Genomic DNA, 494,396 nt, shown 5'->3' with positions numbered 1-494,396 from the left:
TCCATTCTGATTTGGTAAAAGCAAAGGACAAATATCCACGTAATTTGTTAACATCACAAGACAGAAAACAATTGTTTTCAGCCATTAAAAAGAGAAAACAGGGGGGGAAATCTTTATTTTTGGGATGCTGGACCTAGAGTTCTTCCTAGAAAAGTGACTGAAAGAATAAACGGATTATCAATTAGTCTCAGTTGATCAACTGATTGATTTACAGTTGCTACATCCAAGTTAGATGGATGAGCTCAGTGGCGACTCCAGAGTCTGCTGGGGACCTCAACAAAAATCACAGTGGGCCCCTCCAACCAGCCTCCCATCGCAGTTATAATATTACTGGGTCATGTCACCGACGGCAGAGCTGGGCACATAGGCTGCTCTGCCGTCTAAGTTAATTGATGTTAAACTTCAGCATACACAAAAGAAGTCGAGTTAAGCCACAGTAAGATACTTTAGTCAAGTCTCTCCCACATTTAGGATCAGATGTGCAGCGTTTGGTTATTTGGTGTTAATCATTATTATCTACGCCACTCACCTCTGTCTCACTTTTTTTTATCCTCTTCCTGTTTATTTTCTTTCTTTTCTCACTTCCAGGATGACTCTTCTTCATTTTTATTGGAGTGGCTAACTCAGTGTAAATGAGAGATTAAAGACACAGGTACACATCTACAACACGATAAAAGCTGCATCAGCAAACCATTTTCTCAGCTGTAATTGCATTTGGAGATTAGTTAAAAAATACCTGTACAGTACATGTGCTGTAGAACTGTTTATATAAACAAATACAAAGATTCTTAAAGGACTCAGCTCACTTGCACAAACACGCGCACATGCAGGCCTATAATCAATATTTGAATCATATCTAATTTTTCTATTTCTTGAGAGACTGGTCTCTCTCGGGAACTCTGATATTAAATTATTACTCCACTGTGAAGCTCTTTATAGCATCTTTCAGCCTATTATTTGTACTCTCTGGCCTTAATCATGCTGTTTTGGTTCAGTCACACTGTTATTTCCAGCTTCCAGTATCTGATTTCACCAAAGAAAGACATTAACTCACATAGTCTGTGCCTTTCTGATTTAGCATAGTTTCAGTTCACACTGGAAACTACCAGTTTCTCTGGCTATTCTGATAATGCTTACATAAATGTCAGACACTTCTAGCTGTATGAATGCAAAATCCATCTACCATGTTGCCACTCTGCTTTCTGTCTGAGCCATGGTGTTGCCCTCTTTGTTTTGATTCACAAACACGGGCTTATCTTGGGAAATCTCTTATTGTCATTCACTGCACTGGATTATTTTTTAATCCAGATGTTTAGAAAGGTCTTTGGAGACTTTGAAGACACCCTCAGAACAGCTGTAAATTGATTCAAACATGTTAAATAGCTATCCCCAGTCTCAATATATGAAACTGAGTCCTCACGAGTTCAGAGAGTTCAGAGACAGAAAGTCCGGATGTATTATAATGTTGCTCTAAAATTGTGTTCACAGATTGTTATCCAGCAAGCCCACTGTTGTTAACTAAAATCGTTGCTGTAATAAACCTTTTTTTTTTAATATGTAGACTGTATATAATCATGGTGATTTAAGTGGTGAATAACTCTTTGTTTATGATCCTAAATTAAGTGAATTATAATTATATGAAGGTCAGGTTTTAAATATTAATGTCTCCAATTTCACATATAAAATACGCATGATTATAGCGAAATTCTGGGGAGTCTCTGAATCACTACCAGATTTTTGCCTGTGAGATGACCCACCGCTACAGTTTGACTGACAGATATTAATCTTCATATGTACAGAATGTAACACAAAAAGAGCTCATGAAGGTTTCCCGAAGTGAATAATTTCGACACAGATGTTTGTATGCCCAAATGCAAACATTATTAGACACACAGAAGCACGCACATACACAAATACACATAGGTCTGTGCCACAAGCAACTGAAAGAATACGACTAATCTCCAGTTTGAAATCAAACTGACAATGAAAGACAATCTTTCCTCTCCAGAGTAATGCCCAGTAGCAAAAGCATTAAGGATGGCTGATTGGATAAAACCATGACTAATAACTCTGCTCCTGATCCAAGGATGGATATCCAAAGGGGGCACAGAGGCGGCCAGTGGTTGTGTTGTAAACTGAATGCTTTTTTTTGTGTGTACTTCTTCTTTGTAAGGTATCTGGCAGTAATCCCTGACTTATTGCTTTTTTACAAGTTGGCTAGTTAGTTCCCAGTTCAACCATAATGGACTGTAAATTTACCTGCTCGATTATATTTCAGATATTAGTGGAAACATCTGTTTTTTCTTTGAACACCCTACAAGGCCTGACAGGATTTGGATCAGTGGCATGTGTACCATCCTACCTATGGACTAAAGCCAATTAAATGGCCACTTGGCTGTGTGTTTGTCATGTCACTGTGGTTTAATAGGTGAATGTATGACTATGTGAAAACAAAGACAATGTGAGGAGAGAATGAGCATCTCCACCCACCACTGTCCTAAACCAACCATCTCCACAGTCACCAGAGTGATACATCCACATTGCATTGCCTTATTATCTCTATAGAAAAGAAGGTATGATGAGCAACTTTTTACAGTTGATTTTGATGCCAAATAAAATTGCATTTGTTAAAAATAATAAAAATAATATTCAAATAATAATATTTTTTTGTTGTATCTATCAAATTCTAGTTATTATAGTTTTACACCAATGACCTGTCAAAAAAGTTAGTCCTACTGCACAACATGCCCCGATGTAGAGGGATAATGAGCACAAGGATGGGGTAAATTGAGCCCTCTAGGGGTTAAACAGTCATGGCATAATTTTGCATTTTGTTAATGCCTTTAAGTAATGAAAGTAATCAAAGGCAAAATACACCCTTTCAAAAATACCATATATCATGTAATACCATATGTTTGCATCCTGCTGTTCGATATAATATCTATATTTTCATGTATGTATAATTTCATAACTTTTATGTCATGGAATCTTAAAATGTTCTCCTATGTCTATTATATACACTTCATTGGGGAATTATTACTGCATAGTGTCTGAATATTGCATATGTACAGCATTATTTATTAAAATAATGCTGCAGCTGGATAGTGTGATGGTAAAACTACACACCTCTGGAGCGGGAGTCGCAAGTTTGATTTCCACCCAGTATCCAGTAAGGGTCCTGGCCTGACCTATATATACTTTATGTACGTGTATGCTGTTGTTTGTAAATCAATTTTCCCAAACATTTTTTAGTGCTGTAGCACTGGAATATGTTGTCGTGCATATCTGTGAATAAGTGTCGATCAAACAGTGACACTTCCTGCAATGCTGTTTTTTCTGTAAAGACAAAACTACTCATAAGGAAATAATAATGCAAGAAATTATTATTTTCCTATTTTTGTATGAATAATAAAACCAAGAGCAGCTATAATAAAGAGTGATGCAGACCTAGATTTTTTTTGCTATAGTAAAAAGAGAGAAACATGTTAGACACTGTCCAGCAGCTTTATTGTGGTACATTATTTTCTTATTCAATAAAGGTTTTCCCGAAACACTTAAGAGATACAAAGACCATGTTTAATTTTTTTACAGTCTGTTACAATAAAGAATTTGTTTGAATAAGAAAGATAATGATGTTAAGCAAAGCATTACCATTCTTTTCTCTTTTTTCCTTCTTTTTTGACAATGGCAATTCAGAAAAATGAATAGCTTTCACAATCCATTTGCCATTCTTGATGTGCTTTTTTTGGTTGATTTGCTAGTGGAGAAATTTAAACAGAAACCAACCATGCAGTTTGTAACAAGATGAAGTTTGTGACTGGCTCTTTTCAGCATTTTAACCCATACAAAATCGTGACACACTGCTGGCAAAGCGAGTGAAACTTGGGATTGTTTTTGCTTTGTCTTGGCCTCCTTGTGTGTACTGAAGCCAGTGAGTAGAGTACGGTATACAGTGACTGTTTTGGAGGAGGGAGAAAGCTGTTCGTCCATCAGCTGCCAAGCTCTGCAGCGAGCTTGATCAGATCAGTCCGCTCCCTCATTCACAATCTGTTTTATGTAACAATCTCTGTATACAGTACTGCGTCTAGGAATAACATATACCAAACTGTCTTTCAGAAAGCCTTGTCTCCAGGTGTGTTTGTGTCTTTCACAGCTGCTTAACATACAGGCATCCTGAAGTTGGTTAAATAATACACTTTTTCTAATGTGCTGCATTCAAAGACGATGGAAGATAAAAGAGGTTGGGACATTAAAAAGGACCTATTAAGCCTTCTTTTCTTTTTTTCTTAAATATAATATTTACTTTTGCAATAGAGGTACCGGCTAGATATAGTCGGGCTCACCTCTACACATGGCTTGGGCTCTGGAACCAGTCTCCTGGAGAGGGGCTGGACTCTGTCTCAGTCTGGAGTTGCCCCTGGTGAGAGGCGGCGGGCTGGGGTGGGTATCCTAATATCCCCTCGGCTTGCTGCCGGTACGTTGGGGTTTTTCCCGGTGGACGAGAGGGTTTGTTCCCTGCGCCTTAGGGTCGGGGAACGGGTCCTGACTGTCATCTGCGCTTATGCGCCAAGTGGCAGTTCAGAGTACCCAGCCTTCTTAGAGTCCCTGGGGGGGGGTGCTGGAGGGTGCTCCACCTGGAGACTCTGTTGTCCTGCTGGGAGACTTCAATGCTCACGTGGGTAACGACAGCGAGACCTGGAGGGGCGTGATTGGGAGGAACGGCCTCCCTGATCTGAACCCGAGCGGTGCTCTGTTATTGGACTTCTGTGCTAATCACAGTTTGGCCATAACGAATACCCTGTTCGAACATAAGAGTGTCCATAAGTGCACGTGGCACCAGGACGCTCTAGGCCGTAGGTCGATGATCGATTTTGTAATCGTATCAGCAGACCTGCGACCATATGTTCTGGACACTCGGGTAAAGAGAGGGGCTGAGCTGTCAACTGATCACCACCTGGTGGTGAGTTGGATCAGGTGGCGGGGGAAGACGCTGGACAGACCTGGTGCACCTAAACGCGTAGTGAGGGTGTGCTGGGAACGTCTAGCAGAGGCCCCAGTCCGCGAGATCTTCAACGCACACCTCCGGCAGAGCTTCAACAGCATTCCGAGGGAGACTGGGGACATTGAGTCCGAATGGACCATGTTCAGCGTCTCCATTGCCGAAGCTGCTGCATTGAGCTGCGGCCGCAAGGTGGTTGGTGCCTGCTGTGGTGGTAATCCCCGAACCAAATGGTGGACACCAGAGGTGAAGGGAGCCACCAGGCTGAAGAAGGAGTCCTATCGGGCTTGGTTAGCCTGTGGGACCCCGGAGGCAGCCGACGGGTATCGACAGGCCAAGCGGAATGCGGCTCGGGCAGTGGCTGAAGCAAAAACTCGGGTGTGGGAGGAGTTCGGAGAGGCCATGGAAAAAGACTTTCGGACTGCCTCGAAGAGATTCTGGCAAACCGTCAGACGTCTCAGGAGGGGAAAGCGGTGCTCTACCTGCACTGTGTATAGTGCTGGCGGAGCGCTGCTGACGTCAACTGAGAAAATTGTCAGGCGGTGGAAGGAATACTTCGAGGACCTCCTTAATCCCACTGACACGTCTTCCGAGGAGGAAGCAGAGTCTGGGGATGAGGGGAATGACCCGCCAATTTCCGGGGGCGAGGTCACTGAGGCAGTTAAACAACTCCTTGGTGGCAGAGCCCCTGGTGTTGATGAGGTCCGCCCCGAGTTCCTGAAGGCTCTGGACGTTGTAGGGCTGTCCTGGTTGACACGCCTCTGCAATGTTGCGTGGAGATCAGGGGCAGTACCTGTGGACTGGCAGACCGGGGTGGTGGTCCCCATCTTTAAGAAAGGGGACCGGAGGGTGTGTTCCAACTACAGGGGGATCACACTCCTCAGCCTCCCTGGGAAAGTCTATGCCAGGGTGCTGGAAAGGAGAGTTCATCCGTTAGTCGAACCTCGGATACAGGAGGAACAATGCGGTTTTCGTCCTGGTCGCGGAACACTGGACCAGCTCTTTATCCTCTCCAGGATACTTGAGGGTGCATGGGAGTTTGCCCAACCAGTCTACATGTGTTTTGTGGACTTGGAGAAGGCATTCGACCGTGTCCCTCGGGGTGTCCTGTGGGAGGTGTTGCGGGAATATGGGGTGTCTGGCCCATTGCTACGGGCCATTCGATCCCTATACAACCGTTGCAAGAGCTTGGTTCGCATTGCCGGCAATAAGTCGGACTCGTTCCTGGTGGGTGATGGGCTCCGCCAGGGCTGCCCTTTGTCTCCGGTTCTGTTCATAATTTTTATGGACAGGATTTCTAGGCGCAGCCAAGTGGCGGAGGGCTTTCGCTTTGGTGGCCTCAGAATCTCATCTCTGATTTTTGCAGATGATGTGGTTCTGTTGGCTTCATCGGGTGAGGGCCTCCAGCTCGCACTGGAACGGTTCGCAGCCGAGTGCGAAGCAGCGGGAATGAGGATCAGCACCTCCAAATCTGAGGCCATGGTTCTCAGCCGGAAAAGGGTGGAGTGCCCACTCCGGGTCGGGGATGAGTTCCTGCCCCAAGTGGAGGAGTTCAAGTATCTCGGGGTCTTGTTCGCGAGTGATGGGAGAAGGGAGCCGGAGATCGACAGACGGATTGGGGCTGCAGCTGCAGTAATGCGGACGCTGCACCGGTCCGTCGTGGTGAAGAGGGAGCTGAGTGTAAAAGCGAAGCTCTCAATTTACCGGTCGATCTACGTCCCTACCCTCACCTATGGCCACGAGCTGTGGGTAGTGACCGAAAGAACGAGATCGCGGATACAAGCGGCAGAAATGAGCTTCCTCCGAAGGGTGGCTGGCCTCTCCCTTAGAGATAGGGTGAGAAGTTCGGCCATCCGGGAGGGGCTCAGAGTAGAGCAGCTGCTGCTCCACATCGAAAGGAGCCAGCTGAGGTGGTTCGGGCATCTGACAAGGATGCCCCCTGGGCGCCTCCTGGGTGAGGTGTTCCAGGCATGTCCCACCGGGAGGAGGCCCCGGGGCAGACCCAGGACACGCTGGAGAGATTATATCTCTCGGCTGGCCTGGGAACGCCTTGGTATTCCCCCGGATAAGCTGGAGGAGGTGGCTGGGGAGAGGGAGGTCTGGGCCTCTTTGCTTAGGCTGCTGCCCCCGCGACCCGGCCCCGGACAAAGCGGATGAAGATGGATGGATGGACTTTTGCAATAGTAAATGTTTATAAACAGAATATATAAACAAGTCAATTGTGAGGCTTTCCTCAATGTCCAGTTTCAGACACCTTTTTCTACATCTAGATCTGTGCAGTGTCACTAAGATATCCATGGCATGGTCATAATGGATTGCATTTATATAGCGCTTTTCTAGACACTCAAAGCACTTTACAATTCCACTATTCATTCACTCTCACATTCACAAACCACTGTTGTAGGGTTTCCCAAGGTCACAACGACCAGGACAGACAGGGGATCAAATCGGCAACCTTCCGGTTACAAGATGAACTTCCCAACCCCCTGAACCACGGTCGCCCCACGGTCATGTCAAGCCCACAGCCCTGGCTGTGAGCACAGATGCTCCACTTACTTACTTTTCAAAGCTTCTGTTTGCTAGCAGCAACCAGGCTCTCTGCACTGAATTATTTTTATTTACTTACAATTCAGTTTTATTTATATAGCACCAAATCACAACAACAGTCGCCTCAAGGTGCTTTGAGAACAAACCAACAATCAAATGACCCCCTATGAGCAAGCACTTTGGCCACAGTGGGAAGGAAAAACTCCCTTTTAACAGGAAGAAACCTCCAGCAGAACCAGGCTCAGGGAGAGGCGGGGCCATCTGCTGCAACCCGTTGGGGTGAGAGAAGGAAGACAGGATAGAAGACATGCTGTGGAAGAGAGACAGGGATTACAAACAAGTATGATTCAATGCAGAGAGGTCTATTAACACATAGTGAGTGAAAAAGGTGACTGAAAAGGACAAACCCAATGCATCATGGTACTCCACCAGCAGCCTATGTCTATTGCAGCATAACTAAGGGAGGATTCAGGGTCACCTGGTCCAGCCCTAACTATATGCTTTAGCAAAAAGGAAAGTTTTAAGCCTAATCTTAAAACTAGAGATAGTGTCTGTCTCCCGAATCCAAACTGGAAGCTGGTTCCACAGAAGAGGGGCCTGAAAACTGAAGGCTCTCCCTCCCATTCTACTTTCAAATACTCTAGGAACAACAAGTAAGCCTGCAGTGTGAGAGCGAAGTGCTCTAATAGGGTGATATGGTACTACAAGGTCATTAAGATAAGATGGGGCCTGATTATTTAAGACCTTGAATGTGAGGAGCAGGATTTTGAATTCAATTCTGGATTTAACAGGAAGCCAATGAAGGGAAGCCAAAACAGGAGAAATATGCTCTCTCTTTCTAGTCCCTGCCAGTACTCGTGCTGCAGCATTTTGGATTAACTGAAGGCTTTTCATGGAGTTTTAGGACTTCCTGATAATAATAAATTAAAGTAGTCCAGCATAGAAGTAATAAATGCATGAACTAGTTTTTCAGCGTCACTCTGAGACAGGATATTTCTAATTTTAGAGATGTTGTGCAAATGGAAGAACGCAGTCTTACATATTTGTTTAATATGTGCACTGAAGGACATGTCCTGGTCAAAAATGACTCCAAGGTTCCTCACAGTGTTACTGGAGGCCAAGGTGATGTCATCCAGAGTCAGAATCTGCTTAGATACCATATTTCTAAGATTTTCAGGGCCGAATACAATAACCTCAGTTTTATCTGAATTAAGAAGCAGAAAGTTAGCGGCCATCCAGGTCTTTATGTCTTTAAGACATTCCTGCAGTTTAACTCATTGGTGTGTGTTATCTGGCTTCATAGATAGATAGAGCTGGGTGTCATCAGCATAGCAGTGAAAATGTACACTATGTCTTCTGATGATACTGCCTAAGGGAAGCATGTATAATGTAAACAGAATTGGTTTATTAATTATTAATTATTATTATTAATCGCTGGAACTCTTCCACAGCATGTCTTTTGTTCTGTCTTCCTCTCCTCACCCCGACCGGTCGCGGTAGACGACTGCCCCTCCCTGAAGGTGGTTCTGCTGGAGTCCTCCTGTTAAAAGGGAGTTTTTCCTTGTCACCAAAGTGCTTGCTCATAGGGGGGTCGTCTGATTGTTGCCATTTTCTCCTGTTGTATTGTTATAGGGTCTACCTTACAATATAAAGGGCCTTGAGTTGTTGTCATTTGGCACTGTATAAATTGAATTGAACTGAATTGAATTGAATTGAATTGAATTGAATTGAATTGAATTGAATTGAATTGAATTGAATTGAACTGAATCATGCAAAGCTTTTATAGTGGAGTCCACAGGTCTGAATCCCATTACTAATAAAACAAAGGTAGCTGATGTCCATGCGTAAGATCTATGTTTTTAGCAGCCATCAGAGTTTTATATTAACTGGGACATCATAGACAACTGTACTCTTAATGCTCAAAAAGATACAAATGAACTGGAGAAGCATAAAGAAGTAAAATACAATATCTTTAACTGATCTGCACATTTTGTTTATTTAATTTTAAATGCATTTAAAGTAGAACAACAAACATTTCACCACATAAAAATTTGTTTGTCATTCTTTTCTTTTTTTCTTTGTTGTACTCACCTAAAAGCCATAGTCTGTCTTAAGTTTCAATAGTACAGTGTGCGTTTCCCTGAATGTACAGAATCCACAGATCATGCCCAGTGGCATGCATAGCTGGGCTCTTCCTGTGGAGGACTGGCATTAAAATGCAGACTGCTCCTCATGCTCGTGCCCCCAAGATATCACGCCAATTATTTGTCTCAGCAGGGGCAACCTATTTGCGGAAGACTGTCTTAAAATAAAAGTGGGAAGTCACAGCTGTTCTACATCCTTTCTGTTTCCTGACTGGACAGTTTACATGGTCACATGTCACCTCTTGCTGTGACCCTGCAGGGCCATCTAACTTTGGCTGTGGAAAGGTAGTGACGTTGCAGTCACCATACAAGCTCAGGCTTTTGGATCCGTTCACACCCCTGCAGAGAGAATTCAGCCCCACTGTGCAACCCCGCATCTCCAGTTTAGTGAGTTAACAGATCTGTACAACGCGCCTACGGCTCTGTCAAAAAATGAATGCCTTGATCACACAGTCACACCGTGTGCGTCAGATGTCACAAATCAAAAATGGAAAGACAGGTGTCCTCGCTTTATCAGTTAAATCATGGTATCATATTCAAAAGACGCCAGGTTTGTCTCCACTGTTTTTGTTTTCCTTCTCTTTTCAAGACCTTTAATTTTTATAACAACAACATTCACTTGCTAATTAGGTGACTAATTGGATACTCGCCTCTCTGGCTTCGAGTGTGTCATCAGGTTTCACACTGTAATCCAGATAATTTGCTTTAATATGTGCAGACAATTTACAGCTGAAGAGAATAAATTGGATTTAGTCTCCCTTTTTATCGCTGTAAACGATCACTTTCCACCGTAAAAGATTGCACTGGCATTCCATATTTGCAGTTGCTAAAAGTCGAAGGCGTACTACTGACATATGCCACACCACTAAAACACACGCCATTTTAAAAAAGATTAATCCAGGTATGAATATCAGAGAAAGGTAATCTAACATTCAGATCATTAAACACAAAGGCAAAGATAGTCTGGATCGCTCGCAGGCAGTGGGATGTCAGGGGCCACTGACGAGAGGATGCCGGGTGGGCGAGTGGCATTTCATCATACAATTCATGTACAATAATCAATGAACACTCACCAGTGGAGGGAAGAGGGACAAGAGAGTGAGAGTGCCAGTGGGCATGTCAGATAAAAGCACTGAAGGAGACACACTGTGTACAATGGGAGGATGCACTGAATTTGATGGGGGTACCACAGAGAAAAGTGAGAGAAGTATAAAAGAGCACAAACTGTGGGAAAGATGCAGAGATTAAAGTAAGCAGATGATTATGTAAGCAATTGTTCGACGGGGGAGACACACATGAAAGGCCAGGGAGACCATGTGCTGATTGGAAAGGCTGAAGAGCTCGCACCTCCTCTCCTCTGTATAATCCGGCTCTCAGTGATTGTGCTTCAGATCAAAGAGACAGGCATTTTTACACTAATTAAACACATTTTTGTCCTCACACAAAAACAGTTGTTTTATGTCTTTCACTTAATGGGTTTTTAAGTTACCCTTTACCTTCCCTTTAGGAAAAGCCAAACAGTGTTAATGTGTTCTGCAGGGGTTATTGCCTACATCAGATGTTTAACTCGCAGCCAGCGTGTCGTAATCTCTGGATAGGAGTAAATCTGGTCAGCCATGGTTCTAATTTAAAAACACCACCAGCCTTGTAAGCCTGCCACCATTCAGACAGCACTACAGATGGCTTCTTAAAGCGAGAGCAAACATCTACTGCCTGGATTCATTTTTGAAATTAAAAAAAAACAGGAAACGTTGAGACAAACTGTTTTTTAGAGTAGCAGAGCTCCACTGCATCGAGCGTGGGGGCAATCTATCGACAGCAGAGCGATTTTGAACCTAATAAACTGAGCCAGACATGATTCATGACTCATGCACGTAAACACAAAGGTGTAAGCCACACTGTGTGGGACATCAGAGAATTGGATTTATTAAAGATTTACAAATGAGGAGAATAGAAAGTTGGTTACAGACAATAGCGAGCTATTCTGTCCATTGACTAATTGTATTGTGGGTGCTCTGATGTGCACCAGATTAATGAACATGTGGTGAGTGAGTTCAGGCAGAATACTCTGTCAACCAGACCATGAACACATGGTTATAGGGTTATACTGTTCCATTGTATCTATCTCTTTTGCTTTCCAGCCATATATAGCACTCTGCTTTAATAAGAATCACAACTGCGAGGATTTAACTGTACAGCAGTGCCTTTGATTGTATTCTTTTTAATTCAAAACAAACACTAGCAGACAATTAAGATGCTTGTTTATCCCATCAATCATCTCAACCAAATAACAGACTTGCAGAAAACAAGGCAATCCATCGTGAAGCAGAAAGTCATCAATCATATTCTGCGTATAGAAAAAAATATATATGAATGACTGGGGTTCATTATTTTCAGGTCAAGAGGTCAGGCTTTCAAGTCTTCACATTTCATGACGTTTTGGTTTTTATTTGTTCTGCTTATGTATGCATGACAACAGAAAAAGAAAATATGCGGTGTATCAGCCAAATCCACTGTGACAGGTTTTCAAACATCATCAGAGGTAAAAGGATAGATATGTATAAACACCAGACTGATACGCCGAAGAATACATATATATTCCCAGATTGTTAAAGACACTTAATGATCTGTCACAGCAAATACAAATCACACTATTTATTAGCAGTCTTCTCTTCATAATAAGAAATTTATAGAAATACTGCAGCTGGAGTCAAGTAGTGAGACATTCACTGCAGTAATATAAATTATTAGTTGATATGTTTATAATTCAGCAACTAAAACATGCAGTTTCTAGCTCCTCTTTTAAATTTAGAGTGCTGACTCATTTCGCAAAGGAATTTTGCTCATTTTATATCTCTAACTGGGCAAAATGCCTTTTTCACATGGCTAATTTTAGTGCTTCTCGTTTTTAGGTGGTACAGTCACGACACCTCGGTCAACTCATCGAGCTATGAATGAGTATTTTTTGAGCAATGGCAGAATGGATGCAGGACTTTGAAGAGAACCGCCACCAGCTACGTTCACAGTGTTATTGTGCCATCTGTTGGATTTACAGACAACTGCGAAGAGTCTTTCAAAACCTCCCGTGGGTCTGTCTCCATAAGTCACTATTTAGAATACACACATTACAGTTAGTTTGCACTGGCCAGGTGTTGACAACATCTGCCTCAACTGAGCCAATAAAGACAAATGAAGGCCAGCAGACACAATACAGAAAATATTTATGTGAATGAGAGGGAGACAGGTGCAGGTTAGATAGTAGGTCGATGAGTTTAAATATCTGGGGTCTTCTGTCCAAAACAATGCACAGTGCACAAGAGAGGTGCAGAAGAGAGCGGGTGGAGCCGGTGAAGACAAGATTCAGGGATGATAGCAGCAAGAGTTTACAGGATGGTACTGTATCGCTGGAAATGGTGGTGCTGACAAAAAGACATTTAAATCAGCTGTGTTGGTTCAAGGACACATCTAAAACCTGCAGGGACACCGGCCCTCGAGGCCTGGAGTTGCCCACCCCTGGGTTAGACATCACCTTTTCCTCTGGTTTGGTTTTTTTTTTTTCATCAGATTTGATGAAAATGAGCTGCGATGTAAACATGCCACAGTAACCTCTTCTGTAAAGGAAATATTTGCCATTTATATCACTGCGCAGATCAATAAAGATAAAAAACCATGTAATTATGTGATGTGGCCTTCAAACTCACAATTTCTCAGTCCAGCTGAATCCCTGCTGGAGATTTTGGATCTCCCATAGCTCTCTGCCTTGATCATCAAAATCCCAAACACTAAAATATTTTGTGGAAGAATGTTGTTCACACCTTCAGAAGAGAGACTTTGAGAACCAGTCCTACAGCATTCTGACGAAGTTTCAACAAGTACAGTAGTGGTCAAATTCCTTACTAAGAATGACAACCAGGGATTGCAAATAAGTATGTGGTTAAATTACCTGGTTAATTTGGTTTCATTTGACAGTTGGTGTGACAGAGGAGGATGTTAGGGATAGGGATAAGGTTGCAGGAGATGATCCACTGTGGCGATCTCACTAAAGGGAGAGACGAAGCAAAGAGGAAGGAGAAAATGAATCCTATATTGTTGTCATTATTACATTTAGTAGGACTAGTAGTATTTCAACCTCTGTGACAAGGGAAATTACCAAATATGGGATAAATAAATTACCAGTAATTACCATATTAGCAAAGATATTACCAGTATCTTCTACTACTACAGTTTTTAGTTTTTATTTATGTTTTTTTTTTCAGTATTATTTTTGCTTTTGGTTATTAATTTATAGATATTTTGGCAGAAACAATATGAACTTATTTGTGAATGAGAAATGTACACATTGTGAATGTATACAAATAAATAAATAAATGGTATTTGTTGCGTTTGGGAAAATATGTAGTATAAAAGAATTTTTTGCTTTTTTCGTTTTATTTAGTTATATTTTTGTTTTGTACTGTACGGAGTGAATATCACGTCAATGGGCGGGGCTGACCTAGTTGAGGGGGCGGGGCATTAAAGGGGTCAGAGTTGAACGCGTTTTGTCTTTTGTGCGAAGCAGAGGAGGAGAGTGGAGTCCGATCGAAAAGCGGCGTCGCTTCCCTCTTCCCCAGATCCTTTTAAAACTCCCTCCCGAACCTCTCCCCTTCTACCCTTGCCACCCTACCCACCCCCTGAACACACTTCCAGGGACGGTTCCGGTAAGTCTTCCAGCTTTGTGTATATGTGTGTTTTTCCCCTAGGAGTGAAGGACAGGGATAACTCGGTGCGGTTCGTAGGCCGCGGGATCCGACTAGTTGCTGAATGCTAACGCTAGCGTGCTGGATGGAAAATCACTGATTTGTATTTTTAGCTTGATGGTGGAGCAGGAGTTAGCTTCGAAATGCTATATATTTTTTAAGATAGAATGGTTAAATCTGTTAGCACTCAATCTGTACATGTAGCTAAAAGCGAGTGTTTTGAGTGGAAAAATGTTTTGGTGCAGCTAACTTCCTCTTACCCTCGTTTGCGTGACTAGCTGGGATGCTCATTTCAAACAGGATTTGATGCCATAACGTCACGCTGTTAGCTTTCTCTTGCTAGCTTGGTTGTGAAGTTTATTTAAAGCTACGGTGATTTTTTAAATGATTGTTTTGAGCAGCTTGTGTTGACTACAAGAGTTAAAGAGATGTCGCCACCGCTGTAGAATGCCAGAAAATAGACACGACCGCCGAGAGACAGTGGGTCATTGTGCACAGTGAATGAGTGGACTCGGGCCAGTCTAATGTCAATTACCGAACTGAAACGTCTTTCTTTCGACGTGGCTGGAAAACGGCGTTAAAGTCTACAAGATGTGCACTGCCCGCATCACTTCACTGATTTGCATTGACAGCAGATGGCCTCACACTTTCCACCAACTACGCTTGTCTCTGACTGTTAATTTTTCCACTCTGTTGCAGACGTTCAGCCAGTGACCAAAGACTCACTTTGTTGGCCAGTGTTGAGAGCGCGTGCGAGTGTGTGTTGGATTCAGCTGCAGCAATGGACTCCAGTTTGGTTGAAGGAGGACTTAATGTCACCTTAACCATCAGGCTTCTCATGCATGGGAAGGTGAGTGTGACTGCATGCAACTATGGATAGACTGAAAAGATATCAAAAGCTGTTATCAAACCCCTTATTGATTGCAGATCAGTTTTTGGTGTGTTGGGTGAAAAAGTAGGTCAGCACAGGTTTTTGGGATTATTGTAACTATTTATATGGCTGTAAAGGCTTGCATGTGATTCAGGTGTGCAAAAACCCCAACATTCCAGCACTGATATAAGGTTTAGATTCTATAAGGATCTTAAAGTCTGCATTTATTCCTTAAAATTAATCTAGCTGTAGTAAAAAAAAGAAAACCGCAAAGTATTGTTTTAACACAAACTTTTGTTGTCATCTTCTGTAGGAGGTTGGAAGCATTATTGGCAAGGTAAGCTGGTTTTACTGCCAGAACGATGCTAACTGTGGCATGTCCCTTGGTGTGTTTTGTAAATATTGTTTTGTATTCTTTATCTACAGAAAGGAGAGTCTGTTAAAAAGATGAGAGAGGAGGTAAGTCTGTCTTTTTCCAACAATCAGGAAAGAACATGTCAACATTTACTGTGACGCATGCATCATATGACAACAAAGCAACTGATTCAATTTTTTTTTTTCCCTGTCTCTTTGCAGAGTGGTGCACGTATCAACATCTCAGAGGGGAACTGCCCAGAGAGGATCATAACTCTCGCGGGACCTACCACCTCTATCTTTAAAGCCTTTTCCATGATCATAGAGAAACTGGAGGAGGTTAGAATTGTTTGTTGTATCTTACGTTAAAGACGTAGCGGCTATACAAGTGCCACTTTCTAAAGCCTCCTGTTGTATCCGCTTCCCCTACAGGACATCAGCACTTCGATGACTAACAGTACAGCCACCAGCAAACCACCAGTCACCATGCGCCTCGTTGTACCCGCCAGCCAGTGCGGCTCACTCATTGGTAAAGGTGGCTGCAAGATCAAAGAAATCAGAGAGGTTTGTCTGCTGTATTTTAGTCTTGTATGAATTTCAGATCCTGTTGTGGGTTTTGTTTGTTGTTGTTGTTTTCCCCTGATCGGTGTTGTAATTCTTGCTGTGACTTTGTAGTCTGCAGGAGCTCAGGTACAAGTAGCAGGGGACATGTTACCCAACTCAACAGAACGTGCCATCACCGTTGCAGGGACTCCACAGTCCATTATTGAGTGTGTCAAGCAGATCTGCATTGTCATGCTTGAGGTACAAACATTGTTTAATGTAATCCTGATTTTTATGATTTTGTAAATGGGCTCTGGACACTGATACTTTACGTAGTTATTGATAGTTAAAGGTGAATATTTCTGTTTTTCTAGTCTCCACCAAAAGGAGTGACCATCCCATACAGACCCAAACCCTCAGGGTCTCCTGTCATCTTTGCAGGTGGTCAGGTAAAGTAATAAAAGTACTTTTTTTTTTTTTTCTTTTCTTCTTTTTTTAAACACTTTTATTTTAACAGAGTTTAGTTATGGAAATGCTATTCTAGTAGCATGCCTGGCATTGCTCCTTGTAGCAAGAACAGAGGACTGATGGATATTGGAGTGCACCATGTCACACTGCCACACCCTCCTAAGTGCTATTCTCTCCTTGCAGGCTTACGCTGTCCAAGGGCAGCACGCCATTCCACAGCCTGATGTAAGTGAGGGGCCCTCTGTAAGTGATCCAATATATTTGCAACTTCGGTCCGGGGAAGCCATACCACCTTTTTATTTCATCCCTCTTGACTTTTTTTTTTTTTTTTTTTTTCCCTGCTGCCCTTCCCACAGCCACCACTGCTTGAGATGCACATCCATTTAACAGTTCCAAAGATTATAGATTCAAATCCTAACATAAATATCTTAAAGCAAAATCATTGATCCCATTTTTCATTTCACAATTTCATGATTTCCACTCATTATCACAACCACCACTTACACAAGGGAAAGAACATTTCAGTCTTAAAGTTTATTTTCAGTGTTTCTTAACACATCCTTGTCTGTCTGTGCTCTACGTATCTTTCTTTTTTTGTTTCAACAGCTCACCAAACTTCACCAGCTGGCCATGCAGCAGAGCCCCTTCCCCATTGCACACAGCAACCAGGGCTTCCAGGGTAGGTGTACTTCCTGTGAGGAGGAATTTGATTGCTGTCTGTTTCTGTTAATCCATGCAATCAACTCACTCTTGTGTTCTTTCAGCTGGGATGGATGCCTCTGCACAAACTGGCTCTCATGAGCTGACCATTCCAAACGATGTAAGTCAAAATTAATGTGACTTTAATTTTTTTTTCTTAACAGAGAAACTTGCTGATTTTCTGAGTAGCTCATTTTGTTTGAATTGGCAACCTTTTATTTTTATTTATTTTATTGCAGTGAAAGTATTGACATAGTGTCACGTAATTCTTCTTCCCCAGCTCATTGGCTGTATCATCGGCCGTCAGGGCGCAAAGATCAATGAGATCCGTCAGATGTCAGGGGCTCAGATCAAGATTGCCAACCCTGTGGAGGGCTCAACTGACAGACAGGTCACCATTACTGGCTCCCACGCCAGTATCAGCCTGGCTGAGTACCTGATCAATGCCCGGTAAGAAAATAGCCACAGGCTAGAGCAAAATGGAAAGAAGATGGCGCTCTCTCGCTGTCTGTTTTTAAATTCTGACATTGTGCAGCTGGTCAGTTTTGAAACACATAAATGGAGATTGAGTTTTCCTACCATTTGTCCACTTGACCAACTAGTATCAATCAGAAGCAATGGATTCCTCACATAAGAGGAAAGACGAGGAGTGCTTCTCGTTTAATTAGGTTACCGAAGATTTATTAGAATTGGACTACTGGCAGTTTTTAACAGTCACTTCATTACTACAGCTCTCGTAATAATTTCATTACCCCCTCTTCCAGCTGTGACACTGTCCCACTAGAATCTAGGGCTGACAGAACGGGCCAAAAACACAGGATTTTACCATTCGAACAGCTGTTTGTCCATTATGTGCACAAACCAATGAGATATAAGTGTATGTAGTCTAAAATGTACAAACAAACAAAATCTGTAGCAGAGTTGGGTTGATCACTGCCATCACTACCACACAGTTATTGATGGATTCGCTTTTGCCTGACCAACATTTTATTTGCAGCCAGTGTGGCTCCTGTTTATTATGTTTTCAAAGAACATTGTGACATAACATAGTTTACCTCAGTTTATCAGCCAATAACGGTCCAATTATCCTGCTGTAATTGGTAAACTAAAATCATTTTTCGCACCCCCAATTCTCCAGCAGCAGTGTATTTGAATTCTGCAGCTAAGCTTGCTGTACAGATGCAGGGTGATTTCTTTTTTTTTTTTTTTTTTTTTTTTTTAAAGTAAGAAGTGGGGTCACACAGTTCATTATCAGGACATATAGCACATCAGTTTGCTGGAAGCAGGTGTTGATTTCCTGATAGATGGGCAGTTTGATAATCAAGTGTATTCTGTGGAAAAATCTCATCCTGCTTAACTCAAACTGCCAGTCAAAAGACCTTCTGTAAAACGATAGCAGAAATCGTCCATCTTCACTCACTCAGATTGTCCACAAGTCTGAGACTTTTTTTTTTATTAGTTTTCAGATACAGCAACATGTGTTACTGATAATCTAACTTGTTTGTTTTAAACAGTGTTGGATTTTTCTGTTGTCTGCTCAGGCTGTCATCTGAAGCTACTGGACTCGCAGCCAACTGACATGGAGATCTTCATCAGCACCTAACGTAACCCCTCCCCCTACTTTTTACCAAGAGGTCCCTTATTGAACTTAATGCAAAAACCAAGTACTATAAACTCACTGTTTTCTCCTCTGCTTTGGTTAGACACCTACTCAGTTGTAATTACACCATTATCATGATATTGGTATTTTATTTATTTATTATGTTTTTAAATTCCCTTTGCATATAGTTTTTAAGGACTCCTTCTGTTGTATTTTTCCCTCTTATTTTGCTGTATATCTGTATGATCTTCTTGATATACTGTAGGTAAAATTTTAGAAAAATCTGAAAAGGCATAAATAATGTTTTTCTTATGTCAGATTTTTCTTAGAAAATGTAAAAATGAAGAAAAAAAACACACAATAACATTATAGATGGACTGTTCTTTCCCTTCCTTTTAAATATCTATTTATTTTTATTTAATACACAGCTCCTCGAATGAGTAGAATTTGTTGGTATTTGCCATCTTCTGTTTGAGGCTGTACTTCCTGAATGAGGCATTGTGGGTTTAACGGGTCTCACTGGGTCTAAGTGATCTTCAGCTGAAGGTGTATGCAGGGAAAACCTTTTAGTCCGAAGGTAATTTACCCCTTGTCTAGTGCGGGTTCAGATGAGAATTTTTTAAGCTACATCATGTCTCACCTCTAATTTGCTGAGTAATTATTTTGTGTCATTCCTGTATTTCCATCCGTTTTATTTCTTGAACCAGAGGCCTGCACTACGAAGCGGGATTTGTGGTTAGCGTCATAACGCCAGGTAATCTTGGGATCTGAAGGTTACACAGTAGTTCAGTTCCTTAATGGGACACATTGCAGTGATAACTTGGACCACACACATGCATGAGGTAACAGATCAGCATATATAAAAGCATCAACTGGTCAATCGGTTTTGAGTAATTAACTGGTTTTAGAAGATACCTTTGGGTAGACTGGATCTTATGAGGTAAGGGGTGTTCTGAGACGGTCTAACCTCAGTAGCGTTTTCTGACGAGTACAGCGCACATACAGGTTTGAATTATGTTTTTCTGTTTGTGCTTTACATGCTTCCAAGGCTTGTTGATGCCACCAGGTTTGCAGCTTGAAACAAAAATGCTAAAATGTCTCATTTGCCATAAGATGACGTCTGAGGAACACATCAGTTTATTGGAATAAACATTTGTAATGATAGATCTACTCGTGCCTTAATGATAGGGCAGTGATATTAATGAGCCTATCTTACTCATTTACACAAAGCTTTTACCGGCTTTGGCTGCAGAAACTCACATATTTGTTTGGGGATTATAGTTAAGAATTTTGTGGCTCATTGCTATATTCAGAAAAAGCTTTGACTTACCACATTGATATCGTGGCATGATGTCTGTTATAGTCGGACAGTAAGAAGGCATCGTAGGTATGCTGAACCTGCTTCGTAGTGCAGACCCTGGGATTTTGAGCATTGTTGTGTATTGGATTCTGATAAGGGTGGGTGGGCTTTGGTTATGAGGAGTGGGCTTAAATAAGAGGAAAATATATTCTTTTCTCTTAAATTACTAAGACCATGGTGGTGATGATAATAACATTGAAATATTTGTTTTAAATAGAGAAATATTTTTTTTAACTGCAGGGAGGGGGAATGCTGCAAGGGGCAAAACTACAAGACATATTGGTCTTTAAGTATATTATGCTGAGGTATTAAATTATGATTAATTAGAAGGAGAATTATAGAATTAACACTAGTTTCCTGCTATCTTTTTTGCCTGGGTCAGATTTTATTTTTTATTATTCTTTGCAGGATGAAGAAACTCACGTTTTTGTGCACGTTTTCGAAATATTGTAGATCTGGGTGCAATTAAATTGTTGAAGAAATGAAATGCAGAAATAAAAGATGTGAAATGCTTAAACAGTCCTTTTGTTCTTCTTTTTCCTTTTTGGTACCATCTCATGGGGATTGAGACTTTTTTTAAAATACAAGGCAATCAAAGGGAAAAGGGGTGGATCGGGGGGGGGGGACTTCTGCCTGAAGTCTAGAACCCATGGGCATTACCAAATAATGTGTCATGCCTTGAGAGGCCTTTATTACAGCCACCTTCAGTTGACCCATGTTTGTGGGTGTTTTTACTTTTGAGTCATTGCACAAAGTATACCGTGCTGTGTTCTGAGCAAAGAGTGGAGCCCTGTATGCTACAGAATTCATCCTGCTACTTCTGTCAGCAGTCACATTATTAATAACCGCTGGTGACCCGGTTCCACTGGGAGCCATTCATGTCATTGCCATAACACTGTCTCCACCTGTTTCTCTTCCCATCATTCTGGTGCAAGTTGGTTTCATTTCAGACTTTTTTGTTTTGGGTTTTTTGTTTTTTTTGTTTTTTTTTTCCCATCCAAAAGTGTTTGCTCTTTTAGAAGTTTTCTGGCTAAATCTAATCTGGCCTTGCTGTTTTTGAGTATAACAAATGCTTTGCACCTTAATGCGATCTCTTGATTTTAGGCCTTAATAAATGCCCAATTTTCTTTCTTTCAAGACAATTTTTTTTTTTTTTTTTTTTCTTGACCAAATATTTGATTTGATTTGACGACTGCTAAAGTTTGTGCCCATTCTTCTTTTTTTAGTTTTGTTTTCTTTCAGCCCGTTGATGGTCTTCTTCCCATGCACTGAAATAAAAGACTGCATGAAAATACTGGTCAGTGCTTCCCCTCAGCCTCCCAAGTAGAAGCACCTATGGTATCTGTTTCAAAATGCTAGGTGACATCCTTCTTGAGTTATCACATTTGCAAAATTTCTTCACCTTGATGTTGAGGTCAATACTTTTGTTAAACCCCTCGAGTCTATACTACATTATGATATAAAATGCACTGTGGTGTACAGAGGCGAGCAAGCGAATTTGTCATAAATTAACACGGGCACACTTTGGACATGCTCAAAGAGATTGAAAAGTCATTTATTTCTTGTTGAGCAGTCTTTGATGCAACGACAGCACAAACTGTAGCTATAGCATGACCTGTCTTTTAAAACAAACATCACACCCAGCTTTGTTTTTTGTAACCAATACATTATTTATTGTTGCTCATAATATTTTGCTTTTGATATAATTCCTATGTTACAAGTACAATGTGCAATGCTGTATAAAAACAAAACATTTCTATTCAAACTCCAAAGGATACTTACTGTTCTACTAGTAACCATCACAGAGAAGTGCTCTATTCTTTATCTGGGTACTTCTGCAGTAATCTTAAAGGGTAAAAGGAACAGATGAGGTTTTTATGAAGCCTGCCAACATCCTGAACAACCGGAGGCCTTTTGGTTCATTACTGCATGGTACTCCACCGATTTCACAAATCAGTCTATTTAGGTTTCGTGGATGAGAGCTGCTGCTTTTCGGTTTTCTGCTGCATTTACACATCAAGCAACAAATCAAATTGCTTTCTCTTACAAGTCAAAGATTCACTGGAACCAAATGTCCTGGGTTCGAGTTAGGTGGGGGCTCTCTTTAAAGAGGCAAAAAAAAAAAGTCACATCTGTAAGGGTCACAAATATATTTACCAGTATTTGAAACAATAATATTAAATTTTTGATGTGATAAGTCCTATTTATTTTCCTTTATATCTATGCATAATATAATCTCTTGTGCACTTTGCCACCAAACCTCCATGGGGTATAGTACAGTATTGTGCAAACTATGCCTGATGAAACAACGCTAAACAAAGATGAACTAGTTTGAAAGAAGCTACCGTGTGTAATGGATGATTTATTTATTTTTAAGTGCGCTGCTTTGTGAGCCAGCATGTTGGACCGCCTAATGAATAGTGAGATCTGTCACACAGAACATGCACACATCGGGCTACTATTTGTAGTTTATTTAGTGATCCAACATTAGCTACTTTAGAAGCACTACAAAGCTGAGATTTTTGCCCGTTTTGAACGCCACAAATATCAGCATTTTTTTTTAATTACATATGCAGGCGCTGTAACTGGATTTTGCTCAGTCGTTTGACACACTGGAGTCCTTCGTGACTCTTCATGATGCCGCTTATCGAATGAAAAGAAACTTAGGAGAAATAACAGAAGAGGAAAGCAAATCATATAGCTACTCAAATAAACGGACACTTTATTAAAGTAATAAAGCTAATTATTAGAAACTAAAAACAAGTGAATGATTGATATTTTTAGGGGGTATTTTTTTTCTTTAGTTCTTTCTGATTTACACAGATATGATCCTGTATCATAGATGATTGTCTTGCAACATATTAAGTATTGCAGAATGTTTCACGATACAACTGGTATCATGATTGTATCTTACGGTAATATACTGTGCGATCCCCACCTCTGGTGCTAAACCATGCAGTCACACCAACAGGCTTAAATCAAACTCTTTATGACTCCACATTAGGTCAACCGTCAGGAGTTTTCCATGCATGTCTGCACATATAAGATTTATTCAGTATGACCTGAATGCAGAATCCTATACTTAAACAAGACACTACCTCAAGGGCGCGCTTTTAGTTAGAATCAAAGAAAACTATCACACGTAGTCATTCTAATTCTGGTTCAGCAAGTCATGTGAACACAGAAGAAGAAATACCTGCAGAAGGCCAGAAAACTCATTTCAAAGGTATCAGCTGCTAACAAGAACACCTAGCTCTCTGGCCAACTGTTATGTTGCCAAAGGTGGAATATAAGCCTTTAACAACTGAGAAGTAGAAATAGAAAATGATTCGTCTGAACTAATTACATTTTAAAACTAGTCCGACTCCATTCATTGCGCTACAGTTTGGTGTTAAAACAGTGGATTTCTTCTGCACTTAACTGCTGAAATGGTTAAAAGCAGACATTGCTAGCACCACTAATGTCATAAAATGGTATAGCAGTAATATGTTGCCAGTTTATTAAGAACAAATAGCTAAAACAAATGCAGTCTTATGCAACAGTCCTGCAATAAATGCTACCTTACTGGAGGTTAGAATGTTGAGTTTATATTAAAACTGTTTTAGGGAGGGTCTGATTCAACTGGTTGTGTCAGTTTGTGGCGACGGTACCTCCAAAACGCTTCTACATAATTTTATACACCCCGGCTAAATGACAAGCACAACTTTAGTGAAATATAGTTTACCCACACCACAAACAAATTACATTCTCCACAATGATATTCCACTTGAATCCACAGCCTTTGAAAACAGTTTCAACAAAAACCCCATAAAGTGCTGCAAGGAAGTCTTTGCAAGAATTTTAGCTCGATGTACTAAATAAGCTGGTTAACTGAGTATATACAATAGCAGAGGTGCATTTCGAGTGAACCAAAAGACCTCCCACCCCATCAAAAATTTTTAGAAACTCTATAAAAACCTCGAGTGTGTCATATGTGTATTTGAAACTCAGTAGTAGGAGGGTTTAAAAAATAAATAAAATTTTAGCTACTGAGAACCCAAATTATGCATCATGATCGATCAATATGAGTATTTTCATTCCATTTTTGACTCTTTTTTTTTTTTTTTTTTTTTTTAGTGATAACATTTATTAACAAAAGAGAAAAAAACTCAATTAATACTTTCAGGATTAAAAAAGTGTAAACTTTCACAAAATATAAAACGGACACATTCGAACCATAAATTATAAACATGTAGTCATGCATTTTGTTCACAGGGCTGCATACTGTTAAGTCTTACATTTTTATCTTACAAATAAAATAAAGTTAGATATTTCTCATGTGGTATGTCATGGATATTTACATTTATTATTCATTAGTATTTAATGCATTAGTGTGTGGAGTACCATGGAGGATGCTCCCAGAGTGAAGGTTAGAGTGTTTAAAGGACTAAGAGTGTGGTATCTTCTTGTGCGTGCGTGTGCATCTGTGGAAGGGTTTTTGCAAACTGGAACTATCCTGCCTGAAAGAAAAAAAATATCAAACCCTACTGAACCTAAATGATATTTATCTGATGTCACAAGCTGCCAAAATATCTGAAGTCAGGATATGACAAATGTCCTATGTCATCTGGTGCAGGTTTGCCAGCCAACAAACTTATGAGACACCATAAGTCAACTTGTCATAGTCTGAGTGGTGTAGTAGGTGTGATCCCTCATGACAACAGTAATGTACTGCACTGACAGACCGGTGTACGCCTGTGATGGTTGCTCACTGTAGAGTAGCTGGATCTTTCCTAGTGTCCAGTGATCTATGGAGGTCCTGTATGGGGAGCCTGTGGAGACCCCTGATAAGGTTGAGAAGGCGGCGCCCACGCTCCGGCACTGGGAGGACGGCTGAGCTCACCACTACCTGACTGATCCAGCTCAGCACTATCGCAGTCAGAATCATCGCACAAGGCTCGACTCTAAAAAAAGAGCAGGAAGAGGAAAAAAGTGTGCGATACATGACCAGCAGCAGACATGAGCATAAACCTAATTTCAGTGTCAATGATCCAAAAATGGAAGCGTGAAATAAAAGATGGGAACCCGGAATTTGGAGTGTAATTTTAGCAGTGGTGGGAGACCCTGTATTTAGACAGTTTCATTTTGTGTGTTTGTTTTATTTAACTAGATCATTATGATGAAAAAGTTGATCGCACATTTAGTGCTAAGTGATGAGACTGGTTGCCTTGCTTTCACTGCCACTGGGTGTGACATTTTCCTGCAAAATCAAAGCTTGATTGAAGAACTAAAGGAGAAAGAGGATGGCACTTTGTTTGTATGTGAAATGGTTGACACTTAAATAACCTGAACAGGCATAAAATATCAACCACACAATTGAAAAGAGGCAAACAAGGCCAAGAAGAATGAAGTGAAAGTAAAACAATTAGAGCCTTCCAGGGATGAGATTTAGTTGTTGCCACTAACACAAGCAGGTGTTTTAAAATGCATCCATTCATCCATCAAGGTATTCAACTGCAACTTTAAATAAAATGATCAATGGTGAAAAGTAAAAAATAACTGTATTACATGGTAAGATATCATTGGTGTAGTTGGGTAAAGTGAGAGAGTTTCTCTTCGTCTGATACAATCTGACAGTTGTGTTCATTGTGTTCAACAGGTCTATCCTCAGGGTCACCACATTAAACTGAAGGTTCATAACATAATTAAAGAGAATCTATAATGCTCATTTCTGGCTCTTGTCTCTATTAGAGTGGCTTTGAATTAACTCCAGTTCCCCTCACCTTCTAACTTTTTTTTTGGCAGTCTGTATTGCGCAAAAAGTAAAATATAACCCTGAACTGTATCAGGGTAGTCTAACATGAAATAAGATAAAATGCATATAGTCAAGTACAGGTTTTGAGTCGTACTTTTCACCAGTGGCTACACTCGTCTAAGGAGAAGACCAAAGCTGACACATGCGGTCCTCTGTGCAGCTTCTTTACCTCATTAGGATTCTGCCCGGCATCCAGCTGAGCCTTGGACTGGCCCAGAGCTCCGTCTCTCTCTGACAGGCCATCAGAAGCCTGGGCAGGGTCGGTGTTGTCCACAGGGATTTCCGACCCCTGAGAGAGGAGGTCGTCGCTGCGGTCATCCAACCTGTCGTCGGTGTTAGTGCTGACAACATCGGGAGTACCGCTGTGAGAGTGGTCAGTTGTGTGGCCCTCTTCACCGTCCGATACAGACAGATTTTCTGAACTGAATGTAGACACCGACTGGCACTTGGTAATGCTGGTCGGGCGTCTGGAGCGATTAAGAAGGAACAAAACAAACAAACAAAAAAAGAATCTCTGATTCTGGTAAAGATTGACATAAATTTGCTCTCTGAATAAAACAGCAACTTGTTAAAGAGGGAAGATGGCTGGAGGGAATTTTCAAGTAATGAAGGACAGTTACTCACCGTCTCCGTGGTAACTCAACCTCACTGTCAACTTCACCCTCCTCCTCTTCTGATGACACTCCACGCCTCTGTAGTCAGAAACATGAAAAATGCACAAGTGAAAACGATCACCAAGGGGACAGTGAGGAGTAAGGAGCGGTATCCTGCACCGTACCTGTTTGCGTGTGATAGCTGCCCTGTACAGAATGGCTGAAGGTGTGAGGTGCTGACTCCCGATTCCACCTGATGCTCCCCGGGGCAGCCTCACAACACCTGCTCCCTCCTCTTTATCTTCCCCATCGTGAGGAAGGCGTGGAGATCCCAGAGAGCCCCGTCCTGCTGCTGCCCCCCTCCCACACGGTGAGTCCGGGCTGCTGGAGAACGGGAATGATGCGGCATCCTCGCTGGGAGTGTCACTGCGTGGGGGGGTTTCTGTGAGATCATCCAGACCGGCCGCCCCTCCCTCTGACCCCCCTAAACCTGCAGAGGCACTAAGGCTCCCTCCTCTCTCCAGCCCACCCACAGAGGGCTCCCCTTTTCCTTGGCTGTCTGCCTCTAGCGTGGTGCAGATGAGGTCAGGGCTGGAGGAGGATAGCTGCCTCTGTTGCTGCTCGTGACTGAGGCCCCGCAGGGCTGCGGAAGGCTCCAGGAGCTGCTTCGAGGTGTTAGTGGTAGAACTGTTAACTTGGGCAGTTGTGTCCCGGTTAGGGGAGGATTGATTGGCTTTAAGTCCAGCCAGGTCCCCACTGCTGCCCTTACCGGGCTTACGATGGCGGGTCTTTACCCTCCGAGACCGGCTGGGAGAAGTGGAGCTCCTGTTAGGGCAGGCTGGAATAGTGACTTGCATTACGGAGGAGTCCATTTTGGGAATGATTACCTCAGACTTAAGAATGTCTGGCCTGAAAGAGTGGGAAGGATTAGTCAAAAACTACAATCCACAAGGCTGATGAATATTCACTGATTTATTCCAGTTTCACCCAATAAAATGAAATCTCACACCTCTTTCCCGAGGGAAGTTTTTGTGGGACGTTTCTCTTCTTGATGAGTTTGTCCATGGAATTTGACGAGCTGCTCTGTCTGGAACTATGGTGCTTGAACAATCCCGGATACTTCTTATCCAAAGACTGTTCTCTCCTAGAAAGAAAATGCCACCAAAGTGTAAATGCACTAAGGCTTATTTGCAAATGGTGCTCGCATTTCAAAAACATATACTGTGGTTTCATGAATTTATTTGCACCTCTGCAACTCTTTCTCTTTCAGCTCCAGCTGCAGCATGACAGCACTGAGCTCCATGTAAAGGTTGTTAGCCCTCTCCAGTTTTCTCTCATAATGCTCACGAATATCCAGAGCATGCCTGAGAAGAAAAGAAGCTGCTGATGTCACTGTGCATCCGCATGAGAGAATCTAAAAGCTCTACAATAGATGTGAACGCAAGACACTTATTTCATTCACAGGGGCAGACTAAGGACTGACAGCGAGAAATAGGACAGAGGGGAAGCGGCCTCTTGCATGTCAGCTAACATAGTAAAATATCAGTATCTTTAGCCTGCTAATTGTAAAGCCTTGATTTTGCATGAAACTATTTTAACAGTAAAAAGCAAACCTGAGCTCCTCTCGGCGTCGGTTGATCAGCTCCTCATCGAGTCGGTGGAGACAAGTGCCATCAGATTTAATCTTCTCAAAGTGCTGCTTCACCTCTTCCCTCCATTCAGCCTGATGAGAGTACATTTCTGTTAACCAGCTCTGTCTCCTCAGAGGTGACTTCAAAAATCAGGTCTCTTTTGTACATTTAATGTCTGATTGCTTTGCAAGCACATGTAGTTGTGTCCCTTTGTCTACGTCTATGCAGATGGGCTACAAATTAAAAGAAAAATCCAAACCCTTGATGCCTACAGCAGGGATTTGATGGTTCTGCTATGCTATGCATGGGCATTTTGGTGGCATGGTGAAACATTTATATCGTGACAGACGTGGTCTCTTACAGCATCACAATGAGGGGCTACCAGTGTGGTAGACAAGCCTCTCCAACCACCATCATCAAAACACCGAATGAGAGAATATCTTTGGCAGAATAGTGCTCTATCAGTCTAAAACAGTTCAAGAGACTTGGAGACAGACACTCAGCTTTTAAAGGGATTAAAACTTTCTTTTTTGAAAAAGCTTATAGTTAAGACTTGATTATGTGACCCTGAACAGTTTCTTAGTTAACACCTCTATAGGCTTAAGCTGCTGGGGGACGTCCCATGATCCATTTCTTTTCATTTCACTCTCCTCTTTGCACTCATGATGTGTTTATAATCTGCTACTGCATCTCACCAACCTCAATTATTTCTCCCACAGTTTGTGTTTAATCTTTGGTCTCTTTCTACCCTCTCCTTTTTTTTTTTCCTATTCTCTTTACCTTCACCCAACAAACTGGCCAAGGTAGATGATTGCCCCTCACTGTGCCTGGTTCTGTCTAAGGTCTCTTCCTGTCAAAAGGGAGTTCTTCCCTCCCACCGTCACAAGTGCTTGGTCATAGGGTTGTTGAGATTTTCTCTCTAATATTGCAGCATCTTTAACTTACAACATCAAGCACTTTGATGAGACTGCTTTTGTACAGTGGCACTATATAAATACAACTGAATTTTATTTAACTGAGAATCAATGTTAAGATGCATTAAAGCAGTTCTGGTGGATTATAATGGCTCACCACCTTACTAAGGCACTTTATATTGGTTTTTCATTTAACTGCTCACACCTCTGTATATATATGTGTATCTTAAAATGTAATTAATTTTTTAAAGTCCTTCCATTCAGCTGAAAATTACCTGAGACTTGAAGTATGTTTCTTGAGGAGTCGACAGTACATCGGCTGACGCTATATCCAGATGAAGAAGGATCTGGCGGAAAGAAGGTCTATTTCTGGGCTTACAGTTCCTGCAAATCCAAGATGGGAAAACACAGCTGTGCACATTTACAATGCACTGTAAAATCAATAAAATCCTTAAACCACAGACTTACAGCTCCCTGTACAACTACTTTCAACCCTCGCCTCTACTATTCTCATCTGTCCTCTCCTCCCTGCTGTGCTCATTTTTTTTTTTCATTCCAACTGCCCATTTCCAGACGCTGCTCACCAGCACTGTCTGAGGAGGATCTTGAAGCCATCTGGACAGCTCTCCGGTATGGGGAGCTGAAGGCTGTTGTTTCCCACACCCCAGATGATTGCAGATGAGTCGACGTCTTTATAAGGAATCTCTCCTGTAAGCATTTCCCAGAGCACCACTCCAAAGGACCTTTAAGAGGAGTTAAGCTTTATTTATTCAAGAAATCTCACTGAGGTCAAAATATCTTAACGAAAAGATAAAATGCATGCATACGAATCACAACAAGGCATTTTAAACAAGCTTCAAACATATCTCAACTATTAATTCACAATACCAACAAGCTATCTGCATATTTTCTTTAGTGTAGTATTTTAAAGATAATTGTTAAATCGATGTAATCGATGAAGAAGCACAACTTTTTCTAGCCTATAGGAAAAAAAGTGTGAATGTTAACCAGACTTACCAGATGTCCACCTTTTCTGAAACCGGCTCATTCCGAATAACTTCAGGAGCCATCCAGGCTACAGTGCCGGCAAACGACATCTTGGTGCTCTTGTCACTGAGCTCCTTTGAAGTCCCGAAGTCAGAGATCTTCACCAGGTCATCATGTGTGATCAGCATGCTGGAAAGGTGAGATTACATAATAAACAATTTAAGCTCTAGTATCAAAGAAACTGTCAGTACACCAGCTGTGCTTCTGAGTCTTACTTGGGGGACTTGAGGTCTCTGTGGATGATTTTGTGGAGGTGTAGGTAGTTCATGCCACCTGCAATGCCCATGGACCAGTCAACCAGGAGGGAAGGTGTGATTTTACGGCCCGCCCTCAGCACCTCATACAGCTGCCCTTGAGCACAATATTCCATCAAGATACAGTAACAGGGAGCCTGGGTGCATACACCCCTGAAAGGGAAGTGCAATCAGAGTTAAATAACTGGGAGATATATATCCTAATATATATAATAAAAAAAAGGATGTAGCTTCCTCACTTGAAAGTAATAATGTTGGGATGCTTGAGTTTGCGGAGATGTTTGATCTCAGTCTCTTTGATGTCCCGCACTTTCTTCACAGCCACCTCTTCTCCGTGGAACTTGCCAAGGAAGACGGCCCCCTGTGCACCGCTGCCCACCCACTGCAGGTCAGAGATTTCCTCAAATGGAACCTCCCAGGACTCTAAACTCAGACCAACAAGTAAACAATGTGAACCTCATCAAGTATGCAACTGCAGAAAAGTTATTCACAATACCAAAGACACTGCAGCAGATGATTTCCACCCATCATAATGGCAAAGCAACCTACTCTCAGCTTGGACAGAGAGATTGTTTTGTTTTGTTTTGTTTTGTTTTGGGGGGTGGGGGGGGGGGGGGGGGGGGTGGTGCATCCATGCTACACATTAGAATAAACTGGCAGGACACAGTTACATCATACAAAGTGCCTGCTATGGTCAAACAAGTGGGATATTGACAACATATCCACTAGGCCATTGCATTTGTATCCAGAGATAAGGAGAAAAATAGGGGGAAAGCACTTGTAGTCTAATCTGCCTGTCATCCGTCACGCTGACTTTACTTAAACGACTGTGAAAGCACGGTCACTAAAGATGGACGAGCTTGACAGAATAAAAGAGACAGCTGGATCAATTCTTCATGAGGTCCACTGAAGTGTTTAGATCTCTTGAGAGCTGCAGCAGCAGCAGTGGAGCCAGATGCACATGATGCTCCCACCTGACCAGCTGTGAGATCTCAGTTTAGCTGATGACTGTGGGTGAGCCTGGCTGACAGACTCGAGCACAGTCGTGCTGCCAGCAGGACAAAGTGGCAGTCAGGGAGCGCAGGAAATAATGGAGTTCTGGGTTTGCAAAATACAAAAGTACATTTATAAGTGCTGTTCTTAAGTACAGTTTGAGGTACTCATGCTTGAGTATTTCTATTTTCTGCCACTTTACCCTTTCGCTCCACTAGATTTCCCGGGCTAAAATATATCTTTTTTTTTTCCTGCACCACATTTAACTAACAACAGCCATAGTTACTGTTAAGGACCTGACACAGAAACTTATGAAAAGGCTATGTAATCCACTGTTTAAGGATAACACGGCAACTACCAACCTGTTTGTCTCATCATGTTTTATTAAAGCAGATGAGGCCCAGGACAAATTATCCAATGTTTTACAAGAAAACAAAAAGTAAGAAGCAAAATTAATACTAATAACAGCTCTGCTTCTGGTGGTTCATTCCTCCACCACTGTCAAGTTGAGGCTTAAACTATTCATTTTCTGTGGTGAATCGCCATGTTTAACATGCATAGTGGAAGAACAGAGAGCATAGACACAGTGGCGCCTTATCTGCACATACCTTCATGATTATGTTTGTGTTCAGTGGAGTAGGCCTTTCCAATCATGGTCCAGACTGGTTTCAGGCAGCCAAACAGTCCCTCCAAAAAACCTCCACTTCCTGATTGTAGGCGAATGTTCTCCGACTGGCTCCGAACAGCACCAGCCTCCGGACTGTGGCCCGCCTCGGCCCCGCCGCCACACTGGCAGGCCTCATGTTCATTTAGTTTTAGCACGCTGTTGTCAAAGTGGGCTGAGGGTCCATCACTGGGAGTGGGGCTGCTTCCACCGGGCACTCCCTGTCCGCCGGTGTCAATGGACAATACGTTACGAAGGACACACTGTGTGGGGGTCAGGTCAGTTTCAGGGGTGCAGGCAGGGGTGTCTCCATCGAGTCTTCGATAGGGAGGTTCTGAGATGGGGGTACTGAAGCCTGACAGGGAGGGGGAAGGGGCACGGGGCTCATGGATACAGGTCCCACTCATCAGGGGTTTCCCCAACACAGCAGGTCAGGGTGGATGGAGGATGGACAGATGAGAAGAAAGCCTGGAGGAGAAGATTTGTGATAAGAAGTGAATTAGAACAAATGTTGATGTATAGGTTCGTTTCAGCACTGGACAGCTCCAGACTTAAACCATACACTGGCATTATGAAGCTGTTCAGCGCTGAATTAAAGGCTAACTTGGCACCCGGCTTCCATTACAAGCGATACAAAACACCAAAACAGAGAGAGTCGTGTTGTGAGTTGGGCAGCGAGCCAGTCTCCCAGTCTATCCACAGCCACTCCAGTCCCACAACTAAATTCTGTCTGAATCATGTAGTAGAGCCTCATCTCTGTGTCTGTGAATGGGAAAACCAGCCGGCCCAGTGGAGCCATCACCCAGAGTGGAAACTGGCTTTATGAATGAATCGACCACAGGCTGTTGTACAGTCCACAGCCATGACTGTCCCCTGTGCTTTAATTGTTCCTCTGAGCAGCACCAGGGTCTGACAGGATGCAAGCGAAGCAGCTGGTATATGCTGCCCATCATTTGCTGAGTGAAGAAGAGCATTGTGTGTGATGAAGAATATGACGAATTGCATAACCACCTCCGCGTGTGCATGTGTACGTACGTACGTGCGTGCATGTATGTGTATGTTAGAGAGGGAGAGAGGGGGAAAGAGTGGGAGCCAGAGAGAGGAACCACATGTACCCAATTCATGTATCCTACACCAGCTCCGTGTCTTGTACTGCACCACTGCACAAGAAGAGCCACAACGGCTGGGCGAAATGAGAGCGTAAAAGACGGGCAATAAACAACCACCAGGCCTGTGCGAAGGAGTAGTGCACACACACACACACGCACGCACGCACACACACACGCAGGAAGATCAATCTTTAAATAACCAAGGATGTGATGATGACACTCAGCAGCATCATAGCCGACGTGCATGAATAGCAAGCCCGATGCCTACTATGCTCCATGCCAAGTCAAACTGCCGCAGTACATGTACATTTACTCTGCGCTGGTACCAACGCGAGTATTTCGTAATGTGAGCTTTCTCTTTGCACAAATATGATTTTGTAGCATTCATCGACGATGATTCGCTTCTTGGCAGCATCACTTCAGTGGTGCAGTGTGAGCGGCATGAACGCTACCCCACCAAGCAACGGATTCCTGCCTAAACGTACCTGATATCACATTTATTAAGCATTTAACCGGGTAGTATGACATTCCCATACCTTTCTGCCTGGTTGATGTCGCGTTGTCAAGTGAAGGGGTGGGCTCGGCTTTCTATTTGCCGGCGATAATGAGCAGATCGTTATTTTTTATTCGGTCCGGGATGTCTCTAGTATTTCCAGCGCCGATATCCACGAGTTTCACGTTACTGGGATAGATCCCAGCGGGTAAATTGTGTTATCAATAACCGGGGACCCATGCAACGTGAGGCGCGCTGGGTTTTTTGGGGGGGAGGGAGCTGTCTCCTTCCCAGTGCTGAATTGACGTCACGGAAATGCGTGTTACGCCGCAAGGGGGCGCTGCCACCTCCTCCCTCTGCAAACACATAGACACCAACGGAACTAAGCGCAGTTTTTATCTATCATTCCCAAAATATATAATTATGCACGCACGCCATTCACTGATTTCTGTGCTTGAGTTTGAACCGGAAGAAGGTCCTGTATGAGCAGCATCGAGCCAGGCTGCTGCTGCTGATGTGTCTTTGAGCAAGACCAGTCCAGGAACTCTGGATTGCCCCAGACCGTACGCCCTGATTCATTTATTGTTTTGTTTTTGTTCATAAACTGTGCTCTGTTTGGTGAAAACCTCTCCTGACAAACTATATGAGTCCTGTATTGTAGCTATCTCCAGAGCTGTCAAACTCGCGGCCCGAGGGCCACATCTGGCCCACCAAACGGCGTAATTCGGCCCACTGGATGGCGCAAAGTGTTAACATTAATTAATTACTCCAGTGTTTTTAATTAAATGCGCTATTATTATTATTATTATTATTATTATTATTATTATTATTATTATTATTATTATTATTACAGGAGTGAAAATGTCTGGAAAAAACTGTGTGTGAATGCTTTGTGCCTTTTCCTTGTGATCAGTACACTGCAATGCACATGCAGTTACAGTAGATTAAATAAATGTGGAAAAAAGAACAGAGATACTGTTGAATTTTACTTTGCCTAAAGAACTTTGGGCATTTTATATATTTTGTAAGTGAATTATTGAATAAATTAGAAAAGTACCTTACCAAGAAGTACTACCTTCTGTTCTCTGGCATTTTTTATGATGACTGGATTGAGGAGTGTCTTTCACTTGAGTTTATGCTTGTTTATTTTGATGTTTGTTTTTGTTTTGTAATCTCTATATAGGCTCCATGGCTCAGGTAAACGCCTTGAAATGATACTTCTTTAAATACGCCATTTTTGTTAAGATCAAGTAGTGAATTTGACACTCCCGACCTAAATAAATTGTACTTGTTTGCCTGTGTATGGTTCCAGTGTCGCTTTCTGTCCTGAAGAGGGCAGTGCGACATTTTTTCCCAGTTTGTGCACTGCAGGAAAAATTGTACTGTTTGTCCCTCCGTGTTGCCGTAGCTTACGCGGCGGGATTGACTTGAAGGAGCGTCACAACAAACTAGCATGTACTTTGACTTTGTTTTTGAAACAACGAATGAGAATTGACAGCACTATACAAAACACACTACGAGGTAAGGACCACTAAATACAAACGAGGCTCTTGCCAAAGCATTATAAGATTACAAACTAGTTAACTTTCTTCAGCTGGTGATGTTAGCTAGCTTCCCACGCTCTAAAAGCTACAGCGTCCACTACTTCTGTGTCTGCCTTTACCTGACGAATCCACTGTGTTTTTGCAGGGTCCGGTGGAATAATTTCTCCGTGTAGAAGATGTGCTCTCTGGCTCTTTTCCCCCCTCCGTTGCCCTACGGACAGACCACTGTGTGCGAGTCCAACAACGAGTTGCTGTCGGGGAGCAGCACTGAAGACCAGCTGAAGCAGGTCCGACTCAAACCTACAGACTTATCAGTCTCAGCTAAGACAGACAGTCATGTTTCCAGTGGGGTAACTTATTAAGCGTCATTTTGTAGTCTTAATTATTATTTGTTTTTTGTAATTGCTTTTTCAATTCAGTTTAGTTTGTTAGTTTTACGGCAGGATTTGCCCCTTTCAATTAATGGTAAACATTTAAGAGTTAGGGTTTGTTTGTTTTTTTTGGGTTTTTTTGGTTCAGCATTACCATATAATTTTACCATATAACTTATGACATTCAAGATTTAAGACGTTCAAGACAGACTGATTCCTTGTAAGTCTTGTAAGTTAATATCAGTCTTAAATAGTTTGCTTTTTCCCAAGTAGATTTTACTCTAATTTTCATTATAATAAACCTTAGTATTGGTGCTCCCTGAAGTTGCAAGTAAGTAGAGGTAGTGAAAGTTTAAATACCTGGTAAAGCAATAGGAAGTGCACAAATGAGGTGACGTGCAGGCTCCTTCAACTCCTTCAAAATCAGTAGTTAAATCAGCCCCAACTACTGATTTTGAAGGATAGCAGCAAGAGTGAAAGGGAAGAAATACCAGATCTGAGAGCTGTTGTGATGTATAGTTTGGAGATGGAAAAGAATAAAGAAAAATTCCTTTCCCATAAAATAAAGTGTTTAACAGCATTTTAGCTCAGGCTTGTAGGCATTTGTGTGGGTTAATTGCGTTTTTGTTGTTATTCATCCTCATTTTGAACCACAGGAGTGTACTGTGTACAGATTTTCTTTGTGTTATTAAGCAGTGTAAAATCAATGGTTATCAGCTTACTCTTAATTCCGACTTTCTGTTTCTGTTCTGTGTGTACTCACAAAAAAGGAGTGGTTGCTTCAGTCTTCATCAAAATATACAATTTAAGTGCCCCATACTTCAGAGGCACCAGATGTAAAGAGAAATAGAAATCTATAAAAACAATATAACAACAAAGCAAACACAGGTGGTGCAAATAAGGCAAAAGAGCAACTCTGGCTCTAATCATTAATCTTATGAATTCATAAGTTAATATATAAATTTAGCTTCTTTGTGTTCACACAAAAGAGCTTCATTGTATTTTAATTAAATTATAATCCCTTCAGTGTGCTCAGCTCTGACACAGTCCCATAGTCTATTAAAGGAGATGTATCAATCACTTACGCTTTTAGGCAGATCAAAATGAAATTAATTTTCCTGATTTAGGTTTCTTAGTTATAACTAACCTGCAAATACATTTATTAATTTATTAATTTATTTTTTCATCTTCAACTCAATGCGTGCAGTACAATGGACTGCCTTACTGACAGACTTTATCTAGTAGTATAACCAAAGTAAGCTACACTGATTGATTGATTGATTGATTGGTAATTTATTTCAAGCATGTAAACAATAGACAGGTACATTTAGAAAAGAAAATAAGAGAGAGAGAAAAAAAAACTAACACTCAACAAGTTACATGTATGTGCAGAAGTGATGTGAATTAACCGATACACAAAGGCTACTGCCATCAGGATATCTCATTCACATTAAAGGTTTTTAAATGTGATTTAAAAACCTCACTTGTTGGGGTCAGGCTGATGTAGAGAGGCAGCTCATTCCTAAATGTCCATTATGTTGTTGTATTTTCTGCAGGACTTTAGTCCTCCTAGTCTGTCTTTCCCTCGAGAGTCTCTGAAACTTCACAGCCGCACAGAAAACAGCAGCAAGGCAGCTTTCCTGGACCACTCGGAAACCCTGTGGATGAGGAGTGCAGCAGCATGGTACGTAGCCAACATATAGACCACCTGATAACAAAGCCGTGCAATCATTTACCAGCTGTTTAAGTACACCTGTGTTAAATGTAAACTTATATATAAACTTAAAGCCTAACAATCCTGCAATAAATTGCACCTTCATGAAGGTTGTACTTTTCAAGTTCTGTTGAAAGTGTGTTGCCTTTGTAGCCCTGCTAAACTGCTGCCAATACTGTTTCTTTTTTTTAGTGTACGCTCATTGATATCAATGGATTGGGCAAAATAAAAATAAAAATCACCAATCAGTGTATTGCTGTACAGCTCATTTAAAATGAAAACATTAGCGTGCAAATATATCGTGTAGTTCAGCGTTCCCCAACCCCTGGGTCACGGACCGGTACCTGTCCATGAGTTGTTTGGTTCCGGGCCGCGAGAGTTGAGGCTTGGGTGTGAAATTTATGGTTTTGGGGATTTTTATCGTTAACTCAGTTTCCCTGGGTCTTTTGTTGTAGTTTTGTGTCTTATTTTGAAAGAAATATTTACACGTTACCATAGCGACCAGAGAGCATTAAATGGCAGAGAGGAGGATGTTACTCTCAATGTTGTCGGCGCATTTCAGGAGGACGCTGCTAATAAAGTTACACAATTACACAGTGAGTTCGTGTTTATTATTATATTTACAAAATATCACAGTTTTTGTCTTGGTTGTATCATTTTATTTTGTTGTTTTTATCCGCGACACCAAAGGCCGGTCCGTGAAAATACTGTCTGACATTAAACCGGTCTGTGGTGTAAAAAGGTTGGGGACCGCTGTTGTAGTTGAATCGCCACAGCAGCTAAATTTCAGGTCTAAGTTGATCTTTGTGGCACAACTTTAAACCAAAGGGTTTGTGGTGTGCTCGCTCTTCTCCTCTGGTTACATGCAGTTGTTTTGATAGCAATAAGTAAAATCCCAAATAACTCTGAAACAGTCAGTGCAGCAGCAAGAAATCAGAGCAACTAAACAAATAGTCTAACCTGATGTCTTCTCCAAGCTTTAGAAACAAAAGGGGGCTTCCTTAAAAACAACACATGTACTACACAATATACAGGATGTATCAAAAATCATCTGATTTCAGCGTGCTTTAAATGCACAGCCATTCACCAGTAATGATCAAAATATGTATTCTTAGAAAGAGAGGATTTCACGTGGTTGCCCATAGGTAACGTAACAGCAGTGGTGGCTGCAGTGACTCCAGACATGCAGAAGTATGGGAAGAGTTTGATTATCATATGGATATGTGCCGTGTGTCTTTCGTATGCAAAACTTTATAATCACCCATGTTTTTTTTTTCTTTTAAATTTACCACAAACTATAGCCTTTTAAATTAGATTGTTTAATTCTTTCTTTATTGACACCGTAAAATATTTCTTGATATTTATTTATTTATTTATTTAACAGACATCCCATTAAATAAAGATACATTTATTGGGCAATAATAAAGACTGTAATTCATTCTTCACCTCTCCTTATCAACGCAGCCTCTCATCCTCAGGATGTTTTTAAAACCTTCCTGCTTCAAGGGCACAGGAAGGATTTCTGTTCGCAGCTGTTCAATTAAATTGCTCTGGACAAAATTCTCAACCAAATTAATTCGGTAGCTTTTAATCACTGTGTTTTTCAGAGTAATCAGTTATGTTTAACCTTTAGCAAACAGCAATCTGCGAACGTGCTGTCAGTCAGTTATAAAACAGCCACGAATTAGTAAACAGGACATCTCTACAGCTTAAACAGAAGGCAGCAGCTGCACCTCATAGTCATGCAAAGCATCTCAATCTGCCTGAAAAGTCGCACCTTATTTCTTACTTGATACAGAGCAGCTGATAAAAGTGTTTCAGGAACGATTTTATCACGTTGTACTGAGTGTATGACAGACAAAGAAAATGTGTTGATCTTGTCCGTGTGTTCCAGGAGGGATGGCGGTTTGACAGGGTTACTGAATGAAATTACCAACTCCCACCCACACGGTACGTGATGCCCCAAAATCTCGTGTTTTGCTTTAGCACATACATCCCTAAACCTGCACACACAGTAATGCGCAAACACGGTGACTCTCCTGTTATCTGCGATTTTGCAGTGCCCAAATGGTTGTCGATGAGTTCTGGTTGTATCCTGGCATTGCTCCGATGGGTCTCTTCTTTTCACGGCTCCCTGTTTCCTCATCTCACAGTAAGTTCTCTCTGCTCGTTAATTATCTTCCACTTGATTATCAGTCGCTTTTGGGTTCAGATTTAAGTGTTTTTATTTAATTATATTTTAATAGTTGAGCAGTGAAGACATGATTGCTGAATTTTCACAAGTGCTGAACTGGTAAGCACCAACTTGGTGAACTGTTCATTTTTCTCATAGTTAAAGCATTCAGTTATGTTTTTTTTATTGTTTATTAATAATTTTTTGTTTTAATAAACAAATGTAAAGCTACAAGACCTGGCTGACTTATTCACTTTTTATGGTAAATGTGTCATTCTGAAAAAAAAAACCGATGTCATCTTAATAAATATTTAGAATTTTTTTTTTCTCTCTAAAAATGTTAATTCAAATCCTGATATTCAACCTTCTTTACCAGGTCGGACTGTGTGGTGCGAGCCTTTGCCTGGCATCCACATACAGATAAATTTGCTGTGGCCCTGTTAGATGACTCTATCAAGATCTACAACCCCAAAAGGTACCGAAACTAGATCTGAGGAAAGCACGCTGGTACCAAAATGTTCCTGCTTTCTTTGCAACTTGCTTTCATTATTTTGTTCGAGATCAAAGAGTAACACAATCTTCAAATGCGTCGTGTCAGGTTTATCAGCTTTAAAACCTTTTTACAGCATTAGATCATACTTGTCTTCTGCCAGCTCATAGATAAGGTCTCAGGTGGTAAACGAAAGTCTAAATGCTTTTAGTTGTTTCTTGGATTTTAATATTCTCTATACACACACACAAAGATGAAAATATTTGTCAATCAAAGCTCTACAGGGAAAAATGAAATCTTAAACTGTGTCAACCTCATCGAGCCATGTTCGGTTTGTTCTCTGAGTCATTCTGTGAGATTATTCTCATTGCTTTGTCTCCTTTTGTTCTCCCTCAGTGCCACAACTCCCACACTGAAGCACCGACTACAGAGGAACGTTGCAGTAGTGCAGTGGAAGCCGCTGTGTGCGTCTGCCCTCGCAGTCGGGTGTCAGAACTGTTTACTGGTTTGGCATGTGGACCCTTGCTCACTGTCAACCAGGTATGTAAATTCAGGTCATGTACGAAACATTGAATTCAGGTCTCTTAAAAAATGCCAGAAAAGCAAGTTTTACATTTAATGCGGTGCTGAATTTTTTGGTAGTTAGCTAGCAAAACATTTGTTTTGTTTTTTTCCCTACAGCTGTTGGAAGGCACTTATAAAATTAAAAGTGGTATTGTTGTGATATGTTGTGACATAGCAATACTGCTACCTGTAATAGGAGGCTGGCTCATTAAGTGTTAAAAGAGTTTTAGTAAAAACTTAAATCACAGATTACTCAGGTGCTTTGTTCTGGCAAAAAAAAAAAAAAAGGATTTCAGTAAGAATGAAATGGTGGTTTTGGAGCCGTACATTATAATCTATATTAGTACATTAAATTAAATCTCTTAAATTACATTTTTGACTATTAGAGTTTCAGTGTTGCGGTTTTGGACTTAAGACCGTCCATTGTACATTTGCCTTCCTGTGTAATATTAAAGTCGCCCTTTTTTTAATAGTGTTCATTTTTACCTTGAATTAAGCACCTTCACTGTTTCCTTATCGGAGCTGTATTTGCTCTCTAATATACCCCATTACTCTTCCTGTCATCTCGTTTCAGGCCTTCAGCTGGGTGTGCTCATGTTTTGTCTCATCCCGGTCACGCTCCTGTCACTTCCATCGCTTGGTCTCCCAGCGGATCTCTCCTTCTCTCTGCCTCGCCCATGGACACGGCAATGATGGTAACGAGGCTGCAACTTCATCTCTGAACTGCAGACGGTGATTCGCAAAATGACTAAAATTCACCTCAAATGCATCTTTCAGGTGTGGGACGTGGCTGCAGAAAGCTGCGTACCACTTCAGCGTGTTGGCGGCGGTGGGGTTACTTTCCTGTCCTGGTCTCCTGACGGTAGCCATGTCCTAGCTTCTACACCTTCAGCCCTGTTCAGGTGCGAAACAAAACTTAAGAGCTCAGAAGTTTTACACATCTCTCATTCGCTGATTCGGAGCTGCTGTAGTACATCTGCTGTGTTATAATAGAGGCCTGTTCATCCTAATGAATATTTATGAGCATGTGGGGGATTAGCAACATATGTTGGAGTTTAGCGTGTGTTAATACAAGATTATAAAAGGACAAAAGCTTTAAAATAAAAAATCTCTTCCCAGGGTTTGGGAGACCAGAATGTGGACCTGTGAGCGCTGGCCGTGTATAAAAGGGCGCTGCCAGGTGAAACATTGTCATCATGTTTGATGTTTAAATAGGTGACGCATTTCTTTAATACAACATGTTTTATAGGCATTATTGTCTGTTTTGGTTAGTCTGGTTGTTGGAGTCCAGATGGGAGTCGACTTCTCTTCACTGTGCAGGGCGAGACGGTCATCTATGCTCTGACCTTCACTAACACACCAGGTTACCTTAACTGTTGGCATTAATGAGATACTTCTTACAACTTTTGAAACTTGACAGCTTACTTTATGGAGTTTTTAAAATATCTGTTCTTATTATTCAGCAGCCGTGCCTTCAGGCACATCAAAAGGGCCGCATGCAGCAGTTGTGGTGGCTGACCTGTCAGAGACGACTTTTAACACACCAGATGGAGACATCGTGTAAGAACTCTGAAAAAAAGTGGCTAATTGGCTATCTGTCAGTCTAACTACATGAAAACGAGTACATTGATCTTCCTGAAAGACCCAAAAAGAACAGTGAAAATTAGCACGCAGGAAGAATCCAGCAGGAAAATGACTGAGCTCAAAACCTTAGTGTAGCTTTATACTTTATTGGTATTTTAAATGTAAAAAATAATGCTCATTTACTGCCTTTTTACTTAAGTTCTCACCATAAATGTAGCTCTGTGGTCAGGTACAATCTTTGGTACTTCTTCTGCTACCATAGTTCAATTCTGCAGTATATTAAATTCATAGTTTTAGTTATTAATTACCTTTTGCATGCAAAACAAGTGATCAGCTTATAAAACATGATCCATTTTTTACAGATTACATTCCTCAGCAGTATTCCAAGGAGTAAAAATCCACTACGTACTTTGTTATATGCATCCATAGAAATGATTTGGTGCAGCAATGACAAACGGCACTCTCCATAATATATATATTTTTTAATAGTTCAAGTACACTGTGTTCCCTCTGTAATTCCCTTTTTACTTAAATACAGCCTCTACATATTTCTACTGGGAAGTGACCCAAGCAGTTTAATGTTGGTCACCTCATGTCTAATTTGTTTGCCAGTGTTGGTGGAGAGATCCAGTCCTTAGCCTGGGATCCGAGGGGAGAGAGGCTTGCAGTGCTTCTTAAAGGTATCACCTCGTTTCTCTTCACCCTCATGGACTTTGTTAGCGTTTAAGTAACTCATCTCAGCCTTATTTTTTCCTCTCAGGTGATCCACGGGCAGCCGACCGGTCTCCAATCATTGCTGTGTTCAAGACAAGAGTCAGCCCCATCTTTGAGCTTTTGCCGTGGTTTGTATATTTATTCATGTCGTACTTGCATAGCTTTATTACAGCTCACACTAATGTGTTTCTCTGTGAAACTGCTGTACTTCCTGTCTGCATGTGTTTGATTTGTTTTTCTTGTTCAGCGGTTTTGTTCAAGGGGAGCCAGGAGCCGAACCGAGACTGATGCAGTTCCACCCAAATTTCCGACACGGAGCTCTGCTCACTGTGGTCAGTCTTAAAATATTAAATTCCTGTTTTAGTTCCTTTATGCTGTTTTCATCCTTTATTTTTTAATCTCCACCTTAATCATGTCAGCCTTAGGGAATCCTAAGGTCCCTGAAAGTCAAAGCATCAAAATCCATTTCCTCAAAAAAAAATCAATCAAGTTCATTAAAATATAATTTATTGATGCTGGTTATCTGAGTCCAGGTATTTGATGTTACTGTTGATGTTTTCTCTCTTTGTTCTCAGTGCTGGTCCAGTGGAAGAATTACCCATGTGCCTTTCTATTTCCTGAGTGCCAGCATCCCGCGTTTGGGCCCCAGCGGCAGTCCGACACTGCCTCATGTCCAGGAAAGGCCCGCCGACTTTGCCAATCAGTCTCTCTTTACAGAGCTCATTTCCTGACTGCCCTCCACCCACCATCACACGGTCACTCATCATGTTTTGTTGTGGATTGTTAATAAATATGTTGAAAGTGCTAAATAAACACACGCTTGCTGCATTATTTCTCAAATATTTGTTAAAAGCTGAGGTTAAAGGTGATCTATGATGTGATCTATGACTTTGTGAAGACAATACTTCAAACTAAGATCTTCAAATTGATGCTATAGAGGTGTGTATTAAAGATCTCAGACAAGTATAAATCATATGGTCAAGGTTAGATCTTGTCAACATGATAACTCGAGAAAAATGTCACTCAGGATTTTGAATTGACACCATAGATGAATCTCTCCTCAAAATTTTGTGCCCTTAATTTCAAGGTCCGAGTTCAGGTTTTCTAAACATCCTGTGAATGCGATGTTCGAGAAAGATGTCACCTCAGATTTTCTAATTGATTCCACAGTCTCATTTGCTAGGAGGCCGATGGGCAGGACTGGTAGCTGCCAGCCAGTTTAATGATGTCACTGACAGAAGATCTCTTCTGTGGTCATCTCAGGCTTCAGTCACACAGGCTTGAATAGCAGTCACTATTAAATGTATGGTGGTAGCTGGCTGACACTGGGTGAAATCAGTTGCAAAGAGGTTTCTGTAATGGGCAGCAGAAAATTGAAACACTTTTTCAAGTCCAGTGTAAAATAAGAAAATTAGAGTTGTGAAATATTATAATTGACATTCAGTTGTGCAAATTTCTTGTAAATAAACAGGTCCGACCACACTCATGCTTATAAAGTCTAAGATGTGTCTTAAAACAGAAGATATGATCTGAAATCCACTTTAGATGTTTGTTGTTTTTGTTTTTTTATTCTCGGCTGCTTTTTCCTCACCCTCCTACACAATTAGCTCTTACACTGAGACCATGCTATTTGTGGAACAGGCCAGACTGACTTGATTTACGGACAAATTTCTTGAGAAAGCCAGTTACTCTTGGTGGTTAAATCCTAGCACCTGAATATGCTAAATTCAGGACAAATCACAATATTATTAAGCTTGTCCTTACACTCAGCCGCATACTTACTGTGATGTGTATTCCCATCTCATTTTTGGTCTTAAATTGTATTTAAAGCAGCAAAAAAAATTACTTTCAACTCACAGTTTTGGATTTTTAATGACAAATGAAATCCTAACAACTCTAAATGGTAAATGAATGGTTTTATTGTGTAAAATCAGGTCTCGTCTGCTCTTTTAGGAACTCTAAACTATATTTTTTCTGAGGCAGTGATGCAGCTCGCAATGTGCCACTACCTCACAATATATCACCACCCCGAAACAAATACAGTACTTTTGTTCCTTCGTGTTATGAGATTTGCTCATGCGAAAACGCGCACACACACGCACACAGACAAAAAGTTTAAAAAGGAAAAATAACATTTGAGCACACGTGACTGGCTCTGCTAAAAGAAGAAATCCATCCCCTGCGCCATTTGTGTTTTTATTCGAAACTCAACTGAATAAAATAAACGCCATCCTCAGTTCGGTTTTCCTTTTATTATTCAATTTACATCAATTTGAGGTGTAGCAAAATAAAAACAAAAATGATCATGGTCATTATAAAAAAAATTTTTTTAATGTACACACCCTTTACACACACAGAGACAACCCACCCTGGCTGCTTCTGAGGGGCTGCTGTTGGAGGTCCACATTCAGCTGTGGAGGTGTGGACACCACAGGAGGCCTCCGAGCTCGCCTGTCTCTCCTGTCTTTACCTGACTGCACCCCTCCCTCAGGGTGGAGTGTGAGTGTGTGGTGTGAAGCTAGTGGGAGGGTCAGAGATGCGACTGGTGATTTCAAGCTCTAGATCTAAGTCATTAGTGTCGGGGGGGTGAATGAAGGTAGAAGAAAGCCACAAATTGAGCTCTTTCTCTCATACTGATAACAAAACAGACAGAATGTGTGTTTAAGTATAGAGACACTGACCCAAATGCAACGCTGCGATCTAGGAATACAAGGACTGAAATTACTTTACACAAACAACATAACACCTGTCCAGTCCAGGTTTTCACTTAAAGGCCACCTATTATGCTTTTCCTTATTTTCTGTTATATCTGTCACTGTTACAGTGATGGATCTTCGTTTTTGTTTTTTTGTTATCGTCTCAGGCGCAGGAGTCGTCATAGCACCTTCCGAATACAGAGCAACCCAAAACAAAGATGGCGGTTCAAGCTCTAGATCCATCTGAAAGCTAAAGGTTTGGTCAGCTCAGATTTGAATTCAACATTTTCACTTTGTTTGTCAGTGTGAGGTAGCTTTGAACAATCTGGATGACTACAATAAGAAAAAAAAAAAAGCAAAGCAAATTCTTCTTCAAAATAAATTTCTTTTTTTTTCTTGGGTCGTGGTGGTCGGGGTGGGGGGGTTACAAACTGGGCCTTCTTGTGATGGCCAGTCAAGGGGTACAGGACACTGGAAACATACATCCCAAATGTAACCTCACTTTCCCAAAAGTGTTGGTGCGCATCTAGACACATGTACACACATAATGTGGAAATATATATAAAACCATCTGGTTGTTTATAAACACAGACTTTTACAACAATGGAACCAAGGATTTATAATACACAGTAAAAGCTTCTGCTCCCGCTCACGATGGACGGGCCTGGAGCTCACACTTTCACCTACTGAGATTTTTATTTTTTTATTGGTCTACACGGATTCAAAATGCAATATTTGTGTGTCAGGAGAGAAACAGGGAGGGAGGTGGAGTAGGACTGCGACAGAGGTTGTAGTGGAAAAGGGGGCTTGGCTTACTTACAGAGAAAACCCGTCCAGTCCTACCTCAGCTCTTCCTATTCAGGTTAAACAATAAATAAGTGACATCAAGCCATGTTTCTGTTCATAACTTGTTCGCTCTGTGCCTCTTCCTCTTGGCTCTGACTCATTCCTGTCAACAGCGGGCCATGGGAAACATGACTGGATCTCAGGAAGCGGGTTGACAGAGAGTGCTGGTGTGGTGTACAGATATTGCCGGTGCCCTTCAGTGCTAACATCCAAGGAGTACACCTTGGAGAGCACTTTGTAGTGAGAGAAAAAAACGATCAATTTTCTTTTATAATTTCCAGTCTTCTTTATTGTGGGCATGTGTGTAATGTTTCATGGTTTAGTTTATTTATTTCCTGTTTTATGGGGGGCCATCGTGAAACTCCGCTTTAGATAAAGCAGACAGGGCCTACATCCACTCCGAACTCCTGATCTGCTCCTCCGATGTCCAAAGGAGCAATGTCCGTGATTGGCAGACGGGAGGTTTTCTGTGTTTTATACTCAAAGACAGTCTTGCCCCACTGGCCTGTATGTGTCTGTTGAGTGAGACCAAAGGAATGTGTTACAGTTCAGCCTTACTGCATAGTAAAATTTCTAACATGATTTGAATTAACAGTTATTTTCTCAGTCCTTTTCCCACACTCACCTTGCAGCCATCCTCCAACACATTGTAAGTGAACCGACTGTTGCCCTCTGCACGGATCTCCACCTCATTGTAACCCTGTAGCAGCAGAGCCTTCTTCAGGTTGCCGGTGGCCTGGTCCAGGTAGGCAATGCTGTTCTTGCAGTGGTAAGTGACGTTCTGGGATGCTTCATTGGACAGAAGCCTCAAGAAGGTCAGCTGGACGCTGGCAGCGACGCCAGCAATGCCATCCTGAGCGTAGTTGAACTGTGGAATCAGACAACAGGTGGGAGAGTTAGCAGCTTGTACATTAGACTCTTTAAGAGGAGTTTGATGTTCACTAATGATGTATGTGTGCACTCACATGGAATCCTCCATTCATTGTCTCTCCGAACCAGACGTGTTTGCGTTCCTTGCTCTTGCTCGTCCACCAGTTCTTCTTTGGTACCTTGGCGATGCTTGGATAGACACAGGTCTCTCCGGTCTCCATGTTACAGAAGACCTTGATGGCATCAGCCGTGCTGCCAATGTTAGGATCAACCCAGTACTCACCTGAGAAAATGAGACAGTTGAGTTAATGAGGAGAATCCTAATCACTAAATGTAAGATTTAGCCTGTTCAACTGCTCATATCTGAAGAAGAAAAGTTAATTATCATAAAGAAGAGTGATGCAGCAGGATTTTAAAGCCAGGCTTATGACATTTTCAGGAGCAATGCTGTAATATGAATGGTCCATCAAAGAGTATACATAAAAAGTATGAAAAGCAGATTTGCTCCCGTCTTGGTGTGAAGGATTTATCAAGGTCTGCTGCTTCTTGTCCCTATTCAGGCAGAACAAGTTGTCCTGACACACTAAGCCATTAGTGTCACTAATGATTTGGGCGGGTGCAGTGGGGGGTGAACTGAAGGTAAAAGAAAGCCACAAATTGAGCTCTTTCTCTCATACTGATAACAAAACATACAGAATGTGTGTTTGAGTATAGAGACACCGACCCAAATGCAGCGCTGCGATCTAGGAATACAAGGACTGAAAGGATTTTACACGAACAGCATAACACCTGTTCATGCAGTCTGGGTTTTCACTTAAAGGCCACCCTATTATGCTTTTCCTTATTTTCTGTTATATCTGTCATTGTTACAGTTGTGGATCATTTCCCGTGGTTTTTTGTTATCATCTCAGGCACACAGCTCTAGCTGAAGGCCCAGAAGCCCTACTTACCTGTTTGCCAGGGGCAGCCAATGACAAGAACAGTGGTTTAAAGGAAGAGGAAGGAAAGGAAAACAGCTTGTTTCAGATATGGATGGACTGAGAGGCTCAGTATAAAATAAAAAACAATGATTTTAAATTGAGAATCGTGCAAAGTTACTCTACTTTAGCCAAATAATAAAAATATGGAGTCGCAATCAGGGATCCTATACTGTATGATACATGATATATGGTCAGACCTTAGTGTCTGGTTTTCTTACCGCTCTTCCACTCAGGATGGCACAGTTTGAGGTCTCTGCAGGTGCGAGCGGGATTCTTCTGTGAGCCGTCAGGGCTTCGCAGGTTATCAATCTGGTTGATGATGGACTTTAGTGTTGAATCGACCTCAATGTCATGCTGCCTCACAGAGCTGGATGCCTCATCGGCCCTCATGTACCTGAGAGGATCGGGGCCCTTCTCCACCTGACCCAGGCCAGCAAAAGCAGACATGTCGATGCCAGGGCCAGGTGGCCCGGGAGGACCAGGTGGTCCGGGATTACCAGGAGGACCCTGGAAGAAGGCAAAAGCAAGAAATGAGACCTGACTGAAATAGAATAGCATACAGACTCATTTGGTTGTAGATTATTATTCTCGTGACATGTTACATACAGCAGGACCAGATTCTCCAGAGCGTCCACGTGGTCCAGGAGGTCCAATGGGGCCGGGCTGTCCATTAGTTCCATCTTTGCCAGCAGGTCCGGCTGGTCCAGGGGGTCCCTACAGAACGAGAGGATGAAAAGCAGTTTCATTAAGTGAGCTTGGGCTTTTTTTTTCAAAGTGTAAAACTTTGTTATTTCTTCAGATCCACAGTGAAGTCTGGATAAGAGAATCTGATAAAGGAAATCAAATGCACCAGCAGTTTCTCTCTATTACCCTCAGACCCTTTGCCTTATTATGCATGAAGAATATTTGTATGGTGACATTTCCCTTCATTTTTCTTATCATGCTCAGTGCTTAGCTTATCAAGAACAGAGATTGAAGCCCATTTCGGATCTCAGTGGGAGTGGGTTTCACAAATCACAGTCCCCCCTGTCTGTCTGCCACTTTTCCTCACAGAGAGTAATTACAAAATGCCTCAGCTGCCCATCTTATCACAGCGGTGGGTAATTAAAGCACACGGCCTTTCCTGTCCCCATCTTCTTCTAGGTGATTGGAGAATTACAAAAATGCTAACCTGTGCCCTTCATTACCATCATATAGTTTCTGTGTTAAAGGTGCAGGATGGAAATATAGTTTTTCATCTCTTCTGCTTCGTTTGCTCACCTTAGCGCCGCTTGGTCCTGCAGGTCCGGCAGGTCCAGAATCTCCAGAGGGGCCCTATTGGGACAAAGATGATAACAGATCAGGAGAAAGACGGAAAGCGGCACCGAATGGATGAACTATTAGATGTGTATTAAAGTGCTTACAGGGGGTCCGGAAAGACCCTGCAGACCAGTGAAGCCACGGTGTCCCTTCTGCCCCCTCTCTCCAGCCTCTCCAGCTTCTCCTTTGTCTCCACGTGGTCCTTGAGGTCCCTGAAGTAAAGATTCACCTTTTAACATTCATGGATTTGTACATGTGGCAGTTTTAATCAAATAAAATCAGAAACTAAAAAAAAAACAAAACTTAATGATAAAATACATTTTGATTTAATGATACTTACAGCCGTTCCTCTAGCTCCAGCTGGTCCTGGGGGTCCTGCAGGTCCTTGAGTACCCTAAAAAGGAAATAATAGGTGTGGGTGCCATTTAAAATTACATTGAGCTTGGGGTTCTTACGTTGTTTTGTGATACTTACAGCATCTCCTCTGTCTCCCTGCTTGCCCAGGGGTCCTACAGGGCCAGGGGGACCAGGGCGGCCAGGAGCTCCGGGAGCGCCAGCAGGACCGGTGTTACCTCGCTCTCCCTGCAAATGAATGGAAGGTGTTGATGCAGGTTAAAAACAATTTATGTTAACGAGCATTGAAAAGTCTTTTAAACAATGAGTTGCTGAATTGATTTAGTGTATTTCAGTGAGGATGACGTCCATTACCTTGAGTCCAGGAGATCCATCCCTACCAGGGGGTCCATCTGATCCAGGGGTACCCTGAGAAATAAAAGCATGTTTTTTGTTATTTAACGTGCATTGATTTGATAGATGAAGATGACTGTATTATTTCCTGCATTGTAAATATTGCTATTTTGTTGTTATTGAAGTTCAGTTCCTGACCTCTCTACCAGGCTCCCCAGAAGGTCCACTAAGTCCAGGAGGCCCAACTGGTCCAGGAGGTCCGCGGTCACCAGCAGAACCAGTAGCACCCTGTTTACCAGGCTCTCCCTACACACACAGGATATATTTTTATCTTTCAATCTAGCATTTGACATTGAAGGCCCAAAATAATCCTCTGACTTTGAAAATCAACTATGTTATCAGAAAGCTCACACTTTATTTGAATGTACTGCAAATAACAAGGTTTTATCTTTGACAAGTTTAAGACAAGTCTTAAATAAAACCAACCATAGCTGTAATTCTGGAAAAATGTACATCCAGATTTACAAAATTAGACCAGCGTCAGTTTTTCACACAGTTTACGTGAAGGATAAACATAGCTAAACGTTTTGTGTGCAAGCCAAAGCACTCACAGAAGGTCCAGGAAGACCAGCGAAGCCTCTCTCTCCACGCTGCCCAGGCAAACCAACAATACCACGGGAGCCAGCCAAACCCTGGGGACCCGAGGGCCCTTCAGTACCCTATAGAGTCAAGACAGAGATGACTGAGTCATGAAATACAGTCAATATCTGGCAAATATTGCAGGTGATTCAGACTGGATGTTGGCTTCAGTGTCGGGTACTTATGGTTTCCTGTGAAGTGCAAAAATAAACTCACAGGCTTCCCTTCCTCTCCAGGCTCTCCTTTCTCTCCCTGTAGGCCTGGTGGTCCGCGAAGCCCAGCATCTCCTGGTCTTCCTGAAGGGCCGGCATCACCACGAACACCCTTTGGTCCATCTTTACCAGCGGGGCCAGGAGGACCAACAGGGCCAGGGTTACCCTTTGAAAAGACAGAATTTCACTGAGTAAGAGCAAAAATACACATAATCTACAAACAAAAAGAGACTAATTTCTTTGTGCAGCTTATTATTGACAAAATACCTACATTAGGACCAGGAAGTCCAACTCTGCCAGCAGCACCAGGGAAACCTGTGGTACCCTGTCAAGGAGAAAGAGATCAATAAACATGAATTTGTCCTGGCCCACTGACCTGTTCTAATATGGTAATCCTAAATTTGAATTTTTCTAAAATGTTAAGATTTATTGGTTGAGAACATTCTCCTAATTCTTATGATGTATTAAGTATTTGATAGTAAACATTTAACAGGAGCTTCCATTTCATTTCCATTGCCAAAGTTTTATAAAATCAACCACCAAACCACCCAGTTTGCCTTCGGTCGTTATAATGAGCAAACTGAATTTGGGTGTGGTTCTGAAATGGGATGCCACGGCTGCAACAAACCAGTCTGTGAAATTTCTTCTGTTCTAGATATTCCACAATTAACTGTGGTTAAGTGGTATTATTGTAAAAATAGAAAGATTTAGGAACAGCAACTAAGCCATCAAACTGCAGACCATGAAAAGTTGCAGGCACATGGTGTGTACAAGTCACCATTACTCTGCTGATTGAATAATTTGTTCTAAACTTCATCTTGCATTAAAATCAGCACGAAAACTGTCTCCTGGGAGCTTCATGGCATTTATTTCCATGGCAGTATATATATGTAATGTATTGGCGGCAGACAGATGAAAAGTTAACGTAAAAAATAGATATTAGATGTAGGCATTGTATCTGAGTAGAATTCAGTTCATCACAGACCAACAAAACAGCTCAAGTGGACTCTGGGATTGGTTCTTTGGGATGCTGCTGAAAGGGCATAACAATATCCATTTGAGTGACTTCCCTTCATTTCATGTTTTGATGGCATGGTTGGTGATCAGGCAAGTTCAATTTAAAGGAACCCAAAGACCAAAAACCATGCCACCATCATCAACCATAACAGGGAGTCACAAACTTATTTTTGTTTAGTTTTTTGTAGGTTTTTTTTTATTTGTGTTTTTGATTGATTGATTGATTGATTGATTGATTGATTGATTGATTGATTGATTGATTGATTGATTGAGGGTCTAAATGTAATAGTAAACAGAGAAATGGCTGAGCCATATTTCCCTTCAGAGGAAATGTCATGCTTCATTTTCAGAGGCAGGCAGCAGTGGTGCAGTGGTATAGGTGGTACAAGTATACGCAGAACAAGCCTTGCATGGTCTATCTGTACCTGTGTTGGTTTTCTCTGGGCACTCAAACTGCCCACCTCCCACAGTCCAAAAATGTGCCTTTTAGGTTAACTGGTGATTCTACATTGGCTGTAGGTCACTGTGAGTATAATTGAAGGTCTGTCTTGCTGTTTTTGCCCAGTGACAGCTGGGATAGACCCCATAGGTTCAGAAGATGGATGGATGGATGGATGGATGGATGGATAGATGGGTGGATGGATGGATGGATGGGTGGCTTTTCAGAGTCCTCTGTAAAGTCCAGTGTGTTTTGCAAATACTCTTCATTTAACTTGATTTAGTTCTTATACAAACTGGATATTTACTTGATGGAGTCTATACGCTCATCTCAACACTGAATAGGAATTATGTTTATGGCCTGGATATCAAAGACATTTGCACATCTCTGTTGGTAGTTAGAAAGTTTTTCACGTAAAACCGATTGATTTCTTAAACTTTATCATTAGGCCAAAAAATAGTTTTTTTTTTAATCACTTTTAAATTTAAGGCTGCAGTTTTTGTTTTATAATCTTCTATTGATCTGATGTTTATTCACAGCAGGCAGCAGCTGCAGCAGCCCCCAAAATTGTCTCACCAGAGAGAAGATTATAGGAAACAAACAAAGAAGCCTATTTGATCTGTTTGACAGAAATGTTTAAAATCAAACTGTGCTCTCACACAGCAATCTGGCCCTCAGGCTCACGCTTTAGACTGCACAAAGATAAAGAGTAACTGCTATAAATATTCATATGTTCCCAGCAAACTCTGATTGTTAATAAAAACTTCTTAAGAATATTTTAGAGTTCAAAATTTTCCATCTTAGGAAGTTTCAATCACAACTTACTAGACTTTTTTTTCAATTTGCTTTGTTTTGTGTTTGTCTTATTATTATATGTGTATCTGTTGCTACGGGATGTTACTAAAGATCTAACTGAACTTATCTAAAATGTGTCTTTTTTGTGTCCAAGATGGCATGTAGAGAAAACTAATTTTGTCAGGTTGATTTTTTTTTCAATATTGATAGCATTGAAAACCTTTGAATGATTGATTTATGATTGAAAAGCCAAGTTAAAACCTTGGGAGCTTTAATGATTTCATATTTTTTTAAGTTTTACTTCTTGTTTATGACCCCAAAAAAACCCAAATGTGCCACATACACATACACACACACACACACACACATATATATAAATATATATGCACTGTATGACATGTAGGAGTTACTTACAGGAGGTCCCTGAGCGCCACGTGCTCCTTTAGCTCCAGATACACCGGTAGGTCCCTGAAAAAGGGGAATGATCATGTTTATGTCACAGTAGAATAACTTTTAAAAAAGTGACAAAAGTGACAAATGGAAACTACCATACAAGCACTGACTAAAAGTATTTCACATGCAATGTTTTTCTGTTTGGCCCAGTCACATATATAGGCTTCATAAATTGCTACTCCGTCATGAAAACTTACCCTGCTCTAAAATAGTGTAAAAGTGTTTGTGCAACACTGTGCAATGTATTTCTTTCACTATGTAATTCGATTCGACAGATAGTAGATACATAGTAACAAGTTCCATGACTTAATTTTTGGTTTAAATACCTACCACAGGTCCAGGAGCACCAGATGGTCCCTGAGGTCCATGAGAACCAGACTCTCCTTTCTGTCCACGCTCACCAAGCTCTCCCTTAGCACCAGGCTGACCATCAGCACCCTAAATATATTCATCAGAAAAAGATAGAAGCTGAACATCAATAAATGTTTTTTTTAAATTCCATATGTAAAGAATGAATTATGGGGACTCTACTTACAGGAGGTCCAGCAAAACCAGCAGGCCCAGGAGGACCAACCTCACCACGGTCACCCTGTGAGCACAAGAAGGATGATGCTTAGTTATTCTGATGTGCAATCCTGCATCCTGATCCACCCATTATCTTATTATAATGATGGTAATTATTATAATAATAGGGCGACCGTGGCTCAGGGGGTTGGTAATCGCATCTGTAACCGGAAGGTCGCCGGTTCGATCCCTGGGCTCTCTGTCCTGGTCGTTGTGTCCCTGGGCAAGACACTTTACCCTACTTGCCTACTGGTGTTGGCCAGAGGGGCCGATGGCGCGATATGGCAGCCTCGCTTCTGTCAGTCTGCCCCAGGGCAGCTGTGGCTACAACTGTAGCTTGCCTCCACCAGTGTGTAAATGTGAGAGTGAATGAATAGTGGTATTGTAAAGCGCTTTGGGTGCCTTGAAAAGCGCTATATAAATCCAATCCATCATTATTATTATTGGTGCTCTTCTCTAGAAGAGTAGAATTTTTATTGAGAAAGAGCTCTAATATTATAAACCCAGGCCTCTGTATCAGACCTGATCAGTCTGATGTATACTTGTTCTGTGCTACTGATACTGATACTTAAACTCAAGAAAAAGTACTTACAGGAGCACCACGAGCACCACTAACACCAACAGGCCCAGTAGGTCCAGTCTCACCCTGGATAAAAGAGAAACTATCATTCAAACAACTAAAATGGTTAATAATACAATATAAATTCTAATTTAAACCACTGTTTATTCACATAACAAAGCAAAGGATTATTCTTACCTTGGCACCATTGGGTCCAGCTGGGCCAGGAGGACCAATAGGACCAGTCAAACCCTAAGAAAGAGGAGAGAGGAGGAAACACATTAGAACATAGTGTAGGTGTCACTGAATGTTACACTTGTTTGATGAATGATTTACAGGGTTTAAACTGTAAAGATGTATCAAACATAAGAAGAGATCAAAGATATTTTTGAACTCACTCTAGCACCATCCTTTCCAGGAGCACCCTCAGTTCCTTTTCCACCATTGTCACCCTGTGGGCAAAAAGATAAGCTTTGTTTTAATCATACAGAACAGAATGCAATATTTACAGTGCAGTATTTTTTTTACACTACTTTATGCACTACTACTGTAAGCTACATTTTAACTTAGAGAGCAATTCACAAAGTGAAAATAAAGAATCTATCACTCACTCTGTCTCCCTTGGGTCCTGTGATACCAGCAGCTCCTCTCTCTCCTGGCATACCTTGCAGGCCTGGGGGTCCCTGGGTTCCAGGAGAGCCAGCTGGTCCAATAGCTCCCTGATAAAAGCAAGATGGACCACAATTAGGAGAGCACTTGTCAATCCAAATCTTTCATCTTTCCTCTCTATTTGATGATGTTATGAAAAAAAAAAATTAAATAAAACTTTCCAAGCTCCTTAGATTAAAAAACATCTGGAAAAGTCTCAGTCGTTCAAATTATATTGTGCTGCAGAAAACAAGTTGACCAAGGCTGCAGATGTTAAACATTTCCACCTGAAATTCAACAGACTTGATTTTTAATATTTTTTTTTATTTAATTCTTCTTATTTCATGTAGAGAAAAGTTGATGTTTTGAGAAAAGTGCTTACTGTGTTACTTGCTGAGAGTTAGATAAGAAAACGTATAATGTGATACCATCACACCAAGACTGGAAAATATGGAGGAACAGACGGTGTTAGTACGTTCAAAGGTAAGAAAATCTGCACGTCAGCACATTCAAATTTGACTAATCAGGAGATCATATCTCTTTTGTTTAGCTGAGTAGAAACTGTGACGTAAAAGTGACACATCCTGGTTTGATGTGGGTTGTGACAAAGCTTTTGTCAGTCTAGTTGGTGCTATGAGGCTGTCAGGCAAATAGTAGAGACTAGACAGGTGACAGCAATGACATTATGTTGTTCTGGAGTCACAACCTTAAATGTAGTCAGCACAGATTTGTGTGGGGTTTTTTTTTAACCTGAACATTGACTATGGGCATGAATAATAAAAATATCAGCAGATGATGTTATTGTGGGTATTCATCTGCATCTGAGAAGAGCAGTTAAGAATCTTGAACCTGCAACCAGAAATTAGTCTGAGTCATCCACTGACCTTGGGTCCATCGCTGCCTGGTGTTCCAGGAAGTCCACGAGGTCCCTGAAGACCCTGGGTTCCTGCACCACCTCTCTCACCAGGGAAACCACGTTCGCCCTGTAATAAGACAGAGCGATATTGGATAAGAAGAGAAGCAAAGCATATAAGGAATAGCTCAGCAAAGACAAAACAAAAAGATTACATGTATGAAACCAACAGCAAACTTTAGTTCTATGTACACATATGATACACATAATTAGTGGAAACTCACTCTGGGTCCAACAGCACCAGGAGCTCCACCCTCTCCAGGAAGACCCTGCAGAAAGGACAAACTATATCATTTTTTGTTTGTTTGTTTTTTTGTTTTAACACTTAAAACCTGACAACAGAACGAGTTTTACGTGTTCACGTTAAAATTTAAAAATGCTACGTAATTAAAGATGATGCTGCCAGGATGCCAGGTCTTTCTTGGAAATGACATTTTAATCTCAATTAGATTTTTACCTCGATAAATAAAGGACCAATGATCACATAGACCACTCTGGTTTTTAAATAAAGAGAATATTTATCCATGAAAAAGTTGTTACAGCAGCCACTTAACTGTAAAAACTGAATTATACACTATAAAAACAGCCTAAATAAAACATTACAATACTTAATAAAACAAATTAACAACATCTGTTTTTCGAGTGTTTTGGCATTTAATAAGCCATTTTGTGTTATTTTAGCAGAAAGTTTCCCATTGAATGTATTTTGCATGTAGGCAGCGTCACATGTACTGTAGAATACACTGTTGTTGACATGTTTGTCAGAAAACAGAGAAGTGCAGGTGCAACAAATTATTTGGATAGAGTAAAACCTCACCGGCTCTCCAGATTTTCCAGCTTCTCCCGGGGCACCAGATGGTCCAGGTAGACCCTGCCCATAATAGCAAAATAGTTATTGAAATGCCATCAGTAAGCATGGACTAGAATATTATCTGTAAGTTTTTTATAATACATGATTCTGAGGTGTCTTTGAAAGATGTGATGTCGAAATCCATAAAAGGTGATCCTTCTTTAGCTTAAATACTTGCTGAAACTCATAATTACTAAAGCTTCTAATGTTTAAGGCACGGACATTGTGCACATGTTTAGGTTTTACCAAAAGTCATATAAATGGCCTGTATTTATATAGCGCTTTACTAGTCCCTAAGGACCCCAAAGCGCTTTACATATCCAGTCATCCACCCATTCACACACACAGGTGATGGCAGCTACATTGTAGCCACAGCCACCCTGGGGCGCACTGACAGAGGCGAGGCTGCCGGACACTGGCGCCACCGGGCCCTCTGACCACCACCAGTAGGCAACGGGTGAAGTGTCTTGCCCAAGGACACAACGACCGAGACTGTCCGAGCCGGGGCTCGAACCGGCAACCTTCCGATTACAAGGCGAACTCCTAACTCTTGAGCCACGATCGCCCCATATGATGGGATGGGTCAGAAAATTATCTCACCTGGAAGCCAGGAGGTCCAGGAGATCCTTGTTCTCCTCTCTCTCCAGCAGGTCCCTAAGATGATAAACGCAAACACATTTGATCAATCAAACATAAAAGTCTGTTTGCTGGCTATAAAAGTGTCTCAAAACATGTTATTATACAGAATACTTACAGCAGGCCCATTAGGGCCAGCAGGACCAGTCTCTCCATCTTTTCCGGGCAGACCCTAATTAAGAGCACTTTAGTTAGGAAAAAGGACCTAGAGAGAGAAATTAATGATGGTTAAGCACTTATGGAGAGCTATACTTACTCTCAGACCTGGGCGACCCACCAGTCCCTTCTCTCCAGGCTTTCCAGGCTCACCCTGTCAAAGAGAAATCATACACTATAAACTGTAGGAAGTTTCTTTAGCACTGGGGATCAAAGGGATAAGAACAGCATCATAAGATGTGGAAGTGCCGCTTGTCTGTTGTTATAGAAACCTTCAGACTCTTACATTGGCTCCCTTTGGTCCAGGGAATCCCATCACTCCTGGCTGACCACGGGCTCCCTGAGGACCAGGTGGGCCAGGGCGGCCATCATCACCAGGGGTACCCTGTCAAAATTACGGATAAACACTGTAAATCAGAAGGTATTAGCCTGGAAGCTAAAACCTGGATGTTATTATGATTTTACTCTGAGGATTATTGCACCAGCCATGAAAAATTCTTCTTAAGTCTAAACAGGCAGCAGAAGGTTGTAAGCATTTTGCTCTGTTTAATCTTTATGATTTCCATAAAGCAACAATGAAACTGTAGATCATGGTGTTAGTAACCCTACTGAAGGCAAAGCTTGTATTTTTTAGAACAGGATCAGCTGCTCTATTATTTTAATTTCAAATTTCATGGAAGTAAATCTATAAATCACATTCAATGTAATTGTAATTAATATTGTACTTACAGCAGGTCCAACTTTGCCTTGAGGACCAGCATCTCCAGGACGACCAGTAAGACCCTGCGTGAAAGGCACAAGCAACAGAGACTGTCAGCTCCATTCAAATCAAAATCAAATCAGTCATAAAAAACCTGCCACAGTAAACATCCTACAAAAACCATAAAAATGTGCAACACTGCATAAAGTTGCAAGACTCACTCTGGCTCCAGGGAGACCAGACTCTCCTGTGCGTCCAGGTTCTCCAGTAGCGCCTTTAGCCCCAGAAGCACCAGGAACACCACGGTCTCCAGGGACACCCTGAAGAAGAAAAGACCAAAGGTGTAAACTTTAAATATGTTATAGAAAAATCACTTGTTGTAGTATCTTTCTCATGCAGCACTGTCATGCTGTGGTATCACTGAGATAAAATGATTATAACTTTTCAAAAGATCTCATTTTGCAGGCACCAACCTTTGCACCAGCAAGACCATCCTGTCCAGGGAAACCGCGGTTTCCAGGGGCTCCCTGGGAGGAATCACAGAAATCAAGATATATTTGATTAGACTGTGAATACAGTAACCATGTTTACCCTTGTTTTTAGTCAGATGTGACCAGTAACATGTAATGCATGTCCTGATCACTTACTCTCTCTCCGGGAGGTCCAATTGGTCCAGCGCCCCCAGGCTCTCCCCTGGCACCTCTCTTTCCTTCTTCCCCTGGAGGGCCAGGGGGACCTAGAGGACCAATAGGGCCCTGGAAAAGATAAAGATATTTCAGTGAATCTACTCTAGGGAGTAATTCCACATAAAATTTTTATGTGGTCATGTATATTTATGATCACAAAAAACTGAAACTCACAAGCTCTCCCTTCGGTCCAGCTTCACCTTTGAATCCAGGAAGACCTGGGTCTCCCTGAACAACACAAGAAAAGAAGGCAGCCACAATAATAAATAATCACAACATTACAAAATATTTAAATTTAGCATAACTTCAGACTATCTCAGCTGACTTACAGCCTGTCCTTTGGGCCCTAGAGGTCCTGTTGCTCCCTGAGGTCCAGGTGGGCCACGGGGGCCGGGGAATCCAGGAGCACCAGCAATACCAGGAGCACCCTTCATTGAAAGGAATAATCAAATATCAGAATGAAGAGAAATATTTATTGAATAAAATTTAACCTAAAGAAAGGCATCAAAACCACTAACAAAAGTGTAAACCTACAGCAGATCCTTTAGCTCCGGGAATACCATCAGTACCAGGGTTACCCTGCATAGAACAAGAAGCATTATATTAACAACAACCTGATCAACCAATGAAAATGAATCAAAATCAAAGTCTGAATGTTTATGAACAGTGAAGGCAAACAAACCGATGCTCCAGCAGGTCCGGGCGATCCTGGGGTACCAGCCTCTCCACGTGGCCCCTGGGATCCTTCAGGGCCACGGCCGCCAGTAGGACCAGCTTCTCCCTAAAAAAGGCACAACAAATTTATCATTAACATAGTAAAACTGTATTGGTTGTAGATTTCTTTGAGCTGTGTATTGGTGCCTCCCTGCCATAGAGCTGAATATAATACTGTTGTTTCATTGTCTATGAGAGTTATTCAAAATAAGTCAACTAAATTTAAAAAGAATTTGAAGGCCAGTTTATCTTCTTTAGCAAAAAGAGAAGTTTGACATAGTTGTATATTTGTCTATGAAAAAATAACAATAACTAAACATACAGTGTTGTGGAAAACTGGAATTTAGTGTCCTACAACCAGAGTGAACAAAGACTGATGTAGTGGCTCTTGTAAGTCTTTTTTTCTGTTTTATTTTAATACACAAGCTCTTCAACAGCAAATGTTTCCTGGATGATATGTTCTGTAAAAACCTTTGCTCCTGGGGATCCTGGAAAACCAGGAGCTCCAGCAGGACCCACTGGTCCCTGTAGAGAAATAAAAAAAGAATCATCAGATCAAAGGCAACAGATTAAAGAAAAATCAACAGCACGAAATGGCCACATAGCGGTGACTATGATACATACAGGTGGACCGGCAGGGCCAGGCAAGCCATCATTTCCTCGGGCACCCTAAGGATAGCAAAGACAGGTCAATTTAGTTTGGTTCATCACAGTGTTATGATCTAATAAAAGATTCAAAACCATAATAAATAGCAAATGAGAAATAAATTCCTGTTGAATAGCCTTAAGCAGCTGCGGAAATGTTACTTACTGCGGCTCCAGCAGCTCCAGGACGTCCTCTCTCACCAGGCAGACCACGTGGACCCTATAAAAGAATGATTTATATATAAATATCTTCATTATTTATTTTATTGCTGGAGCCTAATATGCTATGCAAATTTACTGATGTTGTCAGAAAGTTCAGAGCATCGCAGACTAGAAAAAGCGATGGTGGCAACTCACCATGGGTCCAGGGGCACCGTTCTCTCCAGGAGCACCAGCCTCACCCTGAAAGGAACAAAATTACCATGAGTAAGCACAAAATAGCAGAAGTAAGCTGAAAAAGTGTTATTTCTGGAAAACCCACACTGTCACAAAAGATGACCTTACCTTAGCTCCTGCTGCACCAGTCTCTCCTTTAGCTCCATCTAAACCAGGGTGACCCTACAAAGAAAGCTCATAATCAGGATTCAGACATCAGTCAGTCACCACATGCAATCAATGAGCAGCCAGAGTTTTGTGAAACATGTGACTGAACTGAAACACTCACTCTGTGTCCTTTGATGCCAGGAAGTCCAGGAGTTCCAGGGAATCCACGAGCTCCCTGAAATAAAAACAATCATGCAGCAATAGATTAAAGTTTTTTTTTGATTTAAGTATGAAGTAAAAAATATTTGAATAATTATTATTTGCTCACCTGAGGCCCTGCCGGTCCACGCTCACCAGGTTTGCCAGGTTTGCCAGATTCACCCTAAAAACCAGCAGCAAAATTCAGGATTACATGCTGAAGCGTTGTAGCTGCAAGATAAGATGTAGCTGCAATGGCCCTTCACTGTTCTGTGTTTGAAGGCTGTGTATTGTGAAGTCACCATGTTCGTTGGTAATTTTTGGAGATACACAGTGCCCCCTGGTGGCACATGGAGTGTATAACTGAAGTACATTATGGAGGTGGGGATAGGTTGTGAAAAATAACTAAGTATGAAGTAAATGAAGATTTTAAAAAATGTGATTTTTACATGGAAAACAAAACTGTTTTTTTCCAAATAAAAATGTGGTCTGACCGTCTAAGAAGGTCATATATGTATATGTCTATATCTATCTATCTATCTATCTATCTATCTATCTATCTATCTACATATATATATATATATATATATATATATATATATATATATATATATATATATATATATATATATATATATAAAAATCTGCATGTATTTTAAGAGTTTTGAATTTTGCTATGAATATGACTTACATCACTTCCTGGTTTTCCAGAAGGTCCAGGTGGTCCACGAGGTCCCATAGGTCCCTGTATCAACGCAAAGCAAGAGCATTAATACTGACAATCAACATATAAAGACAAAAATTCATATGTTATGTAAAATATGTCTCTGCCTTAAAATGCCATTAAGGCCATCAATTTGGTATTAAATTTTGAGCAAATAATAGAGATCTTTTTTTTTCTTTTTTTTTACAATGAACAATCATGACATTTATAATCAGTATTGTTTTTGACAGTGTATGTGTTGTTGGCAAACCCCAAGATTTACACCTCATATGCAGCTCAGCTCGTTTGTAAGGCATACAGATCCATTCTGGGATTGATACTGATACTTACAGCAGGACCGGGCTCTCCAGCCTCTCCGGGGGACCCTTGGAAACCTTGTGGCCCCTATTGTAACAGATGATAATGCAAAGCATTAGAAATGTGTTCAAATAAGCTATTTGATTATAAAACCCAATCATATAATGATTTGGGCTGTGATCAGAGTACTTACAGGAGCTCCGCTAGGCCCAGGAGGACCCCGTGGACCCATAGGACCCTACAAAAGAAACACAACAAATACAGAGAACATCAGTCTGGCATCATTTATTTTAACAAGTAGTGGAACAAATTTACCAAATGAATACAGGTGTCCTGAGTAAATAAAGGTTTCACCAGTTACACATTAACCATTCAGAACTAGTAAGAGTAAAGTCAAATTTAAACCTTGTCCCAGCTAAGAAAAATATTTGAGGTTAAAGACTGGTATCCAGTTCAAAACCTTTCATAGAAAGATTTCATTATTTTATGTGATGTGTCCACTGAGGCAAATTCATTCCCACATGCTATTTTTATAATCTATTTCTATTTGTGTGCAGATTCAGCATTCAGTTCAGAAAGCAGGATTTTAAAAGGTTATAGTAAGGCTCTCTGTTGGGATGAAATTATTGAGGCACAAGGTGGCAGCACTGCAGCAATCTGAGTGAGGTATTGGTTATTTTTCAGTAATTATTTTCAGCAGTGATTTGCAGACCAGATGAATATTTGCAACAAAAAATTTTCACGTTTTTTCTCACGATGAAACTGTAAACATACAGTACAGTCACCCTGTTAGATGCACCCAGCGATACATACCATTGGTCCCTGCATCACACCCATTTGAGCTCCTCCAGCCTTCTCATCAAAACCCTGAGCCATCTGAGCAGCAAAGTTCTGTAAACACACAAAATAGACCAAGAGTCAGTTTATCTGCCTAAGCAAAGTGAGCCACAAATAGTAATGTGAATGGTACATCTGTGCCATGAATGGGGGTTTACACCTGTTACCGTCACTCTATTTTTCACTCATCTTGCTTCAAAAACAGGTGTCAGTGTGCCCACCTGTTTGTTTGTCTGTTCACCTCTTTGTGACTTTTACCTCTTTTTTCCTCTTTCTACTTTCATGCATTATAAATTGTGTGGCCTGTTTTGCGCTCTTGTAACAAGTTAAGTGCAGCCAAATAGAAGCTTCATAAAAGATTTACACATTAACAATAAAGTGTTGCAAAAAAGCAGCTATTGCTCAAATTTTGCATATGCCATATTTTACAGTCCTTATTCTCACCCCTCCAAGTCCTGGAGGTCCAGGTGGGCCAGGTGGGCCGGGGTTTCCGGGGGTTCCAGGCTCACCATCTCTTCCTCGAGGTCCAGGATTTCCCTACACAAATGAGAGTAGGGAAGGAAAAGGAGTTACCAAAATAAGCAATAAAGCAGATTTTACAAAAACTGTCATCTGTGTGACTTCATCCACCTGCTGCATCCAAATAAATAAAGATTTTACATGAGTAGTAATAAGATAAGTGCAAACTCTACAGGCCATTCTCCTAGTTCTGATAATGCTGCTTCACCCAGTATCTAAGGACCCAGTGCTGAAAGATTGGTAAAAGGGATTTTTTTTGCACACATTTTGTTGTTTCTTACCTTATCACCTTTAGCGCCAGCTTCTCCTCGTAGTCCCTGCTCACCTGGGGGGCCCTACAGAAACAAACATAAAAGCCTCAGTAGCATTCACAAAACTGCTGAACGTCCTATTCAGAAGAAAGGTCACGTTGTTGTGAAGCATATAAATATGGAGAACATAGCCAAATCTTTGATATTTACCATAGGGCCTGGTGGTCCTCTTGGTCCTACAACCTACAGAGAGACAAAAATGTTTTTGAGGCTGTTTTCATAACTGACTCTACATTGGTGTCGTAACCGGTGATTTTGTACTAGTTTGAACTTCCTAAAATTAGAAAACATTCCAGCTTCGTAGGAGGTGAACATTAAAAGGATTTGATTTGACAGGACAAGTTTTTGTATGACCACCACCTCCTTTAACCTCTAATTTGGCTGGTTTTTTTCTTCTGACATGTGCACTTGGAGGAAAGTTGCTGAGAAGATCTAAGAGGATTTGATTGGGTTCATTATGTCCCAGGAATGCAGGATTTTTCCTCATTTAATAGAAAGTCAGAAACATTCACAGTTTCTCAGAGTTTCTCACTCATGAGAAACATTAGAAACTTTGCCACATTTTTTAAGGGAAAACACATTGAAAATACAAGCAAAAGTGGGTTATAAAAGATAGAACCAGTGATAAAAACGTGATTTTCTTTTAGGCTGAACATAATGAACATAGATGGACAGTTGATCAGATATTTAAATCCTGTAATTCCATTCAAATAGAAGTGAACAAAAGATGCCCAAAATGTTTGTTTGGTCAGGTAGAATTATCTAAGAGGAACTGTTAGAACAATTATTTAAAGCTTTATTTAGCAGTTTTATATCCGTGAGCGTCCATACTTACATCTGCAATGTCTCCTGGTTCTCCTTTCTGGCCCTGAATGATAAAAGAATCAAACTGTATGAGTCGTCTGACAGTTCACTGCACCACAACTACAAAGGAAATATAATTTCTGTGCATAAGTTGCTGGAGATCACTGACTCACCTTAGCACCAATTGTTTCTGATGATGCAGAAGGAGGAACAAGAGGAAAGAAAGAGCATTATTAAAAGTTATACCTTGAAGTGAGATTTCAAACATATGATTGATTTAAAAGCTACTCTGTGATTCTTAGAAAGGAGACCTGTAAGGAAATCCAAAGATGCTGAAGTGATCAAATAACATTTACCAAACCCAAACGCATAAAACCCATCCAGATTATATTACTGATGCAAGAGATGAAGCAGAAACAAGCTCAGACTAAGAAATGAAGGTTTAGACTCAATCATGCAAAATGTAAATAATAGAAAAAAAAGTGAGCTTATTTAATAAAGAAGGGCAACTGCTGTTAGTGTGTTTGTTTTAAGATGTATATCTTACATTGTATTGTCAAATTTTGTATTTTTTTTTTTATAGCAAATTTGTAACCAATCTGGAAAGGACCTTAAACATTAGAGCCCAAGAGGCCCATTACATTCCCAAACTTTTTAGCAAAAGAAGAAGCAATTCTACAAAATCATAAATATTCTGTCTTTCAACATCTTGATCACAATATGAATTTAACAGCAGATTTTTGAAGACAGTGCTGGAGTACAGCAGCTGCTCACAAAAACTTGAAACTTTGAGGAAACACATATTTACAGTCATTTTGACATGAAAGGTTGGAAAGACCTTCAAGAGACTATTGAAATTTGTAGAAAGCCTCAAAATGGGTCAAATGAATCATTGAGTTCTTGCACAATATGAGGACTTCATCTCAGCTTTGTGTTAAATTGAGCAGAAGTGTCTCTGCTGGTTTAAGTGTGGATCAGAAAGCACATGACAGGATTCAAATCCCACATGAAAAGACTTTCACTGGGACTGCAAAAAATCCTGATCATGTTGCTTATCTAGTTTCTATAAAACCATCTAAAAAAAAAAGTCACTGTGGAACAGGGAACATTGGCTGGCAACTGATTTCTTTTTCTTTTTAGAAATGTCAAAATTTATAAAAAATAGAAATTATAAAACTAGAAATTGTAGCTGCTCTTGGCCACAAATCAGTAACCACTCTAGTCCTGATCAGGCAGACTATTTGGATCCAGTGGCAGTTCCCCATTCAAAAGTGTTAGCCAGGAAAGAGATGAGTGCAAGCTAAAAGAGTAATTTATTTATGGGTATGTGAATAAATAAATTACAACCAAAGGGGGCACTGGTATCAGCAGGGCAGATGGGACAGCACTCTCCAGATGGGATGATAGGGTTGGCACACTCTTTGATCTCCTCGCAGATTATCTCATCACACAGAACTGCTCCGCTGTCACACACACAGATACGACACGGCTCTGGCTTCCACACATCCTTATCATTATACAGCTGGCCATCCTGGATGCAACCCCCTGACTCCTCTGTGGTGGCCAGCAGGGGTCAGGTGGCAAAGCAGAAATAGGAGCAATAAGAGGGTTCAAGAGAGAATTAGACAGGGGGAGGTAACAGCATTTGAACAATGTTGTGAGTTGGCATAATAGATGTTTAAAAAAAATAATTGGTTTAAGACAAGGATAAGAGGATGTTAGGGATCGAGGGGCAAGGCAAGGAAGTGGGAGGAGTAACAGCAGAAGAGGAGGGATTATTGAGTATAGGCGTAGATGGAAGAAGCAAAAAAAAAAAGTTATTTGGTTGCAAACAAAAACTCTGAACACTGTAACACTGGGTGGTTGACCATTAAAAAAATGTCAAAACTGGATTAAAAAATATGTGCTTTAGTGATTTAAAAAAAAGTGGAGTGAGAAGACTTGCTCCTTTGTTACAGATGAACAAGTGCTGATTTGACCCCAAAACACACTGTTGTAAATCAGTAGCTGTGGAGCACAACAGTAATTCACGAGTTTTCAATTTAACACACAATGTATGTAAAGAAATGCCTCTAAGTTATCGTAATAGCAGCGTAAAGTGCAATGTAAACACAAACCACAGTTAGCCGTTATGTTTGAAGCCCTGATTGAGGCATTTCACATCACTGGCTGAGCATATTTAACCTGCAGGCCTGCTCTGCTGCTCGAATGAATGACCCTCTCTTATAGGGACAGCATGCCCAATTGACACGCTGCTGCTTTAAGTAAACAGAGGGTCCTTCTACATTTCTCCATCTGGATCCCATAGTTATGTTAAGCGCCAGGGCAAACACGCTGGGGAATTAAGAATGGGTGATTTGTTTCGATCATGCAGCTTATACAGCTTAGAACTGGGCCTACTAACTCCTGCTATCTGTGTTTTAGGTCTATTTGTCAAAGTGATACTTATATATATGTATATATATAGCATATATATGTAACATGAATGTTTAAGTCAGGATTGATTAGTCTGGCTACTTGCTAATGAAACCTCCTGAACTAAATTGTAAAAAATGAAACTTTGGAATTAAAGCAAAAGCTATTAAAACAAGAAGATGTCGAAATAAAAACAGTTACAGTGAAATTTGTCTTGCTATAAATACACCTATATGTCCATCATCTGTTGACTCCTTGCTGTGCACACTGTCCTGCTACCCTTTGAGCCTGCTAGTCTGGGGTCAGGCACTGTCTGGCACTGTCACTTAACATAGTGGAAAAAAATCTTAGACTGCTCCGGCCAAAATCTGTGGGGAAGGTTTATTTCTACAAGTCCTTAAGAAAAAGTAAACTTAGTTTTTTATTTGCTAAGTGTTGTTACCAAAGTGTTTCTGCTCAATACTAGAAAAAAAACAGCTGCTAGATGCTGTATTATTAGCTTTTCTTTTTCTTAATTTTTTTGCTAAAAACTTTCACTACAAAGTAATCAAACAGAGCATGAAAGGCTGAGTTGTAGGACCCAGGTGAGGACAAACAGGCACTTGTTCACCTGGTCCTCCATCCCACACAGATGCACCTTGTCAACCTTACCTATCTACTGAAAAAAAATCTATTAACTTCGTTGGGGAGATATTTTACAAGCAGACAGCATCAATAACATTTAATTACTGCTTTGAAAAAATTGTCTAAAAAGTGTACATAGAAACAGAAACATGTATCCACAGTTCTTTTTGTGAAAACAGACAACTTTCATTGGATTTTCTAGATCTACAAAGATAGAAACAGAAAAGACTGGTGATGGAATCAGAATTACAATTCAATTATAAATAAGGAAGTGCAAAAGAAAAATACTGCAACTTACGGTCATCCTCTTCCTGACATCTGACCACGGATAGTAAAACAACTTGGGATGCTACAAGTAGCAGAACAGTCCTTGAGTCCACAAAGCTGAACATGTCTAAAAATTAGACATGCAAGAGCTTGGGTGAGAAATAAAGGGATGGAGGAGACCAGGCTTTCAGTCAGTGGTATGTTAAGTGTGTTCCCGGAGACTTATGGCACCATGCAGTCAAACCCTCCAAAATCTAAGTGGAATCCACCACGGGGCCCCAGCTGGCACTCTGCACCCACTGTGTCAGTGCAGGCACCGCGGTTTTATGTCACTGTGCCTTGTATGGATCTTCGTATATTCCAAAGTACCAGTCCTTCCCCCAGACCCCCTGTCAGGCTGTAACCTGAACCTCATCTCCCTCCCCACAATCCAGCACCGACGACTCTCCCTGGGACTTTTTTTTTTTTAAACTCAAGCCCTCCTTCTTCCCTTGCCCTGGCCTGGCCTGGCTAGGAGACGCACCTACACTTTCACATTACAAAGGAGGCTGCATGAAGCAGAGCACAGGTCAGTCACATGCCACTGTGTCAGGGCATTATGAAATGCCTGTTTTAGAGTGACTCATATTTCTGTCTTGTGAACAAACTTAAAGAAAGTATCAATTAATATCAGGATATACACCAAAAATGTTTTAATAGGAACATATATGATGATGTTGGTCACATGGGAAATGACTACACACAAACTATAGCATTTTCTTCAGACGATTCTTCAACTGAATTAAACAGATCAAAAGGGGGGAGGGGGGTCTCATTTTGATGGTTAAGGGGGTTGCAAACATCCTGGTACATATCAACAATACAGCAATCCCTTCTTCAAAAAATTTATTTTTATTCACACAAAAAAACATATTTTTTAATGCACAGGCTCTGCATGTGCATTGGTGACTGATTGATGCCCTGTGGTTGTTTTTATTTGGATCATAAGATTTTTGGAGAGGAGGTAAATAGAGAGTTGATTCATTCAGCACGTAAGGTGCAATCAAAAAGTTCTGGGAATAATCCCATAAAGTCATGAAGCGTTCCACATTGAATTTTCTCTGGTCATATTGTTGTGATTTAGTGAGCACTTTGACAGTAACGTTTCACCAGACTGCTGTATTTATTTGAAAAATATATACAATACAACATATACAATATTAGAAATGCATCTAACCTTTGCAAAAGAGAACAGAATACATGTTTTTGTTTTCTGAGTAATGAACCGCTACTTGCAGTTAAACTCTCAGTTTATGGCAACTCAATAGTGGGTCAGCGGGGTTGTTTGGGTCAGTTTAGCATTTTGGATTATGGATTAAACTGCAGACTTTAGACAACCTTTAAGTGTTGAGCTGACCAATCAGCAGCTATGTCACGCTCTCATTACAGTCAGACATTCTGAGAGGCTTCTCTCTTCGGACAAAGACAAGTAACAAGTGGCTATCCAGTTAAATGGATAATTCTTCTGGCCTTTGAGTTAAGGCAAAAGGTTCTGCAATCAAGAGTTAGCTGATCTTGAGGCAACAGTTCATGCAAAAATCCAATATATACCAGATTTACAGCATCTCCTGTGAAGCTGAAATAAAATAGGAGATCTGCATGATCTTTACTATATCTCTCTGGTGGATAGACCCAGATTAGTGAGCTTGAAAAGGAGTCTGTCATGAGCAAAGGACCAGTAATTCCAGGGTCATGACCTTCTAGAGAGCCCCACTTCATTCCACACAGAGAAAAGAAAGATCTGAAACTGACTTCTTACCTGGACCTGTGTGAGCAGTGAGCAATTTTGTATATTGGAATTGCACTCGAGGAAGAAAATTGATGCAGCAGAAGTATTCACAGAAGCATTCATTGTACTATAAAGTTTGATTTTCATAGTACAGCTGATACCTAGGAAAACAGATGCTTGTTTAAAATGATTTTTAAAATGTAGTCATCAAGTTTAACAGGACAGGACAAACCAGCAATAAAGCTAATGAGTCCAACAACAAAAACATTTCAGGAATTTAACGGTCCAGCTGAACCAATAATCACCAGTCTTTAACACAAGAAGGAGTACACAGTGCCACTCTGCACTAACTCTATCCACTGTGGTGTCAAGTCAATGTTGCTGTGTCACACAGAGAAAGATGTGGTGAAGCTTCATTGGTTACTTGGAAAATAACTCTGAGTCTTTTATATTACATCTTCTAAATAACCCTCAAATCATAATCATAGACAACAAACTCCAGTGATAAAACTATAAATATCAAGTGTTTATGCAATGCCAGGAGAAGCAACACTGGTGGTTTAGAGAAATTACTGCCACCATTTACAGCATCCAACAAGTGCTGAGTATGTATAACCTCCAAACACGAATGCAGAAGAGAGCTGTGTAGCAATCATTTGACATTCATCAGTGTTGCATTGATATAGCTCTCTTTAAACTCATGTTACAGGAATAGCGCTGATTTCCAGCACAATTTCAGTTACAGATCTGTTTCAAAGTACAGCAGGAATACTGAGCCCAGTTCAGCCCTACACATGCCTTTTCTCTGGTGCTCTGACTGTATATAGCCTCCTGCCGTCTCCCAGCCCACACAATAGGCCTCTGTGTGCACGGCCCGCGGAATGCTGCGAGATGGCAGGGCAGTGGGATAGCTACATGGTGAGGATGGGGGTTGGAGGGTGAGGAAGGGTGTGGGTGCTCGGAGGATGAAAACTGGGAGGGGTTGGTTTTGGGGTAGGGGAAAGGGAAGGGGAAGAGATGGTAAGGAAGGCGGAAGGTGGTGGTGATGGGGGGCTGATCTTTCAGTACTGTACGGGTGCACTGAGGCTCCTGGGGTCTAGAGGGTGTCTAGGTTTCGGCACAGTGACCGTAAGAGAGGGGGTGGATGTAGCCCTGTGTACAGGCAAAGTGGTGATAATTAGCACCCACCTAGGGCAGAAGAGAGTATGAACAGGCCCTATTCACAACATATCTTGTCCCTCATTTGGTTGTGAAGAACACATAAGATAGTAGTGGCTGCAAGAAACTCCGCTTTAATGTTTCTGCCATTGTTGAGACTAAAGGATGCCAAATTTCAATGAGGAGGAAAAACATATGCAGCAAAAATTCAGTTGTCCTACAGGGCTATAACGCTCATTACATACCTGATTTTGTCTCGTTGGGGTGGAATGTGTAGCTTTACCGGTGCCACAGAAAGGGTCATGTTTCTACTAACAAAGATTTGCTGTGCACTGGCCACTTTGGGTCAATTAAGATCCAACCTGTCAGCCTCAGACTTGACTCAGTTTTTAATAGTTCAAGTTCTTCTTTGTAGCTGACCAGTTGTGTGCTTATGCACCAACTCTTGAATACTGAGATGTTCACATCCCCAGTGTGCATTATAATTTACCAGTGCACTTCATAAAGACCTTAATGTATAGCATTTAAGCTTACATGTGAGTTAAAGTTACCACATTAATCTTTATCTTGTTTTTACTTCATCTGAGACTTACAGACAGGGTTTTAGTCTGTGCACACTGAACCAGCGTTTCAACCTTTGTCATGAGTTAGTAGAGAGAATAAGAAATTCAATCAGAAATTTTAGAGAGGAATGAGGAATTTCTGCAATTCATGAAATCTGTAAAAATGTCTATAGAAACTGCAATACGTCCCCACAAATCACTGGAGTCTAACATCTAGGCCAGTGGTATCAAACCTGCAACTTTTTTACCCGTCGTTAATGGTTCCCTTTGATATTGACAAAAAACTAGATGACTGAAAATTGCGGTCTTATTTTTGTTGAACCTCATTAGTGGTGGTTAGCATAGAAGGACAGACCTACATGGCTCATATCAAGCCCCTCCAGCTGTGTACTATTAATCTAAATAAATGAATAAAGTCATTAAGAATTGAACATGAACAAACTTGGCCTTGTTTTACCGCTGGCTTACTGATATGCCAGATTGGCTGCTGGACTTTGGTTGAAGTCAAACGTTCCTATCTCTTGTTTACTTTTTGCTATATTCAAAGCTAGTAAGCTACTAATAATTTTATTTCATATCAGTATAGACATCCATTAAAGTGATTCATTTGTACATTGAACTAGTGACAAATGAACATATGGACATATGAACTTCTGTATGTTGCTATAGTAATTCAATTTAATTTAATTTATATAGGGCCACTTCACAACAACAGTCACCTCAAAGCACTTTGTATTTAAAGGTAAAGGCCCTATGATAATACAGGGAAACCCCAACAAACAGACGATCCCTGTGAGCAAGCACTTTGTGACTGTAGGAAGGAAAACTCCCTTTCTCCAGGAAGAAAGCTCCAGCAGAACGAGGCTTTGGTAGAGGCAGCCATCAGCCACAACCTGAGGGTGAGGAGAGGAAGACAGGACAAAGGTAGACTGTGGAAAAGAGCCAGAGTTTAATAATAACAGTGAGTGAAAATATGTAAGTGAAGAAGAAACGGTCAATGCATCAGGGAGGGTACAGTGTCATAATAAGCTTTGTCAAAAAGTATGCTTATTATTAAAGGTTAGAGCTCAAGGTGAACAGTTATAGTTACAGATTTAAAAGACAGGCTCTGATTTGTTCAAGTCTGATTGAATAATGCTGTAATCAAACATCATACCCATACTGGACTTTTAGTAATCTCTTCTTAATGTGATGCGGCCAATAAGCTAACAGGAGGCTGAATTAAATAAAATCCTCACTTTGCATTACTATTCCAACAGCGTAGCTTGATAAGGACACAAACCCCAGAGAAACACAAAAAAGGAATTTCAAATTAAAAGGATAGTCAGTTTTAATTATAGCCACCAGATACATCTGATCAAGCCTCAGTTAAACATAAGCTGGTAGTTTTTGTACAGACCAAAGACTGCGATTGATTTTGGTCACCACAGAGAGAAAGAATATTACAATGAAAGAAAAAAAAACAGTTTCAACTTAGATATCTTTTTAATGAGTATTATGCTCACTACAACATCCCGGGGTGTTACTGCTGCCACTTTGGGGGCAATATTATGACAGACAGACGAGCAACAGATATGACAAGACATCCTATGATACTGGATTGGATGGTTAGGATAAGTCTCCAGGAAATGAATGTATTATAATTCAGTTTTATGCCCTCTATGTGTGTGTGTGTGTGTGTGTGTGTGTGTGTGTGTGTGTGTGTGTGTGTGTGTGTGTGTGTGTGTGTGTGTGTGTGTGTGTGTGTCGCTATGTGGGTAAGACTCAATTTAGAGAAGAGATGGAATTCCTTACACCCTGGGTGGCACAGGGATAATGGCCCTTATCCTTTCATTTGAGAGATGCATTAAACGATGCATTAAATCTCTACAAGGTTTCAATAGTTTCTAATGAGGAGCTTTATTTCACAATGTGCTATACCTATTTAATACCTCTTCCTAATATCATATTATTGCCATGCAGGCGGTGTAGGAGGCTTTGAGTTTAACAGGAACTGGAAATGGATTAAATTAAGGCGTTTTACATCCTTTGTTTCTGGGGTAATATCCGAACAAGAGTGGTGTGTGGTAGCATGAGTAAAATGTGTTTCAGGGCTTGGACGGTTTTGAGTGATTCAGGAAAATAAGCATGCCCCAATCCAGTGAAAATGGCAGTGTAATTGGTAATGTGGTGAGGACAGGCTGATAATGAAGATTTCCCAGGGCTTTAAATTAGCCTTGAACTAATAGATATCTCCTACCCTGTTAATTACCACACTTTTTTGTATGAACTACCTCTACACAATTCACTTTGACGAAACAGCTATAACCAACATCTTTCTCTAGCTCTTTCTATGTTCTTATATAGCAGCCTTTATTCTATATTTGTTGTTTTGATCCAGAGTATCCTAACAATTGTTCCAATCACATTTCACCTTTTTTCCTCCCTAAGGTACTTAAAAACGTCTGTCCAAAGTGGCCTCTATTGCAAGGCTTTAGCCAGACCTCCAGATTACTAAGATGGAATCAAAGCTCCAGAGCCGGTAAGTTTCTTTTCCTGTGTGAGGTGGAGGGGGAAAGAGGTTAAGTTTGTGCAGGCTTGGTGAGTGCAGTGAGGGGGGTTTTCTCACACAACACGGAGGATGAAGGGACAAAGGTGGCATTCATTGGCCCAGGAATGGAAAACATTTTCTGCTGAAAACAGAGAAGCTACAACCGGCAGAGGTAGCACAGAGGGACCATGGGTTAGCATATACTTCTTTAGAGAACTGATATGGCTGGAAATGCGAAGGAGAAGGCCATTCCTAGCAAGGCCTTGTTTATTTGGTAATAAAGATAATATCTTGTCCCTTTAGTCTACAATTAAAGTGTTACTGCACAGTTTGAAAGCGTGAGAAAGACTGTATTTCAATGATTTGATTGCCTTAATAATAAATAGATAAATATGAATAGATAAAAATAGAAAATATACATATTTTCATGTGATGTCTGCAATTCGGAAGAATCCTCCACTACGATGAGAAATAGTTTTACTAAGGAGTAAAAGTTTTGGTGATACTCTTCAGTGAACATCTCACATAGCAGCTGAGATCAAAGACAGGAAGCCAAGTCCAAAACTCAAAAAAATAAGAAGGGATCTTTTTTAAGTGTCTTTGAAGCACCAGGAAACATGCTGAGAAACCCTCTGGAGAGGAAAGATCTCACTGTGATGTGTACTCAGTAAAACTACAGAGTTAGAGAGGGGAAACTGACCTGAGTTGAAGGTCCTGGAGTGAGTACGCCACCTAGCGGACAGGACCGTAAGATTTCAGTCCATGAGCGTGGGAAACTCACCAGGTGGTGTCACTATGTCACAACACTAGAAAATACCGTAGCGACAACCTGACTGCAACCTTACAGGAAGTATGTAGGAGACAAACACAACACAGTTGGTCATTTACATCAGTCCATATTTACATATCATGACTAATAGAAGAGCCAGTTGTCCTACTGACGCATTTATAATGAAACACTGCCTATATTCTTCATATAAAATGTGGAAAACACTGTTATTGTTGTTGTTGTTGTTAAACACTATCATCACCAACATTATTATTAGTAATAATAAAAACAAAAATAACAGTTTAATAGGAGAAATATATGTAAGATTTTGCATAAACAATCAAATATGAATTCAATATTAGGCATTGGATATTGGATGTGTTATTCATGCAGTAAGAAACAAACCATTTTAGATTGTTTTCTGTAAGTTATTTATATATATATATATATATATGCCTAAAAACGAAAGCAAAGCTTGTTTATGAGCTCATTTCAGGTTTTAACTCCATTTAATCTCAATTTATAAATATTTTTGGATGGTCAATGGAGGGGGAAAATATAAATCCCTGAAAAGTATAGAGAATATATCTTTTTCTCTTTTTTTCTTTTGTTTAAATGGAAGTGATTTAACTTTGGCCGAAATTACATCAGTTTCATGTCGATAGGTACTGGTTGTTGACCCCACCATGCTGCCGGTGTCACAGCCCCGCCCCGGAGCAACAGCCTCTACTTGATCCCGTCTGTAAGACAGCTGCTGCTATTAAAGCTCCGAGGACCAAGGAGCGCAGGTCACAGATATCTCTCAAGATCAGCTACTGGAGGAAAGAAAAAAAAAAACTACTTTGAATTATTAAACGCTGAGCCCTACTTATCACAATGCATTGCCTGAAAAGTCTGAGGACAGCTAACCCGGGAATCCTGCAGCTATTTAAAAATGCAGGGATCTTTGCTAGAGTTGGAGCTGACAGCATGGTTTTGTCCAGGACTCAGCAACCTGTTCTTCTCCCCTGCTGGGCAGCAGCATCACCCCACACCCACAGAGCCTATCATCACCAGCAGGGCCCTGATGTGGACCAAGGACACACCAAGTAGGTCACAGAAGACTGTCATCATTAATTAGTCAAAAAATCATTCAGTACTTTTATTTTTACTACAGTACTCTCACAATAAGAGTAATAATTCTACTAGCATTAGCTGCTTAAGTCCCCCTCATTATTCAAGCTTGTAGTAACAGGTGGCCACACTAACTAAAGTAAAATTTGTCAGAAAAGTTTCTTATTTTGTGGTAAATAGTCTTACCTTTTATGTAAAGCTGGGAAGATTCACCAATGAAGTCTGTAAGATGTAAAACTGCAGCTTGCAGGCAGCTAATGTTTGCTAATAGCTGGAAAAAAAATGTTGGTTTGCTTTTGTCCAGAGGTTAATAAAAGCAATTAAACACATGCATGGAAAGCAAACTTTGACAAAACAGTTGTAATACTAACAATACGGCAGTGTGCCAGGTCAAGAAACAATATAACATCTGCTTCCCACAAAACTACACTGAAGGCTATTTTGAAACTTTTGTCGGTGTGGTTACTACATCAGGAGGCTTTAATGCAGGCTAACTGAGACTGGGGTTCCTATTTGACATGACCCGTATCCTAAACTAAAATTATACATTTTTAAACAATAAAAGCTAAACTGAAATGAGCAAACCCAATACATTAAAAAAAAAAAAAAATGTAAAAAAATACATATAAAGCTAGGCTACCATAACACATATTGTGTTTAATTAGCAGGCCATCACTCTGCCTGGTCCCCTTTTTCCTCTTTATGCTGTTCACATTTTCACTGTTTCAAATTTTTAAATATGTTGATTTGATGCTTTTCACTTACCTTCGGTGATTTAAGTAAGGAATGTATAGCGAGTAACTAAATATCTCTAATTTGGGCTCCTGGTCAAACAAAACAAGAATCTCTGTGTATACAAAAAAGTAATTTGTAGATTAAATAATAAGTATTTGCTAGTGATAAAAGTTACTCAATTGAGAAATATGGCATAATTGAGGCACTGAATTCATATTATTTGATATAACAGTATTTTTTATTTAATTGGCACCAAATTACTTGCCAGACTTAAAGCAGTTAATTTCCTTCTTTATTCTGCTAATTGCCTAAACACAGACACATTAAAAGTGCAGTGATTAACACTATATTAAAGTGCATATTCTGTAAATCTCAAGTGATCACTATTATGTATATAATTACAGCAGGAAAGATGCAAAAATTGCTGTAAAAAGGAGTGACACCATTATCAATCTTAAAATGACTATGGTGCTGTTACTTTGGGTTCTTTGGAAACTGATTCAGTCACCCTTGCTAACTCTATAACACTTCATGACAAGCAGGTTAATTGTTTTGCCCTTCTTATAGATGAAAATTGATAAGTTCAATTATATTTTAAAATATCTGTCTGCATATTAATTGTATGCAACACTCCAAAAACTACACTGTATATTTTATGTAGATTTTTTAAAAAATATACATGTAGTTAAGCCTTCTCTAAAACAAAGTTTATGTTAGGATCAAAGTAGATCACTGGAAAAATGCCAGTATTTACACTAGCTTTATGTTGACATAAACTTTGACTCATTGCTCAAGTTCTGACATTGAAGCTTGTCCACATTTAAACATCAAAACCTATTGCGTGTGTGTTTTTTGTTTTTATAGAAGCAGGTTGATGTCCAGCATGGAGGACCTGCTTTTCTACACCATCACTGATGGCAAAGAGATGATCCCTCTCTCCCAGTTCATCTCTGTACGTCAGCAGCACATTTACACTTCCTCTGTCACACTGAGCACTGTTTTGGCTTTTCATGGCCCATGTGAACATACACAAACACACTCGACTACACCGTTGACTTTAACCAAATCACCCTTGGCAGTGCCATGTTATCCCACAACAGGAATCCAGAGTATCTCCACCTGACTGAGGAGTCCAGTTTAAAAAGTGTCTAGGGACTTTCTTATGCAATAGGACTATATATAGTAGCTGTGGCACTAAGGACCAAAGTAATTAGAATCAGAGAGCAATATTAATTGTTCACATTAATTTTTAATTATTATTTTGCCTTTAATTACAACAGGACTTTACAGTTGAGATGTTGTACTGGTCGATTTAATAATATTAGTAGATTAAAGGAATTTAATTTAGGAACCAGCACCTACTATTTCCTTACTTAATCTTAGGAGCATTATGAGGTTCCTGTCAGATACATGAGGTCCCACTAAGCTCACACATTCAAAAAAGTCATGCTTCTATGAACAGATATGAACCTTTTCATATCTTAAAAGTCTCACAAGAGCTCAGGTTACTGAGAAGTAGAACATAGACTTAGAGCATAGAACATAAACTCGGAGTCTTTTTCCCTTTTCTCCTGTGATGGGACATGTTATACAGACAGCTGGTGACTGCGGTGTCTATGACGACTCAGTCTTTTTAAAACAGAACGTACATTAAGAAGGAGAGACGTGTGTCAACACAGGTGACAGCACAAATGACTTGGTGTGTTTGTAGAGGTTACTGGAGCGGAGATGGAACGGGAAAGTGGTACTCGGTGTCCCTGCAATGGAAATAACAACTGCAAAACACATTGACCCTCAGGGTGTCATAAAACACTGGAAACCTAAAGCAGGTGATCTAAAAAAGGCAGAGTCAGGACTTTGAGTGCAGTCAAATAGTTACATTTGCTTAGAAAGGTTTCTAAGTGAGTAAAGTGACCCAGAAGTATATGCATGGCAGCCATAATTAGAGATGTTTGAAATTTCTAAATACTAAAAAAGCTACTTTGGTTCTTCCTTTACTTCCTTCTTTAGCAAAGGATACACTGGGCCATCATTTGTGAATGAAAAGGAGATAATTGTGTGTGATGATGAACAGCTTGTAAAAATTAATTATAAGTGTGTTTTCCACTGACCCAATTTTTTCTTCTTTTTTATTTTTTATTTTCAACAAGCTGTTAAATGCACAACTGAACGTCATGTTGCTGTTAAAAAAACAATCTGCTTCATTTAAAAGCTGTTGCCTTTCGCTAACATATATTTATAAAAAGTTCTGTCTGTTGTGCTCACAAACCCAACCCTCAAACAGTCAACTGAAGGGCTCGACTCTAAAATAGACTCAGGAACACTACAACAGTCTAATTTCAGCACTTCCTGCAAGAGCATGTTTGGAGCCACGTGCTTGCTTACAGAATTACTTACCAGTCAAAAGGTGTCTCACTGGTCAGGAGGGTTGTACACATGGTGTCCCCAAAATAGACCCACATACAGCGGCTGTCACTGTGACTTGCGAGAGGGATTCCAGTGATCTGGTCTATGCCTGTATTTCCGCCTCTCTCCCTTGTGGCAACACCTGAAGCTTTGCAGCTCTTTCACTGTACATGTCCTTGACACATGTTTAATATTCTTACATAAAAAGCTTTTTCAGTGTGTGAAAGAATATGTCAGTAGGTCACTCCCTTCTTTTCTCCCTTGTGCTTCTTATTTCCCTTCTCTGCAGGCTTTAAGAAAAACAGGCTTGTTAACATCTGACCCTCGGCTACGCGATTGTGTCCATCAGATGCGACAATCCACCCGTGACTCCATTGGGATAGTCATGATGGATAAGAAACTTTTCAGAAGGTGAAAAACATTGTGTATGGTGATGTAATAATAATGGATTGCATTTATATAGTGCTTTTCGAGACCCTCGAAGCACTTTACAATTCCACTATTCATTCACTCACTGGTGGCAAGCTACAGTTGTAGCCACAGCTGCCCTGGGGCAGACTGACAGAAGCGAGGCTGCCATCGGCCCCTCTGGCCGTCACCAGTAGGCGACGACCGAGACTGTCCAAGCTGGGGCTCGAACTGGCAACCTTCTGATTACAAGACAAACTGCCAACTCTTGAGCAACGATCGCCAAACTGATTTCGTTTGGGGACACAGTTGCTGAATACTTGAAAACTAGTCAGAAGACCTTGAGTGAAATATATTTAATTATAATCTTTCAAATAAAGATTGAGTAAATGGGAGGAAAATGATGAAGTTTGGTTGAGTTTTCACATGAGTGTTTGTTAGTGATCTGTGATCAGTGCTATTTGAGTCCAAGGGCCTGACAGAGACGGGCGTTTTATGGCCGACAGCTGCAGCTAACAAAATTCACGTGCATGCATGCCAGCCAAAGCAGTGGAGTGTGTTGGAAGACAGGGGGTCTCTGGGGCTGTTAATGAAAGGGCATCATTCTGGTTTGGCTCCAGACTGTGGCAATTACATTAGCAGGCCCAACAGATCCGTAAGTGCTATGCAGGCTGCTGACCAGACATATCATTTCATAGCAGACTTGTGTAATTCACTCGCTCTCTTCCTTTGGCCTGGAACAGCACAGGGTTAAATAGTCTGACTATCTCTGTTAAAATTAATTGGTCATTTCTGATTTTCTGTGCTTGTTTTCTAAAATTTGTGAGGTCATCTGTTCCTGAAGAACACTCAAGAGCATACTATAAATATGCTACTAGAAACGGAGAGAGCTAGCTTTTATTTTTTTTAAAGATATGACCCGTATGAATAATGGAAGCTCTCTCCACTCTCTTTTCCTGGTGTCCCAAACCTCACGTTAGCATCGTCTTGGATTAGTGAGGCCTCTGGGCCCAGATATTTTAGTTCAGAGCTGTGACAGAATGTGCATACCTTTCCTTGAGAGCATACTGCATTGCTGAGCAGTTAACACACACAGCAATGGAAATCTATAATAACTACTGGATGAGTTGGTATGGGCAGGTTTGTTTACCCTTTTAGCTAAATGTCAGTTGGCCTGAAACAGGTTACTTTGAAGCCTGCGTGTTGAAGATTTCAATTATTGATTGATGTTTTAGTTATATAAACAATTTTTCAGGCACCACCTTTCTCAATAACTTCAGGATTTTCCGCTTGGATCAAAGAAGCTAAAGAAAATGTCTGGACTCCTTTTCTTTGAAAAAAGCCAAAGGTTTATCTTGTAAAGCCAAGTGTATCATTTTTTTGAGACTTTTACATCATCAATGAGTTTTTCTTTTCTGCAATAAAACAAAATTGCAAAAAAAGCCAAACGTAACAAATATTATACTCATTTGATGAACTAAAATATATGCAAATTAATGTTATTTAAGTTTCAATAAATGCTTTATTTCATGGTTCAGGTTTTTAAGGGTTTAAGGTTGGACGCTCATATTACAGAGGAGTGTTTTGACTAATTCTCAAAAACGGTTATGTAGTAATACAACTACATATAACTCAGAGTAAACTACTTAATATAACTTTTAGCTTAAAGGTGCAATCAGCCATTCTGATGTATAAGCCATTCAGTTTATACAGTACTGTGCAAAAAGTCTTGAGTCAGTCCAATCGTTAACCTTTTTCAGAGGAATTGTTTCTTTGCCATTTGACTTATAAATCATGCAAGGCTCAAGTAATGAACTAGTGTTGAGTGTACACATAACAACCCATAATAAATAAAGATTTTACTGTTACTAGCAGCAAAAGCTAATCGTTTCTTCATATTTCTTTAGATTAATCCTTGAAAAATGCTAATGATAACAGTTTGATTGGCCTAAGATAGTGTTTTTGCACCAACTAGGTGATTCCCAAAGACTTTTTGTAGAAAATATAAGCATGTACAGTGCATAGTGTGCTCTTAAAAAATTTTTTTAAGGGAACTGGAAATATGGAGTACAAAAGAAGAAGTAGGAGGCATGAAAAACTATCTGCAAAAGATGAACCGTATCTGAAATTCATGTCCTTAAGAAATGGGAGAGAAATCCAACAAAGACCTGATACGAGACATGATGGATGGATCTGGACCTTCAGTTGATCCATCTGCTGTTCACTGAAGCTGCCGTGAAGAAACATTCTTAAGAAAGGTGCATTTGTAGTTCAAATCACTGTCATGGGAAGGTCATTAGAAAACTACAAAAGTGAATGGTGTGTTTCAAAACACAGCAGAGTCTCTGTCATGGCTGAAAACACCACTGGCTGAAATGAGATTGCATTTCAGCCAGTGGTGTTGAGGATCTTGAAAACTGATTTAATTATGAACTCAGAAAAGTCACATTGTGATGCAATACTATCTACAAAGTGTCTCACGGGCAACAGCTTCATAACAACATTCCCCAAAACACCGTCAGTGCAGTAAAAGCATACCTGAATATGAAACACAATAAAACGCTATTAGTCACAGGTTGGCCAAGAAGACTGGATAACTATTTCTGAAGACTACTTAAAGAAGTTAAAGCAAAAGCTTGCCTCAGAGAGTTCAGGCTATGTGAAAGAATAGACCGATAGCTACTTTATTGATCCTTACAAGGGAAGTTGTTGTCTTACAGTAACAGGTTAAGAATGAAAAATAGTGCAGTCTACAATTTGCCTTGCTGACATTGAAAAGGAGGTGATTTCTTCCAGACCTCTCCACAAAGTTCCTCACCAGCTTCCTGCACTCAAGCTACTGCTTAATACACGCAAGGTGCTGATCTCAAATATTGGCTTTCAAGCTTATTTAGAATTGCAGAAACTCTGTTTTTTGCCTTACGTGCTGTACCTTGATTTGTTTGCAAGTTTCAGTAAAATCCTGCACATATTTTTCCCTTTTTTTTTTCTTTTTTTTTTTTTTCTTTTTTAAGCAAAATGCCAAGACATGAGTGAAAGCTCAATACCTTTGCACAGTATTATATGGCTCCATTTGAGGACCTGCTAGCTGTACAGCTCTTTGTTTGATTAATCGTCCTGAGAGTCACTCTGAAACAATATCCTAGACCAAGACCGCAGTCATCAAAAACCTCACAAAGCTCCACCTCTCCACCAAATTTCATTAAATTTAACTTAGTACTTTAATCACGTAGCTCGTCTCGACTTGGCTTAGCGAAGTACCCAAGAGGCCCTGTAATTGTTAATTGTTTATGATTGGTGTTTGCTGTTCAGCGTTTTCTGTTGTCTTACGTGTGAAGCTGAGGTGTAGTTGCTTGCCTGTCTCACATCACAAAGAATACGTCTGATATTAATAATCCAAGTAAGCCAATATTTCCCACAATTTCTGCTGTAACTTAACACAGCAGAGGCAAAGGGATTTTATTTGTTTATGAAAACATCTCAGTCTCCATTACACTTTATTACATGGGATAAAAGTCCTGTTTTATCACACTGGTGTGAATAATAAAATTTATTAAATCCATTAGTCTGGTTCAGTTGTGGGAATTGTACATGCTGCATTTCTGTCACATTGACACGGCTCCCTGGCACAGAACCATCTTTGCATTAATATATATAATGTCTTTTAACTGTAAAGGGTCATAATGTCTGCCATGAAAACACTGATCGGTACCTGGATTTACTCACTGAAAGGCTTTTATTTGGCTCCTCCTATTGAAGGGTGGTTTTATGGGCAGTGTTTTTGCTACAAAGTAGCTTCAGTGACAGTTAGGAATATCAAAATTTACTAATTAAAGCGCGCCTTTTAAGGGTTTCTTGACCTCATTGTAATTGTGTCCTTTCGTAGGTGTGTGGGCAACAACATCATGCTGCTGACTAAGGCTTTCAGAAAAAAATTTATCATCCCAGACTTTGAAAAGTTTGTCCACCAAATTGATACAATGTACGACAGTGCGCATCAGCAGGAGGGGGGACAGGTAAGTGCCAGACCAACACGCGTATTGATTTTAGCGTGTGCGTCATCATTTTTTAGCTCACTCACATGTTTCTTGTCTTTATGCAGGTGGCTGACTACATTCCACAGTTGGCTAAGTTCAGCCCTGACCTGTGGGGTGTATCTCTGTGCACAATCGACGGACAGAGGTGCAGTATCAGTTCCACTTGTTCTACGTCTTTCCATTCGCTAAACCTCCACCGTGTGTACTGCCTCACTAACACGCCTCCATTTTTATTTTATTTTTTATTTTATTTTATTTTTTTCTCCATTACATCCTCATGTCATGCAGACACTCTGTGGGTGACACCAAGGTTCCCTTCTGTCTGCAGTCATGTGTGAAGCCTCTGGAGTACGCCATCGCTGTGCACGAGTTTGGCAGTGAGCACGTTCACCAGTTTGTGGGCAAAGAGCCAAGTGGTCTCAAGTTCAACAAACTGTCCCTAAATGAGGAAGGCAAGTGATTTGCGTAAAGAACCCCATTTATGCTCCCTGCGATAATAACATGAGTCAGAGTTTACAAGAACATCTGTCCCTCCATTTTTTCAAATGTCCAGACACTGCTGCACATATTATTCTGCCCGACCCAGCGATCAGCACGTGCGTGGTCTCTGTGAGGACATTATGTGGATGGGAACAACATTACTACGCAATTTCAGAATTGAAAACAAACAGTTATCTGTGTATTTAGCTGCAGTTAGAGGGTTTGATGGTTATTCCCACCTATTTCCAGTTAAGAACCACAGTTAACCTAATGTCCCAACAGAGTACCCAGAGTCAACCCACACAGGCTGTGTATTTTTTTGTTTGTTTTTATTTTGCTTATTATCTTTTTTCCATCACATTAAAGGAATGCCAAAAACATCCTGGAAATATTCTCTGAATGCAGAGAATATTTGCATTTTTAATGTTTCCATGTAATATTATGAATGAACATTTTCAAAGCATTATATTTATTATGTATATTGCAGTCAGAAATGCATTAAACTTCTAACCTAGAAATATTCCTTGAACATCCAATCGGAAACATCATTAGAGCTTGTAGGTATAACATTTACAAATGTTGTATGAAATTTTCCTGCCAGCTGGGTTACAATTAAAGTACCTGCTCATCTCTAAAGCCAATTGGATTTTACTGCATGTCTTCAGTTCATTAGCCGTCGCTGCATCCTAAGCCCCCAAGATGAAATTTATTCTCCAGTCTCAGCAGTCTCAGTTTATTATTCTTGTGGTTAGGGGGAAAAATCAGTGATAACTTGCTCTCATTTCTTGTGCAGATAAACCACACAACCCCATGGTGAATGCTGGAGCTATTGTCATCAGTTCTTTAATTAAGGTAAAATCTAAGCCCTGAATACATTGATGTGATAATAGATGCTTACTGAATGCACATGTCTGTGTTTAAGAATATGCACATAAAATAACTACGTAGTTGTCGGTCATTATATGAGGTTGTTGGGGCAAAACAGAGGAGTCTCTTAGGAGGCAGCTGGACATGACCAAAAATAGGCTTTCCATTTTTAAACCCAGTCCTTATTAAATGTTTTCCCTTGAATTAGTACAGTGCAGCATAGTGTTCTGTAGCCTCTCCAGAGATTCACAGTTCAAAGGGGTAATCACCTGTTTAAAAGTCTGTACAAAGCAGGAGTGAAATAGGTTTTGCAAAAGATTTTTTCATAATGTATGGTTTCACTTGGGTTTTAGCTGCCGGCTCAACACGAGCTTGAAGTTGCCAAAAAAATAACTCTTTCAAAAAAATAGACAAACTCTTTTTTTATTCCTGTAGCCAGTGCATGAGTAGGGACGAGCCCTGTATGGTTTGCAATCTTATAAAATTTGCAGTCATTATGAAACCTGATTGTGCCACAGTTTGCAATCTGTGTGTGACCTAAGCAAGCAAATCCCTTTAGTGGTACTTTGGACGGTAGAATATTCAATATAAAGACAATTGTGAGCTAAATGTTGTGAACTAGTTTAGAAAATTGCTTTTTTCATGGGTATGAAGCGCTAAAGAAATACACAGCTGAAAGCCACAGATTGCTGGTTTCTTAAAGGTCAAACTATTGGTGATGTAATGTTATTTACAATGCAAAGTTCTAGAAAGCAACACTTTTATACCAAATAGGTTGAAGTTTACTGAACAAACTCCCTCCTCATGGATAACGTCAGCAACAGCCATGACATCCTTATCTATTGGCTGAGATTATATGCCCCCCATAGTGACTTATCTGTGATCTTTGCCTTTACTCCAAAACATACAGTCATATATGGTCGTAGAGGCTTTGCTTGTGTTGGTTTTTGAAGTCTGACAGCTGACTCTTATCATATGTGGGCCAAGTGCAGCTGCAAGGGAGGGGAATCGGTCTGGGGCGGACAACATGGCGTGTGCATGCTTGTGGCCAATTGTGGCCCCCAGAACTGAAGGTGTGTTAGCCAGCCTCACAGCTCAGTGTGTTTAGAGGGGGCAATACTTGTGTCAACATAGTTTATTCAGTGTTTCTGCATATAGTTTATATTTACACTGAGGAGATTATATACTTAAAAAGCATTTATTTTAGACACAGAAAAGGAAATTAAAGGCTAAAACTACAAAGTATATAGAAGATGCAACATTTGTGCAAATTCGGGCGTGCATAAATATTGCTAAGGTTTACATATCAAAGTTTAACATCAAACATCTGTATGTTTTGGTCAAAAATAATTTTTCATATTAGGTAGCACACCAGAGATAAATTCCCTTGAAAGACATAAAGCCTACTCTTTTAGTGGTCATGAGATTTAGTCCTCAGGTCTTTCCTTGAACTCAGTGATGTCTGCTATCATCCTTAACCTTTCGAGATAAGGCCATTAAATATGAATGTAGCGCCATCCCCTTTTGGTACCTCTACAACACGGTAATGATCATCTGCTGGTCCATGAAATTCAAGCACAACCATAAGCAGCCCTCACGTCACAGCGAGCACATTGCCACGAGGGCTGACACGCTCAAACACACCATGTGCACATCAGATATTGACACACACCCAAGATCAAAAGTATGCTTCAGTGTCAAAGCACTCAAACACTGCCATCTGTAGGGACTTACTGACTCTATTGAGCTGGCAACAGAAAGTTATTTTTCCTCTTCTCTTCTTACAGCCTCATTCAAATAAGGCTGAGAGGTTTGACTATGTAAGTAAATGTTTTATTTTTAGAAATTTTTATATCTAGTCCCTTTTTGGTATTTGTTCTTCCTGCTCAATGGTCTCTAAAAGTGATGTTACTGCAGGTGATGGAGTTCTTGAAAAGCATGGCTGGTACAGAGTATGTGGGCTTCAGCAATGCAACGTGAGTGGCCTGCTGCAAGAAATGTAAAAACTATTGTCATTTTGTGCCCTGAATGATGGTTTTCATATCGCTGTGTGCCGGCAGTTTCCAGTCAGAGAGGGAGACTGGTGACAGGAATTTTGCCATTGGGTATTACCTCAAAGAGAAAAAGGTGCGTTTATTATTTTTGGTGTTTTGCATACAATATTAATTACTTCAGGGGTTATTGAATTGAGGTTTTAAATTTAATTGAATAGTATATGCTGACTCTAATCTTATTCCTTGCAGTGCTTTCCTGAAAATGCAGATATGATTGCAGCTCTTGACTTTTACTTTCAGGTGAGATTGTCCTTTAAAGTTGTTGGAAACAATATTTTAGCATGTGTATGCTAGCAGAGCAGCTCCCTGTCAGTTGGTCCAACAATTTGATCCAGATTAAACACAACTGGATGGCGGCACCAGTCATGAATCTTTTTACCCCTTGTTCAAGTTTCCAATTGTCCAATAATCTATGACACTTTGCAAGTATTTAAATAAGTATCACTCCCACTAACCTCAGCTTTAATATTAATGTTTAGCTAAGTAAGCAGTGTAATTAGAAACCTCATGATTATTATAGGTCGATAATTTGCTGGACAGTGAAACTTCTTTTTCTAGGGCAAATCTACACTCTGCTACAGTTCACTGCCTCTGTTCATCACATCACAGTGAATTTTAAATCAAACTATCAATATGTGATTGAAGTACATACTTCCAGCTTTACTTCAAGGGGTTTTACAACAATTTTCCGTTAACTGTTAAGGTACTACAGACATTTTTATCAAAGCATGCTCTGTAGCGTTGAGATGATTGACTTGGCTACTGAAGATTATCCCATTTCTTTACGTTAAGAAACGTTTTGTTTGATTATGTAGCATTTTTGGGGGTCATTATCGATTTGCTCTATGTAGTGCTGTCATGCTGTTTTGCAGCATTTGGCTGAATCAGAACATAGCCCTCTACGCTTTTGCAGAATTTTGCAGGCTTGAGTGTTAGTTTTTTTTTTTTTTGTTTTTTTTGGCAAAGTTTAGCCTTCCTGTTCTTGAGTGTCTCTTGGTTATAGACTTTGATTATGATATTCCTACCTCCTGCAAAATGTTTTTCTCCTGGTTAGATATTGTTAGTTGTCAATGTCATACTTTGCCTCTCCGAAACATGAAATGGGCATGCATGCAGAAGTTGCATTACCAGCAGGGGCAGATAATATATTTAAAGCCAAGAAGTCTGTAGTGAACCAAAAAAACCTATAAAGTACATTTCAGGGTCCTTAATGGTCAGAAACGATTAAGCTAGTTTCTTCTTTCGTCCTTCCTTCTGTCAGATTTTTTTATTTGGCCACTTCTAAAGTTTTGCCATCTCTGTGATAGGTTAATTTTGCTTTTTCAGCCAAATGATGGCCTCCCTCACTTGACAAGTCTGCAGCTCTCATATTTAAAATATCAGTAAAAAGCCATGAAATACCCATTCAACACTCACCCGACCCTGAAACTTGTCAGTGAATTGTTCAGTTGCTTTTAAGCTATTGAAAATCAGAGCCTATATATAAAAAAATTGTATTTACTAAAGAGTTATTGCAAGATTCTTGTAAAAAAAAACCTTGAATTAAAGCTGAAGTTTGGTTTAAAATCCACTGTGGTGGTACACAGAGGCAAAACTACAGAAATTGTGTTTTTGACCAACAAATGACGGATCTAACTGTACCTGCTAAGCATCAGCGAAACATTAGCATTTAGCTAAAAAATAAAATAAAACACCCTCATCTCTTACTGTCGATAGATTCGTCATAATAAGATCAAATTTTAATGTGCACCATGAAAAGTCAATCATGGCGACCAGAATTAACACCTGAAATTTACATGATTTAGCTAATTGATCTTTTTCTGTTATAGTTTACGGACTCATCTCTTAGCAGTCTTTACACACAATCTTTTCTGCATCAAGAAACTGACATAGTTGGCGACCAGCTGATCAAGAAAGTGAAGGGTTAAACACTAAAACTACTATAGAGCAAAATATTTCCCTCACAAGTTTCCACGTTGCAAAAGAAATCTGTAATGTAAGAATAATACAGTAAGAACAATATAGTCCAATTCTGTGAGTATTTAATCTTTTTTTTTTTTTCTCTTAAACTCCAGCTGTGCTCCATAGAGGTAACCTGCGAGTCAGGAAGCGTCATGGCTGCCACGCTGGCAAATGGGGGTATTTGTCCAATCACAGGCGACCGCGTGCTGAGTGCCGAGGCAGTGCGCAACACCCTAAGTCTCATGCATTCGTGCGGCATGTATGACTTTTCTGGACAGTTTGCCTTCCATGTGAGTCCCTGTACTGGAGGAAGAAAATTGATTTTTTTTTTTTTTAATCATAGAGTACTAATCATGAGATGTTTGCATCGAGATTTCAGATGTTTTGTTGGTTGTCCTTGTCTAGGTGGGCTTGCCGGCTAAATCTGGCGTTTCAGGTGCTGTACTGCTGGTGGTCCCCAATGTCATGGGTATGATGTGTTGGTCCCCACCATTAGATCGTCTTGGAAACAGTGTTCGTGGCATTCACTTCTGTCAGGTATGCTTCTTAAACATAATGACAGTTTTTTTTTTTTTTTAAGTCTTAAATATTTACATTTTGTAACAGAAGCTAAATGTTCATGTCTTCTTTGTGTTTTTATGATAAAAAGTTAAAGATCAAATTCACCACATGTTATGTATGTCATATTAATTAATGTCTTTTATTTGTTGATTCATCAGGATCTCGTGTCTTGCTTTAACTTCCACAATTACGACAACCTGAGGCATTTCACTAAGAAACACGACCCGAGGAGACGATTAGATGACGATGATGATCCAGTGAGTTTAGTGCAACAAGTGTAGCCAGTGCTTTCTTTTCAGGTGACTGACTAACTAAGGGTGTTTTCACACCGATAGTTTGCTTCCTCTGGTCTGGGGTCAGAGGATGAGTTTGTAAACTTTCCCATTTGGTTACTTCACAAAACTCACAGCGAACAAGCCAAATATGGACTTTCAGTCCTCTTATATTAGCCTAATGTATCTGTGGAAGGCGCAACAAAAGTAAATACAGGAAAGAGCTGACAAAAGTGGTTATCTGACCAAATATAAATAAAGCATCACACATCATCACATATTTGGAAGCAGTCAGTTGCCAACTTCTTAGTTTTGGTCTGCACCATGTTCACATCTGCACAAACAAACTGCACCGAAGAGAGAGGGAGAGAGAGAGAGAACCAGAGTTCAATGTAAGCAGTCTAAACAGCAGAGGGCAAGCCAAGTTTATTTATATAGCACAATTCAACAACAAGGTAATTCAAAGTGCTTTACAGAGACATTAAAAAACAAACAATAAAAAGCATGATTTAAAATTGATTTAAAAAAGCAGTAGATAAAATCAGTAGTTAAAATATAAGTTTTGAAATTTAAGCTTAAAAGTGTGGATTTGGTGCTTTATTCAAATGCAGCTGAGAACAGGTGAGTCTTCAACCTGGATTTAAATAAACTGAGTGTTTCAGCTGATCTGAGGCTTTCTGGGAGTTTGTTCCAGATATAAGGAGCATAAAAGCTGAATGCAGCTTCTCCGTGTCTGGTTCTGACTCTGGGAACTGATAAAAGACCGGATCCAGATGACCTGAGGGATCTGGAAGGTTCATACTGGGTCAGGAGGTCACTGATGTATTTTGGTCCTAAACCATTCAGAGCTTTATAGGCCAGCATCAGAACTTTAAAGTCTATCCTCTGACGGACAGGCAGCCAGTGTAAAGACCTCAGAGCTGGACTGATGTGGTCCACTTTTTTGGTCTTAGTGAGGACTCGAGCAGCAGAGTTCTGAATGAGCTGTAGTTGTCTGACTGATTTTTTTTTTTATTTATTTTTTTTTTTTAGGTAGACCTGTAAAGATGCTGTTACAGTAATCAAGCCTGCTAAAGATGAATGCATGGACTAGTTTTTCCAGGTCCTGTTGAGACATCAGATCTTTTATCCTTGATATAATCTTGAGGTGATAGTAAGCTGATTTTGTTATTGTCTTAATGTGTTTTTCTAAGTTTAGGTCTGCATCCATCACTACACCCAAATTTCTCACCTGGTTTGTGGTTTTTAGATGTATAGATTGAAGTTCGCTGGTGACCTGTAATCGTTTTTCTTTGGCACCAAAGACTATTACTTCAGATTTGTTTTTGTTTAGCTGGAGAAAATTGTGACATAACCAGTCATTAATTTCCTCAATGCATTTACCAAGAGCCTGTACAGGGCCTCGGTCTCCTGGTGACATTGTGATATATATTTGTGTGTCATCTGCATAGCTGTGGTAGTTTATTTTGTTGTTCTTTATAATCTGTACCAGTGGGAGCATGTAAATGTTAAACAGAAGGGGTCCCAAGATGGAACCTTGGGGAACTCCACATGTGATACTTGTCTGCACAGATGTGAAGTTACCTATTGATGCAAAGTATTTCCTGTTTTTTAAGTATGTTTTGAACCAGTTTAGTACAGTTCCTGAAAGACCTGCCCAGTTCTCCAGTCGTTTGAGTAATATGTTGTGGTCAACTGTATCAAATGCTGCACTGAGATCCAGCAAAACTAAGACTGACATTTTTCCACTGTCTGTATTCAGACATATTTGGTCAGAGCGGTTTCAGTGCTGTGGTTCTGTCTAAAACCTGACTGGAAGGCATCATAGCAGTTATTCAGGTCTGACTCCAAAGTCTTTGAGACCTTTTTGAAAAAACTTGTTGGCAGGACATCTAAACGGCAAGAGGAGGTGTTCAGTTGACCTAAGATGTCCTCCAGGTCTTTGCTGTTAATAGGGTGAAACTGTTTGATGGTGTTTAAACAGTTTTTCAGTGGACACAGTACATATCCTGAATTTGCTGTTGATGTACCAATTGCTTGTCTAATCTTTTGGATTTTGTCTGTGAAGAATTTGGCGAAGTCATTGCAGGCCATGGTCGAATGGAGTTTAGCTGCCACTGACACAGGAGGGTTTGTTAGCCTGTCAACTGTAGAAAATAAGACCCGAGCATTATGACTGGTTTTGGTGATGATGTCAGAGAAGTAGGAACATGAATTACTAACAATATACTGGAGCCCTGTTATGCTCATTATCAAGGTTCATATTTGTAACCTTGGTCTCAAATAGAGTCCAAGGTTACAAGGATGAGGATAAATAGTTCTTATTTATCCACTCCATTAAACAAACAGATTTATCTCCCTTACCCGTCTCTTTAAATAAGCTTTCTTCTGATTGGCTGCTCTCAAAAACAGAAGGTTTGGACAGCAAGATCTGTGATTGTTTAAAGGTTTGATTGTTTAGCCTCCTAGGACCTGGCATCCACATATGTGGACATCACATTTTGGGTTATTTAGACCAAAATACTCAATTTTGCTCTACAAGGGCCTGATATCCACTTACGAGGACATTATACTGTTACTGTTCTATCGAAATTTTATATGAATATCCTCATATGTGGATCTCATTTTTCTTAGAAACAAAGATTAGGTAAAGAAAAATCTGGCAATTCTTTGGGACCTGATGAACGTAAAAACAATCAGCCCAAATATCAAAGAGAAATTAAAAATGCATGCCATGGAAGAGTTCGGGTCTTAGGAGGTTAAAGGTGTTTAGAATGTACTCGTTTAACACTGTTAAAGCTGTGAGGTTTCTAACTACAACTCACTGCATGAAATACTAATTTGTGTAAACACTTTATACCACACATAGGATGTGGTATTTGCGTAATCACACTCTTTCTGTATCGCTTCACATCACCTACAATGGACCAGTTTAAGTATTTAGCTGCCCGAGTTTTTCTCCTGTCTCCATTATTGTTGCGACCTTGTACACTTTTGATGAGTTGCATGATCTTGACTGTGACTGACTGGAACTGTTCTCAACCATCTGTGTTTGAGATGACATAATTAAGGACTCCCTTTCTTTGAGCCTAAAGGAGACAAAATGCATCTGAAACTAAGATTCTAGAGCAATCTGAAGGCTGAGCTTTAACATTATACAGATTGCCTTAATAGGCAATACTTTGGCCATGTTTAGTATGAGCATCCAAAACAAAGCAGATACAACCACTCTCACAGTGTTTGTTGTTTGATCCATTAGAACAAGTCAGTGGTAAACCTGATGTTCGCAGCATACAATGGTGACGTCTCTGCTCTAAGAAGGTAAGTAAAACCTGGATATAATCGTTTTTTAGTTTTTACCAGAAACACATACACAACACAAACTGTTGTATGATGCATTCTTACATAAGCAGATTTTTGGGCATCAATGCAAATGCATTTTCCTTATAATGTGGCACCATTTAAAAGGAAACAACAGTGTCACATTGTTACAACAAAGAAATAATCACTTTTTGTGCTAAGTTTTCTTGTTGTCATACTAAATAAATACATTTTAACATACTGTATGTTAGAGGTGGGAATCACCATACATCCCACGATACGATATTATCACAATACTTAACGCACTATACGATATTATTGCGATTGTTTTTTTTGTTTTTTTTGTTTTGTTTTTAAATATCTTTGTTTATCTGCTGGCTGTAACAGACCTTTATGAGGCGGTATCAGTCTTCTTACCTAATTCTCCATAAAGAAAGGGAAAAAACATTAAAGAGCATGTTAGCTGCCATATAAATGTGATTTCATCATGTAACTGTTTCTCACATACCATGGTTTCTGACAGTTGTCCTTCACTGGAGTTACAATAACCTTTTCGTGTGCGTCTTATCTCGCCTTCCCGTGTCCTTGTTATCCCCCCAGGTTTGCCCTTTCGGCTGTGAACATGGAGCAGAGGGACTACGACTCTCGCACAGTGCTCCACATCGCTGCTGCAGAAGGTGACACTTTTCATTATTATTTCTTTCATTGTTGGAAAATCCTGGCTTCAACATTCAAAGAAGTCTAAATTGACTACAGCATGTTTAGTCTTCTGTTCTTTGGGCTCTGACGTTGGGCTTGCTGCATTTTTTTTTTCCTCTCTTTTCAGGTCAAGTGGAAGCTATAATCTTTCTAACCGAGATATGTAAAGTGAATCCTCACATGAAGGACAGGTAGGAATTTAAATTGTCCTCTCCTTCATTTGAAAGCGATAACACTAACTTTAAAAAAACATTTATGTCCATTTTGTGCCCTGTTACTTGTTAGATGGGGGAATACACCTCTAGATGACGCCATGCAGTTTGGCCATGGAGTTGTTGTTTCGCTTCTGCAAGAGTACCAGCGTGTGTACGATGACTCACTGAGCAACACAGATGAGCAGAAAGCCGCATTTGATACGCTGAAGAGCATTGTTTAAATCTACTAGGGATCATGAGAGCTTGCAATGAAAATTAGTCTTTTTTTATTATGTAGCTGAGAGGAATGAAAGAGAAGTGAGACTGAGAGCAGTGATGAATGAATTAGTTCAACTTAAATGTGGTAGAAATGTTACGTGAGCATTGTCTCAGACTGTGAAAAGCTGTATCTCTTTGCAGACAGAAGGTTTGTATCAGAAAAGCGCTATACAAACAAGCAATGTCAGGCTTGTGTGGAGAAAAATTACATTGATTTATATTGTGATTTGGACTGCGTTGAAACTTTAATGCTTTTTTTATGCTCAGCTTCCGATAGATAAATGAGATGTAAATATCTAAAGTGCTTATTTATTTTTAACACGGTGAGATGTTGTATCATCTGCCTTATTAGTGAGTAATTTAATCATAATAATAGGTTTATGCTTCTACTGAAATGACTGTAAATATGCCTAAAGCTGCTTTAATAATTATTCTACCTTGACAGGATATGATTCATAGTCATGGCAAAAAGAAGGGACATCCTCTTTAAATTATAAGGTTTTAATATCTTGTAGATAATTTCTGGAGTAGGACCACACCTCTATACAAACCCCTTCTAGTTCTGTCTTTATATGACCCCTACCCCTACACTACAAGCTGTTTGTTCTTGATTTTGTCTCCCAGCCTTCCTCTCTTTTTCAGTTCATGCCCTCCTCATTTTTACCTTGGCATCTGCCCTGCTGCCAGTCCCATCTGAGGCCTTCCCCAAACCACAGTCTCAATTCATATTCACACCATCTGCCATTATCAACTTGAAATGCTGTAAAACCTAAATGTGATGTGGTTCCAGCTAGTGAAAGGACGTTATAAAAAAAACTAAACAAAAAATCCAAAAGCTGTGTGTGGAAAAACTAAGTAGAGCCTCTCTGCAGCCATAGGAATTAAGGGGGTAAATGGCAGCCAAGCGCTGCTAAGTGCACTTAATTAACTGATGATCAGCAAGTTTGACCACCTTTTGTAAAAGCAGATGTTTAGATAGTTTGCAGGTGTGAAGCATTCAGGTGTGTTAACACAGTGCCAAGACTCTACAGGCCTCAGTTAGACAGTACAATTAGAAAATGACAGAAAATGTCTTGGAAAGGTTTCTAGGAGAAAGCTTCTTCTCCCTAAAAAGACCTTGTCAGCACAACTTCAGTTTGCAAAATTTAATCTGAACAACCCACAAATGTCCTTTGAGCACAACAGCAAAATGGAGATATTCGGTCCAAAAGCAAAGAGCTGTGTTTGGCAAAAAACCAAACACAGCATACCAGCACAAACCTCATACTAGCTTTTAAGCTGGATAATGTAGGGGTGATGATTTGTTAGTTTAGTAGTCAGAGGATCTGGGCATCCTGCAGTCATTGAGTCGACCATAAACTCCTCTGTATACCAAAGTGTTCCGATTCAAGTGTAAGGCCGTCAGTCTGACGGCTAAATGTCAGGTCACAAAACTGAAAAAAACAGAAAAGAATGAAGATGTTGCAATGATCCAAAGTCCAGAACTTAACACTGGTGTTCCAGCAGTTTCCAGTTCATGGCAGACTTGGTGGTTCCTGCATTCTTCCTGATCATCCTAACTAATTTCCCTTTATTTAAATGTGACAGTTTGGATCTTCTTCCTACCATTTGCAAAGTGGTGACACATCCAAATAACCTGTACTTGTGTACAGTTTGAACTTATGATCTTAGAAACTGCAGTTCTTTAGAAATGGCTCCAGATACCTTCCCAGTTTCTGTAAATCTGTATTTCTCCTTCTTACATCTTCACTGGGCTCTTTGGACTTTACCATTGTTCTGAGTATTGGTCAGTTCAATGAGTGCTGTCAAATAGACTGTATATCAATGACCAATCATGATCACTAAGGAGAAGTTAATAGGCCTTATGAAGTCAAGACACTGTAGTACATTAAGCAGTATATTTGACCCTGTGTGGATTAGAAATAATCCAAAATAACTTCAACTCGTGAATCCAGTTTTTGGATTTTAAAGTCATTAAAGATTTGTGCTGTATAGTTATTCCACCCTGAAAAAGAACAGTTGGAAGAAATCATTCATGCTCACAATGAGTGTTATGTAAACATCTGACCATAACTGTTCAAAAAAACCATACAACTGACGGGGGCTGTAATTTCTTTTTACCATGACTGTAGTTAATGTCTGAAACACTAAAAGTACCGTTTCAGTCAGTTTCATATCAGACTCCTGTATGTTCAAATTAGTCTTTATAGGAAACATGAGTAACCTATTTTTTTTTTCCCTATTTTCCTGTGTACATGACCATGCAGTAATTTCTGATCATCTTTGTGCAGTTGTTTTGATTTCTTTCTCAGCCACAAGATGTTCAGAAAAGGTTTTGACATGCCACACTGTTCAAGTTTCTGCTGAAGTACGTCAGGCGGATTGTCCATGTTTCTCAAAACCAGGATGTTGATTATATGTGAAACATATAAAACGGGTATTAATGCCCATGAGAAACACTCTTCTTTGTCAAGGCTTCAGTTTACTCTGCTGATGGACTGTGATGTGATTTTGTTTTTCTTTTTTGCAGTTTGAAAAACACTTCTCATTGGATATTCTTGTCAAACAAATATCTGAATGTGTCAGGTGCTGGGAACAGTGTACATTTGGGCTGACACAATATGTGAATGTGAATATAAGCTGTGCACATATGAACGCAAACTTGTGTTTTATCAGTATGCAGACCTGTGATGATTTCACTGCGCTTCATTTGCAACGTGAACTGTTTTCACACACATGAAGTCTGGAAAATGTTGGGATGATGTCCAGTTTCCTTTCTCAAATGCCGCATTCAACAGGAGAAAGTTCATGTCCTGACAGTTCTCACTTCTGGAAATATTCTGGTTTAAGTGAGGGTGCTTCCTGCACAGTCTCCTCATTCTAAAGAGGGATTGAATGACGAGCGTGACTGTGTTGTTGCTGAAAAGTTCATGTGTGAAAACTGCTTTACCTGCAATGAAAAAGCAGTTTCCTGATTTGTATTAAAGCCTTAAGGTCACTGTAAATGACAAACTGTTGTAAATAAAAGAATGTAGAGGCAGCATCAGTGAAGTTATTTTATTAAATTTGAGTGTGAACATGAGCTTGAAAAATGCTTTGTGTTGACTTAAGTTTGCAAAGGTGGGTAATGCCAGCACATTCAATGTAAAAAACAAAACAAAAACTTGGCAGCTGATGTTCCTCTCAGAGGTAGCACATGAGGTACACTTATAATTGCCTGAGGCTTGATGACATACAGAGTACTGGATGGTTAGAAAACATCTGGACCACACACACACACACACACACACACACACAAATTAAGGTAGACATGATGCATAAAGATATTGCTTTCTTTTCTCCACTTATTAAAGATACTGTTCTCATAAGTACTGCCATGGTAACAAGCCTAGCCTGCTACTTTTCCCCGACCTTTACAACGATCACGCCATCCAGCTTCACATTAGGCCTTCGGGCTCCTCCAGACCCGAGTGTGTGAGCAGCTCCCCATCCCAAAGTCCAAACGCCGGACACAGGGGGGCCTTGAACTGACCCCTAACAGTGTGAATGATCCTGGGCTGCTCCACGTCAACCAGCCCCAGGAAACCCCCTTCATAGTCAAGAAGGATCCCAACACGGTCTGGCTTGCCCACCAGTGTCACGGGAACTATCTTATTGCTGGTCATGGCAAACCACTTCCGCTGAGCATAACCAAACACCCAGGAGGAGCTGTTGGTGCCCACGCAGTCGTCTCTGGACATCGCCGCCTCGGCCACGCCCAGACGAAATTCTTGAGACTTTTTCACCGTCACCTCCCAGTAGTGTCGTCCGCTGCTGATCTTCTTGTCGCCGAACACGACAGCCCAGTCCCGGAAACGCTCGGGGTCATCTTGGACCTGGCTGGGGTCAAGGCCCATCATGCGATAGATGACGCCTGTGTCTTTCTTGAAGAGGTCCAGACTGCTGTGGGCTGTTCGCTCGTCGAGCCTGAACTGCAGACCTAGAGATAAAGACAACAGGAATGTATCTTTACATGACTCAAGTTTGATATCAGTTTAGTGGAAGGAAAAAAAAAAAAGTCTCTTCCATCTGTGATTTGCCTGCCTGTGAAAAAAGAAAGCAAAAGAGCATGGGCTACAAGAAAAGTTCTAAGTAAGAGAGACGTGAATCCTTTAAAAAAGTTGACCTTCTTCTCCTTTCTTTCATATCAATAAAGAAACCTGGACGCTTTGCATACCAGCTTTTCTAATACTGTTGAATTCGATTCTCAGAAGATGCTGTGATCCGGACTATTAATTATCACTTTATTGTGGTTACACTGAGATTTGAGGGGGGGGGGCAGATGTGCAAGCAGTCCCAACTCATAAATAATATTTAAATCAATTCTGGGACACTGATAGCGCGGGCCAACAGTATTTGCGCGCGCACACACACACACACACACACACACACACACACACACACACACACACACACACACACACACACACACTCTCCACTGAGAAGTGATTAAATAAGTTGACAGCTTTAAAAATATATGGCTTCAGTTACTAGGTGCTGTACGTCTCTTTTGCAAATGCATGTGCATCACTGAAGGCAGGCCAGTTCAGTACCCGGGATCTTCTATTATAAAGACATGCTGTTTTAATAGGTGCAGAATGTGGTTTAACATTATCTTGCTGAAATATACGAGACCTAAGAAGAGACGTCACCGGATTGGAACATACTTGGCTCTAAGAACCTGTATATACCTATGGTGGCATTCCACCTGTGCAAGTTGTCAGATCCATATACACTTAAAGCAGCTTAATACCATCGGAGTTGCAGGCATTTGAACTGAGCATTGATGAAAAGTCAGACGGTCCCTCTTCTCCTTAGATCAAAGGATGTTATGTCCATGTTTTCCTAAACGAACTTCAAATTTCAATTCAGGTGATCACAGAACAGTTTTCCACTTTGACTCGGTCCATTTTAAAGTAGCTTTCAGTGAAAACAGCAGCATTCCTGGTGCACGTTCACATATAGCTTTTTCTTTACAGACCTTTATCCTGAATTTGTGATGGCACAGTGAACTGTGTTCACAGTGATTTCCATGCCTGTTTTTTTTTTTTTTTGCTGCCTTAGGGCCTGAAGATCACAGGCACCCAATACAGAATTTGAGCTTTGTCCCTTGCACACAAAGATTTCACCAGTTTCTTTAAATCTTTTGATATTATACACTGTAGATGATAAGATATTCAAAGTCTTTGCAATTTTATGTCGAATAACATTATCCTGAATTGTTCCACAACGTGTAGATTGATTTGTTTTGCAGACTGGTGAACCTCTACACATTTTTACTCCTGAGAAACTGCCCTCTCCAAGATGCCCTTAATGAACACTTACTTTCTTAGTCTTTTCTTATGTGTTCACCTACTCACCCACTGAGCCAAAGTGGCACCCCTTGTGCCAACTTTTTTGAGATACGTTGCTCGCATCAACTTCAAAGTGAGCTAATATTTATTCATTAAAAAACCCCAAACACATTTGATATGTTTTCTCTTTTCTATTAGGAATAAAATACAGGTTTATGAGATTTGAAAATCATTCATTCTGCATTTAGACATCTTCTAAACTTGCCAACAATTATCAGTGCATTACTTGGCAACTCGAAATGTTAAAAACCCTGATTTTTCTCCCAGGTTTAAGCCCATCGGTCTGTTGTACATTATCGTACAATTACTAACCTGACTACAGTAGATCTTAGTATGCACAGGTGCTCAAGTGTTTTCTGAATGCAATGGACATTAGAAAAGTAATAAAACTGCTCATTTAAAGGTACATTTCCTCAGAAAAACATTTGAAGGCAGGAGTTTAATGCACCTATTTTCGGACAGTACTTGTTTCGCTGCTTTTTATTTCAGTTTAAACTTCTATTACTTCAACACTGTGCACACATACTATGGTCTATGTTTATTAAAATTTTAGTCCCAATGGGCGTGAATTTCAAGGTACAAAGACAGCTACGGCTCCGTGTGAAAACATCAGTCAGGCGTATCCGCACAGCTTTCTTTGTTTTTTTGTTTTTGCTTTAAATATAAATTTATTCGGATTTTATGACCACTTACAGCCCTTACTACTACAGAAAAGGTAGGCCATAACGGAGAATCCACACTAACAAACATAACCCGTTAGCTGTCAGGTTACGCCTGTTGAGACACTGACCTCTGAGGGGGCGGGCTCAAAAGCTAACCTTTATTTAACCACTACATTAACTCACTGCTGGCCGTGGATGTGGAGATGAAGCAGGTCCTCGCTGGCAGGTTGACAGCCCGTCTGTGTCCGGCTGACAGGGAGGAAACAGTGCGTCCTGCCAGGCGACAGACACGAGCCGCACTCACGGGCATCGCCATGTTTTCGCTGCGGCTGCTGCTGTTCACGTTTTAGCTCCTTTTGCTCATCAAATGTAGCAGCTGCGCGCTCTGCCGCCCCCTGCAGGCCTGGAGAGTAGCACCGACACCCGCGTGGCCAAAACATTGATCAGTACCACGGACAGCAGCCTGCCTATTATCAATTATCCTTACATAATTGATGCATTATATATTATTTATTCTATCCATAATAAATAATACATACAGTAATATAAACATCATGCAATAAAGCATTTAACAGAAGGGAGCAACACTTTTGGAATATTTTAGTAATATTAGATTCACAACAATACATTTTCAATATTAATTATTAGTTTAACCTTTAAACAGCCTAGTAGGTGATTTATGGCCCTAGCTGTATTTTTTCTATGAGCAGTTGTGATGTATATAAGAGCAAACATGTTTTCTTCCATGCATTTTTCAATCTACTTTTACAGGATTTAGCCCACTGCGTGGCATGGATAATACATGTATGTATTTCAGTATTACTGAATTATTATTAGTATTATTGAATGTGTGCATGAATGGTTGTTGGTCACTCTGGGAGTGGCTCAGCAACAGCCTAGCTGGGACAGGATACAGCCTTTGCAACGACATGGATGGATGGACGGGTGTTTCTATATACAGTACCGACCACAAGGTCTATTAAACCTGACACGACTTCAGTGAAGAGCTAGTACAAAATACATTTTATGCAAACATTATTACAATACAGCACACAAATTGACACATAGGGACAGTGTGCATCTGATTGTTGGGGTTTCTCTGTATTGTTGTAGGGTCTTTACCTTACAATATTCAGTGCCTTCAGGCAACTTTGGTTGTGATTTGGTGCTATATAAATGCAACTGAATTTAATTGAATTGCACAAAAAGAGAGGTGAAGCCAGGGTGGAGGAGGTAGAGATGTGTGTCGGGGGTGATTTGTGACAGAAGGATAGCAACAAGAGGAAAAGGGAAGGTTTACAAGATGGTAGTGAGAGCTGCTAGGAATTGTGTTTTGGAGACAGTGTCACTAATAAAAAGACAGGAGGTGGATACTCCGATCATATATCAGTAATTATTATTATTATTTATTTGATGTGACCAAGATGGACCGGACTAGAATCAGAGGGAGTATCACAGGGACACCTCAGGTTGAGCAGTTTGGAGACAAAGTTAAAGAGACTAGGGTGAGATGGTTTGGACAACTGCAGAGGAGGGACGGTGTTCATGGATGTAGTGAAGGAGGATATGCAGATGGTACTGCCAGGAGCTCCATGTTGGTAAATAGTGAATTCTTTATTCACTCCCATTTTCCACTTCCACAGCTTAAAAGTAATCATACCAGTTACCATATTGGAATCACCCTGTAATATAAATATGTAATAATGAGCTCTTAATATACAGCATAAATAATATGAGATTGTATTGTGAAATATAACGTCTCTCAAATGCCAACTTCAGTTTCTGGTGGCAGCTGAATTTGTTTAAAGAATAGTAAATGGAGGAAAAATATCCTCTGTACAACATCGGCTTCAAACCAGGCAGTGAATCAGTACATGAAATATTCAGATCCTTTATGTAAGTAAAAAGACCACTACAAGAGTGTAAACTATGCTACTCAAAAAAAATAAAAATAAGGGAACACTTGACCATCACAGTGTAACACAAGGCCAGATAAACTTCAGGGAAGTATAAAGCACTGTGCATCAATTTCAGCTACATTGCTGCAAATGGAAGTGACAACAGGTGCACTGCAGAGGCAACAAAAGGCAATCCCCCCAAAAGGGAATGCTTTTGAACAGAACATTGGTCTCTTCTTATCCCTCCTGACTGATTTTTCTTTAGCCTTGCCTTTTGCTAGTTCCCTTGTCACTTCAGGTTGCATTAGACCTGCAGCTTAGTCAGGTTTCACAGCTCCTCCAGAGTGGCCACTCCGGTAAGATCAAAGGAGGGGGTTTATGCATCTACACCAATGACAGCTGGTGCAAAAACACAAAGACTGTAGACAGCCACTGTTCCCCGGATTTGGAATACTTGACTGTGAAGTGCAGACCCGTCTACATACCTCGCGAGTTTACTGTTGTCATGGTAACGGCCGTGTATGTACCACCCGATGCTAATGCTAACTCTGCCATGGAGGAGCTGCACAAGACAATAAGCAACCAGCAGAACTCCCATCCAAACGCAGTGCACATTATAGCTGGGGACTTCAACCATGCTGATTTAAGGTCAGTATTCCCCAGATTTGAACAGCATATTAAATGTGCAACGAGGGGGAAAAACACATTGGATAAAGCCTACAGCAACATCCAAAAAGGCTACAGAGCAACCCCTCTACCACATCTAGGTTTGTCAGACCACATGTCCATGCTGTTGATCCCTGCATACACTCCCATTAGGAGAAGAGCCCCCCCAGTCACAAAAACTGTGAAAACCTGGCCAGAAGGTGCATCACATCAGCTGCAGGACTGTTTTGAAAACACAGACTGGAGCGTGTTCGAACATCAGGACCTTGAAGAGCACACAACATCAGTGCTCTCATATATTAACTTCTGTGTCAACAGTGTCACTGTGGACAAACGTCTCCGGGTGTATCCCAACCAGAAACCCTGGATGACTAAAGAGGTCCAGGTCCTGCTGAAGCAACGTGACGCCGCTTTTAGATCCGGTGATGGTATGCAGTACAGTGCAGCCAGATCTCAGTTGAAAAGAGGCATCAGAGAGGCCAAGGCAGCGTACAAGAGAAGGATCGAAGACCACTTCACCACCAACAACTCACGACAGGTATGGCAGGGAGTTCAGCACTTAACCAACTACAAACCTGGCAATACCACGTTGACTGAGGGTAACGCGGAGCTTGCAGAGGAGCTGAACCACTTCTTCGCACGCTTTGAGGTGAAGGGACCAGAGGCAGCAGCAGCAAAAACATCGGACAGCAGCAGCCCAAGCCTCATAGTGCAGGAATATGAGGTGAGGCGCACACTGAGGGCAGTGAACCCCAGGAAGGCCACCGGACCAGATGGGGTAACCGCAAAGGTCCTAAAAGAGTGTGCAGACCAGCTGGCTGGGGTCTTCACTAAGATCTTCAACACTTCACTGTCCCAGTCCTGCATCCCGCCGTGCCTAAAGTCAGCCACAATTGTCCCACTGCCAAAGCGTACTAACATTAGCAGCCTCAACGACTACCGACCAGTTGCTCTAACACCTGTTATAATGAAGTGCTTTGAGAAACTGGTCCGACGTCACATCATGTCCTGCCTGCCACCCACACTCGACCCGCTCCAGTTTGCATACAGAGCTAACAGATCAACTGAAGATGCCATTGCTACAACGCTCCACACCACCATCTCTCACCTGGAAGTGCAGGGCCGTTACGCCAGGCTGCTCTTTGTTGACTTTAGCTCTGCTTTCAATACGATACTCCCGGACAGACTAATAGATAAACTGCTGGAAATTGGACTTCCTTCCACCACCTGCCGCTGGATCAGAGACTTCCTCTCAGACCGTGTACAGAGAGTTAGAGTGGGGCCTCATCTTTCCTCAGCCCTCAGCCTCAACACCGGCTCTCCACAAGGCTGTGTACTGAGTCCCCTACTGTACACTCTGTACACACATGACTGTGTTAGTTCCCACCCAGACAACACAGTCATCAAGTTTGCAGATGATACCACTGTGGTGGGGCTCATCTCAGGGGGAGATGAGACTGCATACAGAGCTGAAGTTCAGAGGCTGTCAGATTGGTGTGCAGACAACAACCTGGACCTCAATACCACCAAAACAAAAGAACTGGTAGTTGACTTCAGAAGGAGGAAGTCCGAGCTGCAGCCTGTCAGCATCAACGGGGAGTGCGTGGAAAGGGTCTCCAGTTTCAAGTTTCTGGGTGTGCACATAGACACAGACCTCCAATGGAGCTCTAACACCTCTGCGGTCTTAAAGAAGGCCCAACAGCGTCTCCACTTTCTGAGAATCCTCAGAAAAATGGACCTGAAGAAGGAGCTGCTGACCGTCTTCTACCGCTGCTCCATTGAAAGTGTGCTGACATATTGCATCGGTGTGTGGTTCTCCAGCTGCAGCACAGCACACAGAAAGGCACTCCAGAGGGTCATCAACATGGCCCAAAAAATCATTGGACATCCTCTTCCCTCCCTGAAGGACCTGTACAGCACTCGCTGTCTCAAGAGGGCACGCAGCATCCTACGGGACTGCACACACCCAGGACACCGGGTGTTTAAGCTGCTGCCGTCTGGCAGGAGGTTCAGGCTGCTGAGGTCCCGAACAAATAGACTCAAGGACAGCTTTTACAACAGGGCAATAGCCCTGATCAATGTAAATAGCTGACTTGACTGGATACCTCCCTGGACTTTTTAGGGGGAGGTAACAATGTTTAAAATGATAATAATAATATTTATATTTATAACAAGGTGCAATAATAATTAATGTGCAATAATAACAGTGTGCAATACACATACACTTATTCTTCTTTTTTATACTAAGTTAATATACTGTGTTGTGTTGTTTGTTACGTTGTGATGTGTCATATCGTGTCGTGTTGTGTTATATGTAGTGCCGACGTAGGACAGTTTTTCCAATTTCATTGTACTACTGTACTATGTATGACTGTGCAATGACAATAAAGAGTTATCTTATCTTATCTTATATGTGTTGTTGCAATAAGGTTTGCTGTGTCTCTCAGCACAGTCTCAAGAGTGTGGAGGAGATGCCAGAAGACAGACTGCTACATGAGTGAGTGGAAGAGAGCCATAGAAGGGCTTCAGCCCAGGAGCGGGACCTGTATCTGCTCCACTGCACGAGGAGGAAGAGGAAGATCACTGCCAGAGCAGTAGAATCAGACTCAGTGAGCATGACATGAGAGTCCAATGTCCTTTGATGGGACCTGTGCTCATAAACCAGTGGCATGCAGCTCAGTCAGCAGGTCTGCCACTGGCACTGCACTGTTCTCTTCAGAAATGACAGCAGGTTCACACTGAGCACGTGTGACAGACATGAGAGAGTCTGGAGATGCTGTGGTGAACAATATGCTGCCAACAGCATCATCTTTGTGATATACTGTGACGAGTTCCTTTCATGTTTTTGAGCATTGAGCTTGTTTAGAAGTGAAGGTCCTTCATGACTTTTACTAATGATTTTTTTTAATCATAATTACCTGGCAGCCCATTCAGTTTTTAATTACTGTGAAGAAAATCTGAAATTTTCTGTTAGTTCAGAGAAAATATCCCTCTTTTAATATTTTACAATGGAACCACTGTAAAAACAAACAAACCCAAAAACAAACAAAAAACAACAACAACAACAACTGAAATTTCTAAAGTAAGCATTAACAAACAGGGTCCTTTCTGTTTTTTAATGGTTTATAATGGTTTATCTTTTACTTACTTACTCTGGTGTAGCTTGCCAGGCTATGAGAAGACTGTAAAACTAACCAAAATATAGCTACGAGTGGAAAATGTATTCCTTTCTCTTATTTAAATTATTTTCTAAAGCCATCCAGTGGGCCAAATTGAAGCCTTTAGTGGGCCTTTCCTAGCCCCTGGGCCACATGTTTGACACTCCCTGTAGTAGGAAGCTAAGCTAGTTCATATATAGTTTTATGAGGCACCAGATGAGAGTTTGATTTACAAAGGAGGAGACAAAATTCAAAAGTAACAATCACTAAAGCAAATAAACCTTATAATTAAATATATTTGATTAGAAAAAAATATGGATATAAAGCAGAAAATTGGAAATACTCAAGTACCCATTTAAAGTAAAATACTTACAGTTCTTATTCTTGAGTAGTACAGTACAGTCCATGAATAAAACATTCAGTTTCTTTCCACCATATGACTGTACGTAAGAGAGACATCATGCAGTCATGACTGTAAACATGTGGAAAAGGCTTTGCTTGAATCACATAAAAATGTCTATATATATATATTTAATTCAATACACATTCTGCAACACATATAGCTGTTTATGTAGCATTTGAGATAAGAACTGCTCCAAGGCACAGTGCTGAATGTTACAGGACATTTCTCCTTTGTGTGCTGAAATTATTTTCTTTGAATTTGACTTTAAATTACAGAGGGTGAGTGAAGTCATCTGCTATGTGAGAGTCTGTCCTCTTTAAAAATGCAATAACGTACATGGCGTTAACTATCACCTTCTAGGTTGATATTATAAAGGTGGAAATCATGAATATCTTTGCAGATTCAAATCACTTTGTTCCTTTAACTTCAAAGATTCACTGATTATGCAGTTCCCTCCCCTTTTTTCTCCCAAACTTTTTCTTCTTTTAGAGTTCAAAGGAACTTCAGTACACATAAGGAATCACTTCCCTTAAGCTGGAAGATGTAGCTCTTACTCCTATAACAAAAAACAGTCAAAGCACCCAAATAGTTTCTGTTTAACAGGAAATAATGTTCTCTGAAAACCTTCTGCCAAATTGGCTGTTCACTATTCTCTCATTCATTTGGATTTTGCCTGACAAATATAGGTCCGGTATTTACTTTCTTTCAGCTCAGCTTGAATACGTAAATGTCTTGCTCTTTTGATCTGACATTTGATTCTAAACAATTACAGTGGGAAGTTTACAACTTTTTCTTTTAACTCCCATTCTGTGGGAAAAGTTAGGTTGTACTGTATTGTGTAGACTCACAGCTTAGAGCATCCATTTTAGCTAGCAGCTGATCAGTTCTTAATACAACGCAAGTGTGCTAGAAACAAAGCTAGAAGAAAACAAAAAACACAGACAGACAGACAGATGGATGCTGCCATAATATCGCAATAGAATTTTTTTCATCCAAATGACTCATTTTGTCAGTTTTACTATTATACACCTTTCAGGTTTTCCAAATGGGCTTATTGTGTAAGAAGCTAATTAGTCCAAATTGTCTTCACCAATCAGGCAAAATGTTACAATCCCTGACAGGTGCTAATAATAACTCTGATTATCTCTCTGCAATGGCACCTGCCATGGAGAGGCATGTATTGAGTAGCAGGTGAACACTCAGTTCTTGAAGTTAATGCTCTGCAAAAAGGTAAAATGAGCAAATGTAAGAATCTGTGAAGTGCTGACAAACAAGGGACAAACTGTGACTGCTGGATGACTCGGCCAGAGAGTTTCCAAAAAAGCATGTTTTGCGTGAATGGGTGGATGACTGGATATGTAAAGCGCTTTGGGGTCCTTAGGGACTAGTAAAGCGCTATATAAATACAGGCCATTTACCATGTTTTGGGGATTTTGAGTGTTCTCGCATGTATGCACCAGTTCGAACCAAAGTCCTTCAAAAAGGACTTTTAACAATGTGTCTGGTGGGAGGCATGCAAGTGGTCCAAGATGAGACAGTGATTGAACCAGTGGCATGGGAGTTTTAATCAGGAGTCATGTCACTCCTGAGTTAGCTTGTTCTAGAAAAAGTGAGAAAATAAGGATTTGTTTTGGTTCTTAGCAAAATAGTCATTCGGGTAATACTAGCAGTACAACATAATACTTTTGTGTTTCAAACACATTCATGGATGGAGCCTGATCAGCGCTCGGTGTATGGCTTATTTAGTGAGTCAAAAATATACAGTTGCAGTACACATTTAAAAGTTTACAGTTTTACAACTGTTTATTTCGGTCCTGCTATCTTGGATTGCTAACTTGGGGTACTTTGGTCTGCTGCAACTTTCTGATTTGCAAGTCCAAGTTGAGGGGGCGTTCTTCTTCTTCTTCTTCCCTCATTTAAACAGGTAATCTTATGTGAACAAAAAAACATACAAAAATTGAGTCAGCCACATAAACCAACACATATTACAACGCACTTACTGCATCTCCCTTAGATAAAACAAAGGGGGTTGAAAAAAGTTGCTTTTTTCGGTTGCTCTAGCTGGTTAAGTATTTAGAAACGTGTTAGTTTAACTCAGCAACGTAAAGTAAAATAAAATAAAATTCCTAGACACAAAAACAAGTTTTGTCCGTTACTTTGTCTAAGAGCCAGGACAAAATAAAAATGAAAACGCACAGTTAAGTCAGTCACTGACTTAAATATATGCCAAGTAGCTGTTCTTATATGCCCAGTGAATCACCAAAGCCTCATTTAAGCCCCGAGGCAAGTTTGTATATTTTAAGGATGGTGATATGCTTTGATCATTTTAGACCAAAGTTAACAATCTGTATAAATGACTTGCTCAATATTCTATTGAATCCCTGAAATATCGATAGGGTGTAAATCACTGATTCAATTATATTTTTAAATAAATATATCCCAAGATAACAAATCCACTTTAATCTGCACAGTCTCTGAAATCCCACCTCTCGCTCTTTTTTTTTTTTTTTCTTCCTCCCGGCTGCCAGCTTGTGTAGTGCTGACATATAAAAAACAACTGGAGTAACTAACTCGCAGGTGAACAGCAGAGCTTCAGTCCACTGCTGCTTGCAGATAGACATAAATGAGCGCGCGGGGGGAGGAAACCTCACGACTCACCACAACAACCAACCGTCTGACTCCTAAACAGGTTTTCAGATTCCTGAGTAGGGTATAAAAAAAAAAAAATCTCCGGGTCTGACCTGAAAATCTGCGGACTGACTGTAAGGGGCATGCGTGCAGCGCAGCTACAGAGGAACTCTTTATGAACGGGCTGAAGTGCCAAGAAGGATTTCCATTTCTCCCACAGCTCCGGCTTTCTTCTCACTGTCGCGCAGGAACGACGCGTGCTTCACTGGACTTATAATCGACCAGCGAATTTCCAGGCTGATGAAGCACTTTGTCAGCCCTTATATTGTTCTTTGCTTTTCTGCAGCCCAGCGAGAAACCTGCAAAACATCATTGTAGCGCAGCGGTGATGGACATTCGCTTTGGCGTCTCGGTTATGCACGCATTGGAGTCATTGTGCTTTTTTTCAAAGGCGCTACTTCTGCACACATCTCTCGCTCGCCTGACTTTCTTTAAAGCTTAAAATGTTTTGTCGGTGTGTATGAGCGATGGCGTCCGAACCGCACCAGGTGACGGAGAGGTTATCTGCACGTTTGGACCTGTTCGCGTGGATAATGAGAATTTATGCCACAGGTGAATGAATATTTTCTGTTTTGAAGCCGCTTTCTGACTCTGGCATACAACTCGAGAGGGCTGCACGGTGAACAATGGATCTCAAAGTGGAAACCGAAGAAATGGAGTCAAATCAACCTCCACCCATAGAAGTTTTTGCGCACAGCTCGACCCTGCACGGAATCTCTCACATCTTCACGTACGAGCGGTTCTGCGTCAAACGCTGCCTGTGGCTCGTGTTTTTCTTGGGCTCTCTGACCTTCTTGCTGTACGTGTGCGTGGACCGGATCCACTTCTACCTCGAGTACCCTCACGTCACCAAACTAGATGAGGTCACGACCCCGATCATGACGTTCCCCGCCGTCACTTTCTGCAACCTGAACGCTTTCCGCTTCAGCCGCGTGACGCGCAACGACCTGTACCACGCAGGGGAGCTGCTGGCCCTTCTCAACCAAAGGTAGCTGTTAAAGAAAAGTTAATAGAGAGCGCTCCGAATTTAATTTCCAACTCTGCCTCCGCTACAGGAGAATTACTGCATTTAATATTGCCCTTTTAGCTGGGCATTTAAAACGCCCCATATTTTACACCCCACTGCACCAGTGGTTAGCACCGATGCCTCATAAAAAGAAATTCCTGGGTTCGAACTCCGGAAGGGTGGAGTTTGGGTACTTTGACTTCCTCCCACACAAACGAGTACAAATGTGCAAAAACATGCACGCTAGGTTAATTGTGTGAATATGAGCTGTGCTGCCTAGTGACCTGTCCAGGGTGTAGCTCACTATGACACTATGTCCTATGACAGCTGGGATAGGCACCAACCACCCAACAGGCGTACCTGCTTTTCACCCTATGATAGTTAGTAAAGTAATTCACACTTTCAAAGTTTAGATAAAACATTTAATGTTTTTATCAAACGTTGTTCCAGATTAATTAGCAAATTGTCTTTTAATATTCTGTTTTTTGTCCATTTAGACATATTTTTAGAATAAATCATACATACTTCTAGGTGATATTTTCAATACAGGAATGTAACAGAGTGGTTGTATTTTGCAGCATTGTTACTGAAAACTGGCAGAAGTCTAAGAAAGACGAAAAATAAATTCCCTCCCACCTGATGAGCATGGCATATGCACTAAAATAAGTTTACACTGACTTTTGGCTTCACTTGGGATTCCAAACCTGCTTTCCTGTGGAAAGAACTCTACTTAACCCACTATGCCACTATGTCTTACCACTTTCTACTACTCTATGACCTCTGTGGTCAAATTCTTGCATTACAGGCTAGAGAAGGTGCAGTAGTCTAGTTACTTCTTAGATCACTTAAACTACAATGTGCTGAAAGGTTAATCTGGATTTTCTTTTAAAGTCCAGTGGCCCCACCTTCAAAGCATACCCCAGTTTTAAGCATAGGATTGAGTTCTTCATCCCCCACTGGAAGTTTGCACTCCTTTATCCAGCAAGCCCTAATAGTTCATACCTTGTTGAGTGATTCAGGGCTTGGAGAGAGCATGCTTGGCAGGCTTGAATTAACTAAGGCGTACTAATCAGAAAACTCCAGCCGCCTTGTTGGTGCAGCTGAAGGCTCTGGGTAATGGAGCTGGAAGCAGCATCGTACTGTACAGCATGCACAGGAGGAAAAGATGTGGAAAGTCTGCTTCCTTTGATTGCAAGTGAAATGGCAGACGCTGTGGGTATTTTTTTTTATTTATTTATTTTTTTTTGTCGTTCACATACTTACATCCTTCATGTCAGTGAAACCTCACCAAAAATTCTCCTCCTGCACATTAAATCTACTCAGTAGATTTTAAATGTTATATTACGTGGAGGTGTTCAGAATGAATGCTGATTATGATCACGCACAGGGCTGTTGAAGAGGCAGGCAAAAACAAGAGGCTGCGTTAATCCTTGCTTAAGACGCTGTTTTATTGCTTTCCCTGTGGTGTTGTAATATTTTTTTTTCTTCCAAATGTCAACAGAGGTAGCAATAATGCAACAATTAGCAAGATTTTGACATTCACTACAATCAGGGCTTGAGAGCATTTCAGGAGAGTTTGGACCGTTGTTTCACCCGAGTCATCAAAAACACGAAAGTGTCCTCAGATTATGCCAGGCTTGAACATGTTGTCTGTTAAAGAGATCAAGGAGAAGACTCAGCATCTGGTGGGTTTACTTTAACATGGAGATGGAGACAATTTCTATTCTAAATCTTTAACAGAAATTGAAGTTGAAGAGTAAAATTAGCTTTGTTTTCCTGTGAGGCTGGTGTGGCTGATGATCAACACTTGCCATCTGGATTTTTCTACATCAATTCATCTCCTAATCCCTTTGAATTTTTTGTCAAAGTTGGCCACCAAATCAGAAAGGGGTTGAATTTCCTTCTAAGTTTCTTTCCTTGTGTACTTCAACTCTTACACTCTGAAGTAGGTTTAGTGCTCATTATCCTGCCTCCCTTGGCAAGGTAGAGAGGCGATGCAACAACACACTTAGCTGTTATACCCCAGCCAGAAATGAAAGTGCTCGTGGCATGAAATCCATTTAAGATCATTCTCCACCTACTTCCCATGTTTGGAGTCACTGGTCTGGGAAATGTCTTGTGGCATGATATTTAAGCTGTGCACATACTGAAGTGTCACTCTCTGCTGATCCTGTCGGCTTGTACTTCTGGGATTTTATCTCATAAGTGCCTTCTTGGCAGGTTTGTCCACAGTACAAACAGCAGGGAGTCAATGCCTCTCCTCAATTAAGTTCACTTTCAATCAAACAAAAGCGCTCCCTGCCCCATCCTAATAAGGTTAGGCTCTTCTTAATGTCTAAAATCTATGAACTTATTTTTAAACCAGAATGAAGCTAGTTGTTATTGATCTGTTGTTTTGATGATTTCACTTAGTTGGATGCCCTTTTGCCTTCCGCAAAATGAAAAGAAAAGCATTTACTGCACCCTGTTTTTATAAGAAATTTTAATAGCTTGGCATAATTGCACATTACCGACTCCATTCTTAAAGTAAGCAGCCACTGGATCTCATTCTTATTCATGTTGCACATAAAACACATGGTGTGTATTAATTGTATTTGCCACAATAAAAGACCATATTCACAGTACATTCATATGAGAAATTTCTAAAAAAATCCTTTCATTTGAAGCAGCGTTTGAGGTGGGGTGAGATGGGGGGCTGGAGTAGTCTGCTCTTTGGTGAGTCCATTAAAATGGTGACATTTTTAATAATAGCTCAGTGGGAGATCACAGCAAGGCTGGAGAGCGGCTGCATTTACAGCTATTCTACTCACTTTTAATACAAGGCAGCGTGGTCAGATTTTTGTGAGCTCCATTAAATGAAAGTAAATTTCCCAGTGCTACCGATAATGCTGCGTATGATGTGGGTTGTCTGGCTCCCCACTACGTTACACATAGGCCTTTATAGTTAAGAGTCTGTCAGGAGAAACAGACGAAACCAACAGAAATGTAACTGAATGCCAAGCTATCAGTGAGGCAGAGCTATGTTAAACATCATACATGATATTACAGATGAGAAACTCATTAATATGGGTATTAAATGCTAAAACACAGACCTAATTAGGCTTTTTGATTTTTTTTTCTGTTTAATATACTATCTTCTGCTTTTAATGTTCCCAGTGTCTCCTGTTTCCCTGTCTTTGCCTCTCTCTTTCTTGTTTCTATGCTCGTACCTTAGTTTAACATTTATCATTTATTTATTTATCACTTCCTTGCCTGCATCTTCGCTTTCTGCCTGATTGTTTCAGCCTGTGTCTTGCCTTCTGCTGTCTGATTTCCTTCCCCTGTGACTGTCTGTCCTGGTTTGATTGTTTACTGTACTTTTCCTTGGCATCCTGTGAAGGTCCCCACCATTAGCAACTATACAGATATCAATTGTGGCCACTCTAGGGTTGGTTAGTGGATGCTACTTTATTAATATTCCAAGATGGCTACAATAACTATGCAAACTTTTTGATGTTAAGCTTGTTAGCTAGCTGACATTTGCTAACTTAACTAAAATGTGTATTTGATATAATTGAACGAAGTGCACAGACAAAGATTCAGAAGGTAAACGGACAATCTGATAAAAGGACAAAACTATGCACTCACTGGCCACTTCATTAGATACACCCGTTCAATGTTAATCAGCAGATTACATGGCGTCAACTCGTTGCATTTAGGCATGTAGACATAGTCAAAATGACTTGCTAAAGCGGGCAAGAAACGTGAGTTAAAAGTTCAAAAGTGGCGTTGTTGGTGGTGCCACACAAGCTAGCCTGGGTTTTTGAGAAGCTGTGGGGGGGGGGGGGGGGTTCCAACAGAAGCATCTTCAGGTTTTACAGAGAATGGTCCCCTCCCAAAAAAGTATAAAATATCCATTGAATGGGAATGCTTTGGGAGAAAATGAATTCCTAATGCCAGAGATTAGTGGAGACTAGTCAAAATGTTTCCAGCTGTTAGGAAGGCAACAGTAACTCAAATAACCACTATTCAGAAGAGTATCTCTGCGAGTACATTAAGTCAAACCTTGAAAGATATGGGCTACAGTAGCAGCAGATTACACTGGGTGTTACTAATGTCAGACAGAAACGGGAAATGGAGGCGACAGTTCACCTGTGCTCTGTTGTGGTCTGATGAGTCTCGAGTTCTGCTGGAACATTCAGATGGTAGAGTCAGCATGAAAGCATGGCTCCATCCTGCCTTGTACCAGTGGTTCTTGGTGGTGTGCCCCTTAGTGGCAGTTGATCATTGTTCAAATGCTTCAGCCTACAGTGACTGTGTGATTCCATCTTGTCAACATGGATCAAAATCTCAGAATTTTTCCTGCACCTTGCTGAATCTGTGCCATAATAATTTAAGGCACTTTTTAAGACAAAAAAAGAGTGCACCCTGGTACCAGCAAGGTGTAGCTAATGAATTGGCTGGTGTGTATGTGTGTATGCACACTTAGAGGGCTGATTTCAGAAAGAGACACAATTAAGGTGAGCCAGAGGGCTCAGGAGCAAAAGCATGGAGATACACAGAACGAGACTTCAAAGTAAAACCGGAAATAACAAATAGCTTACACTGATGGGGAAGCACAGAAGGAAGGAGAAAATTCAGCAAAAGGACAGCAAACCAGCACATATAACAGGGACCATGACTGTATTTGAGTATGTTCATGAACTGCTAGCTGGAGAATGCTCTCTGGGATGTGGGTGCACATGTTTCTTTGCTAATGTCCATAATCTAAGTAACAAAACTAAGTTTTGTTGATTGATGAAACAAAAATGAGCTTCTGTCAAAATGATAGAAAGAGCACCATGTGAAGCAAAAAGCCATCACGTTTCCCACCATAATGTCTCATCTTTCAAACATGGTGGTAATTCTGTTATGGCTTCCTCTACCAGCTGAACTGTGACCCAGAAATATATTAATGATTCCATTGTTCTGAAAAATTCCCTTTTTTTTTTTTCACCATACCTCTGCCATGGATTTAAAAGATTTAGTTACTTTTACTTCTGAAGGAGACAGTCAGCTTAAAAATTCACATGAAAGTTTAACCAAATGTTCTGACAGGCAACATAATCCAGTCAACATAAGGTTGGTTCAAATTGAAATACCATGCAGCCTGGAACTGTTGCAGTGAAGGGACTACTGGGTTAATGGCCTTGTACAGCTCCTGTCTCAACTTTATAATGCACTGTAATATAAAATAAAGCTTTACACTTTGGTAGTCCTTGTCATCTGAGAGGTGGAAAATGCCACAGAAAAACCATCTTGTACATTTTTATCGTCTGGTTTCTGCACCTTATGATTCATTGTGCAGTATTATTTTTAGGTTGAGGAGAGTAAAGGTTCACTGGTGTAGACGCTCATAAATTTTCTTGGAAGTGTACAAAAGCACCTTTACAAAGTCTATGATAAGGGAGTGATTGTTAACTGCTGGGATGTGCTGCTCAAGCAAGCGGCTGAGTCCATACCAAACTACGAGACATGAAATTTGCAATTGCTGAAACATTTCTATGAACTCTCCTTCTCTATCTGATTTCAAAGGTATGAGATCAGAGACATGCACCTGGTGGAGGAGAGCGTTCTGGAGAGTCTCAAGGTCAAAGCCGACTTCCACAACTTTAAACCGCGACCCTTCAACATGCGGGAATTCTACGACCGTACCGGCCACGATATCAGTGACATGCTGCTCTCCTGCCACTTCCACGGCACCGAGTGCAGAGCAGAGGACTTCAAAGTGGTAAGTCATTGCTCCAGAAGATTTGATCAGAAGATTATTAAAGGATTACGCTCTAGTCACATTGTTTCTATAATTGCTAGTTTGCAACAACCGAGCTGTAATTATAGCTGGGAATTTTTCTGAAACCTCTCATATATCTGACAGAATAACTGTCTGCAGAGCCGTGAACAAACATTGATGTTTTATGTCAGTCCAGGCTTTTTTGAAGCTGAAATTTAATTGATAGAGTGCTTTATTAAACAGGCTGTGACAAAACAGAGATAAAAATTACTGTGTTAAACTTTAAAAAAAACAATTTCCTCAGTGCATTTTGATGGGCATGCCTGCTGACCCAAGTGGTTCCCATACTGAGTCATCAGCAGTTCTGCACACTCATCCATACATGCATATTACAGTATGCAGTGCACTACACTCAGTGTCAACAAATTTCACAACTTTTAATGGTAACTGTGCATGGGATGATCACTCACTTTTGCACTTCTTTATATTTTGTCAGGAAAATGTGAAATGAAACATGTGCAAGCAATTCTAACAAGCTTAGAAGGCTTTCGTTGGTATGAACACCTTTACTTTTCAACACAGCCTGAAGTCTCTTAGGCAAGCTTTCATGTAATTTCTTTAAGTAGTCTTCAGGAATATTCTCTAGGCTTCTTGAAGGACATTTAAAGCCTTTCTTTGGATGTTGGCTGCCTTTTGTTTTGTTTTCTGTCAAGATGATAATGCTGAGGTCTGAGCTCTGAAGAGGCCAGTCCATCACTGATGGTGTGTGTGTTTGTGCTTTATTTCTATCCAGGTATGCCTTTACTGCATTGGTAGTGTGTTTGGTATTAAAGCTGTAAGTGTTACCTGAAGTGCTGGTATAGCTCAGCAGGGGTCCAGATGTGATTTCAACCTGGGCTGTTTCCTCTCTGTTGTTTCCCACACTCTCTTCCTCCTTTCCTGTCTACTCTAATCTGCTACTGAAAAATAATAAAGGGGGGAAAAAAAACACTTAAAATTGGTCGATACATTAAAAAAGAAGAAGAAGGAGAAGCTGTTGCCAATCAGATGTTTTCCAGATTGTATTGCATGGTGGATCAAAATTGGCTGGTACTTTCTTCTGTTCCCAATTCCATCAATTTTGAAAAAAATCCCCAACACTCCTTGCTGAAATGCAACGGCAAACCATAACAGAGCCTCCACCGTGTTTTACAGATAGCTGAAGACACCCACTGTTGTACCTCCCTCCTGAACAACTCCTCCTCCTCTTTGCTATCTTTGGCTTTTTTTTTTCTTTTTTTTTTCTTTTTGGACAGTCAACTAAACAAATGGGAACAAATTGTGTTTTCTGCAACAGGCTGCAACACTGGCTCATCCCTTGAGTTATGTGCTTTTTTGGGATTTAATGTTTTATACTGTTTTGACAGAGCCCCTATTTTGTTTCTCCTATATTAAAGTACAGAGGATGCGGTGTCAAGCATTAGCTGTCTTTCTTTTATGGCTCCAGTTGTTATGTTGGCAAATGACCAGACTGATAAAAGTCGCCAACCAGGGACTGAGATCATGACGCGGAGTTGTGTTGGCTGCGCTCGAATCCCAGATGGGAATGAGCAACAGCTGAAGTCAGCACCTCGGATAGTTAATTGCTATGTAGCCAATGAAACTAAATTGAAATTGCAAACCATTAATCATATCTGCACACACAGATACTGAACCAATCAAATGCAACATTGACAGTCAGAACAAACACCTTGTGGTAAATCCAGTGTAAAGCCATCGTTACAGAGATCAACATGAAAATAAAGCTTTTGATAAAATAACCAGCTTTATACTGTAAGATTTAGATCAATTCTAAAATATATATATTTTAAAGCATATATGTGGCAAAATTTGCCACAGTACGTGTTGTTGTATGGGCATGTACGCCATTTCTTTTAATCCCAAGTGCACGCAGATGTTTAAAACCCCCATTTTCACTTCTGTGAGTCTTCCGTGTCTTCTAACAAGTTCTTGTTAAAGTAAATGATCAAGCATTGTTTTGAGCTTTTTAGTTATTTCGCTTGAATCCCTTCAGCTTTTAAAAAAAAAAATGTTCGCGTCTACCTTTTTAAAATAAAAATGGTTTTTAGTGTTTTTAATTTTATCCTTTAAACAATGAAAGGGAGGCATTGTTTGAAAATGTGTTGTATATTTTTACCCCAGGAAGACTAGATGTGCTTTGTGTTTATAGCTAAAGGGGATCCTAATAAATAAAACAAACCAGTAAACAATGTGCACAGATGTCCTTGTGGAGAATGGATGTGAAATAATGCACTGGAGCTGGCAAAATTTGTTTAAGCAGTCCACTGACATTATATATGTCTGCCTGACTGACTGGAAAAGTACGTTTCCCCTGCAGCACAGGAGCAGAGCTGCCCGACTGTAATGTCTCTGCTATAAAACCTTCTGCTGACGCCGGCCCACCCAAACGCTGTAGCCAGAAGTCACTGGCAGCAGACATGGTTTTTAATTTGGAGCTGAACATTGATCATTCGAAACGGCGAGCTCGCTGAGTAGATTGGATTAAGTTCAGTTGTAGTTGTTTTCCTAACAAGATTTCCGTTTACTTTCTGTGAGCATCTCTGTTACTATCTGGCAGATATTATTCACGGGAGCACGAGTCGTCAAAGAGTTTTTACCTTGATCTAACCAGCAGATTTGAGGAAGAACAAGCGTGCATGTGCAGTCCGAAGAGATTAAAGGAGGAATATAATGACATGCATTCATCCACAATGACACCAGAGAGGAGCTCTTAAAGCTGCCGCTTAGTGTAGCAGCTGCACTGGAGTAGCTTTGAAGTGATATTTCTGCTTATGGGCAATTTTGCCATTTTTCCTGCTAAACCAATAAAAGCAAAGCAACTGGGTGCCTTTTTTTGAGTCTCCACATGTAGTTGGAAGCAGCACTACTAGAGTGTCTTTTTTTAAAAAACAGACATGCCTGGTAGCAAGTCGCAGCAGCTCTGATCTATTTTCATCTCCCCTCTTTTCTTTCAACAATCTTCAAATTTAAAAAAACAAAACCTCTTAGATCTCTGCATGGTCAGAGCAGTCACAGCTCTCCTTGCTTGCATTAGAGTAGTTAGTAGATCTTCTAAAGCAAGCTTCTGGGTTGTTTCTCACTCCAGACTTAAAACAAAAAGAGCTTGTACCTTTAAGATTGTGGCTGCTAAACCTCTGATTTCATATTTCATTTTCCACACCCACACTATTTGTATTGTGCATCAAGTCTAGTTTATTGATATAGCCCAAATGACAAATTGCCTTAATTAAAGGACTTTACATGCAGCATATGACAACCGATATTTTAGCTCCTCACTTTGGTGTCTGTTTCTTTTTTTTATTGAGACACTTTGAGTAGTGTCCTTCCTATTTCAATAAATTTTATTGCTTTGGGGGTTTTTTTTGGTTTGGTTGTTGTTGTTTTTTTTTTTACCTTTTTATAGTGGTGAGATTTAAAGGGACAGGTGTGTTAAGGAAATAAGAAGTCTCTTTGTCATGCTGTGCAATCAAGCTTGGAATTAAATGTGGCTTAATTATACTGGTATTATAAATAGTTGTTCAAAGAGGTCACACTTAAAGGCACACTCACAATAGTCCTTTCACACTTTTCTACAGTAGGGGTCAAATAAATGATTTTATGAATATGTATTGGTTTGTGGTGCAGTGGTGAGTGCTCCCCACTCATAGGTGAGAGGTTCTGGATTTAGATCTGAGGTGTGTGTAGTGTGTGTTATTCTCCCTACACATGTGTGGGTTTGCTCCAGTTTACAGTCCAAAGACCTGTCTGTTAGGTCAACTAGTGACTGTCAATGGGCCGTGGGCGTGCATGATTGTCTCTCTGCGTTAGCTTGCTGATGGTCTGGTGACCTGACCAGTGTGTAGACCAACTCTTGCTCAAAACAGCCTTTTGCAGCCCTTTGCAAGCCTAGCTTGATAAGCAACAAATGGAAAATGGATGTTTAATACTGTCAAAGGAGCTTGCAAAGAAAAGCGTCTGGACTTCTTTAAGTTGCTTGATGACGTTTCACCTCTCATCCGAGAAGCTTCTTCAGTTCTAGGGTCAAATGGTGGGGAGTCCCAGATTTAAACCTAGTGGGAGTATCCCCCCCAAAGAGGGACAAAGGGACCCCCTGATGATCCTCTAATCGCCTGAGCCAAGGTGTGAAAATGGGTGTGGGTCCCAATCAGCCAGAGTTTCGGGTGAGCTCATTGTGAAACCTGGCCCCACCAGGTGGGGACTCCCCACCACTTGACCTTAGAACTGAAGACGCTTCTTGGATGCGAGGTGAAACGTCTTCAAGCAACTTAAAGAAGTCCAGACGCTTTTCTTTGCAAGCTCCTTTGACTACGATGACCTGGATGACTGAGAACCTTCACAGACGATGTTTAATACTCTTGTAATGAGGAGTCGCATATTTGTAGCTTAATCGCTGCTACTTATGCTAAGACACACAGTTGTATGCTAGATGACGAAAATGTGATTAATGAGGAACTTCAGTGAACATCATTCAATTCATTAAATTGTAGGGCTGAGTTGTTAGTGGGAAACGTTTCTCCTCAATCCAACACAGTAAATTGTGTGAAGAGAGAGAAATTCTCTTTGAATACCTAAAGAGATGAGCTATTTGAGCTTACAGGTGCAGCCTTAAGTTAACTTGCATGAAAAAATCTAAACTATAATATATATATGTGTTCCTAGGGCATTCAAATCAGGACTATGAAATAACAGCTGAGGGGCAGCGCACTAATGCAGACAGAGTTTAAAAAAAAAACATTAAGAGGGTGAAATTACTTAGTTTATTATTTTATTATAATGCCCATTTCCTCTGTATTAGGTCCATCAGTTCAACAACAGTTACATTCTCCACACTGCTGCTGTTCTCCATTTAACATAAATTATATTTTCATATTCTTAGTCCCCTGATTTAAAGCTTCTATTGTTTTTTCACATTAAAAGGAAGCCTGCAAGACTGTTAATATGAAACTTTCCTTGATGGAAACTGGCATTATACCGAATTTAATGAGACAACAATGACTTTATATTAACTGGAGAACTGGAAAAAAATGAAGACTTAAGGTCTTTTTCTCTTTCAAATGAAAACCTGACTTCTACCTCATTATTACTGCAGAGCGCTAATTATTTCTGCACATATACAGAATATTTAAATAGCAATTTACATGCTACACAAATTGTATTAGTATTTTGATGTGCTATATCCTTTCTAAAGCCAGTGCTTCATTTCCTTAATCTTTTATCTCTGTTGTATTCTGTTGTTTTAATTAATTCTTTATCTGTTTCCTGGACTCTTTAGACTGTTTCTTTTGCTCTGCATGACAGTAATTTCCTCTCTAAACAGTGATTTCTCCCTCCTTTAAAAATGCTTTGAGGGGGATGTCATTTTGGGCTCTGTATTTTTATTCTTAAGCCCTGACAGAGAAGCTTTGCATGGTTCTCAGTTCAAAATGATCTTTAATGTCAGATCTTGTTCATGGGCATAAGTTTGTGCTGAACATTGGTGTTGTCAAGATCTCTGTCTAAATAAATAAATGAATAAATCTGGGTAAATTCCCAGATGATTAAACATGCAACTATTTTGCTGGTGATGAGTAAAGAAAATCAACAGCCTGTTTATGCAAGATAATTCATAATTTTATTGGCGGGTTATATTGGCTAGGTCTGATTATCGGGGGGGGGGGGGGGGGCATAACCCCCCTGTAAATTACGCCCCTGATCTTTCTACATACCCTCAGTTTATACTCTTTTCTGGCTCCCTTTCCCCTTTTTAAGCAGATGACTGTAACTTTCGTCGTACAGCAAGATTCAGAGATGATTTTATTAGCTATATTCCCTCCATATGACATTATACAGAGTGACCAGAAAGGGGGGGGGGACATTTCATACAGTTGTCTGTAACCTGACGTCATTGATGATAAGGTTTATTTGCTTGCATTATTATGTCAGACTTTGGCAGTATTTAATCTGAACATCTACTGTTGTAATATTGTGTGCAAAGTGCTTATATTAACGATCTAAAATATTTGCTGTCTTGTTTTTATGGCATCTGTCAAAAACTTGTTTCTGTATGCACATTTTTATACTTCTACTATATTTTTATAATTTGAGCCGGCACACAGGACTTCACTGAGAAATCAAAAGTTAATCAAGCACAACATTCAACCACTAAAACATTTTTTTTTTTTTTGCTTTTCAATAATGCAAGTAAATAACTAATTTGGCATTTTAATTAAAAATACTAATGTTACTAATGTGCTGAATTATGAATGATTTTGGTAATTACCAGTACTGTTAGGGCATCTATGGCATAAACATTACATTGGGTGCTGGTCTAATAATGTATGAATGGCAAAAAAACAAACAAAAACAAGACAAGAATAAGAAGTTCCCTTTGGCATTAATGTACGTATGCGTGTGAAACCTGTTGACTTTTTATAGGTTTAGGTTGAGGCCACCTGGAAACAAATCTTCATATATAGTTATATATAGTCAATATAAATTATTGAAAAAATAAACTTATTTGAATTCTGAGGGGTTTTTTTTATTTTATTTATTTTATTATTATCAGGTCATTATTAAAAAGTCATTTGATCCTTGCCATGTCTTTAACTTAGGTAAATACAATCTTAAATGTCATATGTCATATCATTAATTGTTTAAGAAAAACATAATGCAAAATCCTGTGAAAAACTTAAGAATAACCTCACTGCTTCCATAGGAATTAAGGGGATAAGTAACGCCTAAGTGCTGCTAATCAAATGCATTGGATTAATCGATCACCTCTATAAAAGAAGACGTTTTGATGGTCTGGTTCATTCAGCTGTATGTTAACATGATGCCAAGGTGGAAGGACATCAGCAGCGCAATTCTGGCTGCCCACTGATCTGGGAGGTCATTTCCAAACAATTTGAAGTCCATCACTCTTGGGTGATTTTTTTTTTTTTTTTTTCCCAACAAATGGAAAACATTCAGTCTTCCTGGGAGTGGCTGTCCCAGCAAATTCAACTCAAGGTCAGATCAGGTAATGCTTAGGAAAACTGCAAAACAAAACAAAAATAAACAGCTACTTCTCAGACATTACAGGGCTCAGTTAGCATTTAAAATTTTAAAGTTCATGTCATTATAATTAGAACAATTTTGGTTTGTTTGGAGGGTTTGCCAAGTAAAAGCTTTTTCTTGGATGGCCACAAAGGACATTCTTTACAAAAAAATCAGTAATTAACTTCAGAACAAGGGTTAAACCTCCTAAAGAGAAAAATGAGCAGATTTCTTTTTTAATTTAAATATTCTGCTGTAAGACAAGTTTCCCCACTTTTTCCCCCATTTGGTCAAAAAGCAAACAAAGCATATCAGCACATAACATCTGTTCATATAACTGCTGAGCACGATGAGCACGAGGGGTGATGATTTACCTGAACACACTGCAGTCACTGCGTCAATCCAGAGTTAAAAGTGGGGCCATCTGACCAACAAGTAAAGTTTGGTTAAAATTAGGTCATGCGGCAGGATAACGATCCAAAGCACAGCAGCAAATCTACAAAAGAATGGCTGAAAAAGAAAAGAATCAAGGTGCTACAATGACCCAGTCAAAGTCCAGACTTCAACCTGACTGAGCTGCTGTGGCGGGACATTAACAGAGCTGTGTATAGATGAAAGCTTGCAAACTTCAATGAACTAAAGCAACATTGTAAAGAGTGGGCCAAACCTCCACAACAGTGATGTGCAAGAGTGATAACGCCATACAAAAAACAATTATTGCAAGTTATTGCTGCTAAAGGTCCTGAATCATGACATTTACTTCTGTATTTTGGCACCATTTATCTACAGTAGTCTTCAAAAGTCTTGAACTTCCCCTCATTTCTTTATCTTTTGCAAGAAAAATGGCAAATGGTTTGAACACTCTTAAATTATGTAACCATACCAGGAAATGCTGCATAAAAGGCCACAACATAAACACAGCACAGTATATGTCATGTGTTGTTGTTGTTGTTCTTAGGTCGAATTTAAATAATTTTAGACTCTGCTAAGGACCAGATGTTTTTTTTTTTTGTTTTGTTTTTTTATATGATGTCCTGTTAAGTAATAATCTTTACCCCTTGAAAGCCTGCTAGGAGTAACCCTAGAAGCTCTTTTCTGAACTGAGTGATTTCTGTCATATTTCAGACCTGCTTATAGAGCAAAATGACTGGGTGTGCATCAGGAGTTTGTGAGGGTGGTCTCTTGGAAAAACTCTGAAACTATTCTGATGGTCATCAAACTACATCTTCGTTGATATTTACCGAGGTGTCAAAACTTGCCGTTAAAGATACACGGGAGGTTGTCAAACATTGACTTTATGGGGGAAAGAGTGTGTGCTTCCTGAACTTTTTCTACCTAGCCACTATATAATCTATATATGGTGGCTAAAGAAGTTTCTTCACACTGTAATTTCAAAGTGTATTCTGGCTGTTTCAAGGTAGTAATTGTCACACATTACAGGAGGAAAGAAAGAGCTGTAAATAATCATTTTTATGGCTCAGTTCTATCTAGGTGTGTCATTTTCAGGGTCTAGCTGATTTACTGGACGCTTGAAAAGAAACGAGTCACACTTCTTGTTAGTAGAACCTACGCTTGATTTTTTTTTTTTCGCAAGTAGAAATACTCATTAAAGATGACATTCTGCTAAGATTACATGGTCTGAGATCACCTTTCAACCTACCTTCAAGTTGCACACAGAAACATAACAAGGTTGGTAATGAGTTTTTTCTCTCCACAATAGGACATATTTATTCCACCCAACCAAACAGCCCCTTGAACTGAAAGGTGAAGATTGCAGTTGTGTTGTGGTGCTTTAATGACACAGCCGATGTTGGCCGAGCTGCTTGCCCTTCTCTTTAACCCAAACATTGAATTGAATCATGATTTTCTTTTTCTTTTTTTTTCCTTCGTAGAATTCAAAACTGCTTTCTGGTTGCAAGCACATGCTCCCAAACATTTGATTAGTTCTGCCTCAACAATTCATTTCAGCACTGGAATATGAAATGTGTGCACATGAATCATGTAAATAGTTGTTTCGTGTCACCCCGTTTCTGGCTCTGTAGTTCTGAGTCTAATACACGTTCAGACATCTTATTGACCTTTATGTGTTTTTCTTCTAATTTGTGGGGGATGGATAATTTATGTAGTAGTTAATATCTGCTGCACATGTGCCTAAGACTGTTACTCAGACAGCCCCCACATCCTCTCTACTGTGTCTACTGTGATAGGGCAATTTCTCCACTCTTTGAAGAGCAGAACGCTGCTCAGGAAATTACATCTGGCCAGAACATAGTGGCAGCAGAGAGGTGTTTCCCCTGGAGAGGTTTAAGGCCTTTATTTCTCTCCTCTCCACTTCCTTTTGTTATCTACATCACCGCGTAGCTCCAGAAAACTGGAAAATACACTTCCTTTGAAGACTGTCTTTGATGCATTGCGTTGTTAATCTTTTCATTGTTTCATTGCAACATACTTGATGAATAAGGAAAGAGATATATCCCAACAGACTGTTCTTTGTAAAAAGATCAAACACAGAAAAGAGGCTGATAAACTATTCCAAGCTGTTTGTGACACGAATACAGACTGAAAACTCGACTGAACTGACAGGATCACTTCTCTCTCTTTTTTTCTTTTTTTTTTAAAGAAATATTTTTATTCCATATAATGTGGAAAACGAAAGAACTATTCTGCACTTGTAAGATACCTCAAGGGTAGATTTTTCCAAATGATGGTGCATGCGGAGAGCTGACAATACGTTATCGTTTTCTGTTGAGTCGTGCCAGCTTATTTCTCCATATTTTTGCAGAAGATATTTCCTCTGCTGTTGAGTTTCAGTGTATTAAAGAGAAGCTCCCAAAAGAGAATTATATGTTTGAAATGTTCTCATAAAAAATCTTAAACGTGTTTGTATTGGCTTGAAAATAAGACTCAGTTTGACAGAAGACTTTTGAGTTTAATTAAAAGTTGATGTCCGAGTCTTTATTCTACCTATCGAAGTGTCAAAGAAAAAGCAAATGCACTTATTTGTTGTTTTGTAAACATTTGCATGAGAAGCTGATGTGCCTTAGCACTACTGCTTACTGTCCTTAGATGGTTCAGGTCTTAGCACATTTTAAATTTGTAATTACATGGAATCTGTTGGTGATGATACATCGATTAAATGTGATAAGCTGTAGAAAATTGTAAATCTGTTGCCATCTACATACAAAATTCGCATTAAACAGAAATTTAGTAACTTCTTACTTTCAGAATCCAGACAGAACCTCAAAGATTTGGTACAGAAATTAAGAAATTTTACCACAAATGGTAACATAGTTGCTGCAGGATGGTGACTGACCTGCAAAATGGCATATGCACTCAGCAACCTTTCATTTATATAGGAATATAACCAGAATACAACCGGTTGAGGTGATTCCATGATTGCACCACTGGAGTAATTCGGTAAATACGAAAAAATAAAATTATTATTTTATTTTATTTATTTTACTCTGGTGTGAATGTGGGCCATTCACCGTCTCACCAAATGACTTCAGTTCTATTGATTTACTGTATTATGTTTGTGTGTTGAAAAATTGGACAGCTGGAGCAACAAAATTTCTCTTAATTAAATGGAAACCAGGCTGTGAGACTCTCCTGTCTGCAAACAAAAATGCACCGATGCAAATTAGTTCCTACCTAGAATCGAGGGCACTAAAAATTTCAACCAATGTGATAAATCCTGGTGTAAGATGAGGGCCTGGTTTTACCCAACATATTAAGGCTGTAACTAAATCAGCCTTTTGGTATTTTAGAAATTTAGAGTGAGTGAGAGTGTCAGAGCAAACCGCAGAGAAACGTATTCATCCTTTCATCTCCTGTAGAGTTGACTAACTACAGCCGCTCTTCTACAGTGTAGACGCTACATTTCATTCCGAATGGTGCAGCTGGGATTTTAAGAAAAACTGGCTAAAGGGAAAACATCGTTCCAATTCTCTGCTCCCTGCACTGGTTTCCTGTAAGATATAGAATTTACTTCAAATTAATACTTATTGTCTATAAGTTACAAAATGGTTTGGCAGTAAATATTTCTCTGACATGTTTAATGAACATAAACATGACAGGTCTTTGTGATCTGCAGGAAGTGGTTAGCTGGTGGTATTCTGAAGCTGAACAGGGTGAAATGGCATTTAGCTGCTATGCTGCACACTGTTTAAAGCAATGATCTGTGACGGTGCTGTTTGAAAAAGAGAGATTGTGTTGGTTAGTGAGCTTTGGAGGTGCTTGATGGCAGATTTTATTTTATTTTTTTTATTATTTTTGTGCTAAGCTAACAGCCCACTGGCTGTAGCTGTATAAGACAAGTGTCCTTTCAAATGTTCAAAATCCCCAAAATGTCAGACATTTGCCTAAAGACATTTAACTGATTGCAGCTTTAAAGCAAGAAAAGCATAATGGATGACATTTTTCCTGTAATGTCGTGCCAGTATTTATTGCAGCGTTATCGAAAGCACCCAGCGCTCCCCCTCTGCTCCTTAACAGTTGAAGAGAATGATCACTGCTAATTGGACTCTGAGGTATTTCTATAGTAGAGAGCAAACTGGGCTTATTTAAGAACCCACTCAGCAATGAACTCCAGTAAAGGAGAACAGAGTGAGTCTCACTCTGATGAGCGTTTCCCTTGGCCTGATGCTTGGCCCTTTTTTGTTTGTCAAAGTCAGGCTTTGACAGCTCTACCCGGGGAATAGATGTGTGTTTGCAAGCTCCCAGCACACTGCTATCGTGACAGTTGTGTTATAATTTCAGTACTCTGATCGCTGCTGTCATGTCTCAAGAAGGCAACATGCATTTGTAGATTTCGCTGACAAAATGTAAGACAAGCTGTGCCTCGGAGAAGAGAAGCGAGAGCCTGGTGGTATGAGAATAACAGTGTTTTATATATTTCATCATTTGCAAGCTGTGCAGCTGTAGATGTCATGAGAAAGCCTGTTTAAGAAGAAGTCATATACAAGTCTAAGGTCTGTGCATGCTTTAGTATACTTGCTATAAATTCTGCATATCCTAATTAAATATCCCAAAGCATTGTGGTTTTAGAGCTGTCACTTCACACATCTGCAGAATATGTAAAATAACTTTGGTCAAAATAAATACCTAGAGAACGTAAACCAGTAACTGTTTGGAAGGGCGATGTAAAATAACTGGAATACTTTAGGGGGGAAAAGCTGTTAAATAAAGCCTCTGCGGAGTTTTCAGTTCTGCACTGTTTTCCTCTCTGTATTCATTGGTCTGCAGGGTTGCAGTTGAACACATTTGTTGTGTTTTCACATCTTATTTCTCTTTTGACTGCTGTAAAACCTGTGGTGATGGTCTTAAGCCCCAGGATGAACTCTCCAAAAGCAACCCTCAGGGTGACAATGAGCTCAGATTTCTCTGACAACTGCAGCCGTGCTGGGAGCTGGAAAAGAACCAGACTCTGGAATGGGGGCAGCCAATCTTTCCCTTGGCAGGAATATACTTAGGCTTGCATTTCCTCAGGGTTTGTGGCCCGAAGCGACAGATGTGGAGCACAGCCACCACCCACACCGCCCAGCGGCTTGTGGGTCAGCACAGCTGCTCTTCGCAGCCTGACTCGTGAACCTGCCACATGCTCTGGTGCTGAGTTTGCAAAGTTATGTCATATCTCAGTCACAGTGTTTACCCCCTCCCCCCCCCTTCACTTCTTAGAGAGTTTCTGCATTCCTCCTTCATCTCAACCCTTCACATTACACTCCATGAGGTTTGATGTGCATTCCTCACATCAAACCTCATGGGCATGACGGTGTTCATTATGTTTTCATGACATGTTCTCGCCTCTTCTTACTATCTCCCTTTGCCTGCCTCACTCTTGTGCCCCTATCCTTTGTTCTCTTTGCTCCCATGACATTCCCCTTTGACTCCTCAATCTCTCTACTAGTGGTGAATTGGATTAAAAAACAACAACAAAAAAAATCATCTGAACACACTTACTGAGGATTAAATTAATATTTGCAGCACATTGCTGAACGAGGGCTATTTAGTGCTGACCATGTCCAAAGAGTGATTGAGGCCCAGCGTAACCACATTATCCAGATCGGCAGGTAAATGCTCAGGGCTCATAATGGGGAGTAATCCTGTACACAAAAGCCATCTGTCAGCAGTGAAAGTGCCCAACACAGCAGGAGAGCTCAAGTGCAGCTTTATTACACACTTTAAAACGCAAATTTAATAAACATTCATCTTCCATGCATCCCTGCAGATTACCTTCATATATGACAAGGCATACAACTTAAAGCCGAGTGTCATCCTGCTTGCACCACTTAAATTATAATGTTGGATCTCAAATATGGTGAAAAACTCATTAGTCTTTCCCCCCCAAAAGAATACTTTTGTGTGAATATTAGGACCTAACACATGGATAACAGCTGGTGGTACTAATTCACCAGTTGGCTGCACCACTGCTGTAAAATTTTGGCAACATGAGATATAATTATGAGCTCCAGTCAGACCTCAAACAGGGGAAAAACTAATGGAAATCTTGCATTTACGTTTTAATTTTGTTCCACTTTTGAGATTTTGTTCCACCCAGTGCTGCAATCTGATGTTTTAGTATCCCACAGTTGTCTCTCTAAGGCAGGTGACATTTAAGCCATTTCCACTGTACTCTCTATTTTGTTTTTGTTTCCTGCAGTAGTCTTTTTTTTTCTGCCCATTTCTATCTAATAATTCATTTCTTTTTTTTTCTTTTTTTTTTTTTTCCTGCAGAAAAATCTTTTTTTGTTTCATGCCATCTGAGAATCAATCCTCCCGAAACAAGTTGAGGCTGGTGCTTTTGTAGGACAAGTAAGGAGGGAGTGTGAAGGAAGTACAGGTAAAATGAGATGTAAGAATAGAAGGAGGCGTGCAGTTTGGTGACAAGGGAATGAGCATAACAAATGAGTTTTTGCTGCACAGAAAAATGTATAATCGGGGATCACGAGCTTTAGATATCCCAGTCATTCTTTACGATGTCTTGCTTTAACTGTAACAGTGCAATTAAGGATCAGTAATCTTACATTTTTATTTTAAAACCATATCTTTTTCCTGTGTTGTTATAGTGAAAGGTTGACACGTCTCAACGACTCCGGCTTGTTTCGAGATGGATCAGTAATGCTGCCTAAGCACGCTCTATTTATCTGAGACTGAGAGGGGGAAATGCTTTTTAAGAAGACATTTTGGACTGAGGAAGAAGGCGGTAAAGAAAAGAAGAAGGGGGGAAAAAGAGCACAGTGGGGCTGAAAATAGCCCAGGTTGGCGGCTACCCTGCTCTGCACATGGTTTATTTATCCTGTGGGTTAGTGCAGGTGACTTAAGGGCCAAGCTGTGTGTGGGCAGGAGGCAAGCTGGCAAAGGGCTAGCAGTGACTCAAGCTGCTGGATGGAGTTTAGGAGGAGGAGACTGAGAAGGAACGGCAGAGTTCGGGTTGCTCTCTCGACTGACCCCATATTACGCTAATTGTCTCTCCAGTGGCTTCTTTTAGATGTGACAGACCGGCTTGATAGCCAAGCTTAAAAAGTATCCAAGTACATGTATTTAGTTACTTAAGTATCACTCTTCTTTTTCAGTCATAGTTCTTCCCAGAAATGAATATTTCTGACAGTTACTTTCAGTTAAGGAGAAACTTGAAATTGAAAGCAAAGTTGTTGCATGTCAAACCAGTTGTTCTAAAAAGGGGTTTTTGGGTTGTGACACCTACAAAAATGTAGCGTCTAGTTGGGGATGCTTGTCACATTTCATATGTTCCCGAGTAGTTCCACCAAAGAGACATCTTCCCTCTAAACATCTCACCTCAAATTCTGTTATTTAGAAGAGAGGGAGGTTTTGTTTCACTAAAAGCTTTAACAAAATCTCAAAAATAAATGTGCTTTTGCATTCTAAGATATGGCTTTTACTTTTGTTCTCTCTGATTAGTCATATAACAAATTAAATCTACAGTAATGCTCGAAAAATGTTTGGACGGTGACACACTCTTTTGGCTTTGTTCTTAGCCACAATAGATATGAAATAAAAGAATCAAGATTCAATTGAAAGTGTATGCTTTTAGCTTAAATTCAAAAGGTTGAAGAAAAATACATGAACCTTTAAAGAATTAGAGCCATTTATATGCACATACCTCTTTCTTTGCTTTTGTTTTTAAAGAAGTTTGAGAGTAATTCAGTAATTGGACAGTTCACTCAGAAAGCTGCTGTGATGGCAGGTGTGTGTGGCCACAGATAGGTCTTACATTTAGTTTACTTCCTTTGCCTGAGTAGTCCCTACACCGGTGTGAATAGTACACATAGACTGTAAATAGACAATGGGCATCATGACATCACCTATTCGTTTTTGAACTTATAATTTTGAGGCCTCAACATTTTTGTTTTTGTCAATCACCAAAAAGAAAACACAAACTTCTTAGACACTCTGTACCACACAGTGAGACATATTAATGATGAGGTAATTCTATTAAAAATGCCCAGAAAGGCACCAACACTGCAAACATCAAGTGCTGGAGTTCAATAACCTGCATTAAATGTGGTGAAGCTTTGCGAACTGTTAGGATGCCGTCCTGTCTTTCAAAACAAGGGAAGAAAATTCAATTCAATTCATTTTTTTTAATATAGCACCAAATCACAAAAACAGTTGCCTCAAGGCACTTTATATTGTAAGGTAAAGACCTGACAATAATACAAAGAAGAAATTTGTAGCTGAGAAAAAAAACCCAACAATCATATCATCCCTTATGAGCAACCGTTTTGGTGATAGTGAAGGGAAAACCTCCCTTCTAACAGAACCAGGTTCAGGAAGAGGTGGCTATCTGCCGTGACCAGTTAGGGGTGAGGGGAGGAAGACACGACAAAGAAAGATAATGGCAATAAAGACCAAATATTAAATTTCCTTACAGAAGATGGGCATTTTTAGTGGGCAAATTTAGAGATTGACCTGCTGTTGAGACAAGGCTGCAATAGCAATTGGTGGAACTGTAGTTTTGGTACTTCTTTGTTAGCTGAATTTTAGACCTTGGTAGTAGGTTGGTAGGGGGTTGAAATTGTCTAAAATCAGTAATAGGACCATTATGATGTGCAGGCAGTTAATTTTATCCCACTGAAGTTTTGGTAAAATTAAGAGAAAGTTGCAAAGCCAGACTGAATCACAATCAAGAGATGTTTTCATTTGATCTAACGATGTAGCCATGAAAACATGACATATTGTTTTCTAATATTTCACTCTGTTTGAATGTCATATTGCTTCAATGAAGCGCAGTAACAAGCAGTATATTTGACACATTGCTCAGCGGAGTGGATAAAATGAAGCCACGTAACAGGAGCATGGGGGGGAAAACTGAACATTTTTGTAGTTAAAGTAGGTTATCCAGTCAGATGCACAAGCACACACACAAACAGCAATTCCCAATAATCCTTCATTGTCAGACAACATGCACCGTAAACACAGCAGATTGATTGCAGACAAGCTCTAAACCTGTAAACAATCAAATAATCCTTCCACCGTACAAACAGACCTGACAGAGACACAAACACAGAGTTTGGAGAAGAGAGGCGTGAGCTGTGTTTTCAACTCGCCTCAAATTGTCTTTTAGAAGAGCCTCCTTTTAAGTTGTGTGTCTGTGTGAACTTAAATATTGGCCGTTTCTGAGTTCACGTGCAAAATTTGTGTGCAAACAGACTGCGTCACTGTGTGTAACGAGGTCAGAGAAATGGATGCAGGGCAGGACAAAGTGAGAAAAGACAGATGGGAGCAGTTGTAGTGACAGGTGAGGATGTAGACTGTAGTCACTGTAGGTGTGATCCATGGCGCACAAACAAACTCTCTCTGAACGAGGCAAGGACAAATGGATGAAAGAAAGGGGAGTGAAGGGAAAAAAAGCCCGAGGCATGTTACGCAGAACAAAAATGAGGTTTATAATGAGGAGATTTTGAACAAGGAAGGCTCTCTTTGCATGTCTTACACTGACGCCGCTGTAATGAGTCATTTATTCTGACATGCAGAAAGATCCTGCCCAGATTTACAGCGCCCATATTAAAGGTTTTTTATTCCTGCAAGTAAAGAAGGAGATATTAATTACTAGCCAGTAAGCTCAAGGTGCAAATATGTAGCACAAACATACACAAATACAAAAACCTACACTTAGATAACATGCTGTTGCTGGAGGCAGTGGCATTACCAACAGCAGCAAGGACTAGAAGAGCAGCCTCCTGGGAGAACAGCCGAGAGACTGATTAGTATTTCCTGGATGTGCCTTTGCACTTTTATATCAGTCTTAGAATGGCATTTCCACTGCAATTACTGAGCTAATCAGTTAACCAGCGATGGCTCTGTCTTGGCCTGCAGCCTGAGTTTAGGCAACATTTCTTTCTGTTTTTTTTTTTTTTCTTTTTTATTGTGTCCGTGGAAAATGGGGGCATGTATGTGGAAATAAGTTCATTAGCTGGCATGATGTGTGCGTTTGTGTGCTGCCAGTGAAGCTGGTGTGTTTGTGGTGTGGATTGTTGATTTGTTGAGACCTTGGCACCTCTTTCTTGAAATATTATCATTATGACATTTTGTTTCTGCCGCACAGAATACAATGCAGACTGACAGCAGAGTGGGGAGATGGATAGAATAGCATTTACAGGGTGATGGGGAGGAGGAAAAGAGAAAAGAGAGAGGACAGAATGGCTGGGCAGAGTGCCCAATAAAGATAAATAACTTCTGAAATTCATTTATTAGCTCATTCTTTTAATTTTTATTAAAGGTGAATTTATTCTCTTTTTCTGTAAGTGCAGCAAGATCCAAAGTGTAAATGGTAAAAATGTAGGGAAAAATCTTACTAACTTTTACTAACTGTTCATTTGTTTCAGTTAAAATAATTCCTTTCCTCCATGAATTACTACCTTATTGTGGTGGAGGGGTTTGTGTGTCCCAGGGATCCCTAGGGCTAAGTTGTCAAGCCCCCTGGTAGGGTCTCCCATGGCAAACTGGTCCCGGGTGAGGGACCAGACAAAAAGCAACGAATGTGAAATTTAGAGAACAGTTCAACACACCAGGGATAGTGTTTCTGTGGCACTGCCCTGGAGTTAGTCCTGGGGAGGGTGCCCAAGGGCAAGTGTTTGGTGGCCGGGCCTTATTCCACGGGGCCTGCCCGGGCACAGCCCAAAGAGCGAACATGGGCCCACCATCCTGTAAGCCCACCACCTGCAGGAGGTGTCGTAGGGGTCGGCGAATGAGATGAAAAAGGAGTGGTGCTGCAGCTGCAGTGATGCAGACGCTGTACCAGTCCATCATAGTAAAGAGAGGTGATCCTAAAAGTGAAGCTCTCAATTTGCCGGTCAATCTACGTCCCTACCTTCACCTATGGTCACGGGCTTTGGGTAGTGACCAAAAGAAGATTTTGGATAAAAGTGGCAGAAATTATATAGAGATTATATCTCTAGGCTGGCCTGGGAACACCTTGGTCTTACTGGGACAAGCTGGAGGAAGTGGCCAGGGAGAGAAAAGTGTGGGCTTCTCTTTTCTAGCCCTCAATAAGTAGAAGAAAATGGATGGATAGCAAACATAAAATGTAGAACTAGGATGAGTAATGGCAACATTTACTAATAAGTCATGCATTATTCGAATTAAATACATTTCTCAGTAATGTGCACTTATGTTTTTATAATGTTACAGTAACACTATGGGAAACAGTGGTTGGAGACCACAGTATGACCAAAATTATCGCGACCGTGTGCAGAGAACTTGTAATCTCGATACCTTCACATTGTTGCCTCGAAGATGGGAAACAAGTTTGCAACTGCTCGCTCTGGGTTGCTGTTTTCAAACCTGTTTGCGTTGTGGAGATCACAGGGGGACAGATAATGATTTATTTATTTAATGCCTTATTCAGACACAAAAAGGAGACTAATCAGATTGCCTGAGTCGTTAAGATGAGTAACCGGGGATGGCAGTGTTGTTCATTAGATTTCAAACATATCTGGACATTTTTCACCTGCCTCCCACACACAGTCAGCAAATATGATCCTGAATTGTTCGCTTTATATAATGAAAAGAAATTAAACCTATCAGTCATGCTGCTATGCACTGACGTTGGGTAAACCCGGCATTACCGCTTAGTGAGTGATGTTCTGACAATGAGCCTGGATTGGGTATATCAGTCACTGCAGTGTGTGGCAACATTCAGGAGTGAAAGGTATATCTGAAAAAGTAAATAGACTCATTTGTTGTTGTTTACTCTCCGCTGGTCATTGTTTGTCTGTGCTCTGATAAGTGGAGCTGAGCTGAAGTGGAAGCTGTGGCTGAGTTGTCAGGCGCGCTGTCTCCCGCTTTCCCCGTGTCCTCCAATTGACAGGGACACACCTGGTAAAGTAGGAGCAGCAACTTAATATGCTCCTCCAGTCGTCTGTGTCCGCTGCCTGCAGATGCTGCTGTCTGTGCCTGAGCCCCCCGCTGGTCCAGCTTCTCTCCCAACTCTCCACCTCAATTATACTTCTGGGCTCAATTAAAGCAATAAAGTGTGTGTACAGTCGGGACAGCAGAAAACAAGGTTGATGGAACAGCCTGTCTCACTGCTTCACAACCTCAGGTCATAATTCTTGATCTGACGTCTCACATGACTCAGTTTCTGCCCTTAAATCTTGAGATTTATTTTTTTTTAACTTCGCAGCCCAGTGATGAAGAGTTTGTCTTCAGAAGCATGCAGCTGATGAGTTTACTCTTTCCAAAGTTACCTAAAATTAGTCTGTAGCGAGATGACATCATGTCTGTGCCATTGCATAAGATTCAGCGCCGTGCAGAAATGTTCCTGGACTCTTATCCTAAGACCTGTCATCATCCTGTACAGCAGTTATTATCAGATGCTGAAACTGTTTGTTGTTTCAATTTGGTGCGTTCATATGTTTAGATTTATTTTCAGTAATATATGCAAAAATAACAGATGCTGGCCTGACCCTCTGCAGCAAATCAGGGTTAAGTGTCTCACCCGAGGGCAAGCAAGTGCTTTCAAGTAATTGAGCTAGGGATTGAGTGAAAAAAGTAGCACACTTATAGGTATTAATCTCTTCCTTTTGCGATTTAAAAGTTTCTTTTTCATAGCTGTAAACTCTGGGGTCGAATGCTGTTAAACCCTTTTATTTGCAAAGGGGATGATTGGTAACAATAAGGAAGAAAAAGCTGAACTGTTGAACTACTGAAGGCCCAGTATATAATAAAAAAAATTAATGTGAATCTTGCGAATTATGCAAAGCTGAATTGGTCAAAGTGTAAAAATGTGGAAATTAGCATAATTTGAATGAGGTTTGGAATGGGGAACAGAAACGGTAAAATCTGATTTGAGTCCTCTACAGGTGCAGCCGAATTAAATGAGCTACTGGCTATTTTTTTTTCCCCCTTTGGCAGCAGAAACAAACACTACAAACTGACACACTGTTGAACTTGTTAGCAGACGCATTCCAGCAGATAAAGAGCAACATCATCATTCATTTGGACTTGTTGTGTTGTGCTTCTGGCCACTTGATAGATGTGCTTAATGCAATGTCTGACTTGTTAGCTGCTGAATGCTTCACTTTTGCTTTGTTATTGAGTGCTGGGCTTGGATTTTTACAGTTTTTCAAAGTTTTGTTTTGTTTTGGGTTTTTTTTGGGGGGGGGTTTAAGCGGCCATAACTCTGTGAAAGATTGAGAGTAAACCGAAGCAGTAAAGTTGGGAGGTGAAAGCGGTCAAGGGAAACTGCAAAAGCTCAAGTGAGAACTTCAAGTACTGTAATTGTTAATTCAAAATTATTTAAAAAATTAGCTTATAAAGCAAAGCATTTCTTAGAGAAATGATGTGTTGAGTTTGTAAAAAAGGTTAATTAAAACAGTAAATAACTAAAGGCAATAACCTACTTATGGAACGCCACTGAGCAATCAGAGCTTTTGTCTTTATACTTGGAAATTAGTTTTGGCCTGATGGTCCTACTCATTATAAGTCTATTGTTGCTTGGCACCGCGGGAGTGATTGGGTGCATGCATGTGTATGTGTGTGTCTTTAAAGAGTTATCAGCGCCCTGCGTTATCACCTCTGACACCTTATTAAGGACAGTGTTGTTTTAATTATACGCTGATATAGGCGAGGGGAGATAATTTTGAGTGGCACTCATTATGTGTTCTATTAGCATTTGAAGACAGACAAATGAGTTCCACTTTGTGGAAGTGGGCTGCGCCGGTTCAGATACGGAAAAGGGAGGAAGAATGCATAATGAATAGCTGAGGGTGACTGAGAATCACATAGACCAAGAGAAGAAAGACGAAGAGAGAGGAAGCCGGTGTAAAATCCCACCTTGAGATTATGTTTGTATAATTAAGACGCCAATTTGTCACTTGCAACCTTAGCACAGCGATGCACTTGGAGGTCAGCAGGCTTTTTCTTGACGGTTCCAGCTTACTGTCACACTCACATACCTTACTAGGAGCCTTTGTTAATGTGATTAACACCTACAGTATGCTTTTCTTCAATCCAGAGTATTTCCTGTGGCACAAAAAACATGTTCTATTAGTTTTCTTCATAAAAAGTCTCCGGCAGGAGCTGCCTCAGTATATCATGTCTTCCCATACTTAAAACCACTGTTCCGATTCAGGTCTCAAGGCTGTCTTACTCTTATACTCCTCGGGTAAATACTGAACTTGGGAAGCCTTCCTTTAAAACTTTGTTAATGAAATCAAATGCAGGCAGTTTTTAAAACCTTATTATCTCAGCCCACTGGCTCATCTTCTAGCTTGAGAGATTTGTTTTGTAGATGTATGCTTATTTTGGTTTGATTACACGCGTGGGCACACGAGGCAAAGGTCTGAATTTCTTCAAATGAGGTTTATGTGATGTTAGGAGCCTGCTTTGGCTAACATCTTACCCTCAATGTCTGCAACCTGAGCCCATGTTTTAAACTTTTAAGCCTGACCTGTTTCAAGTAAAAGAGAGGGGGTCAGTTTGCACAAACGAATCAATCACGTCTTAATATTCCACGTGGAAAGGGAGAAAAATTCAGTCTGGTTGTACCTTCATGTTTGTGAGTCTAACAGCTAGATCAAAGTTAAGAGGCTGCTGAGTGAAATGTCAGCCGAAAGGTCTCTGCACTTTCACACAGTCCTGAAAGGATGCAAAATCGCATGTTTAGCTTTCTCATAGATGTGTTCACCAATGCCTGCAAATCCATGTAAGCCCATGCAAGAGAATGGAATTATTTTGGATAATCAGGCTTCTTAAGATTGCTGTGTAGGTGTATGCAGAATCTGTTTGACATTTCTTTCACTTCACTGTTAGCATTGTTATGCCTTTTGGGGTGGAACAAATCACAGCTTTGAGCCCATAAGGTCTGAAATTTTACGTGCAAATGTGCAGGCACACTGGATCTTGCTCTTATTTTACATTTCTAAGGTGAGAAATGTGGTCTCTGTTACTAGCTGAACCAGTTGAATTTAACTGAACTTGATATTCAGCCGGTTTGAATGAAGGGCGGGGGGGTCTGACATCTTATTCAGGAATTATTGATTGTTTAGCCTGTTTTATAGAGCTTTTTAATGGCAATCAAATGGCTCATTTACATCTTTGGTTAGCTATGACACAGAGTTTATGTCTACAGTCCTGCCCATGCTATTTCTGTCACCTTTGCTTATTGCCATATCATGTAAATCAGTTGTGCCCTGACTGCACCTTTTGAATGCTGTGATCTGTCTTGTGTTTGCATAATTGGCTGACTTTCTTGTTAGCTGCTTTGCACCTTTGTGTTTGGGTGGCACAAATTACATCGTTATCCACTGTCTGAGCTCCGTTTTGCCACACCAGAGTGCCGTTACGCAGTAGCAAGGACGGTAGATGAAAGAAGTAGATGTGATGAAAAACCTCTGACAGTTAGACAGCAGCAGGTGGTGGAGAGTCAGGATAAACTTAACTGGCAGTGAAAGCTATGTATAAATATGTTTTCCTTCATGCAGTGGGTGGTGCTTGAGTGCAATTGCCATGTGAACAAGTGAACACCTGTGTGGGAGACTGGGATCTGTGACTGAGAAAAACACAAAAGATTTAAATTAAGGTCCAGCAGTCCACTTTCTATATCAGCTTATTCTTATTCAGGGTCGCAGAAGGGACAGGACCTATATCCCAGCATGCACTTGGACCTGCTGTGGAGAAACACTGAGCCACCAGAACATTAATGTATTACTGAGGGCATATACCGTCAAAGAAACATTCAGCAGTAGTTGAAAAATTGAACAAGATATGCACTTCTTTTTTTTACTGATGTCCTCCTTGTCCTGAAAACCACCAGACGGACCTGCTCAGAGTTCAACTGTACCCACACACCAAAGATGCAGTGCACTGCTGCTCTCAGACACTCAGAGAATGTCAATGTGTTAAAAGTGAAAAGCAGTTTAGGAAATGCAGTATGTATGACTCAGAAAACCAGCCGTGGCTATGCTGAGGGGAATAGTTTATAGGCAGCCAGGGCTATAAAACTACTGATGGACATCAAGTTATACGTTTCTGAAATTTCCTCCTCCTTTAGCCTCAAGTGCACTCATCCCGTTCTCAGCAGGCTGAGTTAGTGCCACACCGGCTGGGTGAAAGTAATCAGAGTGAATCAGGGTGTGTGTGTGGTACAACAAAACTCTGGGTTTTCTGTTCCAGAGAAAGAGATGAATTTAACTATGAGTCAGTTACCGAGGTAACAGGCTTTATGAATGTAACCAGCTAGCTGGCAGGTTTTGTTGCACAAATTCAAAGTTACACTCGGACTCATCTCCTCGAATGCTTTTATAATTAATCAGTCATTAATGTAAGGACAGAGACAGCAGTCATGGATTTATTATCTGCTTAGAAGAAAATATATAGGCCACATCTTTCTAATGCTGTGGCTCTGGATAGTAATGCAGCTGTCAGGATGTCAGCCAGTTCCCTGCACTGAAACATTTACCATATGTTACTGTGGTAATCGCTCTTTAAATAAAATGAATCACCGTGACGCTTTAGAGACATAGAACACTGATCAGTAATCAGTCATTTGTCATACTGTAATCTGTTGCATTAATGGAAAATATTTGTCAGGCACAATAATAACTTCCACACTACTGTCAAGGTGAGTGAAAAAGGTTCAGGGAGAAGAATATTTTATTTTAGTTTCTATATTTTCTTTATGGGAGTGAATAGCAATAAGGTAATTTGAAATACCAGAATGTCTTTATGCATACATGCAGATCTACCTACGCCTGTCAATACACAACCAAATAAATATACAGATGATTGCATATTTCATACATGTGCTCAAAACAAAAGAATGACAACTTTGAACTGAGCCACTGAACTGGCCATTTTTTGTGAATCACAAAAGATACAGCTCATCGTGTTCATGGTGCAATGTAAAGATGTCTTAATGGTTCCATAGTTTCACTGCATAATTAGAAACTTTTTTTTTAGTAGTCAGCTAATGTTACCTGTAGTAACTTAAGTGTGAAGTTTTCTCCTGTGCTCAGCAGAATTGTTACTAATAGCACACGACTTCAGTACATCAGCAGGTAATGTTCCATGTACTGCATTAAACATCATTAATAAAAATTTCAAGTCATCTAGATTGTGAAGTCTCACTGAGAATTTAGAAACAATTTGTTGGTGTTTTCTCTTCAAACCATCTTGTGAATTATCCTAAACACCAAGCAGTTTACTTTCAAGCATTTCAATCTGTATATCTTTACTCCTCTTTCCAAAAATAATACATTTTGTTTCATCTGCATTTTTTTTTATTTCACAATTTAATTCGTAAAAGAGCCCAACAATGTATCATTAGAAGTGGTATTATCAGCAAAAAGTAATACCACTTTTTGTCAGGTAAAACTACCTGACAAAAAGTTGGGGTCTAGTATTGATCCCTGTGGAACCCCAAATTATACGCTATACCTTGGAAAAAAAATGTTGTGGTTCACAGAATTTTAACAAAACTTCTTAACATCAATAAATAGCCCAGTTGTGTAACGTCTTTTTTTATGCTGCAGATTTACCGTAGATTTTCTATAAAATCTATAATGACCATTTTCATAGATCTGTTCTTTCCACAGCTGTGTTAATAAAATAGCTCTATTCTGTTCAAAAATGCTTTCCAGTACTTTTAAAAATTGAGAAAGCAGTAATATAGGTCTGCGGGTAGTACAATTATAAACATTAAACACCTTTTTAATCACTTTTGAAAGCCGGTGTGAAGAGTTTCATTAACATTTTGTTTGAGATGAAGTGAATATTTGAGGGAAAATAAAGTGAGTTTACGAGGCTACAGTCTGAATGTGTTCTGACAGCTTTTGTTCAGATCAGTTCAAATATGTTCAACAGCTGAAATTCAGTCCAATTAAATTGATTTAAATGTACACTGGATGTCTAAAAATCTAAATTTTTCATTTAAATTAAAAAAAATTTCAACAGCAAATCCCCAAAAATCAGCATTACTGGATTTGCTGAATGTCACTGTTTTGTTTTGACTTGTTACCACCTACATCATTTTATCCATCCATCCATTCATTTCCCCCTGCTTACCAACGGATTCTTTCACATTTCTCAGAGTACTGTATTAAAAGAGACATTCAGCTCTATGTACTCCTTGGCATAGTGAATACTGGTCTTGACACTGACAATGCTCTACACTTCAAACATGCCTGTCTGTAACTGGAGCCTCATAGGCAGTTGGAAAATATTAATATGTACTGTAGTTGCTGCAGCAGAAATAGTGCTGCGTGATTCTGTGTTTGGTTTGCTCTGTGATTTGTGCAACAGTGAGGCGCTCATCAAGTCATCATTTGATTACATCGTGTACTTTGATAAAAAAAAGACGCCATCGCCTTGAGCGATGCCTCTCATTAGCTGTGGCTGAGACCTACGCTCTTACTCTAGACAGCAAAGATGACTGCAGTATTTGTTTTTATGTGTTTGTTTGTTTAGTTTTTTTTTTTTTTTTTTTTTTGTCCTTGAACTTGAAAACATCTTCACTCACAGAAAATGAACACGTAAAGACACACAGGCACTCCCACAGGTCTGTGGAAGCAGGAGGCACCTGTGTTTAAGACTACAGTGAGTCTCTGTCTAAATGAGCTGTTAGCCTCCTGCTAGCCCCTTTTTAGGTCACCATGGAAACCCCAGGCTGTTAAGAGGTGTTGCAGGCCTGACCCTCAACTTTCACTGACACTATTCACTTGATGTAAGCTCACTGGGATTTCTAAAATAAACCAGCTTGTAGAGGGGGAAAAAAGAAGAAGGAGAAGCAGTGCAGCTTCTAACTGATAAGAAGAGACTAAAATCCATAAGGGAAAAATGTGGGGAAATAATTTATAAGAGCCAGTCATTTACAGATGGAAATCATTTTAACACCCATTTGTCACAGATTGGTGTGACTTTTTGTAATTGCTCTCTTCTATCATTTTCTGATAGTGTTAAATATTATTTAAAATACTTTTCCTCATTATTAACAGCTTCTAATTCGTTCTAAATGTTTTCCAAATGGATTCTGATAACTACTAATTCATTTCCACGTGTGACATTGCCATTGGGGTGTTTTCCAGCTTCTTGTCAGCCGTCGTCACAGCTTTTAGACTTATGATTGATTTAACAGTGCAGAAGGGATTGTTGGCTCCAAAGCATGGCCTTCTGTACATGCATATGAAACTGGTTGCATATATTTGTTGGTGGTGTTTTTTGTTTTTTGTTTTTTTGTCAATGCCACATGTAGTGCTCCTTTTGATGACAAAAAAAATCCTAAACTGAAAAATAGAAATTCATATTTTACATATTTTAAGCAATAACATTTGTAGGTCTATCTTCTTTAGAGCAAAATAAAATCTTTACATAAAGCAAGGTGCCAGCGCTAAACCACATGCTACCCATGCTTTCACCTTGAACCGGAGCACCCGAGCCACTGACTCTTAACAACAGTCGACATTTGTTTTTCTGCTGAAGTCTGCTTGGTTTCTAACTTGCAAACAGAGACACATCTTTCCCCGCACCGTTTGTGCAACAAGCAGTCAACCAAGCGAACGATCAGCCGGAAAAAAATACACGGCTAATGTCGAGTTGCAAGCTTGATAGTTAATTAGCTGCTCAGCTGCAGCACAATTAAACAGCATATTTGCTTTAAGCAGCCCTCCTATTTCTTCACGCAGTTTATTGCTGGGTTTGTCTCCTCTCCTGCTGGCTGCTGTAAGTCAACATGGAGCAAGTCCACATTTTTAAGTAGGTCATGGAAAAGAAACAGAAAAAGACTGCCCCATTGCCTCAAATAGTAAATGTTTATGTTTTATTTATAAGTCTTATGAGAGTCATATGTCTCGTACTATGATTTACTCCTGGAAGTGGGCACTTTCTCAACACGATGTCTACTTAATTTAAACCCAATTCTTATTGTTCTTATTATTGTTGTAGCATGACAGAAATGTAAAAGCAGCCCCCTTTATGCGTAAATCATAGTCTTGAGACAAACTAGTTGGAACAGGCCTAAATATCACTGAGAGATTTTTCAGGTTTTCTATTCCTTTGTCATATGTGATAATGACTGGCATACTCATCCTCACAGATTCAGAAGATAAGACATGGTACAAAGCTACCACAATATCTATCTCAGAGCTAGCTCAGGTACACAGCAAGCTACACACCAGCCCATACACATAGCAGGCTCTGCTACACACCAACATACACGCACTCATATCTATCCAGCCAACCAAAGAAACACACACAGCGTGAGGCAAATAAAACAGCATTGATTCTTTGAAACACTGTGCACAAAACGCACACACACTCACACACACACACAAAACTGGCTGAACAGTGGCTCATTCCCTTTGAAAGTCATACAGCGCAACATTATTTTCTGTCTGGGTCTTCAGTGTAGAAACAGAAATGGTTGTTTATGGATGCCTAGATGCATCTTTACCAACCTTTTAATATAAATTGACTGCCGCCTGCTTTGCGTGTGAAAAACACGATGATGTCTTTAATAAAACCTCCCATGGCTCTGCTATTCAGTTGATGAAGGACTAATAGGATACAGGGCATACAGTTTTATGCTGTTTAATGATTGCTGCAACTGGAGTAATACAGTTGATTCATTTTTCATTCATTTAATTATATCCCAAGGGCGTTGAATCAAGTAGAATAGAGTAGAACTTGTATGTCCCTGTGGGGCAATTTGCTTTACAGATGGTAGTCCAACATAATCAGCAAACACGGTACAAGATCCAAATCTCTTACACTGACACAATGAATCATGGGAAAAGAGAAAGAAAAGGTCGACATGATGACACTGACATAATTTCTGACTAGTTGTGCTTCCTACTGAGAGACTAATGCTCCTATACAAAAGACTAGAAAAATACACGTGCATCCACACCAAAACAGGGACGGGTGCTGGGCCAAAAATAAGCACACGACAAAATGTAAAAACCACAATCAGCAACTAGCACACTGCGGGACTCACCTACACCTGCTTCTGCTCAGGCCTGACGAGGAGCAGGTGTAGAGCTGCTCAAAATGAGACTGCACCTCCTACCTGATGGACACATCTTAAATTAAACATGTAAGGGACGCTGAGTATCCAAAACTGTGGCAATAACGTCAATTCATCCTGAAGGTGTTGAAAACCACTAAGCCTCTTAAGTCTTAAGGTATAGTTTGACATGCCTACATTTTTTTTTTTTTTTAATGCCAAAGATGCCAAAATATAAAATAAATAAAAGTTTGGGTTGCTGAAAAGGAAATTAACACTAGAACTGCCAGTTCTGTGTTATTCACACACTTCCACACATTCTTACTCTAAATGCATTGCAGGCAATTTAGGGTTTAGGTTAGCTTAAGGCAGTGCTTCCCAAACTTCTTTTGCTAGGCCCCCCTTTGTTTTACAAGAAAATCTTTGCGCTGTTCGCCACGCTATTGTTTACATGAGATGAATTTCTACAATGGTGGATAGAGACAAAATACTGTTACTGTTAACCTTACTATCTGCAGTTTTTACACGCTTACATATACACATGCAGTTACTGTCCCTCCGTTTAGAAAGGCAGAGGCGTCATGGTGTGATTATTTTACGTGTAGTTGGGTTTTTTTGTCAGGAGTAGTTAGTCGTTATAAGAAGTGTTTGTGAACTAAAAATAAAAAATGTGGGATACTGTTTGTCTGTGGTTTGGACAGCCCAGCGCGTGCTCCCGACGCAGGGGAAACAAATTCTGTCAGGGAGACCTACCTTTGCACTTGTGCAGAAGCCAAAGGGAAGATATGCTTTATCATATTTTCTAGTATTTGGCTTGGAAGGAAGTTGGTTTGGAAACATATTTGGCGATGCTTCATTTTCTGCTTTGCGTTTGTGTGGGAGCCCATTATATCCAGTGTCCAAGCGTTGTGTTTTTTTGTTTGTTTTTATTCATACCCTCACCATCTGCAGTGGCTCTGCGCCCCCCACTTTGGGAACCTCTGGCTTAAGGTCAGTTTCTTGCACACTAGAGTAGATAGCTGAAGCACCGACCTTCTGATTAGTAAAAACTAATACAACAAAAACTAGCGAATGATTATCAATATAAGAAGATTAAAGCATTTTTGTAAGTCACATCTACATTTGACCTTCCCGACTTACTTAAAAAAAACAGACAGTTTTTACAGTAGGTTCTTTATTTGCACTGAAAATCAGCTTCCAGTCCAAAAAGCTTTTACTGCTGCCTCAGGCTCTCCTTAATCAGACTTGGTGCAGGGACAGAGAGAGGGGGTAAAATTAGTTTGGAATTGTGTTATTCTTGTTTCAGTCTACAAACAGGATCTTTTGTTTGATGTGTTGACCTTTGTGTGCTGTCTGTTATCTCGCCTCCCAGCCTGAATCTTCCCTTGTTGTCGCTGAGAGATTGGGCAGGTAGTGTCGGTCTGAATCCTGCATATTTGGGAGTTGGAGTCACTTACACGCATTATCTGCGAAATGAATTAATCTCTTGGTATTCAGCAACAGCATGAGACAAGCTGAAAGCCTCAGCGGATTTTTCCCAGCAGACTGTGAAATTTGTCAAATGGAGGAGGTTCACTCCAGGAGTAGAGCTGCAGGGCCTTTTCTCCCTCCTCACTGTTTTCCCGCCCTCTAAAGCCATTTTTTCCATTAGCACCAACTAAGATTGGCTCGGTGTGACTCGCCTCGGCTCGTTTTCCATTACAATCAAGTACCACCTAATGTGCGTGGGGTCATTATAGCAACGCGTCCCAGCATCCCGTGATGTAATAGGTGTATGATATGAACGCCACAACAGTCGTGGACGTCAAGGCAATGATCTGCTCGGTCTGTGACTTTTTGTCAGCCGTTGTTTTTTGCAGCCATTTCCCTCGTTGCTGCCCTTCAAAAATGGCGGTTTTGATTTTCGTGAAGGAGACGCACTCACTGACCAGCCAGTCGGTGGCATGCAATCTGTTGATGTCACATTTTCCAACTGTACTAAAAAAGTACCTGGTAACAGATACCATGACCTGATGGAAAGCCCCGAAAACTGTGGCGGGCCGACCCAAGTAGGTACTAGTGAAAAAGCAGCAGACTGAATGAGCAGCAGGCATATCATCGCCTGCTGCTCATTCAGTCTCTGGCTTTTCGCCAGACTCTGGAATCGCACCGTTGTTTCTAATAGAGATGGACCGATCCGATATTACGTATCGGTATCGGTCCGATACTGACCTAAATTACTAGATCGGATATCGGAGAGAAATAAAAAATGTAATCCGATCCGAAGTCACAAAATTACCTCACAAAACGCGCTACTTGGAGTAACCCAGCTCGACGCATCGGAGCAGTATGTGTCACGTGATAGAGCGGCTGTTGTCTGCGAGACCTGGCGGCGGTCTGTTGGAGCATTTGGAGCCTCGCTACATGCTTCCTAACCGCGGCTTTTCATCTCGGCGAAAACTATCCCAGAGAAGTAAAGCAAGTATGGAAGTTCATCCCTGAATGTTTGCATAGTATTTCCACGTTAAGCTTTACAACTGATATATTGAGCCACTGCTGGACTGGCCATCGGAGTTCCATACTGAGGTGAAAAGGCAGCGATTTGTCACGTACTTCAGCTAGAATTAAAAAATAGACACAAAGCTGGAGTTATTCTGTCTTTGCTGTGCAGTTGCATCTTCTTCTCTCATTCACTCCCCCTTCCTCTCCTGTTATTACTTCAAACATGAAACTGATCAATGATCAGCTGATCAGCTTTCTTGTTTGTTTATCGCCCACTTTGCGTTAGAAAGAGGAGACCAGCGGATAAACAACAGTAGCACATTTAAGCGTGATAAGCTGTTGTTAGAATGTATTTAATATTACTTTCTAGTATCAGCTGAGGTTTGCTGGAGCCACGGCTGTAAAAGCTGCTGGTCACGATATCCGTTTGGACATGTGGTGAGAGGGAAACATGAAGATGAAACCAGGAGATGTCCTTACTAAAACATCAGAGCTGAGCAGGTGATGGAGAAACAGGTTTACCTTTTAGGTGACATGAATGAGTTGAAGGGAAGTGAACTGTTTTTGAGAGACAAATAACACCAGGATCCTTTTCTACGTAGCTGAAGGCTGGTAACTGTGCAGGGGCGGGTCTAGCAAAGTTTTGTCAGGGGGGCCGATAGGGCATTAACTGGGAAAGGGGGACACAAAGAAATATTTTTCTTTGTCATTTAAAAACTTATCTGAATCTTACAACAAAAGTGGTCTTCTGATTAAATGTATAGAAATCCATTATTGTATATAGTAACTAATAAGTCTAATATACACCCTACTAAGCTATAGTACTTTTTCCTTTGGGAAGGTACCATCTGTGCAGTCTGCAATTCTGTTGAAGAAATATGTTGAATCTATTTAAATATTGTAGAAAAATAAATAATTTCTGTGCATTTGTTTTACACTTGCATTAAATTAAAGTTGATTACATCGATTATGGGTGGGCTGTGGTTCCCTATTATTTTTGCTGGGAGTTGGTAACCCTATTAGTTAGGCAGGTAAGTACTCTTTAGAATACCAGAATAGGGAGGATGGTGTAGGTTTAAATTTATTAGATTGATCAGTGTTGCTGAACTATAAAATGTTTTGGGTGCAGTGTATTTTTTGCATACAGGTACAACAGAATAGCTTCAGTCTCTTGTTTTTTAAAACTTGAGTATGAACTTATACAAAATGCAGCAAGATATTTAGAAAAAAACAGTTTTGATTACAAAATACGCTATATCGGATTCATATCAGTATTGGTAGATATCCAAATTTATGATATCGGAATCGGTATCGGACATTAAAAAGTGGTATCGTGCCATCTCTAGTTTTTAGTAGCCCTTTCCCTCGTTGCCGGGTTTCAAAAGTGGCGTGGGGACATACTCATGACTTGCCAAGCGACGCCGCTGACCAGCCAATCAGTGGCATGCAGTCTGTTGACGTCACCCGGATTGTTTGGAACCCTGGCAGAGTAAATGTTAGGAAAGAAACCCCCGGAAACGGTGCCGAGCCATGGCGAGCCGACCGAGTAGGTACTAGTGAAAAAGGAACATAAAGCCTCAGCGGATTTCTCTCAACAGACTGTGAAATTTGTCACATGGAGGAGGTTCACTCCAGGGGTACAGCTGCAGGGCCTTTTCTCCCTCCTGACTTTTTTTCCCGCCCTCTAAACTGCACCATAAAGTGACAGAAGTAATAAACGCATTCATTAATCGTTGTTCGTCCCACCTTCGCTGGGTGGTATTTTGGGAATTGCAAAATCAAAGACGTTTGATAAAAGAGGGGCTTGTTAGCAGCACAGCTGCAGAGAGGTGCTCTTCTCCAGAAGTGCTTCTATCTGTCTTTTGATGTTTTCTTATTAATGAGGGTGATGGTTTCCTCCTTCTCAGCAGATGCGATGCCGTCCCGGTGAACAAATTGGCCTATGAGCAAAAGATCGAGACTGACTGCAATGACTGCTGTCCACCTTCCTTCATAGAGAATATCTCCTGTACAAGCTGGTCCCAATTCACCCCCTCGAGGAGCTCAACATTTTCATTACAGCCACTCAGATGTTGAATCACGGCTCAATTCCTAAAATAAACCGATGAGTACTCTATTGTGCAACTCAACTATGTTTTACGAGAGGCATCCAGCAGGAATATATATGTCACGTATCACCCATCTGTATATCTCCATTACGTGTCTATGCATGGATATGCACTGTTGCCCTCTGATATACTGTTACCATATGTCTATACCATCCTCATCCCACCCAGGAACAAACTGTGTGACTTATTTATATGCTGGGTTTTTTCCTGGGAAGCTGTCTGACTGCATGTTGCACACACAGCATTTCTTAATGTGAAATTTAGTTAAGTTTTCACATCACACGACAGGATCACAAAGGCATCACTGTGCCCCAGCATTGCAGTGGAGTAAGTGATCGTGCTCGTGGAAACCGTGTTAGATTTTGATTTAAAAAAAAAAAAAAAAAAACTACTGAGACTAGCTTAAGCACGGCATGAAATTTCATTAAACAGGCAAAGACAGTATCGATTTAAGTCGGTGTAAATTATGTGAGGAGCTGGGATGTATGTGCGAAGTGAAACATGCAATCTCAACAGCTTTCTGAGGCCATTACTAAGTTCAAGTCAGGTGTCAGGTTAAATGCGCTGTGACAGCCTTTTGGCTTTGTGAAATGAACCCCCCCTCCATCCCACCCCATTCCTGTTGGAAGGTGATTACAGCTCACTATTAGACACGCATGAAAAGAGGCTTGCATGCAAATTTAAACATTCAAAAGAAACAGGCAGTCTGACATATAGCCACACACACTGTACCTATCGATAAATGTCCACCCAATATTGGTAGTGGTATATGACCTATTATAGCTAATCATTCCTAATTTACAGCTAACCTTTTGTCTCGGGCTTAGCAGGCAGACAGACACGCTGTCATTTGACTCTGGAGACTAATTTAAACTCTACAGAAATGACCCGTCATTATTAGGCTCCACTCCAGCTCAATTCACAGAGACCCATGTGGGCTGTGGCACTGTACAGAACATTTAGACTGCTTCAATGTAAGACAAAACACGGGAGATAAAGGCATAGAAATAATATGTGAGCCCGTAACTAATCTTGTGCCACCAAAGCTAGTAAATAAAAATAGATATAGGGATTAAAAAAATAAATAAATAATGATTACATAAATTGTAAGCAATCCACAGGCCGAGTTACGTAGATGATGTGCTAAAAAGTCCTAAAAGACTTTGTTTCTCTGACTCTCCTGAGATAATCTTCTGAGACAAGGACAACAACGACAAGTAACAAGTGAATCATTTCTCATAGACTACCATGTTTTTTCATCATTACAGATGAAATACACATGTTTAAAGCCTGGTACAGAAAGTCATTTTGTTTTTTTATAGCTAATTTCAGCCTTTGTGACAATAATTAAGTTTTTAATGTGGACGGCACGTTTGCTTTGACTGGCAGGCACTCTGCTAAGGTTCGCCTGAGCTAATTCAAGTCACTGAGCATGGACCTGTTGACTGTTTGTGCCTTTTAAATTTAATTATCTGAAAAGCAATACAGCTTGCTGTGCATCTAATTGTATTGACAAATCGACAAAGGAGTCTGTGCTCTAGTTTTAGTGAGTGGCTTTGCACTAATTAGCAAATATCTACGTCTGTTGACGCAGCCTGCTAACCCAGTTTGCTAACCAAGCAAGTTTCCAAATACGATCACGGGTCAAAGCTTGAAAAGCTGACTTCGACAAACCAGTGGGCAATGTTTCTGTGCCTGTGTCCATATAAATACATTCTGTAATCCAATTTGGACTCTTAAAAGATTCATTGGCATATCTTATCAATTACAAATTCTCAGGTGGACAAATGTGTTACTGATTGTGCATTTAAGAGTTACCAGTATCCACAGAGTCACAGTGACCAGTTATGGGAAATATAGTGGGTTGGAATATGCATCAGAAATCCATCAGTGTAAAAGCCTTCAGGTGATGCTTTGGTTAAGAGTTAAAGTGCACCATGAAGCCTGCATCACCCAAACCTGATGTCATTTAGGACCAAATCAAGGAAAACGGTTCCCAACAATGACCCCTCTCTGTGTCGCTGTAAGGGAGGCTTTACTGTAATCTGAGGAGAAGCTCAAAGAAGCTGATGGTAGGTGTCTGTGAAGGTTCTCAGTCATCCAGGTCATCGTAGTCAAAGGAGCTTGCAAAGAAAAGCGTCTGGACTTCTTTAAGTTGCTTGAAGACGTTTCACCTCTCATCCGAGAAGCTTCTTCAGTTCTAAGGTCAAATGGTGGAGAGCCCAGATATAAACCTAGTGGGAGTATCCCCCCACAGAGGGACAAAAGGACCCCCTGATGATCCTCTAATCGCCTGAGCCAAGGTGTGAAACTGGGCGTGGGTCCCAATCAGCCAGAGTTTCGGGTGTGTTCATTGTGAAACCTGGCCCCACCTTATCATGCGAATTCCTGAGGTCAGATGGCCCAGGATGTGAGTGGGCGTTAAGGCGTCTGGGAAGGGATCTCAAGGAATCTGATGGTAGGTTTCTTTCATCAGGCTATCACAATCCTTTGCACAGACCTTCATTCGAGCCACAAAAATTGGTTCATTAAATTTTTTTTTTTTTCTTTTTGGTCCCCCAGTGTGCTGTCACTCTTTATATTCTAATTACTACACTATAAATCCTGCACATCCACCACGTCACGTTCAAATGTCTCATCCGTTATCACCTTGCTTGTTCTCATGTAAGTCGACACTATCGCTTCTTTTTTGTCACTCCATGAGTCTTTTATTCACAGTTTCTCTCACATTGTGCTGATATATTAAAGTACATGACGAATGAAGACACATAGTCACACTTGACACATGATGATTTAATCCTAGTTAACCCCACTGTGCTGTGTGCAAACTAAACTGCCCTCAGCTGTAGTAAGGCCTCTGCCCCTCTGGCTGTTTATCCCCCCGATGTTTACTCAGCTGTAGCGGATGAGAGGGCAGCACACGCTGGAGTTACAGCGAAGCTTGCTGCTACAGTGATGGCCTCTCCGGCTGCCTGGCAGTTTTTTCCCTCAGCAGAGAGCGAGCGTGGGCTCTGCACATGGCTGACACAGGATTTGTAGGCAGGAGATTTGTAGGCGACAGTGATGATTGAGGGAAAAGGCAGGCAGAGGAGGTTTTAACATCCCATATGGATCTGCAGCATCGAGGGAGGGAGAGAAGGGGCACAACAAAGCAGAGATTAATGCTGCATGTCACAGTTTGCGAGCAGTGCAAGTACTTTTAAGCTGCCATATAGCTATTTAATCTAATATAAGTGCATTATAAAAATGAACTGTATAAGTACATCCTGTAACTGGCTCATATCGAATGTATCAGCCCTTTTGTACAGCTATTTACGGTCTCACTTTGCTCTCCTTTGCTCACTTGGGGGGAGAATGAGAGGGTTTCTGCTAACTGTGAGAGCTTCAACTGAAAATTTAACAGCTCTGAATGAATGTGAACCGGCAACTCTAAGACATTTATGTCTCCCATCCAAATTCACAAGATCATTTCCATTATTCACCGAGAAGCCGGCACTCTGGAGGAATGTGGAAGCGTCATTTTTCAGTAGTCATTTAAAGAAGCCTTTCAACAGAAATCTCCCTCTGTCTTCATTTGAGTGAAAAGCAGGCATAGGAGGGAGGAATTGTATGCAGTCTTCCCCGGGGCGTTATTTCCTCTCAGTGTGTCATGCATCTCCAAGTCCATCCACCATAGAGACCAGTGATCGCATTAAAACAACAATTAGTTTTCCTCAGAGGAAAGACTGCAGCCTGTAGGCTCTTCTGTCGCCTCTTGATCAGCTATTATGTTGTTTTGTTGTGATTCTCCTTTGTTTTTTCACAAGAAGGGTCTCTCTTTAATTCTCCACTGATTTGGATCCCACTGTGCCACATCTATCTAAATGATAATGACAGACTGGTGCCACCCTCTGATATTATTTCACTGTTTTCCGCCTGTCTGTTATTTTCTTTTGTTTCTTCATTTTTGATTAATAATTTCATTAATAAAATGACGAAAAATAAGCAATGTGAGCCTGAGAAATACAAAATTTTTGTTTAGGCCTGAATCTTTTGATATTGTGTCTCCTGGTCAGTTGGGGACCTTTCAACGTCATATCTAACCTGGAAAAAAACTGCCTGAAAAATGTAGTTTATTGACTAGTCTACATAAACTGCAAATAAAACTGCTCTATTTTGCCCCAAAATCCTTTTAAATAAACTTTTTGGGTTTTCTGTCTTTAGCCTGTGACGATAATGGTGTGTACTCTAGACTGTCATCAATGATTTCATGCAAACCTGGTGGAATTTTCATTAGTTTTATTAGTTACAAATCAGCTACAAGTATTGTTTTACATTGTTGCCAAACAATACTTCAAAGAACAGATGCAGTTTGACATCTTCAAGTTAGAGATTGATAGAAAATACACTAAGATGGATAAATAAACTCTGGTTTATCATTTTAGTCTAGAAGATTTTTGTCCAGTGTTCTTGCATATAAACAAATGTATACATGCGTGTTGGTTATATTAAAAACAGAAAATGATTGAGTCATTTTTTTTAATAACTTTTCTGCACCATATTGCAAAAACTAGGTTGCAGCTTACCACGAAGTCGTCACTTGACTCTGCACCTTTACCTGCTGAGCTCTGAACTTTACTCTATTGCCAATGCTGCAGACAGTGGTGAGAGTATTGTAAACAACGGAGTCATTCTGCTGGGCAAACTATGTGAAGACACCCATTTCAGTTACCCCTAGTTGCATCTGCAAATATGCATATTGAATACAACGCATCTGTTAATCTTTGAGGTGTTTTAGTCTGTTTGCCACAGGTGTATAAAATCTACCATCGAGCCACGCAGTCTGCCTTTACAAGCCCTTTACGAGTTGTTCTAAAGAGGAGACCTACAGTCTAAAACCTACATATTAACTTTTGGTTCTATATTATAGGTTAAACCTTTGGAAGGTTAAACCTATACTGTATTTATTGATTTATTTATTGGCCAGACAACTTAGTCATTTTAAGTACTGACACTGTATTGATTTTTAACTACTTTATTAGGTTTTTACATTCACCTTACCCTACTAAAAAACTCGAGCGTATTCGAATCTCAATCACCTGGTAGTCAAAGTCAAATTTTTCTGAAAATCTTGTGAACTTGAGAAAGGTGACGCTGGAATTTGAAATTGTGACCATTGGTGTGTCTCTCTAGGTTCAGAATCCTTGTTCTGAAACATGTAAAGGAGTTAAAACTTAATGATCAGAAAGAACTGCAAAAATTCTGTTCATCACTTATCATTTTTAATTTATTGTTTTTTATATTGACATTTGTCAAAAGGGATCCAAGGGATTAATCAAACAAGGGATTAATCAAACAAGGGATTAAGTAAATAAGCAACAAAAAGAGAATCCTTTCTCAAATCCTTATAAATTGGACCCTGTGAGCGTGCAGCTTAGTTTTTTTTTTTTTAGTGATTATAAAAAATGATTAATTGCCTAATGAATCATTTGCATCACTGGTATTGATCTATCTATATAAGTACACTTGGCTGCTTTCACTACTGTAGTACTGGAGTATTTTAGGTGTTGTTGTGCTCTGGTAAAAGCTTAAAATAATTCTTCCACCACTGGACAGTATCATGGTGCGCCCATGCGGGTCCTTTTCCTCTTCGCACCTGATGGGTGTTGCCGTTTTGTTTTGTAATATCTGCCAGCTTTAGCCTAAATCTCATATGGTGCTAAGGTCAGGTTTTAGATGGTTTTAGATAGACGTATAGAGCTTAAGTTAATACACAATTCCATTTTTCTTCATATGGCATGCTCCCAGAGACCCAGCTGACTCCTGAGGTGCCACTTACCCAGCGCTAGGATGTTATCATCTCTGAAGGTGATAGGTACTGAGAGCTGAGTAGTGTCTGGGAATAGGATGAGAGAGGAGGACGACTGTCTCTACTGGCCTGTGAAATATTCATCAAATGAAGCAATGGTGGGTGGGGAAGTGCGGCAGGAGATGGAGTGAAGTCCACAGGGGAAAGAACATCATAGTTCAAGAGCCACAAGGGAACCATGGAAGAGCTCTGCAGTCCAGGGAGGAATGAAATAAAGGAGGGAAAGAAATATTTTTATCGTGTGGGAGCTAGTGGATAAATTTCCAAATATGATAGATAAAAACTCCCCTCACAGGAGTGGGGGAGGTTTAATAGTATTTCATGTAGCTGGTGAGGAAGGCGAGAGACAGATGATGGTTTCCTACATGCATTAAATTCTGACATTTAAACTGGTAAACACTCATTTTTTACAAGCACTGAAAAACTTTTGCAAACAGCTGTCAGGAGGACTTTTGTCTAAAACAACAAAGTGTTCATCATACGCAGCTTTTCTCTTAGCCGGTACCATCTCAAGGTGTCTGCCAATCGATGCACTGGATATGACATTTTTATTCTTTGTTTTTTCTTTTTTTTTGGTCAATAATGCAACGTTGATAGAGTGTTAGTCTCCTGATAGTTCAGCCATGTAGTGAGTTTTATTGTTATTGTCACCAAATGCCTTGAAAAGACCAAAATTAAACCTTTTAGGAACAGCCAGTTTAGCTAATTCTTGAAAAGAATCCCCAACAAACTTTTTTTCTGAATTTTCTGGACACATGCTAAAATGAATGATGAATTCTAATAGATTTTTTTTTCAATTGGATACTTTTTTAATTATTTCCTAGCATTACCCAAACATTACTAATCTAAATTAATTTATTTACTTTATAAAGCTATGTTATTTCGCTACATATTTTAAATTGTATTAGGTTTTGTTCTAATTCTAATCTAATCTAATAATCTAATCTAATTCTTAACTTTCAGAATAAATAACATATATGTTATTATTTCTTATCTTAAACGTTGGATATAAACATCAGCTGCAAATATTTTTATTACACTACCATGCTGACATTAGCCCGGTTCAACCCACAGATTGACTACCTAACCTTGGGTGAAAGAGGTCCACTATTCAGAATAAATGCTAATATTAATGTGAGGGGGAAAAATCTAGGAGACAGTGTAGCTTCTCTTGTTTAATGGTTTACTATCACATTTCACTCAGTAGCTAACAAAACTAAAATCGTGTATGCTTGGCAAGCATCAAATCACGTCTGTGTAATCCCAATTTTGTAACACTCAATATACCACGTTCACAGCAAGTAAACGGCTCTGTATTCATTTCCAGATGTCCTATAAAAATAACCTTAATATTTCAATGTTAACTAAAACTAATAAAAATTAAAGTTGAAAAAAAAAAATAGTTAATACTACTAACACTAATGTTCGCTGACGACAGCACCATTTTTGCTTAGGGCTGGGTATCGTCACTGATTTCTAGAATCGATTCAATTCCGATTCACAAGGTCCCGAATCGATTCGATCCACGATTCGATTTAATTCGATTCAATTCGATTCGATTTAAATCTGGGAAATTTTGACAGTCAGAAATATAATTCAGATCAGTACATTTACATATTTTTGTATCAATAAAAAGGAAGCTGACACACGCAAGACTTTATCAAAGGTGTGAGCATCACAGCAGATGCCTTTGTGTCAAAGTAGCTGTAGCGACAGCGCTGTAAGCAACAGTAGACTTGTGCGTAACAAGCAAGCGAATAATGAAGAAAGGGAAACTGTTCTTGAAGTAGAGAGAGAGAGAGAGAGAGAGAGAGAGAGAGAGAGCTGCGCATCGCGATGGAAGCAAAACAGTAAAAGTCAGAGTGAATTCATGACGATGTTCATGTGAAGCGTTTGGATCTTCTTTTGCTGCTGGTTCGGTCAATATTGTTTGGAGAGACATCAAACTAACAGCTTTAGAATCAGCGCATAAAGGGCGTGAACACAAAGCGCCGACCCGCCGACAGATCAGAATCAGCGAGCTGTCGGCTTTCAGCCCCGACTGTGAGAAAGGCGACATCTAACTGATTCTGATCTGCGGGTCGCGCTGTGTATTTAAGTCTATGTGCAGAATCCCTGTACCTGCTCTCATTTACTGTCTTAACTGTTTGGTGGTTCTTGAAATTTTGTGAGATGTCACCAGAGATTCTGGCATTTCGGGCAAAATAAATTTATATTAAAAAATCGATTCAGGATTTTAATGAATCGATTTTACGTTATCCAAGCCAGAATCGATTTTAATCGATGAATCGATTATAAAAACCCACCCCTATTTTTGCTGAAGACAACACCGAGGCGACTCACATCCTCTATGACATCGCCCGGCACTCCAAACCATACGGCCTCAAGATTAACGCAGAGAAGACCAAAGTCCTGACCACAGACGGTTCACCAGCGATCGTCCACCTCGACAGTGGGCAGATCACACAAGTCCAACAATTTAAATATCTGGGGTCCCTCGTCGAGGAGAAGAAAGTGGCATCATCAGTGGAGATACGCTCATTGGAAGAAGAACAGGTGCATTTGGAAGAACAACAACATCTCATTGGCGACAAAGATCCGCCTTTACCGAACCCTGATCCTGCCCATTCTACTTTACGGCGCAGAGACGTGGACAATGCCCAAACACGACCTGAGCAAGCTCGAAGTTTTCCAAATGCGTTGCCTTAGATGCATTCTCGGCGTTTCCCTTCGCGACCGTCTTTCAAATGACACCATCCTCACCAGCTGCGGAAGCCAACCAACGATCGGCGACCGAATCCAGCGCTGCCGACTCCGTTGGTTTGGCCACATTGGCCGAATGGACCAGAGCCGCTACCCCCATGGCCTACTCTGGTTGACCCGCCCCACCGATTGGAGGGTGCATCGAAATGCACCAAAAAAGACATGGATGAAACAAATCCAGGATGATTTGAAGGCCCTTCGACTTGACCTCGAGCAGGCAAGAACCATCGCCTTAGATCGAAAAGCGTGGAAGATAATCGTTGGTCAAGCAAGAGAACCTGCAGCACCTACAGCAGCGTACTGGTTGCGCGGCCAACCACCGCCGCTGGTCGCCCGCGCAAAGGACAAGAAGAAGAGGACTACTAACTTAGTTAACTGAGTTTTGAAACCTGCTGATGATGAATAGTGATAATAAAAATCCAGAGAGGCCGTCAGTGATCACCAACTATTTTTAGGAGCTTCTTCAGGTTAAATAGAACAAGACACCAAGCATTAAAACACGTTATAAAGACAACAGCCTTAATGAACGCAGTGTAGTTTGGACCCGGAAGCACGGTTCATACGTCATCACAACCGGATAGAAGCTATCGGCCTGTCAGGGAATAGACTTTTTCCCCAAGGACGCTGTGTTTTGTCTCTAGGTCTGAGGCTTATTATCAAGCTATGTGCTGGTATTTAAGTAATTGTTTAGCCTTTTTTTACTTAGAGCGTATTTTGTATTGTTGTAAAATTAGGTTGTTAAGGTAAATTTGGAGTGGTGGTATTTAATAGCTGGTTAAAGCATACCACATTGGTGAAAAATGTGGCGATTAACCATCCTTCTGATAAAGAGTGTGCTGGAAATCCATTTGAATATTTTTTTTTTTCCTGTGCCGGAAGGATCAGATGGTCATGATTGGATCATGAACAGAACGGGATGATTCACCCTATTCACCCACCTCATAAAAAATAAAAGATATGAACCAAATGGTGGATTATGAGAATCTTTGTACACCTAATTGTGACCTATTTTTAAAGAATAAATGGAAACAAAAGGGACTTGAATCAGAAAGTATGAGAACAGATTGATCCTCAGACAAGCCAGCTCTCATATGAGGATTTATTGAACTGCTTGATGTTTCAATCTCAGGATTTTTCTTTAAACTACTGAAAAACACAGATTTGCCATCTTAAATAACCACAGCGGTGACAGACGTCTGGTGTGGATCTTGATTTGTAGACTGTGAATAAATCGTAGAGTCATGTTGGCCTTGTCAGCAGCTCCGTGACTCACACCTGTATTTTGCTCACAATGACAATACTCATGCTGATACTTAGTTTCAGGTTGGCCATTCTTGTATTTTGCTCGTTTGTGTTGTTGTGTTTGCACATCTCTGTTGCTTGTGGGGCTCGCACACAAGAATTTCACTCGCATGTGCTGTGCCAGTGTGCCTGCACATGTGATGTGACAATAAAAAGTGATTTGCTTTGATTTGATTTGATTACTTGATGTTTGAGGTGACTGTTTTCCATTTAAATATTAGCACTGTACTAATTCTTTTTATATATATACTATTTCTGATGCAGAGGCTGATATAATCTACTAGTTGTTTAGAGTTTTCGGTCTCCGCCAAAGAGATGGAGAAACTGTCGTACAGCCTTCACATTACTGCTGCTGAAAGTACAAATCAAAATGTGGTGAGGATAAGTGTGTTTCTTGTAGTGTTTTGTTTTTTTTTCTGACCACGCTGAAACTACAGGTACAAAGATGGAAGATCCACAAAGTGGGTATCTCAGTAGCGCAGGATAGTCTTTGGTCTTTTCTCCCTAATTAAGAAAAAAGCTTTTCTCTATGAACCCTTTAGTTATCTGTACTCCCCCGAGGAGCCCTGTGGTTCTTCTCTACCTTTTCTTGTTTGCCTCTCATCTTTACTTCTTTATTTTGACAACCAGTGACTCAGGGTCTGATTCTATATTCTGGGCATCATTATTACACACACAAACACCCAAGCTCCACCGTGCCTCTGGCTTTCAATCCCCTGCCTATACTTTATTTTGTCTTTGGAGTAGCTTTCTTTTCCACCCAAGACTGGTTATTAGTGTGGTGAGTCAGCTATTCATTCAAAACAGAGCGGGGGAGTGTTTGGTTTGGCTCTGATGCTTTTATTCTCGAATTAATTTAACCTGTGTGCAGCTAGCAGGCGCGCTCAGACTTTAAGATCACGCACATCTTTGAGAGTGTAAAGCGTAATAAATCACCTGTGCAGGACACAAAAGCCAGCACTCTTTATTGGTACATAATATCACTATTTTCCTTTGATTTTTAACACACGCTGTATTCTCATTGAATAATCACGCTCCTGGGCTTTTGGGTTTTGTTTAAAGATCAAAGAAAAACTCAAATAATAGTGGATGGATCGCTATTAAATGTAAAAGTAATAAATGTGGTGCAATGTCAGAGTTTTACCAGTTTAAACCTCCCTCAAAGAACCAAAGGAAGAACACGTGCATTGTAGCAAAAACAATATACAAATTTTTAATCAATTTTGTTGATTGAATTTGTAGTTGCTCAAACACAGAAGCTGTACGTGTTCTTCCAAATGGTCATAAAACAGAAAAATGCCAAGATTTTTGCCAGATAACACAGAGTCGATGCTTCAAGATCTTCACAGATGGTGCGTGCTTTACATGTAGTCACCTATCCAAAGGTTGATTTTGATTCCAAACTTCACCTCATTCATCCAAAATATAAATTAGGAGAAAAAGTTTTTTAAAAAATTTACACCCAGTTCAGTGTCATGAAGGATAGAATTTTAATAGGAACCAACACCAAAGAATTCCGTAACACATGTAGTTTGAGGTGCACAAACTGACCAGCCAGAGACCAGAATCAGCTGTTTTGCAGCGTTCTCAGCCCTCACCCATAACCTGTCGGTTAGCTGTATGCCTGATTATGAGCCACTCTATTTCATGCATGCACAATATGCGCACAGCAGTGCAGGCAAATACTTTCACACAGACTTATAGCCCACATGCTCATTAGTGTGAAAGGGCCTCACAATGAGGAAAGATACATGATAACATGTATCTTTTAGATACCATGAAAATGTTTGTAATGACAAACCTAATCAGGCTCTTAAATCACCTTCATCTAACTGAACATGGACATTTAAAAGAAACTAACAAAGTGTCTAAAGATATAAACCTGAGCCAACTGCACGCCAGCAGCCTCAGTATGAGCAATAGATAAAAGCAGTTCAAAGGAAAAGAAACTTAGATTCTATATATTTTAACTTTTTTGCAATGAACAACAAAACGCAGAGGAACATGTTACATTTGTATTGGCAATTGACATTTCAAGCAAAAATACAGTTTCATATTCACTGGGCACTTTTTGACTGTGCTTTGAATATTGCACCACACCTCTGCAGAGAGGTGGTAGACGTTTTCATAGCCGTAGAAAGGAAGTAAGTAATGTTTATTTATAGAGTACCTTTCACAGACAAGTGGTCACAAAGTGCTTTACATAAATGATAGTAAAATATATAAAAACACGGTAAGAAACAGAATAAATTAAAATAATTAAAAGTATCACAATAAAAGGAAATTGAAATAAACATAATTGTAATGGGAGACTGTTCCAAAGCTTTGGCACCACCGACTGAAAAGCTCCGTCTCCCCTAGTCTTCAATCGTATACGCCAGGAGTGGGCAATTCCAGGCCCCGAGGGCCGGTGTCCTACAGGTTTTAGATCTCACCTTGGGTCAACACACCTGAATCACATGATTAGTTCGTTACCAGGCCTCTGGAGAACTTCAGGACATGTTGAGGAGCTAATTTAGCCATTTAAATCAGCTGTGTTGGTTCAAGGACACATCTAAAACCTGCAGGGACACCGGCCTTCGGGGCCTGGAATTGCCCACCCCTGGTATACGCGGAACAACCAGCAAATTCTGAGCCTGTGATCGAAGACTACGAGCAGCAGTGTGCTTTATACAGTACCAATGACACTGAACCAGTCCAGCAACCATGGCAGGTAATAAGTGCCGGTATTCAGAGAGTTCGTGGGGGTTAGGGACCACAACTGCCCGTGAATAGCTGAAATCTGCAAATACTTTAGACCCTCACGAAAATAAAATGAAAATAATTAGCGAATAGTTTAGAAATGCTCTACCCCCGCCCCCCAAAAAAGCGAATAGGAGTATTTTCCGCGAATAATTTGGAGTTACGGGGGGTTGACTGTAGTTCTCCCATTTTCTAGTTGTTTAGATGCATTCATAGCACCAGTCATTGTAGTGGCAGAGTACTGCATTACATCCCCAGGTATCAGTAAAAAAAAAAATATTTAATTTAAAAAAAACCTGCATAAACTGTAAATAATTTGATTTCATGGTCATCCCTGACATGCATGTACAAGCTTTATGGGTGTAAACCAGATAATTGTAATATTAACCTAAGATGCACTTTATGTAAATATTATGCTAACATCAACGTTTTAGCATTGTAAATATGAGTATGTTAGCATTTAGCTTAAAGCAGAACTCTGACTACAGTAGGCTGCCAGAGGCTGTATGACTGCAGACTCTTGTTTTCTTATTAATAAGTTCATCCATGTGTGAAGGAAAGCAGCATGGTGTGAAACTTCCCACTTTTTCCAGGTCACCTGAAGTCCTCATCAGATTACAATCCTGAGTTATGTTGTAAATGCACAATAGGCAGCAATAACCGTGAATGATTTCCGTTTTTTAATTTTTAATTTTTATTTTTTTCAGCCCTGGTCACTGTGGACTACTGTCTGCTCACCATTCCATTTAAATAGCTTTTTTCCCCCAGTGGTGGCTATAACAGCATAATAACAGTGAAAGTGTTTGCACTTTACAGAGATGGCTTTAAAGTCTTTGAAAACATCCCCATAAAACAACAGAGCACTAATGGATTGAACTTAGCCTGTCGAGACGTCTTTTAGCGGCTTGCAGACTGCAAGACTGTATTAAGACCTCCCTAAATGGATGGCAAAGAGCAGGGATTTGCGATTTAGAGATTCCTTCAACTTTTGATGGCTATAGAAACAGATATTCATGATTATGTGCATAATGATTAATTACTGCAGAGCTCTGTTGAGTGCTTTTCAATACATGGGAAATTGTGTGTGAGTGACAGTTTTATTGATCAGAGCTGTGAAGATAGTGTGTGTGTAAACTGCAGTTGGTAAGTAATGCATTCAATTCTGTGGAAAAAAGGGCATTGATTTGTTGTTTGAAGTACCTCTAAGTAGTGACAAAAGGGTGTGACAGTCATGCATCTGTCATAATTAAAGTCCTTCTCTGTTGTAACACTCATTATTCCTCATGCAGCGTATAATTTCTGCTGCAGAAAACCTTTTACACATGTGCACGATCATTTATTTATTCATCATAACAGTGTGCCGTGCAGACTTTGTGCATTATACATGGTTCATGTTTTTATTCCTACCACCTCTGTCACAACTATTCAACCAGAGGAAAAGAACACCGGTTACCTGACATCAACTCAGATCTGCGTATTGATCGAGCCGCCTATGAACAATCGTGCACCTGTCATACACACGGGTTTAACATTTTTGTCATGATTGATTTTATTTATGAAATTCAGTCACCTTATGATCTGAAAGAGCCTTTCCACTCTTACACATGTTTGACAATCTGTCAGGGTCCACAGTGTGTACCTGTGATCAATAGTGTGCAGCAAAGAGCAATTACAGAAGGCTGGGAGTAAATGGGGAAAAGAGAGGCTGGGTAGTGCTATGTTTACTGGATGATTTCTACCTGCGGTGACACCAGGGCTCAAGGGATGGTGTTGGTCTGTCAGTTGGTTCACTTTAATCCTAACTGAAATACTTCAACATTTATCAGAAATATTGCCATGAAACTTTTAAAATCCCCACAGGATTCCTGCTGATTTTGATGTTCTCTCGGTTTTTCATGCAGCATTATTAAATTAACTTTTGAGACTGTGGGTCAAATATCCCAACAAATGTTGGATGGATTCCCTTTAAAAACACACACACACACACACACATTCAAGATGAAAGGTTTGAGATTGCCAGCTTGTTCTAAAAGTTACTTTTGTAGTTACCCTGTGAAGATTTTAACAAAAACCACTAGGAGGCAGCATTTTACCAGTTCATGTGTGTAATAGTTTTCAGATGTGTGCTGCTGTTCTTTCTGAAACTTTGACTTAAGGATGGCAAAAGAAAAAATAATATTTTTAGTGGCATAAACAAACTTCCATAATGTGGCCTATTTTAAATAAGAACGTGTTATTAATTTCTTACCTGGTTAACGTTCTGCATCATCTTGTGGTTAAAAAAGATTGGTATTACACAAAAGTACAGCTCATCTCTAATTTACCTTCACTTGTTATCTTGTCAACACGATACATAAATGTTCAGGACATGAAGTCATAGGTGTTGTTTCTTTAAATGTTATCGATATGTTTAGTTAGTTTAGAGGGATTTAAACTATTTTTAAACACAGGGGTCTACAACAAGGACCTTTAGGCAAACTCTCTAATCATTGGCTGCGCCGCAGAAAGGGAAGAATTGAACAGCAGGTGCTGTGCTTACAGTCAGAGCTGTTTGCTTGAGATTTCGCCTTTCCTTTGGCATCATACAAAGCAGCGAATTGAACAATCTGACTGAATTTGAGTGTTTAGAGCATTATGAAGCCCAAACTTTAGGTTGACAAGGATTATATGCCCTTAAAGATGAGCATTGTAACTGTTAATATGTGGCATAAAAGTAGACCCAACACCTCGGTAAATCTACACTAAGAGACAACTTCCACAATTAAGACTGACATATTTATAAGTAACTTCAAAGACTTTGAAATATACACCAGAATTTAAAACTTTTGTTTTTCTTTAAACAACCAACCCACTGGCCAGCTGTTGCTTGTTTTGAAGGTAAATATGGAAATTTAGGTGCCCATTTTTAGACAGCCTCATGTGGAAGCCGTTCATACTGTGGCACTTGGGTGTTCACAACTCACCTCCGCACATCTGGCCCGTCGTGGTGTGAGGTGGGCGTCGATGTTGGAGTGTCAGTCTCTAAAAGTAACAAGTGCGTCTTTACCCTCATCAGTTTTTATTTAAGCCTGCAGCATATGACAGAAAAATTCTAAAGGTGTGGACACACATTATTTTGTTGCTTTTATTTGCTTTTTTTGTGCAGAATCTTTTTGTGTTTTGTTTTGTTTTTTTCTCCCACTCAGATTGATGTCTGCTTCTGCAACCAGCAGCAGTCTCTCGCTGACTTGCCGTGATAGATGGCCTAAATGTTTAAACTGCCCTCGGCAAGATCCCAACTCTTTCTCTACAATTACTTGCTTGGTTTGTTCTTTCTAATCATAGATATGTCATTCTGTGCTATAATGCTGAACAATAGCCAGCTTCAAGCGTTAGCAGCTAAATCCCCCCCCCCTCCTCTCTGTCTCTTTCACTTTGCATCCCTGCCCTCCTTCGCTCCTCCATTGCTCCTTGCTCTCCTGCTCTCTCCCTGCATGGGTTATGTGACTCACACAACACTAAAAACTAATACAACATTAACTCCGCGCCGAAGAAAGCTCAATATTGTTACGCTTCTGTCTGTTCACCGTCGCACGCTCGAGGCTGTTTGTCAAATGGCCTTTTGCTGATGTCTCACAGAGGTTCAGTCTAACGTCTGTGTCTCGGCTTTCCTTTAAAATTAAGGCGGTATTCTTCCTTGTCGGGATGCTTGGTCTCCATGGTAACATCAGGTCCATTATAAGTGCCATAAAGAGCATGTGAGGGAATGTTAAATCGCCAGTCTGCCAGTCTCCATCACCTCACTGGGTTGATTGTGTAACTCACACTCCCACGGGAAAACCTCCTTTCTCCCTCGTTCTCTTCCACTCTCCTTCTTTCTCCTCTGTCTGTCACACATTTGCCTCTCTCCTTTCCTCTCATACTATTTCAGTCATACAGTCAGCGCGCGCGCACACACGCACACACACACACACACACACACACACACACACACACACACACACACCATTTATCGAGTCAAACACTGACCCCCAGTGGAAAAACACTCTCAAATCCTCTGACACAAGTTTTACTGTCCAAGGCACACCAGCAAGAAAGACGAGGCTGTACATCTCAATTCATATCTGCATAAAATAGCCTTTACATCATAAGGTTTTCTTTGGATTGCATTGTCAAATAAAGGCAATGGATCAGGCACAACACCAGCAATTTTATTTCCAAGAATGTCGACACTTCAATAGCATTTACCTTGCCTCCATCACCTTATCAGACACTTTTCACACAGTCCCACAGTCTCTTCCCAAGCACCAAATGTCTGCAAAACACTGTTTGCAGACTGACTGCTGGTTTTCTGCTGTTGATTAGAGGTCTAGATGGTAGAGTTTAATAGATCACATAAACATTTCTAATTCACACCAAGCTGTATATTAAGCCATTTATGGCACACTGTCCACTTTATTGGGCACACCTATTCATCTCCTCCTTAGACTGCTCCTTCTCAATCAGCCAATCCTTTGGCAGCATATCTACGTAAACATGGTTAAGGTGCCCAAAGTAAATGGGGAAGAAAAGTGATTTAAGTGACTTTGAGTGTGGCCCGGTGGTCAGTGCCAGATGGAGTCATCTGAGAATTTCAGAAACTGCTGATCTACTGGGATTTTCCAGCGTAGCCATCCCTAGAGTTTACAGAAGCTAATCCAAAACAGAAAATATACAGTGAGCAGCAGGCATAAATGCCTTCCTGATGTCAGAGGTCAGAGTAGAATGGCCTGACTGCTTGCGCTCGTCACAAACAAAGTATGCACATCTTTGAATGTGTGATATGTTAAACCTTGAAGCAGATGGGCTGCAGCAGCAGGAGACCACACTGGGTGCCAAAGTGAACCTATTTGTGCAAATCTCTAGACAGTCAAAGCTTTTCATCTGATATTTAAGTGTAGAATGTTCACTGAGGGCCTTCTTGCTGTGACACGAGAAGTTTTGGGATTCAAATCTGCTAGCCTACACTGCCTGCACTGTTTAGACTGCTGAGTAGGTTGTAGTCTCTGGTTCAGAGCCAGGACTGTTTTTGAAGTTTCTCCTCTAAAGAGAGTCTTGGTTGCCAGGTGCCTGTTCAGTTTGCTCTGCAACATCTTAGAACTGGCCAACATTTCCCTAGAGATATCACACATGACCTGACGACGAGGTAGCTTTTTTGATGCTGTGTATAGATTCTTGTCTTTTCTTTTGTTGGTGAGCCATCTGCACTGGTGGTTTACACCACGCAAGAAGGTGATCCGCTTTTAACCCTTGTTATTCTCTGAGCGCTCAGTGGAAGTCTTATATGTTCCAGGCTCTCATTTTTTTCCAGCATCCCACAACTGTGCAGACAGATCGGGTTTCCATTTAATACCCTTTTTTTGTTTTGTTTTGTTGTTGTTGTTTTTTAAGGAAAATGAGTGCAGTGGAGTAGCCCATAATTTTCCATTCAGTTGTATATTCCAGTAATATTGTGTGGTTGTGACAAAATTGACCTGAATCCTTCTCTCAGAAACATTTCTCTAACTGCTTAAAAAATTATATATCTTTCCTGTGTCACTCAGGTCTTCACTCGCTATGGGAAGTGTTACACCTTTAACGCTGGCGGTGATGGGCGCACTCCCCTCATCACCACCAAGGGAGGTATGGGTAACGGCCTCGAGCTCATGCTGGACATTCAGCAGGATGAATACCTGCCAGTCTGGGGAGAAACAGGTGAGAAGAAGCCCACTCACGTGGCAGGTTATAGCTGTCTGTCACACTGGTGTGATTGATGTGTTGGTGTTTGTGGGCGTCGATACCTCAGAGCCTGAAACTCTTCTGCGTGTTTGGATCCTTAGTGAAACTCATTTTTACAGTGATCCCAAACGTTTTGCTTTCCTGCAGATGAGACTTCGTTTGAAGCGGGGGTCAAAGTTCAGATCCACAGTCAGGACGAGCCGTCCTTCATTGACCAGCTCGGATTCGGAGTGGCACCCGGGTTCCAGACATTTGTTTCCTGTCAGGAACAGAGGGTACAAACTGTTGCTTATTAATTTTTACAATTATTACGTTATCATACTCGGCAAAGGAAGAGTTCAGAGATCTGAACAATTAATAATTCACTATAACAAAGCAAAGCAAGGTTCCATATGAGGAACAGACATGAAATAATCTGGTTTCAAATGATTGAAACAGTTTGGTTACCAACTGATTTCTTGCCATTTGATTGATTCATTGATTCACTAATCAGCTTTCAATCAGACACATTTTGTCCTATAATTAAAAATAAAAGTACACACAAACCAAGAATGCGTCTTTGGATCCTTTTCAGTGTTTTGTTTGGATAAAATCACTTTTACACAATGTCAGTCATACTTTTAGTGGTTTTAACTAACTTTATTTTGACCTTTCTGTTTTGTTTTGTTTCTGTTGCACTATCTCACAGTATAAGGCACTTACTGGGCTTCTGTGGCACTTTTTATTTGACTGCGTTGTTTATTGTAGGCTGTGCTATTTTTACTCTTTATCATGTTGCTGTAGGACAAAGATTTCCCTTGTGAGACCTATTTATAAATCTAAAATCAAACATTTGAAGAACCAGAAATACTTTAGTTTCAACACTGATATGAATATGAAATTGAAAATAATAGCCACAGCTGGTAAAAAAAAAAAACATTTCTGTGAATTATGGCAGATGTTTATAGTTTTCACTTTCCCTTTTCTTCAACTGAACAAAGTTAAACTGGAGCCTCTTTAAAATCTCTTTTTTTTTAAACTAAATGAGTGTTTTACTTTATTATTCCTAATAAAAAAAATCACATCCATAGCTCTGAATAATAGATTAGAATTATCCGCAGGTCACATCAGACATTTTAAATCTCTCTCCCATTTGTGCAGTTGTAGAATTTAAAAAAAAAAAAAATGGATTCAGTTGTTTAGTTCTTGCTTTTCCCTGCAAGGAGAAGCCTGCTTTTTATTTCATGCGGTATTTATTTCTTATTTAAAACTATTAAGTCGTTATGTGGTCATTGCAGCTGATATATCTCCCCCCACCCTGGGGAGACTGCAAGGTGACGCCAATGGAGTCGGACTTCTTTGACACTTACAGCATCACAGCCTGTCGCATTGACTGCGAAACGCGCTACCTGGTGGACAACTGCAACTGTCGCATGGTGCACATGCCTGGTAGGCGTCCGGTCTTTCTCTGTGTTGTATCAGACTTACGCCGATCTGAGAAATTACTGAAGGCACTTCAAAGAAGGAAATCAAAGAAAAAATTCATTAACGTGAGTGTGTGTTGCTGCTGCTGCTACAGGCGATGCCCCCTACTGCACCCCCGAGCTGTACAAAGAATGTGCTGACCCAGCTCTGGGTAAGAAAGAGGCTTCATACTCCTCTAAATCTTTAAAGAACAGCAACACATGCACAAACAGAGCCATGTTTGCATCGCTTCACAGGACATCACATTTATTTCCTGCACATTTAACCAAAACCTGATATTACCTTAATATGTCTTTATGATATTAGTTTCCCCCAAAAAAGGAGAATGCACAGATTTATACCCCAAAAACATCAGAAAGACACACACGCGCACACAGATGCAGGCACATCAGCTCGTGACATCTTGAAGTCGCAGTCGCACTGATTCAAAGGTCAAGCTGAGCTCTGGTTTTCCTCTCTCCAGATTTCCTGGTGGAAAGAGACAATGATTTCTGTGTGTGTGAGACGCCGTGCAACATGACCAGATACAGCAAAGAGCTGTCTTTTGTCAAGATCCCCAGCAAGGCCTCTGCTAAATATCTTGCAAAAAAATACAACAAATCTGAGCAGTACATTAAGTAAGTATGTTTGGGTTTTCTCATTATTGTGTGCGCAAAGCAAAGCCTGCGATGAATAATTCTTTTATTACAGGATTATTGTATTTCATTGACTTTCACTAACAAAATATAAAACAGGGGCATTTTCAAAGGCCCAATGTGTTCTTTCAAGATATTCATTTAGTTTAATTGTGTCCAGAAGCTAAACATTTTTAGTTTCCCTCTCAAATAAAAGAAAAAGGAAGAAAAACCCAACCTGAGAGGCCATCATCAATAGAAACGTGTGCTGACTGATGACTTTCTAAATGGTTTTAAGGGGTGAAATAAAATCTAATACCAAACTGCTTTGATTCAGTTTTCATCAACTTATACCATCTTTTGTGCATTTTGATATTTTCTGATCATATTTCTGTACAGACAGACAGTAAGTAGGTGGGGCTTCTGCCTTCACAGCAAGAGCTATGTGCCCAAGATTACCCCATTATCACACTGAAATCTAGGAGTAGATTAAAACCGTATTAAACCCAGTGTTGAGACAACAGGAGCGACCAGGATGGAGAGGATCGGGAATCAGTTTGGAGACAAAGTTACCCTGGAGTAACTTTGGAGGTGGCTGAGTTGAAGATGCCAAGATTTTCAGAATGAGGGACCGGGAGAAGATTAGAAATGAATGTATCAGGCTGAACAGTTTGGAGATAAATTTAGAGAGACAAAGTTGAGATGCTTCAGACATGTGCAGAGGAGGGATAGTGGACATACTGGACAGAGGAAGTTAAAGATAGAGCTGTCAGACAGGAGGAAAACAGAAAGAGCGCAGATGAGATATAGCGAAGGAGGACATTCAGAGGGTTGATGTGTTGGAGGATGTTGGGATAGAGTGAGATGTGGCCTCCAAAGGCAGAAGCTGAAGGAAGAAGAAAAAGGTTGTCTCAAAAGCTGTGTTGTGATAACTTAGATGGCATTGTCAGGGTCATATTTCAAACGTCGAACCAGTCCTTTCAGAGCCACTGACAAAGAAAACATTCAAATCTCATCTCTCAAGTGCTCTTAATTATTATTGAGCAGCTTCAAAATGAGGGATTTGTGTCTTCATTTGTTTATGTTGTCTCCACAGGGAAAATATCCTGGTTTTAGATATCTTCTTTGAAGCTCTCAATTATGAAACTATTGAACAGAAGAAAGCATATGAAGTGGCTGGACTTTTAGGTATAGCTTCATTTCTATTATATAACATAGACTGCTTGCGTTTTTTTTGTCTTCATGCATTTGTTATGAATATGCTTTCATTTCAGGTGATATTGGTGGTCAGATGGGACTTTTTATTGGTGCAAGTATACTGACTATTCTGGAGATATTTGACTACCTTTATGAGGTAAGACATAGGCATTTAAGAGGCCATATAGTCTGTCATTTTTAATATGCAAAGCTTTGGACTAGATGTATTTAAACCTGACCATAATTAGATCAGTAGGAGTGATCAGAGGAGACCGTATTTCACAACACAGTTTTGTTTTATTTCTGGCTTTGAAGCAGTGTTTACACCTCATATTTAGAAAATTGAAATAATTAAAAGCATTTCTTGTTGCGTTATGCGACTTATTTCTTTTCCTGCACCGACCTTGCTGCGACTGTGCTTTTCATCCCCTCAGGTAATGAAGTACAAACTGTGCCGCTGCTCCGATAAGAAGCACAAGCATAACAACAACAATGACCAGGGAACGGTCCTGAGCTTAGACGATGTCAAGTGTCACGTCAGTAACTTTCACTAAGCTTCTGCAGCCGGGGGCAGAGAGCCGCCGCACTCTCTCGCTTGTGAGCAGCTTCGTGGACTTTGTTCTTTGCAGGTTTTCTTTCTTTTCCCACTGCTGGAACAACAGAGGAAGTGTGTGAACTGTGCCTGATTAAGGTGTGTAAGCGACATGATGAAATAGGGACGGACGGCCACAGAGACGCGAGGGCAGGAGAACCAAGAGAAATAAAACTTAAAAAATGTTAGAATAACTGCATGGTCTTCTGTAAACACCTTTTCAAGACGTAGTAACAGATACAGTTAAAGGTTACACAGGTTCATTATATGTTCAGTAAATCAGTGTTAGAAATCCCAGCAATGTGGTGTCAGTTTGACTGTTTTTGTGTGAAATAGTTGTTAATTTACAGGAATTTTTGTTTGGACTAAACCAGCTTTCTCTTTTACTTACAGCTGTCTTCCCCTGTTAAACTACGCATTTTGCCATCATACTGTACTACCTCGTCTCGCAGGATGACAGTGCTAAAAATAATTTAAGTAAAACTGACTGATTAAAAGGTAACTGCCATGTAGAGTAGGCGGACATTAAAGAAAGCCCAACATTTTCTTGAAAAGTAGTTGCAGGCGGTTTTCACAGAAAGCATTTTGATGTGTCACAATAGGTAAAAGCACAAATGTAAGGATAGCTGAGATCCATTTACTTTAATTATGGGTTCCTGCAGCTGGATGAATAAAACGTAATAAAATCTCGCTTCCCACCGTCACCACGTGCTTGCTCAGAGGGCATCATCTGTTCACTGCGGTTCTGTCTTTCTTATTGTAGGGTCTTTACCTTAACACAGTCACACATCTTTAGTTGTGAAGGGGCACTATGTGAATGAAACCTAATTGAACTTTTTAAGCCCAATAAAAATTAGTACACCCCGAATTTGTATTTAATGTTATAGATGTTAAATTGCTCATATTAGTGTAGCTAGGTCTGTTTGTAAATAGAAAAAGATTAAATAATAAGAGTAAGTGTAAGCTCTGTGAAAGTAACTGTTTTGTTTTATGGTAGTTATTTTCTGTCACATAAATCCTGAGGTAATGGTGGATGGTCATAATAAACATGGCCAGAGTTTCAGATATGTGTAAATAATCCCTGCTAGCAAAAAGGCAGCTTTAAGCTAGTTCAGACCCCACTGTCATAATAACCTGAGATATCAGGACAAACCTTCTATTTGCAAAAGGCAGCCAATCAGACGAAAGTTGGCTGAATTGGAGAAGCGCTAAGAGTTTTTCTTCCCTTGAAGACAGGGAATATACAATTGGTTACATTTGCTTGTCTGTCTGTTAACAGTTTAGCCTCTGCAGTTTTCAAGATATTATTTTCAATTTTGTGTGATGGTAGATACCAATAACAGCTCAAGCTGATTTCATTTAGGTGGAAATCAGGTCAAGGTGACATGTGAAAATCAGTAAAAACGTTATATTACCCAATGCTTTTAATGGCTCGTCTTCAAACTTCACAACAATATACAAGGCCTTTGGGGATACAAGTACCTGGGTAAGCATTTGACCTATACTGTTAGCACGAAGATCAAAATTTCAAGAATCTATAACAAGTAATATCTCATATGAAAGGGCATGGAGGACACTTTTTTTTGCAATACAGTGCCCTATGGTGTTGCAGTAACACCATGACAGGCTAACGTTATGTATTGTAATAAAAACACCATAAAACATCAAAGTTTTAGTCTAGTCGGTTGCTCACTGAGTGCTCTTGTTTTTGCTTTTTTCAGACAGCGAATGAACCGATAAACTACCCAAAGGCCCAGCATAAGACACACAAAGAATAATTTGAACTGTAACTCATGTAGACCTATTGTAATGTAGTCCACAATAAAAATACAGAATTGGAAATGAGCACTATAAGCTCTTTCTCACTTTCTCTCAGAAAACGTTTGTTTGCACATTTTCACCGCACATTCTTTGTTATAACCAGTTTATGTATGAGAGTAAAAAAGGCCTACGTATGATTTTTATGCACACGCATAGTTTATACATCCAGCCTCTGATGTTGCGCACGGTTTCGCACTTTGGCCCATCATATGACGCTTGTGAATGTTATCAGTAACCTGTGTTTTTCCTGCTGTAACAAGTTCAAATGCCCGCTGTGAAAAAGATCTGCCAAGGGAACTACTTGGGTTAAACACGAGCAGGAAGTTAAAAACCAGTTGCTAGATTCCCCACAAAAAAGATGTAATCGAACAATATGACAAAGAGACTTAATCATCGTGTACTGTATAGCTTTGCTGTAGAAATGAGAAATTTATTAACACGTGATGCCATAACATTCGTTTAAGAGAATGTCATTCATGTTTACATGCTTTTTGTCACATTTTAAGGAATTTTGCTTCTGTTGTGTCAACAAGGCTGGATCACATCAACTAGAATCAATATTTTGAATGTTTTTTTACTTTCGAACGCTTACTTGCATGTAGCACTGTACAGCAAGCATCCTATATGTACAGTTCATCCACACCTGCAGTTTAAGCGTTCTTCTGTCCTCGTGTCTGGGTGCGTTTTGTGAGCATGTATTCATTTGCGGTTTTACGGCGATGAAAGAAAAGTGGAAAGAAACTGCCCTAAAATGCTCAACAGTGAGTGTGGTGTCAGGTAGATGGAGAAAATCTGAGCTCTGCGGAGCATGTTTGAGAGTTTCCCTCATGATTGTGTATATACCAAAATTAGGGATGCACCGATATATCGGCCAAACCTCGGCACAGCCTGATCTCCGCCTTGTTGACCATTCACTTCTCTGCAAGATGGTGTGTCAGTTCTGTTATTGAAAATTTACTTGTCTTCCTGGCACACGAAGGAAAAGCAAACAAGAACAAAGCGTGGCGTGCCCAGAAGTTCACAGTCGGTGCATCCCTACCAAAAATCTAACCATGTTCATTATTCTGCTCCTAGTTGTTCTCAACAGGAAGTGGGATCTGATTAGCGTGTAGCTGTGTGGTGTTACTATCAAGCACAATTATTCCATCAGTTGTAATTTAGTGTAAATATTACTGTTGACTGTGGATAATAATCCTCGTGTATTAGCATAGTCTGGTTTGTCTAACGGTGTACTTAATGGATTTATTTCAAAGAAACTTGCTGTGTGTCTCAATTCATTTTTTCTTCTGTAAATGACTGTAAATTTGTTTATTTGTCAAAGACAAAGTAGGGGGGGCTGTTTGTTTGTTTTTATTAATATTGCTAGAGTTGAGTCACAGCAGCCGTTCTCATCAGTACATGAGAATTAAATAGCCAGACTGTTGCTGCATGAGGTCGCCCAGCTTACTGCTTTTGTTTTTGCCTCCTTCTTTACTTTTGCCTTTTCATTTGTGATATGAAAGGACAGCTGTTTTAGTCTGGTGATGTAAAGATGAATAATGGACTTGAATCGGTTGTTACATTAAAGATCAAATGCTAACTGTATGTATCTCTTGTTCATTTCGAGGAGTTATGTGTCATCATTTACACTTTCGTCATGAAAAATCAGTAAAAGGTTCGAAAAATGGACTTCTGGCTTTGAAGAAATTTCTTTGGAGGCAGGAGCGTGGCTGAATGTGGATCTGGGATGGATCCAGATCCCGTTTTTCTAGAAAAAGCACAGTGGTCCTCCTCAGTGGAACATTGTAACTATAAATATATAATGTTAAATAATACACTGAAGGTTCCTGTGCTCATTTTAGCTGCAAAACAACACTTTCTTTTTTTTTAAATGGACTCCCCCCTCATATGTCTCGAAGTGGTTTGGTCCACTCCCCCAATTCCTTTTATACTCGTGCTTTTGTTAGCACCATGACCTCACTGTTGAATCCTGTGTTTCGGTGCAGCTTCTGTTGTTTTTACAGCAGTCTCTCGGTGCATGCTACAAGGGCAGGATGACATCTTCAGTATCGTCAATGTGATCCTGATAATGATGATGATTTGTTCTTGTTGGCTTCAACTGACTCCCAGCTTGCACTGGGGCAGTTTGCAGGTGGGTGTGGAGTGGGCTGGGATGACATGTATAACAGCTGTAAAATATAGTGCACACACTCTGGGTTGGGGAGGGCTTGCTGACTTATGTGGAGGAATTCCAAGTATCTTGGGGTCTTGCCTGTAAGTGAGGGAAGAATGTGAATGTCTGACTGGGAGAGATTATGTCTTTGGACTAGTTTGGGGACTCTTCTGTGTGAGTTGGAGGTGGCTATGAAGCAGGAGGTCTGGGCATCTGTGCTTTCAGTGCTGCCCCTGGGAGTTGAGCTGAATAAGTGTGGAAAAGGGATTGATGGATGGACCACTGCCCCCCTTTGAAAGATCCTGGAAAAAAACCACTGGCTTAAGAACAAGCATATTGGCTTAAATTCATTATAACGTTTACATTTTCACTTATAAATGAACTACAGTAAATATCTCCTAGACTCTAATAACCCCGCAGCAACACAGCTTCACATATCAGACCAGTCAACTCCTTCTTTTTGAACTATTTTCTGCAGAATAAGCTGGATTTTGTCAGTTTGTTTTAAATTTGCTAAACCAGACTGCTGAGAGCACTTCCTTCCCGTGTTGCCTCTTCACCCACTGATCAACACTTGCGTAACAAGGCGGTCCTTTGTTTGAGCCCTTTGGACCAAATAATTTTTGCCACAGTGAGCTTTTTGTGGTTTGCTCCAGTGACTTTTAATGTCCTGCTTATATTTTAAAGAGAAGTTCAGAAAGAGCAGTAAAGTGGTAAAGAAAAAAAATACACCATTACAAATTCACTTAGAAGTTCCTACCTGTCTAATGTTTATCAAACATTGTGCTATTGGTGCTGATGCATTAAACTGTTAAAATTGGCCTGCTTTTAATGTTCTGACAGTTTTTTCAGCCATTGAAGTGGACAGTAAACTCAAAAACACTGCTAATAAAAAAAGTTTTGTTTTATTTTAACTGGTGAAAAAAAAATGGTTTAACCACAAGCTAGCGCTACAACCAGAGACTAATATTAGACACGACTGCCATAATGGATTCCATGGAAAAGTTTTAAATATTTCACGGACTACTACTTCTTTTTTATCTTCAACAAAAATTATACTGGATGATCTTCAGATTATTTGCTGCTGCATTAACAATACAATGTGGTTACACTGTACATAAGAGATACTAGTCTCATTGTTAAATGGTAAATGGACTGGTTCTTGTATAGCGCTTTTCTACTCTTCTGAGCACTCAAAGCGCTTTACACAACTTGTGCATTCACCCATTCACACCCATTCGCACAAGCACATTTTTCTAGGTGCTTTCTATGTAGCATTCACACACATCGGATGCATCAGAGAGCAATTTGGGGTTAGTATCTTGCCCAAGGATATTTGGCATGCAGACTAGGGGAAGCCAGGAATCGAACCACCAACCATCTTTTGAGACTTTTAAATCATTAAATAAGCCTACCCAAAAACTTAGGCTGCCTTTACTGTTGAACCTATTTACTTTTCTAATCATTGGGATCCAACTTACACCATCATGCTGTCCTCAATGAGATTTTGCAAAATAGACCGACACCATAAAGTCATCAGGAAAATGTTTACTGAGGTTATACATCAAGGGAGCCAAATGATCGCTATCCCTCTAAATTCTATACAATCTGACTTTTTTTTCCTCCAGAGGAGTCGCCCCCTGCTGATCATTAAAAAAGAATGCACGTTTAAAGTGTTTACATATTACCCTAAATTAAAAGACTGGAAAAAGACCTATAATGCCATTTGTATTATATTTGATACACAAGTTTCTGAGACCTCTATCTCATCAACATGATCAATACTTGCCGTAATTTCAAAATGTTATGGACGAAACTCTTTTTTTTGTGTAAAATTAACATTATTGTTGTTAACAAAAAGTTGCCAAAAACGCCCAATGTATGAAATATGATACAAAAAATATGTAATAAATATATAATAAAAATGTATCATACACAATATCATATAGCAAAAAATATGGATTTTGTTCTAAGGGTTAATAAACATCTCAGTTCCAAAAAAATCAGAATTTTCTGGCTATCTTTTGATGGGCTGGGTCTCACAGGATTAAGTACTTCTTTTGTTTTTGCCTTTGAAACACACTCTAAGTAAAAACAATCAAATACAATTAACATTCCTAAATTCAAGCATTTAATGAAGTAGTAATACAGGTAAGTAAAAATACTTTAAAGCACCAGAATGGAGAATAAAGGACTCATTTTTGAAGTAGTGATGTATGAGTATGCAGTCACTAGCACCCATGAGAAAATATAAATATAGGTAATATTTCGATGTAATATTGTTTCTGCCACTGAAAAATAAATAAATAAAAGTTGAAATCTCAACTTATCACAAAATTTGGAGTTACGTATCTGAAATTTTCAAGCACTTTTCTAAGTATAACTTAAAATTTTTAGTTTGTAAGAACATTTTCAGTTAAAGTTTGAAGATACTAACCTGAACATTAATCCTGTTTCATATTTTTTGTTTTGTTTTTCCCCTCAGTTAAAATTTCAGGTATCTTAGTATCAGGTTAGATTATCAAGATAATCCACTGATTGCCTTGCTTTGATTGTTAATAACAAGGAGCTCAAGGAATGAAAACTTTAATATTTACTTCAATGTTTTTAAGCAACTGTTTTATGTAGTCAAAATAAAAAATGTTTTATCTGTGTGAATATAACTGTTAAATAATCACCTTGACATTACAATTTTATGTCCTGTTTAAACAAATGTTTTGTATCATTAATCCAGTAATTTATTTAAACTACAACTCCCAACACTTTTGTTTGTTTGTTTTACAGGAATTGGCAAAGCCCCCATGTTATCATATGTCATTACAAGATTTGATTAAGTTGTAATCATTTAGTAATTGTTGCTAAGTTGGTAATTATTCGATATTTAACCATCTCGTTTTGTCAATTACAATTGTAAGATATGTCATTAATCTAAATCTACGTCTGGTGAGTATATATTACACATATACAGACAAGATAATGGTTTAGATTGCGTGTTAGTATGTCAGCATTGATCATCTATATAATTCAAACAACCATAGTTCAGGTTTTAAATTAAATAAAATCCGACAGCTTGGCCGCCTCTGGGTGAAAAGTCACTTGCACATACAGATGATGTGAAACCATAAAGGCTGACATGGAGACTTTGGCCCCAGTCTAGCATGCTAGCCTCTGCTCTGATGGCCTTGGCCTTGCTTTAATGGGCGGGCCGGTGTCTCCCCTCGGGCAGACCAATAAAACCAGGGAGGCACTGTGTGTGTGTGTTGCATAACTGGACTGCAGTCAGTACAGGTTCACTCCACACACTCAGCGGTTTACCTCTTCACAATGGCAGCTCCGAAGAAAGTCTGCATCGTGGGCTCTGGAAACTGGCAAGTCGAAGTATTGATGTTTTGAACCGTCTCCGGTTGTCTCATATGTGCGGTTATCCGCTGGACACGGTGCACAGTAACGTGCGGGAAGTTTGACCTGCTGTACCTGTAACTACCAGATAGGCTTCGTTAGCGGAGGCGACAGTTGGGTTTATCTCCGCGTGGAGTCACATGCTGACAAGCCGGCTTATAATCGCAGAAAACTGGCCACAAGTCTGGCAACATTACTGGGATTTTTGTCGTTAGCTTTAAGGTGTCTGCCGCCTGTTAGCTCGCTCTTATTAGCGGTAGCAGAGACATCAGTAGCTGATGTCTCTGCTCCGTTTACCGGTCTAATAAATTAACGTTACCTCCCCAAAGAGATAAAAGATGATTTGACACGAAAAAGAGATTTTTAAATCATCCTGTAAATTCGGTGTGTGGGTTCAGTTTATGAGCCGAATAAAAAATATTAAATTTTTACATTCTTTTCATACACACACTGTGGTTTTTGTAGTTGTAGCTCTTATTTTGGAACGAAATTAAATGTATGTCTATTTCTTTTTATTTCCGAATTCATGATTACCCCCCAAATAATTAAAATCATTCCATAAACTGGTTATAAAGCCATTGTAATTTTGCTGCTGCTTATGCTAAAATAAAATTGCAAGAATTCTCAATGGAGTTCGGTGTACACCCGTGGAAACCGTATGGAGGATTGGTGATTGCAGCATACCGCTATCAGCTTATCTCTGCGTGCAGCTTTGCCGTCTTGCCCTGAAATATTAGTTAATGATCAAATAGGAATCATTACCTTTAATGATCACCCCATTAGATCACAGTGTGACTGAGTGAGAATATGGATTTTTCCCGTAAAATGAACACTGACTTGTAACTGTTAACCACGCAGGGGCTCAGCCATTGCCAAGATCGTGGGTGCCAATGCTGGTAAAAATGCAAAGTTCGACAATACTGTAAAAATGTGGGTGTTTGAGGAGACTGTGAATGGGCGCAAACTCACTGAAATAATCAACTCCGAGCACGAAAACGTCAAGTACCTTCCTGGACACAAGCTGCCAGCAAATGTGGTAAGAAAAATGTATTTTTAAACAAACATTTTAGTGCCTGTTGTCTCATATATGTAAATAAGGTCCTTGAATAGATGCTTTGCAGCTGTTAGTTTTATAATAAGTTTAACAGCTGTAAGAGTGAGTGAGTTTTTTGAATGCAGCAGGTTCCTACTCTACAGTAAGTTGCCTCGGGCTTTAAAGACATGTCATCATCCCTTCTCAGCTGGCAGTGCCGGACTTGGTGGAGGCGTCCAGCGATGCAGACATTTTGGTGTTTGTGATCCCGCACCAGTTTGTGGGGAAAGTATGTGACACCATAAAAGGGAAGATAAAGAACGATGCACTGGGAATATCACTCATCAAGGTTGTTTTTTTTATTACTAGACATGGATTTTACACCTTTTATCTCCAAAATATTGCCAAGTTTATTCAGTGGTGTTTGATCCAGACACCAGCATGTTGTGCTTTTGTTCCCTCAGGGCGTAGACGAGGGTCCAGATGGACTCAAACTCATCTCTGACGTGATCCAGGAGAAGCTCGATATCACCATGAGCGTGCTGATGGGTGCAAACATCGCCAATGAAGTTGCTGATGAGAAGTTTTGTGAGACAACCATTGGTTAGTTTTGTCCCTTTGTTGCGCTCAAATGGGCCCATTGTTGTTGAATTATTTTTGCACTTTAATTAAGAATTAAAGATCCAGATAAGCAGCTTTTAGCCTAAAAACGGGAAGCACATTTGTTTCGGTTAAAGCTTTGTGCGACCTCAGCGTTAGTTCTTTGGTTCAACGCGTGCTTCCATCATGTTTTTTTTACAGGGTTTACAGTCAGCATATTTCTTCTGGTTTACAGGCTGTAAGAATAAAAATCACGGTGCTCTCCTGAAGGAGCTCATGCAGACCAGCAACTTCCGAGTTACTGTAGTGGAGGAATACGATGTGGTGGAAATCTGCGGAGCCCTGAAGGTGAGCTCTCAGTGCAGAATATGTCTGCTTGCAACACGATTACAAAACATGGACAGTCATCTTGATTTCAACACAGGTTTATTTATGGTATCAAGGACCAATGACTATTTTTGCACTCTCAGCAAAAGTCACACGAAACAGAGTAGAGGCATTTTATCCCTTGTCCCAGTTTTTTTTTTTTCCCCCCACAGAGTTCCTGTTTCGCATGCGTGAGATTATAAAGTGAAGTGACACAGTACTTGTGAGTCACATAAGAAGCACGTGCCTCATAAAGACATGCTGATCTATGGGCACGTCAGTACTGAAACTGAAAGCTGATGATCCCACAGAACAGATAACAACAGATTCAAAAGATTTAGGTTAAAAATTAAACATCAACATTTATTTTTGTTGAAACCAAAGAATGTGTTCTCTTCCTGCAGAGTTTGTGTGTTTGGATGTGTCACCATTGCAGACTCTCTCTCTCTCAGCATTATTAACATTTACCACACTGCCACACACAAACATGCTGTTTGCCCCACATTTAGTGTGCTGGGATCTAGTCACTCTGTTAATTAGGCAGTGAGGATCAGAGATCTCTGTAGACGTACGCAGTGAGGCTTTAAACACTTCAAGTAAAGCTGCCCAAACAAAATGTCTAAGGACCCATTGTGAGCATTGTGAAAGGGTTGGCTCTAACGAGACATTAATCTAAATAGTTGTTGAAAAGTCTGGAAGGATTTTTTTCTTAATGTGAACTCAAATATTTTGTTTTCGAAGAAATTTTACACACGTTATTGTAGGATGTGGATTCCCATGTTTTTAGAGAATTAGTTTGTTGGTGGTTGTGTTCTTTTTCTCTGCTTAATTTTCCTTTAAAGAATAAATAAGAATATCATAGGAGAGGATAATGCCCAAACATTCTCTCATTGCAACTTCTCAGATATGAGGCTTTGGAGCCTTTTTCTAGTCTGTTTTGTATAGAGTCAAATAAAAAAAAAGTCATTATAATATATCCGATTATTTTTGTGTGTGTCCTACAGAACATTGTTGCAGTCGGAGCTGGTTTCTGTGACGGTCTGGGCTTCGGGGACAACACGAAGGCGGCAGTGATCAGGCTGGGCCTGATGGAGATGATTGCCTTCGCCCGTATTTTCTGCAAAGAAGGGCCCGTGTCCTCAGCAACCTTCCTTGAAAGCTGCGGCGTGGCCGACCTCATCACAACCTGCTACGGTGGACGTAACCGCAAAGTTGCTGAAGCTTTTGTGAGAACGGGGAAGGTACAAATTTTAAAGATATATATATATATATATATATATATATTCAATTACTGTATATATGTCATAGGCTCAGGCAGAAGCAATGCTTATATATTCCTGGCATATATTCTTCTCATTAAAGGCAGGAATACAAGAGGCAGTGAGGGGAGAGAGGAAAGTGTAGGGATCTGAGGTAGTTTGTGCCAAACTGTGACAGTTTTGGCAGCTGATTCTGGATTGAGTTGAGTTGTGGTGACGTGGTCCAAGGATTGGTCTAATAACAAAAATATCTCAAGTATCAAATTTGACTCAGAATTAAAATGTTAAATAATAAATTAAATCATTTAATATAATGTGAAGTTTTCCTGAAGGTTTATTGGTGATTATTATTATGGTAGTTACTGGAAATGTCAAAACTTGGGCACACTGATGAGTTCATGCCTTTTAATGTTTTTACTTGACATAGTGAAGTTATTAATACAAGAGAACTTGTATGTATAGTATATTAAAACGTAATTATGTTGCACCTAATGCTGACTACACTAAAGATGGATCTCACCTCTTGGTCTGATGCTCCTGTGCAAGGAGTATAAAACTGCATTATTTCTAATGACCAGCAGAGGGCAACAGCTGTGGTTACAAAGACTGTAGAGGTTGACACATACATAGTTTTCTTTTTTAGAACTGTGAGCGAGTTCGTCAGCAAAATTTAAAAAAAACAAAAACATTCTGGTCATTTTCTCTCCAATATTAATTACATCAACACCATGACACAATTAGAATGAGCACATTTTCTCAAATAATAAATTCAAATGTGATTTTGTGTTAGTGCTGTTGTGATGTTCTGACTCTTTCTTCCCACAAATCTGGTCTCTGATGCAGTGTAGTGACCATCAGCTGTACTTCTCATAATGTATTGAGAGATACTTTGTGTGCACTATATATTGTCTACTAATACTCACTAAAGATTCAGAAACTGGTTTTAAAAAACCCCAGCAAACTGACTGAATTCTACAGTCACGCCAAAGACGACAGAGTCAGAAAGTGGTCAGAGGATTATTGTAAATGGGTGCAATAAACTTGCAATGTCATTGCCTTTGAAATGGCTTCTTTGAAGATGGGGACCAGGTCAGCGACGTCATCTACAAAGTGGCACTGGTGTATTGAACCATTAATAAAATGACATTAACACAGAGCCACTGACGTAGCTGCTGCACAACAACAAGTTAGCTGAAAAATGACCAAGGTGCTTTGAAACCAGAGAACAACCAGTTGAATCAAATCCCTTATTTTAAAGAGACGCATCGCAGACAAGTTCTGCTCTTCATTAATGGCAACAGACTCCATTGATTGCATCATGTTGGAAGTGTCCCTGCGTTTATAATTAAACTGTAATTATTTCCGAGCTTTCGCCAATCTGAGCATCAGACGTGTACACCTTCTCTCATTTTAAACTCAAGAATCTTCAGCATGTCTTGGTTCTTATCTCATTCAGTCCATCGAGGAACTGGAGAAAGAGATGCTGAATGGCCAGAAGCTGCAGGGACCAGCAACAGCAGCTGAGGTCTATCTCATCCTCAAGCACAAAAACATGGTCGACAAGTAAGACAGACTCACAGGTTCCATTTGCTTTGAAATGAAATCAGTTTGTTTCACTCCAGCACTCAACTATGCCTCCTCCTTCCTTTAGGTTTCCTCTGTTCAACGCAGTCTATCAGATCTGCTTCGAGGGCCACCCAGTCACAGAGTTCATAAGCTGTCTGCAGAACCACCCAGAACACATGTAAAGAGAACGAAAAAACCCCAAAACAAACAAAACTAAAGGTGCCTTCTTAACGGAGAACACGACCCTTTTCGCAGCCGTTCAGAAATCGATGGAGTAGGCTGCACCGGACCACACCACAGCTGTCGTGCAAGGAAATGGTGCCAGCAAAGTGTGGCTCTTCAACTCCAATTCAGCAAATTCTGAAACCAGAACACTGAATTTCCAACATGTTAAAAGTACTTTTATTTCCTGACGTGTACTGAAACTTGAAGGATAACCAATTCATGTAATTGTCCACTACTTTTTGCTTAAGATGCATGCTTTTTATGTTTTAAAACTAATTAAATCTGTCAGTTTTTAAATCACAACACTAATACAGAAATTAACATTCACGACTTCAGAAAATGCAGGGCCATTGCCTGCCTTCTGGAGTGGGATTAATCTTTAATGTTTCCGTCCAGTAAACACCTTTCCATCGCCACAAGTTATTTAATAATAGATGTATTACCTCATCTCGTCACGTCTCTGTATGCTGTAAGTGTCTTACATCATTCATTGACATCTGCTGCCTTGTACTGTAAGTGAAAAATACTGTCAATCGCACAAAAACTGTTTTTAAATGGAAAAAGCTAATGTGCCTTAAAATGCATGGTTCAAGTCTTTAGCTTTTGTTTGTGGTCTGACCAAAAAAAGTCAAAGGATAATTACGGTTTATTTCCGCTTGGCTTAAATTTCATTATGTCTGTATGGGTCATGCTAACAAGATGGCTCCTTGAAGATGTATTATTGCATGAAGCTGCAGATCTCTACTGCAGTTAGTAAGCAGGTGTTTGACATAACTAGGCTGTCTTTGCCTTAGCTGTCTCAACAAATCCTAAAATCCTCCATCAAAGATAATGGGCCTCACATCAGGCATAATCTGCTTTTATAATCAGACGTTTTTCATCAGGCGCTGCGTGTATGCCCCCATAAAAATTGGGAATTTAACATGTCAGCTCACTCTTCTCCACATAAAAATGGAGCAACGGAGTACTGCCTACTTAAGCCAAGAAGAACAGATCATTGAGATCATTGTTTAAAAATTAAAACAAAATAATAATAATACACGCTGCAAAAAGGTGTGAAAGAAGTGCTGGCAGAAAGCACTTAAAGAGTGCTTAATTGTGAACTTCATGCATTTAAATGTGTTTCCTCTGCACTATGGAAGCTGGGATGGGCTCCAGCCCCACTCCAATGAGGAGAAGGGGTTAAGAAAAATGCCATTTAGTGAAGCGCGTCAAGGTTTAACACCATCCTATAAATCATCAGACGTGGAATTAACGTGTGATAATTGCAAACTATGATCAATTTTTTTGTATTTAGATAGTATTTAGATATATAGCTGGACTTCCAACAATGTCAATAAGGACCAAGTATAAATTAATTTATATTATTAGCTGAATACATATAAAATCCAGTGCTGTAGCTATATGAGGTTATTCATTGGTATAATATACCACAATGGCCACATCAATGAGGAAACATGCCAGGCTGAAATGAATCTGAATTAAGTCTTTAAACATCCGTCCGCTACGTCATTTGTAGCTGTGATCCTGCCTGACCCAGTTTTCACTCAGTTACTAATACATTTGAAATCATCAACATTTGTCTGTGAATAAATTCATTCTAGTATCAAATCATGGCTGGACTAATTTTTTTCCATTTTCATTAGAAAGGAAACAATGAAATTGGAAATTGCAGTAGAAATTACAGCATTTCTTGTTATTCAATAAAAGGGTTGATTATTTTTCCCCACTTACAGGTTTTTTTTTTTTATTTTTATATATAGATAGATAGATAGATAGATAGATAGATAGATAGATATCTATCTATCTATCTATCTATCTATCTATCTATAGAGTTTAGTATTAAATTTCACTTGTTCCATATTCAGTTTTTCAGCAAAACTTGTTTGAGTCCATAAGAAAAGATTCTTATATCTAGAGGAAGATTTTTTTTTTTTTTTCAATAAATATTAACGTTAGCCGCGACTTTGTTCCAGTTTTGATTTTTGGCCCACTGTGTATTTGAGTTTGACACCCCTGGTTTAAAGCAATGTCAGTATGATATGTTATAGCGCTTCCAGCAAGCCTCCTCTCCCCTCTCCACATGCATTTTAGAAATTCTGATTTCTGTGTCAAAGGCAGGATGGCCGGTTAGACGAGAAGGCAAAACAACACGATAACAAGCAAAACTAGTTTATTACAACTTGTGGAAATGTAGCTAGCTTTACATGAGTGTGCGGTATACAATGCATCAAAACAGACATTCACTGCTGACCTGTGGTACACACCACTGTCGTCTGGATTTTGAAATATGGAATCAATGTCAGCAACTTAAATAAATCTGGAAAATGTAAACAAAAAGGGAATGAAGCTCAAAGTGCAGAAACTAAAAAGGAGCCTGCTTTGCTCGTCCGTGAAGACAGTTAAGACTCGCAGTATAAACGCTTTGAAGAAAATCGCCTCGTGGAAACTAATCTGTTTATTTTTAAAACCACCATGATGTCCTTGGTCCCACACAGAGGAGGCGAAAAACAGCAGCAAAAGTAGAAATGCAAACAATGCAATCAAAAGCAGAATGGCATTAAAATTGTGGTGATTTAAGAGCGACAGCTAGCGGACATTTGTTCCCATTCTTCATTTTCTGTGTCCGTTGGTTGACACTATGTGGACAACACTTAGCTTGCAGCGTTTTGTTCTTGTGGTTTGGATATCTGATCTAATCACTGAAGACAGGAATAAGGAGTTCCACTTAGCAGAATAATTTGTTCCCAAAAATCCTTGATCATTCTGTTTTTTCACAGACTTGATCCCATCTCTAATTAAAGCTGAAAACTGCTGTGAATGTATGAAAACTACCACCGTAACTGTGGTACAAGCCCATGAAAACACAATCAACTCACAAATGTCTGGTGAAAGTTTGACCAGGCCTTATGGAATAACTGCAATACCTGAGATTTTCTGTCTTTGCGGCATGATAGATCCACATCGTGGAAAAGCCTTGTTTCTCAAAGATGATCCTGTACTGGAAAATATCTAACCACTAGCCCTACTGCACCCCTCCTACCATCCTACCTCCACTCATCCCTCATATCATCGCAATTCAAAGTCTGTGAGGGTTCACCCATTTGTAAGTGCCTTCGTAACGAAATCCAACTTTCTGCACGAGGTCATCTGCTTCTTGAGGGCCACGGCTAAAAAGAAGGAAGGGGGGAAAATTTTATTTTTTTTAAAGTAATTACATTAAAAACAAAATTTTTTAAAAACCTGCTGACATGTAAACTTTCTGTGTAATTTCATTAAGCAAGTACAATGTAAAAGCTTACACTTAACGGAATATCTTCATATTAAATACCAAACATGGTTTCCTTAATGATTTACTATTTTAATACTTTGATTTCATATATTTCAGCTGCATTTTACACACAATTATTTCTTCATGTTTGCTGAGGCTAAAGAATCTTTTTTTGAATGTGGTATGATTTTCCTCTTCCAAGTGAGAGCTGAGTAAAACCTTTCCTACCTTCCATAATTGTAAGGAATTGGCTTCGGCTTCTCTTTCTCTATTTGATGAAGGAGAGGAGTGAAGATCCTCCATGCTTCCCTCAGTTCATCACTGCAGACAACAATTCAACATGCAGAAGTAGGTCAAACAGAGGTGCAAGGTTTTCACTACTCAGCACCTGATAGCAAAAAGAGGTCCCTCTGGCTCCATCTAGTGATGGAGATTTTAGATTACAAGCAGTGACTTAAGAGTGGACAAGGAAAAGTACAGACCTGCGTACAAAGTGCATTTGGCTCCCGCAGAAGACATCCAGGATGAGACGCTCATAAGCATCGGGAAGCTTCACGTCCTAAAAGAAAAATACCATATTACAGCTTTGTTAGAGACCTGTTTTGGGGTTTTTTTTGTACTACTACCTCTGAAGCTCTAAAACGGGGTGAAACTCTTAATCAGTCTTTGAAGTCAGTGTTAAATATGTGCTAGATTCTTCTTTATATTACCTTGTAACACCCCAAAATACTCAAAGTTAGAGCAGGGCGATACGACCAAAAATATTTATCACGATATACATTTGAAAATTTGCGATAACTGACCATATAGTTGACACTAGACAAAATACTTTAACTCCACAACTTTATTGGTGCGCAAAGAAAACAACAAAACAATCGTTGTATTTTCACTTAAACAAGCAGCTGTTTTTTTATGTGCATTAAAGTTATATAAAAAATTAACAGTGCAAATGCAAATTCCTTGCTGACAATTTAACCAAAAGGCATTGCCAGTGGAAATTGGCCGACATGTCCTCAGCATGACCATGTATAATATCCACAAAACTTAAAAAGAGATTACACACACACACACACACACACACACACACAAAATACGGTAATACTATGTTGAAGCACAGTGCGTATCACTCCGCGAGGCTCCTGCCTACGACATTTGACAGATTTCCGAGCGCCGTGTTCCACATAAAATTGTTTCGAGGTCAGTAAACAACCAGAATTCATACATAAGGCACACGGGATTATAAGGGGCACTGTCGATTTTCAGAAAAATCAAAGGGTTGATTTTAAGTGTGCCGTATTTTCCAAAAAAAAAACTGTAATAACGACGGCCCACTAGCATGCTCTACCAAAAATTGTGTTTTGTATCTGACGGACAAAAGCTAAACCAGTTCCACACCACTGAAGTTGCAGCATTTTTACAAACCAATTCTGGTTCATCTGTTTCATTCAACGATCCGCTTTCGCTCTTCTCATTCACCGTCACCGCCATGCTTTTTCCGCCATGTGCGTATGAAAACAAAGGCACTGCGCATGCGCGTTTTACCCATATTCTATCGCAATATTTCATTTTCTTATCGTTGCCCAACATTATACCGGTATTACCGCGAACGGTATGATATGGCCCAGCCCTACTCAAAGTTGATCTCAGAGTGTGTGTGGCAATTAAATAAATAAAACTTGAGCCTGCCTTGTATCTGCTCTTGTAGGTGAGATCCAGCTCCGTTTCTTCCGGGCTGAAGTACACGCCAGGTTTCTTGCTCATCATCTTGGCATACACAGCCTCGTTGGGCTGGACGCGTACCACAAGCTCATTCCTGCGACACTGAGTTCCAAAAATGTCTCCGGGGACGTCGGTGAACTGCAGCCGCACCTCGGCCTTTCTCTCATTCAGTGCTTTGCCACAGCGAAGGATGAAAGGAACGCCTGAGGAGAAACATTTTCATGAGCACAGGAGAATGTTTAAAACACCTTATTTTATTTTTTCTTAACAAATAAGCGCCTTTACCATCCCAGCGTTCATTGTGTACGTAGAGCACAGTGGTGGCAAATGTGGCTTGAGTTGATCCTTTAGGTACTGTGGGATCATCCAGATAACCCAGTTTGGCATCTCCTTCACCCTCTGGATCCCCCACGTACTGACCCAGCACAACATCCGACATGGTTGGTGGAGCAATACACTTCAGCACCTTCACCTAACAAAGGTATAAGACCAGACACACCTCATTTAATACACAGAACACAAGTATTTGGTTTCTGCCAGGCGACTTTGTACCTTTTCATCCCTGACATCGTCAGAGCTGGTGGAAGCTGGTTTCTCCATGGCAACTAGGGAGAGCATCTGGAGCAAATGGTTCTGCATGACATCTCTGATTATGAATGAAAGAACAGGTGGTCACATTAAAGACGCAGAAAACTGTTACAAAATGAATTCAAATTATAACTGATCATGTGTTGGTTTTAATGTGCTCGTAAAACCGGTTAAATCTATTAACATTCTCCCTGCAGTGAGCTCTTAATGTACAAATGAAAAAAAACAAAACACAACTGCACTTTAACTCACTAGTGTGGTAACATTAGCAAAACTTGAATAGCTAATAAATATAAATGGTATATAGCTTGCCAATGAATTATATTTTCTTTGGCGATGATAGCTCATAGCCAAAGACATGTTTGTCTTGTCCCAATATAAATATTAGGAAGTATTCTTACACATATTTACTCTCTGGTACTCCGCTTGTTTTTATATTCATCATTAGAGATAAGCGCATTGAATCTTTGTTTTAGATTTAGTTCAACGTATTTATTTCTTTTGGGTGCCCCCCACAACTGAATTATTGTTAACATTCAAGGTAATCTGCGTGGAATAAAAAAAAAATAAAAATAAAAAATCAGCTAAATAAATCCAAAGTCTGTGGGTAACCTTGTTAAATAATTGTGATCACTTATTTTCTAAAATAAGTGTAACATTTGCCTTAAAGCAGCCCTCATATAATTCTGCTTATTCACAGTACTTTAAAAAGCATTAAACTTGATTGAAGTATTTTTCTCCTCACCGGATGATGCCAAAATCATCAAAGTAGCCTCCTCGACCTTGGGTGCCAAAGGGTTCCTTAAAGGTGAGGACGACACAGGCCACGCTGTCCCTGTTCCAGATCGGCCCAAAGATTCGGTTTCCAAACCTGCAGCGAACACAGTGCATTCGTCCTCAGCTCAGCAGCACACACAGAGCAACAGCACAGCTGTTCATGACAACATGCATAAACATTTATCTTTGGTTTTGTTCTTGATTAGCCCCCACTTTCTATTCATGGTGCAAGATTTTCATAGTGGCTCTTTTAAACCACAGGCCAGCTGAAAATGAAGTGTTGCATAATTAACTTACAATCAAGAGCACATTATTTTTACGATGAAAATTTAAATATTTAAAAAAAAAAAAAAAAAGTCTTCTTCTTCTTCATACTTGAATAACGATGCTAAAAAGAAATGTTTTTTGATGAAGCCCCAGACATTTGATTTCTCCATGAGGCTGTTCTGCTACACTTGCTGTAAACTGTAATAAAGCCACTTGCTTTCACATTTACAACAATCAAAAGTGTCACATATTTTAAAAAAAAAAAAAAAAAAAAAAAAAAAAAAGCTACTATATTTCAGGTTTCCTACCTTAGCACCATGAGGTTCTGCACCATTTCTTTGCCCAGATAGTGATCTATACGATAGATCTGGTCTTCAGTGAAGAGGGACGAGAGGTGAGTGGACAGCTCCTCAGAGCTCTGAAGGTCATGACCAAATGGCTTCTCCACAATCACCCTGTTCCAGCCCCTAAATAACAGAGAAGGGGGGGGGCACGAACAAATAGTTTAAACCTTTAACAATATATTAAATGATCAGATTTACACAGTGTGTTTGAGAGTTAAGGGGGGATAAAATGCATCTGATAGTCCCACCTATCCAACACAATTTTAAATGAATAGTTGCCAAAATAGACAAATATGAACTACAGCTGCAACTAATCATTTCATTCATGACTGATATGCAGACAATGAAAGAAAATAATCAAGTGACCATATTATGACAGAACAAGTAAATCCCAACTGCAAGTAGTACATTTTCACCAGTATTTCTTTACAAATGTACATACAGTGGGGCAAAAAAGTATTTAGTCAGCCACCGATTGTGCAAGTTCCCCCACTTAAAATGATGACAGAGGTCAGTAATTTGCACCAGAGGTACACTTCAACTGTGAGAGACAGAATGTGAAAAAAAAAAAAAAAAAAAAAAAAAAAAAAAAAAAAAAAATCAACTGTGGGAGCAATCATCAGAAAATGGAAGACATACAAGACCACTGATAATCTCCCTCGATCTGGGGCTCCACGCAAGATCTCATCCCGTGGGGTCAAAATGATCATGAGAACGGTGAGCAAAGATCCCAGAACCACACGGGGGGACCTGGTGAATGACCTGCAGAGAGCTGGGACCAAAGTAACAAAGGTCACCATCAGTAACACACTACAACGGCAGGGAATCAAATCCCGCAGTGCCAGACGTGTTCTGCTGCTGAAGCCAGTGCATGTCCAGGCCCGTCTGAAGTTTGCCAGAGAGCACATGGATGATGATACAGCAGAGGATTGGGAGAATGTCATGTGGTCAGATGAAACCAAAGTAGAACTTTTTGGTATAAACTCAACTCGTCGTGTTTGGAGGGTTGCATCCCAAGAACACCATACCTACTGTGAAGCATGGGGGTGGAAACATCATTCTATGGGGCTGTTTTTCTGCCAAGGGGACAGGACGACTGATCCGTGTTAAGGACAGAATGAATGGGGCCATGTATCGTGAGATTTTGAGCCAAAACCTCCTTCCATCAGTGAGAACTTTGAAGATGAAACGAGGCTGGGTCTTCCAACATGACAATGATCCAAAACACACCGCCCGGGCAACAAAGGAGTGGCTCCGTAAGAAGCATTTGAAAGTCCTGGAGTGGCCTAGCCAGTCTCCAGACCTCAACCCCATAGAAAATCTGTGGCGGGAGTTGAAAGTCCGTGTTGCTCGGCGACAGCCCCAAAACATCACTGCTCTCGAGAAGATCTGCATGGAGGAATGGGCCAAAATACCAGCTACTGTGTGTGCAAACCTGGTAAAGACCTATAGTAAACGTTTGACCTCTGTTATTGCCAACAAAGGTTATGTTACAAAGTATTGAGTTGTATTTTTGTTATTGACCAAATACTTATTTTCCACCCTGATTTACGAATAAATTCTTTACAAATCCTACCATGTGGATTCATGGATTTTTTTTTTCACATTCTGTCTCTCACAGTTGAAGTGTACCTCTGGTGCAAATTACTGACCTCTGTCATCATTTTAGGTGGGGGAACTTGCACAATCGGTGGCTGACTAAATACTTTTTTGCCCCACTGTACTAGTTACAGATAATTCAAAGTCTAAATGTTTTGAGTTTACTGAACCACAAAACTGTTGCTAGCAGAACAGGTAATGGAAATTTTATTACAGTATTATTGAAGCTACTACTACTCCAAAATTGCAATGGAGGTTTGCCATGATGTCTCGCACTTCATTTCTCAGTGTGAGATTCTGGAGTTAATTTACAAATTCCTACACCACAGATAAACACCTCAGACTTTTAGGTGACATTCCACTCATATCAGATGAATGCAAAGAATCCACTGCATCAAACTCTCCACTTACATGAAATGGATTTACAGTCAGATACAGCAGGTAGCACAAGAAAAAAAAATTAAACAAGCTGTGTGGCACATCGACGTCAGAGACAGGAATGTGTACTGACTTTGTGCTCATGCAGTGGTGCTTAATGTTCTTGGTAACATCGTGGTAGACGGTGGGTGGCAGGGCCAAGTAGAAGAGCCTGTTAGCCCCAGGGCCTCCTGGAAGAGACTCGATGTGTGTGTCGAGTTTGGAGAAAGAATCCCCATCTACGTATTTCCCACTGACGTACGTGTTCCTGCTGAAGAAGGCCGACAACCGGTCTACTTCTGTGTCTGCCACCTGTGCCAGAGAGGAAAAACCTTTAATGATGTATGGACAACACATTGTTGATAATATCTTTCACAAAAAAATGCACCGTGTTCTGAGATCTAGCAAAGTTAAATGAGATTTAACTCAAGACCCTCCTACACACTTTGAATCACTATTATTTTGTGTGATGCTGCTATAACTCACATCGCTATCAAATAGTTTTAATTTAGAACAGAAAAAAGCCAACAAACTAAGATGGCGTTTTCAATTTATTTGCATTTTTCTAATACTCATCTTCGTTTTGTGGATATGATTTCATTATAACAATCTGATCTGACCTTCTTTCTTCCATTAAATAAATGAATAATCTGTTGAGCACTATATCTCAAGTGTCCATGTTTACCTTCAGGTATGGCATGCAAGCAGTCCGGATGGCATCAACTGTCAGGGCAGAGCGAGCAAAGCCCACGAAGTACGTCTGCTCAGGTAGTAGGCCATCTCTGAACAACCACCTGGGAGAGAACAGAGGAACACATGGTTCACTATAACCCACCACTGAGGCTACAATCCAGATTAAAGTAGTATCTTTAATGAGCCTGTACTCACCATAAGGTTGGGTAGATTTTTTTCTTAGCCAGATCCCCCTATTGGAGCAAACACACACAAAAATGATCCACTCTAAAGTTTACGGCGTTGTATTTTGTTGTGTTTAGTGTCCCAATTGCGTTGTACTATTGTACTAAGTATGACTTTGCAATGGCAATAAACAGTTATCTTATATCATCTCACCTTCAAAATACAGGCTACAAGCACAGTCACATGCAAGTCAGTGTACTATTTATTTAGGCTAGTAATCTCAGCGAGCATTAGTCATTTTCCAAGCACACAAAGGTCTAAAGATGCTGCAGTGCAAACCGGTTACACTGTGCTGCTACAGGTAAGTAGGCGGCTTTGGCTTATTTAAGAATTGCACAACCTCAGTAATCCCAGTGGAAACAAATGCCAACCACCAGGAGACAACACTGCCCTGCTGCTTATGGAAATCTTACTGAATAACCTGCTGCTTTAGTGGCTTAAACATAGTGGTCCAACCTGTCTGCTATATAAAGGCTAATGCCTTGTAATCACTATAAAACGCAATAGAGGCTCTGAAATCAGTTATAACCCAAATAAAAGTACAACTTTTATTGCCTTTTAACCTCAGCGTAACCAAACGGTCATAGCAGAACATTAGAAGCCAACTTAATTAGAAATGTAATTGCCAATGCTGGTGTCAAACTCATTTTAGTTTAGGGGGACATAAATTGATCTCAAATGGGTTGGACCAGTAAAAGCGCCACAGAAAAGTGTAAAGTGTAGATTTCTTAAAAACTGAAACTTTGCTTCTTAAAAGTGTGCCAGATATTAAAACAGTACTTCTTGTTAAATTATTATTCTTATTTTGTGAGCAGTCGGTATAAAAACACATTTCAACAATGTCTGCTTTCCTGCCCATTACGTGTAGTTTACAAAGTACAGCAGAAAGGCATAAAACTGTGACAAAAGAAGTACTTTTCTATCTTTAACTGAGATTTTGGTTCCTGTGTAGTAAAGCTGGCATCACCGAGAGTGGAAAAACTCCAGAATTTATTGATTTCACTGAAACTCTCAGGGGGCTGGATGGGACTCTTCACTGGAACAATTGTGGACACTGGGCCACCTATTTTACCTAGTGTCCTCAGGTCAATCAGGTCCCACACCTCCAGTCTCACAAACAGCTTCTTTCCCTGGGCCATTCAGTTACTGTTAACAAACACCATCCCTCTACACCCCAACTCTGCCCACCCACCTCACCAATCTGAGGCACCTGATGACCTGAGTAACCCTCATCACTCAGGCCACTCACACATGGACTCGATACTTAAACCAAGTCCTTTGCACTACTTCCAAGAACTTGGTTCTCAAATGTGTGCATGTCTCTTGTTTTGTATACATTCTCCTTGATTATACATTTCTTCTGTATGCCATTTATTCCTGCCATCTTACCATTTATATTTTATTCCTGCACAGTTGGCATGGAGCACCCATAATTTCGTTGTACATGTACAACGGCATTAAAGTACTATTCTATTCTATGTTTGACACACCTCATTTAAAACACTCGCATGGGAGTTCCTTGACTTGTAATCCTGCCACTTTGTACAAAGTTGAATCCATAATATTTATTTAAAATGACAGCAACCCTCTTTACATTTATTAATCAGAGTTTAACCTGATAAAGATATTATCTACTTAAACCACAAAAGCTAGGCAATTGTTTTTGGTAAATAAATGTTTGAATATGTGGCATGATCCTTGTTTGAAGGGAAAAAGCAGTTACACCTCTTAAAGCGGTAGTGAAACAAACATAAAACGAGCACAACCAGAGTGAGGCTAATCACAGCCTAGCCCTGGCCTGCTCTTGATCCTACATAGCACAGTGAAAGGAAAACGCTGACTGTCTGTGACTCTGCAAAAAACAGCCACAGCGCCGCTCTCTCCTACAAAGAGCCACAGTGCAGCAGACAGATGCCACAGCCAGTTAGATGTTCATATACAAAGCAAATGCAGCTATTTTTGTTTTACATTTCATAACAGTGACATCATAACTGAAACAGTGTCTTTGAAGATGACAATAAAAAGAGATTTATTCTTTAAAAAGCATGACTTTGCAATTTTAAGGATAAGTGTTTTTTTGTTTTTAATGATAAGTTAAGACTGAAGGACCAGTAGGTAAAAGCACAGAATGATGATAAATCAGAATATTGTGCAACAAGGAAAGAAGGGGAATAAAATGTTTTTCAATGCTGGAAATGGTTTCATTTCCTGAACACAGCACCTGAGAAGTATAAGGAAACGTTATACTATAAATAGAGTCATATTTCATTCACTTGTCTGGATGGATTTCATTTCACCTTTTAACCTCAGAGTAACCGAGAGTAACAAAACATAAATAAAAATGTTCATTTAGATTTTGCAGATATTGAAAAATATAGGCAATGCTCATTTTACCAATTAGTTCTATGCAAGTGAACTGTTCACAGATCTAAAAACAACACTGGTGCAATTATTACTTTATATAGACAGAAAATTACTGCCAATCAATTAAAATGTTCCATTTATAACCTCTCCTCAAATGACAACAAAGAGGAACCTTGCCTGATTCACTGTCTCAGTTTTGAACACTGTCCCAGTTGTGCTTGTTTGCAGAAGCTTTTTGAAATCAGTTTCAACATTTACCTAATCACAGTGGGTGCAATTATTGCAAGTTTTTTTTAGGATTTCAACACACTTTCTTTGAAAATATTGCCAAACACTCTTGGCTAAGTGCCCTACAGTCTAAATGTGCCAAAATAAAAAGGGACAAAGAGATTAGTTATATACTCCTGATAATAGAAGGCTCATTGTTTTTAATTTTGAGTGCGATTCCTCTAGACAATTCACCTCTTTATTTGATTTCACAAATCTGCTTATTAGTACCCTTTTTAGGTTTTATTCTGGGAGTGATTGAACTCTTACCGATGCGCCCATGATGATGAAGACATGAACATCGGACTGATGAAACTCTTCATCATCATAGAGCTCCTTCCTCAGCTCCCCAAACACCTCAGAGCGAGAGAGAGGGATGCTCATTTTCTCTAAAAAGCAGACATACAAAAGGTTAAAAAGTCATTTTACCTGTTAAAGAAAAAGAGCAAATTTCAATTCTATTTCATTTCTATAGCACCAATCACAGCCAAAGTTGCCTCAAGCTGACAGGAGAAAGTGTCAGGAATTTTTCCGCGCCCTCCAAAGCTACATAACAAGTATCTAAGACACTCAAAATCATCACTCTCCTTCAAAGAAATAATGTAAAGAAAAACAATGCAATGAACAGTTTCTTAAAGATCACACGTGTGCAAAACTTTCAGCCTTTACAAATAAATACCACAAATAATGTTAATTTGTTTATTTGGTTTTCTTTAACTTCACGCAAACTGCACAAGTCGTTAAAAGAGCAAACTTTTCTAAGATAATTTGTTCCCAATATCTTTACGAACATCTTCTACTTCTTTCTCATATTGCAATCTCAGACCAATTTGGTGATCTTGAGGTTTGGGCTCTTTACCATCTGTTGCAGTGTTCCTTGTTCTTGTGGCTGAGGACATCTCTCTTTCACTCCTGGTCAGTTGCGGTCGCTCTGCAAAATGAATTTAGGTCTGGTCAGATGGCTCACTTAATGCGTGATGCTTAAGATTTTAAACCTCAAGTTTACACTGGCGCAGAAATGTAAAACTTAACATTTTCATTAATGCTTACATGCTGTACTGTTTTAGCATCATTCTCCTACAGCCACCAGTTCATTTCTGTATAATACGAATTACTTACTAGACCACAGCAGCTATCCATCTATACATCAACGCTACCTCAGCGAGTATCCAATTTGATGGTCGGCAAGACCATTTAATAAATGTCATTCGCCTACCCTTCGCCCCTTGTGTTCGTCCTTCTCTTCAAAACGCTCAAAAGAGCAAATATTATATTTAATGATTATTTTACTAACAATAAAACCTTTGATTTTGATGGCACCTTTAGTACTGGTGTTTTTCCACTCCTTCAGGCATTTTTAAATATAATAAATGCCAGAAGAGTCAGTTCACACAGCTAATATGCGCATTTTTTAAAATTTGTAACAAAAAACAAACAACAACAAAAAAAAAAGCAATTAAAGGAAATGTTTAGGAAAAAACCCACATAAATATCTGATTCTAGTTTCTGAATAAACTGTAATGACTGAAAAGTGAATCCTATTGGGATTGTGACAAAGCAAGACATTTTGGACTCTATAAAAAGGGAATCCAAATGAATAGATTTCGCCCTATAGTTGTTACCAGTCATGAGAGGGCATCTGACTTGTAAAACGAGCTAAATGAGGCAAAACCCCTGGCACTAGGCGTTTACTTCCTCGAATATTACTTAACGTTGAAAAACAACGGAAAAGGTATAGGCTTAGCCAATCAGGAAGTACAAGTTGGTCCAGTAATTTTATCACAGACTTCTTCACTTTCTGCAAGCTGCATTACCACTGACGTACTGACAAACACAAAAACAACAGTGCACGTGTGTGCCTGTCAGATGGAAGCTACTACTCCCAGAAATAGTCTCACACACAGCAACATACTCTAATGACATTAGTCAAATCCTCCACCAAATCCCGTGTTTAGACTGCTGAACCTTAATGCACAACACCATGATAAAGCTGGATGGCGAACATCTCAGGATGACACCCCAGCAGACAATTTGTTGCTCAACCAGCGTTTTATTTAATGTGCGGTTAGCAGCACTGGAAGATATGGAAGAGCTCTGATGACACTTTTATTAAACGGAGATACAAAGCGTTTTCCTCGCCTGAGACAAAAGCTTCAACATTATCATCCTCTTATAACAACATGAATTGACAGAACCAACCCCAGCTAGCGAAAAAAAAGAGCACCTAGCTTTCGCTTAGCTAACACAATGTGCGTTTAAAAAGCGGCAAAGCTACTACAAGCTAAGCTAATGCGACTGTAATGCTACTTACAAACAGGTCCGTTAAGGAGACGATAACCTGGCAGTTAAAACCTGTGAACCCAAGACAAGCCGCCACAGCCTTTATGCAACCTCACAGCGACGGCAGCCCTGCTCGGTGGTGCTTATTTCTCTGTCCTGCCTACTTCCCGGTTGAGGTGACAAAGCAGAATTTAGAGATTTTATTGGGTTGGAAGAAACTCACCAGAGCTCGCTCGAGATCCCATCATTGTCGACTCTGGTGACGCCACGCCCATAAGTGGGCGTGTTTAATCGCCCCTCCCCTGCACCCCCATTCCAATCTGAATGAAACCTTTATATAAATATTAATGACTGCGCAATACTAAGAGCCCATCGGGACAATAATTGTATTTATAAATACTGGAATTATATGGTTATATAAATAATTTTTTTTCTCAAACAAAGTTCATGAAAGAAGATGAGAGTGAGAAGAGGACAAATGGAGGAAAGCTAGTGAATCAGGAAATGCAAAAAGGGAGAGTGGAAAGGCGGTCTGTACCAGAAGACATTCTAGAGACTGTGTAGACACTGGAGGTAGAGAGCAATGGACTTCTTAAGCAGAGTATTTAACCTGGAGAATGAGATGATGATGTACCGGTTTTGATTTTCAAGAACAAAGGTGATGTGTGAAGCTATAGTAACTATGAAGGATAAAGTTGATGAGTCATACCATGAACAGATAGGAAAGAGCTGTTGAAGCTATAAGGACAGAGGTGATGGTCAGTGAGCAGCAATATGGCTTCATGCCAAGAAACAGCACCAACAATGCAATGTTTTCTTTGAGAGTGTTGATGAAGAAGTATAAAAAAAAGCTGCACAGTGTCTTTGTTGATATAGAAAAAGCATATGGTAGGGTGCCAAGAGGGGAACTGTGATAGTGCATGAGGAAGTCAAGAGTGGAAGAGAAGTATTTAAAGGTGGTGCAAGACATGTATGGGGAAAGCAAAACAGTTGCGAGGTGTGTGGTAGGACTGACAGATGAGTTTAAGGTGGGGTGGGAATATATCAGGAATCTGCTTTGAGTCCCTTCTTTTTTGCAGTGGTGATCGACATTATGATTTTTAATGAGAGTAGGGGGCTGGTGCAAGAGAGCCAACTGTTAAGTCTTTGGTTGGAGGGGACTTACATTATAATCAAAATACAGAATATTCACAGACCTTTATTTCAGCAGTCACATGCGCATACATAACTAGTGAAAGAAAGAGCAACTATAATGATTCCCCTTTTTCATTCCGGCCTTATAGACTTGTGTAACATTGTGTAACTGTTTTGAAGAAGTGCACAACACTTGCATTATACTAAAAGTCTTTTCAAAGTTTAGGTGGAACTAACATGAGGCTCAGCAGTACAAATAATTAAGCCAAGAGGGCATTTACCAAACAGTGACAAAAATCCTTCTTTGTGGTAAGAAAAAAATTTGAGTTACTGTAGTAGGAGACCAACACTTAAACACGGATCACACCACAGCTGATACACATCCTCAAAGAAGAGTCCACACACATAAATCCATGACAAGTCCCTGATGAAGATCCAGCTTTGACTGGCTTGGGCTGATTTGCACAAAGTTAATATCAGAGTTCCTGCAGATACTGTCAAACACTTGCCTGATGAGGGGTTCTTCAAGTTCTGGAAATAAGAACAATGCATTATTTAGATACAAAGTGATAAGAATGAGGAAACATAAACTTGCTACTTCCTGTTCCAACTACGGGCTCAGTTTGAGAAAACATGGAAATGTAAAGAGTTACTGTGTGGCAGAATAAGCCCAAAGTGCAGGACTCAGAAGATGAGGTAACTCAAAAATAGCTGTATTGCATGCTCTTACAAAAACACAACAAAAAGCAGGGCAGGTGGACAGGTCTGTAGTCTGTCTCTTACCTTTAAGGATATTTCCAAATTCTCACCTCCTCAGAACTCCATCTGCTCATCATTAGTCCCAATATTTTATATATGTGTGTGTGTGTGTGTGTGTGTGTGTGTGTGTGTGTGTGTGTACAGGCAGGTATAAATCTAGACTGTGGCAAAATAGTTACTTTAGTGTGTCAGTAGATAGCAGTATTACATTTTCGGAGCAGAGATTTGTGGTGCAGAGAGTGGTACGGTGGTTGGTATTTGCAGCAAACGGGTGTGGGTTCAACTGGCTGCGGCCTCTCTGTTTATGGGTTGAATAATGTGTAAAGGTTCTCAGTCATCCAGGTCAAGTCATCGTAGTCTAAGGAGCTTGGAAAGAAAAGTGTCTGTGCTTGAAGACAAGGAGTTTTGTCTTTGGGATGAACTAGTTTTTTGTGGCTGGGTCTGACACAAACTGTCTGCCATCTATAATCCAGTTTTGAGATCCCTTCAAAGACGCCTTAACCCCCACTAACATCCTGGGCCTTTTAACCTCAGGAAATCACCTAATAGGGTGGGGCAAGGTCTCACAATGAGTTCACCTGAAACCTTATTGTGATTGCTGATTGTGACCTACACCTGTTTTCACACCTTCGCTCATGTGATTAGGTATTGTAAAGGTAAATGATTTGGATCATTTGTCCTTCTTGGGTCGACACTCCCATGGGGCTTAAATCTGGGACTCTTCACCATTTGACCTCAGAAGTGAAGAAGCTTCTTGGATGAGAGGTGAAACGTCTTCAAGCAACTTAAAGAAGCCCAAACGCTTTTCTTTCCAAGGGTTGACTCTATCTTTACTTCCACCAAAGAGATGCATCTTAGTTTAACTTGTTATTCTAAATTGGCCGGAGATCTGAATTATTGCTTGTTTCTCTGTGATGACCTGGTAACCCAGCCCAAGTGTAGCATCTCTCTTTCTGAATAATGGATCTGATGGCACCTGGGAATTGGATATGTGCTTTAGAAAATGGTTGCATATGGAAAAGATCAATTAATGTCACAGTCTTTTTGTCCTCTCAGAAGCAATATACCTGCCAATATACATGTCCAGCAAACACACTTTACTGCTAATATTCCTAATAATCTTCTAAGTACTTTCTTCATAGGTAAAGTGTGTGTTTTAAATGCAAGCAATGACAGTAAAATAAGGTTTGAAGAACCACTGATGTGCAGTGTGAATAGAATTACAACAGCTTCATCATGCAGTACTGTGAATGCACTCACCATCTGTGCTGGCATCATCCTCCAGTAAGATCTCTGTGAGCAGGGCAGCAGGAGCTGTGTGTAAGACACTGTGGACCATCCTGAGGAGAGCGGACCAGGCCTCATTATGAAACACTATGATCACACTGGTGGTCGGGAGGCCAGGACAACGCCAAAACATCCGTTTCAAACAGCTGTCAGAGCCAAACTGAAAGTTAACCCGTACTAGATTTTTAACAAGGGGTACAGTACTGTGCAAAATCTCGAGTCACACACATAGAAATACAGTATGTAAGGGAAAAAGAGAGTTTGTATAATTCTAACTTGAAAGCCAATATTTGGTATGACCACCTTTATTCTTCAACACAGCCTGAACTCACTTAGGCAAGCTTTCTTGTCATTTCTTTAAGTAGTCTTTAGAAATAGTTCTCTGGGCTTCTTAAAGGACGTTCAAAGCTCTTCTTTAAATGTTGGTTGCCTTTTGTTCCATTTTCTGTCAAGATAACAGATGACTGCTTCACTAATATTGAATAATATTGAAGCAGTCATGACCCAGAGACCACTGATAGGATTCCACTCTGTTTTTCTATCCAGGTATACCTCTACTGTACTGATAATGTGTATGGGATTGTTGTCATGCTGAAAAATTAAGCAATTTCCAATCAGATGCTTTAATGTGGTATTACATGGTGGATCAAAATCTGACGGCGCATTTCTGCGTTCATAATTCCATCAATTTTGACAAGATCCCCAACACCACTAGCGTGAGTGGACCCCAAACTATTACAGAGACTAAACCATGTTTTGTAATGTTCATGACTGCAGACACTCACTGTTGTGTGAGTGTGTGTCTGCAGTCATGAAAAAAGCAACCAGTGTGGTTATTCACGTTAGAGCTCGTGTGTCTTTGCCCAGATCACAGTGGAGGGAGATACAATCACCGGCAAACTGGTTAAACTGGTTTTTCTTAGTCCATTTTACTTTCCCTTTATGGTCTTTATCATTTGCGCCCGGTGCCCTGGAATCTTGGAGAGGCCTCTGAAGTTGAGGCTTGAGCTCCTCTTTAAGGTAAAGTCTAGGAGAACAGCTGAGACCTGAAGAATCTGGGAACACGCTATTATGCTCAAGGATGAGTCCCCTGAGTCTCCCCACACTGCCAAAGGGAGGTATGGTGGTTGGGGCGATCGTGGCTCAAGTTGGGAGTTCGCCTTGTAATCGGAAGGTTGCCGGTTCGAGCCCCAGCTTGGACAGTCTCGGTCGTTGTGTCCTTGGGCAAGACACTTCACCCGTTGCCTACTGGTGGTGGTCAGAGGGCCCGGTGGCGCCAGTGTCCGGCAGCCTCGCCTCTGTCAGTGCGCCCCAGGGTGGCTGTGGCTACAATGTAGCTTGCCATCACCAGTGTGTGAATGGGTGTGTGAATGGGTGGATGACAGGTTGTGTAAAGCGCTTTGGGGTCCTTAGGGACTAGAAAAGCGCTATACAAATACAGGCCATTTGTGGAGGGGCTTTGTAAATGATGTAGTATGAAATGAACAGCAAACTCAAAAAGCAGGTTATCGCTAACTTTACTGATCGGGTGAATTGATGGCTGAAGAAGCACATGATTAGCACAAGGTAGTGCTGACATAAAACAGAGCAGAAAAAAATGAGAGAAAACAGTAAAAATCTTTAAGAAAGCAATTATATAAAGTTTTACTTACTTACTAAGTCATAAAGAAAATCATTTATTGCTGGCAAATGTGCTGAATGGTCTTTAAATAAAACCCACCAGCATACTTTTTTTTTGTTATAGTAAGTATATTATTAAACTCAATTTCCATGTACCAGATTTCATATGATATTTATTTTCATCTATGATGGAGTAAGAAGTGTTTACAAATAATATAAAATAAATATATGTGAAAATAATGATCTACAGAACAATTACTGCAGTTAACACAATGTTTATATTGTAAATTCTAATCAGCACTTACACATTACCCATATCCCTATATGGGTCTAAGTGTTGAACCCATCCATTATTGTTTTTTGAACGTGTAATTTGGCTGGTAGTAGGAAACAATTTAATCAATCAAAAAGAACAACAACTGCTCAAACCGGTTTATCGTTTGGAAGAGATGTTTTATTTATTCCACAGCTTTTACATGTTTTCTTCGCTGTCTCTTGTCTTAGCTTGTTAATTGTCTTTAATTTTCTATTCTTTTAACTTGGATTTTTACTGCTTTCACACTTTACTTGTATCCTTTTTATCTTTTACTGCAAGAGTTATTTTTAATATTGTATATAAAATTAGATCACAAACACAGTTTAAATAACATTATACAGCAAATATTCTATTTTTGTATAACATGTATGCAGTGTATATCAATGCATTATTAGAAATAAGCATTTCTAACCTTTAAGATATCATAGGTGAAGTTGTTAGTCTAAAAGTGAGTTATAAAGACATTGAGTTATAAATTGTTACTTTTTCTACATAGGGTTTTACCCATTAATCAACGGCTTTTAAAATTTTGTTGATATATACAGCAAAACACCTCGTATTTTTAGTTTTATTTCATCTGGGAACTGGCTGTGCTTAAATGCCTTCAGGTGATCTGGACCAAATATTTACAGATCACTAACTACTTCTGACTTCCTGACATTGTTTTGCATGCCAGGCGGTTTAAATTATTTGTGTGAAATGTTAAATGTGTGACAGTCCACACAGATTTTAGTTATAGAGTTATTTGAAAATTGTAGAACAGTGAATTTTGAACCCTTAGAAACCCTTAGAAATTAAATTTACTGCTTTTGAGATATAGCAGTATCAGTAGTAAAAAGAAATTCTTCATAACGTTAGCGAAACACAATTTTATAATCACTATCTGTTTTGTCTTTTCTAACTGAACCTTTTTTATGCCAATATGATTACAGATTTTTTCTTTGTAATGATGTGAATCCAACAGATATACGACAGCCCTAACTCGCACCAGACATCTTTGAAATCTAGCAAGTTATTTATCATTAAGTTGGTTCCGGGTAGGCGGGGCTTGTTGCCATGGTTATGTGTAAACGGAAAGTTCTGGTTTATTTACAGGGGGTTTTGTCTCTGGTGTGTCTCTACGGCAGGTTCGGGCAGACAAACTGCAACGTTATGACCTTTTTTGGTTTGACATACCTGGGTTATCAGAACCCGATAGGCGATAGAATGATACTGAATCCCCGGGGACCGTCTAATCCTAACGGTAAGGAGAGCTTTGCTTTCGCTTATGTGAACAATAGGTCTGAAAGCGGGGCTTGGTTGTCTTTTGGCCTAGAGTTACCTAAAGGTTTAGCTACGTGGAAAATTGGCTCATAATTTCAAAACTCTTCAAAAAGAATAAAAGATAGCAGTCTGTATTTGGAGTTCATGGTGTAGACATTTGATTTATGTCTACACCATGAACTTTGATTTTAATTTATTAATACCTAATTTATTTTCACAATCTTTTGACTTTTTATTTGGTCAGTAAAATAGAATTAAATTACACTCAGTAATTGCTTCTCCCCTTTGCCTTCAGAACTGCCTTTATTCTTTGTGGCATCGATCCAACAAGGCGCTGGAAATATTCCTCAGAGATTTTGGTCCATATTGACATGATGCCATCACACAGTTGCTGCACATCCCTGATGTATATCCGTCAAATCCCCAAATTTGCTCTATTAGATTGATTGTAGCAGCAGGCAACTTAATATTGTCCTTTAGGGCCATTGACAAGCTTTACCATATTTAGTTGTAACAGCAGTGGTAACATATCTCATTACAGATGGCAACAGCAACATCAAAGCCGGGATGCCACCTTCTCTTCAAGAACAACCGAGACACCTCAGATGTGTAGAGGACTGCCAACTTTCTGACCAGCCTCTTCCCCACAGCACTGACATACACAATGGGAGCCATGAGAGATGCGAAGCGATGATTAAGCGGCTTCAAACACCTAGATGTGAGTAAATATAACAGATGTGAATGTTGATGAGTAAACAGCTGCATCAAACAATGAGAGCCTTGGTTTCCTCTGTTCTCCAGCTCCAAACCAGCTCTACATGGTGCCTCTGACAGAGAGCCAGAGGTATGGCTGGATGGTGTCCAAGAACCCTGAGCCATGGATGCTAGTCAGACGGTTTCCTCGAAAGAACAGCGAAATGACCAAGTATGTAACATTTTCAAATCAAATAATTTTTTTGTTTTATTTTTTATAACATGTGAGTGAACTTGTTTTTATTACTTTCATAGGTTTGTTAAAGAAATGTTAAAGACGGACCCGAACTTCAGCCTGTTATGAAAACTTTTGCAGTAACACAAATTACCTCACACATAAAAACAGCAACAAACATGATGTGAAAACGTGAAATTAAACTGACAACATGCACACTTTTAGAGGTTTTTTTTTTTTTGCCTCATGCAATAGTGTTAAGCCTATTTTTGTAATGAGTGTGCTCTCTTTTTTTACATTTAAGTAATTCTTTGAATGACATGTACAGTATTAAGCCTTTGTAGAAAGTTACTGCTCAGCCAGTTTTTGGAGGTGTAAAAATGTTGGAGGGTTGCTCATTGGAGAAAAACAAAAGGGTATTCAGTCTTAAAGTTGTTAAAGCAAGGAAAAACAGGATTTGCTTTACTCCATAGTAAGGTACAGGGCCATTGATGCATCACTAACAATAAGGGTCCTTACATCTCAGATCATTGAATTTTTAGAACATTTTCTGGGCAACTATCTCTGATTTCTGTCATAATTTTGTGTTTAAATCATCTGGACACAGCAACCTTTCCTTGAAGACTAGTCATTTCAGATGAGTTACTAGTTTTTTTCAATACATTTAATATTTTTTTCTGTGTTTATTTTTACTTGTTGAATTTTAATGCCTCTTATTATTTTTTAAACTCAGTATGACTTATCTGACCCTTCCAGGCCAATGTGCATGCATATAAAGTGGGTGTGAAAAATGAAAAAAGTACACATATATTTTAAGTTATTGTCTCAGTTTTAATTTGATTACAGTTTGGAAACTATTTGGATATTTTTTCTGTTCAGATCTGCTGATATTGTTGTTTCTGTGGTATAACTTGTATCATATTTGCTAAATCCAGCACGAAAGTTGAATGAAAAGAGCATTTCCATAATTTTTATCACCAAAAAAAATCATTTTTAGAAAATGTTTTGCATGTTTTAGTTACAATTTACAGATTGCCACTAGTCATTTTTTGCATTGTTAATTTCTTTTTTGTGTGCTCAAATATGGAACTTTACAAGACTACTTGCATATTTGTTCCACATTGCATGGCAAATGCATTTTCTGATTTTTTTTTTTTATGTATCCGTCCCAAATTATAGGTCATGATTTATTTTTATGGTAAGAAAGACCAGCGAAAATTTCAGGCTTTTGGTTTTTGAGGTAATCATGTTCAAACATTGCCTCAGATTTCAAAGTGTGGGAAAAACATGGTGGAAGTGGGCTGACGGACCATCTAAAAATATATATTTATCTTGAAAAGTATTTGATATATAAATGGGCATTGCAATTAAAAATTCCTCTCGGGAACTCAGAAATTCCAGCTTCAAATGGAACTCACCATTATAGTCACCATTAGAGTCGCTTTGGCGATTCTTGTATTACCTCCTTACACAGAGGATACACTGGAGCATCCTTTTTGAAAGGAAAAGAGATAATGCCAGCTAACAGTTCATTTTTCATTCCATGCCATGACGTGCTGATATGTTTTAAGACTTCCAAAACAACTTACATTAAACTCACGCCTGATATTCTTGTGATGTCATTGCCTAGTATGAAAAAAGTTGCATAATTAAAGATAATGAGCTCTTTTAAAATGATTAACGTGAATTGAAGTTTTACCATAATTCATGTGTTAGTTGTGTTCATTGCTGTATTGCATTATTTAATATTTCCATTTATTAAGTCATACAAAGCCTTTAAAAAAGGCATCTAATTTCACCTTTTTAGCCAGTTTTTTTTTTCTTTAAAGTACCAACCTTGGCAACAAATTAAGATTTTTTTTCACCAGTGGTTCTCATTTACATGGCATTAAAACAGCCCCATAAGAAGACAAAGAGAAAAGATTTAAGATGTGGATTTTGGGTTTCACCACAGCAAAACCATGTCAGCAACATCCCCTTTGTTAAGGAGCCATGTGTAAGTGCAGTGATTCCTAAAATAATCAAATAATAACTCTTACAATTACTTTCAGAGTTGAGATGCTCATGGTAATTAAGGTTGGTTACTTACAGTTAAAAAAAATATAATTAAGTTTGAAAGTACATATTTCAATTTAAGTCATAAAAAAAGCAGTGTGTAAGCAGTGTTTGTAGACTCAGAAAGTAAGTCTACAAAGGTTTCAGCTCTGTTACACCAGGTGAGGGATTCTGTCACTTCTGTGCTGGAATCTGGGAATATAAACACATGTTTGAGCGAATTTAATCTCTTATATATTCATCTCATAAAGTATGCATGACCGCAAGTTCACAAGTTGCAGTAACTGATCCTGAAACCCAGTCCTTGAAGACTTCCTGTTTGGCACTGGAAATCAAAACTGCCAACTAGTATGTGATGACTGAGGCTTCCTATTTCTTATGTGTCTGAAATATATTTACCTCCTCCAGTGCTGAAGCAGTGAAATCAGTACAGTATGGGCTGACACTGGGATCCTTCAGCAGAATGATAACGGTTTGTTCCCTGAAATCTAATCGTGTCACAATTTATGTCTTTGAGAAACACAAAACATAAAAAGATTTCCCTTTCCGTTTATACTCAGGTCAGCTAGTTTCTGTGTTTGTGCTGTGAATGGTTTCTCCTGTCTCTTCATGCTCATTTGTTGGCTGTTATACATGCTGGTGCTATTATGACTGCCTCAAAGGCCACAACAAAGAATGGAGTCACACCACCCACTGAATAGGGATTACCAAAGGTTTATTAAACTTAGTAATAATCATGGTTCATGTAAGGCTGTATCAGTGGTGCAAAGCCATGAATGGATGGCAGTTGTATGTTTAGAAACTGAATTAAGATAATAGGTCAAATAAAACAAAACAAAACAAAACAAAACAAACAGGGTTGCCATTGCATGGAGGCGGTGCAAACACTGTCAGCAAAGGAGTAGTCGGAGTGAAGACAGGGCGAGGTCTCAAAAGGCAGGGTTCAAATGTCCCTGGCCGGGTGTGGAGGGCCAGGTTTTCCAGGAAACTCCTGCAACACACACACACACACACACACACACACACACACACACACACACACGGCAAACCTTGCACAAAAGCCTGTGGCCATAACAGATACCAACAGTTAGAAATCGGTAATATCCACCCAGTTATTTCCCCTTATCCAATTTGAGGTCAATGAATCTGACCCTCAAAGGTCAGAGGGGCTGGAGCTTATCCCGGCTCCCATAGGGTAAGTGGCAGGGTACACCTTGGCCAGTCTCTCAAAGGGCTAACACAGTGAGACAGACAACCATTCACATTCATACCTATGGTCAATCTACGTGAACCAATTAACCCCACTAACTGCATGTCTTCAGACTGTAGGAGGAAGCTGAAATACATGTAAACACCACACAGTAAGGCCCTGAACAGATGGTGGATTTAAACACAGGAAATACTTGCTGGGAGGTAAAAGCACTAACCGTTACGCCACTGTGCTGCCCTCAGCAGCTTATATATGCCGATAATGTTGGTGCACTGATCATCAGGAGTCTTTTCTCATGTTTCCTGCTGCTGTTGCCCTTTACCTTTGAGAATACCTTGGTTTGAAGGCTTGTTTCCTACACATAAAAATGATGGATTTAAGGTCCCCCTACATAAAAAATGTGATCTAAAACCCTTTTTTCTTACAAAAAAGGAACTCAGGTCAATTTAGTTTTAATTATATATCACAACAGTCACCTTAAGGTGCTTTATATTGTAAAGACCCTACAATAATAGAGGAAAAAAAAACCCCAATAATTAGACAGCACCCTATGAGCAAGCACTTGGTGACAGTGGGAAGGAATAACTCCTTTTTAACAGGAAAAAACCTCTGGCAGAATAAGGTTTAGGGAAGCTAAGACTACTGGAGGTTTCTATAAAGCAAAGATAATGACTGAGTCACATTCAGCATCAGGAGCAAAAATACAGTCACACAAAACAGCCATTGATTTTTTTTTATTTTTTTCTTCAAGGGGAAATGTTATTTTTCTCTTTGTCATAGTCCTCAACTCTTCTCGTCCTTCAAAACTTTGCAAAAAACAAAACAACAAAAAAAAAAATCCCCTTTTCAACTCTTCCAACTCAGGGAAAAATACAAATAAAACAAAAACAAATACGGAAGGATTCATCAGGCCTGAGCAAAAACACTGTTTCAGTAGTATGGGGACAAACCTTCCTTCCCTCTCCTCTTCCCTTCCCCTCCCAAAAGCATCCCAAGAGTTAACAATCAACACAAGTCTATGGACAGCCAATAGAAATAGAATACATACAATGAACATCTTTATAATAAACTCAAGTGCATTTTATAAACTCTTTGCTTTATACGAATCACTCTTCATTGGTCACAGTTCATGTGATAGTTGGTGATCTCCGTTGCATTACTGTCCTCTAGACGCAAGCCCGAGTATCATTGCACAGGAGGGACCAAAAGCACAGGGCTGCGTGAGCTGGCTTTGGTACAAACGTGATCAACTGTTGGTTGCCACTGCTAAGTGTGAGGGAAGAGCTGAGTCAGGGCTGATCCTACAAATTAACAGAAAGCTGCGCCCGGGGGAACCAAGACCTTTACAACGATGAGAAAGTTAACGTAAAAAATAATAATAATAATAATGTCGACGAGCCCTTGTCCCTCTTTCTCTCTCTCTGCCCGAACATTAGCGGTCCAGGCAGGGAAAGCAAGCACACTTCCCATTTAGTGTTAATCTGTGATTTGTTTTATGTCAACTTAAGGCAATCAGACTCAGCAATCAGTGCTTTCATTTTCCGCTGAGGCGGGTGTAATAGGAGAGAAAATATGTGAAGGCCTACCAACTCGACCTTGTCCTCTTTAAACAGCGTAACACGAGGGATGCTGTTTGTTACCACTGAGAACTTTAACGTGTGTGGAGGTCACCGAAAAGCCTGGCTGAGATTTACAATACTGCAGTAGTGGCATGAATTTAAAAAAATAAAAATAAAAAAATAAAAAGAGCAAAAAACAAAAAAAGCACAGTGATTCATTTGTAAATGTGTGTGTGTTTACTGCTATGCTTATGTGAGCATACACCACTTGGGCTCTGCTGCAAAGGCAGCTAATGGTTATTACTTACTATACATGATCACACCTATCGTCAGCTTAAAAATACTGTACTGTACATCAGGACTGAACAGCAGAACTCATTGGCTGCAGTTGATCAGTTGGTACCAGTGAGCTGGAGCTTTACGACTGGCATTTTACAAGAAAGCGTGCTGGTCTTTGATCCTCTTCATCGGAATGGAGTCATCATATTAAGCATAATAATTAATCAGAATCATCATAATAATAACAACATTAAGAATATACAAATGATGGATACAGAAGTGATACAAAATACCCTACGCTGAAAACGAACAAAAATGAAAACCAGATACCACAATCAGACATGCTTCAAAGCAGTTATGTTTGGCAAGAAAGCAGTTTCATTGTATCATAAAAACCTCACAGTGAAAATAGTTATGCCCCTTCAGGATTACAAAGCACAGTATTCAGTTAAAATCAATATATATTAATTTCCTTCATCTATTTCTTCTTCATAGAAGAATCAGGCTGTGCGATACCGATGCATTGAAATCCAAAGTTTCTCCCCCTCCCCCCCCCGAAGGCTCTGGAACGGGTTTCGGATCTAAGTTCCTTCATTTCCATCTGTACCAAAACAATACCTCTCTGAAAGGGAAGGAGCAGTCGATGTCGGTGTACTGTCACGGCCGAAAAAACGGCTCAAGCTCTAAGGAACCAATCGGATGTGAAGTGAGGATGAAGAGGGGCCAAATCCTGGCTGGCTCTACTTTTACTGCTCAGGTATAACCTTCTGATAACATCCTTAGTCGTCTTTAGTCAGTTTTAAGTTAACCTAATTTAACAATCGAGGTCAGCGTTTGAATTTAGGGTTCGTGATATGCTCTTTGCTGCCTGAATGACAGACGAAATAAATGTTTTGTACATAGTCTAAAAAAGGGAGGGAGCAGACTTTGTGGCCAGCATTTGGGCAGAAAGACGGAGGGTTCAGGCCCTCTGCTTAAATAACAGAGGCGGAGATCATTGCTAACTCTAGCAAGAACATATCCACACGTCTTGCCTTGCTTTTAGTAAATACTTTAGTCTTTGGTCAATATATTCCTCCTCAGTTTATACATATATTCATACACACACAAATATGCATGTACATACACACTTAAAAAACGTGTAATAGACTGGATATTTGTGCCCGTATGTTTCCACACTTTTTCATAAAGGACCCTTTTTGCACAAAACATCGAGATCGAAATAAATAATTAATGCAGAAATAAAACATGAGTACCTGTTTGTAATTCATGTGAAATTAAAAAAAAAAATACAGAATAAGAAAACAAACGAACAAAAAGACCCAAAGTAAAATAAAAAAGTAGCCGTATGTACAGCGTTAATCTTCTTTTGACACAGGCTAAAAGGCGTTTTAAATAAACAGACTTTGCATCTTTCAAGAAGCCTGAGAGAGAGGCTAGACATGAGAAAAACACGTGTCCTTCGACATGTACGGGATCCAAAACGGCCGTCAAACGAGAACATTTTCCTCTCATCTAGAACACTTTCCGTTTGAAGTCTTCAAAGTTTCTCTTTTTTCCCCTCTTTGCTCGGGATTCAAGTGGTGGCGTCTCTAGTTCTTAGCCGCTCGCTCACACCGCGAGTCTTCGCTCAGTGGTGCCGTGTCCTTGCAGTGGGGGGGTCATCCCAGCATCTGCTGCTGCTGCCGCTGTCTTGGCTGCTAACTGTTGGGCGGTCCATCATTCAGGAAGTAGGTTGTCATTTCGCCTTTACCTTTTACCTTTACGACCCCACGACACTCAAGCACGTAGCCTTTGCTTACAAGCACCTGGTAGAGGTCTGTGGTCACCTGTGAAAAGATGTACACAACGATTTACAAAAGAGCGCAATATTTTAAAAGCAGTCACTTCAAACTCTTCGTCTGTTTTTGCACTGATAAACTTTTATTATGAAGCTGACAAAATGAAGTCAAGAAATCTTTACATTTAAAACTGAATTAAGCAACTTTTAATTTAAATCGTATTGATGCTGGTTAAAATGTAAATAATAACACTCATACCACTAAATCTTACCAAAAATATTTTTTAAAAAAATCATATGTGAAATGTTGAAACTGAGATATTTGAGGCCTGCTTTGTTGGTTTTTTTGGGTTTTTAAAAAAAAAATTATATTCTGGTTTTGTTTTGTTTTTCACATTTAAGACAGTGTCTCAGCTTCCGCTAATAGATAAAAGTTTTAAAACAAATTTTATCTCACCGTTTACAACTTTACAATGCTAGCAGTAGCTTTTGCCAGTTTTTAGGGGGGGGAAATCCACTGTCCACAAACACTTCAGCACTAAACTGAAGAGAGACACAGTAAGCAAAAGGCTGCTGAGTTTAGAGAAGCACTCAGCAACTAAAAAGCTCAATATCTGCTCAATAAATTTCTCTCAGAAAAAAATGCAAATAGTAAGCTGCTTTGAGTTCCAATTTTTATTTGACTAATGTTAGTTTTGTGAGTTTTTACTTCTTTATTGTTCTAGTATACTGCGATCTTTAATATCATGATATCGAGTCTCTTGCTGTTACTTTACTCTTTCAGTTCTGTGATGTCTCTTGTGTTGTTGTTTGAGCCTCGTCTATTGTCTGCATAGTAGTCTTGTTCCCTGCGTTGTGCCTCCCTCAGTCTCATTTCTGCGTTTACGCTTTGTTCCCTTTGTGTTCATGTAGGTCTCTTACATTCTGCTAAGTGCTTGTATTCATATCTCTATTGGTCTTCTTTGGTTATTTCTTATTTTACTTTGAAGTTTTGGTTTCTTTTACTTCCTGTTTGTCCTCTGTGTATAAATAGTCCTGCATGTGTCCTGTATTTGTTACTTATGTGCAGTCCTGCGTTTTTTATTGCTTTAAATTTTGTTTTTGTTCTGTTTTCATCGTTGTTTCTATATTATTTCATTTCAGTATTAAAGCACACCTGGACATCTTATCTCTAAAGTGTTTTTATTTCACATTTCTACAGCAATCTATAAATGTGCAGATATAAAATATTACCATCAAATCCACCCAGTGATATTTGATTGCTCCCTAATAACCTATCCGGGCTGATTTTATTAGTTACAAGAAACCTACCTGTATGCAGTCAGGTACACCTGTGCTATCCATACGACTGGCCACATTGACTGTGTTTCCCCAGATATCATATTGAGGTTTCCGTGCTCCAATAACCCCCGCAACCACCGGCCCAATGTTCAGACCTGTCAATTCAAGACAAAAAACAAAAAAAAGTTAAACTGCACCAACAAAACCAGCAATGTATAACCACCGTGTTTCCTCCTCTAACTTCCTCTTACCTATCTTCATCTGGAAGTTGTTGAAGGAATGCTCGTTGATATATTTCATCTGCTCTCTCAGTCTCATGGCATAGTCAGCTAGTGCAGTAATATGGGAACGGCCTTCTTTGTCATAGGTGGAGTCGTTCAGACCTGACGCTGCCATGTAGGTGGAACCGATGGTCTTGATCTTCTCTAGCTGCCTGTACTTCTCCTCACTGATGATCTGAGAAGTAAGGAGATCACAGATGGTGACTGCACCTGAGAAACAAATGACGATCACACACGGCCTTCCGAGACAGGCTGAGTTTACCTCGTCAAAGTCTGCGATGATCTCGTTAAGCAGCCGGAGGCATTCTACTCCCTCATTATTGGCCTCCAGCTCCACGTAGAACTCGGAGAAGTTGCTGATGGAGGCGAACATGACGGCTACACACTCACAGGACTGGTAATACAGCTCGTCGTTACGCCGCTCACGTGCCAGGAAGTGAGCAGCTACGTCCTTCGGTAGGATATTATGGAGGAGGCGACGATTGTAGGCTTGCAGCTCCTCCATCTCCTCCTTCTCCTCTGTGGCCTGGAAATAGAGGTTATTTATTAACTAAATCAGCTCTTATAGACACAGTGATATAATAATATAATAATTAATTTCAATTAACCATACAACAGCTCTATCAACTTTTTACTCATGGACATGTTTGAGGTATTAATGGAAGATCTTTTAGGTTAACATTGTCAGGTGGCGCCCTCTAGCGGACCCTGATGTCCATACCTGTAATTTCCACAGGAAGTCGAGGCGTGCAGTAGATTCAACCTGTTGGGCGTGCAGGTACAGTGCCAGGACAAAAACTGTGAGGATCACTGGAGTCATGACCCTCAGGGACACTTTGGTCACAACAAACGAGCTGCGGAGAGAATGACAAGCAGTGAGATTAAAGAAAGACTACAAAAAAACATTAAACAGAGAAAGAAACAAGCAAAAGATCAACAAGAAAATAACATTTAAAGAAAGGTGATGTTTAAAATTGGGCAAAATACATTATAGTAACTGAACAAGATGCAAAAATTAAAAGTAACATTGAATGTAGGCTTACCACTGGTTTGTAGTTTCATTGAAACTGGGCCTTAAATTTTAAAAAAAACAACAACTTTTAGTCAGTAGTAATAAATCATTTAAAATGATGATGCAAGAGATATTTACATCAGCAGTCTAAGGATTTGATTTTGATATCAATTTATTTCATGCTACATATTTGCAGCTAAGGTATAAATGAAAGTAGATTTTTAGAAAGAGACAATGAAACATGTTTTAAACTGTGGATTTCAATCTAATGGAATATGTATGTATAGAAGTGAAGTGAAGGAATTAAAAGCTAAATCCACAAACCGTACTTTTTTGTTTGTGTTCTGACCAAAAAATTCAATGGCAAAGGTTTAAATGCAAAAACATCAATAATAATAAAAAAAAAAAACTTACCACTGAGTTTCATTTAAATCACTAAAAACAGACAGAAAGATTCAAATATATTAATAAAATGCACAAACTTGATTTCACTGTTGTACATGCTCGAATTCATGAGTAAACAGAAGCAAAATCAATGAAAGAGCAAATAAGGGTATTTTAAGTATTTTGATTTATCCTTAAATTACTGAAAATAAAAATCTTCCATTCCCTTTCATCCCTTAAATTATCAGTACAAATGAAGTAAACCCTCTCGGTGACTTGTAATTTCACACTTGTTTCACTTACATGGCATTGGAGGTGACAAAGAGGTCTGCATTGTCAAACAGTGCTACTTGTGGCCACTCCACCAGCAGCAGGAAGGTGAGCTGGATGAGCAGCATGAGGGCCAGCTTCCCTATGCTGCTGATCTGCAGGAACACGGAGCAGGCCAGCAGCGTCAGCAGCACGCTGTAGCTGAAATACTGACACAAACAGGAGGCAGCGGCGTCACAAGCACGCATCATCGACGATAGGTGTCAGGAAAACACAAATGCAAATCTGAGACTCTTCTTTTAAAGCGTGTGGACCGTTTGCTCACCTCAGGAAAGGGGCAGGAGGGGCCTCGGCTGGGGCAGATCTCTAGACCCCCCTCGACGGACACATTCAAGCTGCGGATCAGACAGGGAGTCACCGCAGAGGTGTTCAGCTTCTCAGCGACGCATTCAGCCAAACCCGTGGTGTCGCAGGCAAACTGCATGAAAGTGAAGCAGCACGACTTCAAACAATGTCGCACAAAGTTAGCAGATGCGCTTAATTTGTTTAGCGATAACTTTGATCTCACCATATTAACGAAGGCAGAGATAAAGACGAGGATAATGGAGAATACTCCGACCAGCGTGCTGTTGGTGCGAGACTGGACAATCTTCTTCGAGACAGTCTGCATCGCAGCTGGAAAAATCTACGAGCGGAAATGATGAACATGTTAAATACACGGTGAAGGCAAGAAAAAGAAAATGAGCGCAACATTTGGTATGGAGTCCAGGTGACCTGCTCTACCTTGATGCAAGAGTATATGGCACAGATGAAGAGGATGTTGGCGAGTATGATGAAGATACTGATGTAGATTCCCAGCATGACCGGGGTGCTGCAGGAAAGAATAGAGAACACAGATTATAAAAGGACATTTAGGGTTTTGTTTTACAATCATCATTATTATTATCTAAATCAGTTAAATTTCAGAAAAATACCCAGTTTATTTTTGGCATTTCATTTTCAAGGAAGAACCTTGAAAGACCCTTAAGGTTTTTCACAATATCAACATTTTTTAAAACAGTTTAAAAAAAAACAAACAATCAATCTAAATATATTTATACCAAAAAATCATGGTCTAAAACAGCGGTCCCTAACCACTGGGCCACAGACCAGTCCGTGAGTCGCTTGGTACAGGGCCGCAAGAGTTGAGGCTTGGGTGTGAAATTTATGGTTTTCGGGGTTTTTATTGGTTTTTAGTGTTATTTTTTTAATGTTTTTATCGTTAACTCGGTTTCCCCAGGAGTTTTCCTGTGTGTTATGAATAAATCTTCTTTTTTGGGGGTATCGGCACTGGTTTTATTTTGTTGTATTTATGCGCGGCACCTTAAAGGCCGGTCCGTGAAAATATTGTCGGACATAAATCGGTCCATGGCGCAAAAAAGGTTGGGGAACGCTGGTCTAAAATGAGTGTGGGGGCTTTAATCCATATTTGTGAACATCTGGAAAAGCCCAGCAGCATGACAGCCTGTAACTCTAAGGAGGTAGGATAACTAAAAGTGTACAACCAGTGAGTTCCTCATCAGTTCTTATTAGTCACTAAAGTGGGCGGAGCAACCCTCGGGCAGGTTCAGTTCACCAACATGTGCAACATGTCGTTCAATCACGTTTTACTGGAACGGTGTGCATCAGTGGGGAAAGGTCAGACCAGCAGTCAGTTACACATCAGGAGTGATGTGTATAATAAACTGCACTCAATCAGCTGACAACAGGGGGCTCAAAGGTGACACAACTTGGACATAAAAGTGGATTTCAGGAGGAAACGTTGTTGCACTGTGAAAGTTTATATTGTCAAAACACATTGGGAGCTTAATAGGGGTGCAACGATACTCGTATCGATATTGAACCGTTCGATACAGTGCTTTCGGTTCGGTACGCATATGTATGAACAATACAAAATTTGTAATTTATTTTATCAACTTTCCTTCTGACGATGCTGTCTGTGTTGAGCGCTCAGTGAATCTGCGTTCGACTACTCCACCTAGGCTGCACTGTCGAGCGCAGATCCACTGAGCGTTCAACACAGACAGCATCGTCAGAAGGAAGAGCGCAGGGCAAGCTAGCGAGACAGAAGTTAAGCTCTCCTTGCAACATGGCAAATTGAACCTCCCCCACCCTCATTCAGATCTGGCGTTTGGAATTATTTTGGGTTTCATGTGACATATGACCCTGAAGGTAAGCGCGTCATGGACTAAAGTAAAACAGTATGTTGGATGTGCCACGCAATGCTCAATTACATGGGTGGGAACTAGTGTGTTAGCGCAGTTAGCTCGTTAACGTGTTGGCCGTCTAGCCCCACGCACGGGGCGATCAGGGGTAGCTCGTTAACGGAGATTTGCCGTGTTGTGGCGTTAACGTCATTTCAACGAGATTAACGCTGACAGCACTAGTGGGAACACAATGAATATGACTGCACATTTATGCCGACATCATCCTAGTGCAAAGACAAGTGGAAGCAGACAAAAACAACAAACATGCATGCTACAAACTTTACCCGAGTCATTTAGACAGCCGTTAGCACATGATTCTACTTATGGGGACCTGATATGTTTAATATTGTGGCGAGCTCAGACAAGGAGGAGACGGAGGTGTCGTTTGGGCTTGCTTCCCGTGAGCTAGCCAGGGAGCACAGCCGTTTATTGACATCTGCAGAAGAACACTGCCGCTAGCTAACTGCTCAGCGCGGCAACCGCACAGCAACAACAACACACAGAGCGCCCTCTGACCCCGGAAAGACACACCGTCGCAGCGAGAAGGCGTCACCCGTCACTATGGCAACATAAACAAAACATAACTGTACAAACAGAACCCCGAACAGCCCTGACCCGCTACATAGCCCCCACCTAAGGGGTCAGTCATCCCCGACAACCCCATTACCCCACACAAAGTCCTGCAAATGTCCAGGTGCCTTCTTTTGGCGCACCGGCCGGTCACGACCGGCGGGGGAAAAGTCACTCGGGTCAGAACATGGGGTGCCACCATCATCCCACTTCTGACACCAATGTGGCGAGCTCAGACAAGGAGGAGACGGAGGTGTCGTTTGGTCTTGCTTCCCGTGAGCTAGCCAGGGAGCACAGCCGTTTATTGACATCTGCAGAAGAACACTACCGCTAGCTAACTGCTCAGCGCGGCAACCGCACAGCAACAACAACAACACACAGGGCGCCCTCTGACCCCGGAAAGACACATCGTCGCAGCGAGAGGGCGTCATCCGTCACTATGGCAACATAAACAAAACATAACTGTACAAACAGAACCCCGAACAGCCCTGACCCGCTACAATATGCTGCTGAGAATATAGCCCAGAAGAAGGGTATAGTATAGCTTTTATTTTGGAAAGAGCCATTTCTCTGTAATAAACTCTCTTTTTCAAAGATGAGTGATTCCTCAATCAGATACAGGGCTTGCAAAATCGCTAGCCCGACGTCCCGGGGCTAGCTTTCACTTTGCAATCGCGCGAACTGTGTATAGAGAGCGACAGTACTGATTGGTGAGTGATGATAATTTGCGCACCAATTCCTCTGACATCGTCTTATCAATCGTTAGCTTACTATGCAAACATGACAAGTGAAATCTCCCGCAGCTTAAACATATGAGAGGTTGATCGCGCAGAGAATCGCTGACCGTTATGTGTGTGTGTGTGTGTGTGTGTAAAAGCAGCAGGATATATATTTTAGTTCTGCTGAGCCAAATAAGACAGGTCAGGGTGAAGAAGTGACAGCCAAAGAAAAGCTTACCACAAAACGGAAAAGTTATGACAAATCAGACTATAAGGCAAAAAGAAAGTGCAGCTTTATGGTTTCATGGACAAAAGAATTTCTGTGGCTGCAATATGACGAGCTATATAACCGGGGCTGCACATAAGTGGTCCGCAGGTGCACATTCGCTGTCAAAAAAACAACAAAAAAAAACGCGCACAAGATATGAAGTTGCAACGCGTGTTTGCATACATAAGATTTTCTGGAGGAGGACAGACATTTGTTTAAAACTCTTAAAGATGTCGAAGAAGCTCCTTTAAGCAATTACTTTGGTGTTCCTCCACCTCCAAAGAAATGTCAGAAGGAGTCCGAACCACAAAAGAAGCTCTCGGAAAAGTGGTTGCAGGAGGTGAGCTGGCTTCAAACAAATGATGAACGCACAGAGAGGTGGTGCGGAATGTGCCGTGAAAATCCCACTCTAGTGGACAAAAACAGTGCTTTTTATATGGACGCAAACGCGCGTTGCAACTTCTTATCTGGTGCGTCTTTTATTTTGACAGCGAATGCGCACATGCGGACCACTTATGTGCACCCGTGTAAATAACATAATGTTCTGCCGGGTGTGTTGTTGGTTTTCTCTCGATTTCTGAGTCGACAAGCGCCTTTGTTACTGGGACCAGTCATTTTAAGAAAGGCCCCCAAATGCAAGAAATGCATTATTGCGCAGTCTGCAATATCTTTCCCAGAACAAACACCAATTGCAAATAACATACTAAAAATAAACCTGAAAAATCTGTTTAGAACAGCGTACTATGTTGCAAAGAGTGAACTACCACTGGCAAAATTTAGTAGTCTTTGCAAACTTCAAAAAGCAAATGGCCTAGATCTTGGTCCCACTTGCCTCTTACCTGTGACTTCAGCGGAAATTTCAAATTCAGGATCTGACACAGACTGATTCATGTCCTACACAGTTCTTACAAGTTCATAGAAATTTCTGTTCAATTAGAACCAAGTATTTGAGTTGATGATTGTAATTTTTATACAATGTTGTAATTTGTTTTTCAACAATTTTTTGTTGAATGTTTTGTTTCCTTTACAATATTATACTTTAATGTATAATATTGTAAAGGAAACAAAACAGGAAACAAAATATCAATCAAAAAATTGCTCTCTTTTTTTATTCGGGCTACTTACATTTATTTTGGGCTACCAAAAACTGAAGAGTCCCTGCCCGAAGGGCTACCAGGGATTTTGAAATTTTGAGAGCCCTGAGATATATTTATTTTTTTCATTACTTTTGTTTCAGCAACATTAAATTTAAAAACTGTACTTTTGAGTTAAAATATATATTTATAATTTTAATAAATGACAAATTAAAAAGGCATGAACATTTTTTTTGTATCGAAAAAATATCGAACCGTGACACCAAAGTATCGAACCGAACCGTGAATTTTGTGTATCGTTGCACCCCTAGAGCTTAAACACTTTGGCGTGAGAAAAAGCTAGATATTTCAGAAATAAAGATGAAATTATGAAAACTTTTTCATAATGAAGCCTTAGAATTTCTACATTAGCTGCAACAGTTTGGTCTTTATGCTGAAACCGACAACATTTCGCCATCTTTAACCATGGCATTTAATTTCTCTTTGATATTTGGGCTGATTGGGACCTCATGAATGTAAAAACAAATAGTTTTTTTACAAGATTTTTGTTTCTGAGAAAAATGAGATCCATAAATGAGGACATTCGTTTTAATTTTTGATCGAGCAGTGGCAATATCATGTGCTTGTACATGAATATCAGGCCCTTGTAGAGCAAAATTTTGTATTTTGGTCTAGGCAACCCAAAATGTGACGTCCACATATGTGGACGCCAGGTCCTAGGAGGTTAAAGTCAAAATACGAACGAGATCAGATCTCATAAATAACATCAGCATGTTTGTTTTTGTTTTTTGTTAATAACTTAAAATGTTTTACATCATTGGGGTTGTGAGATTTTTTTCTTTTAATCAATCTTATCTGTAAAAGGACAGATAAATCATTTCAGCTGTGACTCATGCAAAGGTACTCTCACAGAAACCAAGAATAGCTACAAATGAGCCTAACGGGTCCCCTTGATGGGGTTATACACAAAAGCATTCGCAGTAGAGCATTATGGGAATGGGTGAAATACTCACTGTGGAAAAATAACAATCTGTATGAAGGATATGAAGCAGAATACCAGCAGAGTACAGGCAACATAGCCTCCAAAACGATCGTCCACCTTCTTGGAATACTGCACAAAAAAAAGAAGAAATCAGAAATAATAGGAGTAGACTTTTCCACACATGGCTGATATTTAAGATAAAAAGCTTTAGCAATAATGAGGCATCACAGTTTTAACCTTTTTCTCCAGACTGGAAGTCTGGAAGGTGAGTAGAAACTTCTTAACGTGGTCTTTTCTTAGCTGGTCGATGCTGCGAGCGTCAATGGCCCGTCCCAGAAACTCATCCACCTCATCCTCTGGGTTCATGGCTTCCTGAACGCCACGGCTGCAAAAAGAAGAGGCACAGACTGAGCAGGCGATAACAGGGGTAACCCAATCAGGCAAAGTGGTGTGTCAGAGTCCGTGCTTACTTGTCTTTACTGGAGGTTTCATCAATCCCCTGGAGAAGAAAGAGAGCAGACAAAATTATGGTTCTGGCAGAAAAGCTGCAGCGCCGCTCTGTCGCTGTGAAGCAGCGCGTCGATGTCGAGTCTCACCATTTGTCTGAAGACTTTGGAGTCTTTGGTCCTGGTGAAGGTTCTGTCGGGAACCCAGCGTGGCATCAGCCCCTCGTTAGAGTTGGCTCTTGTCCGCTGCATCTTCGCCATCATCGCCTTCTCCTCCTTCTGCTCGGAGAGAACAACACGAAGGCTTGACCAACTGTTCTCGTGCAACACAACATGGAGAACGACAAAATGTGTGACTTGTTTAAATTCTGGCTTTCAATTTTCCCACGAGGCAGCTCGGGATCTTCAAGAGGACTTCATTCACAAATTATGCTTTTTCAGCTCTGTTTCCTTCAATAACTATTACATCTTCACTATCTGTTATATCGCCAATGTGCTTCAAAACCTTTGTACTTTAAAGTAGTTCAGAAATATAAAATGATTTGAAATGAATCATTTTATTAAGCACTTCATTTTTTATTTTGCCAGCACAACTGGGAAAAAATAATTAACACCCTACTGTTAAGATAAGTGTAACCTGCTCTTACACAAAACTCTTATCTGATGATTTATGTTATAATAATAAATGCTTTATAACAGGTATGATGACTCGGTGATTAGCCGTGTCGCCTCACAGTGAGAAGGTTCTGGGTTTCAAACCATCGTTTGCATGTTCTCTCCCCTGGTACTCTGTCTTCCTCTCACGGTCTGAAGACACCATAGGAGCCTAAATGCATTTTTATAATTAATGGAATTGTGTTTATTTCATATTCAGTGTTTCCAATGTAATATGTTAATACTTTTTAAATTGGCAAGACTTCATTGTTTTAAGCAAAAGTGAATATTCATGTTTAAAATAGGATTTACAGAGATGCAGGTTAGCTTCACTGGCAAATCTAAATTGATTGTAGGTGTGAATGCAAGCGCAACTGGTAGACTGTCTCTGTTTTCGCCCTGCAACAGACTGGTGGGTGTATCCTGCCTCTTGCCATAAGACCGCTGGCACAGCCTCCAGTCCACCATGATCTTAGGTTGGATAAATGGAAGAAAGTGGAGGGATGTGTTCCTGTGCTCATGAATACAATGTGGAAAGAGGAGAAGCTGAAAGTAGGCGTTTGGTGAAGGGACGTGTTTGTTTGCGCCTTTTGATTTTGAGACTATAGATATCAGGGGAAATCCAAACTGTGGCCATATTTAATTGTGTTCTTTTTTTGTATAATGTTTCATCTTATCAAGCTATTTTGTCCTTTCTTATTGTATTTTACTCAATTTGAGCTGTTTTACAGGTTATGTAATGTTTTAGCCAGAATTCCCCACTATATTTTATCCTATGTCATCTTACATGTTCCTCTTGGATTAGCGGGAGGTTGCTGTTTTTCCAGCTGCTGTATTTCCTGGATTATATTTCATATTTCAGCAACACCTGAAGCAACACACTCCCACCAACTCTTCTTTTGGCTTTAGAAGACAGGCCTGTTTTCTTTGGACTGATCGCCTGCTAAAGCAACAAAACTCCCAGTTTGTCAGTGGAATGGTATTCACACTGTAGCTATTAAATCTATCTGGTCAAATTATGCCCTTAACATTCATAACTTTCATCAGACTTTCTGAAAACCTTGCCATTTAGACAAGCAGATGATTTTTTTACTCTTGAAGTTTAATTTCATGGAATTAGTCAACAAACTCAGAGCCAATATCGAACGTTGTAGAGTGCTGCCTTTAACTATGACTGTCAGGGTGAACCCTATTAAAATGGTGAGTTTACTGACTTTACTACTTTACCTACTTGTGGCTACAAGTCACACTGAAAGTCTAAGGCCCATCTACACAAGTCCAGTAGGGTGGGAGGCCTTGGGCTTCTTCTTCCTGAGACTCTACTACTGGGCAGCCAATTCAAGAGCCTTTGTTTATTGGAAGTAGATAGACCAATCCAGTGATGCAAGCAATGAAGATATCCCCCTGTGGGTACACCTTGAGACCTCAGTTGTTAAAAATGCATCCTCTTACTCTGTTATTCTCCAGCGCTGCAATCACAGACAGGCTCCTAGTGTCTCCTTACATGTCCCACTATGGCATAACCATTCTTTTATGCCTGCTCAGCTGGATGAGGTATTAGATGCAGGTAGATGCAGACTGTGACTCTGGCAGATGTGTTACGGACGAGCATCATTTCCTTTATACCAAATACGGTCTTCCAAATGAGCATGTATTACACATTACACATTACTCATTACTTATATTTCTCATTTTCTTACTCGTTACTTTACTTTCTTGTTACTCTGTGAAATCCCTGTCATGTTGACACATATACAGTACGACTCTTCTTTTAGTATTTATTTTTTGGCCCTACGCGATTGGCATGTTCTCCAGATGGACTGGACCATAGCTTGGTGATTTTTTGATGCTCCATAGAAACCTTTAAGTCTAAATCTCCATATACCTTTGCATATTAAATTAAGGTGGTGTTATTTGTTATACAGATGGAAGAAATGCATAAGTATAAAACAGATATTCAGGGTAGATCTAACAAGAGATGGGGGCCTTGTCTTCAGCGATACCAAATGAACTGTCACAAGCAGTGACCTCTACTTTTTCCTCAAACCAATAGGATGTTGAATTTTGTTTATTTATTTTATTTATGTTCTTGATTCAGTTTTCTTAATGGCAATACTGTCATGGCGGCCATCTGATCTCTATGTATATTTTTAGTGTGTGGCGACCTTTTTGTTGGTCCCTTTCTGGTGGGTTTTTTTTTCAGGTTCGGCTAGAAAACTCTGACCAATGTCTCAATTTGGTGAAGATTTCCCCGCCTACACCTCTTATATTTGTGTGTATGTTTGTGTACTGACCCGTTTTTGGCTGCAGCCAAGGACCAGGAATGTCTCAATGCTGTTCTCCTTCAGATACGCATTCCTCTCACCTCCAAAACCTGGCTCCACCTCATAGTCCCCATTCAGATACTGCAACGTGGCCTTTGTGATGTGGATCCGCCTGGCAGGGACAAAAAGACCAGGAAGTGGCTTTATGTGGGGTGTTTATTTTTTTTTTGTTTTTCACATTAAAGGCATACACAGGGGGACAGCAGGCATATATTAATAGCTCCAGAACTGCTGCTGAACATAAGTCAGGAACATGTTAGAAATGAATGAAACAATTTCTTTTAATTTGTTGTAAAACAACGTTCAAGAGCGCAGAAAGCTTTTCAAGTCAAGTCTCAAAATGGCCTTATCACTTGTACTTCTTGAAGTTCAAATATGATATTTTCATAACAGGAGAGCTTTTAACAACCTCCGACATCAGTACGAACTGTACCACCACGGAAAAATATGAATTCCAGACATCAACAAATTATTTTTGAAGCAGTAGCAATTTAAAAACATCAAAACAAAACAAAGGGTAAAAAAAAATGATCGCAGTAAGTGGCCGTGCATTTGGAGTTCTTAAAACACTGTGATAGTTTTTACAAACTGTAAACGCTTCTCTCACTCTCACCCTGCTTTGCCTCCCGCCTCCATGTGATTGGCCAGCGTGACATCATTGGACCACACATCAAACTGCCACTTCCTGAGTCCCAGCACGCCGCAGTGCACACGGCCACTGTGAATGCCGACGCGCATGTTAACGTTGACCCCTGTCACCTCACGCACCAGCCTGGAAAACGGAAACACACACACACAGACACACACGAGTGTCTCATCAGCAGTGGGAGGAATATGCAAAACACTGTAAACAACGCAGAAACAAACACCACATACAGGTGCATGTATACACTGTTTTTACTCACGAGATGGCCTCTATCATGTCAACACCCATCTCCACGCAGCAGTGGGCGTGGTCAGCCCGGGGTTCAGGCAGCCCGGACACGCAGTAGTAACAATCACCCAGAATTTTAATACGGAGACAATGATTCTCCTGAGGAAGAAAAGACAACAGGACAAGATAAAAATATAAATAAAAACATATCCATACAGGAAGCACTTCATACTTCTCACCTGCTTTTAAACTTAAAACAAAGAAACACAAGAAACAGCAAAGGATAAAAAAAAATCCACTATCAACACTCTAAAACAACCCCTTAAACTGCCAAACTATCCCTTTTAGAAACAGACACAAGTAACGGAAGACTGCTTACCGACGCCAGTTTGTCAAAACGGGCAAAGAGCTCGTTTAGTGTCATGACCAGCTCCTGAGCCGTGCACTGAGACGCCAGGCTGGTGAAACCCTCGATGTCTGCAAACAGAATACTGAGGACGAGATGAAGAGGAGCAAAAACAAAACACAGTTAATCCTCGATCATGAGAGATAAAAACCTACGAAGCTGATTCAGTTTGATTTAGCTACACCTCAGCGATATACTATTGCATTATGTTACTATCAGGGCAGATGACCTTGAGAGAGGAAGGGTGTTTGACCTTAAAGCATCTGTGTGTGTGTGCGCGCGCGCGCGTGTGTGAGGGACCGAGTGCACCGTGTTTGCTCAGTGCTGTAATTGAATGTGTGCTGAAGCTTTCCATCTTTGGGGATTATCTTATCTTGGCTGCTGGTGATTAAGTATTCCCTCACTAGTGTTAATTAGCCTCCACTCTGCCAAACCACTCTACCGTCTTCTGACTCTGTGAGCGCGCTCAAACATGTGTGTTTTTGTGTTTATGTGTGCACCAACGTGAGTTAGCCATTCTTAGGATGAATTTATGGTATGATTTTGTTTATTTTCTCTTCATTTTATGGGATTAACAAAATCCTAACAGGCTTTTTAATGCTTTACAATGTCACATGTTTTTCAGTGTATCATGATATGACCTCTCTTACAACAATTATAGAAAAGAAAGACAATTTAGTAGCTAAAATCTGAATTCATGGGTTAAATGTTACGTTAGGTGTTGAGGCCACACGCCCGGCTGACCTGACATTGTCGTGTTTCTGGATATAGATCTTATGAAACATCATGTCTTCCTTCTTGGCATTGATGTCAGCCTTCATCTCCATGGCAACATGCCTCGGCAACACTGAAAGCAACAGACGTTCCTGGAAATCACAAAAAATAAACAAGGAAATGCAGATCTTGTCAGTCACAATTTTGTGGTTACATTTCTATATATGTGTTTGTGCCTGTGTTCTTATTATCCCATTATTTACAGAGACATTTAGAACTCATATCTTAGAGTGAGTAGCTCTGTGTGTTTGTGCTGTGGTAGAAGTCCAGATTTAGGCAGACAGGACGTGTTTTTTCTGATTTGTCTAACAAGTGTTGTCAGTGCATCCAGAGCCTGATATGCTGCACTTTTCTGCGCCCCAGATGTTATCCTTAAACTATCAAAAATAAAAGGGTGCCCTTTCCTTTCATTATCATGAACATGTCGGCATTTTTCTTTCCATCGTTCACAGAGGAACATCCTGTCAGCAGCTGAAAATACTTATCCTATCCATTTGAGAGACAAAAATATGCTTTTTAGTCCTCTGGATTCAGTAGCATGAGCTAAAAACTACATTTGTTTGAGGAAGTTACTTATTTCATTAATTCAGTTTGTCTGTTGGCAGGAGAACACAAAGATTAATGGACAGATTTGCATTGAGTTTGCAAGTGAAATTTTTCCCAAGTTAGAAGCCTTAGACAGATATACATATATTTCTTTATATAGTTTTATATAAAGATGTCTTTTGTAGGACCCAGGATTCTGTCGGAGCACCACACAGGAAATGGATGTCGGCACTGAGCGTGTATTTATTGATACCCTGTTTTCTGGGTTGGTCTATTGATGCTGATCTCATATGCTTGTTGCTTCATTTTATGGACACTGTGCTGTGAGATGGTGCTAATTCTTGGGTTTAGAATAAAACAGCCACTAGAATGTACCGCTGTCATGCCTTTATAGTCTATTGCTTGTTATGCCTCTCTTCAGCCCTCCTCCATTGTTGATAAAGCCTTGGCTGGCTTAAGAGGGCCTCAACTTCCTGCTACATCTCATCATACTCTTCGCTCAAATGTTATTCATGCTATGAGCGAATTTAAAGCCATTTATTAATTTAAACATAACAACTGTTTCAAACAACTTTTGTGTCAATCTCTAGTTTTTGTTGCTGCTTCATACTGAACCACATATAGTTCACTTTAACTGACATACATCTTTACAAAAAGAAGAAATAAATGGACTGTGCAGGCCGTACGCTTTCAGAAAGAGTCAAAACATCACTGCTTTCAATAATGAAACTGTTTGAGTATGGTGGTGTTGGTGACGAGCCCTCCTCCACACCAAAAGAGCTCATCAACAGCCAAACCAGGAATCAGCAAAGGTTCACATGCAGGTATATGTACTCATAAATGTACTCGTGTACATCTGATGTTCTTTTTCCTGGAGGACGTGCTTGTGTAAGTGATATTGTTCCAAGTAAAATGAGGGTGTTATATAGAATGTAGATAAACTCCTGACAATAAAAACGAGTCAAAGGTGTTTCCAGCGTCTTGGAGAAAGCAACCACCATGAATTAGGAGTGTCGCTAAATGTTGCAACATCAAGATCAAAAAGTTATGTTCATTTCTAGTCATTAAACACTGACACTGCAGAGAGACTCTTTGTGTTCTGTTGCAAATAAGTGCTGGGAGATAGAATTGTGTGTGCAGGTTTACCTGTTGTTGATTCTCCCTCTGCAGATGAAGCCGGGCCTGAATGTATCCTCTGGTCTCCTGGAAGGCTTGTCTCTGGGAAACCTCGGCAGGGTAGTGGGTACAGATGCCAATGATGTTGGTGCACAGGAAGATCAGGACATTAGCACTCACCTGGAGAGAGTGAATGGGGGGGGGGGGGGAAGAGATTATAAAGCATTAGAAAAGAAGAAGGAAGAGGAATAATCAAACATGCACTAGCAACGCAGCTTTTACTGCTAGAAAACGGTCTGTATTAGGTACTTTAATCTTTGTAACAGTAGCGGCAGTGATGCAAACAGACTCAGAGATACAGGTGTTCAACTTCACTTCCTTCCATAAAAGGACACAAAACGATAACTGACGGCAGGGTTTGTGTTACACTCATTGTAAGGGTGAAACTACGACACAAGCGGTGTGAGTTTCATTCTGCTGTTTACCTTTTTTGTCATTCTGACATTTCAGTTCTCTGTTTGTCTCAAGAGACTCAAGACTGTTTGTGCATTAAGGCGCCTTTACACTGTGGGCCGTGTGTGAGAGGAACTTGGTAAAATATTCCATCGTCAGTCCAAAAATAAAAGTCCTAAATCACAGACGGCCGGTTTGAAGCTTTGCCGACCAAAATCGAGTCAAGACAGATGGTTTCCAGCAGGCTTCAGGAAGTAACAGAAACACTCACATCCTGTTAGAGCCAATGCTGATTTAATAAAATGCTGGCTGTTTTCTGTCAGCTATGGAGTCTGAAATAAACAGTAAAACAACAAATTAAAGTACTATAGAGGCAAATAATTCAAACAAAAAAAGCATGTTGTGTACTTTTGTCATGTTTGCTGCAGGACAGATAAAAACAGCAGGCCAAGTGCAACCACTTGTTGCACTTGGCAAAAACATTAACACATAGTTAAAAATCAAACGAAGCCAGAGCATCATGTTTCATTCTGGCTTCGCTTCACTAGCTACCTGTGCTTTTTAGAGTCATCTCTGACTTTACTTTACTTCACCCCTACACTCCTGTCCGAACTCTCAGGTCATGTGACCTAAGCAGAAGCTCAGGGGGGACAGAGCAGTCAATTGCTGCCCCGAGGTTATGAAATAAATTGCCTTTTTGCAGTTAGACGGTGACCAACCATGACCTAAAACTTGTCTTAAAACACAATTATACTTCCTTAGTATTGAGCTACTGCAATATAGAGATCTTACTTCTTTTTAGTGGATGGTGGTTGTTTTTAAATCTGCTGCGGTGTGGCATGTGATCTGCATGTGACTGATTGTCAGGGCTACACGTCCATACAGCTATTACTCTAAGATTCTTAGAAGTTCTTGTGCCCCTAAAGCCTCAGTAAAAACACCAACCTTCTTGTGATGGATGGTAAAACCCTCAATGTTTTTTGCAAGTAACAATAAACCGGTTGCCTCTGGGCGACCACTTTTTAGCTCAAATCAATTACACAGGTTTCCTGGTGGGACACAACCTGTCCCCTTGGTTGACCCCTTGGTTTGCCTGCACTAATTTTAGACAGACTGGTTGACTTTTTTTATTCCCAACATATGAATATAACAAAAATAACAAGATTGGCTAAGGGTTGAAATAATCAGTGTTTAGTTGATGACAATAGATTGCTTACACGATCACACAAAAACAATCTGAGTCCGTCTCTGTGCCTCATAGCTGGTGTATTCTGGTCCTATGTGAGAGCGAGATTTCAGAGAGCGTCATTTTGCAGTTGAATCGTCAGTCTGCAGCAACTACATCACTGTTTGTGGAGGAAGTTCAGAACTTCTGTTTCAGATGTTTAAGGTTCTGATTCGACTCTGAATGTAAGTACTTAAATCGAATTTCTGTGTATGTAGACGTTAACCGATTTGCTATTTTCACCAATCTGTCAGTTATTTGCAATATTATCACAAACAGATTGCATGTAACTACCAACTGAACCTCGTTCAATCACAAAATAATAGCAGATTGACTCCATCGTATCTTAGTCTTGACACATCAAAGTCCCTCTGAAGACAGCAGCTGACTGCAAGTTGCTGTAGACGTGCTCTTTAAAGACTCTTTAAAGGTGACAAGGTCACATATTAATGGTTGAAATAATTTTGGTTGTGTTGTGGTCTCCAAGCACCGTTTTCATTAGTGCGACTGTAGCATAAATAGATCACAAATGCTCATAGCGCAGATCACAGATGGAATATAGTCCATAAAATCTGTAATCTGTAACATAAATGCTCTGAGCAAATGCCTGCTGATTAGAGGTCTAAATGAAATCTAAGTGGTACTCTTCAACCTGCCCAATGGAAGCACACGTCTGTTTTTTTAACATAACGTTTGATCGACAGTTTATTTGGTTGCGAAATGATTGTGATCAAACTGCTACACAGCAACCACTCTGCAGGCAAACAGACTAGTATTACTGGAATAAAGGCATCATTATGCTGTTCCTGTATGTCCACATTTAAATGATGTTTCTCATAATCGTGAACAGACTATTTGTATAAGCCTTTGGATAGTCAAAATCCAATCTCTGTACAGATGCCTGGAAAAGTCATCGTCTGCCACCATGTAACATTTATTAATAAACAGAATAAACGTTACATGGTGCAAATTCAGACCGAATATGAACTAGGACTTAAACAGATTAGAAGACTGCTTCTTCTGAATATTTATATTCATTTCATATATATTTATTTTTAAATAATTTCTCCAAAACTAGTAACACACACACACACAACCCCGTTCAGCTATCTTAGTGAGGACCTTCATTGACATAATGGTTTCCCTAGCCCCTTACCCTAACCATTAAAAATGAATGCCTAACCCTAACCCTTACCCTATACCTAACCATAACCTAGATGTAACCCTGACACTAAAACCACATTTTGAGCCTCTAAAAGGCCTTCAAACTTGTGAGGACCGGTGAGTGCGTCCTCACAAGACAGCTAGACAGGATTACACACACACACACACACACTTCCTGACAGGAAATGGTCCTGATTGTGGGATTTGTTGTCCCCTCTACCCCTCACAGCCCACTGACCACTTATTAATATTTGCAGCTTGGCTGTGTGCTGCTATCTTATTTTGAAGTGTTTGTGGTTTAAAGCGCTGCTGCCATGGGATAACCCCCAGTATCCAAAAATAATAATACAAATGTGCCCAAACGCATCATGGGGATTGCTGCTGACCCCACATAAGGCCACTTCCTTCAGAGATGTGCTCTTGTTTACAACTTAAACGTGACGCCTCTCACGGTAGAGGATACACTTAGACAGTAACAAAGGTTGTCTGTGCACCAGAAGGAAACCCAGAGATGATACATCCTGCATCAAATATCAACAGGAGCAAAGAAACAGATTTCAGGCCTGTAAAGTGGAAACTTCAATCCAAAATATTTTGTCTGTGTTACGGAGCGGTTTTTAACACGGAAATCTGCTTTCCAGTCCTTCTGCTTAGTGTCTTTCTGTCACCAAGTGTATCACACACTGACATCTTCTGGGTGGAAATGGAAATACACAGAGATACTTTGTGCTTCAGGTAATGCTTTAAACATACCTTAGAAACAAAAAAACAGACAAAACAAGACCATGAAAGAGCAAAGACAGCACTTTTCTTCAACTATGTAATAGTTATTTTACACTTACTTTGACCCTGTTCTTTATTTTATCTATGCAAACACATAAAAGATTCCTTATTAAAAGCTTGTTTAAAAACAAAACATAATAGAAGTCAGCAAACCTTTGTGCACTGTTAGGTACTTTTGGAAAACAGTTCAAGAATTTAGGCGCTCCTGAGTCCCGTGTTGTCATGGTCTCTGTTTTAATTGTTGGTTTAGTTGTTTCTTTGTGTTTTTATTTACTCCTGCCTTTTGTGTTGCTACCCCTCTGTCATTGACTTGAGTGTTTCAAGTCTCGGTGTTAGTCATTTTCCCTGCGAGAGGCTCGCGACCTGTTCGGGATTCACCCTGAACAGAGCCCTGAATTTGATAAGCAGAAGATGGATGGATGGATGGATGGATGGATATTTTTGTAAATGATGGAAACTGTAAAACCACAACAAGACATTTAGTGTTATAAAGTTAAGATAAGGGTTATAAGCCAGAAGCAGCCATTACTGAGGTTTGGAATGCTGACTTGGGGATCCAGAGACCTACCACCATGCTCTCTTAGACTAAAATTCATAAATACTATTGTGCTCAGTATAGTTGTTGATACTGACATCAGTACAGTCAGCTAAAATATTTTATATGCTGCAAGACCATCAGGAAATGATTTTCTGTTAGTGACATACAGAAAACAGGTTTCTGGACAGTGGTCAAGCTGTCACTAATAGATTGTTACAGCCTCCACGTCTCTAAAAACAAGACAGGCCCTGCAAAAACTGGAAAAAACATAACAAGATTTGGTTTAAAACCTATTTTTTCCAAACCCTGTGATGGACTAAACCAATTAATTATATTATGGTGAGAAAAATAAGAGCCAGAATTTGGATTTTATGTGATTTTATGTTCATATTATTGAAAGTAAATAGAGAGATTTTACATTACCTGACTTACAACAAGGCTAAGACTAGGTTAATGCTGTACAACGAGCACCTTAGGCCTGTCATAACACGTGGCTCGGTTTTGGAAATGCTGCTTCACAGCACGACGTGATTTAGAATTTGTTTGGTTACCGGACTCGGTAACCCAAAAGAGATTCTTAATCTCAAGACTTTCACTTGCTGGTTAAGTAAAGGTTAAAAGAGTCTGAAAACACATTTCTGCAAGAACTTGTTATCCTTTAATGTTAAGTAGTGCCTTTAGGGTGTCCGTTTAGCTCACTGAGTTGAGCAGGTGACCCATATGACGTAAGGCTTGGGTTTGAATCTGCCCCGAGGCCGTTTACTCTGTGCCTTCCCAGTTCTGCCTCCTCTCCACTGTCCTAACACAATAACGTCTAAAAGCCCCCCCAAAAAAAAGAACCTTTAAAGGTACAGCCAGATAGCTCAACTTTTGCAGCTTAATAGACTAGGGTCGTTCACATGTGGAAACGGTACTTTAAAGTTAATGCTGGGAATCTTCAATCTCGTTTTCCAAAATTATAACACATTTTTTAATCCCATTCTCAGACAGGATCGACTATTCCTCCTCATAAGTGGTTTTAATTTCTATCCTAATTTCTGAAGCGTCACTGACTTCTTTAAACATTCTGCACGTTATGTGTTTGTGCATTTCTTTTATTGCGGCTTTATGATTTGTTTACAATTTGATTTCTTTCTTCTTCTTTTTTTTTTATTTAATTTTTATTTAAGTGCACAAATTGAGAGTACTTGCTAAAAAACAGAACAGCCTGTCCCAACACTGATCAAAAGAATCATGCTTAAGTAGAGAGTTTGCATGATTAAATATATATATATATATATATATATTGCAGCTGGAAAGTAATTCTAAGAATAGCAGCAGAGGATTAAGGTAAGCCAAGGTGACATAGTTTACAGAGCATCACAGACATGAGAATAGAAGCAGATGGGTAATGGGGACAGGAGTTTAAAAAGAAAGTAAACACGGGGCAGGGCAAAACAAAACAAAACAAACAAAAAAAGAGAAAGAAAGAAAGCACATAATGGATAACGCAGATAAAACTGAAGAATGACAGATGTTGAGGGGAGGAAGGAAATTAGTGGTTAAAACAGAAGCGGCATGAGGAAGGAAAAAGACAATGTGTGGATGACAGGAATAAGAAGCGTCCCAGTAAGAGAGGGAGGGAGGGAGAGGACAGATATGGGCCACAGTGACATTAGGCAGATGGCTCAGAGCGCTCAGCTCTGTTTACATTACTCTCACTGTTCAAGCAAAAACAGGCATGAGACAAAAGTGAAACCTGCAGCACGATGCATGTCTGCAGGTGAGAGCGGCCCGTCGGTCTGAACGTGGGTGCAGCTGAGACTTCTCTACATGCGAGTGGGTCTTCTTTCCAATATTTAATGAGCTGCAGTATTTATCTGTTGAGATCCATTTAACGTCCGCATCGCACTTCAAGCGTCTGAGCGTGCAGCCTTCAAACTAATTGCTTGCTTTTCTCAAGAGGGCACAGGCTAGTGCGTTTACAGAGTACACAGTAAAGACCTGTGTTTACGCAACAGCACTCCACCTCTTTAGCAGCTCTGCTTGGCAGCGTTTACCTGCTACCTGTAAAAGGCCACCACACCTGCTCGTGTCCTCTAAGTTCAACAACACCCTCATTTATCTAAGGGTGTCACTTTTCCCAGTTTAATCCGGCGCCATTATAATCTCGCCACTACGCATCAGCAGGTGAGATTCACGACTGGACTGAATTACCAGCTCGGCTTACAGCCCACTATAAATGTTATATTCGGTTTGCGAAGACCGAAATGTATCACGTCACTGGAATGTCATATAGTTTTGTTTTTGCCATAAAAGCAGTTGTCATTTTCCCGTGGGTGACATGATGGAAGCAGCCGGCCAGTCTGTGGAGAGGACCTCAGCCTAATCCCTGGATATCAAAATGGCATTATGTAAGAGCTGCTCAGATCTACACAGGAAAGCCAAAACAGCAGTAACACTGGCTATTCTACAGCATAGATTAAAATGCACTTAGTCACAGAAAGCCCCCATCAGCTTACAAAGAACACGAGGGTATAATCAATAAATGATTAGCATGACTGTATGGATGCATTGCTGAATCAATAACAACCTTAGTACAAAACAAGTAGGGTGTTGCTCTCATATTAACCTCCAGAGTTAATATGTAAATAAAAAAAAGACTGCGTAATTATTTATCAGTAATAATCTAAATCTATTTTTTTTAAAAATTAATTATTATTATTATTATTAATAATTATTATTATTATTATTATATATTAAGTTTATATTTATTGATTATAAAAGTACATTTTTTGCTATGATAGAGGAGTGCTTAATTAAATAAATATCAAATATGGCTATGAAATTTTGGAAAAATGCAGAAAACAGTGCAATATTAAAGAACAACAATATTAAAGATCTACTGATGTCAGAACATCTGTAAAAACTAATGCTCTTAAGTTTGAAAAATTCTCTCATGTAAACATCAAATGGCTTCAGCTAAGAGTTGGACCTATAGCTGATAAAGAAAGACTTTCATCTTTTAAAAAATAAGCTTAAATTCACTTATATTGAAAAAAGAAAGACAAAATGTAAAAGTGAATATGGTTACAAACCTCATTAATTACTAAAGAAAAGTAAGAATTGCTGTCTCTGCTAAGATGATGGCTCATAATTATGATTAAAATTAGCTGCACTAAGCATTTCAACTGCAGCCTCTCAGCAAGGGATTAAAGTCCGTAGGAGTCGTCCTCTGGGGATCACGAATGTTTGTACAAAATGTCATGGAAATCCATTGAAAAGCTGCTCGCATTTCCGTCCCCAGAACCACGCAGCCAGCAAGGCTAAAATTAAACACACACACACTAAACAAACAAAGTGCTACATTTGTGTCTTCACTTGTTCTGTATGTGTAAGCATTTGTCACAACAGCAACGCTACACCTTTCTTCTCCTCCAATCAAAGCGAAGCTCCAAAGCTGCCAGACGAGCAAGCGAGAATAAGAGGAGGGGGGGTTAATGGAATATCCAGAAAATGTATTTATAATTTCTCTCATCCTTTTATGATGGGTTCAGCACGGCGGCCATTTACTTTAACAGGAAGTCTGCGGTCCTGACAGCGAGCCTATAAACATTGACTTTTAAGGCCATCGGGCCCCTTTTCAGACTGACAAAGAGTGTTCTTTAAAGAGGAGAGAGAAATGCGTGACAATACGGACAAATGACATGTTTGAAAGTGTCCAATGAGACTAAAACAAATTTAGTGCAACAGAACGGCATTATTTAAAACAGAAACATTTTTACATTAGCAATTGATCACACGGTTTCAAATCCAGGGAAAGGGATCTCTTGTAGCTGCTCAGCTGCACACACATCTCTACGAGGGATTTAAATGTTTTTTTTAGCTTCAACTTTGGTTTACTTCACTGTAGCAGGAAGCTGTTATTAATGAAAAATACTTTAAATCCACAAATTAGAAAGTTAAAGAATAGCTCATGAGTATGGGGGAGTATTTACCCTTTAAAAGCCTGATAAAATTCCTCAAGAGGCGGCGAAGAACAGAAAAAGAAAACAGAGCAAGGGTCCTTGAACTTTCGATGCCAAATAAAAAGGAACCACACAGGAAAGACGCACAAGTCAAACACATTTAGTGAGTGTTTGTTATGTGTTGGTTAAACGATGGTGGTTTGTGTCATTTTTATGCTGGTTTATAGTATTTTAACCTTTGCCGAGGCGACTGTAACAATTCAACAATTCATTCGTCTGTGTTAAGAAGTTTTAGTCTGATTAAAAAATATTTAGAAAAGTGAAATGAACTGTGGATGAATGAAATGTGCAGCAGAGCCTTCCCTCCTTGTCATTCAAGGGCCCCTTAAAATGTTACCAGGAGATTCCAGGATTTTTTTTTTTTTTTTTTATGGGGTGACACAGGGGACACCCAGAACAAGGCGAGGGGGGAGGGATACTCCACTGGGACATATTATCCCTACAGAGCACTTCACTCTCAGTCACTCTCAGAGATTGCGGGGTCACTTCTGGTTCCTAGCTTACAAAAGCAGAACGGGAGGCAAAGCCTTCAGCTATCAGGCTCCTCTCCAGTGGAACCAGTTCCCAGTTTGGATTCAGAGGACAGACACCCTGCCTAGTTTTAAAACAGACCTCAAATCTTTCCTTTTTGATAAAGCTTATAGTCAGAGCTGGATCAGGGGAACATGAATTATTCCTTACTTATGCTGCTTTTGGCTCGGACACTTAAAATTTATTTTCCACTTCCATCTTTTATGCATTTCCGTGCATGAAGTTTTGTATTCCCTCTCCCATAGTTTGTTTTTTGTCCTTGTCTATCTATACTCCCCTCCCCCTTCCTGTAATAAGGGTGTTCTTCCTTCCCACTGTTACCAAGTGCTACCATAGGGGTTCATTTATTCTCGAGAACAAGAAAGCGCTCTGAGGTAACTTCTGTTATAAATCAGCACTATATTGATAAAACTGAATGGAAATTAACTGAATTACAAAGCTAGGGAGCTTTATCCATAATAATAAAGCATTTATTAGTAGAATTTGTTTTTTAAAACTGACAAAAAAGAACCCCAAAAAGTTGATTCTGTTCATCAGCTTTTTGGGTTTTATTTTACCTGGATGATTGAGCGTGCATCAAGACAAGATATAAATCCCATGGAGGTTCAGACTTAGTGGAGTAGAAGCAGAAAGTCAGATAACATAGAAATACTAGTAAGCAGTATTTCTACAAGTACAAATATTTCCGTAAGGTACTAAGTTACTACTAGCTGAACGACACTAGAGGGCTATGAGATTTTGAGGGGGGAGAGAGCAGTTCCACGCCATTCCCACCGTCTTAACATGCACCTGCCTTCAAACAGGGTGGACTTTGATTTTTTTTTTAAATGGAAATATAAGACGTATAAGAAAAGATGAGGGTGATAACAGGTTTGGCAGAAACTGTTTTTACTGTTGACTCAGAAAAATCCAGTATTTGTAGTGCAAATTTAAAGGCCAAGAACAAAGAAAAAGTGCTGCGCAGATAAAGGAATTAAATTACTTAACACTTCACTCCTGCACAGACAGTTCAGTGAGGCTGATATCTGGCACTCACAAGCCAGTTTCATTACAAACCACACCCCCGCCTCAAAGCAACTAAGGTTACAGTGCAAAGTCCAAGCGTCTCTTTCTTTTCTTCTCGGTATGCTCACATGGCGCAGCAGTAGGTGACCTGCCACCCCCTCCTTTAATCCCCCATCCTGCTCCCCATCCTTCTTAACAATACTCAGCCCACACCCAACCCGGTGCACAACAAGGCGTTTGTGTGCATGAGTGTACAAAACTATCAGATCACGGATGACCTTAACTAAATTTCCCACTGACACACGATATTACTACTACACCACTTTATTTATCCAGACCTCTTTAAGTGACAAGTCAGTTGACAAAAGGCAGTGAAATGAAACAGAGCACCAAAGGCTCTCTCGCTCTCTCTCTCAGGATGTGAAAATTACACCTTAAATCCATTTAGACTGGCTGTAAGCAAGAAAATATGACGTGTTTCATCTTTTTAACCGAGATGGTCAGATTGGAAACAAGCTTTGCTGTGACGTCCATACAGGTATTATGTTCGGTCTCGTGACTTAACGTTCAGGTAAAAAGAGCTCATTGTTGGCCTTGTTCTACGTGGAAGACAGAGACCTGATGATTTTCAAATCAAATTCAAATTCAAATTTTATTTGTCACGTACACAGTCATACACAGTACGATATGTAGTGAAATGCTTGGACAACTGCTCGTGACCTAAAGAAAACAAAAAAGGAAAAGGCTATGAATAAGATAGGAAATAAATATGAAAAATTAAAAAGGGTAAATTTAACTAGGAAGGAATAGAATATAAATTAAGGTTAAAAATGAAATAACTGTACAACACAAATTAGAATGAAGGGTAAATTTAACTGGGAAGAATAAGATAAAGATAAATATATAAATTAAAGTTGAAAATAAAATAACTGTACAACAAAATACACAATACACAATATAGAACTATATAAGAATGTATGAAGAAAGATTTTTGCATATATCTCGATGTTGTTCAGGCATCCTCTCCTTCCCCCTCTCGCTCTTCCTCAGCGTGAGCTTCTCTCTCAGTCTTGTGAAAGGTTCTGTTTAGTGCTGGCCCGAAACTTACACCCACGGAGGCTGTGAATTATCAGAGATGGCAACGGAGCCTTCACTTAGCAACTATCACCCACATTCCTCAGCCTCACTCCAATGACCTGCAGTCCCGTCCCCCCCCAGATTCAGGGAGGGTGCAGAGTGGGGGACCAGCCGAGGAGGGGGAGGTAATGTGTGCGAGGCTTGGCTGGTGTCTTTGTCAACATACCAAAGTCAGAGGAACATATTGCATTTTCAGGATGCCCTGGCCCTGATTTCCCTCCTATGAGCAACTCTTCATCAATATATATATATATTTATATATTTTTTAACTCACCAACTCATTGAGAAGCTGCTAAAAGTTCACTTAGAGATTAAAAATGTTCAAGATGAATACATTCGATCGACGCACCTTTCAGATTTTTTGTTTCTTAGGTTATGCATTAACAAGCTTGTATTAAAGTAAGATTCTTAATGCAAAATGAAATAAATGGGACACCGTTCCTCTCTATCGGAATCATCTTTTGCATTTGGTTTATAAACCGTCATAATTTTTTATTTTAGCACTTCATTGCTATTCATTTCATCTCCGTTGTGTTATGTGCTCAGCAGTCACTTAGTTGTGCCAAGAAAATTTTCCCCACAGCATTACATCATCACCTCCAATAGCATTAACCGTTGATACCCTGCATTTTCTAATTGAGAGTGGAACATATACATACATAGTGTTAACTGTTTATTTAGTCTAAGCCAAAAGTTTGAAACTCTGAGAGCATTTTAACCTTCTTACTGACAGACGGCCTGCCACACTACACCAAAGTAACAGATGAAGCATTAACTGACACCATTACATTAAAAAAGTTCCTGTTTTTTCACAGTAGATTATCATTATTGACTAAATCAATAAACTAAAACGAAATAATAAGCAATTCATTTAAGTATCTAATGGTCTGCTAACTCTTAATTGTGTCTAGCTTGTAATCAGACATTCGAGTGAACAAACACACAGCTTAAACTTTTCCAACATGTACAGAAAAATTAAGCCCAAGCATCTGTCCGTGAGAGTGGCTTCGCAAAATGTCAATTAATCGACGAACTCTCTCGACGTCGCTTCACCTCAAAGAGCTTGGTGTTGTCCCGAAATACACTGAGAGCATTTCAAGGAGACAAGGAAAAAAAATTATTTACCCAGAGCGAAAACTGCGCGACAAACAAGATTCTGAATTTATTTATTAAGACTTTCTCCCAGAGGGAGTGGTGAACGATGGGATATTATTGTGGAAACGATCCCAGCAAGAGTGCAAGTCATAGGCTATCAGCCTTTGAGAAGCATCTGGAAGTCCTTAGAACATCTGTGTTAGATCAGGCTCTGCAAACCACACTCTCGCACCTCAAACACAATGACAGCGTTTCAGTCCCCACAAAACCTAAGAGTCTCTCCCGTAGGTTGACTCTTATCTTTCCTCGAGTGGGCAGATTATTTATTTCCATATTCTTTCATTTCATTTATTTATTTATTTTTCCCGCCTGCTCTGACTCGCGTTCGCTGTCACTTTCAGCCTTTGTGAAAGAGTCTGTGTGTGTTTGGTGCCAGGCAGTTGCTGGGTTTGTGTACTCAGCCTGAGCCTCATGTCTACACGCAGCTCACACTGCCCTTATCTGAAATGACCAGAAACACATCAACAGATAAATATTCAAGCCCCGCCTGCTCATTCTGCTCCCTGGCTCGGCCGGGTGGTCTACGAGCGGAGCGTCAGCCGCTGAGACACATTTAACATCTTTTTAAACAGTTTGGAGAGTGGTCACCCGTGCAGTCCCGTCGTGCCTGTAACTTGTCAGAAGCAGTAAAGTTGTGATGAACAGCAGAGCAGAGTTTCCCAGGAAATCCTTTTTTCCACGACACCTTTAATCAAACTGTTTAAAACACAGTTTCCAAATTCTGTCATCCTGTCTGTCTAAAACTGACAAGAATCAGCGTCATTTAAACAGAAATAGCACTTTCTCGTGCAAATACGGTTCTGTTTGCTGATAATAAAAGTACAATGTGAGCACTTTGCATACTCGTCAACAAAACATTTACCAGCTACAAAAGATTTTCAAAAAGTCATCCACTCTCTTCTGTTTGTCCGTTTCTATCCAAGAAACAAAAACAGATCTGATTAATTTTTTTAATATAGTAATTCGCTTTGTGGGATTGCATAAAACAATGTCCTTCCATGAGTGGAAATTTAAGTATGACTCAAAGAAACAGTGCTTCAGACCAAACACAGTCTAGGATCATAGCGCCACGTTTACTCAGAAGTCATTTATGCAGATACCTTTCCACCAGGCAAGAATAAACCATTTATTCAGTATTTATTACTTGCAGCTTGCATTAGTTACTGGATGAAGTGGGTTTTTAGTATATTTACAGTCAAAGGAAGGACTTGCTGCAGTCCTATGAAAAACGACACCACATCTCACGACTTCATAGCTTGTAGAACCACCTTTAGCACCAGTAACTTCATATAATTGCCGTCTATATGGCTTCATCAGTCTCTCTTGTTGTGGAGGAATTTTGTTTTCCTGCATTTTACACTATACTACTTTACAATACAGCTTCAGTTCACTGAGGTTTGCAGGCATTCATTCATGCATAACTTTGGCACACAGAGGATTTCATGGTTGACTCAACGACTGCAAGGTGCCCAGGTCCTGTGGCCTGAAAAACAAGTCCACATCATCACCTCTTCCCCTCTGACTGACAGCTAGCTGTGTGAGGTGTTTGTGCTGACACGCTGTATTTTGTATTTTTGCCTTGCATTATTATTTACGGTGTTATTATTCTGGTCAAAGATCTCCACCTTGGGCTTGTCTGTCCAAAGGACAATTCCATAGAAATCTAGTGGGTTCAAAGCTGGGCAACATTGTGATAACACACACCTGAATGCTCCAGACCAATAAGACAGCTTTTATATAGGTGCTCACACTTGCTGATGATTAATTAATAAAGTGCAACAGATTAGCAGCACCTGGTTGCTATTTACCCACTTAATTCCCATGGAAGCAAAAAGGAAGTACTAAGTTTTCTTAGTTTTAGAGTTATAAATGGGGAAAAAAAAGGAAAACCGATGGCTCATGTTATATCTGAATACTTTTACGCAACTGTTCCTGCTCTCAAAAGTAACTTATTTGCAAAGCCAGCAACAATATGTTTGCTTGTAACAAATATTGTTTTGAAGCTTGACTGCACTACCAGACCAACTCTTTCACTCACTCAGATGTCTATTAATAAATCTGCCTGCTGGTTTTAATGCATTAATGCCAAATCACAACAACAGTCGCCTCAAGGTGCTTAATATTGTAAGTTAGACCCTACAATAATACATACAGAGAAAAACCCAACAATCATATGACCCCATATGTGCAAGCACTTTGGCGACAGTGGGAAGGAAAAGCTCCCTTTTGACAGGAAGAAACCTCCGGCAGAACCAGGCTCAGGGAGGGGCGGGGCCATCTGCCACGACTGGTTGGGGTGAGAGAAGGAAGACAAGACAAAAGGCATACTGTGGGAGAGCCAGGGATTAATAACAGGTATGATTCAATTCAGAGAGGTCTATTAACACATAGTGAGTGAGAAAGATGACTGAAGAAGGAACACTCAACGCAAATACTCACGTGAATTTAATATGAAGCAACTTATTCTTACTGAGCATTTTAAAACTCCTTACCCATCAGTTTTTGTAAGCAGGGACAGAGACAAGCTGGGGGTCCTAACACTGAAAAACTATGCAACACACACATTTCCTTTGGCAACCAGGCGGGTGTGACTTCTGTGGAGAGAGTGCGACTTTTAAAAAAAAAAGAAAGAAAAAAACAAAAAAAGAAGAGGGTTCTGGCACTAGTGCTGCAAAAACCTTTTTAATTTACTGTATTTTGAGTGAACCCTCATCTGGGACTCTCCTCAGCTCTTACTGGAACAGTGGCGCGGCTGCCCCTCTGTTGGTCTTCCATGGTCTCTTGTGTCTGGGGGCCTCTGGATGTCTGGAGTTTTGATCTCCTCCATACCTGCTTCACACCCCGGTGGACGGGGCTGTGGCCCCCCCACACTCCCTAGCAGATCGTTACATGGAGAAACCTTTGGAATACAAGCGCGCTGATCCACACAGGTATGCACACGGGTGTTCACTGCTCGTAGACCCAAATTACACCTTTCTTGGCTGCTACTTCGAAGCACATCTGTCCTGCGTGCTGCACAACAACATTGAATATTTAGTATTTACTGCTGTTTACACTTAGCTAGATTAATGCGATGGTGTTGTGTTTAGTATGTTGCTTTGTTTTGTTTTTTTTGTCTTTTTTTGGTTGTTTTCTATTCTTCTCTCAACAGGTGATCCAGGAGATTTTTATTTTTTTTCTCCCCCCCTTTCTCACTGTCCCTCTCCCCTTCTGTTTTTCCTTTCCTTCCTCTTTCTTTCTCCCTTTCCTATCTCTCACTCATGTCTGTCCCGTCTGTAACATCTGAAAATAAAATATAATAAATAATAAAAACAAAGATCGACCAAATGGACCAATACGGCAATGCCACGATGATCCATTTGGCAAAGTAAATCCATTGGGTATCCTTGTTGGTCTTCAGACAACAATTCTGATGGCTAAAGAACCAAATGGGACAGGCGGGAAAAAAAAAAAAAATTACTGTATTTTAATGGCAACAAAATCTGCATAAGAAGAAAATCACACGATCATCAAGTTGTCTGGAATACGTGGGACACCCCGCAACGACGCAGGGCCCAGCAGACTGAGGAATAACTGCTGTGATAAAACAAAAAGCCTCATAGAGGAGTTACATCAGTATTAGAGGAACGTAAAGGAGATGCAATTAGCAATAAAGCCAATTATCGGCACCCAGAAAAGAAATCTGTATAAATAGCAGAACCGTACAAGGCCGACGTTTCAAGCAAGTGAACTTTCTTTAAAAGCTGTTTGTCTTTAAGGCCTAAAACACGCTCGCTGTTTCCACAGCAGTTGGGGTTACAAAGATGCACAGTCATAGCTGACCAGAGATAAGCTTCTCTGAACCAGACAACTGGCAAACAACATCCTGTGTATCCCTCCTCTCGACTCCCCACCACCTCCACTCATATGACCTCTTCCCTGTCATCGCCATGTTTAATTACGGACTGTCTCAATTCGACAGCAGGGGGGAGGAAAACAAAGCACAAATCTATCCGAGCAGCCGAACAGCATCGTGTCTAGAAAGCACAGACCCCCCTCCAATGGCTGCCCCCCCCCACCCGAGCTTTGTGGTTCTCAGAAGGAGAGGTAAAAGGCAGAAATCAATTTTGACCTGATTTCTGAAATGGGTTTTTTTCTCCCATCTTCACTTGAGGCAACGGTTACCAAACTGGGTCTTGGCTGCTTGAGTCGTAGTTGTTTCCATGGCAACACTGGACCAACTCAACACGAGCACTGAGGGAGACACTTAGCGATGCTGTTTATTCCCCATCAGTCTCAGAAGTGATGCTAACTCCTTCCCCTGCACTCTTACTGGTCCACAGATTGGCATACTGGGTGGTGTTGGTGGTGTTACATGTGTGAGCATGTATGTGCATGTGTGTATGTGCGTAGTTAAGTTAATGCAGGCAGCTATGAAAAGTGCTAACATCTTTTGAGCTTTGACTACAGTGGCTTTATCTTAAAAATGCAATCATTTTTACTGGATTAGTAGCGTGGAGTACTAGTAAATAATTCTTAAATTATTGTTTAAATGTTACCCCCACAGACATACCAAAGAAAAAAAAAACAACTAGAATTTTATAATGACGTGCCGAAACAAAATTTACTACTAGGTACAGTTAGGTCTGAACACACAATCTTTGTGTCTGTCCAGCACAAGAGAGCATTTTTAAATGATTTAACGGCAGACTTTTAGCTTTAATTCCAACATTTTTGCATTTTTATACACAGGCAATCATTTTCAGAGCGTCAGAATTAACTGGGCAGTCTAGCATAATTTCAAATATAAGGATTGTTTTTAATTACTGGATGAAAATCCTCTGTAGTCAATGACTGCCTGAAGCCTAGAATCCAAGGATACTATCAAATGACGTATCCATTGAGTGTTCTGCTATACCTTTTTTGCAGCTGTCTTCAGTTTCTGCATGTTTGCAGGTTTCGCTGCATTCAGTTTTGTATTCGATAACTGAAAAGCGTGTTCTATTGGGTTGAGCTCAGGTGCTGACTTGGTCGTTGAAGAATATCCCATTTCTTTGCCTTGAGAAACTCTTCGATTGCTCTTGCAGTATATTTTGAATCATTATCTATTTCCATTGTGAGGAGAAGCTCACTTGTCTCAATCGGAGCGGAAAGAATAGCCCTGGACACTTCACAATTTATCCTGCTACTTCTATCAGTGGTCCATGCTATATAACTGCTTCTACCATGTTTGATGGGTAATGAGGTATGTTTTGGGTTATGACCTGTTTCTCTTCTAAGGTAACAAGTTAACCTTACTTTCACCTGTCCAAAACTGTGCACGCTCTTTTGTTTTCTGGTAAAGCCTACTCTGGCCTTCATATTCTTGGGTGTATCCAGTGGTTTGCACCTTCTTGTAAGCCCTTCTTGTCTCTTGAGTGTAGACCTTGACAATGACAAGCTTACCTCTCTGAGAGTGTTTTTGACTTGGTTAGATGTTGTGAAGCTACTTTTCTTAACCAAGGAAAGAATTCTGTCATCTTGTTAGGTCTTTTGGAACTTTTTTTGGGGGGGGGGCTCAAGCTTTTATTATAGGAACAGGATGGTGAAACGAGTGATGGTGAAGCAGGGTGAAAGTGTGGGGAATGATGTGCAGGAAATGGTGAAAGGAACACTCAAACCCAGGCCCTGCAATTGCCTTCAGTACCAACATAACAAGACGAGCTACTATATGGCTCTACCAGTGTTTCCTCTTTTTAGGAATGATTGTTGATTTGGCCACTCCTGAAATTCCTATCTCCCTTATCAGTTTGTTTTGCTATATAAGCCTAATAATAGCTATCCTGACTTGCACTGGCAATCTCTTTAGGCATCATATTTAAAATGACAGTGAAAAGCTATAAAATGCAAATTCAACACTCCAAATCAACCAAATATCCAACTACTTTTGAGCCACTGAAAACTGGTGACTGTGTATAAAACATGGTTGTAATTCCTAAACAATTCATGTAAAATGTTCACAAAACCCCTGAAATTAAAGGTGAACGTCTGCATTTCTGTCACATATCGATTATTTGATTTGGTCTACAGTAGCAAAACTACAAAAACTCTTTGTCCAACAAAAAATGGAACTGTGGAACTGTGCCATACTAAGCACTAAATAACTGTATTTGATCATTTTCCAAAGTCAAAAATAAATTTCCCTCCAAATTCTCTTCACTGTGTGTTTTCTGTGCGTGTCCCATCCTGGTTGTGAGCCTAGCGTACATGTGACAGGTAGCCTCGTTAAAATGCTGCTGCCGAGTTAAACACACAAATTATTTATCAAGGAGGCTGTGGAAGGATTACGTGCAGAGAATATCAGATTCTGCTCCGTTCCTCTTTCCCTTATTCTATAGCTGCGGCTTTGCACAGGTGGCCATCGCAGGCTGACGCTTCTCCCACTGAGATCCAAGCGCCCCCCGCCCCTCATCCTGATGCATGATGCGCACACAGGGTTACTCCAGCACCGGGAGATGCTGAAACTGTAAACAGCTGATATGGTCTGTGTGAGGTTTCCTCTGATGGAAATGCATCTATTCTCTGTGAAACCTCATGGAAATTTGAAAATTGAGTAAACAGCCTTTCGGAAAGTTTGACGTGAAACCCCAGGGGGTTTGCATACTCTAATCTTATCTAACAAATACAAAATACTTATTAAATAAGAGCTAGACAAGGAAGCCAGTGTAACAAATTGACTCAGGGTCCTCGTAGTCTACAAGGAGGCCTGATTTGCCCTCTGTGCTCTTTCTTAACCCGCCATCTCGTCTGTGGCCAAAACTCAAATACCCATTCATCTACACACAACTTTAAAAGATAAAGGAATGGTTGGGCTATCTGTGATTATACAGCGTTAGAAGCCTCTACCCTAGTGAGGCTAGTGTGTTTCAGGGCATGTGAAAGAGCAGGCCAATGTGTATCCACAGAAAAGGGGGATAGAGTGACCTGCCCGTTGCTCTGACGCAGGCTCTGATAAGACTGTTCCATGTGACGCAACAGTTAGCAGAAACGCCAAAGGCCAGGTATTTTTAGGAACCAGTCTTTGACCTCTCACGGCACTTGTGTCAACAACATCTCCACGACAATGTTGGCCATTGTTAGTGGCCGTAAAGCAAACAACTCTGCTGTGCGAAAGGTGCGAGCGTGAGAAGATTGTGCGACAAAAAGAAGATCGAGGGTGCAAAAACAAAGTGTGCAGATTCAAGCGTGCATGCTGCATGTTTCTAATTTAATGCCGAGCACGGAGGTAGACAAGCACATGTCAGTATGGACGCAGAAACGGACACCCACACACAGGCGAGCAGGACCATTGTTTTGTGATGTTATTTCCCAAAGAAAAACAAAGAGCAGCAATTCTGACAACATTCAATAGAGGGGAGAAGGGAAGGCGTAAACCATAACAAAGCGTGTGTGTGCGGGTGTGTGTGTGTGTGTGTGTGTGTATGAGTTGACAGGGGACATGTGTACGTACTGTACAGTTACAGCTAATTGATTTCAGCTGAGGAAGTTTGAGGAGCACAGACATCGTGACACAAAAACAGCAGAGTGAAGCTCACGCAACTCACGTAACAGGGCGAACACGAACCATGTTTAAACTGTTAGTGTTTGTTTCGTAAGCCTTATACAACAAGGTCGATCAAACCGCCACATTTTGTGGTTTACAGTGCGAGGCTGTGCGGAAAGAGATGATCCTCGATTCTACAGCTGTAAAAACACACCTACCAAACCAAATCCAAGAGCAATAGGGAACAACCACAAGGTCTTCCTGTGTTTTGAAAGGTTTGAGGACCAGAAATGTCATGGGTTGAACAAAAAGTACCCCCCATACAGCGATTACACACTTATGAGATGTCTCCAAGAGTCTTAGCTGGTCTGAACACGTCTGAGAAATGTTACAAAAAAAGCAACCCTGAGCAGAACACACATCCTAACACTCACATTCATGCAGAAATTTGCTGTAACTTCATTAAAGGTTCTTTTATTTTGACGATGGCATATTAAAGTTGCTCCATAGTGCAGTGATATACAGTTTGCTTCGGAGAGGAGACACAGATCAAGGGCGTCCAGGGTGGAGCTACCCGCTATGGCGACCCCTTATGAGCCAAAAGCAGCTTCTTCTTCTTCTTCTGGTGGTGATATATCCTACTTAACAAGTCACAGTAATACAATGTTTAAAGCAGTAAAGGTCTGTCTTTTTTAATCATCATCCACTGAGTTATAAATGCATATATGCTATAGAGACAGACAAGCTAATTTAGCTTTTCACCTTAAACTGTTCAGTTTGCCAGTCAAAATGTCAGTTTATAAAAATAACCACAGCAAAACCATGAATCTTTTTGTGCCTTTGTTTTTCATGCAATAGAACTCAGTCTTTGAGTAGAGTGTTGCAGAAATTTGTCTTCAAACCCACAAATTATTTTATATTTTTGCACTTCCTGTTGAATCCTCATGAAGGTTTTTTTCAGTGGCTTGTCCATAATTTTGGACAATCGTGGTTCAAGTGAACAACGCCCCCAGGCCAAGAGACTGGTCCATGATCATCTGACAACCACCAGTCATGAGGGAAAAGTAAAAGGTGACCTTCTCCATGTCCAATCCTTAGCAACCCTTGAAAAACTACAGGCAATCTGTTGTTAACCACACCAATCATTAGGTTTCATGTGCAGCACTTTCTTTGCATCTGATTTCATGCAGCAAAATCCAGCAACCTCCAGGAAACAACCAGCTGGGAAGTACACATTTTTCCTGAGCGTCCGGTGGTTATATCACATCCAATATGGACAATAAGACTTCACAAAAGCTTGAAACGCTTTCATTTTGTTTTACAGCACAGAATCTGTACTAAATATGCCACTTGTGAATTTCAAAGCCAACGAGCAGCTAAAAGAGTTTGAAGATGACGTTGGAGACGTTCATCACATCCCACACGGGATTTGGTGACTATGAGACTCGTAGTGACACTAAAGTCCATTTATTGCATTTATACTTCAAAGGTATTGTTAATTTTTAAAGATTATCCTGCTGAACAAAAGGTGTCATAAACTCTTATTTCCCACAGAACAAATCTTCCAAGATGAGTAGACTGTGGAAAAAGCCCATTTACTTCCGTGGTTAACACACTGACCATTCATGACACAAACCCAGCCTCAGTGGATCACAAGCTAGTGTACTCTCAGTGTTGGTTCCAACCAATGTTCCCTCTAATTTTTCATGTGTCTGAGCGAACACACAAACTCCCTGAGCGACCACTGTGAGCAACAGCAGACGTGTGCACTGTGGTCACGCCAGCATCGAATCCATCCAAGTCACATGGTTTATTAAAATAATCAAATTACAGCATTTACATTTATGTTAGACTACTTTTAATTAACTGCTTTAGCCCACATACAATGAAAATGTAAAAAATGTTGTTCATGACCTGTGTAGCATGTTAACACTATTGGAAGTAAAAATAACTTGAACTCCAATTTTGAAAACACAACTTTCTTTTTTTTAATAAAGCTCTGATTTGTATTATGAGTATGAGTCTGTGGTCTGGGAGCGAGTCCTGTAACTCTCGGTCTGCAAAATACTGTAAATAATGACCAATGTTGGGCAATTAATTATATAGTTACTTCTTCAAAAAAGTAACTGAGTTTTGCAAACATTAAAGTTTCTTGCAGCTGTTTACCTAAAAATGCAGCCAAGGCGTTTTTTTAAATAAACATTTCAAACTATTTACAGAACAATCAGGTGTTCTACATCAAATCTGATGCCACACAAATTATTTGTGCCACTCCAAAAAATAATTTCTGTCCACTATGAGATAAAGGAGAACAACAGCCTGATACCTGCAGGCCTGACAACAGGAGATGTATCACTCCTGTATCACAAGTATAACACACAGTGAAATGGAGCGTGTCAGGCTACATTTCACTGTGTGTTATACTTGTATAACTATGCATGTGACAAATAAAGAACCTTGAACCTTGAACCTTGAACTCCTGTAACACCTGTAACCAGAGGTGTGGACTCGAGTCACATGACTTGGACTCGAGTCAGACTCGAGTCATTAATTTTATGACTTTAGACTTGACCTGAAAAAATGTTCTAAGACTTGTGACTTGACTTGGACTTTTACACCAATGACTTGGGACTTGAATTGGACTTGAACCGGTTTACTTGAAAAGACTTGATATTTTACCCCAAATATAAAATTTAACATGCATATTATATAGAGATTGAAAATGTGACATCATTCACGGGTAGAACCGCAAAGGATTCTGGGAACTCGTGGCAAGCGGTACTAGCGCACGCAGGCTTTCAATTAAAATCAGTCACACAGCGATAAAAAGAAACACAAAAATGTCAAGAAGCTGTTGTATTATTAACTGCAATAGCCGGTCGCATGACAGCCACGGGAAGCCGACGGGTAAAGAGATCGGTTGTTATCGGATTACGTCGTTGAAGAGAAATTGTTCGAGCCATGTTTCCGAAGTAACAAAGAGGCGACTGGTTTGCAGCCATTCAAAGACCAAATATAACGTCCCAGAACACTCCAGCTCACAGGTTAGTCTGCTCCAAGCATTTACACGAAGGTCAGTCTGCTGTTGTAGTTAATACGTCATTTTCATAACATAATTGGTGATATAGGTTACAAGCAAGTCTGGCGCTGAACAGAAATTGTCGCGCTATGCTCCTTAATTTATTGTGCATAAATAGTGAATTGTCCTGACACAATATTGCGTTTCGCTTCTGTTATTATGGTACATTGACAAAAACATATACTTTTATTCACAGGATAAAACAGGTTTTTTGTATCACTAATTGCCCAGTACGATTACAGCATACAGTATTATTGTCACTGCTACATTTCTGTGATGCTACCAGAAATTATTTCCACTACTAATTAATTACCGTTGAGCTCAAAGGTTATATTAATAAACGGTTAACGAATGTGTATTTATGACAACAATTTGTGAGACTGGTAAACTTATGATACGTACGATGGTCTTTACTTTCTACACGGTGCATTTCAAGGTCCTGCACCCATCCGTCGGTAAACTGTACCTGGGCTTGTTGCAGTGACCTGAAGTTACTAAACTTCACGAGTGTGTGCACTCACTCCAAGAACCGAATGATTATAAATATGCATATAAATATGCTAAGATGAGATAGCTGACTTCATCTAACTAGCAAATGTTGTCCAGGCTACGTTGGTGATGCAGTTTTTTTTAATGTGTATGATATTTTTGTCATGCGATTTTAAAGCTGGTCCTACAACCGCATCCAAGAATAACATGCAGCTTATCTCAGAACTGTCGGTGAAAATTATTCTTGGAGCTAGGTTTAATTGAGCTGCATTTTAAAGAGGTGCAATTTCACAATTTGTGTATATTTTCTAAGTTCACTATTTTGTCATGTGTTGAGAAAAACACAGATTTTAAAATTACATGGTCTAATATTTACATTTAGCATAACTGCAACATTATTTTTTCGTTTGTTTTTTTTAAAGACTCGAAAGGACTTGAAATTCAAAGTTTCAGACTTGTGACTTGACTCGGACTTTTACACCAGTGACTTGAGACTCGACTCTGACTTGCCTGACATTACTTGAGACTTGACTTGAGACTTGAGGATAAAGACTTGAGACTTACTTGAGACTTGCAAAACAATGACTTGGTCCCACCTCTGCCTGTAACATTCAGCAGTCGCCTCATTGTTCAAATCTCTCACATCTCAAACACCGCTGTCACTCCTAAAACTTCCTCCCTTCCTAAACAACTAAATGCCATGTTGCCATATAATTTTTTTGATTGGTCCACATGGTAAAATTTCCAACAATAGGAAAGGGTGGGGTTTTTTGGTTTTGTTTTTGCTCACAGGTGAAGAGTGCTTTCGAGCGTTTTCCTTATAAAATGCCGTTTTTACCGTTTCTTCCCACAGTAATTAAAAACAACGTTAGTATCCAGGGAAAAAAAAAAGACAAACATTGTATATATTTTTATCATAACTCTGGTTTTACGTGGCCTATCGTCACAATTTAAAAACTGGTATAAAGTCCACACTTTTTCCGTCAATTGTTCCGTCTGTCCTGCTAACATCTCCAACGGTTGTACACGTTGTCATTAACGTGGCTTCACTCCACATCAGCCACGCTGCTTTGCTAGCTAAGGACGCTGTCATAGCCTGTCAACAACGTTGATTAGCTGCGTATATACGAATGTGAATCACATCATTAGCTGCACTATGGTATAAGGTGGCATCGTTCTAATCCCAAACTGGAGCAGTCAGTCACTTACTGACTAACACTGCAAAACAGAACTGTTAACGTATTTATTTTGCGCGTCCAATCTCATTGTTAAGTTTGCAGATGACACTACAGTGCTCGGACTTATATCCAACAATGATGAGACAAACTATAGGACAGAGGTGCAACAACTAGAGTCATGGTGCCACGACAATAACTTGGTCTTAAACACCAAAAAGACCAAGGAGATCATTGTAGATTTCCGGAAGAGGGGTCATAACAACCATCTGCCTCTCTTCATTGGCAGTGAGGCGGTGGAGAGGGTGAGCAGTTTTAAATTCTTGGGGGTAACTGTGACCGAGGACCTGTCCTGGGGCAACCATATCACCTCAGTTGTACGGAAGGCCCAACAGCGCCTCTACTACCTGAGGAGACTGCGGAGCGCACACATTCCCAGATCTCTGATGTTGAACTTCTACAACTGTGCCATCAGCAGCGTTCTGACGTATGGATTTCTAGTGTGGTTCCCCAGCTGCACCAAGGCCGATCAGCAAGCACTCCAGCGGGTGGTGAAAGAAGCTGGCAGAATTATTGGAACAAGTCTGCCAGAGATCAGTAATATCTTCCCCACTCGCTGTCTGAGGAGGGTGCACAGTATCCTGCGGGACCAACATCACCCTGCGCGCCACCTTTTCCATCTGCTGCCCTCAGGGAGAAGGTACAGGTCTATACAGGCCAGAACATCCAGACTGGCCAACAGCCTGTATCCACAGGCTGTGAGGCTCCTGAACTCTCTGCCCCCCTCTCACGGACAATAACCATATCCAACTTCTTAATAGCAATGAACTGGTCTGCATTGGTGCATCATATCTTTATTCTCTTCCCCCTCCTGCCCCCCCCCCTCTTTCTTAAATAGATAACTATCATATCTGATATCATATCTCACAGTACAATAATATTGAATGGGTGCATTGTTGTATTTTGTCATGTTTCTCAGGTCTTTGTCTGAATTGTACACTTGGGTTTTAAGGGGTATTTATTATTTTCTTCTTTTTTTTGGGTTGTATGGAAGCCCCAAACGCAATTTCATTGTTCTTGACAATGACAATAAATAAATAAATACTAAATACTAAATTTTAATTTCAATTCAGGTTAGATTTTTTTGTGCGCAACACAGATTTTCTGTGCGCAGAGACCGTGCCAGCAGTGCGCAATTGCGCTTGTGTGCAGCTTAGAGGGAACATTGGTTCCAACCCTGGGTAGGGTCAGAAAGGCCATCTGAGATGGATGTGCCATTGTGACCCCTTGCAAAATAAGCGAGCAGCCAATTTTACTTTCACTCAAGGAAAGCAGGGCAATAAAAATAAGCCATTCACTGCCGATTTGAAAATGTAAGACCTAACCAGGAACCAAACACCATCTTTTACTAAGAGTCTCAGTTTTAACCCGTCCAGACTAAAACACAGTTTTTCTGACTTATGCCTGATTTAGACTTCTGCGGGTAATCTAAGTCGTAAATTACAACATAACCAGAAACCCTTTTTAACTCTTTGCTGTAACCTTCCGAGTTGCAGGTAGTCGCAGGAAGGTTACATTGCAGGTTTAAAAGAGGTTTCTGGTTATGTCGTAAGTTATGATGTAGATTTCTAAATCTAGTCTAAATCAGGCATACAACAGGGTCATCAGTGGTTCCAGCAGTCTCAACTTTCCAGGGTGTATCCCATCTCTCCCCAAGATTTAATTCTACCTGAGTATGCAGTATAATATCTGCTTTCTATAAATACTAATCTATGCAGGAATAATAACAGCAACAATTTCCCCAAACTTTATTACTTTTTATTCATTAACAACGTTCTCTGTGGTTTCAGTTCATCGTTTCTCTTTGACTTGATTATGGCTTTAAATGATTTCTGCAAGAAGCAAATGAAACTAGGGTTTGATGCGGAGCTGCTCAATTTATCTAATTGTTTCAATTTCAATGATAATTTTGGCATCCATTGATATTTAAAGCATGGCAAGTGAGAAAGATTGAGTACTGCACTGCTTTAGTTGTTAATATTTCTTTAATTCTGCCTTTAATCAAACCATTTTCCTTTATTTTTGCCTCTTCATACATGTCCAAATTTAGCTATAAGACTGAGCTACGATAACCTCAGCCAGTGATTTATTTCTGTAGGTTTTCAGGTAAAGTTCAAAGAAATCCACTGAATTACAAACAGAATTTTCTTCATTTTTTAGCTTAGCATATCAACTATGCTAACCAACCCAATTTATGTGATGCAGATTAATCAGCTTCACTCTGTTAGACTCTAGATGTCTTATTTCACTTCCCTTATTTTCTGTCAAACTCTCCACCCTAAAAAAAAACAAAAAACAAAAACACTATCTGCATTTACATCATTCGTCATGCCCAGTTTTCGAATCGCCTGCACCAATCACCTGTACTCATCCATCCAAAGAGAAAGCCGGTTAATGAGTTATGGGAGAAAGAGGAAATAGCTGCAGGCAAGCGTGAAGCAGTGATTGATGACACTGAATTAGCTGGTCACACAGTACACAAGCGACCTTAGGAATTAACAGCATAGCTGGGCTGCAGCGATCTCATGACTTTCATTCACGTAACGATGGCAAACAATGTAAGAACATGTGATGGATTACACTATGATATATCGTGCCTGATGTGACAGAGCACGCTGTAATTACTGAGTTCCCACGAATCCCTAATCTACTCCTGTGCTACAGTAATTAATTTATAATAAACAATCACAATATTATAACACAGGAGTCGATAAATGCATTACAGTGACAATTAGTTAAGATTAAGCCTAATATCCCCCTTATTGTTTCTTAGTAATGGCCTTCCTATTTTGTTTTGCATAACTTTTCCCAGAGGAGAAGACAGCTGTAAAACAGCTAAGGCACTACAGAGGCCAAACATCCACCATATTGCCCCCCCTCTCTTTCGGCCTCACCCCCGTCATCCCCACCCTGAGAGAAAAGTACAAAGTGTCCCTTGTGTGAGAGCACAGAGACCTGAGTGATACTGCTTTATATCATGGTATTCTCCCACTGTCACACAACAGCACACATACGCGCACACACTTACAGCCGTCCAGCTGGGGCGGTTCATTCAGCCCACTGACCTTCAGTGAGCCCCTAGGTCCTTGGCATGACGCACAAACAACACACTGTACAGCGAGACCCATAAGCCCCAAAGTCCATGTAAATACGCACATACAACGTGGTGACAAAACCCAGCAGAGCCGTTTACAGTTCAACAATGATGTCAGTGTTTTAAATGCAGTCAGGGATATGACTGAGAGTCAAGTTCAGTCAATCTACAGAGAAGTTTATCACTATACATCCAACGTTTCGTTTTGCTTGCATATTCAAAACCTCATTGTTTCCCCTTTTTTAATTAACCCAAAACAGTTGGAACCTGAACGTAGTTGCTGTTGTTGTGAATAAATATTTTATCTATAGAGTGTCGGGTAGGTACATAAAATTCCTATCACACTGTAGTAAGGCTCAGTTTTACTTTTGCCTAACAAAGCAACAAACTCATAACTAAACTGACCAGTTTCGGCAATGTGTTTTATTGAAATTAGCTGATTTTCAATAGAAGTTTTTGAAAATGACTAATTATTTCTGCTTTTTTAAAATCACACTGCAACAGAAATTCATTACAAATCTGCATTGTCACATCATAGCAAAAACGTCCTCGGTTTGAATCCAGTCTAGGGCCACTGGGGCCTCTCTGAGTATTCTGGCTTCTTCCCAGAGGCCAAAAACAACCTAACATGGGGTTGGGTTAATTGGATGTAGATGTGAACGTGTGCATTAGTGGTTGTCTGCCTCTATGTGTTAGCCTGAGAGAGACTGGAAACCTGTCCAGGGTGTACTTTGCCTCTCTCCCAACAACAGCTGGGAAAGGCTCCAGCCCCCCAGTGACCCTGAATTGAATAAGCGGAGGAAACTGGATGGATCATGTAGAATATTTACACCAAGGATGCCATTTGTGTTCATATTTTCTGTTAATTGATTTTCTCATTGGTTTGGTTTGGTTGTGCTTGTCAGAAATTTGAGTGTGTTTTATTTTACTGATTTTAATTAAGTCCAGAAAAGAAACCTTACTCATATCAGTGCACCATCACCTAACTTAACAACTTTCAGCTCCATATTTTGGTTTTGCAACAAGAAACTGTTTCTGTTCTGTTTCCTGGCTCTTATATACTCTGTTTTCAGCCCTTACAGCCAGCTTATTCCATAAAAAAAATGCTATGAGAAACCCAAAGTACACCGTAAACTCTAACACAGAACACAGAAATACAGATTACCATTCATACTCACGTTCACACCTATAGCCAGTTCAGTTTACCACCAATGAACCAAACATGCATGTCTTTGGAAATACCCAGCAGAAATACCCAGAGGCCCGGGGTGAACATGCAAACGCTACACAGAAAGGCACCAAGTATATTTGAACAAAAACTGGATCATCAAATCATCAGGAAGGCCACTCCCGATGAATCTAACTTAGCTTGTTGTCTCCTGGACGTGTAAATACAGATTGTTTTGCAAAGGTGACATTTGAGAGATCACTATTAGGATGTTACAGCCTTCAAAGCATTTACAGATGTTCTACCAGAATGCAGTTTTAATTTAGATACCTCCTAAATCAATCTGAGTGCTCTTATGCTTCTCTTGCATAACGCCCAAGAAGAATAAACATGGGGATAAAAGCTTGGCTTAAAACTGTGTTTCTCTGACTTGTCAAAAGAACAAAAGTAAGAAGGTACTATTCTGCTGTTATGCAGTTTTATTACAAAGTAAGGTACTAACCACCATTCCTGCTGTTATTGCTATGGTATCTTAAAACCTGAGGGTTTTTTTAGAGAGTAAAAAAATGATAATATATCAGTCAATATGGTTTGGCTACATAAAGCAGCAACTTTCAGGGTTGTAGAAATAAAGCCAACAATTAAGTCCCAAAAACTGCAGTTCCTCTTTGTGTCACTTGAGGCTCTGGCTCCAAAGCTGAGTAAACCCTCACACTCCCTTGTTAAATGCTCCGCTTAAAAGCATCAAAACTACAAGGCCCTTTAGCCTCTATAGTTTGTTTCCTCCTCATGGAGTTAGGGGTGTGGCCACTTTGACTGGCAGATGTGGTAAAATAGGCTGCTATTGCCAGCAAGTCACAGACTTCAGTTGGACCTCTCAACCATGGTTTTAGGAGCATTAAACAGAATTATTATGTTATTGTTAGCTACCTTAACAGCAGTATGTGTAAAACCTAAATGTGAAAAGGCCGCCTGTTTTTGCACCACCGTCTGCTGAGCCGCAGCTGCTTCGTTATCATTACTAAATGAATCCAAGCGCCTTTTTTTCTGTAAAACAGCTTTAATCTCACGACTACCAATACATCTGTAAGAGGCCAATACTGGCCATTAACAGGGGGGAAACCATTTGGGTTCCTGTTTGTGGTGGCGCTCTGCTTCAAACGGATCTGGTCATTCGAATACTTTTTAAATGTGGGAAAATGGCATTCTTTTTTTATTATTCAGGTTGGGGGTTAAAAACTTTGCTGGAGACCTCAGCATATTGATTCAACCAATGCTTAGCTACACTCTAAGCCATTTATAATGAGTGACTCACCCAAGAGCCTGTGTGTTTTAAGAGGATATGAGAGTATGAACTTGATCATGAACTTCTAAAAAACAGCAGGACAACAAATCAATAACCACAGAATGGGAAGAGAAGAAGGAGCTGTTCCCTTGTCACAGGGGTCACCACAGCAGTTAGCTCTGCATGTTTCATTTGGCAGTTTTATACCGGATTCCCTTCCCGCCACAACCCCAAAGGAGATCTGTATCTGTGGGCTGGAAATGAACCAGCGATCTTTCACTTGCCAAGCAAATATGTATGGAGACAAAAAAGCAACTACTGTTGGCCATCTGTGTCGCTTCACATGAAAAGCAAAGACACCACAGAACATTCAGACATCAGGCTTTTTACCTGTTTCCAAAGGAACTTGTCTTCCTGGTTGACCTGCCAGGTGGTGACCACGTGTATGATGGACAGCACTGCTCCACTTAGTACCGCCGCCCTCATCCTCACAGGCAGCAGAGTGTAGATGATGTAGATGAAGAACACGGACCACCAAATGCCTTCCGAAGCACTCCTGGGTGCCACCATGAGCACCCCAAAAACCTGGACGGACACTAAGACCCCGATCACCAGGTAACTGACCATCCACATGTAGTCCTGGTGGAAGCCATTGCGGTTGCACACTACCATTAGAGCCATAAAGAGTGCCATCGCCACTGAAAGGGCTGACGAATAGGCCACGTGAGGGGCGGCGTGGACACAGTGGAAGGTCAGCATGATGCCGCACACGATCACAAGTACCCCCATGAGCATGGTCAAGGAGCTCTGGTTCAGCCTAAAGAAGTAACGCTGGTATAGACGCTCCAGTTTGCGGGACTGGAATTTTTTCGACTGGAATACTCGTACCACCCTGAGCCAGCAGTCCGCAGCCGTCACTACCCCCGCTGCGCCGTTGGGACCTTCGTCGCCCATGTCGCTGCTTCCTCCATTACATCCCCCTTTCCTCCCTTTTAACTCCCCGTCCTCAAAGCCCAGGTCAACCGATTTCAGCCCCACACCTTCGCTCGGAGCCCCTCCCCTTTTGCCATAGTGGTCCTCCTGCCATCCGCAACGGACGCCGAAGTTTCCCCCACCTCCCATGGCCCCTGCCCCCCCTCCGCGGTGGTGCTGATGGAGGGGGGCTCCGGAAGGGGGCTCCATAGCATCGGGGTCCCGCAGACAGCTCATGTAACGCGGGTTGCAGAGAGATGAGCCTCCCTTCCGTTTGGACTTCTTGCCATTGCGCTCCCCCCACGCAGTCTTGCGGTCATCCACTCTGGCAACTAGGAAACCACTGAACCAGGACATTCTGTGTGAGGAGAGAGGAAAAACATTCAGTACAAAAACAGTTCACATAACAGCCACAGCACTGATACCACAGTGGAGGACCAAAACACCGTTTTACTCCTCGCCTCGCCTGGAGTAGAGGAGTTGTTCGTTTACCTGTTGGGGTTCTGGTACATGTCCCAGCCCTTTCCCCTGCAGCCGGTTCACTCATTTATCCCCGTGGACAAAATTCTGAAGACGCAAGGAGGTGTTTTTAGGAGCCACGCTGCAGGGCCGCAGGGTGGGAGTGACTGGATGGGGGTTAAATGGCGCACAAAGCTCCAGATGTTTGTGCCAGAGCCAGTGATCAGAGACCAAGATTAATAAGATGACCAGTCTCTGCTGCCAGGCCTATCTCCACAGCTCCTGCTGGGTCTAAAGGGAAAAAAAAAAAAAACACACACACAGAAGATTGTACAGTGACAAACAGAAAAAGGTGAAGCAAAAAAACATTTTTAAGTAATCAGGTGAAACACACAAGCAGCCTGTCACTGATGCTAGTAGTCATACTAATAAACTCTTCTGACACACGTTTAGCTCTTTTAATAGCTCGTTAGAGGGGGGGAAAAAAGCTTCTCCATGCGCAAATTGACAGGAAATAAAATGCATCATACTGAGAGCAAAATGCACATAAATCTAATTTCCTGGAAAACCAGACACACTTGATATAGTCTGAAAATGGATTCAGAGCTGGGGGAGGGGGCCCAAAATAGCATGTAGGTGTGGGTTTTTTAAGGTGAACCAGAACCTGCTCCGTTTGACCCCCCCCCCCCCACACACACACACACAAAAAGACCAAAAAAAACAAAAAACAAAACACCCTCTGGTATAAACACAGAAATTTGAAGGCAGGTGGGCTTGAAGATGCAGAAAGGTTCTTTCAAGCTCTGCTGATAATCACAATCAACAATAAACAGACGAGTGAAAAATGGAGATAAATGCAGCCGGACAACAGGACACTGTCAAGACAGGAGCAGCATATACAACATGACAGGATCTGGGGCACGGCAGGATTAAATCACAAGTTGTTCACCTATATTTTCCTTTTAGTTGTACATAACACACACAGCATTTCATACATACATTTTCTTACATGTAATTTGTCGTCTGGTTGGATAAAATTTAAAAGCAGGGATTTTTTGTGAACTCCAGAATAAATGAAATTAAACTTTTGGAGTTGTGCTTTTCCTGAAAATTGCTTCTCTCCGTCTAACAGGACAACACTCAGAGCACACTCTGTTTTATTAACCTTTAAAGACTTCTATGTATGTTTACTTTATGTGGTTTATGATCTCGAATATTACATCTCTCTTAATGCCATGAAGTTTAGGAGAAACTTTTTTTTGTCTTCTAATTTAATTTGATAATCATAATCATATTTTTATTATCAGTTATATTTGGTAACCAAAAGAAAACATAGCATATGGCACTCTAATGCCTGCCTTTATGTTACCTTACAAGAGAATGACCCCTGTGAGCTCCACAGAAGAAAGAAAATCGTATCCATGCATCACACACAAAAAGAAAATTTGTGTGTTTTAAGTGTTTTGGAAAATTCTGAACAATTAAAAGTCATGGTAAGTGTGTGAATGTGTGTGTGAATGGGTGGATGACTGGATATGTAAAGCGCTTTGGGGTCCTTAGGGACTAGTAAAGCGCTATATAAATACAGGCCATTTACCAATTAAAAGTCATAACAAAACACGAGTGATGGTTGGAAGTGGAATCTTCAAATTGATGATTCTTTTGCTGTCTTTCACATTATCTGCGCCGGCGACTTACATCATGCGATGGTATTAAAAATCGAACTTTCTCCTGAGTCTTTGGTAAGTTCAAAACAATCCTCTGGCAGTAAAAGTGTTTAAGGTGTATTTGGGGTTTTGCTTTCCTCTCATTGGGCTGTTAATGATTTATCCAGAACAATAATTTGGCAGCAAAATAAGCTTGAACCAAGGTACACATATTTGGCTAAAGGCACAATTTCCTGGTTCAGTTCGGTGAAGAAAGCTCGAGTTGCTGTAGGTGACTGACAGCTGAAATGTTTTTTGTTTCCATCATAAAGAAATACTATGACTATGACCAAACTTTTGATTGGTACTATATATACGTATACTGTAATATAACATGATAACCTCTTAACATGTACCAGGTAATCTGCAACCTGTTAGGATTGGGTTTTGTTGTGACCACCTGCTAAATACTTACATTTTCACAAACTAGAAAATTTTACATTTTAAAGCTTTTTCTTTTGGGTGTTTCAAGTGATCAAATAATCCATAAAAAAAAGGCTGGTCGTTAACCAAAACTTAACCCTAACCTTAGCCCCAGATGGCCTAACAATGACCTGACAAAGCAAGTTTCAAATAATGAGGTCAGCAATTCTATAAACCAACCCCTGACAGGCAAAAGCTTGAACTTCAGAATAATGTTTCATTTTTTTTTCTACTCTGGCTCTGTATGATGTCAACAAAAGCAGACATTTGTATTGTGGTCATGTCGGGCACACAGATGTTCCAACAGAAGAAATGAGCTATAACAACTTGTCTCAGACAGAGAATGAACTGAGGGACTGCACAAAGGCCAAGGAGATAGACAAGGATTATTTTCAAACTGCTTTGAATTATGCAAAGCTACTCTAGCAGAGTTCAAGTTTAGTATTGTGAAGCTTGAAATGGGCCCAGCAACTTCCCTTTCAAATTACTGTTAATAAAAGTTCACTTTTGTCTGCTATTTTTGTTTTCTTGTTTCGATCGCAAATGCCTAAAGTAGCAAAATCATTAATTTCACTACTCACTACTGCATTTTGCTATACTGTGTATAAGATAATGTCTTGTTTAATAACTCATGCTGGCTTTAATTAATTATAGGATGGCTGGTTTAAACAGAGGGTGGCCAGTTTTTACAGACAGTGGTTGAACTTCAGCAATGATACATAAAGGATAACTTTGAATCCAGAGCCACTCTAGCTGAGTCCAAGAATAAGAATATGGATTAGGACGTGCAGTACTGTGTCTGTTAAAATGGGCATGTCTGTGGAATTAAATTGGGAATTTGTGCTGACCTGTTCAAATTTATTGTGTTTCTACCTGTTGTGATATCACTATTAGAGCTCTCATGTCATGGAAAATACACACAATAACAGTTTGGCGTTGTAATCATTCACTGTAAGCACTGTTAAAGTCCCTTATTGAGTTATAAAACGTCTGTCTGCCAGATACCCTCAGCTCCGTAGTGCAGAGTCGAACGCATAACGCAGGAAACGCACAGCCGCTTCTGCTGCTGCTGCACCCGCCGCCTCCTCCTCCTCCTCGGCCGGTATTTTCACCGGAGAGAGGCACGATGTGTTGTTGAAGCAAAAATAGATTTTCCTCGCTATATCCTGCTGCCTGCATGCGCTTTCGCTGGCACGTATCTGTCCGAGCTGTAGCCTATCCCTCCTCCCTGGCAGCGTATCGACAACATTCAAGGAGAACCACAAACACCACCTCACCACCCTTCTCTCTCTCTCTCTCTCTCTCTCTCTCTCTCTCTCTCTCTCTTTCTCACACACACACACACACACACACACACACACACACACACACACACACACACACACACACTTCCCTACCCTCTCCTCCCACCTCCACGGCTGCGTCCCTCGCTCCCCTGCACAAGGTCGACCAGCTCATGCCCATTTGCAAACGTCGCGGAGCTGCCAGCCGCTTGTGTTTGCATGGTGCCTGGCTGCACTCTCCGCCCCCCAATCCCTCCCCACTGGCTCTAGGACAGGCAGGGAGGGGAGGGGGGTGAGAAGGGGGGTGACCGACCGATTCCTAAGGGGCATTTTAAACCGGACAACTGGCCACAAACAGCGAGCATTCAAGTCACTCATTACGGGGCAGTAGACATGTCCGAGGGCGCGTATGCATGCGTCTCTTTCTCCCTGTGGTGCACTTCTCATCCAGAGGATAAAATGCAGGAAATAAAATAGGATCAAGCAGTTGGTAGTGGGTGGGGGGGACCAAATGTACGCTGTGGATTTTGAAAGGGCAATTTACGCATATTCTGCGGCCCTGTTTAGCTCATGTGCGGATGATGTGCCTGCGATCCTGTGCCTAAATGCCATGCACAGACAGGCCGTGTGTGAGGGCCCGCATTCAAACAGCGTAGGCTTCTTGTTACATAACACCACGGCCTGTGTGACAACCATAGCGGGGACCATAAAACCATTCCGCCGCGTCCCGTATCTCAACTTAGGACACAACACGCCTCTGTCAGCGATTTATTCTCTTTTTGTCGTCCCCCCTCCTCCTTCTCCTCTTCTGTCCTTCAGTCTGCAGCAAAGCAATAGCTCACAGGATTAGTGCACTGACAAACACGAGTCTTGGGTAAATAAACAGATTAGCATTATATTTATATTATTACTGCTGCACATTCCTCAGCATCAGTCAGTGCAAGGAAAGCGAGCGATCGCCTACAAAAGAAAGAAAAGAAAAGAAAGAAATCCACCGCATTCGAAAGGCAATTAGCGCATAAAGAGAGGTGTTTGAGTTTAAAGTTATGTCATTAAAAAGATCCGAATCATTATGAGCGCCTCATGAGAGATGCAAGCCAGCCCGTCAGCGCTGTCAGCTGTGCTCGGAAACACAGGCGCACGGTGATGCGGCTCATCCTTTCCCCACTGCTACACAGATATGTTGTTTTTGGCCGCCAGTGGAAAACATGTACTGGCCGCGTATCCTCTGCCACCACCGCCGCCACACCGCCGCCGATGTGAAGCAGAGGCCTCGCAGCAACTGTCGCCAGCCATGTCATTCACTTCAGCACAAATGGAGTACTGACAGCGAGGTGGCACGGGCGTCTGCGGCGCAGCGCAACAGCGCCCGAGACGTTTGTGTGACAGGAGAACATATTTTATATATGTCGGCCTGCGGTGTGCAGCAGCAGCAGCAGCAGTTTTTTTTTTTTTTAAAAAAGGACGGACTCACCGAGATCATCTTTTTCTATCCGCCGACAGGAGCGCAGCACACGATCCGATTCGGCGCGGTGGTTGTCGGTGGTGGCGCCCAGGGTGGAGGACCATTTGTAGCCTAGCGGTCCAAGGATGGTCCGGTTAAATTGGTCACCCTGTGGTGGATCTCCTCCTGTCGTCTTCTCGCTCCACTCCCTTGCCTCTCCTCCCCCTGACCCTCTCGGCTCCCAGCACCACTGTCAAGACAGGGGGAGTACAAACATCACACTTCCGTATACGGTTTTCAAACTCAAATGCTGCTGCCGCTGCAGAAGAATCCTAAACGTATTTGACAGAAGGAACATAAAAACTACACATCTTACAATTCAGAGATTTAGTTGATCTTAACACAGCACGGGTTATGTACGAAGCACAAAACGATCTGCTGGCAAACTGCGTTCCTAGGCTGATGTTTAAAGAGGCAGAGGTCAGTCAGGACCAATGTTTACGTCTGTCAAAAAGGGCGCAAACTTGTGGGGCTGCACGAGAAAGACTGTTTAGAACCTTTATTATTTTCTTTGCTCTTTTTTTTGCAAAATATAGTTATAAAATGTATGTAAATTATTGTTGTTTTATTTTCCCATGGATATTTTCTGTGATTATAATTGTTTTTAAACTCTTAATGACTGATTTATTTTGTATTTAGCATTAATATAAAAAACCGCTAGAATGTAAGTAAAAGTATGAAGTTGAAATCCCAGCAGAGGATTGGAAATCAGCCAGTGCTGTCACTCATACTCACACTGTGCATGCTTCTGATAAACAAACATTCAGTAGTTATCGAAGTGTTAGAGGCTCAGATGATCAGTGGAAAAGTACGAAGTGAAACCAAACTGATTGAAAATTATCTTTAAGGGTGAGAAACAAGCAGCATTTTGCTGATGCTTTATTTACCTGTAAATTCACTTGCACCCCTGAGGCCCTGAATGTTTTTGGTTTCTATAGGGTGACATCATAGAAAATGTTTTAGAACCACTGTTATATTTGGTGAACATAATGTATGTGACTCTTGCCAAGTTAAATCATTATAATTACAACTATTCCTTATACTTTGTAAACTTTGTAATATACAGCATTATTTCATTTTGTTCAGTCTGTTACTGTTACAGTCTTGGAGCAACTGTAACCACATAATTTCCTTAGGGATTATTAAAGCTTTCTGATTCTGATAGAAAACTTTTAACATTATTGGTGTGTCGTTTTTTTAAAATATAGTTAAACCATCCAAATATCTTAAATTTACAAAGTCTGATCACAGGATATAATAGGATTTCACCTGCATACTAGAAAAAAGCATTCATAATGAATTCTGTTTGAGTTATATTATCGCATTGATGCAAGCCAGCTGTTAAACAATTTGACCCCTAATTAAAATACAGGACTAATGTGATTCTTTGCAGGTTTTAGCCCAGTTTCAGAAGCAGAATCGGAATCCATTCTTTTAGTATTAAACTTCTTCTGTGCAGTAAAGTTCAAAGACCCATGATGGGTTTTTTAATCAAAACTATATTGCAAATAAAAACATAAGGGGCTCTAGACAAACATGAAGGTCTGTGTTTGTAAAAAAATAAGCAATAGCTTTGAAGCACAGTTTACCTCAGTGTTACATATAGTACGCATGTAAGGATTTCTGTGGATGAGAACAACAGGCCTTCTTTTACAAACTAAAACAAGTTTTAGCAGCAAGTTAAACAATATTTTTGCAACACCCAGTTTTCTAATGATTAAGTTGATGAATAACTAAAAGAACTACATTCATTTATATAAATATTTAATGCATAGCTTCTTATCTGGGTGTTCATTTAATCTAGTGATCCAGTAATAAAAAAAGAAAAGAAAAAAAAAAGACCTTGACAGCAGCTAAAAGAAAATTGACTAAAATGAGTATGAAGGTTTGTTCTTCACGCCTATCTTGTTTTATTCCATTAAATCTCAACTATTGCATCAGCTTATTCACTTCTTGTGGTCCTCGCACGTTCCAATTGTGGCGTTTTCGGCTTTTATTTTGACATGAAAATCCTCTAATTTCCGGCGTAATGCTGTCTAACTTTGGCTGCTTGGCGCAGCTCCGCTCCGCCGAGGCGCGCCGCTGCTGCTCACACCACTCTCATTCCCGCTTTCAATCGGCACGCCCTCTAGAGGTGAAGTCTGCAGCAAGCCGGGCAGGTCAAACACCTGCTGTGATCTGTGAGAGAGTAAAGAATTAACCAGTGTAGTAATTGTATTTATTATCTTTTAATTTATGGAGACAGACATACAGCGAAAAGCAGTATTGTGTTAATTTGATCTCTGCAATCCCTTCTGTGTGCTCACATTGCAAGGATTTCGAAAGATCTCTTCAGGACTTAACTGTCTGAATTTTTATATAGAAAATGTGATTGTTCTTCTGTTTCAGAGCCATAAGCTATAAGACCTACACAACATGACAACCTTTAAAGTTTACCCAAAATGTATTTATTGAGGTATTTTTTTCAAGTGAAATATGAGAAAACAGATCAAACATCCTGGGTGCCAATGCTTGTTTCTTTTACTCTTTGTTAGACCAATGGCTTTACATTGAAAAGTCGGACTAGTTCCAGCTTTTAACAGAGCTTAAATGTATTTTTCAGCTGTAAAAATGTAACATGCCTATCACCTGCGTTACAAAGTTATAAGAGCTCAAACATGCTGGAAAAATGTTAAAGTTAAAAAAAGAACAAAATGTAGACGCTCCATGTACCCCAGGGCCTGTTACTCTGAAAATATGTATAGCTAGTAAAAAAGACTCATTACAGATTTGCATAGCTTCATTAAATATGGCAAAGTTCTAAAAGTACCAAACAAATACAGCTAAATGTGAGAGGGTCAGGTCAGAGACATCCACAGATTTTTTGTGTAATGACTCAAAACCAATGGTTTGGTTTCAGAATGGGGGACCCCCCCCCCCCCAAAAAAAAAAAAAAAAAAAGACTCTTAGATGATTAAAAAAAACAAAAAACAAAAATCTTAACAGTATGTTATTTCATGATTTTACACATGGTAAATAGCATATTTCTTTATGTAATTAAGCTATAAGACCTGTAGCAGCTCTATTCACATTATAATTGTATGGCAAGCTCAATTTATTATTACTACACACAAGCCTCATTTATGCTTGATATGTAAAGATCTGAAAGATTGTGAGGGAGAGATATTTTCTTCTTCGTCTTTGTAATCCACAACAAAGACGAAGGAGTTAAACTTTTTTTGAATAACTTATTCTTATTTTAAAACTGAACATTTATTTCGCTAGTGTATTTTGATTAATACTGAATTATTTACTCTTGCTTACATTTGTTGTGCTAATTAATATTTATTATATTGATTTACCCTAATTGGGTATATATGATGCATGTATGTATGATGCATTGACCTTTTTTTCTTAAAAAAAAAAAAAAAAAAAAGATCACGCAAACATTTTTCTAATACTACAATTTTTTCTATATATATTTAAAACTCTCTTAGTTAAAATATTTTGTTCTTGTAACATATTTCTTCTTGTTTTTAGAAATTAAACAGAGTAGTAGTTCTTGATGTGGCGCAGTTATATTGATTATTTTCTCTTTTTTCCCCCCAATTGTACTTTAATGAATAATTTATACAAAATAAAAAAAAGTTATATAAAGAGTTATATATTTGGATTAGGTTTAGAGTTAAAGTTAAGGTTAGGATTGTCACCTATTCCGACTTACATGTGGACCTCAGAGGGTTGATGCCTTCTTTGGAAGAATACAACCTGCTAAACGCAGTACATAGATGCATTCAAAACAATATAATTAGTTCTCTCACAGCTTTCTCTGTAAAACTCAAATGGAATCAGCTTTTAAACAATGTTTGTTCTGTATATAGTTTCCACTTGCTTCTGATTTAATTAAAAACAACCAAAATAATATAAGTTTACAGTAAAATCCAACAGCTCCTGTAAACTCTGTAATCACAGTCATTTCTTGGAGATGAACAGGGTTTGGTTTCTAAGCAGTGCCTCCTGATTTATCGTCAGTGCCTAAACTAAATCAGACAGGACACTACAGTGGTGTTTACAAAGGCTGACAACTCATAAAACTGAGCCTTAAACAAACAGAAATTAGCAGGTTACAGTGGACAAGCTTAAATTAACACTGGTATTTAAGCTGTAAACTTGAACTTGAGTGCCCAGAACACAGATGTACTTCACGCCAAGTCCCACAACCATCTTTTAAAGTTATGCCAGTAACTGCGATATAATAGACATAATCTAATACGTTACTGTCCTAAAGAGACAACACATGAAACGAATGCTAGATAACAAAAATAAATGAACTCCAAATTTTTAAAAGATGTTAGTTAAGGGTTTTTTGTGGTAAAATCGATTAGTTATAAAATCATCAGAGACTTGGTGGTACAACTTGTGTCCATGTCAGAATTTATTATGTTTAATATTGCACTTAAAATTTTTATCGCATGGAACATATTCCTGTCATTTTAACCAAATTAGCATAAACATATTGACACACTGAATTGTTATGTCAGCATAAAGAAAGCCGTAATCCTGGCCTCTTATAGCTCAAACTGGTCAATAAAAGCCATTCAAAGTTCACCTGTAGTTTTTAAAGTGCTTAAATAATTCAAGTCAAAGCTTGGTGTTGTTAAAGCTATGTTATTGTTTAGATTTAGCTTTAGGATCTTTGGTTTTCTGAGTTTGAATAGCAAACTGCCAGCTGGTGTCACAGGATACACAGACAGCTGATTGTTGCTAAGTGTGGCTAACTAAACATCTTACCTTCTAAAGGTCTTGTTCATATTTAGGTCCACATTTAACAACAGGAAGAGAAACTGGATCTGCATGCATGCATGCATCTTAAAAAAGCCATCGGGCAGACAAAACAGCTACAGGATGGTAACTAATTTGAATAAAATTTGACTATATCACAAATGAAAACACCATGGATGTGTCACTTTTTGGGTATTTATGACTTTACTGAATTTACAAAAAGGTTAAAAATTGCCTGTAACTCAACTAGCTATAGAGCTGTAATGGGCTTTTTACAGCTTATAGTCCTTGTCTTTTAACATCCTCAATGTGAAATGATAACAGCAAAGCAGACCAACTCTTGACATACTGTGGTCTTAAAAGCAGGCAAACTATTGGAAGCATAACTTACAGTCAACACACATAATTCAGTTGCTGGCCATCTGATCACTTTATATTTGCACACTTTTAACTATTGAGAAATAAAAGATTTAACCCAGGGGTATCAAACATATGACCCACAGACCTGAAAACTGACTAAAAAAAAAAAAAAAAAAAGCCCAATCCAGCCAAACAGGATGACTTTGTAATGCAGACAAGGTGGGTGTGCATGGTTTCTGTAGTTTTCACTGTATTTACTCTAGGGAGCGTGGTGGAGAATGGAAAGGAAGTCATGAAGAATGGTGTCGTGCTATGAAAGTGGTTGTTTATCCAAGCCGGAGATTTGAATCACGATCACTTACATCACTTTCTTACTGACAAATTCATTTCCCATTTTCTGCTATACCACACCAAAGTAAGGTGGTTAAAAGAAGGAGTGACTTGTAGTTACTGTAGAAACGTTTGTTTTGTTTTTGTAATGACAGCTGACTGACCAAATGTGGAAAAACTGACACATTTTGTTAAAACTAAACTTTTTTTTTTTCTTAAGACAGGTCAGGCTATTCATCATCTACTGTGGTTCAGTTTTCAGAATATACATGTCCTTGTAAGGGTAAAATTTCAGTTTGTTTTCATTGGTTATGAAATTGTTGCTGCTGCAGTTTGCTGTTGAGAGGTCTCACTGCTGCAGTTTCTTTTTACACTTTATCTACGAATGCATTGGAAGTAATTTTACACTAAAGATTAAAAGGTGTAATGGCAAAAATCATACTTTGACACTCAGTCCAAGGGAAATCAATTTGTTATTTCAACTTTCAATTTTATGTTCCACCCTTTCCCATCTAAGATACCATAAAATATTGATTATCCTGGGATATCATAGCACTTAATTTCTCACTTATCCTTTCAATTTTATATTTTCACTTTTATTTCTTATTATGGTTGATAGGAAATGTGTAGTTTATGTGTAGTGTTAGCTTTAGGAAGAGTGTTTTCTCCCCAGAGGGAAAACTCTGGAGGTGTCTTGTTCATGGCCTGTACTGGGGGTAAAGGGCGAAAGAAAGAAGAATGTCAAAAATGGAAAACTGCAAATCACTACCAAGAAAAAAAAAAGTTGTGCAGATTTTTGTAGAATATGAAAGTGGTGGAAAGTGATTCTCAAATTACTAAATTCTCTTATATACATGTTTCTCAATTATTTGAGTTGAATGAGAAATGTGCAGCTCAAAAAGCACTTCTGCATGGAAACCCTAAAGACTGCTCGACAAAACAGCAACATTAATAACAAATAACAGTAAATAACATTTTTAATTATTTTGGGGACAAAAGGTAGTGATGAGAGTGCTTGTTTTAACAAACAACCCACAGTGCAACCAAACCCAGCGTCATCAGGTGTTTCAGGTCTTTCAACATCAGACACCAGTACCCAGGCAACCTAGCCACGGGTGATCAGTCTCCAGCTTGTGTCTAGGTGGCTTAAGTCATCTGCAGATCTCCCCTTTTGGTCCACAGCCATCTTGATGTCTTCTCGGGTGCATTAATGATGTTCAGTCCCTTGATCCTGAGCAATTTCATGGGCTAGTACAGTGAGGTACAATGGGTCTTCCATGCCTTGCTTCACCTGTAAGCTTCTTCTACTTGGCAAGAAGCCTCTTCCATCTGGTCTTCTCAGGGAATGGTCAATTCTAGCAGGACCACCAACTGCCTCAGTGAGTCTGATATTAGCACCATATCAGGTCTGAGGTTTGTCAAGGTTATGGTGTCTCCCCAGGTCAACTTTCTGCCAGTCCCAGGTTGCTGCAAGAAGACCCACTGCTGGGTCCATGTGCTGTCGTGACTTCTCTCTAGCATTGACAAAAGCAATAGAGCACTTTTGGTTTGCATTGTGTACACAGACCTTGCCGTTGCACACGAACCATACTGCTGGAGCAGGTTTCCACCACCCCTGCCCTGATCTATTACTTGCCCAACTGGCTGCTTCCCATCCCCTTTTTCATATTGAGGTCTTGAGGTACTGCCAAGACCTGCCTGACCTACTGAAACTACAGCCCAGGTCTTTTGTCTGATCAACAGAATACTATCCTATGACAAAAGTAACCCTCAGGGTTTTTTTTTTGTTTTGTTTTTTTTTTTTGGTCAGTTAGAAATCTTACACTGAACACATCTCAGCATTAGTAATGTGCACTGTATTGTTGCACACAGACAGGCCTACTCTTTGTACTACAGATAATTTGACAGGATTTGTAACCTTATTAAATCAACCCGATCATGTGCAATTTCACCAATATGTCTTTTACTGTCATAACAAAGAGATACTATTATCTTAACTATCTAACCTAAAGACACACATCAGCGTCAATCTTGAGTGTGGTATAGAAGGTTTTAAAAGAAGAAAGCTGCAAAAGTGACCTAAATTTATGACAAAACTCTCATTACTAGACATTACTTGCACCACAGCGCTTCCTGGTGCAAATTGCAATGCAAAGTCTAGCCTCAGTTTTTACACGTTGCAAAGGTGTGTTGTGTTGTGTTGTGTTTAGTTGTGCCTAGTGTCGACGTGGGACAGTTTCCAATTTCGTTGTACTATTGTACTAGGTATGACTGTGCAATGACAATAAGGGGTTATCTTATCTTATCTCATCTTAGTCGATCATACTGGAACATTTAGCAGGCCAGTCCTGGCTTGCACGCCTGCATTAATCTAAACCTACTGATTTCAGATGGATTAATTTTGAAATGAGCTTAACTAGGTTTCATATAATCCAAGTTCACACTACGTAATCTATTAGACTGCTGGGTATCTGTGATTAATAGCTCCTAAATGACCTATAATGTATTTATAAATTATTATCAATCACCAATAAAGCACTATAAATGATGCCTCGTGAGAAAGTACCACTTTTACTGAGGCAAAGGTGATCAAAGAAAAACAAACCCGTTCAACTAAAATCCACCTCTCCTCTAAAATATGACTTCAAAGCTGCCCTCTTTGAAGGTTCCACATTTATTTGACTGCGGTTTCAACTATTTGAATCCTTCTTTGACAAGCAAATATTATGCACAGACGAGAAGGAACACGGCGTTTGTTTGAAGCCAGGCACTTCTAAAAAAGAAAGAAGCCAAATGTTGCCTGTAAGCAGGTCTGAATTGATTTTTGTGTCATTTTAATCAACGCCGACACCCCCGGCAGAGTCTCACACTTAGTACGGACCTGTACGGTTCGCTCGTGCGCTGATGCTTCAGCGTTAACGGTTTATTTTAGCTTCTGTATTTTCCCCCACTCCCTTTACGTTTCTCCGCCACAGACTTTTTTGTTTTTATTCGGGAGTATGAGCTAGCCTTCCCGTCAGCTGAGTTTGGATATTAGTGTCCGTTTCCCCCCCTCCCGCTTCTTCGCTCTCTTCACTGTATCTGATGCCTCTTGTTTCCTCCAGTAACCCATGTCTATGTGCATCCCGCCTCCCTGCGCTCTCAATATATGGTGCAAGTCAAAATGTCCAAATCGCCCGTAGACCCTCTGTCTGCCGTGGAAACCGGCTCCCAGTCGCACTATTTCCAGGTAAATCCGCTCACTTTACTCCCATTTCTCTCGCATCTAACTCTGTCTTCACCGAGAAAAGAGGAAAATGGGTAATTAGTGTGTCAGATGCTACTTGTTGTTCAATCTGGGGCGTCGCGTTTTGGCAGCGAGCTACTTTTTTCCGTTTTCCCTTTTTTTCACCTCCGCCTTTTCAGAAACTGCAGATTGATGCTTGAGCCGGTGAACGGTCATGTATCCTCATATTATGGCTATTAAACACAGATACACAGTTTAACACCTCCTTGGGTGTCGATGCATTTGCTGTTTTGATCTCAACTCGCAGATCAGGCCTTTGCATTGATGCTTTATTATTTATTTCAGTGCATTTTTACCCTCCGTGCTACGCTTCATCCACTCCAGTGCAGGGAAACCAGCACACACCAGTAACATTATGGGACTTTCATGCAGGATATTGGTGCAAATGTGCAGGCCGTGACTCTGGACTCACCTGTAGCCTGAATCTGAAAGGCTTTCTCCTCAGTTTGATGGGGCTCTCTGCATTAATCAAACCACCATGTGAAGCCGAATAAAGGCAGCCCTGAAATATGTGTGATTCTGGCAGAGTTACTGCTTGCTTTGGTGCAAAGCAGCTATTTTGCACTTAATGACCATACATTTTGTCTTTTGCAGTCCTTAAAAGCCAGCAGTAGATTTATTTTTTGTATGAATAATACAAATCTACAAAATAATTAGTAACTAAAGCACTGAAATAATTATAGTCAGCCTTGCTGCCAGTATTACTGCTAGAGAGTTGTTGCATCCCGTTATCTATCGCCATCCATCTACCCATTCCCCTTTTTATCTCTTCACCCGTGTGCATCTCTTTCTTCCTCACAGCTGCCCCGGAAGTTGCCTAAGCGCAAGAGCCGCTTCAAACGCTCAGATGGCAGCACATCCTCCGACACTACGTCCAGCTTCATCAAACGACAGGTAAAAGCTCCTTTTGTGCCTGGATTGTCTCACTGCAGGCCCATTATTGCACACTGATTGTTAGTGGGTGGAAAAAGGTGTAGGTTCTGTGGAAAATATAGGTCATGGTGTGCTCTAAATGTTGGAATAAAGCTATAAGGTGCTTGAAATTTGTCATCAGAGCCAATGTCTCTGAAGTGTCTGGTTGGCAGTAACGCAACTCTTGCATTTTTTTTTTTTTTTTTTTTTAGGTATAGGCTGTTCTTGCTGTTGGTGGAGGTGGGGATGGGGGTGTTAAAATACCTGCATGATTCTCTACTTATTTTGTTCGTATCAGTGTGACAGTTTCTGCTCTGCATCTTCATCCACAGCGCTTTTCCCTCAGTTGCAGAGGTTGCTTTGCCCAGTAGAGGGTAGCAAAGTGCTTGACAAAAGAAAAGAAAAAAGAAAAAGGTTCAACCAAAATCCCAACACAGCACAGTATTTTTTTAATTAATGTTTTCAGGTCAGACAAGTGTGGAAGACTCCGATGGAGTTTTAGTGTTATTTAAGAAAAAAGGTATCTGTAATTGGAAACAAAAGGATTCTCCATGTGATGTTGCTGCATAGCTATTTTGAATGGATTGTAGAAATGGGCAAGGGGTGGGAAAGATTTTCTCAGATGATCATATTGACTTTAAGTTGAAAGGCTATATATTGAACAGCTGAACTGGAACATGAATTATTTTAAACTGTGTTAATCTGATAGATGGTGTTCCAGAAACCGAGAAATTAGTTAAAAAATAAATAAATTTTAAAAAAAAAAAAAAGTGTCTTTGCGTGTCAATACGATGTACTGACATGAATATATATGTATACTGATGACATGAAATTTGTTTTACTTACTACTTTAAATTTTAATTTTACTTTAGAAAAATAAACTTGTTACAGTTTGTGAACAAATCATCTGAAATATGAAGTCATTGTGATGTATTGGGTTATTTAGCGTAATAGATCACTTGAGATCGTTGCCACTCAGCAAAACTATCAAATTTGGCAGATATGAGAAAACCAGATGTTTAGCTTGTATCTGCAATGTGCTGGAGTTAATCATAGAAAAGTGTTTTTGCAAAAAAAAAAAAAAAAAAAAAAAAAAAAAAAAGGTGGAGCACCCTCTTTTGAAATCAAATTAAAAAGCTTCTTACAGCAAAGTTGAATATCGTTAAGGTGCTCTGTTGTTCGGTTTTGTGGAACATTGAGGGTTGGAATCACATGGACCATGTGTTAGTTGTCATGTGCCATTTTGGAATTTGGTTTTAAGATGCATTAACAGAAACAAAAAACCCAATTCCAGAAATGTTGGGATGCTATCTGCAATATAAATGACACAGAATGCAATCATTTGCAAAACTCATAAAACCCACATTTATTTACAATAAACGAAGTGTAACGAAACAAATCAAATGTGTAAAACTGAGAAAATGTAGCATTTTGAGAAAAAAAAACAAACAAAAAAAACAAAAAACACTAGCTCGCTTTGAAATTGGTGACAGCGAGACCTGTCAAAGTTGGGACAGGGCCATGTTTACCACAGCATCCCCTCTTCTTTTAACTGTCTGTAAAGATCTTGGAACGGAGAAGTCCAGTTGTTGGACCTTTGGGAGGGAAGTGTTGACCCATTTTTGTCTGATAGAGGATCCTAGCTGCTCAACCATACTGGTTTATCGTTATTGTATTCTTTGGTTCATGATGTGCTAAATGCTTTAAGCATCGTCTTGCTGAGTCTTTAAAAAAAAAATAAAAAATTCTGGATGATAGCATATGATTTAAAAACAAACAAAGCAAACACAAATAATAAATTAAATTCAAATTTTGATTTATTACAGCCAAACAGTTTTCCACTGTGTTTCAGTCCTTTTTAAGCTTTTTAAGCCATTTTTGCATCTCTGTATGATCACACTTTAACTTGTATTTGTAGATAGTATAGAGAACTGTGTTCAAACAGCGATTTCTGGAAGTGTTCAGGACTGAATATCACAGGGTCTCAGTATTGATTTTCAGCGATGTCCCTTGCACACAGAGATTTCTCCAAAAATCTGTTACTTTTGATATTATAGATTATGATATACTCAAAGTCTTGGAAATTTTACATTGAAGAACATGTTTCACTTTTTTTTTTTTGCATATTGGTGAAACTCTGCCTCTCTAACATACTTTTTATACCCAGTCATATTACTGATGTATTTGTGGTTAAACCTGATACAAAATGTTTCTCCAGCCATTTCTTTTAGTACCATTTACTTTTTTAACATTTTGCTGCCTCCACTCCAATGTTTTTAAGACATGTTGCTGCAATTAAATTCAAAAGGAGCTAATGATTTTTCTTAAAATATTTCCGTTTTCTATCTTCAATCGTGAATAAGGATTTATGAGAGTTGCAAATCATTGTATTCTGTTTTTGTATACATTTACATGGCATTCCACCATTTTTGGAATTGGGGCTTTATTGGGACTTTAGGTAACCACTTCCCATTTTTGAAATACGAGGATTTACAGTTTATCATCTGCTACTTCTCCCAACTTTCCTTATCTGGGACAGGAGTGGAGCAAGTATTCTGAGTTATTATTTTAGGAGAAGTAGAAATACTCTGTTAACAGTAAAAGCCATGTGCTCATAATCTTATTTACTGTGAACATAAATATATCAGTAGCAGCACACTTAAAATACCAAAGGCAAGTTCTTGCGCTTCACAATAATTCACCTTAGTGCACTTTGCCTAATACACCCATAGATATATTTATTATCAGTGATGGTTGTTTGTAGATTATATTTCAATTTAACTGCCATTCCCGACGTCCCCTCCCTAAAGAATAAAAATAAACCATCACAACCAACAACCAACGCACCCTTATCAGAAATATTGCAAAGACAGAAAAAATCCTGAATAAAAATTTGAGTGTGAATTTTGAAAGATGGTCTCAATAGAGCCAAACAGCAGCTAAAACAGGAAACGTATGAGCCAGCCATGCCTTTGCACTCATGCAGCAGAGATAGAGGTACACAGCAGTTTCACTAGTGTTGCAGCTTATCTAAAACTTGTTAGTAAAGATGTAAGAAAGTGTACTTATTTTGCCAGCTTACCACATCCATTGTCGTGGTCCAACTCATAAGTTGTGACAAATAGGAGGACAGTTTCAAAAGTGCACAACTGTATTAATTAAAACAGATCGGCACCATACTTGGCAATATGAGGTGTGTTAGTCAGTATTATCAGTGTGTCAGCAGTGGGATGAGTGGAAGGTGTTGTTTAGTATAAACTCCGAGCTAACAGGGCTAAAGCAGACCAAATAAGAAGCAAATGTTGTAAATGTTTCAGGGAGACCAGCCAGGTGCTCCCACTTACACTGATTAACTCCACCTACAAGGGACCTTTACAAGGGAAACGTAGCAGGCCTGGAAAAAGTCAGGTAAACTGAGGTAAATTAAACAAATAGATAAAAAGGCTCTTTAAACATTATTGTTTATTAAGTTTTTAACAGTTTATTTTATTAGATTTGAATGGCAACTTTTTACTTTAGGTTTTTCTGTCCTGATGAAGATTAAAGTTACTTGTCTCTTTATGATTTTGTCAATTACAATTTTCTTTTGAAAACTATAATTGACAGCCTTTACAAAAAAAAATCAGTTCAAAATGTAATTTTAATAACAAAATATATTATTAAACTTTACAAATTTCCGCCTACCCCCAGTACACTAAGTTAACTAATTGAAAATAAAGACCTTTGCTTCTTGGAAAGAGGCATAAATAATTAACTGAAGATAAGACGATATACATTCACCTTTATCTGACATATTTTACTTTACCAAACAAAAGAAGGTGCAACATATTTCTTTAACAAAGCAATTGTCAGGCGCTTACATTGTTTTCATTACATCATTTTGCTTGTCTCTATAATTTTCCTCATTACTGCTTTGATCCTGTGACTGCTCATACCGAGGCTGCTGCACTTTTAGAACAGATGTATTAAAAACATTTTTCACACATTGTGTTACATTTTCACACAGTTGCTGCATTTTTGTTGTTGTTTGTTTGTTTTTGCGCCTGGATCTGAGCTCTGGGTAGCTTAAGCTTCAGCTACTTTCCCCTTTGTTAGCTTCTTTAAATGTCCATGCTCGGCTGGGTGAAGGTGATTTCAGTGTAGAAATGTTTTTGTGGCGGTTCCGCCACAGTTTACTGTGACTGTGAGTGTGCAAGTGATTATTTGCTCACACCACTGGGCATAGACAAAAATGTTTGTGTCATATGTGAGACTCAGAACATTGAAAATCAGACTATTCTGATTCCTGGCTGATCAATTTTTACTCTGACTCCGTGCACTTTGAGAAAACATTTAACAAAAATAACCTTGAAAAGTCAGTTGGTCAGATAATCTCTCAAAGTAAAGCTGAAGCTATTACACTAATAATAAGCAGTAGTATCCTTAACCGATTGAGTTAGTTTTAATCAAAGGTGCCAAATTTTAGCATTTTAAACCCTTTGTGTTGTATTACGTTATAGCAACTTCCATCACTTTAGGGTTTTCTGCACTGTTTTGTGAGTGTTTTATAGACCAGATGACACCAGACACCCTTATATCCACAGTCTTGTTCTTTTGGTCACTACCCACAGCCCACAGATGTAGATGACTGTACAAACTTTTGTTACCAGTGAATCGACAGCTTCGCCTTCACCCACAGCTCGTTTACTATCTTTTATGATACAAATAAGCAGCATCTTCTTAATTTGAGAGACTAGAAGCAGCAAAAATTTGGTAAAGTAGCGAAGCAGTTCATTATCCACTTCTTCATTAATCTCCACATTACATTTACTTAGAGGGTTTTAAGGGGTAAAGGCATCATGTTCCTTTCTTATAGGTGTGAATAATCTGCAAGCATAAAGGTCTGTAAAATAAATAAATAAAATACCTCGATTTCATTTACAGAACAGGAATGAGGAACAGTGTAACTGAGAGGCGTGAGAAAAAGAAGAAGATGAAGGGGGGGGAAAGGGCTGAGCAGACATCTTCTTCAGAAGGGGACATTAGTTATCCAGATCGCGAGGCTTAATGACAATATCCAGATTTCCAGAGAATATTGCACGGTTTAAAATATTCATGACTCTCATTTTGAAGGCCTCGGGCGATGTGATGTGTGGGTTCAGTGTTCACACGAGCACCTTTTTGGTTTCTTTTCAATCATTACCTTCTCCCTGCACGCACAACAGGCACCCCGCCTCCTCCTGCTCCCATTGCTGATATGACAAAGTGTTTTATGCAGAAGGAGTAAAATTCACAAACAGAGCAGATAGTTTCTTGTCTGTGATAGGGGTGGGGTGTCTATGTAGGAGCAGTGGAGTATGACTCATTTCTGCAGCAGGATACAATAAGCAGTATGGATGTATGTGTTATATGTAGGACGCGAGGCTTTGAGACCAGAGGAGAAATCTTCAGGGAGTGCATGATAATAACAGCAGTTTCTTCAGTTTCTCCTCCGATGAATTGGACTGTAATGGAAATGAGTAAGAATGTGATGTAAATTTAAAGAGGCGGTTTGATCAGGTGACGCAAAAGCTGCACTCGTTGTTGTGTTGTGATGTGATGAGGTAAGAATAGAAAAAGGTGTTGCCGGTGTCTGCTCCAGTGCAGGTTGTAGTGAGGTAAGGTGATGGGACATAGTGCGGTCTGTCTGCACGCAGCATGTAGTTTATAGAGAGGGAGGGACTGGCAGCATCACCATCACCACATCAACTGAGTAAGTACAAAGACTTATAATACAGTTAGATTCTTCTTCTTCTATTGATTTCCTAACATCTCTAAAGGATCATGTTGTAGCCGCTTCACCTGTCTCTCTTTTGCTTTGTCTTCCTCTTTCATGCTCGTTGTTTCGCTCATTCGTTCACCTGTTTGACTTTATGATTGCCTCAGCTGCTCTTCACACCTCTTCTGAGTTTTGCAGTTTGACATGCAGTATGCCTGATCTTGCCTTCCATATTGATGTAACCACAGACTGATTTATTGCAGTGTGTTTCAGAGAGCTCTGTAGCTCGTGGAACTCGCTGACGTTGAATTACGACCGCACAGCTAATCGAACACTTTTTGAAATTAGATATTTGGTTGCTGGATATCCTGATTGCTGGAGTTTTTGCTCAGAATATTTGCAAAGAGGGAAAGGGTTTTCAGCATGCTGAATAATGTATTTTGCTGCTGCTCTGGATAATCTGCTACCTATGGTTTAATAAAACCATAGAAATTTGCATTAGCATGCTGTCCCTGCATTTTATTTCTCTCATAAAAGAAGGAGTCTCTGTATGTATTTGATCTATACACTTTGAAAATCATTTGGATTTTTGGATTTTCTGTTAAACTCAATGTAGACACGAAACGTAGAATCATGACCTTTTCAGCCTCAGAAGGCTCCTTTTAGGCATCGTCTTGGTTAAAGTTTTGTCTGTTTTCTGTGTCTTATACCTGCCATTAGGGCTGGGCTATATCATACCGTTCACGTTGGGCAACGATAGGAAAATGAAATATCGCGATAGAATATGGGTAAAATGCGCATGCGTAGTGCCTTTGTTTACATACGCACATGGCAGCGACGCAGAATGAGAAGAGCGAAAGTGGATCGTTAAATGAAACGGATGAACCAGAATTGGTTTGTAAAAATGCTGCAACTTCAGTGGTGTGGCACTGGTTTAGCTTTCATCCGTCAGATACACAACAAAGCACTATTTTTGGTAGCGCATGCTAGTGGGCCGTCGTTATTACCGTGTTTTTTGGAAAATATGGCACACTTAAAATCAATCCTTTGATTTTTCTGAAAATCGACAGTGCCCCTTATAATCCCGTGTGCCTTATGTATGAATTCTGGTTGTGTTTACTGACCTCGAAACGATTTTATGTGGTACACGGTCGCTCGAAAATCTGTCAAATGTTTCAGTACGACTTTGCTAAGCTATATAATTTTAATGCACTTCAAAAAAGCTGCTTGTTTAAGTGAAAATACGTTGATTTTTTTTTTTTTTTTTTTTGCACTAATGAATTAAGGAGTTGTAAAGTATTTTGTCTAGTGTCAATTATATCGTCAGTTATATCGTTATCGCAGATTTTCAAATGTATATCGTGATAAATATTTTTGGTCATATCGCCCTGCTCTACCTGCCATATGATGGTATTTTTCTCTTTCAATTCAAGACCCTCAATATGTACTTCTGTTGAGAGCATTTAACCGTCATCCCACAGCTTCCTTTGCTAATGTGTTTATATTGGCCTAACCATAGCTCTGTAGCTAGCGACGAAGTAGGATATCATTATACAAAGAGTCCAACCAAAATTACCCTCTAAATGTGACTGGTGTTTAGTTTAAGGTTTTTGTTTACGTCTAAAGCAGTGTGATATTTTTTTACTTTCTTAATATCCCAAAAAAAAAGTTGAGGTTTGGGTGTGAAATTTATGGTTTTCAGGGTTTTTATCGGTTTTTACCGTTATTTTCTTTTATCATTTTTATCTTTAACATGGTTTCCATGGGTCTTTTCCCGTGTGTTATGAATAAATCTTCTTTTTTGGGGGGTACCAGTACTGGTTTTTATTTTGTTGTATTTATCCGCAACACCTTAAAGGCTGGTCCATGAAAATTTTGTCAGACATAAACCGGTCCATGGGGGCCACTGCTGTAGAATATTATATCTTTAATCTGACGAGTTAAAAGCTTAAAGTGTTACTTAAAAATAAAATCAAAATGAAAAACTACATTTTATTTGTCAATTCCAAATAAATACATAGAGATTCATTCAAAATGAAATCTAAATCTGCTAAAACTATTAAATAAAACCTCTTAATTTGTATAGATTTAAATGGTTTAAATTGTTTGGAAACAAAAACATAAATAAGACAAAAAACAAACAAAGCATTCTGTTTAAATATCCTTAGTATAAATGTAAGAAACGCTAAAATGTAAACAAAGGAGAACATTTAAAAAACTCATATTCACTCGACTGTGGTTGGCTTATGCTCCAAAGCAAAAAATAAATGGAAAAAAAATTACAGCCCAGGGAGTGCAGTACAGTCGCAGTGAGGTGGGCAGCGAGATTCATACACGGATCGGATGAAATCTGATGCAGTAGAGAAGTGTGACACTCTCTACACTCAGTGTGTTTATGGCCAGGGAGTTAGTAACAAGGGTCAGTTACATTAATCAGCTACTAAAGTTCTGTGTTTTTGACTGTACTTACTGACATCAGGTGTTACCATAACACAGGCGCTTGCATTTGTGATACATCTGTGTCTCTTCGTTTTTGTCATAAGGCATGTTACGGGAGAAAGAGTCTTGTAAAGTCTTGCATTGTGCAGGTAAATTGTCAGCTGTGCAGGGATGGCACTGCTTGATTTTCTGTTGTTGTGCTGGTGTATACAGCTGTGGTAGCCCACGCCTCCTAGACTCCTCAGTCTAACCTGATGTGGCTCCAACTCTGTTCCAGCCACCTGATTGATTTGGCACAGTACTATTCTCATTATCATTGGCCTTTTGTGTTGTCCTTCAAAACACAGACGTTCTATAGACTTTAATTATGTCTCATATCACGGAAAACCTATTTCGCATTAACTATCTTTATCACTTTATTGCCCAGTCCTTCAGTCAGAACACGGTGTATCATCTTTAGATTCCAGCTAGCTAGATTAAACTCATACGTCCTGTTTTTGTCAAGTTAAACTTTACAGTAACACCTGAAACAGCTACACTCATCATTTTATTAGAGCTGAAAGAATTTGGACCATTCTTAAGCCTCATTGGTGCCTCAGTGTTTGTTTGCTTTTGGGAACAGAAGGAGCATTTGGAGCCCTGAAATGGCTAATGATGTCAGAGTTAACAAGTGAGGCGTTTAGGGAGAACTGTTAAACTGTAAATCTCAGCCTGGGGAAAACACTGGAGTTACAATGTGACACAGTTCTAAAAAACATGTTTGGCACCATGTACGACTTGATCTTGACATTGAAATTAAGTTTTAATTTGATTATTTAGCAGCTTCTTCGGTTTGCATTAGCCCTGGTCCTAGGGCTCACTTGAGATTTTATGTTTAATAGTGGCCTTGCAAAAAATGCAAAAACACACAGACATTCTTAAATTGCACAGTTTCTTTTTAAGGAGGAAAGTTATGTATGTGCGTGCATGACAGCTTTCAGGACCAACTGCCATCACATGAGATGTTTAGAGAATATCTAAAGTATTGATTAACAAATTCTGTTCACTTAACATCACTTTAAATATGTGCAGGGCATCATTTTATGCATGATATGAACACTGAAGAACAGCAGTTTACACAGTAGCACAACAGTCTGTTAACAGCTGTCACTATATTCAAGAACAGGAAGGACAGATGGAGGATAAAGAAAAGAGACCAGAGAAGCTTCAAAATGAGTTGTGATCAAAATAGAGGTTGTGTCTGCTTATTGTAGTTTTTCAGGTGAGGCAAAGATATCGTGTTAGTCAAGGCCAACAGATTCTTTTTTAAAACATAACAGGCACAATGTCATTTTTGTTAACAGAGGCAAAATGAGATCATTTTAAATTTTTTGTGTGGTTTCGCTTTATTTTTGCTTAATTTTTTAAATAATAATGGAATTAAAAATTTTTTAAGTATTGTATACACTCCTGACAGAAGTATGAGCCAACGTGTAAAAGCCCACTTGTGCAGTAATAATACCACTATAGCATACTGTGAAATACTATTGTCAGCAAAACAGAGGGCAGGTATCCATTGTTTTTTGCTGTGTTAGCCACATGGCAGCAGGGATGGATGCCAGCCTGCTGATTGCCAGGATTTACTCAACAGCTATTGGATGGATTTTTCCCAGACTTTAAGAGGATGACGAGACACTATTATACATTTAATGAGATCAAACTTTCAGTTTGTCCAATACTAATTACAGAGTCACTTCAAAACTAAAGACCTTCACATCAGTCTCAGCTGGAGCTTGTGTTTACTGGTCTTTGTTTTCAATGGTAAGGTCATGTGAGTTTCCCAAGGTTTTGCTGCCTGTAAACCTTAAACTTCATGTAGCGACTGGATTTTCACATTGAAATCAAATTTGGGAGAACAAGTAAACAAGTGATAAATTATGTCAATGAAGGTGAAAAAGGGTAAAATATAAAATTTTAATAGGGTTAATACAGTCAATAACTTTACATCTGATTTTTGGAGGTACTTGCGTAAAATATACACCCAATTTTTGTATTAATGGCAGCTCAAATTACTACACATAATATTAAAGACTCACATCATAGGGACGAACCCACATGTAATTTAATCCAAAGAAAGCTTCTGCTTTGTTACCACAACACATGTACACATGATGTCTAATATCAGATTAACTGAGTTTATGCCACCTTCTCGTATTTAGCAGCTCAAAAGCCACATTTTTCTTCTAATAAGATTTATCAACATCATAAATCAATAATCAGTTGTTCCTTGTTGTTAATGGGGTTGTGCTTCTGTAAAGTTACTCTACCATGGCTAAGAAATTCATTAGTCTTGAGCCAGTAGTAAAGACATCTCTACATGTCTTATCAGAAGGAGGGGGGAAAAGAACAGAACAGTATAAGTGAAATCCGCCTAATCAAATTAGTGTGGAAATCCTCTGTTGTTCGGTCCCTAGCCTGTAGGATGACTTGGCCCTCTGAGGACTCGACTAGTTAGATGACACACTTCCCTGTTGGCCCCTCCCTGTGGAGTTGGGGCCATCAGTGTTGCAGTGTGTGAAGAATAATCACAGAAGCAGAGTAGGAAGGAACAGAGTTAAATTTAGTCTGCAGACAGGGACATTAGCAGCAAAAAAACAGAAACAAAAAACAAGACATCCTTAGAAAACACAATAAGGATGTTCTTATATTGTTACACTCTGCAATGCAGCCAAGCTTCACCTAAAAGACGTTGGTGGTAAAGCTGCTCTTTGGAGAATTTAACAGTTGGTAAGTTAGTGAGTGTGCAGCACAGGTGCATGCTCCCCTGTCTAAACGTTATTAACGAAAAGCTCTCTGTGTTCTAACATCATTAAAAGGCACTCTGACATAACACCTTTCCTCTGCGCCCACCACCATATTTATTCCGCTTTTATGTCTGTGTGTGTTTGTGAGCATTCCCAGTGAAGACAGGGATCGTTGTTAGAGTGAGAAAATTCACATTCATGTCTTTATCAGACTCTAGCGCCGTCCTGCTAATCAGCCAGGTATGCAATTCTCTCCGGTATCTGTGTGCGTCTGTCTCATGTGGTCACGGTCCCTCCCTCCACCACCACCACCTCCACCTCCCTCTGTTTCCCATCTTTTCGTGTATCTGCAGTAAGGAAAGATATGTAGGTCTCATTCCAGTCCTTCACAGCATTTTACTCTGTCCTAATCTCATCTTTCCCGTTAGATAGCCTGTGTTTATCGTTGCATAAAACCTCTCGCATCTCCATCACTCACTCGTAAACATCCTCTTTTCAGAATGTCTTGTCAACAGTATTCACCCCCCCTTCCCCCCCCCCCCCCCCCCCCTCTCTCTCTCTCGCTGTCTGTTTCTACCCGTTCTTTCTCACCCTCCTTTTTTCTGACGGTGCTGCTCTCTGGCACTGGTGCAGTGTTGCCTTGCAGAGCTTCTGAGTGCTAGAAATCAGATCTAGTTATCTAACAGACACCACCACACCAAAAAAAGAAACGGGGAGAGGTGTTCGCTTGCAGTGGTACTGTAGATGATGATTTATTTTGGATTGCATGCATGCGTTTTGAAGTGCAGAGAAAGCAAAGGTGCTGGCTGGTTCTTTTTTTGTTTGTTTGTTTTGTTTTGTTTTGTGGAGGGGGGGGTATGTCTGGACACTTTGTGTATGTGTGTGTGTCTATATTATGTGCCTGTACTTCTTTTTGTTTTGCTGTTGCTAATTGGTCCTCCAGAGGATCTGTTTGTATATGTGGGCAAGATGGATGATCGGGACTGAATCGCTGCACTCTGGAGGAGAGGAAAGTGAACTGTATTTCTGCTGTTTTTTAGTTTCTCAACATTTTGTTTTATTTACAACAATATGGCTGATCATGTCATTTAGAGAGGTTTACCTGAGCGTTTTCATGACCACCACCACAGATTTTTCTTTCTCTCCTGCCAGAACCCCCTTTGTATTTTGTCTCCTCTGACTTGGTTTTCTTTTTGCTGACAGATTCAGGACTGAGTTCCTTAAGAGAAGCCAAATATAGGAGAACTCACACGCTCACAGGGACACGCAGTAACCAAACTATTACTGTGGAAGTCCATTTGTACATTGTATACAAACTGCAATTGTTATTATTACTATTGATTGAATCTGTGGGGCTATTTTGAAAAGCCTTTTTTTCCATTAACAGTTCAGAACCATAATATTAACTTTACTCCCACATGAGATCAAGAAAAACCAGAAAACGTCACACTTGAGGTACTGGAATCTGATTAAAATGTTTACCTAAATATTTCCCTGTTCATTTTTAGTTGATTGACTAATTAATTAATTGACTAATGGTTGCAGCTATTTTAAGAAAATTAGAGTTTTTTGTGAATAAAAGAAGGACCTATGAAGCTATTTTCACTATTTTACTTATTGTGTAAAATAGCTCTTTGTTTGCTTTATACCTCGCCCTCAGCATGACATGCTAGCCATCCTTGGTATGTGTCCTACAATGAAAAATGATAACCAGCATATATTTTGCTAATGAGGAGATGTCCTTGGAGAATAAACAGGGGAATAAATGATGTATATATGCTGCACTGTGGGGGATGATGGACTGGATTGGGGCCAAGCAGGAGAGAAGAGGAAGCTCTTGCCTCCTTTGTGCTATATTTGGCCTCTCAGAAGATGGCTGGTGTGGGAGAGCAACGCATTGTTTTGTAGATGCACACACATGAATGTGTTCATGAGTACAGGCACATATTTGCATGCACACCTGCACTCAAACAAACGCTAAAAGGGAGAAGCAGATGAAAGAAAAAACAAACAGTAATACAGCCTAAGTAATGTTAACATGACTGGATGATCTTCATGTGACTCACTGAGTTATTAAACACTGTGCCACTAATATCATGTCACTCTTTCCCGACAGGGGTCAGCTGATTCGTACACCAGTAGACCATCTGATTCAGACCTGTCAGCAGAGGAGGACCGCGAGGCGTATCGGCGTGAAGCCGAGCGCCAGGCACAACAGCAGCTCGACAGAGCTAAGGTACACCATACAGTCATTATCGTAGCTACACATTGCTGTGTTTAGACTGTTTATGAACGAAAATATCTAAGAAACATTTGGCTCTATCTCTCCAGTTGAATTTTGAAGTAGAAGAGTCTAGGTTGTAGGTAAAAGTCAGCAAAGGAGATGTTAATGTCGGTGCTTTTACAAAGAAATCTGAAAATCTAATCATTTTTCATCGTTTGTGCTGTTTGATACCGCTAAATTAGCGTTAAATTATCAAACTTTGTTCATCACTATGAGAAAGAGGCAGGAAGTCATTTGTTATGTCTATGGAAGCATCACTATTAATTTTAAACATATCTTTCCTAACTCTGTAACCAAGAGTATATTTTTAATGAGTTGATATTAATTGGTAAAAAATAAGCAACAACAGGCCCAAGATAACTAATGGATTTGTCAAATGTATTTGCACTAGTCTAAGTACCTTTGTCTTTTACAGTTGTGCTAGTTTACTTTTCAGAGGACAGTTGGAGCAAAATAATATTATTTGAGTTGACTATGACACATTATGCTACTGTAACCATATTAAAAGCTTTCCAACAAGTTTTTGCACCAGCTTCTACCTGATACTTTTCTGACTGAATATAATAAGTGAGCAAACAAGCAGGGTGTTGACATAACTTTAAAAAAATTGTTATTAGAAAGACGGGTTGTTGGTAAAGGAGGCATCTAAACTGCTAACGCTTTGCTGTTAGTGCTTCTGCTAGCTGCTGCTGTTGTGCGGTGAAGTAAACAGAACAATATGAAAGGTGACATCATGTGCACAATCACTGTCACTGATTTCTGAGTTAGGATCTGACCATTATCCAATGTAAATGTTGTATTGGTGCGTTCCTATTTGAGCCACATATTTGGCATATTACCACCCGGTCACATCCTTTGATAATCTGCTAGTCTGGTCACCATCTTTTGTGCTGTGTGATTGGTTGCTGATTCAATCAAAGGAAGTGTGTTTTCAAGTAACAAGGAGTTGATCTATTGCACTCTGTTCTTGTCCTCGAGTCTCACATGTTTGCAGAGCATTTGGATCACTGACAAGTCTTCTTCATGTTCTTATTTGTTGACACCACAGTCCAAACCTGTAGCGTTTGCAGTAAAGACGAATGTGAGTTACTGTGGAGCTCTGGATGAGGACTGTCCAGTCCAAGGAGCTGCAGTCAACTTCGATGCCAAAGACTTCCTGCACATCAAAGAAGTGAGATTATCTGTTTTGAATAATACTAGTACTACTACTACTAATAATAATGATAATAATATGCCCTTTCATTATATTAAAACAAGACACATGCTGTATGTAAACCAGTGCTACTTTTGAACTGAATTTAACAGAAGTACAATAATGACTGGTGGATCGGCCGGCTAGTAAAAGAAGGAGCAGACATCACCTTCATCCCCAGCCCTCTACGACTGGAGGCAATGCGACTGAAACAGGAGCAGAAACAGAGGTCGGCTATTTCATTTCATCTCAGGTGATCTATTTCCACAAAACAGCTTCGGTAATTCAATGTGTCTTTGCTGCTGCTTCTGCAGGAAAACAGGAGGTAACTCCTCAAGTTTAGGAGACATGGTGACAGGGAGCTGGAGGACGACGCCGCCATCTGCAGGTGAATGTAAGTACAGCAAACCTTCTTCTGGTCCTGAAACAAAAAGCAGCTTCTGCTGTCTTTTATCAGTTTCTGTCACTGATTGCTATTTTCTTGTTTTCACAAGCTAAACAGAAGCAAAAACAGGTAGGTTCTGGTACTTTATGATGATGTAGAATTTGCTTATAATTCATGCTTTTTTTTTTTTAATTTTTCACTCTAAACAACACAGAGTTTGTAGAAGATAATACTGAATTCCCTAAAGTAAGAGAGGCCATGGAAAATAAACAAAAATAGGTTATACAATTAGAAACTACAAGCAGGCTTGGTGTAACAGATTGTGAGTATAGGAGGTTGCTTAATTGTTTTTTTATGGAGTTAATATTAAAATAATCACTGCAGTAGTACACTGGAAGCACCTGATCTTAAAATGAGTGATTTTAGCAAAACCTTTAAATATTTTACAACTAACCAATCCCTTTTCTGTCACCTGTCTCATTGTCAGGTTAGTTGATTAATTAATACCAGTAATTATTGTTATGTAATATTATAAAACCAAAATGCATTTAAATAACTTCAGGTCTTAATACTGGTTTTTCGGTCATTGTTTGATTGAATATGAGGGTAAAAAACAACAACCAAACCCAACTCCCATCATTTCTCACCCCTGTTTTCGCTGTTCTTTATCCCCTTTCCTGTCCTCCTCTATTTCTGGTAGGAACATGTCCCTCCCTATGATGTGGTGCCCTCTATGAGGCCGGTGGTTCTCGTGGGACCATCGCTGAAGGGCTATGAGGTCAGCTTCTCCCCATTTCACCTCCAGCAGACAGAACGACTGCTTTCCTCTGCACTATTTGCACTGCTGCGTTCGTTATTAGCTCATGTGAATTTGTCCTTTGAAAGTTATTGGAAAATATTCAAATATTAAATGATGACTTTTTTGCTATTTAGTCTACACACATAATGAGAAAATGACACTGTGATTTTGCATTTATGAAAGTCCTCAGACCCTGAATTTATACTTTGTTAAGGGCCATTTGACAGCCATTACAGTTTTTGGAAATTTGGACGATTATGCAGTCTGTAATTAACACTACTTACTACTTTTAGGAAATTAGGATCAAGAATTTCATCAAAGCTGGACTATTGATACAGTTGCATGTTTATGTCTCTTTTTTACTCATAAGTTATTTTTCAGTAGACAGTTTCATCCGTTTGCACAAGTAATTGTTTTCATGACTCCTGTACTCAAGCTTTTGTCTTTTATGAAGTAACTGTACTTTGACTCAAGTGGACTTTTTGGGTTTCTGCCATGTGATTGGCTAATTAGACATTTAGCGAACAGTCTAACAAGTGTACCTAGTACGCTTTACTGTAGTAACCCAAACATTTTATGTTTTGTTTATTTATTTGAACTGTTTTGGTAATTTTCAGAAGTTTACTTTTTAGTTACTTATAAATCTTTGACTTCACTAAAACCACTTTGCAGGATTCAGATCTTAAAATAATCTTTATTTATGTTAAACTGGGCCTTGGTGCTAAGTACATTTTATCCACTCCCTGAAAGAAGCTGTTTTACCTCCTGCCATCCTCCCTTCAAAATAGCATTCTTCTGATTGGCTGATTAGCAGGTGGAGGGGTGGATCCACTTTCACTGATATCGTACCAAGCCAAGAATAGAAAAAAATGTCCAGAGTCAAGTGTTAAGAGCAGTCTGAAGCATAACATTTTGGTTTATTTGATTTGACCATGTTTAGTACTAACATGAACAACTCTAGCAGCATACATTTGAAAAACAATAAGAGGAAGCAGGATGTCTTAGCCTTTTAATTATAATGTGTTTGTAATTAATTGTTTTTCTTATGTTCCCAAAGGTGACAGATATGATGCAGAAAGCTCTCTTTGACTTCCTGAAACACAGATTTGAGGGAAGGTCAGTAAAATGGGGAGATTATATAATAAATCAAGTAGTTGGTGAAAGCCAGGCCTTTATTTCAGTGAAAGAGTTTCAGTGTATATTTACCTGCATTTTGCAACTTGTCCACAGAATTTCAATCACCCGTGTAACTGCCGACCTGTCCTTAGCCAAGAGATCTGTCCTTAACAAAAGACCCATAATGGAGAGATCCAACACTCGCTCGAGCTTAGGTAAGCTATGCTGATGCCAGTATGAAAGTTCCACAAGTTTCTTTTTTCTTTCTTTTTTTGAAGGGAAGCAACTTTTTTTTTCTTCCATGTATTTATTGAGTTTTAAACTTTACACTGACACCATCATTAAACAAAACAAAACCAACATAACAGAATAAAACAAAACAGACAAAACAAACAACCCGGCTCAAGAATACAAATAAATAAATAGAGAATCCACAGTGACACACATTCCAGTATCATCCGGTGCCATTGAGTCTTAGATGGGGCCGTGTCCGTGATCCAGTTCAAAAGTACACATTTCCTTGCACAGAATGTTAACAGTGCATAGAGCTGCTTTCCAAACTTCCCCTTGATTTTGACGTTTGCTACTCCAAGTAGCATGCACAATGGAGTGCATTCAGAGTCAGTGGTGAAGATCTTATCCAGTTCACACTTAATGACAAACCAAAATTGTTGTATTTTGAGGTTGGCCACCTCTATTTTACATTTAGGGAAGGGAATCAACTTTGATAATGTAATGTATCTTGTCTGTGCAGCTGAGGTTCAGAGTGAGATTGAAAGGATATTTGAACTCGCCAAAACCCTGCAACTGGTTGTTCTGGACGCAGACACCATCAACCATCCCGCACAGCTCGCCAAAACCTCCCTTGCACCCATCATTGTCTATGTTAAAGTTTCCTCACCAAAGGTACACCTTGCTCATGAACATTAGATTAAGGCAGTCTTATCTTTCTTGGTTTCTTACACCATCTGTTTCTTTTTCTCAGGTGCTCCAGAGGCTGATCAAATCCAGGGGGAAGTCTCAGAGCAAGCACCTGAATGTGCAGATGATGGCTGCAGACAAACTCTCTCAGTGCCCCCCTGTGAGTGCTACAGTTTGTAATAAGTCCATACAGTTTGGACATTTTACATGATCATGTAAAATTATTTTTTTGATTTTTCAAAAAGTATATTAAAATATTTAATATCAAAAAAATCATCTGAATTAAAGGCTTAAGCAGTGTGTGGCATGGTTAACTGTTAGTATCTACAGGGGGATTAAAATACGAATGAAAAATAAAGGTGTAGTTTTAGCAAAACAGCTGGTTAAGCTTGTTGCACTCAGACATTCTCATAGATGCTAATCTCAAAGTGCTCCTGAGCTTGCGCCTGTTCAACTTGCCTGTTTTATTAGACCAGGCATGGTCAGAGCTGCCTTGTCATTGCTTTCCTTTCTAATGTATTGAAGTTATTAAAAATGTTTTCACGTGCCATCTCCTCTACATCTCAGAAGTTGGCCAAGGTGATTAGCAAGAGAAAACTCCTCTGAAGCTATAATGCTATCACTGAAGCCCGTTCATTTGCTAATGCTAGCTGTGTTTCCACACAAAGCGCAGGTCATAACTGATCTTGAAGCAGTGAAAGCAGACCAGCGGCAGCTTGCCTCGCACTCTGCACTCCCCTTAGATTACCATCAAAGACCAGAGGTTTATCCGCAGTGCCCATGCGCAAACCACCAGAAAAAAAACTGCTGGCCTCTCAGCTTGCCTAGCAGCAGTTATTGTTAGCAGGAAACAGATACCCCCTCAGAGAAGGAGACGACTACACTTTGCTATGTCATGAAATAAGCACAGCTTTCAGCGACAATAGCCAACTACCTAACACAAGATGGCAGTAATGTACAGACTGGGTGCGCATTAATTGACAGGCAAGGTGCTTTATGACAGCACTGTCTGAGATGAAAGGAGAGAGATCGCTATAGTTTGGAATGTTTCAATGTATTTTACTTTATTTCTAGATTTAATAATGCAAGCACTGCTTGTCCTAACAGAATGCCACTGAGTTACAGTCTAATTTTTCATGTTGTACATTCGTAGGATATGTTTGATGTCATTTTGGATGAGAACCAGTTGGAAGATGCTTGTGAGCATTTGGCTGAATACTTGGAGGTTTACTGGCGTGCCACTCACCTCCCAGGAAACACCCCTCTTAATCCACTATTGGAGCAGAGCCTCATGACCCCGCCTTCTGCCATCTCTAGCCTACAGGTAAGTTTGTCTCTGAGTGTGTACATAAATCAGGAGAGCGTAAAAATACGCTTTTAAAATAATGTAAGACTTTTGACAACGAGCCTTGTTTTTTGAACACATTGTATGTTGTCACTGTCTTTGCCAGCTCTTCCCATCTCAGGCTTCACTCCTGTGTTTTGTTTAATTGTCTCCAGTTGTCTTGTCTGTCCTCTCACTCATCCATGCTTAACATCTTTGCAGTTTTCTGAAACACAGGAATTAATTGAATGATCGCGTACAAACTGGGGTGAGTAGTAGGGTTTATATAATATGTATATATATTTGCACCTCTCTTGCGCACCTCCGACACCCGAACACGACCCTGCGGCTGAGACAGTGAATGAAAAGCATTTTATTCATTCAACTCTCAGAAAAGATTAGACCTGGTGTGTTTTTGTTTTTCTGCTGTTGTTTGTCTTTAATTTACTGCATCCTGCCTCTTTTCCTTTACTTGGATGGTTTCAGGTGAATCACTGCTCCACAAGCTTTATTCACAAAGTAGCTAAGCTCTGTCTCCATTTTAATACTACAATTGAAATATATTGGTTTTGTTAAATCTAACTTTCCCTATTGTGTTCAGTTTCCAAGCATGCTTTGTGAATGCTGTCCCCGCTCACTGTGGCACATGAAGCTACCTGAATGATGCTAATTAAAGCGAGTGATGGGTGCTTAAACGATGCTTTCACCTGAACTAAATGCAAATTTACACACAAAAAATGAGTCCACAGCATCGGCAAAATAACTTTTTACCTCCAAGAGGAACTTCCTGAACATCCATTCAGCCGTTTCACATGCATTTTTTTGTTCAGTGTCTGTTGTATTAATCTATACACACACCGACAAAACAAAGGACTTTGAAGATAACAACACTGCTGCACTTCTGCATGCCACTTATGAACACTATCACCCTTTTATGTCGCTCAGCTCTGTGTTATTTCTGCAGTTTACTTACCTGCGGTTTATGACACTGACTGCAGGTTGATTAAAGAACAAGTAATCCCAGTTTTCTATACCTTGATATTTTAGAAAATGCCACAATATCTCTGAGGTTATACATCACATTTGCTATTTCTTGCAATTTTAGTAAAAATAGGAGTTTTTGGGTCATTATATAGGCTTTTTTTAATGTTACCTACAGTTGTGGTCAGAGGTTTACATACACTCATCATGAGCATGAATGTCATGGTCATTTTGGCTTCTTTCTCCAGGGTGGAATCGTTGCACAGCAAACATTTTAATAATTCGAGCAGTGCCAAGTAGGTGCACAAGTTTGAATTTATTTTGAATTTTCTCTAATTCACACAGGGACAGAAGTATATATACAGGCTCAAACATATACATACACTGGCAGCATCATGTTCTGGGGCTGTTTTCTTGTCAGCGGTACTGGTGCATTACACAAAGTGGATGGAAAAATGAAGAAGAAGACTACATGCAAATTCTTCACCTTTACCTCAGATCAACACACAGCTGGACAGTTGAAACATGAAGATAATTGGGTGATCAAACAGGACAACGATCACAAACACACATCAAAAATGGTTTTGGACTGGATAAAGCTAACATTAAGCGTCTGGAATACATTTTGAAACCTTGTGGAATATGTTTAAAAGTCGGGTCTGTGCCAGAAAACCAAAAAAATTTATGAACTCTTCCAATTCTGCCAGGAAGAGTGGTCAAATGTCCAGGCAAGAATTATGGCAGAAGGTTGTTGATGACAATCAAAAGCATGAGGTCGAGGTGAATCTTGCTAAGGAACATTTAACCAAATATGTGTAATATGTATATATTTGAGCCTGTGTGGATTACAGGAAAAACTGGATAAATTAAAATTTGTGCACCCATTCATTTTTTTCATTAAAGATGTATGCTGTACAATTATTCCACTGTGGAAAAATAACAGTTCAAAGAAATCATTAGCATTAGCATTAGCAGAAATGAAAGCCCTATATTACCATGACATTCATGTCGATTATAAGTGCAATGCAAACTTCTGACCACAACTGTAGTTCTGCAGCTCTGTGTCACGGAATTAAGCTTTTGGGTTACGGTAGCTTACTTTACATTGGAATATCCATCCATTCATCCATTTTCTTTACCATTTATCCAATTCAGGGTGGTGTGGGGCTGGAGTTACATAAGAAAATATAGCACCACAAGCAGTAGAGGATGTACTTACATCTTTTATCAATTGATATCAATAGTTTGTGTTGTTGTCTTACTCTTACTTACTGTTAATGCAATTCCGATGTAGAAGAGAGATTACAGAGCCCACAGTCCTCAGGCCATATAAAGAATCATAAAAGTAGCATTGAATTGCAGGAGTGTCCAAGATATGTACAAGGAATTGTAAGTGGCCCGCCAAATGGTCCAATGTGGCCTACTAGGTAGCTTTTCAAATTGTAAAAACTGCAGACATGCACGGCATTATTTTTGTGACTTTTCTCTGTATTTTGTATCAGGAAGTATTGCGGTGTTAAGAGTGATCGCATTATAACTTTTTATGTGAGCAAGAGGTCTGAATCGTCATCAGTTTTGCAGCAGTTTTACTGACAAAGATATCACATATATATTTCACTTAAGTTCTTTTGTTTTGTTTTTGTTGGGGTTTTTTGCAATGACCATCTGAATGTGATGAAATTGCACTTCTTTTTCTTAAGACAGCTGAGGCTTTTTCCTATCTGATTGTAAGGGATTGTTAGTGAAGATTGAACCTTTTCAAACACTAACACAAAGATACAAAGATGATACATTGTTTCATTGGTCATTATTCAGTAGTTTTACTAACCAAGATCAAGTAAAACTGGGCACGGCTCTTCAGCAAAAATAAAAGTGACACCTTTGCCCTTTATACTCGTTTAATACTCGACACCTGTTTAAACAGAACAAAGACTGTGGTCTAAACTGTACCTAAACTCCTACAGTAGGTGTCACTTTGTGTTCAGTAAGAAGCTTTTTTAAAGGCACACGTGGGTATGTGAGGAATGATTTGAGTCTGCCATATTCTATTGGTCTCTGAGGGTAATGCTAACTTTATGCTGTTCATGGAAAAGAAAAGAAACAATTTTGTATGAATCATTTTAAAGTCTTAATTTAAATCTACTAAAAATAAACATAAAAACTGACCACTTAGAACGACGGTTGGGCATTGATCTGATCACACTGTGATCAGAGACTTGGAGAGCTCAATGTCTTCTGTAGGCTCAAAATAGTTACTTCAGTGGGAAATAATGAGAAAGAAACCAGAATTTTCCTTTCAGACAGACTCCCACAATTCCTTCAAAGTCCTTATTGATGTAGTGTTTGCCTTATTTTGTGTTTTTCCTTCGAGATGATATCCTGAGTCCAAGCTTTGATGTGACTCTGCCTTTATTTGTATTTTTTTCCTGCATGACCACTTGAATCATCCAGAACAAGAACCAGCCGCAGCCTTGTGAGACAGCAGGCTTGGAGGGTGATGAGGAAGAGGAGGCCGGCGAGGAGGCCCACTCCCCCCTGGAGCAGGACAGTCTTATGCCATCTGACGAAGCCAGCGACTCGCTTTCTCGTGGCCGGAGGGGAAGCCCCTGTCACAGGGGGGGCGAGGAGGATGAAGAGGAGGAAGAGGAAGAAGAGGAGGAGGAAGATGAGGAGGATGAATACGCCTCTCCCTGCCACGCTCGCACATATAGGGACATGTACCCCTCTCACCGCGGCCATACGGGCGGTGCCCACAGTGCCAACGGGCACGAGTCACAAGACAGGCTGCTCCAGCGCGAAGCTCAGCAAGGTCACAACCAGAGGAACCGCCAGCGCAGCCGCCCCTGGCCCCGAGACACCTACTGAGACAAGGGGCCCCTTCCAGCCTCCAGCTCCCCCCCCCCCAAGCCCTCCACCCACCGCACAGGCCCAAACTAGCAACATAGAGATGAAATTTGTTCCCAGATTCGCCAAACTTTAGTGCCAATTGGAAACAAACACAAACAGATGCCCAGTTTATCGACCAATCACAATCTTCCAGGGGGCCTACTCACCTCTGAAAGGGAAAAGTTTCAGGCTACCAGCTGTACGCAAACTCAAACTTTAGCTGCTTTGCCTAAGGTTTCTCTATTGTAGGATGTCTCATATACTGGCCTTAAAATTCCTAAGACTTTTAACGATCTTTACTATTGCATGTATAATTTTAAGACTATTTGCACATTAACGTCAGAACAGGAAGTGAATGACCTTTATGGATAAACTAACGTAGGAATGTCTACCGCTGAATCAGTTATGGGAAATAGTAATGCATTTGATTCCAATGTATATACTGAATGGGCACTGCTACTTTATTTGTTTGATTTTGTTTATATGGACTTGTTTGTTGCCATCCATGTGTTCGGTGAACGGAGATTTTTGGAGAGACATTGTACAGTCTCTAAACAGTTAAAACGTCATCGATATGAAGCTGCAGTACAGCGTCAGCGTCACCTACAGTGCAGTACGTTCTGGGCATCGCTCGTCTTTGCTGTTGCACAATCACTCTCTTAAGAAAAAAAAATCTTTGAATGGGCACAGAGAATGTAAACACAACCATGAAAGGGAATGTTTTAAATCTTTTAAAGGATGAATTCCTTGCCAAAAAAACAAACAAAAACAAAAAAAACACACGCTTGTTTACATCCACTCATACACATATTTCAAGCACATGCTGCACAGCTGCAGCTCCTCTTCAAATCCAGGCTTCAGAGAATGTAAGCTTGCATGCCTTTTGCACCTCCAGCACCACTTGGTCGCACAACCTATCGCCCCGTAAATTCGATTGTAGCACGTTATTGATTGTAGCATCCACAGTTTCTAAACTGATCTCACTCCCCTTACATCCACCTCACTCTCCTCGGATATTTTTTGTGTGTCGAACATTGTTTGCGTACTGCAGTTTTACAGCTGGTTTTTACAAAGGCGGATCCTCAGGTGTATGTCCTACAACACTCATCGCGCTCAGCTCCATGTAACGACCGTGTCGTGCTCCCCGAGGACTTGTAGCACTCGTGACACGTCATTCTGTTCCTGCGCCATTTCTAGTCCGTGAGCCGACGACGAGGTGGACGCGATGCTGATAAGCGGCGGCCCAACTCTGTTCCTTACACAGGGTGGATTGTTGTCACGGCCGGCTGATAGGAAACCCTGGTTTACTGCTTCCATGTGTCACAGGTATCTCTATCTAGTGTTCTGTATATTTTAAAGAGAAAAAAAAAATCAGCATGATTGAAAAAAAAATTAAGAAAAAAATCTATGCAAGTGTTGCATGAAATCTGATTGTTTCTTTTGAAGTATTTTAGTAATGCATCGATTCTGACTCTCCTCGTCGTCTTGTAGTGATAGTCTTGTCTTTGGGGCTACTCACTCCTCGCACCACCAACAACACGATTACTAAAAAGATCTGTTTATTTCTTCACACACCTTTAACACTGAGGACATTCTTCCACAGTAAAGTCACTCACTGGGGGAAAAAAACAAAACAAAAAAAAAACCCGTCCCAGATCAGGCCTTTGATTTTGTTAATTTGTGATCTAATGAGTGGATTATCTAAGCCCTGCATGTCTTAGTTCAACAATTAGCTCCTTTCGTTATATTTTGGCAGAGTATGTTTTTCAATGCGGACCAATTTAGCAACTGATAAAACAGTTGAAGGTTTTTCGATTTATGAAGCACAATTTTTACAAGAGTTATACTTCAGTTTCCTCTGTCTTATTCTGTATGCAATACAAAGCCTAACATTGAAAAACTTTAAACGCCTTAGACCATCTGGACTTCCTCTTTTGTGTGAGTAGAGAAAAAAAATTGCACTACTTTTTTTTTGGGATGGTTGCTTTGTAATGCAATAACTGCACTAAATATAACCATATATCCACCAGACTACCACAGCGTGCTAGCGTGACCTGACACGCCTCTTCCCTCTATTTATCAAAAGAGACAGCAAATGAAAAAGTGAGACATTTCCTGCCTGATGCTGTATAGAATGCTTTCTATTTGAAAATAGATTTACAATGTTAAGTAAAATATGAATTAAACTAAATAAACATGACATTTTATGTACTTTTAATGGTGTAACTCATTTGTCTTTCATTGTCATTTACTGACCAATACCTATGAGCATTTATGTGTAGCAGGAAAGGACTGTCTGCCATAAGAATTAAGTGGATCTCCAACTGGATTAACAGAGTTTCAGTCAGGATTCAAAATTCATCACTGTACAAAAATACTGTGAAGGTTATGAATGATGTTCTTATGGCTGCTGACAGTGGAATCATCTATGAGCATCTGATACCAATGAAATGCATTGGTTTGCATGAGCATGCAATATGTATTAAAGGTACTGTGCTGGAGTGGTTTGAAGCATACAGAATAATTCCAATTCGTTCATGTAAATAGTGTCATTTTCACACAGTAAAGTTAATTATGGAGTTCCACAAGGTTCTGTGCTGGGACCAATTCTATATGCATTATACATGCTTCCTTAGACAGTATTATTAGAAGGAACACCTTACATTTTCATTGCTATTCAGATGATACCCAGCTTTATCTATCCATAAAGTCAGATGAAACCTACCAGACATCAGGAATGTCTTAAAGACGAAGATGTGGACGACCTCTAAGTTAAGTTATTATACTGGCCTAAAAAAAATCTTAGAAACCTGGGCCCGTATCCCTAAAGATTCTGAGAATCCTCTCAGAGAGCTCCTAACTTAACCTAAAAATTCCTTGTCAGGAGTTTTAGCTTAGAAGTGATTCCAGAACATTTTCAGTGAACTCTGAGCAAGGAATGGATGGAAAATCCTATCTTAGTGAGGAGGTGTGGTTGACCCCGTTGCTAGGTATGAGTCATCATTTCAAAAGCCGTGATTGGTTGATCCTACAAGTTTGATGGAAATGAGCTTTTGGTGATAATGAGCAAAGGATGTACCCTCAAATCAATAAACATAATTATACACTCTAATCTTATGCTGACTGTAATTGTAAATAATATTTCACATTCAAGAAAATATCTGGAAAATGAATAGTAAGCTGTAGGGGTTATAGCCTAACATTAGAATCTAAAATATGTGAAAACTTAAACTCATTACACCCTGTTCAAATAATGATTTGTGTCTTATTTGCTCATATTAATATCCTAGCTGGCATATTTTGTACTTTCACTCCCATATGGACCCTGTTGAAAACAAGATGGCCTATCTCAAGGGGCTGTCCTTAATGAAGTAGAAATCACAACGTTACAAGTCCAGTGTGGTCTTAACGAGGGTAACACGGCTCAGCTTTTAGCAATGTCTGTGATTGCAGACCCAAGTCATCACTGCTGCATTGTTGCATTTTCCCGGATGCCAAATACCTCAGGGTTGTGATTACTTTCGTCTCCGGTGTAATAGTGTTGTGGCGTCGAGTTGGTGAAGTAATTGCATCTCTAAGGAGATCCACCACAAACATGATTCCTGCACGATCCAATCTGTAGCGTCTCAATAATTCCCTGTCATCCAGTGTTTGCAGGACATCTCTCCTGCCTCTTCTGTTGGCCATTTTGTGCAGCTGCTTAGGGGAACTCCTAAGCCACTAAAAGTCCTCTTCCCTGCTCTTAGCAGATCTCGCCTTAGGAGCCCTTTTAAGCGCTAGGAATCTTGAGGAATAGCTTTTATATTAACTGGGATTGTCGTGTCACTTTTAGGGGAAATTCTAAGAAAACGTCATGACTCTGAGAATTTTCTTAGAATTTGGCCGCTAGGAGCCACTTTTTGCACAAAGATTCTTTAGGGATACGGGCCCTGGTGTGTAACCAGGTACTTACCCTGGGTGGCATTTCCTGGCTTCTGGTAACACTGTGAGGAATCTTGGAGTCATTTTTTAATTTAAAGTCTTTGCCCTCAAATACAAGATCTTGAATAATCTATGAGGTATTTATCTTAAACACCTCATAGTGCCCCCAATAGAGCACCACACTCTCAGACTGCTGGCTTACTTGTGGTTCCAAGGATATTTAAAAGAAGAATGGGAGGCAGAGCCTTCAGCTTCCAGGCCCCTCTTCTGTAGAACAAGTCCCAGTTTGGACACCCTCTCTACTTTTAAGATTAGATTTAAAACTTTCCGTATTGATAAAGTTATAGTTGTTCATAGTTTCAAAAACAGAACTTTCTGCCTCTCTTTGTATTAGCAGAAATGATTGAACTTCAGTATTATGGTGTTATTATGACGTCCCACTACCACGTAATTGCCAGGTAATAGTTCGATATTCCTTCATTTTCAAATGTAAATTTTAAGAAATAGGGAGTTTTGCATTACTCTATCATTATTACTGCAATGTCCAAAAAGCCTGCCTCAACAGCTGGTGATTGGACTGCTAGGGCCTCTGCCCAACACACACTGCACCTGACCCCTATGGTGCCTCTTGAAGGTGGTGAGCCACATGGCATAGATAAACACATAAAGAGCTTTAAAGAGTTTTCCTATATAAAAGATATTGGGGTCAAAGAGTTTTTCTGGTTAAATAAAGGAATAAAAGGTTAAAGAATATAGGTGGGAAATGCCAAGAGGAAAACTAAAGGAGATATGAAGAGCTCTATAATTGGCATGTTGAAAGGAAACACTGCTCTTCTACTTGTGAAAACTCCACATTTCACGTGTAATTTAATGCAAAAAGAAAAAAGAAAAAAACAACTCAGTTTGACAGTTAAGAAGCTCAAATTTGCTGTATTCACATCATACATTTAAAACAGCTGTTTCCATTTTAATCAAATGATGTATCTGAAGCAAAGAAAACTGGTGTCACTTCTGGTAAAGGTTTCTTACATAGAAAACTCAAATTATGACTAAAAACACAGCACTTACTGCTCATCTACACTCACATCCTGCCTGTAATTTGGTGCATTGGGTATTTATACAGTACAGATCAGATCAGATTGGGGTCCTGCATACTGCTCCTGGTTCTGGCTTACAGACGCAAAACAAAGTTATCTTAAAATCCACCCACACTGATGAGAACCAGTGTGCTGACGACTTCGGCACCAGTTACTGTGTTTCTGCACGCACAGATGGGACCAAAACACAAAGACAAGGTGGGAAAGAACAAAATGTGTGAGAGTAACCTAGAGAGCAGATCCTGAGAGGGAGAAAAATAAACAGTTGGTGGGGTTTTCCCCTCCCCCTTCAGTTGATAAAGGTCATTTTAGGCAAAAATGGTCTCCTCGCGTCTCTTCTTGGTCAGGATGGTTCCAGGTTTATGCTGAGCATCTGGATGGTTAGCCAGCTCTGGAGGGCAGGTGGAGACGGGACTCTCGAGGATGGCCTGCTTCAGGTCGTAAAACACCGCCGAGTCCTCTTTAGTGAGGAAAGTCATGGCTACACCACTCTTACCAGCACGACCCGTACGACCAATACGATGGATGTAGTCTGCAAGAGGAGAAAGTGCAACAACGATTCAGTGAATCATTTAGTGATTCCTATGGCAAAAATTTAATTTCAGTCAATAAACAAACACTGCACACCAGATGAGGCCTCTTACCTTCGATGTTCTTTGCCATGTCGTAGTTAATGACCATGGAGACGTCCTGGATATCGATACCTCGCCCAGCAACGTCTGTGGCCACCAGGATATCTTTGGCTCCCGCCTTGAGATTGGAAAGCGCAAACTCTCTCTGCTCCTGGCCTTTGCCACCGTGCAGCGTGCAAGCATTGTACTACAAAGAAGAAGAGAAGGAGGACCAGTGGAGGTGAATCTTTGCTCAAAATATTTAGTATTTTAGGAAATCAGAAACCAAAATGAATTAAAATTAAACCTCCATCTGAGATTTATTGGCTTTCTTTTGTATTTTGGATAAAACTTCTGACAACAAACGGCAAAACTCAGCATTATGTCAGGATGCAACACTAGCACTGAACCCCAAGTACAGCTGAGGCTAATACTGTGCATTAAAAAGCTGTTGTTGCCTTTTAATGTATCTGGCTTTCCGAATTTTCATAACTTCTTCTTTATACTAAAACTGTGGGTTTTTTGAGTGATTAATATAATTTTAGTGCAACAAGACAATTTGTTCTGCTAGTAGGAAAACAAAAACTTCTAGGAATATTTCTCTTGTGACCTTAAACGTATCCGAGAATAATTTTAAGGCAATCAATGAAATATTTGTTGATATTTTATAGAAAATGTCCCCAGAAATTTCTACAGGCTGGCACAAACATCAAATGTCATTTATCTGTTTATCCATTAATTGATTTGGTGTATTATGAGTGGCAATGCTTCAGGTCTTTATCTGTAGGAAAATATTTAAAATCCAAAATGCTGTCTTTCACATATTTCCAAAATCATCCAGTGAGCTGGACTGGAGTCTTTCTCGGGCCTATTCTGATCCCCGGGCCTTATATTTGACACCCCTGACATGATTGTTACTTTTTTTACTCCAAAGCATGAAGCTTCTACCAAATCTCGACCCCAAATTGAGATCCATTGTGGTTCAGGTTACAGTGACTTACCCCCATCTTCTCCAGTGACTTGGCCAGCACGTCGCAACCCTTCTTCTGGTTGACAAAGATGATAATCGGAGGCTCGAAGCCGTGCGACAAAACCTCCAGCAGCTTCTTCCTGCAAGGGCACATTATACAAAACATTTAGAATCTTGATGCAAGTGAAATTTTTGGTGTTTAAAATTAATGCTTGCATCCGTCTCACCTCTTCTCTCCCTCCGACATAAGCAGGACCTTCTGTTCGACTCTCTCGTGAGGCTTTCCAGCAGACCCGATGTACACCACAGCAGGACGTCTCAGGTAGCTCCTGGCCAGTCTCTCCACAGCAGGAGGCATGGTAGCTGTGAACATGACCGTCTGTACGGTGCAATCAGACACACAATCAGTGAAAACACTCAACAGATAATCATGTGGTACCTTCAGAAGATTCCAACTGCTAAAGAAAGACCTACTTGTCTGTATTTTTGTTTCCCGGATTCAAAGTTCATCGTCATTTTCTCAGGGTCCTCCGCCTCTTCGGTGTCTGGCTTCTGATTGGTCACCGGGATGTATTCCAGAATCTTTTGGACGTCGGGCTCGAAGCCCATGTCAATCATACGATCGGCCTCATCGAGGACCACGTAGGTGCAGCGGCTCAGTACCAGGTAGCGGTTCTCCAACACGTCAATCAGACGGCCGGGCGTGGCAATAACGATCTGTTAGACGATGTAAACAAATATGACGCTGGTGAACAGATGATTTTCAAGTAGAATCCTCACCTTATGGATAAAAAGCCAGGATGGACTTCCTGCCAAAAAACACAGTGTAAAGTCTGTGTGTATTTAAGCTGCTAAGCTACCAGCGTCTGAGAATGAGCCATGTGGACTGTTTGTACCACCATCTGTACCGCTTCCCTCTTTCTTTACTCACATAATATACACACTGACAGAAGCACTACACATCACAAACACACACAAAACATACAGACGGTTTTCAGAAAAAACATCAATAGATGCTCTATGCCATAGACATGAAACTGATGCAGTTTTACCATTCAAACAATGACAAATCCCATGATACTGATGCTCAAAATTAGTTATAGAAACAAAGTATGAAATAAACTTGGAAGCCTGGAAATTATAAGAGCAAGAAAAAAAAATTGCCAATATGGAGCCCAATCATGAAAGCACAATTCTTTATGCCTTCATCAAATTTATTACAGATATTCATGGCTCGGTGAGTTAGCCCACAACTCTCTGCGCTTTTTAATTTATTTACAATTTGGCAAATGTGCACAATTTACATCCTGCTCAATTTGTTCAGCAGCATCTTTCAGTCCATGTTTTGAATGTGCACAAAATTATCAAGAAGCATGTGTGTATTATATCCGTGTTCTCCCATTAAGCTCTTAATGTGGGAGACTGTAAATAAAGATTGGAAACATTCTACTATAAACAGAGTGAATCAGGAGTGTAAGCATCCACGCACATTAAATAAACTTGGCTGCAGGCTGACAGCAGCCAAGTCTGCAAGAAAGCTGCCAAATTTAAGAGCTAGTGGCAAACAAGACAAGCAGTTTGGATTCTTTATTCGGTAACGCTGCTTCTGTTTAACACAAGCAGTGGATTGGAGCTTTCATTCTCTTTTAAGCTTGTTGTTCAGGTGGTTTGATAAAAGACCTTTTTTGTTTTTCTGGGGGGGTTTACCTCTGAAGGTTCTGGTTAAGGTTACAGTGAGTGTTGCTGAAGAAACGTCTCTCACTTCACCTGGACTTCAATTTCCTGGTTGAAATATCACCTGTGTGTGTGTGTGTGTGTGTGTGTGAAGAGACTAGAGCCTACAGCTCCTCCATAAACTACACCTGTGATGAGATTGTTACTGCTCTGCAAATGCAACAGTAGTCCTGCACCATCTTCGCCTTTCTGCTGAGTTTATTTCAGTAGCCTCATGGGCTTCTTTTGATGTAAAAATACTGACAGCAAACAAAAACTACTAAAAACTACTTGTTAGTGAGGCTTCAGTTTGCTTCACAGGCAGAAACACTTTTTTTTTTCTTCTAAAATTAGCCCTCTCCGTTTTACCTCACAACCCATCCTGAGTCGAAAGCCTTGGTCCTCTCTGGAGATTCCTCCGATCACAGCCACAGTTCGGATGCCGAGCGGTTTACCAAACTTTATGGTTTCTTCCTCGATCTGCTGCGCCAACTCACGAGTCGGAGCTAAGATCACAGCATAAGGACCCTGGTCTGAGTCTTCGATCCTGCATCCAGTCATACAGAGAGCAAAGGATCATAAGAGATAGTAGAGGCACAGTAAGACAGTCCAAATGCAGAGTTATTATTTCTGAAATTGCTGAAGATTATTGGATCTTAGACACGTTACCTGTCGATTTTTGGCAGGGTGGTGATCCAGACCAGCAGTGGAATCAAGAAAGCAGCAGTTTTACCGCTACCGGTCTCAGCCACACCAATAATGTCACGGTTCTGTAAACCAATGGGAATGGCCTGCCTCTGAATCGGCGTCGGATCCTGGAGAGAAAAAAATTAATAAAAAATTCCTTAGTGGAGACTGAATTGAACACAGTGAAAAACAGTGAACAGCTACAAAATAATTTAAAAAAGAAAAATTACAAAACACAGAACCAGATAAGTTGAACCCTAGCTGACCTTATAGCCGCATTTGTCGATGACCTCCAGAATATGTGCAGGCAGCGGGTACTCCTTCCAGTTCCTGATGGGATTTGGGATTTTTCCTCCCTTGGTGGTGATGCTATAATCCTCTCTGAAGATTCGCCAGTCTCTGTCTGTCATCTCGTCCAGCTTCTTTTGAGACCAGTGTCTGTCATCCCAGCGCTGCTTGGCCTCCTTCTTACGCATCTTCTTCAGTCTTGTCCTGAAGCGAGGTAAAACAAAGATTAGATGTGGGGTGGGCGGAAGCTGAAGGTGAAACTATGGATACAGGATCATTTTCCATTATAGATACTCCACTGTACTCACTCTTCCTGCTCCTTCTCTTCCAGCGTGCGCCTTTTCTCCATCAGGTCACCATAGAAACGCGACTGCTCCCTTTTCTGCTGCTTTAAGTCGATGCCGGCGATGAAGCCTCGTCCGTACAGCTGCACCTGATGCTTCTCTTTGTAACTGCAAAGACCGATCACGAGAGTTTAGCGAGGGAACGCAAAGACCTAATCTGTGGATATATTTTGTGCTCACGATCCACTCACATCGGGTTGTAGTCGACCGAAGTGTCTTCAGAAGCATCCCATTCAAACACAAATTTCCTGTCGTTCAGGTGGCGAGTCCGTCGCCGTTTTTTGATCCCACCAAGATAACGCTCCTGTGAATAATTTGTGGACATCGGTTTAAATTCTGCTTTTCCAGTTTCCCTAGGAATTTTCAAGCCCCTCAAAATAATAAGTGGAAGTTTTGTTTGTTAGTCTACACCAGCGGTGCCCAATCCCGGTCCTCGAGAGCTACCGTCCTGCAGCTTTTAGATGCATCCCTACTCCAACACAGCTGAATCAAATGGTTTGATTACCTCTTCAGCATGCCATCGTGTTTGGCAAAGGCCTGATAACAAGCCATTCATTTGATTCAGCTGTGTTGGAGTAGGGATGCATCTAAAAGCTGCAGGACGGTAGCTCTCGAGGACCGGGATTGGGCACCCCTGGTCTACACACAATAAAGTTTCTGTCAGCCCAATCTGTACACAACTGTAATTTTAACTCTTTCTCATGCAATTAACCTTGATAGCCTGGAGTTCTTTGCCTTTATCTTTCTCCTCTCTGAGCTTCTGTCGCTCATCATCATCTTCATTGCCGTTGTTCTCTCGTTCCATTCGCTCCCTACGCTCCCGCCTCTCCCTTTCCTGAGGGTCCTCTGTAACAAAGAATCACGGTGGTTATCGACACGTTAATATCCTGTAATTAAATGCAAACTGTTTCAGGTTAGAGGCTGAAACACACCCAGCATTTTTCTCCCTATGTCCTGAAACGTCCTTCTCTTCTTTCTCTCCTCTTCAATCATCCTCCTTCTCTCTTCAGTCTCTTGCTCTCTGCGCTTCAAAGCTTCGGCTTCTCGCTCTGCTTTTGACAGGAACTTGGGCTGAAAAACACAAAGCAAAAGAAATAATATTAATTTAGAGAAAATATAATCTTAAATTGAAAAGTTAATCTCCCAGATGAAGAGCAATTCACAAAACATGAATGCAGAAAGAAAAAAAAAAAAAACTAGTTCAGGACTAGTTCACCCCGTGCAGGGCATACTTTTTGGTTCCCCACTCTGGAGTCCGGAAGGAGCTCAAGCAAGAGTGCTTGGTAGCTGGCCCTTAGCCCACAGGACTCAGTCGGGCACAGCATGAAGAGGAGACATTGGCATGCCAACACCTGCAGTGCCGTAGGGGTCGGATGCAATATGTGTTGGCCTGGATTTAAGTGGAACCAGTTTCCTAAAGAGGAGTTGACTGTGCTACAATCTGGAGTCGCCTTCAGTGACAGGAGGTGGGCAGGCATGGGTATAATGTTAGGGTTATTCATGGTGGACACAAGTGTTGCTTCCCAACATCTTTGGGTTGGGAAACTGGTTCTGACTGCTATTTAGGCTTACAACAGTTCAGAGTATCCAGCCTTACAGGAGTCACTGTGTGGTGTGCTGGACGCTTAGCCTGGGAACCATCTTGGTGTTCCCATGGATGAGCTGGAAGGAGGTGGGTGGGAATAGGGAGATCTGGCCATCTTTGCTTAAGACTTCTGCCCATGTGCCCTGGCCCCAGAAAAGCTTTAGAAAATGGACAAACTGACAGACGGATGGATGTTCTCACCTTTGCTTCAGCTTCCTCCTCTGCCTTCTTCTTGGCCAGAAGCTCCTCCAAAGACAGCGGCTGGACCTGAACAACAGCACATGTCAAACACCCAAAATAATAACCGAAGTGGCAGTTCAAATTTACACAAACACTAAACCAGACTTTTACCTTTTCCTTCTTCTTTTTTTCATCCTCCTCATCTTCTCCTTTTATATCCTTCTCTTTCTTTATCTTGGCATCCTTTGATCTTGGAGAAGCGCTTCTATAGATGACAAAAATGTAAATACTACAAAACAGAAATTTAGCTGAAGTGCTAACTGTAGCAAAATCCAAACGTCTGGATGTTTGGTAAGAGTTTAGTTAACAAGTGAGAAAGTGCAGCTGAGAACTGACTTCTGAGAAGAAAGGTGACTTAAAGGGAGAGGAGGTAAAACTGCTTCTTTCAGACATAGGATGAACTTCAGGTGGTTTGATAAAAGACCTTTTTATTTGGATTGAGGCTTATTTATGAGAAAAAACCCCTCACTGCTAACAGTTGGCCTTATCGGCATTTTCTAATATGAGGCAACAGTAATGTCAGTGCCAAAAATACTGTGCACTGAAAATATTGTCACTTAAATTGGGTTTAATTCCTTTGAATATCAAATTTTTGTTAATGTGAAAAATATTGGCGTGTTATTCAGGCAAACACGGATTATGAAATAATTATGACTAAAAATCTCCTTTGCCAGCTTTGACCGAAGAAGCTTAATCAGCGAAGAAGCTTAATCAGTGTCACATACCTGGATCTCCTGCTGCGATCTTTATCGCGCCGATGGCTGTCTCTGTCCTTACGGCTCCTGTCTCTGTCCTTATCTCTATCTCGGTCCTTGTCTCTGTCCTTGTCTTTCATGCGTCGATCTCTATCGTAATGACACAAAATCACACAGACACAAAAAAGCTTAAGGGAAAGATAACACAAGTACGCAGTAAGATTAATAGCTAGAAGTCAGTCTGGTGTTCCTGATGGGTTCTTTTTGTGCAGCGGTTACCTTTCGGGAGATTTAGAGCGGTTTCGTTCACGGGAACGATGGCGCTTGCGGGAAGGTGAGACTTTACGATCTCTGTCTCGCGAACGGCTGCGTTTCCTCTCTCGGTCTTTGGTCCCCGAAGAGTCTGCATCTTTCTTGTCTGTGGAGTCAGCTGCCATCTGCACAAAGACCAGACATTAAACTCTGCTTTCATTGCATTTACAAAAGTGAAAACTGTTGTCACACCACAGTGGCAGGACATATATTAATATTACATTATATTTGCTTTATGTACAATGAGTACAGATCATGCGTTTGCCAGCTGTTACTGTTTATATATTGCTGTGTACGCATCTCCAAATCCAGTTTTTCTTTTCACCTCTAATTGAATTACGCTCGAGTTCAGTTGACTAAATTTGAGAAAAATTCCTAGCCTGGCCAACCTTGATTTCCCTGAAGAAATATTTCAGGGTGATGATACACTTCTTAAGAGACAAGCTGTCAAATTAAAGCTTTCTAGTGTTAGTTTGCTCATAAGACTATTTTTGCGATAAAGCTAGGGATATTTTCGAGCCTATTTAGAGTTTTCGGTGGAGTCATTTTCAAATGGCTTTATCTGGACAACTACTTAAGCAATGTCATTTCAATATTTTAGGCCAAATATCTGTTTGTATTACTTGAAGAAAGTGAGTCTCTGGTTCAGACAATATTGAAATTGTGAAACATATTTACATTATTCATGCCATATATCTTATCAATAGCAAAAGACGAAGTAAAAAGGGTAGCCTGATGATCAGAGTGATGATGTTTTGTTTTGTTTCTGATCATGCAAAGGAAGGGTGTTGCAACCTTTGTCCGTTTGTATATTTAGCTTAATCCTTTGGTCTAATTTTTCTGTCTGTAATTTTGATAATTTTTTAATGGCTGACAATTTTGAACTCAATCAAATTGTGAAATACGAAAAGAGAAAGCACATGAAAACAATAGCAATACAGAAATAACATGTTTTGTGGATGCATAAGTTTCTTATGCCCTAAAAACGGGTATCAGGATGTGCCCCAAAAAGTGAAGACAGCTGTTATTCCTCAACACTCTCCGATAGAAAACGCGATTAAACTCTTAGAGCAACAAATAACGACACATTTTTTTGTGCGGACAGAAATTACAAACCAATAACGAAAATGACTAACTTGTTAAACGAGAAGAGAAACTGAATTACCTTCCTATCCTCTGCAAAATAAATGCAGCAAGCTAGCTAGCCTCTTACGTTAGCTAGCAAAAAGGCTAACTATCTCCAGGAAAGCTGCTCAAAAGAGCTCCGGTTAAACCAAATTAAAATCAGCTAATCGCAGGTAGGACAGCGCAGTCAGAGTCTATGATACTTAAAAATATTTAGAGCTTACCTCAATCACTTGTCAACAAAACAGTTACGGTTTATCTACGCTTCAAGAAGACGCCATGTCGCCCGCAACGCGAACTGGAGCACGCCAGGAATTGTGGGGGCTGTAGTACTGGCTGTTACGAAACAGTGGAAACTAGCGGCTAAAAGGCAACGTTTGAAACTACATTTCCCTCCCAAAAAAGTAAGCTTACGCCAGGGCCCTCAATGTTTAGCATACAGACGCCTAAATGCCTGAACAAAATTACTTTCTCTATTATGTTGTATTTTTGTCATTTTGGGCACGAGGTGGCGATAGGGTTACGAGTTGCCACGATAGATAGAAACTACAGGTCTGCAAAAAAATGTTTTTTTCAACTGCATGGGATATTTTCGGTAAATTTTATGTTTTTTAGGGTGCTGAATCCAAAACTGTTCTCCATTTCCCTCCATTCATCAGCTGACCCTTCTCACCCTGGACACAGTCTGGGCAGGAGGCTCCGGTCCATTCGTACCAGAACCTCTCGCCATAAGAACAGTTTCTTCCCCTCTACTGTTGGACTCATGAACAATAACCATATGACTGTTCGCACGACTAACACATGACCTTACACTGTGTTCACAGCATCATTCCAATTTTGCACTGATCACCACCTGCATTCATGTATATATCTATCTACTTAGCACTTTTAATTTTAATTTTTATGTTTATTTAAGCGTTGTCTGACAGTATGTTTTTGCACTAAGTACCGCAGCAATTTCCTAATGTTGTAAACCTGCTCAACATTTGGCAATAAAACCCTTTCTGATTCTGATTCTGATCAAGTACTTTTTTTGCAAAACATGTGGAGTTTACATTTTTTTAAAAATCAATATTTTTTTTGCAATTAACTATGCATAATTTTTCTGAGATTTCTGAGATAATTTCGCTATGAACAAAACAAAGCTGTTGGGACATGCTTTATTGGGACGTGTTTTTTTGACACAAGTATAGGGGTTACCGGATTTCAGTTTAAAATTGGAAAATGTGCATTTAATTAAACTAAAAACACAAGTTTTGCGAGAAAATCTGACGAGATGGAATATTTTCCTAGTTTCAGTGAGTAAAAATCTATAAGAACCAGTCAATATATCCTATTTTGGTTGCAGACCTTTGGAATCTATCTATCTAAGCTATTTCACACAGTACTGAAAGATATTTTCAATTCTGTGGGATGTCTTCTTGGCCTGTTATTGCCTGATAAAACCCTAAATGCTATGCAGACCTGCTGATATGATGAAACAGTGTTGTCTGCTGAGCAGCACTTAGAGCGGCTATCCTTTGCAGCAGATTAAAATTCAAGAAGTGCTGTTCTGTTAGTGCCAAAGCTAGAATATGTTCTTCCCTGTAATCATAGCCATTCTTTCTTTGTGTGTGTATGCATGTGTCTTATGATGAAAGACATTTTAGATGGTGCTTTGCTTGACTACAGTCTGGATTGGCTGGATGCTGATTCATATTCTGGACGTGGATTTTCTTCCAAGACGAGATCAAAAGAGATTTATGGAGCCCTTCTGCAGTTGAACAGTTTCAGTAGGAACAGATCAAAGATGATGGTTTAAAAATAAGAAAGAAAGAAAACACACACACACACACACACACACACACACACACACACACACACACACACACACACACACACACACACACACACACACACTACAGGAGGAGAAAAGAAAACAATAGACTGGTAAGACAGTAACAGGTTTTATTCACTGACCTTCTATTCATTTAGAACAGTTTGTGCTTCTTGCTGGTTTGCTTTTTTTCGACGAGTCTAAACTGAGCTGTAACAACAACTTGTATCAGTGTCTGAGGATGTAAGTTGCACGTAAGTCCATCCATTAAGAGTACAATGGCCTGAAACCCCTGAACATAAAAAACAAGGGTTAATGTTGTTAATTCCAGCTTGACTCTTTCAGCTATGACAAAAATGCCTGCTGAGGATTAGGTCCAATTTTTAAAATCTCTGCTAATCTTTTCACTTCCTTTTCCTGTTGCATTAAAGACTAACATAATGTATATTTTATGGTTTAGAGCCTCTGAACCCAGAGTCTACGTCAGCACACAGGTAAGCTGATGTATCTCACAAAACAGATGGGGTAAAGCAGTCTTGTCTTGTTTGATAGCCATGTAGGTAACATAAAGACAGTCAGGCTAAGCAAACAAATCAAGAAGACCTTTTTGTTCCATTAAGGTGGAAAAAGAACTGCATAAAGCAAGGTCAGCCTGAGGTACTGAAAAAAATCAATAAGCAAATAAATAAAATAAACATGGAAAAACGCAAAACAGTGCCCATTTATTACATGCATATAGTAGCAACAGCAAGAGCTCCAACACACATGAAAAATTATCTTATAAAGCTGAAAACAGGCCCAACACCAAGTATGCACTGTGTCCAAGAAAGACATCTGATTGTGATGCTGGTGGTCATGAAATTTGTACTTTCTTTACAAAAAAAAAATTCTCCTGTGATATTCAGGAATGACAACAGTTTATAAGTTTTTAGATGTAAAATTATCAGAATATAGCAGAATTTGCATTAATCTTATATAATATTAGGTTCTGAACATGGGTTTATAAGTGTATGTGTTTTTATGGATTCACAATCAAATGTTATATGTTAACAATCTCAATAAAATAATGAGTCACAAAACTGCACAAATCAATTTTGGCATTTGTAAGCACTGACATGCAGCCTTTCATTTCTAACGTGTCACACTTTAGGACATAATTAAAAATCATCCTGTCCTTTTTGGGTTTTAAAATAATTCAAATAGAACCTGAGAAGAAACACACACACATATGATGCCGTGTCTTTCTTTACTCGGCAAAAACTGAGCCAAAATGCAGAAGCAGTGTGTTATTAAGTAGCATGTAAAATCACTGTTAGCAGTAAAATTATTATTTTTTGTTTGATTTTATCGGTCTCTCACATCATTGTGGATGAATATCCGCCCGCTCATCTTTACAGCGTTGCTTCAGTTCATCGAGGTTTGTTGGCATTTATTTGTACAGAGCTCTTTAAAGGCCAACATCTCAGTCAGGTTCAGTTCTGAACCATTCCGCTCCTTGATGCTTTTCTTTTGACAGCCTTTCTGATGTAGATTTGCTGCTGAGCGTAGTGCATTGTCCTCTTGCACCAGCCAGTTTGTGATAAGCTTTAGCCATCAGACAGATGGCCTCACATATAACTTTAGAATATTTTGGTACACAGAGGAATTCATGATCGATTCAATGATTGAAAAAAACAGGTGGGCTTGGTTTTACATGGCTTTATGGCCACTTTGATCTCATCTATCCAAAGAACATTGTTCCAGAAGTCTTGTAGTTTGTTCAGATTCCACTTTGCAAACATTTGTGCTGTTGTGCTGTGTTGACATGTTCTTTTTAGGGATAAGGGGCTTTCTCTTGGTGACCCTTCCAAACAAACTATACTTATTCAGTCTTTTTATAACATACAGTATAGGCCTTTAAAATTTGACAGCTCTTGGGTTTTTCTTTGCAGTTTCTCTACACTTTGTTTGGCCTGACAGGATGTTTGGCAACTGTCTTGAATGTCCACCGGTGAATAGTTGTTCTCACTGTAGAATGATGGAGTTCAAATTGTTTGGAAATGGCCTTGTATATCGCTTCCAAGATTGATGGGCGGTAACAGTTGCTTCTCTGAGATCACTGATTATATCTTTCCTCCTTGGCGCTGTGTTAACACACACCTGAAAGCTCCAGATCAGCAAACTGCCAAAACAAACTGGTTTTATGGAGACGCTCACACTGGCTAATAATCAGTTAATCAAGTGTATTTGATTAGCAGCACCTGGCTGCTTCTTACCCTCCTAATTTCAGTAGAAGCAGTGAGGGGAGTCCTTAGTTTTTTGCACACTGCTTCTGCATTTGCCTTCAGTTTTTTTTTAAATAAACAGTAACACAATGCAATATGTGAAGGTTTGTAGTTCACCTGATTTTGTGTTTACACACTTTTTAAACCTGCTGCCAATTTTTTTTTTATTATTCTCCAATATGTAAAAGCTTAGAAGTGACAGAGGGAGTACTTTCTTTTTAACATGAGTACACATCACTGTTACGCATATACAAATGCACACTGGTTTTCTTCATCTTGACTACACCATGTTTGCCATCAGGAGCTTGACTTCTGTACAACAGCCCCACTGAGCGCTGCACAGAGTAAAGATTCAGCACAACAGATGAACCTAAAAAAAACAAATCCACTCTCTATTATTTTCCTAACGAGCAGCAGTTTTGTTTTTGACGCTTCTGCTGTAAAGAGGCAGAGGAGACGAGCAGTGACAAGAGGTGGGAAGATGAAGAGATGAAGAGACGTGACATGAGATGAATAAATGCCTGCACAAGAAACAGATGAAGGGCAGAGACGATGAGAATGTGAAGAATTACAGTAACTGGAAAACAATTACCCTTTTTGGATATTTCTATGACCAAAAGTCTTTAAAAAATGTGTGTTTTACAACCACTTAATCATTCTTTAAGTGAGGAAGGTGAATTGCTTTCGACCAGCATTGTGTAACGTTGACTGTTACTCAGTTCTAATCACAAGCAGCTGATGATTGATGATGGTTAAAGTTAGGCTTTGATTGAGAAAGGAATCAATACCAGAGTAGTGACACTGTTCAGGCCATTGTTTTACGATCTGACATTGAAATAGCTCTGCCGATCAGTGATTATTACCACTTTTGAAGCCCTGGAAACAGGCTTCTGTCACATGATTGGATGAAACATCATCTCGTATATTTCTCCCAACTCCTAACTAAAGTCAACCCCCATCCCAGGCACCTCATGTGCCCCAGCCTCAGCTCCCTTCCCCCCATATTCCCCAATGCCAGACGCAGTTGTCTAATTAAAGTGCTAGAAGAGCATTCACTCATGACATGCCCTAAGGGTGTGCCAAACGGGGCATGTATGCAGGAAGAGGGATAGAACTGGTGAAGGTGAGCAGCATCAGTGAAAGGGTTATATAAAGGGGGAGTGCAAAGGACATAGCAGGGAGGTTATTTACCCCAAGCAGGGACACAATAAGTCTTATCATTCCAGCAGATGAGTTGAGTGCTGTCAGTGTGAACCTCGCTCACCTTTCTGCTCTTGGGAAGCAGAGCAGACACGCTAAACTGCTTAGTATACACAGCACACCCTGACACACATTCATACACCAGTTCACATGTGCATGATTACGCATGGCTGCCCGAAGCTGCAGATAATTTGCCCACAGATACACATACGAACTTAAAATTGCCCCATATGGGTATAATTGATAGTGCCCCAATGACATCTATCCCATATTTATCGAGCGCTGTATTTGATTTTCAGTTTGTTGTGCACTGCATGTAAATGCTAAAACAGCGTAATGTGGTTAATATTAAAAAGAATGAATCCTCAGGGTTTAAGGCTACAGAGGCTGTGCTGCGTGCTGTCTAGTGATGTTTGTATGCCTCATTAAATAGCCAGAAGCTCACTGACAAACAGGCCGAGAGCTGCGTGAAGCCATCACATCAGAACAGCTCTGGACTCAAAAATCAGACACACAGAGATGGACTGATTGCATGAAGCATTACAAAGTCCTGCACAATCAGAAAAAAATCCGCTCTGATTTTTCTCATGTTTGCAGCTGTGCCAGGACTGCTAGTTTGTTCTTTTATTCAGAGAAGAGATGACAGATATAAACATATATGTGATGGGAATTTGGAAGGCTCACAAACTGTGGTTGACAAAGGATAACCAAGATACTAAGTACTTGTTTTAAGTTCATTTCTGTTCTGGCAAATATATGTGTCTAGACCCAGGTGGTAGGCAAAGACTTATTTATCCCTATGATCTGTTGATTTGTTAACTTTTGCTGCAAGTGGTTTTCATCTTCCCAAGTATCAAACTATTGCTTACAGTTCATGGATTATGCAGATATAGCAGTGTGCTAGTTTGAAACAGAGGGTCCCTCATGTAGGACAGTCGTTCCTCTGCTCCTCATCCAGCTGAGCCTTCGACTGCAACCCCATTTTCCATCCTGAGACAGGAATTACGAGACTGTCAGAGCAGCTGTGGCAAAGCTCACTGCACAGAGAGAACGTAACCTACATGTCAGTGTGCAGATAGCTCATCAGCAATCAGACAGCATAGCTTTGCCAACCCATATTCTCTCCTCAGCTTCCTTTTCTGCTGCTGCTGTGCAAGATGTATGCAATAGTTTGTGTGTGTGTGTGAACCTGCAACACGTGTGTGTTTCGTGTGGGTCTGCACTGCCATGTCTGATAGATGATGTGCTTGTGTAGTAATGAGACGCTCTGCACAAGCGACCATTTTCTCCAGCTCCTCAAGAGGGTTTCAGATGGCAGCGCTCTTCCCTCAGTCATCCTCCCTCTGGATCCCGATCCCGGTCCTAGGCAGTCTCACCGTCTGTGCTGCAGGCTCCTATCCATCATGAGAGGAAGGGACAAATGTCTAGACTGCACAGATCACTTGCTGCTGACCTGTTCATTAGTTTACATCAAATATGTCAGTGCCACATGTGCCTCTTCTGGGCTGCACAAATCTGTTTTCCAAGCAGGGATTGTTTTTCAGAAGCTGGCATAGAAGATGGAGTTAATTTGATCAATAAATCAGCTTTTTTTTTTTTTGCTTTTATCCACTGCCAAGTAAAAAGAAATTAAAACTTCAATATCCTGGGACTAGAGTAGCTTTGCATGAGCCCTACCGAAAATATTTGTTTTTCTACTTTAAACAACTTCTCAGTTCATCTTTTATCTAAAGCGTAGACTGTATTATATTAATGATGGACACAACCACCATACCTTCGTCATCGGATTTTAAAGTTTCAGTTTTAGTATTTAGATTTCTATCATTTTGGGGTTTTTTGGAGCCAAAAGTTATCATTTGCAGAGCGTTGAACACAAAATTGTAAGATAAGACTATAGCGAGCTTGGAGCCAGTTTCAAGTGGCCATTAGATGAACTGCAGTTTATGGAAACTATGTCGCCTTTTGTTGAGAGTCTACAGAGTCTGTGATCCTTTCCCTTGAAATCCCGTTCTATAAAAACTTATTTCTCTCTGATTGGTCACCTTCTGGAAGCCTACTAAGGTACAGCTGCACCACATGTCTTCATGGTAAAGTTTTTGCTCACATGGGTTATTTCACATTATTTACGCCATTATATCTAAAATTTTTACATTAATATACAAGCTACAACGTTCATATTTTATGTGTCAACTGAGCACGACTCAACAGATAATCAACTATAAGTCCTTTCTATGTGTTTACAACAAATGCTTTATATCTGTTACTATATAGCTTTTATATGGCTTTATTTCTAGTCTAGCTTCATATTTCACAGTCAGACATGAAAGTATGATCAAAGTTATACACAAGATTCCCTGTAGGTCTATTCACATACTTGTTCAATTATCATTTTAATGGCAGTCTGCAGTATAACCAGCTCAGGAGTTACATTTCGCAATCCACAAAGGTGCAGTATTTGTCAAAAGACCACATGCCTGCCGTGACTGTGATCTTAAAGAATAATCATGCCTTCGAGCAACCTGCCATGGATGACAGGCTCAGTACGCTTTTGTCAGACCGTTATCTGATTTGCGGAGACATGTAATGTACATGGGCAAATTTTTTGATAAATGTGCTGAAGAAAAACAGAGAGACAGAAACTGTAGGAAAAGATAAGAGAAGGGAGTGTCGTAGGGAGACAGGCTGGCTGGCAGCCCTGTTTATCCAAAAGATGATCAGACCGCTATTCCATTTCTTGTTGTAGAAAATCAATGTTGGAGGAGCCAAGAGATGAAATTTATCTGAAGCTGCCGGTGCAGAGAATATTCCCACAATTGCCTTGACTGTACTGGATAAGTTAATGCTGTATCCTGTGTGTGATAGCTCAGGCATTGCAAACATTCAGACCTTTCATCCATGTCCTATCATCAGTGGGAGAGCAGGACGCAGCCAAGGAGATTCTGATAAGGGCCAATATCAGCCGGGCGAAAGACAAAGCAAATTTAGAGGTGGAGGTCACGGAGGATGGTTTGTGTAAACAAGGAAAGGCAAAAGAAATGGAAACCACTGAAATAGCAGGGGGCTAATTTATTTAAGAAATGACTCCATTTAAAAAAGTTTAACCTTATAGCAGAAACACCACAGCATCATGCTAGCAAATAGGTTCAAGCTTATCCTGGTTATTTGCTTCCTAAGAGACCATTTACTCATTACTAAATAAAAAGTGGCAAAGCTTAAGATTTTTCAGCTAACTGAATAGATGTTCTCTTGCTAGCTTGTTAATACAGACTGTGGTCAAAACAAAACGTGACAGTCGTTTATTTACGTTTATTTAGCCTATCTGTGTTTCCAGTTCCCCACTATCCCCCAGTTCAATATGCAGTTAACGCATTAAAACTCCTGTTGTGCTGAAGGTAAAGAGCTGTTTTAGGTTTAAACACTGCATGTGTTATCAAGTTGTTGTTGTTGTTGTTTTAAGGCTTGAAAACATATAATCTATAATCACAAAACCCCCACACCACCCAGTTGACCTCAAGGAGTGGTTCTCTGTGTTTAGGCTTATTATTCATGGCCTGTGCTGGGGAACAGAAGACCTCTAGTGGCTTTCTACAACAGCCAGTGTCATCAGTGCATATAGAGTTGTTTTTTAGGTTCGCATTAAGTGCTACAGACTTGCTAACATGGTTACCTGTGCACCTAGGAGCGATCTTAAAATCGGGTACATTTCAGGTATATAAAAAAAAAAGATTAACCACCCTCCCCGTTTCCATGTTGTTTATTTTAAATTCTGACTGATCTGAATGTTGCCATAGAGTGAGCAACATTTTTCCAGTCTTCTGTTGTGTTGGTTTGGTGAACAAGACGGCAATTGCGTCCTCAGTTTCCTATTTTTGGCTGAGAGGATCAACACATGGTGTGGTCTTCTGCAAGGTTTTTGTGTGTTGTGCGATCAGAGATGCTTTTCTGCATACATACTTGTCACTTAAATCACCTTTCTTTATCACGATTGTAGTACTTGCAGCACTGGACATGTGTGTTTTTAAGCGTGTGCACATGTTTCATCAGTACGTCCAGAGCCTTGTTTAGACTTGATCATTTTTGTCCACAAATCTTTTTAAATGCAGCCTTGCCATTGGTACTATTTGTAAGGCTTTTCATTCAAGCATAGTGTTATTTGTAATGCCGCATTTCTTTGTGATGACTGTGAAGTAGGCCATTGTGTCCTCGATCAAGAAAGTAAGAGTGAGTGATATTAAAGGTTATCTTTAAGACAAAATAGACAATGTGCTGCCAAGCTATCAGTCTTGGAATTTGATTAGTGTACCCAAATAATCATTTGCTCCTGCTAAACAAAACCTTGAAAAGTGCAGTGTGATGTACTTTGACCAAAGTAGAGAGATATAGCGGGGAGTCAGTCAGGGTGGGTGTGGATTTCTTTATAATCACTGGTCAGTACATATGGCTGTCCAAGAAGGATCCTTCAGCTCTTCAGCTGCTCTTGCTCCTGTTAAAGAGCTTTTGTGAAGTTTTCATTTAAATGAGATGAAATGTCCAAGGTCAGAGTGCACCAACAGATTTGTGATATCAGGTTGCATAAAGAAAACTGACTTAATACAGCCAACAAAGTTTCACCTTTAATAAGCTTAACACAGAAACACAGACTTAAAATAAACTTCAGACATATTTATTAAGTAAAAGACTTAGAAGTTAGTGTATGGCATTAACAAGTACAGAACTCAAGTCAATAATTTAAGCAATAATTGGCAACTTCACATGAACATTTAGTTTTGCTTCACTGATATTCTTTGGGGAATTTCTAAAAGGATATATACAAAAAAAAAAAAAAAAAAAACAGAGAGAGAGACTTAAATAATGGCTGTACATTAGACAAATGCAACTTAAGGGTGACATGATGTTCCAGGCAGGACTGAGGAGTGAAAAAAATGACTGCAGTAGTGTTACAAAGACAAGTTTTAGACAACACGTGACGGCTCGGGACATCCCCAACAGTCCGCTGCTCCGATATGTGCAGCCATCACCTTTGCTGTTCCTTCTGTCTAAATGCTACAAATAAAAAGGTCAGGCGCCTTCTCTGAGAGATCCCTCCCTCCTCCTCTCCGAGAAACAGGAACTGCCCCTGCTCACACTGTTGCTAGGCAACACGTTAAATTCCAGTGATCCGCGCATTGCCGGGCTTCTCGGCGCAGACCTACAAATCATCAAGTCCTCCATTAGCCGAGCTGTCAACAGCAGCTAATGCCAGAAGACTCCGGTGAATACAAGAACAACATCATCAGCTACAAAAACACCCGTGACAGCCACAACAAAGCATCCACCGGGGGGGAAAAGGCCGGATTAGGATGAAAATGTATATATATATATATATATCCAAATATATCTAATGCATAAAAAAAGAAATGAGGAAGAAAAAAGTCAGGAGCAGCCTGTTCCTCTCTCAAGGAAACTTAGTTAAGAATTGAGCTTGGAGAAACTTCTCCATATTACAAATCAGTCTGTTAACAGCTTTTGGGACAAACTACTGCTTAACTTCCCCATCAAAATGGCATTTGACAACCTCCCTTGTCCCTTAATGATGACTTTTAGCACCTCAGTATATATCAATAAAGCCAGGGTTTGACAACCTTTAGAGCAGTTTCTGGGTTCTTCCGAGCATAGCTGCATAGGCAGAGATCACCCTCACTAACTTCTGATGCACACCCGGTCATTTTATTCTATAAGCAGGCAGATTTAAAGAGTTAAAGAGCGGATACTGTACCAGAAAGTTCATGAAGCTGGAAAATGTTTTATGGTTGAAGCACCAGACAAGCAATCTTCAAGTGTCTCTTAATACTTGAAGATTGGTAGCTAATCAATGCAAGGCTTGATTAGCTACCACTAGCATGGATGTAAAAAAAGAGAAGACTCATTTGCTGTCATAAGAAAAGGAAAAGGTTTAGGCTTCTTCTTTTGGGAGTTATCCTAATGTTCCACACACTTATACAATTTTGGGCCCATTGAGAATGAACATTAGCCACCTTTCCAGCTTAGAAATTATAATGGAGGTTTCATTATTGAAATTGTAGGCCTGTGTCAAGATTTTTGTAAAGAAGGAGAAAAGTATGACCCAATTTTGGTCTTCCTTTTTTAACAGTCCATTGTCCATCAGGCAATTTTCTGTTGGTAAAATTGCTAATCAGTTTCATACCCCTTAAAATCAGCCCCTGGAGTTCATGAACCCTGATAAGCACGTTTATGGCTCCTAAGCCTCCCAGGACTACTTGTCATTAAACGTCTAGCAGGAGAGGGATTTGAAAAGAAAGATTTCTTTTGGTACACTAAAATACATCTATCGAGTTTGTGTTGTGTAAAAGGACATCTTTGTGTAATCAATGAAGGCCCAGCAAGAACAACTTCATTTTTATGCTGGAACATGTATAAAAACCGATATCCATTAAGCAGGGTAAGATGATTCATCAGTGCCATAATAAAGGCCTGTGGTTAGTAACACTGAACAAAAGACTGCCGTGGTGGGTGATGATGGGTAATGGCAGAGAATCCACAAAGACATGCACGTGTTTGTTTATTTGTTTTTAAGCACAGCACGTCCAACCCGTGACTGTTTTGCAGATCATGTGAGTGCTGAGTCACATTGTGCTCCTTCAGACGAGCTCTCGGTTTGTCCTCCCGCTGCCTTTGCAAATGAGCGCTCTGCTCGCCAAACCCCTCCTCTCTCTCCCCACCTTTTCTCCACTGTCAGCTTTAATTTCCAACCGATATACCAAGAGGGGTCAGCTGGGAGAGGAATTTCTCCAAGGCCTGCCATTTTCAATCCCCTGCACCGTATTTCTGTTGATACCAATTCCTGTCAGATGTCAGATTTTACATTTAATCTCGTCACTCAGCCCATACGGTGACCTCAGACAGACATTCAAACAAAGATGGATGGGAAAGGGCACTGCCTTCAGAATTTTAAATGCAGTCAGATGTAATAGTTACAAACCCTTCCTTTGGTAAAGAGGCAGTAGTGACCTTATTCAAGACGATTCACAGCACCTTAAAGCGCCTGTTATGCTCTGCTAGCACATGGTTTAATTGAACATCAAACATAATTCTCTCTCTCTGCAGATATTGTGATGCTGGTGGCAAGTCATGATCAAAACTTCAGCACTGGAGTTGAATATAGAAAGTGATTTTTCTGGAAGCGGTTGACAGGAGTTTGCAGGAGGAAGCTGCAAAGGAGAGAGAGAGAGGCTTTGTAAAAATCCACATAATTGCTCTCTTTCCCTTGCACACCAGGCACCCCCGCTGAGCCAGCAACAGTCTCGTTCGTTTGTCCTTTTGCCACATTTATCTTAGTAGTATTCACATGATGGAGCAGCTCTTGGACTTGTCCTTGCTGAAGGTGGAGGAGAGGAGTTCCGTCTTGCTGGGCAGGTGTAGGAGTCTCTTGGAGAGGCGCCGGACTGGGCTGGGCTTATTGGTGGGTTGGAGTTTGTTCATGCAGGCCAGAGCCGCGGTACGGAAAACACTGTGGATGCTCTTCTCTGATGTGAAAGCTGAGCACTCCAAGTAAGCCTCGGCTCCAAGCTGCTTGGCTAATGATGAACCCTATAAAATTGAAGGAAGAGATGAGTCTGGGTCGGAGGAAATCAAAGACAAAGGAGGGGCTTGTAGACAGGATGGAGACAGAAGCTTAAGCAGATACTAAGGAGCAAAAAGTTGATGAGGAACAAACCTGTTCGTGGGAGATTGGAGCCTGTTTCTGATTGGACAGCTCCATGCGGGTGCACACGTCTGTGCGCAGGTCCGTCTTGCAGCCTACTAGCAGGATCCGAGTGCTGGGGCAGAAGTCCTGGATTTCTGCTTTCCACTGCAAATAAAGGAAACAGGTTTAACTGGGCAAGAATAGACATGAGGGATGGCAGACAACTGATCAATGAGGGCAAACTGCAGGGATACATACCTTCTTGAGTGCACCGTCTACTGTGTCCGGTCGGCTGATGTCAAAGCATAAGAGGACTGCATCTGAGTCGCTGTAGCAGAGAGGCCTGACATTGTCGTAGTACGGAGAACCTAACGAGACAGAGAATTGACAAAATGAGACCATAATTTTCTAAATATGCAATTTAGGAAGCTAGAGATTTAGGATTCCGAGCTTCTCCATTCATTTAGTTTGGTTTTTGCGTCTCGTGATCCATTCTGCTGTCTCTTTAGACCAGTCACTCCCGCCTGCACTGCTTTTCCTGCCTGCTGCATCACCTGGGGCATGTTCACTCTGACAAATGTGTGCACCCCACTGTCTTAAAAAGGCATCGCACACAATGGATCAGCTGCCACAGGTGCAAAGAATGGGTAGCATGCATAAGATGGTGTTCTAATACACCACAGTTTTCATTTTTAATAAATGTTTTGCTTGTTTTAGGGGCTTTGCTCACCTTTACTAATTTTTCCACACAGTGTATACACCCATTCCTCTGCTAGTTATATGTCAGACTGGCAGTTTATGTCACATCTATGCAACATTGTGGTTCTGATTATGATTTCTTTTTAGTCATTCAAAGCCTGAACAACGAATTAATGGCAAGAAAATGCAATTTTAAAAAATGAGTGTTTATTGAACCTTCTGACAATATTTTAGATTAATTAAATATTAATTTGAGCATATGAGTTTTAATTTGTATCATATTTGCTACATCTCACAATTTTTATTTATTGTTGAATTTACTGTTGATTTAATGTTGAAGTTTTTTTTTTGATGATGATGTAAAAGTCTCAAAAACACACAAAATCTCATGTAGCAAATATGACACATTAGTCGTTACGGGGTTAAATTTGCCTGTACTTTGACTTTATCACTGCCTGGACTGTGTGCTTTGTCTGCCTGCCTGGACTTTCCATCCTTGAACCTATTTTTGTAAGTAAAGCTTTTACTTTTTTATTTCTATAACCTGCTTCTTGTGTCGTGCTCTTCGGTCCTAAGAACACAACCCTCCACAGTCGGCCACTCGGCACGAAACAACATCTCTGAAAACTGAAAGGTTTTTTTCAATTTTGTTAGCCAGCAAAAACAAAAATATGACTGCTCTTTCTACGGTGTGCCAGCTGACAGTATTATAATGTTCCATCACAGTCATCCTACTCACATTAACACAGTACAAACACAAACAGACACATACACCCCTGCCAAGCTCATGAGAGTTTCACAAAGCCTGGAGCCTTCCCACTGATGGGAAATTTTCCAGAAAAGTCCACTAACTCAGTGAGTCAGACAGTGCAACTATCTTTCAGTGATTCAATAGAAAACTTTTCATACCAGAGTTTTGAATGATAAAATAGAAACCCTGGTTAAATGTTCAGGTAGACTCTTTACATATTTGTTCTCTAATAAAGACATACACACTGGTGGCTGTGGAGCTCATTTGAGTACAGTAAAGTCACTCTTATGTTCAAGAAAGCAGTTTGAGATGATCTAAGCTTTGTGACATGAGTGCACTGTGGTCATAAAGGGATGGACATGGTCAGCAATAATACTTGGGTAAGCTGTGGCTTTTAAATAATGCTCACTTGGTACTAATGACCCCAAAGTATGCAAAGAAAATATTATCCACTAAACCGTAACAACAAACACTAAACAGCAGATGATAGGCAGGATTAATCCATGCTTTCATGATGCCAAATTATGACCCTGCCATCTGTGAGCTGCAGCAGATGCTAAGTTTGAACTTCAGCAGTTTGTCTTGACCATCTTGACGTCTTGCTGTCGTGTGATTGGCTGATTAGATATTTGCAACAAGCAGCTGAACATGTGTACCTAAAATAATGGCCTGTTAGTAAAATTAGTATATCTCTATATCACAATCAGAACCAGAATACTTTATTATTCCCTAATGAAAAAAAACATAAATTCTAATTTTAAATTCTAATTCTAAACATAAATTCTCATGCAAGAGTTGGAAGGTTGTGGTTGGAAGGTATGTAACATTCTTGGAAAACACTTTTCTTTATCTTTGTAGTGAAGAATTCAAATAATCTCCATTCTGGATGAAAAGAGATGAAAGCAGCTAGCATGGTTCAACAATCTACAATGTCAGTGGGCTCTACTGTCAGACTGCTTTTCAGTCAAGCGCAGTAACTGTTGTTATCGCCACTCACTGAACTGCAACTGATAATCAAAGCTGCAAAAATGTATATGCGTCTTCTTCATTTTTCTGCAATGTTTGTTGTTCAAAACATTATTCAACAGCATCAAACACATTACTCTTGTCACGTCTGCATTGGCAGACGAGTGGAGGTTGAAAGTAGGACCCAAGCGTCAGATGCAGGTGAACTTTATTAAACCGGTAAGTGAAACAAACAAAAACAGAAACTAAGGCTACGTCCGCACGTACACGGGTATTTTTGAAAATGGAGATTTTCTGTTTTCGTTTTAAAAAATAATCCCGTCCACACGTAAACGCAGAAATGAAGGAAAACGCTGCTAGGAACATGCCAAAGCAACAGGTGGCGATATATTCCTAACCGTGTAGAAATGTTGGCCAATCAGAAGTCTAGAAGCCTCGGTGGGAAATAGTAAACAAAGATGGGGCATAGAAGCAGATCCTAGTCGTATGTACTACAGCGGTGGTTAAAAAGGCCCAGCAGCGTCTCCACTTTCTGAGAGTGCTCAGGAGGAACAACCTGGAGGAGAGGCTGCTGGTGACATTTTACAGAGCCACCATAGAGAGCATCCTAACGTACGGCATAACAACATGGTATGCAGGGTGCCCAGCTGCAGACAGGAAAGTACTGCAGAGGGTCATCAACACAGCCCAGAAGATCACTGGCTGCTCTCTGCCCAGCCTGGAGGTCACTGCAAACTCTCGGTACCTCAGCAGAGCTGGCAATATCATCAAGGACCACTCTCACCCCAGCAACCAACTGTTTGAACTATTACCGTCAGGCCGACGGTACAGGTCACATAAAACCAGGACAAACAGATTCAGGGATAGCTTCTTTCCCAGAGCTATCACCGTAGTAAATAAGCACAAAAACAATTTAACCTATTCCATACCGTCACTGTCATTATATTAATGCTGCTATCCTGTATATATTGTACATACTATTGTTTGAGTACTTACGATTGTTTTTTTTTTGTACTTTTTATATTTTACATTTATATTTATTATTGAAACTTGCACCAAGGGAGTGGCACTCCAATTTCGTTGTACTCTGTACAATGACAATAAAGGCTATTCTATTCTATTCTATTCTATTCTATGTGTGGAGGAACAGTAACTGTGTGTGTATATGTAAGCATTTAAACACTGCAGAGAGTACAATTAACAGTAACAGTATTGTAGAAATTCATTTCACCGAAACAATAACGTGGCGCACAGTGTGACGTCAAAAAAGGCGCACACCTTTGACGCTGCGTTTTCTTGTCCACACGTAAATGCAAAAACGGAGTTTTCAAAAATATCCACCCTGGCCGGAGTTTTTAAAAAACGCCGTTTACGTGTGGACGAAAGGTGCAAACGCATAGAAAAATCTGCGTTTTCAAAAATACCCGGGTACGTGTAGATGTAGCCTAAAAAACCTATACTGGGAGAAACTAACAAAACGCCGCCATGAAACGCAGAAATAACAGAATGAAGCAGAAAAAGAACACAGACGAACCAGCAACGCACCCAAGAAAACACAGGGCTTAAATACACACAGGGCAATCAGGGACCGTGAGACAGAAGGGAGACACGGCTGGGATTAATTGGACATAACATGACAAGGGGAAGCGAAACTTGAAACACTGACAAGAGAAACTGACCTTCAAAATAAAACAGGAAACACACCGACAACACTCTAAACACGCAAACTTAACACAGATTGGGGTGACAGAACATAGAAACTTGAAACGTGGAAAAGGAGAGCACAGAGGACACAAAACACTAGAGATGATCACAAACAACCCAAAATAAACAAAACCACAGAATATTAATAAACTTAAGCAGAAATACAGAGTCCACAGACTACAGACCATAACAACTCTCACACAGTGGTATTTGTATAGACAAATAAGATATAATATACAGATTTATGTTATGCTTTTAGGTGGATTGTTGCTGTCTTTTTTTAGCTAACTGCCTCCCAGCTACATCTAGTGTTTTTGCTAACCCAACCTAAACTACTGCTAGCTGAAGCCTTATATTCAACCTGCTACATAAGGAACTGTTATCCATCTTAATGTAACACTTTTAGTTGTCCAAATGCTTCTTTTAAATTTTTAAACAATTACTCCAAAACTTTACGCTGTATTTCACGATCCACAGTTTCAAATACTCAGCTCGATGGAAACCAGCAAAAACAATACGAATTTACATACACCTGCTGCAAAATAACATCAACTTTTATAGCACTGCTGTATAGTACCCACAATTTAATTATGATTATTTGCTTCACTATAGTCTTTTGTGGAGCAATCACTGTACTGAGAGGCTGTGTTGTCCACTTAAATCTCACTTAAAGGAGAGTAGTACCTTTAATACCTTTAGTATTAAAGGTTGATCTTCTGATTTCTTAGCCCTTGCAGATACCTTGACATCATTGCACATTTTTAAAATGTATTTGAAGGCTTTTTCCTCTATCAAACTTAAAGCCCTAACATATAAAAACCTCCTCCTGAGCATTGTATAACACCTTGTTTGTCCTAGTGAATTATGACATTAAGGAAGCATATTTAGCTTACAATTCCAAAAAAAGCAACTTTTTTTTATATCATTCTCAGGAAGTGCTAAAAACAGACTGACAGGATGTCCGCTTTCTATTGTCTTCCCTCTGCTACCTAATCACTCCGCACACACTAACACTAAAATGTAATTTCCTTCTCCTGTCCTCCGAGGTTAACTTCAAGCCTTCTGTGCTGATATAAGAGGTCATAATTATAGCAAAGATAGATTTTTCTATTAGTCCCCCAGCTGGACAAACAAACAATCATGTTATCTTGATGAGCTTTACAGTCAATAACTAAACGTTTTACAACAATATTACTGCCAAGAAGCAACCCTGTTCAAACGAACTCTTGGTTGGTTCAGCCCGTCTAAATTTTTGGACTTAAAGCTGCAAAGTAAGTCAACTTACACAATCTCTATCTTTCAGAGGGAATCAAAGCGGCCGTCACATAACTATCCAGGGTGATGTAAGGCTTGAGAAAGAGGAGGCAGACATATCTAAAGAGGACACAACTTCTAGCACCTACCACCTCCCACACATTAGCAGCCCCCTGCCTGGACACACAAACAAGACAAGCCAAACACACACACACGCACGCACACAAAACCCTTTTAGCTGAGCAAACAGGAGCTGTTGCAACTGTCCGCTCTACTCTCACACAAAAAAGCAAATGGTGGGAGCTGCACTCATCTTTGTACACCAAGAGGACTATAAGTCTGCCTTAATATAAATCAGAAATAAAACAGCCTTTCATATGCAAAGAAACTTAAGATGCACATAGAAATAGGGTAAAAATCTCTTTTTTTTCCTCCTTAGGCAGTGTCAGTAAATCTGAAATGATAATAATTAGTTTATAAGACATATCAAATTCTGTGGACACCGAATACCTTAAGACATCTCGAGGAACCAATTTGTGCTTCAGGAAGTTATAACACTCACTCTTCATTTCTCTACCGAACAGTTAGCTTGGTTAAATGTGAAAATATTGAAATCCATTATCAGAAAACGTCTTCTACATGTTTGAATAAAGACAACAGGAAAGCGGAATTAATAAGCAAAACAAAGAGAGATGGGAAGCTCGTGTTTATGTTTGTGCTCTAAATGTAAATCGGTCTTATGCAACGTTTCCTCTGGAAAGGGTGACTGTCCAGAAAGTTTTCACTTCGTGGGAGACAAACACACAAACCTACATTAGTTCAGTGCTGCTTTCAGTTACATAAGACCTCTTTTTTCAAAGCAGCACACACCATAAGGCAGTGAGGAGGTCATGCTTCTCTTTACTCTCAGTATCCCTCACTGGTGCCTTCTGTTCACAGCGACTGTACGCCGCACACACACGGTTACACGCATAGTAAAGAAGGGACGCGCACAAACACGCGCTCATCCACACTCGTGTGGACTTCCACCCCCTGCGTGGACGAGGCATCCCCCTCGCCCCCCTGTTAAACAACCCCACTGAAGGCCAACTGGCACCGCTCAACTTCCTCTGAACACAAAACCTCAGCCAGTGCTGTTATGAAATAAATCTGTAGTGCACCGGATGTCTTTGCTTATTGATCCTATTTACATAATTTCTATGTACATTCAAAGGTCAGCTGAAGTTAGCACATTAACCCAGAGGCACAAAGCACACGAAACATTTGGAACTAAAAAACAAAAAACAAAAGAAGAAACAACCGATTGTTTTCATGATACGTTATCTGCTGATTTCTTTTCTTTTCACAGAGGTTATGGAAACATCTGCTAAGACCTTGATTTGTTCAACCTACAAGCCCAGAAATCTTAACTTAAAAAAAAAAAATCACATTAAAAAAACTAGAAGCAGCAAATTCTGGTGTGTGCTTTATATTTAAGACCTAAATAATTCAATCTACTTTTGCTTTACTCTTTTGTGACATTGATAGCTTGACTTTGTCCACGTTGAGGCCAGAGGCCAGCAAATTCAGGCTTGATTGATCAGCTGAGTGTGCTGGAATTGAATCAGCTGCTAAATTGATTATTTACTTAAGGCCGTTTTCGAACACGAATGGTAAACACCACATTTTTTATTAGTCTAATATCTTTGTAAACTGCATATATGAAGGTTTTGGTCTGGTATTGAAACACACCAGGCTTGCTGGTATTGTTCTCAGTTTTTATGACAGATAATAAATGATTTAATGTTGAAATCACAAAAAAAGGATGTAAGGATCAAAAAGCAACAACCAGCAGATTTATTTTATGTGTCTACCAGCCATCAGGATTATTTATTCGTAATAACAGTTTCATAGTTTTTCAAACCGGGGTTTCTTTTTAATCTAGATTTGGCTCATTAGGATTTCAGATTCAAAACTGGATGTTTGGCTCCAGATGTTCTTAAAGTAATCCAGGCAGGCTTGCGGCTCAGACCTGCCGATCACTGATCTCTCAGCAGATCTCACACCACTGAAAAGCTGCTTAACTGCATCAAAACAGGATTGACAGAATGTGAAGACTGAGTAAACAGCAACAAAACTGTAAGCCAAACAATACACGGGACGTGGTTCGATTCACCAACTCCCGGCTGGCTGAGTTTCCCAATAATGACCCTTTATCCCAGCAGTGAACCAAATTACCTTACTTTACTGCCCAACCTAAGCAGCAAAAGTTAAAATAACACTGAATTGAGGGTAGACAGAAGAGGAGCTCACCTGATGTGTCCCAAAGGCTGAGCTCCACACGCTGGTCTTCAAGCTCCAGACAGGCTGTGTAGTTCTCAAACACAGTAGGGACATAAGTCTGGAAACAATTAAAGAAAGAGATTTAAAAAAGACAAACACACACAGAAACAAGTAGATTTAATTAATCAGTCAGTGAGAAAAGAAATTACAACATATTCTCACATATTATTCTAGATTAAATTTTGCTTCTTTTTTTTTTTTACATTTAAACAAAATCAACACAACAGTTCATGACTTGATGCTTAAATGTAAGCAGCATTATATATATGTATATGTGTGTGTGAGCTAAAAAAAAATCTCATTATTATAGCTTACACACTATTTATAATTATACCAATTATACCCCCCAAAAAATATGCAGAACAGAATCTACAACATCGTATAAATGAATGATAATGGGACATTTTTTAGGGATTTTTCCTCAGTATTGATCCTAAAACGACTGCAGACACATGAGACGTGTGCAGAAATCTCATACCTCTGGATAGCAGTCCTTCACCAAGACTTGTAACATCGCTGTTTTACCGCATTGGACGTCCCCAACCAGCACCAGCTTACACCTCCCTACAAACGGCTGTGTGAGTCTTCGCTCCTTCATGTTGGAATAAAACAGGGAGACCTTCAAAGGAAGCCCGAGTGCAAATGCGGGAAAGTTTGGTAAATCCTCTCGGACGCCGGGCACCGTACACGGTGTCCTCCTGCAGTGAGTGAGTGAGGCTGAGCAGCAGTCAGTGAAGGAGTCACTGCGGAACTTTATATTGTCGCGCCAACCAATGAGCGCTGCGCAGTGCGCGAGCCGCAGGAGGAGGGCCGTGCACGAGAGCTCATCTTCTAATAGGGTTGGAGGAGCAGCTTGTTCACCACGAGTATCCTTTTATTTAATGGTACAAACGAATGTTCTTCTGCTTTTATTTTGGACACTTTGTTTACTGTTTATGTGGGACAACAGAGGACACAGTAGACCAGGGATGTTAAACATAAGTCCGGAGAGCCAGAATGGGCCACCAATCAGGGTTTGATCCAAACCACTGGATGGCTTGGAAAATGTGAAAATTTTAAAAAAGGAGAGCATAATTTTTTTTAGTTTTTTTTTTGTTTTGTGTTAAAAAAAAAAACATACAAAAAAGTGTAAAATGCTTCCCTGCCTGGCTAGACCAAAAAAATAAAAATAATAATAGATAAGCAGAACTTGAAAATTAACAAACCATGCAGTTAACAGGATTGACATAAATAATTTCATGGGCAAATATCTATGTGTAATTCGTGTAAAAGTATCTACGATGAGCATAAATAATGTCACAGTACAGTCACAGTTTTTTCTTGTCAGACTCTCAAAATGTGGGACACATTTTGTAAGATAAGGTTTACTTTATATATCCCAAAAGCAGGCGTTAGAGCAGCCAAAACATTTTTTAAAAAATGGCGTAAAGCAGAATACATAGTAAAAACAAAAACAAAAAAAAGATTAAAGATGAAATAAAATGCATTTTAAAAAGCAAAACCATTAAATATATATATTAAGGGGTGAAAAAGAATAAGAAGTAGTGTTTCATTCCAAGTGGGACACCTGGTCACACTTATAAATATCATCAGATTCTTGGTAAATATATCAATCAATCAATCAATCTTTATTTATAAAGCACTTTTCATACAGAGAAAATGTAGCACAAAGTGCTTTACATAGTTAAAAGCAGCCCACCCCACCCTCCAACTCACTCCCCACACTCTCAATACACATATATCCCCCCACCCACACACACATACACACACGCGCACACTTAAAGAGTAAAAATTGGGCTGGGCTCGCATGAGCCAAGTGAGGAAACACTATAACAGGGAGCCGGTCACAGACCGCAGCCTCCAGGCTGGGCACACAGCAGGAGGGAGGCAAAGGAGCCCCCCAGCCAGGCTGAGAGGACCCGAGAGACCCAGCAGCCACGGTCAATAACAGCCCCGGTGCAGAGAGCGCCCTCCGAGGAAACACTGGAGATATGACGCAATACAATATATATAGGGTAAAATGATAAAATAAATAAGAACAGGATACAATATAAATATAAATAGAATAAGAAGATTAAAAAATGAATAAGAATAAAATCAAACAAATATTAGGTAAATCCTAAATTAATAATAGAATAACAGGATAGAATAAATAAGCATAAAATAAATAAACGCTAAGTAAAAGCTAAATTAAAAAGGTGGGTCTTGAGCCTGTTCTTAAAAACATGTACGTTCTCTGCGGCCCTGAGCTCCTCCGGCAGGCTGTTCCACAGACGAGGACCATACCACTGAAAAGCTGCCTCTCCGTGAGTATGTGTCCTGACTTTAGGGACAATCAAAAGGCCAGTACCAGAGGACCTCAGGGTCCGCGAGGGTTCGTATGGTAAAAGCAGATCTGAGAGATAAGAAGGCCCAAGACCATTAAGACATTTAAAAACCAATAAAAGGCGAACAGTGTGTAACCAATAAAAGAACTTTAAAATATATATAGTTCTTTTCTACTCTAACTGTGCACTCAACGCACCTATCACAGCTTGCCTCATTCACCCATTAACACTAGCACTTTTTTCTATGCTCTTTCTATCTAACATTCACACACATTCATATGTCAATAGATGCATCGGAGAGCAACTTGGGTTTATTTAGCATGCACACTGGAACAGACCACCTGAGCTACAGCCACCCCAAAAAGCTTATTCACAGCTCCGTTTGCCTGTTTGATTCTGAAACATTGATGGCTTTCCCAACTGCCTCTTTAGATTCAATGATACTTATCAAGCGTATGTGCTCATGGCTTTTTAAAAAAAAAAACTATTTTAAAAATGTTTTCTAAAGGCTCAAAATACTCCAAACTGTGTTTTAGTCATTTTCATGCCTCTTGAAGTCAATATCAAGCATCCAACAGTGGATTTTGGAACTTTAAGTCAGGATAACAAATACAGTGTATAACTCATGACATGCAGTTAAACCTCAGAACTGAAAATATTTGCATTGGAGTTCTAAATTTTCTACTATTTCTTGTTAAAGGCTATTGGAGACTTTTCACAGAAGCATTATAAAATGTTAAAGAAGTCTGATGGGAGCAGAAAGAAACAAAAAGCCCCTCTGTGGCCAAATGACCTCTAAAGTTCACTAATTATTTCAGATATGATTTATTTAACCTGTTAAAACAAAGATTAAAAATTTCTATTTTAAAGCAGGTTTATGTGCAAAGTTACTTCTGGGCACGCAGGTGAATTTAGGTTATAGGGGCATCCAGCAGTTAATCCAGATGTTTTTGTGCCCAGCCAATCCAGTATTTCTAGAAATAAACAGATTAAAGACAGTATTATACGGTGAGCTCTGCTAAGCAGATTTTTATTACCTTTGGGCAAACCCAGGCAAGCTATTTCCCCCTTTTCCTGGTTATTGTCAAAAGTAAACAGCTCCGTGACTCATGGTTAACAGACAGAAATGAGAGTGGTATCTATTTGGTCACCAAATTCCCAAATTAACAGGGCAAATAAGCGTCAGCAGTGCTAAATTACGGTATCTCTTTAAGTAAACACAAAACCCTTCCAGTGACAGTAAATCCACAAGTTTAAGGGGATTTTCATTGTCTTTTGTTTTCTTCCTGGAAAACTTCATGCATCTCTGGCTATGACTCTAATTTTGTTCACAGCTAATAAAAACAGATACTCGTAGGGAAATATTTGCCAACTTTGCTGGAAAATGTGATTCATGTAAATCAACTGCTGTGCAAATTCCTCTTCTGTCAGGCGGTTTTTGTAGGTGCATCCAGGAGTCATCAAAAGCACCTCATCTGTTATACGAGTGGTGTCAGTGAGGGTTTTGTGTGCAGTGTAACAACAAAGTCAGCAATGAGCGCAAGAAAAGACCAGAGAAAATAAAGCATACCCATACACATACACAAGTTTTATTCTCCCCCTTAAACCTTGCCATACCTAAGGTCAAAGGTCATTTTGTCATGAAAAGGCTCAACTAAAATGGTTCAAAGTGTAGGATCACATACAAATAAAGCTACTCTGAATCTGGTGATGTATACGTAGCCTGAAAGACTCTGTTAATTGAATTCATGTGTCACAGTCATGTAAGGATGCAGTTATTTTCACACAAAACATATGAGTGACTGCATGTGTGCACGTGTTTGTGTAACATACAGTGTGCAGCATACAGGGCAAAGTGCTGCCTGCTAAATCAAACAAATGACAGTTGGTTTCATCAGTCTGGACAAAAACAGATAATTCGAGAGTGTCAGCTGTGTGGCAGAGAGGAAATGGAGCATGGTGCGGTGTGCACAACATAAATGCAGAGGGCTTTTTACGAGAATAATGTAATGTGAGAAACTTTGAATGGACCAGAAGCTGCAACCTGACAGAGAAACCACGCAAATGTCTCCTATTGTCTTGCTTCTGTTTATACACTCTGTTACCTCACTTCCTCAAGCTCTATTTCTCCCTACTAGCGTCCTAACTGTATCTTAGTGTGAAACACCCTGCATACTACAAACACTTTGGTGGACTGTTTGTTTTAAACGAGTTTTCAGGAATTTTTGAATGACTCAATCGCGAGGTCAGCCTCCTCAGATTAACATTTCCCCATTTGTGAAATCTGTGAAAAGCCAACAGTGACTGTTTGAAGTTTCTGTGAAACTCAACATTTTATGACTATGTTGTTACTATTCTCTCCAGAATTACATCATTTTATTTAGACTCAAGTAAAACCTCATTAAAGAGTAGCAAAATAGGGGTGGTACTTGCTGTTTATGTACATAAACAGAAGATAAAGATGTAACCAAGTGTATGTTTATGTACAGCAAATTGTATTTACAACCATCTATTACCTAAAGAATAAATGTATTACTACACACTGTTCGCCTACATTAAGGTTATAAAGAAAAATTGGTATCCAAGATTTTGTACATCGAATATAATGTAGTAAAAATAAACTTAACTTTCATTTTAAACTTGTTTTGGGGTGATTGTTTCTTTGTTGTAGCAATCTTGAGTTGAGCATGTGGGTTGTGCCCATGAAAAACTTGCCAAATCTTCTCTGTCATTGCAAGACATCTTATTTTGCTTTAACTCACTTAGCCTGGTTCTGCCAAAGGTTTTTCCTTCTCATTGTCACCAAGTGCTTGCTCACCGGGAGACGTCTGATTGTTGGAGTTTCTCTGTATTATTAGGGTCTTTACCTTACAATAAAAAGCGGCTTGAGGTAACTGCCTTTGGGGTTTAACACTAGATGTATTGAATTTAATTGAATTGAATTGAACTGAATTGACTTGAATTGAATTGAATTGAATTTTGGTGTCATTTATTGGATTAGTTGATTAATGTCTGAAGAAACAGGACATTGGCAATTTAACAATTGATTCATTGATTGATTCATTTAACAAACAGAAGCCAGCATCTTATTCTCTGACCAACACAATCACATTGGCTGACTTACAACAAATGCTGGTTGAAGACTGAGATGCCATCCCACAGCAGTGTGTAGCCAAGCTGTTGACCAGCATGTGGAAGGAGATGCGCCAGGCTATTGTAGGTGTGAATGGTTCTTTCCCATCCTACTGAGTCCTCTGTTTGCTAAATTAATCAATTATTACATTTCCAATATGAGTCTATGTCCAATCATCCAGGTAAGGAAATCCCCCCCCCCAAAAAAAGATTTTGGATGAAGTCTTTTCAGTGGGAGAAATGTTTCGTCACTCATCCAAGCGACTTCTTCCGTCTTTATAAATAGTACATTTGCATAATGACTGACACTAGCACCACTGATTGGCAATGGGCCATGAGGTCAGTTTCGTGGTAATTAATTTGCCAGTTGTCATGACCATTGATCAATGACCATTCCAATATGTCTTGTCTTTTTATGATAAAATCATCAAATCACGTTTGGCTTAGCAGTCTATAAAAGGCATCAGGTTTCACCTGTTACCAGTCATTTTAGTCTGTCTCAAGCCTCCTGCCTTAATCGAGTCGGTAGAAGCCATTCTCATATTAACACACGGTATATGTAAACATACGTAAACATATGTATGCAGATACAAACAGACCACGATTAAAATCAAGACAAGCAAGCAGTGGAATCCAAAAATGAAAACAATTAGCTCTCATACCTCCTGTGGTAAGGTTACTGTGTCTTTGGACATGCATTTTTGCGTCACTGCAGACTGGTTTTAGGGTTTCTACTAGCCTGTTTCACCAGGTTTTCCTGATGAAAGGTGACAGTGACACACTTTGGCCATCTAAAGACACAGTGACTTTTAAATCATCGCAAAACTACGACTCCTCATGTACAGCAAACACAATGACCTTTGGTGCTGGCCAGTGGGCTCCGTGGACACCTGACAGCAGTCTGACCTACATTCAACAGCTGAAAGTTGTATCTTCACTCCGTGTTTTGCCTTATCTAACTTGCCCCACTGACATTTAGCATTGTGTCTGGTTGCTATGTGTTACAGTATGTGTCTTCGCGTATGATGAGCCACTGGAGAGCTTAAATAGAACAACTCACAGAAATGCTCGATATTGCAAACTCCTGAATGTAAATGTGCATTAATTTGCTACTCTAATATACGGTAGAATTGTGGATAAAAGCAACAGAAGGCATTAATCCCAAATCTGATTCAAATGATTTCTAGAAATTGATTCAAAAGGGGGGAAAATGCATCGCATCCAATATGCCTTGCAGTGAAAAAAAATTTGCATAATTCAAGTAAGATGAGGTTGAGAGCTCTTGCATTATGCAAATCAGGGTATGAGTGGTATATTAGCATAAAGTGCAGTCATAAAAGGAAATGTATTGGCATTACTTGTCTATCAGTTGCTCTTGGGTGTGGCACATTTCACTGAAGCTGGTTCATTACTATCAATCTAGAGTGTAGGTATTACACGTTTCTGTAGTTGGCTCGCTCAGCATTTACATGTGTGTGTGAAAGTGGAGAGGGAGATTAAATGTAGTGCATATGAAGATGTTTTCCCTTGAAATATTTCCTGTATATTAGAAGTTACAAGTTACTGTTATGTCTTCAGTGGGGAAGGATGATTTTGAAGGTTTGTTGTTTGGTCTGAAATAAAAACAGAGTGTCAGATGTACAGAGATTCAAGTCTGGGGATGAGATGGAATGAACAATATTACAGAGCCAGACATATTTAAAGTACAACACTGCAAATAGAGAGTGTTGTTTCACATTAGAAGTACAACAGCTGACAAGGGCTCTTGTGGCTGCACACCTCTCAACCTTCACTGTGAGCAGCACCACTTCAGTCAGGAGGTGTTTGATGCACCACAGTGAAAGCTGAAACACTAATAGTGCAGCAAGCCAGACTGATGGGCAGGACAGAAAGAGGCTCCATGCCTGACACTTTTTGTCTTGAAAGCGCATGTGGCCTTTTCAAATGTCAAGCAAAGGGTGGATTTGACTGAAGAGTAAAAATGGCATGAATCAATCAATTAACACGAAAAAGAGCTGAATTAAGCTGCTGTTTGTCCTTGTTTAGCTCATTTGGATCCCGTATTTGGCACCATTTCATCCATGCTTCACTGAAAACTGTGGAAGTGTCCTCTGTTCTTTCCTGAGTGTTTACTGCTCATACTAAAGATGCAAGAAACAGAATAACTGAGTGTTTTAGTACAACTGATCTGCCAGGATGATGAAAACTACTAAAAGAAAACAAATTTCCTGAAATGTGGATTAATGTGGGAAAGTTCAAATTATTGTCATGAGACTGTACTGCCCTCTAGGGATGTACAGCACAAAGTGCAGCTTAGGAAAAATTGAATTGATAGTATTAAATCAATTCAATCCCCCCCCTCCCCCATTTTCGTTTGTTTGCTTTCAGTTTCTAATTAGTTGTTTGTTTTGTCCTATGCCCCATCATGTCGCATCTCAGACTCCAGTCTTTTTGTTTCCTTTGCTCAGGCCCCCAGGCCCAGAAGCATAAACCATCATGAAACCATTTCAGCTGTGTTGGTGCAAATGAAAGGGACATTTGTATCAATGCTGGGTCTCCCAACATCCACTGAAGGATGTAAGGGCCTGATGCTATGCCACACAGCAAACCTTGCAGCGTGTCTGCATGTTCTAACCTGGAAGAGCGTGTCACATGTGTGACTTGAATGGGCTGCAGGTACCATCTCATGCTACTGGTAGTATCAAGGACAAAAGCAAAAAGCAAAACTGGAGGAGGGATGAAGTGAGAGCAATGGTTGGATGGATTTACAATAATATAGTAATTTATGGAGCTACTTTACCAAAAACCACTTTATTGTATTATATTCTGTGCTCTTTGTTTTTTGTTTTCATGTTTACTCATTGAGCTACTTTATTTTTTAAATAATTAATTTATAATGTTTACCACAGCTTTTTTATTTTGTCATATTGTATTTTGTAGTTATTGCTGCCAAACGACTACATGTCCCATGAACCTCTCTTCATTGGCGTCACGTCCGCCTTTTGTAAGCTTCTAGGACTAATATTACAAGGTTAAGTAAAACCATAAGAAAGAAAGAAGGAAAGCCATTGTCAGTGTTATAGAAACGTTTCGATGCAGCAATAGTTTAAAAAATTCTGATTACCCTGGATGATTTTGTCCTCGTTGATTTTTTATGGCCTAAAAGGGAAACGGGTGACGGAAAATATATTTTTTGCCTTTCAACTTCCGGGTTGTGGTGATGTCACTGTGCCAACCTTGTGTCATTGGTTTTGTCCGTTGCTTGAGAGTTTTCCCGCGCTACCCTCGGTGTAAAACAACACAGTGAGCTGTCACAGTGTAGCTAGCGTCTTGACAATATTTTACCGTATCTTTACATCCAAAGCTAATTTTTGCTACCATATTATGCCATCATCAGACTATGATCCGGCTTCTCTGCCGGACCTTTTACCGCTGTACTACCGGCGGCTTTTCCCATTCTCCCAGTATTACCGCTGGCTGAGCTACGGAGGAGGTGAGTACACAGGCATGGAAACCTAGCATAAATGCGGCTAAATAACTGTGGATGTTGATCTGTGTTGTGTTATGTAGGAAGCTACGTGTTTTGTTAGGCACTAAAATGGTAGAATTATTCTGGATTTGACTTTCTTCCAACTTAAGTAAGTCATCCTATTCAACCATTCTAGCTTGATATTAACGCCTCTACATTCATCAGTAAAAAGTAAAATGATTTTGTATTTATGTATCCCTATGAATCTATAGTAATGCTGTTATTTAACAGGGATGCTGAAATTCTGGTCAGATACTCGTGTTTAAAATAAGCCTCTAGCCAGTTATGAAACAAATGTTTGTTTTGTTCGAAGTGTTTTAAAATAATTCACGTTTTCAGCAAGTTATCATTTATCCAGCATAAACATTGCATTAGACACACGGCTGATCTGCAGAAAAATGTGAGCATTCATCACTTTTATTGATTTTTATGCCATTTAACACCAGAGTGGATCCTCTTCCTCCATAATACCCTGTCCCTGACATCCTCCTCTGTCACACCAGCCCTCTGCATGTCCTCCTTCAGTACATCTACGAAGCTGCACAGTGGTCTTCCTCTTTTCCTCCTGCTTGTCACCTCCATATTCAAAATCCTTTTCCCAGTACATTCACTGTCCCTTCTGTGCATACGTCCATCTCGGCTCTCTTTGTCTCCTGGTCACTCTCAATAAAAACCTGAGAATCTTCATCTCTGCCACCTCTGGATCAACCTCCTTACTTTTTGACAGTGCCCCTGTCTCCAATTCATACAACAGATCTCACTACCATTTAGCAGACCTTCCCTTTCACTCTTGCTGCTATCCTTCTGTCACTTCCATGCCGGCACTCTCTTCTTGACCTCTGTTGTGCACTAGCCATTATTGTAACTGCAGATGTATAAATATATCCACCTTTACTACCGCTCCTCCTTGCAGCTTCACTGTTACACCTGTCTCCCTCTCATTCACAGACATTTATTTTGTATTACATCTACTGACTTGGATGGATGCAGTACTGTACCCTAATTTCCTTCGGGATTAATAAAGTATTCTGATTCTGATTCTGTAACATTTGCTTATAAATGAAACCGTAAAAGTGCAGTTCACAATTTAGCCAGGATCCACTGCTCTGTGATGCTGACATGTAAAACTATTAAGAGTTAGACAAAGAGTTAAAAATGCCCAAATACAGGACTAATGTGTGTGTGTCTTGTTGTGTTATTTGTTTTTGTTTTTCTTGTACAATCTCAGTGCAGAAAAACTACTTTCAAAATCGCGAGTTCTCGTTTACCCTGAAAGATGACATCTATGTACGCTACCAGTCGTTCAGCATGCAGAATGAGCTGGAGAAAGAAATGCAGAAGATGAACCCCTACAAGATCGACGTGGGAGCAGTGTACAGCCACAGGGTAATTTTCCACACCTTACAGAGTTTGTGCATCACAGCAGACATATGTATGGAGTATGTTTGTCTCCCTTTGTTGCCCACAGCCAAGTCAACACAACACTGTGAAGTCGGGGACCTTCCAGGCTCTGGAGAAGGAGCTTGTGTTTGATATCGATATGACAGATTATGATGACGTCCGAAGCTGCTGCAGGTAGGTGAATTATGTATTTATTTCCTGTCGCAGAATATCCTGACCGTTTCATCGCCCACATAACACTTTAAAACTGTCATTTTAGTGCTGCTGACATCTGCTCCAAGTGCTGGACCTTAATGACCATCGCCATCCGTATCCTGGATAGAGCTCTTCAAGGTTTGGTCATCACAGATTCAGTGCCAGGTGACAGCTTGTGTGGATTTTTGTTGAAATTCTCATCAAGCATGTGCTGGTTTTTGTGTTACTTCCAGATGACTTTGGTTTCCAGCACCGTCTGTGGGTTTATTCTGGCAGAAGAGGAGTACATTGTTGGGTGTGTGATGAAGCTGCCCGGAAACTGTCTGTAGCAGCACGCTCTGCTGTGACAGAATACCTCAGCCTGGTCAAGGTACGAGTACTTCAACTTTTAATAGAAGTCCTTTGTAAGTACTTTCTACTTCCAAACCTAATCAATTCAAGTTTTTTGTTTCTTTTTTTAGAAACTGTAATTAACAGATGTTATTGGATATAACCACAGTGGACAGGTTGGGATTGCTAAAACATAATTTGAATGTAACGCAGTTAGAGAAAAGTCAGTCAATTGATGCATTGCTCATAAACCACCAAAAGCTACTTTTCCTGCCAGACCAAATAAGACTACTATAATAAGGTGAACTATGATTATTATAATTAAACAAAGTGTCGCACCTACATTACAATGTGCTTCATGTGGATTCATAGAACAGACCACACAACAGCTAGAACAGCATGTGATAGACAGACATGAAGTACAAATATTAAGACTCTTAAAACAAAATAAAAAGGGCATTATTAAAAAGAGACTAATACCAGGGTTCGTACGGGTACTTGAAATCCTCGAAAATGCTTGAATTTTAATATTGTCTTTTCAAGGTTTGAAAAGTGCTTGAATTTCAGATGTGGTGCTTAAAAGTGCTTGAAACTGTATTTCATTCACCACAAATAACTATCTGACTGAATAGTTTTCTTATCAGATAGAGAAAGAAAATGAGTCGCAAATTCTAAAAGCAAAATTTCTCCGACTGAGCTGCGTAGCACCTCTGCATGTCAGTCTGTTTCAATGTGTGACCCGCCCCTCGGGGGTGCGTGCGCTAACATGCCTGGAGATTGCCGTTTTAATGAGTGTTTGATGGAAATGACAATGGTAGACTTTGCGCTCTCGAGTCACATGATAGGTGAGTCCTAGTAAATCATTTTTGAGAATGTGTACATAACACGTGCAAATTTTTAAAACTATTATTATTTTGCTAGCTATCAAACTTGCTGAAGAAATGATTGAAATGCACTGAATGTGATGGGTGCACGGCGGATGATCTGATATTGTCGTGTTGGTGTTGTTCCCAGATCATCATGAAAATGTTGTTCCAGGTTCAACATTGCAAGTGACCGATCACATTGTTGTGACGTTATTCTTTTGCGCGCCAAGCCATTCGTGCATTTATGAAATTCCAATGTTGCAAGGACAATATCAGTTTTGCTTACCGTTTATTAAAGGGTTAGGGTCAGGGTCCGTTGATCGGCGGACAGAGGCGGTTTCTCGCAGCTTAAGTACAGTTTTTTGTTTTACGGCGGTTTTTCCCGAAGTTGCAAAAGTATGACGTCACAACATTCTGATTGGTCATTTGCAATGTTGAGCCTGGAACAACATTTAGTATGATGATCTGTGAACAACACCAACACGACGATATCCGATCGTGCTAGTACGGCAGCGCTATTATAGCAGTTAGTTATGACATGGTGATTTATAGAATATGCTGTGAATTTGGCTAACATTACTTAGCAGTAGCAGTAATGTAAGTTACTTCACTCAAGTAAAAGCTTTAAACATTAGTCCGATACTTAACTAGCCAACTTAAGGCTTAAAGAAATAATGGTAATAAGAGGGACTGATCTACATGGGCACAAAGAATAGCCTCTTTTTTGTGCTACCCAAGTTCCCTCGCTTTCATTCAAAATCTGATTATTGTTATAAATTATAAATGGCTTCAAGCTCAGTGGGGCTCATTATAATTGTACCTAATAATATCACAGATGATAGACTAAATAAATAGATTTTAGGTAGATGCTTGTGCATTCTTAAAGTCTTATATGTTGAATCGAACTATGTCATCTGTTCAAAGCCTCTCCCAGTCAGTGCTCCATGCCTGTCTTATTGTAAATGGTGTTATTAGCACAAACAATTTAAAGGTGATCATTTATGACTTTTACAGTAATACAGACAATGTAGTTAAACAACTTAAAGTTGGTTTTGTTGGGAATTAACTTTAACCTGTTAGGCCCTCAGGGGTTTTCTGAGCTTTCTGCTCGAAAATGAAATGACCAAAATAAATTGAGTATTTCTCTGCTGTTACAGAGTCTGTGTAAATAGTCTTGGTATCAAAAATAAAGGTAACACTTGTGAGATGTCATCAGACGTGTAAATATTACTGCAGATGTTACTATGTCAACGTCGCTGTGACTCAAACATAGAAAAATTTGATTTTTTTTATATCCCTCGCCTAATTTTTAGAAGTATTTTATAGCATGTAACACCTTTGAAAATATGCTTTGGTTCACATTTAACTCTAGAAAATCATAAATCAAAATATGGATATTACCTGTCCAGATTCATGGTGACGTAACTGCTCTAAAATGTTTGGTGTTTGTAGAAATGGTTTATATGAGATTTTAGTTGAGATTCAGAGGTTTCTGTGGACACTACTCTTGTCGGCACTTATATTTCTGACCTCGTGTTATAACAGATTAAAGGTAATCTTCCTTTTGCCCCCATTTTTGGGGGCGTGGGTGATTAACTAGTTAAAAACAAACAAACATCTGTCTCCTATTTTTTTGTGCCACATACTAAAGAAGAGTCAATATCTGATGAGAAGACTTATTAATTTGGCCTTGCTGTGTATTATTGTGGTGTTTGGCGCAGTTTTCTTGTTTTATGGGATTGATGTTTTTTTTCTTTTCAAGTGGAGAATATCTCTAACAAGTTGATTTGTTCACATTTGTAAATCTTAATTTTTAAGAGAAATGCGTTTTTTGAGTTTGTACCCTAAATGCTAAGTGAAACATGCATTCTTTTTATGGGTAATGTGCTGGAAAAGCTTGAAAGTGGACCTTGAAAGTGCTTAAAAAGTGCTTGAATTTGACCCTGAGAAATGTGGATGAACTCTGTAATATGGTACTTATTGAGTTAAAAGATGTGACTGTTTTCCTTACATCTGCACAGTCTTAAGACTCTGATTTGATTGTTAATCAGACTGTTGTCTTGTCTTGTTTCATGAGCAGCATATTAGTGAAATGTATCTTCCTCAAATGGCCTGCAATGTTTGATTTTAAAAATGTGATGTTTTGTAGGGTGGTGATGAAACCATAAAGAAAGTAGTGCTGACTGAACCAATTCACCCTTTTATCAGGTAACTGTTTGATACATTTTGGTGTTTGTCTTTTATAGTCTGTGTCTGTGTTCCAGTAAGATTGTACCCATTTATTTTTCAGTATTTCTCTTGCTTTGTCTCTCTTTCATCAACACAATCTCTGGGCATCATTTTTAATTAGGACCATTTTTGTAAGCAGTGACACACTGTGTTCTTGTTTGCCTTGTGAATTTGCTAATTACTTTCACTGAGACAGCTGTCCTGGATTTCTGTGCTTGGGTGCAGTTGTGAGCACAGTGATCACCATGCCTGCATACAGGGATCACTGGTTACACACACTTGGGTACAGTGCACTCTGTGCTTTTTAAAATTGTGATTCTTTTTCACAGCAAGTCTCTGGAAGTGGTAAAGGAATACTTTAGCCGATATGCACTACATGACCAGGACCTGATGGGAAGCAAGGAGTCTGTAGAAAAAGTGCTGGCACTCGTTCCTGAGGATATCCTTTTCTTAGTTTACCGCATATTTGCCGCATAAAGTAATTGATTGGACCTATAGACATTTGTTGGCAAAGAGTTCAAAGATCTTGTTGAAAGTGACTTGACTTTATATATTACATGCCAGAAGCTACCTACAGCAGGAGTTCGAAAAGGAGAAGAAGCCTGAGAAACGTTGGAAACTGATTAAGGAAGAGGCTTTAAGGAAACAGGTTGGTAACTTCGCTCACAGTTTTTACATTGTTTTACACATTAGAACAGAAGGGCTTATGGTCTTACAATCTGTCTCCTTGAAGAGCACTGCAAAGAAGGGCCAGTACTTTGAAAACGAAATCATGCTGCAGTATTGTTACCCACGGCTCGACGCCAACGTCAGCAAAGGTGTGAACCATCTGCTGAAGAGTCCTTTCAGTGTACACCCCAAAACAGGTGAGCATACTTTAAAGAGGCTTGTACTGGAAATGTCTGGGCCTTTGCTAAGAGTACATGCTAGTAATATTGTATCACACTTTTTGGGCAAAGGTGCTCCTTGGAGTCAAGAGTCATACTGTACATGTACATGATTGTAAACAAGAAGACAAAAATACAGTTACTTGCTTGTTTCCTATATTTTTGCATATTTGTCAGACTTAAATGTTTCAGATAATCAGATACATTTTGATATTAGACAAAGATAACCCAAGTAAATATAAAATTCTGTTTTTAAATGAATGAAAATAATAACATAAATAATAAAAGCTTACACTGGATTTATATAAAATATTGGCTTCTTCATTCTGTTAAATGATATTCTGTCATTCATATCAAGGTTTTTATTCCTGAAATGTCAGCTGTGTAATATTAAAGGCTTTTTATTGATATACCTCCAAACTCAGAGGACCTTGGATCTTTTTTCTTTGTCACCAGGTTGATTTAATCTGACTTAAGTATGAGTGTATAAAACTGTGTCCTCTCTCCCTCTCTCTGTCCAGGCCGCATTTCTGTTCCCATAGATGTCAGTGAATTAGACAAATTTGATCCCTTTTCTGTGCCCACGATCAGGTAACAATTTAATGTTTGGTGCTCTGTTGTCTGCAGCATGTGAGTGATCCTCATGAAGACTTTTGTTTTATCTTGTTGTAGTCTGATCTGTGAGGAGTTGGATCGGCCCAGGCCAGGCGAAGAGAAAGAGAAATTGGAGGATGCGAAGGAGAAGGCAGACGAGAAAGATGCAATAGAGAAGCGCAAGAGCAGAGGTGCTGGGGGAAAGAAAAATGCAAAGATCTACCTGAAACTTTTACCTAAAATACACCTGGACAGCACATAAAACTGAAATCTTCAGGCCTTTAAATGGGCTGACATAAGGTGTTTTGGGGGCTAGGGTCTTCTTAATGGCATGATGGTTTTTTCTGAGTGTAAAGATCATGTGATGTAAAATAATCATCGGCACTCTAAAAAAATGCTCGTTACACATAATTGGCTAAGACGTACAGGCCTAGTCACTAGTAAGCGATCCAAAAACTTTCAATTCCCCTGCAAAGTGGCACATGGTTGCTGAAGGTTGCTGGCTGTTGCTAGGCGAGATTGTTTGCAAAGGGCGTGCTTCATCCAAAATCTTATGATTGTTGTGGTTGCTATAAGATCACCTATTGTTTGCATAATTGCTTGCTGTTGCAGAATTATGAAATGCATCAAAAACAGCCAAAAGATGTTGAAGGACCAGATCAAGGGAAGAGCTAGTGGCATATGAAATGTTGTCATCTGGATAAAAATGTACATTTTGGGTAGCAAAGTTAATACTATTTATGTACATTTTGCCTTTAAATTAAAAGTTGTGCCTAACTGCTGTAACACAACATATCTCAAATGGTGGAACTTTTACTCTGAAGGTGATCATTCTCCATGTCTGGTTTACATCGCATTTTTCACAATTTCACTGCAAATAGTTGAGTGTAAGTGCAGACAAGTCGGTGTCTCCCATGTTAACTATACATGACTGCATAATCTTCTAGCAACCAAAGCAATTAAAAAGCAAACTTGTGACTAATTTCACTAGAAACTGCATTCAGTCACAACTTTTCAAAATCTATGTACACCTGAATGAATGACTGGTGCATTGGAGTATAAAGTTCCCCCCCAAAATTGGAACTTTATATAGTAACTTTATTGTTACTATATTCATATAGTGTAAATATTTAAACATATCTTTGATTTATCTGAGTGTTTCAGCTAATACTACTTTTACTACATTTCGTCTCAGATTACAAAAGAACCAGCCTGGCGAAGTACATAAAATACTTTGACCAGTTTCTGGATGGAATGGCTCGTTCATGGAAAGGAGAGCGTCTCAGAAACAGTGGTAGGTTTCTTTCTTTTTCTTTTTTTTTTTTTTTAATAGATTAAACAGAAAATTTACAGCAACTTTTAATCATTTTGCTTTTCTTCCTTTTTTTCTCCTTCAGATCTTCAGAAAGAATTCTGAACTGGATCATCAGAAGGTGACACCTCAGAACAACGTCCTGTTGGCTAATGTTGCTAATTATGCTTTGTGGTGTTTTTGGTGCCATTTTTCTACTACACATTAATTTCGCCAGAATCTGTTTTATTATGCTTTGTAATAAAAGACTCGCTGATAAAACATTTAATAAAATGCTTAATAAATCCCTGATTTTTTACCATAAAATTTCACAGTAAAGTTTTATTTGTCTAATTGTTGGCTGTATTTGTGATGAATAAATTCAGTATTTCTACTCTTGCAAACACTTTGTCTTCCTTTATTTAATTTTTTTTTTTTTTTAAAGGGTTTCTCACATGATTCACTTAATCCATTGAAGCTTAAAGATGAGGAGTCCTGTTGATGTGTAAGCAGGGACTCTGCCTCAAATCTGTAATATTCAGGTTATAGGCTTTAATGATAACATCTGTAACTATCTAGTCCATGTAATGAGAGTTTCAGCAGTTCCTGTGAGTCCATTCAATCTGAATGTTTACTGTTCCTTCCTAGCGAGTTACATGCATGAATTATACTGCAATGCGAGATTTAGGTATGTTATGATTTCTGTTTCATGTTCTAACATTATTTTACTACAACACATTTCTTTTCAAATTAATTTTCATCCTTCAAAAACTGAAACTCCATGGAAAATATGATTTTCCAGGTTTTTCTCTGTTTTGACATGTTATGTTTTTTCAAAATATGTATATTTTCAAATATATCTTTGCCTTCAGTTTTGGCAGGTGTTGGCCATTTTGTTTCTAACCAAGTTTTTTTTCTTCAAAAATCTATTACTTTAATCTCAAAAGTTTTTAATTTTTCCAGCACCTAAACACAGCCCTTCTATTTTTTTATTTTTATTTTTTTGCCTTCAGCTGCACCAATATGCCATAAAGGGATATTCTTTGTCCCATGGGGGACAATAAATAAATAAATGAAGACCCAAACATTTTTACTGTTGTAAAACTGTATAAGCCCAAAGCATTTTTTCTTCTTTTATTTTTCATTTTTTGAGACCTGACAATCTGAGGGAATATTTGGGTATTTGTGACTTAAATTTATTGATTTAATTTCAGAGAATAGAATTCTTTCCTCTTTCACTATAGTACTATTGGAAATGTTATTACATTAAGCTTTGAGTTTTGTTTGTATTCCTGTGTTTCGCGGTAGGATAAAGCTAAACAAACGAGGCCTTTGCCTTTAAATAACCCGGAAGTAGAAATTGTGGCTGAAGCGGATATTATCGTGAGGCGGAGGTCAGAAGTTCTCTCTCACAGCCATCTTGGATATAACGTCCTGAGTCGGTGAGTGTCTCCGCTGATAATCCAACATCATCCAGCTGTTTTTTACTCATTCCCACCTGAATCAAAGGGTTGGCGTGTTTATTGAATGTAGAGTCATTATATCCGTACAACTATTACCGTTGTGTGGGCTCTCTACTCGGTGATAAATGTGTCGTTGTGCCGCTGATTACCGGCTCAAAATGGGGGAGCATGATGTCTTGCAGTCCGCTCACACCTTGTCAGGGCCGCAGTGAGTTAGGTGGCCTGAGATGAGGGAGATATTTGAGTGACAACAAGTAGGTCACTTTAAAGAGGATGAATTTGGAGAAAAATGCGGTAGACTGGGTTATTAGCAGCGAGCTTCCCCATGCTGAGGCTAACTTGAGCTAACACTAAGCCTGCGGGCTAAAGCATGGGTTCATTATGGCCTATTCAGCTAGTTATGACAACTTCAAGTCGGTGTATTAACAGTCACTTATGTTGGGGAGCTCATATGTCCCGACTTATGTAACTAACTAAATATCTAATCCTTATTTTTCTCCGCAGCAACTATGCCTGGTGAAGCCACAGAAACGGTCCCAGTCACCGAACAGGAGATGCAGCAGCCTCAAGTCGAGACTGGTTCGTATATTTTTGGCTTTCTCACAACCTGCATGCAGTGCTGCATATTAGAGAGTGGGGTTCTGGATGAGAGGCTCGGGGTTTAGGGAGTTAACTCGGCTGGCAGGACCCTGACTTGACGTAACAGGTGACTCACCAGCTGTGTGTTGGGGACGTCCGGCCCTAAAACACAGTTAATAATACGTGTGTTTGGAGCAGAATGTATGCCCACACTGAGGGGATTTGCGGCAGTAAACGCTAATCCAGGACCCCTTTCTTTCATTTAAACACAGGCTCACAAATGCGTGTGGTGACTTACACTGATAGCTGGATTTGGGACACAATGCATGGTGTTAAGTGTGGTTTTCCATGTGCATGATGAATGCCTTGAAAACCAACTAGGTGTGACAAAGTAGTGGCATTGTGTGTTGTGTAATTATTTTCATGTGACATTACAATTTTGCTTTAGCAGCACTTTATAAACAATCTATTTTCGTTGAAGAAAACTGTGCTTTTAAGCACATGTTATACTTGTTTAGGGCAGGTTGTCTGCAGCAATAGTACGTTGTTTAATCTGCAGTTTAAACGAATGAGTCTGTTGCCTTAACAAAAGTCTATGCAATTTCCTGTTGTTTGCAGCAATTTGATAAACAACAGTGCATTATATGCTTGAGTAAATTAAGCCCCACTTGGAAAATGTTTTTATCTGTCCCAGTGGTTTTATTGTGGAAGACAGAGTGGTTTTTGGTGGAAAAAAATGTAAGCTTTTCCTGCAGAGTTTTTGCCACATATCAAACAGAGCTTGGCCTCTGACTAAAGAATGTGCCTCATGCATTAAATTGAAGAAAAAGGCTCAGAAATTAGACTTGGACTTAAAAAGGCCAGTTTTAAAGTCTGAAAAACCCTGACAGTACAGCACAGACCTTAATGATGGCAATAAGTCTGTTTGGTGGTATTATAAAACATATAAACTTAGTAGGACAAAAGGACTGAAACTGTAGTCCACCATGAACAGACCGGTTTAATTCGTGATGGCCATGCAATGTTATGCAGTGCAGTCACTCACTACAGAGGGGATTCAGTGCACTACTACAAATTACACTAAAATAATTTTGAAAGTTAGTCTGTATGCGTTACACCAAGCCAGGGATGTCCAACTCCAGTCCTCAAGAGCTACTGTCCTGCAGCTTTTAGATGCATCCCTACTCCAACACCGCTGAATCACATGGTTCGGTTACCTCTTGAGCATGCCATCATGTTTGGAACAGACCCGGTAGCAAGCCATTCATTTGCTGCAGGTGTGTTGGAACAAGGATGCATCTAAAAGCTGCAGGACAGTAGCTCTCGAGGACTGGAGCCGGACACCCCTGCACGAAGCCATTTTCACCAGAAAAGGGAGGAAAGGCAATTATAGTTATCTGGTGTTGTTGTAAGTTTGTTTTTATAGGGAAATCAGACTTGGTTTTACTGAAAGCATTTAGTCAGATGACATGAAATGACTGAACATATGTTGATAGGGTGCTCAAAGCTTAAAATATATTGATCTGAAATATGTCCCAAAGTTATACATTTAAAAATAAAGCCATCTCATTGTGACAAATTCAAACGAATACTACTTTATTTTTAACTTTAAGCCTGCTGGTAACTTTTGTTGGACACTATGTAAAATACAGAATTGTAATTTTCATAGTGGTTGTATTTGTTGTTTACTCTCTTTATCCATGTAATTGGATATTGGTGAAGGACTAAGAGTAGCAAAGGTAGCTTTGTGCATTTATTTGAACTTTGAACATGCAGATTTAAGACAACAGAGTGATGGCAGATGCTGCACTGCAGTCTTATTGTACTCCCATGATCAGTTTGGACTAGAGTAGAGCTGGGCGATATGAGATTTTTTTCTTATCACGATATGTTTTTTTTCATTTCAGGCGATAACGATATCTATCACGATATAAGCCAAATAACTATATTTGTAAGATTTAAATGTGCCGTTGCTCACAAGTAAAATGTGAAATAATCAGCAGCTTGTTTTTATTTAAATATTTATTTCCCATAATAAGTTCAACAGGATAGATGTACTTAACTCATTCACTGCCAGCCATTTTCAAATCAGGTAACTCCCCACTGCCAGGGTTTTTGAGCATTTTTACTCATTTTTGAAGAGCCACAGAAAACTGTGTGTTATGATCATATAAACGCTGAACCTACCAAAATGAAGAACAGACTCATCCAAAAAAAAGCTTGTTTCTACCATTTTCCATTCTTTAGTAATCAGCTGTAGAAGAGAGGTGGGTTCCACCAAAAATGCCTGTTTTGACCAAAAAAAGGGAGAAAACGAGCTTTTTGTGAAAAATACATTTCAAGCAGAAAAGTGCCTTTGACACTAATATTTCTTGCTTTGTGACACCTCTAACATATAAAATAGTTTTTCACTTCTATAAAACAGAAATGACACTGAGAAAGGTTATGTTTTATCAAAACAATTTATTTACAAATATATGAAAAAATAAAATTCACTGACAAGCTGCCCGAGGTTGTATTCTAGCCCCTCCCATTGAAAAATGTAATTGACGTCTATATTTACGTCAATGGCAGTCAACGTAAGTTTTTCAATTGACGTCTATAGACGTCAATGGCAGTGAATGAGTTAAGGAACATGAGACTTTTTCAGATAAATAAAGGCAAATATTGCAAACTACACAAAAGGCAGCCGCTAAAGCATTTAAGTTTCAAAATAGAACAAACAAAACAGACTAAATTGTCAATTCCACTTAGAAACAAAATATTAATTCTAAAAATAAATCTTAGTTTGTTTTACAGAAGAACAGACAAAACTGACTAACTTTTGTCAATATCAAATAAACTGAGAACTAAAAGGAAATTCTCAATCTCTCCTTGTTGTATAGCTGAGCTTTTCAAACAGTTTTAACAGTTACTTTAGTCTGACAAAAGCCAAATGACGAATTAGCGCTTCCAGTCAGAGACTGAGGCTACGTCCACGCGTACACGGGTATTTTTGAAAACGGAGATTTTCCGTTTGTTTTAAAAAATAATCCCGTCCACACATAAAGGCAGAAATGAAGGAAAACGCTGCTATGAACATGCCAAAGCAGCAGGTGGCGCTAGATTCCTAACCGTGCAGAAATGTTGGCCAATCAGAAGTCTAGAAGCCTCGGTGGGAAAAAGTAAACAAAGCTGCGGCATAGAAACAGAACCGAGTCGTATGTGTGGACGGACAGTAACTGTGTGTATATGTAAGCATTTAAACACTGCAGAGAGTACAATTAACAGTATTGTAGAAATTCATTTCACCGAAACAATAACGTGGCGCACAGTGTGACGCATGCACCAGTTTATTGTATTTCCAGACTTGCTTTCGGCACAATTTACAGTGCACGCTACTCTGTTTTTTGTCAGACTTGAAATAGCCGAAATACCTTCACACTACGGAACTTCTATGGCTCTTCCGTTCGACAATCTCTCCGGCGTTGGAACCATCATCTGTTTTCTCTTCGGTCACGCTCGGTTGATTTTTTCTAGTCGGCACACTCATTTCCTCCATTACCCGCTGGCTGCTTCCCAAACAAACACACGTGCGGCTTGGCACTTGTGCTGTACGTAACAAGTCACGCGACGTGACGCTGCGGCTGTGATTGGTTCGGCTCTGCGCTACTTAGTTTGGATTGGCTGTTCTTTTTTATTTTAAGAGGACAAGAGCGGCGAGGTCTATCGCGATAGCTTAATTTCTCTATCGAGTAAAAGTTATATCGCGATACATATCGTTATCGTTCTATCGCCCAGCTCTAGACTAGAGGGAGCAATGTGACGTTCATAGGAACACAAATTAACCTTTGACTGGAAAGGTGTAGTGGCTGGAGCTTTAGACTGGGTGAGTTCTGGATATTGTTCAAGATAAAAGCTGTGAGGTAATTAACAGAGACACATTTCATAGTAATGTTGCCTGTAGATCTGCTAATGCTGCCTGTACTGATCTCCTCTTGGTATAAGAGTACTTTTGATTTAGTCAATATATGCTACTGAAGCAGTGAAGTGATCTCGTTCAGCGGTTTTTAAGTGCAGTCCTGTATATCGAGTCTTACACTTTGAATTGACATGCTGCTGTTTCCTGTCACATTTGGACATTGCACGTATTTTAGGACTTGAGCACAGTTTTGTTTTGGGGGGATTTTGGGAGCATATTTAACAACAAAAAACTGGGCTGATTCCTGCATTGCTGCAACTTTCTCACATACACAAATTCTTCTTCACGTGTGGAGCACAATTTTATTTTATTTTTTTTTCCTTGTCGTGTTGAAGCTCGTAGTCTTGGTCCTCAAGTCATCACGGTGAATGCCCTACACCCCGTCACAATGTTCTTAGTATTGAATGAATTTCCTCCTGTGATAGCTGTTTCCACTGCGAGCAAGGCAATCCCACTGGAGAACCCCCCAGAAACCTCTGCTCAAGCTAAAGAGAGCGCTTCTGCAGAAGAAGCTCGCAGTCAGGCTACCTGTGACCAAGCAAATGGTGTAGCTGCAAACCAAGAAGTGACCAGGGAAATGGAAGCAAGTGGGTTGAACCCAATACCTTTGTCTCAGCAAGGGCTCACTGCTGAAGTAGCAGGAGCTTCAGCTGGTTTGGCACCTCTCAATGAGTCTTTGCAATCTGCTGAGGCTGTGAGTGTTTCTTCAGAGCTGCATATTTGTGAAGGAGCAGTTATTGCTGGAGAGGAAAATCAGTTCTTCATTTCAGCCGAAGAATTGACCACCCAAGAGGTTATGCTGACTTCTGAAGAACAGTCAGGAGTACCTGGAGGAAAAACCTCAGCTGATCCAAAGCTTTGTACTTCTGAAGATGGGAAGGCCAGCGATGACGCAGAGACTGTGGTAGAAGGTTTAAAGAATATGTGCTTGGATGCAGCTCAAGATGGAGTAGATGCTGGTGACGTGAACGTCACCATGGATACTCAAAATGAAAACGTTGACAAGACGGAGCCTGTAATACTTCTGTCTGAGGTCATTCAGTCAATGGATGCCGCTAAATCTGAAGCCCAACCTGTTTCCACCCGCCACCTTTCAGGTTGGTTTATGTTCTGTGAAACCAGAATCACATTAAACACCTCTTGTTTATTTATGATTTATTTGGTCCCCACCTTTTCAATACATCTTGTTGGCTTGTTTCTATTCAGCATGTGGTCATGATGACATTTAACACTAAGGTGCCAAGTTGCTTGAGGCTGCTGGCTTTTTTAAGGGAGAGTTTAAATTTTATGGAAGTATATCATAATTGACATAAAGTGTAGTTATTCTTTGACTTGTTTTGATGCAGTGTAATGTCCTTTTTTACCATCCTTACATGACTTTTTACACATTTGTTTGCCTAAAGTGTAGTTTTTTAAAAATTATGGTAAATCGAATGCATAATTATGACCCATTTCAATAAAAACTTGGATGTAATTGAATTGGGTTAGTTTGTTTTGCCTGGTGTTTGCTTTTACTGGATGTACCAGTTCATTGGTGCTGTGTTTGTGTTGCGTGATTTCGTAAAATGTGCGTCTACACTAAATAGTTTTTCAGTGTGGAAGTTAAAGTGTCTTGTACATTGAGTGGCTGTTTGCATCCAACTCAAGGGAGGTATGCTTTTTTTCCTAACCATAAGCCAGAAGATTGGGTCTTGATTTAACCCGCATGAGAAAGACCTCCAATATCAAAACAAAAGAAAAACTTGAATCTTTTTTTGTTCAGCTACACCTCCTGCCCCAGCTTCCTCCAAGCAACCTGAGGCATCTTCAGGCCCTGCTAAGCCCAAAGGCAAAAATGCCAAGAGTGCACAGGGTGCCTCTGCCCCAAAGGCTGTCCCTGGCAGAAGAAAGCGTTCCTCTATGTCTGTCTCTTCGTCCTCTCCTACCTCGCCAAAATCAACTCCCTCCTCTACTCCATTGTCACCTTTGCCATCTCCCCTTGCTGCCTCACCTGGCAGCTCCTCTGCTAATCAGGGTAACCGTTCAGGCCCAAAAGTTGTCAAGGCTGGCAAACAGGGTAAGGCTAAAAAGGGAGAGGCATTTGTGCCTGCTCCTGTCCCCGAGTGCAAGGCCACAGGAGTTGATGAAAAGCCAACAGAGCCTAGCCTCAAGCATAATGTAGCTGATGATGCTAAACCTGCCCTGAGTGAGACAAAAACCCCATCACCAGGTGCGACAAAGGCTGGTGCAGTGCCACCTGCTTTTAAAGTTACCTCAAAGCCTGCTGTTGCAGCACCAGTATCATTTTCAGATACTATTGCCTCTAGTCCTCCTAAGTCAGCTGATGTTAAAGCAACCTTGTTGAAAAATGCTCCACTTATTGCATCTGTTGACGATGAGCTCCCTCCCCTTATCCCACCTGAGAAACCAGTTAAAATGCCAGCTTGTGCATCTCCTGTTGAGAAACAAGGTACAAAGCCTGCTACATCTCCTAAGCCTAATGCTGAGAGCTGCAGTTCTGCTCCTGTAGAGGCTACAAAGACACCAGTTAAACCAAAGGCAGACAAGCCAAAGCCTGTTAAGGTTGCTGAAGCAGCCCCAGTAAAATCAGCTCCCACTGAAGTTGCTAAGGTGTCTTCTGAAATATCAGCTGTAGCTGATGATGTTGCTAAACCAGCTCCTGTCAAAGCTCCTAAAGCAGGTTCCAAGACTAAACCAGCAAACCCTGGCAAAGTTGAGGAGGTTGTGGTGGAAACCCCAAGCAAGCCTGCTCCTACCCAGGCTGCTAAGCCAGCTCCTGGGGCCAAAACTGCTTCTGCTGAGGCTGCTGACAAAGCTTCTAATAGAACTAAACCACCTGCCAAGGAAAAACCTGCTCCTGCAGAAACTAAGCCAGTAGCTGAGGCCAAACTTGTGCCTACTGAGACTGCTAAGCAGACAGCTGAGGCCAAACCTGCTCCCATAGAGGCCAGTAAGCCAGCAACTGTCGACAAAGCCCCAAATGTAGCTAAACCACTTGCGAAGGCCAAACCGGCTCCCTCAGAGACTGCGAAGGCAGCGGCCGAGGCCAAACCGGCTCCCTCAGAGACTGCGAAGGCAGCGGCCGAGGCCAAACCGGCTCCCTCAGAGACTGCGAAGGCAGCGGCCGAGGCCAAACCGGCTCCCTCAGAGACTGCGAAGGCAGCGGCCGAGGCCAAACCGGCTCCCTCAGAGAATGCGAAGGCAGCGGCCGAGGCCAAACCGGCTCCCTCAGAGAATGCAAAGGCAGCGGCCGAGGCCAAACCGGCTCCCTCAGAGAATGCGAAGGCAGCGGCCGAGGCCAAACCGGCTCCCTCAGAGAATGCGAAGGCAGCGGCCGAGGCCAAACCTGCTCCTTCAGAGACCGTTAAGCCACTGTTTGAAGCCAACTCTACAACCACTGAGGCCACTAAGGCAGCCAAATGTGCCTCCAAGAAGACACCTAAGCCAGTGGCTGAGGCCAAATCTGGCCCCAACAAGGTTCCTAAACAAGCTGAAGAGATTAAAACTGCAGCTCCTAAGGCTGCAAAGCCAAACGCAGAGGTCATGTCTGCCCCTGCTGATGTTAACATGACAGCTGCAGCACATAAGCCAGCTGAAGATATCAAGCCAGCCAAAGTGGTGGATGTTAGTGCAGCATCAGCTGAGGTTGCTAAACCTGTAAAACCAGTTGCAGACCCTTCACCTGCTCCCTTAAAGCCCACTCCAGTTGAGCCTGCTGTTCCTAACCCAGCTCCCCGTAAACTCACGTTTGCTGAGGCAGTTGCAAAACCTGCCCCTGTTAAACCTGAGGTTGAGTTAATTACTTCAACTCCTCCTCAACCTGTCTCGCCACCTAAGCCTGTCCCCACACCTGCTAAAACCCCAGCCAAGATGGAGCCTGTGAACGACAAGAACAATAATGGTATTTCCTCCTTTCTCTCCTCTTGTGCCGTCTGTTTGTTTTGGGGTTTCTTCCCCCCCCCCCCCCCCCCCCCCCCCCCCCCCCCCATCTGTTAGCGTTCTGAAAGATGTTCGGATGCTTAAATATGCTTTTCTCTTACAAAGGTTAGCTTGCGAAATAAATATATCTCCTATAGATGCTAAAATATAAGATGCTATTAGATTTTGGCAAGTGTGCTCCTGGTTTTGGAATGCATTAGTTCTATTGGTTACTGTTTGTTTAAAATGTAGTGCAGGTCAATGCTGGTATTATCATGTGTTGTCTGATCAAGTTTGGAAATGGCTTTTTTGGCTGGAAAGAGATTATGTTCTCAAAGTCCTGAGGAAAATTACTATAATGGTAATAAGATGACAGAAAATGTGCTGTTTTGAATCGAAGTACTTTGTTCCACAATATTGGTGCAGCTTACCTTCAGATTAACTTTCAGGTGTACACATGTAACCTAAGTGGCACATTGTGACAGTTTTTCTGTTGGTCTCTACAGGATCCGGCACTGAGTCGGACAGCGACGACTCAGTCCCTGAGCTGGAGGAACAGGACTCTGCACAGACACAGACACAGCAAGCTCAGGTGAGACTTGAGTCTGGTTTATTGTGTTCACTGGTATAGGTGTCCGTCATTGACTCTTCACTGATGATTTACACAGTGACTTTCGTTCTTCTGAACCTACTGAAGCCAGCCTTTCTGTCCTGAGAAGAGATGAATATAAAACGTATCTAATCGCTGATTCTGCATTTACTCGTTGGTGTAAAACACTTAATGTAAATTCTACTTTAGCTTGCAGCAGCTGCCGAAATAGATGAGGAACCTGTCAGCAAAGCCAAACAGAGCCGCAGTGAAAAGAAGGCACGAAAGGTAACAGTCCCAGTTCACTCAGTGCTCTATAAACATTCTGTACGTCTAAAGATTAGATTTGATAAATTTACTTCCATTTCTTTCAGGCAATGTCAAAGCTTGGTCTCAGGCAGGTAACAGGAGTCACTAGGGTCACCATTCGCAAGTCAAAGAACATCTTGTTCGTCATCACCAAACCAGATGTCTACAAGAGCCCTGCATCAGATACATACATCGTCTTCGGGGAAGCTAAGGTAACGCGCCAACAACAATACCAGTTGTCAGGGTTTGTCAGTAGAGCTGCTGAGTGTGTGTAGTCTTAGCTTTGTGTAATGCAGGCAAATGGACTTCATCACCGCATTCATAAGCTAAATATTTTTGCTAAATGATGTGCTGACCTCTTAACTTCCTCACTGCTTTCCTCAGATTGAAGATCTTTCCCAGCAAGCCCAGCTGGCCGCTGCAGAAAAATTCAAGGTACCGGGAGAAACTGTATCAAACGTCCAGGAAAACACACAGACGCCAACAGTACAGGAGGAAAGCGAAGAAGAAGAGGTGAGATGCAGTTTAGTCAAATGAAGATGGGCATGGCTTTGTGTTGGAGAGATGATTAATGTTTGCATTGATTATTTTCATAGGTTGATGAGACCGGAGTTGAGGTCAAGGACATCGAACTCGTCATGTCACAAGCCAACGTGTCGAGGGCGAAGGCTGTTCGGGCCCTGAAAAATAACAACAACGACATCGTCAATGCCATCATGGTGAGATTTTGACTATCTATCAACAATTTAAACACTTTACTCTCCAGCGCTCTTAAGTGATGATTTAACACAGTGACTTTCGTTCTTCTGATTCATATGAAGCCAATATTTCTGTCCTGAGAAGAGAGCAAAGCTTTAAAATTATATCAGCTAATATTTACACATCCACTGACTTTTGCTTTTGCTGCTTTGCAGGAGTTGACAATGTAATGGGGACCCTGTCGACGAAGAGTTGACGAAAGGTTGCTGATTTAATCCAAACTCATTTATACAATTTATACCCAAGATGGAAATAAAGTCGTGGCTTGATGAAATTAAATTTTGTTTCGTTTGTGGTTCTTTAGTGGGGAAAATGGAGCTCTGCTGTATGAGCAAGTGTAATTATTAGTCTGGTTAAGGCCGGGATAGTCACAGTCCTAATCTGGGAAATGTATATATGTAGTGTGGGTTCATTCAGATTTTTATTTTTTCCTCTCCTGTCTTCTTACGAAGGCCCAGCATACAGACTGCAGGTTAGGTTTGAAGCTGTTACAGTGCTAAGAGCACAGAGGTATAATGGAGACACTAGTTTTATTTTTTGTTTTGTTTTGCAGTAAAAATCTGAAAACTTGACTGTAGAAGAATGTTGGTGTTTTATTTAGTGGGGGATGTGGATTCCTGCTCTAAGAAAACTATAGATCTCTCCATGTTTTGTGGACTTTGTGTAAGACTGAAGGTATCACATTGTTCTCGGAAAAAATAAAATTGATAAATCTGAAATGACTTGATGCATAACTTCTCATTTGTTTAGGAAATTGCACAAAATGACAGTGAGTACTTTTGTCAGACCTTAAAGGATTTAAGGATTTATTTATTTATTTTTTCAGGAACTGCTGACGGCGTCATTTGAGACAACTATAATCAAATTTGTATCTGCTTGTTTTTACTTTGTGTATAGTGTTTTAATGTGACATTTATAAGGTAGAACTGTTAAGCTAATATAGAGTACCAATATGTTGGGCGCCTCCTGGGTGTGTCCTGCTGGGAGACCAATGGGTAGACCCAGGACACGGACTCTTGGCTGCCCTGTGAACACCCCAACGTTCCCCTTGATAACCCAGAGGAGCTGGCTGGACAGACGGAGCTCTGCGTTTCTCTGTTTAGGCTGATGCCCCCGCAACCCGACCCTGGAAAAGCACAAGAAAATTCAGTACGGCTAAAAGTAGTTGTTGATTGCAGAAAAAATGCCGCAAAATTATACTTAAAGCATAGCTGAATTAGCTTGCAAATGACTTAAGTCACTGGCAGACTGAGCAGTGATTAATATGGTTGGTATACATTCACCAGTGACTATGTTAGGTACACCTGTTCAACACTATTTCATCACGCCAAGTGCATGGCAGCCAAGTTCAGTTTCAGTTCAAATTTTATTCGCCACATGCAGTGGCAGGTTGCCCTGCAGTGGAATGAACCCGCCCCCCGACCTTACACACACACACACACAACACAGACCTCACATGGGGATACAAGTCAGAGAACGGTTGCATTACAGAAAAACCACTGAAATGTACACTACTATGGGAAAAGTACAAGAGGAAAAAAAGAGACCTCTGCTCATGCTGGGCTACAGGAGGACAGCATGAGACCGGAAACAAAAAAAACTGCACAGAAAGCACACAAATGTCCACAGTACAACATTATAGAGCACGTGACCAGCAACAGGGTTGGATAGGGGATAAGGAGTAATCCCAGGCAACACAGCAGCCATCCTGCCACTGCGCCGACTCTCCAGCGCGGGCCCAGACCCGCCTCGTGTTCCCAGGAGGCAACAAGCATCGAAGGCATTTGAAGGGGAGGGGGGATGTGTGAGTGCTTATCAGTGTAAGTGTGTGCGTGTCCATAGTTCAGCTGAGACAGTGTCCTTCACCCTATCAGGCTAAGTATAATATCAGTGTATTTAGTTATGTAGATGTCGTCAGTGAGCGCATGACATTTTAACTGGGCATCAGATAGGTATAGAAAGGTGAATTAAGTGACTTTGAATGTAGCATTTCAGTTAAAACTCAACATGCAACATTCAGATGCTACGCCTGCCTCAGTTCTGGTTTGCAGGGGTGTTGTGATGGTGTGAGCATATTGTCTTGGTACACTCTGGGTCCAGTTAAGCATTGTTTAAACACCACAGCCTACCTATCGTTGCTGACTGCGCCTATCTCTTTATGACCACAGTGAACCCATCTTCTGATGACAGCTTTCAGCAGGATAACAGGCCATTTCTTAAACTGTTTTTTGTTTTTTTTTAACATAACAGTACATTCACCACACTAATGGCCTCCACAATCACCAGATAACAACCCAGTACAGCACCTCAGGGATGTGGTGGAACAAGAGATTCATATCAAGTTACCTAACTGGTGATCTTGCACTGACAACATTTTTAACTATTTAAAGACTAAAATTAAAATACACAAAATCATTAGTTCTAGGAGCCATGTATAAGTTACATCAACGTAAAAAGATATGTAATAAAAAATCGAAGACAATTCTAATATTGTATTATTTTTAAAATCAAGCTTTCTTAAACACTAAATATGTTTTTATTATAGTTTGTTAGAAACAAACCTACATTTAGGGTATGTAATGAAAGTAAACTAGGTTTGAAAGATTAATCCCATACAAGGTTAAATACAGAAATTATAACCTGATAAAGTTCCAAAGGCTTTTTTAACTGAGAGCATGATTTGAGAGGAAAGTGCATGTTTGAAAAGCAAGTTGAAAACATCTCATTCATGATCATAGCACATGTTTGCATGTTCCCTATCTTCCCCTAGATGAGTAGACCAATCTTGATACAGCTTTGCACAAAGACTGAGTAAGACACTGTGATTGCTCTCATATATATGGCTTATACAAAAATTCTAAACAAATCCCACAATGGTACTGTACCATCCTGGCACTGTTAATTACCAACTGTGGAGCCAAGGTCATGCTGGCGATGGGCAAAAGGTGGATATGACTCCAGGGAGGCTATGCTTTCAGCCACACAGCCAGATCCAGATTTCCACCCAGCTGAGCACCTATGGGAGATTTCAGAGTGAGGTGTTAGCTTTTCACGGCCATCATCAAAACACCTTTTGAGTTAATGGTGCTCCATGGTGCTTGGTTTTTTCCCATTACTTAAACTATTTGTACCTCGCAGGATAACTACAGACATAACTGCTTTTCCAGCAGCACAGTCCCAGTGCTTGTGATACTGTTGAACAATTTCTACATGTGAAGTAGAACGCATTTGGACATATTTGAGAACCGATTATTACAGGGTATTATGAGCAGAAACCGGAGAATTCGTGAGTAGCCAATCATTGGTGAATTTCTTGTGGTAGCCCTTCCCATGATCGGTGACGTCAATGGTTCCACTTTTTCAATAAAACACGTTTATTTTACCTGCTTTCTTTTCCCAGCTGTGATTTATATGCAACACTTTATAAACAGAATGTTGGAATGTAATGTATTTGATATAATGTTGCAACCAGTATCCAGTTTTCTAGACTGTGTTATCAACTTCTGATCATTCCTTGAAAAGGTCGATGGCTTCAAACCCTGCTTTACTCGTTTGACTGCCGTACTCGGTGTTCACCGTTTAAAAAAAACAAAAACTCATTATGTATTATTTATCTTTTAGTCTTTTTTAAGTAAAATAATACAAACTTCTTAACAAAATTGTGTGTTGCATGTCCTTTTACATGTTTTAATTCTATATTTTATATTGTATTTATTTTCTGACTGTTTTATTTTCACTTGAGCACATATTAACACAGATTATATGTGCTCAAGTGTTTTAGATTATAAGTAAAATTGTCGGGATATTAGGTCCGTAGGTGTTTGGACAGTTTTTCTTTTTAAATATTTATTCATTTAAACCACTTAAATTAAACCTGAAAGTGAGCTACATGTTGCTTGATTTAAAAACTGTGGTGGCAAAATAAAAATAAATCATTAAAAACAAAACAAAAAAACCGTCAGAGTAAAATACTTATGGATCTATCTGTATTTATATTTTTGCATGCATTTGAGTTGCTAGTTGCAGTTACATACTACAAGGATCCTGCAGCTTCATAAGCCTTGATAAACCGTTTGAGGTGTTTGGACCGCAGTCAGGTTGTAGTGACTTGCCATAGTAGTCGCCCTCTCTCGCATCACTCGCAGCTGTGGCTGAAAGCTCTAGAAACGTCTAGTGCGCTCGGAGTGCGTCAGCACTGTTATTCCGTTCCTGGGATACGCAATAAGATCCGGAGTAGAGTCCAGGGGCTAGAGGCGTTTGCTTTGGCCGTGTGTTGGGCGGCATTCCTTCTTGTTTTACAGGCGCCACCGATCTTTTTCACGAGGCTGTTTTATCTGTGATAAAGAAATTCACTTCACACCAAGACATGTAAGTTGTGGGGAGCGTACGTAAAGGCGCAGTGGAGGGAAAGTACGATAGTACAGGCTGAATGATTAGCTAGCTTTAGCAGCTTGAAACATGCTGTTGGAAAGGCGGGAGGGTGGCATGGCCTCAATGAAGTAGGGACTCAGCGTGACTCGCTGCCTTACAAACTGGGTAAAACCTCACAGTGTATCGGCAAGGCTAATATAGCAGACCGCTTTATCCTTCATTGGCGAAAGAGTCGGTTTATTTTAGCTGTAGCATGGGTCAGGTGTACCGCATGGCACGACTAGCGTAGCGGCACCGCTGTTAGCTTGGCTACAGGAGGCTTCATTAAGACTTCTGGAAGGCTAAGATCAGATTAGCATCGGATCTGCGGCAAGATTTCCGATTTGTAAAGAAAATCAGACTCCATCAGTGGTTTTGTTTGGGCTGTAACGATGTTTAAAGCTAGCTACCCCACACTGCATTGAGGGTTTGTAAGAGGATTTATCTAATGAGACAGTCACCACAATGCTAAGAGAGCAGTAAACATACCTGTAGCTTCCATGCAAAGACCATTTAATTAATGGATGCAGGTCAGCCAGGCTCATGCATGTGTTCTGTAAAATTACTTGAGGTGGAAGTGTGTGGTAATGAAGCCAAATATACCCATCATTTAATTTGTATCCATTGGTGTTTTTAAAAAAAAAAGAAAAGTACATGGCTTTTCTGTTCATCCCTCATGTTCAAAGTTAGAGATGAGCTTTTCAGAACTTGTCATGCTACTAGACCACATTAAGTAAAATTAGCAATACTGGCTCACATTATACCCTAAAGACTTAAAAGTTAAAAGGAAAATTTGAGAAGGGGGCCCCTCCATCCACAACAGCTTGTAAATGTGTCTTGTCACAGTTTAGTATCCACAGATGTCTCACTTTTGATACTGGAGCAGTGTGTGTAACTCGATGCTCTTTACAGCAACCTCACACAAAGGAGGTTTGATAACAGGCTGTCTTGTCTCTTCACCAGCACTCGGATTATTTATTGTTTGTTTGTTTTTGGTTTTTTTCATTGAAGTTGTTTTTGAAGGCTTGAAAAGCTGAACTTTTAAAGGATAAAAGTGAGTTGCATGCTTTTTCTTCTTTTCTCATGCCCTTCATTTTCTTAAAGGCATCCAGCGACTGCCAAGTGGTACGACAGGAGGGACTCTGTTTTTATAGAGTTCTGTGTAGCAGACAGCAAAGATGTTAAGATCAATTTTGATAAAACAAAGTGTGGTTTCAGGTGAGTTTTCCTAATTCTGGCTACATTTATCTGTGCATTTCTTGTTGGACCTTCTCTTATATGGTATATTTATAGTGAGTATGTGTCTTTGTTCCCTGCAGCTGTCTTGGAGGAACTGACAATGTGAAGCACGAGAATGAAATAAACCTTTTCGATGCCATTGATGAAAATGTAAGTTGTACTGACCGCTTTCAAAAATGCTATAAAACATTTATTCACTGCACACAACGCAGGAGTGACCGCATTTGTTTCTGTGCTCTGTTTAAACCTCGACCCAGGAATCCAAACACAAACGCACAGACCGCTCAGTGTTGTGCTATCTACGAAAAGCGCAGCCAGGGAAGGCGTGGCCGAGGCTAACGAAAGAGAAGGCGAAGGTCTGCCACACGTGAGGACATCTGAAAAATATTCAGATTTAAGCAACGACAGCAATTTAAAAAAAAAAATTGTTGACTTTGTTTCCACAGCTGAGTTGGCTCAGTGTCGACTTTAACAATTGGAAAGACTGGGAGGACGACTCAGATGAGGAGATGGGCAACTTCGATCAATTCTCAGATGTAAGCGCTTTGATAAAATCATACTTCATATTTGAAAAGTACTTAATTAAAAAACACTTTTCACGTAATGAGGCTAATACAAAGCTTTAATACAGACAGTTTCAAATTGAACCAGCAAAAGAAACAGCTTTGAAGGCAGATATAGGGTACCTGACTGTAAAAATACTTTTTTCCCCTGCTTTTTATTTTTTTAGTCTAAATAAACTCAGCTAAAGCCAACAAATGCCAGAGACATAGAAAGTAGCCCTCTCTTTTCTCTTCCAGACATGTCATCCTCCTAAAAACAGTAGGTTTAGGCAGACTTCTTGCAGACTCTAGTCTCGACTCTTCCAGGTGAAAATTCCTGTACTTTAACCTACTTCCCCACATGACCTTCTTCAACATACTTTATACTAGGGCTGTTCGATATAACGATATCTATCGGATGACGATATAAAAACGTCTGTCGTTTCATTTTACGCTATCGTTTGTTTCGTGTTACGGCAATATTTCTTTCACCGTTTTGATGGTCACTGTAGTGGCTATATTAATTTCTTACAGTTCTCTTTCTCTTATTTTTAATATAACCACACTATGGACGGACAAGCGCCTGTTTTTATGCGTTGTCGTTAGCAACAACGACAGTAAAACCATTGTGTCCACTTGTTTATTTTCCACATAAACCTTTCACAATAAAGCTCAAGATCCTATTGAGACTTTTCAAAATAAATTGAATCACGTGAAAGAGCAGATTATTTACGGATGAGAAGTAAAAAAAGAGCCGCCAGGTGCTAAAAAATAAACCTTAGACTCAAACGTTAGAACAGGCTTTTCCCTGCAGCACGCCGTGTAATAAATACTCACAAAGAAAACGGCGGCCGTTACAACTTATGTCTAAAAATGTATCGTTTCATGCATCGGTTAAAACACTCGACTCCAAGTACACGACGCCCAGCTGGAAACACTTCACGCATGTCGAGCTGCCCGAGATTCACAGAATTTACAGAAAATGTTACATTTTTGTGATTTATATCGTTATCGGACGATAGATGTCTTATATCGGGATATGAGATTTTGGCCATATCGCACAGCCCTACTTTATACTACTTATCAGATCTGCATAGGTTGAAGTCTCCCATCATCTGCACATTTTTCTGAATCTAAAAACGTGACACCTATGTGCAATTGGTTGAAAGGTTATTTTATTACTAGTGTGTCTAATAACAACAGAAATCTGTTGACTACCCGTGTCTGTAAATGATAAACTAAACAAGTTGTTTCTGCTCTGCTATTGCCAACGTTAAAGTGGAACCATTGTGTTTATGTTCGGCCATATGTACTGTTACAATGGTGGATGCTGGTAAATGGTCATATTAAACAAAGTTTCAAATAATGAGCTCAGCAGATTTTCAGGTTGCTCCTGTTTGTTAAACATCAAAGCTTCAAACTGCTCTAAATACTCAGTTTTAGTTGTTTTTAACTAGTCTTGAATCTTGATGAATTCACTGAGAGGTTAAGTCTAAATAAATATAGGGCGTCCACCCAGGAAGCGATTTGCTCATAATGTATCAGTCTGTCACTGTTGGTTGCTAGTGGACATTCCAGGCTCCAGTTGCCTAGGTAACCCTGTAAAGTATTTACAAACCTGTCATACATTAATCAGCAGTATCCCCAGCTCTCATTGGTACTCGCTTCAGTCGCGCACCTAGAAGTTGGGAAAAGTAACCCTGGACTCACCCACTTCCCATTGTTTTTGTTGTGTTTTTTAATATGAATGATCATTTTGAATATAAATTGTGCAAAAGTACTCTGGTAGAGTCCAAGACAATATAGAACCATGTATATTTTCATATAAAGGGCTGGAATAAGTGTAATCGATCTGCTTTTAAAAAAAAACAAAACTGTTTTGACTGATTAATGCATGCCTCAAATCTAATCTCATGAGGAAGAAGGGGAAAAAAATCAATCTGTCTTCGACTCGTTGGCATTTAAATGATGTGGCTTTAATTGCTAATCTTATATTTCAGATGATGAACAACATGGGAGGAGAGGATGACCTACCTGATCTAGACGGTGCAGATGATGTAAGACCTCCTCTTCAGTCATCTCTTTGATTGATCTTATATTTATAGATAAGGGAGATTTTAATTGGTGACACTAGAGGTTGTGGACGTAACCTAAGATCGATTTCACAGGTCTCTTATTTTTTTTCTTTCAGGATGAATCTGCAGATAGTGACGATGAGAGTAAGTATTTGAGCTTCTGTAGCATCTACACTTATAGCTGTATTTATTTATTTATTTATTTATTTATTTTCAATCAACTTTTAATGTCTCCTTTTCACTTTGCTTTCAGAAATGCCAGATTTGGAGTAGAAGACCATAAAACTCTGGAGAGAAAACAGAAGAACAGAACAGAGAAGACTATTAACAAATGTATATCTTGAAACTGAAGGCAGTGACAAACAACTGTACATAATGAGTCAGTAGCCATATTTAAATCCATAGCCTCAGCTCCAAACCTTTGACCAATCAGTTCACTGAAGGTTGATATGCATGGTATTGTACAGAGCAGCTATCTCCACTTCCATTTGCTGTACTGCACCTTTTGGATATCTTGTTTTACTGTTAAATATTACAACTAAGCACACCTTATTTGTTGGAGGGAAAAAAACTGTATAGTTGTCCTCAACTGAGCAATGTGTGTTAAAGAGATTGACAGTCTGTCTTCAAATGAATTGGTTCAAAGCTGATTAGGCACAACCATTCCTAATGTTGTGGTTTTTAAGGTAGTCGACCAGTGTAGTTTCTCATGATTTTTTGTTTTTGTTTTTTCTAAGAAAATAATTAGGCAAATTTACCAATTGGGTTCTTCTTCAAGCATCTCTCATGTGCGGTGAATTAGAGATCCAAGAAGACTGTTTCAGTAGCTTAACCTTCCAACTTACATGTTTCCCTTTACTTCTTGTTTAATGCTCGTTTAAAAAAAAAAAAAAAAAAAGAAGAAAGAAAATTGGAATTTTCTGAACTCATTCCAGGCATATTTGCATCTTCCCAGTGATCACCTACTGTACTTTGTTAATCTGAATGAATTCAACATATGGACTATGTCTTTATACCACCGAACGTGCACACTTGTGTCAGACTGCACAAGTGAGCTGACATATTTTGCAGCTGGTAAAGAGGCTTGAAAAATGCAGCTTGATTGAACGATACGGCGACATGTAATGACCAAATTATACTTGCACTGTCAATAAACTGTAAAGGGAGACCAGTAATGTTGAATTAGAGTGGGGATTCTTTTTTTTATTGTCTACATCTTTCTAATAAACTGTTGAAGAATCATTTTTAAATGCTTTTTGTTTTCTTAGATATGAGGTGTCAGGGTTAATGAGTTAGCCTGCCAATATCACTGGCGTTTTGGGACGACTTCTAATCATTGGAAGTTCAGGCTGTGCAAATTTGGACTCTTATTTGAATCGGATGCAAATGAATACAGCAGGGATGATGCAATTATTCTCTGTCAAGTTTATAATGTGAATGTTTTTTGCCCAACTATAGTAGACTGAGTTTAATTTTGAGGGACCACTGGGGGAGGAGGTAAATTTCATAAATGCATCAGATTTTTTCAAAAAGAAAATGCATCGGGGAAAATAAATTATGACAGTCTCGCTGATCTGCTTGCCACTTTATTAGGTACACCTGTTTAACTGCTTGTTAATGCAAATGTCCAATAAGCTAATCACATGGCAGGAATTAAGTGCATTCAGGAATGTAGATATGCTCAGGATGGCCTGCTGAACTCCAGACTGAGCTTCACAATGAGAGGATTTAAGTGTCAGAAAGGCTGGTCCGAGGGATTCTTCTGCATAACCATCTTACCATCAAACCAGACCAGTTGTAGTTTTGCATTTTCAAATTTTTATTTTAGTTTGTTTTGACTTTTTTTTTTTCTCCTTTTAGTTGAGTGTTAGTTTCAAGGTTGGGTTTTGTCATTTCAGTTCAGTTTTTATTGTATTGAAAAATTTTCCTTTTACTTTAGTTTTTATTAGTTAATCTCTTTTTTGATATTACTATATGGAGAACATATACGAGAGGCAAGATTTGGGAAAATCTGTTAAGATACTGCAATAAAAATGTAGAACTTCTTTTGAACACAGTTAACTCTCACAGTCCTGTAGACCTCCAGCAAACCAAAGTCTCACCAAACACCTCCATCAAAGACTCATCAGGCAAGAAGTGACAACAAAGTTTTACCAAATTGACAAAGACTGAAACTAGTTAATTTTCCAAGTTCACAAAATAATTTCAGTTAGATTTCTTTCTTATTTAATTTTAGCTATCGAAAATGTTTGGTTTTTTTTTTCACATCTAGTTTTGTTTTTTTGTTTTGTTTTAGCTATAACAAACTTACACCAGACCATCTTGGGTGATGGTCCGGCAAAAAGAAAATATCCAGTCAGTGGCAGTTGTCTGGGTGAAATGGCTTTGTTGATGCCAGAGGTCAGAGGAGAATGGCTAGTCTGCTTTGAGCTGATGGGAACGCAACAGTTACTCAAATAACAACTTGTTACAACCAAGGAATGTAGAACAGCATCTTTGAACAAACAACACATCTGTTAGAAACAGATGGACTGTAGCAGCAGAAGACCACAACGGTTGCCACTCCTGTTAGCTAAGAACAGGAAACTGAGGCTAAAATCCCCACGGGCTCATCAAAACGGAACAATAGAAGACTGGAAAACATTACCTGGTCTGATGAGTCTTGATTCCTGCTATGACATTCAGATGGGACAGTCAGAATTTGGCATAAACATCATGAAAGCATGGATGCATCGTGCCTTATGTCAATAGCTCAGGTCCCTACCGGTGGTGTAATGGTGTGGGTGACATTTTCATAGCACACTTTGGGCTCCTTTGTACTAACTGTCATGTCATATCACAAAGCTCAGATCATCTCAAACTGGTTTCTTGAACATGACACAGTCATCAGATCTCAGTCCAGTAGAGAACTTTGGGGGTGTGATGAAACGGGAGACACACATCATTTGCAGCTAATAAATCTCCAGTAACTTTGTGATCCTATCATGTCAATATGGAGCAAAATCCAGAGAAATGTTTCCAGCATCTTTCTGAATCTTTGCAATTAAAGCAGTTCTGAAGGCAAAATGAGATGCTATACATATCTAACAAAGGAGTTAGTGAGTGTGTATTTTAAGCTCAACTATAAAATGACTGCTGAGTGTATGATGCACTAAATAATTTACTGCAAAGAAAAGGAGGTGGATGGCAGTGAAGCTTCCTAAACTAGAGAAATATTATAAAAGACCTTTAGGGGGCATCAGTGAATTGCATTGGGATCAGCCGGCATGGGATACGCATAATTACATCATTTTAACATACAAAACGCCCACACGTCATTTACCTTGTACTGGAGTATTTGTACTTGAGTAGGATTTGGGGTAACTGTAACTTTTACCCGTGTATTTCGGCGCTATGACCCTGAAGCCTTCAGGCTCCTCGGCCCAGAATATTAGCATACTTCCTCTTCGGGCCTGAATTTCTCACTGATTGTCATTCAGCAGAAGGTGACGGTAATAAGCAACATGAGTTTCCTGTTTTCACCCTGAAGCGCATTAAAATAAAAGCGTGGCTCTCATATACAGAACGTTTATGAGAGACAAAGAGAGACATGGCAGTCATATGAGTGAATTAAAACCCACTAAAGAGTTCTGCAATAACAAAAACTGTGGTACAAGTACGACGTCAAGAGAGGAAAAAGCTTCTAAAAACTTACTTTGCTGAAAGTTAATAATCTTTGAATCTTTTTTGTTTTTCAAGTGAATGTCAATTAAGATAAAGATTGAGATAAAGCTAAAAGATAACTGGCCAAATATGTATGAAAGTGTTTATGTCAATTAACCATAGCAATTATGTAGTAAATTATTTTAACTTTGTCTCTTTAATGCTGCTTCAATTCTAGACATCTGTAATAATAATGCAATAAAATTATTATAATTCTTCATAATAAAAAGGAACTATTTTTCATGTTTTACGTGCATTTGGTTGGTAATTCTTTTACTTGTAATAGCAGATACTATTGTTAGTATTGACTAATAATAATAATAATAATTCCTATATTATTATAATTATCAATAATAATAGTTATTATTATTATTATTATTATTGCTAAGTTTGAGCTTTTATCTATTTGTATTTATAGTTTAATGTCCTTGTTTATTTTTTATTTGTTTAGTTTTATTTATTTACTTTTTTTTGGGTGAAATTTAGTGAACAAATGTAACCGGATGCATACGTAGTTATTGTTGGGACATTTGCTCCTGTTCGCTCTGTTCTGTGATCATGGCTGCACCGGACCACACCAGCCATGTTTGCTAATTTAAAACCCAAAGGTTAGGGGAATAGTTGTTTATTATTTATCGCCTTGCCATCTTCACCCGCACATCCGTTAAGAAGAACGTTTAGAGACACCTGCGCCTTCGGGACCCGAGGACTGAAAGGTCGGACACGCTTTTAGAGAAATATCGGGGAAACTTTGGACGGTGGAAGTGTGGGAGGATCGTGATGCTCTGTGAAAATTGTCTGTGCTCGCAGCGTAAACAATGTAACTTCATCTGGCTGCTAGCTAACGTTAGCCCGTGAACAAAAGGGGAGCACGCCTCCATCTGTTAACTAGCGAGCCTGATGAGGGGGTTGATGTTGGTCATTACCGGCAGACCGGTGGATATTTATTTCGTTCGCGGAGCTCTCTATCACTGATGGGCATCATGGATCCAACGTAGCGTGGTTATGGTACCTGCTACCCGGCTATGAGCTAACATCGCAGCGCTTACTCTGGATAAACGTAAAGGATGCTATTAAGTTAGCTACGTGGCTAGCGTATGTTAGCTAGGCTCTTTTGTGATGATTTAGCTAAATAACCTTGGAACTGGAGCGGGGTGGGTTTTCGCACGGAATTTCACGTTAAAATAAACTGTCTGAATGGCTTTTTGAAGAGTTGAACTTGTATCCAACGTTATCAATGGTTAGCTCAGTTGACTCGCAAGTGGTAGAAATGGGGGTTTGTTCGTTTGTTAGCGCAGCTAGCGCGACAAGCTAACGCCTGCTATTGCAACGGCCTTACTGAAATAGGAAATCAAGTGTCCTGAGGGCTATTTATGCATTGCAGACAGCCTTTAAACGGAGAGTGGCGTAGAAAACAATTATCCAGGCCTCACGGTGTGAAATATTATCACTCCCATTGTTATTGAGCTGAGGCCGCCGGGTCTTCAGACTGTTTGTGTCTGGGCCGTACATTTATCACCGTAGACCTGAAGAGCCTGAGCTCGTGTTAGCAGCAGCAGTGCCTCATCAGCGGTAATGATGAGCTTCTATCGTAATATCCCGTTTGTCCATTACACTCGCTAGGGCCTGGCATCTGCTGTTGCTGGCTGCGACATTTTGACGGTTGTTGTTGGAGCGAAATGGTGCTGCCTGTCACAAGCCGCAGCTGCCAGAATCACCGAGGAAAGACATTTCGTGGAAGAAATAGCACGCATTACGTAGCGTCGACTGCCTTCAAAAGTGCACGAAAAGAAGCGAAAATGAATTAAATAATATGTTTGAGAGCCATTTGGTCATGCAGATTCTCACACATTTAATCCGTGCTCAGTACCTGCACCGCTTCCATACGTCATACTGTAGACTAACATTAGGTAGCAGACTGAATGAATACATTTAATAAATTAACTATTTATTTATTTTTGATGTTTTTCAGATGGATTCAAATAATCATTTCAACTATGGCACTCACTCTTCAGCAAACTCAGGACTGAAACTCTCCTCAGGGGATTCTCTTTATACTAACGGGTCCTCCATGAGTTTTCCTCAGCAGGGGAAGAGTGAGTATTTCTGCACCTTAGAATAAAATGAACCTTACTGTTTATATATAAAAGAAAAAAATTGTGGCCTTTACCATAAAGTGGGATTAGGGGGCTTACTGAGTTCTTACTGAGAACTACAGGGTTAAAACCCTGGGTTTTCAATGGTAGGATTGTTGTTCAACTTGGAATATATCACCGTGGTAACTTATAGTGCAGAACTCACCTGCTAGAGCGGTTTATGTTCAAGATAAGACAACATCAGGTATATGAATTCATCACTAGAGCATTTCTTTGGAGAAAAGACCTAGAGGTTTTAGAAACTGAAATTTTTGCTTTTATTTGCTGAACATCAATTAAGAAACTCAGATTTCCCTTTTCTTCAGGTGAGACTTTATCATTCCTGATGTTTTTTTGTTTCCTGCAATGATATTTATTGTTATATTATCCTTAATATATTTATGCGGTGCTCACCTAAGCCATGAAACTGATGACATTTCCACAAACTACAAGTAGGAAAAAGTACCCTGACCGGTTTGAACTTTTTGTGTGTGTGCTGTTTCCTTCTTCTCAAAACACTTGACATCACTTGGGCTGCAGTTGAAAGAGAAAGCTAGAAGTGTCTTAGGCACATCTTGACATTGAATGAACTGTAATACTGAAACGCCTGGTAACTTACGCAGCATTTTTTCCAGCTTTTCTTTCTTGCTTCAGTTAGGCCAGATGTTTTTGGCATACTGGGCCTTTTCCAGTCTTACTGACTATATCACTTAAAGTCCGCACACGTTCATACAACAATTGTAATACTATCCTTTTCCTCTCTCACATGCCCACACACTGCTTTCAGTCTGTATTATGTGTTAAAACTCCTTATAGTTTTTTTTTAATATTTTAATTTTATTCCTTTGTAACATCAGTACTCTACCTTCAGTAGATTTGTGGATGATTGGTCAAATGCTGCCATTGTCACCCTTTTAATGTGCACATGGTCATAGCTAGATTGGGAAACCCTGGCTTGATTTATGGAGTTGGTAACCATATTGACCACTTAGCCTGATTGACAAAGTGTGAAACCAGATAAGGGAATGATGTCTTGGGTATGTTGAAATTGCTTTGCAGTACAGGCCCCAGATCTCAGTGACTCAGAGACAGATTTTTACCATTATAGCTTTTTTTCAACTTGTATTTCTTACTAACAGATATGAATGGCGAAATGAATGTGAATGGCGTCACTACTGTACTCGGATCCAGTGTCCCTGGTTCCCACCCACCATCGGCCCCTTATCCACACTTGAGCAACCACCACCAGAGCAGCGTGGGCTATGACTACTTGTGGGGAGGGCACCCTCAGTATGGCCCAGCTGTGAGCAACTCTCCTGCGCATGGGATGCATCAGAAGCAGTCTACACCTGGGATGGTTCAGCCTCAGTCACAGCATCAGTTCCAGGGTCATGGACAGTACCAGCTGAATGGGGGGATAGAAAGCTCCCATCAGGCCCCTGTTTCAGGCCCAGCGAACATGCCTCTCACGGGGAACCAGTACTGGAACAGGAGTAACCCTGGCACCCAGCAGATGAGTTATAATTCCCATGGCATGTATGGGACCTACCAGAGTCAAGCACATCCTGGGATTACACCACCACAGCATCACCAGCAGCAGTCCTTACAGGCAACCCCTCATCAGGCATCACAACAACACTTCCATTCCTCCCAGCCTCTCCCACACCACCGCCACCAGCAGCACCAGCAACCACAGCATTACGGCATGATGCCGAATGGGATGCCGTATTACCAGCATCAGCACCCGTCCCTGTCATCACCCCAGCAGCAGCAGCAGCAGCCGCCACCACAACAGCAAACTCAGCCACAAGCCCAGGCTCAGATGATGCCTCCAGCTTCTCAGAATTTCACTCCTCCACGTGGCAGCCCTCAGCACCACAGCTTAGGCAGAGGGAGCACTGGCAGCCCTCTGCCCGTGGGGATGTCCTCAGCACAAATGATGTCACCATCAGCTGTGCAGGATAGTGGATCTCCAAAGGGCCACAGCAGGGAACGGAGCCCCCACTCTAGCAATGTGGGGATGTCCTCTCCAATGCAAGGTGACCCTTAAATATATTTTTGTTTTTTGCAGTTTCAATCAATTTAATCAATCTGTGTATAGTCTATTTCCTCATTTTAATGCCAGCTTTTGAGTGATACAAATAACTGTGATAGACTGTGTTAGTTGTTAAATGTGAATTGATTACTTGACCAACAGAAACAGCTGATGTTTTGTCCTGGTAATCAGAAAGCCAAATGTATTTAGACAAAATATTGCAATTTAATGAGTCACCTTTTAATTCCTGGAAAAGGATAAATAAATCATCAAGTGTTTAATTCATAATAAAACAGAAAATATTTCCAGTCTTAGTTAATACAGTGTTCAGTATTACGTCACTCGTTGACATTATTTATTATTGGGGACAGTGCCATTATTTAACCAGCAGGTGCCAATGTTTGACTATGTTTAATGTCTGATCAGTCGAAATTATTATTATTTTTTTTATTTTCACTATCTATGTTTAGTATGAGAATAAAAACCATGTGTTTCAGTGTACAACAATCTCGCATTATATTAACAGTTTTGCTATGTTTTTTTCCCCTCCTTATTTTAGGGCATACGAGGGAAACTGTCAGGGAGGTAGACACAAGCTACAACGGCAGTGATAGGTCACCTGTTGCCCAGAGGCTACCCAAGACTGATAGTCACCAATCCAAACCTCCTGCTGCTCATGTGGGTCCTCCGAGTGATTATCGTCAGCTTTCGGAACAGCCAGCAGCTCAGCGCCCAGAAATGTCTTCCCCAGTCAGAGATCCAGCTGTTAACCCACCTCCTCAGTCGCAGCTCTCTGTGGCTACAGCAAATACATCTGTTTCTTTAACCAAGTCCTCAACACCACCTCAGGTGTCTGCAGCTCCTGCTTTCTCTGGATCTCCTACATCTGAGGCTGGACCCACTATAATTTCGTCTCCTGATGTAGAATCTACTTCACCACAAATATCAACACCTCCCAGTGTATCCTTTGCCCCATCTCCAACAGCTGCTCCCAGGCTCTCTTCTCCTCCCCTGATGGTTCAAGGCCTCAGGCCTCCCCCTCCTGGCATGAGTGATATATCACCTGCAGGATTCAAGCATCTGTTAGTGGGGTCTTCATCCACCTCATCGCTTCCTGTATCACCTTCAAAGCTGTCTACACCTCTTGCTTCGACTGATAGTTTGTCTAGACCTGCAGCAGTTTCTTCAGTCTCTTCATCATTGGAGTCTGCATTTCATCAAAAGCCTGCAACTGTTTCTGGACTTCCTGTACAACAGTCGCCTCCTTCCATAGTGTCTGCATCTACTTACTCTGAACCCAGCTTGTTGGTTGAGAGGCAAATGGTTCAAGAATCTAAGCCACCTTTGATGCCACCACGTTTCTCTGATGCATCTGGAGGTCAACATGAAAAGCCTGGACCCCCAAAACTGATTTCTGACTCTGTGGCTGCAAATTCCTTATCTGGCGGTTTAGCTCCATCTCAGATGTCTTTATTGGGACCTTCAACCTTGACACCACCTGGCCCTTGCTCATTGCCATCTGCATCACCCTCTTCAGTGGAAAAAACTCCTCTAGTTGGCAGTGAACCAGCATTCACACTGCAGGGTCAGAAATACACTCCTCAAGCTGTTGATTTGGGTCTTTCCATTGCTTCATCACCACCAGGGGGCATGAATTTGCCCTCGATCACTGACCATGTAAGTCCTACAGTGAGACCTCTGTCTACCCTACCTCTTCTAACCACTCAAGCCTCCAGGACTGCACCCCTACCCAGCCCTCCTGCCTTGGTGTCTGTTCCTCCTGTAACGGGTACATCTTCTGGAGTGGTCCAAAGTTCTGACCTTGAGCGACATCCTCCTAACACCGCTCCTCCTCGTGTGCTAAAGCAGTCACCTTCCAAGTCTGAGCACCATGGCCATTGTGAGGACAGGAAAGCACTAGCTGATAAAAGAAATGAAAACGCAGAGGAACACCTCCCTTTGCTTGATTCAGGCCTGGTAAGGATGCCACAGCTGGAAGCACCTGAGAGTCATAAATCTGAAAGTCAGCCACCCAAATCCCTCTCTGAGCTTCCTGGGAAAACTTTACAAACCACACTCGCTCCTGATCAAAAGCCCAAGAATGGGCAAACAGATTCTGAAAATCACCACATGCCAAGTGATGTCTGGGCAGCAGAGGACTGCACGATAGACCAAGCTCCTCTCAGAAAGTCTCCATACCTTAGCAGGACAAGCTTTGCAAACTCTTCGCATCCGGCCTCTCAGTATGACGGCAATTCAACCTGCAACACCCCCTCTGGAATCAGTGTCGACTCTACTTTAGAAAAGACCTCTCTTTTAGGCGGTGATAGCTCATGGATAGAGGACTCGACTCACTTTGACAACAGCTTTCACGTGAGAAAGGGCAATTCTCAGTTTGACAACACTTCCTGCGCAGAAGAGGAGCCATCTAGTATATTTGACAACTCTGTAGATAGCAGCTTTTCTGTGGAAGACTCCAGAGACAACACATTAGACTCCACCAGGGAAGGAGAGACCTCAGAAGCAGAAGAAACCAGGAACGGCTGCGAAATTACAGGAGAATCAGTGATGGAGTCTTCTCTAGACAACACCTCTCAGACTGAAGAGCCTCCTGTTGATTTGAGTGATGTGTCCAACACACACTTGTTTGTGTCATCTCAGCAAGGTACAGTTATTTCTTTTCTGATCATTAAAACTAGTATGGCATCATTTGACAGGAAGAAGTTGTCAGTTTAAATAATAGAGTATTATTCTTTATCAGAATATTCTTTTCTCTGTTGGAACTGTACGCCTAACATCACTTACTTAGTCTTGAGCTCTGTTCATTCTCAGGACCTGAAGCAGGCTGGGATCCCAGAGGACATGATACACCAGACTCATCTGGAGGCATTAATACTAAAATCGCTGCTGATGACACAATGACACCACCAAGTTTCAAGATGAGAGATGAGAACTTCATCGCCTTCAGTACCCCAGCACAGAGCCCTGCTGTACACCCACTCCAACAAGTTACTGATCAGACTTTGCCAGCTGCCGGAGGAAATCTGAAAACCCCAGGGAAACCACGCAAACCTCGAACTACTAAGGCAATATGGATTAAACCTGCAGGTATTTAACAGTCGACTTCCAACAGAGTGCTATTCTAATAGTATTAGATTTTACCTTACAATATTTTTTTTCTCTTTTGTGTTCAGCTCCAGAGGAGGTCCAGCCGAAGCCTCGGGGTCGAACCCCAAAGGTGGAGAAAATGAAGTCTAACGAACAGGAAGGGACTAATGTGGAGCCAGCTAAGGGCAGAAAGAGAAAGAAGTCTCTAAAGGTTGATGCGCACGAAACATCTGGGGAGGCTGGGCCTTCCACAGAAGAGGTTGATCCAATAACAGCCACGATTGACGCTGTTTTGGCCAACGCTTCATCTATCAGCCCAACAGTCGAGAAAGCCAAGAAGATGAAAAGGGTGAAGAAACAAGATGCAGAAACAGCTGGTGATGATGCTGATGAAAACGACGACAGCTCCACTGCAGGTAATGAAAAGGCCATTTTGTTGAAAGAAGATGTCACTGTTTAAGAGTTTGATGGTAAACCTTTGGTTTGTTGGAACAGGTGAATCTGGCAGACGAAGAGTGGCAACAGAGGAGCAGGTCCAGTTCCCTCTGCTGCACGGGTAAAGTTTCCTTTTACTGTTTATTGAGCTTTTACACGACACAAATTCAGTCAGAACTCGTCATATAAAAAAAAATTCTAAGTCAACACAGTCAAATATTCACATGACAGAAGCGCTATTTGGATTTAGTGAGCACGCTTATCTTTGCTGAAGCTTTAATAACTGATGTCAAGTTAAATTATTATAAAAACGTCTTCATTAACAATGTCAATTTTTCAGTGAGGTTTTGTCCTTGCTAGCCAAATGTGATACCATGGAAACCTAGATGTAAACAAACTAAACCAGACGTATATCTGGAAAGATGATAAATTCATATTTGTTGTTTACAAAAATATCCTTAAATTAGTTGGAAAAAGGTATGACAAGACTGTAATGATCAATGCTGTTTTAATTGTAGTTGGAAGAGAGAGATTCGTGTGAAGAAAATGGAGAACCGGATGAAGGGCGAAACTTGGTACTATACTCCTTGTGGAAGGAGGATGAAACAGTTTCCAGAAATTATCAAGGTGAATTTCCCAGAACTTTTTAATTATTCTTAAAAAGTTATTTGAAACTCTTAAAATCATGGTCTTCTCATTTATGGTTTTATATTATGTTAAAACTCGGATTTTTGTCTCATGCTTCTCCGGCTGTGTCTTTATTACTTAATGACACAGTACTTGAAGAAACACACAGACAGTGTGGTCACGCGAGAACACTTCAGCTTCAGTCCACGCATGCCTGTTGGAGACTTCTACGAAGAGAGAGAAACTCCCGAGGTCTGTATATTTTCACATTAGAACTATAAAGTATTCAAATACTCAACAGTTAAACTTTAGGTATTAAAAATGCTTAAAAAATATATAGGAAAATTGTTTTTGAAAGTCTGTTTTCTCTGTGTTTTATAGGGTGTGAAGTGGGTCCTTCTGGCTAATGAGGAAGTTCCCTCTATGATCATGGCCATCACTGGTCGTCGTGGTCGACCTCCAAATCCCGATAAAGAAAAACCTCGCAGGGTTCGTGCGGTAAAGGGAGGACAGGTCCGTCGCCCCGGTAGACCTCCTAAACCGAAGATGATTGATTTCCTTAGCAAGGTTGATGCCAAGCTGCTTAAACGACTTGAAGCCAAGGGTGAGTAAAGAAGTTGTGCGTAATGTCTTTGCTCATTATATAAACTCATTCTTTCTACTGCGACTAAATAATTTTTAATTCCCTGTGTTTAAAAATAGAAGCTCTCACAGAGGAGGAAAAGGAGAAATTGGCTAAAATCAAAAAGAAAATGAAAAGAAAGGTATGTAGATCAAGTTGATTGTAATCCTGATCTGTTACACTATTCATTTATCATCCTGATTTTGTTGGTGCCGTTTATTTATTGTTTTTTTAGGCAAGAATGAAAAGAAGGGAGGATGCAAAGATTAAGAAAATGAGAGATGAAAAAAAGAGAGCAAAGGTAAAGAAAAATGCTTAACACTCGTGTCTTCAGACGCACATCTTTATCACCTCCACCTCTTCATCATTTTGTGTTTATTTCTTATTTTATTTTATTTTATTCATTTTTGTTTTAGCTCGAGCAAGAGGCCCAGCACCTAGAGGCAAAGGCTGAACCAACTGACCCATCAGCGCCACAGGCTTCACAGCCGGCATCAGAGTCTGCTGCAGAGCCTAAGAATCTCGGCCGGAGGAGGTCAATTAAGGTTGAGCCCACCCCACCGGTTCAGCAGACTGACACGGAAAGGGTGGCCCAGGGTAAGAGGGTGCTGGGGGCTCGGAGTAAAGCCAAGGCCCTGGCTAAAGCTCAGGCGGAGGCAGAGGCTGCAGCTCAGGCTGTTCTGGCTGCTAAGAGGGCAGCAGAGCGGAGAGCACAGGCCCAGCGACGGATGGAGGAGCGGAAGAGGCAGCAGTTGATAGCCGAAGAGCTGAAGAAGCCCACAGAGGATATGTGTCTCACTGATCACAAAGTGAGTTTTAATTTAACCCCCTTTTTAGAAAATGTTTTTTTTTTTAAATTTTGATGTAAAAACTGATGTTTTGTGACCTTTGAACTTTGTTTCCAATAGCCCCTCCCGGAGCTGTCCCGTATTCCTGGTGTGGTGCTTTCTGGAACAGCTTTTGCTCACTGTCTGGCTGTGGTAGAGTTCTTACACGGGTATGGAAAGGTGATCGGTCTCAACATACCCAAGGACATCCCCAGCCTTGCTACCCTGCAGGAAGGCCTCCTGGGCCTGGGTGACAGCCAAGGAGAGCTGCAGGATCTACTGATAAAGCTGGTGGAGGCTGCACTACATGATCCAGGCCTACCATCGTATTATCAGGTGTGTGTGATACACTTCAAGCATTCTGCTTATTAATGTACCCCCATTTGGTATGTGGCGGAAACCCGTTAGTCTGAGTTTTTCTTTAATCTCCAGTCGGTAAAGATCCTTGGGGAAAAGCTGGTTGAGTTGGAGCTGAGCCGCAGCACAGTTTCAGAAGTACTTCGCATTTTTTTGGAAGCTCATGGCTATGAGACAGAAGTGTGCAACACCCTGAGAACCAAACCATTTCACGCCCTGCCTCCTGACACCAAGGCAGCCATCCTGGGTTTCCTTGTGGAAGAGCTTAACAGCAGTAACACTGTGATCAAGTATGTTCAAGATGATTACTTGTTCTAAGACTGCTTAAAGGGAGAGTTTACTCAAGAAATAGTAAGATCAGTGTTTGTTTTAAATTTCAGTGATATTGACAACACAGTGGAGAATATGACAACCTACAGGAAGAACAAGTGGATCATTGAGGGGAAACTCCGAAAGTAAGATCAATGTTCTTAAACGCTTATTTTCAGTTCTGCTACTTATCCAAGCAGTATTAAATGTTGGACTTGTTTTCCTCCTGCCAGGCTGAAGGCGGTGCTATCACGTCGTACAGGACGCTCAGAGGAAGAGCTGTGTTTTGAGGAGAGGAGGCGTAGTGCAAGAGTAGCTGAGGAGGAGAACCTCAGCCTGGAGGAGAGTGGTGTAATCCTTGAGAGAGGGAACCGCCGTGCACGCAAAGAAGAACCCAAACTCAGTGATGTATGTTTCAGCTCTACTGTTTTAACTACAGCACGATCATGCATGCACTTGAGACTAATTGAACTCCTTCTTTGCTGCAGAGCGAGAGCCCTACCAATGCTAGCATTCCAGAGCTTGAAAGGCAGATAGATAAGCTAACTAAGGTAAAGCTGATATGACACAGGCACAGTGCTGTATACATGTTTGTTGCTTAATATTAAATATTCCTTTGCTCTTAATCCTCCACAGCGCCAAGCGTTTTTCCGTAAAAAGCTGCTACAGTCATCTCATTCCATGCGGGCCATACTGCTGGGGCAGGACCGTTACCGGCGCAGATATTTGGCCCTACCTCACCTTGGAGGAGTTCTCGTCGAGGGCCCTGAAGAGCTGCTGAGTAAGTCTGAGTCTAAACTCGAATATTTATGCTTTATAAACCCTTGACTTGTCTGTCGTTACTTCAGCATTTCCTTACTGTTCTATCTTGTAGCTTCTGGAGAAGTCCTTATAGCGGAGGTGCCTGTCACCTTCCTTAAAAAAGAGCCCAAAAAGGAGCCCAAAGTTGAGGAAGCTCCCTTACCAACCACTCCTCCTCCTACTCTGCCTTCCTCTCCGACTTCTGCGACCCCAGGCCAGGCCCAGACCTTCTCTGCGGAGGAGGAGGATCCCCTCCCGGGCACTGCATCCCTCATGAGCAGGCCGAGAGGACGCGGACGTCCCCGGAAAATCAAACCTGAAGTTGAGCTTCACCTCCGCACAGCAAAAATCCGCCGCCGGCGTAGAAGTAGCGTCAGGTCCCGGAGTGAGGAAGGGCCAGGATCACCAAATAGCGGGACACAAGACCTCACACAAGCGGCTTTCCAGAGCTGGCTCAGCCAATCACAGGAAGCAGTGATGAATGGCACATGCTCATCAGCAGGGGAAGCTCCAGAGGGTAATCGACCGGAGGAGAGTGTTAAAGAGATGGCAGAGAAGCAAGGACAGTGGTTCAACCTGCTCCCCAAACAACCGTGTGATGATAACTCTCTGACTGAGCTCCAGACGCCCACTTCACCCAGCTCACCCCCCAAACTTCTCCCGCAGATCCCGAGTGCTCTGTCTGCACTTACTGCTCCACTCGTGCAGGTTAGCCACCAGAATGATGATAGTAAATATTACAACAATGCACAGTCTGTATAATGTAAAAATCAATAATCTCCTCCTTCTTAGCCGGACCCACTTTTGCCTTGCCTACCTCCTGCTGACCCTGTGGTTCCAGCACCACCAGCACTACAGGACATTCCACCTACAGGCCCTGGTTGTGCTGTCCCAGCCAGTTCTCCACCAACAAACCCTCAGCTCCTTCCAACTCCCAATCTTCCAGCTCCATCCACTCCTGCCACACCTGCCAGACCAGCTCGCAGGCGAAGGAGAGGCAGCAGAGGGAGCAGTCCTGCCCGCAGAGGGCCCCGTGGAGCTGCAGCAAAACGCCGCGGCCGCCCACCAAACTCAGTTTTCCAGGAGCTTGAACAGCAGTACTTCACACAGCTAGTGGTCAAGCCTATCCCAGCATGTAAGTACTGAAATGTATCAGTTTTACCTCAGAAATTATTTGAATTCCATAAATATGCATGAAGATTTCTGTGGCCTTCACTGTTTTCTGGGGTGACATACTCTTCCTGTGTTTTTGGTTTCTTTTTTCACTTGTTTAATGTGTTTAATTTTGCTTCTTTTTCTTTCCCCCCTCCAGCAATGGTGCGTGGCTGGTGGTGGATCAAGACCCCAGAGGAACTGTTTATCACCTTGCAGTCCCTCCATCCAAGAGGCATCAGGGAGAAGGTGCTCCATAAGCATTTAGCCAAACACATGGAGAGCTTGGCCGAGATATGCACCAAACCGATTAACGGTGAATGTTGTTAACTGGATCATTATGAGCTTTCCCATAATTGTGCCATATTTGTTCTCATTAAGATTTTCTCATCCAATTAGACCCAATCTTTGAGTTGAAGGTAGAAGAGAAGGATGCTCTGCTAGAGGCTCTGCAGCAGCCCTGGCAAGTGCAGGAGAAAACAGTGGAGACAGACATCAGCGCACTACAGTGGGTGGAGGACCTGGAACAGCGGGTTATTGCTGCTGACCTCCATTTGAAGGTAGAAAATCACAACTAAAACCACACAATAAAACAGAACCACTCTGTATTCTTAAAGCTTTAACAGGAGTGAATTAATGTGATTTAAAGAAAATAAAAGCAGGAAATGTTTGCACAAGAAGTTCATATCCTCTGCAGACCTCGATATCCCTGCTTTGTGTGTGTCTCTGCTGTCAAAGAATTCATACAATGCTCCAGGATGCAGCTTTAGGTTTGAATATGCGTAAACTTTAAATGGCAACAAGAAAAGTATCTAAGTTACAACAAATGTGCATGTAGATTTTTTTTAAATTTTTTGTAGTAAAACTTATTTTATTTTGTTTTTTCAAGGCACTTCCTCAGAGCGCTATGACCGATGCTGAAACAACCACAGACGCACCAATGGCCGAATTTCAGGTAAACCTTAAAACACTGATAACACATTTCCTCTGTTGAAACCCGATGTGTGTTAAAGTCAGTCACTGATACTTAAATTCCTCCTATCTCTGTCTCCTTTAAGCCCTACACAATCCCAGATCCAGACTCCACACGCGATGACCTCCAATACTACGAACATGACGCTGACCCACGTGACGACTGGATCGTGCGAACCAAGAAGGAGTGGTCTGGCTTGCCGCGAATCGCCACACACCCGCTGGACCTGGGCGTGCTGCGGCTAGCCAACCTCGAGCGAAACATCGAGAGACGCTACCTGAAGGAGCCGCTCTGGAACCCCGCAGAAGTGATGCGCCTCGCTCCTCTCACTCCCACACCTGGAGAGGAGCATCCCATGGATGTCATCAGGTGAGAAAAACAACCTGGACTAAATGGGATAAATGAATCCTACATTTCATATGGTACACTTTTTTTTTTTTCTTTTTTTGGGGTTAACTAATTTTCTTCTGTTCCAGTCTGGAAAGTGAAATCACGTCTCGACTGCGGACATGGCGTCAGGCTTTAGACCGCTGCCGTAGTGCTCCCCAGCTGTGTCTGTGTTTACTTCAGTTGGAAAAGGCCATTGCTTGGGAGAGATCTGTGACTAAAGTGGTAAGAAATCTTAGAAATGCCTGGTTGGACTTAATTTCACTAAATTCTTCTCAAACTCCTAAGGTTTCTAACCTTTATGGGATAAATGCTTCTCTCTTTTCTTTCTTTTTCTTTTTTTTAAAGACCTGCCAAGTTTGCAAGAAGGGAGACAATGATGAGTGCCTGCTGCTGTGCGACGGCTGCGATCGTGGCTGCCACATGTACTGCTTGCGGCCTAAAATCACCCAGATTCCAGAGGGAGACTGGTTTTGTCCCACTTGTGTCGCTAAGGTGAGAACTCCTCTTCTCACTCTTGACGTCATAACACTTTGAGCCGTTTTTCAATCTTAAGATCGTATCCCTGAAATTGCTTCGTTTTAAGAAATATTCTCCTTTTTTGTAGGATGAAGACGATTCACTGCGCTTGTCCAAAAAGCGCACCAGGGTGAAGAAGAGACGTTACGAAGACGACAGCTCCGAGGACGAGGTGACAACACGACGCAGTGGCGGAATGATGACACGGCACAAAGACGTGACGACACCTCCCTCATCTTCTCGTCACTCCGGAGAAGGAAGCAGCGCTAAACGGCGCCGCATGACAACACGCAACCAACCCGACCTCACCTTCTGCGAGTGAGTCCCACCTGCCATGAGTGCACCAGCTCTGCATGATATGATTTTAAAGTCTTCTGAGATGTTTTGACAGCTACATTGCGGGGGATTCGTGTTAATACTCTTAAAAAAAATTCCTGCCAGGATCATTCTAATGGAGATGGAGGCTCATGCAGACGCCTGGCCATTCCTTGAACCTGTCAATCCCCGACTGGTGCCAGGTTACCGCCGAATCATCAAGAACCCCATGGACTTCCTCACCATGAGAGAAAGACTGTTACAAGGAGGGTAAGTGCTGATTATGCTGCACGTCTCATTAATGCAAAGAAGCGTAGGGTTCACTGCATTGCAGTGGGGAGGGGGGGGGGGTAGTCTTTCTCTCTCTCGCTCTCTTATATGAGAACTGAATGGAAAAGCACAAGAGTCTTTAGATCACAATGATGTTAGATCAACTGCTCTTACTTTATACAGTTCAATGATTTGGATTTTTCAGACATTTTTAATCCCTGCCAGTCATTTGTCCCTTGTTCTAAGCTTCTCTGCCTGTTTATCCTCATCTCAGGTACCTCAGCTGCGAGGAATTTGCAGCAGATGCTCAGTTGGTCTTCAACAACTGTGAGCTCTTCAATGAAGACACGTCAGAGGTGGGAATGGCAGGACATTCGATGAGGCGTTTCTTTGAGAGCCGCTGGGCGGAGTTCTACTCAAATAAGGAGAAATAGGAGCCTACGACGATCCCCGCTGATGGTGGGGCTGTAGACTGTTGGTGCTTTCACCGTCCCAGTCACACACTCTCCATTACTGCTAAGACTGTCTGGAGTTTCTTCCAGCTATGTGTATTCTCTGTAAAGGTATATATGTATAGATTTTGGCTATTTGTCTGTTATTGTTTCCTCTACCGGCCTAACCTTTTTCTAAGGGCCCAAAGCTGAACTGGGTTGAACTTGTACCCATTCCCCATCGCAGATAGCGAGAACGAGTCTCTGTTCACCTTCCATTGTTCCGTGTCTCCGCATCTTCACCTCAGCACCTCATTTTTGTTAGCGTTCTCCTGTCATGTCCTTTCACGTGAGCCCCATGTCGTAGCAAGGCCTTTGGTCAAGCCCCGCTGTGGGTTGATGACGCGGTCTCAGGCCCTGAGTATTTTGGCCCTCAGACTCACCCTGAAGGTCAGGGACCGATCACACTATTGCAGCCATCATGCTGGATACTGGACCTGCTTAGCCACCACTCAATGACTAAACGTATCGAAACTCTTCAGAGCTTGGGCCATTTCTTACCTGTTCATTGGAAATGTAATGTAACGTGGTCTTATGCCTAGAAGTAATTTTTTTGCTCAATATATTTTTATTATATATTCTATATATAAATATATATAAAGATTACAATAGCTGGGATTATTTAATAGCAATAGCTTGTAGTGAATGTGTACAGATTACCTTATAGAGATGTCTAGATGATTTATGAAAAGGCCAGTTAAACTAAAAGGAATCTGTTTCTGGACTGTCATGAGTAGACGTTGTATAACCTCCACTTAAAGTCTTGCACGCACACGTGAAACACTTTTCCACCACCACACACAAACATGCACACAGTCCCACACAAACACACAGACACACACCCATCTCCTGCTGCTGTGTGAAAGACACTGGTTTCCGGAACTGGAGGATTTTTAGTGTTGGTCGGTCAGTCGTAGACTATTTATTTCACTTTCCTGTGTGATAAGAGTAAATATTCAGCTAGCTACACCTGATCTGTGTCTCTGACTGTGTGCAACCAAAAGGATGGCACTGTAATTTTAAGCACTTATTAAATAGTCCGTTTGCGAGAACACACAATGAAAGTTTGCTTTTACACTGTAATCAAGATTGACAGGAGTGTATTAAAGCTTCAGACCTGCAGTTCTCTCACACACACACGTTTTTCTGTAGCTCGTCTGACCACACGAACACCTCTGAAAGGCTACAGTAGGCTAAAATCCTCTCTTTTTAAAGACTAGAATTGCAAAGGAGCTGACGATGAAGTGCTGGGCACAGTGCTGCCTGGGTTTCAACCTTACATTCCTTTTATTGATACATATTTTTTGTGCTGTACACGGGCCAATGTACAATGTTGCACGGCATGGTTGGTGTGCTATGAAGGCGACAGGATGACTCCACAGTCTGGGTTTTATTTAAACTTGTTTCTTACACTGAACTCAACACCGCTGATAGGAAATAAACGTGGATGTTCCCTATTACACTTAAAGGGACAGTGGGGTTTTTTTTGTTTTTTTTTCAAAAAACAACAAAAAAAAGGACAAAAACCAAATGTGGTGTTAAGTGACTTTTTAATAATGTACAGTTTTGGTGACTTTAAATTTGTTCCTTTATATTTTTAGGACCAATTCATCATTTTTAAGAGGAGGTATTACAAGACTCTGTTGTATTAAGGTGATGTAACACGTGTGCATCTGTAGAATGTACTGTGAGTTGAATAAAGAACCACATCTAGTAGAAAGTACTTATTTCTGTATTTCTGTTTTGCCCTTTCTCCACGGAGCTTTATATCTGGATGCTTGCATCTCTTCTCTGTCCGTCTCCCACTCCGCAGTTGTTCGATTTCCTTCAGGTGCTTCAGTTTTATCCTAATCTGGAAAAACTACCTAGTAACTGGCTATTTAACTGAAAGTTTTAAAGGTTCTGCTTGCAAAGTTCAATAGAAAAACTATTATATGTTCTACTCGAGCAGTTGGGTATACAGCTCCAATCTTAAAACCATCCATCTTGTAAACTCTCATCCTGACAAAACATCTCTGTGGACAACGATCCTTCAGGGATGACCTGTGGTTTCAAACGTGGGTTGCTGGTTTGGGTTAGTTCTAGTAAATCCTGCTAATGTTCGATTGAAAATACATTTTTAAATTGTAATCTTCATATTTTTCAAACCGTTGCTGAATATCTTTGCTGTAATACTTGGGGAAAGCGCTGCTTTTGGGTTGTACCCGCTTTGACTTCAGAACGAAAGAGATTTTGCTCCATGTTGACATGATGATACCATCCGAATGTTGCAGCGAAAACTGAGACTCATCCAACCAAAAAACATTTTTCGTTAAACGTTAAAGCAAGCAGTCTGGCATTCTCCACTGACATCACCAAGACATTTTCACCCGGAGAACTGCCGCTCGCTGGATATTCTCTTCGTTGTAGACAATTCTCTGTAAATCTCAGACGTACTCGGATCATCTTGTACTAAAAACCATAAGATCGCTTAAATTGCGCATCTTCCAAATTCAATGCTCATTTTGAACTTCAGCAGGTCATCTTGACCATCTCTACACTCCTGAATGCATATAAATAACCTTTAATGCCAAACAACTGCTTCCCCTCTGACTCAACCATTCACAGAAAGCTAAGCAGATAATATAAACGCTGGATGGATTTATTTCCTTGTAGATTTCCTGATACCACACACTGAACCGCACATCAGCACACAGTTGAAGGTTTCATATTTGAAATATGTGGTATGTTTTTGGTGGAATCAAAACATTTCTGTATCACCACTTTAGTTACTTTAACTGTAACTTTGACACCAGTGTTTCTAATTTCTTTGAGAGTGTGCTGAAAGGTTTGCCCATATCAGGATTACTTAAATATTGGGGATTAGCCAAACAAACAGGGGGAAAAAAGCGTAAATCCTGCTCTCTTTTGTGTGTACATACAAGGAGCACATGCAATATAAGAGTGAAGAAGGGCTTGAAACCGCCGAAGTGTGGCGAAGTGTTTTCTTGCAGGACTGTGCAGCTCCCTGGAGAGTCCTGTCTGAAGCACATGCTGTTGAAAACATCCTGCCATCAGGCCCAGCTGCTCTGCAATAGAAAAGATCCGAGTTCAGTGAACACTTGCTTGCAAAGATTGATATTCTACACTTTCATCTGGGAAGCATCTAAAGACAAAAATATGTGTGTGGTAAAGTTAAAATGTAAAAATGTGTATATCGTGTCTCCTAGAGCATCTCTTCCCATTACCCCTCACTCCCAAATCCCTTAGCTTGCACTTTGTATGAGCGTGTATATGCGGGTGTGTATGTGAAATTGTGTCAGTGTCAGCAGTATGGGCGGGGGGTTGAAAACTCCCCACGCCAGCGGGTTCCAGTGCGCCCTCCGCCCGTCCTGCTCCACAAATTTGGGCTTATCCCCACAAAAGGGGGGATAACAGTTACACAGTTGCTGTAGGGAGGAGGGGGTAATCCACAACATAATGGGGCACACCAGCACTCCTCCTCCCCACCTGCCCAACCAGTTCATTCTGGACTCACTCTGCTAGATTTGAAGGCTTTTGATGCTTGGAGGTATCAGGAAAATCAGATTGGACTCCAAACATTTAGATACTCTAAATGAAAAACAACTAAAAAAAAATAACATGTTAGAAAAAGAAAGAAAGAAAACAAGCGTCAGAGAGGTGATTAATCTGAGTTTTGACGTAAACCAAAGAATTCTGTCTGCTTTGGTGTGTGTTTCATATCAAAGAGCGAAAATGAAAAGAGTGCATAGACGCAGCATCTCAATAGGTTCTATGGCAACAGCATCATGAAAGGGTTTGTCCCCATGGTGATCAGAGCGGTACCTCACAAGTAGTATGTAGAGGAGGGGGAAAAAACCCTGAGCCTGCCGACATCAAATCTGAGATCTTTGGGTAAAGTGTCAACAAAACAGCAGGCATTTGTTTGCACCTTTAACCTGTAAGTATGCTGCTGCATAAGATGGAAAGAGTCCCTCTGCTTCACATTGGAGCCTGTTGAAACCCAAATTTCCTTCCAGGAGGAAAAGCTTTTATCACATATTTATCCACTGAACAAATGCAGTGCATACACCAACAGCCTAAGGTTTTGGTGTTTTCTTGGTGCTCTTGTCACTAATTGGCTCTTTCTATAACTGATATAAAGGCTGAACGTCTGTTTTTCAGGTGCTCAGAACACGCTAACGCAGGTCATCCAACAGGAGAAAGCAGGAACAAAAACAACTTTATCCTGTGGTAATTTTTCCACTGTTGAATGTATCTGTCATGCTGTTGCACAAATGTAATTTAATAAGGAAACAGCCATACCAGCCAGCCCTTTTAAAATGTGCTTTGTAAAAGGAGCGCTAATGTTAGCATGCTGAGATGGTGACAGTGACAATGGTACCATGGTCATCGTAACAGAAATGGCTCTTTTCTAATTATCATAAACACATAATAATGATGTCAGTGTTTTTACTTTCAAGATAAATATAATACACACAAATATTTAAATTTATAAGCTAGATATAGGTTTCAGGTGTGAAAGGTGTAGCCAAGTGAGTTCCTCAAATGGCCAGCAGGGGGCAACTCTGGTTACAAAAAGAAGTCTGGTTGTATAAAAGTAATTTTTACAGATAAAACAGCCTTTCATTTCCGTTGTCCATATCCTTAGTAAATACCTTAACAATGTCTTTTTAGGTCTCAGGAGTTAGTTTCAAGTCTTACATGATGCAACATGAAGTTTATTTAGAAAGCTGCAGCTCTGAGTAAGGAAGCAGGTCGTGCTTTCAGGTGGGATTCACAATTTGCCTGTGAGCAAAACAAACCAACTAATAAACCAGCGAATAGATTTGCTTTTTGGAAAACCCACAGCCTATGGGATTAAAAACATTTCCTGGCACTAGAGGGGTTGGGAATCATCAGTTAAATATCTGTGCCAGAGGATTCGGCTTTTGATCCCATAACTCTGTGAATTTGTGGCCTGCCTAGTCTGCAGGTCAACATTACATTAATATTGTCCATAAATCAATACATGACAAAAAAAAAAAGAAAGTGGTCACAAATTTATGATTTATTTCTCATACTGTTTATAATATATAATTTTTTTTTTCATTGAATGGTTTCAACCTTTCACATTCACTTTATAGTGTCATTAAAGTTTGGAGAACTAAAAATGAACAGTATTTTACTTTATGATTAAACTAATTTTCAAAACTGAATGATTCGTTTTTAATAATTTATTGATAAATATTTAATACTTTCCTGCAAAACTTTCACTCTGCTGTGAATCCAGTGGACTGGATTGGGACTGTTTGCAGGTTTGTTATGGCCCTCCGGTCCGATTTTTACCACCTCTGTTTTGCACTTTTCATGGTATATGTCCATAATAAAGAAACATGTGACTTAAATAGACTTAAAGTTTAGTTCAATTTGTCTTCAGGACTATTAATTTTTTCCCCCCTGTCTTTGAAGGCAATCTAGCCTCCTGGGTCTGCATTTCATGTTAAGATATAAACTGAATATAAATGGGTTGCCACAGCAGGTAGCACTGCATGTTTGATTTGACAGCTTTCTTATGCCAGGCATCTGGGTCTCCTCCTGGGATCAAACCAGTGGGTCTTTTGCCTTCTAAACCACTACACGATACATGAACTAGCTGTGAATGTGAGTTATCTGGAAACTGTCCTCTCTATACTGGCCAAAGTGACTCCAGTTAGAAAATCCATGAAATGCTTCTCATAGTTCTTTGAAGATTTTTTTTACAGTAGTGAAGGTCAGTGAATGTTTAGGAGTAAAGTATGCAAATGGACTGATGTGTGTGAATTACTTGATAACGCCTGATGTGCACTAGAAGGAGAGGGCGAGGAGGAGAGAGAGAGAGAGAGGGAGGAGGCTGTTCTCATCAAAGGACCTCTCGCACACTCAGGTTAATCAGGGAGGTAGCAGGAACCTTGAAGTCCTCAGAGACCACCAGTTACACAGAGACACACAGAGAGACCGACCACCAGAAAACTGCCTGAATAAACCTACTTGTTGGGTTTGAAATGACGTGGCGTGAGGTAAGCATGTTAGGTTAATGTATTAATGTTTAAATGTGTTATAATTTACATGGGATGGAGTTTAAATCTTGTCTATTTTAGTAAAAAATGTCTCTTTATTATTAGGCTTTGCGTACAGAATATTAACATTTAAATATAATCAGTAATTTTATAACTAAATGGATTAAAACAACATTAAGCTGGTTACGTTGAGAGTGTTTTTAAGACATATTTTGAAAGAAAAATATGGATAAATATCATTTGCAGCATAGAGATTACATGTTCATCATGCTCTGATGATTAAAATCTTTATTTATTTATTTATTTTTTTACCTGTGTTCTGCTTTTATTTACCTAAAAATGTAACAATATATTTAGAGGAGTAGCTAAAGCCCAACTTGTTTACATCCCTTTTCTATGAGGAGCTACGTAGTCGGCAATTCTGGCACGCCATGCTGGCAGAGCTCCTCGGCACCCTGGTGTTGGTGAGTGCTGTGCTGGGTGCCTCTGTGCCAGGCCCTGGAGATGCCCCTGGAGGACCCCTGTATCCAGCGGTGGCAGTGGGTGTGGTGATTGTAGCACTGGGACACTGTTTTGGAGAAATAAGTGGGGCACAGGTAATTATGTCATTTTAACATGTTGTTTTTCATTTTTCTTTCTGAACTGAACTTGACAGAAACGCTTTCAAAGTACTTCAAAGTAGTTCATTTAAGTGAATAGAAGTACGAATGCGACAATGTAAAAAAATGCTTCAAGTAAAAGTCCTGCATTTAAACATCCTCATTTCGAAATTGCTCATTTGTTAAAAAATGTACTCATAATTAGTTAATTATATAATTATATATACTATTAGGTAGTTTTAGTTCAGCGGTTTCAACCTCGGGGGTTGTCTCCTCTCCAAAGGGACATTTGATAAATGTAAGAGAGTATAAATGTTACAAGAAAGGAAAAAACAACCCTGCATAAATTCATATTTCCTTTTTGCACTTTAACGTTTGGCGATCATTGATTTGATCTATTACAATAAACATTAAAGTAGAGAATCGTGAGACCACCGAGCTGTTTATGATTTCTATAGTTTTATATGCCAGTGTGTGCTTGTGTTCCTGCTCAGGTGAACCCTGCTGTGACTCTGGCTCTGTTGGCCACACGGCGGCTTGATGTTCTCCGGGCCCTCGTTTATATCATCGCTCAGTGTTTGGGGGCCTCCTTAGGAGCTGGGGCCCTGTACCTGGCCCTGCCGTTTAAAACCACAGCAGAGCACTTTGTCAACAGGGTCAGTTCCTAGAACGTATGTGTGCCATTTAAAAAAATTCTAACAATCATTTGCATCTTTCTAGAATATGTTTTTACTCTTCTCGCACCTCACCCAGGTACCTTTAGAGCTGAATGCAGCCAAGGCTCTGGGCATTGAGGTCTTGTGCACCTTCCAGATGGTCTTCACCGTCTTCTCGGTGGAGGACCAGCGAAGGAGGGAGAGCCCAGAACCAGGAAACCTGGCCATTGGACTAGCACACACTGCTGGTGTGCTGATAGGGGTGAGATGAGCTTCTTTTATGCCTATAGTGTATTATTTGTATTATTTCCCCCCCCCCCCCCCCCCCACTGCTACAGCCACTGTGGGTTGCATTTCTCAATATACATAATCTGGAGCTTTTGTTGCTTTCTGTCACACTGACACAGAAAAAAGATCTCCCAGTTAAATATGTGAGTGGAACTAGTTTTACAGGAAGTGTGATCAATTTTAAAGAAGAGCAACAAAAAACAACCAAACCAGAGAAAAACGGAACTAAAATATAATCGACACGAGGAAGTGTGCTTTTAAATCAACATTTGATTTTATTTAAGATGTTAAATAAAGAACCCATTGCACTTTTTACCAACTTATACATTAAATAACTTCAGAAGTGTTTTTTATGTTATTTAAAATCACTTTTATTTAAGCAAAAGACCTGAGTGGTTGTTGTGTTCCTTCTGCCATAACATTTTTTAAACTTTAATTATTATGATATATGTCTTTAAATCTTAAAGCTACATTATCCTCATGTAGAAAAACAAAAAGCCTTATTGTGATGTTGTTTGTTTTTCTTCAGGCTCGGTTCTCTGGCGCGAGTATGAATCCCGCCCGCTCGCTGGGTCCGGCCATCATCACAGGCTTCTGGGAAGACCACTGGGTGAGACAGAAATCCAAAATCCAAATCTTTTTTTTAAACACAGATTTTTGGTCAGTGTACAAAAGTTATGAAGACATGATTTTTAGTGCAACATAAGTAAAGTCAACAAAATTTACATTCACATGGGTTCATTTTGAAGAACTTATTTTCTGATTTTGATTTTTTGCTACACTATAAAGACAAATATTTAACTTCTTACTATTGATTGCTATTGTTATTTTTTTCTTTTCAGATTAAGCTCTTATAACATGGTCACATATTTTAAAAGGTTTTTGTTTGTAATAAAGAATGGTGACATTTCATGTGTCTTTAAGTTGTTTCATAGGAGATATTTTTGTTTTTAAACATCATAAGATAAAAATTAGACATTTAAAGAAAGAAAGGAACATTTGCAGAATTTTATTGTATTTTTTAAAAAAAAATTTCTTCTGTTAATCAGCTCAGCATATTTAAGATCTATCTTGTGATGAGACCAAACTACAGGGTGGATAAAACAGCTAAAAGTAGCTCAAACTTAATCAACTACAACAATGAACTGATCCATGGAATTCAGGGCGGTCCCCATCTCTGGTCCTCATGCAGACGTGTCAAAAACTTTCGGAGTAATCTTTTTAAAAACAGACAAACAAGCCAGATCAATCACATAACCTCACTGGTGGAGGTGATAATGTCAAATCTAACAGTACTTCAGTTTAATGGATTCCTCTATTTGTCTTAGATCATTTAGTTACCATGAAAACTCACATACCTCACTTTTGCCCACCTGCAGGTTTACTGGATCGGGCCGGTGCTCGGCGCCATACTGGCAGGGATGTCCCATGACTTCTTCTTTGCACGCAGCGCCTCTCGTCAGAAGCTGGTGGCCTGTTTGACCTGTAAGGACATCGAGATCGTGGAGACGGCAAGCATGACCGGATCGTCGCTGTCTACAGTCACGCAGAATGCCATGAGAGCCAAGCAGGCCAGCAAGCAGGAAAACAACTGAAGAGACATGTACCAAAAAAGCGCACTCTGTGCAACAGCGATTTTTTAAAAGATGCACTGGTGTACACACCATCAAAGTAAATGGTGATGGGGACAAAAGAAAAGAAAGAAGGTGTGTGAAAGGATGTAATTTATCTGACATGACATGCTGTAATATACAAAAGCAGACAGGAGTGCTCAACCATTTAGAGTTTAATGTCATCTAATAGCAATCGTAACATCCTGATAAAGAAGCAGTTTAACTCACGAATTGCAGTTTGACTGTGGCCATACAGAGATCCGTCTATTAACTGCAAGACTGATGGCTTAATACCCAGGTTTTGAGTGTTGGCGCACCAAAATGCACCACAATGGGATATAATTACTATTTACTTTCACAAATAGTCACTTTTATTTATTTATTTTTAATATTTATATGTCTGATATTGTTTGACCATCTGTCTAAACAATTTTTAAAACTAGCAGGTCTACATGTACAACCTAACAAAAATAAAAAGCAAAAACAAGCAGTGATTACTCGCAAGTTTCAACACAATAAAAGAAAAATGAGGCCCTATCTCTATCATTATACGGTAAAATGTGTATCATTACAATTAAAAGTACTTTAAAAAATTCAATTGTATCAGCTAAAACATACTCAACAAGTATCGAAAATAAAAACACTAATATTTGAGAAACTCTCCCATAAATAACAAAAAAATCATGGAATATAATACGATATAGTATTAGTATAATCGTTCTGCTTTTAGTAAATATTTTGGAAGATTTCTGCACAAAAACACATCATTTTTTGGAATCAGGTTAGCAAACAGTTCAACAACAACTGTCATAAAACGGTACGAAGCACAAAGCACAGTATTTCTCTCTTAGTGTAGGATAATAAAACATCCTCAACCAAAAATGCCCAGAAAATGAATTTCAATGAGATACTTCACTGTTCGGATTTCTGGGAAAACTGAATTTTCAGCTGAAAGATCTCATCCTAAGTACGCTTGTTTTTTGGAGGTTCGTGTTATATTTGGTCAATTCTTGTTTTACGAGCTGGCCAAAGACTAAGTTAGCTACAGTTACAAGATTAATTTGATTTTGAACGAAGACCTAGCACAAGATGGAAATTAACTGCAGCTTAAAACATGTACTTGGACTTTTTACTGAATAGCAGTCGCTAAATTTGATTCACAGAGAATTATCACATAAATGTGCAGCTCTCCTTACATTTGAAGAGCTTCAGTTTCCAGTCATTCTGGGGCTAATTTCATGAAGGTGATTCAAAAATATAAATATTGGAAATATTCCAATCTTTCCATGTTACAAATGAGTGTACAAATGTACGATTTATACATTCAAATGCCAAATTTTATTCTAAAGAAGATCATCTTAATGTACAAGTCACAGTTTGAAGTTTATGGAAGCTTGTTTACGCCACACTTTGGGGTATTATCTCAAAGTGTTTAGTTGGGTATGTAAAACTTTTGACTTACTCAGAAGTAAGTTTTTCATATTTATTTTGTCTAATTTCACAAAATAGGACTCTGATTTCTCCCTTTTGTCACAGGAGAGAGCTGTTTGCAGATTTAAAAAGCAAAATGCTCTAGAAACCTTACAAACTATCTTAAAAACAGCAATCAGGCACAGATAGCGACTCACTAATTCACACAATGGAGTGCTTAGTTAGCAGATATATCCCCTCATAAGTTAATGGAGACCAAAAACAGAGACAAAAGAGAATGATTGTTAGACTTAGACTTACCAGAAAGACAGAAATATGACCCCCAGATGTGTACATGTTAAAGTTATGCATTTACTGTATAAAAGATGATGAAATCTCAGTGTTCACAACTTGTTTCCAATGCTCAGAGTACGTGAAAAAAACTTTATTGCAGGCCTCATGGCACAAAACAGAAATGTCTTAAAGTTGCAGTGACGCAGTAAAATTAGGTAAAAATACAATCTTATTCCTAAATTTGAGAACACTAGCAGTAGTAATACTAACAAAAAGCTATAAGACATGAGTGGGATGGAGAAAAAAAGCCCAGACTGTGTGATATGGAGATAAAACCCAGCTTTTCTTTTGTAAATGGCAAAACTTCCCATTTCCTCTTCAGAGTAACACAGTTTTTGGGACGTATGCAGCTAATGTTTTATGTTTTCAAAGAACCAAAGCTAATAAAAAACCCACATGTGATAATGAGGCAACAAAGGGAGGGTTGCAATTCTCACCTTCTGCTGGTGCATTACAAGCACACGATAATTTTTATTTTTCCCCCTTTTTTCAATGCGCGTGGGGGAGAATTTCATGTAGAAGCTGAATTTTAAAAGGAGTGGATGTGACCTTTGAGGTCCTTGTTGTCTGTCATTAGTGTATGCAAAAGTGTAGCCAATACTGTGAGATTCAGTATTCACTTTCACATTTGCATGTCATTATAATTCTAACAGAGACTCATTGAAATCCTGCTGAAAACACCCTTATGTTTCAGTTGCATCTTGTGTTTGCGAATGCTTTGAAATGCTAAAGAGGTCCTTAGCCTGCACCGTGGGTTCAATGACGCTCTCATCCAGCATCTCTCTCATGTCTGTGCCTGTTAGCGTCTATCTCTTCTCTGAGGTCTCCTATTCACAATCAAATGGACCTTCATTCCTCTGTAATGGCTCTACAGAAAGAACACCTTCAGTCACAACACGCTTTGTAATTTGAAATGGAAACGCTGAGCATACGCGTGTATGTGGGTGAGAGACAATACTTTGATGAAACCTTTAAACATATTTGTGCGTGGGTGTACGCGCCTTTATTTTTGCCTCGCATTAAAATGTGTTTTACGTGTTTGCAGTTTAAATGTTCAGTTGAAATAGAAAAAAGTTGCTCTTTACTGATAATTTGCTTTAGTTTGTCTTAAGTCACAGGCATTGTACAATCAACAACAAATTATATGTAAAGAATTTGGACGAACTAACCCTTTAAAATTGATATTAAATAAAAAAAATCGAACCATTTATTGTATACTTTCTGTGTTGATGTGTGTAATTTTCATACACATGCACACACACTCTTAAATTTGCATGCAGCATGCGCACATACACTCGCAGACACACATACAGCATGCACAATAGCTATAACTGCCACTGTGCTGCCAGCATTTTGCATTGTGTGTGTTCTTTCTAACATGTATAAAAGGGAGTTAAAACGGCAAGCTCAGCTATCTGCATTCATCACGCCCCAGCTACACACACACACATGCGCACGCATACACACTCCTCCACCAGTGATGTCGCTCGGCTGGTCGGCGTGACGCCCCGGTGCTGCACAGTAACCCCATCGTTCCCCCGCATCCCCGCTGCCCTTCTCCCCTTTTCCCAACCTCGCGCACACACTGAGAACGTTCAGGGCTTTGGTCGTACGTCCTCCTGCATCACAGCCTCACATACTGCTAACCTCTGCTAAGCACCTCCTCGAAGCTCCTGTCACAACAGAAGGCACAATCTGCTGCGTTGTGTGAATTATTGTTGGTTTGCTGCTTGATTCACTGTTTTCTCTCTGCATTGCTGCTTTCGCCCCTTCTTTGCACACATCAGCCAGATTAACATGTTTCTCCAATATTTTCTAGCGCCACCAAATGGCGCTGGTTGTGGGGCGGTGTCAGTGCACACTGAACCCTGAGGTGGTGTCAAGTTCAGGTTAAAGTGCTCACACTTCCAGGCCTCTGCAATGCTTAATGCCAATTAAAGATCACTGATTCTCACAGGCAGGATTAATTATGTGCACGCCAATAAACAGAAGCTGCAAATTTATACATGCATTTTGGCACTAAGCTTTGCAAATATGAGAAAATGCTTTGCCAGCTGTTGTTACTTGTGCTTCGGTTTAATATGTATTTTTGTCTTATCTCTGTCCATACGTAGCCCAGATGCTTGTTACAGACAATGGTTTCACAGGGTCAGGCATTTCAGTGTATCGGTCAGGCCAGCACTGTTAGCTTTGGGCACTTCCGTCCGGGGGCCCCAACTGTATTATTTGAATGTGTGCATGTGTGTTTTTGTGCATACATGTGTGTGTGTTTTCTGCCCTAATCTATCAGCATGCGTGTCCCCTGATAATGAAAGTTATGATACATCAACAGATGACATACTCCCGAAAGAAAACTCAGCATAACCTGCTCTTCACTGCAACTCTTTCCTCTGTCATTTTTGACTCCTTCTAAAGATGAATACACTCTCTTGTGACTTTTTTCCTGCAAAATGTTACTACCTCACTCTAAAAAAGAATAATTTCTCACTCATTTTCACTTCATATTTTTTTCCTCTTAGATATGCTACATCTCTTTTGGCCATACGCTGTTATGTGGGGGGAGACAGAGGGGTTAAGTTTGTTTGATTTAGGATGTCCAGCACTGCTGCCCCCCGCCCTTGGCCCTACAGGGGGATTATGGCGTCACCTGGGGCCCCTGGGGGGGTATTATAAAGCGCCCGTCTGGCCCTCTCCCCTCCGTCAGAGAGGCTAAAAGGTCCACTGGACGCTATCTATCCCCGTCTCTTTTTAGAAACACCCCTTTAGCATTGATGCCCACCTCTTCTTGACATCCCATTCCACCTGAGATCTCCTCCCACACTCCCACATTATCTCACACCTATGTCTTTGGACAGGTGGACAGAGGTGGCAAGCGAATGCAGCTGAGTTGACTTTACCAACCCAGTCTGGTAAAAGATCTGTTGAGTGGATTCGTCTGTTGACGTTCTGAAATCCTGTTTTGTCTTTAAACTGACTTTCCAGCTGTGTTTGGTCAGCTTAGTGAGCTGACTACAAAAGGGAGACTCTTTTTTAAAGTTTTTGATATCTGAAGAGGATTGAAAAGGTACACATTTGACCTTTTCTAGATTTATTTTTGAAGAATCCTCTTCATCTGGTGGAGAGCCTCAACCGTCACCATGTGGGAGTTCCGGTCTATGAATTTTTGGCGGGCAGTTTTTGCCGAGTTCTTCGGGACCATGTTTTTTGTGTTCTTTGGCATGGGCGCTGCCCTGCGCTGGACCACTGGGCCTCATCATGTCCTTCACGTGGCCCTGTGCTTTGGGCTGGCAGCCGCTACCCTCATCCAGTCCATCGGCCACATCAGCGGCGGCCACATCAACCCTGCCGTCACTTTTGCCTACCTTGTCGGCTCACAGATGTCTCTTTTCCGAGCCATTTTCTACATTGCTGCCCAGTGCCTGGGTGCTGTAGCCGGGGCTGCTGTGCTGTATGGGGTCACACCAGGCAACATGAGAGGCAACATGGCAATGAACACGGTAAAGACCAAAGAGGGATGTTTCAGGAAATAAGTGTAGCAATGTTGGGAAATCCTTTTTGGTTTAGAGTTTGTACTACCAATTCAGGTTTAATGTGGTAAGATATGAAACCATGGTTGGATTCAAATGAAATGCATTCATTCACTGCACCTCTCGGCCCAAATATCACCTTTTATCATATTTGTGTATTTCCAGCTGCAGCCTGGCATCAGCCTGGGGATGGCCACCACTGTGGAGGTCTTCCTCACCATGCAGCTTGTCATCTGCATCTTCGCCGTGACTGATGAGAGGAGAAACGGACGTCTCGGATCGGCTGCCCTCTCCATTGGCTTCTCTGTTACCATCGGACATCTCATGGGGGTAAAGACAACCGGTCTTAGCATATAATCTAGTGTTAAATGCATGCATACGGAAGTGTAAATATTAGAAACGTGCTTCTTGTGTTTCAGATGTACTACACGGGTGCTGGAATGAACCCTGCCAGGTCCTTTGCCCCTGCTGTGATCTTCAGAAACTTTATCAACCACTGGGTAAGACCTGAAACGATCGATCTTCCCTCACCTTCCTTCTGTTTTAAGAGGTCTCATAAGTGACTCAACCGCTGATAAATATTAACTTTGCTGCTTACAGGTGTACTGGGTCGGGCCTATGATAGGAGGTGCCATGGGGGCCCTCCTGTATGATTTCATGCTGTTCCCACGCATGAGGGGTCTGTCCGAGCGTCTGGCCACACTGAAGGGCAGTCGACCTCCCGAGAACGAGACCCAGCAGGACACCCGCGGGGAGCCCATCGAGCTCAAGACACAAGCCCTATAAACCTGCCCCTTCTCCCCTTCTCTGACTGGGGCCGAGGGATGAGGGACAAGGCCCTGAGCTACACCAACCCCACCTCCACTGCCCCCACCCAGTGCCTTCACATACACACACACAGACACAAAACTAACCCAGACAACTCACGTGTAGACTAACACCTAACAACATTTTCCGGTGCCACTCTAAAAACATGCAGGTCAATCACCTTTAACCTCAACACACAACAACACTCCTCTACACCCAGTCATCTCTCTGTATTCTGAACTGGACTTTGTGTTTTCATAAATGGTGACCAGAGATTGAACCAGTAGCCGCCCCGTCTCTTCCTGCCCGCCTCTTTCCTCCTCCCAGGCAGGCTTTTGATCTGCAATGCAGAAACGTGTGGAAACCCCTTAACTCCAGCAGAGAAATTTGAGGAGGGGAGGAGACTGGGGGGTAGGACGGAGGTGAGGCGGGGATGTGGGAATGATATGTGAAAGGGATAAGAGAGCATGGGGCAGGTGGGGGTGGAGTAGAGGGGTGGATAGAGAGGGCAGCACTTCTGGGTTTGTGGTCGTTTCAAGTTGGGTTAGACCAGTGAAGATGGGCATGCTTTTCATTATTCACAAGAATTCTTTTTTCTTTCTTTCTCCATTTTAGTTTATTTTTTGTTTTGTTTTCTGCACTTCCCACACAAGACGTGGATGTATGATACCATTAGATTTAACCAGGGTTTCATTATTTTCAATCACTACAATTTATCTGTGGGTTTGTGTTTGTGTGTGCGCGCAAGTGTGTGCGTGAGAGTGAGTGTGTGCCTTTGTGTGCGCCTGCGCCTGTACGTTTGGGTGTATTTGCAAGTGAGTGCGTTTATGTGTGTACGTGTGCGACCGAGATCGCACATACAGTACTTTTTATTTCGTTTTACCGCTCTCATGTTTCGTAACCACTGATTGTGCTCATTTTTTGTCCCCACTTTTTAAGACATTACCATTTCTCCTCCGCCTTCACTGTGCTATTTGGTATGATATTCATTTTTACATAAACCATCTGCTTTTTTGTTCTGAATCAGCGCAATCCAAAGCAAATGTTGTATCCCAGACTTCAAGAGTAGGTCTGCTGATCGGCTGTGCGAGTTTTACATTGAGTCTCCTTTTATTATTTGATCCTTAACTGGGAGCACAAAGCGTTTCAATAAGAATTTCAATGAAAATAAACATAAAAAAAACTTGATACGAGGGTCGGCTCATCTTTGCTTTTTTCGCCTTTAAATGTTATGAATGCAATTTAAATGAATGCAAGAGGAAGTGTGAGTTGTAATAAATAATCTTGGCCAGAAGAGGGCATAAAGAGCACATGGGATAGTCTCACATCTAAAATTAGACTCATAGACTCAAAATCATAAACGACAAACATTCAGAGTGGGCTCTCGTTTTGTGTGGGTGTGGCTTGAGTGACATATTGCTTTAGATTAAGGGAGTGTCTTTTGGGTAAGACAGGATCAACCCCACATCAGGACTATTGCTTGAGTTTGATAAGAAACATGGTTAAAGCTTTTATTGTAGATTACAGCTGATAAACTACAGTATTTACAGACTCAACCTTTTTCAGAGATTTGGCACTTTATTAAGCCGCATCACTACTGTGAGCAGTCCCTTCTTTAAGAAGAACTGCTGCACACACAACATACTAAATCCTGCTGCTGGAGTGATAAAAGGAAATCCCCCAATTTAACATTTAATCTAAATAAATCCATCCATCCTCTAGAGTTGTCCTCGCTGTCATGGAGTGAGAGGTGGGGTACTCCATGGAGCTGAGTTAGCTTACTGTTTATAGATGGAGAATTAAGTATGGATATTTTCTTAAGAATGTCAAGTCAATGTCTTCAAAAAAGGGCACTGATATGTCATTGATATGTCTCTTTGAGAATATTATTTTATTATTTTTCTTTTGCAATGGCAAAGAATGCCACCAAATATTCCTTGATCCTGGATTTACCTCCTGATCACCTTCAAGTCAAGACCCACCTCTTGTAAAATATAATTCTCTTACTGTAATTCTTACATTGCTTTTTAAAAAGGTTATTTTCAGAGTAAACATACCAGATCCACAACCTCCTTGACCACCTTAATAGTATCAATCATTAACAATACAGCAAATCATACAAGTTAAAGTTTAGTGAAGTAAAAGTCAGAAATTCCTCTTTGCTTTCTCGACTGAAGTCACATTATATTCATTTTATTCCATATTTTCTTCCTCTGTGTGCCACAGTTTGAGAACCACTGGTCTTTTGGATCATTAAACAAAACACATCAGTGCTGTGCAGTAAATATAAAGTAAATGCTTAGTTTAACACTGAGAACCAAAGAAGGAGAAAAAGGCAGGCTTTCTTGAGGCCAAATGTAGCTAAACAAGCAAGACATAATGTGTTGTTTAGTGGCTCTACTGGCTGTGATTGGCTGGTCAAGGTTGATGATTTTTCATTGTAAGAAAGGCAATTAACATATTTGTAAAATCTATTGCCTTCAGCGGGTTTCCAGTTCACCAGTGTAAAGCAGCTCAATGACATAATGAAATGTAAATTTTCCATGCTGCTGGTGTATGTACTGTCCAGAAGTACTCAGATTTGACCTGCTTAAGAAAAAGATAGCACATCTCATTTAGAAATATTCATTTTATTTTTGCATATTTGTTTAAGATGTGATGTATGGCTTGTTTTAAGACTACTAAGATGATGCGGCGGCACCAGGAAACTGCAGTATCACGACTAAAGAATCTCTCTGATTTCTGCATTCGAGGAAAAAACAAAAACAAAGAAACAACTCTGATCAGTACAAGAGGCTAGAAAAGAAGCTCAGACCTGACACCAGCATATACTGCATTATACCGTATGTCTCTCACTCGCTGACACTCACAGAGACCAAACATGGACATACACACACTTTTGGACATCCACATCCAAATACATTTACCTGATCTGTATTGACACCTAAGTAACTGAATAAAGACCGACTCCGAGGATGCTTTTGCTGCAAAAGTTGAGAAAGCCTACAAAGCAGCTACAGGAACTTCATGTGATGGCTAATATGCTTGAAGTGTTAAGAAAGTTGATCTCAGAGTGACAATCTAGCAGTAGCATTACACAAAAATATTACACCAGTGTTGTCTACCTTATTAATGTTCCACCTCTGTCATTAATATTGCATATTCTGTGGTAATTACTACATAACAAATTGCCAGCAGTGGAGAAAACGAACAAAAGGGAACACAATAAACATTTTGTTTGTTTCACATGTGAGACTAATAAAAATGACAAAATGAACTAAGTACAGAGACAGATCTCTAAGGCCATAGACAGAAAGTTAACCTTGAAGAGGAGGTAATTGGAGCTGTGTTTCTGAAGGAGGAACTGACTCCCAGCTTGGCTAGAGCCCAGCATTCAGCTCAGTACCTTTGGAAAAACTGCAGCCACAGCATCATGTCAAACATATTTTCTCGTTGTCTTTACCCCGAAGTCAGACTGCCTCCGAACTCAGCAGCAAGAGAAACATCCAGAAAATTACCAGTCGTCTAATTCCAGTCTCTGAGTGCTGCCACTGATGAAAAACATTCAGAGTGTATGCTGATGACAATAGTAATAGAACGTTTTCTTTAACTATTACAACAACAATAATAATAAAAAAACAGGAACTAGAGTGCTCTTGAGAAGCCCTTTTGATTATATCACACTCTCTTCCACTTCTAGTCTCATCCTGATGATGTCACGAGTCAACAGTCACGCTGTTTCGAATCATCAAGTCAGCAGCTGCAGCCATGCTCAGAGCTGCTCACTGCATGCGGTCTGGCTGGTGCAGAGGGTAGTGGAGGAAGGCCTGCGGTGCAGCAGACACAGCAGTGAGTGCAGCTAGGGGAGGATGGATGGCAGCCGGAGGGGTTGGTGATGCTGTGATAGTGGGCGCTGGCGTACTGGGGGAGAAGGTGTAGCTGAGGTAGCCAGCGGAGGGTGACGGCGATGGGGTGTAGGGGTACTGCTCCAGTCCTGTGGAGGCATAGGGCGTGTAGGTGGGGCTGTAGTCTAGGTAAGGGGAGGTGAGAGCCGCTGCTGTCGGGCTGAGGTGAGAATGGAGCAGCAGGCTGGGCTGGAGGAACGTCTGGGGGTAGACGTACTGCTGAGTGAGCCTGGAGGGACACAGAAACACATGTTTGGTTAGCAAATATTAAGTAATTCATTATCTGGTTTTTACAAAACGGTAATTAAATTACTAATTATTGCAACTCTATTACCATTTCAATTATTTATCATATAAATATTAATTTTTTAGTCAAGAAATCAATTACCATATTGTTCTATAGTAAAAACAGAAATATACACTTAATATGCTTAACACTAAAGCACACATAATAAAATAAACGTGGGACTTCTCGTTTTTAATGTGTTTATATATAAACATATAATATGTTACACACATTTTCTCATGATCTTTCAGTAAATTCTTTAAACTCAATCACTGAAATCATTAAAAAAATTACACTGACTGAAGCACAACTGTTACAAGGATAGGTCTGTAGGACTTTGTTGAAAATTGTCATATCATTTGTAAATGTAACTGATGAGTCTTTATTTATTGTTTCATTATCGTTTATTGTTAAGATCACTCATACCTGTTTAACAGCATCTTTTGGGGTTTAAGAGTTTTGGGGAACTCTTTGGGAGTCATGTGAAAAAGCAAGTTTTTATGGAATTTTGCAGCCTTACTGCTTTCATAGTAGATAAGAGGGAGAGTATGTGCCAGGTGCGTGTAATTAAGTGCATTTGATCAATAAATCAATCATCAATAAATGTGAGAAACTCTTAAAAAGCAGAATTTTGGGTAGTTTGCTAGTCTGCAGCATTCAGCTGTATGTCAACCAAATGCCACAATCTTCCCAGGAGTGGATGTCCCATCAAATTCACTCCAAAGTCTGACGATACAGTGCAGTCAGTCAGGCTCTACAGGCATCGGTTAGCATGTTAAATGTTAAATGTTAAAGTTAATGATAGCACAATCAGATAAAGACTGAATAAGTATTATTTGTTTGACTGACTCTGCCAAGAGAAAGCCTCTTCTCCCCATAAAGTACACGGCAGCAAAGTTGCTTCTGAACAAAGCAGAAGAGTTTTGGAAAGACAAGACCAAAGTGAAGATGTTTGGCCATAATGCACACCACCATATTTGAAGCAAACCAAACACAGCATATCAGCACCGCCCTGTGTTCATATCAACACCTCATTTCAACTGTCAAGCACACCACGGTGGTGGTGGGGGTGATGGTTTGGGTTGTTTGCACTCACAGCACCTGTACACCACGTTGTCATTGAGTCGAACACGATCTCTTCTGTATACCGAAGTATTCTAGACTCAAATGTAGGATCATCTGCCTGAAAGCTAAAGCTTGGTCCAAATTGGGTCATACAACAGGACAATGATCCCAAACACTGGCAAATCTACAACAGCATGGCTGAAAAAGAAAAGAATCAATGGCCCAGTGAAAGCTCATATCTCAGCCTGGTTTCCTCTGTACGCCACAGTAGGTGCTAGAAAAGAAACTTAAATGACATTTTAAGAACTATTGTCCTCAGTTTCTGCGTTGGAAATTATAATTATTTCGGCTTCTACTGTAAATCAGTTGATATTAGCATGTTAGCATGCTAAAATGCTAAACCTTGCTAATGCTAAAAATTAAATAATCCAGCATGTTTTTCATTGCTACTGTAAATACATTAGCATCACGTACTACAAACACATGCTAACTTATGTAATTTGTATGCAAGTCAGTGTGTGGTCTGACATGTAGCTTTGCTTGGCGTTAAGTCTTATTTATTATATCTTTTTAAATGTATATCCTACAAGTTGCACTTGATGTTAGTGCAGATGTCTCAAATTAGCCTATAACGTTATAGTTTCTGGGTCTTTTCTGCCAATTTTAAAACCTTTTTTCATGCAACAAACAAACAAACATACAAATAACCAAAAAAAACCATTAAGATATAGAGAAAAACAATAAAAATAATGTAGGTCAGTACATGTTTTGTATGGGCAGAGTGGTTAGCAAAGACAAAAGATGAAGCTGAAATTCCTCTTGAGACTTAAAAGATTGTCGTAAAAATCACACACACAGGCCTGACAACATCCATTTCTGTCTGAATATCCAATGGCAACATCAGGGAAATATGTGTGCAGAGCTGCCACTCTGTATATCACTGAGAGGTCTGATTTTTAAAGCGATGGTAATACGAGATGCTCTACGTTCACAGTTTCTTTAGCAAATGCTCATTTTCTCTATACCCCAAATACTGAGTCCTACAAAAGGTTCTCCTCCTCCTTAAAAAGCAATTATCAGTTCTGCTCCCTTAAAATAGATCGCCTCCCTTGTGTTTAAGTTTAATTAGCACACTGCCTGAAAAAGGTTTAAAAAAAAAAAAAGACGCTTTGATCCTAATGAAACATTTAGGTAAGAAACACTAAATTGCAATAAACTATTCTTATCGGGATTGGCTTATGTTTCAAAAAATCTGTTTTACTTCCAAAATATGATTTCTGGATTTGACACCTCACACACACACACACACACACACACACACACACACACACACACACACACACACACACACACACACACACACACACACACACACACACACACACACAAGCTGCCACAATAGATGCATGGTATGAGATTGTCTGCACTTGGAGCCACAACAATAATGAGAGAAAAAAGCGCTCCACTGTCCTCTTGTATTCAATCATGTCCTTGCCTGAGGCTGCCCACTTAACCTGAACATCCTCAGTTACATCTGGCAAAAGCAACAGCGATCATATCAAAGGAACTAGGTTATGCTACGCTGCTTAAGTAAAAACAACAGAACATGACAGTGTTTAACACTACAGCCTGCAGTCAGAGTCATTAACCTGACAGTAACCTTGTCACTGCGTCTGAGCAGGTGATCGGAGCAGTGAGAGGCGGTCTGCCGCTGCTCCTGCTTACCCCTAAACAGAGAGAGCGAGCAGGGATCAGGTGTGATTACACAACAAACACTGAGTCTGCACACAGCCACTGTGCTGTATACACAACACACAGACACACGCCAGTATGTGCAGGATAGCTGCCAGTATAAATACAGCATCCATATATTCATTTTAAGCATTAATCAAATTGAACTCTTCTTTTGAACTTATTTTAACTTATCGTGCCCTCTGATTGGTCACGCTAAACAAAATCCACAAACCTGTTTCCCCCTCATCACCAGAGCTCTAATGCTAGATAGCTGCAGGCTTAGTCTGATTGGCTGGTGTAGGCAATAGAAAGAAAATTTGATATATATTTTTTTCAACTACTGCTGATTCATGATTTCTGAAAGTTGTTTTTGTTTTTTATTTAACTAGTTGTGCGGCTGAACTGGACAAAAGGACCAAAAGAAGAACGATGGGTAAATAAAATACCACTAAAATACCACTAAAGGCAGTATAAGTGAAACTGATTCTGAGGTCTGTAATTCAGTTGCTTCTTGAGACTACGAGACTGTCCATGACCATTTTCATGGTTTTGGATTTGTTAGTTTTCCATCCTTCCCTCCCTTATTATTAGTCTCATCTGCGCTGTCTTTCACGGGTATTTCAAATTAACCAGCCACCCTCTTCAGTGTATATCCTTCCTGTGTTCCACCTGTGGCTTTTCAGATTTCCTGTGGGGTTTTGGGTTGTTTTTTTCTTTTCTTGTGTTCATTGGTACTTTCCCACAGATGACCTTTTGCCAGTTTTTGGACCTTGCCTTCGCTGTTTGTCCTCACTGGCAGCCTTTAAGTTTAAGGCCACTGCCTGTTTTTGAAGTTGGTCTTTTGGCTTTTATTCCTGCTTCCTGGTGTCATGCATACACAGGCAGTGTTAAAACATTAACCACAAAAATGTGGGATATTTTCTTATCAGGTGTATTTATAAATTGCAAATATGTGACTCCTCTACTCTGTTGCTTCTTTAAAACCCCTGAAAACCATTCCTTTTCTTCTATAATATTAAAAACTCATTACTAAATTAAAAAGAAAAAAATGAGTTTATAATTTATTAAATATCATTAAAGTTTGATTTGAGTCTTACAAAATTCTGATTTGGTAACTTTTTACAAACTTTACTCAATTTTTTTAAAAAAAAGGAAGGAAGGAAGGGCCAACAAAATTGCTGAAGTTCTGGCTGGCACGACGAAGATCATCATCTGCACGGTTTCAACAACATATAAAGTCAAAACAAAGCTGAAGCTAGCAGCATCCTGCCTCCTCGACCCCTCTCTATCCCATCTCATATCCCCCCGGAGCAGAAGTGCAGTGTCATTCCCACGGCTGTGTGCCGCTGCCTGCCTGACTGATCCAATGTGACAGTGGCATCGTACGAGTGGGAGCTGTGCCTCGCCTCTCTTCTCCCCGTGCCTGGCATCATCGCATCACTGTCAAACACACATTTATACATGCGCACAAACACGCACAAACTCAAAGGGGACGTAGACAGGCACGCAAACTCTAAATTACAGCGCGCACATTGAATCACACAGTCGAATACGCCACATCCCGAAGAAGTGAACACGCAGGAAACGTAATATATGCACACACTTAACAGGTTGTGTGTAGTTAGTTAAGCAGCTTAGAAGAGTGTGTGTGTCGTGGGGGGAGGGGGGGGGGGGGGGGGTTCAAGCATGGCAGGACTAATTGGCGCAGCTGCATGGGTGTGCACTCACTAACAGACCCATGAGAGCAGAATAACCTCCACCGACTCTGCTCTCCCTCCCCTCTCTGGGTTCGCTCCCTCACAGCCATCTTCCACGTCTGCACTCCCCCTCGCTGTCCTTTCTCAAAACCAGGCAGCGCCATGAAAGAGAGAGGATGCACTGACCAAAGAGAATAAAAACCCAAACATCCATAAAGGGGTTTATTTGTTTTTTGAGGGGTTTTTTTGTTGTTGCTGAGGTTCAAGGTCGGGACTCCTTAGACGAGGAACGAGCGATGCTGAGAGGTGAAGGATCAGCCATCATATCCCTCATGCCTTAGGACAGCCTCGCTTATAATAGTACAGATGAGAGAAGTGAGGAGAGTGAGTCAGTCAAAGACACAAACACACACTCATGGAGAGACACACGCATGACCCTCCATCCTCTGTCGATAAACACACACGCAGCTCGAGGGGGGGTGAGTGATAGAAAGGCCAACATCAGCGCCGGACACTCAGCTCACATGTCAGCAAGCAAGCAAGACATTTAAATCTGATTCATTCAAATAAGGCTGACACGGAGAAGAAAATGTCAAAAAAAGGAAACGTCTCCTGACTTCAACCCATCTCACGCCTGAGTTTTAATCCTGCACATGTCAGTCTAATGAACGCCATCTCACTTCCATCTGACGTTCACTTGTTGCACGAATAAAAAAACATTCAAAATATCCTGTTCCGGACCTGCATTTATATACTTTAACGGCTTTAACTTTTTCCAGGTTTAAAGCTTTCATTTGAAGTTATTTGTCAGCTTCCTAATGACATCAAATATAATCATCAAGTAAATAAGGAGCTTTCAGGTCCCCGTTTGCTTTTGATTTCAAGATTTCAAAGGATGTTACATCAGTTTTTTTTTGCCTTCAAGCCATGGCTTCTTTCAAAGTAAGCCCAAATTCATCCATAAAGAAAAGAAAATGTTCAGAACTGTCAAAATGATGTAAAAATTTTACTTCAAACACACATCCAATGAATTGTTCAGAATTTTAATGTGAATGTACCCATTTGTAAGGGTTATAAAGAAGATATCGAAGATATTTAACTCAAAATACATGTTTATAACTTTTCCTTTATAGATTACTCTGTGTTGATACATGTAGCTGGTTCTCAGTGTAATACTGAGAAAACCTGTTATGAATGAAACTGCTCGCTGTTAAGTTATGTGTAGTCCCTAATCTTGCTTCCTCAGGCCAGTGTCTGCAGATGTGTGCACATAAAGTGATTGACATTCATCATGTTGATAAATGAGAGAGTACAGACCATTTGTGGTTGCTCTCTAATGTTGACACAGAGCTAAAATGAACTGTGGAGACACACTTAAGCAACTGTTGACAATCATATTCAGGTAGGCCGTGGAAGTAAAGCTTTTAACCTATGTGGCCGATGTGTGCCGAGAAAAAATCCCCAGCAGCAGCAGCCTGAACCGTTGATACAAGGCAGCATGGATCCATGACTCTACCTTCTGAATGTGACAGCAGAAACTGAGATTCATCAGACGAGGAAGCATTTTTTCCATTCTAGCTGACAGGAGCGGCACATGGTATGGTCTTCTGCAGCTTCATGTGCAGTTCACTCAAGAGATGGTCTTCTGCACACTTTGGTTACAGTGCTTGTTTATTTGAGTTACTGTCCAGAGATGTGGCCATTTTCCTCTGACATCTAGCATCAACAAGGGATTTTTTAGCTGGAGAACTGCCGCTCACTGGATATTTTCTCTTTTTCAGAAAAACCTAAAGATGTTTGTGTAGGAAAATACCCGCAGACCAGCAGTTTGTGAAATACTCAGACCATCCTGTCTGTCGCCAACAACCTTTGTCATTCTGATGCTCAGATTGAACTTGAGCATGTCGTCTCTTCATAGCCGCATGGCTAAATGCACTGAGCACATGATTGGCTGATTAGATATTTGCGTTAATGAGCAGTTAAATGGGTATACCTAATGAAGTGAGCGTATTTTGAATATTTTAAATAGTTGTTTATAGCAGCTGGAGCTTCACAACCATAATTGGGAACTTCACTGAGAACAACGTTTGCTATTTTTCTGCTTTTTCTGCTCTGATTAAGACTTAAACCAATAGTTATTTTCATCAATTTCCTAGAATAACCTTCTGGGTGAGTACAATCCCCATTAAAGTCTTCACAGTGGTTTGTTTTAAATTGTTTGCATGTTCAGTTTACCCCTATGTAAACCACAGAGAAGCAGCAAATCCTCACAACTAAGTGGAAGTAATTTACAATGAATCAATATCAGTGGATGGCTAATCAGTTAATTGTCTGACGGTGGCAGCTGTAGCTCTGAGCAGTCATAGGATTACTTTACATGATGCAAACACAAGACATGCCTTTCTCTTGTCACATTTCTGGCAGGTTGGCAGGTTTTTGCTGTGAGGCGCCTGCAGGAACACAGAAGTGTTGATTTAGCCTGAAATGCGAAGTCACTGCTCATTAAAAACTGGCCTCGATCTATATTTTATGCACTTTATTTGTCAGCATCAAGGCATCAGTGGGAGACAGAGGATGGGAAGATGACTTTAGTACTTAAATGCACATCAGAAGAAAAAAAAAAACATAACCCGATGTGGAAGAAGTGGAAAAAGATGCAATCAGAGATCAAAATGTGTCATCTTTTAACAGACAACTGTGCTCTGTGTGCTCTGAAAAGCTTGCAACACCATCTCTTTACATTTTTTGTTAAATGAGGCTTTTCATCCAACAGAGGTGTCGCTCCTAATTGGGTCCCTGGGTAAGAAAAATATCCACCTGAGGGTTCGCCGTCTACCTAAACCCCCCTTCAGAGAAAGAGTGATGACTGCAGACTGAGAGGAAAGAGAAAGAAGGATTATTTAAAGGGGGAAGAAGACAAGAGGAAGAATGGGAAAAGAAAATCAGACAGGGAGAGATACGGAGTTACGGATGTGAACATATTAAACAAGTCGACACGTTGGCGCCTGCTGAGGCCGTTCACTGATTTCCTGATGTTTCATTGAGGAGCGTTTTATAATAAACGCACATCACACGACCCTGAAGCTTCACTGAACCCAGCCACAACTTCATCCACCCACAGGTGTGCTTTAAGTCTATCACCCCCTCCTCCCATCCTCTACTGCTCTGTTCCACTGCTTCAACAGGAAGTCCCCCCTCCCTTCCCCCACGCCTCCACCTTAAATAGACTCACCGCACATCCATCTCCCTCACCCTCCTTTATTTTCACTTAAAAGAAATTAAAGAGCAGAAAAAAAAAGAATCTCACTTCTGCCAAGCAACCGCATCGATGTTGCTGCAGCTTCTGGGTGCTGAAGGCAGACAGCAGGCGGCTATGGGCGACAGACGCCTGCCCTCCTCCCTCATATGAGAACATGCTCCCCCACAGCCCTCCACCCTAACTCAGCTGTACCTCAAAGCCACATTTGGCATCAGTCTGTCCTCTGTCCTCTAAAAACTTAAAGCAAATATGCCAAAGCAGCAGACAGCGAGTTGCGCTTTGTTTGAGTTTATTTTTGATATTTGCTGTTTACTGTGTGAGTTTGTGTGAGCAGACAAAGGAAGAAAGCCCACTGGGAGCCCCACAGTGATGATGGTGAAGTGGGAACAGGGGGCAGCAAAAGGCATGGGGATATATTTAGACGAATCTTATGTCTAGTAGTTTGACGTTTGGGAAAAACATGTTTGTTTGCTTTTCTCGCACTGAGTTAGATGAGAAGAATTTCATATCTGTCCCTTAAATATGAAATGACGGCCAGCCGCTGATTAACTTTAAAATTCACCCACTAGCTCCTCTAAAGCTCGTAATTATCATGCTAGAACTTGTTTAAGTTACTGCTCTGAGCCAAGAAATAGTCTGATTTGAAACACACCTGGTAGGTTTTTATCACTGGAAGGGAGCTGTCATTCTGGCACATAGATCCTTGTTTTTGCTTTTACAGAATTTTTAATTAGTGACATTTAAAAGTGCTTATAGGTGGACTTTGTTGACAAACCCCCACTTACCACTTAAAATGATAAGAATAACCTTTCTGCTAAAGGAATATGCATAATTTCTTATCACTGAAGCCTCCTTGACTCACTGGTTCTTTGTTTTAATAAATCACAATAATTCACCATTTTTTTCAAATTCTAATGAAAGTGCATTCAAAAATAAATTATAAACTACATTTTATCACAATTACAATCAAAGTTGGAGCAGATTTGTCTGTTGCACAAGCATGAGCGCAAAACATTTGAAAATCTTCTATTGTCCAATTTTGGTGAATTGTGGTCTCAGTTTCCAGTTCTTAGCTGATGAGCTAGCTGACTTGGTGATATGCATTTAAAGATTCTCTCCTGCCTTCCCATCAGCTTGAAGCTGTCTGGCCATTCTCCTCTGACCTCTTTCATCAACACGACATTTTCACCCAGAGAACTGGTGCTCACTGGATATATTTTCTCTTTTTTTGGACCATTCTCTGTAAACCCTGGAGATGTTTGTGTGGTAAAATCCCAGCAGATCAGCAGTTTCTGAAATACTCAGAGCAGCCTGTCTGACACCAACCAATATGCCACGTTCAAAGTCACTTAAATAACCTTTGTTTTTTTCTCATTTTGATCCGATGTTTGAACTTCAAGCAGCTTGTCTTGTCCATGTCTACTTGCCTCAATGCACCGATTCGCTGCCATATGATTGGCTGATTATCAACTAGTTGAATGGGTGGAACTAACAAAGTGTATATTTGCATACACAAATGCAAAAATGCAGAATAAAAAAGAAACTGTGACAACGGAAACATCTTACACACACAAAAAAGATCCCAATCAGTTCAATAAATTTAAATATGAAGATCATTAGTTAGGGAAAACAAGTCCTAGATTTATAATCAGAGAGAAAAGACACCCTCAGTTAAAGTGAAAAACGGTGAATGCCCAACTATCTTGTGATTAAAGACTGGAAAAGCTACTGTTCTTTCTCAACAGCATGACCCTGTTTAAACTTTGGACTATTTCTTTTAGTTGAGCCTAAAATAAAAGTCCTTCATGCAGCCAAGAAATGTTTGAAACTGACTGCAGTCATACTGATCATGTCACAGACACATCGAGCCTCGGAGCACAGAGATCTGAGCTGGGACAGATGTGCCCTTTGCACGTAAGAAACTGAAAAATCTAGACATTACTCAGGCTGCAAGGTTTATTTATCCCCAGTTTAAACATGTAATTTCTGTCAAAACTGCTCTCCAGATTAAACAACTTCTCTCACATTTGTTTAAAGAGTCAATATTAGCTCAAGTCTCCTTCTGTCTGCTTGTTTCACTGTGCTGGATTCAGAACAGTAGCAGTGGTATCCTACATTCATCAGAACGCCCTCCTCAAACAGCAGATTTGATTTCTTATCTGCACCAAAGAGATAAAAATCGACGTTAGCGGTAATAGCAGTAATTCAAAAATAGACAGTTTCCTGTTGAGAAAAAGGCAGTAACCTGCAGCTGTGGTGCACTGAGACCTCCTGAGGTTAACGCTGTGGCAGACACTGGTATTGCTTCTTCTTTTGCAACAGATTTTTCCCTAAACACACCCTCGAACAATGAAACTCAACTTTGTTTACAGTGTTGGAGAGGAAAAAACAGAGGGGAATGCTCAAAACGAATGTATTTGTTTCACTTTTTTTCAGCACTGACATGCACACAGTTGTTGCACACATGAGATTAAAAAAACCTGGGTGGTTGAAATCAAAGCAGAACAGGCTGAGATATCTTAAACCAAACCAACAATATTAGTCAGAAATTAGTCATCTTTGTCAGCTATGACACAAAAACAGCCCAGCATTTGCTAGTTTCAGTTCTCAATTGTGACAATTTGCTTTTTTTTTTTTTAAATAGCAACTCTTCAAAATAAAAGCCCACTCAGTAGTTTTCATTGATCTGATGTTTGGGAAGCTGGAGTATCATCCGGTCGTCGGTTTGAGTATACCCTCATTCAAATCTAATGCTTTAAATAGAAAAAAACTATAAAATATAAGCGGCTCATAGCAGGTCTTAAAATTAGTAAATACAATCTAAGATTAACTGTAAAATATTAAATATTAAACTGCTATTATATGACATAATGTGAAAAACTAAGTACACCCTTACTGGTTTCATAGCAATTACAAGACGGACGTAAGAGCGGCTTAACAATTTGACAGTCTGGAGTGTTCAGATGTGCGTTAACACAATGCCAAGGAGTAAAGGCATCATCAGTGATCTTAAAGAAGCAGTTGTTGCTGCCCTCTAAAAGTCCATCATTCTACAGCGGAAAAGATTATTCACAAGTGGCAAACATTCAAGGCTGCTGCCAGTTTTCCAGGGTCTGGACATTCCAGCAAATTCGCCATCTCTATTAAAGCAAAGGTTTAGGCAATTTGCTGGTCTGGAGCATTCAGATGTGTGTTAACATAATGTGCCAATAATCTTCCCAGGAGTGAACGTAACAACAAATCCAACTGTGAAATGCTCAGAGAAACTGCAAAAAAACTAAGATTTACATCTCAGACTCTACATGCCTCAGTCATGCCTGGCGAAAGTCCATTTTCTCTATATAGAATCTGGCAACACAGCTTAGGTTTTCAAAGTTGAATCGGAAAACAACACAATAGGAACAATGTCCTTTGAACAGACGAGACCAAAGATGCCATGATGCACACTGTCACATTTAGAGACCGGGGGGGATCTTGGCTTGTTATGCAGCCACAGGACTTGTGAACATTTCAGCCACCTTTCAGTTGACCATGAACTCTTGTATGGTATTCTAGAGTCAAACGTGAGGGGATCTGTTCAACACCTAAACATTGGTCTGTGTGATGGCGACAGGAAAATGATCCCAAACACACCAAAAACTCTAGAATAGCCCAGTCAAAGTCTGCAAATCTCCATAAAGTGATGCAACAGACAGTTATGCTGATAAAGGTGGCTCTATCTATTTAATCATGGAGTGCTTTGTTTGTTTTTCACACACTGCTTCTGCATTTTTGGTTTAGTTTGTGTTGAATAAATAATGACACACTCTAGTATGACATGTTGTTGTTCTTCACAGGCTGCACTTACCTAATTTTAAGAGATGCCAAGGGCCAGATGATGTTTTATGTCCTGATATGTAAGATGACTTTACCTTGACTGTGTTTTAGTATTTTACACCACAGTGTGAAATAAAAAGTATAATTCGATAATTAGGTTTAAAATTACCTGTTGGTGGATTTTGTTAACAGACCAAACAAATGTGCTTTTTAATCCAATGTTTCAGTTCATACTGACAGAAAACAGAAAGTGTTCTTGCTTCACCTCATATGTCTCATTTATTTTCTTCACAGATGTCCCAATAGTTTCTCAGCAAATTAAACCGCCACCTGCAAAACACACACGCATTACACACTGCCTGAATTTGGAGGTGTTTTAACCCTAACAAACAAAGTGCCACCTGTGGTTTGTGTTTGCCTTTGGGCTGTGCCAGGTGATGTTTTCAGCTGTTTTTCTTCAGTCTGAGGTGTCAAACTGTGACTCTTCCTGCAAGCAGAGATTAACAAAAGACTCCCTCTGCGTCAAATCTCCTCTCGCACTCTGGGAGACTTTCTATCAACCCCTCATCACTCATTCATAGACTCATCTGGGTCAGCCTCAATTCCCTCATCACTCATTCAGAAATTGAGGACTGCAATATTAATAGCACTCAGAACAGTTGAGGTTTTTAATGGACTTTTCTGTAGCCGCAGGATCGGAACGTGTCAGCCTTCAGAAAATCAGAGCGAAGAGATCATTTCCAAAACGCTACATCCTGTAAATTCCTTAAAATACCTCTAAAATATAGAAGATCCCATCGCTAAAACTTCAGATTTGTGACAGCCAAAGACCAAAATAGCAGCTATTTGATTTTGAAATGAAGCTCAAAAAGTCAATAGCAGCGCCAGACACACAAAACAAAATCAACAACTGTGACAGTTGGTAACATCTTCTCCTAAGATCACCTCCTCACCGGCGATACACCAAACATCTGAGTCAAGACTAAGTAGGTGTTGACAGAAGAAGAAGAAGAGTCATCCATCCAGTCATCAACAACAACACATCAGCTGGGTTCAACCTGCACCGTCTCTCTACTGTCTGCAGCAGTCTATGATATGAGTCACCCCCCTTGTTTTACTCAGGAACTGAGTCATTAAGATTTCCTTTCTTGTTCACACTGAAACTCTGGGACACTGAATGAGAACGTCTGTCACCCGTGAATTACACAAACCCAGAAAGGTTTGATTCTTTCCAAGAAACCAGCACCAGCTCACCAGCACGATACATCTGTTGCCATTCATCTCTTTAGTAATTTGGCATTAAATCCTTTGTACTCTGATACATGAGATATTGACATACACCGTGACGTTGGAAACCAGTTGCAAAACAGGCCTTTTTCCTGACTTAGTGAAAGTGTACAATATTTCATAAGAAACAACACCTCTGATCAGGTGCAGGGCTGAAGCATCAGTGTGCAAACATCCACACAGATTATAAACTACTTAAAGGGAAATTAAAGTGAAACCGAGTGTTAAAAATACTTAAAAGTGTTTAGTGCAGCTGCTGGCTGTACTTATCATACTGTATTTTCCCCATCTTTTTAACGCTTCTCCTATTCCTGTCCTGGGGTAGCATGTTTGTGTTGGTTAAAAACTCTTTCAGTAGGCAAATACCTAAATGGACACAATTGCAGTGGCATCATTTAATCATTATTTGCAAGATGTGTGAATTTTGAGAGAGTAATCTTGTCAAACATGGAAAGTTCTGTAATAATGTTTGCAGCGTTTGATTATGGTAGTTGCGCTAACTGTTGCATGTTATCTAGGGTTGTGCCACAGCGTACCATCCACAATAATTCCAGCACAATGTTTCAGCATAAAAAGTGTCATCTCATGATACCAATGGTATAGCAATGCCATAGATTAAACATCCCTAACACGCACAAAAGCAAAGCCCAGACATGTCTGAGAGGGAGAGCAGGAGTGCTTAAAAAGGGAGCTACCTAAATTTTTGGAAGTGGAAGGTGGAAGTGGAAACAGCAAACTTGTTTCAACATTTGAGGCAAACATAAACCATTAAATAAAACCAGATTATGAAGGGCTAGGGTTATGAGGACATGTTAGCGGTTTGTGTTGTGCAAGCCAAAAGTAAACAACTCAACCGAGCATCGCTGGAGCGCTTGCTAGCTTCACTCCATATGACAGGAAGACCAAATAGTGTTGAGCAGTTGTGTTACACTTAAAACTTCAGGGAAAACACTGCCTAGGCTACATTTGTGCTTACATTTGACTCACGCTGTGTCACTGGATATTTTATTGTGTCACTACTATTGCGCTATAATGCTGCTGTCTTGTCACCTTGTGGCAATAAATTCACACTTCAAATAAAGGCAGTCTGTCATCAGCGTCAGAATCACGGTGGAAAAAAGGGATGCAAACTGCCCTTCATGTTGTTTGCAGTAATAAATGCTGCTGCCTACAAGCTTGCTGTATTAAATAGACACCAAATAACATAACAACACGTAAAATATCTCTGCCTCCATTAACTAGAAGGCACTGGTGTTGCTATATGTAGTGATGACAGACACTTGCCTTTCTCCTACATCGAGGGTCAGCATAACAACCAAGATTAAACTTTTATTGATTGTTATGGGTATCCATATACACAGCTAACTGCAGTGAGCACAGTAAACATGTTAGCACCTGCATGTTTATAGACTCTTGTTTTTCCGGTTTCCTGCCACAGTCTCTATCTTGCAGCCAGTTGGGATCATGTTCAGGGTTTTTAAAGGGTGTTAAAAACACCACTTTCTATTACACAACTACACAGTGACTCATGAGTGGCACTACGGTGATGCAATGAGACCTCTGTGTGCACAAATGTGAGGAAGCGTGTGTGTGTGTGTGTGTGGAAGTGGGAGAAAAAGAAGGGATGGGGGAAGTTTGACTAAAAAGCTTGTTGCCTCAGTGAAGCCCAACTCATGCATGAGTGAAATTCGGAATTGAGCTTCTCATGGGTTTAATGGACCAGAAAGAGAGAGAGAGACAACAGAAGACATCAAAAGCCAGTGCACCGATATAGAAACGGGCACAGGGTCGAATACATTCTGGAGGCGCTGCAGAGTGCCAGCGACTACCGAGACCTAAGTGCAGAAAAGGAGCGAGTGCTCACAAATGTCAAGGGCGGAGGAGTGAAATGTATTGTGTTGAGGAGGAGGAGGCAGGTAAGAGAGAGTGAGAGAGAGAGTGTTGGAAACAGTGGTATTGATTCTTCCCCGTCTTACCCATACTGCCTCTGAGCCCACGTAGGATGGACTTGCTGAACTCCAACAGAAAGACCTGCAGACAGAGACAAAGACAAAGAGAGAGGCAGCGGTAAGGCGGGATATTTTAGCTACTGGCTATACAAACAACAGAAGAGACGGGCAGACAAGGACAGAGCTGCTCTCTCCCTCTCTGTCTGTTTTTTTCTCTCTCAGAGGTTAGCATGTATACGGGAGTATCACAGACCGACTGTTATTCCCCCAGCATACACACTCATACAAATAATGATGCACTCTATTGCTCACAAACATCTGTGACCTCCCTGCCTCCAGACTTCATCGGGAATCAGCTGAGACTGAGTAAGAAAGGAGAAATGTATCCTCCTCCTCCTCCTCTCTGCACCTCCTCTGACTTCATCTTTACATTCCTGCAGCTATTTATTCCTTCCCATTCCTCGTTTTTACTGTACTGACATGACTTCATCAGCCCTCCTCCTTCGCCAGGACAAAGAGGAGACAGGCACACTGTTATTTGTTGCTCTTAACAGTCCCGTCCCCTTCTTGCTCTTTTTCGCCTTCTCCCCGCTCTCCTATTCTCTCGCTACTCTCGCACACAATAACAAAATACCAAGCGCTGCCATCTCCCATCAGCTGCATGCTTGGGGAGTTGCGTCGCAGCCCTCGCCCAGAAATAAGGACACACAGTCAGTTGTTGTTGGCACCGCTGTTTGTCAATCACACCTACACTCTATGGCATTTCAGCCAGCACGCTTTAAACGGAGTAGTGAGGGAGAGCTGCTGTCAAGGTCTGGTGTGCACCCAGATGTTGAAGGGGAAGCACAAAACATGTGCGGTGGTGGTTATCTCTGAAAAAGCCCAGCAGCGCAAAAGCTTGTGCGTAAACTCAAGCACACAAGGAGCGAATGTATGGTGGGAATAAGCAGCTGGCTGGGGCAACGAGCATGCCAGTGGTCGTCCATGATTTATCCAACTAATGTCACATTTAAGCATATATTTATATTTTTTGTGATTTCTCTTGTCCTCCACAAAGCTCTGGGTCAACATCCCTTTCAGTAAAATGTAAATATGTAGAGATTTGAAGCCTGCTTGAGAGCATTTGCTGCCTTTGTTCATTCAACAACGTAGAAGGCCTTTAGCTGGTTAGAAGCACACTTACTGTAAATCAGTCTGATCCTATTCAGAATGTGCTGTTTACATGGGACACAAGAAGACTTCATATTTCAACAGTATCCAGATTTTTGATTGTCTACCTGCAGCTTTTTTACATTTCACACGACAAACAGTGTGCTGGATTCAGTTTCTCAGTAAAGGAAACTAAAAGTAACAGTACACTTTAAGGCTTACAATATTCTGCTTCCTTTATACTTCCCTATTATGTTTTTTTATTTTAATGTAGTTGCTAACTACAAGCTGTGACAGAATGAGGTAAAACCTGAATAACATGTTTATAACATGCAGTTTCCCAATCTGCCAACACGTACCCTGGACATGTGATCATAACCAGGGTCTTCATGCAAATAAGTGTTATTCCAAGCCTTCCGTGCAGACTATCACAGGCTGCGATATTCACCTTCATGATCTATCATATTCACATTATTCTTTCAGTAACGTCCGTGTTCGTCAACATCCACAGAACGGTGGCTTGTGAATGAATTTATTCAGCTGGCACCTGGTACCCAAGCATTGAGTGCCAGCTGCTTGTCTTCAGCTGGCACTCAAGGCTTCGACTGATAAACAGTGTCTGCTCTTGAAGTGATGCCCAATTTATGCTTCAGCGGGAAATCTAAGTCGTAACCTACGACGTAACCAAAACCTCCAACGTAGCCTGACGCGCACCTCCCGAGTAACATAACTACATGTCGTGTTGAATCAGCCCGCAGCTACTGTGATTGGCCTGTTCAGCATTGTAGACGCCTCCTGTAGATTTCTGGCTACTTTTTTCTCCAATTTTTGAAAGTTTTTATTCACTGAGAGAATAACAATCATCATCTCAGTATGAGAATTAATAACCACAGCGTTGGTATAAGGACTTACGAATGTTGGCAAATTCCTAGAGAAAGATTCCTGAAAGTAACAGAATGGATATGGGGGAACGTTTGTCTCTGGGAAAAAAACAAAAAAGAGCAGAGACTGCATATGAAACACCGTCAGCCACTTACATGGGCTTCAGAAAGGTTCCCCTGTGCTACTGTCACTGACTAATTCTGCCCCCACCCCCATATAATCTAGAAAACTAAGTATTTGTTGTGGCTTACTATACTGTAAATCTCAAACATGTTATCTCTTCCACGTTGAAGTCTTTAGAAGCCACTGCCTGTCAATTTGCTACATTATATCCCTTTTTTCCACTAATCCAATTCAAGGTCAAAGGCTGTAGGAGAGGGTACATCCGAGACAGGTCGCCAGTCTGTCACAGAGCCACCACAGGGTGACAGACAACCATTCACGCCTACGGTGAATCACCAATTAACCCAACATGCATATCTTTGTACTGTGGGAGGATGCTGGAGAACAGAGAGATCATGCAGGCCTCAGCAGGCTGGTTGCTATGAGGTGATGGTCTTCACCTACACGCGACCATACTGTCCTCAAATTACTAAATTATATTTTTTAAATAAGCCTAGTGATAGTGCACTGTGGAAACCTCATATACCTTATTTGGTGCCATAAATCCTTAAAAACATTCAAGAAGTTTTTAAGCCAGTAGTGAATCTCAGATGCGCAAATACAAGTGGTCCAAACTGCACTTCCACAAAGCAATATTTTCTACTTTTTTAAGCAGCAGCACTCAAAGTCATCCAGAGGTGCACGATAAGAGCCAAATTTAAATCAACTAAGATTTTTGTTTCTCGTGGTTGCAGGACCCCTGCTCTAAATAAGCATTTTTTACAACTTTTTGTGCCATTCCCAACTTGAAACGTCAAGAAAGTCACGTCTAACCTCCACAATTTTTATCAATCTTTACCAATAAAAAAGTATCGAATTAGAATTTCACACTGGCATCAGCAAATTAGTTTTTTGTTTTTTAAAAAAATGTTAAAAAACACACTTATTCAAATGAGTTTCACTTCACGTTTTTTATTGGTTGTCCTTCCCCTGCCGGTGGTTGCATGCACCAGTTGTGGGAACCACTGCTCTAAATACTCACCAAACCACCAAAACCACTCACTTAAAGCTCACCTTTTCAAACCTTCAAATAGCATTTGATTAAAAAGAAGCTCGGTGCTACCTCTTGTTTGATGAGTTTTTGAAGAAAGAAAATAGACGCAGATTAACGATGCTTACTTGACTGTGAGCTGCGAGGTTTCGCCCCCAGGTACGCCAGGTTCACATTGGCCTTCCTGCCGTCGATGATGGGGTTTGCGTCTTTGCACGCACGCTCTGCCGCCCCCCTGTCCACCATGGTCACCTGTAGACAGCGTCACAGCATTGCACATTAAGACCACTCATGTAATCTCTTAAACCGACAAAACTGCAACGCATGAAAGCTTCTCTACAGTCTGGATGCCAGCATGAGCACTCGGATGAAGCAACACAGAGGGGTGACCCTAAGGATGCTTCTGTCCTCGTCTCCTTAATCTTTTTTTTCTTCCTTTTTTTGCAGGACAGGACACTGACTCCACTACATGAAAGGAGAAATGAGTGTGTTTTAAAGCTGCCAGTGGAGCTTCAGCTGTGTTGGTGTGGGTTGAAGTGTAGGAGGCAGACTTTTTTTCCTTCACCCTGGCCTGCCAAGGATGAAATGCTAGAATCTACCTTGAGGGACTGAGTTGAGGAGTGGGCAGAAAGAAACTGGGAAGGGGTGATACAGGTTAGCACACACACACAGAGTGCAGTTGCACCACAATGCAGAACCACAGCTGCAGGCTCCACTGCCAGTAAGTGGAACAGTGAAAGTAAAACAGCTATGCTTGCTTTCATTTTACAGCATCAGACTCTGGACTTTTATGCAAACATAAAGCAGTGAATGGTTTTTAGATCGCTGTGGTTCAAGAATTAAGACCTCTAAAGAGACGTCAAGTATGAAATGAGCACGCTGCTACCCAACTCTCAAAAAAGGGAGGGGGGGGAGCTCAACACATGGCTGCTTCAGCTGATCAGCTCATTGGCTGCGCAGTAGGTAGAGATAATCTGAAGTTCAATACACATTAACTCAAAGTCACTCAGACAAACAACCAAAACCCAACCTGGCAGAGGGGGGAAGGGCTGTGAGGGAGGAAGTCAACATGAAACTGCTGCAGCCTTATCTTGCAGAGCCAACTGACATGTCACACCTCCGAGTCCAGGGACCCCCGTCTCCCCACCCTACACACACACACACTCTCACACACAAACACAAACACACAGACGACACAGACATCTGCCCACAGCTGCAGCAGCTTATTACCAACTCAAGTGTATCTGTGTGGGTGTGTGTGTCCTTGTTTTGTGTCTGTTCGAGCTTCCATTTGTACTTGGGGAGAGTGGAGATAATTGATGACACACTTATAAGTTATAACCTGCTTCTCATGCTTCTGGCATGTGACTGTCACCACCAGACACGCTGCACATGGCTCCTGCTTGAACAAAGTGGCAGTGTCTGCAGCGTGCAAGCCCGAGACACACACATTAAAAAAAGGTTCCGATGAAAAACATAAGAATAATGTAATTAACTATTAAGATAAAGTCACTTTAAACTGATTAGCAGCTACAACAGACGTGGGCTACTGTGCTTTAAGCGCCCTCCGTTTAATTAGATTGGAAGTTGCTGATAAAACCTTAATTAAACGCTCTTTTTTGCTTTGTTTATTCACTCTACATGCGTTGAGTTGCTCTCTGATTCTAGCAGAGAAAAGGCAGATGAACTTAGATCGACTCACAAAGCCGTATCCTCTGGATTTTCCCGTCTGTTTGTCCGTGATCACCACTGCCTCGTCGATGTCCCCGAAAGTCTCGAAATATTTCCGAAGTGAAGCGTCGTTGGTGTGATAAGGAAGCCCGCCGACGAAAATCTTGGTGTAAGTTGTGTCTTTTTCCATGGTGGGGTGCATTATCTCTAACGGAACCCCGACCAGCTGACCTAAAAACAGCGGTGAACTCATGCGGCTTGAAGATAAAGAAAAAAAAACGCAACACAAAGGAAAAAACAAAAAACACAACACGACAGTAGCGGAAACTTTACGCTCTGTGGTCACCGACAGCCTATAATAACGCCAACAGCGCGTCCATGGCTTGACTCGCAGCCCCCGGTTGCCTCACATATACCGCTTTTAGATGTGTACTTGTCTTGGACCCTCTTGTCTCCCGTCCCTGGAAAAAAAAGGCAAAGTCTCCAGGCTTGGACAGGCGGTTACATGCGCCCACTCTGTTTCTGGTCCAATAGACGAGCGGTGCGTCTTTTCCTATCCGCGCATCCCTCCTCCTGCTCCACCCTACCCCCTGCCGCCACACACACACACACACACACACACACACACACACACACACACACACACACACACACACAGAGGAAACCCCCAACTTGGTCAGTGAAATGATGAAACGGAACAGCCGGATAATTTGGGGACCAAATGTCTCCAGGAAAAACCGGATCGTGTGCGCGCCTGAGAATGCGTTTGACTTGAAGCTTCGGAGAAAGTTGGTGCGAGGAAAACAGTGATGAGAATGACAATTAACCAAAAATACACATAAAACCGGCAGTTTGTAAAAAACTTTGGACTTTTTCGTATGGCAAGATTCCCACAGCATGGCTTTAAGGAAGAATTATTTTGAACTAAAGTTCGCAATTAAGGTTTTAACAAAACCAGCCTCCGCGAGTGAAGCAGCCAAAAATGGTGCTACTGTATAATTTACAAGAGATAAAATACTATTAAGGAAATTTGTTCTCGATTAAGCTAAAATATGCCAAGTTCCTCACCCACTACAAAAGCTCTAACTGTCCTGACTGTTTGAACCAAACTAACACTCCACAGAAGTGCTGGCGGCGCTGTGAAGCAATTCACTGCACCCAATAGTTCCCCATTCTGAGTAACTTCATTAACATGCATGCGCTGGAAGTCATCCCCTGGAAATCATTAACCGGTGGACGAAGTTTCATAAAGAGTATAGGAGACCTTCACATCTCCAACCTGCTGATCACCCATTTCTCCAACTGAAACACTGCGTATTTATTTAACCCTCTGAGGTCTGAATCATCAGAAGTAGTATATTTTGCAGAAAGGCAAAAAGGACCTCGCTGTAAAAACTGTAAATATTCTATGGAGTTTTTAAGGAGTTAGAATGATTTTTTCCTTTGTTCATAGATCGATAAGAAGTGGGAGAATAATCTAATAAAAACAAAACTTACATATTGTAAATGGCTATTGGTTACAGATGGCGTGATTGTGTGATGATTCAGAGCTACGAGGGATAAATAAAATCCCTCGTAGCTCTGATTGATTGTTACGTTACCTTAAAACTGAAGGGAAACGTTAAAAAATGCTTTGCATTTCAGACTTGCAGTTGTTGGAGAATTTAAAAGGGTGAATGAGTCACCCCACAGCAGCAAGTCAATCAAGTGAAAGTTATTTAAAGCTCTAAAAGGCGGATAGAGTCTTTTAAAGTTTCTGTACAGTAACAGAAGCTGCAGCACTCGTGGGGATCGGATGGCCTTGCCTGATGTGTGTGTGTGATCCTTTCATTAGAGGGTGGGGGTGGATAATTAAGATGAGGGAAGAAAGCGGGATGATACATGACAAAAGCTCACACGTTTGAGAGAGCGGCGGGGCTCTTGCAGGAAACATCCCTGCAGATGAAAGCGAGACGTAAATGAGAAGAAGCTCTCGTCTTTTGTTTTAGAGGAATGGCCACCCAAACGCCCGAACCCCCTACTACATGTTGATAGCTCTCATCCACACAAAGACACACTCACCTTCCCTCCTCCACACAGACTCACGTCTCATTAATACTTGGACCAGAAGAACGTCTGCTTGTAACATACACTTGTAGCTCCTGAAAGGCTCAGATACTGCAGCAGAAACACAGTTTCAGCGCTTTCTGTAAGTCTGGATTGTTGCTGCAGGGCGTGAAGACTGATGAGTCGTGCACAAAAGCAAACACAGCAGAGCCACTGTAATGTTTAAATATAAATTTGTATTTACATCAATATTAACATCAAGAAACAAGGTAAGAAAAATGCAACAGTATTTTACATCCTGTATTAATGACTGTATGATTCCCAGATGTGTTTTCTCTTTTCTTTAAGCTCCAATGAAGCACTGAGAGGAGTTCCTTTCCGTTAAAGCAGAAACACAGATGTTTTGTTTGAAATGTTTGTGGATAAGTCTTTCATATTCTTCATCGAGAGACAAGGGTTTTAGAAAAAAAGAAATCCAGGCTATTATTCTGAGACATAAATGACATCAATCATGAATGAAGCCTCCCTTTCCCAGCTTAAAAACATTCTCCTGTGTGAAATTTGCAGCACCACGATTCAACTGGCCATAAGGTCTACAGAAAGGAAGAAACGATCACAAACAAAAACCGAAAGCACCTCAGCAGAACCAGACTCATGTCTACTCTATTTCATACAGATGGGGGATATAATATATGCAATTAAACATATTCAGCTCAATGTATATTATAGGTAATGTGCAACAGTAAAAGCACACATGAGTACTTGCACAATCTACATCAGGAACTGTGTCTACGCACTGCAGAATGACAAACAGAAATCTTTGGGTTGAGCGTGTTTTCAAAGGTAGATTTCTCAACAGAAAGTTCCACAGGAAACACATCAGAAATAAAGTTCAAAACTTGAATGTAAAATTAAAAAACACCCTGCCAAGACAGAGGCAGATAATCAGGGGATTTAAATCTCCTTCCTTCTGTTTGTTGCTTTCGTCATGATTAAATATCTGCGGACAAACCGCACAGGCTTACGGACACAGCGGGACTGATTTCCAAAGTCTCGTATATGAGGCTGAACGAAACTGAAAGCACAGAAACCTCAGGAGGGGAAAACAAGTCAGAAATGGAAGCTTGAGGTTAAGTACAGAGAATACACACCTCACATACCGGTAAGACATCTGGGCCTCTTGAAGCCTAACACAATCATGTGTCAACTCTTTTTATATAGGCAATTGTTTTGTTTTAATTAAAAGAAATATAATTTACTTAAAAAAAAAAAAAGTTAACCCACTAGCACCTCTTTAGCTAAGACTATGTCCTCGGAAAAATAAAGAGAAATTCTTGATTCGGAAATCACAAAATAAAAATAAAGGTGCGTTCTGAGAGAGGGAAAGTGGCAGTATGAAAGAAAGTCACACGTACTGCTTACAAAAAGAGGCCCTTCCTTTCCAAACCGATGGTTAAAGTATTGAAAATAAAAGCCGAGCCATGACAGAATAAGAAAATTACACTTTTAAATATCAAGCCTTACAAGCTGTGCAAAAAACAGTATGTGACCTACAAAAGCATATATATATTTATATATAGTACATTTGAAGCATATTTACAATTCATATTCACAGACGAAAGGAAAAGAAAAGCTCCTAACAAGACACCATGTCTAATACTGCAGTACCGTCGCTTTGAGTAAACAATGCTTCAGCTTTGTCCTCAGAGGAAAACCAGGAGGAAGGATTATTGCTAGAAATATGCACACCTACACTCAAATCTAACACTTTCTTTTAAAATGTTAGGTAATCTAGGCATAATTTCATAACTGGCAATCCATTTTTGATTTACTTACTAGTAGCACTGAAAACGGGTGCAAGGTAACCAAAATATCTGAATCACTTTGAGCTAAAAATCACCTCCTCAATGTAAATGATCACCTTATGACTCTGTAGAAATATAAGTGGAGTGTTTGAATTTTAATAGAAGACTCTTTGTTCCAAGAGTGACTTTAAAGTGGCTTAAAAATTGTCATATTAATAAATCCGCACACTATATACGAGTGTATTGGATCAAATCTGTGCTTACTGCCTTTCTACTGGTTCCCACTAATGAACAAAGAGCATCAAGGTTACCCATTTCCAATCAACAGCGCCTTTTCTTAGATAGGAAACCCTGAAGAACAACGCACACAAAAATAAACAGAAGATGTCTGCTGCTATGCGTTAATTCTCGGGTAAAGGCCTCTATATTGCCACAATCCTTTTGATGTTGGCTTTTCCTTAAAGTGCAATCAGCCAACAAGGAATTCAGTCGTACTTTAGCCCAGGGGCGTCCCAGGGAATGAAACAATGTGCTACTGCTTAATCACATTCGTGTGAGTGTCACAATCTGACGGCTCGTCATCTAGAACCGCTTTGACAGAGATCCTCCAGGAGCAGCAGAAAGACGGCGGATTAAAAAAAGTCCCGAAGAGTTCAGAAACGAGAGAGCAATCTTTTCAGATCTGAATACAGCTTCATGGTACATTCGACAAAGGAGAGGATGTCACAACACGTTTGTCCACGTGGTTTCACTCGAGCGTCCGTCCACCTTCACCGCTTGGTCCGGCGAGTGCGTTCGGCGTGGGCACGCACACACTGCTCACAAAGAGGGGGATATTATACTAAGGTCCGTTAGAGGAATCGCAAAGGTGTCTGTATGACCATCGTTATGTATCTGTGTGTAAAGAAGTCACAGTGTTTCTGATTTTTTTATGTTTTTTATGATCGCTGTGTGTTTTCATGTATGTGACAGAGTCTGTGTTTCCGCAGGTTGCCAGACTGACGGTACTGGCCACGAGTCCAAAGGGAAGTTCACGCCCCCACCTGGTGGGAGTACAGCACAGCACAGACTAACATCGCCCAGTCTGCCCAACACACCCGGTGCTGCAGCCGTCTGCCGTCTCTGAATGGTGATCACAGTGAGGCAAAGGAGTCTGCCACGATGTTCAGCAGTATTTCTAAACGTACAGCAGAGGCAGAGAAGAGAGAAAGTGAGACAGGGAAGTGCAATCAACAAGTTTTCCACAAAACACCTGCTAGAAAGAGACACGACAGGTTTAGTCAAGTCTGTCCTAAAAAATACTTACATACTTATATATATAGTCATTGGTGTCTGTCATTTAAAGTGGCCGTTTATTAATTTCTGCCCTGTTGAAATTGTGAATAATGAATAAATAAAGGTAATTCTGGACTGTGACTCTTACAGAGCAAAGGTATTCTAAGACTTGACAATATAATGTTTTTCTAGTATGTGAGATACAAGAGCGGAGGTAAGAAGCCCGTTTTGACAAATATGCAACAAAGAGGACCGTCACACCTTTTCATATAAAGTGCAAAGGACTCTGGGATTTATTTGTGTTACAGAAACAAGAAGGTGGAGGCATGCATCTTGATCAAGTTAGCTTAGCTTAAGAAATCTGCACAAAGATAAGATTTTGGGCTCAGTTTGCTTCTCGGGACTTCTAGTTGGATCTTCAAAGAAACTGTAGCAGTCAGTCAGATCTGCAGGTACTTATAAGAGTTTGAGAACCATAAGTGACGACATTAATGTTTCTATACGTTTAAAATAAGCTTATAGTTTAAGCTTCACTTCCCTGTGCTGTAAAAACTATGTATACTATGAATAAGAGGACTTCTTTAGTCAGCAGTTAATAAGCCTTTAACACATATGAGCCTGTTCTTTAGCTTCTCACACCCTCTGAACATACCTGATCAGGCCCCATCGGCATTCGTCCCATCACCATTGGGTTCATACCCATTTGCCCCATGTGACCTCCTCCTCCACTAGGCGGCATGCCCCCGTTCATCATCATGCCTCCATACTGCCCTGGATTCCCCTGCTGGCCAAACTGCTGTTGCCCTGGAGGTCCCTGCTGCGCAAACTGTTGCTGAGGGTACGAACTGGTGACAGAAGGAAGAAGAGTTAAACTGTTCCTCTTCAACAAGAGAAGAACAGAAACTATGCCCATCCCTCTCCCCTCCTCCTGACAGCGAGATGTAGGGGAGTAAATGTGTCGTACCTGTTGCGACCCATGCCTCCCTGTGACCAGCCTTTCATATCAGCACCTTGGTACATGGGGCCACCCTGTGGGTGCTGTTGCATCATGGGATTTTGAGGCCCCAGGCGGCCAGGCATCATGGCATTAGGAGGACTTCCACCTGAGGGGCCAAAAGAGGGGTCTCCTTGCTGGCCTATCCCTGTGGGGAAATCATCAAGCTTCAACTTCTCTCCACTATTGTTTAGGTACCAGTAATGTTCAAGGCACAGTTGATAAATACAGTACCAGCACTCACCACCAGGGAGCAGCAGTATTCTGCCTAGAAAGCAGTTAATTAGACTCACCATAGTTGCCACCATAGCCAAACTGCTGGGGGCCCGGCTGGCCCATGGTTGGCCCTCCCATAGGGTTGTCCATACCGCCAGGAGCTGTAACGTTGGGAGGAGGGCTGAACCCTCCGGCAGCCGCAGCAGCTGCCGCCGCCGCCTGCTGTTGCTGTTGCTGCTGCATCAGCATCATCATGCGTTGCCTCCTCATCTGCATGGTGACCATCTCCCTGCTTCGTTGAGCCATCATCTGAGCGTTCAAGAAGCTCGGCTGGAGAAAATAAATAGATAATCACATTTCCAGAGGAGAACTGTCACCTGCTGTAGTCATATTTAGACCTTTCTGAAAATATGTGATGAAGAATGTGTTAAAACTGATGGGAAAATGGACACGATGTAATAATATTTTCCTAAATTTTACTAAACTACAACAGCCAATTACACTATTAAAGATGTAGCACTTGAAAACTGCAACAATGCTTCAATAATAGACTGGGTCTAAAATTGCTGCAACTCATCAGAGGTCACTGTAATACTTTTTTTCAACCCCAAATTAAGGCTGAAAGTCTGCACGCGGCTAAATTAACAAAATTTGTGTCGATGGTTAAGAAGAAAAAGATGCAAAAAGGGTGATTTATTATAACACAGTGCCACATTTAAAAAACTGTGCACACACAAAAGGTCTGAGCTTGCACACAGTAACTCTACAGCTACTGCGTCAGCCGTTATATCTATTTGCTTGGTACATAAACACCTTTTTGTGTGTTTATTTAGTCATTAATAAAAGTATGACAGGTAACTGCAGTCACATTAAATCCATTTTCACTTAGATGTAACCAAACAGGTTTTTGACATCTACCTGTCCTCCCATGCCAGGTTGCATGCCAGGCCTCATGCCAGGGTTTCCTCCTGGGTTCTCCATTTTCAAGGCCATGCCCTGCCGTGTCTGATTCATGAACTTCAGGAAAAAACAAAAATCCAGGATGACAAGATGACAAAAGCAAATATTAACACAGAGCTCCAACACAGAGAGACAGACTTAATATTTACATCTATGGCCAACTTTTGGTTACCAGTTAACCTAACAAGCATGTCTTTGGCCTGCAGGGGGAAGCTGCAAGAGCGAGGAAGCTCCAAATTTCAAAATGGACAAAACTATCCACAACAAATACAGGTTTCCAATTTTCCAAGGTAAGACCACCACTGACTTTATTTGCATAATGGTACACTTGCGTTTGTCGTTCTAATTTAAACATACTGCATATCCTGTTTGTATCACAAAAACTACAATACTGGGACAAATCTGACCCAAGTTAATTTGCCTGTAAAACAAATCATGATGGTCTTGTGGTCACACCTGTTGTCCCTGCAGTCTCTGTTGCAGCTGGAGTCTCATTGGTTTGTTTGCACTCATCATCCTGGGTCGCATCATGTTGGCACGAGGGTGGCCCATGCCCACCATTCCACCCATAGCGGGGAAACTGCCGCCTTGGCCCATTTGTGAGAGCATGGGCCCAAATCCCCCCTGCTGGGCCTGACCCTGCATAGGGTTCCCTCCATAGCCAGGCTGCATAGGCATAGTAGGAGGTCCAGGATAGCCCTGCCCATAGAGAGGCTTCTGGTCCACTACCATGGACGGATCCTGCCCTGGAAAAGGTTCTAGCTGCTGCTCTGCTCCCTGTGTCTGGAGGAGATAGGACAAGAGGACAGAAAGAGAAGTCTGTCAAACTTCCAATTGGTTTCCAATTGGTTTGCTCTGTAATTATCTTTTTCTAAGTGCACAGACTGATCCCTCTGGGCTCATCTGTTACCTTTCAGTAAGGGAACAGATTGAACAGGGTGAGTCACGACTGAAATATCAAATGCAAAGATGAATGCTACACTCGCATGCAAGCAATGATATTTTTCTCCTTTTACATCACATATTGAGAGGTCTGGAAGAGCACATGGGTGAACATGTTGTCCTTTTATTGTTTTCTAACCTGGCTGACGAGGTCTGGGATGCCCAGAGCTCTGTCTATCTCCTCCAAAGCGATGCCATCTGTATTGTTCAGCAGGGAGTCTAGCTGGTCCAAAAGCGCCCGTTCATCGCTCTGACCCTCACTCGTGGTGGGAGGCACCAGAAGATCATCTAAGGTGTTGCCAAACTGCCGCCTGCAACAAACGCAGAAAAAGAGAAACTCAGCACAAGGTTCAGGATAAAACATAAGAACATAAGAATTCAATGGAGACCCAGAGGGGTGTTGCACTGACCTGCTTCCCTCCATGCCCATCATTGTGTCCGGCCAGGAGGGCGACTGGTTCGGTTGGCCCTGCTGGCTGAAGGGGCTCATACCCATGCCCATATCAGCAGAACCTCCTAAACCAGCAAGACATGGGTATAGTTATATAGCCAGTCAGCTGCTTAACTGCTAATAAGGTTTCTAGCAGGAAACATTCACATTCCCCCAAGAAATGTAATTACTTTACTTTTCATCTCACACTATCATTCAAACAAAAAGTTAAGTTTCATTTATTCATAGTTAAGTTAAACTATGAATATACATTACAGATACTGAACACAGTATAAATATACCTGCCAATCTCCTTGGCTTGTATTTCTAAAATTTCACCCTTCTGTCTGTGCTTGTAAACATTTCCCTACCACCATCGGCGCCTGGGCCCCGTATGACAGACGTACCCATATCCATGAGCTGTTGCTGCAACATCGACCTTGTGGCTGGTACGCTGTTGGAGCGGCTGACCATGGACCCTGACATTACGCCCTTGCCGTTGTTGTTGTACTCCATGCCCGGGCGCATCATGGGTGGATATCCTGCTGAGCCCACAGGACTGGCACTGGTGCGGGGCATGCCCCACTCACCTGAACTACCCATGGGGGATCTCTGAGGACCCATCCCTCTATTCATTGGTCCTGGCAACACATAAACACCACATGCGTGTGTCAGTATCAGTATCAGTATACACAGAGCAGTTTAGCCCAGTCTTAGTCCTCAATATTATCCATTTAAATTGTGATACAGTCAAGGGCAGAAACTGGTGAACACAAAAACTGAGAGGCAGAGAAAGAGTGAGAGGAAATGTGCGGAGTAAATAAATTCTGAGCTCCATAAACACATAACCACACACCCATGTTTCCTGGATAGCTGTCTGGGCTGCCCATCATGTTTTCCTGCTTGACAAGCATGGGGCGTCTGCCTCCTCCAGGCCCACCAGGAGGCTTTGCATCCATGGACATGGCCCTCTGGAAGGGCACCCGGGGTCCTGAACCCATACCTGGACTCCCTGTACAAGCAGCATAAAAAGATTTCGGTGCTTTATAAAAATGTAAATGTATGACATGAGAAAAAACAGCTCCTATAATAACATATTTGTCTTGAAAAGTATTGATATCCCATTGTTGCACAAGCTTTCTTTTTATGGATTCATAAATGAATAAATGAGAAAATAATGAAAATAAAGAGAAACCCAACAGAAAATCAAATAGAATCGAATGACTAAAATTAAGCTATTTTCCCCCTGCTCCGTTACTCACAGCGGGCTGCCACAGCGGGTAGCTCCACATATTTGATTTGACTGCTGCTTTCAGTTTTTATGCCAGATGCCCTTCCTGACGCAACCCCAAAGGGATTTGTGTCTCCTCCTGGGATCAAACCGGGGATCTTCTGCAAATGTATAAACCACTACACTATGGAGCCACTAACCACTAAAAAATACAGGGACTTAATAAAATAATGCAGTTAATATTGAAAGTATTAAAAATTAAACAGGCTCCAGTCGCCTTCAACCCGAAACTGGACAAGCGGTTGAGAAAGTGGACGGATGTTTTACTCTTTCTTCTTTTTAAGACAACTTTTGTAACACTTTTAGAGATTTAGACTCACTCACATTTTATTAATCGTCATTTATTCAGCGAGCGAGGATATACAAGCTTTTTTCACAGGATTCAAAAACAGCAGCTATGACATATAAAACATTTTAACAGCTTATTAAAGTCAGATGCTGCGTGTGAATACAAATCTCTATATGGTCTAAACTAAACTCCAGTGAGAGAGATTATAGTGTTCGCTTCACTTTTGTATTTTTTGGCTTTGAAACTGAAGTTGTACTCTTTGCTACTGTTTTGTCAAAGGATCAGTGTTGCAACATGCAAAATGCTGCAAAGGAGGAGCCCTCTTCAGTACAGCTGAAGAGAAGTGTTTGGGAAACAGCCACACAGACGTTAAGAGTTCAAGAAAACTCTGAATGACAGCATGAGATGTTCAGATGCTATTTCAGTGGCATTTTATCCTGATATCATCACATATTATATCATAACGCCTGCTCTGCGTCTGTCACTTCTCATAAGCTTTGATCTGTAAACCACTCACCCTGCAGGCTGTCGTCAAGGCAACCCGGGGGTTTGCTTCCTGTGTCGTTGGCCCCTCCACCTCCAGCCTGATCGGGGTAAAAGTCAGAGCTTGAACTCCTCAGATCTCCCAGGATAGATTCCAGGTTGTGCAACTAAAAAAAGAAATAAAATAAAAATAGTTACCCAATAAGTCAACAAGACAAGATCAAACATTAATCTTCATGGAAAGCTAAATGTCAGGTCACGACAATAGTACAGTACAGTCAATCTTACATCATCAGGTGGTTCTGACTTGATCTTGCTCTCGGGATGTTCAGGTACAGGGCCGGGCCCAGATCCAGGGATACTCCGTGGTGGGCCGCCAGCAGCCCCCACAGGTCCCTTCCCGTCTAGCTCTTCGAGTTTGGGCTTAACATCCGCTGGCTCTTTGGAATCATCCTTGTTGAGGAGATAATGGAGGAGGGCATGGGTCTTCTCCTTCTTGGGACTATGCTGCTCCTGTTTGGGATCTGTGATCAACCCAGGGCCCGACCCGGCCCCTGAGCCTCCTGTTCCAACCTCAGCGCCCTCCTGGCCCCCGAGAGACACCTTGCCTGTAGCCTCAGCTGTGATCTTAGCCACTTCATCTGGCGTATTGCCGTTCTGCAGTAGCTTGTGGAGGATCTTGTGCTTCTCTTGCAGCGAGCCAGTATAGTGGGCTGATGACATTGATGCTGACACGCCCCCTGGTCCTGTCGCTTGGCCTGAATTTCCACTGGCCGAAGAGGATGAGGTAACCCCAGTTGATGAGGGGCTAGTCATGCCTCCCGTCGCATCCTTACTGTCTGAGCCCGCAGGAGTGTTACTGCTGGTCGGAGGGGGCGGTACAGGGGGCCCCGTTGGCCCACTGCCACCTATTCCCAGCTCCTCTGTAGGAGACGTCAGCAACTGCAGCAGCTTCTTATGTCCCTTACTGTCTGGCACTCTGCGAGGAGGTTCGGAGTTAGCCGCTCCCGCTTCATTGCTTCCGTCTCCAGAGTCTTTAGTCGCTGTTGCTGCCTGGCTATCTGGTCGGTCTCCGGAACTCTCAGCCTGAGGATGCTGATGATGGTGGTGATGGTGCATGGGGTGGTGATGGTCGCTGGGTCCAGGTGCTAAGCCCCCGGCTGGGCTTTTGGAGCCATCCTGGCCTGGTTTGGCTGCCTGACTGGGCTGAGAAGAAGAGGAGGAGGAGTGGATGCTGGGAGAGCTGTCTGGTTTGTGGGCCGGAGAAGGAGATGTTAGGGTAGAGGGGAGTGAGCTCCCTACTCCTTCACTGATGGCTTGTAGGGCATTTAAGGAGCTGCTGGAGAAGGTGGTGGTGCTGCCCCCACTTCCACCATTACTGCCAATGCCACTCATAGGAGAGTGCAACCCTGGAACAGAAAGAGGAGTCACACATTAACTGGATTCAACAATGAATTCAGTAAATTAAAATATGCTGAACACTTGACGCTAACAGACTTACCTCCAGGTGAGAACTGGTTGGAGCCCATTTTTGGGCTTCCCCGGTTCCGAGGTGACATCAGGAGACCCTGCTGAGGAACGCCCATTCTCGGGCTCCCCGAGGGACTGTTCATGCCACTGAGGCCAAAGCCGCCACTGCTCTGAAACGGGGGCTGCTGTTGGTGCTGCGGCATGCCTTGGCCTGGGTGATTCATAGGACCCATCTGATTCATGTGCCCCATCTGATTCATCTGCATCATGCGGTTACCCATGCCTCCTCCTCCTCCACTTCCTCCTCCGCCATTTCCTCCATACATCGAGCCGCCGCCCATCGGACCCATGTGACCCTGCTCATTCATGCCGAAGCCCCTGTTCATGCCCCCCATGCCCCCCATACCCATTCCGCCACCGGTGTTCATTTGGGCATTCGGGTTGGGGCCTCCCATGCCCTGCTGTCGCATCGTGTTTGGCATCATGCTCCCACCCGGTGCTGAGCGGTAACCATTCGGCTCCCTGTGTGGAAGTAGAATAAAAACTAGCACAAGCTTTGAAAAAAAGCACATACCTTGAAAGTGCACTGTCTCCCACAATAACCTCTCAGACTGTAGACTTGAGATAAATGCATATAAAATACTCGCTTCTCTGCGGATTCTTTTCACTGTTCACAGGATGTCGGTGTATATAAAAGCTACTTCAGCTCCCACTTGAGCTATTTATGTGGCATGAATACCTTGGCTGCCTTGCATAGACATGCTTGAAGTGCTCCTTTTTGTTAGTACAATAAATGAAATGCACTTTGCCGAGTATGAATGCAGTGTGTGTATTTTCAGTTTTCTGACCTCTGTAGTAGGTGCGTGGAGATGAAGCCTTGCGGCTCGTTGCTCATAGGGTGACGGTACAGCTTACTCTTGGTCTGGGCTGTGACTGGAGTGCCGTCAGAGAGGGAGAAGCGGTACAAGGGCGTCTCTGCGTGACCCTGCAGAAAGGCTGCACAGACAGATAGAGTAAGATGACCTAAGTCACAACACAGGTCATCAATCACTTCCTATATGATGAAACCGTCTGTTCAAGAGATCAGTACTGGGATGGTAATGCAGGAGGTGTTTGTGTTTAAATAAGTAAGAGTCTTCTTTCTAAAAAGATAAGTAGTAACAATAAACTAAAAACAAAACCAAAACCAAGATAAATAAATATACAGTTAATTAAATAAAGCCTTTACCAGCTGATATTTTTAATGTGGATTTCACTGAGATGAATTCACTAAGTCCTTATACGTGCGTTACCCACCCTCATGATAGTGGCGTTTGTGTGACCAGGGCTGCCCATCGCTGTGCTGAAGGAACATCTGAATGCAACGCCTCAACAAATCCTCCCAGCCCGGACGCATCGACGCTCGCAGGGAGTTCTGGTCGATCTGAATCAGTTTACCTGCCAAGCAGGACAGAAGGAGGGCACGCGGAGGGAGGAAGCAAGAAGACGCAAGAAGAAAGAGTCAAACCTGTTCGTGGGTAAAGAAAGACCATCTCGGCCTGTTTGAGCTTCTGTGTTTGTTTAGTGAGTACGCAGCTCCTCACCTGAGAGTTCATGCCTGGTGTTAAAACTCTCCGTCCTCTCCATGGCTGTCACTCGACGGGCCACGCAGATCATACATGACTGAAGGTCTGCAGGCGAAAGGAGATCAGCCTTGACGATACTTCATATTCACTCTGTGCGTTTGAGGCTGATTATTCAGTATTGGTATTTAACATTAATTTTCACCTTTTATTGTTTTATTTATGTTCTATATTATTCATTTACTTATATCTGATTTTCCACTTTCTTTTAGAGATCCTCTTACAAAAACACAAAATAAGGGATAAGATGTGTCTCATTGAAAAATATATGAATAGACTGTAAATGTGCATGTGAGCCTCTAAATTTGTGAGGTTTCTACAAAACAGTGGATGTTGAGACAAAAACTAAGAAAAACACATTTCTGTGTAGAGACACTATTGTGAATATACTGGCTCCTCCTACCTTCGCCCTCCTCGATCATGGCCTTGGGTTGGGTAAGAGCAAAACATTGCATGGTCTCGTAGCGTGGCCCTCCAGGCCCCTCCTCCATGGGGCCGTGGGCATGGCCAAATTTGACCAGCATCCGGCAAGTAAAGGTGTGACTCTTCTGTCGGGCTGCCTCGCTTCCCCACGACACCCCATTTACTAAAAAAAGGAACACAAACAAAAAGGCGTTTACTCTTGGGAGTAAAATGGAATGAGCCTGACGCTCGTGGGACTGAAAACCACACACAGCTATGAATGGATTGCCTGTCATCAAATATCACAAACAGCTCACACCCTATCCTGCCACAGATCCACACAGACACACAAAGGACGACAAAGGAAGCAAAATAAATAAATAAAAAATGGCACTGCAACATGTATTGTCCTTCTTTAATTGAGAAGCAGAAGCTCCCGCTGCTGTTCGGATCCCTGGCTAAATGGACCATGGGATTAATCTAGCCAAGGTGTCGATTTCCAATATCTCTCCCTCCCAGTCTGCTCTGCAGTGGGCAGAGGCCAGGGACACTCAGCCATCTATCCTCATTTAGACCCTGACTTCTCATCACGGCATGCACGCACACATTTAGAAGGGGTCACCTTCACAGGGAGATGAAGAAAGAAAGAGGCACAAGGAAATGAAACTTCAGAGAGAGATCCGACTGTTCGCCAAGGTCTGAGTGAAGCCTTATCGGGGCCTTGAGCTGGCCGGAGGTTTCTGTCTGGTAGGTGTGCAGAGGATACAAGAGAGGACCCGGGAGAGCGAGGCACGTCGGGGAGGTAAGCATGGCAGTGGTGGGGAGGGGCTGTGTGATAGTGAGAGGTGATTTAACAAGGCCTTAGGTTTCTCTCTGGAAAAAACAAACAAAAAAAAAAAAAACAGAAAGAAAGAAACACCAGCAGTCACCGGGGCTGACGCCTCCCCTCAGACGCAATTAGCCAACAGCGAGGGAGGACAGAGGGGTCAAAAGCACACCGGCTAACAATGAAAGCTCACTTCATGTTCTGGGGACGAGCGTGTGTGTCTGTTTTTGTTGGTGTATGTGTGTTTCTTGGGTGCTTGTGTGGTGTGTGTGTGTGTATTTAACTGTAGCTGGCACGGTCAGCGGTCATCCCGCAGGAATGTGCAGCGAGAGCGCATTTCATTCACGGCTTCTAAAGATAATGAAGGGGCAGAGCAGCAGAGCGAGACACAATGAGGGGTGGGAGAGCAGAAAGGGAAGCCGGTTGAGAAACAGACAACCACAATATTCGTCTTAGTAGGCAGCCATATTAAGTATGAATGAGGCTGAGAAAGAGCGAGTTGAGGGAGGCACCAGGGACGCTGAGAGGAAAAGTAGATAAAGATGAGTGTTAAAAGATAAAGAGAGCAAGTGAATAAAGGAGCGTGCAGGGGAAGAGGCAGAATAAGTGGGAGAACGTGTCAGTGACATGTCGGAGCCGCCGCCACCACTGCTGCTCGGAGGTTGCTGCTGCTTAGTTAATCGAGTAGCAGGTTCAGTCGAGCACACATATCCATAATTAATCAGCTTTATAAATAGTTCTCCACGCACATGCTCACATACGCGCGCGCACACACACACACACGGCACCCTGACGAGTGGATTACTGACATAGACGTGTGAAAATACACAATAAGCAGTCGGAGAAAGCAACATTTGCTCGAGTACTGCGCTTAACTCTTTCCTGTTTAGCTATTTCTTGGAGACACGCTCTCAAACGTGGTGATGTGATGCTTTATTTGAGTTTATTTTTTAATAATTTTGAGCCACCGAGTCTGAAAGCACCACTTATCGTGACGATCACTTCTTATCATTTTTAGAATTTTTTTAGATAACAACACCAAAATAACCAGGAGATGAATTCATAATAGGAGCAATCATCATTTGCACTCCGGTATTAAAGAATTAGCCTCACCTCATCCAACTACACAACAATAAAATGATACTTAGCCCTAACAGAGGGTACTTACATTACTCTGGTTGTACACAAATACTAAAAGTAGAAAGATTTCCCATACTTCGAATGGAGTATTTTTAGGGTGTGGTGGTACTACTTTTAGCTGAGTATAAGTTTTGAGTGCTTGCTCCACAACTGACAATAAGACACACATACGTGCATGCAAACACAGGGAATTAAGTAGAGGAAAGTGAGGAGGTGCATTATTCAGCAGTACGTAGTTTCCAGATGGCTGCCATGGGATCTGAATAGAGCTCGGGCCTGTTTTACACTGTCTGGACCACTGAGTGTGACTGACAGCCGTGCTACGCTCTGCCTGCTTAGCACCGAGTGGGTGGGTGCTCCTGTGCACATGTATGTTTTGTCAGGTGTGTGTGTGTGTGTGTATGCGTGCATGTGTTTCTGAATTGCTCCTATGCACATGAACACGCTTCCCAGGAGCTCCTCATTATAACAGGAGATGGAGTAAAGACCGGAGGTGCAAGAATAAATAACTTTGAGAGTTTACGTTGACGTGTGCGGAGAGTTGTTGTAACCTCTCAAAGTTAGTTTTATACCTCGGCCCTGTGGAAGATGTCAAGCAGGGTTTGCTTTTGAGCAGATGTGTAGCTTTGCAGTGTGTGTGTGTGTGTGTGTGTGTGTGTGTATTGAGATGTGTAGGCTTGTGTGTGTGCGTGTTCCTCACTGTTGGTCTTGGGCAGGTTCTTGTGAAACTCCTCCCTGTCGTCCTCGTGAAGAATGTTGTACACGCTGGTGTTGATGAGCTCCTCCTGTTTGTACTGCAGGTACTGCGTCACGTTGTCCGACACGAACACGATGCTGCCCTCCCGGTTTACCACGAACAGGAAGCCATCCAGAGCCTGGAGCAGAGCGGCCGGAAGTTACCAACGGCCAGGTGGCCAATCGTAAGCATTGATAAAAAGCACGTGATTGACAGGGGAGGAGAGCTGGGCTCACCTGCAGCAGAAGTGGACCCAGGTGGTCCTTGTCGATGACCCCCTGACCAGTTGAGGACACGTCTGACTTTTGAACGTCGTCATCGTTGGATGAAGCTTTACCTGGAGGAGAGGAAATGAATCACAACAAGAAATAAATAAATCGATGACATCACACACAGTCAGTTCAAACCCAGCTGTTTTCAAAGAAGAAGAAAAAAAGAGCAAAGGAGAAACAAGGTGAGAGCTATGTTACCTGAGAAGAAGCAGCCAGTCCATCACTACCCAATCTGCATCAGCAGGGGGCAGCGTTTCTCAAGTTTCACTTTTTTTTTTTTTTTTATTTAAAAATACAGGTGAGGAGGGAGACGGATAGAGGCAGGTTTCTCTGAGGAGCCCGTCAGGAGGAGAGGAGGGCTGGGTGCATGTGGAGCAGGTAGCTGCCGTCCTCATGCTTTATATTCAGTGTCAGACTGTGAGGGACTGGCTGGTAGGCTGGGGCTGAGAGAGAGAGCGAGCGGGAGAGAGCTAGAGAGGATCTGGAAGCTGTAATGGTGCAGGGGTAGGAGCTAAGACACCTGAATTAATGGAGGTGCTGAGGCTGAGAGCGGGAAACACAGACGGAGAGAAAGATGGAGATGGGGAGGTCCGGGGCTGAGACAGAGAGATGTGGATGGGAAAAATGGATTGTGTTGGCTCGTTGTATTAATGCAGAGCTCGGTCTGAGAAAGAGGCGGGGGCTGCTTGGCTACAGGAATCATTCTATCTGATTAGCTCCCAAGGGGCACTGATACCCACACAAAGAAAAAAAAAAAGCCATTGCTGCCTGCAGCCGGGCGCTGCGAAGTTAGGAAGAGAAGGACGAAAAGAAATGAGGGAAAGGAAGAGGAGAGAGAATGAAACAGAAAGAGAGAGGCTGCGCTCTATCAGTTCATTCAATATCTTAAGATGCTGGGAGCAAACCTGAAGATGCTGCAACTCATTGTGCTGCAATACAGATGAGACATGAGGAGGGAAGAAAAAAAAAGCAGGAGAGCAGAAGTGAAGCAAAAGCAGAGAATCTTACATCCAAGTGAGATGAGAAAACGGGAATGATTGATGGAGAAAAGAGCAAAATGAAGACTGGCAGTAAGACCAACTGAAAGTGAGAAGAGGAGAAGAGGAACAGGTAGAAAGCGAGAGACGAGTCTAAACACCCGTGTCATTTCTGTCTTCACTTCCTGTAACTATGGCAACCTGTCAGCAGCCAGTCAGGGCCAGCTGTAGCCTCTTCCCCTTCCTGTCGAGGTGGCAGACACTGACTGAGCCGAGCAGAAACAAGAAGGAACAAAATTTCACCACCGGCTCTTCCCCCTGATCTCCCTGAAGTTCACCTTGGAAGGAAAAATTGATCCTGACACACGTCCGATTCCAGGAGTTTAAATCTGTCAGTCTGTGCACTGATGGTGCCTCTGCAAGGCAAACGCTTCAGCCTGCAGCTTTCTAGATGGTTTGCTGCAGAAATGACCGCCGCATCACGGAGATGAAACTATGACAACTATGACAAGAGCAGATGTAACTGAACTAATAATTTGGCAGTTCAGCAGAACGGATGGGCATGTGATTACCTGCAAACGTCCAATTAAACAGCCCCTGGCAAGGCCAGCACACAGCTGTGCATGGCAATATTACAGACACACACACACTCGGAAATGACAGGTTCACAAAGCATTGCCAGTGTTTCCTCCCAAACATAAACAGTCGGGGCTGTGAAATTTGTGGGAGATGAATGACTGATCTGTCCTTGCACCTGGGCTCAGAAGAGGCACGCGTGTGCATGTGCGTGCGTACATGCTAACCCTGCAGCTGTCCATACCGCCGCTATAGCACCATAACACCTTTCCCAGTGTTTCCTACAGACACTTCCTCGCAGTCTACCTAACTTTCAGGGCACCTGTCCGTTTACTGCCCCTCAGTAGCCTTCAGATCACCGTGCCCACTCACCCTGCTCTTTGATCTGGCGGATCTGGCGCACCGTCTCTTTGAGGATGGCACATTTGTCTGGTTTGACATTGAAGCTGTCGATGTCGCTTAGGTTGGCGGAGATCAGCTCCGCCAGTTCCTCTATGTATTTGCTCTCCTGCTCCCGCCGCTTCCTCTCACACCTGCAGGGGGGCAATAAACAAAGATTAAAGCTAAACTACAGCGATGCACTTTTCTCAAAGTGTGATCAAAGTGCTGTTTCTATGTCAGAAAACAATGCAGAGTGGCTGCGAGGTAGATGGCAAGCAGTTTATTTGTGAGACCGATGTCTTCTTTGTGCCGCAAAAAATGACTAGTTGAAATGTCAGCAGTGGTTGTATTGAAGGTTGAGAACAATGGCTATCTTACGAGTTAGTCATTTGCTGATACGGCTAACTGGACATTACTTTCTTTTTTTTTTAAAAAGCTTGCAGTACGGTCACCTTTCCCGGCAAGACTTAGAAGAGTAGATCAATACCACTTCTAGTATTTTTGGATCATATTTGCCTTTATTTTTCAGCTGCAGTGGAGACAGAGACAGAAAATGTGGAGAAAGATCATCAAACGTAGGGTGAAAGGCCAGTGGAAATAAGCATCAATAACACAAAATTGAGTCTACACACATTAACGTGGCAATGGTCAATTTAATGTGTTTGTCCTGATGAAGACCTAACTGGAATAAAAACACATGACTAAAACAAAGTTAGTACACAGGCACTTTTTATTTCTTGCGTTCCAACCAGGTGAAAATGGCTTTACCTTCTAATTTTCAGAGCGTAAAGTACAAAGAGGAAATAAAAGAATTTTTCCAATCAAAACTACTAAAAATTTTTTTGCAGGGTTTCACTGTTACTCATCACGGCAGACATCGACATAATAGCTGTACAGCCAGAGCTCAAGAAGACATTGACCCAGTAGCCCACTTTCCTGCATTTCCCCTCTTGTTTGCTGATCCCACACACTCACCCCATACCAGGCGTGTCACAAGTGGAAAGCTTGCGTTTCCGGTTTTCCGAGCTCAGAGGCTCCATGGAGTTTTCCCCCAGCCCGCTCATCGTGAACACATATCAGCACCTGATAGAAAAAGAGCATAAAAACACACACACACACACAGAGGTGTAAATAAAACTTTAATGCATTGAGTGAAGTGATTACACAGTCCCCTCTTAGCCTTTTAGCTCTCATTATAAAGGTAATTGTGAAGGCAGGAAGGCATGGCAAGCATCCTTTTGAACTCAGCAAAAATAATAAAGGCAGGTTGTAAATGAATAAAGTGCAAAACAGTACACAAGCAGACTAAAATATGCTTATATCATGCAAATCGTATTCTCCTTGCAGAGACTGACAAACATAAACATGTCTCGTCGGCCGCCTCCTCCTCCTCCTCTTCTTATTTGGAGAATATGAGCGTAAGCATCTGAGGCTGTGTGTGTGTGTGCGTGTGTGTGCGTATGTGTGCGTGTGTGTGTGTGTGGCTGTGCATGTATGAGTTCATCAGCTCGCATGGAGTATCCACACGGGCATGCACACACATACACACAAAGACACAGGATTAGCAGTGTCTCTGATGATAAGCCACGCAACACAACTAACCCCGTTAGACAGCCGTCTGTCTCCCATAATGCATCACATTTCGTCTCCAGGAAGTGAGCTGATAAAGGTTGCGGGGATGAGAGGCAGATGGGCCGAAGAGGAGGAGGAGGAGGAGGCTGAGGAGGAGGAGGAAGAGAAGGGAATAGAGGGAAGGAAAGGAAGAAATGAGGAAGGGAGGGAGAAGCCGGTGCAGTGATGTGAGCTCTGATTGGTCATTTTCTTTGCCACAGTGACAGCAGCTGACACTGGGGAAAGGTAGGAGGGAGGGAGGGGAAAGGAGGATAGAGGGAGGGAAGAGAGGAAAGTAAATGAAGGGGAGAGAGAGCACAAATATAGTGGGAGACAGAGGAATTGCAGAGGAAGGAAAAAAAAACAAGGATGAGGGGGGGAGAAATCAGAGCAAAAAGAGGTGGCGGCAGTAGGAGGGAGCGAGCTGAGAGAAAGAGAGATAAAGGCATGTCAAAGAAAGACAGGAGGGAAGGGGAACAGGTGAAAGGAGGAGGATTCAGTAACATTCAGACAGTCTGGAGTGTGTTTTGAATGCATGTGTGGCACACAGAGTGGGCTGAAAACCGCCTGTACCCCTCTTAACCTTCACAGCCAGAGCAGCTTTTTCATTCCATTGATTACATGGTTATCCTCTGACCAGAGCACTGCCTCTCCTGCATAGAAAATCAGGCCAGCGGCAGGGGAGAGACGCCGGCCTGTTATTTAATCATCATGCGCCATGATCTCTGGTGGGATCGGAGCAAAAGCATCTGATTGTGTTGCCTTTTTATTTTTCGGTTTCAGGACAGAGAAGGTCCCAGTCTTCAGTCGTGTGAACTTGGCTTGCGAGAACGAGAACACACCTTCCTACTGAGACAGAATCAATATGAGGACTGCTTTCACGCATGTCTGCAAGACCAGGTGAACCACAAGTGTATTCTCTTGCAAGACAACAACTGGGAATACTCTCCTAAAAGCATGAGATGCTCTGAAATCTCACAGATACTCTTGCTCAATCCTTCCCTCTTTCAAATTTCTCTTTTAATCTCTCCCTCGAGTCCCTCCCGTCTAACTGACTGACTGTCTGCCTTAGTGCCTTTGTCTGCTTGCCTACCTCTTCTTGCCTATCCTACGATCTGCCTCCCTGCGTGCCCGTCTACCTGCCTCCCCGTCTGCTGCTCTTCGTTAGACAAAACCCCCGCTTGCTGTTGTCTGATGAAACCTACCACGAGGGAGATGAGGAGCAGAAGAAGCTAAAAGCAGCGAGAGGGGGAAGTACAAAGTAAGGAGGTTTCAGAACTCAAAGAGCCAAGACAAAGTGTTCGGGTGAAACTCCTTCTTTGCTCCTACACCAACCAAACCCGCCCGTCCGCCTGCCTGACTGCCAGCCTATTGATGGAGTTCTCAAAGGGGGAGTTGCTCTAATTGCAGAGTGAATGAGGCAGCCCCAGAGAATAGTTGATTAGGAGCCTGCTGAATGCCCCAGGGAAATGGGTCACCTCCAGCCTGGCGCGGGCCGCCCGCTTTTCCAGTGCGGGGAGAAAGTCAATTACACGCCACAGGCAGTGTGGGGCCTGGTGGCAGAGAGGCAGCGGGGCTGCGGTGGGTACAATACAGCAGCAGGGGGCAGTGGGAATGAGCCACGTAAAGAAGGAAATGGAGGATGATGGTGTTATTGAGGGCAGCAAGAGGGAATGGAGAGATGGGCATGAAGACGGCAATTTGAAGGAGACGTAGGGATACTGGAGATGTGAAAGGGAGTGTGCAGAGCAAAAAACATACTGCAAACTAGCTTCCCTGCACCTGGGTTAATGTGCAGTTTGAATGAGAGTATTAGAGAAACTGGAACAAAAACTGTGGAAATTAAGAGGATATTGTTTTGGGAAATGAAAGAGAAATTTTGGCAGGAAAAACCCCAAAACACACAGTCGCAAAGCACATTTGTTAGTAAAACTTACAAATGTTCAAAAAACTAACAATAGTCAAATCATCCATACTAGGATCTTATAATCTTATCTTAAGAAGACACGATTGAGTCGGTCGAGTTGTGGCAGAAAACAGCACTGGTCATTTACACTCACAGCGAGTGTACAATAACCACATTTCACAAACCAACTGCTTCATGCATGCAGGCAATTATTTAAAGCCCGATTCACAGTCACAGAAATGCATTTAAATGCAATCTCCCCCAAAAAACTAAAAGAAACCAAAAGAAATTGGTTAAAAAGTTGGTTTGAAAAGGAAAGGAAACCGCAACAGAGGTTACGACTAGGATAAAGAAGTTAGGAAAAAAGTAGAGACAGAATCACAACAAACAGCAGGTGTCAACAGTTGGTTTTACTCCAATGTTATAAGTTCCAACTCCTCGGCAGTAGGTGCTAACACTGTCTTTTGACACTGCCTCCAGGTGACAGTGCACAGGTACAACATGTAGACAGGGGCATGCAAAGCTCAGCGTACGGACTACCCAACACAAAATCATGCTGGGATCTTTGTTCCTAATCCAGGTGTGACTTGTGTCCTACGATACTACAATGCGCTCATGTTAGAGGTGTTAAGAGACTGGCATACTCCTTTAGAAATTTTTGTAGGATGGTCGAACAGCTTCAGAAAGCCCCCACCAATTTCCGGTATCATCAATGAGAATTTATGTAACAGAAGATCTGACACTTTACACCCACTTCGTCCAGCCACTGTCCAACTGTGCAAAAAAAAAAGCAGTCAACATCTTTCTTCTGCCTCAAGCCCCATTTTTTCCATTTCTTATTTTCACTTGTGAATCTCACTGTATAAATCGACTATATCCAAAACAAAGGCATACGTGTGGTAGCCGTTGCTCTCTGATGTGACTGGACAGCATACTGTACATTTCTTTTCTAACCATACATCCGCTGTTTAGCCCCCTAAAGCCTGAATCATGAGCAAATTCATAAAGAATTCTAATTTTTCGAAAGTGGAGTGTTTATTGAGCTTTTTGGTGTGTCTAAAAAAGAAATTAAGTATCAGTTTGTATGTATAAGTTTTAATTTGTCCGGGATTGTTGTGTAATTTGCACCGGTGATCTAGAGGTCTCAAAAAGTCAAACATTCTACGCTTGGAGTTACAGGGTTAGAGAAACAGTAACACAAATGTATTCTTATATACCTCAAATGATGAGGTTAAAGGACACTGGGAAGTAAAATAAGAGCAGAAATCCAAGTTAGACTTCATAAGAAATTTGTATGTTCTCACTATGCCTGCAGAGAGGTTATGAAACAGCACTGGCTTTAGTTCCCATCTGACTGGTCATGGGAAAGTCTCCTCGTTTGATGACAGGTGAAGGTTAGAGGACTCATGCAGGCAAGCAGCTCTGAACTTTGATATTAAGTTTGACCTGATACTCAACCCTGATCTTGAACTGAGTGATTCCAAGAGGCCATCACCTTCATGCTGGCAGCTGACCCATATATTATTTGGGTCAATGGGCGAATGAGGCAGGAGGATCGTTCAGGTCAGCTGTGGTGTCACTTAGGGTGAAGCTAAACTTCTGAGGTCTGCTAAAGGACAGTAGCATGCCAATGACCCTGGATCCCGGAGCCCAGTGGGAGCACGACTCACCAGGAACCACAAAGTTTATGGCTTTATGGCAAAACCAGAGGAAATGGCTCACCTCATAAAACAGAAAGCATACAGTCCTGTTGACTAGTGAGGGATCTAATTCACACACAATGTTGCTTTCAAAATATCCCCCTTAACTTTGGAAAAGACCTAAAGAACAGATTTTTTAGTCTTGGCAGGAAGAAAGAAATACATTATTCATTATGGAGAAAATACAGACACCGCACTGACTGATGGGTAAGCTACAATCAAAGCAGTATTGCTAGGCAACTGTCAAAATCCCACGATGAACACGTTCCTACTCATTCTCATGAGTTCTGAACACAAATTGACATTAATGAGAGTTTACTAGATTTTTTTTTAACGCAAGCCCTGCAGAAAAGAGAAAAAAAGATGGATGATGGACAAGAAACTCCACGGAGAAATGGAGTCGTTCTATTACGGTGATGGACCAAATACTAGGTGGAACAAATTTACTTCTGCAGTTTGTGGGCTTTATACATCCTTTAGAGGCACCTTTTGGGGTTCTTTGTTGTTGCTACTATTTTTATCTCTTGCACATATGATGCCAATGTCATAATCTTAGTTAGGATGGTAGGCAGAGACTGGATCAGAAGACAAACAAAAACCACATACTGCTTTTGTCTCCTGGCTATAAAAGCAGACAGTAGAGGATTTACTAATGAACTGACACAAGATGTTCATGGCGCCCAGAGGGAGAATCAAGTCAGAGCATAAGGACAGGGCATTAATCTATTTCATGTGTCCTCACACTTTGTGGTTAAGAGGAGGGGTGGTGCCTGGAAGGAAGCTGCCTGATGTGATGGTGCTTTCTCACAAGCAACCTCTATCAGGTAAGGTATAAGCAAGTTCAGGGCTACGGTGAAGCACGATGTGATTTCCCCGTGCTTTGTGTTGCTCCTAGTAAATCATGACAACGTTGGTCCACATTGCAACTGACCAATCCTGTTGTCTCTGCATTCAGTTAGCATTAGCCAAGAAGTTAGCAAACAGTATTAAAAACTATCACAAGGAAACCAACACAAGCAACCTAAATTTGGCAAACAGCAAATATTACCATTCCAATTTGTTCCAGAAGCTGGCCATGATACGAATCTCTCATACGTACATCATGTTTTGATTTGAGCTACGGAGATGATACTTTTAGTATTGTATTGTATTGTACTTGTAGTATTGGCTATATGAATAATAAAAACCAAACATGTTTTAAACTTTTGTCTAAACATTTTCTTTAATCCAATGACAAAAAGCTCTGAGGTAAACAAATAAGACTGCAAAAGTAATGTAACTCGGCTTTAGATATGAACATTTCAAACTGCTATAACATTTACTTTGAAGACACACGTCTGAAAAGCACAGATTCTAGACAATTATTGAGCACAATCATGGTTTCCACAGATGAATCACCTTAATTTTTAAGACCCAATGGCAGCTGCGGCTCAGGTTGTCTAATAATTGGACTGTCGTGCTTCCATCCCTGACTACCCTGATCTGCATGTGGAAATACTGAGCCTCTAATTGCCCTCCACGCAAGATACCAAGATACAGTTGTGGTCAGAAGTTAACATAGGCTTTTTCAACGTCTGGAAGAAGACCCAATTTTGTCATCCTCAGATAAAAAGGGAACTGATTAAGATGTTCAGGAAGAACCCAAGAACCACCCAGCATGAAGGGAGTTTTACGCTGCCATGGACTGAGAGGGTGCCGACCAAGAAAAAACTCCCTGCTCCAAAATCGACACCTACATGGGCAAGCCAAATGCCTTCTGGAGAGAAATCTTCACATGAGACAAAGATTGAGTTACTTGTCACAATCACAAGAAGTTTGGTGGACTAAAAGTGAGGCTTTGCATGGTGGTGGTAGCATCACTGGTGTACTGCACAAAGTGAATGAAATGATGAAGAAGGAGGACTACCTCAAAATTCTTCAATCTTTCCTCAAATCAAAAGCTTCAGTTGAAAGTGGGATATAATTGAGTGTTCAAAGGGGACAATGATCCCAAACACACATCAAAACTGGTTTTGGAATAGATAAAGCAAGCTAACATTAAACTTTTAGAATAGCCTTCCCGAAGTCCTGAACTTAAACCTGCAGAAAATTTGTGGACTACTCTTAAAAGCTGGATCTCCGCAAGGAACAACCAATTTAAAGGAACTCTACTAATTCTGCCAAGAAAGGCGATTCAGCCACAATCATGGCAGAAGCTTGTTGATGGTGACCAACTTGCTCCGGGACATTTAACCAACTATCAGTGGTGGTGTATGCACATATTTGAATCTGCATGTGTACTTTTGACCCTGTGTTTATTAGAGAAAATCCAAAATAAATTCAAACTTGCGCACACAATTCTTGTTTTTTTTTTATTAATCAAGGATTCATGCTGTACTGTGATTCCACCCTGGAAAAAGAACAGTTCAAAGAAATAATTAAAAGCCTAAAATCACAGTGACAGTCACGCCCATGATGATGACTGTATGCAAACTTCTGACCACAACTGTAGATGCACAGAATGAAGTGTTGTATGTATATGTGTGAATGTGGTGTAGTGTTCAAGTGCTTAAAGTGGTCAGTAAGACTAAACAGTATCTCATCCATCCATCCCTCAATAACTACACTAACCAAACACTGCTCCCGCTCAGTCACATTTTTGGACTGCGTGAGTGTGTGTTCTTGCACTTTGGTGGAAACAATAAAATTATTTCCAATAAGATGAGCATCACTTCAATATTACTGATGAGTAACACTCGCTGACGCCAGATTAAAATGGATGAACAGCAGAGAAAAACTGAATTAGGTTTGGGAAAATAGCAAACAAAGTGGAGAGTCGACAGACCTCCCACAACACAATGAGTCACAGCAGTGGGGGGAAAAAAGGTGCAACAAACAAGAATGAGTCGGAAAGAGTTAGTGGGGGTAGGCGGCAAGCGAATGGGAAAAGATTAGCAACAGCAAATACAACCTCAATCTATCACCAATCTGTGTTGTACATCATCTGTAGACAGGTGGGATTATTCCCATCTAAACATCATAATAAATATCTTGGGTTTCCCCTGTGTGGATTCAGTCAACGTGCAGGCTCCATTAGAAACTTTTATTGTTTGCTGTGCACAAAAAGCCTCATGGTTAATCTTTCAGTTTATCTAGAAACTAATTCATTTGTCATCTCTCAAATGAGATAACAGATCTGTGGCGCTGCCTGCTATCAAGCTTTCCTTGAGTTTGTTTGAACATCTCTCTTTCCATTTTTTCCTGATTGGAGGCGATAAGACCGTGGCGACAGGGCGGTCTAGCCAGAGTGCTTGTTGCTGGCGACAAAAGGGTGGAGCAGACAGGAAGGGACAGAGAAAAGGGAGAGAGAAGGTGACAGAGTTAGAGGAGCAGGCATGCTCAGCCTGGGTGATGCAAATAGCCCTGCTGTCACCTCCCCCGCCTGCCAGTCTTTCATAATCTCTGTTGACAAAACAGAGGCACACGGCCCATGTCTGGCCGTGTAAACTCACACCAGCAGCACGACAAGCTGCTTCAACTACTCGCACAAGTTGCAAAGACTGTCTTCTGGTTTATCCTAATAATAAAAAAGACCTGGTCCTTAAATGACACAGTGTAAGTTATTTAACAAAAACTAAGACAAAATACTGAAGCATTGTGTGAAAAACTACATACACCTTTAAACCTGGATTATACTTGGTTGTGGACATGGACAACCGAGTAGTCATGCCTGTTATACTTCCTTAAAGTTTGCTTGAAGTCTGCTCTCACGTGCATGCATAGTTGGTGCATTATAATGTAATTTCTCTACAAACAAGTCCTTGTGATCACAAGAAACAGAGCGGTGTGCAGACTTTTGCGTGGACCCTCACACTGACTAGGCAACGGCAAAATTTACATCACAGAGAGCCAAGCGGACTCCCGGATGTGTAAAGTATAAAACCTGCTTTCCTGGTTCCACAGGAATTAAGAGGGTAAGTCACAGAAAGGTTATCCACAAGCGGAAAGACAGCTGTCAATCATTTCTTGAGTGGAGGTACCCAAAATTTACAGATCTGTGTGTCTGATCAGGGGCAAGCAGATTCAGAGATACTATGATGATATCAAAGTAGGATATCAAAGGATTGATAAAGATAAATCAAAAAAGTCCAGCACCTCTGCTTAAGAAATTAGCAAATCATTCAATTAATCCTTGAAGTTCTACTGTGTGTGTTACAAACAATTGTACCCACGTGCCTCAACCATGTAATAGTTGAATCTGTTTAATTGTAAAAAAATGCACATGAAAATGAACCAAAATGGAGCCTCAGTCTAAAAGTACACTGCTGAATGTGTAAATGGGTTTAGATAATACCTTTGTAATTAAAGATCAAGTTTTTTATTTTTATTTTTCTATTGATTCAATGAGTTTTCTGCTCATCCAAAACCCTGAAGTGCCTCAACAACCCATCACCTGACATTTATGCAGAGAAATCAACAAAGCCTTCACCTTAACTCACTGTGGAAGATTCCTGGAAGTATCCTTGCCTCACCTCATTCTTATCCCTCCTATTTTCTTCTGCTTTAGACTGAGTGTCTCCCCTCCTATGGCCTGGACTCTCCTTCCTCCCCTTTCTTACCAACCTCACTCCTCACACAATCACTGCTGCTATAAGTGCAACAGCAGCGAGTTTGCAAAAAAACATGCGTGTGAGAATTCACGTGAACGAAAGAGAGACTGTGGTTTGGTTAAGTGTGGGTACACTTATGTGTTCGCGAGTGTGTGTGTTGTCGTCACCTGCAGACAGGGGTAAAAGATTAATGCTCTCTTTCAGCCTCCGTGGCAGGTAGAGCACAAAGAATAATTTGATTTCTCCTCCTGTCTCCCTGCTGTCTTCCCACTCTTCATTTTCTCATCTCCCTGAAAATCGTTCGCAGCCCTCTTTGTTTCCCTTGTTGCTACCGCCACTACCGGTCTTTTTTCGTAAACTATTCCACCTTCCAAAATTCAACCACACACACGCACTAAAAAAAACAACAAAAACCCCCCCCACCTCCATAAAATATTTGCCTCAAAAACAGACACACACACACTTTTCTCTGCATTTCAGCGTTCAGGTCAGGAGGATGTTGCAAGAGTGTGGCAACAACAAGAAACTGTCTCTGACAAACCGTTCAACCTGAACTCAGGAGGCCGTTACCATGCCAACCGTGCGGGATGTTAGCTCACCTTTCGACGGCGCCAAGATGATGGACGATCAGGTCCCCCCTCCCCTCGCTTTGGGGGCGCGGTCCTATGTGGGCTGATCAATGGAGTCTGGAGAGAAAAGAAAAAACAAACACACACACACACACACACATACACACACACGCAAAAAAGTTTAACAATCATGCTCAACAGTGCATGTTCATTAGGGCAATATTAATGAATAACAAGCAGCATTATTAATCAGCAGCCTGAAGACACATGCACAGGAAGCACCATTAACGTCTTAATGAGGAGAAGAAACTGCGAGGGAGCCCAGCCTCGCTATGTGCTTTTGTCTTCATTACGGCTGCACACGTACAGAGCAAACACATCATGGCTCCTGTGCATTTGCATTAACATGCAGACCTCTCCCACAACCTGACCAAATATACACACACACACACACACACACACACACACACACACACACACACACACACACACACACACACACACACACACACACACACACACACACACACACACACACACACACAAAAAGGGATGTTGAGACACAAGTTTTACAGGAAGCCAAAGAGCTGAAACCTGAAAGTGAAGACAGCATGTGATCCACAATTCAGCCACCCAAGTTTTTTTTTAAAAAAGAAGACAAAGTGAAGTGCTTCCACATCTTTCCCTCTGAATGAATACTTCAAAAACACAACTGGATATAAACACCAAGCCTTTATTGGCAAATATCCACTGTGGCGTAGGGACTTGGAGTAAGAGCACAAAAACAGACTATTAGGCTAAAATCACTGCGCTAATCCCAAAAGCACATAATAGGCTAATTTGTGTCCATTTAGATCCTGATAAGAAACACTGTGTGTGTGTCTGTGTGTGTTCTTTGGCCATGAGTTGTTGTAGAAGCTCAAGTGTTCAGCGTCTGAACAATCCAAGAAGAGTATCCCGTAGGGGTAAACAGTGCGTAACCATGGGGAACGCTGGGCGTTTCCATGACACCCTGTCATCGGTGAAGCACACCACAAGGCTGGCTCATGTTCTTCTGTCCCTGTACCTCAGCACATGTGTGGGTCTGTGTGTGTGAGAGACAGAAAGTAGGTTTACTTTCATTTTTATTAAATGAATGATGAGAGCGTCACGTCGGAGTCTCTGAGTTCAGTTTGAGTGCGTCTGTGTGATTCTATTGTTAATCTCACGTCTACCAGGCTTTAACTGTTATTTTACCGTTTTTGCCTGCTGTTCTTCTTCCTATAAAACAAATGCAAAAAATGTAACGTATGGTTTATTGCAAGTGTTTCAGTCTTAATATATTGTTAAGTATTTCTACTGTAAATTTCATCAACATTTTATTTTAAAATATAATTACTTTAGATTTATTATCTATAGAGCACTGAACAGCAGCAAAATGAGCTCCCGAATTAATTTTTCTAGTCATCCTTCTATAATAGAAAGTTTTTTTATTGCCATCAAAAGCTGATAAATGCCTTAAAGCAGAGATCGGTGGAATGCACTAACAACAGGCTTTGGAATCGAGAAAAAAAGGTTTTCATGAGCTGTTGTGCTGAAAAACTGAGTCTTTCAGGAGACAAATGTAGATTTAAAAACAGCATATTAGGCAACAGCAAGAAGATTTGCAAAAACCATATGAAATATTTCTTCATGTTACGCAATATTAAGTCAAAGAATCCATCCATCATTTTCTGAACCAGCTAGCCTATCCTAGCTGACACATGCTGGGAACACTATCGACGGGTGGCATGGCAAAAACAGAGAGGCAGGAAACCATTCACCCTTAAATTCACACCTACAGCCAATTTTTAAATGACTAAATAATCTAACATGACATGTTACATGACGTGTAATATGTTTCTGTGGGAGAAAGCCTGTTAGCCATATTTAACTTTCTCAGTTAAATATGGATAACGAAGAAAGTTACGATCAGTGACCTTCATCTATGGTCATCTACAGGTCAACCATCAACATCTACGAAGGTTGGCTCCACTCTGCATACCAAAGTATCCTCGGGTAAGATATGGAACCCTGAGTTGGCCCCAGTGCATTCATCAGATCGTCAGTGTGTGCGTGTTAGATCGCTAACACGCACACACTTTGCATTTTGTTTGCACTTCAGCGTTCTGATGTATATTCCTGCGCTAACTAATTTGTCTTTTTCTTATGTCTGATGGACTGTGTCTCTAAAGCAGGATTTACGGTCCAGCACAGGTAGCGGGTTAGTTGTCCGGGGACGGCCCGTCTGCCTGCAGAGAGTTCTGTTGTCAGATGGAGGCAGTGTAGAAAATATGTGGTGCAAGCAGTCTGTGGACCACTCTTTCTTGCGCTGTGATTGGTCTGTCTGCCAGCCACGCAGAAGAGCGAAGCCATACAGAGTGTTACAAACAATGAAAAGCATCCTCTGCAGTCGGTGCTTGAACTTTATATACTATATTTATTGATCTTTATTTATTGAGTGTTTTTGTCACCTCTCCTTCTCTATTCCAGCCCACTTGTCAACCAATCAACATTAGACAGATGCTTACATCATCTGTTTCTACCGGTGCACAGTCAGGATCTAGGAGAACTGTACGGGACCGTGTCTGGGGTGGGTGAAAATACCTCTCCAGCCCCCGTCCAACTGGAAACGCTCCCGGGCACATTAAAGACCTTAAAGATGTTGTATTAGATAGTGCAACCCCCTCAGGATTATTGATGGACAGATGGTGGCCCCATGCTAGCCACACCTTGAGCAATTATTCAAAACACAACCATCAGAATACTTCTAAATTTAAGATTTTCACTTGAACACTGACTGTTTGCTCACCTTCTTTATGTTGCGTGCTAAATAAGACAGCTGGACTTGATTCAATATAATTTTGTGCAGATGAGTTACGACAGAATCAAAAATTAGGGGGAAAAAAGCACCTCAGAGTAATCAGCTTTTGTACTACTTGGTTATACTCACACAAAAACTGTGAATTGCGGAACAAAATGTAATTTTAAAGCAGTTTGTTACACTGTGTATGTTTACGTGTGTGTTATGTGCCTATATGCCATTCACCATCAGCGACCTGACCGCTGGCTGCACCCATGATTGGGAGCAGATGGAGGCTGTCGGTGTGTGCATGTGTGTTAGCAGGCAGGAGACAGGAGGAGGAGGAGGAGGAGGGGTGAGCGCTCTAGTTTAGGTGATGTATGGACTCTCACGCACCAACAAAGACCCTCCTTCAACCGATGTGTTTCCTATTAATTGAAAGGGGAGAAAAATAGAGCCGGAGAATGACTGCTTAAGCAGGGAGAATTTATAGCTCAGCTGCGACAAAGACTAACTGACTCAATTTTTTTGTGCAAAAAGTTTAGGGGGGGAAGAGTCGTTCTTTGTGCTGTGCACGAGCAGGGACAAGAGAGTCTTCAGTGTGATCATTACTGTTCTTTGTGCTCACTTTGAAACAGCCGTGAAAACCAGAATGAATAAAATGGTAGTTAACTGCATGTAGCGCTGCTCATACTGGCGTAAAGCCTTGAATTTAAAAGCAGTGTGAATGAGCTTAAGATTCAGAGTCAATGAAGAAATGTTGAGCTTAGGCCTTTTTACAGTCTGCTCTCCTCTGAACACGTGTCTGTTTATCTCCTCGCGCTCTTCAATTACTCATCACCACAAAGCTAAACAAGGCTTCAGCCTTGTACTGTCTGAATGTTTGCTTGCTTTGTCTTTCATCAATGCAACCCGAGCGACACAATAAATATCGTATACAGCTGCATCTTCTTCTCGTTAAAGCGACTGTGCTTAAAGATGCAACGAAGATGCAGCCGCAGTTCACAGTTTAAAGGGGATGCTCGCACAAGAGCCGTTGACTTCATGAGCACGACATGCGCAGCGCATCGTGAGTTTTACAGAAGGAGCGGGAATTTACGGCAGAGATTTCGTCTCGGCGGCATTTCTGCATTTCAAAGCCGCAATCAGAGAAGCTGATTTAGCTCAGCGGTCAGGCTGTTGTGACTTTTGAGGTTTCTTCCTCTTTACTTGTTGCATGATACTCCAGAATCCACTGAATCATTGTTTATTGGGCCTCCTCTTTGTTCCTGAAAGTCACCTCGTTTGGCCTTGAGCGTAAAAACCAGGTGACTTACAGACCTCTTTAACAGCTGCTAAAAGTGCTGGTATTAAGAAGTGAAACAAAAGTAACACTTTCACTCAAATGTATGCAAATCCGAACAAAACCAAAAATAGTCAAATAAGAATTTACCTTCTCAAGTTTTCAGTTTCTCAGCTCAAACACGCGTCCATGGTGATCTACACTAACATCTTCATCTTAAATCGCAGTGGTCTGCAAGCTGAACCACGACATGCTACACCTCCAACTTAATCTAGTTTAGGATGAAGAAAATATAAAGAAACAGACACTTCCTCATCTGGCGTCTTAATTACGACTGTAAAGCTGCGTGCAACCAATGAGCAGTCAGGATAAGATAAAGATGGTAAAACCGGACACGTGCCTTCATCTGGTACCATCAGCTGAACCAGGAAGAAAACCAGGAACGAGGGCCATGCTGTCATGCAAGAAAGTGAAATAATCCCTCTTGCTAACAAAGTCCATTACAGTGTGGATTTATATGAGACTAATCAGTAAGCGGGTGATCTTTCTTAAGTAGACTCAACGTCTACAGACAAATAAGTACAAATAATATTTCAAAATAAGTTCACTGCAGTAAAAGCACTGGGAATCGGTGGTCTAAAATTGTAGAATGAGGTACTAAAAAGTCCAGTGGAAAAATATGAATCCAGGTACAAAGTGCATGAAGCTGCAAATGCATTAAGATAAAAGAAACACTGTGACAAAGACCCGATGTACCTTTGCTAGATATGGGACCGACTGGACCCTTTTACAAAAAGAACAAGTACATTTTTAAGCCAGAAAAAAAGCCCTGCGTTGTATAAATGGCACTGAACATTTTCCTGCCCTTTCCTCGCTCCAATGTCAAGAAGTGGCACAAAAATTCGGGTTCCAATGAATAAATAGAAACAAATAATGAATAAACAAATAAATACAACAAACACTGGATTAAATGAAATGTAAACTAACACCGACACAAGGCTGGTCAACAGCACCAGCAGCAGTCATCACAAACCCGGGATGTAACTGATACACTAAATGCCCTTCCTGATGCATCCCTCACCTTTTATCCATGGCTGGCATGTGTACAAACTCTAGCTGTCCAAATGAGATGGACAGTTATAGAAGTGAAATGACTCATTTGAATCATATTCAGTCCACTTGCTGTCATAAAGTCAAACTTGCATCGGGTTACTTATGAAATGTAGGATGAACTAAATAATTTGGCTCATAACATTTGTGAGCAGAAATGGCTTCAGCTGAGAAACACATCTACAGCACTCATATAGTTAATTTTTTGGGGTTTTGTTTAGGGCTGTGCGATATGACCAAAATCTCATAATCCGATATAAGAATTCTATCGTCCGATAACGATATAAATCACACAAATGTAACATTTTCTGTAAATTCTGTGAATCTCGGGCAGCTCGACTTGCGGGAAGTGTTTCCAGCTGCGCGTCATGTAGCTGGAGTCGAGTGTTTTAACCGATGGATGAAACGATATATTTTTAGACATAAGTTGTAACGGCCGCCGTTTTCTTTGTGAGTATTTATTACACGGCGTGCTGCGGGGAAAAGTCTGTTCTAACGTTTGAGTCTAAGGTTTATTTTTTAGCACCTGGCGGCTCTTTTTTACTTCTCAACCGTAAATAATCTGCTCTTTCACGTGATTCAATTTATTTAGAAAAGTCTCAACAGGATCTTGAGCTTTATTGTTAAAGGTTTATGTGGAACATAAACAAGCGGACACGCGATGGTGTTTCCGTTGTTGTTGCTAACCACAACGCATAAAAACAGGCGCTTGTCCGTCCGTAGTGTGGTTATATTAAATATAAGAGAAAGAGAAAACTTTAAGAAATTAATATAACCACTACAGTGACCATCAGAACGATGAAAAAATATTGCCGTAAACAGTTTATTTTGCGACACCACGAAACAAACGATAGCGTAAAATGAAACGATAGATGTTTTTATATCGTCATCCGATATATATCGTTATATTGAACGGCCCTAGTTTTGTTTCTGCCAAACAAAAAACTAAATCCAAAGTGAAACCAGCTATACAATCTTAATTAAATAGGACCTATTATGCTCATTTCCAGCTCCGTATTGTTTATTCTTGGACTCTACTACAGTCTAGATACTGGTTTTAAATGTGCTATAGAAACAAATCTAACATTGACATTTACATGTATGCTGACACCATCCACACATGATGGAAAATAAGAAATATTAAGTCCCTTTTAAGTTTTCCTGGAGTTATTTGACAGCTGAAAATCAGTTTTTTTAAACACGCTTTAAAAATGTTTTTTTCTTTTAAAAAAATCACGTCCAGACGGATCTTTGTCTTCAGGCGTCTGATGGAGGCACAGAAACTTCAGACTGATCCAGGAGTTGTTTCTGTGTGAGCTTTATTCCTTTCCCCCTCTCTCTTCCCTTCTCCTCACATTTTATAACAGGCTTTTTCTCTCCGTGTGTCTATCTTCTGTAATGGCTGTGAATAAGGGAAATTGTGTGCACTAGCCAGCATACACAACAGCACAGTGAAGACAGCATAAAAGTACATTGTGTGAAAGTGAGTGTGTGTACTCTGGGTGACTCTGCTTTAGTTTTGCTTCGCTCAGTCCCCCTCCAACAAACCCGGCGCTCACACTGGAGCAAAATACGAGCCAAGCCACATCTTGGCACCTTACCTCCCCTTAAACAAATCAGACCACAGAGGCTAATAAAAAAAACTCTGAGTCCAAAGCTCGCCTCCACAGACAATGGGGTACAAAGAGGGGAGCCACTCTCAGCTACCCCACTCCGTCTTAAATGAACCCATACAAGACTCAGAGCTTCTATTCACCCCCAACAGCAATAGTTTCACCACTGTCTCCATCATCTACACCCTCTTTTTGTTGCTTTTAAATGGAGCTTTGATGTTATATTGTTCTCAACAGGCCTTGCTTAAAAAACACTAATTGCCACTAAACTAAGAAGCAATTTGCTTCTAAAGTGAGAGAGAACTTTCCATCTTTAGACCAATTACTGCTATCATAGCGCACAGCCTGCTACTTCAAACTTCACACTTCAGAGAGGGGATAGAGGGGGTGGAGGATGAAGAAAAGCAGAGGGAAGGCATCTGGCTCGGGGCAGAAATAGGCCAAGCAGGTCTAAAAAATAAAACTCATCCAGCCATCCAGGGTGTGTCTGCTGTAGGCTGCCATCAAACATGCATTTACATATTCAAAAAAAGAAACAGGCGTTTGCATGAGTCATCCTTTCCAAGAAGGTAGAGGAAAACCACACAGCACACTGTATCGTGCTACAGTACAGTAGGAAGTGTGCAAGATTTCGTTAGTTCCAACATTAAACATGAATCTGCAGTTAAGCTGCTAAATGAACTGTTAAAGTGAAGCAAATATAAAAAGAATAAAAGAAAAGTTAGCGTATCAGGTTTTTGCACTTTAAAATGATTTTAAAAACATGAATCTTGTAATAAAAATTCTTTTAGAATTCACTTGATAGAAATGCTCAAGATCAAAAACTAAGGAGATCACTTCACACATGCACAGTCTCCTTTATTTGTGTTTAGTCTCATCTCTCCACATAAATTAATCATTTTCAGACAATGACTAAAAACAGTGACCTCGTGAAGTTTGTCGTTTCCTCTTCTTCCATTTAGGGGTCGCCACAACGGGTCATCTGCCTCCATCTCAACCTATCCCTAGCATCCTCCTCTGTGACACCAACCCGCCGCATGTCCTCCTTCACTACACCAACGAACTTTCTCAGAGGTCAACCTGAGCTGTCCCTCTGATACGTTCATTCCTAAGCTTGTCCATGAGAATCTCAGCATCTTCACCTCCAGCTTGCACCAGTCCTTTTGTTAATGCCACCGCCTCCAAACCATACATCACAGCAAGTCTCACAGTTAACAACAAAAGCCCTACACTTTCACTATTACTGACTTTCATTTTTTTCTCTCCAGAGCACATCTCCACCTCTCCTCTTTCACTACAGATCAGTGTCATCTGCAAACATCACAGTCCACGGAGAACAAGCTTCACTTTTTCAAGCTTCACCATGGTGATCATGGTCTCAGCACTGTAACTGAAACAGGAGTGATAAAAAAGTGGCACGAGAAAAAGCACCACCCTGCTTTGCATCACAGCATTTAGTTTCATTTGTTCAGTAGCTTCTACTGCCAGGCAACTTTGCAGGGGTTTAACTGACACACACTCATGAGCAAAAATTAAGCAAAGAACAAGTATTCAGAATTGTGTTGAAACTTTTCAGGCCTCCTGTTGTAAATCAAACCTTTTTTATGTTTCTCCATTCATTACTCCAGACTTCTCCCGTAATTTTTCACCCGAGAGCACGTTGCTTGTTTTTCTTTGTTAAAACTACACGAACCTTTAATGAAAGTGTAGTCATTGGCTCCGAGTTCAAAACCTCACAGTGTTCGAGTTGACGCTGTGTTTGTGTGCACAGTAAATTAGCAAGTGACAGACGAGAGCCCAAGTTACTTCCAAGAACACGAGCTGCACAGTATCACCATAAATCATTGACGATATGTGTCATTAAAAAAACTACTTTGCTGAACTGTAATTGTGCATTAATGTCAACAGGGATTGTTGTCAACACCTGAACCTTGCCACGAGCTGAACACATGTGGACAGAGGAGAGTGTGAGACTGGCTAAATAACTACATTAAAGTGCCGATGCATTCTTGCTCATCAGTAATGGCACAGAGCCACAAAGAGTCCTGATAAGATAAGGACAGTAAAACCTCACATGTCCTCATTTGGCACGTTAGGGCTGAGCCGTGAAGAAAACTTGCAGCCACACGGTGACGAACTCTGTGAATGAGCGTGTCGTAAAGACACCTCAGGGTCAAAACATGTTTGGAGCACCAAGTCTGACACGTGCCTACACAGTCAAACACAGTACAGGGTTAAATAAAACACCTCACTGGGAGCCATTAATTATGCAGGGACTATGCATTATCATAACATAGAGGTCTGTTACTGTGAGTTAATTAACAATGAACCAAGAGGCATGGCTGTCATATCAAAGAACGATGAATGACTGGAGCTTTGGTAAATACTTAAAACACTGTTGTCATCACAGAGCATAAATTACCTAGTTACAAGCCTCATGGGGTACAGAAAGAAAAATGCAGGGAAACTGCAGAGAAAACACTCACCTGCTTTCCTTTTGGTGATTGTAAAATGAATTAAAAATGAGGGGAAAAAAATAAGGGCTTTCAATATCGCTGTTAGTGTATGATCTAATTAGTGTGACAGGTCAGTCAATAAGTCACTCCTCTCCATATCTAAACACACCCTTAATTGTTCACCTGCTGCCAACTTCTCACAGCAGAATCCAACTGGAATTAAAAACTGCAGTTTCCACATGACCTAAAAATCATTTATTGTAAGGCAGCAATGTAGGTTTCAATAAAAACTGAAACATGTAACTCTAAAACAAAAGGTTGGCTCAGACTGAAATAATCGTAGATAGGTGTAGCAAATAAAATGCCTTCTCTGCTTCTATAAAGTAAGAAAAAGACCCTAACACACTGCTCAATAAATAAATACATTTGAAAACACATCATACCTCAATGGAAAAAAAAATCATGCTGGACATCTATACTGATATGGACAGGGTAATGTGTAAATCAATAGTTTGTGTGCCCTCCACATGCTTGTATGCATGCCTGACAACATTGGGCATTGGGTTTCCAATGAGATGATGGATGTTGTCCTGGGGGATCTCAGATCTGAACCAGGGCATCACTGACCTCCTGGCCAGATTGAGGTGCAGCCTGGTGGATGGACCAAAACGTGATGTCCCAGGGGTGTTCTACTGGATGTAGGTATGGCGAGTCTGTCAGTGGTATCAATTTCTTCAACCCCTAGGAACTGCCTGCAAACTCTCGCCACATGAGGCCGCGCATTATTGCGCACCAGGAAGAACCCAGCACCCACTACTCCAAGGATTTCAAAGACTGCCCTGACTACCTCATGGCCTAGCCTGTAGAGGTCTGTGTATCCGTGGATACGCCTCCAGGACCCACCACCAAATCAGTCATGCTGAACAATGTTACAGGCAGCATAATGATCTCCTTGACTTCTTCATACCTTTAACCATTGTCACATGAGAGCAGGTTCACCCTGAGCACATCTGTGAAAGCACATGGCAAATGCCAGTTGGGCTCCACAATGCCGGCTAGTGAAGTGAGATAATTTTGTATGAGTCTTGCATCCTGTTCCACCTTGCACAAAGGAGCAGATACCAATCCTGCTGATGGATTAACGACCCTCTACAGCCCTGTCCAGCTCTCTTAAGAGTACCTGCCCGTCTACTGGAATCGCCATTGGTCATGGGACTGTACTTGGAGACGTAGCAAACCTTTTGGCTATATATTGGAGGATTTGGACTCGGGTCCAGGTGACCCTGACCGTAGCCAAATGCCAAACTAGTGAAAAAGAGGAAACGATGAGAAGTGGAAAAAATGCCTCCAGTGGCCTCCACCTGTAAAACCATTCCTTTTATGGGGGTTTTCTCATTGTTGCCCCACTAGTGCACTTGTTGTTCATTTCATTAACACTAAAGCAGCTGAAACTGATTAACAACCCCCTTTTCTACTTAGCAGAGCAGATCAATATCCCAGACGTTTAATTGACTTGATGCTATACTCTGATTAAAAAGAGTTATTTTAATTTTTTGAGCAGTATATTATGTGTGTATTACCACCAGCAATAAACACTAGTAGGTTCATCTTTGTAGACTCTCTTCTCAGTTCTCTTTTCTTTAAAAGTCGTTGTGCTTGATAAATAAGAAAAAGGCAAGAGAGAAATAAAGAAAGAGAAATATATCCTGGACATGCACTGCATTGTTCTGTGGGGCTACTGACACTGCTGCTGTTGAGGAGATAACCATCTCTGCATGTACTTCAAATGCATACTTCCTGGATGGCTGAGGCCGCAGACAAATGAGTCCATAAAAAAGCGTTTAGTTGAGATCGCCATTCAAATTTTACCATTTAAATTATCCAAATAGTTTATGCCGTAAAACTGAGCTGGAGAAATAAGCATAATGTCTTCTTGTTGTGATCATTTAAAAGTAAATGTACGTGTATACTGTCGCAGGTGCAAAGGGTGTCAGGTAAAAGTACAGGCTGTCAAATACACAATGCTATGAACAGCTCTGATCCACAGCTCTGCACTGATATCACTCATTCAGTGCAGTGTCCTAAAATAAACCTTTGTTTGAGGCTGGTGTGAGCTGGCTCTGCAATCCTGCATCTGAACTCAGATTAACCTGAGTCTTCATGATCCTCTGCTTTGATACGAGAGGCTAAACAAAGTTTTCTCTTACAGATTACTGCAGAGCAGCAGTTGGTTTACTGAATGTCTTCCGCAGCAGATGTCAGGAAGATTTACATGAACCTTTTATGAGGTGACCAACTACATGAAAAATCACATAATACCATCACGCTGAATCTTCACTGTAAAAAACGTTCAAGATGACGACCATGTAAAATAAATCTGATGTATAATTCTTTGAGTCTAGGACAGGATACGAGCTTCCGAGGCAGTGGAAAGCACATTTGTGGAGTAAATGTACTTTGAGACATTTTTTTTTATTTTTAGACACAAATGTCACACCTTGCCACCCGATGCCATACTGTCATATTTATTTAACATATTATTTAACTATTTTATTTATCAGTACAATAACATTTTCATAGTTAACATCAGCAGGCTACTACAATAAAATGCAAAATACTGCCAACTAGAGCGGGGCTATATGGCCCAAAAATATTTATCACGATATATATTTGAAAATTTGCGATAACGGTGTAACTGACGATAATTGATGCGAGACAAAATACAACTCCACAACTTTACTAGCGCAAAAAAAACCCCATCCATTTATTTTCACTTAAACAAGCAGCTGTTTTTTATGCATTTTGTGTATTAAAGATACATAAAAATTTAACAGTGCAAATGCAAATTCCTTGCTGAAAGTTTAACCAAAAGGCATTTCCAGTAGAAATGGGCTGACATATCCTGAGCATAACCATGTATAATATCCACTGAAGTTAAAAAGAGGTGCTTTGCAACATTAAACTGCAGTGTGCAGTATGTATTTTTCGGACCATAAGGTGCACGGGATTATAAGACACATTAAGCGAAACAAAGCAGTCAGAGAAATCAAACTTTATTCAACTCATTCTTCTTGCTTCCTTCACTTCTGTACCATTGATTCATTAATGCTGTATTCTATCACAGCTGCTCTATTCCCATGTTGTTGCAGTATATTAATGACTAACCTTGTATTGTGGATGGATTATTTCAATTGTTCTCATGACTGAAGTTTGGTCCGTTTACAGCATCCTGCCATGCGACTGCATTTGTCCCTAACCATCAGGAACCTTCACGTTAACTTTTATCAAGTGGAAAAGTGTTAGCGTTCATCCTCCAGCTTCACTGTGTTTATGTTATGCTAACATAGCTGTGTAACTAGCGATCACATAGCACATCATTATATACCACCTAGCCCAACTTCAGTAACCTTACAAACGTCTCTGCTGTTTAGTTTTCTGTCTTCATTTATGTTGGAAGTGTTAGCAGAGCTGTACGTTTGAATTTTTTCAGGAATCTCTCAGTCAGAACATGCTATATAATGTTTAGGTAACTAGCGAAACCATCGAGCTAACTTCCGCTAACTTCCTGCGAAATAGACCCAGATTACTCCCAGATTTACGAGCACCTTAGTCTGACAAATATGGCACCATTTTTACAAACCAATTCTGGTTCATTTGTTTTACTCAACGATCTGCCAACGATCTCATTTTCTTATCGTTGCCCAACATTGTACCGGTATTACCGTGAACAGTATAATATGGCCCAGCCCTACTGCCTGTGCTACCCCTCGGCCTCCTAGTCGATGCATGCACGGCATGAGTATCCCAGGCGACTTCCTTGAGTTCTTGACTTATAGCATTCACAAGATTTTCAGAGAACGTGATCTGTGACCTTGTCTTTGAGTTCATGGTCACTGAGATTCAAACTTGTCCAAGATTTTTGGTAGATGCCCCTATGGTATGAATTTCCCCTGCCTGAGCCTGGTTCTCACAGAGGGTTCTTCCTGTTAGAAGGGAGTTTTTCCTTCCCACTGTCATCAAAAGTGCATGCTCAAAGGGGGTTATCTGAGTGTTGGGGTTCTCTCTGCATTATTGTAGGGTCTTTACCTTACAATATAAAGCACCTTGAGGCAACTGTTATTATAATTTGCCACTGTCCAAATAAAATTGAATTGAGGAAAGTTTTCACTGAAGCTTTTCACTAAAGCAGACAGTAACATGTAAAGGAGCGTTACTGCATTGCCACTTTTACTCAACTAAAGGATCAAAAGTTGGAAGCAGACCCAAGTCTCATGTTTCAAATGCAGGTTTCCATGTGCAAGTGTTCTGAGACTTAGAGCTCGATACAAAAAGATAAACTTGGCCAAGTGGAAAAAGATTAAAAACAGGAGGGTGGGGTTTGTGTGAAAAAAAAAACAGTATGTCACTGGAAAGGTGTTTTGTTTTTTCTTTTATTTCCTCACAAAATAATTGCATGCAGGGAAAACTCAAACTCTTCCGCTGCTTAAGCTGCCAACAGTGAGAACACTTCATCTGCTGATGCATGCATGTGATGATAAGTTTAAGTGTGTGTGTAAGTGAATAAGCTGCGCGACTTTGTTAGTGTCAGTGGGACATAATTGGCTCACAATAAATCATCAGTGCAGCCTTAGTGAGAGAACACCATCTTCTCCTCCACCTCTACCTTCCTCTCGCCTCCCCTTCTCGCGCTCGCGCTCTCCTTGGTGACAGCGAGGGAGCAGCAGATTCACCACATAAACACCCTGCTCCCTCTATTTATTTGCTCCGAGTCCAAAAACTGCACAGCATAAGGAAAAAATGATAGCGGGTGGGAGGGGTGCAGGAAGAAGAGTGAAAGAGAGGAGAAGAGGGAGGTAGACAGACAAACACACACGTACACTGCAGATTTGGCTGCACACACGTGGACAGGGCGCGCACACATGCACGCGCAGCACTGCACACACTCCTGGTTGAGCATCTAAATCACATTAGCTGCCTGCCTTCAATCCATCACTCCCACAGACAAAAGCACATGGTGGAGAGACAGGGAAACTGCATGGCAACATGCATAACCACCCACAAACAAACAAACAAGCAAGCAAGCACACAATCAGTCACAGAGCAGCTGACACACCTTGAATCCAGACAACAGCAATAAAGGTGAAAGCACTCCTTCCTAAGAAAAACAAAACAAAACAAAACTCCCCGATCACAAATCAGCCTGCATTCACTTCCATGCACATCACTGTCAGTGCATAACAGCTGCACATTCAGGGATACACTCATTTGGCTCTGCTGCTGCTGCTCTGTAAAAAGTTGCACTTCTGTCAAAGAAAACCAACAACTCCATAAAACCACGGTTGCTTTAAATATTTAAAGAGGAAGGAGCTAAGCACGGGCAGAACGACATCTTGAGAAATCTTTCTTTTCTGTCTGTATCAATCTTCCTTCCCATTAGAGGGGGGTGGGGTCCTTATCTAAGCGTGTTTGTGTTTGTGTGTCCGTGTAGAGCCAAATGTTTGTTAGAGGTGCCTCTGATCTTGAAGACAGTGCGGGCTAGGTGCTCCTTACCTAATGGGATGCATAGCAAGCGTGCATGCAGGGTTGTGTGCACCCTTTTTTTGTGTGTGTGTGTTTTCTCTAATGGCCTATCTCTTGGGTAAGGTAATTGGCTGGTAAGGCAAACGAGAGCTGATGGAAGAGAAGAGAAGAGATTTAGGGAGCAGCACAGATTCAGTGTGTGCTCTGTATATTATAAGAACATATGGTGCCCACTGTGCAGCAGGAGCAGGCAGAGCACCACAGCGCAGCCCTCATCCACTCGTCTAGCGAGTCGCTCTCTCAGCTCCCACTGTTCTCCCTCCCTCTCAGTCCCCGGCTCTGTCTGGTTAACTCAATAACATCCACAGCCTCCTTTTCTTAGTTTGCTGTCTTTCACTAGCAGAGAAAGAATTTTTCTCTTTAAAAAAAAGAAAGAAGAGGAAAATCATCTCATCCTTTTTTCTCCTCCTTCATCTCTTCCCAGATGACCGGCTCAGGCTCGCGTCTCCTCCACGTCTTTCTTCACTACAGTTATGCCCACTCAACTCATCGCAGAGCTTAATCTAAACCAAAAGGGATTACTTCAATCGCATTAAAATCTGAAAACTGACAGCGCCATCTCTGCTGTGACTGGCATTTAGGCTGTGTTTACACATGCACGTGTGCAGCACAAGACACACGCTGGAAGAACTCCCTCACCAGACTGTCTACATGTGAACAGAAGCAACAATTAGACAGTAGTACTCCGCCGCACAGTGCGGTTACGAAACTGCTAGTGACCGAATATGCAGCTGCAAGCCCGTGTGTGTGCGTGCGTGCACGCGGCATCAAAGCAGCGAGCGAGTGGGCTGCTCTTTTAGTTGGCTCATAAAATCATTTAAAAATCGGCCCGCTGCACACAAACACACACGCAGATGCACGCACCCCCAGCCGTTTGATGTGTAATGAGAGAAACCATTAGCAATAAAAATGGGCTCTCCCCACCCTGCTGCTCAGCAGATCTTACTCAGAGCCACAGTTACGTGTCTATTTATACATTCACTCTTCTTGAGATTTTCTTCCTCTCTAACAGGGAGCAGTTTGTGCAGCTTACACCCAATAAGGCTGCATATCTGCTGCCCTTCCTCTCCCTGTGTCTTCTTCTTCTGCTGCTTCTGCTTCTCTACCTCTGTCTCCTGTTCCCATCCCCCCTCTCTCTCTGGCTGTCTCCTCCCTCCTCCATACCCTTCCCCCAGCTCTTTTCTGCTCTGTGCCTCCCTGCCTCTCTCCCTCCCCACCTCTCATCAGGCTATATGCAGCAGGGCACAAATTCATGGGGGGGGGCAGACAGTGAAGGGGAGCCTGAGATAAAGGGAAAGATGGGGGGGTTCAGAAAAGGAGAGATGGTTTGAACAGAAAGAAGGGAAAGATAGAGCGAGTGAGAGACTCGCTTGGAAAGAAAGGAGGAAGGGGGTGAGGCAAATAGAAAGTGTGAGAGAAAGCGTGAGGGGGAGGAAGAGGGAAGGGAGCGTTGTTGGGAGAGAAGTTCTGAGGAAGAGGAGGAGGAGTAGGAGGGGGAAGCTCGCTCTTGTTACAGCAATGGGCGTTCCTCTCCTCGATTCCTGCGAGGTCAAAAGTTTACCGTGGTTTTAATTTCACCTTTCCGCAGCCAATCAGAACGCGTCTCCGGCTGCTGGGGGAACTTTGACCCATTCTGAGAATTTGACTGTAAAGATCTACAGCTCGCCTCTGCTCCTACGGTTTTTCCACTTTATACTTCTGTTTTTTTCCTCTCCTTTTATTATTTGTTCCCACCTTTTCCAAGCACACCTCCCCCTCCATGTTTCTTTGAAACTCCTTGATCACAGAGGAGCAAAAAACAAAAAACCCCTAGTGTTATTGTTGTTTATCTAAGGGCATAGAAGAGAAGAGAGGGGAGGAGAGAAAAAGGGGACTTTTTCCCTTTCTTTCTTTCTTTTTTTTTTGCATTTCATTTCAGTACTTTTCCTCTGCTTTCCAAATGAGATGCCACATAGGCTGCTAGGGAGTCGCGAAACCACAAGATCAACAGCTTCTCCCCCTCAAAATGAACAATGAACACCACATTCCTCGTTAATGTCACTTAAATACTCAACAGAGGAGACACGCCGCGCTCGGTGTGACCGAGTAGTAGGCTTGCGCGTGCATGTGTGTGTGTATGCATAGGCATGTGAGCATGGAGAAAGTGTAAGTGTGTATCTGTGAAGGGGGAGGAGGCTGCAGTTAGATCACAGCATCAGAGAGGGGAGGGGCAGCTCTGCAAATAGAGCAAGCAGAGAATCAGCTTGACTGGCGATGGTAAGCAGAATGGCTTCGAGCCTCTCGTTAGAAGAAGAGGCCTGGCGTGCTTGTGTGTTTTTCTATTGCTTGCTCGTCTGTGTGCGTGTGTGTATATGTGCATATTTGATTAATTAACGGTCACCGTCAGTGATGAAGCTCCCCGTTGCTGTATTCTCCCCACCTTGGCTGCACAATTGCCTCCACCCTAGTCCTCCATCCACCCGACTGTGATAATAAGGCACATGCACACGCGCAAACGCAGGTCCTCGGGAAAGCAGCGGGCTGTAAAACCCCGCAAATGTGTGCGGATGAAATAGCAGACGTGATAAGATGTACAGTCACCTTCCACCTGTAGCTGACTTGGATGCTGCCTTTCCATCCTGTTCTCCACCCGCTAAAAATGAATAAATAAATGTACTTGATTCTGTTACTTGATGTAAAGGACGTGTGGTGTTATTCTGCATTGTTTTGTACAGACAATGAATTCCAATAAGAGACTAAAAGCAAACATAAATTAGCCTGTTATCAAGTTTTATTTCCACCTTATATTAGAGCTCACTGTTGAAGTTTTTGTAAATGAGCCACACTTTCGTACTGATGACTTTCCTTAATTTTGATGACACTGCTTTTAACTTTGGAAAAGAAAAATGTTCATATATTTATTAAAGGGGCCTTTAACAAATATAGTTAAATATTGCCGGTGTTCTCTTTCTTTTCTTTATTCCCGGAGACTACGCAACCTATATGTCTTGTAAAGGTTGGGAGTTGAGCGCACTATTGCGCTGTATACTGCTTTTAATTTTCTCATCAATCTCATGAGCACCGTGCTGATTCCATGACTGCTTAACAAACGAACTATTTACTCACACCAAAGCCTTTTAAAATGATAAACAGATGTTTATAAACAATTAATAACATTACATCTTCTATGGGAATTCACAGGTTTGGATCTGAGAGCAACAACTAACAGTACACTGCTGGTTTGGACTAAAGCTCCACTCTATCAGTAAATAACACAGGCTTTTTCTGTTTATTGTTAAATTCTGAAGCTTTACTAACACTAGAAGTAGTGGAAAACGTTTTCTATGAGCTTTGCAGCGGATGTGACAGAGAATTTTCCAAACAACTTTCCTTTGACCTTGTTAAGGCTGTGGGTTATTAGATGGAAGATGTTTTAACACTCAAGGAAAACTGCAATGGAGCAATTAGGAAGTTGAGAAAATATCTGAGTTATTATGACATGAAATTGCAAAATGGGCATGTTTTGTTAAGGAAATTATTTGGTTATTCATGCCTCCTCAAGCTTAATGTTTCTTGCAGTAAAGGAAAAAATGATGAGATACACGTCTTCAATTGCCTGTTAATGCAAATATCTAATCAGCCAATCACATGGCAGCAACTCCATGCATTTAAGCATGTAGGTGTATCAGAATAGGGAAGTGAGGTGATATAAAGTAACATAGTAAGTGGTGCCAGATGGGCTTTAAACTGCTGATCTACTGAGATTTTTCCACATAATAATTTCTGGGTTTATCCAATGTGCAAGATTTCTCTTGGTGCAACTGCCTTGTTGAGGTTAGAGGCGAATAACCAGAGTGCACTGAGCTGATAGGAATGCAATAGTAACTCAAATAACCACTCTTTACAACCATGGTAGTAGGGCTGCACAATTAATCGTTAGAAAATCGCGATCTCGATTCATACTTATGTGCGATCTCATTTCCAAATGACAACGATTTAAAAAAACAAAACAAAAAAAACCACGACGACAATTGTACCACATTTTGATCCGGGACGTAATCTGCATGAAAACAAGCGCTCACTCTTCCTGCTCAACCAATGACAAGGGCGGAGCCTTATACGACGTGATACAGAAGCTGTGCCGTGTGATGCTAAAATTAGCAGGGAAAAAACAACGGAGAACACGTCAGTGATGACGAGAAAGTGACAGGAGAAAATCCGTCCCGGTCAACCACCCAAACATCAATAACGGGAACCTTATACAGCGCTTCCCTATACCCGTCGAACTCCCGCAGGCACAAAGAAATTACGGAGGCTATCACTTATCACCTGACCAAAGATATGGCTCCCATCAACACTGTGCAAAACGAGGGATTTAGGAGAATGATCAACACCCTAGACAAACGCTACACAGTGCCGTCCCGCAACTATTTTTCTATTGTTGCACTACCTGCTCTATACACGCAGCGTCGAGCAACGGTGGAGACGGAATTTCAAGCAGTACAACATTTTGCGGCAACAACAAAACGTGAGACATTTGTTGTTTTTATGTTTATTTATTGTTTTTATGTTCAGTCTCAACTGTTACGAAGTTGATGTGCAGTTAATAAGTGCAATAAATATTTATACTGGAAAAGAAAATCGTGAGAGAATCGTGATCTCAATTCTAAGCCAAAAAATCGTGATTCTCATTTTATGCAAAATCGTGCAGCCCTACATGGTAGGCAAAAGAGCATCTTTGAAAACACAAGCAGAGGACCACACCAGGTGCCCTTCGTGTCGGCTACAATTTACACGGGCTCACCAAAACAATAGAAGATTGCAAAAACATTGTCTGGTTTGAGGAGTCGAGAACATTCAGATGGTAGGGTCATGGATCCATAATGTCTTGCATCAAAGGTTCAGGCTGCTGCTTCTGGTGGTGCTTTGGGCTCCTTAATACCAAATGAGTGTTGTTTTTACCATGCCCATTTCTTTATAACTACAGTGCACCCATCTTCTGATTCTGATCTCAGATCATCTCACCCTGGTTTCTTGAACATGACAGTAAGTTCTTTGTACTCAAAAGCCCTCTACAGTCACCTGACCTCAATGCAATAGAGCACCTTTGGGATGCGGTGGGATGAAAGATTCACATCACGAATGTGCATCCATCAAATCTGCAGCTGCTGTGCAGATACTCAACAAGGTGTTTCCAGCACCTTGTTGAGTCTGTGACACAAATAATTAAGGCTGTTCTGAATGCAAAAGGGGGCCTGACAAATACTAACAAGCTGTACCTAATATAGTGACCAGTGAGTGTATATTCAAATTCCAATTGCACAACAAAGAATAGAAACGGGAAAACGTTTGGCCTTTTTTCCCCCCTCATAAATGATTTAAATACTACATGAGAAATGCACTGAATCACACAAATTTTTAACTACATCGCTATTTAGGTCACTTATACATAACAAACAAACATATGTGTATATATAACTAACTTAAAATAATTTGAGGCATGCTGAGTTTTTGATCGACATGAATTTGTGGGAGCTTTTTGTCAACAGAAAGCTACAACGTTTGAAGGATGTGCAGAGGAACCTCAACTTTATAAACCACTTCTGGAGTCTCGAGTAGACAGATTACATTACATCTCATCTCGACTTCCAGCAAGCTTTTTCATTCTTTTCTGTTTGACCGTTTCTAATAAGTTCTTAGGTCACACGGAGGTGCTGTGGGCTGTTTTGTGTCATGCTATGGAGGGCTGACAAGAACTGTTAATGTGCGTGTAATGTATTTCAAACATGAAAAGTTATTAGTTTCCAGTTTTAAATGCCACTATTACATTAAACACATACTTTTAGTCTATTCAAAACTCTTGCAAAAAGACACACACAAAAAAATGTTAAGTATTCCAGAAGGAGTACAAACACAAACACTTATACTGGTCTAACTGCAGTAGTAAGGTCTATAGCACCTTGCCTGAGGGTGAGAGGCCTCAGTGTTACCCAAGGGTTTAGGGTTACACAGTAAATGGACTGTTTGAAAAACACTTGAAATTTAACAATGTCAACTGCATTGCCTATTCTTCTTCTGCTTCAAATCCCTAACCCCCCTGTGGCACTAAAACCAAAAGTCTTTCCCACTCTCCCCCCGTCCTCCTCGCCTTCTTTCTGTCTATTTTTTGTGCAGGAGAAGTAAAACGAAAATGTGAGGCCTTGTGGAAAATTTAGCGTCACTGTGTCCCTTACCCAAGACCTCACAGTTTGTTTTGTTGGTAAATACAAACCACACAAGCTCTGATAACGCGCACACACACACACACACACACACACACACACACACACACACACACACACACACACACACACACACACACACACACACACACACACAGTATTTGTCATAGCACCACAATCACACAGCAACAAGTTGGCCGACAACCCCCCCTTTAACTCCTCCGGCTATTTTTCTGTTCTTTTATGCAGCTAAGTGTGTCAGGACAAAGGTTAAATGCAGAACAGCAACAAATTAGTCCAGACTAGACAGAGCTGAATATATGTACGTGTTCATGAGTACAATGGTGTCAAAAGGACACGTAAAGCATCAGAAGACATGAAACAGGCCGCATGGCAAGGGACACACAAAAAAATCTGTGGTAATAAATAGCCTGTCAACTAGTTTCCTGGCTTGGGAACAAATGTCGTCCAGCCAAACTGTTCTGTGAAAACTGATCTCAAGGTAATGGAAGAAGCTCTCCACCGTAGACTCGGAAAGGATTATTATTATTATTTTTATTTGGAGCAAAAATACTTTTGGACACAGGAAACAATATTCAGTCTAACAGATACACTGAGAGTTCTGTTTCTTCAGGATAGTCATTTGCTAAGCACATTTTTGCTTGTTAATGTTTTGAAATGCTAAACTGAACTGGAAGTGCAGCAAGCCGAAGCAACAAATTTGGTAAATAATCGTTTAATAAGACACTGTGTGACTAAAATGTCAAACGCCCATCTTAAGCCATTTTCACATCAGCTTTGCACCATTTCAGGAGAACCAGGTTGTGAAACTCAGCAGACACACTCCTACACAACTTCACTGGTTTCAAAAGAGGATACCTGTAAGGATACACTCAGCAAAGGGTGTGTAGTCATATGTACTTGTTGCTGCAAATAAATATAAAGAAGAAGAAGAAAAACACCTGAAGTGAGCCTGAAATGAAGAGATAATCTGAACGAAGATGATTAGTGAATAAACAGGAACTTTCCAAGTAGTCATCACTTGTTGTGACATAACCACCTGAAAGTTGTATGTGATTAATAAATGTGCTCACACTTGCCTGCAGTTTTCCCGCAGGCTACATTTTACTCAGGCTGGTGGGTAGCTGTAAGTTCCTGATGATCCTGAACACCTTACATCGAGAGCATTCTCAAGCGTAAGCCTAAAATTTTGGCCAACTCAAACGAGCCACTTTGAACTCAACGCTGCACATCCTCGGGCCCCCAGCACCACACCTGCGAAATGTGGATGAACTGGATAAGGGAAGGAGATACCGCCAGACACACAAGCATATAAAGTTCACAAGTTTCATTCTGAATGTGAGCATCTGTAAAGGATCTGTCTGCCTACAATTTGAAAAGTTTAAGGTGGTCGTTGTTGTTAACTGCTCTGCTGAGGTATCGCAGTGGCACGCACTCCACAACAATAAGTAGGCAACGGTCCTTCGTCATTGGACATCGAAGTATATTTGAAAACGTATGTTTTCATTTTAGATTTTTACTTTTTCCATCCGTCCAAGAGAAGAGCACCATCTGTGGTCACTTTGTTAATTCCTTTGCTCTTGTTTTTAAAGTTCAGCCGCCGTTCACCATCTAGCTCCAGGCTTTCCCATCTCATCGGCGAGTCTGACACACTCCAACTCCGCTGTATTGGGCGACAGCTGACGATTGCAGTCCTTCGTCTGCTCTGGAGAACAACTGTGAGCTGGAGGGCCACTCTAACTAGAACCTGCAGCAGGTGGAGAACTGCTTCATTATCCGCTATGCCGAACTCAGCGGCTCTGCAGAGCAGAACAAGGACTACCGTCGCCAGCTGGCGTCCACGACAGCGGCTTTGGAGTTCATCTGTAGGATAACTGACTCACTGAGGAAAAAGTTGTTTATTGTTACTTTATTCTGCATAAAATAAACGGCAAATAAAATATTTGCAGAGGAGAAAGTCGACTACATTAAGGAAGATTATGTGCGTGCAGATCTGTGGAAAACAATCCAACTCCAACTTGGTCCGAGTGGACTAGGACATAGAAGTAAGAACTAGTCATTTGCAGTCTCTGCATTAGTCCATGTGCACATCCACAAACAAATATTATGTCAGCAAAAGGTAGAATGCATTTAGATTTTTTTTCCCTTGAAGGAGTCTGCAGTGTCAGAGACAGGCCAAAGTAACTACCTAAAAAGAAATCATGAATGAAGAAGGTGTTTTGTACAGTTCAACATCACAATCCAAAATAGAACTGGCAACAGCAACACATCTCTACCTACAGAGCAACACGGGAACAAAAACATTACACTGTGTACTCCTGTCATTTCTTAGAAACGTTCTTAGAAAGCCGAACTAAATTAAAGGGTGAATTACTTTGTAATGTGATTGGGGAGAGATTCGTTTTTGTCACATGTCCCCAGCACTGTAAAATCTTTAAAGTGCTTTGCAGTGCTTGGCACTTCCTGAAATCATGAATCTTTTACTTTAACTGGTCTTCCCGGATAATTTTTCATCTTCTCACTGCTACATTTTTTAAAAATAGCTGAGCTATTTTTGAGTCTGAAATCCCACTACCTGAGTACGCTTGACCACTGCCCACAGGTGCAAACCTCCAGTCTGTACATCAGCAGTCAGATCACGAGAAGAGTTTCCCTTCCTCGCACTACACAACACTCAGCCCAGCATTTTGTTACTGTGCACCACTGACCAGAAATAAAGGTCGAACTCGAAGTGTCCCGCAGGTAAATTATTAATGGCTTGTTTTCTTTTCCTTCCCGCACCCTTGCTCTGCCTCTATTCATCTCCTCTCCCCTTTTTCTCGTGCCTTGATTGTTGTTTTCTCACCATCGTCCTGCCATCCCCACCTTCTCCTCCTTCTGCCGCTCTCTCTGCGTCCTCCCTCCCTCTTTTTCTCTTTCGAAGTCTAGCGTAGATATGGTGCTATTTTTAGCCTTTGTAAGATAGGGAGAGAGATCGTACTTAGCTAACACGTACTCTCCACAAGGCCTTTATTGGAGACCTGTCATAGACGTGTGAGAGACAACGGTTTTCAGTTAACACATAAGAGGGTGTCGTGTGTCTCCACTGCGCGTATGTGTGTGTGTTTACTGTAGTACCACATAAATATAGCTAAGCTACTCTCCTTCCGGTAGACAGGAACGTCCTCCGTGGCATGGACATTTGTTACAGATACAATCTTTGATTCAAATAAAAATAAAGAGTGCCACCACAACAAAAATTCAAAGCACATTACAAACTAAATTATACAGTTATGATGGGTTAACATTTGTGTGTGTCTAAAATTAACAGTCGCTGCCAATAATTTCCATGGCAAAATTCGGAAGGTGAGAAAATACACAAATGAACTAACAACTGTTTTAATATTAACCTTCATGTTAAGTAAATCGCCTTTAGCTCACAGCTGGAAATAGTCTGCTTTAGGTGGGTTCAGACTACAGGAAGTACTCTGTGGTTTAGGTAAGCTGCCCAGATACAATGTGCAGAAGATGACACACACAATGCCCTTCCATTGGCAGTAAACTACCACCTGCACTATTCTCACGTCGGCTTAATTCACACATCACACGGACTGTTAAATGATGTCACGGCAGAGCTTAGACATTTGCGTTATTTGGCTGTTAATGTCTTTAAATTCAAGGCTGCAGTGGATCTACGAAAAAGGGCATTAGACTCTGGGAGACCTGTGAAGGTGTCCTGTGGCTTTTGGCACCAATACCAGAAGTTCCTGTGAGTCGCAAGTTACGTGCTCCAACGCATTTACCAACATCCTGTTGCTGGGTCGTGGCTGGTCCTTAGAACACTGTGGTGCTCAAAACGGCTAACTGGGAGCCAGCTAACTGTCTGGAGATCCAGTGCTTATCAAAGTTCCAACATTAAACATTTTAATTAGAATAAAATCTAAATATCGAGTTTTCCAATTCCATTTCGCTTTTTTTTTTTCTCAGAAAACTGGAGGAGTCTTACCAGCTCAATAACCATTAACAGCCCCTTGAATCCGTAGACAAGCCGAGCCTGAATACCTGATGGTTACCTGAGCAGGTAGCAGAGTCCAAGAGGAGATGATATTTCATCCTAGGGATCCTATATAGCGCTGATCTGTCACAGACAGCAGCATGTTTACACAGTGTGCTTAAACAAAATCAAAGCCTTCTTTTTGGGTAAAGTCTGATGTGCTCGACAACAGCTAAAAATACACAATCAACAGCTATAAAAAGCATCTAAAAGCGGAGCATGAGAGGAATAGGACATTTTATCTCACTTTGCATCAAATCAATATTTAAATTCTGGCCCCTTTCCCTCCACAGAGAGCCTGCGAATGTCACCGCCTGTTTACTACGACTCGGATCTCGCAGGACTAACAGACTCATTGGAAGTGAGAGAAAGAAAATGAGAGGGGTGGATAAGGTTTAAAAAGCAAAACCTGATTTAACTAAAGACACTCCCCCTGCCTGAACTGAGCTTGAGCACACGGAGGGACTTCTTTCTGCTTCCTAGCTTGGCCGAAACATGTGCATAGCTATATTTAAGCTGATATCGTATTTATTTTTATTATTTCGTTCCAATGTACAGCACTTTGTGTCAGCTGTGGTTGTTTTAAAGTGCTTTATAAATAAAGATGGATGGATGGATGGATGGATGATAAGTCCAGCAGTGAACAAGTTAACAAATTAAGTGCAGTTTTTTTTTCCTGCAACCGATCGACTGGTTAAAGAGCGTCAACTGTGTTTCACTGCAGCCTGCGTGTAAAAGTAAGCTGACGGAGGTTTGCACAAAAAAGCCTTTGTGACATCATAACAACAACAATGTGACCTCAGAGGGTAACCGGAGGGGCAGCCAATATAACGTAGCACACCCGGCCAGTGTGCTGCTCAACACTGCTGTGGTGAGGTGGGGGGTTACAAGCTTTGGGAGTGCTCCACCACTACCTCGAGTTGAGCGATGCTGCTGGTGACACGGGGAAAAGGAGCTAGTGATGTGTGTTTATGTGTGTGTATACATATATGTGAGTGTGATAAAGTGATATGGGGGGTCGGTGTGGCATTTAAGGGAAAGGAGTGAATTAAGTTGACGAGGTGGTCACATAACAGCCGGGTTCAGGCAGAGTTGAAGCCACTTGCTTGCTACGCTGCAGCTGGTAACATTTACCTCATCCTCTACCCCATAAATGTATGTGTGTGTGTGTGTGTGTGTGTGTGTGTGTGTGTGTGTGTGTGTGTGTGTGTGTGTGTGTGTGTGTGTGTGTGTGTGTAAAACTCTAAAACACATAAACTAGGTCTGGATTTTACAGTGGAAAATAAGTAAAAAAACAGAACTCCCCTTGTTAGAGACACACACACACACACCCCTCTGAGGACCCCTTTAACAGGCATCTGTTAACTAAGAGCAAAGAGAAAGGTGAACCTAACCTCCTCCCGACCCAAAAGTCCGACTCTCCTTTTGATTGGGGCTCACAGAAAGGTCACCGATTGTGTTTTTCTAACTTTTAAACAGCCATCCACACACTATGCTACACTATAACGTCACCGACCACAAAAAGCGATTCTTCCCTGCGCTTCACCGAAAATGTTTGACTTTGTCAAAAAAATCCAGCTAAACTCTGCGTGCACCCAGAAAAAGAAGAGAGGCAGGAGAGGAAAATCTAAAAGTTTGCCACACTTTAGATTTGAATGCATTCTGTGACCTCAACAGCTGAGATAATATAGAAACAGACTATGCTGACACTTTAAACCTGACGATCCGTGTCATTATTAAACTTCAGGGGTGGCGTTTTATTATAAAGTGACTACATTTGATTAATTTGCCAATTTATTCATATGATCTCTGAATCAATACAGCAAAGCACACACAAAAATAAGCGATCGACCGCATTACGTGTCTCATCTTGTGGTGACTGCAGCTGCTAGATGAGGGCGCATGTGGCCTCACATGTGTCATGTACCCACTCAGCTCTTTTCCTCTTCACTGTAATTTTTTTTGTGCCGTCCTAATAAACTCACTGTCACTTGTGTCCGCTGTATGGCACAAGTGTGTGTCAACACAACCAAATACTGTTAATATCATTCTAACACAAATCTTTAAAGCATAACAGTGCATGGCCCAAGTCTATTGAGGACATGTCCTTGCTCACCCACATTTGTCTTCTGACAGCGATACAAAGACGTGAACAACAACTGGACCCCTCAGGATGAATTTTAATCAAACTGGTGATGTTTTCACATTTTCTCTACAAGCAATTTGTCCTCTTTTTTTTTTTAACTTTACGACAAAAACAAGCCGAAACCTCAATTACATCCTCAGCCTCAGGTGCAGTCGCTTATTAGGAAAATGAAACCATTATGACGAACACACTAAACATTATAACTGCGAAACGTCAGCACTGTCGTTATGTACAAGCACGCCGGCGACAACGTCGTAAGCTGTAGAGCTGCGATTCAGCGGGCATTCATCACACAGTGCCTCGCTATTAATATCATCCAACAAAGATTACTGTTAGACTCAATTTCCTACAATGTGTCGTGCGATGAAGCGCCGTGATTCCTCGGTGCGCGGGATTGTTTAGTGCACACTGTGTGCTGCGCCGAGTCTAGTCAGCGCCTGCAAACATGCAGCAGAGCCCCCCCAAGGGATGCTGCTGCAGCCCTCTGAGGGGAGAGGAGAGAAAGTGAGAGAGGAGAGGAGGTGGGAGAAGCCCCAGGTAGCCTCACAGCAATGCACCATTAGAGAAAGGAAAACACAAAGCCAAGCTCTGCTGCTCTCTTCTTCTCCAGCCACCGTGCCCCCCTCTCTCTGTCTCTCTCTCTTGCACTGACCAGCTAAATATTTTATCAGCTGGCAAAAGAACCTACAAGCCCCAAGGCCAGGGGCTTCTTTTTTGTTTGTTTCTTTATTGAGGAAAGTAACTGTGTGTGTGCGTGCGTGCGGGTGTGTGTCAGAGACGAGGTGGAGGCAGGGCCGAGTTTGTTCACCGACCACAGCGTCACTGAAGTGCTTTTGATTGGTCACTTTGAAGTAGTTCTTCTGTTCTCTCTCTTTCTGCCTGTCTTTCCCTCCCTCTCTCCTGCTTTCTCTCTCTCTCCTCCTCTCTCCCTCCGTACATCCTATGTGCAGCATGCTGCTCGGTTCAGAGCTGGATGAACGACCTTGAGCAGGCGCACAGGGCTGTGTTGCCATGGCAACGAAGCCTCGCACAACCAGTAACAGCTGGATGCAACAGCACTCCCTGAATTTTAGCGGGAGTCGCCACGTTAATAACGACTCTCTATGTCTCCTCCCCCCTCGTCTACTCTTCGCTCTCCCCTATGTATCCACCCCCCCCCCCCTCCCAGCCTAACACTACCATCCACCCACCCACACGCACACACACACACACACACACACACACACAATAAAGAGCTACTATCGTAAGAATACAGTCTTTCAGATTTTAACACATAAACTTATTTAGTTAAAGTGCAATGACCCAGACATCAGAAAAAGTTAAAAAGAAAAAGTCTCAGCCAGGAGACAAAAACACACTCAAGAAGACAATGGTTGAGGTGAACCGGGGTGAGAAGAGAAGACAGAAATCAAGAGTGAACCACAAGTAAGAAAACAAAAGACAGAACACGGAGAAGCGCACTGAGATAGGCACTTGACATTCTCCTCACAGAAGAAATAGCTCTCAGAAAAATAAAGCGGCAGAGGACATGAGCTGCACCGAGGCATTCTGGAGAAAGAAAGGAAACAGAAACCAAGGATACACTCTGACAGTCCATCAGATCATCCCTCTCCCTCTGTGTGTCTCGCTATCTATCATCGCTCCAACTATGTTTGATATTTAGTGATTCTATTATCACATAAACAGTTTTTCAGCTACCTGCTTTTACACAAAATTAATTTTTCTACTGGCTCAATTACACAGCTGACTCCAGATCAGTGTTAAAAGACATGCAGTAAGTGTGGTTAAATTATTGGTCATTCTAAATTGCTCATAGGTGTGAATGTGAGTATGAAGGGTTGTCTGTTTCTCTGTGTTGGCCCTGCATCCGGTGGTAGCTGCGAAAGGCACCAGGGCGCTCATGACCCTGGAAGACTGAATGGATGAATGGATGGATATTAACATGTTAATTTTCCCCAATAAAGAAATTATGTAACGGGTCACTGCTTAACTCTTACTAGTCAATGATATTAAAAAGCCAAAAGCAAAAGTTCAACAAATGAGGTCTGTTTTCCAGCATTAGGTTTGACAGTGCTCGCCTTTGACACACGACAAAAGGAACTATATAAACAGGTGTTTATATAAATGTTAAGGTCAAAGTTATAAAACAATTGACGTAACCATGACAGATCCTCACGGCCTTGGCTTTAGAGGGCCGACCTTGAACTGAACACCCTCTGCCACTCCCTGTGCCGCTCCCACTCATTAGTTTTGCTCACGTTAGCAATAAGAATAACATATTTCAAAAATACCAAAAGCTCTTGTATTTAAATCCACTCATTAAAACGAAACATTTTAAGTCAGTATTCTTTAGTATAGATTGTTGCTTTTTGGGTAAGAATTTGATTTTCAGTTTCAGTTTTATTAGTCTTTTTTAAAAATTTGCATTTAGTGTCACAACTTGGGTCACTTTTCTTATGTAAGAGCTCTCCTCTGAAAAGGAAGCACGCCTCTTTCTAGACTGTTCAGCGAGCTGCAGCATCCAGGTGCCATGTGAGAAAAAAAAGAAAAAAGAATAAGTAAGAGACATTGTGTTTCTTTCAGTGTTTTCTAATGTTCTAGGCTACATAAAGCCCTCTTGCGCTTAGTAGTAAATTAGTTATTTGCACACACACTCACAAAAAAGTGTGACTTGCACTTGGAAGTGTGTCAGTCTCCAAAGTAACTGGCAAACAAGCTGTTTCATCGTCCTGCAGACAAAAGATCAAAACTTGCACTGAACTTGTATTTGGTTGGGATTTGATTTAAAATCCACAGAGGTACAGTTAAAAAAATGTTATAACTGTCCAAATACTCAAGACGTTACCAAACTGTGTATATATATATATATATATATATATATATATATACATATATATATATATATATATATATATATATATTTTTTTTTTTTTTTTTTTTTTTTTTTTTTTTTTGGGAGGCGTTATGTGTCGCACCATATTTGGAAAATAATGATCAATGATACTGCAGCTTGACACCGAGAAATCAGAGAAATCTGTGTCGCCATGATTTCTTCTTGTATCGTCTTTAATCATGGAAGCACAACAGCTTCCTTCACATTGACTGTGGGTAGAATTTCTGATTTAAAACTGTTAGCTTGAAGATAAAATATAACATATTTGGTACCAAACATAAATCCCTTGTCTACCTCCAATTTGTCATCAGATGAATAGCTGTAGTATGTGACTCTTGATAACTTGCTGGTTTCTGACTCAGAAGGAGATCCATACTGACTAGAACTATGTGCTTGTTTGAGATCAGTAACTGCATTTATGCAGCACTTTTTTAGTGCATTACACTACAAGCCACATTTTAGCTTTTCACATATTAAGATAGCTATTTACTTATTTTACTAAAACACTTTTCTATGCTCATGCTGTCCTGTGTTTGGTAGTGTAGAGCAAAATGTGTCTGTAGCACCACCTGCCAGATGTAAGTTTATATCTAAATGTTTGGATTGACAATCTTGTTAGAACTGGCCGTCCACTAAACCGCTGATCTCACTGTTGGCCAAGACGTTTTGTACTGAAAACACACAAGTGGAACAAATGAATGAATCTGTGTGTGTTATCGGCAGTGCCACATGTGATTTTAATCATCTTTCTGTAATGCAGTAATGTAACGCATTACTGTCCTATATGGAGTAATCAGATTACAATTATGTAATTATTTGTGTTATAAAAGGTTCTTTAATTATCTGCACAATGGGTGAAAAAAACAAAACAAAAATACAAATTTTCATTTTCCTGCTTCTTTTTTCTTGCACAACAAACAGCACATTTCAGTTTGTGTGCAGGTAGGAGGAAAATGGTGGAGATATGGACATTACTTTTATTGCAAAAAAGCACAAGAGCCTGACAAAAGTAAAGTGCAAACTCCATCCAGGATAGAAACAACTATCCACTACTGCTAATACAACACTGGGTCTACACAGAAGGATCTCCATGACAGAACCCAGAGTGACTTTACAGCTGAGTGTACGCAGATCCCAGCCCAGCAGCCAGAACCTGATCTTCAACAGGCTCTGGCTGCCTGTCGTTGGCTGTGATGAGTTTGTGTAAGTGTATGGGACTGTAGCCCATGGTTTATACTGTTAACTGGTAATTATGTGACAATGCATTTCAGGGCACGCAAAAGTAATTATGAATAGTTTCAAAAATTACTTTCTCCAGGAAGTAATTAAGTAACATCATAGATTACTTTAGAAAAAAAGTAATGAGTAATGTGAAGGTTTTTTTTTTACTTTTTCTGACTAGTGATCCAAACAGAGGTTCCTACCCATATGGAAAAGAAATAGTAAAAACTTATATGATTTACTCATGAAAGTGGCCACTTTCTCATTACTTTCATATATTGTTTTAGTAAGTATCCAAAACATACAAGTTTCATTTTTCAAAGGATCTTATATCTGTTTTCACTCTTGTATGCTTTTCATATAAGTTTCACACAAGACAGATACAAACTTTATAAGATTTATATATATCTTTTCCATATGGGGAGATACAGCATTGAAGCACGTCAATAATTACATTAAGCCCCTGTCACACGGGCCAAGATCAGTCAGTGAAGCCCTGGCAGCTTCCAGCTAGGGAAAAACCTGTAGTCTCTGACAGCTGGTGAGTGGTTGTGTGAAGCTGATTTTTCTTACTACATGGAACTGGTTCACAAAGAGGTATATAGTGCTTCATTTGCAATTGCTTTGGTTGCTAGCAGATTATCGTGGTTGTCTATAGTTTGTATGGAAGAAGCTAACATGTCTCCAAATACCAATTACTCGCTAAGTGGCGCAACATGAGAGTTGCCTTAAGGTGCTTTATATTGCAAAGCGAATACCCTACAATAATAGAGAAAACCCCCAACAATCAGATGATCCCCTATAAGTAAGAACTTGGCAACAGTGGGAAGGAAAAACTCCCTTTTAACAGGAAGAAATCTCAGCAGCCAACTCCTGTGAAAGAAATAGAGAACGTTCTGGTTCACTGGTTTCTAGTCTTTTGGTTTCTTTGTTAATGTTCTGGTTTCTGTCTGTGTTTCTTAGTTGCTTTGTCTCCCCTGTCTGCTGTGTCCCCTTGTCAAGTCCATGTCTGTGTTACGTTTCCTGTTTTACTTTGAAAGTCCTTGTCTCATGTTAATGTACCTGGTTTTGCTTCCCTTGTCTCGTTAGCCCTGATTTGCCTCAGCTGTGTTTCCCTCCTGTCTCTCATTCCCTGCTTGCTCCCTCTGTGTATTTAAGCCTTGTGTTTCTCTGTGTCAGTGTCGCAATCTACCATCTTATTATGCTGTGTGTTCTGCCTGTCAGCTTTTGTAGTTTTCAGTTTTGTTTTATAATAAATCTAAGTTTGAGTTTATCTTCCATCTCTGTAAGTCTGCACTTTGGGTCCTCTTTACCACCGCTCCCGCCTGCACACGGCCTACACATGACAAAAGTTGCTACTTCTGTAACGTGTACGGTGGTGTAGGCACAGCTTTTACTTTGAAAGTAAACATTTTCCATTTCTTGTTTGCATCATGCTTTTATAAGTTAAACTCCTGCTCGGTGGTTAGTTAGCAGCTGGGATAACAAGCAAAAGATTCCGGTGCGATTCCAGAAGGAGTGACCCCTTGTAATGATGAAACCAAAAGTACTTTTTGCAGAAAAGATGAAAACTTTGGTGACTGTAGCAATCTACAAACAACGAGAGCAATCACAAGGTTTTCAGTGCAGCTCTCTCTTTGCAACTGATGCCGCACAGCATCAGCCAGGAACTGCACGCCAACCAATCAAGGAGGGTCAATTTCTCTAAAAATCTTCGGTTTCTAGGGAGAGTCACCAAATGGTCTCCAGGTCTCAGGTTTAGGTCTTGGTCTGAAGGCTTGCAGGTAGCATCATGTGTATTTAAAGATGCACTATGTGCACATCATGCAACCATCATCCATTAGGTATCTGGCTTCTACTGAATTCAAAATAATTTTCAAATTATGAATTATTAAGAAATCTTGGAAACATTGTGTATTTATTGAAAATGTAACTGATCTTTTTAATGAAGAATCACTCTTAAACTATATCACAATGAATATAATTTAAGTCACATTACGCAAAGGCACTGAACTAAAGATGCAGCATCATGATGGGGAGTAGATTTGGGCTTTTAGTGAAGGGCAAACATGCAGCAGAGTAGTCATTTAAACTTAACTGTCCAGGGTTACTCATTGGTAAAAGCCAGAGTTGGAACTGAAAATTAAATTTGATGAACTGTCGAGCCCTAGAGCGCCCCGTTTTTATAACATAAACATGCAAGTAGCCCAGTAGGTTTATGTGTAATAAGAGTATGATTATAAATATTTCTTCATCACACAACACAAGCATTATTTAGCTCAGTAATCCAACTTGAAAACAAGTCTTTTTAAATTCTACTAAAGGGTTATTGAGGAAAAATATATTTCTATACCCGATTGTAAAGTAGATTTTTGTACGCTTATTGAAACTTAAAATACTTTATTGTCAGTGAGGTCAAAATATTATTTGGGAAAAAAAACCCTGCAAATCAGATGCCCCAGTATTCATCGCTGGAGTGTTGATGTTTAAGTAAAAGACAGGTGGACAAAAATGAGTGAGATTTAAATATGAGCACCCGCTCCTCTACAGAGTGAAATCAATGAGAGCTGGTGAAGATTATTTCCTGTTTAACACATACTGACATGTCAGAGAGGGGCCCCAGCAACAACAGGACAACAGTTAGCTCACTACTCTGGAGCTGGGGGAGGCAAGGGGACAGCGAGAGACATGCCACAGAGAGAAGAAAGAAAATGGCAAAGAATGTGAACAATCTGAGGCAGAAAACTTCCTGAGTCCACAATAGAGGTGGAAAACACACACACACACACACACACACACACACACACACACACACACACACACACACACACACACACACACACACCCAGAAACAAGCGAGCAAAGTCGAGGTGGGTAAAAACGAGATTGACCAAAGACCAGGACGCAGACAAAAGATGAGAAATACCAGGTGGAATTCCAGCAAGAGGCTCCACCTGAGCCCCTCCCCTTTCGGTACACACCCCCTCCTTCCTCCTCTACACACACACTCACAGATTCCCAAGCTCCCAGGCTGTGATGTCCTGCTTCTCTGCTTCAGCCTCACGAGCCCTGCCCCCAGTGCCTGACCCAGTCACCAGCATCCCCTGCTAACCTCTGTCCCCTTTTTCCCCATTCAGCAAACATAATGCATCACTGTCACCCTCCTCCTCCTTGTCAATGCATTCATCCCGCCATGCGCTTGGCGAAACCCCTCATGAGTCCTGGCGGCTCGCTCACAGCACCTCCCTGTTCCCATTGCCTTCGGTTCCTTGTGAGCAGGTTGTAGGCGTGTGTGCGACAGCACGTGTGCAGAGACTTGGTCCACAGAGTTGACTGTAAATCTGTCAGAAGATGGGTGCCGTGCAACGAGACAACGGCTCCTTGCTGCGACACCCAACCCCCCCCCCCTCACTTGGGCAACAGACGCATTTGGGGCACAGAGCTGAAACAATTACTGTTAATAATAAATTCCTGATTAAAACCCCGTCACGAGCAGCAGCCAGACAGTTCGGAGAGCATTTGACTAACTATACATCAATTAAATTAGGAGAATAGAGCTTTCAGTAAGTGGCTTAACAGGACTGAATATGAAACATCAGTAAGATAAACAGAAGAAGCTAACTGGCCTGAAAGTGTTTATTTTAGTTGTCCTGTCATCCGTTATTTACTAAATAATTTTTTTTCTGTAAAAATAAAGTCCACCTCTGTTTGCCAAAGCCCAATGTCACAAATTTAACTGCCCCAAAACCCAAGTTTACTACCATTGCCAAACAAGAAACCAGCAGCTGCTCACAATTTAGAACTGGCAATCCTAATGGATCAAATATGATGTCCATCATATTTTTTTCATATTTTTTTAACTAACAAGGACACCCTCAGCTGAACATTAAAGTAAGTTATGGTGCAAAGTGTCTACCACTGAGCTACTTACAAGTTGCAAATGAAAAGCAATGTTTGAAGTCAAAGAATGATAGGCAAATGTTTCCCTACAGAGTTTGCATGCTATTCTCTCGGAGTCATGCCCTTCCTCTCGAAATGATCCCACACTTTGGACTTCCTGCCTGATGTGTGTAATTACTATCTAACTATAACGTCTGTTTGCAACTCAGTTTTCTTCCCCTTAATCGACCAACAAACAAACCAACATCTGATCAACAAACTCTTCCCATTGGCTAATATTTAGTTGACTGTTAGTTTGTTGTATAACTGAATATTTCTGCCAATTAAAATAGTTCAGATTGTTATAGTAGCTGAAACTTGAACCCATTTTTATTTTCATGTAAACCTTTGGGGGGGGGAAGGGGCCATCAACAATAACATTAGACATTATAATGTCATGCATCACTAAATAAGCACGGGGAATTCTCTGGTTGCAGCATTTCATCTGTGACTCGCTGCAAATTGACATCTTTTGAGAAGGACATCTGTGAGTGTTGAGCTGTCACTGTCTTTAACCTTTAAATATTTTATATCTTATAAAAGAGACTAATGAAAACCATCTTTGTTAGCTGCAGCCACGTTTGGACACGCATCTAAATTTAGACAGCGACTTCAATATAATCAACTCAGCCTCACATCCCTCACCTGCAGCATCACTCCGATTCAACCTCTGTTTACACACACTGAACTGTAAGGCTGCTATTATCCAGTGTGAGCTGGGGCTCTGGTGTCATGCTCAAGGACACAGCGCTTTCCGGCGTACGCACACACACACTTACACCACCGGCTGGCTGTTTCAGGGATCAAACCGTGCACCTTCATAATTGCAGAGCAGCGGGTACGCACAGGGCCACGTTGCTGCCCCCTGCAGATATACAGTTAGAGACATTACTGAGGATGAAGCAGATGGCAGGAGGGGTTATGAAGGACCTAACAGGAAAAAGACACCATCACGACGAGCATTCACCGTATCACCTCACACATTTTAAGGCAATGCATGACCCCTTCGTGCACTGCTGACGTGCACACTGGAGACACACGCCGTAGACCGGCTGCACTTTATTTATTTGAATTTAATCGGTCTTGCAGGCTGGCTGAGCGGCTGGTTGACTGACGGACGGTCACCGTCGTCTGCCTCCTTCCTGCAGCGCACGTTTGTTGTAAAGCGACCAGTAGCAATACAGCGGGAGCCGCTTTCACATACAGTACGCAGCCGAGTGTGTTTTCACGCTCCTGCTCATCAAACATCCCGGTCCAAATTCCCTCACGTTGCGACAGCACCGGGCTCAGCTGTTTCCCACCGACTGTCGCGGACAGCGAGCATCAACCGGTTTAAAACAAACAAAAAAAATAAATCACCCCGTGATTTTGCGTTCAAGCGCGAGCGTGCGAGCCCAAAGCATGTGCTGTCCCAAAACTTATTCATGTTCTGCAGCAAATCTACTGGAGGCACTATTGCGATCCAGCGGCTCGTGCGTAAACTGGCGAGCTTGTGCGATCAAGTTAAGTTTATGAAATGTGCCAAACGTTCAGCCGTGCTGCAAATAAGCATGGCACCGAAACACGCACCGCATCACCGTTACAAACCGAGGGCAAATGTTTTCTGTCATTTACTTTTTTAAAAATAATAAAATAAAATATGTATTCTGTGCCCTCCGCACCGCGCCGATGCCAATATTGTGTGCGCACTGCCGCTGGAAACCCAAGTCAAGACATTTCCGTCCTCTATTGAAATGCAAACCAAACGCAAAGTCTGGTCAAACTGACTGAATAGGAGCGCGCGTGCTGCACGTACTTACCTCGTGGACGTGACTCTCTCCCGAATCGATAATTTCTTCTTTACACCATTAACTCTCCGCCATCTTCGGCTCTGTTTGTTTAAATGGGAAACACTCCCGAAGCCCAAGAAGCCAGTTCTGTAAGTTGAGGCGTCGCTGGGACTTGTGGGTAAACGAGTTCTTTCTAGACGAGCCCCGCGCTTCCGGATGGCTCGTCCAACCCGGATACGGACTACAGGCAGACTCCACCACCACAAGGGGGAAGGAGGAGGAGTGGAAGGTAGAGGTTGAGGTGGAGGAGCAGGCACCGTCTGTCTAGCAGCGTACAGACGGATGTGAGCGACGAGAGGGAAGATGCCACAGTGTGTGTTATCAGTTAACCTCACTGCACGAAAAGCAAACAGCTTACTTGTTTGTGTTGATGGGAGGAGCTACAGGCTGCAAATATCCAGACTTTTTTTTTTTTTAGCCAAAAGAGGGCGTTTGGATTGAAGGGGAGATAGAAAAGAGCGAACTTGAGAGCAAATAAGGACGCAGAAGTCCTGTCCTTGCCTTGTGCAAAAAAAAGTTCACTTGGATAAATAAAAGCCGCCTCTGTGTGGTCCTCATTGAAAGAGTTTGGAACAGTTTAACATTTGTTTTGCATATTTAACCACACCACTTCCTATAATTGTGCTTTTCTGTTTTGAATATGATACTCAAATTTAGTTTGTTTCTTTTC

General features: G+C 40.8%; 22 protein-coding genes, 3 long non-coding RNA genes and 2 other non-coding genes across 48 annotated transcripts; 16 read left to right on the top strand and 11 right to left on the bottom strand.

Annotated features, from left to right (window-relative positions):
* The first annotated feature begins 14,221 nt into the window (after positions 1–14,221).
* On the top strand, positions 14,222–20,838 carry LOC101487433 (poly(rC)-binding protein 2). 4 transcript variants are annotated; one of them, XM_004546235.3, is made up of 13 exons: positions 14,222–14,387; positions 15,126–15,276; positions 15,611–15,634; positions 15,724–15,756; positions 15,874–15,990; positions 16,084–16,215; positions 16,327–16,455; positions 16,569–16,643; positions 16,846–16,905; positions 17,269–17,341; positions 17,427–17,482; positions 17,642–17,811; positions 18,876–20,838. In XM_004546235.3, exons 2-13 carry the CDS (start codon positions 15,208–15,210, stop codon positions 18,937–18,939), a joined length of 1,002 nt encoding a protein of 333 aa, XP_004546292.1. In that variant the 5' UTR covers positions 14,222–14,387; positions 15,126–15,207; the 3' UTR covers positions 18,940–20,838. The 4 variants fall into 4 exon arrangements, with proteins under 4 accessions (XP_004546292.1, XP_004546293.1, XP_004546294.1 ...); XM_004546236.3 differs by having other exon boundaries at positions 14,223–14,387; positions 16,846–16,887; XM_004546237.3 differs by having other exon boundaries at positions 14,223–14,387; positions 18,903–20,838.
* A 1,035-nt stretch (positions 20,839–21,873) lies between these two features.
* map3k12 (mitogen-activated protein kinase kinase kinase 12) lies at positions 21,874–35,614 on the bottom strand. Of its 2 annotated transcripts, none has more exons than XM_004546231.5 (14): positions 35,477–35,614; positions 32,156–32,679; positions 30,794–30,977; positions 30,516–30,707; positions 30,271–30,429; positions 29,838–29,996; positions 29,529–29,637; positions 28,322–28,431; positions 27,956–28,072; positions 27,718–27,852; positions 26,894–27,617; positions 26,740–26,807; positions 26,285–26,582; positions 21,874–25,264 (listed from the first exon to the last, which is right to left on the bottom strand). In XM_004546231.5, the coding sequence occupies exons 2-14, from the start codon at positions 32,616–32,618 to the stop codon at positions 25,109–25,111; spliced, it is 2,874 nt and encodes a 957-aa protein (XP_004546288.1). In that variant the 5' UTR covers positions 32,619–32,679; positions 35,477–35,614; the 3' UTR covers positions 21,874–25,108. The 2 variants fall into 2 exon arrangements, with proteins under 2 accessions (XP_004546288.1, XP_004546287.1); XM_004546230.3 differs by lacking the exon at positions 35,477–35,614 and adding an exon at positions 33,857–34,093.
* On the top strand, positions 35,504–43,780 carry aaas (achalasia, adrenocortical insufficiency, alacrimia). 2 transcript variants are annotated; one of them, XM_004546234.3, is made up of 16 exons: positions 35,504–35,644; positions 37,285–37,412; positions 39,337–39,392; positions 39,503–39,594; positions 39,689–39,735; positions 39,992–40,090; positions 40,502–40,645; positions 41,244–41,364; positions 41,447–41,571; positions 41,789–41,849; positions 41,942–42,032; positions 42,136–42,229; positions 42,866–42,933; positions 43,014–43,095; positions 43,215–43,299; positions 43,543–43,780. In XM_004546234.3, the coding sequence occupies exons 1-16, from the start codon at positions 35,534–35,536 to the stop codon at positions 43,696–43,698; spliced, it is 1,560 nt and encodes a 519-aa protein (XP_004546291.1). In that variant the 5' UTR covers positions 35,504–35,533; the 3' UTR covers positions 43,699–43,780. The 2 variants fall into 2 exon arrangements, with proteins under 2 accessions (XP_004546291.1, XP_004546290.1); XM_004546233.3 differs by having other exon boundaries at positions 42,133–42,229.
* A 1,419-nt stretch (positions 43,781–45,199) lies between these two features.
* LOC101485799 (uncharacterized) lies at positions 45,200–68,799 on the bottom strand. 2 transcript variants are annotated; one of them, XM_004546228.6, is made up of 54 exons: positions 68,482–68,799; positions 66,492–66,698; positions 65,318–65,334; positions 65,176–65,208; positions 64,491–64,523; positions 64,311–64,364; positions 63,955–64,047; positions 63,487–63,564; positions 62,867–62,911; positions 62,707–62,760; positions 62,344–62,397; positions 61,783–61,836; positions 61,636–61,689; positions 61,476–61,529; positions 61,329–61,373; positions 61,138–61,191; positions 60,951–60,995; positions 60,798–60,851; positions 60,295–60,393; positions 60,147–60,191; positions 59,942–60,040; positions 59,787–59,840; positions 59,574–59,681; positions 59,400–59,453; positions 59,148–59,246; positions 58,956–59,009; positions 58,513–58,611; positions 58,327–58,380; positions 58,189–58,242; positions 58,035–58,088; positions 57,402–57,455; positions 56,809–56,853; positions 56,556–56,654; positions 55,635–55,742; positions 55,422–55,475; positions 55,222–55,275; positions 55,057–55,110; positions 54,436–54,489; positions 54,231–54,338; positions 53,862–53,915; positions 51,468–51,521; positions 51,201–51,362; positions 50,957–51,064; positions 50,544–50,651; positions 50,367–50,420; positions 50,133–50,240; positions 49,999–50,052; positions 49,763–49,870; positions 49,620–49,673; positions 48,966–49,073; positions 48,578–48,866; positions 47,475–47,662; positions 47,135–47,377; positions 45,200–47,024 (listed from the first exon to the last, which is right to left on the bottom strand). In XM_004546228.6, exons 1-54 carry the CDS (start codon positions 68,573–68,575, stop codon positions 46,878–46,880), a joined length of 4,464 nt encoding a protein of 1,487 aa, XP_004546285.1. In that variant the 5' UTR covers positions 68,576–68,799; the 3' UTR covers positions 45,200–46,877. The 2 variants fall into 2 exon arrangements, with proteins under 2 accessions (XP_004546285.1, XP_004546286.1); XM_004546229.6 differs by lacking the exon at positions 66,492–66,698.
* A 7,181-nt stretch (positions 68,800–75,980) lies between these two features.
* On the top strand, positions 75,981–97,667 carry gls2a (glutaminase 2a (liver, mitochondrial)). Its single transcript, XM_004546227.6, has 18 exons — positions 75,981–76,326; positions 77,951–78,038; positions 79,782–79,903; positions 83,787–83,916; positions 84,003–84,082; positions 84,226–84,389; positions 85,211–85,269; positions 87,072–87,104; positions 87,202–87,260; positions 87,345–87,411; positions 87,528–87,578; positions 89,414–89,590; positions 89,706–89,837; positions 90,020–90,118; positions 93,393–93,454; positions 94,055–94,131; positions 94,281–94,344; positions 94,439–97,667. The coding sequence occupies exons 1-18, from the start codon at positions 76,115–76,117 to the stop codon at positions 94,587–94,589; spliced, it is 1,827 nt and encodes a 608-aa protein (XP_004546284.2). The 5' UTR covers positions 75,981–76,114; the 3' UTR covers positions 94,590–97,667.
* Position 97,668: 1 nt separating this feature from the next.
* spryd4 (SPRY domain containing 4) lies at positions 97,669–101,048 on the bottom strand. The gene is made up of 2 exons (XM_004576514.4): positions 100,865–101,048; positions 97,669–98,605 (listed from the first exon to the last, which is right to left on the bottom strand). Exons 1-2 carry the CDS (start codon positions 100,995–100,997, stop codon positions 98,064–98,066), a joined length of 675 nt encoding a protein of 224 aa, XP_004576571.1. The 5' UTR covers positions 100,998–101,048; the 3' UTR covers positions 97,669–98,063.
* A 6,892-nt stretch (positions 101,049–107,940) lies between these two features.
* On the top strand, positions 107,941–175,035 carry LOC101484947 (acid-sensing ion channel 1). 2 transcript variants are annotated; one of them, XM_076878278.1, is made up of 10 exons: positions 107,941–108,036; positions 116,054–116,249; positions 167,589–167,739; positions 167,911–168,038; positions 169,041–169,191; positions 169,322–169,378; positions 169,691–169,844; positions 170,938–171,029; positions 171,116–171,195; positions 171,473–175,035. In XM_076878278.1, exons 2-10 carry the CDS (start codon positions 116,070–116,072, stop codon positions 171,590–171,592), a joined length of 1,113 nt encoding a protein of 370 aa, XP_076734393.1. In that variant the 5' UTR covers positions 107,941–108,036; positions 116,054–116,069; the 3' UTR covers positions 171,593–175,035. The 2 variants fall into 2 exon arrangements, with proteins under 2 accessions (XP_076734393.1, XP_004546282.3); XM_004546225.4 differs by lacking the exon at positions 107,941–108,036 and adding an exon at positions 109,370–110,482.
* Positions 175,036–178,813: 3,778 nt separating this feature from the next.
* On the top strand, positions 178,814–185,662 carry LOC101484659 (glycerol-3-phosphate dehydrogenase [NAD(+)], cytoplasmic). Its single transcript, XM_004546224.6, has 8 exons — positions 178,814–178,971; positions 179,861–180,038; positions 180,244–180,384; positions 180,500–180,638; positions 180,871–180,983; positions 182,006–182,242; positions 183,717–183,823; positions 183,912–185,662. Exons 1-8 carry the CDS (start codon positions 178,928–178,930, stop codon positions 184,006–184,008), a joined length of 1,056 nt encoding a protein of 351 aa, XP_004546281.2. The 5' UTR covers positions 178,814–178,927; the 3' UTR covers positions 184,009–185,662.
* A 545-nt stretch (positions 185,663–186,207) lies between these two features.
* Positions 186,208–199,158, bottom strand: g6pd (glucose-6-phosphate dehydrogenase). 2 transcript variants are annotated; one of them, XM_012917770.3, is made up of 14 exons: positions 199,086–199,158; positions 197,442–197,513; positions 196,853–196,971; positions 193,922–193,959; positions 193,719–193,827; positions 193,128–193,345; positions 190,982–191,140; positions 190,375–190,500; positions 189,594–189,687; positions 189,327–189,513; positions 189,009–189,244; positions 187,805–187,881; positions 187,551–187,643; positions 186,208–187,221 (listed from the first exon to the last, which is right to left on the bottom strand). In XM_012917770.3, exons 1-14 carry the CDS (start codon positions 199,135–199,137, stop codon positions 187,131–187,133), a joined length of 1,671 nt encoding a protein of 556 aa, XP_012773224.3. In that variant the 5' UTR covers positions 199,138–199,158; the 3' UTR covers positions 186,208–187,130. The 2 variants fall into 2 exon arrangements, with proteins under 2 accessions (XP_012773224.3, XP_004546280.2); XM_004546223.5 differs by lacking the exon at positions 199,086–199,158 and adding an exon at positions 198,894–199,057.
* A 5,875-nt stretch (positions 199,159–205,033) lies between these two features.
* spmip11 (sperm microtubule inner protein 11) lies at positions 205,034–206,393 on the top strand. The gene is made up of 4 exons (XM_023154897.3): positions 205,034–205,221; positions 205,783–205,959; positions 206,043–206,166; positions 206,250–206,393. Exons 1-4 carry the CDS (start codon positions 205,035–205,037, stop codon positions 206,296–206,298), a joined length of 537 nt encoding a protein of 178 aa, XP_023010665.2. The 5' UTR covers position 205,034; the 3' UTR covers positions 206,299–206,393.
* A 3,759-nt stretch (positions 206,394–210,152) lies between these two features.
* adcy6a (adenylate cyclase 6a) lies at positions 210,153–265,687 on the bottom strand. Of its 4 annotated transcripts, none has more exons than XM_014412767.4 (24): positions 265,466–265,687; positions 260,613–260,870; positions 259,539–260,478; positions 229,330–229,479; positions 227,608–227,729; positions 226,837–226,948; positions 226,489–226,616; positions 226,197–226,355; positions 225,554–225,695; positions 222,756–222,884; positions 222,630–222,658; positions 222,397–222,544; positions 222,191–222,288; positions 217,064–217,151; positions 216,849–216,965; positions 216,606–216,758; positions 216,314–216,489; positions 216,041–216,061; positions 215,658–215,687; positions 215,336–215,468; positions 214,877–215,140; positions 214,585–214,789; positions 214,364–214,488; positions 210,153–213,101 (listed from the first exon to the last, which is right to left on the bottom strand). In XM_014412767.4, exons 2-24 carry the CDS (start codon positions 260,630–260,632, stop codon positions 212,973–212,975), a joined length of 3,618 nt encoding a protein of 1,205 aa, XP_014268253.1. In that variant the 5' UTR covers positions 260,633–260,870; positions 265,466–265,687; the 3' UTR covers positions 210,153–212,972. The 4 variants fall into 4 exon arrangements, with proteins under 4 accessions (XP_014268253.1, XP_024653983.1, XP_024653984.1 ...); XM_024798215.2 differs by lacking the exon at positions 265,466–265,687 and adding an exon at positions 264,106–265,418; XM_024798216.2 differs by lacking the exon at positions 265,466–265,687 and adding an exon at positions 264,119–265,418.
* A 6,106-nt stretch (positions 265,688–271,793) lies between these two features.
* On the bottom strand, positions 271,794–278,512 carry LOC143414283 (uncharacterized). Its single transcript, XR_013094808.1, has 3 exons — positions 278,227–278,512; positions 275,409–275,529; positions 271,794–272,460 (listed from the first exon to the last, which is right to left on the bottom strand). It is a non-coding gene; the product is annotated as an uncharacterized LOC143414283 (long non-coding RNA).
* Positions 273,850–300,194, top strand: cacnb3a (calcium channel, voltage-dependent, beta 3a). Of its 3 annotated transcripts, XM_012917769.3 has the most exons (15): positions 273,850–274,175; positions 275,034–275,126; positions 288,220–288,339; positions 289,436–289,558; positions 289,693–289,808; positions 289,894–289,973; positions 290,074–290,093; positions 290,665–290,742; positions 291,821–291,879; positions 291,994–292,094; positions 292,634–292,785; positions 292,865–292,960; positions 293,954–294,124; positions 294,347–294,392; positions 297,557–297,694. In XM_012917769.3, the coding sequence occupies exons 1-14, from the start codon at positions 274,095–274,097 to the stop codon at positions 294,374–294,376; spliced, it is 1,320 nt and encodes a 439-aa protein (XP_012773223.1). In that variant the 5' UTR covers positions 273,850–274,094; the 3' UTR covers positions 294,377–294,392; positions 297,557–297,694. The 3 variants fall into 3 exon arrangements, with proteins under 3 accessions (XP_012773223.1, XP_004546279.1, XP_012773221.1); XM_004546222.3 differs by lacking the exon at positions 294,347–294,392 and having other exon boundaries at positions 297,557–300,194; XM_012917767.3 differs by lacking the exons at positions 273,850–274,175; positions 275,034–275,126; positions 294,347–294,392 and adding an exon at positions 286,273–286,343 and having other exon boundaries at positions 297,557–300,194.
* A 2,632-nt stretch (positions 300,195–302,826) lies between these two features.
* Positions 302,827–311,960, bottom strand: ddx23 (DEAD (Asp-Glu-Ala-Asp) box polypeptide 23). Of its 2 annotated transcripts, none has more exons than XM_004546221.6 (17): positions 311,804–311,960; positions 310,422–310,579; positions 310,173–310,292; positions 309,559–309,652; positions 309,409–309,474; positions 308,555–308,693; positions 308,335–308,468; positions 307,814–307,926; positions 307,587–307,730; positions 307,257–307,482; positions 306,973–307,118; positions 306,673–306,850; positions 305,065–305,307; positions 304,818–304,969; positions 304,622–304,730; positions 303,654–303,828; positions 302,827–303,541 (listed from the first exon to the last, which is right to left on the bottom strand). In XM_004546221.6, exons 2-17 carry the CDS (start codon positions 310,577–310,579, stop codon positions 303,318–303,320), a joined length of 2,421 nt encoding a protein of 806 aa, XP_004546278.1. In that variant the 5' UTR covers positions 311,804–311,960; the 3' UTR covers positions 302,827–303,317. The 2 variants fall into 2 exon arrangements, with proteins under 2 accessions (XP_004546278.1, XP_076734328.1); XM_076878213.1 differs by lacking the exon at positions 311,804–311,960 and adding an exon at positions 311,620–311,761.
* Positions 311,961–321,500: 9,540 nt separating this feature from the next.
* LOC101482985 (rho-related GTP-binding protein Rho6) lies at positions 321,501–332,962 on the bottom strand. Its single transcript, XM_004546220.3, has 5 exons — positions 332,718–332,962; positions 332,210–332,297; positions 324,802–324,911; positions 324,574–324,708; positions 321,501–324,446 (listed from the first exon to the last, which is right to left on the bottom strand). Exons 1-5 carry the CDS (start codon positions 332,835–332,837, stop codon positions 324,201–324,203), a joined length of 699 nt encoding a protein of 232 aa, XP_004546277.1. The 5' UTR covers positions 332,838–332,962; the 3' UTR covers positions 321,501–324,200.
* Positions 332,963–340,937: 7,975 nt separating this feature from the next.
* On the top strand, positions 340,938–349,419 carry prim1 (DNA primase subunit 1). Of its 2 annotated transcripts, XM_076878453.1 has the most exons (13): positions 340,943–341,191; positions 342,456–342,613; positions 342,696–342,802; positions 342,888–342,961; positions 343,057–343,193; positions 346,169–346,227; positions 346,578–346,689; positions 346,808–346,897; positions 346,982–347,114; positions 347,657–347,726; positions 347,808–347,920; positions 348,925–349,023; positions 349,127–349,419. In XM_076878453.1, exons 1-13 carry the CDS (start codon positions 341,083–341,085, stop codon positions 349,144–349,146), a joined length of 1,281 nt encoding a protein of 426 aa, XP_076734568.1. In that variant the 5' UTR covers positions 340,943–341,082; the 3' UTR covers positions 349,147–349,419. The 2 variants fall into 2 exon arrangements, with proteins under 2 accessions (XP_076734569.1, XP_076734568.1); XM_076878454.1 differs by lacking the exon at positions 349,127–349,419 and having other exon boundaries at positions 340,938–341,191; positions 347,808–348,029.
* Positions 349,420–350,337: 918 nt separating this feature from the next.
* naca (nascent polypeptide associated complex subunit alpha) lies at positions 350,338–360,877 on the top strand. 3 transcript variants are annotated; one of them, XM_012917772.2, is made up of 9 exons: positions 350,344–350,462; positions 350,988–351,062; positions 355,449–356,120; positions 359,448–359,533; positions 359,741–359,818; positions 359,905–360,051; positions 360,224–360,352; positions 360,436–360,558; positions 360,754–360,877. In XM_012917772.2, exons 2-9 carry the CDS (start codon positions 350,993–350,995, stop codon positions 360,766–360,768), a joined length of 1,320 nt encoding a protein of 439 aa, XP_012773226.1. In that variant the 5' UTR covers positions 350,344–350,462; positions 350,988–350,992; the 3' UTR covers positions 360,769–360,877. The 3 variants fall into 3 exon arrangements, with proteins under 3 accessions (XP_076734933.1, XP_012773226.1, XP_012773227.1); XM_012917773.2 differs by lacking the exon at positions 355,449–356,120 and having other exon boundaries at positions 350,353–350,462; XM_076878818.1 differs by lacking the exons at positions 355,449–356,120; positions 359,448–359,533; positions 359,741–359,818; ... (2 more) ...; positions 360,436–360,558; positions 360,754–360,877 and adding an exon at positions 356,786–359,440 and having other exon boundaries at positions 350,338–350,462.
* Positions 359,588–359,661, top strand: LOC111501476 (small nucleolar RNA SNORD59). The gene has a single exon (XR_002721510.1). It is a non-coding gene; the product is annotated as a small nucleolar RNA SNORD59 (small nucleolar RNA).
* Positions 360,609–360,683, top strand: LOC111501477 (small nucleolar RNA SNORD59). Its single transcript, XR_002721511.1, has one exon. It is a non-coding gene; the product is annotated as a small nucleolar RNA SNORD59 (small nucleolar RNA).
* Positions 360,878–361,494: 617 nt separating the features above from the next.
* Positions 361,495–364,751, bottom strand: LOC143414241 (uncharacterized). Its single transcript, XR_013094736.1, has 3 exons — positions 364,633–364,751; positions 363,505–363,614; positions 361,495–361,724 (listed from the first exon to the last, which is right to left on the bottom strand). It is a non-coding gene; the product is annotated as an uncharacterized LOC143414241 (long non-coding RNA).
* A 19-nt stretch (positions 364,752–364,770) lies between these two features.
* Positions 364,771–370,106, top strand: ptges3b (prostaglandin E synthase 3b (cytosolic)). Its single transcript, XM_004546218.4, has 8 exons — positions 364,771–364,966; positions 366,113–366,226; positions 366,328–366,397; positions 366,505–366,603; positions 366,694–366,783; positions 368,790–368,846; positions 368,981–369,008; positions 369,118–370,106. Coding segments are annotated over exons 1-8 (480 nt in total). The 5' UTR covers positions 364,771–364,964; the 3' UTR covers positions 369,138–370,106.
* Positions 370,107–373,101: 2,995 nt separating this feature from the next.
* baz2a (bromodomain adjacent to zinc finger domain, 2A) lies at positions 373,102–389,652 on the top strand. Of its 4 annotated transcripts, none has more exons than XM_023154870.3 (30): positions 373,102–373,282; positions 374,539–374,662; positions 375,841–376,740; positions 377,296–379,401; positions 379,569–379,844; positions 379,931–380,260; positions 380,340–380,400; positions 380,798–380,906; positions 381,057–381,158; positions 381,288–381,510; positions 381,609–381,670; positions 381,764–381,829; positions 381,945–382,337; positions 382,437–382,691; positions 382,788–383,002; positions 383,093–383,167; positions 383,255–383,429; positions 383,510–383,572; positions 383,658–383,802; positions 383,896–384,530; positions 384,615–384,957; positions 385,135–385,290; positions 385,374–385,534; positions 385,864–385,929; positions 386,033–386,316; positions 386,424–386,559; positions 386,683–386,829; positions 386,942–387,171; positions 387,295–387,438; positions 387,713–389,652. In XM_023154870.3, exons 2-30 carry the CDS (start codon positions 374,539–374,541, stop codon positions 387,870–387,872), a joined length of 8,142 nt encoding a protein of 2,713 aa, XP_023010638.3. In that variant the 5' UTR covers positions 373,102–373,282; the 3' UTR covers positions 387,873–389,652. The 4 variants fall into 4 exon arrangements, with proteins under 4 accessions (XP_023010638.3, XP_076734782.1, XP_076734780.1 ...); XM_076878667.1 differs by having other exon boundaries at positions 373,154–373,174; XM_076878665.1 differs by lacking the exon at positions 373,102–373,282 and adding an exon at positions 373,409–373,626.
* A 4,198-nt stretch (positions 389,653–393,850) lies between these two features.
* Positions 393,851–400,080, top strand: LOC101481904 (aquaporin AQPAe.a). Of its 2 annotated transcripts, none has more exons than XM_004546217.5 (6): positions 393,851–393,967; positions 394,372–394,563; positions 395,061–395,222; positions 395,320–395,484; positions 396,040–396,120; positions 396,890–400,080. In XM_004546217.5, the coding sequence occupies exons 1-6, from the start codon at positions 393,953–393,955 to the stop codon at positions 397,103–397,105; spliced, it is 831 nt and encodes a 276-aa protein (XP_004546274.1). In that variant the 5' UTR covers positions 393,851–393,952; the 3' UTR covers positions 397,106–400,080. The 2 variants fall into 2 exon arrangements, with proteins under 2 accessions (XP_004546274.1, XP_004546273.1); XM_004546216.5 differs by having other exon boundaries at positions 393,858–393,967; positions 394,369–394,563.
* Positions 400,081–401,577: 1,497 nt separating this feature from the next.
* mipb (major intrinsic protein of lens fiber b) lies at positions 401,578–404,409 on the top strand. The gene is made up of 4 exons (XM_004546214.4): positions 401,578–402,384; positions 402,580–402,744; positions 402,834–402,914; positions 403,015–404,409. Exons 1-4 carry the CDS (start codon positions 402,025–402,027, stop codon positions 403,198–403,200), a joined length of 792 nt encoding a protein of 263 aa, XP_004546271.1. The 5' UTR covers positions 401,578–402,024; the 3' UTR covers positions 403,201–404,409.
* A 1,426-nt stretch (positions 404,410–405,835) lies between these two features.
* rbm38 (RNA binding motif protein 38) lies at positions 405,836–427,647 on the bottom strand. The gene is made up of 4 exons (XM_004546215.2): positions 427,106–427,647; positions 425,532–425,655; positions 422,247–422,301; positions 405,836–407,355 (listed from the first exon to the last, which is right to left on the bottom strand). Exons 1-4 carry the CDS (start codon positions 427,325–427,327, stop codon positions 407,004–407,006), a joined length of 753 nt encoding a protein of 250 aa, XP_004546272.1. The 5' UTR covers positions 427,328–427,647; the 3' UTR covers positions 405,836–407,003.
* Positions 427,648–431,352: 3,705 nt separating this feature from the next.
* LOC101481031 (nuclear receptor coactivator 3) lies at positions 431,353–493,996 on the bottom strand. Its single transcript, XM_004546213.3, has 23 exons — positions 493,697–493,996; positions 456,613–456,699; positions 447,183–447,290; positions 446,199–446,359; positions 444,238–444,338; positions 443,966–444,140; positions 441,301–441,483; positions 440,859–440,945; positions 440,572–440,712; positions 440,124–440,271; positions 439,307–439,797; positions 438,094–439,214; positions 437,840–437,972; positions 436,599–436,754; positions 436,150–436,383; positions 435,723–435,828; positions 435,452–435,623; positions 434,827–435,153; positions 434,329–434,427; positions 433,488–433,740; positions 433,165–433,342; positions 432,853–433,045; positions 431,353–432,102 (listed from the first exon to the last, which is right to left on the bottom strand). Exons 3-23 carry the CDS (start codon positions 447,269–447,271, stop codon positions 432,091–432,093), a joined length of 4,560 nt encoding a protein of 1,519 aa, XP_004546270.2. The 5' UTR covers positions 447,272–447,290; positions 456,613–456,699; positions 493,697–493,996; the 3' UTR covers positions 431,353–432,090.
* Positions 441,908–452,605, top strand: LOC143414203 (uncharacterized). The gene is made up of 3 exons (XR_013094713.1): positions 441,908–442,101; positions 444,066–444,455; positions 448,602–452,605. It is a non-coding gene; the product is annotated as an uncharacterized LOC143414203 (long non-coding RNA).
* Positions 493,997–494,396: the final 400 nt, after the last annotated feature.

This window comes from Maylandia zebra, linkage group LG20 (genome assembly GCF_041146795.1).
Source record: "Maylandia zebra isolate NMK-2024a linkage group LG20, Mzebra_GT3a, whole genome shotgun sequence".
Classification (NCBI taxonomy): domain Eukaryota; kingdom Metazoa; phylum Chordata; class Actinopteri; order Cichliformes; family Cichlidae; genus Maylandia; species Maylandia zebra.
This window is presented reverse-complemented; position numbering and strand designations above follow the sequence as displayed.

What these genes read in the sequence shown, in the direction of transcription:
- LOC101487433 (XM_004546235.3), top strand. Translation starts at nt 15,208, where the DNA reads ATGGACTCCAGTTTGGTTGAAGGAGGACTTAATGTCACCTTAACCATC. An exon ending in AGCTGACCATTCCAAACGAT is followed by an intron (nt 17,483 to 17,641) that starts GTAAGTCAAAAT and finishes CTTCTTCCCCAG; the next exon opens with CTCATTGGCTGTATCATCGG. An exon ending in GAGTACCTGATCAATGCCCG is followed by an intron (nt 17,812 to 18,875) that starts GTAAGAAAATAG and finishes TGTTTTAAACAG; the next exon opens with TGTTGGATTTTTCTGTTGTC.
- map3k12 (XM_004546231.5), bottom strand. Translation starts at nt 32,618, where the DNA reads ATGAGTGGGACCTGTATCCATGAGCCCCGTGCCCCTTCCCCCTCCCTG. An exon ending in TCAGAAAAGGTGGACATCTG is followed by an intron (nt 29,997 to 30,270) that starts GTAAGTCTGGTT and finishes CTCCTCTTAAAG; the next exon opens with GTCCTTTGGAGTGGTGCTCT. An exon ending in AAACATACTTCAAGTCTCAG is followed by an intron (nt 28,432 to 29,528) that starts GTAATTTTCAGC and finishes TACTCTCATCAG; the next exon opens with GCTGAATGGAGGGAAGAGGT.
- aaas (XM_004546233.3), top strand. Translation starts at nt 35,534, where the DNA reads ATGTGCTCTCTGGCTCTTTTCCCCCCTCCGTTGCCCTACGGACAGACC. An exon ending in CTGAAGACCAGCTGAAGCAG is followed by an intron (nt 35,645 to 37,284) that starts GTCCGACTCAAA and finishes TATTTTCTGCAG; the next exon opens with GACTTTAGTCCTCCTAGTCT. An exon ending in CCTTGCTCACTGTCAACCAG is followed by an intron (nt 40,646 to 41,243) that starts GTATGTAAATTC and finishes ATCTCGTTTCAG; the next exon opens with GCCTTCAGCTGGGTGTGCTC.
- LOC101485799 (XM_004546228.6), bottom strand. Translation starts at nt 68,575, where the DNA reads ATGTTCAGCTTTGTGGACTCAAGGACTGTTCTGCTACTTGTAGCATCC. An exon ending in GTGGTGCTCGTGGTGCTCCT is followed by an intron (nt 54,490 to 55,056) that starts GTAAGTACTTTT and finishes TTGTGCTCACAG; the next exon opens with GGTGACCGTGGTGAGGTTGG. An exon ending in CAATGAATGGAGGATTCCAT is followed by an intron (nt 47,378 to 47,474) that starts GTGAGTGCACAC and finishes CTGATTCCACAG; the next exon opens with TTCAACTACGCTCAGGATGG.
- gls2a (XM_004546227.6), top strand. Translation starts at nt 76,115, where the DNA reads ATGCATTGCCTGAAAAGTCTGAGGACAGCTAACCCGGGAATCCTGCAG. An exon ending in GATAAGAAACTTTTCAGAAG is followed by an intron (nt 79,904 to 83,786) that starts GTGAAAAACATT and finishes GTCCTTTCGTAG; the next exon opens with GTGTGTGGGCAACAACATCA. An exon ending in GTGGGCTTCAGCAATGCAAC is followed by an intron (nt 87,261 to 87,344) that starts GTGAGTGGCCTG and finishes GTGTGCCGGCAG; the next exon opens with TTTCCAGTCAGAGAGGGAGA.
- spryd4 (XM_004576514.4), bottom strand. Translation starts at nt 100,997, where the DNA reads ATGGCGATGCCCGTGAGTGCGGCTCGTGTCTGTCGCCTGGCAGGACGC. An exon ending in CTCCACATCCACGGCCAGCA is followed by an intron (nt 98,606 to 100,864) that starts GTGAGTTAATGT and finishes CTTTATCTCTAG; the next exon opens with GTCTGCAGTTCAGGCTCGAC.
- LOC101484947 (XM_004546225.4), top strand. Translation starts at nt 110,121, where the DNA reads ATGGATCTCAAAGTGGAAACCGAAGAAATGGAGTCAAATCAACCTCCA. An exon ending in TTTCCTGTCAGGAACAGAGG is followed by an intron (nt 168,039 to 169,040) that starts GTACAAACTGTT and finishes TGGTCATTGCAG; the next exon opens with CTGATATATCTCCCCCCACC. An exon ending in TCGCATGGTGCACATGCCTG is followed by an intron (nt 169,192 to 169,321) that starts GTAGGCGTCCGG and finishes CTGCTGCTACAG; the next exon opens with GCGATGCCCCCTACTGCACC.
- LOC101484659 (XM_004546224.6), top strand. Translation starts at nt 178,928, where the DNA reads ATGGCAGCTCCGAAGAAAGTCTGCATCGTGGGCTCTGGAAACTG. An exon ending in ATCGTGGGCTCTGGAAACTG is followed by an intron (nt 178,972 to 179,860) that starts GCAAGTCGAAGT and finishes TTAACCACGCAG; the next exon opens with GGGCTCAGCCATTGCCAAGA. An exon ending in CTTTTGTGAGAACGGGGAAG is followed by an intron (nt 182,243 to 183,716) that starts GTACAAATTTTA and finishes TATCTCATTCAG; the next exon opens with TCCATCGAGGAACTGGAGAA.
- g6pd (XM_012917770.3), bottom strand. Translation starts at nt 199,137, where the DNA reads ATGGGCGTGGCGTCACCAGAGTCGACAATGATGGGATCTCGAGCGAGC. An exon ending in CACCACTGCATGAGCACAAA is followed by an intron (nt 191,141 to 193,127) that starts GTCAGTACACAT and finishes TCTGTTATTTAG; the next exon opens with GGGCTGGAACAGGGTGATTG. An exon ending in CAAATGCACTTTGTACGCAG is followed by an intron (nt 187,644 to 187,804) that starts GTCTGTACTTTT and finishes TGTTGTCTGCAG; the next exon opens with TGATGAACTGAGGGAAGCAT.
- spmip11 (XM_023154897.3), top strand. Translation starts at nt 205,035, where the DNA reads ATGGTTATGTGTAAACGGAAAGTTCTGGTTTATTTACAGGGGGTTTTG. An exon ending in GGGACCGTCTAATCCTAACG is followed by an intron (nt 205,222 to 205,782) that starts GTAAGGAGAGCT and finishes ATCTCATTACAG; the next exon opens with ATGGCAACAGCAACATCAAA. An exon ending in GCGGCTTCAAACACCTAGAT is followed by an intron (nt 205,960 to 206,042) that starts GTGAGTAAATAT and finishes TCTGTTCTCCAG; the next exon opens with CTCCAAACCAGCTCTACATG.
- adcy6a (XM_014412767.4), bottom strand. Translation starts at nt 260,632, where the DNA reads ATGTACCAGAACCCCAACAG. An exon ending in ACTTCCTGTGGAAATTACAG is followed by an intron (nt 215,141 to 215,335) that starts GTATGGACATCA and finishes CTCTATTTCCAG; the next exon opens with GCCACAGAGGAGAAGGAGGA. An exon ending in TCATCGCAGACTTTGACGAG is followed by an intron (nt 214,790 to 214,876) that starts GTAAACTCAGCC and finishes CTTACTTCTCAG; the next exon opens with ATCATCAGTGAGGAGAAGTA.
- cacnb3a (XM_004546222.3), top strand. Translation starts at nt 274,095, where the DNA reads ATGGTGCAAGTCAAAATGTCCAAATCGCCCGTAGACCCTCTGTCTGCC. An exon ending in ACTTCCTGCACATCAAAGAA is followed by an intron (nt 289,559 to 289,692) that starts GTGAGATTATCT and finishes TGAATTTAACAG; the next exon opens with AAGTACAATAATGACTGGTG. An exon ending in AAACACAGATTTGAGGGAAG is followed by an intron (nt 291,880 to 291,993) that starts GTCAGTAAAATG and finishes ACTTGTCCACAG; the next exon opens with AATTTCAATCACCCGTGTAA.
- ddx23 (XM_004546221.6), bottom strand. Translation starts at nt 310,579, where the DNA reads ATGGCAGCTGACTCCACAGACAAGAAAGATGCAGACTCTTCGGGGACC. An exon ending in AAAAAAAGAAGAAGGAAAAG is followed by an intron (nt 309,475 to 309,558) that starts GTAAAAGTCTGG and finishes GCTGTTGTTCAG; the next exon opens with GTCCAGCCGCTGTCTTTGGA. An exon ending in CATAGGGAGAAAAATGCTGG is followed by an intron (nt 308,469 to 308,554) that starts GTGTGTTTCAGC and finishes TCTTTGTTACAG; the next exon opens with AGGACCCTCAGGAAAGGGAG.
- LOC101482985 (XM_004546220.3), bottom strand. Translation starts at nt 332,837, where the DNA reads ATGAAGGAGCGAAGACTCACACAGCCGTTTGTAGGGAGGTGTAAGCTG. An exon ending in TGAAGGACTGCTATCCAGAG is followed by an intron (nt 332,298 to 332,717) that starts GTATGAGATTTC and finishes AATTGTTTCCAG; the next exon opens with ACTTATGTCCCTACTGTGTT. An exon ending in TAGACGGTGCACTCAAGAAG is followed by an intron (nt 324,709 to 324,801) that starts GTATGTATCCCT and finishes CTTTATTTGCAG; the next exon opens with TGGAAAGCAGAAATCCAGGA.
- prim1 (XM_076878453.1), top strand. Translation starts at nt 341,083, where the DNA reads ATGCCATCATCAGACTATGATCCGGCTTCTCTGCCGGACCTTTTACCG. An exon ending in GACGTCCGAAGCTGCTGCAG is followed by an intron (nt 342,803 to 342,887) that starts GTAGGTGAATTA and finishes CTGTCATTTTAG; the next exon opens with TGCTGCTGACATCTGCTCCA. An exon ending in AGAGCGTCTCAGAAACAGTG is followed by an intron (nt 349,024 to 349,126) that starts GTAGGTTTCTTT and finishes TTTCTCCTTCAG; the next exon opens with ATCTTCAGAAAGAATTCTGA.
- naca (XM_076878818.1), top strand. Translation starts at nt 350,993, where the DNA reads ATGCCTGGTGAAGCCACAGAAACGGTCCCAGTCACCGAACAGGAGATG. An exon ending in GCAGCCTCAAGTCGAGACTG is followed by an intron (nt 351,063 to 356,785) that starts GTTCGTATATTT and finishes TTTTTTGTTCAG; the next exon opens with CTACACCTCCTGCCCCAGCT.
- ptges3b (XM_004546218.4), top strand. An exon ending in TAACGAAAGAGAAGGCGAAG is followed by an intron (nt 366,604 to 366,693) that starts GTCTGCCACACG and finishes TTGTTTCCACAG; the next exon opens with CTGAGTTGGCTCAGTGTCGA. An exon ending in TGCAGATAGTGACGATGAGA is followed by an intron (nt 369,009 to 369,117) that starts GTAAGTATTTGA and finishes CTTTGCTTTCAG; the next exon opens with AAATGCCAGATTTGGAGTAG.
- baz2a (XM_023154870.3), top strand. Translation starts at nt 374,539, where the DNA reads ATGGATTCAAATAATCATTTCAACTATGGCACTCACTCTTCAGCAAAC. An exon ending in AGATAGATAAGCTAACTAAG is followed by an intron (nt 383,573 to 383,657) that starts GTAAAGCTGATA and finishes AATCCTCCACAG; the next exon opens with CGCCAAGCGTTTTTCCGTAA. An exon ending in GGTCAAGCCTATCCCAGCAT is followed by an intron (nt 384,958 to 385,134) that starts GTAAGTACTGAA and finishes TCCCCCCTCCAG; the next exon opens with CAATGGTGCGTGGCTGGTGG.
- LOC101481904 (XM_004546216.5), top strand. An exon ending in GAGAAATAAGTGGGGCACAG is followed by an intron (nt 394,564 to 395,060) that starts GTAATTATGTCA and finishes GTTCCTGCTCAG; the next exon opens with GTGAACCCTGCTGTGACTCT. An exon ending in CTGCTGGTGTGCTGATAGGG is followed by an intron (nt 395,485 to 396,039) that starts GTGAGATGAGCT and finishes GTTTTTCTTCAG; the next exon opens with GCTCGGTTCTCTGGCGCGAG.
- mipb (XM_004546214.4), top strand. Translation starts at nt 402,025, where the DNA reads ATGTGGGAGTTCCGGTCTATGAATTTTTGGCGGGCAGTTTTTGCCGAG. An exon ending in CCATCGGACATCTCATGGGG is followed by an intron (nt 402,745 to 402,833) that starts GTAAAGACAACC and finishes CTTGTGTTTCAG; the next exon opens with ATGTACTACACGGGTGCTGG. An exon ending in GAAACTTTATCAACCACTGG is followed by an intron (nt 402,915 to 403,014) that starts GTAAGACCTGAA and finishes TGCTGCTTACAG; the next exon opens with GTGTACTGGGTCGGGCCTAT.
- rbm38 (XM_004546215.2), bottom strand. Translation starts at nt 427,327, where the DNA reads ATGAGTTCACCGCTGTTTTTAGGTCAGCTGGTCGGGGTTCCGTTAGAG. An exon ending in AATCCAGAGGATACGGCTTT is followed by an intron (nt 425,656 to 427,105) that starts GTGAGTCGATCT and finishes CGCTGTCTACAG; the next exon opens with GTGACCATGGTGGACAGGGG. An exon ending in ACCTCGCAGCTCACAGTCAA is followed by an intron (nt 422,302 to 425,531) that starts GTAAGCATCGTT and finishes CTCTGTCTGCAG; the next exon opens with GTCTTTCTGTTGGAGTTCAG.
- LOC101481031 (XM_004546213.3), bottom strand. Translation starts at nt 447,271, where the DNA reads ATGAGCGGGCTGGGGGAAAACTCCATGGAGCCTCTGAGCTCGGAAAAC. An exon ending in CATGATCGAGGAGGGCGAAG is followed by an intron (nt 440,946 to 441,300) that starts GTAGGAGGAGCC and finishes TTTCGCCTGCAG; the next exon opens with ACCTTCAGTCATGTATGATC. An exon ending in TGGCTATGGTGGCAACTATG is followed by an intron (nt 433,343 to 433,487) that starts GTGAGTCTAATT and finishes ATTTCCCCACAG; the next exon opens with GGATAGGCCAGCAAGGAGAC.